Genomic DNA, 525,077 nt, shown 5'->3' with positions numbered 1-525,077 from the left:
TGGCGCAGTGGTTAAGAATCCTCCAGCAAATGCAGGGGACATGGGTTCGATCCCTGGTCTGGGAAGATCCCACATGCCACGGGGCAACTAAGCCCGTGTGTCACAACTACTGAGCTTACACTCTAGAGCCCTCGAGCCACAACTACTGAGCCCTCGTGCCACAACTACTGAAGGACACCCCATCCATTCTCACTGGGGCTGTCCCCACCTCTGAAGGAGAGAGTGGTCTAGCCCCACACAGTTGAGTAAGAATGTCCTCCACTGGCCCCTCGCTTTCATCAGCAGGGTCAGATGGGGGCTTCTGAACCCTAGGTATTCCTGGCAAGCCCCCCCCTCCATATCCCCCCTCAAAATTCACAGCCTGAAACTACAGTATTATCTTCACTGCGACTATCGACGCTAATTTTATCACGCCGTTATTCCTTCATCCTTGGACTCTACTCCCCATACAGACCTGTGCACCCCATATTCTGACGCTGTCTTCCCCCACTCCCTAACTTCTAACAACAGGTCTACAAGGCCCTCTGGAACTCAAGATTCAGCAGCAGCAAAATTCTAGAACCTGTCTCCTCTCTCAGTGTTTGATTGACCCGGTTGTTACCACCAAAGTCTCTAGCTTCAGGAGGATCAGGGGGCGACCCTCATGCCACTGACCTGAGGTCGGAGTGGGTGTCCTCACTGCCACTCCCAGCCCGTCCTCCCCGCTTCCTCTTGAGAACTCCAAGCCTTAGGTCTCATCACACTGTAATAGCCATTTCCCCTCCTTATAAGAGTCACCTAACCACCTCCAAGGGACTCCGCCTGCCCCTTGAAAATCTTAGCTCTGTTTCACAGCACTGCAGTTACCATGCTTCAGGAGTTCCATACACATGTCAGCTTTTCCATACCCTCATCTCTCAGTTCCTTCAATGATCTTATTGTGCTTGATCACTCACTTCCATGGTCCTATGCTAGATCTTACAAGATTGCCAATAACTCATCTCCACCGTGACCCCGGTTCCACATCCCACTCTGGTCACCACTTCCTACCTTTCCAGCTCACTTTTAGTCCAGTTTCAGTGGTGCATTGACCCCACCAGGGCCTCATCTACCTCATGGAATCCCTTCCCTTGTTAACCAGCCTAAGATTCCTGGTCTGTCCTCTTAGTCACTTGCACACACCCTCAACTCTCCTGTCCTTCCCTCAACTCTCCTGTCCTTCCCTCAACTCGGGCTCTCAGTGGGGGAACCCACCACACCATTTCCATCCAGCTCTGCAACCATGGCAACTCATCTTCCTGGAAATACATGGGCTCTTCACGCTGCCCACAGATTATATTGTATTTCCCCCATCCATTCCACCTCGCACCCTCCCAAGCAACTATTTCCTGCTTTATTGTCACTCGTAAAATCTCTGATGTTTCTCTGTCCTCCTCCCTCTCAGTCGATGACTTGGTTTCCTATTTCATAGAGAAACAGAACATTCAGAAGAGAACTTCTAAAGCCCCGCACTCACCGCCATATCTGATTGCCCTCCTGCATCTGTGTCTCCACGTTCTACGTTTTCTCTCCCGTTACTGTAGAGGAACTACTGGTGTTCCGGTGAAGGTGATCTGCCATATGCTTCTCACCTCCTCAAGTTCACCGTTCTAACATGTTATCCTCTCTATCTTCTGGATTTCCCCCAGCAGCACTCCAGACACTCCCATTTTTTTAAACCATGTCTTAAGTCTACTTACCCTTCTAGCCACTGCTCTGTTTCTTTCCTTCTCTTTACAGCTCAGCTCCTTACAGGGTGATCCATACACAATTCTTCTCCTTCCATTCTCTCTTGAACCTGCTCCAGCCAAGCTTTGACCCTGGCCCGTCTACTAAAACTGCTCTGCTCAAGGTCCACAGCGATCTAGCCTCAGTCCCCACCTTACCTGCACCCAGTGGATTAGTCTTTCCTCAACACAACACTTTCTTCACTTGGCTCTAGAACATTCTCCCTCTTGGTTTTCATTCTTCCTCACTGGTCACTTCATTTTTTGTCTCTGTTACTAGTTGCACCCAGGACTCAATCCGTGGTCTAGTCTACAGATGTATCCCTAGCCATGCGTCAAATTCAAATGCCTTGCCGAGGCAGGTCTCCACTTCCCACACCCCATGTTTCCCTTGATTATTCGAGTGAAAGCAACTCACCTCGGGAGGTTCTGCATCCAGATGATTCCTACAGACTCAGTTCTGCCTAATGGGTTAGTCTTCCCCTGGTTGTCTACTGGCCTAACCTGCTGAGGTCCCAGAATGCCTGGGGACTCCTTCACCCACCGTATGACAAGATGAGAGAAGGAATAACTAAGAAGTCTAAAGTGAGGATGGTAGCTAACTGTCAAAAGGTCCAGGAAGAGGAGAAAAGGCTGCTGACTTTGGCTTTTGTAATTCTACTGACCAGCTGGCATGGTTTTGGCTCTCCCCACGCCTACAGGGGAGGCAAAGCCACCCTCAAGCAGTATGCTTAGCTCTACCTATCAGGACCCCAGGGGTGAGACTCTGCCAGAACACGCTTGTTCCTCTTCCTCACATCCAGTCACAGACCCTAGAAGAGTTTTCTGCCACCTGCTTACTCCCCACCAGATGTGACGATCGTTTCCCTCTCTGTGACACCACCTTTGCTCCAGACCTTGGGTTTGGGTTCCCTGCTCCCCGCCCCATAGAAATGAGGCTGACCCCTTCTGCCCCCCAGACCCGGGTCCTGAACCACATGGTCAGAATGTATGTGGTGTGTAATCTTGAGGAAAAACACCTTGCAAGATATTTGAAAGAGGAAGTGCATAAGAAGGTGAGCAAATAGAGAAGTCAGCTCAAGGTCAAGGAGACACAAAAGAATTTTTAAGCTAGGATTGGTGGTGCTTGTTTAAAGCTGGAAGATAACCAACAAGGACCTACTGTATAGCACAGAGGACTCTACTCAATACTTTGTAATGACCTATATGGGAAAAGAATCTAAAAAAGAGTGGATATATGTGTATGTATAACTGAATCACTTTGCTGTACACCTGAAACTAACACAATATTGTAAATCAACTCTACTCCAATTTAAAATAAAAATTAAATTAAAAAAATAAAGCTGGAAGAGGAGAAAGAGAGAGAAAATGAAGATACTAAAAGGGAACATAAATATGACACTCAAATCCCCTATGAGGTAGAGGGTGAAAGGCTGTCTTCCTCTGAAACTTTGAGGAAGAATAAAGTAGCTGACGTTAATTCAGTATTTTCTTTGAGCCACACACAGTCCCAAGTGCTTCATACATTGACTCACTTTATCTTCATACTAATCATATGAAGTAGTTCCTGTTAATACTCTACTTAACAGATGAGGAAACTGAGGAACAGAAAGATATAGTAACTCACCCCAAATCAGACAGTTAACAAGCAACAGAGCCAGAGTTTGAGGCCGAGCAGTCTGGTTCCACACTGTGCTCTTAACCGCTACACAATGCTGTCTAGGAAAGGACAGAGATAGACTGATGGCAGGTCCCCATCAGACAAGGGGAAGCCATCTGGCAACTCGCCCTGGACAGTGACAATTTTTTTCATAAAGGAAGAGGTAAGAAGTCCTAAAGAAGTGTTGTTTAGAAGAACTATAATGTGAGCCATAAATGCAAGCCACATATCTGACTTTCAACTGTCTGGTCTCCACAGTTAAAAAATAAAAAGGATAAACAGCAAGGTCCTACTGGATAGCATGGGGAACTATATTCAATATCCTATGATAAACCATAATGGAAAAGAATATGAAAAAGAATATATATATATGTATATGTATGACTGAATAATTTTGCGGTACAGTAGAAATTAACACAACATTGTAAATCGACTATACTTCAATAACCCTTTAAAAGATAAAAAAGAAAAATAGGTAAAACTGTTTTAATTAAACTCAATTTATCCAAGATATTATAATTTCAATACTATAATCAATGTTACTGTATGTTTTTAACAATAGTATATCAATTGCTGAGATATTTTACATTCCTTTTTTTTAAATAAATTTATTTATTTATTTTTGGCTGCGTTGGGTCTTCATTGCTGTGGATGGGCTTTCTCTAGTTGCGGCGAGCCAGGGCCACTCTTTGCTGCGGTGCGCGGGCTTCTCATTGCAGTGGCTTCTCTTCATTGCAGAGCATGGGCTCTAGGCATGCTGGCTTCAGTAGTTGCAGCATGCGGGCTCAGTAGTTGTGGCTCACAGGCTCTAGAGCACAGGCTCAGTAGTTGTGGCACACAGGCTTAGTTGCTCCGCGGCACGTGGGATCTTCCTGGACCAGGGCTCAAACCCGTGTCCCCTGCATTGGCAGCCGGGTTCTCAACCACTGAGCTACCAGGGAAGCCCCACATTCCTTTTTGCATACTAAGTCTTGGAGATTTTTTTTTTAAATTTAGCCAAGCCAAGTGGCTTGCGGGATCTTAGTTCCCTGACCAGGGGTTGAACCTGCACCCTCAGCAGTGAAAGCGTGGAGTCCCAACCACTGGACTGCCAGGAGATTCCCAAGTCTTTGAAATTTACTGTGTATTTTAAACTCATAGCACATGTTAATTTGGACCAGCCACATTTCAAGTGCTCAATAGCCACACATGGCTAGTAACCACCAACCTGGACAGTGCAGGACTAAAAAGCCATTGGTAGGAGGAGTGACAAAGAATTGAGGATATGGATGGAGCTAAGTATTTAAGAAGAGGGAAAAATCTAGAATACCTGTGGTATGGGATCTATCTTGAGTAGTTGTTGAGAAACAAATAATAGAACTGACCAGCAGAAGCCAGGTCTATATGGAAATAAGACAACAAAAACCTATAGGAGTGTGTACCTTTGTGTACGTGTACACACACTGGGTACAAACGGAGTCAGCATTCATGATCAGTTGACCGGCAACCGGCACAATCTGACATCAATAAGGACTTCACATCTCCTCCGCAAAATGCTTTAGTCTGCCTATGATAGAGTATAGATTTTGCTCTAATTAATCGAATTAATTAAGTTCAATTTTGGGAACTAATTTTGGATTCATTCCAGCTTGTCTCCCTTCTGTCCACCTTTTGCCTAATTTCCAGTCATGATGTCCCCAATTCTCAGTTAGGTACCATCTCCTCTCCAGTCTACCGCCTATGGCCCCTTTCTCCTCATTCCGGACACCCGTGGCAAACTCACTGACCTTGGACTCTGGGGCACTGCCTTTGCCCTTTCCACTCCTATACGTCTCTCTCAGCTAGTTTTATTGAAAACATGAAACCACGTCCTGTGGAATGACACCAAAAATCATTCCACTCAATACGCACTGTTCAATGTGTCATCCTTCTTTCTAGTTAATGCCCTTCCTTTATCTAAAGTTTGCCATCTCTTTAGTAGTGAATGAATGTTCATGAAGGACCAAGGACCCAGAGAATTGTTTCAACATCATGTAGATAAGAATCACAGGGCAGTTTGCCTAGAGGCCAGATTGAAAGATAGGAGCTGGGAAAATAAAGCAAAATGACTGAGGAAATGTATCTCTATAAATATATTTTAAAACTATGGAGCAATATAATAGCTATGATATTGAATCTTCTTCCCTGGGGTAAGTAGGTAACACAGTATCAGAGGCCTTGGCAGGCAGAATAGTCCCCTTTTCCAGGTTGGAAGGTATCATCCTTTGATCAAAAATCCTAAGATCCTTTCATTTTCTCCACCTCAGTCAATGTTTCAATTTCAAAGGCCACTTGCTGTTTCTGGTCTGTTATCAGTCAGGCAGACTCAACACACAGAGAGAAAGCCACTTTAGTATAAGCTTCAGTCTCCTTTATCACAAATGCAGACTTAAGGATCCGACCCTGCTAAAACTACACAGCTCAAGACCAAAAGGTGGAAATGAGGGCAGAGGAAAGCCAGCTTCACGAGGGGAAGTTGCAAATTTATTGAGAGAAGTAGTGATGTCAAATGCAGGTGAAATATGGCAAGTTGTCTAGGTGACTCAAACATCCCTTTGTTCTGAGCTACTTTCACTCCTAACATCAGAATTGCCAAAAGAAAAATACCAGGATGTTGTTGGGCACGAATACATATGACATCACGAGTAGAAAGGAAATTCATTAATATGCTCAAGAACCTAATACATGCCAGGCACTGTGCTGTTTTTTTAAATACAGCAAACCTCACAATCATCTCTGATAAGGAAAGGGAAGCTCAGAGAAGTTACATACATGCCGATAGTTTCGCTCTTAAGTGGAGAAGCCATTATTCAAACCCCTGGCTCTCCGGTCCTAAAGCCTGAGCTTTTTCTTTTCCTTTTCTTTTTAATTCTCTTTCTCCTATAGCACACTGCCTCCAGAGAAACAGAGAGAGGCTTGGGTGTGATGGTCTGTGGACTGGTTTAGCCAGAAGGGCAAGCCTGACCACAAGCAAATTTGTTTCCATTTTGTCCATTCTGTGTACATCCTAATTGTGCCTCCCTCAGAAAAAAAGGTTTGGCCAAATAAATACAAGACACATGAAAACATCTCTGACTCATTTCCACAACAGAAATCATATTTGCCAAAAGTTCTCACATTTGTTAAATTGGTGGCCCACCAGTATTAAGCTGCTGATTCATCCATGTGCTTTGCAATGTAATGTTCTCCATCTGGTTTTTTTTCAGCAGCTCTTGATATCACTTATTCATATTACTCATTCAACAGTGTTAGTCAACAAAAGACAATTAGACAAAGGACAAAAAAGGCAAAGGACAGCTGGGATGGAATGACCATTGGAATTGAACCAAATATGAACTAAGTCTTCAGTCCAATAATAATTGTAATTTCCCAACTAGTTCTGTTTCAGATCTATTTACTGCTGTTTCCTTGCTTGAATGTTTGTGACTGAATCATTTTAGTGTTTTTTCAAATTATAACAGTAATACAAGCGGTAGAAATATGTACTCACTAGATTCTCTGTGTTAAGTTTGGTGTGGATTCTTTCACACCTCTATCCATATGCTATACAAACATTTATAATTATAAGAAACAATTTCCCTACTTTTTATAAAAATAATATTTACACACTATATTCGACAATTTGTATTTGATCACTTAAAAAATATCTCATGCACATCCCTCCAGATCAACACCTTAGACTGGACTTTATTCTTTTAAGTAGTTACATCATTTTCTATGATACATCTATCAAAATATCTTTAACTAATCCTCTAGAGATGAACATTTAGGATGTTTCCAAGCTGGGTGTTCTTTTTGCTGTTTTACTGTAGTAAATACTATTATGACAAACTTCCTTGTGTGCATATCCTTATGCACATGAACATTTTTCACAGTAAGATATAGCCCCCAAAATAGAGCAGTTAGCTCCAGGCCTATGCATATTTTCTTCTTATTAATAATATTATTAAGACACAGGCCTTAAGTGTACAGTTCAATCAGTTTTGATAGGAGCATTTACCACCCATGGAACTAACCTCCCAATCAAGATACAGAACATGTCCTTGTGCCCCTTCCTAGTCAAACCTTTCTTAATCCAACCCCATCCCGATCAACCATCGGTCTGCGTTTGCCTGTTTCACAATTTCCTACCAACAAGTCAGAAAGTTTGACCCTTTTCGCGTTTGGCTCCTTTGGTCCAGCATAATTGCTCTGCCTTCATTCCATTTTATTATATGGATGTGCTACAATATTCATTCCTTTTTAATGACATGAATATTCCATCATGCATTCAACTGTCCTTCCTCTGATGAACATTTCAATTGTTTCCGGTATTATTTTCATGGCAATAGATGACACTTCAGTAAACTTCCTTGAACTCATGTCTTTTTGTCCTGGGACTTCTTTCATCCCAGGATGTACCCCCCAAAACCAGATGAAGAATGTTAAAGTTCTTTAAATTTGTAATTGTGTTAGATACTGCCAGATTACCTTCCCAGTAGGCGAAAGCAATTCACACTCTTACCAGCCCATTTCCCCACACCTGTATCATCTGAGAAGCTCTTTGGCTCTCAGGGGTACTGACCCTAAATGTTAAAAACTCGTTCAAGGAGCAGCACCTACTAAAATATTAAAAATACACATACAGAGCACAAACTTTGTGTTGAACACTTTGCTGGGTACTGGTGATAAAAAGGGGGAACAAAGCCTATCCTCACCCTTGAGTGGCTTACAAATCAAATAAGAAAAGCCGTATGATTCATGCAAGAAGGAAAGTTTTTACACAGCACAGCAGGAGAGGCGATTTGGGAACATCAGATTGGGAAGTCTGATTAAAATGTGTGTGGCCAAATGCTTGTAAGCGCTAGTTCTGAAGAAGTCAGAATTAGTTGGACGAAGTAGAGGGAAAGAGTATTCTAGGCAGATAGAAGAGAGTAGGAGAAGCCACAAAGGCATAAAAAACTGACCGTCCACATTAGAGATCCAGGCACGTGGCAATTACACGCAAGGAGGGAGCACAGAGAACAACAAATATGTGCTATAAAAACTGGCGAAATTTGAATAAGGGCTGTAGATTAGGTAATACTATTTTTTCTAATTTTAAAAAAATTTATTTATTTAATTTATTTATTTTTGGCTGTGCTGGGCCTTCATTGCTGCGTGCGGGCTTTCTCTAGTTGTGGCAAGCGGGGGCTACTCTTTGTTGAGGTGTGCAGGCTTCTCATTGTGGTGGCTTCTCTTGTTGCAGAGCACAGGCTCTAGGCACACGGGCTTCAGTAGTTGTGGCACACGGGTTCGGTAGTTGTGGCTCACGGGCTCTAGAGCGCAGGCTCAGTAGTTGTGGCACACACACAGGCTTTGTTGCTCTGTGGCGTGTAGGATCCTCCTGGACCAAGGCTCGAACCCATGTCCCCTGCATTGGCAGTCGGATTCTTAACCAATGCACCACAAGGGAAGCCCGGGTAATACTATTTTATTGATGTTAAATATTTTGAGTTTGATAACTGCCCTGTGTTTGTCTAAGTGAATGCCTTTGTTCTTAGGAAATACATACTCGATTAAAAGGGCATAATGTCTATGATTTACTCTCACATGGTTCAGAAAACACATAACACTATGTAGATAGGTAGATAAGATAAATTGTTAAAACTGAAAATATGGAACAAAAAAGATACTGAGTCAGAGATCTTTTTTCTTCAATTAAATCAAGTCTTTTATGATAACCTGTATATCATATTTTTAATCATGCTACCTGGGGGTTTATGAACCATTTGATCTTTCTTAATAATGATATTAGTGCAAGAAATACATGTCTATGTGGGCTTAATGATAGTTTAGGGTGGAGGTTTGAGTTGTTTTTTTTTTTTTTTTTTGGTCTTATGAAAATTCACAAATACATTATTTGGAATAACCTGTGTATCTGTGTATCATTTCATTTATTTTGTCCCGGAAAGATGTTGATTTATAAGTGGTGGCTTACAAATGCATTGACTGAAATTAATAAGAGAAACAAACTCAATAGTATTTTATTCAATAACGGTATCCTGATTGAAGCATTAAAAAAAGATAGATAGATAGATAGATAGATAGATAGGTAGATGGTAGGTAGATAGATAGATAGATGATGGATGGTAGGAAGAATGATGAAACAAATGTCAAAAATGTTAACAAATGGCAAATCTAGGTGAGGAATATACAGGATTTTTTTTGTACTGGTTTTGCAATTTTTCTCTAAGTTTGAAATTATTTCAAAATAAAAGTTTTTTGTATTAAGATTCAAAATACAAGAATGCCTTCATTGACCATCAGTTGGTTCTCTATGACAAGCATAAATGACATGAAATGGAAAGCAGTGAGCTCCAAGGAAGAGAGTCAAACCAAGGCAAATTCTTGAAGGGCCTGTTCCTGCTGAGAAATTTTAATTTCATCCTGAAAGCCATGTGGAGGAAAGGAGTGCTGAAATCCAATGGGATTTTTAAGAGTCCTTTAGCAGCTTTGTGGAGATGAACTTACCGTGGGACCAAACGAGGGGCAGGAGACCAGCTGGGAGGTCACCATGATGCACCAGACAAGTGAAGGCCTGGCAGAGGCAACAGCTGAGAGGTGGAGAAAAGAAACAGCAACCAAATGTGTTAAGATTCTGCATGACCTAGAAAGTGGAGGATGTGGGAGGATTCTGGCTTGGGAAGCTGGTTAGGTGGTGATGCAAGTCACCAAAATAGAAAGTAGAGGTAGAGCAGGAAGCTTGGGAAGAGAGAGGGTGAGTTCTGGGCAGACCATGATGAGTTTGAAGCACATGTGGAAAATTCAAAGGGAAACCTGTAGAGCTCAGAGCAATCTGGGCATGAGATACCGACCTTAACGTCATCTGCACGTAAATGGTTTGGCCTCTAATAAAGGACTGGTCCTTAAAGATTTTGCCTATTTCACCACTGTCAAATTAACGTCTTCTGAGGGCATTTTATTTTCAATAGGAGGCTAAAGGTGGTAAGTTGTTTCCCTACAGTACCTGGAATGCCTTCTTCCAAGTACCTGTGGAAACAGGCCCATCCAAAAAAAATGTATTAACAACTGCTTTAGATTGAATGATGTGTCACACGCTAGAGATATTGCCATTAAATGCAGCTGTGGTGAGCTCTCATGCAAAATACAGTCATGGCTCTTTGCACCATTGGAGCCAGAAGAGCATGGTAGTTCTGAACAAGGGGACAGATCTGACTCATCTCCACTGTTCCCCCTTAGCTCAGTCAGGGGCTTCACAGACACAAGAACCATTCAGACATGCCCCCAACACACTTCACCACCAGCACCCAGCAACACTGTTTCCGGAAGCTGCCTGTGTTGCACCATATTGTCTGATGACAATGGAGGGGGAAAGTGGGAACCTGGGAACTTGCTAGAAATGCAAATGCTTGGGCCCCACACCAGACCTACTGAATCAGAAATTGGAGGTGGGCCCAGTAATCTGTGTTTTAACAAGCCCTCCAGGTAATTTCTGGTGCACAGCAAAGGCTGAGAACCACTATCAGACTTCAGTGAAGAATTATAATCTCTATCCAAGGAGTGGCCCCGTCCCAAAATTTGAAAATGATGAGCTTCTCAAGATGCAAGCCCTATCTTTTAATTTTTTAAGTTCCTGTAAACCCGAAGTCGAATGTCTTAATTCAATAAGCGTTTACTGAGTCCTAAATGAGTCTGGTTCTTAATTAATGTGAAAGAAGAAAGGAAGGAAGGAAGGGAGGGAGGGAGGAAGAAGAGTTTGGTTACACAAAATCTGTGATTTCAAAGCTATCCCAGACTTTTCAAAGTCCATATTTTTCTCTCATTCTTCCAACAATGGCCAAGAAACAATAAGCACATGGGAGTGCATAAAAATGAGCCGAGATCCTGTGGGTGGTAAAGGAAAGGAGAAAGCTGGGGAACAAAAAATATTTCTCTCCCATTGTCAATGCAGCCTGGCTCTAGGTATGCTATAGGCCAGATAAAATCTCATGATTTATCCTCTAATTTGGGATACACTCCCCTTCCTTCAAAAATCAGCATTTCAAGGAGAAACCAGATAGTCAGAGAGAACATAATAGCTGACATTTATGAGCACTAACTGTGAGCATGCCTATGTGTTGAGTGCTTTAATCATTTATCATATATTTTCTTTACAAAAACTCTATGAAGTAATTGTGCCCATCAGCTCTATGAAGTTATGTGCACATACCTGTGCCTATTTCATAGATGAGGAAGTTACAGATTAAAGAGATTGAGTAATTTACCTAAGATCCAACTATTGTAAGGGAAAAGCAGCTAATTCCAGAGTCTGTGCTCTTAACTACTACAGAACAAGAAATCTTGGCCATTGAATAAAGCTTGTGCCGTTCCAATCTCAGCATCAGTTTTGTTATTGGCTGTGCGAAGCCAATCGGAAAAAAGAAAACCTCCCTGGCCAAGACAAGGGGTCTCGGGCTGGGCTAGGACCCCAGCTCAGGTCCAGTCAACCAATTGGTAACAATACCCTGGACCAATTAAATAATCATCTCTGGGGGAACGATCCAGATATCTGTATTTTTGAAGCTTCATGATGATTCCAGTGCACAGAAAAGGTTGAGATCCACTGATTCAAGTCCAGTTCTCATATGTTGTTGGTAAGACAGCTAGTGACAATAGAAACACAAATAAGAGTGACAGGGGAAGTGCCTGCTACCTACTGACCCACAATGAACAAAGGAAGGCTTCCACCCACCATGGGGCAAATGTGGAGTGCACTGCTATTCTACCTCAAAGAATTCACGTGTAAATCTTCCATGTCTAAGATTGGTAGGAAGAGGTATCATTGTTTTGCTTTGAATTTTTAGGCTGGGTGTGGTATCCTAGAAAGAACAAGGTTAGTGGTCATACACTCTAGAATCAACTCTGACACTTACTAACCATAATCTAGAGACACTTAACCTCCCTTGAACCTCAGTTTCGTTATCTGCACAATTACTGTAACAATAGTCCATGCCTTACTTACTTCACAGGTACTTCTAAAAATCAAATAAGACAGTGTATACAACGTATACCTTTGATGCAATAAGCATGATGCAATGCTGGTTTTTAACAGGTAGAGAACTTAAAGGTAATATGCATTGATGGCACACAGAACAGGATCTGAGTCTCACGCTTGCTATTCATTAACTCTTCTTAGGGAAGTAAGGCAAGCTCTTTGAAAGAGTACTCCCCGCACCCCCAAAGGGTAGAAAGTCAATAACGTCATGATTGTTTTGAGAATTAAATAACACTTTGCACAGCATTGTGGCATCTCGAAGGTATTCAAAAGTATTATTTTCCCTTTCCCACCATCATTTATATGTCTTCTTCAGTCCATCATATATTTTAAATTGAAGTATACCAGAAAAAAATTAAAGGGTACTTAACAGCCTTATTCACTTTGAATAAGAATGGGCTGTCCAACCCTCAGAATGGAAGAAAATATTTGCAAATGAAGCAACTGACAAAGGATTAATCTCCAAAATTTATAAGCAGCTCAGGCAGCTCAATATCAAAAAATTAAACAACCCAATCCAAAAATGGGCAGAAGAACTAAATAGACATTTCTCCAAAGAAGATATACAGATTGCCAACAAACACATGAAAGGATGCCCAATATCACTAATCATTAGAGAAATGCAAATCAAAACTGCAATGAGGTATCACATCACACCAGTCAGAATGGCCATCATCAAAAAATCTACAAACAGTAAATGCTGGAGAGGGTGTGGAGAAAAGGGAACCCTCTTGCACTGTTGGTGGGAATGTAAATTGATACAGCCACTATGGAGGACAGTATGGAGGTTCCTTAAAAAACTAAAAATAGAACTATCATACGACCCAGCAATCCCACTACTAGGCATATACCCTGAGAAAACCATAATTCAAAAAGAATCATGTACCAAAATGTTCATTGCAGCTCTATTTACAATAGCCAGGACATGGAAGCAGTCTAAGTGTCCATCAACAGATGAATGGATAAAGAAGATACGGCACATATATACAATGGAATATTACTCAGCCATAAAAAGAAACAAAATTGAGTTATTTGTAGTGAGGTGGATGGACCTAGAATCTGTCATACAGAGTGAAGTAAGTCAGAAAGAGAAAAACAAATACCGTATGCTAACACATATATATGGAATCTAAAAAAAAAAATGGTTCTGATGAACCTAGAGATAGGACAGGAATTGAGACTCAGACGTAGAGAATGAACTTGAGGACACAGGGAGGGGGAAGGGTAAGCTGGGACGAAGTGAGAGAGTGGCATGGACATATATACACTACCAAATGTAAAATAGATAGCTAGTGGGAAGCAGCCGCATAGCACAGGGAGATCAGCTCGGTGTTTTGTGACCACCTAGAGGGGTGGGAATGGGAGGGTGGGAGTGAGACGCAAGAGGGAGGAGATATGGGGATATATGTATATGTATAGCTGACTCACTTTGTTATACAGCAGCAACTAACACACCACTGTAAAGCAATTATACTTCAATAAAGATGTTAAAAAAAAAAAAAGAATCGGCTGTCCAAAAGGAGACGAGCAAATACAAAAACATCCCTTGTTCTTGGTTAGGACATCTCAGCATCATCAATATACCAGTTCAAAGTGAATTTATCAGTGTAATGGGATCCCAATAAAAATATCAACAAGCTCTCACAGATTTCAAAAACAAACTTATGGTGACCAAAGGGGAAACATGGGGGGAGAGGAGGGATAAATTAGGAGCTTGGGATTAACATACACACACTGTTATAATTAAGATAGATAACCAACAAGAATCTATTCCACAGGGAGCTCCAGGGAAGTCCAGAAATATGCCCAACAAAATGCAGAAATCTGGATATGATCAAAGTGACATCTCAGATCACTGGGGCAAAGTTAGGGGTTTCTTAAAAATATTTATTTATTTAATTTATTTATTTTCCTTCTTTCTTTGGCTGCGTCAGGTCTTAGTTGGGGCACACGGGATCTTCGCTGAGGCATGCAGGATCTTTCGTTATCGCACGTGGTCTCTTTGTTGCCGCGTTCGGGCTTCTCTCTGGTTGTGGCCTGGGGGTTTCCTCTCTCCAGTTGTGGCGCGAGCGGGCTTAGTTGCCCGGCGGCATGTTAGATCTTAGTTCCCCGACCAGGGATCGAACCCTCAAACCAAAAACAAACATATACTCCAAATGAATCTGAGATCTTAATATAAAAAAGTAAAAGTATACACATACTAAACAAAAACAAGTGAATTCCTCTGTAAGCTGCGTGTAGGGAAAGGCTTCTATGACTAAAAATCTAGACGCAGTAAAAGGGAAGCTTGATAAATTTGACTATAAAAATAAAGAATGTTTGCATGGCCAATTTAAAAAAGAACACCAAAATAAAGTCAAAAGGTAAATAGTAAACTGGGAAAAAACAACTGCAAAATATTACCAGATAAGGAGCTAATAAACCTACTACACAAATAATGCTTTAAAATTGAGAGGGAAAAGGCCAAAAATCCTAAATAAAAATAAAGGCATAAACAGACAGAAGTTTTTAGGATATAAAAATGGCCCTTATACACATGAAAGATGTACATTACTACTCACAGTAAAGGAAATGCAAATTGAAACTAGGCGAGATACCATTTCTCATCTATTAGACTGGTAAACATTAAAAACCTTGACAACACATTCTGTCGGTTGGTGACGCTTTGGGGATACGGGCATGTTCCTACATTGCTGGTGGGAATGCAAAATGAAGGAAAATTCCCTCATAGAGGCAACTTCGGCAATAGTTAACAAAACTACATAGACAATTCCACTTGTAGGAATCTATCCTGGAGATTACACTTCCAATAATATGAAAAGAACCTGCACGAGGTTAATCATTGCAACAGTATTTGCAGTTGCAAAATATCAGAAGCTATATAAATGCCCAAGCATAGAAGATGGGTTTATTATCACAACTGAATACTATGAAGCTGTGAAAAGGAGAATGATCTCTGTCAGCTGATACAAATTTATCTCCAGGAGATATTGTTAAGCAAAAAAAAAAAAAAAAGAAAGAAAGAAAAAAAAAGGTTTAAAAAGTAAAATGCAACAAAGTAGACAGGGAGAAAGAGAAAGAGAGAGAAAGAATGTTCCCTTTAAGGAAAGAAGAAAGGGAATTAAAATAACATACATTTATCTGTTACCTTTACCAAAAGAAACACAGGAAGAATAAGAGAACAAAACAAGAGTAGGAGGGGGCAAGGTGGGTGGAAAGGATACAGGAGAGAGTGATGCTTCCAAATATATCTTTCTGTATAGTTTTGAATTTTGGAACCATGTTAGTCTTCTAGATATTCAAAAATTAAATCAACGAAGATGGGAAGGGAAAATAATTTTAAAACCTAAAATTGAAAGCAAACCAACATAACGAATCCAATTGTATTTCAAGGGAATACCATGTTCATAGTGACTAGGGAAAGAAAGAGGAAAAAACTAATCTGAGAAACATATGAGCAGAGTATTTGACTTCAAATATATATCTTCAGTCTTGGGCAAGGTTATGGAGTGGGGGGAAACTGCACACAAAACCTCAACTCTTTTTTTGTACGTTTGTTCACTGTAATGGTATGGGCGAAGTAATTCTGAAACCATCTTGGATAAATTATAGCACTAAAGGAATAAACGTGTCGTCATTGTTGGGACCCAGGATTCTCACTATGAAAGAAGCAACATCCAAATTACAAAATGGCAGAGGGTGAGAAAGAATCCTTCGGAGATGGATTGGGTTTCCAGACACTGGTGAACCCATAATTTTAAAACTATGTTATGTGTCTATGCCTACTTATGCCCATATGTATACACATGCATGTGCATATGTGTATTTGTAAGTATGTGTTTGTATATGTGTACATACATGCATATATTTATTAGCTTTGTCTGCTGAAAGGCCCTAGAAACAAAGATACCTCAGTAGCACTGAACACACCTGGCACACAGATCTTCGTTTTTAATATCATTCTTCACTAAAAGGAAACAGGGCTCCTGAGAAAATGGCCTGTTCTGGGGCTGGGGAAGGATAGATTCAAGGTGAACTTGGAATATCTTATAAGGAAGTGCTCACAAAAATGGTGAAGCCAAGTCATAAAGACATGGGAGTCAGCTTGAAGGGTTTCCACTGGGCAAATCTGGGATAATGGAGCACCAGATGTTTAAAGACAGTAATAAATTATAAACTATTGAGAGAAAAAAGGAATCGATAAGTTATTACCGTTAATAAATACATAAAGAAATGAGAGAGAAAGGGGGGATCTTATTTACAGCAGAATGTCAAGTGCCAACTGGTAATTGTGGAATACTAGAGTTTTGCACGTTTTGCAACCAACGTAGAGATAATTAGTCCAAGCAGGAATCATCAACAGACGCTTAATCTAGGAGACAGTTTGATGAGGAGCAGAATACTTGCATGATCTTAAAGTGTTTCCCACAGATGGCTTATTAGTTGTAAGGAAAAAAATAGTAACTCTACAGTGGAGACATAGGGCAACACTTGACTAGGTGATGAAAATTAACACCACTAACGTGAGCAGATCAACACCATGGGCCTCCGAGGACCCCTAAGGTATCCAACGTCATTTCTGTGATATTCCAGCCAGGAATGCATCACCTGAATCTAATCACTAGAAAACATCAGGCAAACCCCAAATGAGACACTTTTGTCATAAAAGGCCAAAAAAAGGCTATGAAAATGTCCCAGATGAAAAGAGATTAAAGACACATGACAACAAGATGCAAAACCCTCTCCTAGACTGGATCCCGGGCTGGGAGCCCAGCTGAGGAATGACAAGGGGACAAAACTGGGTCCATAGGCAAGATGAGAATACAGATGAAATACACGCTGTGTATTTGGGCTTTACCCAGTAAAGGGGCCATGGCATATGCAACTGACTCTCAAATGAATCACAAAATACATGTACTTGTGTCTATATATACATGCACACACATGTTATACACATAGAGAGAGAGAGGGTGCACAAGTAACAAAACAAATGCGGTAAAATGTTAACAATAGATGAACCTGGGTAAAGGAAAGCTCTTCTTTGTGCTATTCTTATTCTTGAAACTTTTCAGTGCACTTAAAATTATTTCCAAATAAAAGTTATTTTTTAAAAAAAAGAGTAGAATGAACTTATGGTTACCGGGGTTGGGGGGAGGGTGGAGGGGAGGGATAGTTAGGGAGTTTGGGATTGACATGTACACACTGCTATATTTAAAATGGTTACCCAACAAGGACCTACTGTATAGCACAGGGAACTCTGCTCAATATTATGTGGCAGCCTGGATGGGAGTCGAGTCTGGGGGAGAATGGATACATGGATATGTATGGCTGAGTCACTCTGCTGTGCACCTGAAGCTATCACAACATTGTTAATCAGCTATACTCCGATTATATAGAATAAATATATAAATATAAAATAAATATTTTATTTATTATTTAAATAAATATATAAATATATTTTTATAAAATATATAAATGTAAAATAAAAAGATTTTTTTTAAAAAAGGAGTATGCTATCAACTTGATTTAGGAAAGACAAAAAATAAATGGTTTAGGTTAGCCCCAAATAGTGTAGGTTAACATCAAAATAAGCCAGAAATTCATTTTAATCTAGATCTAAAACATGTTGCAAGCTAATCTTAATTAAACAACTTCACTATTTAATATTTATAAGGCCATTTGCTGAAATACTTTTAATACAATGGCTTACAAGTTATAGTACAACAAATAGAGTATATTTAATAAATAGTGATGACTTAGCAATGTGCCACTGATAGGCTGGTCTGTTGCTGAGAGCCTTGACAGGAAGATCTGCTTAGTGATCCAAAAAATATTGGGGTGTCTAATCAGCAGGCTTCATAGGTTTGAAATAAATGTTTCAGTTACATTAGTCTTAAAATTATATCACATTTCTTTCTCATATTTTAAAATGATGTCTTGAGACCTAACAGGAGTATCTTTTTAATTTCACATTTTTAGTGCTTACATTTATCTAGATATTAATGTTGAGATTCTTAGGGCAAAGAAGACAGAATTAAATATTTCATGACTTGTAAAAACTTAGATTCCTTTAGTTCACAGGGAGATAGAGAGGCTGACATCAGAACATCTTTATTTCAATATTTGCTTCCTAAGGACAAATGTAAACAGAATATAACCTATTGCTTTCTCTGTATTCAGACAGCTTACATCCACCGGCCAGCTATGACTCTTCTCAAGGAGATGAGATTGGATCCCAACTGGATCGCAGGGGTTGATTTGCATGACTCCAGGCCTTGTTTTTCTGCATTTGTTTTATTTTAAAGGAACCAAATTTGTTCTAGATCTGAGGTACTGTTACTTCAAAAGGTTCCTGTTACTATACCAGAACAAGAAAGTATGATTTCCTTATTCATGAATTATCTACTACTTACAGTTGAATCAGATGAGCTAATTCTTTGTTTGTTTACTTAATGGGCTAAGTCTAAATAGTCATTAGTGGCTATTAGTGAATGAAATAGTATTTGTTTTAAAAAAATGTTTTTTAATTCCACTCTGCATTTCATGTGTATTGATTTTATATAAATACACTTCTGATTAAAGCATGACTTTAAAAAGTCAACATTTAATTTCTCATAATTGCCTGTAGAAACAAAAGGAAAATTCATAATTCATCAATGTTCTGTGGTAGACATCAAATTATGTCTTACAGTTGAATTGTACTAATAAGCCTGTAGTGATTTCAACACTGAAAGGGAGACATGAAGCAGAATTGAAAGTATGGAGGTAAGAAGTAAATGCAAGGAGTGAGGAAAAGAATACAGAGGTAAAAAGAAAAGAGGAAACAGCAGAGGAAGGAGAAATAGAATGCCAGTGGGAAAGAAGACAGAACAGATGTTAAGAAAAGGGAAGAAGACAAAACTAATTCAAAAAGGTACATGAACTCCAATGTTCACAGCAGCAGTCTTTACAATAGCCAAGACATGGAAGCAACCTAAATGTCCATCGACAGAGGAATGGATAAAGAAGATGTGGTGGGAATGTAAGTTGCTGCAGCCACTATGGAAAACAGTGTGGAGGTTCCTCAAAAAACTAAAAATAGAGTTGCCATATGATCCAGCAATCCCACTCCTGGGCATATATCCAGAGGAAACTAATTCGAAAAGATACACGCACCCCAATGTTCATTGCAGCACTATTTACAATAGCCAAGACATGGAAACAACCTAAATGTCCATGGACAGATGAACGGATAAAGAAGATGTAATACATATATACAATGGAATATTACTCAGCCATAAAAAGGAATGAAATAATGCCATTTGCAGCAACATGGATGGACCTAGAGATTATCATACTAAGTGAAGTAAATCAGAAAGATGATTACCATATGAGATCATTTATATGTGGAATCTAAAATACGACACAAATGAACATATCTATGAAGCAAAAACAGACCCACAGACATAGAGGACAGACTTGTGGTTGCCGGGGGTGCCGGGAAGGAAGGATGGGGAGTTTGGGATTAGCAGATGCAAACTATTATTCATAGAATGGATAAACAGCAAGGACCCACTGTAAAGCACAGGGAACTATATTCAATATCCTGTGATAAACCATAATGGAAAAGAATATAAAAAATAAATCACTTTGAATCACTTTGCTGTATAGCAGAAATCAACACAACATTGTAAATCAAGTATACTTCAGTAAAATTTTTAAAAGAAAAAGGAAGAAAGGGAAAATGAGAATGAGGCAGAGAAGGAAAAGTGGGAGATGAAAAGTTCTCTCTCAGCTGGAGGGTTATTGAAAAGACCCCGAACTGGAACTACCTTATTTACATTTCGGTAAAAGGGAGTATGAGATCTATAAGAAGAGAGGGTGATTTCCTATATGGCCCATTGCTTCTGTTTGTTTAATACATATTTATTTTACGTAAGCTAGAACTTAGCTTGCATGAAAGTATTCCCTTGGACTTGTTCAAAATGTAAGCAGTTGTTTTAGAGGCGGGTGTTAATGAGAATAGGTGACTAGGCTGAACAGAGACAATGCAATACGCCTGGAATTGGTAAGCATTGCCAACTATTAATAAAGCAGTTTTCTTCCAGTTGTCACTGTGTACCATTCTTTGAAGCATCCCCTGTGGGATGTTTTTAAACAAGCTTAGACAGAGCTTGTCATGATAGCATATAACTGCTGTTGAACTGTTCTGAGCTTTAAATCAGCCATGTATCCTTTGTATGAAAAAGAAAAACAATCTGCCATAGAAGTGCATGAAAGTTGACAAGACTTTCTCTAATAGCTATATCCTGGGAATACATACTTATGAAGGTTTTTAAACACTAGCTTGGAAAACACATACAACCATTCTCAGATTGTTTAAAATATGAACCACTGACCTTAACCGTCACACAACTTACTTTGCAGCTAAACCTGTGGTTTTTCTGACCGTCAAGCAGCCTATAGAGTCCTACATTAAAGAAAGAGCCTGTGTTTGTATTTCCTTTCAATGTTTTAAGTCATGATTAAGTACAGACATTATTCAAAATAACTGTCTCAACTTTTCTTAATGTTTATATAATTTCCTTTCGGTATATTAATTTATGGGTAGATATAGACATTAGTCAAAATAACTGTCTCAATGTGTCTTCATGTTTATAAAAATTTCCAAACTATATCAATTATTCTCTAATATTCTATCATTATACAAGGAAATCAATGGGGTTATTTAAAGGCAATAATAGAGCAAAATGTCAAGTGAAGAGATCATTTTCCCTCTCATCTAAAAAATTGTCTTTCTCTTTCAAACCTTACAGTTAACCCACATAATTTTTAAAGTGGAAATCTTCCCTGGTTTTAAAAGTATTGAAGCTGCCACAGAGTGATCTATGAATGTTCTTAGGACACATAAAAAATTTTACATGAGAACAAGTGATGACTATAGTTGGGTTTACAGAAGCCCTTAGAATAAGTGATGTCTTTGCTTTTAAGTTATGTTGGAGTTTATTTCAGGATTCCCAGTATGAGCACACACAGACTTCTAGAAAAACACCTCACTATGTTAAACCCTTAACAAGAGGCAATACAATTCCAAGAGTGGTTTTCACATAATAGTCAACCATAAATGTTACAACTGTCCTTGCTATTTTGCATAGCATTCAAAATTACATCTCCCAGTCTTCTTTCTTTGACCTCCAAATACTATTATCTGCCTTTTAAACAGATAGACAAAATGATCTAAAGGTAACTTTGCCACCAATTAATTTAAGGTTCATTGTAATTCATGAGCTTCAAATTCTTGTACTTAAGACACCAAGATACTATTTCCTCCCATCTCTGCTTGTGACATTTATCTCAAATGAGACCTAAATACCAAGATTAGCTTACAAATTAAGACCAGAGTGAAATGCACTAACATATAAAAGCATAGATAAGGAACCAGAAAATTTTTGAGCTGATGAAGATGTTAAAGATAATGCACCCAACAATTTAAAAGAAACTGACGTCCAAGGATGTGAAAAGGCCTTCCAAATCTTGCATAGCTAGTTGGGGGCGTGAAGCTGATGTGAGAATAAGTAGAAAGGAGGCTAAGTACATTTGATAAGTACATGAGAAAGGGTCAGAGAATAAACAAAGCCGTGGCAGGTAACAAGACAGCATTCCACAGTATTCCCAGGGGGCTCACATGGTCCATGAAACACTGCCCAGGAGAGACCTTCTAACACGCTTGTGAGCTGTATCGCCAACTCATCTGCCACGTGGTCATCCTTCACCACAAGCCAGAGCTGACAGGCTTTTCACCATCACTTTGAACATATGATCTGTTCATATGATGAACAGATCATATGAATATATGATCTGTCCCCAAACTCCGTAAGCAGCATCTACACTGAACTACTAGTGTTCTAAACTTTTTTTATCAACAGAAAATACCAGGCTTTCATCAAATGCATGAAGAAAATGTTTTAAATCATGAAGTGCATCCCCTGGTGTTTTTTTAATGAGTCAGGAAGCAGAATGGGGAGGAAGGGTGTGTCAATGACAGCACAACCTCTATGACTAAGAAGAAGAAGGAAAAACCTCCTGGCCTTTAAAGTGAAAATCCCCTTCTATTTTAAGGAACACTCTCTCACTTGAACGAATCTCTCAAATGAGTAATTAGGGTTGGATCATATCCTCCTGGGACAGCTACTTTCCAAAGAATAAGTCTTTAATGCATTGATAAAAAAGGGAAAATACACTCTGATGCCTGAGAAGGGGAACCATCAGTTTCCAAATGCCCTGTGTGTTCTGTTCGCAACAGTGCAGAGTCCAGATGACACTCGGGCAGGCAACTCTCAACTTGGTGGAAGGAAAAAGTCTCTCACATAAGTTCTCAGGTCCCAGGGCTTTCCATGGCTGCTTTTCTGGTGCTATTGGCTTCCCAAAGCCTCTACTTGGCCTTGACATGATGTGTCCCAGGGGCAGAGAAGCACATCTGTTGGTGCTTTGAAAACTTTGTCAGCTTTCAGGGTGAAATTATAACGGTGTATTTTAAGTCAGACTGGATAGAGACATTTATGAGTAGCTGCTATTTTATTGCTCACCCATTTAAAATGCAAATGATAATACCCCAAATTACCAAAGTCTATGTTGCAGATGTTCTTATTATTCACTAAGCTGCTTTTTTTTTTTTTTTTTTTGGCTACACTTATTCTCTCCTACATGTCTCTGAATTTAATCTACCACATAACCCTCCTTATGAAAACTCCTACTTGTTTCTCAAATAATTTTGTTGTATATACTTAAGGAGTTGGACTAAAAAAATAAACTCATTTTCTCAAGGAATGAAGAAAACAAATCTTCATTTCCATATCCCAAAAGTCAGTTATAGAGAAACAAACTAACAATAACATAAAGTGACAGACAACCTATTTAAGAATCTCAATCGCTCCGTGGAAGCAAAGTGGCCCAGCTTTTGTCAAGAGCAAGTGAGATATCACTTATATGTGGAATCTAAAAAAAGGATACAAATGAACTTCTTTACAAAACAGAAACAGACTCACAGACTTAGAAAACAAATTTATGGTTACCAAAGTGGAAATGTGGGGGGAGGGATAAATTAGGAGCTTGGGATTAACATATACACACTACTATATATAAAATAGGTAATCAACAAGGACCTATTGTATAGCTCAGGGAACTCTACCCAATACACTGTAATAACCTATATGGGAAAAGAATCTGAAAAAGAATTTATATATATGTATAACTGAATCACTTTGCTCTACACCTGAAACTAACACAACATTGTAAATCAACTGTATTCCAATATTAGATAAAAATTAACTGTAAAAAAAAATTAAATTTAAAAAAGAATGAAATAATGCCATTTGCAGCATCATGGATGGACATAGAGATTATCATACTAAGTGAAGTAAGTCAGACAGAGAAAGACAAATATCATATGATATCACTTACTTGTGGAGTCTAATAAAATAGGACACAAACGAACTTATCTACAAAATAGAAACAGACTCAGACATTGAGAACAGACTTGTGGTTACCAAGGGGGAGGGGTTGGGGAGGGATGGATTGGGAGTTTGGGATTAGCAGATGCAAACTATTATATACAGAATGGATACACAACAAGGTCCTACTGTATAGCACAGGGAACTATATTCAATATCCTGTGACAAACCATAATGGAAAAGAATATGAAAAAACTACATATAGAAGTATGTATAACTGATTCACTTTGCCATACAGAAGAAATTAACACAACACTGTAAATCAACTATACTTCAATAAAATCAATTTTTAAAAAAACAGAGCAAGTGAGGGGAGGTCGAGGGGAGGACCTTAAAGAGAGGAATTAAAGTTCCTTGATTAGCTCCCAACTCCCCACCATGAGATTGCTTAATTCAGTCTTCTTGCATCTGGAGGAACACACACATACACACACACACACACACACACACACACACACACACACACACACACCCCCAAGCCCCCCTCTTTCTGCATGAAGGGAGAACCCTATTGCTGGCCGTAAACTCCAAGCAGAATGAGAGAGAGCAGGTCCCTTCCTCCCACTCCAGCGGTGGTCTCCCTCTGGTGCCCTTGACCAGCACAAGCTGTGTCCCCATGAGTTACCTGTTTAATTTTCTTAATCCTCAATTTCCTTATCTGTTAAGTGGGTGCTCACATTAGTCCTACCTTCTGGACTTATAGGGAGAAGGAAAAAGCAACGAGACATGCCATGTGCACATGTAGTGAATGTTCAGCAAGTAACTTTCTCAGTTATTAAAATAGGGAACCTGGGAGGAGAGGGGGAAGTCGGCATTGTTAGTCTGGCAGTCAGTTTTTATTTTTTGAAGAGCATGGGGGACAGGGAAGAGTGGGTTATTGTAAACCTGTTGAGTTTGAGCATCTTCTAGAACAGTTTTATTTCACGTGGAGAGAATTGGAAGTGTAAGTCTGGACTCCACTGAGGGTCAGGGCTAAAGGATAAATAGGATGAATCTGGAGTAAAACCATTTACTTGGGGAATATAACTTTTTCTGACAACTGCCAGCTATGAGCTGAGAAAGACAGGTGTGCTCAGGGGTCAGGTGGGAGCTTATGGATAAAAGCTTATGAAGCTTCTGAACTAAAGCTGGGGTTCTCAAAGTCTAGTGTCTATCAGAATCATCTGGAAGGATTGTTCAAACAGATTGCTGGGTCCCACCCTGGAATTTCTGAAGTAGGTCCGGGATGGTAAGGCTTGAGAATTTGCATTTTCTAACAAGCTCCCAGGTGATGCTGATGGTACAAATTCAAGGAGCACACTCTGGGAAGCACTGGTCCGGAGAATCAACAACGGAGCTGCTATTCTTGGTAACCATCCAGAGTAGCTTTAAAAGGGTGAAGGGAAGATATAGAACGAAGAGGGCGGAGTAGAAGGACGTGCTCTCACTCCCTCTTGCAAGAACACCAGAATCACAACTAACTGCTGGACAATCATCGACAGGAAGACACTGGAACTCACCAAAAAAGATACCCCACATCCAAAGACAAAGGAGAAGCCAAAATGAGGCGGTAGGAGGGGCGCAATCACAATAAAATCAAATCCCATAACTGCTGGGTGGGTGACTCACACACTGGAGAACACTTATACCACAGAAGTCCACCCACTGGAGTGAAGTTCCTGAGCCCCATGTCAGGCTTCCCAACCTGCGGGTCCGGCAACGGGAGGAGGAATTCCTAGAGAATCAGACTTTGAAGGCTAGTGGGAATTGATTGCAGGACTCTGACAGGACTGGGGGAAACAGAGACTCCACTCTTGGAGGGCACACACAAATTAGTGTGCACATCAGGACCCAGGGGAAGGAGCAGTGACCCCATAGGAGACGGAACCAGACCTACCTGCTAGTGTTGGAGGGTCTCCTGCAGAGGTGGGGGGAGGCTGTGGCTCACCGTGAGGACAAGGACACTGGCAGCAGAAGTTCGGGAAGTACTCCTTGGCATAAGCCCTCCCAGAGTCTGCCATTAGCCCCACCAAAGAGCCCGGGTAGGCTCCAGTGATGGGTCGCCTCAAGCCAAACAACCAACAGGGAGGGAACCCAGCCCTACCCATCAGCAGACAAGCAGATTAAAGTTTTACTGAGCTTTGCCCACCAGAGCAACACACAGATCTACCCACCACCAGTCCCTCCCATTAGGAAACTTGCTCAAGCCTCTTAGATAGCCTCATCCACCAGAGGGCAGACAGCAGAAGCAAGAAGAACTATAATCCTGCAGCCTGTGGAACAAAAACCACATTCACAGAAATTTAGACAAGATGAAAAGGCAGAGGGCTATGTACCAGATGAAGGAACAAGATAAAACCCCAGAAAAACAACTAAATGAAGTGGAGATAGGCAACCTTCCAGAAAAAGAATTGAGAAGAATGATAGTGAAGATGATCCAGGACCTCGGAATAAAGATGGAGGCAAAGATCGAGAAGATGCAGGAAATATTTGACAAAGACGTAGAAGAATTAAAGAATAAACACCTAGAAGAATTAAAGAACAAACAAACAGAGATGAACAATACAATAACTGAAATGAAAAATGCACTAGAAGGAATCAATAGCAGAATAACTGAGGCAGAAGAACGGATAAGTGACCTGGAAGACAGAATGGTGGAATTCACTGCCGCACAACAGAATAAAGAAAAAAGAATGAAAAGAAATGAAGACAACCTAAGAGACCTCTGGGACAACATTAAACGCAACAACATTCACATTATAGGGGTCCCAGAAGGAGAAGAGAGAGAGAAAGGACCTGAGAAGATATTTGAAGAGATTATAATCGAAAACTTCCCTAACATGGGAAAGGAAATAGCCACCCAAGTCCAGGAAGCGCAGAGAGTCCCATACAGGATAAACCCAAGGAGAGACACGCCGAGACACATAGTAATCAAATTGGCAAAAATTAAAGACAAAGAAAAATTATTGACAGCAGCAAGGGAAAAACGACAAATAACATACAAGGGAACTCCCATAAGGTTAACAGCTGATTTCTCCTCAGAAACTCAACAAGCCAGAAGGGAGTGGCATGATATACTTAAACTGATGAAAGGGAAGAACCTACAACCAAGATTACTCTACCTGAAAAGGATCTCATTCAAATTCAATGGAGAAATCAAAAGCTTTAGAGACAAGCAAAAGCTAAGAGAATTCAGCACCACCAAACCAGCTCTACAACAAATGTTAAAGGAACTTCGCTAAGTGGGAAACAAAAGAGAAGAAAAGGACCTACAAAAACAAACCCAAAACAATTAAGAAAATGGTAGTAGGAACATACATATCGATAATTACCTTAAACGTGAGTAGATTAAATGCTCCAACCAAAAGACACAGACTTGCTGATCGGATACAAAAACAAGACCCATATATATGCTGTCTACAAGAGACCCACTTCAGACCTAGGGACACATACAGACTGAAAGTGAGGGGATGGAAAAAGATATTCCATGCAAATGGAAATCAAAAGAAAGCTGGAGTAGCAATACTCATATCAGATAAAATAGAATTTAAAATAAAGAATGTTACAAGAGACAAGGAGGGACACTACATAATCATCAAGGGATCAATCCAAGAAGAAGATATAACAATTATAAATATATATGCACCCAACATAGGAGCACATCAATACATAAGGCAACTGCTAACAGCTATAAAAGAGGAAATCGACAGTAACACAATAATAGTGGGGGACTTTAACACCTCACTTACACCAATGGACAGATCATCCAGACAGAAAATTAATAAGGGAACACAAGTTTTAAATGACACAAGAGACCAGATAGATTTAATTGATATATATAGGATATTCCAACCAAAAGAGCAGATTACACTTTCTTCTCAAGTGTGCACAGAACATCCTCCAGGATAGATCACATCTTGGGTCACAAATCAAGCCTCAGTAAATTTAAGAAAATTGAAGTAATATCAAGCATCTTTTCTGACCACAACGCTATGAGATTAGAAATGAATTACAGGGAAAAAAACCTAAAAAACACAAACACGTGGAAGCTAAACAGTACGTTACTAAATAACCAAGATATCACTGAAGAAATCAAAGAGGAAATCAAAAAATACCTAGAGACAAATGACAATGAAAACACGACAATCCAAAACCTATGGGATGCAGCAAAAGCAGTTCTAAGAGGGAAGTTTATAGCTATACAAGCCTACCTCAAGAAACAAGAAAAATCTCAAGTAAACAATCTAACCTTACACCTAAAGTAACTAGAGAAAGAAGAACAAACAAAACCCAAAGCTAGCAGAAGGAAAGAAATCATAAAGATCAGAGCAGAAATAAATGAAATAGAAACAAAGAAAGCAATAGCAAAGATCAATAAAACTAAATGCTGGTTCCTTGAGAAGATAAATAAAATTTATAAACCATTAGCCAGACTCATCAAGAAAAAGAGGGCGAGGACTCAAATCAATAATATTAGAAATGAAAAAGAAGAAACTATAACAGACACTGCAGAAATACAAAGCATCCTGAAAGACTACCACAATCAACTCTATGCCAATAAAATGGACAACCTGGAAGAAATGGACAAATTCTTAGAAAGGTATAACCTTCCAAGACTGAACCAGGAAGAAACAGAACATATAAACAGACCAATCACAAGTAATGAAATTGAAACTGTGATTAAAATTCTTCCAACAAACAAAAGTCCAGGACCAGATGGCTTCACAGGTGAATTCTATCAAACATTTAGAGAAGAGCTAACACCCATCCTTCTCAAACTCTTCCAAAAAATTGCAGAGGAAGGAACACTCCCAAACTCATTCTACGAGGCTAACATCACCCTGATACCAAAACCAGACAAAGATACTACAAAAAAAGAAAATTACAGACCAATATCACTGATGAATATAGATGTAAAAATCCTCAACAAAATACTAGCAAACAGAATCCAACAACACATTAAAGGGATCATACACCATGATCAAGTGGGATTTATCCCAGGGATGCAAGGATTCTTCAATATACTCAAATCAATCAATGTGATACACCATATTAACAAATTGAAGAATAAAAACCATATGATCATCTTAATAGATGCAGAAAAAGCTTTTGACAAAATTCAACACCAATTTATGATAAAAACTCTCCAGAAAGTGGGCATAGAGGGAAACTACCTCAACATAATAAAGGCCATATATGACAAACCTAAAGCAAACATCATTCTCAATGGTGAAAAACTGAAAGCATTTCCTCTAAGATCAGGAACGAGACAAGGATGTCCACTCTCTCCACTATTATACAACACAGTTTTGGAAGTCCTAGCCACGGCAATCAGAGAAGTAAAAGAAATAAAAGGAATACAAATTGGAAAAGAAGAAATAAAACTGTCACTGTTTGCAGATGACATGATACTATACATAGAGAATCCTAAAGATGCCACCAGAAAACTACTAGAGATAATCAATGAATTTGGTAAAGTTGCAGGATACAAAATTAATGCACAGAAATCTCTTGCATTCCTATACACTAATGATAAAAATTCTGAAAGAGAAATTAAGGACATACTCCCATTTACCACCACAACAGAAAGAATAAAATACCTAGGAATAAACCTACCTAGGGAGACAAAACACCTGTATGGAGAAAACTATAAGACACTGATGAAAGAAATTAAAGATGATACCAAGAGATGAAGAGACATACTATGTTTAGAAAAGCATTGGGGTGGTTGGGCGTGGTGGTGTGATGAATTGGGTGATTAGGATTGACATGTATACACTGATGTGTATAAAACTGATGACTAATAAGAACCTGCTGTATACAAAAAAATAAGCACGATCATAAAAAAAAAAAAGGGTGAAGGAAATTAATTGTTGAGTACCTAGTATGTGCCAGGAGGTTCACAGGCATTATTTAATCTCATGAGTTCAACACCCCTAAAAAGCAGGTGTTACCATCCAATTTCTCAGACAAGGAAATTGCAACTCAGAGAGGTAAGGAACTTGCCCAAAGCCTCACAAGCAGGAAAGCAGTTACACTGATGCTCTGATTCAGATCTGCCCTGCTCCAAAGCCCATTTCTTTTCCAAATGTGTCGTGCTCTCAACTTCTCTTTGCAAGTTAAGTCAGGAGGGTCATAGGAGAATTGTTTGATAAGAAAGACCTTATCAAACATAAGGAAGTTTCCAGCGAGTTTGTAAATACCATCTAGATGATAACTCCAGAATTTATCTTCCGGGCCAGCACTCAGCTCCCCACCCATCCTCTCCAACTTCCTCCTCAGCTTGTCCTAAACTGAACTGTTACTATTCCCCTCAAAGGTGCGTTCCCCCCAGTTTTCCCTTCTCAAACTGACAGCAACTCTATCCTTGCAAACTCTCAACCGTACATCTTTCTCAGCTCCTTCTCACACGCTCCACATCTAATCTGTCAGCAAACCCTGACAGTTCAGTCTTTTAAAAAAAAAAATTTTTTTTTTTTTACTTTGCTTTATTGCACTTCACAGGCATTGTGTTTTTTTATAAATTGAAGGTTTCTGGCAACCCTGCATCAGGCAAGTCTATTGGCACCATTTTCCAATAGCATTTGCTCACCTTGTGTCTCTGCATCACATTTTGTTAATTCTGGCAATATTTCTTTGCTTTTAATTTAATTCTTATTTTATAGTAGAGGATCATTGATTTACAATGTTGTGTTAGTTTCAGGTGTACAGCAAAGTGATTCACTTATACATATACATATATCCATCTTTTCCAGATTCTTTTCTCATATAGGTTATTACAGAGTATCGAGTAGAGTTCCCTGTGCTCTACAGTAGGTCCTTGTTGATTATCTATTTTATGCATAGTAGTGTGTGTATATTTATACCAAACCCAGCCACTTTTCCCCACCTCTACTGCCCCCACCCTGGTCTGGGCCACCAGCATCTCTGTATCCACCCTTGCTTCTCTGGACCTTATTTTCAACTCTGCAGCCAGACTGATCGTTTTCAAATCTGAGTCAGATCACATCCCTTTCTGCTTGAAACTCTTCCATAATTCCTCAGTGACCCACAGTAAAACCCCGTTTTGACATGATGCACATCCCATTATCTCTCCCCTCTGCTGCATCTTCATCTCTCCCCCCGCTCCCCTCTGCTTTCCTCTCATCCTCCTGCCCAGTGCCCTCTTCTTCAGGCACGTTGTTTCTCTGGGGACTTTGCACTGGCTCTTCCCTCTCCTGGGAAACTCTTCCCCAGATCTCCTGGGAGACTCTCTTCCCCAGATCTCCTGGCTGATTCTTCCCTCCCTCAAGCCTTTGCTCACATTTCACTTTCTCAATATACCTATTTCATTGCAACCACTCTTACTCCCAAGAATCCTAATCCCTCTTACTCTATTTTTTCCCTCTTTTTTTTTTTTTTTTTTTTTTTACTTTTTTCCTTATAACCCTTCTAAAACACTAATTTACCTATTTTCTCTATTTATTATTTTTTCTGTGTTTATCCCCTCACAGACTAGAATTCTAGGAGAACAGGAATCTTTGAGTTTTGTTCACTGATGTATCTGAAGTGGCTGACACTGGGCTGGTCACATAGTAGGTGCTCAGTAAATATCTGTGGAATGAATGAGGACAGAACTGAGTTCAAGGGAGATAAGAAAGTGGAAAAGATGCAGAGTTAGAACAATGATGTCAGCAAGAACTGTCTCGGAATTGGAGCTCTCGGTGATGGTGTGGATCCTGGTGATGAGGCCACCATGTGAGGTCTGTGCAAGGGGGAGGGAGAGGGCAGATGGGCCGGGAGGAAGGGCAGATAGTGAGAAATCTCAAGAACTGAAGTAGAAGAGCTTTTCTTACCACCATCCCCAGAAAAGAAATAAAGGGAAAATTGGAAAATTATTCCCTTTTTTGAAATTGTTCAGAGTTTCATAGTAACCTTAAAAACATGCATCACTTTTCAAGTCAATGTTTCATTACCTTAAAGAAGGATAAATAGAACCAGGTTCTCTCCTAAGAACCACTGTCATTTTCCATAGCTGGGCTCCTGCACTGTTTCTGTTTGAACCAGAAGGGCATCAATGAGAAGCACTTCCCAGGCAGAAATAGAAGAGGTTCCATCTACTCTAAGCAAAATTCCAGGGTTTGGGAGTGCAGAATTCTTTGGGTAGGCAGTAATAGAAGAACCAACTAAGATTGCCTTAAACAAGGGAAGGAAAGGAAATTTATTGCCTTTTGGAGCGTAAAAGCCCAGAGTTGTTCTGGTTTCAGGTCTGGTTTGATCTAGGCCCACACACAATGTTATTAGGAATCTGATGTTCTCTAGCAGTAGGTTCTGCTTTCCTCTGGCCTGGCATCATTTCCAGGCAGGCTCTGCTAAGATAGGGCCTGCAGCATTTCTACATTTACACTTTCTCATATTAGCCACCTCATCAGAAAGAGCCTCTGTGGCAATCATTCCAAGACATGTTCCAAGCTTGTCTCTCTTTGGCCTAACTTGTGTTCTCCCCTAAACAAATGACCATGCCCAGGGGATGCAGTCCTCTTATTGTCTAGTCCCAGGTCTTACAGGTGTCCACTCATGGAGCCAAAAGATGGATCAGACCCCACATGAATTGACTGCAGAGAAGAATGATTCTCCAAAAGAAAAATTGGGGCTCTTTTATCAGAAAATGGGAAAAGGACGCTGAGTAGGCTGCAAAAGTCTATTGGTGTCTCTTTGGGTTTTTACAGGAGAGAATCTTACTGCTTATATAACAGTGATCTTGGGAATGTGCACAAAACAAAGGCCAAAAACCATTTCCCTTAATTTAGAAAGTCCATATTTTTATAAGAGTAAGTTATTTTCAGTGACTGCCATGGTTGAGGACAAGTTTCTTTCTTTCTTTCTTTCTTTCTTTCTTTCTTTCTTTCTTTCTTTCTTTCTTTCTTTCTTCCTTCCTTCCTTCCTTTCTTTCTTTCTCTTTCTTTCTTCCTTCCTTCCTTCCTTCCTTCCTTCCTTCCTTCCTTTCTTTCTTTCTTTCTTTCTTTCTTTCTTCCTTAATAATCCTAGGCACTGCTGAGACCTATGTCACCCTCTCCTCAGCTGATGTCTGATATTTCCCAGATTCAACGCAAGATGCCAGGTAAGTACAGACAGAGCCAAAATGGGCCGTGAGGGACACCATGTTCCTACCTTTCTCCCCCTCCCCCAGCCTTCTCTTTTGATCCCATGAAATGGCATCATCTTGAACCACCTGTCCTGGTCCCAGGCACTCATGACTGCCTGTCGTCCTGCCCAGCCCTACTTTCCAGTAACCTCATCCCTTTCTATCGGCAATGGCAGTCATGAAAATCTGTGAAAATGCTTTGGAAGAATTGGGACCTTAAAACCTCAGAAATCTAGAAATCTCAGAAATGCCACTCATAAGTCTGACCCTGCCCACATGTCCGGAATCCAACAAGAAAATCCACAAGCACCAGCTCAGCATTTTTTTTTTTTTCCTAGAATTGAGCAAACCATCATGATCCCCCGGGCAAGGAATCGTAGTGCTACAAGTAAAAGTGGTGCTCATCTACTCCGGCATTGTATTTTCCTAAGTAGGAAGAAAAGAGTTGCAGACAAGTGGGGAGAGCACAGATGGCTCTCCCCAGTGCTGTTGAGAAAGTCCACTTAGGGGTGACTCAGAAGAGCAGCAGGGATTGTAGAGGAACGAGAAGGGAAGAAATCACCTCTCCCAACCTGGTCTCCTGCCTTTTGGTATCCTAAAGCCTCCTTTTATTCTTTCATTTCTCCATTTATTTTTTTCAGCAAATATTCGTTTAGTGCTTATCACGTGCCAGGCACAAGGCAGGTATCAAGTGGAAAAGACTCTGTCCTTCCTCCCAAACACTCAGTCAACAGTAGACACATGCCTTTTGGGTGTGCACAGTACGTGCAATGATGGAACTGACAGTGATCCAGAGGCTAACGGGGGATGGAGAGGGACCCTTACCCCAGCTCAAGGCAGTGGGAGGCCAGTGGAGGTGAGGTCACAGGGAAAACTCCCTGGAGGAGATTAAAGTGGTCTGAGTTGTAATGAATGAGTTAGTTGGGAGGAGGACAGCATGGTGGGTAGAAAACATATCCAGCAGAAGAAGGACAGCAACGATCAGGGCTGCCAGGATATAGCTCAGCAGGTACAAGTGATACCTGGAGAGACCAACAGGAGCCAGATCAAGTAAAAGATTTTACGCCAAGTTAAGAAACTTGGAATTTATCCTGTAGGCAATGCCCGTGAAGAACTAACAGGGCATTTTATTCAGGCTAGTAATGTGATCCTGTTTCCATTTTGGATCAAATATTCTTGCAGCTGTATAGAGGGTAGTTATGTTTTGTTTTGCTTTTAACACCTTTATTGGAGTATAAATGCTTTACAATGTTGTGTTCGTTTCTGCTGTAAAACAAAGTGAATCATCTATATGTATACATATCTCCTTATATCCCCTCCCTCTTGCGTCTCACTCCCACCCTCCCTATCCCACCCCTCTATGTGGTCACAAAGCACCAAGCTGATCTCCCTGTGCTATGCGGCTGCTTCCCACTAGCTATCTATTTTATATCTGGTAGTATATATAAGTCCATGCCACTCTCTCACTTCGTCCCAGCTTACCCTTCCCCCTCCCCGTGTCCTCAAGTCCATTCTCTACATCTGCGTCTTTATTCCTGTCCTGCCCTAGGTTCTTCAGAACCTTTTTTTTTCTTTTTAGACTCCATATATATGTGTTAGAATACAGTATTTGTTTTTCTCTTCCTGACTTACTTCACTCTGTATGACAGACTCTAGGTCCATCTACCTCACTACAAAAAACTCAATTTCATTTCTTTTTACGGCTGAGTAATATTCCATCATATATATGGACCACATCTTCTTTATCCATTCATCTGTCGATGGACACCTAGGTTGTTTCTATGTCCTGGCTATTGTAAATAGTGCTGCAATGAACATTGTGGTACATGACTCTTTTGAATTATGGTTTTCTCACGGTATATGCCCAGTAGTAGGATTGCTGGGTCGTATGATAGTTCTATTTTTAGAATTTTAAGGAACCTCCATACTCTTCTCCATAGTGGCTGTATCAATTTACATTCCCACCAACAGTGCAGGAGGGTTCCCTTTCTCCATACCCTCTCCAGAATCTATTGTTTGTCAATTTTTTGATGATGGGCATTCTGACCAGTGTGAGGTGATACCTCATTGTACTTTTGATTTACATTTCTCTAATGATTAGTGATGTTGGGCATCCTTTCATGTGTTTGTTGGCAATCTGTGTATCTTCTTTGGAGAAATGTCTATTTAGGTCTTCTGCCCATTTTTGGATTGGGTTCTTTGTTCTTTTGGTATTGAGCTTCATGGGCTGCTTGTACATTTTGAAGATTAATCCTTTGTCAGTTGCTTCATTTGTAAATATTTTATCCCATTCTGAGGGTGGTCTTTCCATCTGGTTTATGGTTTCTTTTGCTGTGCAAAAGTTTTTAAGTTTCATTAGGTCCCATTTGTTTATTTTTGTTTTTATTTCCATTTCTCTAGGAGATGGGTCAAAAAGGATCTTGCTGTGATTTATGTCAAAGAGTGTTCTTCCTATGTTTTCCTCTAAGAGTTTTATAGTGTCTGGCCTTGCATTTAGGTATTTAATCCATTTTGAGTTTATTTTTGTGTATTTTTGTGTTTCAATTTCAGTGCTTGTGATTGGTCTGTTCATATTTTCTATTTCTTCTGGTTCAGTCTCAGTAGGTTATGCTTTTCTAAGATTCTGTTCATTTCTTCCAGGTTGTCCATTTTGTTAGCATATAGTTGCTTGTAGTAATCTCTTATGGTTCTTTGTATTTCTGTAGTGTCAGTTGTTACTTCTTATTTTTTACTTCTAATTCTGTGGATTTGAGTCTTCTCCCTTTTTTTCTGATGAGTCTCACTAGTGGTATATCAATTTTGTTTATCTTCTCAAATAACCAGCTTTTAGTTTTATTGATCTTTGCTATTGTTTCCTTCATTTCTTTTTCATTTATTACTGATCTGATCTTTATGATTTCTTTCCTTCTGCTAACTTTGGGGAGGTTTTTGTTCTTTTTATAATTACTTTAGGTGTAACGTTGGGTTTTTTATTCGAGATTTTTCTTGTTTCTTGAGGTAGGATTGTATTGCTATAAACGTCCCTCTTAGAACTGCTTTTGCTGCATCCCATAGGTTTTGGGTTGTCGTGTTTTCATTGTCATTTGTTTCCAGGTATTTTTTGATTTCCTCTTTGATTTAGTTATTAGTAGTGTATTGATATCGCTTGGTTATTTAGGAGTGTATTGTTTAACCTCCATGTGTTTGTATTTTTACAGTTTTTTTCCTGCAATTGATATCTAGTCTCATAGTGTTGTGGTCAGAAAAGATACTTGATACGATTTCAATTTTCTTAAATTTACCAAGGCTTGATTTGTGACCCAAGATATGATCTATCCTGGAGAATGTTCCATGAGCACTTGAGAGGAAAGTGCATTCTGTTCTTTTTGGATGGAATGTCTTACAAATATCAATTAAATCCATCTTCTTTAATGTGTCTTTTAAAGCTTGTGCTTCCTTATTTATTTTCATTTTGGATGATCTGTCCATTGGTGAAAGTGGGGTGTTAAAGTCCCCTACTATGATTGTGTTACTGTCAATTTTCCCTTTTATGGCTGTTAGCATTTGCCTTATGTATTGAGGTGTTCCTATGTTGGGTACATAAATATTTACAATTGTTATATCTTCTTCTTGGATTGATCCCTTGATCATTATGTAGTGTCCTTCTTTGTCGCTTGTAATAGTCTTTAAAGTCTATTTTGTGTGATATGAGTATTGCTACTCCAGCTTTCTTTTGATTTCCATTTGCATGGAATATCTTTTTCCATCCCCTCACTTTCAGTCTGTATGTGCCCCTAGGTCTAAGGTGGGTCTCTTGTAGACAGTATATATACAGGTTTTGTTTTTGTATCCATTCAGCCAGTCTATGTCTTTTGGTTGGAACATTTAGTCCATTTGCATTTAAGGTAATTATCGATATGTATGTTCCTATTACCATTTTCTTAATTGTTTTGGGTTTGTTATTGTAGGTCTTTTCCTTCTCTTGTGTTTTCTGTCTAGAAAAGTTCCTTTAGCATTTGTTGTAAAGCTGGTTTGGTGGTGCTGAATTCTCCTAGCTTTTGCTTATCTGTAAAGGTTTTAATTTCTCCATTGAATCTGAATGAGATCCTTGCTGGGTAGAGTAATCTTGGTTCTAGGGTTTTCCCTTTCATCACTTTAAATATTTCCTGCCACTCCCTTCTAGCTTGCAGAGTTTCTGCTGAAAAATCAGCTGTTAACCTTATGGGGATTCCCTTGTATGTTATTTCTTGCTTTTCCCTTGCTGCTCTTAATATATTTTCTTTGTATTTAATTTTTTTTTTTTTTTAAGGATTTTCTTATTTATTTATTTATTTATTTATTTTATTTTTGGCTGTGTTGGGTCTTCGGTTCGTGCGAGGGCTTTCTCCAGTTGCGGCAAGCGGGGGCCACTCTTCATCGCGGTGCGGGGACCGCTCTTCATCGCGGTGCGCGGGCCTTTCTCTATCGCGGCCCCTCCCGTCACGGGGCACAGGCTCCAGACGCGCAGGCTCAGCAATTGTGGCTCACGGGCCCAGCTGCTCCGTGGCATGTGGGATCTTCCCAGACCAGGGCTCGAACCCGTGTCCCCTGCATTAGCAGGCAGATTCTCAACCACTGCGCCACCAGGGAAGCCCTGTATTTAATTTTTGATAGTTCGATTAATATGTGTCTTGGTGTGTTTCTCCTTGGATTTATCCTGTATGGGACTCTCTGTGCTTCCTGGGCTTGACTGACTATTTCTTTTCCCATATTATGGAAGTTTTAAGTATAATCTCTTCAAATATTTTCTCAGACCCTTTTTCTTTCTCTTCTTCTTCTGTGCCCCCTATAATTCAAATGTTGGTGAGTTTAATGTTGTCCCAGAGGTCTCTGAGACTGTCCTCAATTCTTTTCATTCTTTTTTCTTTATTCTGCTCTGCGGTAGTTATTTCCACTATTTTATCTTCCAGGTCACTTATCCGTTCTTCTGCCTCAGTTATTCTGCTATTGATTCCTTCTAGAGAATTTTTAATTTCATTTATTGTGTAGTTCATCATTGTTTGTTTGCTCTTTAGTTCTTCTAGGTCCTTGTTAAACGTTTCTTGTATTTTCTCCATATAATTTCCAAGAGTTTGGATATCTTTACTATCATTACTCTGAATTCTTTTTCAGGTAGACTGCCTATTTCCTCTTCATTTGTTTGGTCTGGTGCTTTTTTACCTTGCTCCTTTATGTGCTGCATATTTCTCTGTCTTACCATTTTGCTTAACTTACTGTGTTTGGGGTCTCCCTTTTGCAGGCTGCAGGTTTGTAGTTCCTGTTGTTTTTGGTGTCTGCCCACAGTGGGTAATGTTGTTGGTTCAGTGGCTTGTGTAGGCTTCCTGGTGGAGGGGATTGGTGCCTGTGTTGTGGTGGGTGGGGCTGGATCTTGTCTTTCTGGTGGGCAGGGCTGCATCTGGTGGTGTGTTTTGGGGTGTCTGTGAACTTAGTATGATATTAGGCAGCCTCTCTGTTAATGGGTGGGTTTGTGTTCCTGTCTTGCTAGTTGTTTGGCATGGGGTGTCCAGCACTGGAGCTTGCTGGCCGTTGGGTGGAGCTCAGTATTAGCGTTGAGACAGAGATCTCTGGGAGAGCTTTCACTGATTGATATTATGTGGGGCTGGGAGGTCTCTGGTGGACCAATGTCCTGAACTCTGCTCTCCCACCTCAGAGGCTCAGGCCTGACATCAGGCCAGAGCACCAAGACCCTGTCAGCCACACAGCTCAGAAGAAAAGGGAGAAAAAAAGAAAGAAAAAAAATTTTTTAAATAAAGTAAAATAATTTTTAAAAATAAAAAAATTATTAAAATTTAAAAAAATTAAAAAGTAATAAAAAAAGGAAGAGAGCAACCAAACCAATAAACAAATCCACCAATGATAACAAGCACTAAAAAATATACAAAGATAAACATAAAAATCAGAAACAAGTCAGTTGCAGACACCAAACCCCAAGTCTACAGTTGCTCCCAGAGTCCACTGCTTCAATTTTGGGATGATTCGTTGTCTATTCAGGTATTCCACAGATGCAGGGTACATCAATTTGATTATGGAGATTTAATCTGCTGCTCCTGAGGCTGCTGGGAGAGATTTCGCTTTCTCTTCTTTGTTCACACAGCTCCTGGGGTTCAGCTTTGGTTTTGGCCCTGACTCTGAGTGTGGGTCACCCTCAGGCTTTTGTTCCTGCCCAGACAGGATGGGGTTAAAGGAGCGGCTGATTAGGGGGCTCTGGCTCACTTAGGCCGGGGGGAGGGAGGGGTGCGGAATGCGGGGCGAGCCTGCGGCGGCAGAGGCCAGCGTGAGATTGCACCAGCCTGAGGTGCACCGTGTGTTCTCCCGGGGAAGTTGTCCCTGGATCACGGGACCCTGGCAGTGGTGGGCTGCACAGGCCCCCGGGAGGGGCAGTGTGGATAGTGACCCGTGCTTGCACACAGGCTTCTTGGTGGCGGCAGCAGCAGCCTTAGTGTTTCATGGCTGTCTCTTGTGTCTGCGCTGATAGCCGCAGCTCGTGCTTGTCTCTGGAGGTCCTTCAGGCAGTGCTCCAAATCCCCTCTCCTCGTGCACCCTGGAACAACTGTCCCTTGACTCTTAGGCAGGTCCAGACTTTCTCCCGGACTCCCTCCCGGCTAGCTGTGGCGCCCTAGCCCCCTTCAGGCTGTGTTCATGCAGCCCACCCCTGTCTTCTCCCTGGGGTCTGGCCTCCGAAGCCCGAGCCTCAGCTCCCAGCCCCCGCCCACCCCGGCGGGTGAGCAGACAAGCTTCTCGGGCTGGTGAGTGCTGGTCTGCACCGATCCTCCGTGCGGGAATCTCTCCGCTTTGCCCTCTGCACCCCTGTTGCTGTGCTCTCCTCCGTGGCTCCGAAGCTTCCCCCCCATCCACCCCCACCCCCGTCTCCGCCAGTGAAGGGGCTTCCTAGTGTGTGGAAACTTTTCCCCCTTCACAGCTCCCTCCCCGAGGTACAGGTCCCATCCCTATTCTTTTGTCTCTGTTTTTTCTTTTTTCTTTTGCCCTACCCAGGTACATGGGGATTTTCTTGCTTTTTGGGAAGTCTGAGGTCTTCTGCCAGCGTTCAGTAGCTGTTCTATAGGAGTTGTTCCACATGTAGATGTATTTTTGATGTATTTGTGGGGAGGAAGGTGATCTCCACGTCTTACTCCTCCACCATCTTGAAGGTCTCCTAGAGGGTAGTTTTTAAGAGGACAAGATAAGTCAGAGGGAAATTAGGTGAAAGGTTGAACTAGAAGGATTGAGACTGGTGGCAAGGAAAGGAAGGAATAAATACATTTGAGAAGTGTTTAGGGGGTAAGTCAGAATAACTTGGGGATTAATTGGATATACAGGATGAAGGAAAGGGTGAACACAGAGACTAGAATCTGCATACCAGCTGGTGACTACAGGAAGTGGGAGACTAGGGGTGCCAGTGGCCGTGGAAGGCAAGGAGAGAGCCAATTTGGAGCAATCTACACTCTGTGGGTGGCTAAGACACAAGTGCTTTCCACAGACTCATGGACGCAATGAAAGTAAGCATGTTCAAGCCATCTTGACAGGACCTGTGGTCCATGGGGAAAGGGAACCTCAGGCGTTGGAGACTATGGCATAGGCTAGCGGCAAGAGCAGGGGGGGCTGGACCCACAGGTCAATAGGGAAAGGCATCACCCACATCGCTCCCCACAGGAGTGAATTCCAAAGAACACACGCATGTCCCATGGAAGAGCCAGACGGTGTTAACTGAGATAGGACAGTAGCACCAGTGACAAAAGACTTTTGCTCTTCTGAGAAAGGCTGAGAAAGACGGAGAGACCCTTCTGACACTATAAGTTCCCTGAAAGTAAGGTTGCTGTTTGGATATTAGGTTGAATTGAATCTTCTAACACCCCACCATGAGTTATAATTACCTAAATGAGTTGTTTTACATAGCTGAAAGTGACTAGATCTTGTCCAACAATGAGAGGGCAGTGGTGTGTCCCTGTTGTGGTCTGACGTTTGTGTCCCTCCCAGATTCCTCTGTTGCAATCCGAATGCTTAATATGATGGTATGAGGAGACGGGGCCTTTGGGAGGGGCTTAGGTCATGAGGTTGGAGCCCTTATAAAGGAGACCCCACAGAGCTCCCGAGCCCCTTCCACAATGGAGAACTCAGTGAGAAGGCACAAGCTATGAATCAGGAAGACAGCCCTCACCAAAAAACACAACCATGCTGGCACTATGATCTTGGACTTTCCAGCCAACTGTAAGGAAAACGTGTTTGTTGTTTCTAAGCCACGCATCGTGGTATTTTGTTATAGTTGCCCAAATGGACTAAGGCAGTCATCATTGAGAATAATGTTTAGAAAAGAATAAAGCCAATTTTTTGTTGTCCTGTTCCACCTGAGTTGGTTCCACCAAGTTCATCCCATTCCTAAAAACAGTTGCACTAATATCTCAGGGCTCCGTATTCACACAAGGTAAGGACAGTCATTAATGTTAACAGACGTTTATCTATGTTGTATAGTCATCTCAAGGACCACTATTTATTTGGCTGACCTTGTCAGATCTAGTTAGGTCAACATTGTTTGTTTGAACCTCCTAAGTTTGTCTGGGGGCAGGAGAAGTGGATTCAGCTCTATTCCTTTGTGGTTGCTTGCTTGTGCTTACACTGAGTTTAGTCTTCAGTTTCTTGGTAGGAATCTGCCTGATCCACTCGTTCATCTTATAAAGATACAATAATTTATAAATACAATTGACAGGGCACAAGTCAACTACAACACATCAATCACAATGCTCTGAAACATTCAAATAAGATGCCAAGGCCAACCCTTTCCCCCAAAACATACATAGTGGAGCCCCTACTCTTGCCCTAAGAACCCCCCCAAAGACTATAGGTAACACATAACCATGGAGATGCACTAAAGGCACAGGTGTCACAGTGTATTCATCACTAGTAAAGCTTAATTGTAGGTGAAAGAAAAGGGGAAGCTCTAACATTTTCTGCCCACCTCCTGGGAAGCCATCTCTCCCTCTGCCCTGGCAGTGTGCCCGCAGCTGGAGACCCCTGCTATTGCACGCCCTCCGCTCTGCAGACCTGTCCTGGCATCGGCCAGGCCACTGGCTGCTTTCTCTTCTCTGCCCTCTGCCCCTTCCAGGTCCCGTTGCCCCTCCTTCGCCTTCAGAAACCTCTGGATGTTCTCAAGGAGCCCATGCTGCATGGCGATTCTCCCTTTCTCACCTCAAAACACCAAATTCTGATGACTTTTCCCAGGCAGTGGGAGTGCAGAGCAGGAGAGGAAAGACTGTGACTCAACTGCAAGTCATCCTTTCAAAGGGTCTCTCGACAAAGTCGCAACTGGAGAGCAAGGATCTCCTGGGAGGGGTCGTCCCTGACGGCAGAAGCAGAGTCTTGCAGGACTGGTGAGGCCTGGTGAGGCCAGGAGAGGATCCGAGGCCCGCTCCACTTCTAGGAAGGGATGGTTATTTCTCTTCTATTTTTTTTTTTACTAAGTAAGCATCAAGGATTTGGGTTAGGTTGTAAACTACAAGAGGTTGTGCAGTGGCCGCAGGACCTTCTCTCGACCTGACTTCAACTCTGTTCCCTTAAAAGTTTCTGGATTCTTTTCCACCTCCTGGCCCTCAGCCTTCATCTTCCTTATTGATATTCTCCCTTCTGATCCTGGCACTTTGCCAGTTCCCTGAGGTTATCTCCCGTAATTCTGCTTACCTTTGGAAAAAACCCATCATCTTTCTAATTATTTCTAAGCTACCTTTATGCTGGGACTCTTGGTCATCCTTTGTGTACTCCAGCTTGCCTTCAAGGGCCACAAACTCTCCTCACCCTCCCTGTCTTTGAGGATATTTTTGTAGTTCTCATAGGGAAATGTATCTTTTATTCTGGGTCCAGATATATGCCTGTCTGTCTTTTTCCATGGATATGCAGTATTTTGGATTGTATTATACATACTTAAGATTTTTTGTTTGTTTGTTTCATATAGTGCTTTCATACCTTTGTGTCCACACATGTAAAAAACAGAATTGTGGAATAATAAAAAATAATCAGTGGAAGAATAAAAAATAAAAATCCAAGAAATAACACCTTCAGAGATGGAATAAATTATTGAGTTATTTTTACAAGTTAAAAAGGGGTAAGAAGAGAAGACATAATGTGTCATTTTGGCAAATTTTATCACATGCAAAATGTTGCATGAATCCTAATCTATTTTTCCCTTAACCAAATTTAGGTAACAAATGCTATTTCCAAATGCTAGTACCAAAATGGATATGAAATGACACTGCATGAAGATATATATATGTATATATTCTCTATTTAGCTATACATTTAATATATATATTCTCTATTTAGCTGCGTATTTACTATATATAGAGAGAGAGAATTTATATAGAGTATGCATACAGAGAGAATATATAGTCTATATTTAACTGTGTAGAAAAAATATATATTCTCTATTTAGCTGTAGAAAAATCTACCAATCTACCCCATCATTCTTACAACCCTATCCCATGCTTGCCAACATGCATCTCCACACACACATACTGAAATAATTGTTACCAACTGTATTCAAGTAATGTTTCATACACCATTCAGTCCACTCAGGATGGTAGAATTTCCTACTGAGACACATAATATTTGTGCTATTGATGTTCATAAAAATTTTCCCTATATGCGTCTGCTGAGCTGCTATTTAATTGTCATCCTTTACGTAACAACTAAACCATGAATTATTTTTAAATGTGAAAATTTGTTTCATAATATCAAATAAAATATTGAATATGTAAACTCAAGTTGCCAGGTCTATCTATGCATCATGATTTCTCTCCAGAATAGTAATTTAAGCACTATTGTTTAGTGTAGTCAATTCTCCACATTCATCAATTTCTTTTTTTAAAACAATTTAAAGAATGAGAGGTTAAAAATATTATTTCTGTGCAAATGAAAACTACAGTGGGGTACCACCTCACACCAGTCAGAATGACCATCATTAAAAAGTCTACAGGCTTCCCTGGTGGCGCAGTGGTTAAGAATCTGCCTGCCAATGCAGGGGACACGGGTTCGAGCCCTGGTCTGGGAAGATCCCACATGCCGCGGAGCAACTAGGCCCGTGAGCCACAACTACTGAGCCTGTGCGTCTGGAGCCTGTGCTCTGCAACAAGAAAGGCCGCGATAGTGAGAGGCCCACGCACCGCGATGAAGAGTGGCCCCCGCTTGCCGCAACTAGAGAAAGCCCTCGCACAGAAACGAAGACCCAACACAGCCAAAAATAAATAAATAAATAAAATTTAAAAAAAAAAGTCTACAAACAATAAATGCTGGAGAGGGTGTGGAGAGTAGGGAACCCTCCTTCGCTATTGATGAGAATGTAAATTGGTGCAACCACTATGAAAACAGTGTGGGGGTGACTCAAAAAACGAAAAATAGAGTTGGCATATGATCCAGCAATCCCACTTCTGGGCATATATCTAGACAAAACTATAATTTGAAAAGATACATGCACCCCAACATTCATAGCAGCACTATTTACAATAGCCAAGGACATGGAAGCAACATAAATGTCCATTGACAAATGGATGGTTAAAGAAGATGTGGTATATATATATATATATATATATATATATATATATATACACAATGGGATATTACTCAACCATAAAAAAGAATGAAATAATGCCATTTACAGCAACATGGATGCAACTAGAGATTATCAAACTAAGTGAAGTGAGTCAGAAAGAAAAAGACAAATACCACACAATATCACTTGTATGTGGAATCTAAAACATGGCACAAATGAACCTATCTACAAAACAGAAACACGGGGCTTCCTTGGTGATGCAGTGGTTAAGAATCCACCTGCCAATGCAGGGGACACAGGTTTGAGCCCTGGTCCAGGAAGATTCCACATGTCGTGGAGCAACTAAGCCCATGTGCCACAACTACTGAGCCTGCATGTCTAAAGCCCATGCTCTGCAACAAGAGAAACCACCATAATGAGAAGCCCAAGCACCGCAACGAAGAGTAGCCCCCCGCTCACCACAATGCCCGCGCACAGCAATGAAGACCCAACACAGCCAAATAAATAAATAAATAAATAAAATAAATAAATTTATTTAAAAAAAAACAGAGACAGACTCACAGACATAGAGAACAGACTTGTGATTGCCAAGGGGGAGGGGGTTGGAGGAGGGATGGATTGGGAGATTGGGATTAGCAGAGGCAAACTATTATATAAAGAATGGATAAACAACAAGGTCTTATTGTATAGTACAGGGAACTATATTCAATATTCTGTGATAAACCACAATGGAAAAGAAAAAAAAATACATTATTTCTAGATTATTTTAACCAAAGAAAATGCATGAAGAACAAAAACTCTTTCAGAGTCAGGAAACGCTATATTACCTGAGCTTCCAGATTTCTTTTCTTCTTCATGTGATCTTTCATTAGTCAAGGAAAATGACTGCAAAACTCACTGAGCTTTGAAACTCCTTGTACCATTGGAAAGGAGCCATGTAGTGTGTGCTGTTGGTGCCCCACGGGATCAGCCTGAATCCAGTCTCCAGCTGAGACCACAACCCTGTTACCTCCTTGCCTTACCCCATCCTGTTTACGTACTCCTATTCTTCTGGAAACACTCCTCCAATAAACCATCCAAACCAGAATCCCATCCCAGGCTCTACTGATTTAAGACAAGTCCTAAGCAAGAAATTCCTCAAAAAGAACAATTACTGCCTGGGTGACCTGCGTTAAACCTCAGAAACGGGTGCTATCCTACTCAGTATCTTTTTTTTGCATATTTAATTTACAACCCTGTCAAATCATCTTTTCTAATTGAAACATAATTGACATATAACGGTATATGAGTTTCAGGTGCAAACATAATGATTTGATATTTGTGTATTTTGTGAAATGATCACCACAATAAGTCTAGCTGATATCATCACCGTACATAATTAACAAGATTTTTTTTCCTGTGTTGAAAACTTTTAAGATCTACTCTTTTAGCAACTTTCGAATATGTGACACAGTATTATTAACTATAGTCACCATTACATCCCCATAACTTTCTCAGTATTTTATATATAACATATACAATTTACTTAGTAGCTATAATATTATTTAATATCTATGGTATTATTTAATATCTAAGACATCAGAGAATCTTAATGCAGCAATGACCTTCTGGAGAAACCTCTTATTGCCATTTACTGCCATTTGAAGCAACGTCGGTGGACCTAGAGATTATTATGCAAAGTGAATTAAGTCAGACAGAGAAAGACAAATACTGTATGTCACCTATATGTGGAATCTGAAAAATAAAGGAATGTATATAACAAAACAGAAACAGACCCACAGATATAGAGAACAAACTAGTGGTTACCAGTGGGGAGAGGGAAGGGGGAGGGGCAAATTAAGGGCACGGGATTAAGAGATACAAACTACTATGTATGAAATAGATGAGCAACAAGGATATATTGTACTGCGCAGGGAATTATAGTCATTACCTTGTAATAACTTTTAATGGAGTATAATCTGTAAAAATCCTGAATCACTATGCTGTACACCTGAAACTAATATAATATTGTACATCAACTCTACTTCAGTAAAAAAGACAAAGTAGCAAAACTTTTACTCATATATTCAGAAGTGGGCAAGGTAGAAAGGATGGGCCAATTAAAAATATTTTGCTTTGAGTAGCAATTAGATTGTATACAAGAGCAAGAATTCAGCTGCCAGAGAGGATCAAAAATACATCTTTGCAAAATTTTTAGACAGCAGTCAGTCATGGTTTTCTAGGCTGTTCTTTCAGTCTGTCAGTAGCTTCTAGCTGTATGCTGGCTGTACAGAACATTGAAAGTAGTTATGGTGTCTGGCCAAGCCAGAGAAAACAGGGTGATAATTAATCACCTCAACCTGGACTGAATTCTCCATGTTGTTTTAATGGCATGGACTTCTTCTGAGCTACAAATCCTTTTCCAGAAGGAAAGAAATATGTGTAGCCAACTCCCAATTTTCAGCTTTAATGGAGGGACTACTCATTCCCCAAATATTTATTGAGTTCTTGTTATGCTGTGTGCATAGCTCTTTTTTAGGTGCCAGGTAGAACCCGGAGGAGTAAATAGGCCGGGGGGGACCCCAACCCACCTGCAAACACATCTGCCTTCTCTGAATCCCCCCCTCCTCCCTTCTCAGTTCTATTTTCTCTCACACATTACATTTATGTTTTTTGGTTCCCCCTCTCTCTGCCAAATTATAGAGAAATATTGCTTCTTAAAAGGGCAGCCTGAACTCCTGCTTCTGCTTTCCTTCTATAACTCCTCTCCCTGAAATCCCATCTTTTTATGCTTCCTGGAGACAAGAGGATAAACAGGAAGTAAGCTATTCAGTCGAAAAAGACATCATGGATTGTCTAGACAGGGTAAACTGTGCTGCAGCCTAGATTCAGGGAAAATCACCCATCTTCAAGAAAGCCAAATGCTTCTTTTTTTAAAAATTTATTTTATTAAAGTATAGTTGATTTACAATGTTGCGTTCATTTCTGCTGTACAGCAAAGTGATTCAGTTAGATAGATAGATAGATATACATTCTTTTTCATATTCTTTTCCATTATGGTTTATCACAGGATATTGAATATAGTTCCCTGTGCTCTACAGTAGGACCTTGTTGTTTATTCATTCTCTGTATAATAGTTTGCATCTGCTAATCCCAAACTCTCACTCCATCCCTCCTCCACACTGCCTTCCCCTTCAGACGCTTCTTTTTACCTTCCTGAACTTGGCAACTGTCAAAGATGGATCTAGCTCATTGGCAGAATGAATGAGCCTAGGTAATGACCCCTTATATTCACCTAGTGTTACAAAGTTTACAAAATCCTTTCACATACGTCACTCTATTTAATTTGCACAACGATCTTGGGAGGCTGGCCTGTCCCATCAGAGGAAACCGAGGTTCAGAAAGGTTAAATTTGTCCAAAGTCACCTTGAATCAAGTCTTTCAGCTCCAAGCCTTTCAACTCTTCCCGTATTACCTCCCTTAAGCTCCCGCAAACCCTAGACTCCTTTAAGTGCTTTTCCCTACTAGTGCCCTCCCACTCCTCAACTGCAATCGCTACCTAAACCACAATACAATCGTCCTTCAGAAAAGCTGGTCTCTGGGATATTACAGCACTCTCTGCCCTCCGTACCACCCCGTTCTTTAGAAATCAGACCGGTAATATATGAACGAGAACCGCAGGGACAGTAATTACATGAAGTACCTTCCTTTTTCTCTCCACTTGGTAGGTAATGATGCTGCAAGACACAATATTTTACTGACCAAAATGGTCTAGAGACCATTTCAGAATTGAGATAGAGAAAACTGACACAAAGCATATCTTGCTAGGATTCATACACTGTTGTTTTTTTTTTTTAAACACTCCAGTACACCATAAGGGGGGTGGGGGGGGGAAGAGCTCCTTACATGATGAAACATGTTTGGGTCTCTAAGTAGGTGCCTTATTTTGGTATCTCTTCCATGACTTAACCGTTTCGTTTCTCGTATGAATAATGAAGGCGGAGGGAGATTAATGTTTTCAACTTGGACCAGACATTGGAATGACCTGGACATGTTTTTTTAGGACAGTAGCTTAAAGTATTCACCCATTCATAGTCTTATACATTACATCAATATTCTTATGTATTAGTCATTAATGACCAGTGCCTAGACTAATTGCTATTGATAACCATTGCCTACCTCTGTTTACTCATCAGAGTTACAGAATGATGATATTCTAATTCTAATATTCCTTCTAATAGTATTCAAAAAACTGAAAAAATTTTAAAACACACACATAAAAGTGGTATGTATGACAAGAACCAAGCACAAAAAAATTAGGATGTAATTCTTTTTTACAATTTACAACTTCATCTAAGCAAGGGGTGGCAAAACATTTTCTGTGAAGAGCCAGATGGCAAATGTTTTAAGCTTGACAGGCCATACAGCAGTCTCTGTTGCAACTACTCAACAGTTCCATTGTGGCAAGAAAGCGGCCACAGACAATACATAAGTGAATGGGTGTCCTTTAGTGTTCTAAAAAAATTGTATTCACAAAAACAAGCAGCAAACTGGCTTTCACCTGAAGGCCACAGTTTGCTGACCCCTGAGATAAGCCAAAGCCTTTGCATTTTTGGACACAATTTTTCATTTTTGACTTTTTCTAAGGGGCAATTTCAATCATATGCAAAAGTTGAAGAATTAGTATGACGACTTGTTGGTAACCATCACCTAGCTTCCTCAGTTATCAACTTTGGACCAATCTTGTTTCATCTAACTCCTTACCCACCTCCTTTTCTCTGAATTATTATTATTTTTTCTTGGCTGCGCCACGCAGTTTACAAGACCTTAGTTCCCCAACCAGAGATCGAACCCATGCCCCTGCAGTGAAAGCCCAGAGTCCTAACCACTGGACCACCAGGGAATTACCTCTCTGAATTATTTTAAAGCAAATTTTCTAACTTATTCAGAAATATTTATATTCATTTCATCCATGAATATTTCAGTAAGCAGCTCTTAAAACATATCTGTAACATAATTATCACACCTAAGAAAATTTATTTTTAAATGTTTGTAATCGAATCAGAAACCTAACAAGATCCATCTTCAATTGACTGATTTGTTTCTTAAGTCTCTTTTACTCTATGGGTTCTCCCTCTATCTTTTTTCCCCTCATTCAATGTATATAATGAAGAAACTGGATCATCTGACCTATAGGTGTTCTCACAGTCTGGATTTTGATTATTGAATCCTAATGGTGTTATTTAGCATGTTCCTCTGTCTTCCATATCTCCTATGAATTGAAAATGAGCTATAGAGACTTGATGAGATTCTAGTTTAAGTTTTTGGTAAGAACACTTTACAGGGCTTCCCTGGTGGCGCAGTGGTTAAGAATCTGCCTGCCAATGCAGGAGACACGGGTTCGAGCCCTGGTCTGGGAAGATCCCACATGCCGCGGAGCAACTGGGCCCGTGAGCCACAACTGCTGAGCCTGCGCGTCTGGAGCCTGTGCTCCGCAACAAGAGAGGCCATGACAGTGAAAGGCCCGCGCACCGCGATGAAGAGTGGCCCCCGCTTGCCACAACTAGAGAAAGCCCTCGCACAGAAATGAAGACCCAACACAGCCGTAAATAAAAAAAACAAAACAAAACAAAACAAAAAAAAAAGCCTAGATTTAAAAAAAAAAAAAAAAGAACACTTTACATATGGTATCGTGTACTTCCATCAGGAAGCCCATTTGGGGTTGGTCACAACCATTGATTCATTAGGAGTGACAGAATGTGGTATTCTAACATTCTTCCTTTACTTACTAGAGGCAATACTTCTGTTAACAAAAATTGTCCCTAAACAGCGATTTAACTTTCCTGATAATGTTGGTAAATGAAAAGCAGGATGAATACATGATTTTCCCCTTTATTTGGCAGATTTTAAAATAATGATTTGTTTCTCTACCGTCCTCCAAAGGTGACCAATGAATTTTTTTTTAATGGGCATCTCTTTAAAGTACAGGATTTACAGTCAGTAAAATATTCTGTCTTGCAGCATCATTACCTGCCGAGTGGAGAGAGAAAAGAAGGTAGTTAATGTAATTACTGCCCCAGTATTGGCGGTTCATATATTATCCGTCTAATTTCTATAACACTGGGTCTCCTCCCACAGACCTAGTGAACCAGAGTCTCCAGGGGTAGGACCTGGCCTCCGCATGCTTAAAACTCTTCCTGAATGATTCTGAAACATGGTCTACAGTCCAGCCATTGAGAATGTCTGCCCCAGGTGACCACTGAAGTTCATCCCAGCACTACCATTCTACAAGTTTATAATGTGCAATTAATTATAGATTTCCCATATTGCTACTCCTTGCTCTCCTCCAGGGGGGCTGGTGAAATGGTGCCAACCAGATGTTCAGAGAACATCCAGATACTCTCAGTAGCTTGGCAACCAGTTCTTTTTTAGGAGCTGCACCGTTGGTCAGGGGTACTTCTATTTCCCACCCAAAGGGTAGAGGTTGGTACCTTCAGAGTTACAAAAAGTTCAGGATGTCGCTGAAGTTCTTCAGTTCTGCGATTCCACTCCCAGAGGTCACAGGCACATGGATTAATATCTTAAAGTCACCCCCAGAGCTGGCTCTTCTTGCCATGAAGTACGCATGAAGATAACACACAGCGTGAGATTCAGGGGCCAAGACAATAAACCAGAAGGCACTCTGGTTATCTGCCTATTGAAACATACGAAAGACCCTTATTGGCATCTAGGGACAGATTTATTCAAATCCTGCCTATCTTACTTAGTATGTGACTCATGGCCAGTTACCTTGCCTAATCTCTTGTGCCTTAGGTCATTGCATCTAAAATGGGGATAACAGTAACTATCTCACTGAGTTTATCTGAGAATTCAATAAATTTAATACATATAAGATGCTTGAAACAGTGTTTTGCCTTTAGATTGCTAACCACCATTATTATTTCAAGCCAGGAATATCACCTGTGTGATGACTTAAAATCAGTAACAGGATGGATAGATACAAACTGACCACAAATTGTGGCTTTCAGAAAAATTCAACTAATGTTTTAAAGACTCCAAGATCAAGAACAGAGTAGAATGTAATTCTCTTCTTCACACTATGTGTGGTCATATGAATACTGTCAGCTGAAGGAAGGAAGGCCACAGTATCCACAAATCTTAGTAAAAGTTGGTTCAAACCACCAGCACTCTCCTAACTCCACAGTTCATGGGAGTTCAAGCCCCCTTCTCACCCCAACAATACTTTTTGCAACTTTATGTGACCATCTTAGACTCCAACCTCTTACTTTTGAAATACAACCCATATACCATGTCATATTGATCTAGGCAAGAAATGTAGCCCTTTCCTAATTTACACGGACTCCTACAGAGCATTCATGAAATCAATAGTCTTTGCTGGTAATTTGGGGAAAGATGAAAGAGATGTTTCCCTTACATCAGTGTTTTCACCACCTCCATGGTCAGGAGATACAGCCATGCTGAACTATCCTTTGACTCAGTTCTGTCCAATAGAACATTCTATGATGATAGAGATGTCCTACTTTTTCACTGTCTAATACAGTCATTACTACCACGGGTGGATTTTGAGCACTTGCAATGTGGCCACTGTGACTGAGAGATTGAATTTGACATTGATTTAATGTTAATGTATTTCTACTTAAATAGCCACATGTGGCTAGTGGCTACCATGTTTATAGCACAGCTCTAGCCCCTTCCCTGTGGCACCATGGGCGTTCTACCCGAGTCCCAGACTCTCTCCATCTTCCTACTCTGCTTACATCTTTTCGGACCTTTCCTTAATTCATGCCGAGCACTTTGTCCGTCTACCATGACACTTTAGCACCTGCCAACGGCCATATCTTTGGATCTCTACTTATTACATGACTCGACAAATTCCTCAATCTCTATGTTCCTCAGACTTCTTGCCTCTAACATGGGGTTAATAATAGTAACTATCTCATTGCGTTAAACTGGGAATTAAATAAGCTCATACATATAAAGTGGAAAACATATCCCAATGGGCTTAGCATAGGTCATCCCAAAGAAAGACATTTTCATACCTAAAAGGAATTCTGACCATAAATGTTAAGAAACAAAATTTTCACTCGTCACATAATTGTAGGCTGCACTGCCCAGGGCATAGTCACTGCCACATGTAGCTATTTAAATTAAATTTAAATTAATTAAAATGAACGTTTAGTTCATCAGTTGCACTAGTAACATTTCAAGTACTCAATTGCCACATGTGGCTAGAGACATTGGACATGGCAGATGTAGGAAAGTTCTATTGGACAATGGCCGAACTTTGTCATCTCTATGTCCATAAACTCAAGATAGAAGAATTGCCACAGTAGGTCAGAAAATCAATTAAATTGGGGAAAACCAATCAACAGCATGTTATGTCCCCTTGGTCAGTCTCACTCTCTCATTCTTGCCATCCAATCTGTATTCCCACATTTCATTTTTCCCTTTTACTACTTCCTCTCCCATCTCGACAGTACTAATGAAATACATTTAATAAACATCAATAAAATATTGTAGACCTAATTTTCAATGTTATCAAGAACACTTCCTTTGGAATTTATTTTCTTCTAAGGCTTCACGGCAGAGGAGATTATGTTTTTCTTTTTATTAATACTATGTCATATCTGGCAAAACACCAGGCATAATCCTATTTATTTTCTGCAGCCATAGCACAGCTAGTCACAATAGATAACTTAATGAACATTTTTTATTTAGTCCTATTTGCTCCTAGGTTGACAGAGCCCAACATGAGGTGGTGAAGGGAAGAGAGGATCGATTGTGTGAGTGTGTGTGAGTGTGTGTGTGTGTGTTTACCCACAGTGTTCAGCTCCATGTATATCTTCTGTCATTAATTGTAGTTGACCGGAATTTGACTAGCCAGCTGATAAGCATTCTCCAGTTAAGCTGCTATTCTCTTGGGCATTTGCTCCCAAGGGAAGGAAAATGTTATCATTAGTACGTGATGGAAACTTTCTTCCAACTTATAGAAGCTTATTCTAAGAGCACACTGTATTGCTCTGCGTGTTGTTCTGAGTCTTGACCACCAGAAGACACCTGTTTTAATCTTGATGAGAGCACAAGTAAAGAGAAGTGTACTTGGTAGAGAAGAGGTTCATGTGGTCCATCATCCTGAAGAGTATATAGTTAGTACTGGGTTTCATTAGAAGAAAATAAAAACAAGTAAATAAAATATTTTAATGTACTATTAAATAATGAAAATAAAAACAAATCATGACTGATCTTCGAAACAAAAATTTAGCCACATATTCTGGGTGTTTTACATGCAAATGGAAAAGGATCCAGATTCAAACCCAGATGGTTTGAGCCAGGCTCTGTCACTCCTTACCAGCTCCATGACTTTGGGCAAGCCACTTCTCTGAGCCTTTGCTTTCAGACATCTGTAAACCTTGGAGTTCAGAACTTTCTTCCCTCTCTGGGTTGAAGAATGTCTTAGGTCAGTTTCCCCAAGACACTAACTTTGAGATAGAGATCTACTAGCAAAAGTTTTATGGAAGAATGCCGTTGAGAAGAAAAGCAGGGTGGGGCAGAGGGAGAAATTGGGTTACAATGAATCGCAACAGGGTCGTCAGCCGATTTCCCAGGAGCTCTGAAATTGGGATGGCTCTTCAAAGTGGTTCCACCTAGAGACGAGGGGGCCTGGCCTTTGAACTCCCACATCTAACAGCCATGCCGTGAGGGTGGTCCTTTGGCTAATGGCGATTCACAGAGAAGGATGTGAGCGGCTGAGTTTCCCAACAGCTGGGGAAATGAGTGTGTAGGTCCTGAAGGAGAGAGCTGGGCGGCATCCACTATAAAAGGAAAGCCCATCTCATTTCCTGCTCCAGGGGTGGTACCCATTTTATTCAGATGTGTGGGCTGACCTCCAATGACCCAGACACGGCAATCACAAGGGTCTGCCATGAACCGCTTGTCTTAGGAAGGGTTCCCTAGAAACAGACCCTGACGTGAAGACTTGTGTTAAAGTGATTTATTAGGAAATGTTCCCAGAACAAGCCAGTAGAGAACAGAGATCAGGAAAGGAACGAGGTCAATAAGGCTATCGAGCAACGTCCTACAGCTGGTCACTTTGGCTCAATGCTACAGGGGAGCTTTGGTGACAGCATAGGTAGTTGGTCAAAGTTGTCCCCATCAGGGGGCAAGGAAGCTGCCATATTTATACTGCCGTACCCATCAGGGAGAACTCAATTCCCAGGCATCCTGACTCCCCAAGTGTAGACAAATTGTATTCCAGTCACTGGGGCAACCCTTCAACAAAGACATGGATGCCGGTTTTACTGGGGATGAAAGCACGCGGGCAGCCCGTGTGCATTAACACAGTAAAGGGACGGGGGAGGCTGTGGGTGGAGAACTCACAGCCCAAAGTCTGGGCTCATCAGGCTTTCATAACCTCACAGGTGGAATTACTCAGGCAGCAGCTGAGCCCGACTGCTCCACTTCCTTGCCCCAGTCTGTACTCCAAAGTAAGAGGAGTAGGTAATCAAATTGGCCAGTCACTCCTTCCTCAGCATGATGATACATGCTTCCACAAGCCAATGCTTACAAAGAACACACACGTTCCCCCCTTCTCCCCAGGACAAGCAATGATGTTTAGATCAGGGCAATCCTAACGTAGATGAACAAAACACAGCACCATTGCTGTCACTAGAACCAATCTTGGATTCATCCAACGGTTTTTCAGAAGACATCATCTTCGCATCCAAGTCAGTTTTTGAAATACAGCACTTTTACAATCCATGTATGACGCTATTAGAGAACGTATCCGAAATCCCATACTCTTATTGGCATAACATTAAGAAAGTTGAGTTCATCTTGTAAGTGCACGCACTATAAGTGCATCTCCTCAATGCAATAACTTTCTGAATTGCTTTTCAAAGGAATTTTAAAGAGCTTTTTACGCTATCCAATACAAGTATTGGTGGAGTCATACTCCTGGTAAGAGAATTTTGCCTGTGTTAAAATTCTTTGCCTCCTTTTAAAATTTCTAACTTAGTTCATCAGGGGACTTCTATCAGCATCTAAGACTCATGTGAAGGAGAGTCTTTTCAGGCTAACAGCTCATTTCCAAACAGTACTTTTTTGTTCAAAATTTAAAAATTGGGAGAGACCCTCATAGTACGAGAAACACCTTAAAGACTTGGGTATTAGGCAATTCCTTCTTTTATGGGCAACTAGTTGAGGGTACAACCCTTACTTTATAATGATAAACAATATGAAAGGAAGCCAAGATTTACCACCCTTCAGTGTTGGTCCAAACCCATGTGCAGGTATGAAAAGGGAGCTATTAGGCAGACTAACAGCTTTATTAGACCCACCGTAAAGAGGCATTCTTCACCTTTTTTCTTAGGATCTCCTATAACTTTATTGATCCTATCTACAAGTAAAAGACTGAACACATTTCTATACAAAGGCTAAGGAAAGGGTTTATTCTCTTTTGCCATGTGACCATTTTGAAGAAAGGACTTCGGTATGGTACCAAGTAGCAACTTTGATGTGATACTGAAAATGAAATGCTCTGTTGATTATTTTGCTTAATCCTTATTATAATTTACTTGGAAAAGTGTGGTGTCTATGTAATAAGCGTGCAATCTTCTTTTTTTAAAATTATTTATTTATTTATTTATTTTATTTGGCTGTGCCAGGTCTTAGTGGCAGAATGTGGGATCTTTTAGTTGTGGCATGTGGGATCTAGTTCCCTGACCAGGGACCAAACCCAGGCCCCCTGCATTGGGAGCGTTAGCCACTGGACCACCAGGGAAGTCCCAAGTGTGCAATTTTCTAAGGGTCTAGATAAGAGATCTATATACTTTTTAAAAATATGATTTATTCAAAAATCATAGACCACTTAAAGTAAAGGCAATTTAGAAAGCATTTTGCAAACACTGTTTTATGAGGCCATCAGGTTAGAAATTACTGACGAACTAACTTTTTGTTTATGTTGCCCAATAGGAAAGCATAAATATATTGATATTTGGTCAGGTACTTACAGTTTAACAGTATTCAGGGATTTTAAAAGAAAGTTACAATCTAAATTAGAAAGTATGTAGCATTACCTGTAATCTGTAGATAACTTTTTTTTATGCTTAATTTGCTAACATTCTACTGTTGGAATATTTGCTTTGTTTCTGAATATCTTATAATTAAGTTTATAAATTACTATGAAACACAAAAAGCCTCTAATCACTAAAAAACTGCACTGGGCTCAGACACTTTGGCCCTGTTATAACTCAAATTTCTTATCTGCAGAAAGGAGATACATTGTGTCTTATCGCCTGTGTTTTATCTGATTTTGATTGGGAATTTGAGCTCTGTTTTTTATTCTGTTGAAGACATCCTGAAAACAGACAAAGGCTCTCAAGGTAAGGAACAGGAAATGGTTATTGATTTCCTTTATCCACCCAGTCTTTTTGCATCTTTTTGTATTGTACTATGATGGATTAGGGGGACAGTCCAGCAAATGGTTCACATTTGCTACCAATTGGATGGGCTTTGGGAAAAAGGATTTGAGGCATATGCTAGTAAAGAGAAGAAACCTTAAAACCAGGTCTGGGTCAGTGTGATAAGTAGCGAGGCATATGTCAGAATGCCCCCAACCTCCTAATATTTCTCTTAGCCCCCCACCAGCTCTCTCTTAAAGCACACGCACAAACACACACCCTACTGTAATAGATAACTGATGCTTTTCTGAATCTAAAGTTCCTTTTGGTCATTTCTGTCTTCCCTTTCTCAGGAGTGAATAGAGTCATCAAAATGATGCTTTCTCACAAACTTATGGTTACCAGGGGGAAGGGTTGGGGGGAGGGATAAAACTAGAGTTTGGGATTGACATATACACACGACTATATATAAAATTGATAACCAACAGGGACCTGCTGTATAGCACAGGGAACTCTGTTCAATATTCTGTAATAACCTAAACGGGAAAAGAATTTGAAAAAGAATAAATACATGTATATGTATAACTGAGTCACTTTGCTGTACACCTGAAACTAACACAACATTGTAAACCAGCTATAGCCAACACAAAATAAAAGTTAAAAAAAAACTTGCAGATCACTAAAAAAAAAAAAAAAAAAAAAAATGATGCTTTCTCATTCTCACTATAATCTGCCAGATCAGTAGTTTTCAAAGTGTAATTTGCGGAGAAAGTGTATCCAAACCATACAGGGTAAAATGCAGATCCTAAACTCATGGAAGCAGAGTCTTAGCGAGGGGGCCCAGGAATCTGTATTTCATCATAAGGGTCTTGTGCACATTTAAGTTTGAAAGCCGGTGCTATGATTTGTTATATAGGATATAAATGGTAAATTAAATAAACCGAGGTACAGCCCCTCCAAGAGCTATTTGACACTCGGAAAAAGAAAAATACAAAGATTATGTCAAGGTGGAACACCAGCTCACCTGGCCTCTGAAGCATCCCAGCCCCCTCTTCCCTACTGCTTTCGGTGCTTTGCCATTCTTCTTTCTCAGCAGTAAATTATTTACAACATAATTAAACAGTCATTGCCTGAATGTTTCTGGGCCTCTCACCCTATCCCACTCTGCCTTTCTAGTTTTTCCTGACCTTCTCTTTCTCACTCCTTTCAAGAGAGTAAGTTCAACAAATCGAAAAATGAAAGACAAAATAATTACTGTAGAAACGTAACACTAGAATGAATGGCTCTCCCCCAGATACCAACAGGGGCAACTGTACAGCAGGCAATCTGTTTTATTTACTTATTTTTTTGGCTGCGCAACTTGGGGGACTTGAGGGATCTTAGTTCCCCGACCAGGGATCAAACCCAGGCCCCCTGCAGTGGAAGCGTGGAGTCCTTTCCACTGGACTGCCAGCGAAGTCCGGGCAGTCTGAGTTAGCCCCAACTCCATCCCTGTCTCCCCGTGTCAACCTTGCTCCCCCCTCCAGCCACCTGGTAATCCGAATGATGTCCCCAAGAGAGCAGGTCTCCCAAACCCATCCTGCTGGAGCAATGCATCTCAGGAACCCTATCTCGAGGTTTTCCCTTCTTCCCATAAAACCTTTTCTGTTCTGCCTTCTGGGTGAGCAAAACAAACAACAAGTTAATCAAGAAAAATGTCTATTCTGGTATTTTTCATTGTGCATATCGTTTTGCTTTTTTTTAATATTTATTTTTCTTTTTTTAATTGATGTATTTTTTTGATTGAAGTAGAGTTGATTTACAGCGTTTCAGGAGTACAGCAAAGTGATTCAGTTTGGCATTATGGCTTTTACAAAAATGCTAATGTATAGTCCTGGCATTCAAAGGAATTTTTTTTAAATTAAAGTATAGTTGATTTACAATGTTGTGTTAGTTTCTGGTGTACTAAGCAAAGTGATTCAGTTCCATAAATATATATACATATATAATACATATATTCTTTTTCAGATTCTTTCCCATTATAGGTTATTACAAGATATTGAATACAGTTCCCTGTGTTATACAGTAGGTCCTTGTTGTTTATCTCTTTTATATATAGTAGTGTGTATCTGCTAATCCCAAATTCCTCATTTATCCCTCCCCTTTCCTTTTGCCTTTGGTAACCATAAGTTTGTTGTCTATATCTGCAAGTCTATTTCTGTTTAGTTTTTCTTTTTAAATCAACTTTTTTGAAGTATACTTTGATAGAATAAAATTCATCCATCTTGAGTGTGCAGTGAAAAGGGTTTTGACAATATACACCTGTGCAAATATCTCCACAATCAAGATACATAACATTACTCATCACCCCCAAAATTTTCTTCCTGCCCATTTGCAGTTAATCTTACCCACACATGACCTCCCAGCCCCAGGCAACCACTGATCTGCTTTTGGTCATTATAGATAAATTTTACCTGCCTTAGAGTTTCATAGAAATGGACTCATACCATGGATACTTTTTGTGCCTGACTTTTTTTCTCTCAACAGAATGCTTTTGATATTCATTCATGTTATTGCGTGTAAGGATATACCACAGTTTTTTAATCCATTCTCCTATGGGGGAGACAGTTGGGTTGTTTCCACTTTGGAACTATTAGGAACAAAGCTGTTATCATTATTGTGTATGATTCTTTCTTGGGCATATCGTTTCATTTTTCTTGGATAAAAACCTTGGAGTGGAGTTACTGTGTCATATGGTAAATTTGTATTTAACTTTACAAGGAGCTGCTGAACAGTTGTCCTATGTGATTGTATCACTGACTTTCCCATCAGCAATGGTTGAGAGTTCCAGTTGTTCCACCTCCTTGTAAACACTTGCTATTGTCAACCTTTTAAATTTTAGCCATTTGGATAGGTGTGTAGTGGTATCTCATGGTGATTTTATTTTGCATTTCTCTGATGACTAATGATAATGAGCATTTTTCATGTGCTTTTTATTCCCATTCATACAGTTTCTTTTTTGAACTACCTGCTAAAACCTTTTGCCCATTTTAAATAGGTTATTTGTCTTATTACACATACACACACACAGTACTTTTGATACTGAACTCAAGGGATCAATTCTGATGGTAAGCATCAGACTGCGTGGTAAAGGATGGAGTCTTTCTGTATATGGGAGATGGAATTTTACCCCATATAAGCTGGAAAGTACTGGAACTTAGTATTAACCTTGCCCTTGCTATGTTTTGGAATAACACAGAGATCAAGAGGACAGGCTTAAGAAAAGCAGCCTGGATTCACACATGGGCTCCACCACTTACTAAATGCATAACATTGGAAAAAGTGCCCAGTTAAACCGTGGCTCAGTTTTCTCTGCTGTAAAATGGGGCAATGCTCACCTCATAGTGTGCTGTGATATTTAAGTGAGGTCATTTAAAGCACTTTGAACTGTCCCAATACAGAGTGAGCCCTCAATAAATGTTGGCTGTTATCAGGATGAAGAATCTGAGTTTCATTCATTAAAGTGCTCACCCAACCACATTCTTTCCAGAATCTTTATCTATACAGCATCATAGCTGTCCTCCAGTCCTCAACTCTATTTCTACATCTGTTTTCTAGACAAACAGTCTCTGGACACTTATTTTCCTTTTGCCTGCAGGTGATTTGCAAAAGCATCCGTAGAGAAGGAAGTGGTGTGAAGGTAGCTTTTACCTAACTGGATTTAAATTTTATATCAATTTATACCCATTTGTTCCTTGGAAGTCTGATTTTTTTTAGAATATTTCAACAAAGACCTGACATAACTTAAAGTTCAAGAGAGGGAAGAGAAACTAGACTTATCCCAGCAGGAGGCTGGCAGTAACATTTGACAATTACATTCTTTTATTTCAGGGCAGAAAGTTAGTGGCCTTCAAGACAAACAGAGGAAGTGAAACTTTAACAGCTTTTGGCTTTGAACTTCAGGAAGCCCTAAACATTCCTGAAGGCACACATTAAATGAAAAAAAGAAAGAAAGAGAGAATTAAAATGTATTAGATTAAGAGAATAAAAGACAAAAACCACACTATCACCTCAACAGACACAGAAAAGTCATTTGAAAAACGAAAAACATCCAACATTCATTCATAATAAAAACTCTGAAACTAAGAATAGAAGAGAACTTCCTCAACATGATAAAGGGCATCTATAAAAAACCCACAGCTAACATCACACTTAATGCTAAAATACTGAATGTTTTCCTTCTCAGATCACAAACAAGGCAAGAATTTCTGCTTTGGGCAATTGTATTTAACCCTGCACTGAAGTTTCTCTAGCTCATGCAATTAAAAAAAAAATAATTCTTTTTAAATTAGGGGCATCCAGATTGGGAAAAAGAGAAGTAAAATTATCTTTATTCACAGATGGTATGATCCTATATGAGAATCCAAAGGAATACCCCCAAATTTTACCAGAACTCATAAAGGACTTCAACAAGATTACAAGAGCAATAAACAAAAGTTAATATCTCTATATGCTAGCAATGAACCATCAGAAACTGAAATTAAGAAAATAATTCCTTCACAATAAGACTAAAAAGAGTAAAATATTTAGGACCAAATTTAATAGAAGAAATGCAAGACTTGGACACTGAAAACTATAAAAAAAATCACTGAAGGAAATGAAAGAAGGACTAAATAAATGGAAAGACAGTTCACGTTCATGGATTGGAAGGCTAAATACTGTCTTGTCTAGATTGCTCTTCTCCTCATACTGATCTGTAAATTCAGCATAATCCCTGTCAAAATTCCACCAGAGAGGATGGAAAATTGAGTATCCCTATTAGCTTGGACAAGGGTACAGATGGAAGTCCACAGCCTGCTCTCTTCTCCTTCCATGAACTGGCTCTGTCTTACACCATGAGGGGCTTTGCACGCGCACACGTGTGTGTGTGTGTGCATGTCCCAGCCCATGGGTATAACTTCCAACTTCTTCTCCCCTCACCCCATCACAACTAACTTCCCTTTGGCCACACCTTCAACCTCGGGCTGTGCACACAAAAAACAACATCCACTTTTAGGAGCACAGACCCAGGGCAGAGGACCAAAGAGTTGCTGGGGAAAAGCTCTCTCCGAGCCATTTGGATGGGGAATCGCACAGCTCTGTCTCCTAGAGACACGGTCTAGAAGCAGAAACGTGGGCTCCAAATGGACACATACCTTTGGCCTCACTGACGCCTCTGAAGGGAGCCCGAGGTGTCCTGTAAGGCAGTGCTTCTCAAACTTTAATATGCACACAAATCACCTTGGATCTTGTTAAAATGTAGATTTAGTAGGTCTAAGGTAAGGCATGATGGTCTGCCTTTCTCATGAGCTTCCAGGTGATGGATGCTCTGCTGCTGGTCTGTGGACCACCCTTTGAGCAGCAAGGCTGTGTGTGCGGCAGTGGCCCAGATAGGAGCCCCACTGAGCTGACTCTAAGGGCAGAACTCATCGTGTAATAGTAGTGACAGCTAGAGGAGTGAGAGGTTGTCTAGACCCATCAAGCCTTCATCACCTGCAGCGGGGCATGCTGGTGATGGCTGACAGGGAGCCAACGGACAGTGCTTGCCGTACTGGTTCTTGAGATGTTGATCGTCTACCAGGCAAGGCAGATACAAATAAATAATTGCAGGACATTGTATAATGGGAAACAGTAGACGAATCTATGAGGCACATTGGTGACACAGTAGACGTGAGTAATGTCTGAGCAGAGCCGTGAGGGATGCACTGGGCTTCACAGAGAACAAAGAGGGAAAGGTGATTCAACACAAAGGGAATGATGTATCTGAGGTAGGTTGCATGTTCCAAAGAAGGCTGCAGCAATATCTCTAGTCTCATAAAACCTTCTAGAAATTTCCACTCCCCTATCAAGAGGTGATGTTTAGTTCCCTTCTCCTTGAACGTGGGTGGACTTATGATGGCTTCCCCAAATGCAATGTGTAGAAATGACACTCTGTGACTTACGAGGTTAGATTAGAAACGAGTGTGTAGTTTTTGTCAGGTTTTCTTGGGTTTCTTGTTTTTTGGAACCAAGCCACCATGCTGTGAGGGAGCCAAGAAGCCCATGGAAAGTCTCGGTAGGGAGGAACTGAGGTCCCCACCCAGGAGTCTTGTCGATCTCCGAGCCAACAGCCAACAGCAACTTGCCAGCTATGTGAATGAACCATCAGGAAAGCAGGTCTTCCAGCCTTTAGTCAAACTGCTCCAGGTGACACCACATGGAGCAGAGATAAGCCATCCCACCAAGCTCTGGCCAAATTTCAGATCCGCGAGCAAAAGAAATGATTGTTGTTGCTTACCAGCTTTTGGAGTGGTTTATTTCACAGCAATACATTTCAGGAGCATGTAAAGGTAAAGAAGTGTGTTTTAAAACATGACCCAAATAAGGGCATGTTTATATGTAACTCAGCTATTAGAAATAAAACCATAAAAATATAGGAGATGTTGGGAACGTTGAATTTGTGATGTGGAGGGGAAAAAGTTTCATCAACAAAGCTCTAGTAGTGTGAGTGTAATGCAGTTGTACTGTGTAGTCAACCACGCTTAGATTCATTATTCATGGCTCTGCCAGAACATGTTCTAGATGTAAATACAAACGTATTTATCCAACAAATTTTTCTTTCTGGAAAAAAAACAAATTGTTATTGAAAATAATAATGATCTGCAATTGTGTGTGCTCTGGAGATGAAGCCCAGGTTGACAATTTCAAAAGAAATCAATTTATAGTTTTTGCTACCAAAATGGAAACATGCTGTAATTTCAAAAACAAATAAAAAACCCCACCTGAAATCTTCTATGAGGGATACGTCCCCACATTCTTGGGACAGAAGTACACAACTCTGACCTGCCAACAGTCCCTTTATTTTTCCTCCTAAATACACATTTCTTTTTAAAAAAAAATAATTTATTTATTTAAAAATTTTTTTATTGGAGTATAGTTGATTTACAATGTTGTGTTAGTTTCTGCTGTACAGTGAAGTGAATCACTTATACATATACATCTATCCACTCTTTTTTAGATTGTTTTCCCATATAGGTTATTACAGAGTATTGAGTAGAGTTCTCTGTGCTCTACAGTAGGTCCATATTAGTTATCTATTTTATATATAGTAGTGTGTATATGTCAATCCCAATCTCTTAATTTACCCCTTCCCTAAATACACATTTCTAAGAGAACCAACCAAGAGTTTCTGAAAGAGGTAAAATTTATCACTATTCTTTAAGGCTAACAACCTTATTTTCTATAGGCCTGAGGAGTGGTGGGTGCATGCTGATTGGAGAGAGAAAGATTTAGAATGTACTGAACTGATATGCCAACATTGTTTCCTGGGCTGTGGGTCTCCCCCCAATTTTTTTTTTTTAAATTCTTTTGACCCTACTCTAGTGTTTAGTTGAAAAAGCGATATCCTCAAGCATCATAAGAATTTACATTACATGTAGGAGTTTGGAATCAGCGATTCCTGGGATGGAAATAGCAGATGACAAATATCTTCCTTCTCTTCTCAGCTAAGCTGACTACTCCTCCTGGGATACTGGGCTCAGTTCCTGACCACATGTTCTTATAGAAACATAGGCAATTTAGAGTGTGTTCAGAAGAGAGTGACTTAAATGGTCCAGGAACACAAACCTGTGTCACATGATGAACAAATGGAGAAAAGGTGGATGTTTCCTTGAGGAGAGGACAACTCATGGGGCATCTTAGCCAGTTTTAAATAATGAAAGAGCTTTCTTGCAGAAGAGCTCTTAGCATAACTCTGTAGTCCCAATGGCATAATGAAAAAGGGATTGGGAAGCAACTGAGGGGTGAAGAGAGTCAAAACTGTCCAAGGATGGGATTGGCTATCAGGGGAGGTAGGAGATCCCATCCTTGGAGACATTCAAGCAAATTAGTTTGAAAGAATTCTAAATAAGGGAGTGGTTGGATTAGACATCCTGCAAAATCCTTTCCACCACTGAAACCGAGCAGGACCCTGTGGGGCTCCTAGGCACAAAAGCCTCTCTGTCCCCCATTTCTTGTTTGTAGGGAACAGACTCTAGCCTCCATGACCTTCCCTGAATCCCAAAGGGCAAATTCAAACAGTTGCTAATCAGGGAAGGGAGGGGATGCAGAGACAAGGGAGGAAAAGTCAAGAGGGACAGAGAGGACAAAGATGGAAGCCCTAATGTCTTTTATGATCTTAGAGTATGTTTGCTTTACAATGTTGTGTTAGTTTCGGGTGTACAGCAAAGTGAATCAGTCACACATATACGTGTATCTATTCTTTTTCAGATTCTTTTCCCATATAGGTTATTACAGAGTACTGAGTAGAGGTCCCTGTGCTATACAGTAGGTCCTTGTTGATTATCTATTTTATATATAGTAGTGTGTGTATGTTAATCCCAAACTCCTAATTTATCCCTTCCCCTCACCTTTTTAAGTGAACTTAAAATTTTTCAGTATGATATTTATACTACGAAATAGTGGGACTTAAAGAAGTACTCATGTAATCTAGCAGTTTCAATGTGATTGGTCATTCTCCATAAGATTTCACTGCTGAAATTCTAGTCTATATATCAGGGAAAAAATATATTCAGTGGCTTGCTGATAGCATTTGCAAAGCAATTTTTATGACTCATTCAATGCTAATTATAAATTTTGAGAGTCCAGTTAAGAATAAATTGTATATGTACTTTACATATAAAGATATTTATGCACACACCTGTTAACCTTAACCCACACTTGTGGGTTAAGACGCAGCATGTTTTGAGCTTCCCTGGAAAAGCTATAGATGGTGGAGAGAGTGGATGTCTGCCCTTCACTTTGAAAAAAGCAGAGAGAACTCTATTTATCTCTTCCAACTGAACCTTCCTTACAAGTGCATAACTCCTTAGTGTCGGAACATGTCAGAGGGGGAAAAGAAGCCAACTTTTTGAATTCTTATACATTCTTCAGAGCGTCCTTCACTGGGCCCCTTTCTCTTACCTTTAAAAGGGAGAGAAATGAAAGGAATTAATGAGAAAGCTAATACTCTACTAGCTCTGTCTTTAAACCACCAAAGAACTTGGGCGTTTGTTCTGATTTGCTGAGGCCAGTCTAAGGAAAGTTGAGCACAGCATGGGATTGAACAAATCGACTATTAAGCAAATGCAAATGGAAGAATTGGGGGCAAGATATCAGCTATGATCAAAGGAACAGAGTTTATAACGTAGGTGGAGATGGTGAGCAATAGCATGAGTGAAGGAGCCCATGCACGTTAGCAAGTCCAAGGCAGATGGACAAATAGAAGTCTAGTGTCAAACGATATTCACGAATGTGGAGTTCTGATGACCAAGAGGCAAGGGGAGTACACATCTATGGAGATGCATGAAGAGATGTCACTCTTCAAGCAAGAACTTGCTTATCTGATGCGGGGAGTTCAGTTAGCTGACAGCTTACAGCTGCGCCTTCAGGACCCATCTTACCTTTTGAACCGAGGACATGCTCTTCCCGGGCGGTCTCTGCAAAGGACTAAGCATGATGGAGGCACTAGGACCTGCTAATGTCTGCCAAAGGTGGGACCGCTTTACGGATGATCCTTGCACTGGAGCTTTTTGTTAGGCTAGGTGAGACTTCCTCAGAGTCAGTCCAAGGCTCTTCCTACCCCAAACCTCCTTCCTTCCCCTCTCCTTTCACAGGTGTCAACCCTGCATTGTAGCCTGAAGGATTTCCCTGCCTACTTCTGCTCCCTTTTCCCTTTATTTTTTCATAGATAAATAAATAAATCTCTTGCACTTCTAACTTCATCCTGACGTCTGCTTCCTTGAAGACTCAACTGATACGGGGGATTGGATGGGTGGTGGTACCATTGTTCTAGGACACAACCTGAACAGAGCCAGGCTGGTAAGATAAATCATCAACTGGGGGCCTTGGCTTTTCTGATGATGGTAACTTTTTGTTTGACCCTGGTTTGAATATTAATCCCAGAGAGCCCAAAGACATAGTTTACCTATGGGGTCCTCATAGTAAGCCCTGGTTAATAGAAAAATAGAATAGACAGCAAGTGAAAGAGAGCAGAAGAATCTTTATTCTTCTCCATTCACAAAAACTGTGCCCTCCTGTGAATATACTGAAAACCATGGAATTATGCATTTTAAATTGGTGACTTGTATACTCAGTGAATTATATCTTGATAAAGCTGTTATTTAAAAATTGTGCACTTCCAAACATAGAAGTAGTACTAAGGTGACTGTACCGGGAAAAAAGCAATAAGATAAAGAGAGCAAAGAGCATCTTCTTCATTTTGGTCACATATAAGGAAATTTCATAATTTTTCTTAATGGAATCTGCAGAGAGGGCCAGAGAGTTCATAAAGCTCTGGAAAATATTCATTAATATACTTCTGAACTTCTAAGACATAGTAAAGAGCTCGTGTATTCTTTGAAATGATTGTTGAAATAAAAGACATAGCACACTAAGAAACCTACCTCCCAAAGTTCCATAATTTGAGGAAATCGCAGTTGAATAGCAGGTATAGTCCTTGATTTGACCAGCCCTTATGGGGTGCCTACTCTTTATCCTAACGGGTAGACACAGAGATAAATAAGCCTGGTCTCTGCCCTTCAGTTGCTCACAGCAAAGTAGGGGCTTTTAAACAGTGTAGGATATTGGGAGGCACGCTGCTATGACTGAGAGGGAGAAAGTTTGCAAGAAAAAGTAGCAGACTCAAGTGAGCCTCAACTACCTATTGATGTACAGCAAATTACCCTCAAAACTTAGTGCCTGAAACCGTTGATTATCTCAAGGTTAAAGAGTGGCTTAGCTGGGTGTTTCCGGCTCAGGGTCTTTCATGAGGTTTCACTGCAGGTGTCCAGCAGGATGGCATCATCTGAAGGCTCAGCTAAGGTGGTAGGATTCGAGGTCACTCATGTGGGTATCAGGGCGAGACCTCAGTTTGTAGCCAGATGGGTGTCTCCACAGGGCCACTCACAATATGGCAGCCAGCTTCTCCCAAAGTGAGTGACGAGAGAGAGAGAGAGACAGAGGGACAGAGAGGACCAAGATGGAAGCCCTAATATCTTTTATAATCTCAGTAGTGATGTACTATCCCATCTCAGTGTAATACCAACCAACCCTAGTAGGATGTGGGAAGTGACTACACCAGGGTGTGAATACCAGGAGGCAGGCATCATTGGGGCCGTCTTTGAGATTGACTACCGTTCTTGGGCAGGGGCTGGGGTGGGAGGAACAGCCAGACTTCTGTGTTTGCATCTTCATTTATGTGAATGATGCCATCTGATGTTTTGCAGTGTGCAACATACACAACTGTACATGGTGGCCCAAGTGAGAAAGTCAGGGGGATTTGTCCTCAACCCCTTCCCTTCTCTGTTAAGAATTAATTCATTTATTCATTTGTGCAACAAGCATTTGTTAAACACCTGGTGCATGCCTCTGTGTCGGTGCTATACTAGTTAGTGGGGTCTTCGGGTTTCAGCTCTAATGGGGCTTCAATTTTCTCACAGGGTTCTTAAATATCCAAGACATTCAGAGGGACCACAGGGTGCCTATAGCCCCTTTCAAACAAGGCTGTAAGCAAAAGATTCTCTTTTAACCCGTTCTCTCAGGGTCCATTATTAGTTTGGTAAACAGATTAATAATGATATTTTGATATTTCCTCCGAGGGGTACAATCCAAATGTTTAACAACCCCTGATCATTGGGTGCCTACCGAGAATAGAAGTTGCATAAACAAGGAGCAGCTCTACCAGGATGATGTGTTTTGCTGAAGTCCAGCCCAGTTGTCCCCAGAGAGGTCTTTTTCATCACCCCTCTAGTCAAACTAGAAAACTAATGGTGACTCTAGCTACTCACAAAGCTGGCAGTAACAAAAGTTATAAGAAGAGACCTACAAAAACATTCCCATTTGCCAATTCTAGGGGGTAAAATATAGGCTCTATATTAAAGCCTAGAAATAAGAAGTGTAGGAGAGGAGGGAGTGAGTTCACGATGATGCATTGATGGACCAGAGCAGGAAATCGAAGGAAGGTGAGCTATTTGTTTTGGAGACCAAGTTTAAGTCTCAGGGGAGAGGAACTGAGAAAATCAAGTAAAATCTATTTTTGTAACACTGGACTCATGCTGAACTGTCCTGACGTTCACAGACTCTAGAGCCAAACTGCTGATTCCAAATCCCAGATGTGCTGTGTGATTGTGGGCAAGTGATTTCATTCCCCCGCTCTGCAGTGTTCTCATCTGTCCAGTGGGAGTGACTGAATGAAACCAACCTTATGGGGTGTTTGCGAGCTAGTATATGTAAAGTGCTAGCATTTTGCCTGGTACAAATTAAGAACACGCTAAATGCTAATGTTATTATTGAAGAAATTAGAATAATGTCTATCATGCCAGCAACTGAAAGAGGGCAATTTCATTCACTCAACTAGTATATATTGAATATATATATATAGCAATGAACCCCAGCCAACGAAATCCTTTTTCCCAAAGTACTTATATGTAGAGCGGAGAGGGACAGAGGAGCAGAGGACAAGGGGAGGACTAAAATAAATAAGTAAAAAGTATGTTATTTCAGATTTCTTATGATGCTCATGAAGAAAAATAAAGCAGAGAAGGGAGATAGGAGGCGCTGGGGGAGGGAAGCATGTTACAGAGATAGGAAACTGTTGGTTGAGAAACGTTTGGTGCTTTCCATACTAGCAAGGAGACCAGTGCAGCTGGAGGGAGAAAAGAGGGGGAAGAAGTCATACAACTGAGGTCAGAGGGGTCCTGCCTGGGGTGGCAGTCAAATCCTGTAGTGGCATGTGGCCATTGTAAGGTCTCTGGCTGTGGCTCTAGGATAAGAAGCCACCTGAGGTTTTGAAAAGAGGAGAGACCTATTCTAACCTATGTTGTAAAGGATCACATACTCAACCTATGTTGTGTGTAGGATGGGGGCTGGGGTGTGTGGGGAAGTGGATAGGGGAATTAGAAAGATCAGGTAAGAGGCTGTTACTGAGAGATGATGGTGGCTTGGACCAGGGAATTAGCTGTGGGGAGGGAGATGGGAAGAAATGGATACTTTCAGGATATATTTTCAAAGGCAGAGTCAACAGAATTTCCTGAGGAATTGGATGTAGTGTGTAAAACAAAGAGTCAACGATAGAAAAGCTCTGACAGGAGATGTCATATCCCAACCACCTAGACAGTGCCTGGTACTCGATAAATATTCCTTGAATCAGTGAAAAGCGTAATTGTGATTTGTATTATGATGCCCTTCTTAAACTCAGTGAATAGTATATAGCAGTTAAAACATCTACAGATAAATGAAGTCCTGTAGCAACTACAGTTTCAGCATTTGAGCAGTGAAGCCTTTTCCAATCCTTTCATAAAGTTAGAAGTTGCCATTTCTGCATCCCTGGCCCCCAGCTGCCAATGACCAGGACTGAAAAAGGCAACCTGGATAACTTTCTGTAATAGAAGAGTACTTTATTACAAAATAGTCATTGTGAACAAACAGAAACCAACAGGATATACGCCAAAGAGTATACAAAAGAGTAGTTTATTTGGAGAAAAGCACAGAGACCTAGGAAATGGGGATTCTGTCATCTATCCTCACCAGACAGTTGCAAAACATACTGAAACACAATCAATACAATGAGAATATTAATACACATGGATTTCATGAGGTAAAATAAGTTATGTAGACATTTAAGGCAGTCTATGAAATACTTTAATTTGGCCATATTCTAAGTATTAAAAAAATACGATGCATTTTATGTCATCTTTGCCTACTAATATATTGCACCATGTGAGAGAGAGAGGTGGCTGTATAATTAACGATAAGCCCAGGATATGGTAATTTCTAATCCTCCAGTACATATTTTAGAGCTTAAGGGTAACAGGGCCTGTTGATGTCCTTGAGTGATACATAGAACACACCCACGTTTTGCTCAGTGGTGATTCATGGAGCCTAGAAGCAATTTTCAGGGATGTTATAAAGTAGTAGTTCTTGAAGAAGGCATTTGATAAAAGATGTTCAGTTCTAGACATATGTACAGATCTCGACTTTCTCTTGTCCTCTGGGGTCTCATGGCTGCTTGAGTTGCGGAGGTGGGGGAAATTTTGTGGAAGCCGAGTTTGCATAGCAGACGTAGGTTTTTCTTTTTTAATGGGTATCTGGGGTGAAGATGATAGGGGGACCTAACGTTTCCTCGGGTCGCCCACAGCACTGCTCCTGTTCTCATACCCTTCAAGTGCACCTTACGGCAGCATCTCAGTCGCTCTGGGAGAGCTGCTCCCCTACTTGCACTCTCTCCCCAGTATCCCAGGGATGAACGGTCGGGAGCTCTTGGCTCCCACATTCTGAGCCCCGAAGGCAGAAGGAGGCTGCAAGGTCGGGTTTAGAGGCTGGCTTAGCCTGGGCGAACTTTCCAGGCCATCGCGAAGTTTTCCATCCCGGGTGCACGTGGACACCACGCGCCCGAGTTGCGGTTAGTGTGTCAACAGGGTCAGTCCAGTAGACACTTCGAGAAAGCTTCGAGGCCAGTGTGCAGCCAGGGCCGCGGTGGCCGGGGGTAAAACGCCGCCCCTGCTTCGCCTTAGGGCAACTCCCCCCTCCCCCCCCCCCTCCCCCGGCCAGTGTTTGCCTTTAACGCGCGTGCCCGTCAAGGTCCCCGCGTCCCCTCCCTCCGGCCCGCCCGGCAGCCTCTGTTTCCCTCCCCGCTCCCGGTCCGGGCCGCTCCTTCTCCATGGGACGCCCCTCGCCCATCCCCGCCGCTGCCCGCTCGCGGGACCCGGCTGTCACTTCACTTTTCCGCGCCGCCTCCCAGCCCTCTCGCCCGGCCGCGGGGCCCCGCCGTGCGCGCGCCCGCCGCCGCCCCCTCGCGGCCGCGCGCCCGCGGAGGAGGGGCGGAGCGGGGAGGGGGCAGGGAGGCGCGCGGCGCGGCGGGCCGACGTGGGACTCGCGCTCTCGCGGTCTCTCCCGGGCGCGCCGGCACGCGCAGTCGCGGGCGCGCGCGCGGACGGCCGGGCGGCGGCGGCTCACGGAGGCGGTGGCTCCACTTTCCAGGACTCAGGGGCGGCCACAGCGACAGCCGCGGGCAGCAGCCTCGGGAGCCGGAGCTGGAACGGCCGGGGGCGGCGGCGGCGGCGCCGGGGGTGAGTCCGGGCGGGCGCGGGCGCGGCGGGGACAGGCGTGGCCGGGCGGTCCGGTGCGCGGTGCGCGGGTCCGGGTTCGGTGACCGGACGGTCCGCGGGGACAGCCCGTCCCCGGGGCCTCCTCCGCGCCCCTTTCCCCCGCGCCTCCGCAGACTCCTCTTCCCGGGCTGGGGCTCGAGCCCGCGACCTGCGCGGACGCCCCTCCCTCAGGTACCCGCTGGGCCCCCGCCCCGACCCCCCGCTCCCCCCGGCGCCGCTCGCGCCCCGGTTCCCTCCCCGCGCCCCGCGTGCCCCCGTCCCCGCGCCCCCTCCCGCGAGCCTCCTGCCCCGGTTTCTCGCCCTTTCCACCCCTCCCCCTCCTCCCTATCCACCCCTCCTCCCCATCCACCCCTCCTCCTGCCTCTTCCCTCCCTGCCCATCCTCTGCCCCCTTCCGTTCTCGGTTCCCCATCCCTCCCCAGCCGCATCCTGGAACTAAGTCTTTGCAAAAGTACAGGATAAATGTCACGGTGGAAAGTGCCCGGCTCGGTCTTCTGCTATTTTCACTAATTGCATAATTGCAGCACATGGTGTCTCTCCGGGCGAGTGCCGGGTCTGGCCCCCCCGGGGCCCGCCTGGAGACCCGGTGGGGTGTGTTTGTGTTTGCCCTGGTGTGGAGTGTGTGTTGTCCTGGTCTTTTGTGAAGCCCAGCGCTTGTCACAGTTTGGAGCCCAAGCCCATTTTTCTCCAGCCTCTTCTCTGCAGCTCCCACTGGCCTGGTTCGAAACCGGATTCTCCCCCCGCCCTCCCCCCTCCCTCTCTCTTCTCTCTTAGTGTTTTGATCCTTTTGCCCTTTACCATTTCTAATGAAGATAAAGCGTAGCTTCTTGTGGTTTTTTTTCCCACGACCAACCAGAAATGTCCAATCCATCTTCCCTTAAGGAAATTAAGGCCGCTTTAGAAAGACCTCATCCTGTGCTCGGTGGCTGTTAGACCTATTTGCATGTCTTCGAGATTCATCGTTTTGCCTTGTGTATTCTTGAGCGTTTACTCAAATGTTTCTATTTAAGAGTACAAAAGGAAATGCTAGGGTTTACCTTAAGAGTATCTCGCCTTTCAGAAAGATTTTAAGTTCTTCTTAGTTTTTTTGTTGCTGTTGTTTTTTTAAAATCCCTGATTCCTAAAAATGTATGTTTCTGAATAGGTGATAATTCAGTCTGGACCTTGGGAATCTAAATATTTGTGTTTACTTAGTTTGGATGCTCCTTGGCTGTTTAGAGTTTTGTATGTGGGCTGATGCCAATGACGGAGGGTTTTCATATAATGTCATATCCCATTATAGAAAGGTGCTCCCCTCCAGGACATAGCACCTTTTCCTCAAAACTTGGGTGTTCCACGATTATTTCGTGCATAAGTATCTTTGCAGGTAAGTGCAAAGCTGGCTATTGCTAGATATTCTGCATATAATATAAATTATTTTACATTTTAGAAAAGTTTGGAAACGTGAGTGGGAAGACAGCAAGAAATCAGATGACAGAATTACGCGTTTTCCTGTTGTAAAAGCTCAAAGGAACACTTGCTTTTGCAGTTTTATACCGTGAGGTACACTTATAAGGCTTATTTGGACAGTAATCCGGATTTATGGAGTGACTATGGTTGTTTTTATGTTATCAGTAATATTTATAACCAAATCACTTCATTTTTATGGAACATGTGAGTTTCATTTTGGATGTTGCTAATTTCCAAGACTGTAATTTACAATATAGAGTACATAGCTAATACAGGTTTAGGTAATTTGTGTGTTGAAGAAAGAACGATATCTAAACTCCTAATATAACCCGTATTTGAGGAAAGTTCTACTTTACTATTTTATGTTTAGAAGCCAAGTTTTACTTTGAGTACAAAGCAAAAATATAAATTTAAGTATCTTAATATCTTTGAAACTATCATGGAAGAGTAGCTCTATGTTTATAACGGTGGGATTCAAGTTTATTTTCACTCTAGATAATTGGATCAAATTAGCTATTTAGGAATTAATGTTAAAAGATGATTTTAAAGCGCTGATTTAGAAGATAACATTTAGAGAGTTTTAATTCAGGAAGTTTCATTCATTTGTACCTTAGAGAGACAAAACACCAATCTTGGAACTCATTAAAATGCTTATAGACAGTTTTTTCTTCATAAAGATTAGTTGTCACTTAATTTTTCCCCATACTTTTTCTGTAAGCAGGCATTCAAAAACCAACAGCCACAGAAGTTCCCCTTACTCTTGATATTTGAAAAAGATATGAAAACTTTGTTTCTACAGGTTTCTATAGTGGTTATTCGTGGCCTTGAGCGAATTTATCATCTGTAGGTTAAGATTTGGACAAAATAAGGTATCTTAGGTCAAAAGTGGAAATAATCTTTTTTCCTTATTGTGAAACTGTAGAAATTATACATCTATTTGGGTATTTTAATAATCCTCTAGTGAGACTAATGTTAGTCTTCTGATATTCTGGAGCAGTTTATGTAATTTGGGTTTCAGATTACGGCTCAGATTATATCATTGAGTAGTCTTTTAAGTAATTATATATACTTGTGGCATTATTAGATATTATGTAGTTACACATAAATAAAGATATTAAGACGAACGTGTAGCTTTATAACTAATGTAATATACAACTGAAATTCTAGGCATAGTTTATTAAACTGAAGCTGGAGGTTCAGTAAAAAAGGATTTTATTTAGGTTTCCATATGTTTGTCATATAATGGATTGCTTCTGGTTTAAGATGTATAAAATGACTTCTCACTCATTTCACATATCTCAAAATATTGCCAGCAGCATTTTGCTGTATCTGAGGGCCTTTCTCTGAGAATTATTCTCTTTCTTACTCCCATGCACATCTGCTCTATCTAACATGCTCTTATATACATACTTATAAGGTTTTAAACTTCTGATATATTTTTTTTTTACTGAAAGAAGTAAGCTGAAAAAAAATCAGTGTTAAATCCAAGGGTGAGAATTTAAGTGAAATAGCAATGAAAGGAAAAAAAAAGTAAGAAATACGTTCGGACTGTTAGAGCTAGATGTGAAACATACTGATATAAAATTTCAAGATTCTATTAAGTGACTTTAGTGCTCATAAAAGATGTCACGGCAGTGGAGACTCATGCTCTCCATTTACAGGGTAGAGAGAAAAGCTGTCAGGGTTCCCTGTGTGTTTCAGGATTCTATTAAGTGACTTTAGTGCTCATAAAAGATGTCACGGCTGTGGACACTCATGCTCTCCATTTACAGGGTAGAGAGAAAAGCAGTCAGGGTTCCCTGTGTGTTTCAGAGGTGCATGGAGGAGGGGGCCCTTGAGGGTGAGAGGGTGGTGGTGCTGTGTTTGGGTGTTGTCTTATTGAAGACATTCAGGAGTTTCTGTTGCCTCTTCACCCCCTGTACTTCCTGATTCCTCCATTCTCTTGCAGTGCTTTTTGGTCTGTGTTACCCTACAAATTTCAACCACTTAAAGGTCTGTATTAGGAAATCACTTTGATTTAGAGCAAGCTACAAGTTAAATCTTTGGTGGTGATGAATTTTAATCATTGTCAGCTAGCTATACATTTGGACCGATTATAGTAATAAAAAACAGTGCTTTAGTTGAGGTGTCTCTCTTTTACGTATTCTTATTCTCGATCTATCAAATACAGTTTTATTTCAAGTCCTGATTTGATTGAGAGTAACATAGTATCTTTTTCAAAAGGAATTTGTCCCATTTATGTGATTCTTAAAGGTATATTTTGTGTTGTTAATGTCACTTCTTAAAGGTAGTTTTGTTTTTTAAAGAAGAGGTACCTCAGAAGGTAGCTGCACCACCTCAAGTGGTTATGAGGTGACAGTAACATCGTGGGAGTCTGGGTGTGGGTTTTGTCAGTTTGGTTTTGGATTTGTCAGTAAACTCTAAGCTAGCTGGGTCACAAGGGATGTATTCATGGTACTCAAACTCAGAAACTGATTATGATAGACTGACAGTTGCGCAGAGAGGACGGGCACTTTTTGTGTGTTATCTAGGTTATAACAGCTTACAATACCAGTGTACCAAGGTATTGAGGAAATGGAGTTGGTCATCAGAGTTGCTTGTGGAGCATGAACTCAGGGCCAAGGGAATTTGAAAGGCTTGAGGGATATTCCATCCAGACTGGGGGCGGGGGTGGGGAAAGAATCCTTCAGTGTCTCCGTACAGTCTTCATTTCCTGTGAAACGGGGTTGCTTGGTATATTGCTGGATCCGTGCTGGCACTGTGGTACAGTTCAGTTTTTATCTAGAGTCATGGAGGCCTCTGTGTTCTTCTGTTATCACAAAGGTTACTTCAAACAATTGACTGGTTTAGAGGATTTTAACCTTAGCCCGGCCTGGAGGATGTATTCATGTAATATTGATGCGAAAGTGTGCCCCATTCCTCTGTTCTTGTGGCTGTTTTTACTAACCTCTGTTACAGCACTTAGCAAGTTGGCCTACCCACTGGATCAGATTTCTCATGCTTGTGGGACCAAAGGGCCTAGCACAGTGCCTGGTGGGGAGTAGGCCCTCATTGTTTTTTGATAACAGATCTATTGCCATGTAATTCACATACTGTAAAATTCACTCTTCGAAAATGTGTAACTCAGTGGGTTTTAGAATATTTAGAGTTGTACAACATCACCATTATCTAATTTAAGAACACTTCATCACCCCAAAGGGAAACTTTGCACCTATTAGCAGCCCTTTCCCATTCTTCCCTCACTCCCAGCCCCTGGCAGTCGCTTACTGACTTTTCTGTCTCTGTGGATTTACCTATTCTGGACGTTTCATATAAATGGAATCATGCGGTTTGTGGTCCTTTGTGACTGGCTTCTTTCACTTAGCATAGTGTTTTCAAAGTTCATCCATGTTGTAGCATGTAGATACTATTCCTTTCATTCCATTCATTCCTTTATGTGGATGAGTAATAGTGCGTCGTTTGGATATAGCACATTTGGTTTATCTGTTCATCAGTTAGTGGACATTTGAGTTGTTTTCCTCTTTTGGGTTCTATGAATAATGTTGCTATGAGCATTTTGTGTGTATATTTTGTATCTTTTCATTTCTCTCCTCAGTACACTTTGAATGGATGAAAGAAAAGTTTTGGCAACTCCCAAAGCTGTTTTGTAAAGTGACCAAGTCATTCATTTTATAATGAGCTTTCCTTGGTTCCTCTAAGATTCACTTTCTCTCTCTTCTTGAGGTACCTTACTGCAGTCCTCCCACAACTGAATAAATGATTTTTAACTCTCTAATCCAGGATCTAAAATGTCCACTGAGGCACAAAGAGTTGATGACAGTCCAAGCACTAGTGGAGGAAGTTCTGATGGAGACCAACGTGAAAGTGTCCAGCAAGAGCCAGAAAGAGAACAAGTTCAGCCCAAGAAAAAGGAGGGAAAAATATCCAGCAAAACAGCTGCTAAATTGTCAACTAGTGCTAAAAGGTACCTCAATTATTGTAACCTCTTTGGTTTTAGTATCAATTTATCATCTTAAGTTCTATCTTTCTCTTGCATTTAATCATTTATCTGGGATGTGGACCATGAAGTTCATGGACTTTTCTTTCTTCTTCAAGATTACTTCTTTTCCATGGTTTTACCTGTATGCAATATGAACTTTTTGGTATTTAAAGTCAGTTAAACAGCGTGGCAAATTTATAAAGTACATATCCATAGCGTGTGTGTGTGTGCGTGTGTGTGTGTGTGTGTGTGTGTTTATGTATTGTTAGGTGAGTATGTATAGGAAAATGCATGTAAAAGTGTGATGATTTGATTTATGGTTCCTTGACCATTAATATTTTATTCTGTTCAGTAGCAGAGACTAAAGAGTGGGAGTCCATTGAAATAGTTATTGGATGGTACTGTATTTCCTACTACTCCCTGTTAGTAAAGTGAGAAATGCAGGAGTTTAGTAACAAATGCATCTTGGTTTCATCATATTAGGCAGTGGTTCAGTCTTGATACAGATTTTCTTTTTCTCCAGAGAATAGCTAGATCTGGAAGGAAGATATTTGAGTGATTCCCTATTGCCACATCAGTTGCTTTTGATGATTGGCATGTCATTGGACTCAGCAGACAAATCTGCTCTAATATTGTTACGTTACAGAATATCTCTTGGTAAATAATTTAAAGGTGAATTGAATTTAGTAGAATCTTTCCTGGTCCTGTGATGTACTATTCTTGTTTTAATACCTTTTTTATATCAAATAGGAAGTGTAAAGAAAAGCAGTCTGTAAACTTTAGGCATGGTGGAATGTCTGAATGTTGAATGGTAGCTTTATACTTTACTCGGTAGTATGAATTTAGGGGGAACCCATCCCAAAGATTATAAACCACGTGGGCTAGTGGCCCTTGTTTCTCTCTGGCCTAGTCAGTCCACAGGATTGGGAAGAACCTTCTCAGGCCCCTGGCAGGACGTGACTTCCTAGGGAGAGGTGTTAGAGCAATGGTGCGTGGTGAGCAGCCCATTCTAAGGGACTAGGGTACTCAGTTTCCCTTTTCCAGAAGTGTGTTGCTGATCCCTGACCTCTGTTGAAAGAGCTGTGTGACAGTCAGGTGGCTTTGAACTTTAAACCTTCGAGCCTCTATACTCGAACATGCCAGCGTGGGGAAAGGGTTCACTTTGTTTCTGCTGTCACACCACAAATCCAGGAGGCCTCAGCTGGTGGACCTGGTGGCAACACAAAATGCCCTGCTGCGGGGAAATGGGGGTGGAGTTAGAGTGGAGAAGGAAGGTGGGGATGGAGAACATAGGGCATTTAGATGAAGGAAAGGAGGTGGATGTGGGTGGGTAGGAGGTACTCAAGTACAGATTGTGGCCCATGTAAATGGAGAAACTCTAATCAGTCAGTGTCTGATTGGCTCATAATAGCAATTGGTATTACTGCACTGCTGAAAGTAAGAAGGGTCTTTTGAGTTGCTTCCTGGCTGAAAAAAATCCCTCCATTGACAGATATATTCTTGTGAATCTATGGTTTTCAAACTGTGATTGATGACCTTCCTCTAGACAGTCTCTGGGTGGTTTACGGGACAGTGTCTGAAGTGACTTAGTCATTTACTATTTGTTTTAAATATAAAAATGCTGCTTCACTGCTAATTTTTTAAGTAAAAAAAACCCCAAAAAACCCAATACAAAAAACTTAATTCTTCCCTTTTCCTTTTCCCCAATTTAGTTGATAGTGAAGTTAATTTTGTTCCCCCCACCATCTCTGCTTAAGTTCTAACAACTGAGGAAAACATTGGGACTCATGAGCGCAGGGACTTAACATCTTTTTAATTCACCACAGTGCCTAACATAGTAGGGTCACGATAGTTTTTTACTGGCTGCCTTAGATCTTGAGTTTGTTGTAGGAGTTGGATCTTCTGTAGAGATTAGAGTCCCAGTACTAATGTGTTCAGAAGATCCAAGTTAGAGGCAGTTTCAAAATAAAATTCTAACTTGTTATTATTGATAATGATTTTTATTCAGATGAAACGTCTTTTCCAAATAGTGTCATTTTGTGAGCCAGGGTTAATCATCTGGATCCGGGTTTGATTCCGGGTTCTGGCATTTAGTCTCTCTGTGATATTAGATGCATAATTTAACATTTCTAAGCCTCAGCTTTATCTTCTGTAAAATGGGGATAATAACGGTCCCATCCTCACAGCCAGTTAAAGTCTACAGTGATATTTCTCCAAGTCCATTTGATAAACTTTAGGAAAATGAGGTATATGTTAACCTCTGAGGACTTAATGCTGTTTGTTAAACTAGAAAAACTCAGATTTTTATAGTAACTCAAGAAAAGTACTTTGCACATAGATGTTCAATTGCATAAAATGTGCTGTAATTGTAGAATTAATAATTAGGTGTAGAAACATGTTTTCTTGAAAAAAAATTTCAGTTTTCAGGTATTACAGAAAAGTAATGTTGGATACAGAAAATATTAAATGGGAAATTTATTTATTTACTTATTTGGCCGTGCTCCACGGCTTTTGGGATCTTAGTTCCCCGACCAGCGATAGAACCTGGGCCCCAGCAGTGAAAGTGCAGAATCCTAACCACTGGACTGCCAGGGAATTCCTGGGAATTTTATTTAAACTATGGTAAAAATTAATTTCTGTCTTCTTCAGAGTTAAGAGGGAGATTTAGTTACTTCTTTGATGCATTTTTGCTCTTCTTTGGCTTGAATTTGTTTCTTAAAAAATTGGCATGCTCTTATCACGGTCTGTTCTCTCGATAACGTCTATATCACCCTTGGTATATTTGCTATACCTCTAATTATATTTGTTTTGTATATATATATTTGTCTTATTTGTAGTTGGACTATGTCTGAAGTAACAAATTTTGATGATTTCATTAAATGGACTAGTCAATTCAATAAGACATCCATTTTGAGCTCTTCATTGAATTGACTGTACTGTCTGTCAGTGTGAATTTTTTAAAATATTTTTTAAATTTATTTATCTATTTACTTATTTGGTTGCACCGGGTCTTAGTTTCGGCAGGCGGGCTCCTTGGTTGCGGCTCATGGGCTCCTTAGTTGTGGCATGCTAACTCTTAGTTGCGGTATGCATGTGGGATCTAGTTCCCTGACCGGGGATGGAACCCGGGCCCCCTGCCTTGGGAGCTCCGAGTCTTGACCACTGCGCCACCAGGGAAGTCCCTGTAAATGTGAATTTTAAATCACATTTATCGCATACTACCTTTGTTCAGAGTGGACATTGTGATTTTACTGGATACAATATAATACTGTCCTAGGGATGATACTTGGCTTTAGACTCTAAATTTTTGTTAGGTTGAAAGGTTGATTTCAGTGTACATGTATTCCAGTGTGAACTTTTATTATATGGGCTCATCTAAGTTTGTTTTCCACATAAGAATGAAGTAATACTCTTTATAGATAATCTTTCATAACTATTGTATTTTCTTGATTCTGAATGTGCATTTAAAAACTCTTTAATGTTGCTGAAATCAGGACATCTTACAGTTGATGCGCACAATCATTAATTTAGGGTGTCTAAAAAATCAGTGATCTTTTGGAGTCACAGGTACGTGGTATATATCAGTTACCATTCAGAATTAAACTCTAGGTTTATTACTTGCAATGGCTCTGTGTTTTCTGGGTTAATTCAGAGATTTAAGGTTTAAATCTCAAAACTTTGAGATTTAAGAAATTTTAGTAATTAGTTGCATGATGTTTTCTTCTTGAGAATGAGTTCATTGTGGAAGGCTTTCAGGAATGCAGACGGTAGGGGAATATAGAAAGTCATCTAAGTGGATGAAGGTTTTTTAAAATAATAACTATTAAGCAAACACCTTGTGAATCCCCATGTCATATATTCATGTCCTGCTTGGCCCTGAGTAAGTTACTGAATTTTCTTTAGCCTAAAATATGTTTGTGTTTTAAACATGTCAATACCTATACACCGCTTCATTTTTCTGAACCATAAGTCCAATATGTTGGTGTTAAAATCAATGTTTCATATTGCCTCCATTTTTGTGTCGTTTTGGTGCCGTTTTCTTCAGTCAAGGCTGAATGAATCATGATTGTGGCCCCCGTCCTCCACTCCCCTTTCTTTTTAGCAGATGACAGTCACGTGCAATACTCTTACCATTCCTGGAACATTTAAGGTATTGGGTGAAGTCTTACAAACTGAAATTTAGTCTGTATTTTGCTTCTGACTTGTCTCCGTAACCATGTGCAGTCACTGACTTCTGTATCATAACGACTAAGGAAGTGGCACTGCTGGACAGAAATTCGAGAGTTAGGCGATTGTCTAGTTGATTTATGTCTCAAGAAAGAATTTTGTCTTTAAAGTTCTGATAAGAGAGAGGAGAGGTCTTTTTGTTTATTTGACCTAGCAAGATAATTGCTTGTCTTTTCACCTTACCAGTGTACAGTTACTAACCTTAGTTTCCTAAATGGGGACTGATAAAACAGTAATACTTAGAAAATTCTGTGAGATTTATTTAATTCACTTTTAATAGCCTAAGATCATCATGTAAAAGGTACACGGTAAGTGTGAATTATTGATACTTTTTCATTTTTCGTCACCCTAAGGGACAGTGCCTGAAATAGCTGCCTTCCTTACCCCGCGTGTCAAGACTGAGAAACTTAATACATACCATGATCACAACTTTTGAGATAGAAATGAATTGCTGTTATTGAAAACAGCAGGACGTCTTGCAACCGTTTAAATAGCAATTCTTAGTATAATCTTTTCTGTCAAGAGAAATACAGCCATTCTTTGGTAGCAGTGGCTCAAAATATAGTAGACTGACTCACTGCTCAGAATTGTCAAGTTTATCAATTGCAAGTTTATAAATTGTTTTTTGTATTGAGTAATTAGATTTAGAATTATAGACATCTGGAGGGGTTTCAAGTTCCATTATAGAATTCTGTGACAAAATTATGACATCAGTTTTTTAAACCAAAAGGGACAGTATAAGTATAAAGCAAGATGAGTTATTTGAAAATCCCAAAGAAGTTCTTTTATGTTAAAAATAGTTTTCTTTGACAGTTTAAGCATACTCTTTTGAGTGCCTGTTCTTTTGGTCCTCTTATTTTAAAAACGAAAGTATATATATGTGTATACACACACACTTAAATAGGTATTTGTGTGTATATATATATATATGTATATATCAGAATCACTTTACTGTACACTTGAAACTAACACAATATTGTAAATCAACTGTACTTAAATAGAAAAATTTTATGCAAGTTATTCATGTTTCTGGTAACAAATTAAACAGCACAGAGACATTTTTAATGAAAAGCAACAGTTTTCTGTTGAAACGCTCTCCCTGTCCCAGTTCCATTCCTTTAGCTGTCTCTGGTTTGTCCTGCTACTGGTTTTCTGCACAACCCTGAATCACATGCATATACCTACTTTTTGAATTGTTAACATAAATACCTTTTGTCTCCTTGCTATGAAATTTGAGGATGTAGCTTGTTCACCTGCTTTCTTTTTTTTCCCTCCTCCCAGTTAATGATAGTTATATTTAAAAGAAAGAGTATTGGTTGTCTTTCTAAACTAAATAATACAGTTAAGCCACTATTTCTTATTCCCTCACATTTCAACAGTATTCCTTGGTTCCCTAGTTTGTAAAATGGGGATATTAGTACCTTTGTTCTTCTTTCCATCTACTCACACCCCCCCATCCACTTTTTGTTGGTTTCTCTTAGCTACACCCAATTTCACATCTTCAAGGTTAGTAACGTTTTCGTTGTGAAGTGCAACTACAACCTGTCTTCTGCGCTTTATCTGTAAGTAAAAGGCCAATAAACTGGCTGTACGTTTACCTAAATATTTAGTGCCAGACCAAACACGGTGTTAGGATTAGATTTCCTCTAAGTCCAATGTTATGATCTCAGGGCTCCGCAGTGAGTCATAGCATTTAGGTGAAATAGGTCACATCTTTCTGTTTTATCCCTTAATATCTGTTACATGATTAAAATTATTTTACTTACGTTTTAGTTTCCTTCCTGTTCGATGTATGATTTTCTTAGGCAGAAAATGTAATCTCTTCTGGGGTTTCTGATGGTCTTTCTCCCCGCTCCCCAAATAGTAGGTCTTTTTTAATCTTTATGTACTACGCAGTCCCCTCTTAACCATCTCAACCTGTTTGATCTACGCCCATCTGCTTTGTCTTCCAGAAATACACTGAAATTTCTCCTCCTTTGGTGACCACCCCCTTCTCTTGGCTGTTTATTCCTTTTTGCACTTTCTGTATCTCCACCTGCTCCCCCCCGCCCCCCCATTACCATGGGGTCCTGAAGGAGTGGGAGGTGAATGTGTGTGTTCTCAGTTTGCTGTCTTTAACCTGGACTTACCCATTTTGTTTTAAATAAATAAATAAATAAATAAATAAATTTATTTATTTATTCATTCATTCATTTATTTATTTATTTATTTATTTATGGCTGTGTTGGGTCTTTGTTTCTGTGCGAGGGCTTTCTCTAGTTGCGGCAAGTGGGGGCCACTCTTCATTGCGGTGCGCAGGCCTCTCACTATCACGGCCTCTCTTGTTGCGGAGCACAGGCTCCAGACGCGCAGGCTCAGTAGTTGTGGCTCAGGGGCCTAGTTGCTCCGCGGCATGTGGGATCTTCCCAGACCAGGGCTCGAACCCGTGTCCCCTGCATTGGCAGGCAGATTCTCAACCACTGCGCCACCAGGGAACCCCCCCATTTTGTTTTAAAGTGCCTGTTTTATTTATATTTTTGTGTGAAATCCACAAAGGGTATTCTCGTATATCAGATTTTTGAGACTTCTCTTATTTAATTCTGGGCCATATATGTACTTTAAATGCATATAAACACATCACAGAGTCCATATTAGAAGGAAATCATATGTTCTAATGATAAGCGGTCATGGAATTTGTCCTAGTTAGAACCTCTTCATTTTACAGGAGAGAAGATTGAGGCCTAAAGAGAGGGAGCAGGTGTGAGCAGCCTTTTTGCCCAAGAATCCTCAGCTAATGGGATAGCAGAATTAATAGGTTTTTTGTCTTTTAATTTGTTAGTCTTGCTGTACTTCATAATGCCTCCCCAACCCTGAGTCACATGGCTTACAGAAGTTACCATTCTATCTGGACCATGCGCTTCATTTGGGAGGTTGGTGGCAGTCCTTCTGGGGGATTTGCACCAATTCTGAGCTTCCGTTTGTTGTCTTGAAAAAGGCATAGAATGAAACTGTTTGAGAATAAATGTCTTTGTTAAAATTCTTATTTTTTTATGATACTTTAGTCACCTGTCATTACCAAAAGAGCAGGCATCCAGCAGTTGGTGAATCTCATATTTTAAAACCAAGGCAGAGGAGAAGAAGTGGTTTTGAGAATTTTAAAAAATTAGGCTTAACAAAGCCTACTTTTAATAATACATGAATGATAGAAGGTTGCTAAGTATACTCTTACAAAACAGTGTGGCACTGTTAGCCTTTGTGTATGTATAGGGGGTTAGGTGCAGTTAAGAATAAAAGATGAAAATAACTCATGAGGGCAAAAACAGGTTTTTAAAATAAAAGTTCTTTTTTCCCCCCCTTTGCACAAGGCTCATGCAGTTACATTAAAATGAAGGAATTCTAGTCAGGCTTATTGAAACTTGAAAGCCTCAACTTGCTCCCGCCTAGAAGCTTCAGGGAATAATGCCATTTATACTTTGATAGCAGTTTTGGGTGTTAGAATGAGATCCTGATAATCCTTTCTTCACCAGTTGATTGGCTCAGTCAGGATGCTTGGGTTCAACTTAATATGATCATTTTTCCATCCTATATGGGATGTTCTAGTACAGATCAGAAGTTGGAATGATACATAAGTAGTGTGGCAAACGTTTCCAATTTAAACTAGAAATTTTGGTTAGTGTTAGCAGTGGCTTAACGAAGTTTTCATTGAAGTCATAGTGTTGCTAACACAGGCTGCAAGCACCGATGGTGGCCAGTCTCGTTACTCTTTGTAGGTGCATTGTCAAAACTGTGGCAGAAGTTACTACTTTGTTGGTATTGTATATGATGATTTATACAGTATTAGTATTTCAAATTAAAAGCATCCAAACGGGGAATACTAGTGTAAAAGTATAATTGTAATGAAATATTAAAAGAGTGAAGACTTTTTAATGTAACTTTCTTTGTCTTTATTTTGAAGAATTCAGAAGGAACTTGCAGAAATTACGTTGGACCCGCCTCCCAACTGTAGGTAAGTACTTACGGATTTTTATTTATTTGTATCTTTTGCAGAAGAGGTAATTGAACTGTTGGTCTGATGCGCAACTATTGTCCTGATTAGTTAGTAAAAACATCATTGTGGTTTGGAGTTTAATGACTGTGGAAGACAGTGGTGGTGGTTGTCTCTGCAGAAATGGGTTATTCCGCAAGTATGCTTGCAGTGGTGGAGTGGCGTCACCAAAAAAAGAGTAACGCGATAACAATAAGGTAGTGAAATTATAGGGTAACAAATACAGTCACCTTTTAGTGGAAGAGGCGTGAGGGTTTTAAATGATTTCTTCAATGGTGCAATAACAGCGTGGCTAAAATATTTGCTATTTGATAGTTATTCAATTGTTATCCTGTTGGAAATTGATTTTTAAAAGTGCTGGAACATTAAACAGTGTTCTTTATGGTTTACATTACTTCTTGTCGTCATGGCTTGTGACTAAGTCAGAACGGGTGATTGGAGGCAGGTGGAATTTAAAACGCTCTCTCCTTTACGACCACGTACCCTCAACTTTCTGGTCTGAGTTTACTTATAGGAAGTTAAAGTGCTTGCCCAGAAATGATTAATGACGTGCAGGTACGTAGTAAAAGGAGGAGAGAAACTATCTCGCACCTTAAACAGTATCTTGCATCTGGAGCAGTAGTTGCAAGATGGCTGTTTGGCTGTTTTAAGACATTTCTTTCTGTTTTGATGTGAGCTCAGTGTTGAAACCAGGCCAGCGTGGAGTTTTTGTCATTTAAATTGGTGGTGGTGTGCATCAGAGGTGAGAGGGCAGGTTTCCAATATTGAGTGCGTTGTTGGGTGTGATTTCTGATTTCACTGATTTTGTTTTTATATGAAAGCAAAGATAAGCAACTATGGTTGTTAGTGAAAGTGAAAGTTTTGCAGATGGCTCTATGGCTAGTTGACAGCTATTTTGTGTAGGAAAAATTCTAATAAGACTTAATGTTTGTGGTGAATTTAATATGGTTCTTTACATGAGAGTCATATATAGTATATAAACTTGCAATAATAACATTCGAAGAAAGTTTCACTCAGCTAGAACAAATGATTCTTTGTTAGGAAAAACTGTTTAATAGTTAGACTTTTTTGGTCACACTTAAGACTATGTTACATCAAAGCTGTTTCAGATGACAGATCATTGTTTAGGCTTTGGTGGCCAATTTGTGTAAGTGGATTGATTTGTGGAAAAACTTAAGTTTGAATTAAACTAAAATCCCTTGTTTCTTAGGATAATATTTGTTTTAATGGTTTGAATCTTTTTTTTTTTAATAAACTGTGTTTTACCTCATTATTTTTGTTACCTTTTTACAAACAACTGAACTGGTAAATATGTAAACGTAGTTTATACACTTACTTGCTTAAATTTTGACAACAGATTCTTGGCAAAATAAACTAGTTGCTTTGTTTTAATGAGCTTGTTTAAGGCTCACTTTTGATAAATGAAATCCACATATAATATCATGTGATGATTAGACTGTTTGCAACTTTACTATCATATATTATTTTCTAATGCATTAGTCTAATTTAGCCTTGACTTACTACAAATAATAATTTAACTTAGATTAAACCAATATATTGTAAACATGCATGAAAACTGAAGAGTCTGTGAAAGGAATTACATAATGGTTGTTAACTTAAATAAACTTAAATAATTGAACCATAGTTCTATTTAATGTAAAAAAGAAAAGCTTAACTATGGTGTCATCTGAAATTTGGGGATTTACTTTTTCATTGAGCCTTAGTTAAAGTATCATTACTGGTTATGTAAGCAAAATATATGTAATAGTTTTACATTTAAAAATGTAGATGTCACTCATAATAAGCCCCTCAGACAGTTTCAGGAAAGACACCTACTTAGTTTTATTTTCCCCCCATTTTTATTGAGATATTGACATAGAACATTGTAGGAAAGATACCTCGTTTGGTTGATTTGCTGGCTTTTGGAAATTTGCAGTGAAATCCTTTTAACCATGTGAAGATTGGGTAACTAAATTTGCTTTAGAAGCAAGGACTATTGGTGAAGTGTCTTTAGCTCCTTTTATTGATCCCCAAATAGTTGATTGGACTGATCACACAGACGTTAAGATCATGCCCACCTTCATGTTTGTGGTGCTACCCCGTGACAAAGGATGTCACGGGGTACATCCCCGTGTGGGGCTGTGCTGGGGCTGGCTGGGAAGTGGTGATTACCCCCAGGTTCCCTGCGTGCTTGCGCTACTTCACTTAGATGTTCATGCGCTTGTATTAAGTGGATTGCTGTGGCCTGTGGAGTTTGGGTGTCAAATATTTGATTGTGGTTTGTAGTAAATCTGCCCATCTATATTTCAATGAGAATGTAGTCACTATCTTCAGAAAGAGAAGGTAGAACAATTTTGGTTGGGCATGTTTTTGGCACAAGGTTAACAGTGCTTTTGTGGTTGATTTTTTAGAAGTGCTGTGCTGTCTTCATGTGTGTCCTACTGACTGTAATGAATCAGTTTATAGAAGTGTAGTAATTAAAGCCATCTGCCTGATAGAGTCAGAATCCCCGGTCGCCTAAGTATTCCCTTTGTGTGTTACCCTTCCTGGGACACGTGCCTCTCACAGCCCTGCTGTTTGGTGGCTTGGGTACTTGTTAACTCGCTGTCGCAGGTAAAGATCATGTGTGGGGAGCACTGGTGTGTTCAGGCAATCCGAGCAGAGAAGAATTTTATCTGTTCGTTGTCTCGCTGAGGGTGGGTGTGTGTCACCTTCCACTTGGAGTGTGGTTTATTCTTATTTTCTGGAACTTAAAGAGGCTAGTACAGCCCAGTTCTGTGTGTATGTCAGGTTAGAGATGGGACTTCTGAGTCTCAGTGCATCCCTTACGTGATGATGTCCGGGTAAGCAATTCTTGGATTCGTATTGCGGGAACTAGCATGTGTTTATCCTCTACTGCAGTATTGTTTAAGTTTTTTTTTTTTTCAGGTTTTCAACAAACTTAATCTTTTAAAAGAGCATGCACAAAACACTTTGACAATAAGTTACATTATTTCTTCTTACAGGAAACACCTGCCTATACATTTTTTGGTTTTCTTTTCACTTTTTTTTATCGTCTTTGAGGTAAAAATTCAATAATACATTTTTTTTTTTTAGGCTGCGTAAAATGAATTCTTTTTTTATATTATAACATTAGAATTAATGTTTAAAAACAAAACTTTATGATATACCTAAGAAAACAGTTTGTGTTCATAAAATCATAAGGTCTCTAGGGCTGTGGGCATAGAAAATTGTACATAATTTGTGTAAAATTCGATTATATACTTAGAGTAGTCTCTGTAAATAGTAGAACGTATTTTGCTTAGTCTTTTTTTTTTTTTAATAAATTTATTTATTATTTTTTGGCTGTGTTGGGTCTTTGTTCCTGCACGCAGGCTTTCTCTAGCTATGGCGAGCAGGGGCTACTCTTCGTTGTGGTGCGCGGGCTTCTCATTGCGGTGGCTTCTCTTGTTGCGGAGCACGGGCTCTAGGCGCACAGGCTTCAGTAGTTGTGGCACACGGGCTCAGTAGTTGTGGCGCATGGCCTTAGTTACTCCGTGGTACGTGGGATCTTTCCAGGCCAGGGCTTGAACCTGTGTCCCCTGCATTGGCAGGCGGATTCTTAACCACTGCGCCACCAGGGAAGTCCTTAGTCTCAGTTATTATGATTGATATCATAATTGACCCATGACATTTGCAGGGGCTCTCTCCGGAGACCACTGCAGATCCATAAATGTTTTGGTACCGCCAGCTGAGTTGGAGGTGCTGGGCTGTTGGCTAGAGTTGCTCACGACCTCAGTGCCCTGCACACCAGCTTAGCTTGTAGATGACTAAGTTGTGACTTTCAGGACTCTTCACAGTTGTCAAAAACACAGATTTTAAATCTGTAAATGTGTTAGTGTTTTCATTTATATTTCCCTGAGGTTAGTGGAAAACTGGCAGCTAGCTAGAAATATTTCTGCATTAAAATAAAAATTTCTGTCATCCTAAGGATAATCTGTTTCTCTATATTGCAGAGAAAAGCTAAGTTCAAATTCTGTTATGATCTGATACTGCCCAAGTTTATATTAGCTTTATGAGCGTGGAGCTGACAGAGATCCTTATTACTTCTTGCAAGTAGAGACTGTGGTAAAATGATCCGTTTGGATTTGACTTTTGATTTACTAATTGAGCAAATAAAAGGAGGAGATACTAAAAAAGAGGATGTAATTCAGTTATATTAGCAGTTTTTACTCTTATTGCTATGTTTCAATTATCTACTCACTGAACACAGGCTCTGCTTTATTTTTTAATTGTAACAGCTTTATTGAGATGTGTAATTTACAGTATAAAATTCAGTGGCTTTTAGCGTCTTCACAGTCTTACATCCATCACAATCGGTTTCACATTTTGGCCGCCCCAGAAAGATAACACCACACCTTTTAGCGATCACCCCTTTCCCCTTCCCTCTCAATTTTGCCACCACCCAGCCCTAGACAACCATCAGTCTACTCTCTGTCACCATAGATTTGCCGTCTGGACATTTCATGTAAACGGAATCATACAGTATGTGGCCTTTTGTGACTGGCTTCTTTCACGAAGCATCGTGTTTTCAGGGTTCATCCGTGTTGTAGTGCCATCAGTACTTTATTTATTTTTGTCTGTGAATAATATTCCATTGTGAGGATGTACTGCATTTTATCTGTCTGCTGTTCGTCGGTTGATGGATGTTTGGATTGTTTCCAATTTTTGGTTATTGTGAATAATGCTGCTCTGAACATTTGTGTACAGGGTTTTGTGTGCACATTTGTTTTCATTTCTCTTAGATATGTACCCAGGAGTAGAATTGCTGGGTCATCTAGTGACTGTGTTTAACCCTCTGGGGAACTGCCAGACTGTATTCCAGAGAGGCTGCACCACTTTACCTTCCTCCCAGCAGTGTATCAAAGTTCCAGTTTCTCCGAGCCTCAGCAATTGTTATTTTCTGTCTTTTAATGATAGCCATCCTAGCAGGTGTGAAGTAGTAGTATGTCATTGTGGTTTTGATTTGCATTACCCTGTTGAATAATGATGATGATGACCATCTTTTCATATGCTTATAGGACATTTTTATATTTTCTTTGGAGAAATGTCTATTCAAATTCTTTGACCATTTTTAAGTTGAGTTTTGTCTTTTTGTTGTTGCGTTGTGTTATTTATTTTGAATACAAGTCTCGTATCAGATGTATGGTTTGCAAGTATTTTCTTTCATTCTGTGGATAGTGTTTTCACTTCCTTGATAGTTACTTTTGAAGCATAAAAGTTTTAAGTTTTGATGAAGTCCAGTTTATCTACTTCTTCTTTTGTTACTTTGTGCGTTTGGTGTTATTTCTACGAAACCATTGCCTAATCCAAGACTAAGAAGATTTACGCCTACAGTTTTCTAGTAAGAGTCTTTTTTTAGTTTTAGCTTTTATGTTTTGATCTCTGATCCATTTTGTATATGGTGTGAGGTAGAGGTCCAGCTTCATCGTTTTCCTTGTGTATACCCAATTATCCCTGCACCATTGCTACAAAGACCACTTTCCCCATTGAATGGTCTTCATATCCTTGTTGAAAAATCAATGGATCATATATGTGAAGGTTTATTTCTAAACTCTCAAGTTTTCTAGTAAGAGTCTTTTTTTAGTTTTAGCTTTTATGTTTTGATCTCTGATCCATTTTGTATATGGTGTGAGGTAGAGGTCCAGCTTCATCGTTTTCCTTGTGTATACCCAATTATCCCTGCACCATTGCTACAAAGACCACTTTCCCCATTGAATGGTCTTCATATCCTTGTTGAAAAATCAATGGATCGTATATGTGAAGGTTTATTTCTGAACTCTCAATTTTATTCCATTGATCTATGTCTATCCTTCTGCCAGTACCACAGTCTTGATGACTGTATCTTTGTAGTAAGTTTTGAATCAGAAACTCTAAGTCCTCTCATTTACTGTTCATTGTTTTAACTCATTAGTTAAGGCATTGCTAGAATAGAGGAGGCCATGACTGGACATAAACCTTACCACTGTCTCACCTTCCTGTTGATGAGAGCCACTTAACAGAGGAAAATGTATTTTCCAGATCCTAGTAACTGAAACAGTAAGTAGGAAAACTGTGTGTGTGGGTTAACATTTTTCAAAACTATATTACAGAACAGGAAAGCATTGAGGTAGAAATTGGGGTTAGTGTCTATATAGGTGTGATCTCTACAAAGAGCCAGCAGTGTGAAAATCTAATTATTGTCACTAATTGTTTTTCTTTTTTTGTTTACCATAGTAATATTTATGTAGCATTTTGTAGCTTTTAAAGGACTTTCATATATGATGCAGTTTAGTCTTTTCTGTGAGGCTCCTGGGATTAAGTAATTTGCCCAGGGTTGCACAACTAGAAATGATTGATTTGGATTTGAACCCAGGTTTTCTGAACTTTCATCCTTTATTTTCCAACATGTGTGAGTAGATAGAGAAATACATTAAAAATTACATTTGTGGCTAGCTATTTGTGCTTCAGTTAAGGGGAAAAAAAAGAAAAAAAATCAACATGCGAGACAATCCAAAGTATCATTTGTACTGTGCTTGATTTATATTTCTGAATTCCATGAAACAATATTTAGTTGGAACATTTTGAAAAGTAATTCTGTGAGTGTAGTGATTTCTGTAACTTTCCCTTGTGTGTGTGTTTGTATGAGTGTATATGTTCGTGTTATGTTATTATTACCGGCACTGGTCCAGGGAAAGGATTTCTTTACATTTGACAGTTCCTAATTCGGGGTCTGCACCTTTTTTTTTTTTTTTTTTTTTAATTTATTTATTTTTGTCTGTATTGGGTCTTCGGTTCGTGCGAGGGCTTTCTCCAGTTGCGGCAAGCGGGGGCCACTCTTCATCGCGGTGCGGGGACCGCTCTTCATCGCGGTGCGCGGGCCTTTCTCCATCGCGGCCCCTCCCGTTGCGGGGCACAGGCTCCAGACGCGCAGGCTCAGCAATTGTGGCTCACGGGCCCAGCTGCTCCGTGGCATGTGGGATCTTCCCAGACCAGGGCTCGAACCCGTGTCCCCTGCATTAGCAGGCAGATTCTCAACCACTGCGCCACCAGGGAAGCCCGGGGTCTGCACTTTTAATGCCAAATTGTTTTTTCCTGTTACTCAGCCTGATTCTAGGTCATGTTCCCCTACGCTTCAGTATTTACTGAGAGCTTAATATTAGATCTGTGGTAGGACAAGTATAGCCTGCAAGAAAATAGGCAGATGCAGTTCCTAATCCTGCAGATCTGGTTACAACTAATTGAGAGATAAGACATAAAATGCTTAAAGAACCAAGACCAGGAAAATGATGGTACCGTTGGCAGGAACTGCCAATATCTATGGGCTCTGCAAATCTTAAAATTGATCATGCTTCCCCTCTTTACTTTGGTTGCCCTGAAACTGTGAACCTTATCTATTCTTCGATCTTAGTATTTAACTGCATTTTGTGTAGAAACCTCAACTCTGGTTGTATTTTATTTTCTTACTCTTTTTTTCCACCTTATATCTTCTCTTCATTTTGTACTTTTCTACCACAAACACTTTTTTAAAGCCATCTCAGACTCTTTTTGGAGCAAGGAAGATTATTAGTAAATAAATAGTATGAATAACTGAAAAGTGATGTAAATGTGTATTGGTTAGCAGAATGCTGTAGTGCATCTTATGAGGAATCATTAACATGATAAAATTTAACTATATGTTGAGGGCTTATGTTATGTAGGACGCTGAATTATTTATATCCATCTCTCCTTTCTTTAGTGTGGATAAGCGAGGACTATTTTTATTCACTCCTTTGAGTTTTTGACCCCACTGCTGCAGTGTTGAGTGGTCTTGCGTAGACTTTTATGGAGACAGAAGTCTTTAAAGGCCTTAGAGTTGCCCTAAGCGGTTAGAACGGCTTGAGCATTGTTTGCAGCAGCACCTGCGGGCTGAGGCGCTGCAGAGTTGGCCTGTGTACCGTTTGGCAGCGGGTGAGAAAGCATGGCCTTCCCTTACGTGCCCTTGGCAGTTCGGAGTTTCACGAATTTCAAGCCTGTTTATATTCTCATTTCCGTACCTTCTTTTAAGATATCTGAGGTGTGCTCCTTTGTTACTGCCAAGAGTATATGTACGATTTTCTTTTCGCCTTTATCTCAAGGCTGACTTTTCACCCGGGGCATGACCAACACAGAGCCGTGAGGGGCCGTTACTTCAGACGGTGAAGTTCAAGTGTAATCGTTTGCTGTCATGTACCTTTACGTTAAAACTGATCTTGGGGAAGACATCACTATCTCAATAAAATCACTGGAAAAATTGCTTACGTTCTTACTTCAAAATGTTATTTTTTAACATCTGCCTTTAACCATAGATTTTTAAAATGTTTACTTCATAATAAAAGAAAATGTTGAGTGGTAAAGTGAGTGTTGTGCCCGTTATTTGTGGTATCTGATTTTTTTTATTTTTTCTAATCTTTCTTGCCTTAAGAATGGTATAAGAATGTGTCTGAAGAAACATGCATTAAATGATTACACAGGGATTATATTTTATAATAGCAACAGAACATTTTATCACTTATTTTAGGTCGCCCAGTTTTATAACTGGTTATTATTTCAGATTTATTACTTAAGCACTTTAGATAGAAAGTGTTATATTACTCTCTAGCATGTAATATTTTAATTCCCATAGCTGTTTTACCTTTTAAGATATCCTGAAAACTATAATTTAGTGCACCCAAAGCATTTCTTTACAGTGATTATTATATTCATTGGCTTAAATATCTTTTATCAGCTAAGCATTATTGCAAATAAAAAGTAAAACTTTATTAATATTTTTTATGTTAAGAACAATGTAAATTTTGAGTTTTAAACTTAACATTACTGAAGTTTGCTTTCTGACTGTGCTTTTTGTAAATGTTCATTTAGAACTGTTTATTTAGAATGTCTGTATACTTTAGGTTAGGGACTTAATGGGATGCCTTTAAAGCTATAACAAATTCCATATTTGTGTGGAAGCAGCATATTATTCTAAAATGTGTCATGAAGTCAGGTAAAGCCAGAGCTAAAATTGACTTTCTAGTCAAGTACGTAACAGGTAGACTCGCTCCCTCCACTCTTCCCCTGTAGAATAGGAAGCCTAGCAATAATTTCAGACCACTGAAAGGAGAGGTAGCGCCCTCCTGCCAGAGCCGAGGTTTCTGCTTTGATTCCTGCTATTCCGGCCACGTGGGATCCACCACTCCCCGCTCCTACACCCCATTGCTGTCAGGCCTCCTGATACTACAGCTCTTTTACCTAACTCACCCACTTGGGTGAGGGCTCTTTCTTTAACCTCTATATTTCAAATCTTAGCATTCATTTGAGGTTCAGTGTACCTATGAGTGAATAAATACAGTTGCTTATACTAGAAAGCTGACGTCTGTTGAATGCTGCCAGTGTTTGAGGCCGTGTACTGCCTGCTGTAATTAACCAGCATGATCTCACTTAATCGTCATAACTCTCCATGAGGTAGATACTAGTTTTAGACAGTATTTTATAGGTGGGAAGATGGGCTCAGACAGGTTAAATGACTTGTTCAAGGTCACACAGCAAGTAAGTGGCACAACTAGGATTTCAGCCTTGGTGTTTCTGACGTTAGAGACCAAAGGTTTTGGGTCTTTGCTGTGCTGTCTTCTGTTTGCAAAATAGATACAGGTGAATCAATCTAGAACAGCACTGCCCCATAGAACTTTCTCTTATGATGGAAGTGTTCTGTATCTGTCATCCAGTGCAGTGGCTGTTTAGCACTTGAAAGGTGGCTAATCCAACTGAGTACATTAATTTCTAATCTTACGGAATTTTACTTAATTTAAATTTAGGTAATCGTATATGACTAGTGACTACTGTGTCACATAGCTACAGTCCTAGAAAAGTAAACACTTCTCAAGCTTAAATTTATGCTTAACTTTAATTTCAGGTAATATTAAACTAGAAGGACATTTTGACCTTTTTAAGGGTGCTTACAGCTATGTATTTATTTGTCTTCCCCCTCCCTTCCTACTGGCCACCATTATAGTCTAACAGCCAGGGACCCCTAACCAACTTATTTTTTAGAGCATTACACATAGTGCCCTTAATTAAGTAAAAGACCCTTGTAAATATTAATATTATAAAGTATTGGTTAAATATTTTTTACTTTTTAACAAAATGAAAGCGGTATTGAAAGCATTGTTTTTATTTATTTTTAGTAAGTATTTATTTATTTATGGCTGCGCCGGGTCTTAGTTGTGGCATGCGGCCTTCTTAGTTGTGGCATGCATGTGGTACCTAGTTCCCCGACCAGGGATTGAACCCGGGCCCCATTCATTGGGAGCGTGGAGTCTTACCCACTGGACCACCAGGGAAGTTCCTGAAAGCATTCCCTTTAGATAGACTCATAGGCTATTGAAGCAGGAAAGCTTATGGTCTGGCACTTTCTCCAGCCCAGAGAGAAAACAGCACTTCTCCAAGGAAGTACAGTTTCATGACAAAGCCGGGTCCAGCATTCAGCTCTGATAGGTCAGTGTGTTGCTTATTGCATTGACAGAATGGATATGTTTTATACACTTAGAAAATCTAGATACAGTTAACTTTGTGACCACCTAGAGGGGTGGGATAGGGAGCGTGGGAGGGAGATGCAAGAGGGAAGAGATATAAGGATATATGTATATGTATAGCTGATTCACTTTGTTATAAAGCAGAAACTAACACACCATTGTAAAGCAATTATACTCCAATAAAGATGTTAAAAAAAAATATGAACCTCAAAAAAAAAAAACATAAACAAGGAGACTTGGGAATTCCTATCCATGATCACAGAGTACATTTGAAAGGAGTTGGAGTTACCTTGTCTAGTGGAGTGAGGGGTCATCATAGCTGTGTTTAACTGTTTTCAGAGCCATCAAATGGAAGAGAGATTCATCTTATTCTGTGTGGTTTCAGGGTGTAGAACTAGCAGTGCTGTGTTAAATTAGAAGGAAACTATTTTCTTCTTGATAAAAAGGCTTCGTCTTCCTTCAGAGCTGTCCAGAGAAATAATGGACGGCTTCAGGAGGTAGTTAGTGTGTGCCCCGTCTCTGGAGGGATTGAAAATGACCCTGTTTGCTCATTTCAGAGGGATTTTCAGGTGTCAGATGCAAGGTAGTACTAGGATGGTATGTCCCAGCTGCTGGACTCCAGACAGATGAAGTGTAATTTACCAGCTTTGTCTTCCTCATCATGGATTGTAACTCATTTTTTCTCTCTCCTTTGCCTTCTTGGAGCCTGTGGCATGTAATTTGTATAGTTTATTGGCCTGGCTATTTTATTTAAAACAGCCAGTTTATTTGTTATCAGTTCCATATATGAATTAGTAAGTGAGGCTTTTATTTCCTTTTCTATTTATAACTTTCAAATTTATAAGAAAAGGATGATACATGAAGAACATGTGGAAATAAGAGCCTGGTGTGGGGTTTAGAGACATTAACTAATATGCAGTAATTTCATAGGCCCCAGATTTTTACATGTTATTTCATAAACTCCACTTATATGACATAGTCAAGAAATAAAACTTTTAGTGTTAGTCAAATGCCAATATAAATTGACAATCATCTAATGCAAATCTTTTGAATATTCATTTGGCCAGTAAACATACCTTCAAGTCTATCAAACTATTGTAACACACTGTTTGGAATTCTCATGGTTTCCCCCTCCTCCCTTTGGTCCTGGAAAAAATATTTGCATCCTTAGAAACTGAATAAGTGTTAACGAAGAGAATTTATATTTTATTCGGTATGTGTTTTTTCTGACATAATTTTTCCATGAGCCAAGCATCTTAGAATTAAAAGAAAATTCAGACTTTCAAAGATTTCAAATGACGGACTATACTAAAGAAACTACCGCTGCTCTTTGTACGTTCGTGTGGACTGCTGTTTTATTTATGATCTTATTGAGTGATATTTATTTTTAAACTTTTGTCCAATCTTGTGGAAAGATGGCTGTCATGTCTGTAGGCTGGGGCACAGTTCTGTGGCCTGATGTGTCGGAGCAGGATGATCTGAGACCTGCATACAAGTGACGAACTGGAAGAAGGTGACAGGTTCAGCGCAGGTGCTGGAGGGAAACCCTTTCCTGCAGCCAGGGCAGTTTCTGAAGAGAGGCAGCTCTGCTCATTGCTTGAGGCAGTCAGTGGACATTCTGGTGTTCGGCTCAAGTTAGCAGGCAGTGCAGCCCAACACGTGCAGTCTTTGGATTCCAGGTGGCCAGGGGGTGAGGAAGGGGGTCTGCAGGAGGGGGACTAGGGCTAGCCTGACCCTGCTGGGGCAGGGACCGTGGTCTAGAATCTGAGAAGGTAGAATAAGGGTTTGGGAGTCAGGCCGTCTTAACTAAGGTAGGGTGGGATTGGCTAGGAGGACTCTCTCAGTTCTTTCTGAGTTACCTGTCATATCCTCCAGTGTAAGAGAAAGGATTTGTCTCCTTAGCCAGGCCCTCATGTATCACAGCTTGGTTCATAAATGATATGGAACAGTGTTATGATACTACTTTCAAACAATTGGGATTTGAGGCGGGGGAAAGGAAGGACAAATTTTAAGAGGGGGCAAAGAAATTAAATCTACAGTCCTGTTGCATTGGTGTCAAATCCTTTCGAAATTTTTAGAGTTCATAGAATAGACACATTGAAACAAAACCTTGTGCATTTTGCTTTAAATTTGAGTTAGGTGTAAGGCACTTTTTGCACTACTTAAATGGCCTGGACTGTCTCTAAGTGGCTTTAGTTACTGCAGTACCAAAAGAACCTCATTATAAGTTAGCTTTGCCTAAAAGGTAAAATGGACCCCAAAGATAACATTAGAAGAAGCCTCCAATATTTGTGTAGCAGACCTAGTCCATTCTTAATTATATGCATTAATGGGAAATTAATAATTTCCTATATTATATAAGGTGAAACGTATTTAAAAACCATGGAGTATGAATTATAGATAGTATTCTGAATAACATAACGGACAAAGTGTTTTAAGTAATAAATGTAGGGTAGTCTCCCCAAATATGTAAATACAGGTGATAAAACGTTTAGTAAGTATTTATCAAAATGATCATATGGTAGCTATCTAAAATTGATTCTTTCTCCTTCTCCAAATTATGTACGGGCCAGATGTGTCCAACTTTCAAGCAGGGAAAAACTGTTAACAGTTCTCCCAGTTTTTGAGCTCACCAGAGGTGGGGGTTAGTGGGTTGGCTATTGACAGAGAAATAGAGTTGTGATGGTTTCTGATGCCATCATTCTCCATACTTGAAATATTTGGTTATTCCCCTGCTTGCCATCATTTTAGGAAGTTAGGGGTTTGGACTGGGACATGACCAAATTGAGCGTAGCTTTGTAATCAGCCAGCTGGGGACTCCTGACTGTGGCTTTTGGAGATGGTAAATTTTGGTTGAGCAGATTTTCCCTCTTCTGTGTGGAAGGTAGTCAGAGATGGATATTCAGTTGGACACATACATGTAAATGCACCCAGTGACCTTCAGCTCCTCCGTGGTCAGGCCCATCAGCTAGGGATCCAGCCGGGGAGTTTTGACTGATCTACGAAGTGGAGAGTATATTTGAGTAAGCACCTGTGTCTAGGTAGGAGATCAGGCAGGCTTACATGGATATTTATGGGCTTACAACATTACCTTTATAACGTAGGCATAGTCAAGGACTGTTGGGATTGACGCCCTGAAGTCCGCTGGAGGCCTGGGAAGGAGGGGGCCTACTGACATACTGATCCCTACGGCTTAGGACAAGCGTCTCCGTTTCTAAGTGCTTCCTGGAATCTGGGTAGGAGAGAGCAGAAATGCATTTTGCCACATGGTTAAGGAGTAAGAATTTGTCAGAGGGATAAGAATAACCATCATGTTTGATAAAGCAGCTGGTCAGAGATTACTAGGGAAGCCTTTGAATAGGCTCAGGGTGGTATTGGGGCCTGAGAAACAGCAAAATAAAATTACATTTTTGAGTAAGAATGTGTAAGGTGCTGTTGTATTCAGAAAATAGCTATTCCTAGGTTAAGCGAATAATAAGCTGAGCAGGGTGTATTTTGAGATTAATATTGGTAGTCGTTTAACACTAAACAAATGTTTTCTAGGAGCCTGTTGTGTGGTCAGCACTGCGCTGGGTCTCGGGATGCAATTACAAACGAGACAGTGGGTCTCCAGCCCCTGCGGCGCTTACGCTTCAGCTGTGAGGTCAGACTGGGACTTAGATTTAAGAATCCAAAACTACCTCACGGGGAGGGGGCGGTGAGCAGATATAACAATTGCTATGAAGACAACAAACGGGATGAATTTTAGAGTGGGGACCTACCTGTACTTTGGGTTTGGAAGGCTTTTCTAAGGAGGTGACCTCGAAACTGAGCGCCCAGTGGAGCAAAGGCACGGAGGCCCCCGGCTGTCGAAAGTCACCTGTGCCGAGAGTCTAAAGCGCACGGAGGCTTGGTGTTTGAGCTGGGAGGGGTCCGGTGTGGCTGGGTTCAGGGGACTGTGGAGCTTGCCTGGGGCTGCTGTGCCACAAGGTCAAGTGCAGAGTGAGGCCGGGCCAGGTTGAGCAGGGTTCGGCTTTCATGCAGATTGATCTGGCTGCCGGCTGGAGGGGCGTGTAGGCTGCGAGAGGATGGTATTCTGGATGAGGGTGGCGGCAGCGGAGAGGGAAGGAGGGTAAGGTGAGGTGTGTATCTTGAAGGAGAATTGACAGGGCTTGCTGCTGGATCGATGGCAGGGCTGGGGGGATGTTACAGGAAAGGGAGCAATCAGGTTGGGTTTGGGTCTGTTGGGGAAAGGTGCTGCCTATTCTTGGATGGGGAAGATTTGCGGAGGGAAGCGGATCAGGAGTCCTGTTGGGCTGTGTTAACTGGGAAATGTCCGCGAGACATCCGAACGGAGATGTGAGACAGGCAGCTGAACGTGAGTTGGAGTCGTGGAGGGCTGGAAATATCAATTGAGAGGTGTCGTACTAAAGATATTTAAGTCCACAGGAATTGACGCATTTATGTATGGAAAGGGTATGGGAAAGGAAGCGGACCCAAGACTAGGCCCTCTGAAAGCATAGCGTTTGGAGATGGGTAAAGGAGAAGGGGCCGTGGAGGAGGCCTAAGGAGCTGGCCCTCCAGGGGGCAGGAGGAAAGCCAGCAGGGAGGGTTCTCTGAAGCCAAGAAGGAAGGGGAGAGTACTCAGTTCTCGGTGAGTGGGTCTGAAATTGATCATGAATGAAATTTTTAAGTGAAGTAAGATCATAATTCCTCTCCCCACCAGGAAAGTAATAAGTGAATAAAGACTATCAAGTTACACTGAGATTTCAAGAGTAATTTATTTTGTAATTTTTCAAGATTATTCATATTACCTATTCAACCAGACTCCATAGCTGGGCTCGAGAGGGAGGGCTTTCCCCTTGGGAAGCACGACACTGCCCACGTGCATGTTGGCCGGCCAGGCTCAGGGGCCAGCTGCATTAGGAACACTTTTGAGAACTCGCAGCCCGACTGTGACCTCGGACTGGGCACAGCCGGTTGTGCGTGTGTCGTTATTTATTGCCTTTCTCTTAATCTAGTGTGTTTCTCACTAGAGCAGAGGTCATTGCTGACTGCATGTCAGTTTGTGTACATCTGCTTCCGGTTCTCTTGGAACACACAGCCGAGTGTTCTTCGCTTTTGTCGCTGAGAAAGAGCTGTCAGGGATGTAGTACTTGGAGAACAGCAAAGGCTGCTTTTAGAGCCAGGGTTGGTTTAGGTGTACTTGCAGACATTTCCTGTGGGTGTGTGGCTTGCCTGTCTCTCTGTCACCGTTCCTGCCTGTGTCCGTGTGTGAAGAGGCCAAATAGAAATAGCAGAGTCGGAAAGCCTTTCCCTACACACGTGCATAAGCATAGCCTTTTCTCCATGTCTTCCATCTGGACTTCAAGGCCTAGCTCAGATGTCACCTTTGTTCTATGATTTTCTCTGCTCTCAGCGTACCCACAGCACATGTTCCTTTGGGTTAGAGAGGCAGTATTGCACAGTTGTTTCTTGCACAGAGACTGCCTAGGTTTTCTATATTTAACCTCTTGGTCTAGTTATACAGCTTCTCTGTGCCTCAGTTCCCTTACCTGTAAAGTCCCATGAGTTTGTGTGACGATTATGTGAGTTAGTGTATGTAAAGGACTGAAGGGTAGTGCCTGGCACATAGGGCTCAATAACTGTTAGTCATTGATGCAGTTAGTATTATTTAAAAGGGTTACATGCATTTACTGTCTTCCTTTGTTTTGAGGATGGTGAAGGCATATGATATATGTAATTCACTAACTTCTCAGTATGGTATATTGCATGTAAGAGGCACTCAACTATTTTTGGCATTATTAAGTTATTAAGGCAGAGAACTTCTGAATGTTTCATTTTTCTCTAAAAAGCTAAGCGTACTGCTTGGTGGTCAATATCTCTTGATAAAGATTTTCCATCTTCGTTTGTATGTGGACGTCTCAGCTGGGCTGAGGTCAGTAAAAGGAAGATGATTAGAAAATTCATTAGGAGGTTGTAGTGAACATTTTATCACTAAATTAACTCATTACTTTTTCATGTTTACAGAGCTCATTAATTGGGGTTGTATTTATTGTCAGCTAAAATGTCTTTTTTCCTTAAATTGTAATCTTTAGTTCTTTATGTTAATTACTCTCCATGTGAGGTGCTTTGCTTCATTCTCACAGGTATGTAAGTTGTCTTAGTTCTTGTGTCTTGTAGCAGGGCCTACCACCATCAGTAGTTTTGGGGAGTAATAGTTGTTGAAAGGTATAAGCTCCTACTTAAGCTAAAAAATATTCTGTATAATGCAATTAATAAACAGAATCTTAATGTATTTGTTAAATATTTCTTCATAACATGAGCTGAAGTTTGGTTTTCAGCTCTCATACAAGTTTCTGGGAGGGGAGGGGAAATCGTTTTTTAAGATAAAAATTTTTTTCAGTGTTTTCCAGTTTGAAAAACTTTTCTGACGATGCAGTTCAACAGCCATGAGTGTATTCAATGTACATGGGTAGTAGCTCTTGGCATTTTTAATCAACTTACCTCCAAGTCCTTAGTGCTTTGGGGATGTGGGACAACTGTAAGATATGGCTTCTTGACTTTAGGAGCTTGTAATCTTAATTGTTGTAATAAGGCTGACTCACTCGAAATAGAGAAAATTATCAGACGGTATACAAAGGAAGTGCGGTGTATTGAAGTAGTAAGATAATTCATGCAGCAGTCTTGTTCATTTATTCACCAAGACCCTTTGAGCACCTCTTTCTCATTGGAGTCAGAACCTCTGAATTTTAGTCCAGGATCTGCCACTGAGAAGTTGACCAAGCCCCTTGTCTTTCCTTACTCTGCCTACCTCAAAGAGTGAAAGAAAGAGCAGACACAGCAGCGTGTATGGAAGCTCCCACGACACCAAAGCACCCTGCAAATGTAGAGGGTTGTATAATGCTAAGCCATCAGAGGCAGGCCACACGTCTGGTAGCAGTTAAAAGAAACAAACCAGTGGCGGCTGGGACAGCCAGGGGTCCCAAACTGAACCTTGAAGGCTGGGTGGGATTGTCCCCCGGAAGACAGTGGGGGAGAGGCTGTTTTTAAAAGCCAGTGCACAGGATTGCTGCAATAGTTGGAGAAAGAAGAGTAAGATGGAAAATTGTCAAATTGTGTGTTTTTGGAAGATGAAGCGTTCTGCATGACTGAGTTCGTTGAACAACTGGAATGTATCCTTTCAAGTTGACAAATTTCTGTATTTCTAAAATGAGTTTTGCATTTCCCTCCCCTCTAAAACAGAGTATACTGAGTTTAACATTTTCTTGTTCATTTAGGACCTTACTCTGTAATGCAGTGATAGATCATGGAACTGCTGAGTTATTGAGGTGTGTAAGGACTTTACCTAATGCCCTATAAAGGATCTTGGGGTACTATCTTTTTTTAAATTGAGATATAATTTATATATCATAAAATGCACCCTTTAAGAGTGTGTCATCCAGTGGTTTTAATGTATTCATGAAGTTGTGCAGCCTCGCCACTACTATTTCCGGAACACTTTCATCACCCCACAAGAAACCCCAAACCTTCCCATTCTCCCCTGCTGCCGGTCCCGGGCAGCCACTGGTTGACCCTCTCTATCTCTGTGGATTGGTCTGTTCCGGACGTTTCACATAAATGGAATCATACGAGGTGTGGCCTTTTGGGTCTAGCTTCTCTCACTTAGCATAATGAAAACATTCAGTTTTATAATAAAAAATGCTAGTCAAATAAATTGAATGGGGGTGGGAGGTTTAAGAGAGCCCATGAGGGCTTCCCTGGTGGCGCAGTGGTTGAGAATCTGCCTGCTAATGCAGGAGACACGGGTTCGAGCCCTGGCCTGGGAGGATCCCACATGCCGCGGAGCGGCTGGGCCCGTGAGCCACGGCTGCTGAGCCTGCGCTTCTGGAGCCTGTGCCCCGCGACGGGAGGGGCCGCGATAGTGAAAGGCCCGCGCACCGCGATGAAGAGCGGTCCCCGCACCGCGATGAAGAGTGGCCCCCACTTGCCGCAACTGGAGAAAGCCCTCGCACGAACCAAAGACCCAGCACAGCCAAAAAAATAAAATAAATAAATAAATAAAAATTAAAAAAAAAAAAAAAAAAAAAAAAAAAAAAAAAAAGAGAGCCCATGAAAGGAGGAAGGTGAAATAAGAGGGAACAGGATGAGATCAGAATAAATTCAGATTTAGGGAACACTGAGCATCTGTAAGCTTGGTGCTGTGTAAATTACTGGGTGATAACGCAGAGGAGGTTCTAAAAGGTGTGCTGGTATTTCATCCTTGGGTTGATGGTAATTGGACTTGGAGTAGAAAGAAGTTATACCCTCTTAATGTATGGAATTGCAGAATGAGCCCTTTGGAAAGGAGTTGGAATGATTTCAACTTGTACTCCTCTTTTAAAGTATAATTCCCACTTCTTCCCAGTTTCCGTTATTTGAGATACATAGGGTTCTTGCTCCATGACGCCAGCCTTGTCCTTGGTTTTTTTATGTATACATACACATACATACATACATACACACACACATATATATATGTGTGTGTGTATATATATATATATATATATATATATATATATATATATTTTTTTTTTTTTAATTGCAGAGCAGCCAGTTGAATTTTGGAAATACTGACTGGGAGAGTAGGCGTCTCAGTAATTTCCCTTTATTCCTTATTGCTTAATATTTAAGGTTCAGATAATTGGCTAAACATTCACATTTTATTAACTGGTAATTCCCTTTTTTCATTTATTTCATTGACAATCTTGCCTCCCCCCATTTCACTTAAATTATGATTCTTTAGCTTTGTAATTCTTATAGGGTTAATTAATTTTTGTTTTGTTTTAAAGTTGTGCTAACGCACTAGCCTTTAAAATTAAAAAAAATCTTATTAGGTAAACAGCTAACTTGGGTAATGCTTGTGTGTGTAGCTGCATAGCAGTGTGCTTATGTTAACCAGCAATACTCAATTCTGGTTGTACCATGTTGTCATTAGTAAACAGTCATGATCCAGTTATTTTGTTTAGGGAGAAAAGCTGTCATTAAATAGTTTTGTTTCTTTGGTGCACAGTCGTACCATTTATGATGCCATTATGATCCTGCAGGGCTTACTGTGTCTGCAGTGAAAGATACAGATGAAATCTGACAGAGTCTTTGGGCATTTTCACCTCTAAGCATTATACATCTACTATAGGGGCAAATTAAGCCTTCTGTATTGTTGCGCTGTGATTATTTAAGCTGACTGCATAGCCTAAGTATTTTCTCTGTTTGCCCATATTCACTTCTTTTGTGACCTTTAATGATGGAGCATTACATAGATGTACTAAGTAAAGATTAATAATATTGAAAAAATTTATTATATTGATTAGCTAGTGAAGTTGATGTTAACAGTTAAGATTTAATCTTATTGTTTAAAATTTATTTTTGTTTAGCTGTCTATAAAATAAACCCTATCATTTAAAATTTAACCTCTGTGTCTAGCTTCCTGCTCAACACTCCATTTGAATATTTAATAGACACCTCAAAAGTAACAAGTCCAAAACTGAACTCCTGTTTTCCCTCGCAAGTCGGCTTCATCCACAGTCTTTGCGTCTCAGTTAATAGCAGCTCATCTTTCCAGCTAGCAAAACACCCTGGAGCTATCCTTGATCTCTCTCTCTGTCTCTGTCTGCATCCATCCTGTCACCACAGCTCTTTAGCCTGACCTTCAGAGCATAACTTGAGTCCAACCACTGCTGCCTTCCTTGTTGTTACTGTTTTGGTCCAAGCCATCTTCATTTCTTGCTTGAAGTCCCACCGGGTCTCCCCACTTCTGTCTTTCCTTCTCTGTAGTCTGTTCTTAACATGAGAGAATGGTCCTTTAAAAATGGAAGTCAGATCGTTTTACCCCTTGGATTCCCGTCACAGTGACCTGTGAACTGGTAAGTGCTCAGGTCTCTGTCCGTCTCCCTGTCCTCACCGCACATTCTCTTGATTCCTCTGCGCCTGCTGCGTCAGCCCCTTTGCTGTTCTTCAGACGTGCCAGACGTGCTTCCACCTCGCGGTCTCTGCCCGGGCTCTGTCCTCTGTCTGGATTGCTCTTCTTTTCAAAGCTGCGTGACTTGCTCCCTGACCTTCATTCTTTGCTCCGATGCCACCTCAGTGAGGCTGCTCTGAGCGTCCTGCCTCAGCACGCCCAGTCTTCTTTGCTCTGCTCTATGAATTCTTTCCATGGGACCAGACAGCCGACACTTCCTCTGCGACTTACTTGTGATGATCGTGTGTATTCTCTTCTCGCCCGTTAGCCCGTGAGTATCCTGAAGGCACTGATAATTTACTTGTTCAGTGAAGCCCACTTTGTTGGCACCAGGACATTGCTAGCACCTGAGAAGCCTCCCTCGTTTTCCTTTCCATCACACCTCTCCCTAGTCCGATGGTTTTTCACATTGTTCTTAATATATTGGATATCCTTCTCACACAAATAAAGGTCTGTTGCAGAGTGAGTGGTCTGTGCGTAGAGCTTTGTTCTTCGGGTGAGGTTATAGAATAACAACATCCTTTTACCCTGTAGTTTCCGGCGCTGTCATGAGCAGTCCACAAAGCTGGAATGCACTTTGGAACAGAAAGGCTATCTTTGTGAGTGTATGGGAGTGTGTTTTAAACTGTTTTTACAGTCTTCTTTGCTTCTTAGGAATACAGTGTCGCAGGGACTACAGCCTTCACCATTTTTACTAAATCTTTATGATTTAGACGATGATAATTTTATTCTGTTGAGAGTGTGGAGTACTCTGCAGGTGGATGTTAAGGTTAATTATCATATTGAAAAGTGAAGCAGTACATTCTACTATATCACGAGTCTTTCTGCTGATAAAAATGGAATGATTACCATTTGAGCAGTATTAGGTTAATAAATTGGTTAATAAAAGCAATTAAAACCCCTGATTTTCTTATAACTTGCCATAACTGCTTTGCTTGAAAATAGTTATCATTGAATAGATCTATAAAAAAGATCAAGTAACTATTGAAGTTTAAAAAAAGGGGACTGCAAAGAAAACCTTCAACACTATTGTGGTTTGGGTTTTTGGTGAACAAAATTATTCTTCATGTGCTGCACAAGATCCAGTAATATGAACAGTTTTCATAATAAATAATAATATTAACATTTGTTGAGCACTTATTGTGTATCAGTTCTTATGCTTTATCTTTTATGCTCCCAACAGTTTTATAATGGCAGTTACTACAGTTTCACTTTTCTAAATATGTTTTATTCAATTTACAAGCCTCAGTTTTCCTATCAGACCTCAAATACTGGGCTCTTTACTCTACATCCTGTCTCCTGTCCCCCACCTTATACCTGATTTTTTATTTTGTATTTGATATTCTGAATTTCCTCGAAAGAGCGGCATATACTTATTTTGAAGTTAATGGCTTTATTTAAGGAAATAGTTTATTTAATGTTTAAAATAATACCGTACTCTGGCTCAGCAAAAAAATTATTCTATCATTAGTTCAGGCATAATTATTTTGGCAAGTTTACAGCCTTTTTTCAAGCATTGGTTAGGCTAATTGAATGTCTGAATACCTTTACGGTATTAAAATTTTTTTATATCAGTTGTCTGTTAACTAGTATTTCTTTTTCTTGGCCTTAAGGCTTTCTTACCAAATAGTCTTCTTCAGAATACTTAAATATAATAAGATGTAGCAGATTTTGTTCCCCCAATGCCAATTTAGAGAATATTTACCTTTTTGTGAGAATTATGATGCTTCAGGATTTTTCTTTAGACTGCACACTTACTCATTTTCACTTGATATTTTAGCTGCCACTGGGTATCAGCGGTGCAGCCTTGATGATGTTTCCCTCCTCCAGCCACAGATTTTTTTCTTTCAAACCTGTACAACTTTATCTCATCATTATTATACTTATTAAGGGTGATTTTATAGAAAAACATATACCCTGAGTTTTATATGGAAAAAAAGAGTAAATTGTTAAGTGGGAAAAATTTTTAAATACACTTAAGTTTTTGTCTTTTGATTTTTTCTTTTAAACATACTTAGGAGAAACTTTTAAGATGAATATGCCTTGTGCAGAAATCTTAACCAAGAAAGACTAAATGATCTTTAGTAATAGATTCTCCCTGTATGTTGACAGATTCATATTTGCATACATTATTTATATATAAAGATAGATTAGTGCCTAGCTTTGTGGGAATTTTATTTTCTAAAATACATTCTTCCTTTTTAACAAGTCACATGACTGTGCAGTCTGCTTTTCAAAATTAGTGTTCATTAGCCTCCTTAATGAAGATTTTTACAGTCAAAGTGGAAGAGGGCCAACTTTTTATTGTTAGTGCAGCAGCATAATTAACTATACAAGGCAGCATAATTAACTATACAAGGTTTGTTTATTGTAGCTGAGTACTAGAACAGTGCTTCAAAGAGGAAAACAGAGAGAAGATTAGTGAATAACAGCAGTGTGTGAGGCTGGCCAATTGTAATAATGCCTTCGTTGGGTGGTTCGTGAATTTGTAAGCACATGCTTACATTTTTCAGTTAATAGGAACTAAAATGTCTAATTTTAATTGCCATTTCTATTGCACTGCTATAAGGAAATAATGGAAACTTTGCTTGGAGAAATGATTGTATTGGAGATTGTATTCACTACTTGTTAAGTGAATAGTCTCCACCACAGTGGAGACTTTCTAGACTTTTTATTCTTTTTTTCCATTTTTCAAAAAGCCCCTTCTCCAATACAATCGTTTATGTATACTTTGGTTCTGAAAGACTGAGCTCTTTTATACGAATGGATAATGTTAGAAAGTTAATGAAAATTCACTCTAAGGCACATTATTTTTTGGTTTCTGATTTTATTGAATTAGAGCTAAAGAAAAATGATGCATTCCAATAACTAATTTAGTAATAATAAATTTGCAGTGGTGTGCAGAGAATTTAGGGCTTTGCTCATCCTACATTTTCTGGGAGAGTCCTGATTTCTGATACTCCTCCTTGTTTTCTTTTTATTAAATACATGTATAAATGAAAATACCCTTTGGGCCTACTTATATATTATGGCCTAGTAAATGTGCTTAGCCAGTATTTTAGGCACTGTGGGGATATACCAAAAAAAAAAAAAAAATGAGATAGTGAAAGATACTGAGATTACAGTTCCATTTACATAAGAATGGAGGGTCATAAATGAAAAAAAACCTGCAAAGGTTTTATTGTCTGGTAAGAGGGTATGTAACTGATAATGATAAATAGGTTATACATTGTTCTAAAGAAGGTAAAAGGGAAATATTGAGCTCTCGTATGTGATAGACATTATGCTGAGTATTGTCATGTTCTCATTTATTTAATCTTCGTGACATCTGTCTCAGGTAGGTATCTTTGCCCTCGTTGTGCAGTTGTGGAGACCGAATCCCAGAGAGATTACATTGTTGAGGGTCACACAAAGCCAAGATTCAAATCCTAACTTTAAATCCCATTTTCTTTCTGCTAAATCATAGTAAATGACTAGAAACCCTCAAAGGATGTAAGTTCTTCAAACTTGACTGAATTGGCAAAGTGTTGGATATCTTTAGTTAAATACTACAACTAAACTTACCGAGAAAGGATATGATAGGCCTTATTTGGTTCTTAAAAGTACCAATTCAGGTTAGTAGGGGACTCTTGATGTTCATAATAATAGCGTGAATAATTGAAGCCATCAGAGTAAACAAGCAATTTTGTTTAGTAATAATATATGACATTAGAAAAGCATCTTATAGTTTTAAAGGGCACTTTCATATATGTTATCTGAGCACCTTAAACCTTTTCTTAGATCTACCACATGATTGGTTTTGTTCCCTCTTGACCTTTCTAAAGTGAGGAAGAACCATGCCTCTTTAAGTCCAGAAGCTGTCTTTGCGTATTTACATACTTGCATCTTTCATTCTTCCCCAGTAGTTATACCCATGGTTGGGCAATTACGGATAAATGGATGGACGAATAAAAGGACAGCTTTCAAAAGGAGGAGCAAGAAGCTTCAGGTTGTTGAAAATAGGCAATAAAATGTATTTTGAGCGTAGACTGCCTGGTTATAATCAGTGAAAAAATGAAACATTTCATCACATCTTCTTTAAACCACCAGTGGCGCATGTGCGTCTTCCCTAAGAATTTTACGAGAGGGCATGACAAAGCACCTGAATTGTTGCCTGGCACTTCGTAGGTATTCAGTCACTACTTGTTAAGTGAATAGTCTCCACCACGGTGGGGACTTTCTAGACTTTTAATTCTTTTTTTCCATTTTTCAAAAGCCCCTTCCCAAAGGCTACAAAAAATAAGAGAATTTATTAATTGCTGAAACATTAGAAAACTAGACTAGTTTTACATATTATTGTTCTGGCACTGTAATATCTTGTTCTTCATTATCTGATGTTTAAATCAGAAAATAACTTTTTTCCGTATTACTTATATCTATGGGTATATCATTTTTTAAGCAGAAATGTTTGGGCCTAAAGAAGAAGAATTCTTCCAGAGTATTGGAAAGGCATCTTTTTGACAGTGGGCTGAATATAGAGGTTCATTTGCAAAGGCATTTCCCATTGCACCTCTCCCCCAGAAAATAGCTTATAAAGTAATTCTGCGGACATTTACTACTTCTTCCTCCCCTGCTCCTTTTACAAGAGAAACAGTAATTTGTAAAAAGTCACTAGCAAATTCAGTTTGGTTTTCCATTGTACCCAAATAGCAACCCTAAAGGCTCTAAGTTGTAAAAGTCTCAGTGTTGTATTTTAAAAGGATAGTATTGCCATGTAAAATTTTTGATTAATATAAAGTTAGAAGAGTCCATTGCACATACCAAGCAAGAGTATTCTGTGTGCAGTTCCCAATGCTAATAAATTTTGTACTCACTTCTCGCTATTGCAGAAGTATAGATCATGTTGCCCATTTTTTGTAGTTGAATACATTTTCTTCCATCAGCAAGGTAATTATTGATTGGCCTGATGCACCCCAGCTTCACACATTTCTGTAGATGATTCCATCAGGTGACTGCCTTAATGACAGGCATCTGATTCCGTTTCTAAACGTGGGAATACTCACTAGGCAATGGGATCTGAATTACCCCCACATCCTCACTGGTATTCCTCTCACTTTTACAGGTAGGAAAGGAATTTCTGTGGAATTTCCCTGAGACTTCAACTTAATTCTGTACTATAATACCTTGTTGAAGGAGAGGTTAAGGGAATCAGGTCATGAAATTTGAAATTGTTCCACAGAATCTGAGTTCTGTCAGCTAAGTGGAATATTGAAAATTTAGAACATTCAGCCTAAAAACATCTCCTGACCAGTTTGTATATGGAAACCTCAAAAAAGAATGTGTCACGTTATACAGTTAAACTATAATATATAGACATTGAAGTTGTATGGCATCAGAACTACTTTTAGAATTTTTAGTGCAGACATTATCTCATATGCATTGTGTCTAAGTTCAGCTGTGTATACTTAATCTCCCGTAAAGAAAAGAGGGAGCATGCTTGGGAGAAATGTAGTCTAAAGAGAGTAGGCGGGAGTCATTCAGCCATTCCTGTCTTCTGATCAGTGAACGTGTATCCTCCAGTGAGAGGTGGGAGATGTCCTTTCCGTTCTTGATTGTGTTTCATAGTGCGAACAGCTCCCTCTCCTGAGTGTGCCTTCAGTCTTTCTGGAACACATCAGCCCCTTCATCTGGCATTCAGCTGAACAGCCAGTGGTCAGAGCAGCGCCGGAGGAAAACTGGCTGTGCTGGCCTAACTGAGGGACGGCACTTTACTGGCTGGTTTAAGGAGGTGTTCAAAGGAAATTTGACTGTGTGCAGTTTTTGCCATTTACGATGACTTCAGAATCTAATTCTGGAGTAAGGTGTGACTTTGCTGCAATTTTACATGAATTAAAGATTAACTAGACCAACAGAGCTGAAGCCAAATGGAGGCATTCGAGAACAAATGGCTTTGAAAAATCCTGGACATTCAGTAAGATATGCATAGAGAAATAACTCTTTAATCAATCAATTTTCTTTAAGGCCACTTAGTATATTTTCCAACTTCTTAAAACTTTGGGCAAAGAGAAAAAGTGGGAAGCAAGGGATTGAGTCAGGATAGATGTCGTTAAATGAGCCAAGATTAGGGCTTCTAGTGACCTTGATAGTAAATGTCTATATTAAGTAAAAAGCAGGTCATTTAAATTAAATCTGATAGTTAAAAAGGCTTCTATATTAACCTAAAGTTTTAAATATATATATTCTTGAAGGATTGTGTAATAGCTGATAGGTTACATATGTCAGACCCTGTCCAGCCCCGTTTAATCTTCACAGTTCCAGGTGGGTCAGTAGACCCTGTCTGGGAGCTTATATGTATCAATATTAACTTATTTAATTCTCAACAACTCTATTGAGAGTGGAGACTGTTGTTATTACAACCTTGCAGATCAGAAACTGCAATATAGTCACAGAAGGTCACACAGCTATTAAGTAGATGAGCCAGGATTCACATTGAGACTGGCTCTGTTTTCTTTAAGTCTTCTGTGCTGATTCCTGATTCTCTGTGACATCACTGTGTCCTCTGTAAAGGTTTCAGATGCCCACTCCAGTGTATGAAGAGTGACTGCTTTGAGGATTCTGAGACTAGGTCTGCACTCAGTGAAAATTTTCTCATTTTGTTATCAGAGGCGGTTACAAGCATGAGATTGGAGACAGTGGCGTAACCTCATTTCTAACCTTATATCAAACTAGATCATCAGAAAGATGGCTAGTCCTATATTTTAATATCATTCCCTCATATTTTATCACTTTGTAAGATGCAGTTATATGGTAAATGTTCCTGCATCTCCTATGAAGCTGTCTATTGAAATATGTTCAGTGTTCCTTTTATAAGCATTCACATGACAAATTCTTCAAGGATTTAGTTTCAGAGAAAAGTTCTCTTATGATCTGGCACGCTTCCTTCTATCAGCCATTGAGAATTATTTAGCCCATTGTGTTTTCTATTTGCTTTGGCTGCGAGGAAGCTTGGAGTTATATTTCATTTTAATTACAGTAACTTTATTAGCCTAGGCTTTTGATAGGGATAATTTCTCCTCTAGTTCTCTCTGGCAGGAGTTTTTAAGCCATCCTCTTTGTATCAGCTTCAGGGAGTTTGTGAACCCCTCTGAAATGGTAGGTAAAATTGTGTGCACGTGGGAATCTGGGGGAGTGTCCTTGGCGTTTATCAAAATTTCAGTGACTTCCACCCCCCCCCCCACCACAAAGATAAGGAACCATTGTTCTCTGGGTTTGCTGTTCATTTTATATTTTAATGGTCTAACTGTATAAACTCTCTTTTTATAATCTGCTTATAACCTTTTTGGCAGTAGGTGGGCTATAAATGATACCTTCACTTTCAAACCATTATCCTGTTTCTCAATTTTGTGAGAAAGTTTTCAAGCAGTTCTCTGTAATGTTAAAAAACACTCAGTCTTAGAAACTTAAAGAATAGTTGATGTGCTTCAGTAGCAGTAGAAATGTTCACAACCTTTAATTTAGTAGTTTAGCATAAGGGGCTCTAGCTTATGGAAAACAATTAAAAATAAAGACTATTACTTGTAACAGTGAAATGTGAAAATAAACAGTGTTATGTGAAGAGAAATGGCTAAAGTTAATTCTGAGTTTGGATGGTTATATATCCAATAAAAACAAATGGGCAAACTATATAGCAATATGAAAAGATGCATATAACAGGAGTAGGCCATGTTATATATCATATATGATTATAGGTTTATAAAATATATTTTAAAAACTTGAAAGGTAAAGAAGAACATTTAGTTTATAATACCTTGTGTTAGGTTACAGATGATCTCCTTTCCTCTCTTCTGGCCTATCTGGAATAGTGTTATAGTAATTTTAATATTTAAATGTAGATTTATATTTTTAAGAAGATCTAGCTCTTGTTCTCAAGGAACTGCTAGTCCAGTGGGATAGAACTACAATAAAAAGAAATACGTTATTGGCACGAGAGAGACATAAATGCTCTGGGAAGACTCTTGAAATTCAGTTTTGTACATACTGGGTTCTTATAAAGTCAGGTGAACCTTAAAAAGTTAATATTTCTTTTTTTTAAAAAATAAATTTATTTATTTTTGGCTGCATTGGGTCTTCGTTGCTGCGCGCAGGCTTTCTCTAGTTGTGGTGAGCGGGGCTACTCTTCGTTGCGGTGCTCAGGCTTCTCATTGCAGTGGCTTCTCTTGTTGCGGAGCATGGGCTCTAGGCTCTAGGCGAGCGGGCTTCAGTAGTTGTGGCACGTGGGCTCAGTAGTTGTGGCTCGCGGGCTCTAGAGCGCAGGCTCAGTAGTTGTGGCGCACGGGCTTAGTTGCTCCACGGCATGTGGGATCTTCCCGGACCAGGGCTCAAACCCGTGTCCCCTGCATTGGCAGGCGGATTCTTAACCACTGCGCCACGAGGGAAGTCTTGAAAAGTTAATATTTCTTAATGAAATACATAAACTAGATTTTTAAAAGCACTAAAAATGTCTCAGAATTTAAAACTGTCAATGAGATGCTGTTTCTTTTATTCACATTTTGATGGTAGAACCATTAAGTTACATTCTATACTATTGTGTTGCAGAATGGTCAGCTAGGTATTTATTTAAATAAATTTGCGAAATGCTTGTGAAATCTCCTAGGCATGTGTCTGGGGGTGAGAATGAATGGAGAACTTGGTCCCAGCTCCGTGGGAGCTTTGCTTTGGTTGAGGAGAATCGTCTTTGCATCTGATTAGGTCCCGCTCTCAGTCACACTTTATTAAATGCTTCCACCACTGTTTATATCAAGAATGACTCGAAACTGTGGGGAAGAGGGAATTTTGACTGAGGGATGCAGAGAAGACTTCACAGGGGTTGTGATGGGCTGCTGAACCTTGAAGGATGATAAAAGGTCATGAAATAAGCAGTGTTTTTTTCATGGATTCTCTGAAGGCAGCAAAGGATCCATGAAGTAAATGAAAGGAAGATACTGGGAATAGCATGAGTGAAGGCACGGGTGTCCCCCTGGGTTAGGGGACATTCAGGTTGCCGTGTGTTTCTGCAGTTGTAAATAAGAAGGTGTTTCTGTGGCAGCGAGAGGAGAGTTGCTAGCCGGTATTTGAGAAGCTGGTCCCTGCTAGTCTGTGCAAGTGACGAGGTATACAGAGGTGAAGAAAGTTCCGTTCTCAAGGAACATGTAGTCCAGTGTGGGGACCAAGAATTAACTAAGATCCAGTATATTGGCTTAAATGTGTATGTGAAGGGCTTTTTGGCCGTATTAAAATTCCTTTTCACGAAATTCTGATTTCAGACATTGTGCTGTTCTAAAGGAAACCATGAGATGTTACGGGCTTACATGGGGGTGGGGGGCTCTTTGATTCTGGCTGGGAAGGAGTGACCAGAGAGGACTTGCTGTAGGAGGCTGTGTGTGAGCTGAGCTTTGAAGGACAGATGGTGGACGTTAGGGGAGAGGGTGGGGGTGAGGAGAAGAGCACCCCGGAAAGGCAGGTGTAGCCAGATTATCCTCCAGGTAGCTGGACAGTCTTAAAGGGATTTGGGGACTCTGTTAGTTTCTTTATACTTCTTTTAATCTAAACTATTTTACTGTTGGGTAAATTTCCTGGTAGCTGGGAATGAAATACTCCAGCATAGCAACGTTTGAGAGTACTTACTAGCAAACTTACTTTCCCAAACCAGCCTTTGAAGTTAATTCAGGAAAAGCCAGTGACACTGCCCATCTTAATCCCATGAGGCAGCTGTGGAGGTCATTCCGTTTGCCTGCTCTTAGAAATAAAACTGGCATGAGTCATGGCCACCTAATTTTTCTCTTGTTCTTATAAGTTTTGGATTACAAAGTTTTTAGCATGTACATACTTTCAGTGTATATGGGAAAGACTTCACTGAAATTAATAGGATTGTATTTATAATCATGATATTTCTAATTGAAGTGGTAATTGTTTATTTTAGCTATTTGAACACCGTGTCATATTGAATGCTTGGCGATTTAAGTTACTGTTTTTATTAGTCTTTTATTTTAAAGGATGTTGCATAACAAGATGTACGTGTGCCTGTGTGCATTTTTATTAGTAATATAAACTAAAGTAACTTCTTTGACAAAAAACAAGTTAGTTCAAACTGTATTCCTGAAGGATATGTTATTCAATCAAGAGCATTTTAGTTCTTAGTTATAAACTTAAAGTGAGAAAAGTGTTGATTTGTTGAGGTTAATGTCAATTTCTTTGAAAGCAATAAAGTCCTTTTGAAATTAGTGGGATATATAAATTCTTTATAATAATACTACATTAGGTCAGTGCACGGCTGCGTGTTTTGGTCTGAGTTCTTTCTACATTTTAATGCAGTGCATTAGATATTGTTTTGATATTTAGTTGTTTACTTAGAAGCTTTATTGGGTTCTAAGGCTCACACGTGTACACATACACACACACACACACACACACACACACTGTCACGCCACACACAAAATCACTTTCTCATCATTGTGCATTTTCATTTTATTCCTCCAGAGGTTGCTAGCAGGGCATCTCATCTAGCTTGAGTAATACGCAGTTTATTTCAATTCTTCCTGACCCACCTGCATGTTTTGACAGAACATCAGGCACTTGAAAAAGAATAGAACTCGACTTATTTGGGTGTTGTGAACCAGGAAGGATGTGACACCAACTTAGTTATCTCTCCATTTCCCCGCCTTGGGTCTCGGAGATAGGTGTTTTTATGGACCACGTATGGACCTTTCCTCTAGGTGGATGGGGCTTACGGGAGAAACTGTTAGTGACTCCTGAGCCCCGGCTCCTCTGTGTGGGTCTCTGTGTTTCAGGAGAGGCCAAGCCAGAACTCTCCGAGCCTCAGGTTGTCGTCTCAGCGGGATGGGTGCAGTGACAGCCCCGGCTCCTCTGTGTGGGTCTCTGTCTTTCAGGAGAGGCCAAGCCAGAACTCTCCGAGCCTCAGGTTGTCGCCTCAGTGGGATGGGTGCAGTGACAGCCACAGCACGTGGTACAGGCCAGGACCTTTCCTGGGGATCTTTTCCCATCCAGCCCTTTCCATTAGAGCGGGACGCCCTTCACCGCCCGCACGCCTCAAGCTTGTTAAGTCAGGCCATGAGCTGAGCTCTCATCCTTCCGTCGCTGTCCAAGGGCCAGTCTGTGAGGGAAGGTCTGCGACACCACAGCTCTCCTGGTTAGCTTCACGGCCTTACCCTGCTGAAGGGAAGAAAAGTATAATGTAGTAGGACTTTCTTCTGGCTTCTTATTTTTTTTAGATTCATGGTACATTCGAATCCAAAAAATGCTCAATATCTAGTACTAAACATGTCAGTATCACTTTCATCTCTTTTTTTAATTTGGAGAAAATATTAGTATTTTATGGAAAATGTATAGTGTACAGGTTGTCATTCACTTCATCTTTCTTCATCCTCCAGGATTGTAAAACTAATAATCAGAAAGAAATCTAAAGTTGATATAATTCCTTATGTTCTGTATTTTTTGCTTTTCTTCGTTTAGATCTGTGTCTTTCATCTGTTCAGCCACTGCCATTAAAAAAAAAAAAAATTCTCTTCCTAGGAGAAATGAGTGTTAGAAATGGATTTCAAAAGAAAAGGTTAATGAGAAGAGATGACAGTACATATATAACCATGTGATGGCTCTGTAAAGTCTGAGTTAATTATGCTGATAAAGGAGGCGAAGCCTAGTACAGGGATGGGATCCGAGTGCCAGCAGGACGGAACGGCAACTGCACGTGCACGATTAGACCATGTAATTGAACACGCTGAAGATAAGACTGAGAACTTGCATTTGATTAGGAAGGCAAGAGGCAGAACAGGAGATGCCTCGCAAGGGGAGCAAAGAGGATGAATAGTAGATGTTTCTAGTAGGACAAAAAGGGAGAGACGTCACCAGCAGTTTAGAGTAGAATAGGAGAGAGGTGAGTCCTAGCATTGGAAATGATCTTGATGTAAGTGGGGTTAGTAGTGATAGTAAAAAATAGAAAAACAACCTAAGCTGATTCATGGCCTGTTGAAAAAAGTCACCTTAGTATACTGCTTTTGAACGGCTATTTTTAAGTACTTTGCCTTTTCTATCTTAGTTTTATTAATAACAACAGTAAAAGGAGCTACCAAAATATATGTTATAATTATGTTGATTATAACAAACACGTTTCTTTTGGTGGTGATCTTCTAGAAGTGGATCTAACCTCAAGAAGGGAGAAGGAATTTGTCATAATAATGTTTTGACTTGTATACAGTAAAAGACTTTTTCTGAAACACAAAGTCTTTGGCAGCTTAAGGTGACCATTTTTATCCAAGTGAAATCTCGGGTGTTTTTTTTGTATCTGTAAATTTTTTTAAATGCACCGTATTTTTTAGAGCAGTTAGGTTCCCAGAAAAACGGAGATTTCCGTGAGCGTGCTTCCCTCACACGTGCATGCTCTCCCACGTTATTGGCACCCCGCCGGGTGGCATGTTTGTCACGGGTGATGAACTTGCACCGACACACCATTCCACCCAGAGTGCATAGTTCACTCCATGGTTTTCTACCAGATGGTCACGCCGTCCGAAATCTTTGTTTCTGAGGGAGCAAGTGAGTTTTACCGAGGACGGCACTGGGGAGTCGTGGGAAGGCCGTTGCACACTCCGTGACCGTCCGTGCGGCGTCATCTCTTCCCAGGAGCGTGGCAGCCCTGCCCTGTCCCCTACAAAGCGTCTTGGGCCCACACATGACCCGGAGCCGCCCTGCTCACTGTGCCCCTGTGCAGGGCCCAGGCTCCCGGTGCCGCTTCTCCTTTGTCTGCGGTCTTCCCATCACACGTACCTGTACTTTGAAACTCCCCTCTCCCTCCCCCCCATTTATTTATTTACATTCAGGTATAATTGACCTGCAGCGTTATATTAGTTTCAGGTGTACCACATAATGATTCCGTAATGAAATCTGTTTTTCGTCTTCTTTTAGTTTCATTAGAAAATGAATTTATTAAATGTAATGCCAGAGGTAGAAGCCGCAGACGGATAAATACGCAGCATCCCTGTGGGGAAAAGGGCTTCTTTACTGCAAAGACCGCTGCCACCACTGGTGCTCAGAACCGGATGCCAGAAATTCCGTCGCTGCCCCTCCGAGGAGTGCGGGGATGGGGGTGAGCGTGCGGGGAGGAAAGAGCTCTCTCTGCAGGCTCTGCTGAGGAGGGTGGGTTTGAGAAGCGAGCAGGGGAGGAGGTCCAGGTCCTTCAGAAGCGGCCACAGCCCAGCCCCGTGTGGGGCCTCCCAGGCCTCGGGCCTCTCGGGGGCACAGCTGCCGGCTCTCCCGGGCCCTGCGGCGGCCCCGCCTTCCGGAGGGTGCCCTGCTCCCTCTGCGCCCGCCGCAAGCAGAGGCCTCGCGGAGCCCCGAGCTGGCGCCCTGGACGCGCCTGATGCGCAGGGCCCTGGGCGGACCTGCGTAGGGCAGCTCCAGGCAGAGGGCAGCGCCCGGGAGGACGAGAAGGGCTGCGGAGAGGCAGAGCCGGCGTCTTCATGGCCTCGCAGGAGGGCTTCTGCAATCTCTTTCTTCAGATGGACACTGCAGTGGGAAAAGAGTCACAAAAAGTCACTTTGGATTATGGAAAATGAATGCAATAGGAACATGAATGTTACCCACCGGTACCTCTGTGGGATTTCATGAGCGATGGCCCACTGAAGGACCGTCTCCACTCTGCCGAAATATGCAGATTGGCTCCCCTAAATCACTGTCTGTGTCCTCAGTGATCTTCGTAAGAGTGTGTGTGTGTGTGTGTGTGTGTGTGTGTGGGCGTGCATGCATGTCTGCGTCCTTGATGATCCTTGTAAGTGCGTGTGTGTATACACATGCATGTGATCACAGATGATCGATCCCAAGGGTAGCTCTGTTCATTTGTGTACAGTAATATTTAAGTTATTTGGGGGGCATGGTTTTATAAGATATTAGGTTGTTATCCTTTTCTCTAAATATTTAATGAAAATGTTGCATCGTTACTATATTATTTCTTCTCATGAAAAAACAGTATTGTAAAAAAAAATCACCCAAATGCTGCAGTTTTTCTTAGAGTAGAATTTAGTGACCAAAGCTTATTGCATGTGTATGTTTACATGTAGAAAAATTACCTTACATCATATCTACCCTGTGGAAATTGTTTGGATGATTTACCATATTTGACGAGATTTATAGTGATCCAGTTCCTTAAAGGAAAGATTTCTGTGGAAGATTTCAGGGTAAAAAAGGCCTAGAGAACTTTCCCAATTTAGAAATAAAAGTAAAATTCACCAATTTTGTTTACCTTTTTCTGCTTTATAATGTCAGCAAGAGTTATGGGTAGAAAATATATGGAACCAGATGGACAGACTGCAAAATCCAACTTAAGTTCATTAAAGATAATGCTTGCTTGGAATTCTCTTTTCTTACAAACGCACTCTGTGTAGGAGACTTTTTGTAGAAACAAGTTGTCAAAGGAGGAGAGAACCAGGACCTAGAGGACTCAGGGTCGAAGGAGTATTTAAATTTCTTTATCAAAAACAATTTACTTTCTCACAAAAGTAAATATCTTTTTAAAAACATTAAAATGTTACCCTTTCCTTAGTGTCATTTAAAAGAGTATCTTAGTATCACAGTGGAGTCCTAGATACGGGTATAACATTGCTGGGTTAAAAATTACTGATCTTTGTGTCTTTGAAAGCATCTGATTGACGAAGGAGATTTCTGGGATGTTAGTCCTGTTTTGTTTAATGAGTCATTAGGCATATGGTAAGCACAGTGGGTATATTATAAAATTTAAAGACTCTATTATCTAATTCATATATTACATATGTTTAAGAATTGAAAAACAGTTGTAAATTATCCTGTACCAAATTGTTTTCAGTGCCAGGAATATTTCATAGTGTAGTTTTAATTTAAAAAACAGTACCCCCGGGACTTCCCTGGTGGTCCAGTGGTGAAGAATCCACCTTCCAATGCAGGGGACACAGGTTCTATCCCTGGTTGGGGAACTAGGATGCCACGTGCCGCGGGGCAGCTAAGCCCGCGCGCCACAACTGGAGAGCCCGCCTGCCGCAAACCACGGAGCCTACGCGCCCTGGAGCCTGCACGCCACAGCTAGAGAGAAGCCCGCGCACCGCAACGAAGAGCCCACGTGCCACAACTAAGACCCAACACAGCCAAAAATATAAATAAATAAGATAAGATAAAATAAAATAAAATAAAAAACAGTATACCCATCTCGGTGGTTGGCCTTCTGCGTAGACAAAAGCATTTTCTAGCACCAATGCGTTCCAAACAATCTCTAACACAGAATATCATACTTTAAAAGGGACTTTCAAATAATTTCTAAGGTTTTAAAGGATTCTACCATACCCTTACATTGCTTCTGAGATACCAGGTATTGAGTTTCATTAAGTTTAGGAATTTATCACATATAAGATACCATCTTTTTTTTTTTTTTTTTTTAACATTTTAGCTCATTTTAATTTATTTTAATTTATTTATTTTATTCTTTTGGCTGTGTTGGGTCTTCGTTTCTGTGCGAGGGCTTTCTCCAGTTGCGGCGAGCGGGGGCCACTCCTCATCGCGGTGCGCGGGCCTCTCACTATCGCAGCCTCTCTTGTTGCGGAGCACAGGCTCCAGACGCGCAGGCTCAGTAGCTGTGGCCCATGGGCTCAGACGCTCTGCGGCATGTGGGATCTTCCCAGACCAGGGCTCGAACCCATGCCCCCTGCATTGGTAGGCGGACTCTCAATCACTGCGCCACCAGGGAAGCCCAATACCATCTTCTTTAAAAAAAGTAAATTTCTTTACATAATTGGTTGCAAGGATGCTATCATTTTCACATCCTTATTAGAAAACCACCAGGATGGGCATACTGTTTAAACCTTAGCATCGTCTTAACTTTCAGTCGACAAAGTCTTCAGCTTCGGAAGACATGAAACTCTTCGAATTGTGCTAGCTTGTTTTCTAAGTGTAGAAAAGACCTTCCTTCTGATGAAGAAAAGCGGGTGTGGCGTTGGTGTTGTGACAGAGAGCTGTACCTCTTGGATCAGTGTCTCCCCTCCTGTGACGAGGATGAGGGGAGGGACAGTGGGCGTGCAGGTGAGAGAGCACGTGTGGTTGGGATACAGCCGTCTGTTAGCTCCACACGTACTGAGCCATTTGGGACAGCAGGGGGCGTTTTGACGTCCAGTTGAGTTAGGTGAGCAAACAACCATGGCTTTCCATCTTTTATTTATTTAAAGATTTTCCTCAGGTATTAGTTTGTAAAGTCTGGTGTTTATGAGAGCCATATAGAAAGATACCATTTACACAAAGATCTTTTGCATGTTTAGGTTGAGCTTCTTCAGTAGGTAAATGAGTTAAGTTGAATAGAATTTCTGAGGAGCATCTGCCAATAACAGTGGTTTTGGCTTTGGCATAATTGATATTTAGCTGTTTTGACAGTAATAGGCTAACAGATTCAGCTGCTCCTTGAGTACCTTTTTGGAACATGCTAATAGGATCATGTCAACATAGTGGAGGATGCTTATCTTTTTAAAAAATTATAGTTGGGGAGGGGTCTTTTATTTAAGAGCTGTAATGATTTGTGAGGTATGTGTTTAAAAAAAAAGGTGGTTGGAACACAGCCTTGTTAAATTGTTAGGAGTATAATTGCTTTAGCAAAAGATCATTTCAGTCATTTTGATTTTTTTAGTGTTTTGGTAAAGACTGAAAAGGAACACTAAAAGACTTGACTTTATACTAATATCATAAAGCTTGGTCCATAGATAGGTTTAGGACTCAGGGTAAGATTTTAAAAGATATATATATCTAAAAATAATACCAAAGTCATAGTGTTTTTAACCCTTCTTATTAAAGTGTTGGCGAAACAGCATAGGTCGGTGCTACCTTAGAATAGATAGGCCTGTTGTTGTTGTTGTTGTTTTTTAATAATAAGCTTCCAGATTGGGGGAGCCAGACTACAGTTTATTTGTACATTTGTATTCCCATCTTTCCACAGAGGATTTGCGGTGAGTAATCACAATGATAATAATGGCAGCAGTAATTAACATTTATTGAGTGCTTACTATGAGCTAGGTGCATGATCCTTACACCGACCATATGATGTAGCGACCGCTGTTATTTGTGTTTTGCAGTTGAGAAAATAATGCTTAGAGGAGTTGAGTAACTTGCCAAAGTTTAGCGTTCTGGGAGACGGAGGCAGGGTGCAGACCTAGGAAGCCTAACCTTTGCTCCTAGTCTGTACAGAGGGGAGGAGAGGCAAACCAGAAACAGTGGCCAAACCAGGAAGAAAAAGAAAAGGAAACCTTCATGTCTTTAGGTCCCACAGCTGTTACGACTAAACCATGAATTTGACTCTGAATTTCCTATATAGCAAAAGAAAAAAGGTGGGGCAGGCGAATGGGGTATGGGAGAACACCATATAAAACCCTTGTCTTAGGACTTAATCCTCAAAGAGAGCCCCCCTGTGGGAGCCTCCAGAGGAGACTCACTGGGAGATGTTGGAAATGATTTCTTCAGTAACGTTTCCTATGTTATATGTGGTGATGGGCTTAATAGGACTGCTTTTTTTGGATCCCACAACAAAACTTGAGGCCAGAATGCCCAAGCATGATTTGGTAAGAAGAGCTCAGTGAGATACCATGTTGATGGACCATGCAAGTAGCTCGGAGTAGCTTGATCCACATATAAAATCCAGAATACTCCCTCAGAATGGGAGAAAATATTTGCAAACGAAGCAGCTGACAAGGGATTAATCTCCAGAATACACAGACAGCTCATGCAGCTCAATATCAAAAAAACAACCCAATCAAAAACTGGGCGGAAGATCTAAATAGACATTTCTCCAGAGAAGACATGCACATGGCCAAAACACACATGAGAGAGAGAAGGATTTATCATAAGGAATTGGCTCACCTGGTAACAGAGGCTGAGAAGTCCCAGATCTGCAGTTGGCAGGCTGGAGTCCCAGGAGAGCCCAGTGGTGCGGTTCTAGCCTGAGTCTGAAGAACCAGGAGAGCTGAGGGCATGAGTTTTAGTCCAAAAAGCTGGCAGGCTCCAGAGCCAAAAAGAGCTGATGTTTTAGTTGGAGTTGAAGGCAGGAAAAGACTGATGTCCTAGCTCATGCAGTCAGGCAGGAGGGGTTCCCTTTTACTCCAGGAAGGGTCAGCCTTTTTGTTCTACTCAGGTCACACGGATTGAATGAGGGCCACCCGCATTAGGGAGGGCCATCTGCTTTACTCAGCCGGTGCTGCAAACGTTAATCTCATCCAAAAACACCCTTACAGGCACACTCAGAATAGCGCTTGACCAAATGTCTGCCCCCAGCCCCAGTCAAGGTGACACATAAGATTGACATCAGTGATGGTTTGCACTGCTAGAACAATTATAAAGTATAAAATGCAATATGGTAATTCTAAAGCATCATGAAATCGGTGAATGAACTTCTACAATTGCTGAATTAAAGATCACTCTCCCACTTTCCAGGATTATTTTCATCTGAAGTTGACATAGTACATGCTGTTAAAAATGATTCAGATATTCACAAACTTGACAGTCCTTAGTGATTAAATCATTCTTGTGTAGAAACCCTTTGATATAGTGGGGGGAAGAAGTGCTGTTCATAAAAGAAGGGAGGTCAGATATTATAGGACAGGAGTTTTGATTTAAAAACTATTTTTTTAAAGCACAGCAGCAGTGAATTGCTAGGCTGCTGTATTTTGTCTCCCTGTATGTGATGCTGATTTGTGATCTTGGATCATATTTAAAATCCATGGTAGTTTGTGAATGTGAAAAATTTGTATATTGTGATAGCCTTTTAAGTTATGAAAAATCATATTGTTGAGGAAATGCCTGGATTCATTAAGAAAATGATTTTCAGTGTCTAGATATTCCTTTATTGGTATATTTCATAATTTATCCTTTATCACTGGAATTCTTTACTTTAAAAAGTGCTGCATTGTTCAAACGAATGAAATAATGCCATTTGCAGCAACGTGGATGGACCTGGAGATTATCATACTAAGTGAAGTCAGTGAGACAGAGAAAGACAAATATTGTATGATGTTCGCTTATATGCAGAATCTAAAAACAAACTTATTTATGGTTACCAGCAGGGGGAGGGTGCGGGAGGGATAGATTGGGAGTATGGGACTGACATATACACACTCCTATATTTAAAATGGATAACCAATAAGGACCTACTGTATAGCACAGGGAACTCTGCAATAACCTAAACGGGAAAAGAATTTGAAAAAGAATAGATACGTGCATGTGTGTGTGTGTGTGTGTGTGTGTGTGTATGTATATGTATATATATAACTGAATCACTCTGCTGTACACCTGAAACTAACACCTTGTTAATCAACTGTACTCCAATATAAAATTTAAAAAGATGCATCGAATATTCTTGTTTATAAGTATTCCGCATAGCTCTCATAATTCTTTACAATAAGTGCTGTGGAGTTAGTAAATAAATAAATGGAGTGGAGGTACGTCAGTGTCCACTTTTTGAACAGTTTTAATAAGTATTCCTAATTGCCCTTATTTATTCACTCTCATAAAAAGTAAATATTGATAATAACAGCTAACTTGTATTGAGTGCTGGTCTGAACCGGGGCTTTCTATGGATTGTTTAGTTTAACCCTCGCGGTAGCCTGGGAGGCAGGCGTTAATGCTGCCGGTCAGGAGGCGGAGCTGAGTGCCTCCTGGGTGCTGGACGGGGGACCGCAGTAGTGAACAGAACAACCACCGCTGGTGGCGCACCCAGAGCAAAGACCGAGGGCCAGCAGCTGCTCTCCATTTGTTAATGACCACTGTGAGAAGGCTCTGAAAGAGACATCTGGGCTGCCTTGACACTATATCACACAGGGTGTGGGAAGGGGTGTCAAGGAAGAAATCAGCTTGGAAAAAACGCCTTTGCAGCCTAAGCTGAGTAGGCAAAGGGGGAGCAGGAGTGTTTTAGGCTGAGGAGGCGGCATGTGGACGGCAGGTGGGCAAGTTCTAGGAGCAGAAATAGACCAAGTGTGGTTGGAATTCCGAGGTGTCTGGAGTGGGGTGGCTCAAGTTGCAGCTGGGGCTAGATCACACCAGGTCTTTCTGGCTGTGCTAAAGATTTTGTTCGTTTTCCTAAGAGCAGTGGGCAGCCTTTGAGGTGTTTTATGTGGAGGAGTCCCAGGAGGATTTACTGTTTAAAAAGAACACTTTGGCTGCTATGGTATGATATGGACAGTGGGTTTGTGATGTATGGCGTTTTCTATTGCCGTATAATTGTTAGCAACCGTATTATCAGCGGTTTGATAGAGGTGCTTAAATTTCTTAAACAGAAACCAAAAACTTAAAGAAATCCAGTCATAGGATTGGGGACGGGCGTTGAAAGGGTGGCTTTGGGGAGAAGGAAGGGATGATTCAAGGCTTAGAAGTCAGAGAACTCCCACTTCCTTTTTGTCACGGTGTCGGGAAGACTGAGTTTGCATTTGAAGCAGTATATGTTGACCAGCTGACCCAGATTCATTAAAAATCTGAATTTGAACTTCTTTCAATTCATAATAAGGCTTGCCTCCATCCCCTCTGACCCCCGTGGACCACATAAGACAGGATGTCACGTAAGGGACTTACTGAAAGATACCGAAGCCTTGGTAGATGGATAAGACATGGTATGGGGAGGACAAGTAGAGATAAGCCTATTTTTATTTTATTTTTCAATTTTTTTCCCTTTTATCTACCTCATTATGCCGATGAAAGTAAGACAGCTACCTGGCATGCGCGTAGGTTGGTCCTTATAAGCTACTCCATTATTTTCAGTTATTCATTTCTTTCTGGCAATCCTTCAGTAGGTTACCTACCTCCTACATTTTTACCCTAAAATACAGAACTTTACAACCCATATGTAGAATTGTAGTTCTATAAAAGGCACACTTTTCCTAATTTTTTCTTTTAAATTTGTCTTAGTTTCAAGAAACAAACCTTTAAAACCAAATACTCGAAAACTGTTCTGCTCTTGCATAAGTTAAAAATAATAAACTGAAAAATTTTAATATAAAGTTAAGGAGAGGTTGATTTCCATTAGCACAGAGCTTCCTTTCATTTAACCTTCTTTGAATCTTTTCATGACCTCAGAAGGAAAAAGAAAGGTAAGAAGTTTATAAAAACATTAATATATTTCATAATGCTTTCTGTCTTCTAAAATGTGTGAAAATTCTCTTACAGTGGGATCGTGACCCAGACTTTTGTGTTCAAATGATCATGCCCCTTTTTCCTTTGCTTAGTTAATCCTGAGTGCAGCAAAGCTATAAAAATCACAAGTAGAGAGAAGTGGGTTGTGTTTTGAGGTCTTTAATCATTATGAACAAAAATAAAATAGAAAAATTTCTCAGGATTTATCATGGGATACTGTTTTACATTGTGAGCATTTATACTTTTGTTTTTGTTTCTAATCCTGATTGTGATTTTGAGATTATTTCTTTATATAAACATTGATAAAGAAAAAGTTAATCATAGTAGTAATATTTTAACAGAATAATTTTTTTTGTATTTGCCTAATGAAGAAACAAAGAATTTTTTTAAGAATTCTTTTTAAAACAAAGCAAAATAAACCTGAGCTACTTTAAGCAGTTGCAGTGTTGTGGGAAAACAAAAGCTTGGGCACGCATGCTTTTGATAGTAGACATTGTGACGTGTATGCTTTCTTAATAAAGTCTGACATTATCAAATTGATTAACTCAACATGGGGCCTAATCAGATTTAACTATGGTTGGCAGCTGTACGCTAGAAGAATAGTAATACAGAGGGGTAATGAAATTAGCTTTTTAATCATTGCTGTATTAAATACAGAACTAAAAAATATATCAGAAGTGTTCAGGGCTTCCCTGGTGGCGCAGTGGTTGGGAGTCCGCCTGCCAATGCAGGGGACACGGGTTCGAGCCCTGGTCCGGGAAGATCCCACATGCCGCAGAGCGGCTAGGCTCGTGCGCCACAACTGCTGAGCCTGCGCTCTGGAGCCTGTGAGCCACAGCTGCTGAGCCCAGGTGCCACAACTACTGAAGCCCATGCACCTGGAGCCCGTGCTCCACAATAAGAGAAGCCACCGCAATGAGAAGCCTGCGCACCGCAATGAAGAGTAGCCCCCGCTCGCCGCAACTAGAGAAAGCCCGCACACAGCAACGAAGACCCAACACAGCCAAAAATAAATAAATAAATAAATAAATAAATAAATAAATAAATTTATATATAAAAAAAAAAAGTGTTCATTATTTCACAGCAACATGTAAAACTTGTATTTCACATAGTAGCCTTCCCAAATCTATGCTGACTTACATTTTCCAAGATTGACTACTGCCAAAAACTAGGCATGCTAATTAGGCTTTCATCTGATAATTGATGGTGTGGGTTTCAAGCATTTATGATTTCCTGCAGGCTTCACATGTCAACATTTGTATCCATATATTGTATTTACTGTGTAAACCTCAGACTAACCCAACCCATCTAAGAACTAGAACCCAAACCACTGATGACTTTTCCTAGGGTCAGCATAAATGTTTCTCTAAGAAATTTGTCATTGCAAAAATAATTGTTTTCCTTTTTGCTTTTAAAAAATATAGTCATGAAAAGTTAATAAATGATACATAAGAAAGAGTCCTAAATTAAGGGGTTGTAATTGAGTCTGATTCTGCTAGGAACTGTAGCTTGAGCCTTAGAGGTTATTTAGACAGTAAGTACCTGCTGTGTGCAGGCCATTCAGGGCTCTACAGTTTTGACCAAAACAGCAAAGATGCCAGCTTCTTTCAAAACACTATTTTGATGTGCTGAGAATCCCTGTTGAGGATAGCAGGCATTAATTAACCTGTGAGGACTAATTTTCACCCATTGAGAAATAGACATGACAAAAATAGTGTGAATTTCTGAATTGTGTTGCATAAAGTGTATGCACAGAATTTTCTACTCCACTAGGTGTGGCATCCAGCTTTTAGTCAGTGTTCTAAAGCTATTGAGCTAATAAAACTTTGAGTATTCAAATATTACCCAGTCAAATGTTATCATTTGGAATTAAGGTAACAAAACAGCTGATAAGTGAGTGGAAAGGTACGCAAATTATGTGGAGCAATTTTCACCTTCTGGGAGAAGAATAACTGCGTTTCAGAGAGCAATTTTCCAAATAAATGTGCATTAAAGTGTACTTAGATGCCATGTATGTTAACACATAATCATGTTAAATGCATGTATGAGAAAGTGTATATTACATTCCTCATGTCGCTTAAGATTTCTAACTTAATTAGTACAGTATCATGACTAGTTTTAATTCAGAAAGTTAAATATATTTAATTTAGGAAAAAGAAGCAATAGCTGTCATTTTAAGAAGGTACAGTAGTCCCCAACAGGTTCTCATTGTAAGATAATATAATTTTTAAAGGTTTGGTAAGTCCCTGAATACATTCAATTAGATAACTTACTCAAACTTAACCTTAACTATGATTTTGCAGATGAGAATGAGAGTAAAAATATTCCAGGTCCAAGAGGGATTATCTTGAGGAGTTTTAAGGGCCTGTAAACAGTAACTTATAATAAACGTGTATTTAGCTGTCACTATAGCCTTGTTTTAACGTATAGTATATGTCTGGGACATGTGGTAGGTACGCAGAAGCATTTGTTGAATTATATGTATGCTTCCTAGGTGTAGCTTCCAAAGGATATTGAGTAGTTGTTTAACTGCATTAAATTATAAATAGTAATCAAATGATCAATAATTTATGAAATCTGAAACTAATTTTGAATAAATGGAATTGATTTGTGGTAGAATTCAGCAATAAATTTTGCATAAATATGCTGTTATAACTGGAATTGCCAAAATCCTAGCAGTATAAATCCAGGCATAGCAATATTAGATGTGATTTATGACTTTTGATAGTTTAAGCAGATATTCACCCTTTAATTCTGTGATTTTTTGGGGGGATCATGTAGTGGTAAATCATTCAGTGTACTAAATGGTTACTTTTTAACATTATTGGAATTTACATACACTCTACTGATCAGATCTTGAGTCACTGGGTAAGTTTTTAAAGGTAGGAGGTTGGGAAGAAACAAATTCACTGCTTAATTTATCCTCTAATATAGACGTGGTTTTAAAATAACTGTCATTTTAAAAAATTGTATTATTCTTTACAGGTAATAAATCGACACATTCTGTTTAGTAGTGGAAGTGTCATCTCGGGAAATGCTTACTTACCCTTCTCTCCTCAGTACCTCTGTCACCACTCACTCACTGATACTTAAAATGTATTAGTCATCAGCAGTGCCTTTCATTCACCTATTAGGAGGCCATAAATGCAGATAAGCCTGGGAGAGAAAACATGTTCGACTTACCGCCATATTAAGATTCAAATCATTGGTACCAAATTCCTTTTCTTCGGAGGCTTTGGTAGAGAAGAGAACACAGTGGGGCAGGGTGCAGCTTGTAGCAAAGGTAGGCCAAGGGTACCAAAGATAAATAACTTGCCGCAGCGTATTCTAAAACCTTGCCAAGGGCAATCCCTGTGATTAAGTTCCTTTATAAAACAGTTTTGGGAGGTTTTTTTGTTTTTTTGGGGGGGGGATTTTTTTAAACTTTCATCTGCAACTCTTTCTGGTATTCAGTGTTGCACCCCTAAGTGTAGTTGGTCAGCGGTGGGAATTGTGTCGGTGCTCATTTTCTTTGGGAAGTGTAAACGTTGTGCGTGCACCGTCGTCCCCCTTGACTGTCACAGGGAAGAGCTGATACGGGTCAGGACCCCTCTGGTGCCACTTGAACTGGGGAGTGTTGAGGCGTCATGAGTGAGACTGGACACGGGCGCCCAGCCTCTTTGGTCCCGCTTTGTTTCACATTTTGCGCTCTTTTTTTTCCATCTGTAGTTGGCAGCTGACAAGTGTTGAGGCTGCCGTTTTCTTGGGAAGCCTCTTGGCCTGCCAGCAGCCCCGATGGCCCAGTTGTCTTATGCGCTCAGAAGTGCTGCCTTCTTTTAGGGGCGCTGGCCACGGTTGTCCTAACACGCTGCTTGGCATATAACCCTGCTTGGGTTCAGTTCGTATTTGCTGCATGAAGGAGTTAATACCAGAGACCCAGCTTCTTTGTTTCTGCTTCGTATTCTCCTTTTCCGTTTTTACTGATTCTGTTTTTCTTCGTTCATGTTACCTTCTCTCTTATTTTACGTTCAGAATTCCCATAGAGGGTCAGATGGGTCAGTTACCATCAAACCTGGGGTGACCGGAGTTCTCACACCAGCTATCCCCAGGAGCTCTGGTTTCTCTTCTGTTCAACCCTTGGTGGATTGCTTTTGACTAGGGTGTGGAGTCCTATTCTAATTGGCTGTGTTTTGGGTGAATGGCTGGCCTGACCCAGAGCTTACGCAGTCAGTCACTAGTGTGTGGGCAGGGATTACTGTGGTTGGCCGTTAGTAAAGTTTGAATGGAAAAATGTATTTTATCTTCTAAACATGCTGTTTACTTATACATTAACTGAGAAATGTTAGTTTTTATGGAGGATATATTACATGGAAAGCATGTATTGTTGTATTATGAAGGTTAAAAGTAAAACTTTTAATGAAAAAGTTGTATTTTTGTCTAGAGGAAGAGTTTTTGAAGATTTCATTTTTATTTTAGGTATACCTACTTATATCCACTCATAGCTACTTACATCCACTTATATTGTAGGAATATCTGTGTATACACCTTTAGGTATATCTATTTATATACATTATGAGATGTCTTCATGATACTAAAAATACAGTTGTGGTCCAACATTAATAAAGCTAAACGCTTTATAAACAATTAATTTTCTATAATATATTTTTATTTTTATTTTTTAAAATTAATTTTATTTTTGGCTGCGTTGGGTCTTCATTGCTGTATGCGGGCTTTTTTTAGTTGCGGTGAGCGGGGGCTACTCTTCGTTGCGGTGCGCAGGCTTCTCATTGTGGTGGCTTCTCTTGTTGTGGAGCACAGGCTCTAGGCACGTGGGCTTCAGTAGTTGCAGCAAGCAGGCTCAGTAGTTGTGGCGCACGGGCTTAGTTGCTCCGCGGCATGTGGGATCTTCCCCGACCAGGGCTCGAACCCGTGTCCCCTGCATTGGCAGGCAGATTCTTAACCGCTGAGCCACCAGCGAAGTCTCTAATTTGTTTTTAATGTTAAGAATAAATAACCAGAAAACCTTGTGGATAGAAAACTTTTTTTTCAACTCTACTTCAATAAAATAAATAAATTTATAAAAACTTCCTGAAAATTTCATTAACAGTGACATAAATCTGTTAAATCCCTTAGAAATCTAAGAAATACAGAATAATTTGAATTATTTTTATTGAAGAAGTATATATAGGCCAGATTTTCAAAAGTAGGTTTATTGTTTATTAATAAAGTACTCAATTTATTGAGTACCTCCTTTGTGTCACAGATACTTTGGATGTAGTTTTAATTCAGTCTTCAAAATGATCCTGGAAGCTTGAGGGAATTATCTAAATTTTGCAGATGAAACTCAGCTTTTGGGATGTGGTCACTTGCTCTCAAAGCTTTGTAACCAGCAAGGAAGAAACAGCAGATCTCCATCTTTTTCCAAAGCCCATCCCTCTCCTCTATGCCGTGTGTAATTTCTACTGTCCTGTGCAAATGACTACTTTGCAATGAACAAAATTTTAAAAATTGTATCACTGTTGGAGACTCAGAAATTTCTCATTACATTGTGTTTTACAAGCTTTCATCTAGGTCCTCCTGTCATCCTGGTATAGTTGTGGTGGATCAGTGTTCATTGTAATGAATTAAGTATAACCATTGCTCTAATGACACAGCCTTAACTTTTAATGTAGTTATGTATCAGCTTCTATCCTATTGTAAACAGTTTTCTCTGCTCTTCTCCCACCAGACTGATACAAGCAAAAGCACACACATATAAAATTCTCATGTTGATAGCTGATAAATTTATAGGGCTTTTTATAGGACATGATACCCCACCGAGATTGAGTTCACTTTATCTAAGTTGTGAATAAAATTTGCTTTGTATACTTAACAGTAATACTGTATTTGATTATCCCAAGCCTTGTATTCTACAGTGTGAAATTTAGAGTTTTATCCTCTTTCAGGATAAAAATTCTGGTTTTATATGCCAACAAAAAAAACTAAAGTGAACTTAAAAAGTAGAGTCTGTGTATTGTCAAAGTAGTGATATGAAAATAACTGGGTTCAGCTTGTTATTCTAAACACATACTACATAATCATTTATAGAAGCCTTGATTTAAAAAAATGCAACAGTGAATTAATTTAGTAATGAACTAGGTTAGTTTGTAGGCAAAAGGCTCTGGTCAGGATGAGATTTAGAGCTGTAAGATATACATTAGTATACCAGAATTGGCAGAAACTTGGATAGGGCTAAAGTTCATGTTTTGTCAGATTGAATGGTAGCCAAATGATTCCAGAGGTGGGTCTAAATTGTCAGGATAGTTTAAAAAGGCTGATTTTTTTGTCGGTAGAATTCTTATCTAAAGAGAAGTTAATAATGCCACCCTCCTGTGTCCGCTCTTGAGAATGCAGATTAATAGGTGATGGATCCCCTGTGCCTCTGAGGCAACCAGTACACATTTTTTTCTTTCTAGAAAGTTGAAACTTAGTTGTTTCACAGGTAAAACTCAGGCTTTGAAAAGTGGTCACTTGCTCCCCAAATTTGTAACTAGCAAGGGGGGTGGGGGGTAAGCTGAGACTTGCACCCACCTGCATCTTATTCCAAAACACATGCTCTTTCCTCTGTATTGTGTGGGGCTTAAATCAAATGCCAAATCTGCCAATTTTCAAGATTTCAGACCCGAGATCAGTGGTCCTCGCAGTGTGATCTCCAGGCCAGCAGCTTGAAATGTCACGTGGAAACTCGTCAGCAGCACAGATGGTCAGGCTCCACCCCACGCCCCTGAAACAGAAACTTGGGGGGTGGGGCCAGCGGTCTGTTTTAACCGGCCCTCCTGGTGTTCCTGATGCACGCCAGAAGTTCAGGAATCACTGCCCTAGGTATCCTTGCGACTTGAAACCTTAAGAACGCAGGTAAGAGGGGTTATGTACAGTGTAGGGCTGTTCCTGCTTAGAGTGGTGTTAGGAGTAAACCCATCTTGTGACCAGTTGATTGTAATTCAGGTACAGTCTGAATTAATAACACTCCAACTCCAATTCTCTGTAGGGAAAATTTTTAAAGAATAATCCAAATAGTAAATTTGATCAAAATTTGGTTTATCTGGTTTACTATTTTTTTTTTTTTTAAATAGCTATCAGTCATAATGTTTCTATTTTAGACTTAGCCATGTTGAGGGAATTAGAATTTGGGTAAGAACTATATAATATTTATGTGTTATGAAACATAAATATAAAAAACAAACTTTTTTTTACACTGAAGAGAAGTTACAATATTTAATTTTTTTTTTTTTTAAGTATTTGTTTATTTATTTATTTTTGGCTGTGTTGGGTCTTCGTTTCTGTGCGAGGGCTTTCTCTAGTTGCGGCAAGTGGGGGCCACTCTTCATTGCAGTGAGTGGGCCTCTCACCGTTGCGGCCTCTCTTGTTGCGGAGCACAGGCTCCAGACGCGCAGGCTCAGCAATTGTGGCTCACGGGCCCATTTGCTCCGCGGCATGCGGGATCTTCCCAGACCAGGGCTCGAACCCGTGTCCCCTGCATTGGCAGGTGGATTCCCAACCACTGTGCCACCAGGGAAGCCCACAATATTTAATTTTAATGAAGTGTATGTGATTTTAAAATAATCTCTTATTGGCCTTACCTGTGCTAATAAAATATTTGGACATTTTATCAAGAGATTTTGTTAAAATAGTGTAAGATGATTTTATTCTTTCCCAATGCTTCAGTGAAGAATATTTGTTTGAACTGACTGGATATTTGCTGATATTAAGAAATTATTATTAGTGTAAGTATGTGTAAGAGAGGGGATGATACTTTGCGTATGTTTAATAGGGGGAGTGTTTGTCTTTTAAAGTTAAGGCATAATTTCATCTGTAAATATTTCAATATGTATCAGGGATTTGCTTTAAAATAATTGGAGTGGAGGTAATGAGAATTAATACATGGGGGTAGAATGGAAACATGGTCAATCGTGAATTGATAATTGTTGAAGCTGAATAAAGGGGGCTGTGGTCTGAATGTTTGTGTGTGTCCCCCCACCTATTCCCCCTTCCCCCCAGTATGTTGAAATCCTAGTGCCTGACGTGAGGAATTAGGAGATGGGACCTTTGGGAGGTGCTTAGGTCCTGAGCGTGGAGCCCACGTGAATGGGGTTAATGGTCATAAAAGAGACCCCACAGAGCTCCCTAGGCCCTTCCACCCTGTAGGATGCAGCCGCTCCCCTGTGAGGCGCTGGCTCTCACCAGAATGCCACCATCCTGGTGCCTTGATCTTGGACGTCCCAGCATCCAGAACTGGAAAGAATTCATTTCTGTTGTTTATAAGCCACCCGTCTTCCCAGTCTAGGTACTTGTTACAGCAGCCTAAAGGGACTAAGATAGTAGTGTATAAGGGCGTACTCTTCTCTCTGAAAGTATGCTAGTAATCTTTGATTTTTATATTTTGTTTACATTTAAAATAAAATATCTTTAAAGTTGGAAAGAAAAAACCCAACGTTGATACTAGCTCAGCAGCCTCCTCACACAATGAAAGTTTGTTACTTGACTTTCCTGGATTGTAACTCATCTCTTCAACAATTTCCAAGTTCTCTAAGTGGCTAGATGGGAAACAATGATGAAAAATAAAAAAAGAAATAATCAGGCAAGCATACCATCAGGATAACTCTGTAATTTATCGCTGATGCGGGGAGATGCTGGCATTTACTTGTGCGTAAAACAAGTGTTCAAGAAATGTCTTAAATATTGATAGATGCGTTCTCATCTCCATGAAAATTAATGTGTTGTCAAAGCTACAATAAGCAGAAAAGAAATAAATATTGGAAAGAATGTAGATCAGCTTTTATGTTATGATATTCTTAGTGTTGTAAGAGTCTACTTATTAAAAAGTAAAAGAAGCCCTATTTCCCAAGAAAAAAAATAATGTTAACCGAAAACTTTTCTGAGCAAGAAGCAGTTTGACACATTGCCACTGCCTGATATAATTTTTCAAATGTGATGTATGAATAGAAATTAACAAACAAAAGCAATCAGGAGGAAAAACTATTAAAACAGTCACTTTAAAATACCATATGATGTTGCCATAAACGTAAAACATAGGGTCCATTTCCAGACGCTATGTTTAAAACATCTTTTTGATTATGTTTACAATTTTCTCTTTATCTGTTTAAATATACACATTAGCTGAAGACTGTGGTATTTTAAATGCTTCTTATTTAGTTTTAAAATGTCCAGGTATTTCTTAATATATAGTTAAACTTAAGTTATGAAACTGTAAAGAAATGGCAGTTGCCAATGACATTACAATAAAGCCTTTTATGATCAAATTGTAATAAATTGTTTTATTTAAAATTTCTACTTTAGGAATATAATAGTTCTGTAAAAGTGATTTTCCTTACTGTGATAAAATTTTTCTTTAAAATGCAATTATACTTTTGCATAAAGATGATTGATAGACTCTTAATTTCTCTTGTGATGTGTGTGTGTATGTGTGTATTCAAGATTGACTAAAGAGGACTCGTTGAAATATTTCTAAAGGAAAATCTGAGTTCACAAAAGGGTGAACATAAAAGACATTTCAAGTCAAACCACCCAATGAAAGGTGGGTTTTAGAAAATATGCATAAGAATTATTTGCCAGAACAAAATCCAAATATGTGTTTACTCTGCTGAGCAACTACAAGGTAGTAGCTGCTGTATCTAGTTAGGTCAGTACAATAAATGAGGGAGCACTTAATCTAGATTGTGGGATGGTTCTTGAAGCTGTTCAGGCCACATAGCGCCCAAGGTTTGCTGTCTTTACTGGTCTAGATCACTGTTCCTCAAACTTGAATGTAGGTGAGAATCATCAGGAGATCTTGATAAAAATGAAGATTTTGTTTTTAGGAGGTCTGGGATGGAACCTAAGATACTGCATTCCCAGATGATTCCAGTGTAGGTCTGAAGACCACTCTTTGAATAGGAAAGGACAGGATTATCATAGTTGTGATTTAGTATTGAAAATCTCAGGTAACGTATGATTATAGATAATATATTTCCACTGACTTTAAAATATGTACTTTTTAAAAAAAATTTACTTATTTATTACTTATATAGGAGGTTCTTATTAGTTATGTATTTTATACACATCCGTGTATACATGTGAATCCCAATCTCCCAATTCATCCCCCACCCCCACCCTGCTTTCCCCCGTTGGTGTCCATACGTTTGTTCTGTACATCTGTGTCTCTATTTCTGCAGTTGCAAACCGGTTCATCCGTACCATTTTTCTAGATTCCACATATATGCGTTAATATACGATATTTGTTTTTCTTTTTCTGACTTACTTCACTCTGTATGACAGTCTCTAAGTCCATCCATGTCTCTACGAATGACCCGATTTTGTTCCTTTTTATGGCTGAGTAATATTCCATTGTATATATGTACCACATCTTCTTTATCCATTCGTCTTTCAATGGGCATTTAGGTTGCTTCCATGACCTTGCTATTGTAAATAGTGCTGCAATGAACATTGTGGTGCATGTGTCTTTTTTGAATTATGGTTTTCTCTGGGTATATGCCCAGTAGTGGGATTGCTGGGTCATATGGTAATTCTATTTTTAGTATTTTAAGGAACCTCCATACTGTTCTCTATAGTGGCTGTATCAATTTACATTCCCACCAACAGTGCAAGAGGGTTCCCTTTTCTCCACACCCTCTCCAGCATTTGTTGTTTGTAGATTTTCTGATGATGCCCATTCTAACTGGTGTGAGGTGATACCTCATTGCAGTTTTGATTTACATTTCTCTAATGATTAGTGATGCTGAGCCGCTTTTCATGTGCCTCTTAGCCATCTGTATGTCTTCTTTGGAGAAATACCTATTTAGGTCTTCTGCCCATTTTTTTATTGGATTGTTTGTTTTTTTAATATTGAGCTGCATGAGCTGTTTATATATTTTGGAGATTAATCCTTTGTCTGTTGACTCATTTGCAAATATTTTCTCTCATTCTGAGGGTTGTCTTTTTGTCTTGTTTATAGTCTCCTTTGCTGTGCAAAAGCTTTTAAGTTTCATTAGGTTCCATTTGTTTATTTTTGTTTTTATTTCCATTTCTCTAGGAGGTGGGTCAAAAAGGATCTTGCTGTGATTTATGTCATAGAGTGTTCTGCCTATGTTTTCCTCTAAGAGTTTTATAGTGTCCGGTCTTACATTTAGGTCTTTAATCCATTTTGAGTTTATTTTTGTGGATGGTGTTAGGGAGTGTTCTAATTTCATTCTTTTACATGTAGCTGTCCGGTTTTCCCAGCACCTCTTATTGAAAAGACTGTCTTTTCTCCATTGTATATCCTTGCCTCCTTTGTCATAGATTAGTTGACCATAGGTGTGTGGGTTTATCTCTGGGCTTTCTATCCTGTTCCATTGATCTATGTTTCTGTTTTTGTGCCAGTACCATATTGTCTTGATTACTGTAGCTTTGTAGTATAGTCTGAAGTCAGGGAGTCTGATTCCTCCAGCTCTGTTTTTTTCCCTCAAGATTGCTTTGGCTATTCGGGGTCTTTTGTGTCTCCATACAAATTTTAAGATTTTTTGTTCTCGTTCTGTAAAAAATGCCATTGGTAATTTGATAGGGATTGCACTGAATCTGTAGATTGCTTTGGGTAGTGTAGTCATTTTCACAATATTGATCTTCCAATCCAAGAACATGGTATATCTCTCCATCTGTTTGTGTCATCTTTGATTTCTTTCATCAGTGTCGTATAGTTTTCTGAGTACAGGTCTTTTACCTCCTTAGGTAGGTTTATGCCTAAGTATTTTATTCTTTCGGTTGCAGTGGTGGGTGAGATTGTTTCCTTAATTTCTTTTTCTGATCTTTCATTGTTAGTGTATAGGAATGCAAGAGATTTCTGTTTATTAATTTTGTTAAAATATGTACTTAAAAAAAAATTGTTTTCTTGGGCTTACAAAATATCGTTGGCTTAGGGCTGCTGCTAGCCTCTGCAGTATCTTTGCTGATTGGGTACACATGCTCCTTGAGGTAGATGCATAGCTTGGCCAGCTGCGAGGCCTTCATGAGTTAGAAAAAGTTGCCTGCCCTCGGTACATGGAACCCTGCACAGTCAGCCTTGAACCTAAGCCCTCACTCGCTCCCTGGGCCAAGACGCTTTGTGCAGTATACAGACTTGCAAGTTACTAGATGATTCTGCCTTGACCGACCGCTGAGTACAAAGTTACAAAACAGTGTGAAAAGACATTTCAAATAATCATAATACTATGTAATAATTAATATATATAATTACATATTGTATATGTGATAACAAAATCAACTTGTCAAAAAGTGTATAAGCTAAGTAAGAAATCTTACCTTTTCATGTGTTGTAATAGTAGGATTTTCCTCTACCATTTTAATATACTTGCTATAAAAATGAATACTGTTGCTACCCAGGCTAACTAACATGCAGAGCACATATACATATGTAAGCAACATACTGTTGACCATGGTAACTTAGACAATAGCCACATCCACAGATTTGTAATCCAGGGAAGTGGTTCTCAAATTTATGGTATCAGACAAAATGAGAAAAATAAGGTAATGTAGTGAGGTTTTCATATTTATAAATTTTTTTAAGGAACTTTTCATTATTTATTACTATTTTTTGGCGTTAAAGTGTCTTCTTTGTGAAACAATGTTGGGAATATATTAGAGGTATATTTTTGTGTGTGTGCTTGTGTGAAGGCATGCATACCCATGCTACTTCTTTTCCTGGCTTTTTTTTTTTTTTTTTTCCCAAAGGGAGAAACAGCTTCTCTTCCTGGTCTTTAAGAAAGAAGAGGAATACCAAGGCTGAGCCTGGTAAAATTTGGAATAGATAAAATGATAGCATTCTTTTACTTTTCTTACCTCTCAGAGATCCTCTCACCTGTCTCCAAGGTGCCTCATAAGTAGTTGCCAGCTCTCTTTGTTGCAGTGTGTCATGAAAATTCACCTAGTCCTGGGAAGCAGTCCAGGCCTTCAGAATAACCTTCTGCTACCGGGAAGTAGCATGGTGGCTAAGTTCCTGCCTCGCCACTTAATAGCTGTGTAGCCATTACGTAACCTTGACAAAGCTATGTGACCTAGTTGTGCGTCTTTTTATTCATATTTAAAATCAGGATAATACTACATCCCTCCTGTGGTGCTTGTGATTATTAAACGTCTGGCATAGCGCCGGTCACATAATAAGCACTCAGCTGCCTTATTGTCCTCACCCTAATTTCAGCTGTTGAGTGGAAAGCAACAGAACAGATTAAATAAAAATTCACATCCCTCCCCCAATTTTGTTTCAGTCCCTCTCTGTTGGATCCACTTTCCAGGTAATTCTTATATTTAAGACATTACCCTGTGTTATACTTAATACATTATTCTAAGGATCCTCTCAGAGTAAACTTCATCTTGGACCTGGCTTAGCCACTAAGGATTGATTATATGTTCTCATACACATGAGCGGGCAGAGATATTGACTTGTTCACTTTGTTTAACACTGTGTCTACAATGCCTAACAGTGCCTTCAATGTGTGGTCAAACCTCATGTTTTATGAGATAATATAGTCTTTTAAAAAAATTGAGAGCAAACACTGGTTCTAGGTATGTTACAGAGACCTTAATGGTGAATTCACCAAAGTGTAAGAAATTAATCATCTGTGAGTATTCTTCCCATGGCTTGTTAAAAAAGATCAAATGAGCTGTATTTAAATCATAATCTTATTATCTGGTATAAAATTTTTTAATTCAACTTAGCAGTCATATAATAATGTTCCTTTTGAATTAAGAAACATAGTTCTTAGGCAGCGAGGCTGCTCATAAGTATAATCTATAAAATAGAAACATGTTTTATTTACCTTGAATAATTTACTAGGGCACTGAATAAAAATGCTAAGAAACTAATAGTTCCACAATAATTGTACAGTGATCTCATTTTTGAGTGAGGCATTTTCAACTACGTGTTAGTAGAAGAAAAAACTTAAATGTCCTTGGTAAAACATTATTCACAGCGTTACGATAGGTATAAAGCAGTTCTTACTGAGTCGTAATGATAAATCAGTGTCTGGTTAAACTAGGAAAAACACTGGTATTTAGCATATGTTTTTTCCTGATGTAAGTTGTATATGTGGTCAGCTGTTTTTGTAATAGTAGATTATCTGACATAGATTTATTGATGAGAAACCTTGATTTCCAATTGGTGTGATGTTATCCTCTACCTTCCTTGATTACTCTACCAGAAAAGAAAAGATAATCCAGAAATGACTTATCTGATTTCCATTGCTCTTTATCATCTGTGTTCAGTTCAGAGTATAGGGGGCTTGGTGTATCTTTCAATTTCATCATTATTTGCTCTAAAGATATTCTGTTCAAATATGCTATGGCCATAACTATAGCCAGGAAGGTAATTATTGTCTCAGTCTACAGAATTACTCTCTAAAGCCAGTCACTCTACTGAATACAGAAACTTCATTGTTTCCATCTGCCTGAGACTGAGTCTAAAACCACTTCTCACAACTGCCCCCCTCACTCTTTTCCGTTCAAATGTATATAAATATCTGCAGTTAAAAATAATCATCTTATAAACCTGTTTACATGTAATGTCCGTCTTTCTTTTGTTGTTATTGCCATCTTCCCTTTCTCTAGCCCTTTTAAAATTCGTCCACTGTGGGATGGATTCTGCAGATCAGCTGAGTCTCCTCTCAGAGGCTGTCAGTAACCTCCTCCTCGCTGAATTCTAGTGTCTGCTTTTGCTCACTGAAGTCATCTCCTGCCTTGATTTCTGCAGTACTGTGCTTATCTCTGATACTTCTTTCTTGGTCCCTCTGCTGGTTTCCTTTCATGCCTCAAAGTCTTTTCTAAGGCAGAGGTCCTAATTCTCTGCTTCTGTCTGTTTTAGGGTTGCATAGTCCCCCAAAGAGGTCTCTGTCAGTGATGTGAAGGAATGAATGGGCCAAGTTAGGGACACAAGTAGTACGAAAGCAGATCCCTGTCCAGAAGGAACACCGCTGTTTGGCTTACTTTCCTGTGGGAAAGAAACGTTTACTGTAATCAGATCTTCTAATTAAGAAAAGTATGAGAAGTCTAAATATTTATACGAAATACTCCAGATTTTGAACGTTGGCAGTCAGTTGAAGTTTGGGAATACCCAGACGAGAGGGGGTTGGCATAGTACGCTGACTAGAAAGGGGTTATGTCGCTGGTACACTGCACGGCCATGTAGCCTACGTTATAATATGCACCACTTGTACTACCATAAGGAGTGCTCTTAGAGAGTGCCTTGAAGCTGTATTTTCACAGCAAGTGCATATTTTGGAATTGGAATATATGTATATTGTTTGGGGGTGACAGAGAGGAAAGGTTGATGGAGACGGTAGGGGTAAATGTCCCCCAAGCCTCTCTTCCTGCCACAACTATTGGAAGCTGATTTTTTTTTTTTCTTTTTTTAAACCACAGTCCAAGCAATATGACTATGGACCTCTAAGTTGTAACCTCAGCTCTGAATCTTGGAGAGCTCATATATTCTCCTAGTTTCCAACATTTAAATAGAAGTAGAAAACTGAAATGCTGGGTCCTGTTCCAGAAAGTTTTAGCTGGTGACCTGGGAGTCACAGTTCTTTGGCCATCGGTTGGCTCCACTTTGAATTGGAGGCAAGTACTTATCTACCTCAGAATGATAGGGCAGCTCAGCTCAAGGACCTTTCCAGTTCGAAAATTTATGATTCTCGTATTCTCAGTCTCTCTTTCTTGTCTGACCTCTCGCACTAGGTCTCATGTTATGTTTCCGACCACTTTTGGGACATTTGGCTACTTCAGTGTTTTTTTTCTTAGCCAGTTTAAAATTAACATGTCTCAAATTGAACTCAGTTTTTTCTCAGTCTAGTTCCTTTCTGTTTCTTTGTCTTAATCATTTTCCGGATAAATCAGACTTGTGAGAAGTTGCTGATTCACATCCCTCCGTACTCCTGTCCTCCGGCCCAGGACTTCCCGAGACCTGGCAACCACAAGTTGCTCTGTAGCTTATCTCCATGACTCTGGTCTCTCTGCGTCCATGATGCCCTTTCCAGCCATGTCCAGTCTACTGTCAACAAAGCTCTGACCGTTCTACTTCTCTTTTCAGAAACGCCAGTGGTTCTGATTACGTAGGAACCTACTAGATATATTTCTCTTTCAGATTTTCAGAGACCCTGTAATCTTATCCTTACCCTATCCAACTGTATTTCCCACTATGAAATAGTTATTACTCCGAGTTAGGAAGTTATGTCTCCTGTCTCATGTCATTGTCTGTTACTCTTCTAGCACAATCCCCCTCATCCTTAACAGCCCAATTTCATGCTTTCTGGGAATCTCCTCTGGTGACCCTAGCTCATACTGACTTCTTTCTTTGAATTTCTGTTACATCTAATGAGTGCTATATGGCTTATCACTTAAAATCTTAGATACTTTTGGAGCTGGGAAGTATCTTAAAGATCAGCTCATCTGTGCATTTTATAAATGATAGAAAATTTGCAGCTTGCCCTCGATCATATTAGTTAATAGCAAAGCGCAAACTTCCTATGTGGTTTGGCCAAGGTAGTGTGAAAGCGGCTGTAGACAATACTTAAAACTAATAAAAGTGGTTGTATTCCAATAAAACTTTACCAGAATTATGGCTTATGGGCTGTAGTTTGCTAACCTGTTCTAGAATATTACTAACAACTGTCCTAGCAAATTTTTTTCCTTTTATGTTGGTTTTAGAACCAACACATTAAACACACAGAAACACACACACACACGTTTTTAAAAACTCTTAACTTTTCTTTGAATTGTCATCAGATAAAGAAGGAAGGGCAATTTACTCTTTATTATCAGGTACAAATTGTCATGTTTAGTTCAACTTCAGGAGTCATACAATAATGTTTCTTTTCAGTTGAGAAACATCGCCCTTAGGTAATAAGGAAGCTTTTAAGTATACTCTGTATAGTAGATCCACCATCTGCATAAATGTGGGGTGATACCATTCCAGTGACTAGTGTAGGATTTTAAATCACAGAATTATTGTTTTTCCTCATCCTCCAGATACTTGGAATAAAACAAAAGTAAGTTACTGAACCGGGAGTCACAACAACTTGTTACTCGAGCTAGAAGCAGAACTGCGTAACTCAGTCTATCTACTAAAGCCTGCTGAGGTACAGCAGCCAGATTCTGACCACTCTTGGCCATGAAGATCCCACGGCTCTCCTAACGGGAGTGAGACTGCTAACCCGTTCATTCTCGCCACGGCCCAGCCAACAGAGGGTTATGCTTTCAGTCTTGCCTGAACTCCCTCTGCAGAATGCAGTCATCTGAGCTGGATTCTAGCCCGGGCACTGACGGGGCTTACTAGCACCCCTACTCGAAAGGGGTCTCCTTATCTTGATTCCTTGACTGTTGAGCAATTTCATTTCTGCTGTTCAGCAGCTAAGTACTGTCCTCCATGGAAGAATTGGCACTTTATGTTCAGTGTAGCGTATGTTTGGTTTCACTGTTTACTTCGTGTAAGAACAAAACTGACCTTGGGCATGTCAAAGATGTAAACATGATGACATTGTAGCAAAAGGGTTAAACATTTTCAAATAAAGACATTGGAATCAACCTTAGAAACATAGAGACCTTTCAAGTTTTTGACAGTCAAAACCCACTGTTTTATGCCATGTTATTTTTTTTAATAGTGATAATGTAATCTTTTAAACATTAATTAATTATTTTTATTTTTGGCTGCGTTGGGTCTTTGCTGCTGCGCACGGGCTTTCTCTAGTTGCGGTGAGCGGGGGCTACTCCTCCTGGTAGTGAGTGGACTTCTCATTGTGGTGGCTTCTCTTGTTGCGGAGCACGGGCTCCAGGCGCGCGGGCTCAGTAGTTGTGGCGCACGGGCTTAGTTGCTCCGGGGCATGTGGGATCTTCCCAGACCAGGGCTCGGACCCATGTCCTCTGCATTGGCAGGCGGATTCTTAACCACTGTGCCACCAGGAAAGTTCCTATGCCACATTATTAAATCAACGGTTCTCAAGCTTTTTCGTCTCAGGACTTTACACTCTTAAAAATTATTGGATTATATCTATCAATATTTGCCGTATTAGGAATTAAAACAGTTAAAATACACTTACTTTTAAATACACTTATTTTTTAATTTTTTAGAAATAGCAACAGTAAACCCATTCTGTGTTAGCATTGATTTTATGAAAAATATATATTAGTTTAAATATATTCTGAAAAATCCCTGGAAGAGCAGCATTGTTTTACATTTTTGCAAATCTCTTTAATGTCTGATTTACTAGACCACAGCTGAATTCTACTTTTGTAGAATGTTGTTGTATGTTGTTTTATTTAAAGTATATGAAGAAAGTCCTCACACACATATATATAGTAGGAAAAAGGAAGAATGTTTTAACAACTTTTTCAGATGACTGTGGATTTTTTTGATTATACACCAAAAGTTGACAAATAGTAATTTTTATACATTAAATGCCATGTGGAATCTAAAACTATATCAGTGAACTTTTCCTACTATGTTACATTAAAATCCACTGGTCTGTCTTACACTTTCCACGCATGCATTCATTCACTTATTCATTGGGTATGTGTTTCTGTGTATGTGCACACATGTTCACATGCATGTTTAATTTCTATTTTTTTCTTGTATTTTCAATGAATCCTTTACCCATGCATGATTTTGTAACATCAAGTATTGGTCATTTGGGAATTATTGACTCTCTGAGTTTCGCTAACCTTCCAAATGTTGATACATTTCATTATACAATATCAAAAAATATCAATTCTCTAATATCAACACTGATCGCATCAGAAAAATCTTCTAAGTATTGACAGCAGATGTGTTTTCCAAAATTCTGATTTTTTGCTCTAAAGGTCAAATTTTATCACTGGCAACAAATAACTTTAAGTTGATTTTCTTGATATGACAAGCTCATTTAGTTATTATTTTTAGAAAATACCTGCTATATGCCCAAGTCTGGATTAGCATACTTTATCTGTCATTCTTTCAAGGAAAAATGGTGTTCCATGAAAAAAACAGCTAATTCAGGTTGCAGCTCTAACAGATACACAAGTGCTTTGCTTCAACACAGCCCTCACATTTAGGTATGCAGTAGAAATGCTTTATGCATGCTCAAGGGTCAATATTTAATGCTTCTAATAGTTTTTACTGCTTTTATCAAGAACAAATGAAGCCAATTTGTGTTTCTTTTTTAACTGCATGTAGTACAGTTTGGTACCATTGTATTGATTTTGAGATAAGACACCAGCAGTTTACCTGCTGTTGTGTTTGCATCGTCATTGCAAATGTCAACACATTGAAGAAGGTAAATGAGGTTTAGTATTATTACGAGGTAGTTTTGACTTCATTGACTCTCTGAAAGTGTCTCTGGGATATTCAGAAGTCTGTGGGCCACACTTTGAGAACTGTATTTATATCCCTTGTAGGAGACAATATTTAATGTTTCCTTTTCTTTTGACAGTATAAAATATAACCATTCTTTTATCTTGCTCATTTCATTTACTTTGCTGTTCTCTAAGAACATTACTATGAAACCTTTGTTCATTTTCTAACACTAGGCCTTTATTTGTTTTATTATTTGGTTCAAGTAGTGATACTGTCACATTAATAATTATGCTTGGATGAACCCTCAGAAATTAATGGTATGATAAAAAAGGAAGCGACTGAAAACAGTGTTTAGAAAAAACTTGTGCTAGAAACTTACCTAGCCACTGAAGGAATTAAAATAAACTAAGGTTTGAAGTATTTTTTCATTTTATAATAATGATTGAGCATTAGCTGCTTTGTGTGCCCAAATCTAATTCCAAAGCTGTCTGTTCTGTTATCCTCAGCAAGTCATTTGACCTGTCTATACCTCTGTTCCCTTAACAGCTATAATTCTGGGCTGTATGTCCAGGAACTGAAGTAGACCTCCATGGAAGGAAACACAATCCTTTACGTAAACCCACTAACAATCTTTTAGTTGTGGATTGGATCTCAAGAACAGTACTGTATTAGCACCCCCGGCCCAGGACGTGTATTCATTGTATTTTCAGAAATGAATGGTGTATGTCTGAATGCTAAACAACTATCTATCAAAGAAGATAAAAATGTTCTGGTTCAGATTATAGATATCAGTAAGATTCCAATCAAAACACATCAAAGAGGTGAGTAAATCATCTAGTTGCAGCCCTTTCATTTATACTGCAAATGTCACTGCGGCTTCGTGGCACTGATTTGTGATTTACGGCCAGACACGTGCACATTTTCTCCACTTCGCTGCTCTTGGTTGGCTTGCTTACAGCACCGCCATTCCATCTGGAATGACAAGCAAATGAGCCGGTGGGTACCTGCAGGGCAGGTAGCGCCCCTGAACCGTGGACCCTGAGTTCAGAACCCGGCTCAACTGATACGGGCACAACGTAGAAGAGTTTTGTTTTGACTGTTTTCCCACCAACCCAGACAGATATTCTTTAGATATTAGTTATTAAACTTCAGATATTGGATTTTAGATATCCTTTAAACTAGATTCTATGATTAAACATGAACTCTTCAGGAAAATTAAGCAAGTCTTAACGGTTTGACTTAAGTAAGGAAAATTGACACACTTTTCCAGTATGTTCGTAGGAATCCTTTTGTTCAATAAAGACATGATAGGCTTTGGAATGCAGGAAAAGCAGCAGAGAAGCTGACCTTTAGAATACCATTTTCTTTATAATTCAGAGAAATTTAAAGGGAGTACACTAATTCGGAGATATTTTGTGTAGAAGTGCTCATATTTGATTAAAATTTGTTCTGTGTTCTGTAAGTAAGACATATAACTTTCTATGCCCTTTCCATTTTGTGAATTTAAAAAAATAGCATACTTACAGTTTTATGCTGTGAATATCTTCTCTGAGTAAATTAGTAACAGTTTTTTCTCTGTATAGGCTTTCTCCAAGTTGCTCTTGTTTTTTTTTGACTCTTTTATTTCCAGTAGTCCTTGGTCACTTCTGTGTATTATGGGACAGGTTTCTCAAGTCTGCTAAATCATTATTACTTGTTTATGTGCTTTCCAGCTTCCAAAATTTATTGCTTTTACCTCTTTTCCCCTTACCTCTAGACCGATGTATTTATGCTTTTTTACAAGTTTTACTCTGTCATTTTAATAGGGCTTTGAAAGGGAACAAAGGTGTTTGTTCTGTTTCCATCTTTACTTTGATGGAAATCTGCTTATTTAAGTTTGCTTATTTAAATGAAAGCATCCGTACTGTTTTTATTTCAAACCAGAAGTTGAATTCAGCAAACAAGTACTAAAGTCAACACAGTGGTTTAAAAAATTGTTTTAGCAATCATATTTTTATATTTTATAGATCCTGTAAAATAATCTTATGGCTTCAGTAATGTTGCTTATGAGTTACCATTAATTGTTTTCGTTAAAAGGTAACAGGATTTTAAAATTAAGTTATGAATTATTTTAAAAAAGACATTTTATTTACTTAATGAATTAGGTCATTCTCAGTAGGTGAATTAAATAGAAATGGACATCTTAATGCTCCACACCTTAAGCAGTAATTCACAACTGGGAAAGATTTACAGGAGCACAGAAATAGTTTGGTTTTGAATATGCTTAATTTTGCATTTGTGTACACTTCTCCTGACCTACTAATCAAGTGGCTCCTTCTAGGAAGGTGAGTTTCAAGAATATTAGCCTTGAGATTTTTACAAATTCCCCCCAATAATTTAACAGATGGCCTTGGGATGAATAGTGGAATGGCCACAGATGTTGGAATCAGAACCTGGAATCGGAACTGGTTTTAGATCCTAACTCCATTACCTGTTAGCTGTGTCTGCTTAAGGAGGATAAAATGGAAAATGGTGATAATATGTTTGCTTCAGATTACCATCAGAATTAAATGAGGTGAAATGTGTATAGTACCTAGAGCAATGCAGGCATTCAGATATTCGTTTCTTTCCCTTGTAAGCCTGCTTTCCAATTTTTCTTTCTTCAGGATGACAGATGTCAGTTCTCCCATCATTTTCCCATTGCACATGATTTATTTGTATTGCTATGATCATCCCTCAGTGCGAAGAATCCATCACACACTATATTGTATTCAGTTAAATTAACAATAACATTAGAAGATGACTGTACACAAAGAGGCTACTGTTTTTACACCAATAAATGTTAAGGTAATGACAGTGGTTTTGATGTCATTGACAGTCATTATAAAAATTTTTTATCATGCCTTGTATTAAAAAAAAGTTGAATTTTTTTCACTTGAAGACGGTTATTCCTGTTAGACACATGACATCTATTGGTCTCTCAAAATCTACTGTGATTCGGAAAGATCATGGGACTGTCTCAGAAAAGGGAACACAGTTATAATAGCTTAGGTACTAGGTGTTATTTCAGATACCTCATTCATTCCTTCTCTGGCAGCTGTGTCTTCAGTACGAGGTGCTAGTGCTATAATGGAGAAGAAATTTATCAGTTATTTATTGCTGCATAACAAATCACCCCAAAAGGTGGCGAGTTAAACATTTATTATCTCACAGTTTCTGGGGGCTAGGTCCGGCTTGGGGGTCTCTCGTGGGGTTGCTGAACAGCAGCCACCTGAAGGCTTGACTGGGCTCGAGGGTCTACTTTCAAGGTGGCTCAGCCACACGCCTGCCACGGTGGTACTGGTTGTTGACAAGAGGCCTCACTTCTCCACATGTGGGTGCCCTCCACGGGTTGCTTGAGTTTTGAGTGCCCCTAAGACACGGTGGTTGGCTTCCCCCAGAGCAGGCTTTCAGGAGGGAGGGGAGGGCAGGGAGAGAGGAAGAGGTAAGGAAAGGGGAAGGGGAGGTGGGGAAGCAATCCGAAAAGAATCCTTCACAAGTCACATAGCATCAGTTGTATCCCATCCTTTTCATCAGAAGCAAATCACCAAGTCTGGTCCACGTTCAACAGGAGGGGAATTACTACCTTTTGCAGGGAGAGGTATCCAAGAGTTCATGGACATATTTTAAAATCATCGCAGTAGAACATCTTTCTCTTCCAGATATTCAATTTCATAGATACCTTGAGACTGTAGTTACATTGGTAACCATAATTTAGTGTTATCTAACACCGAATTATAGTTACATATTGCTATAGGAGCAATGTGTACCAAAGGCATGCCCTTTTTTGATAACTGCTAACTTGGCGTTTTTGACTTGGGTTTCCTACCATTTTCTCAAATTCAAAAGATCTATGATCTGACTCACCAACGATATCCCCAAACCAGCTCTCTTTACTTCCTGTTGTCATTGTTAACAGTTCTTCTCCGTGTCACTTTGATTTGAGGCTGAGCCACCTTTTAAACACCACACTGCAAGCAGCCCTCTAGAGCGGCTTCCCTTCGCCTTTTCAGTTTGCGCGTCCTGTGTCCTAATCATACCCCTCGTCCTCACTGCCCTGTTACTCGAAGAATGAGCTCTTAGTTCCTCAACTGTTCAAGGTTCTGAGATCTCCCAGCTTCTCCTTCTGTTTTCTTTTTTTTATTATTAAAAAAGGACCTACTTCATTAGTCCTTCCCACCAAAATTGGAGAGATTCTACCACAGGGAGACATTAGTAAATGTTCTCAGTATGTTTCTAAAGTTGTTTTCTATGGGATAAAAATGCAGTACTACAGCTAAAGAATTCTCTTAAACCTAAATGTCGAGAGGGAAAAGATGTGACCAGGTTGACTCCATTGTGGAGAAGCGTTTGGAGGGAAGGGAGGGGATGGAGAGGAACGAGACAGGATCTCTTCAGGTGTTGGAGAGGGGCTAAGTGGAAGGATTCGAACGGAAAGGGACTCTCGACTGACAGGAGTGCAGAAGCACTTAGCACAGTCTGGGGAGGAGAATGGTGATGCCGTTACTCACTAGCCCGGGTAGCGTGCTTCTCGGGAGGAGAGAGTAGAGCTGTCTGCTGCGCGTGGATAGGACAGGGAGAGACGGTGGGCCATTAGTATCCAGAAAGACGGGTTCTCAGAGGCTGCTTGTGCAGCCGCAGTCAAATTGCTTACGTTCCCTGGGCTATAGTTTCTTAATCTGGGAAAATAAATGGGTTGGACGAGATCATTTCCAGTGCTAACATATTATGCCTTTGGAAAGGAACTTAGACATACTTGAAACAATTGAATTTCTCTATTTTTTTAAACAAGTTTCCCCCGCTTATTTTTTTAATTCCATAAAAACAATTTCAGAGACATATTTAGAACATTTACTTAACATCTCCCTTTGATTGAATCTCTCCAATTTCCAGTTATTAAATGGAAGCCCATATGAAATCAGATTATGCTATTATAACTGAAGTTGCTATTTAATTAATATATATTAATATTTTAAAAAATACATTCTCAATGGGTTATAATTTGAAAGTGTTTATTAGAGAAACACTTTCCAAACTTACAGGCAAGAAAGAGTTAAAATGGCCAGTATATCTGTGTAAACAACAATCTGCTTATACATTGTCTTATAAATTAATATATAGTTTTGAGTATTATTTTAAGATTGCATTCTTCCCAGTGTTCCAGCTGCTAAAAAATATTTTCATGACAAAAAGGAGTGTGTTAATTCTAAGAAGTCAGTGAACATTAAATGGAGAGAAATTGATAGTCTGTTACTTTATAGAGAATAAAGGATTTTCAAACCATGACTTCCTATTTTAAACTGTAAACCAGATTGATGTTATAATTCATCTATGTTGACCATGTTAACCAAAATCGATTAAAGCCTGGTTTTATGAACTTTTTAATCTTCCAAAGTAAACAGGAAGGGGTTGGGTCTGTTGCTTTTTGCTCTTTCCCTGCCTTAGCCCTGATGATCTCTTTGGCCTGAAATGGGCCTGGCCGTTCTGCCAGAGCTTAAGCTCTTGGTGAGAAGAGTTACAGGTGAGCACGACCTCCTGAAGCGCTGTGCTCTTCACCCTCCTTGAAAGTCTGTGTGTTGACCTTGGTAACACACTGTAATTCTCTTCATTTTATAGCCAACACCTGTATAGTGCTGACCGTGTGACAGACACATCCTGAGCTCTTTCATGTTTTAACACATTTGATTTTCAGAACAACCCTATGACAAAAAGCTGTCCTTCCCTTTTTTACAGATTGTCCTTCTCCTTTGGTGTCAAGGTAGCTGGGTCATAGACATAGCTGAGATCCCCACGTCTGGCCAGCATTCATGGTTTGTACCCAGTGGTGGGCTCAGAGAGAGCACCCTTCTAGGGGAAAACCAAGATTTACTCGGATTGTCACAGTGCCTAATACACAGGTACCCAGAGCTGAGATCTGAGAATTGTCCCAGCCATCCTTCTCCCCTTATTTCCTCCCATCCAATCTAAAGTACTGTTAGTTCTTCCAGCACAATGTTTCCCCTGATGGGTCCCCTCTTCTCTGTGCCCACTGGCTGAGTTAATCATTGTCTCCCTTCGGACCTGTTTAAGTGATAGCCCCACACTGCTTCATGCCTCTGTAGGTATTACTTTTCTCTAATTCTTCGCAAGTTGTAGGCTGTAATAGCTTTTCTTTTTTGGTAACAGTTTTTATGAAGCTGTTCACCCATTGAACGTGTACAAATCAGTCAGTAGTATATTTTGTTGCTCCAGAAAGAAACCCTGTACTCACTAGCACTCACTCCCGTTTCCCCATACCTCACTCATCTACTTCCCAACTCTGGAGGTTTGTCTGTTCGGGACATTTTGTACAAATGGAATCATACATGTTTCTTGTGACTGATGTCTTTTATTTAACATAATGTCCCCAAGGTTCACTGCTCAGAGAGGTTACGTATTTGCTCTGCATTCAGCCAGAGACTCAGAACACGGAACTTGGGCTTCCCTGGTGGTGCAGTGGTTAAGAAATCCGCCTGCCAGTGCAGGGGACACAGTGAGCCCTGATCCAGGAAGATCCCACATGCCACGGAGCAACTAAGCCTGTGCGCCACAACTACTGAGCCTGTGCTCTAGAGCCTGGGAGCCGCAACTACTGAGCCCACGTTCCACAACTACTGAGCCTGCGTGCCACAACTGAGCCTGCGCTCTAGAGCCCGTGTGCCACAGCTACTGAAGCCTGCGTGCCTAGAGCCCGTGCTCTGCAACAAGACAAGCCACCGCAATGAGAAGGCCGCGTACCACAACAAAGAGCAGCCCCCGCTCGCTGCAACTAGAGAAAGCCCGCGCACAGCAATGAAGACCCAACACAGCCAAAAATAAATAAGTAAAGTAAAAGAAAATTAAAAAAAACAAAACAAAGTATGTCTTTCTCCAGTTGCTTTTCAGAAGTCACAGTTGTGATCATGTGTATGGTGTTCAGGACCACCAGGGATTATTGTGGGTTAGTGGGTTCTCTTTGACTGCCCTCTTTATCCCCTAGTCTCCTGCCTATTCTGTATCTGTCATCATCACACTCAGCTGTTAGCTTCTTAATTCCTAGCTGTATTAGTTTTCTAGGGCTGCTGTAACCAGTTACCACAAACTGGGTGACTTAACAGAAATATATTGTCTCACAGTTCTGAAGTCCAGAAGTCCAAAATCAAGGTGTCCCCAGGGCCATCACGCCTCTGAAACCTGTAGGGGAGAATCCTTCCTTGCCTCTTCTAGCACTCGCCTCTTCTAACACTCTTCTGGTGTTTGCCAGCCGTCCTTGGCATTCATTTGGCTTGCGGTTGGGTCACGCCAGTCTCTACCTCTGTCTTCACATGGTGTCCTGTCTTCACGTGGTCTTCTCCTCTGTGTGTGTATGTGTGTTCAAATTTCTCTTCTTATGAGGACACCAGTCGTATTGGATCAGGGTCCACTCCAGTGACCTTATCTTTAACTTGATTACATTCTGTAAAGACGCTGTTTCCAAATGAGGTCATATTCACAGATGGTTAGGACTTCAGCCTTTTGGAGGAAGAGGCCATTCAACCCATAACAGTAGCTGGTTGCTCTTCTGTCCTCAGTAATGCTGTGGGTCATAGATTGCTGCACGTTCTGACCCAGTGTCTGGCTCCTTGGCCAGGATTAGGGTGCTGCCGGTCTTTGAGGCTTGCCTGGACACTCTCCTAGGCTTAGAACTGTGCATCTGTAGCTAGCTGGTGATGAGGGGCCTGCTTTCCACCCGGATCTTCCCTGTGGAGCAGGGGCTGTGTATATGCTGGTGTGTGAAGGGGGTAGAAACTGATCCTGCCAGCCAGCATGGATCGTCCACAGCCTGGATCTAGTAGTGGGAATCTGGAGTGGCAGAGTGGGTGCTGCCACCTCCTCGGTGGGGGTCTTCTGCGTGTAGAGCCAAAGGACATGATGTCTGCAGATGTTCACCAGCCGTCAGATCCACCAGGCAGAGCTCTAGCCACTCCAGGGGTCTGTGGGCGACAAGCCTACTAGGTCCTTATAGCACAGAGTTGGGGGCCGGGGGTTGGGGGCAGACTCTGGCTGGAAAGCCATGGCCTTCCACTGTTGTTACCGAGCGTTGATGGATTTTATTAAATAAATGCTTTGCAGTTTGTGGCAAGCCCTTTGATTGATCTCCAGGGACTCTGAATCCCTGTCTTTGTTAATTTTTGCCAGATTAATAAATAGTGCGTAGGGGGAGGTCCTCCCAGCTCTTCATACAGCCATTCTAGAAAATCTTGCCCCTTTGAAGAGTTTTCAAGCAGCATCTTTGAGGGTGGGGTAGTGAGACAGACATAGGGTTGGAGTGGCACATAGCTCCTCAGGGAATTCAGGCCATAGAAGAATCATTTCCGTTAGTGCTGATGTTATTTTTCAACATAGTCAACATTTTCAACATTTTACAAACGTTGTAAAACTTTTACAACCCTTTGTTAACATGACTGAAATCATCTCTTACTTCATTTAAATAGCCTTTTTTTCCCCTACCTACACAGAAAACATTTAAAAATAAATGGTTAGAGAAGAATGTTCTTAATAAAGTTTCATTTTGGCAAGTAAAGTCTTGCTTAGAATATTTAACAGGTTAATTATATAAGCTAAGTCTTCATTTCATTGAAAGCTGGAATTTTTCATGATGAACTTACAGCACCTCTCTCTCGTGGGTGTTTATTTGATGTAAACGTCACCATCTGGGCTGCATTTTTTTTTTTTTTTTTTTATCTTATTCAGTTAGTTGAAAGGGCCAGCAAGACATCGTGAAAGCTTTTTAGAAACTCTGAATGTATTTATGTTGGGTTAGCATTCTTGTAGTGATTAGTTTTAACTAAGCTGAGTTCTACACTTAGAGATTTCTGAAACTAGAAGCTGTTATAAATCTCTGTTATTTCTCCCAGACCAAAGTACTGGGAAGTCAGTCTGACACTGCAATAATGAGGAATTATCACAAGGTATTTTTTTAATGTTTTCTGTAAAGCTTTGTAGGCTTTGTATCTTATTTTATAGGACTATAAATACTACCTCTGTGTGTGTGTTCATTTATCACCAACGCTTTTCATTAGAATTTTAGAAGCTTGAAACTTAGATTTTGCTTAGTCCCACCCCACCGTTTTGATGAAGTAATGGAAGTACTTAGAGATTATGTAACTTTCTAAACTTTAGAATTTAAGATCGCATATATAACTGTAAGGGCTAGAACAAAACGATAAATACTTCCCAGAAGCCATGGAGCAACATGTAGTCTTCTTTTTTCAGAAAACTTTAGGAAATACCATGTATTTTTCCTTACAATATAGTATTATACTCATTATTTTGTCAAGCATTAATTTGGCATCTATATACCAAATAATTTGATTTTAGGCTTAACTAAGCCACAGAGACCTGATAATTTTGTATTTTCTTTCCTAGTAGAAAGCATTTCCTTGTCGCCTTTCTCAACATTTATGTTTCAGTAAATCATAAATAGCTGTCAATAGTTAGTATTAACATAAACATAAAATCTGATCTATGTACCTCACTTAAAATTTTTTGGAATTCATGAATCAGGAATTAACATCAAAATGTATTAGGTCTTAACAAATTATGATTTGCTGTGTTTATTGCTGTATATTGATAAAGAGACTGTCTGTATATTATTATATTTGATCCTCACAGCCACCTGATGAAGACAGGCTGGACAACCTTTATTATTGACATTTTATAGATGGAGAAACTGAGGTTTGGAGTTTACGTAACTTGCCTAAATCTTATGACCTTACTAATTTACTCCTGTAGTTACCCATTTCTTTGCATGTCACTGGTCAGTCATGGTAGCATTATCTCATTTCTTCCAACGACTGCAAACGTCTTTGTTGACTTTTATCTTAGAGAATTTAAGAGGAATAATTTGTGTTACTCAGATTGACCCCACAGCTGGCCCAGGAGGGAGGGGTTATAAGTTAAACTCCTCTGAAGACCAGGATTCCTTTCCTCTTCCTTTCAGCAAACTCCTGTCCTTCTCTCAGTTTTAGCTCAGATGCCACCTTCTCTGTGAAGCCTGCCTTTTTTTTTCAAAGGAGACAAACATTTTTTATTCCTCTCTGCTCTCTATAGCACTTAGTACTTGCATCGCTTGGTACAAGTAGTATTTGTCGATACCATGATTGAGCTCCTTGAAGGCAAAAGCTGTGATGAGCTTCTTCACTTCTCCAGGGCCTTGCATGAACCATAGTGGAGCTCAGTCCATGTTTTCCAAATAAACGGATGAATGAATATGGCCCATAAGCTGTGCAAGCCCAACACGGTGGAGCCTCTGCGTCTGGATTAACTGTGCAGTGTTAAATGTTTGACTGCTTTTACTGCACGATGTTTCGTTGTGGTTTGCTGCATCGGTACTCTGGAGTCCTCTGTTGGTGCTGGGCCAGTTTATTCCTGCCCCGCTTCATCACTTAGGGTTATTTGGGACCTGAGTCAAACAGTTTCATTGTAATGTTGCATTAGTTGAGCCTGTGATTTTATTAAAAACAAAAAGTATTGTTCAAGACATTTAATTTCTTACGCAAGTGAAGTTCTGTCGCTTGAGGTCTGTCATATTTATCTAAATGTGTTTAAAAATAAAAATCTTAGCTAAAGTCTGACTACCACGCAAGTGAACTTAAGAAAGAGCAGAGTTCCTCGTGAATTATGAAGGGAGTTTGAAGGTGGGTACGTGCAGAAAGGCCTGGTTAGGGTCTGATTTCCTGTGTTTTCTGTGCTCTTCTCCTCTCTCTTCTGGCAGCCACCTTCTGACCAATTCTGCTGTTTAGTAGCTGCAGTACCAGAGGGTGGAATAGGAAATGAAGTTCCCATCCTTCAGTCTAGTTACTTCTTAGCAGATTCTGTAAATTTTAGGTGTGAAGAAGAGTGAAAATAGTTAGGTTATTTGTGCCTCTTCCCTATTATCCCTACCTCCCATTACAACAGATAATAATGACTTACCTGTAATTGGCTAAAACTGTAAGAAAAAAAAGTAGTTAAGAAATGCTTCCTCAAGATTTTTTTCACAGTTTCGTTTTGGGAAAAAAACTAAAAAGAAAAAAAGATCTAAGTGGTTTCTGATTATTTTCTTTATGGTATTTTGTTTTGTTAAATTGTGTTTTATATAATGAATAGTAGAATTGGCTCAGTTGTGAATTACAGGAAGTGACACACATGATAGACTGTGGTTTTATGTCTGTTCAGCATTTCAAGGTGGAACTGAAATGAAACTATAAATATTTTAACAACGCCAATTGCTTCTGCCACCAACCAGGACTAGTCCTGATGAAAACTAGATCTGCGGATACAAAGTTAATGGGAAGCAGGGTCCTCATTGACTATCAGGCCAACTTTAGCAACTTTGAGTCTGCTAGGCACACATTCATTTTGTTCACTAAAAATACAAATATTAGAATATGTAAATGTTTACATTTAATAATAAAATGTGCTTTATATTTAGTAAATGTGCATGCAGCAGTAATATATTGAAAAGCAAATAAAAACGTTCAATTTGTGTAATCTTTCCACAATTTACATACCAATCTGATACTGGGCTGGAGGAGGGAGACAGATTCTTCAGAGTATTAGGCTGCCAGGAGTATACCATACTTTGCAGAAGCTTTTTCTTGAATAGTGGTAGCTATTAAGATTTTACTGTTAGGATCTGAACACATTTAGGTCCTTTAGTAGTCTATAGAGAACATTAAAATATATTTAATAGGGCTTCCCTGGTGGCGCAGTGGCTGAGAATCTGCCTGCCAATGCAGGGGACGCGGGTTCGAGCCCTGGTCTGGGAAGATCCCACATGCCGCGGAGCAACTAGGCCCGTGAGCCACAACTACTGAGCCTGCGCATCTGGAGCCTGTGCTTCGCAACAAAAGAGGCCACAATAGTGAGAGGCCCGCGCACCGTGATGAAGAGTGGGCCCCGCTCACCGCAACTAGAGAAAGCCCTTGCACAGAAACGAAGACCCAACATAGCAACCAACCAATCAATCAATAAAAATAAATAAATAAATCTTAAAAAAATATATATATATATATTTAATAGGATAGCCTAAATAATTTCCATTTTCATTCTTTTCTTGGATTTTTAAATCCAGAGCAATAGGTTTACAAATTTAGACTTTGTCCAGAGGAGTCAGAATGTTACACTTACTTGTGCTTTCCTGAGCAGCTGTGAAAGTCCTCTTGAGTTTATTTGTTCATTTTCCAGCATGAAACTTGAATGCTTATTAGTTCATGCAAGATAGTGTAAAGCTGTAGGAAGTACAATAATGAATTTCCAACTCCCCTGTACCATTGCTCTTCAAGTCTAGTAGAGGAAGGAGAAGGATGAGGGTAACCAGGGAGCTCAAGTGTCCTGCTTTATGTCTCTCGTCCTGGTGTAATTTTTTTTTTTTTTTAATACTTTTTTGATGTGGACCATTTTTAAAGTCTTTATTGACTTTGTTTACAGTATTGCTTCTGTTTTTATGTTTGGTTTTTTGGCCACGAGGGATGTGGGATCTTAGCTTCCCGACCAGGGATTGAACCCGTACTCCCTGCATTGGAAGGCGAAGTCTTAACCACTGGACCGCCAGGGAAGTGCCTGGTGTAATTATTAATCGTACCGCCTTTCACTTTCAGATGTCCTGGTTTGGACGACAAGTTATATGGTCATACTCTGAATAACTATGTAAAAGTCAGGCTGAGTTGAAACCTGCTTGAAATAAAGCATTATGAAAATTTAGAAGGGGGGAGATTGGTTTTCGTGAAGGTGGAGAAAGAACAGGTATCTTAAACCTGACGCTTCCTGGTTACTGATAAGCGTCCCGTAGCACGGGATTGCCACTTGGTTCTTGGAAACTTCCCAATGTAAAAGTAAGAATTTCCTCTCTCATCTTCACTTCTTATAGATGTATGTTTTGTAAACTGTAATCTAAAAAAAGAAGAGAAGGGCACCAACTCCCGTGTTTTTTATGCTTTTATTTTTTTTTAAAGTCTTTTTTTTTGACGTTATTTATTTATTTATTTATTTATTTATTTATTTATTTTTATTTTTGGCTGTGTTCGGTCTTCGTTTCTGTGCGAGGGCTTTCTCTAGTTGCGGCGAGCGGGGGCCACCCTTCATCGCGGTGCGCGGGCCTCTCACTATCGCGGCCTCTCGTGTTGGGGAGCACAGGCTCCAGACGCGCAGGCTCAGCAGTTGTGGCTCACGGGCCTAGTTGCTCCGCGGCATGTGGGATCTTCCCAGACCAGGGCTCGAACCCGTGTCCCCTGCCTTGGCAGGCAGATTCTCAACCACTGCGCCACCAGGGAAGCCCAATGTTTTTATTTTTGATACTGTTTTTTCTAAGCAGCTGCTGAGATTTTTATGTTTTTAACTCAGATAAAAGAGAAACATTTAAGATGTTTCCATCCCTTGATTTTTCTAAATCACTTAATCTTACTCAAATATTGATTATTAAGTGAGAGAAAGGTTATAATTAATGTCAGGTATCCTTTAAAAAATTTGAGATTGTGTTCAGTTTTGGCTTCAAAAATTTTCCAGAAGTCTTATAATGACACATAAAGTTTAATCTGTAATACAGAATAAGCTACTGCTACTGTACTCCTTTCCTCCCACCATTGTTCACGTCGTTTCACTAATGAGAAACTCTTTAGCCTTATAACCAGGAGAAATGCTTGTGTAAGCCAATACAGATAAGACTGCTTATTGTACTTACAGCGTCAGAAGGTAACTCTGGAATTGCTTTTTCTGTTCTTTCAGACAATGAAGGTATATGACTTCATTCTCTATCTTTTCTTCCTGTTGGCAGGACAAACACATATGTTTAGTAAAACACTCATTGTCTCTTCTTGGCCATATGTACCAGAAAAACAATACTGAACACTTGGGCAAGCAAGGTTCTATAGAATGGTTAAGCAGGCATCAGGTTGGGGACGGTGCTGCAAATACAGTCAGTCTTGCTGAAATGAAAAACGAACGATGAGCCAAAATAGGAGGCTTGTGTTCTGGTGAAATAAGCCAAAACTCTAGCTTTATTTCATCTCATCAACCCTGGGAATGCTGGACAAAGTTTCGTAGACTAGTGAAACCATATACAGGTCTGAAAAATGCATTGTAAGGTTCTGATAAAACTTCCGTGTGCAGATTAGGAGTTGGTGTGGTTTGGCAGCTTGTGAAGATGAAGTGTTCCGGGATCTGATTTCATGAAATGTCATTTCATATTTCTTTTCATCTTAGTTGTATGATGATAGGAATATGCTGATTTCTTGTTTAACAGTGATTATTGTGTATAATAATTAACTCATCTCATGCCTATTATTGTAAACATAGAATGATGGTCATAGTATAAATATTGAGGCCATCAAGTATTTTCTTTTTCTGTGATCTAATGTGAAAAGTAATGCAACATTTCAGAATAATTTGGTACAGTGAAAAAGAAAGGAAAAATGAAGCATGCCAGTAATCTTGACAGGCAAGTTTCCTGATTTGCAAAACAAAAGATCAGATTAGATAATCTCTAGAAGTGCCTTTTACCTTTCTCTGTGTCTCTGAGTCTATAAGGCAGACTCCTGTTTATTTTGGCTAAAATATCTTGGTCTCAGTGGTCTTTTTGCACGTGTGCTATTTAAATTGAATAAGACATTCATACTTAGGCTCCTGCCCTCTCGCCCCAGGATTTTATTTGCTATAGTAGATGTTGGTTTCTCTTGAGACTGTAACAAAATAATAATTTTTGATAAACATTTTAGTGTTTAATGATATGGAAATTAAGGTAGGAATACATAGATGTAAGAATTTTTATATTAGATAATAGGGCATTCTAGTTGTAGCTAGAAGTCAAAATTTCAGTATTATATTGAGAAGTCAAATCAAGTAGACAGAATACCTATGGAGCTTCTGAAAGTGAGCATGGCTCCTCTCAGAATGGGCATCAAAAATTTTGCTTTGAATAAACAGTGGATGCATTTTTACTAGGTACTTTGGGGGATGAAATTGCATATTTTCTCTTTGTGTTGCCTTGAATTTGACAGTTAAAGGCAAATGCAGTGCTTATATTTTGCCAAAAGTACAAGGGAGAATAGTAAGCAAAAAATTGTTATGTAGGCGGGCAAAAGGGCAGATTCTCTGCCAAATGGCTCTAAATGAGTTGATACAAGGAATTTAAATATTAGGTTTTGATGAGAGATTGTTGCATTTAGTCAGTGTTGGTGTTTCCTTTGGTATGCAAGCTAATTAGACAACAACAGCTAATTGGAGCCAGTGGCTCGCACAGCTTGCCTCTGCACAAATGCCAGAGGGTGGCACGGTTGGCTTTATGCTGGCCAGGAAGACTTCCATCAAGGCTTAGCTGTTAATGTCTTCAGACCTCTCCTGGCCCTCTCTTGGAGAGCCTTGCCTTAAATAACCATTGGTAACAAGGGGTGTTCCAGGTGATCCCTACTACTTTCACCTTCTGTAATATTGATGCAATTTTTACTCACCCCCTTAATGTATATCAGCAATTGCAGAGTTCTACCACTGTAGGAAAATAGAGAGGTCCCCTATTTGGGAAGGATAAAAATTATTACAAAGCATCCTGCTTCGTATTGAGTGGTAACTTGCAACAGAACAGATGATCTCAGTCTTAATTGTGCATGAAAACACCCAGGAATCTTGTTAAAAATTTAGATTCCTGTGGCACTACACCATAAATTCTAGTGCAGTGGGTGTGGGATAAAACTCTGTAGAAGCCAGCCTTTCCCCAGCTTACCCAGAATGGAGGCTGCCTCCTAAAATATTCAGAAGTCAGAAATGATTTTAAAACCAAAGTGTTTATAAACAATTTAAAGCAAATTTGGTCTGTCCATACGTACTTCAGAGCCGAACTTAGTACTCTACTGTCACAGGTCTAAGTATTATACTTTCAGTGGCATGACATGAGGTCATGTCTCTATTACACTTCCAGACTTTAGCAATGGGACTTTGAAAGCACTCTTATTTTATTGTGTAGAAGTAAATATTGGAAATAAGGTATCCTCAAAAGTAAATTTACTGTACATTGCTGGCTAGGATACATTATCCTGTAGAGGTAAATGATTATAACTGTCTTTAAAACTTTGACACATAGTAAGTACAAGAGAGGTTATTTAGATAGAGTTGTGTATTCCACATTATATGTTGAATAGGTGCAGATTACCAGGAATTGGGATTTGGGTGTCTCCTGATTGAGCTGTTTGAATTTGGGTAAGACAGGGTGCCTTCCCTGAGGTGCAGGGAGAGAATCCAGATGACCCTTTCATTGTCCAGCAGCTTCATGCATCAGGGTTGGACTTGATAAAGTCTGGGGTAAATGATTCAGGATTCTAAAATGCTCTGAAATATTTAGCTGTGCTTATTTACGTAGTTACTTCTGAGATCAAACCAAATTAGTATCCTAGGCTCAGAAAACAGATGAGAGGTTACATCTTTGGTCTAAAGAGCTTATTTATTATTCCTCAAGAAGAATGCATAAGATTTACCATTACCGAAAAAGGTTAGGACAACATTGTTATACCACTTAATTATTTCTAATTATCCTTTTGCGATGCTGTAACAGTTTATTCATATAATTGATATGTTAGTTGGCCACCATGTAATGGAGTCGTGATTTTCAAAGTAGAATGTGTTGACTTAAGGAAATGTTTGGCAAATATGTTTAGACAGTGATTTCTTTTAGATTTTCCAAATCCAGTTTATCCTTCGATGCTTTGGTATCATACACAAGCTTAAATATCTTAATGTTTTGTTAAAAAAAATCCAGTGCAATTAAAAAATTTCAAAACCTGTTTAAATGATGCTTGTTTAAAGGAAAACTATTATCCTTTAGTCCTTTTCAAATAATAGTGATAGGACTTGCTAACATTTGATTACTTTGTGCCGGTCACTCTCTTAAACTCTCATTTAGTCCTTAACGTTGACTCATTATGAAGGAAGTTAATGATCCCTTCAATATGTATCTTTCCATTTTCATTACATTGGCTTTTGAAGTTAAACTTTTTAGGTTCAGATAACTGTAGACTCAAATACAGCCATAAGACAAAAGACATAGATTCCTTGAACTCTTTCCCAGTCTTTCTGTCCTCTTGACGAGGTCTTTCACAGAGCAAAAGTTTTAATTTTTGATGAGGATTAGCTTATCAAGTTTTACTTTAATGAACGATGCTTTTGGTGTCACGTCTAAGAATTCCTTGCCTGGCCTTAGGTCACCAGGATGTGGTGGGGGCAGAAGGTGAGTTAAATTTTAAATTTAATTTCTTACTTTACTATGATACATTTGTCACAACCAGTAAACAAATATTGCTGCATTATTAGGAAGTAGGGTTCATATTTTATTCATATTTTCTTAGTTTTTAATCTAATGTTCTTTTTCTGTCCCAGGACCCCATCCTGGATATCATATGTTACATTCACTCATCATGTGTCCTTAGGCTCTTCTAGACAGTGACAGTTTTTCAGACTTCCTTTGTTTAGATGACCGTGACAGTTTTCAGGAATGCTCTTCAGATATTTTTTGTTGAATGTCCCACAGTTGGAATTTGTCCGATGTTTTACTCTCACGATTAGACTGGGGTTTATGGGTTCTTGGCAGGAAGAACACAGAGGTAAGGTGCCATTTCTCATCGTGTCGTATCGAGGGTACACGTGATCAGCATGACCTGCCACTGATGATGTTCGGTTGGACCACGTTGGCCATAGGCCGTGTTTGCCAGGTTTCTCCACTGTAAAGTTACCCTCTCCTTCTGCCTGTCCTGTAATCATTGGAAGGAAGTCACTGTGCAGCTCACACGTGAGGGGTGGGGAGTTAGGCCCCATTGCACGCATTTTGGTATGGTATGTTTTCATTTGCATTCAGTTCTGTGTATTTGTCTTTATTTTCTTCAAGGCTTCCCGTTTGGCACACGGATCATTCTATACGTATGTTTATTATCTAAATGTCTGGGGATTTTCCTGTTGTCTGTCTGTTGTTGATTTCTAGTTTAACTCCATTATAGTGAAAATATACTCTGATTTCAGTTCTTTTAAATAAATTTGTTTTATGTAATCTGCTGTTGTTGGGTGGAGTGTTCTGTGTATGTTAGTTGTATCCTGATGGTTGATTATTTGTTCTGTTTTTCTGTACCCTTCCTGATTTTCTGTCTAATACTATCACTTGTTGACAGTGGGGTATTGAAGTTCCCAACTATAGCTGTGGCTTTGTCTTTTTCTCCTCTCAGTTTTTGCTTGATGTATTTTAAGATTTCCTGTTCATTGCAGACACATTTAGGATTATGCTTCCTGATGGAGGGATCCTTTTATTGTTATGTAGTGTCTCTGCTTGTCTCTAGTAACTTTTTGATTTGAAGTCCCTTTTACCTGATGTTAATATAAGTATCCTTGGTTTTGAAAAAATTATTTGCATGGTATATCCTTTTCTATCATTTTACTTTCTAGCTACTCACGTATTACATTGGATTTTAAAAGTAAATCAAATCCAAGTTTAGGTTTTAAATGTTCTCATGAAGTTCTTTTGAATTCTTTCAACTAAGGTCAGGGTGGGTACACATGTGGATAAATGGTACAAATCACTTTTTTTTTTTTTTAAAGAGTAGCAGCTATTTATTTATTTATTTGTTTATTTTATTTGGCTGCATCAGGTCTTAGTTGCGGCACACAGGATCTTACTTGTGGCACGCAGGCTCTTTCGTTGCGGTGCACGGGCTTTGTAGTTTGCGGCGCATGGGCTTCTCTCTAGTTGAGGTGCGCGGGCTCAGTAGTTGTGGCACGTGGGCTTAGTTGCCCCACGGCATGTGGGATCTTAGTTCCCCGACCAGGGATCGAACCCACGTCTTCTGCATTGGAAGGTGGATTCCACTGGACCACCAGGGAAGTCCCACAAATCACTTTTAAAAACTAGAAAATGGAATATTGGTACAAAGCAGAGTAGAGAGAGCCTTATTCATTGAGTCAGTCGTTTGGTCATTAAACATATATCTGTTGAATACCTCATGTGTTCCAGGAACTGTTTAGGTGCTGGAGACATAGTAATGAACAAAACAGAAGGAAAACAAAACATGACTAGCCTGGAGTTGATATTCTAGTGGAGGAAGAAGAAAGTGAACAAATAAATTACATTATATGTCAGAAGGTAACAAATGCTTTGGAGCAAAGTCAAGCTGGGAAGGGGGTAAGACAGGTACCACCAGTGGATGGTGGCGGGGTGTGGTTCTGTTCCCCTAGGGTGATCGGAGAAGACCTCTCTGATAAGTTGACGTTTGAGCAAAGACCTTAAGATGATGAGGGGACAAGCTGTGTTAATTTAATTTCTCTGGGAGAGAAGTACCTCAGGCAGAAAAGGGCAAGCTGGTACATTAGAGGAGCCCATGGGAGGCCGGTGTGACTGGAGCAGAGTGAGCCCTGGGGGGAGGGCGGGTCAGAGAGGGAGCGGGGAGGTCAAGTTGAACCCTGAAGGCATCCTAAGGACATTAGCTGTGCCAGAGGGGAAGTCACTGGAGAGTTTTGAACAGGGTGGTGGCATGATTTAGCTTTCATTTCAAAAGGAGCATTTGATAAAGTGTGTATAGTTACCTGATCTGTTTAATAAAAGACAGTAGGGATGTGGGCATTAAATGCTTTTGATTTAAAAAATTGTTTTTTAAAAAGAGGAAGGCAGGCTAGATAATTTCAGAGAGTTTTTTCACTTCCCAAACCCCTTCTTTGCCTTTCATGGATCTAAAGTAATTGATTTTTAATTTAAAATGTATGAGGGGTGCCGTGGGATAATTCTAAATGTGACCCCAGTAGTAGCTTTAGGAAACAAACCTCTCGTTCCTGTTGAGCAGTTTGACAGGACGTTTTAGAGGTCTGAAGGAATTCGCCAGAGGCACAGATGGTATCACGTCAAGAATAGCAAAGACTGGAACCCCGGCCACAACTGTAATCTATCTTGGTTTATTTTCAGTGGACTGTCAGGCACTTCATACCCACTACAGCAGCCAAGTGCTTACGACAATATACCCGCAGCAAGAGCAGACGCAGTAATTGCGGACGGTAAAGAAAGAAGAAACGTAAGCCACTGATAACAGAGACTAACATTACGCAATTTTCAAATTGCCAGGGCCTTGTCACATTTCGTTTTCTGATAGGTCATTTCACTTAAAAAATTTCAGTGAAGGCGAGGACAAGAAAAGACAGACATGAGAAAAGGGCGTCTTATGGATAAAGAAGGAAATCACGGTCACAGTGCTTAAGGATCCAGGAAATGCACAAAGATCTGTGTTTTACAGATACCATAAAAAGTAGATTTTGCAGAGGTTGAAAGCAGAGGGTTTATCCGAGATATGATCAAAATCCAATCCAGTTCACCTTTTGGAAAGAATTAAAGGATAAGTACAAAGAAAGAAATAGTACCTTGGGCCTTATGTGAAGATGATCTCACAGCCTCTGTTACAATTTCTAACCTGTACCCAGGGTAATCTATAACTACAGTCTCCTTAAGCCATCATGAATACTATGTCTGAATATCTCCAGAATTAAAAATCCTTCTAGGGGCATCTGCATGTGTGTGTCTTAAACTTTGCTTCAGTTTGAACCCTGCCTCTACTCCTAAACCAAAAAAGTCTTTGTAGGGGCTTCCCTGGTGGTTCAGTGGTTAAGAATCCACCTGCCAATGCAGGGGACATTGGTTTGAGCCCTGGTCTGGGAAGATTCCACATGCCGTGGAGCAACTAAGCCCGTGTGCCACAACTACTGAAGCCCGCACGCCTAGAGCCCATGTTCCGCAACAAAAGAAGCCACCGCAATGAGAGGCCTGCGCACCACAACGAAGAGTAGCCCCCGCTTGCCCCAACTAGAGGAAGCCCGTGTGCAGCAACGAAGACCCAACACAGCCAAAATAAATAAATAAAACAATTAAAAAAAAAAGTCTTTGTAGGTAGTAGTCTCAAGTATTACCTTCTCATAATCCTCCATAGATGCTTTTCATATAGCAAGGACTCTACAAATGCTTTCTGATTCAACAGCTTAGGTAAGTTGTACCTGATGAGAAGGTCAGGCAGCAGGACCATTAACAATAGGAATTATAATTATATTTTCTGATCCAGGTATCAAAATAATAGGGTCTGACAGCATGTCAGAATCTATGAAAACTTAGTGACCAGAAAATTCAAGGCATAAGCTCTTTGTATCTACAGAGGAGACTACTTTTGTCTCAGATTTGAAATCCTATTTCCTAATTTAGTGTATAAAATACTTGGCCAAAATGCACTGATTAGCCAGAAGTAATGTCTGTATCAAAACCACATTTGACGATGGCTCTTAATATGTGAAAACTCACTTACATATGCATGACTCATATTAAAAATTTATGATACATTTAAATAAATCTGTGAAAATAAATGCAGTAGCTGAATAGATGTGGTCTGTTAATACCAATTAGACAAATTTTTTTTAAATTATTTATCTACAGAATAAACTCATGCTTTTAAAGAATCAATCTATGTGTAATCATTTTTATTTCTTTATGGCAACTCTACAGTTAATATTAAAGACAATGTCAAGCAATAACAGAGAGGAAGTAGCCCAGACATTCAGCCCTGACCCAGAGAAATAAGTGTGTTAGTAATTCTGTGTGATTTCAGTGACCTAGCTTTGCACCAAACAAGTTGGAAAAATTTCAGTTTATTTTAAAAAGTCATATTGCAACACACAAACCGACTTCCCAGTTTCTCCAGTTCTGACAGTCATACTAATAAAAATAACGTAATGATACTGATGCTATGGATAGACCTACCGCTTTGTTGGGCCAAGTTACACACTGTTACTTGGAATACTTGCCCTTTTGTCAGAACACTTCCTCTTCCTGCATGCAGGTATTAGCGTGCTTAAGCACCATCATCTTCAGGAGGCCCCTTTGACAACATGATGATGATTTCTCTGAATTACAGCGGTCAATTTGTCTCTACCACACCATCTAGCATTTCATGATGCAGGACTCGTGAAGTTCTCTGGCTGTTTTTCTGAATGTACAGTAATTCTATTTGCCCCTAAAAATAAGCTCCTTGTGGGTCAGTGCCATCTTCTCTTTCCCATGCCTTCACTCATATAGCCTAGTTCTGCAAATACATACACTTAAACAGACCCCTCCATTTTGCTTTTAATGTTAATTAGGATTCTTGTTACTTTAATTTACACAAAAATTACCAAATGATTATCCTCCTTGTTCTTGACCTCAATGCTTTATCAGTAAGTTCCCTGCAAAAAGGCCTAGTTCACAGACACAAAGTTGAGGCTGACCTTGAAGAAAGAATAGAATATCTTTAAGTGCTAATAATGCACAGGAATAAAATTCCCGACCCAGTTCAACCCGGTTTTTTGAGTATAATTGTAACAAACTTACGTGACTTTTTAAGTAGTGAGCTCTCCTCTTAGCTCCAGTATCACCATTATTTTGAAGGTCATGCTGATCAGAATAACACTTCTCTGAATTCAGCCAGAGGTCCCAAGATATCTTAAGAAATCATCCTTTTACAACCAGGAAAGGTCTGGAGGGAGGGGGTCATTTAATCCATTTTACAAATATGGGATCTAAAGTACAGAAAGGTTAAGTGGCACATAATAGACTCTCAGTACATGTTCACCAAAGTGAAAGTGCTAGGTAAATTGATGAAAAAAGAGTGAAGATTAAAGGTGGATCATCCTGAACCTTAGTTTAAAAGCACCCTCGTTTAAGGAAGGCTCAAATCAAACTACGAGGCGTACACATCCACAACAAATCAAGGAAAGATGTGCTCTCTTGCAAACTTTGGCACAAAAGATAATCTTTTCCTTTTAAAATTGTTTGGCTCCCCATTCAGGCCATCTCTTCCACCACAAAATTTAAATGTTCTGTGACTTCAGTAAATGAAAATATTGATACATACTAAAACCTCATTAATATAAAACCTAAACTATTTGGGAAAGTTGGTTTGAATTATCTGCTGTTTATTAAAGAATTTAATCTCCGAGAGGCAGAAGTTTGTTTTTCTTAAGGTAACAATTTTAGCTTGTGATCCGTAATCTAAATTCTGTGAGTAATTTATGAAACAACTGTGGCAGCATCCTTTAAAGGACTCTTCTCATGTGTTAGAAAGTTACTGACAAGAAACACTTAGAAACTGAATGGATCACTTCACAGCAGCGTTGCTATTGACCTAAAGGTGGGAATCATTTAAGCATGGAGTCTCAACTGTTCAGAGCAAGCAGCTTCAATTAGTAGGTTGTCCATTCCCTTGGTTTTCTTCTTCCTTGCTGATCGCTTGTGCTAGAAAATAATTTATTCTGTCTCAACACACTACAGATAAGATGTAATAAAATTCAAATCGGATAATTTTGCTTTAGGTAAGGAGCACCTTCAAAAAGTATTGTGGGGCTTCCCTGGTGGCGCAGTGGGTGAGAGTCCGCCTGCCAATGCAGGGGACACGGGTTCGAGCCCTGGTCTGGGAAGATCCCACATGCCGCAGAGCAACTGGGCCCGTGAGCCACAATTACTGAGCCTGCGCGTCTGGAGCCTGTGCTCCGCAACAAGAGAGGCCGCGATAGTGAGAGGCCCACGCACCGCGATGAAGAGTGGCCCCCACTTGCCGCAACTAGAGAAAGCCCTCGCACAGAAACGAAGACCCAACCATAAATAAATAAAGAAATAATTTTTAAAAAAAAGTATTGTGGATTTCATTAAATAAAACAGAAGGCAAGACTTTTTCTTGTTCAATTGTTTATAATGCTATCCCTAATATTATGGATAAGTACTGGCTAAGTAGTAACCAAAATCAAGCCATACTTCTACAACCACTAAAACTATGATTGTGGCATCTTAGCTGGGTTGTAGTTTGTAGATTGAAGAAATGTATTGATTGACCTAATTTCTTTCTTTTTAGGTCTTTGAGATGTTTGTACTGGTTTCCTGTAAGCAGGTCTTAATTAGCAAAGATTTTTAAGTCCCTGTTCCTATCAAGACAGGCAGAAACCAGTCTTGGCAGATAAACTGACTCTAATCTTGGGAACAATTAAAAAAAAAAAAAACTTTAAAAGGTCAGATCTATATGTTTTGATATATAATGACAATATATGCTGATGGAGCAGAGTTTGTGGGTTAAATCACATACCAGTTAAATTCAGTTTGTTTTGAGGGTACAGCTATCACCCCAAATACAGATCAGTACATGTATCTCAGGAATCAAAAGTATGGGGCTTCCCTAGTGGCGCAGTGGTTAAGAATCCGCCTGCCAATGCAGGGGACACGGGTTCGAGCCCTGGTCCGGGACGATCCCACATGCCGCAGAGCAACTAAGCCCGTGAGCCACAGCTACTGAGCCTGCACTCTAGAGCCCACGAGCCACGACTGCTGAGCCCGCATACCTGGAGCCCGTGCTCCGCAACAAGAGAAGCCACTGCAATGAGAAGCCCACGCACCGCAAAGAAGAGTAGCCCCCGCTGTCAGCAACTAGAGAAAGCCCGTGCGCAGCAACGAAGACCCAACACAGCCAAAAATAAAATAAATAAATTTTAAAAAAAAACTAAAAAAAAAGTATGAGAGAATGGACTGCTGAATGGAAAAGATGTTAGACGTTTAAAAAATGATGCAGCTTTCTGAAATAGTGTTCGTATTTGCCCTGAAGTTGATCAAAACAGAACTTAACCCTGCATATGAAAGTGAGGTTTGGCTCTGCTGAAGATCGTATCTGATTTCTTAAGCAGTTTCATCAGTGTCAGCTGTGAGATACACTTAACATTAAGTGACAAGGCAGGATTACAGCGCAAGCCCTGGAGTCCAGCCAATTTATCATCCTTGAAGCTATGTGGAATGCTTTGTAACACGATTGAAAATAGATGACAGAAGGCTGTCCAAACAGCTGCTGCATGGTGATCTAAAACGGGGGATCGCAGACCAGGCTGACAGAAGAAATGCTTTAAGGGCGCACTGAATCACAGCGTGAAATGCTAAAACACAGCTCAGGGCAGCCAGGAAAGAATTGTTTCTGTGAATGCCATAATCAGAAATGAAGTGATTTCTTTATAGCAAAGCCACTGAAAAGAACATGGTCCTAAAGCGGTTGCTTGCAAACAGGGACAGAATGTACAAATAATAGTTGCAATTCAAATCAAAGGACAAGTTAATACAGACATCATGGAAAGAGATCCTTTCTTTAAAGCAGTTCACAAACCATTAGAAATATCTTTCATTATCAAGGCATCAACAACCTTAACCACTTACCTAAGACAGAATTTTAAATTATGTCAGTTTGGTTTAAAAAATAATAAATGTCCAAAGGGCTGATTTTCCAGTGTAGAAATGTTCCTCCCTCCTCTAGTGTAAGACATCATTTTGAACATGTTCAGTGCTTAGAAAAATTGTGGACTTAATTTATTAATAGTTTTCTATGACATGAAACTGAAATCTTTTTTTTTTCATTAGAGATAATGCATTTCACTGATGGGGATAGAGACTGTTTGCCTGTTCACGTGCCTTTGAGTAAATCTTATCGGCATAATAATATAGAATAATTTAGTTTAAAAGTTCTGTAGCATAAGAGTATATCATCATACTTAAAGAAATGAGGTAAAACTGAGCCAAATAAGGATCCAGAGGAAAGCGTATTTTCAGACGTAGCCAGGCTTCTAACTTAAAGCAAGTTATAGCCCCAAATTTCTTCAAAATAAGTAACAGAAACTCAGAATGCACTTTTCCGAAGAATAATAACGTTAGGTTCACAGACTGGCCCACAGATGCCAATTTAACACATAAAGTACCTAAAATATACATTTGCATTTAGAAATGAAAATAACCACTGCGAATACATACCAGTAATTAAACAAAACGAAAAAAAAATTGAAGAAATAAGTGGATAAAATAGTCAAATATAAAATGATCCCTTTGCAGCAAAGCTGTTGAAAAGAAAGTGATTCTAAAACAGTAGCTTGCAAAAAGGGACAGAGGGTACAAATAATGGCTGCGACTAAAATCAAAGGATAATGTGATATAAACAGCAAGAAAAAGATTAGTTCTAATTAGAGACATACGGAGTTATTTGAAAACTTTGGAGTCTGTTTTGAAATCTGTATTGGAGCAGGGCGTGTATTTTTGAAGTTATGATTAAGGGAAAATTAGAAGCTGACTTCTTCCTCTGCTCAATTCTTAAAAGCCAGTTGACTTCTTTCTCATTCTATATACTTGTTGGTGATTTCATCTACTTCCCCTTATTTCACGACCATCTATTTGCTGGCCTTCCAAATCTATACTCCTGATGTAGTGCTTTTTTCTTAAGTTTGCTACTGTATGTTCAACTGCCTACTGAACGTTTCCACACGGATGTTCCACAGATACCTTAAATTCACTGTGTCCAAACCCAAAAATGTTACTGTACTTAAAACTCTTCAACTGCTCTTTTTTGCCTTCAGGTAAAGTATAAACTCTTTCAGGTGAATTACAACACCCTTTATAATTTACACCTGTTTATCCCAGTTACCTTTTCCCTCCTGGCAGGATGAAGGGCTGACCTAGCAATTCAGTGAAAAAACACTTACCATTCTTTCTCCTGTCTGGTCCTTTGCACATGCTTTTAAATGTATAAAGAAACTGTAGAGAAACTACACAATAAACTTATAACAGTTATTTGTTTTGAGGGGTATAATTTCCTTGTATTCATAAACCCTAACTGCTGCTCAGAGCATGGATTTTAATTATCTCCGTACGGTGAAGCCCAGGTTGACCTGAGACACGCTGACTGCCATATACTTCTCCAGCAAAGATGAGTTCATTTGGGATTAGCAGAGAATTGCAATTCACAGTCTGCAACCATAGCGAGCCACGAGCCACGTGCAAAAGTCCCTGGCAAGGAAAGGAAAATACTTTTATAGAGAGGAAAAGGAAGTTGGGAGGGCTGTAATAAACAAAGGGTCTGTGGCTTTTCATTGGCTGAGTCCGTCTCCTTCCTGTTGGGCTTTGCTATAGTTGCAGGGTGTGAGAGCTCCCCCTTCTGGTCTCCTAACTCTAGTTAAGTGGGCTTTCTGTTTGTTTATTTTTTAATTAATTAATTAATTAATTTCTGCATTGGGTCTTCGTTGCTGCATGCGGGCTTTCTCTAGTTGCGGTGAGCAGGGGCTACTCTTTGTTGAGGTGCGTGGGCTTCTCATTGCGCTGGCTTCTCTTGTTGTGGAGCACGGGCTCTAGGCTCGCGGGTTCAGTAGTTGTGGCGCACGGGCTTAGATGCTCCACGGCATGTGGGATCTTCCCGGATCAGGGCTCGAACCCGTATGCCCTGCATTGACAAGTGGATTCTTAACCACTGCACCACCAGGGAAGTCCTGTTTATTTTTTATACCCTCAAGCAATGCTGTGATTTAAAAAAAAAATTTTTTTTTTAGGTGCTTAATTTGGTTAGGAGTAGTAAATGTAAAATAATGAATTATGTGTAGTGAATACTGTTTCTTCCAAAATAAAAATTTGGGTTCATTTAAAAATATGAGTATAAACTTTCCCCAAAATGCCATTGATATGCTCACAGTAAAATCAGTTGTTTAGTTTTTTTTAAGTATCAGTACTTATAAAGAGTAATGTAATTTAAATTATCTTATTTTGTTACATTTTGTAAACTACAGATAATAAAATTGTTAATCCTGGTGTATTATCAATGATAGGTAAAGTTAAAAATCTCTCAAGTTACAGCAACTGTTTTAAAAAATGGGTTATGGGGCTTCCCTGGTGACACAGTGGTTAAGAATCCTCCTGCCAATGCAGGGGACACGGATTCGAGCCCTGGTCTGGGAAGATCCCACATGCCACAGAGCAGCTAAGCCCGTGCGCCAGAGCTACTGAGCCTGTGCCCTAGAGCCTGTGAGCCACAACTACTGAGCCCATGTGCCACAACTACTGAAGCTCACGTGCCTAGAGCCCATGCTCCGCAACAAGAGAAGCCACTGCAGTGAGAAGCCTGCTCGCCGCAACTAGAGAAAGCCCACGCACAGCAACAAAGACCCAACACAGCCATAAATAAATAAATAAATAAATTTGCTAAAAAAAAAAAAATGTGTTATGTTACCTCCTACACTGTAGGTGGGAATGTAAATTGATGCAGCCACTGTGGAAAACAGTATGGAGATTCCTCAGAAAACTAAAAATATGATCCAGCAATCCCACTCCAGGAATATATCCAGACAAAATTATAATTCAAAAAGAATACATGCACCCCTATGTTCATAGCAGCACTATTCACAATAGCCAAGACATGGGAATAACTTAAATGTCCATCAACAGAGGAACGGATAAAGGAGATGTGGTACATATATACAATGTAATATTACTCAGCCATAAAAAAAAATGAAATAACGCCATTTGCAGCAACATGGATGGACCTAGAGATTAACATACTAAGTGAAGTAAGCCAGACAGAGAAAGACAAATACCATATGATATCTATGTGGAATCTAAAATATGACACAATGAAGTTAGCAGAAACAGACTCGCAGACATAAAGAACAGACTTGTGGTTGCCAAGGGGGAGGGGTGTGGGGAGGGATGGAGTGGGAGTTTGGGGTGAGCAGCTGCAAACTGTTACATAGAGAATGGATAAACAACAAGGTCCTACTGTATAGCACAGGGAACTGTATTCAGTATACTGTGATAAAAGCATAATGGAAAAGAATATGAAAAAGAATGTATATATATGTGTAACTGAATCACTTTGCTGTACAGCAGAAATTAACACAACCTTGTAAATCAACTATACTTAAGTAAAATAATTTTTTTAAAATGGGTTACATTAGAGTAAATTACCCTCAGGATGGGAAAGGAGTAAGTAGGAGAAGGACTGTGGAGACCTGCCAGCATAACCGTATGAGAGTCCCTTGTGGTCAGCAGCTGCCCACCTTCACCTTCTCAGTCTGCATCTTCACTCTACAGGTCACAGTGGCCTTGAAACACTGAGAAACTGGCATCCAAAAAAAGTGTTATCATAACCAACAAAGTACCAAAGAAAGCTCCTTTATTTTCATCTAAAAGTAAGTCACGTACCTGAAACGGGACTTTCTGAATCATGCTCCCAAAGAGAATAAATTGACCGTGAACTGAATTCTCATTGGTAGCAGAAAGTATTAGCAGGCACTTCTAAGTGATACTTGTAAGATGTTGTCTTTTACAAGTAATCTGTCCCTTTCCCTTCCTGACTGATACTCTGTAATTCAGAAGGGCAAGAGATGCTCTATGTACCAGCATTTCAGCCAGCAGGATGCTGGCAGGAAGGTCCTGAGGAGCAGTGCAGAGCTTTGAAAGAATGACTGACACACACACACAGACACACAATCACCTTAGACATTTTTTTTTAAAACAAACCTGATCCTATACTTGAAAAAGTACCCCTAACCTACCTTCTTCTGAGACATTTGCGTAAACTAACGGTTTATGATCATTTGCCGTTTTCTGTTCATGGACAATGCGGTCTATAGATTTAGTGAGATATCGGGTAGCTTTTCTCATTTTGCTACCGGGATATCTTTCTACACATTTCTTTACACACCTAGAAGGAAACCATATCTGATCATCTGATCTGAATCCAGTGTTAGTCTACGCTGTGATCTTACCGTGAACCTATAAAAGTACGCTGCTAATACAATCTTCAGATTGTTTGAAATGTGGGAAAATAAAAGAGATCAACAGGGAGATGATCTCAAGTTCTTCATTAGAAAAGAAGCATCAAATAAAATGCCCTTTCCAGTGAGGAGAGCAGGAAGCATCAAGGCTCCGTTCACAAACGCCACCAAAAATCAGAATCCTGTGGATTCTCGCAATGAGTCACAAAACAAGATGACTGAAAATGAAAATACACTTGAGCTCAAGCAGTTCCCAACTTCTACACTGGTTACATTTCAAAACTTGGTTTATCCACCTTAGTACTTAGACCCTGGAATTCACTTACCCAATTTAATTATTTTGTATACTGTTCTTAAGAGCCCATGACTGTTCATTTAAAAAAAAAAAAAAGGTAAGCCACAATGTACCTGAAATACAGAACATCATTAGCCAATCCAATTCTGAATCAAAGAAAAGCATACTCAAAGGTGTAATAAAAGAACAATATCTACACTGTTTACATGGACTGAGAAACCCCTCAGACCAAAGTCATTGACAGCAGGCATGTAAGCACTTCAACAGAATTGCGCACATGGGGCCTGGAGGGTGAAGGTCAGGGAGGTCAGTGCTCTCAGGAAGATGTCTTCCTCACTGTGAAGCCTGTGCGTTAAGTATGAGGAGAAGGCATAGGGTCGGGAGCCCTGTTACCCAGGCAAGGGGAAGGGACTGTCCTCACAGACTGCCCCCTCTTTATACTGTCATCATCATGGGTCCTGTTAGCACAGACCCAGTTCTGTATCTCCTTCCTAGATTCAGGGGAGGCATGGCTGGGTGTACACTGTGGCACAGGTGGTAGCTGGCAAACAGGCAAGAAGAGGACAATTCAAATGCAGTGTTAAATCCTGAAGGGGATTCCTGTGGCCCTTCCCACGTCCATTTGCCGGTAGTGACTGAGGTGACTTGAGCCATCAGAGACCCTGTTTGCAGAAATCTTAACAGAAGGATGTCTTGGTGGGTTTTTTATAGAATAAAGAGAGAAGTTTAGCAATATTATGGAGTTTTTTTATTCGTGGTACTCAAATTCTCTTAATAGTTCTCCCTTTGCAATCAAGGTAAAGTAATAGCGTTAGCTCTGCTGTGGTGTTTTGTTTTGTTTTGTTTTTAACATCTTTATTGGAGGATAATTGCTTTACAATGGTGTCTTAGTTTCTGCTTTATAACAAAGTGAGTCAGTTATACATATACATATATCTCTTCCCTCTTGCGTCGCCCTCCCTCCCACCCTCCCTATCCCACCCCTCTAGGTGGTCACAAAGCACAGAGCTGATCTCCCTGTGCTATGCGGTTCCTTCCCACTAGCTATTTTACATTTGGTAGTGTATATATGTCCATGTCACTCTCTCACTTTGTCACAGCTTACCCTTCCCCCTCCCCGTGTCCTCAAGTCCATTCTCAAGTAGGTCTGCATCTTTATTCCCGTCTTGCCCCTATGTTCTTCATGACCATTTTTTTTGTTTTTTTAGATTCCATATATATGTGTTAGCATACAGTATTTGTTTTTCTCTTTCTGACTTACTTCACTCTGTATGACAGACTCTAGGTCCATCCACCTCACTACAAATAACTCAATTTCGTTTCTTTTTATGGCTGAGTAATATTCCATTGTATATATGTGCCACATCTTCTTTATCCATTCATCTGTCGATGGACACTTAGGTTGCTTCCATGTCCTGGCTATTGTAAATAGAGCTGCAGTGAACATTGTGGTACGTGACTCTTTTTGGATTATGGTTTTCTCAGGGTATATGCCTGAGATATTGGGATTGCTGGGTTGTATGGTAGTTCTATTTTTAGTTTTTTAAGGAACCTCCATGCTTTTCTCAATAGTGGCTGTATCAATTTACATTCCCACCAGCAGTGCAAAAGGGTTCCCTTTTCTCCACACCCTCTCCAGCATTTATTGTTTGTAGATTTTTTGATGATGGCCATTCTGACCACTGTGAGATGATACCTCATTGTAGTTTTGATTTGCATTTCTCTAATGATTAATGATATTGAGCATTCTTTCATGTGTTTGTTGGCAATCTGTATATCTTCTTTGGAGAAATGTCTATTTAGGTCTTCTGCCCATTTTTGGATTGGGTTGTTTGTTTTTTTGATATTGAGCTGCATGAGCTGCTTGTAAATTTTGGAGATTAATCCTTTGTCAGTTGCTTCATTTGCAAATATTTTCTCCCATTCTGAGGGTGGTCTTTTCATCTTGTTTATGGTTTCCTTGGCTGTGCAAAAGCTTTTAAGTTTCATTAGGTCCCATTTGTTTATTTTTGTTTTTATTTCCATTTCTCTAGGAGGTGGGTCAAAAGGATCTTGCTGTGATGTATGTCATAGAGTGTTCTGCCTATGTTTTCCTCTAAGAGTTTGATAGTGTCTGGCCTTACATTTAGATCTTTAATCCATTTTGAGTTTATTTTTGTGTATGGTGTTAGGGAGTGTTCTAATTTCATTCTTTTACATGTAGCTGTCCAGTTTTCCCAACACCACTTATTGAAGAGGCTGTCTTTTCTCCATTGTATACTCTTGCCTCCTTTATCAAAGATAAGGTGACCATATATGTGTGGGTTTATCTCTGGGCTTTCTATCCTGTTCCATTGAGCTATATTTCTGTTTTTGTGCCAGTACCATACTGTCTTGATTACTGTAACTTTGTAGTATAGTCTGAAGTCAGGGAGCCTGATTCCTCCAGCTCCATTTTTCGTTCTCAAGATTGCTTTGGCTATTCGGGGTCTTTTGTGTTTCCATACAAATTGTGAATTTTTTGTTCTAGTTCTGTGAAAAATGCCATTGGTAGTTTGATAGGGATTGCATTGAATCTGTAGATTGCTTTGGGTAGTAGAGTCATTTTCACAATGTTGATTCTTCCAAGCCAAAAACATGGTATATCTCTCCATCTATTTGTATCATCTTTAATTTCTTTCATCAGTGTCTTATAATTTTCTGCATACAGGTCTTTTTTCTCCTTAGGTAGGTTTATTCCTAGGTATTTTATTATTTTTGTTGCAATGGTAAATGGGAGAGTTTTCTTAATTTCTCTTTCAGATTTTTCATCATTAGTGCATAGGAATGCAAGAGATTTCTGTGCATTAATCTTGTATCCTGCTACTTTACCAAATTCATTGATTAGCTCTAGTAGTTTTCTGGTAGCTTCTTTAGGATTCTCTATGTATAGTATCATGTCATCTGCAAACAGTGGCAGCTTTACTTCCTCTTTTCTGATTTGAATTCCTTTTATTTCTTTTTCTTCTCTGATGGCTGTGGCTAACACTTCCAAAACTATGTTGAATAATAGTGGTGAGAGTGGGCAACCTTGTCTTGTTCCTGATCTTAGTGGAAATGGTTTCAGTTTTTCACCACTGAGGACAATGTTGGCTGTGGGTTTGTCATATATGGCCTTTATTATGTTGAGGTAAGTTCCCTCTGTGCCCACTTTCTGGAGGGTTTTTATCATAAATGGGTGTTGAATTTTGTCAAAAGCTTTCTCTGCATCTATTGAGATGATCATATGGTTTTTCGCCTTCAGTTTGTTAATATGGTGTATCACATTGATTGATTTGTGTATATTGAAGAATCCTTGCATTCCTGGGATAAACCCCGCTTGATCATGGTGTATGATCCTTTTAATGTGTTGTTGGATTCTGTTTGCTAGTATTTTGTTGAGGATTTTTGCATCTATGTTCATCAGTGATATTGGTCTGTAGTTTTCTTTTTTTGTGACATCTTTGTCTGGTTTTGGTATCAGGGTGATGGTGGCCTCGTAGAATGAGTTTGGGAGTGTTCCTCCCTCTGCTATATTTCGGAAGAGTTTGAGAAGGATAGGTGTTAGCTCTTCTCTAAATGTTTGACAGAATTCGCCTGTGAAGCCATCTGGTCCTGGGCTTTTGTTTGTTGCAAGATGTTTAATCACATTTTCAATTTCAATGCTTGTGATTGGTCAGTTCATATTTTCTATTTCTTCTGGTTCAGTCTCGGAAGGTTGTGCATTTCTAAGAATGTGTCCATTTCTTCCAGGTTGTCCATTTTTGCTGGGAGTTAATTTATTGTCAAGCGACACTACCTGGTGGGGATTCCTGCTCATCCCCTCCCTCAGCAGGCCCCCCTACGCGCAGTTACTTTGAGTTTGTCTAACGGACCATATTCCCTTCAGCCCCTGGTCTCTGCACATTTTGCTTCTACTTGCACCTAACCTGCCCTTACCCCTCTCAGATTTTCAACGGAAATGTCACCTCCTCAGAGAGGTGTATTTAGTTGTCTCCTGTCTCTCCCATTAGCTGAGTGAGTCAGGAGGATAGGAACCATGTCCATTTTGTTTACCCCTCTGTACCCAGGGTTTAGCACCATGCCTGAGATGTAGTTAGAACTCAGTCGGTACACAGTCTTGAAGAAATATAAGGGAATCTCTGTGGAACGTTTCTTCAGGTGTGAAGAGCTACTTTATAATTTACATTTAAAAATCTCCAGTGCTTAATGATTCCCCAGACGTTCAGTCTCTTGATGAAACAGTATCAATATACTTCTTAAAAAAACTTTTAATTCTATATTGGAATATAGTTGATTAACAATATTGTGTTAAGTTTCAGGTGTACAGCAAAGGAATTTTGAAAGGGAGCCCTTCTCCCAAGGATGTAAATACAAATATAGCAGCACTAATTTTAAAGAAACACTTCAGTATCTGACAAGTCTATAGACCACAACAGAGTTTGCACAGATGTTAGCAAATCACTGCTTCTAAAAATGTAATAACGGGAGTCAGAGATTTGTCAAACAAGATTAGTATTAATGTTATTCTTCTCTTAAGTAAAATATAGGTCCGTCAAGACAAATAATATTTTAAGTTAAAATACCATCAAATATCCACCTTTGTTTTGTGCAGTCTCCACAACTTTAGCCGGTTGTATCTATACTAATTTTCTTACTGAATTTTTTAATCAACACACTTTTAAAAGTCTTAAGTAAATACATTTATTACACATGAATAAAAAAATTGAGCACTGCCTGCAAACATTTTGCTGCTGACAGCTGCCATATTTTGAGAAACATGAGCTTGACTTGCTGGTCCCTGCAGAAGATAGGGTTTGGTTACATAGCATACATGCTATTAAGGTTGCGAAGGACAGAACACACCTCATATTCAGCTCTAGTTGTAGAGTATAATCAGTACCACAGTAGAATTAGAATTATTCAGGTGGGGGACACATAGCTTTGAAATTTAAAGAAAAAAAAGTTTTTCACAAAATTCCTGTATACACTAATGAAAGTAAGATGTGTATAATTTTAAAGTAAACTGTGGTATTCTTTTACTCCTCACTTGTGGTTAGCTTTGAGTATATTCTGCTTTCTGACTAAATTTCCTTTTTAGATAGGTATATAAACATCATGTGCCTGAGCTCACTTTGTGTTCTTACTTTAAGAAACTTGTGCGGTTTCCTGTTCTGCTTTTAAATACCTCTCAGCTGTAGCCATAAATCTCACATTATAGCAGATTAAGAAAATATTACGGGAAGAATAACTAACTTTAAGACACCAAAAATAGGTGTTGGGAGTTGGTAATGACTATTGTGTCCTCATTAGCATAAATGTAGTTATATATATGTAGTTGTTTCTAGGGAGAAAAATGAAATTAACTACAGGTTTTCATCTGATACAGGTACACATACAAGAAGATAGGTAAAAGTTATTGAAAACTTGAAATTTCAAATATCGCTATTAAGATGAAAAAAACAAATACTATTTATTAAGCTATTTATTAAGCTCTAATTATATACCAGGCACTATGCTAAACACTTTGTTATTTCATTTAATTGTCTCAAAAACCAGAAGGGAGATAAGGAACTGAGATAAGGAACTGCCAGTAAGTTGGGCAGGTGAAATTGACACACACCTGTTGTATTCCAGAGCCCAAGCTCTGTACACTTTCAATTTCAGATTCTAAAAACCATCTTTCACCAAGTCCTCCCAGTATTCCACATAATGACGAGGATCTAATAGATAAATTGACTACTGACTGATCTAGTACATGTGGATCTAATAGATAAATTGACTACTGACTGATCTAGTACATGTGGATCTAATAGATAAATTGACTACTGACTGATCTGGTAGATGTGGATCTAATAGATAAATTGACCACTGACCTAGTAGATGTGGAAACCATCCTCCTGGTTTCTTTCACATCAAGGCTTTTGCACATCCTTCAAACTCTGGTCTCCTAAAGGTAGAAATAATATTGATCTCACTGTGAAAATAATCAGGCAACAGTTAGTACCATAAACTATCACTAATGATTACCTAAAATTACATGATAGCGAGCAAAGTCACATAGTAACATACTTTGGATGCCGGCTGAAGCATACATACACAGCTACTGGTGCTTCCGGTGTGCTTGCTAAGTGAAACGATGTTATCATTCCAGGCACATGGGCACCAAGGCCTAGCTGATGGAGTGCAGTGCAAATCACATCAAGGTCAGGGGTTTGATTTCCTTGTAGGCTAGTTAGCTGCCCACCGTCAGAGACAGAACATGGGCTCAGTGCCAGCCGGTGGCACGGTATGTTTGGGTGGATATAGTAATTAGAGAAAAGCATGACTAACATCCACATCTAGGAGAGATGCCTGAGACTGAAGCTAATAAGAATCCACATAAAATGTCTAAAATAGACTGGCTACAGGAAAGTTTTTCAGAAGCATCACAATCTGTCTTGTGATGTAAAAGACAAGTATCTCAATACATATTGTTAGGTAGCGGCCCACCTGAAATTTATCCAATGGAAGAAATCTACAAGTGTGGGTGTTATGACAGAGGACATGCACAGTACATACATTTAATTTATATAAGTTCCTTTATATAAATACTTTATATTAAAATACTGCAAGTAAAATACTTTTGGATTATATATTCCTTATTATATCATGTTTTACTAAACATTATACATATTCTACTGAATATTGTTTTAAGAAACCCACTTATACTCTAACTAATAGGCTGTTTATGGAATTTTTAAGAGTACTCTGACTATATATAATTTTTGCCTTATGCACTAACTTTAGAGTCAGCCTACAAGTTAGCGGTGACTCTAGAGCACAGAAGTAGAGAGATAGATGTTGTAATAACAACCAGAGTAAGAAGGGGCTTTTCGTGGATCTGGATATGTTATAGTTTAAAAACATTTGCAGAGTGTCAGAAACATATCCAAGAGCAAAGATGCCCTAATTATAGACATATGGTCACTGTTCTTTATACACAAACATGCAGAGAAAAGGGAAAGGTAATTTATTAACCAGTAATGGCTTGAGAGACATGTATTACTTTAAAACGCATCCACCAAAAATCCATGTGCAGTATAATTTGGCTTCCTAACTTTCAGAGTCTACGTAGCAGAAAGAAGGCGGCTTCCTCTCTACATTGAACCACTGCAGGTCACTCGCGCAGTTACTGTCATCTGACTTGGGTGTGTCGTTGTCCAAGACCTCTCACCAGGTTATGAACCTGTTAAAAGACCAAGTGCTTTTCACCTCTGTATTCACTGTAGTGCCTCAACTGAGAGTAGCGGGAACTCAGAAACATCAGATGAATTTTTCTGGTTCTTGGATCAGGTCGCTTTCTCATGGCAAATTAAAAAGTGATTTACTCGTCTGTAAATCAATCTCTTGTGAGTTTGGTTAGCACAAATTAATTTCCCAGAGTTTGATTCCCTTGGGTGAAGTGATAAAATTAGATTTCAGTGGAATGTACATAGATCAGGAGGGTACAGGGGACAAAGTTTCTAATCAATTCCTGTAAATGAACGGTATGTCTCTCCAGTGCGTATCAGTGGGATTTCACGATAAGCTAACCCGTTTTCTGTGCTACATCCTCTGATGTTTGTTCACATCTCATGATGTCCAAATAGGAATAAGGGTGTAGATTTCTTTTTATTTTTGCCCTTTATTATTATAGGAAGACATAACTCTCCACTTCTTGAAAAGTTTTAAAGGTATATAAATATATTAAAGGAAGAAAATATAATCTCTTTATAGAATCTAGAGATTTAAACAATTAGAACGATAAACGGACAAACATAATAATTTTATTTAGCAATCCCTAAAGGCAAGAGGCAGCAAATTCCGTCTTGAAAGTCCCAGCAAATCTGTGATCACTATCCTGTGGGTGTAGTTAGCAGTCTGGTGTTTTGAGAAGGAAAATAGTGGTTTTTCACTGGCTCATTTCTGAGTTACATCCTGAAAGGAGAGGAATGAACTTAGAGCCAATATTAACAGGTGGTAATTAAATTATGGGTTCTGCATGCTTAATGTCCTAGACTAAGGCAAGATGAGACAACTGAGGCCGTTAACTTTAATAATTGGAATCGGTATCTCTCTTAAGTAGTATTTTATAGCACATTAACAATGGTTGATTAGTATTAAATCAGAAAACAAACTGTTTTCTTACTAAAGCATGTTTTACTAATTCAGATCCATACCTATACATTTAAATGTGCAGTATAATTTATAGGAGTCAATGTCTTTTACAAAGGTAAAAAGAAAGATAAATGTAAAACATTTGTCAAATTTTAAAGTCAGTATCTCTTGACGGCCCGTGATTGGCTACCTTTAATTATAAAGAACTGGGAACAAGAAAAATTTAAACATTTAATTTTATTATTAAAGCTGAAAAATTCCCAATTGAAATGTTTATTCTTTTATGAAGATTTTTTGCCATCTGACTTAATGTTTTAAATACTAGGCGGTTATTCCACATTAATTATATAGCAGTGCTGTAGGCATAATGTACGAATTACATCATAGTAATGGCAGTCCTCTTTCCAAAGAGTTTTTTGTTTTGTTTTGAAGAACATTTAATGAACATTTGCATTTGTAATACTTTCAGACATAACTATTACCACATTGACTTTGAAATACTTAATGTCATTTGCTTATATTTTGGGTTTTTGTTAAACAATCCCAACCTCCCCTGGGAGGTCCATTTTGTTATGACTCGAGTGAACATATGATTTATCTGCCAAACTTCTGGGGAGTGAAAGGGGATGCTGTTATTAAAAATAAATATGCCAGGACAACAGGTGTAAACCAGGATATATATCACCCAGTGCAGTAGTAGACTATTACAATATTATAGTAGAATAGTCCCTGAATTATTATACTCCCTAATCACCAAAGCAATGCATCTGTGGAGAAATGCTTTCAGGATCCTTGCTTGGGATAACTGGAATGCATGTTTCCCTGAGATCTGGGTCTCCCTCACCTCCAAGTCACTGGACGTGTTTTTGTTGTTGTTTTCACTTTGGTGCCTGGTGCCCAGCACATGAAGATAAAACGAGTGGAAGCTCAGGCCCCAGGCTAGGAGAGGAATGTGCTGGAATTGTGCAAAGCGGGGTGGGGGTGGGGGGTCGGAAATGAAGGGAATTGCGGGCTGAGGACAGGGAAGCTGGGCTCTCCTTCCTGTTTAAACTCCAAGGGAGAGAGTCTCTTATGGGATTGCCAGAATTTGAGCCATTTCCGCCAATCTGTTGTTTTACTCAGTACCCACTCAGAGAAAGACAACGGCCATTCATAAGGTACCTACCGATAAGGGATTAATATCCAACACATACAAACAGCTCACACAGCTCAACGTCAGAAAAACAAACAACCCGATTAACAAATAGGCAGAAGAACTTAATAGACATTTTTCCAAAGGAGAAATGCAGGTGGTCAACAGGCCATATGAAAAGATGCTCAACATCCTTAATCACCAGGGAGATGCAAATCAAAGCCACAAGGAGATATCACCTCACACCTGTCAGAATGACTATTATCAAAAAGAGCACAAATAAATGTTGGTGAGATTGTGGAGAAAAAAGAACCCTTGTGCACTGTTGGTGGGAATGTAAATTGGTGCAGCCACTGTGGAGAACAGTAGGGAGGTTCCTCAAAAAACTAAAAATAGAGCTACCATATGACCCAGTAATTCCACTCCTGGGTGTATATCCAAAACAAACCAAAAACAAAAACACTAATTCAGAAAGAGACATGCACCCCCAGTGTTCACTGCAGCACTGTTTACAATAGGCAAGATATAGAAGCAACCTAAACATCCATCAATAGATGAATGGAAAAAGAAGATGTGGTATATATGTACAGTGGAATTATTACTCAGCCATAGAAAAGAATGAAATAATGCCATTTGCAGCAACGTGGATGGACCTAGAGATTATCATACTAAGTGAAGTAAGTCAGAAAGACAAATACTGTGTGATATCACTTATATGTGGGATCTAAAAAATACCACAAACTAGTGAATACAATAAAAAAGAAGCAGACTTACAGATAACAGAGAACAAGCTAGTGATTACCAGCAGGGGAAGAGAGAAGTGGGAAGGGGTAATATAGCAATGGGGAGTAAGAGGTACAAATTATTAGATATAAAATAAGCTACAAGGATATTATACAACACAGGGAATATAGCCAATATTGTATAATAACTGTAAAAGGAGCATAACCTTTCAAAATTGTGAATCACTGTATTGTACACCAGTAACATATAATACTGTACATCAACGATACTTCAGTAAAAATAAATAAATAAATAAAGTTAAAAGAAAAAAGAGAGACCATTCATAAGAGTGGTGAATGTTTAAGTTCAGCAGGATTCTGGAGGGGGGAAGGGACGGATCTGGGGTTTCAGCACCGCCCTCTTCAGTTCACCTGTTCTCCCCCATTCTGCAGCTGGAGACTGTGTTTTGAATCAGAAGGGGTCAACATTGATAGGATTGAAGGGCCAAGGAAGGGGGGGGGCAGGTCAGGCAAGAGGGGAAGGAGAGGGAATTGGGAGAACAGTAGTGGATTTGGCCCCAGGCACAACAGGTTCTAGAATTTTAAAGTGGGGGAGGGAGAGGAAGTGCTTCGTCTGAGAAGCCTGTGTGCATGGCGAGCTGCAGGTAGGACGGTCACAGAGATGCCCCTCTGTCTGGACATACAACCTATAATTAATCTATACCTGTCTGATTCATACGTATTTTAGACAGGTCTGTAATCTTCTCAGAAAAATAACAGCGTGAGTAGACTTGCTCAATTTTTCTCTTGTTCCAGTGATTTCACAGCAATACCTCTTTGCTCCCAGAAAAAAAGAAAGGTCTTGTAGCTCCACATTATCTTTAAATGTGCTTTTATTGTGTGCTTATCTGCACTACGGTCGTTCAGTGTACAGACCCCATGGTGCATGCACGATCTTTAAAATGGGGGAAACCATGTAAGGAAGTTAAATTAGGAAAAAAGGAAGAAAATCAAAACAGAGTACAAATAGCAAGGTTAAATTGAGTGCTGTTAACCCCCTGCTGACACCAACTAATAGTGCAGAAGCAACAGTGGGAATCTGAAACAGAGGTTAGTGTTGGGAAATTTCAGCTCATGACAGTTACAAATGAAATATATTGGCTAGTTTTTCTTCCTAGGGTATCCCTTTAAAGAAGAGTTCAAAGATGATACTCAGCGTATATCCAGTAGAAATAATAAAAACTAAAATAATATCTTAGTCTGAAGTACCCATTAGAACTCAGGTGAGTTTTCCCCCGCCTTTAAAAAAGTAAGATGTAACTTACATACAGCAAAATGTGTAAACGTTAAGTTTTATTTATACATCATACAGCTCAGTGACTTTTAAGATAGGAATAAACCCATGTCATCAGCAATCAGATCAAAGTTCTGAACATTATCACCATGCCAGAAAGTTCCCTCATGCCTCTCAAAACCATGTCTGTTATTATTCAGAAGTTTGATTCTCTAGTTTATTCTCAGTTCGCCTCCAGTTCTATGTCAACGACCATATCAGTTTCACAGTCATAGGCTTGTTGCATGTAGTTGCAACAAGCAATTGTCTTCTCTCCCCAGTGTGTTTCCAGAACACTTCTCTTCTGCTGTTGGCCTTATTCTCTCATATCCAGTTAAATGGAAAACAGCTCTTATTTTATGGATAAGTAGGTAATTAAATAACAGTGACATAGTTGCCTTAGCAGAAAACTCGCTACTTTGAGAATATGGGTAATTGAGAAAATCTGAGAACAAATCAGTGACATTGAATGAAAAATATAAAATATCCATAATACTGTATGTAGGGTATAGGTACTTAACATCTTAAAACACCATTCATTAAAAATATGTTCATAACTGGTTGTAGATTTCATCACATAGAAAAAGGGCTCGTCACACTCTAATTTAATAACTAGTGCATCTTTTGAAAACTTAAAACTTTATAAGCAACAGCCACATTGATTCTTCTTTTCTGCCTTCACTTCTCCTCTCTTCCCGTTTTATGAGAAAGTTACACTCAGGAAGTTTTTGTTTGCCTGTTCATCTTCCGCTGGAGGTGTTCTTTGGTTGTCTTCACCTCTTTTTCTTCCCATTTCCAGAGCTCAACAACATCTTTTCTGTTTAGATTCAGATGAATCCAGTAGTTCCACCTCCACCACTGGTGGAGCTTAGGATTTCCTCATTCTACAACCCCGGTCCTTAAGTATCAAAATGCCGTTCTCACAGCTCCTTGTTTTCTCACCATATCACAGAGCACACCTATCCATTCTTCCTTTCACACCTTCCTATGAAAATATAGTAAACATATATTTAGAAAGCTTTTAACTATCATGAATATGATTCTATCCTATTTCCTGGAATACTTTATATAGAAAGGCTACATATAAAAAACCAGGGCATTCTGTTCCTAGATTCCCGTGTGGGGTTTACTTTGTTTTGAATTTAGTCAGTGTTTCTTTAATCATCTAAGTGAACACTATTGTCTATAGCCAAATCCATTTCCACATTTTGTGTGTTGATGATTAGCTGCTGGGTAGCAGGGCCGGGTGCCCACTGCACTCAGGGTGAGCACAGCCTCACTGGAGTGAGTGCCACAGGAAAGGCCTTGACAGCGATTCAGGACAGGGACAGACTTAGGACAAAGACGGGAAAGGAAATCTGGCAGGAAAGTAATATAGAACTGAGAAAAGACAAAAAGTTGTACAAAGAACGTAGACAGGTTAAGAGAAAAAATTAACGATGCAGGGTCATTAGGTTCACTGAAACAAAGCAAAAGCAAAACAAAACAAACCCTGCTTTTTGAAAACTAAAAATAGAATTACCATATGATCCAGCAATCCCACTACTGGGCATATATCCATAAAAAACTATAATTCAAAAAGATACATGCACCCCTGTGTTCATAGCAGCACCATTCACAATAGGCAAGACATGGAAACAACCTAAATGTCCATCAACAGAGGAATGGATAAAGAAGATGTGGTACATATATACAATGGAATATTACCTAGCCATAAAAAAGAATGAAATAATGCCCTTTGCAGCAACATGGATGGACCTAGAGATTATCATACTAAGTGAAGTTAAGTCAGACAAAGACAAATACTATATGATATCACTTATATGTAGAATCTAAAATATGACACAAATGAACCTATCTATGAAACTGAAACCGAATCATGGACATAGAGAACAGACTTGTGGTTGCCAGGGGTGGGGGGAGGGGAAGGGATGGAGTGGGAGTTTGGGATGAGCAGATGTAAGCTCGTATATAGAGAATGGATAAACAACAAGGTACTACTGTATAGCACAGGGAACTATATTCAATATCCTGTGATAAACCATAGTGAAAAGAATATGAAAAAGAATGTATATATATATGTATAACTGAATCACTTTGCTGTAGAGCAGAAGTTAACACAGCATTGTAAATCAACTATACTTCAATAAAAAATTTTAAAAATTAAAAGTAAAAAAACCCCTGCTTTTGGTTAAAAAAAAAAAAGATGGGGAAACAAAACATGGAAGAGAGCAGAAACGTGTTCTGGGGACTGAGTTGATAGAGCTTTTGAGGAATTTTCACAGCTCTAAGACAGTAATTAACAATGGAAAGAGCTTGTATTTTCCACTTCCTACATGAAGCTATGAGTATCTAAAGAGGCAACAGATATAAAATATCTAAGAGATTTGGGAGGATTGTTTTCCTCATTAAACTTTGTTTTAATGGGCCTCAAAATTCTATGACAGATTTTTGGTCAGGTTGTTTCCATGAGAAAGTACTGATTTAAAAAACTAATAACTTAAAACCGCCACATTCACAAACAGATGGTCCACAGAACACTTTCCTTTTCCTTCTGAAAGCTTAATGATGAACTGTAATCATTAACCACTCTTTTACTGTTAAACTTAAATGGCCAGTTGAGAGAAACAGCTCTGAGACCGTTCTTCCACCACTGATTAAGACTCGGGTGGCAAGTATTAGGGATAATATTCACTTAGCCCTCTGAGCTTTCTGGGCAGACTTGGTGACCTTGCCAGCTCCAGCTGCCTTCTTGTCCTCTGCTTCGATGACTCCCACAGCAACTGTTTGTCACATGTTACAAACAGCAAAATGACCCAGAGGAGGGTATTAGAGAAGCTGTCAACACACATGGGCTTGCCAGGAACCATATCAACCATAGAGCATCAGCAGATTTCCAGGATTTAGGGCCGTCTTCCAGCTTCTTCCCTGAACGGCGATCAAGCTTCTCCTTCAGCTCAGTAAACTTGCAAGCGGGGTGAGCTGTGTGACAGTCCTGCACAGATGCATGGCCAGCACTGATTTGCCCTGCATGGCTCAGGATAATTCCCTGAGCCGTGAAGCCACCTGCTTCCATTGGTGGGTTCTTCTGCTGTTAACAGCCATGTTGCTGTTGCCGTGATGAACACCTTTGACAGACATGTTCTTGACATTGAAGCCCACGTTGTCCCCAGGAAGAGCTTCACTCAAAGCTTCATGGTGCATTTCAGCAGACTTTGTTTCAGTTGCAAGGTTGGCTGAAGCAAAAGTGGCCACCACCCTGGATTTGAAAACACAAGCCTCCATGGGGACAGTACCACCTTTGCCACCAGTTTTGTAGACGTCCTGGAGGGGCAGACACAGGGCCTGTCAGTTGGATGTGTTGGTGGCAGGATACAGTCCAGAGCTTCAAGGAGAGTGGTTCCACTGGCATTCCTGTCTTTACCAGTGAGTTCCCATCCCTTGAACCAAGGCACATTAGCAGTTGGCTCTAGCATGTTGTCACCATTCCAATCGGAACTTGGCACAAATGCTGCTGTGTCAGGGTTGGAGCCTGTTTTCTTAATGTAGCTGCTGACTTCCCCAATGATTTCCTTGTTTTTCTTCTGGCGGCAGGGTGGCTCAGTGGAATCCATCTTGCTAACACTAACAACTAGTTGTTTCATACCCAGTGTGTCAGCCAGAAGAGCACGCTCACAGGTCTGCCCATTCACCTGCTTCACATTCAGCAGTGCCCGCATCAGCAAGCGGAACAGCACGGTCAGCCTGAGACGTACCCGCCGTCATGTCTTCGATAGTCTCTGTGTCCTGAGGCACCAGTGATGGTCACATCACACTTGCTGGTCTTGAATTTCCACAGGGAGATATCGGTGGTGATGCTACACTCGTATTCAGCTCTCAGTTTATCCAAGACCCAAACATACTTGAAAGAGCCCTTTCCCATCTCCAGCAGCCTGGTTCTCAAAATTTTCAATGGTTCTTTTGTCAGTCCCATCACATTTGTAGATCAGATGGCCAGTGGTGGTAGATTTGCCCATATCTGTGTGTCCAGTGAAGATGTTGATTGGAGTTGTTTTCTTTCCCATTTTGGCTTAGATTTGTAGTGGTTTTTTATGACACCTGTTGTGGTAGTAAACCTCTTGCAAAAAAGTGAGAGGATTTTCTGTAAGGTGATATAAAGTTAACCTAAAATTAATCTGAAATTCCCAGTGTAGAAGGTTGATTTAGGGATTAGGGGCCTAAATAAATATGACTGTAGCTGCAGTTACACTTACTAGGCTCGAATTGCAAAAGATCAGTCCTCATGCTTTGTAAAAAGATCGCTGGATGCAATGAAAGTGGAATTTCTCCCTTCTGTACGTTGCTACCCAAGTAGGCAACTCAAGGGACCTTAATGCCTGCCTCTAATGCAAGACAGACTGCGTTCAGAGCAGAAAACCAGACCTGATGGCTGGATGGCTGGCTTCAGCATGGAAGTTCCCATATTTCTAAGAGCGTATGCCGAAAGTATGCTTAATGCCTCAGCAGGTTTGGTAGCTCATGGTGCTGGAGGAACAACCATAGCGCTGGTCTCTGGGGACATGTTATACCAAAAATAAGATGGTATGTACGTGAACCGATAACTCACAGGAATCTGACAGCTTTCAAGAGTGTAATCCCATTATTTTTCTTAGGAGAGAATGTAAGAAACCAAAAGATCTAAGCCTGAAAGCTCAGTGACACCTTATGGCTCTATCTGTGAAATGTATCATTATTTGGTTATTCATGCTAGAGGACAGCAGTTTTTTTAAAAAACCAAGGCAATAAAGCAATAACTTCTGAAGTTTTACTCATCTTAAGAGGCATTTTTCTAGGAATGCCATTATTCCTGGGACCACAGAGTTCTATGTGCCTGACCTAACAGGCTAATTTTAGACTCCTTCCTCCTATACTGTTTGATGTTGAAGAGTCTTTTTTTTTAACAATAAAAACAGCATCTTTGACCAAAGGCCATGATCAAAGCTGCTCTTTGAATGAGAAATAAAGCTTTCAAACAACTGAAAATTCACCATCTGAAATTCCAGATTCTGCAGTTATAAAAGAGTAAAATATCTGTATTTCCTCCTTCAACTCATGAATATATCAAAGCTGAATCTTATAATTCTAGAGTAATGGGTTATAGAAAAATACACATTGTAAAATAACTGCAATTCCTATGGCAATCACAAGTTCCATTAAATAGACACTTTTATAATAACAAGCTGTTAGTATTAGATTTACTTCATGAGGTCAGATAGTTTTTTAAAACACTACTATATTTTATGAGGTTTGTTTTAGAAAGCTAATTTCATTAATTCCACATCTTTCCTTCGCTTTTGAATCTTGAATCGGCTGAGACGGGTATGTATTTGTGGAATCTCTCTCAATAACAAACAGGAGCAAGAAACATTTTTACTAGTTTCTTAATAGACAAAGTATATAGAAATCTAGAAATGTATTCCTACAACTGTGGACTGATCAAGTTTTTATGAATTTCATATTATATGCACCAAAAACTGTATTTAAACTCTGAAGTGGATGCTTCTTTACACCAAAGAAAGACATTGTAGTGCAGAGCACAAACGTGAGAACTAGAATGGCTTGTCTTAAACTGTTAAGACACTCCCCTCCTGTGTGAATTTCCTCAGTTCCCTTCTCCATGAAGTCAGGATGATTGACACTAACCTTGCCGGGTTGTGGGAAGGATTACTCTATATACTGCCATGTAGAGCACCTGCACACAGTAGGAGCTTCACAAATGTCAGCTGTCAACCACCACCATCATCTTTTTTCATACTCTAGCTGGTTTCTGTGTTAGGATTATAATTTTTATAAAGTGAGTTCCATACATAATGATATAAATAATTAAAAGAGATTAAATGAAATGTTCTATTAGGTGTTAAGAAATATACTATACCAGTTCCTACAATTAAAAAATATGAAAAAATACATAGGGAAACAAAAGCCATAACAAAATGAAAATACTAATGAAGAGACCACTGACAAAATTAGTCCTAACACAAACGTTATTTCTGTTTAATACCAGTGTCTATCTATGTGCTCATCCTGTCAAAGACTGGTTTCTCAACAAATACAAGGCAAGTTCAATTAGACTATGAAGTGAAACTGGAAATTATTCAGATCTCATGAAATGAATTAAAATGATGAAGAACTGCTGAGATCACATTCCAAGCCACCAATAAACGAGAAAGCCAACAAGGATGACAACAGAATAGTTCTTCCGAGTGACTTGACTGTCAGAGGACTGAGAGAGGCCCTTGGAAAAATTGATGAAGCACCTTAATATTTTTTGTAAAAATGATGTGTTTATTATACTGTAAAAACCAAATATGGAGTAAAAAAATCTAATAATGTGTTGTCAGGCATACAAAAAATCATGCCAATAAAACACTCAATTTTCACTATCCTTCTAATTAGAACACTGTTTCAGTTATAGTAGAGATTTTCTTAACTGAGTTAAAATCAGGTTATTTTTCTATTCTTTGGTTTATTTTTTCACAATTTACTCTGTTTTATCCTAGTTTTCAGTGATTGTACTTTAAGGAGCCTTTTCATGGAATTATCCTCAGAGAATAAGTATCTACTATATATGAAATAAAAGTTTGTATAAAAATTATTAAAAATTTTAAATTACGTAAAGTGATACAGATGGTTCTCTGTATTACCCTTGCTTAACGCTCAAATAGATGATTTTATATGAAGTGGTTCTGTGGTTATAGTATAAAGAATATCCAAAAATATCTTCAATTTATAAAAAGGAATTTCTTCTGAGGAGTTCAAGTTGCTTCCTACAAAATTTACAAATTGACCCATCTAGAGCCTGAAATAACTCTTAATTTTATTTTTCTTCTCTAGCAAAGACTCACAGACTAAAATCCCAGAGGAATGACCACGGTAAATCCCAAGCTAGTAATCTTTCCAAATATAGTTACACCTCATTTATCCGACACCACTGGAGAATGAAGTATTAACTGGAAAATCCACCATGATTCTGAAGCTGGTCTTGACCACTTCCTCAGGAAGACGTCATTATTCTTTCCTCTGTGCTCCTTAGTAGTATCTGTAGAACACACCCGATAACAATAATATTGTATTTGAATTATTTGCTTATGTGTTTATTGAACCATTACATAGCAGACTCTTTGAGGACGAAAAACATGTTTTTTACTCATCTTTGTGTCCACAACACTCAGTACGGGTCTGGCACACAGTAGAAAAGCAATTAATCTCTGTCACATAAGGAAGAGGGAGGTAGGGAGGAGGAAGGACTCAGACTTTTTTTTTTTTTAACAGAAATCTTTCTCAATTACAGCCCTCTCTCCTTTTTCCTAACAGAGTGAACTAAGCATGCTTGGTAAACTTTTTTGGACGACTGAGGGCCGTAGTTGGGAACACTATCCCTCTGTGCTATAATAAAGATGCTTTTCAGGGCTCTTCGGACTCCTAGGTTGATCTTTCCAGGAATTCGTAACTGTGGCGGAATGAAGTGGGGATTCCCCTTGTAATTGGCAGGAGGAAAAACCAGGTGCCTAAGGATGTGAAACGAGCAACCTTAACCCAGAAGACAGTCCTGGACCCGAGGGCGGGCCTGGCTGCGTGGCAGCTCGGAGGTCTTCTCTGTATTCCCACGTTCAGAGTTTAGACGGTCAGTTCACGTGTAATTCCATTATCTGTGTTTCGTAAAATTTCCCCTTCTAAATACACTGGGATTCCAAACTTTCAACGTGTTCTCAAGAGGCAAGTATAATTTTTGAATTAATTAAAATGCTTAATTATCTAAAAACCAAAAACATCTTAGTGTTGACTGAGAATTACCCAAAGATAAAAGCGTGTCGTTTTGCAGTGTCCGGAGAAGGGCAAAAATGAAAAGTTCTGTTTCTTAAATAGTAGTTTTTAACAGCTACAAATGTTTTATTTTGTAGATCAAGGTCCATTTCCAATATGCTACCATTAAAGCAGTTTCCAAAGTCCACAGATAACAGTTATAAAGGTCAAGAGAAGTTATTTAGAAATTACTTGTCATTTAATTCCAAAAGGAGGGAATGACTAGATAGTGCTTTGTTTTCTCGGAGAAGGAACTTGCCCAGTAGGCTACCACCAGCCCATCCATGCCTGACTTAGGCCCGAGGAACCGAGGTCATCTCTCCAGGGTGCACGGCCAGGTTACAAGCCCACCTGTGTCTGTCCACACCCGCCAAGTCTGCCAGAATTGTGTTTCTCAAAGCAAGTACTACACTTGAGCTGGCAGGACCAGTGCTCTGCCACTACCTGTGGGAACACCACGATCCTGAAAGAGTGCAAGAAACATGAGCAAAGGCACAAAAGTAATAATTTGTCCAGAGTCTGTGAAAAGCAGCAAAGCATGAGCTCTGAAAGGAATGTGGGGCTGACCACGCTGAACAGTTGGAAGAGGCTGAAGGCAGAGCGGGGTCAGGTCCGGCTCCTTCACCATCAGTTCCTTTGTCCCTGGCACTCCCACCCCCTCCCAGAGTGCAGAAACAGCAAAGCAAAAGGAAAAGAACAAGCATGAGGGTTCAGATTTTGCTTCTAAAATTTAGTGTCCTTGGGCAGTTTATTGACTATATCTGAGTCTCAGTTCTCACAGGGTTACAATGGGATTAAATGAGATACTGTGTGTAATAGGCGGGGTATTGTGCCCAACATAGGCAAGCACTCAATCCAGGATGGTTTGTGGCACGTTAACTTAAAGCATATGGTGTGCTTTTTTGCTTTTCTTAGAGACAAATGATCAGGTATTTAAAGACCTGTTTTCAGTTCCCTTGTGATATTCTGACAGCTACTTTGAAATAAAACGAAAGTGATCTTGTTGTAAGCAAGACATTGCCTTTAACCATATAATTTAATATCACCCCTTCTTTTAAAGAGGTTTGTTATATAGAATATTTTATCACGGCAAACGTATTAGATGTTTCCACACTAATTTCATTGGCAGAGCTTAGCGAATTTTATGACCCGTGGTACACAAAACTTGTTAAAAAAACTTACTGTTTATACTTTGCTCTGACACGTTGATTCAGCAAGGCAGAATAACTACACTATTGTATACCGTATGGGCATTTTAACAGAGCTTTCTGTAAAAAACAGCTAGTAGCTAATTCAGAACCCCACAGAACAACAAAAGCCTACCGGGAGTATATAAATATTTTTCCAAGTGGTCCTGCCATCAGTTTTGTGTCTCTTCTTAAAACAGATTTCTTTCTGTCTTTGAAGATGCAACAGTTTCAGAGGAGGACTTTCTACCTAAGTATAGGTGACATATGTTTAGAAATCAAGAGTCAGGCAGTGGTGCTAGAGTCATATCACCCCCCCTCCCCCAGAGATAGAAACCTTCGGTGTCTCTAGTTCTTTTTCGTTATCCCTCCATTCAGTATATTTATTTTCTGAAAATCGTCCCTGGTGATTGAGAGCACTCATGTAGAATTAATGGCTTTAATGGAAAGGCTATGCTCCCAGACTCCTCAAATCTCTTTGGAATGTAATTTCACATATACAATTAAAACAGATAAAAAAATCCTAAATCTGCCTGTTATAATGGGTACTATTGGGACTTGAAAAGGAATCAAATACTTAAATATTTTCTGTGGATATGCTTGCAGTCTCATTTGTGTGTGTGTGTATATACATATATACACAGACATGTACACACTTCTCCGGGTACTGGCATTCTCAGGACTCAGTAAATGAAAGCTGGCCCTTTAGAGGAAGGAATTAAGTAAGTGATCAGCCAACAGGTAAGAAAAAAAGAGCTTAGGGTAACAAACACTGTTACAGTTTCTTGCTTCTCAGAAGTCCGTATCAGCATATCAACTTTTCATTGCCCAAGCAAGGTGTGCTGATGACTTAGAATTTATCCATTCTGGTTCCCTATTCCTTCTGGTCCATAGAAGGATTATGCTTTCCCCCTCCTTGCAGTTGAGCAAGACCGAGAGACAATTTCTGGCCAATGGGATTTGGGCCAGATGAAAGACTTTAATTGCTAATTCGAGACTCTCCACTCTCTCCTTCCCTGCCACGGCAGTCATGGTAATAAGCTCAAAGCAGCCTGGATTACTAAGCTACTGACGTAGGAGTTATAGCCCAGGAGAATCACTCTGGTACACAGTCTCTGTGTGCAGTGAGAAACGAACCCTTGTTCTGTGAATTACTGAAGTTTTGATGTTTGTTATGCAGCATAACTTAGCCTGTCCTGATTGATAACAGAGACTTAATGTTTGTTTTTCCTCGGAGGGCTAGTTCCGCAGGCTACTTGGAGTTTGTGTGAGGTTTACTGAAAAGGGAAGATGAGTCTCAGGCAAAGATTTTACAGAGTAAAGGGTACTGATGAGGAGTAGAGGAAAACTTTTAGGGGATATTCAAAACAAAGATGAGGTGGTGAAGTCAAGGAATATACTTGGGTATAGGAAGAAATGAAATAATCCACAAAAGTAAATTCTGGAGAAGAGTTTTCAGGGCACATATGAAAGTGAAGAATTTGTCTACAGTCCGTGTCAGTCTGACATGAGGATGAAGTCTTGGTTCTAACCTCACATCCCTCTTTGACTTCCCTAACAGCACTTAACCGCAGGCGCAGTCTCTGCAACTCTTGGGATTCATTTTTGAGCAAGCATGCAATATTTGTCTACTTCACAACCAAGATTTCTTTGTTAACAGTGACTCTTGCTCTGTAGGTGGCTGTCTAGCTCAAGCCCTTGATCATCTGACTGCACTGGGTATATTCCATCCTGTTTCTTTACCGTCTTCCTGGGTTCTGACTCACTGCTTTCACCCGGTTCTAAGGACAGTCCAGAGACTTCCTCTGCTGCTCAGAACTGGCAGCTTCACGCGTGAAACAAAAACTTTAAGAGGTGGCAGAATATCTAACAATGAAATTCAGAAAGTCTTAGATCATTTACATGACAGCTAAAAAAATTTTCATGTAGTTGTAGAGGGTGCATATTGCTTACACTGCTTTATATGGTTAGTAAACAGAGAGACATAAATGATAGCATGATATTTTTTATCCTTCAAAGGTAATGCTGTAGAAGAAGGAGGAGTCATAGCATTAATCATTGAGTACAGGTTTTATAGATCAGGAATTTTAATTTCTGTGGGGATTGTGACAGTATTATAGTTTGACGTTTTCTAGCATCAGAGGTCTAAATTGGCCAGTCCCAATCTAGGGTGTGCAAAAAAAGTAACTTTATTTTCTGAAGTGATCTCTTTCTAGTTCTCAGCTGCCATTCCCAGTCATGGTATAAAACACACAACCTCGCCTTTTAAAAAGGTATCTCAGTATCTTCTCACTTGAAACACTTTCTTTTGACCAATTATTCAGTCTGTAAAAATTTCTCCTCCTCTCTAGGGTTCTCCCCTCCCTCTTAATCAAGATGGCATTTGAGTACAGGCGAGGCATGCCCCCTCTTGCTGTGCTTCCAGTGATATCTTACATGGGCTTGACCTCTGGGCCTCCGGCCTGTCCTCACTGCATCCACGGGGTCAGTAGGAAAGCTGTGGCAGGGGCTGCAGAGGCGTGCCGTTCTGTCTGTGTGTAGGAAATCTGCACTCAGCTGCCTTCCCCTCGCTCTGGAAACCAAGTCAGTTTTAACCCTGCAGTTCCCTAAGCACCTCCAAACTCTTTATCAGCACCTTGAAATTCTTGGTTGCTTTCTCTGCACTACCCAGGAGTTTGTAGAGTCCTGTAAAAACTACCCTCTGGTCCATCAGCCGGGAAAACCTTCCTCAGACTTCATTCCTCTGTCCATTACTTCTGGGCCACGATGGACACAACACTTTGTCCCCAACAGGACTTTCTGAAAGGCTTGCAGTTTTTGCAGGCTCTTCCCCCAGAGAAGCCAAGCGACAGCCTGAAAATTTCGGGCTTACCCTTTAGCTTTTCTGAGCATCCTGTCTTGTTCCACCTCTTAGTGTGAAAGTCAGGGAGGATGAAGGGAACTTGGTCCCTCCTCAGGACTGCCCCACGCTAGGCTCATCCACTCAGAATCTCTGTGTCCCCCAACCCTTCTGGACCCGGAAGGTGTGGAATTCTCTTTGCAAGGTATTTGGAATTACTCTTCTCACTATGATTATAATACAGTTAATCCTCCAAATTTGTTTTTTCTTATGTAAAAACTAAGCTTTGGAAGTTCTTAGAAAACCTTTTAACCACTTGAAAGCCAGGCTTACAAAGCTTTGCACTTAAAAAAAAAAATCTATTTTCAAACTCAAAGTTAAGCTTCCCTGTTGGTAGGTGGCAATCCCGAGCAATAAGTTTCAGCCTTATAGGTTACTTAAGAATAGTCCTAATGGCAGGAGGGGGAGAGGGGCCGGGGTGGGAGGTGGAGTAAAGAGAGGGGACTAGCATGACTGAAAAAGAAAAGGTCGCTGGATAACGTTTAAGAAGCTACTATATTATCCTCAGTACTAATTGGCCATCAGAGAATGGTACCACTTCAGGGCAGCGGAGCCTCTGATTACAATTCTTTAGTACCCACAGTATCCAACTGTGGTCTGATATGTAACTTAGTTTTCTCCTTCAGGAAGCAGGTTGAGCCGGAAGTTTTCACGAGTGAACCAAGTTTTCCAGATTATAATAAGGAAGTAATAGTGCTTTCCTCCATAACTGTCCATGGCTCTATGATGAGTAAAAAAGTAAAAGAAACTTACAGAAAACATGGATAGATTTTGTATTTTTCTAGTATTGTGAATAAAATTCTATTGGTGCTAAAGAACACCGCTAAATACAGTTTAGGGGTAGTATTTATATAAGAGAACATCTTATTTATTAATATGCAGTACATTACAGTCTTTAGTGAACAGTTAATGCCTTTATAAGTGTATATACTTTTGTAGCTAAAACTTCACCAGCAGTCCGTCAAAGCAGTGTCATGTCTCCACCAGTGGACTGCTTGCAGATCTTTGATAGCTAAATACATTTCACTGAAAGTTATGCCTTGATAGTTGGGTAAATGGCATTTTCAACCTATGTGTGATGATAGTATCTGAAAGCAAAATCTGGATCCAGTAGGTTAATTATAAGTGAAAGGTACTAATCTTTTATTATTCTAGGATATTAACAACTCATCTAAAGGCATTTGGCAAATGTGGGACAAATTTTCACATAGCTGACTGTTTTATTTTAGTCAAATAAAGAATATTTGTTTTGTCTAACACAAGGCTTAACGTTTGTTGCAACTCAACAGGCTGCCGGTTTTCTTTCACTATCAATTATTAGCTTTAAAATAAACACATAGTTAGAAACTACCTTTTAAGGAAGGTGGAAACCTGGAGTTAGCTAGGCTTAAAAATTATAAGGGAGTAGAATGCATCCCAACAGAACAATATATGAATCACACAAAACTGCTTTCTGTTACAGCACCTTGATCAGTTACATCAGCAACAGCTGAAAACCATTAGTTGCTGCTGGCTGCTCTTCATGAGATGCTTTCCTTCCTCTTGGGTATCCTGACATCAGTCTATCACTTTCCTACCCAAACAGTGCTTGGGGCTCTGCTATCTTTAAATAATTGAAAAGAATGAAAGAAAATATTTTAGTAATCAAAATGAGAACATCGGTATCTTGTTTATATATTAATCAAATGTGCAGCAGTAGCTGCTCAAAAAAGGATTTTAAAGAAAGCTTTATAAAGGTAATTTAAATGCTTAACATGACAATAAAAACAACCAATTTATCAGTTTAGCAGTCTCTACTTTTTGATGTCCATAACCTTAACTTTTATATTTATTTTATTTTATTTTCCACGCTGCGCAGCTTGCAGGATCTTAGTTCCCTGACCGGGGATTGAACCCCGGGGCCATGGCAGTGAAAGCACTGAGTCCTAACCACTGGACCACCAGGGAACTCCCTGTAACTTTAATTTTTAAAATTTCAGTGACTTGTATTATTCTTCTACCCATTTTCTCGCATGACTATTAACTTTGTGAGTAGTCAGTGCTGTTAAGATGGAATTCAAGCTCATTTTTAGTTACATTTTAAAAAGTATTGGTTTAGAAATGCGACAGATTTCTGTATATTAATTTTGTATTCTGCAACTTTGCCAAATTCGTTGATGAGCTCTAGTAGTTTTCTGGTGACATCTTTAGGATTTTCTATCTATAGTATCAAGTCATCAGCAAACAGTGACACTTTTACTTCTTCCTTTCCAATTTGGATTTCTTTTATTTCTCTTTCTTCTCTGATTGCTGTGGCTAGGACTTCCAAAACCATGTTGAATAAAAGAGTGGACATCCTTGTCTTGGTCCTGATCTTAGAGGAAATGCTTTCAGTTTTTCACCATTGAGAACGATGTTGGCTGTGGGTTTGTCATATATGGCCTTTATTATGTTGAGGTATGTTCCCTCTTTGCCCACCTTCTGAAGAGTTGTTATCATAAATTGGTGTTGAATTTTATCAAAAGCTTTTTCTGCATCTATTGAGATGATCATATAGTTTTTATTCTTCAATTTATTAATGTGGTGTATCACATTGATTGATTTGCAGATGTTGAAAAATCCTTGCATCCCTGGGATAAATCCTACTTGATCATGGTGTATGATCCTTTTAATGTATTGTTGGATTTGGTTTCCTAGTATTTTGTTGAGGATTTTTGCATCATGTCCATCAGTGATATTGGCCTGTGAAGTATCAGTAAGAGAAATTAAGGAAACAATCCCATTTACTGCTGCATCAAAAAGAATAAAATACTTAGGAATAACCTACCTAAGGAGGCAAAAGATTTGTACTCTGAAAACTATGACACTGATGAAAGAAACTGGACATGACACAAACAGACGGAAAGCTATACTGTGTTCCTGGATTGGAAGAATCAATAGTGTTACAGTGACCATACTACCCAAGACAGTATACAGATTCAGTGCAATCCCTATCAAAACACCAATGGCATTTTTCATAGAACTAGAACAAAAAAATTTTAAATTTGTATGAAAACACAAAAGACCCTGAATAGCCAAAACAATCTTGAGAAAGAAGAATGGAGCTGGAGAAATCATGCTCCCTGACTTCAGACTATACTGCAAAGCTACAGTAATCAAAACAGCATGGTACTGGCACAAAAACAGACATATAGAGCAATGGAACAGGATAGAGAGCCCAGAAATAAACCTATGCACTTATGGTCAATTAATCTACGACAGAGGAGGCCAGAATATACAATGGAGAAAAGACAAAACTCTTCAATAAGTAATGCTGGGAAAACTGGACAGCTGCATGTAAAAGAAAGAAATTAGAACATTCTCTAACACCATATACAAAAATAAGCTCAAAATGGATTAGAGACCTAAATGTAAGACTGAATACTGTAAGACTCCTAGAGGAAAACATAAATCGCAGCTATATTTTTTTGGATCCGTCTCCTAAAGGAAAGGAAATAAAAGCAAAAATAAATAAATGGAACCTAATTAAACTTAAAAGCTTTTGCACAGCAAAGAAAACCATCAATAAAACGAAAAGACAACCTACTGAATGGGAGAAAATATTTGCAAATGATATGACCAATAAGAGATTAATACCCAACATATATAAACAGCTCATACAACTCAACATCAAAAACACAACAACCTGATTGAAAAATGGGCAGAAAAACTGAATAGACATTTTTCCAAAGAGGAAATGCAGATGGCCAACAGGCACATGAGAAGATGCTCAACATCGCTAATTGTCAGGGAAATGCAAATCAAAACCGCAATGAGATATCACATCACACTTGTCAGAATGGCTATCATGGAACAAAAAACCCACAAATAACAAATGTTGGTTAGGATGTGGAGAAAAGAGAACCCTGGTACTCTATTAATGGGAATGCAAATTGATGCAGCCACTGTGGAAAACAGTATGGAGGTTTCTCAGAAAACTAAAAATAGAACTACATATGACCCAGTAGTTCCACTCCTGGATATATATCCCTCCAAAACACAAAAACACTCATCAGAAAAGATACATGCACCCCAGTGTTCATAGCAGCATTATTTACAGTTGCCAAGACATGGAAGCAACCTAAATGTCCATCAACAGAGGAATGGATAAAGATGATGTGGTACATATATACAGTCAGTAGAATATTAGTTAGCCATAGAATAAGATTGAAATAATGCCATTTGCAGCAACATGGATGGACTTAGAGATTGTCACACTAAGTGAAGTCAGACAGGGAAAGACAAATATCATACGATATTGCTTACGTTTGGAATATAAAAAAAAAATGATACAGATGAACTTATTTACAGAACTGAAACAGACTCACAGACTTAGAGAACAAACTTATGGTTACCAGGGGGGACGAGCGTGGGGGTGGATAGATTGGGAGCTTGGGATTGACACATACACACTGCTATATGTAAAATAGATAACTAAAAAGGACCTACTGTATAGCACAGGGAACTCTGCTCAGTATTCTGTAATAACCTAAATGGGAAAAGAATTTCCAAAAGAATAAATATATGTACGCGTATACCTGAATCACTGTGCTGTACACCCGAAACTAACACAACATTGTTAGTCAACTATACTCCAATATTAAATAACAATTTTAAAAAATAAAGAAGTATTGGTTTTTGTAATAGTTATTGGGGTCAAAATTCTGAAGAACATTTTACCATGGTATTTCTTAAGCCACATAAAGTAAATGATACATAACAAAATGATAAAGACAAAAAGCTGTGTTGGATCTACTATGCCGAGAACTGCTAAACTCTCTACAGCATTGTCTTCATTAACCTGTGTTAAATTTTGATAGGCAATAGGCGTTTAGTACGGGGTGTCCAGAAGACGGACCCCTCTCAGCCATCAAGATCTCACCAACCTAGCCCTCCCGCTGTGTAGCTGGAGTGTCGTTCAGCCTTCTGTTTGCCACAGCCAGAGCTCCACTCAGTTTCCGAAGGTCAGTTGCAACTTAGTGCGGTTTTAGGCAGGTGGTCTCCACATTGAAATGGATCGCAGTTGGTTAATCTCTAGTCAGAGGCAGAACTAGACCCCTGCGAGCGAGGGCAGCCATGCTGACAGACACCTTGTGCTTAAGGGCGAACTTCCCTCCCCTGCTTCCAGGATCTCATGAGGACGTTGTTTCTACACTCCGGGGTTGCGGACTCGGCGGAGCGTCTGCAGCTGAGTTCAGAACAAGAAGACCTCACATAGGCAATTTTTTTTACTCTCCCCACCAACTTTTCTTTTACAAAAAATTATTTCCTCATTTAATTAATGCATCCTCTCATTCAGGAAACATTTATGCATCACTTAAGTGCTAGATGCTATGGTATATGAAATTTAATATTACAGTATCCACACTCAGAGGAGCACAGTCTAGAGGAAGAGACAGACATGTGAACAAACAATTGCAGGACTTCCCTGGTGGCACAGTGGTTAAGAATCTGCCTGCCAATGCAGGGGACACCAGTTCGAGCCCTGGGTCAGGAAGATCCCACATGCCGCAGAGCAACTAAGCCCGTGCACCACAACTACTGAGCCTGCGCTCTAGAGCCCGCGAGCCACAACTACTGAAGCCTGCATGCCTAGAGCCCGTGCTCCACAACAAGAGAAGCCACTGCAATGAGAAGCCTGCACACCGTAACAAAGAGTAGCCCCCGCTCACCACAACTAGAGAAAGCCTGCGTGCAGCAACAAAGACCCAATGCGGCCAAAAATAAATAAATAAATTTATTTTTTTAAAAAATTGCAGAACAGTGTGATAAGACTAGAAGATTCTGGAATAAAGATCAAAGAGAATTCTTGTTTTCTTTAAAGAGATGCCTTTGAGAAGTATTTTTTAATATGCGTAAATCACATTTAAATAATTTGCTGAGGATCCTACTGTGAAGACTGTCTCCAGTAAAGGGTGCATAGACTGTCCTTACTCTGCATTTCTTTGCACTTTATCACTTGAACTTGGCTCACACCACGCTACCTCATTAACATCCATACTTTCATTCTCAGTTTTTCATCCTTTCACTTATTTCTTGCAGTGGGATCCTGCAGGAAGCAACTCAGAGACAGTCGGAAGTGATGGTAGGAGTGGAGGTGATTATACTCACTTACGTTAAGACAAACAAAAAAAGTTCTAGGGCATTAGCTTGCTTCATAACGTCTGCCCGAAATTACATGAATGACTAAGCGCAAAGAGTTTTGTGGGTCTGAGGCTTTTTTATATGTATGAGCTTTTGGTTTCTTTATTACAGACAGCAGGAGTTGGCCAACACGTGACCTCTGGGAAAGTTTTTCCGGAATGTTTTTTGACAGGTTTTTAAGTGTCTCTGAGGTTGAAAAGGGAGAGTGAGCTGGTGCCTCTGTTGTGAAATGTCAACAGCCATTGAGAGGGAATGAAACTCTCTGAACCAAATAAATCAAAGCACTTATGTTTGAAGAAAAACAAGTTGAGCAACATCAATAACACGGTCAGACACCCCTACATCGGCAGCTTTCTGATAAATCAGAGCTGGAAAGAAAACTTGTGGAGTAATTAGCATAGTAAATCATTTGCCAATTTCAAGATTGTTCATTTGAAAACTAGTTTTGGTTGGTGTTTCTGGTGTTTAGATCTGTTTTTAAGTATAAAAGCAAAACGGTGTCATAAGCCCAAACTGGAAACTACTCAAGTGCCGCGAAGGTAGAGTGGATGGTTTATGATCGATTCACATGTTGGATTACTACACAGCAATAAGAATGCATCAACTACAAGTACGCAAACGTGGATGAATCCCACAAACAACATCGAGCAACAGAAGTCGGACGCGAGAGAGCACACGCTGTGTGATTGCGTTCGCGCATGGTCCCGAGCAGTCCAGGTTCATCAGCGGTGCTGGACGTGCCTTCCGTTTAGAGGGGGCGGGAGGCAGCAACTGAAAGGGAGCCTGAGGCGCTGGCGGTGTTGCTTTGCTGGTCTGGGCACTGGTCACACAGGCGTGTTCACCGCAGACGCATTCTTCCGCCTGTACACTTCCACTCGCGCACTCTTCTGTATGCATGCTGTGCTTGGCAAAGGGTTACCTACAAAGTAGTATGCTTGTTCACTTCAGTAGAGTTTTGGGAAAGCAGAATATATTACCTGTTTAATCTTGCCTCTTGCGTTTATTTTCATTTAACGCTAAGCTATAGCATATTCCCATGCCATTTAATACGTTTTATTGAAGGAACTTTAATACCTTCATTATTTTAAGATATTTTTGAAAGTAAGGAAATATTCATTGTATTCACTCACACATATACAAGTAGTAGGTAGGGTTGTAGCATAAAAACCACAGTTAAAAATCTGAGCGAGAATAACTTTTCTCTCCTTTTTCACGTTAGACCAGAAGGCTTACGCTGCTAAATGCAAAAGCACCATTCCCCCTACACAGCAACAGCAGTGATGGGAGAAAAGTCTCCGAAGGAAATGCTTCCCTTTATAAGTTGTCCTGAAATATCAGGTCTTTTAACTGTAAGACCTTGGTTGTTATAGTTTTCCACAGTTAAGAAGTAGGGAAAATAACATAAAAATGTATTCTTGGCCTTAAAGTTTATGAAGGGAAGTTTCCCCTTCCCTTTTCTATTAAATTCACCTCATCAACTCAGGCTGATGCTAAATGCTAATCTATCTTCCATAATATTTGCAATGAAAAAATATAAATATGTGTTTTGGGTGTCAGGAACAAGTCCGAAATCTAAAAATAAACACAGAGGAATAAATAATAAAGTTGGATATAAATAAATACACTGGTACACTACAGAATTCACTGCGTTCTGCAGCCAGAGGCCTGGTTTATATAATGTTAAAATTCAGTTTTTATGACCATAGGCTGGTTCTCAAAATCTCACAGAGATTAAAATACGTGTTTATAAAGCAATGGAGAATATTATCTGTAATCTAATCAGCTAAAACAAATTCTCAGTAACGCCTAGATTCCCCTTTCAATCTAAAGAGACGTAAATAGTGTTACCATCAACACTTTTTCTCCCTTACTAATCTAACCAAATTTGGCATTTCAAACCAAATTTGTCTCTATTGTAAACAATAAATTTTAAAAAACATCTTAGGCAGGAAGTCAACAAATGTTTATTCCTTTTCACTTCCCTTACTATCAATTATTGTGTTTGTTTTATGGAACTGTATACACATAGTTTTTTAGTCTTTTGTTTTTTTCATACTTTTTACATCATCTCATTGATCCCTTTTGAGAATTAAGATAAAATGATACACAGCAGTGTTGTTTACTTTTCATAAGGAGGAAATTTTGGCCAGATGTGTTTCCAAATAAATAGTGTGATCAATGATTACACTATTAAAATTATTGAGGCATTTTTAGGAAAGAAAAAACAGGGGAAAGAAAGGAAGGAAAAGGGCAAAGGTCATGAATTAGAATATAGCTTATGCAGGTAAGAGTAGCTGTGCGGGACATAGTTTTATAATGCTGTCTTTCGTTTCTGTTCGCAGCTGTCAGCTGGTTTAGATGCTAGTAAAATGTAGGCTTATACCTAAGCTTACCTGTGCTTAAATGTTTAGCTTGTGGCCTTTTACATTGAAGGTAAAGGGCACAAGTAGAAAAATATGTATATTATACGTAAACTACCAGGGTTCCTAAGTCCAAAATAAGACCTACGATGCCCTGCAGGTAGAATCTCAACAGTATAGCTTTGAATAATTATACTTCAGTTTCCTTATCCATAAAATGGGGATAAGGCTATTACCTAAAATTATAAAGATTAAATGAGTTCATACATATCAATCACTTAAAGTAGTGCCTGGCACACAGGAAGTGCTCTGTAGAAGTTCACCATCATTACTACAATTGACCTCATGACCAGTAAGACAGTTTGTGGCTTCTAGCATGCCTGTAGTCCCGCTGCCAATATTTAATGCTGCAGTCTGTTGGAAAAATGGAACTTTAGGCTATTAGCAAGACTTACGTCCCCATCCACAATGCAGGGACTCTGTGAGCATGTTATTCTTGGAACCATGGTCCGTATTTCAAAAGAAACACTCATCATTTTTGTGATAAAGTTAATTTGACTTACTCATTTGTATAGTCAGAAGGGTCTACAAATAAGCTAAATAAAAGTGTCCCCCTGGTGTTGCTGGCGGTGAGGAGCTGCCGTGAAAGGTAAGGGCATACACAACAGAAGTGTAGGAAGTGAGGATGTAGAGTAGGATGGGGAGGTGCACTGCTGGTTAGAGGTAAACGAGTGCTGTACGTATCTGCCCTAAAGGTCCCATGAACCTAAGCATCCTTTTCTCAAGTTCCCACTCTCAGTCATTCACAGGGTTAACACGCACACCCACCGTTCCCAGCCCTTAGTCTTCCCTGTTCTGACCTATATGTACAGGCTACACGAGGACATTTATTTCCCATACAGGCCAGGAAGGGTTTTCAGGACTAGAGATTTTACATCGTTTTGAAAATTCTTACCATGTACCCCTCTAGGATGGTTCCTCAGAAAAACAGTACCTTCCGTGTGTTTTGTTTCTCTAACATTTTGAAACATGTATTGTAGTCTAGTTATGTACGTTTATATTAAGGAGGGTTAGGTGTGATTATGTACTTAATAATGACAACCTGTAATTATTTTTGTGATCATCAGCTGTTCAGATTTCGTATTTATTTTTCAAGAGCATGACAGGCACTCGCAGTTGCTTGCCACACGTGCCACAACTACTGAGCCCATGCACCACAGCTACTGAGCCCGTGCACCACAACTACTGAGCCCATACACCACAACTACTGAGCCCGTGCACCACAACTACTGAGCCCGTGCACCACAACTGCTGAGCCCGTGCACCACAACTACTGAGCCCGTGCACCACAACTGCTGAGCCCGTGCACCACAACTGCTGAGCCCGTGCACCACAACTAGAGGGAGAAACCTGCACACGGCAGCGAAAGATCCTGTGTGCTGCAACTAAGACCTGACACAGCCAAAACTAAAATAAATAAATAAATATTTTTAAAAAAGATTATGGTGCATAGTAGATGCAAATTATTTTTGCTCAGTTGTCGAAAACCAGTTTATAAGTACTCTGTATTTTAGCTAAAAACTCCATGTAAATAAATATTGACGATTTTGAGCATTGAAACCCTGATTACCAAATACACAAAAATCTTTTTTTAAAGAGTAATGGCTCTTCAGAAATTCAGCACAATGTGTACATCCTTTATTCATTACAGTGTTGTAGGAAATGTGGAGCCTGACAGAGCTAGGTTCACACGTGGCCTCCAGTATGTTAACTATACGAGCCCAGCAAAACAGTTACGCTTCTGGGCCTCATCTTATCCGCGTGTTAAATGTTAAATGACTGACAACTCACAGTATTATCCAAATATTGAAAGATTTTTAATGTTTTCCTTCTTTTTGTCCTAACGCCTTTTCTGTAAATATTTCAATATACGCAGTTATTCCCAATAATTAAGAATAAACTAAGACAGGGACTTCCCCGGTGGCGCAGTGGTTAAGAATCCACCTGCCAATGCAGGGGATACGGGTTCGAACCCTGGTCCAGGAAGATCCCACATGCCTCGGAGCAACTAAGCCCGTGCGCCACAACTACTGAGCCTGCGCTCTAGAGCCCGTGAGCCACAACTACTGAGCCTGCGTGCTGCAACTGCTGAGCCCGCGAGCCTACAGCCCGTGCTCCGCAACAAGAGAAGCCACTGCATTGAGAAGCCCGTGCACCGCAACGAAGAGTGGCCCCCGCTCGACGCAACTAGAGAAAGCCCACACGCAGCAACGAAGACCCAATGCAGCCATAAATAAATAAATAAACAAGTAAATAAATAAAAGATTTACTCTCAACAACTTTCATATATAACATACCTCAGTGTTAATTATATTTATCATGTTGTACATTGCATCCCTAGTACTTATTGATCTTATACCTGGAAGTTTCTAGTACCTTTGGACCACCTTCATCCGATTCACCCTCCCCACCCTTCACCCCATCTGGGAACCACAAATCTGATCTCTTCTTCTATGAATTTGTTTGTTTTCGAAGTATAATTGGCTTAGAACACTATGTTAGTTCCTGGTACGCAGCATAGAGATGCAGTATTTCTATACATTTCAAAACAAATTACCATGATAATTCTAGTTACAATATGTCACCATACAAGATATTATATAGTTACTGACTATATTCCCCACACTGTACGTTTCAAACGCATGACTCATTTACTTTGCAACTGGAAGTTTGCACCCCTTAATTTCCCTCACCTATTTCTTTCCCCTCCGCTACAATCTCCCACCACCTGTTTTTTCTCTGTATCTATAACTCTGTTTCTGTTTTGTTATGTTTGTTCATTTTGTGTGTGTGTGTGTGTGTGTGTGTGTGTGTGTGTTTTGGATTTCATAAATAAGTGAAATCATGCAATATTGTCTTTCAATGTCTGACTTATTTCACTTAGCATAATACCCACTAGGTCCATCACGTTGTTATAAAGATAAGATTCTGTTCTTTTTTGTGACTAATATTCCATTGTATATATGCAACACATCTTCTTTATCCATTCATCTATTAATGTGCACTTAGGTTGCGTCCATATCTTGGCTATTGTAGATAATGCTGCAGTGAACACAGGGGTGCATATATCTTTTTGAATTTGTGTTTTCATTTTCTTCAGATAAATACCCAGGAGTGGAATTGCCGGATCTTACGGTAGTTCTATTTTTAATTTTTTGAGGTACCTCCATATTGTTTTCCATAGTGGAGGCACCAATGTAGAGTCCCACCAGCAGTGCACGAGGGTTCCCTTTTCTCCACATCCTCACCAACATTTATTATTTATTGTCTTTTTGATAATAGTCATTCTGACAGATGTGAGGTGATAATCCCATTGTGGTTTTTTTTTTTTTTTTTTTTTTCTGCACAAAGTGTAAAGGGTTTTTTTTAATTATGTGTAACACAAAGTTATTTAAGTCAATAAATTTTTAAGGAATTTCACATGTTCTGATTCTTTCCACTGCCAATCAATCACCTTACTTCCTCCAAACTCATAATCTTCAAGATAAAGTAGCCCTTTCAAAAAGAAGTTATCGTGTGAGTCAGCCCACAATTCTTTTAGTTAGGCTTCTTTGATCTCCAATGAAATATGGACACACTTCAAAATTCCCCACCTGTAATCTTTGGGATCCAATTTCCTCAAGCGATTTACTTTAGGACCATGTTTAGGGTCAGGCGATGGATCTGCCTGGTTCTGAATTTGACACCCTCTAAAAATGTATTAGGTTCAAATCATATTCACTCCTAAGCCATCACACCCTAGAACAGTACAGATCATTGGGATATGCCAATACCTAAGATAAAAAGTTTGTTAGGTTTTTCATAGTTTACTTGGCAGCTCTGTCTTGTAGTTCTTTCCCACAGATCTAACAGGTAGTTCTATGAGTAAAGGAAACCACACAGTTAATCTATGAGGCGTTTCCAACGATGTAGGTTTACAGAAAAAGCCCCATCGGGATAGACCTCAACCCCATTGTGGTTTTGATTTGCTTTTCCCTGATGATTAGTGATGTTGAGTACCTTTTCATGTGCCAATGGCCATCTGTATGTCTTCTTAGGAAAAATGTCTATTTATATCCTCTACTCACTTTTTAATTGGATTGTTTGCTTTTTTGGTGTTGAGCTGTATGAGTTTTTGGTGTATTACGGGTATTAGCCCCTTATGGGCTATATCATTTGAAAATGTATTCTCCCATTCAGCAGGTGGCCTTTTCATTTTGTTAATAATTTTCTTCACTGTGCATATTTGTTTATTTTGACTTTTGTTTCCTTTGCCTGAGGAGACATCTCCAAGAAAATATTACTAAGACTGACCTCAAGGGCTGTTTTTTCCCCACTGTATTTTTGCCTCCTTTCATTGTGATTTTAGTCTCTATTTCATTTATTTCTGCTTTGATCTTTATGAATTTTTTCCTTCTACTAACTTCGGGTTTGTTTTTTCTTCTTTTTCTAGTTCTTTTAGGTGTAAGGTTAGGTAGTTTATTTGAGGTTTTTCTTGTTTCCTGAGGTCAGCTTGTATCACTGTAACCTTTCCTCTTAGAACTGCTTTTGCTGTGCTCCATAGGTTTTGGATTGTCGTATTTTCTTTTTCATTTGTCTCTAGGTATTTTTAAATTTCCTGTTTGATTTCTTCAGTGGTCCATTGGTTGTTTACTAGCATCTTGTTTAGTCTTCATGTCTTTGTGTTTTTTGTAGTTTATTTCTTGTAGTTGATTTTTAGTCTCATACTATTAAGGTTGGAAAAGATGCTTGATGTGATTTCAGTTTTCTTAATTTTACTGAGACTTGTTTTGTGACCAAGTATGTGATCTGTCCTGGATAACATTCCATGTGCACTTGAAAAGAATGTGTATTCTGCTGCTTTTGGATGGAGTGTTCTATGTATATATCTGTTAAGTCCATTTGGTCTAATGCGTCATTTAAGGCAAATGTTTTCTTATTGATGTTCTGTTTGGTGATTTGTGCATTGGTCTAAGTGGGGTGTTAAAGTCCCCTACTATTATATGTTACTGCCAGTTTCTCACTTTGTATCTGTTAATATTTGCTTTATGTATCTAGGTGCTCCTATGTTGGGGGCATATATATATTTACAATTGTTATATCGTCTTCTTGGATTGATCCCCTGATTGTTATGTATTGTCCTTCTTTGTCTCCTGTAATAGTCTTTGTTTTAAAGTCTCTTTTGTCTATGTATTGCTACCCTGGTTTTCTTTTCATTTCCATTTGCATGGAATACCTTTTTCCATCCCCTCACTTGCAATCTGTTTGTGTCTTTAGATCTGAAGTGAGGCTCCTATAGGCATTTATATGGGTCTTTGTTCTGCATGGTTTCTTCTGTTGTGGTGGGTTGACTACTGTGGGTGGTCTGGTAGGTGTGGCTGGCCCCTTGTCTGGCTGCTTGCCAGGCCTTGTCTTTTGCAGAGTCTGTTGACCACTGGTGGGAGGGGCAGGTTCACAAGGCAGCTGATTACAGGTCCCCAGGGATCCTGGGGTTAGTGCTAACCCATGGGTGGACAGAGCCAGGTTCTGGGGTTGGTGGTTGTGGGGCTGGGGTTCCCAGATCTGGTGTTGTCCTGCTGGTGGGTGGATCCAGTTCCTGACATGGCTGGCTTCAGGGTCCAGGGTGTCCCAAAGCTGGTGACGGCCCACTCGTGAGTTAAACTGAATCTGGGGCTCTTGGCTGAGGGCTCCAAGGTGTCCCAGGGCTGGTGTCGGCCTGCTGGTAGGCGGGGTCAGGCCCAGAGTGGGGTTCCTGGATTGGTGCTGGCCCACTGGTGAGTGAATTGGGTTATGACTTGGCAGGTTGTAGAGCTGCAGTGGTCCTGCAGCTGGTGTCTGCCTTGTGGTGGGTGGGGCTGATCCCGGGGGTCCTGAGATGGGTACCTGCATACTGGTGGGTGAGGTTGGTCTCTGGGCTAGTGCTGGCCCACTGGCAGCTGGAAGCAGGCCCCAGGGTATCTGACCGCAGGGCCCTGGTGACCCTGGGGCTAGCGCTGGCACAGTGCTGTCTGGGACTGGGTTCTTGGCCCTCTGCTGGACGGGGTGGTGTACTGTGGAACCTGTGGGCTTAGGGGTCTGCAGGCAGCAGGCCTGCTGGTGGATGGGTCTGTGTCCCTACCCACCCAGGGGGTGTCCCAGTACTGGTGCTGGCAGGTTGGTGATCAGGGCCGGGTCCCAGTGTTAATGAGCTGGAAGGAGGATTCCACAGTGGCACCTGCCAGCACCAGTGTCCACGTGGTAGAACGAGCTCCACAAATGGCTGCCTCCAGTGTCTGTGTCCCCACGGGGAGTCCCAGATGCCTCCTAACCCTCCAAGAGGCTCTCCAAGATCAGCATGTGGGTCTGACCCAGGCTCCTTTCAAATTACTGCTTCTGCCCTGGGTTCTGGAGTGTGTGAGATTTTGTGTGTGCCCTTTAAGAGTGGAGTCTCTGTTTCCCATAGACCTCTGGGTCTCCCAGAAGTAAGCCCTGCTAGCCTTCAAAGCCAAACATTCTGAGGGCTTGTCTTCCCAGTGCAGAGCCCCCATGGGCTGTGGAGCCCAGTGTGGGGCTCAGACCCCTTGCTTCTTGAGGAGAACCTCTCAAATTGTGATTATCCTTCCTTTGTGGGTCACCCGTCCAGGGGTGTGGGTCTTGACTATACAGCATCTCCACTTCTCTTACCCATCTTATTGTGGTTCCTTCTGTATACCTTAATTTGTAGAGGATGTTTTCTGCCAGTCTCGGTCTTTCTCATCAGTAGTTGCTCTGTGAATAGTTGTAATGTTTGTGTGCCTGTGAGAGACAGCGAGCTCAGCGTTTTCCTACTCCACCGTCTTGACCGCCAGGCCCACTATTGCCAGTCTTACCTGTCTTGGTCATTTATGGCAACCTCCCAGAAGAGATCTGCAGTCATCTTTTCTCACACTTACCAAGTTTTGTTCGTTGTATCTCCCAGGAGCTTTCAGGCTGCTTACTTCTTTTCTCCCCACCCTGCTGCATCTCTCAGCTGAACCACTGGCATACCCTTCTGGTAAATCTCCCCACATCCAATTTTGCTCCTCTCCAGTTCAAAGACTGAGCCAGTGATCCTTTAAATATACAAATCTAATCATTTACCTTTTGATTTTTGATGGCTTTCTCTGTGTTTCAGGTGAAGTCTGAAATCTTCAACATAGCCTAAAACACCTTGCGTGATCTACCTTCTCCCCACCTTCCTAGCCTCAAGGCATGCAGTATTCCCTCCCCTTATTCTCTCTGTTCCATCTTTATTAACCCTCTTTGAGTTCCTCTTTTACATGCCAGGTGTTGCATATGCTGTTTCCACTACCCTAACAGTGCTCCTTTTCCCTGTGTCCCCCTTAGTCCTGCTAACTTCTAAATGCCATCAAGTCTCAAATATCATTTTCTTAGTAAAGTTGTCCCTGAATTCCCAGTCTGGGTTAGACTACCGTGCCAAACCATCCCAAAGCACTTGGCATTTCTCAGTGGCAGTTTATACCAAACACATTTGTAATTACGTCTTCTAAGTGGGCTTTCCGGGCTAGATTATATACTTCTTAAAGGAACGGATTTTGCCTGTATTGCACAGTGTTATGTTCTCTGTGCCTGAAACAGTGTACATATAGCACGAAAACAGGGCTCATATGGAATCAATGCCTAAATTAATGAACCAAAAGTATTTTTGAAAAATGTTAGGTAGATACTGAAACCATATCATGATTAATAACTACCAGCAATACATAAAAAGTAGGCTTTGTACAATTTTTATGGATACAGAGACTTCTGGATCCTTTCTGCTGCATTATAGTACCTTACTACGTTGGAACTACCAATATAAGGTAGTAATCCAGCAAATGGAGAAAGGTTAAAATTGGTTTATACAATGAGTCTAGAACCATAAATAATAATTTTTTAAAAAGCCTAAAATCCTAACACATAATAAAAAAATTCTCATCAATTCTTCCTCTCTCAAAAGTTCATTATTAGATTTTGCTAACCATCACTCATTTTAAATCTAGCTGCTTTGAGATACCCAGTATCTAGGTTAGCCTGCTTTGTGTCCTTGATGAAGTTTTACATTTGGGATAAATTTATGTTGGCTTAAACATTAATACAAAAACCAATCTGTTTAAATGAGATGGTGATTGGAAATTTTGAGATGTTTTGTTACTGGCATTGATTTTGTATTTCCAGTTCAGTTGACTTTGACAGAAGTTTTCCTATCATGTGATTGAAGAAAACTGTGACCAAGTATAAATGGGTCTTTAAATGTATTTTCATATCAAAATAATTTAATTTGTCTTTAGGAATTTGAGAAAGGTTGTGACTTTTAATCTTGTAGATACTTATAAAATCAGAATCCTGTTTTATTTCTCAGGAAGTGACATATGAGAAGGACTATAGTTTATTACAACTGTTTGGTTTTTTTTTCTCCCTCCTTTTCTTCTCCTTTCTTTTTTCTTTTTGGTACAATTATTTCCCTGCACCTTGGGTTGCTTAAACCAACATATTAGCAAACTAGTGATTTCAAAACCAGAAATAAAAAGTAAGCAATCTTAATTCTTATAGAAGTAAAAAAACAGTATTCCTCTCTCATTTTTACTAATAAGTGAAAATGAGACAGTCTTGCTCAAGAGCACATCTGTCAAAAAAGGATGAACCAATCTTGCTTTAATCACTGATGGCTGAGAATGATAAAGTATACTGAGGCATCAGTGAGGCTTACACTACCTACTATGTCACCAAATTTTTGAGCAAATAGCTAACTCAAAAACTGTACCTTTTACCCTGTTCATAAGAATTACTGACTTCTGAATAAAACCATTAGTTATAAAATTTAATTTCACTACAGTGCCTAAAATTTTAAATGCATTAATATATACTTTGCTTTGTTAGAAATAAGCAGACTACACATTCACTTTTATTTCACCCAAATGTAAAACAAGTAAAGATAATGAGCTTCAAGAGACAACGTTTTACTATACTTGATATTATTACTCTAGATATTTACTGTGGATTAAAGCTAAGTGTCAGGTATAATGTGAAAGCAAGCCTAATGAGCTCTAAATATTTTTTAAAACCTCGCAAGATTATCTTAAATGTATAAAACATATGTATAATTACTAAAACAAGTTCAATTAAAACTGGAAGTCTAGTGTAGCAAATGGTTTACATTTTGAGTTTTTCACTTTATCTGTCTTGAGTTTTTCACTATGTTCTAAATCTTCTATAATGAAAATTTACTTTTATAATCCGATACTTTTTAATTCAATTTTTAAACTGTGGTAAAATATACATTAGATAAAATTTACCATCTTAATCATTCCTAAGTGTGCAGCTCAGTGGCATTGAGTACCTCCACATTGCTGTGCAGTCACCCCTAACATCCACCTCCAGATTCAGGTAGTTTTCTAAGTGAACATTATTTTCTTTCTAACTCACCTAAAAAAGTTTCATTCAGTAATAATCATGTTTCCTGTATTGCCACAGGATAGTTAGGACAAAACTGATTTACCTGTTAATGAAATAAAATATCAAATTACAACAGTGTTAAAGATAAAAAAAGAGTCCACAAACAAAATCTAGTTTTAGTGTTTCATGAAGAAACGATTTCAAATCTTTGTGACTACTAAGTACGTGGGCATTTGTTTAAAATAAAATCAAATATTAATTTCATTTAAAAGACTTCGCCTTCCAAGCCAATGTTTTGAGTAAAATTATTAGCAAATTTACCTGGTTTAAATAAAAAATACTTCATATACATTCAAAATAAAATGATTTGTTAAATTTGTAAAAATTTCGTAGTTTCTCCCTACTTAAGATATATAATTCATTTACACCACACACACACACATACACACGCACACACACAGATATACTGTGGGGGTATTTTTCATTTTGTGAGTTTCAGTTAATTTTATTGATTATAAGTCATGGACAAATGAACTAATGCATTTTAAATAAACGCACTGCTTTCCACAAAGCATTGTGTGAAATGAATACATACACGTTTGCCTTGTATTTTAAACCTCATTTGTAACTTTTTTTACATAAAACTTTTTCTTAATGTTTAGGTGCATTCTTTCAATGAGCTGACCTGCAGGTTGGCATGTACAAACTACTTTTTAATATAATCTTCCAATACAAAGTTTACAAATTTGAGATTGTTTCAATCAGTGATTTATATTTCAAACAAATAGGGTTTTATAGCATGGTTGGTTTTTAAATTTGGTTTAAAACTCAGCGTTTTCCTAATCTGTGAGAAGTTAGTAGGTACTCCATAAAAGGGGATTCCATGGTGAAGTGAATTTTCAAAAAATGCTTTATTCCATATCCCTTTCTATGAACGTTATTAGCATGTTTATTTCTAACACATCCAGTAGTAAAGACATCTATTTCAATTTAACTTCCTGTATCTCAACTTTCTGAAGATGGAACCATATTTGTATATGACATTTGCTAACACTCCCATGAAATGATAGTCTGTATTAATCTGCTGATTCAAGAAATAATATTATCTATATTACTTCAGAAATCTCCCCCTACAACCCACTGCTGCAAAAAAGGCTAACATTTCTATGATTTGGTCAAAATAAGTCAACAGAAAGAAAGGACAAAAACAGACTAGACCACTGAAAGCCAGAGTCAGTCTTCCCCCATTTTTTTTTCCCTTCATAATTGATGGCATAATTCTTCTCTCTTTAAATTCCAAGGATTCACCAAACCCTTTGGGAAATATATCTTGAGGTCCACAAAATGACCATTGATTCAAAGCACAGCGGAGGGAAAAAGATGCCTAGATAATCCACACAACTGGAAAACCAATTTTTAAATTAGGAATTGTACTCACTTATGTGCTTATTTGCTGGAACGTTTAAGGCCCTAAAGCCTTGTTTCTCTCAAATTTGCACACAATAAAAGTCCTGATTGCACCATAAATGTAAAGATCTATATAGAAAGTCAATGAAAAATCTGACAAATTAGCTAAATTTTAGCAGAAGAGACAGCTCATCTGGATAATTCATGTCTCAACAGCAGGTCTCCTGGCTGAATTGTACAGCTAGTTGCCTCACTCCAGAACCTGTGGCTGAATGTGCTCTCGTCCAGAAAAAGACACTTGAAGGGCCGCTCCTGGAGACTCCACAAGTAGCACAGCAGCAGAGAGAAAAATATAATATACTTGGCTTTTCATTAGCACAAAAGTATGCTAATATAGTTTATTGAGTGTTTGTCATTAATTTCTCATTTGCCTTCCTGTTTAAAATGTATCCCTGTTGTTCAGAATCCATTCTAGATGATCTGAAAGACACTCGAGTTATAATTTCTTCAGTTTTATTTTGTTTTGAAAGTTTTGGTCATTAAAAATGGATGAAATGGGCTTCCCTGGTGGCGCAGTGGTTGGGAATCTGCCTGCCAATGCAGGGGACACGGGTTCAAGCCCTGGGCCAGGAAGATCCCACATGCCGCAGAGCAACTAAGCCCATGCGCCACAATTACTGAGCCTGCGCTCTAGAGCCCGCGAGCCACAACTACTGAAGCCCGCACGCCTAGAGCCCGTGCTCTGCAATAAGAGAAGCCACCGCAATGAGAAGCCCGCGCACCGCAATGAACAGTAGCCCCCGCTCACCGCAACTAGAGAAAGCCTGCACTCAGCAACAAAGACCCAATGCAGCCAAAAATAAATTAAAAAATAAAAATAAAAAATATTAAAAAGAAGGGTGAAATGAATATTTTGGTCTGTTTTTGTACACTGAACTCTTTTGCTGTAAGTAGGTGCCACTGATACCTAGGATATTTACGTACCAGGGGCTATGCCCCCGTCATTCATGAGGGAGGAAGGGGTCTTGAGGGCTCAGAAGGCACAGCAGGATAGAGATTTCTCAGAAGCCTTTCTTATAACCCCAAAATACAAAAACGATAAAAATAATCACTCTCAGAAATACTAACAAGTTTTACTAGGGTAAAGGAGATGAAGAAACTTTTTTAACCTATTTTTAAGGGAAATCATATACTGTTTTATTACTAAAATGACTGGTTACTAATGATAGTGCATATTTTAATTTAAGCCTCGGGTAGGGCTAGTACCTGTTACTTTTTCAAATAATATGAAAAATGAAGTTAATGTTGCTCTTTCTGAGTGGACAAAATGCACCAGCAACTGAAACTTTTAATTTAACAAATGATGCAGTTGAAAGACCGTGAGCTTTGAAAAGTCGTATATGATCAGAACTTGAGTCTCAGATTTTAGTTAGTAAGTTATCGTAAGCTAGTTACTTAACCTCTATATGTCTTGATTGATTCATCTGTTACACCGAGTGATGACAAATATGTCTGTATTTCTCAGAATTATTGAGTATTAAGTGACATTATATGTGATAACACACACACAGGGGAAAGTGTAAACCCTCTGTAAACTGCAGACTATCTACTTACCAGATGGTACTGCTCCTGCCGTTACTACTACTATTGCTAACAACAATAATGCGCAGAGTTATAAATACTTCCAAGTAATTTTAGTAGTGAGTCAGCACTCTGACTGCTCTAACCAAAACGAATGAATGCTAGGGAAGCTTTGTACAGGGTCTTCTTAATTTTTTCTCTTGCAGGTGAAAAAAGCAGTCAAGTAAGCAGGTGCTGTGATTTTGTGCCAGAAAACCTAAGGTTCTTCCTCTCCATCACAGATCTGAAACATCAGAATCTCTTTTTAAGCCCTAAGAACTCTCCCAGTTCTCCAAGAAAAGTAAATATGCAAGGCTGGTCACTCACATGTCAGTAACTTATTCCTTCAGGGTAGCCTTCCAAAGGGACAGAGATAAGTATTTGATGAGCACGTTATCTAAAAGAGGTTTTAGGTGTGGGAGTTTAAAAATATTGAAACTGAAAAAGAACTTTTTCTTTAAAAGCTCTGGAAGCTCAGGACCCTGTGCATTTGGTATCCCTCCAAGACCCCCCTGGACCAGTTTGAAAACCACTAATCTCAGAGAGCCTTCCAGGGCCGTTACTACTTCAGATTAAGACTGAAACTATGATCTGTTCAGTCTTCAACAGCAGCACCAGCACAGAGGTAAGGCTGGGACCTGCAGATGGCGGTGGGGAAGAGGCAGGATTAAGTCGCCAGCATCACACTTTTCCCAGTCATTTTCACAAATCTCTGCTTCAGTAAACGCTTTTATCACCTGTATAAGGAAACGCATAGCTGTATTTTCCAGCACTAACAGCACGTACACCTGTCATCACCTTTTAAAAAGTGCCAAAGGACTCTGTTGGTTTTCTCTAAAATTTGCAAAGTGATTTCGAGCTTTAGCGAAAAACATTTGGTGGGCACCTAGAAATGGTTTCCTGGGTACCTAAGTACCACCCCTTTCTGCAGATAAAAACATCACCGGATAAAGTTCCCAGACAGAAATACGTGTATCTGCAAACAGCACTGGCTGCCAGGAAGCTCAAAGCTGAGTTCTGTGTCCAAATGCAACCATTTTCCTTAGCCCAGTTCGCGGTCACAACTGTTGTTCCTCCTTTTGTTACATAGGTCCCTTTACTTTCCTTCCTTGAAATGGTCTTGTTACATATAGTTTTTAGATTGTAATGACCACGTGATTTTTAATGAGTTTTTCAATGATTTATCTTTATTTTAATGACTATCATGTATGCATTTCCTTTTCAGAAGTAGCAAGATAAAAATAACAAGTAAATAACACAAAACAGACATTTGGACAAAAACTACCATATAATTTCCTTTACAATGACTGCTATTGGGAAGAATAGTTAATAAAGAGGACAAAGAATGAGTTCCTGAAAAACTAAAACTGAGCTTCAAATGACTGGAATGTGACCTTATACATACTTATTCCAAACTACCTGGTAATCTTCAGCTACCTAAGAAAAATTACCAGACGTTTTTCAAAGAAATTAAGGCCGTACAAGCCTGCACTTCATTGCCATTCTTTGCAATCTTGATTCACAGTCATTTGTGGAGTACTGTAAAACTATTGTTCAATAAGTACTGCTTACACTGTTTAAACAGTATTTCTCAATATTTACCTGCTTCTGTAATTACATTGTAATTATTTTTTATTGTTGACGGTAAAATGTGTAGCATATTTCCCAGGTGGAATTCTCACTGCTGGTCTGTTTTAAAACACTGTTGTTTGGGGGATGTTCTGTATGCTAATTAACATTGGTCTCATATTCCTCTGGTCACAAAGAGCGCTGTTAATTTTAGGACATTAAAGGAGAAAAGATACTTCACTAAAAATGCCTCACTTTATGACATTATGATGGTCTCTATTTACAAATGAATTTTTCCTGAAATGTAAGCTACTCTTAAAGAAAATGTCTGAGGAATTTTAAAGCTTTTAATAATACCTTTAAAATACATGTACTATTTCTTCGTTTATTGAAAAGCTACATGTTAATACTCTAATATTAATAAAATATTTTATATTATTTTATATATTAGAAAACATAATACTTTGACATTGTCCGCTCCCATTCTGTTTATTTAAATACAGAGCTAGTATTTTTGAAAGAACATGGAAACATACTAAGAAGGCAAACATCAGAGGTGGTAGATTATTTTCATAATTGGTTTTGGTGTCTGTGTTTATTTTACTGTCCAGTATTAAACTGACTCATTTTACAACTTAGAAAACTTTTTTAAAGAATTGTGACATCCCCTTGTACAGTCATTTTATTAGTTTCTGTATGCCATTTCATAACTAAACAAAGCTATCTTTATTAATTCCCCCCAAATAAATCACTTCTTTCAGGAAAGTTATTCAAGGGATACGTATTGAATTTCTCTCCGTGTTTGTCGATGTAGGTATTCTTTGCAGTAGCTTACTTGGAAAGGTCTTTGTATTTTAAACTGTGCTCCAGGATAAACAAAAGCAAATTCTGCTCCTTCAGAAAACTTAAGTAGTTCTTATCTAAACTTTGATTTTAAAAAAAAAATTGAAAACAATACACAAATTTTTAGTTTACAGAAGTGAAATGTTGGTATAAACTCCCTAGAATACCACTTGTAATTGCATTAGATGACTAATTCCTGCTTTTCAGTTTCAAGTCTTCTCAGAACATTAAGATTTTTTTTCCTTTTGCAACTTTACACCAAAACTTGAAAGCTTTAGGCGTGTTCCTTTGCCAGAGTATGAACTAGAAAATGATTGAATGAACAACTGAAAGAAAGAAAAGAAACCCTTAGAGGGTTTTCTGTCCACAAATATGCCTGCTTTCCCCACATTCAGCTAACTAGAGATTCATTTATCACATATCTGTTAAAATTCAGTTATTCCTAGACAGAAAGAAGAATGGATCAGAATAGAACAGAATATGAAATCTTAGAACATCCCGAGAACATATGGCAGTTTGAAAAAGTTGGGAAATCTTTAGTGAGTTACATTTTAAGGACATAAAACTGCACAGAAATCTTGAACTTTCTTCGGTAGGTTCATTGTTACTGATAATACTAGTATTGTGACTTGAATAATTTTTTAACTTTTATGTGTAAAAACATATAAGCATGTTATTAGAACCCAGGATATTCAGTGTAACAAAGTTACAAATATAAAATGAAAGAAGTTAAGGAAAAAAACCTGTTATGTCCAATTTGAATTGCTACTGTCAATACGAACTCATGATATTGCAGAAATGTAGTTCCTGTTCTGTCCATAGGAAAGAGCCAGAAGAAGTGGCATCCCAGTAGCAGTGAGTATACCTAGTGCCCAGATCTTGCTATTACCATTCCCCAGTAAAAGAAACCAAAGTTCCCTGGAGAAATAGCTGATTCCAGATGTGGGGAGGGAAAGTGTAAAATGAGCCTGAGATCACATGAAGAGATGCTCAACATCACTAGTCATCAGGGAAATGCAAATCAAAACCACAATGAGATACCACATCACACCTGTCAGAATGGCTGTCATCAAAAAGAACACAAATGACAAGTGTTGGAGAGGATGTGGACAAAAGGGGACCCTCATACACTGTAGGTGGTAATGTAAATTGGTGCAGCCACTGTGGAGAACAGTATGGAGGTGTCTCAAAAAACTAAAAATAGAGCTACCATACAACCCAGCAGTTCCACTCCTAGGTATATATCCAAAAAACAAAAAAAACACCTCACTAATTCGGAAAGATACATGCACCCCAGTGTTCATAGCAGTAGTATTTACAATAGCCAAGGTATGGAAGCAACCTAAGTGTCCATTAATAGATGAATGGATAAAGAAGATGTGGTGTATACCTACATACAGTGGAATACTACTGAGCCATAAAAAAGAATGAAATTTTGCCATTTGCAGCAACGTGGTTGGACTTGGAGGGTATTATGCTTAGTGAAATAAGTCAGACAGAGAAAGACAAATACTGTACGTTATCACTTATATGTGGAATCTGAAATATACCACAAACTAGTGAATATAACAAAAAAGAAGCAGACTCACAGATACAGAGAACAAACTAGGGGTTACCAGTGGGGGGCAGATAATATAGGGGTGGGGGAAGGGGAGGTACAAACTGTTGGGGGTAAAATAGGCTCCAAGGATGTATTGTACAACACGGGGAACATAGACAATATTTTGTAATATTGTCTATGTTCCCCCTGTTGGAAATGGAAAGTAACCTTTAAAAATTGTATTAAAACTTGTTTTAAAGAAAAGACAGTCTGTGAGCCAGATATGCAGAATTTTTACAGTTTTTTTATAAACCAAATTCCTGGTATAGGGTCTGAAATACAGTAAGATCTTGATAAATATTGAAAGAATTCATTGTATTTTATTGTATTTTTCACTTCTTTACAAACTTTTTAAAAAGATTAATTCTGATATTAACTACCCTTTCTAGCTTTGTAACATATGTAAATTTATTGTTTTTGTTCTTTCATGAAAATTACCACATAAATGTTGAAGGGGACTGGGCAAGGTTCAAGGCATGTGATACTTTACAAGCTACAAGTCAATCTCAAACCATTGATTAGCACTGTTTGGGTTTGGTCCTTCAACTAACTAAAAATCCACCTGTTTCTCTATCTTGGATATCATATGATAGCTTAGCAAATGTCTTGTAAATCCTGGTATACCATGTTCTTAGAATTCCTTCAGTCCTGAAACCCTATTAAAAGAAGAAAATTCGGATCTCTTAGCAAGAGTTTAAAAATATGTCTGAATTCTAATAATCATCACTCCTTTTTCTAAATGGTAGGCAAAATCCATCCTTTCGAAAACGGAAGCATTTTGCTTTATTTGCTCTTTATTGGCACCCTGATTTTTTTCTACAGTTCTTTAAATAATACACTGGTTCCCATATAAATTTTTTTCGGTCTTACGGGAATCATTTTAATTAGAATGCTTCTTTCAGTTACCATGCCAGAGTCAACTAGCTGAGAAGTAAAAATCTGTTATCATGAAAAAGTAGTTCTCAAGCCAGAGGCCATTCAGTGGGGGTAACTTGCTTAGGCGTTGAGAGGACTCCATGAGCTGCGTAGGTATCACGGGCTCACCATGAGATGAGAGAGAGTTGAGTAACAGGACAGGGAGTACAGAGCTCACCTATTTCTAATTCTGATAGGATGGCATGGGGTATGTGGAAGCGTCTTGCTAGTTTAGATGTTAGGCATTTAGGCATTCTGCCCTGTCCCTTTACGTAGAGTTGGGTTGGGCTGGACAGAGCTATAGGAAGGCACCAGTAGGCAAAGGTGAGCAGTTTGTCAGAAGCATCATGGAGCGTGTGTGATGCCTCAGAAATTACACTGTCTTGAATTCTACCAAATGCTATATGTCTGTCATAACAGTTTATCGAAGCCTGCTGGGTTTTTGGCTGTGGGTGAATGGATGTTATGGTTGGAATAATCTAATAGTCATCTATTTGTATCTGATGATAAAATCAGGGAAGATCAGTGTGAGTTTTCAGTGCTCACTTTAAGTACAGCTGTAAACAGTCTTCGGAGTAACTAAAAAGGACAAGTATTGTATGATTCCACTTATGAGGCACCTGGAATAGGCAGATTCATAGGGACAGTATAATAGAGGTTACTTGGGATGGGGTGGCAGGGCGCGGATGGGGACTTACCGTTTAATGGGTACAGACTTCCCGTTTGGGGTGATGAAAAAGTTTTGGAAATGGATAGTAGGGATGGTTGTACAATGCTGTGAATATACTTACAACACCAAATTGTACACTTAAAAATGGTTAAAATGGTAAATTTTATGTTACATATATTTTACCACCATAAAAATGTAATCAGTTACTCTTAACGCAAAAACCCAAGGGGAAGTGGCAAGTAAAACAGAAAGCTGAGGAGACCATCGGCAAGGTCTCCAAGTGAGAGCAGGGCCACATGGGGGCTGGTTAGTGTGACAGCAGTGACGGGCCTTCGTGTAGGGTGAGAGCTGAGCGAACGGGAGCCGCCCGAGTCACAAGAACGAAACCCCAGGCACACCTAGACCGGCAGGCTGGGGGTCTCCGTACTCGGCGTCCAAGGGTGCCCGCTCAGTGAAGCTAGATCACGGAACTCTGAATTCCCCAGTTAACCCAGTATTTGCATCGTTACGCACTTGCGATTTTAGGTGACCCGTTAAACTCTGTTCTTCTAAAACTTAAATTTATTTCATAACCATTCTAAGCATACACTTCTTCTTCTGTGAGATCTGTGAAGCCATTTACATTATTTTTCTCTAAGTTTTCAGTTTTCATTTTAGTATTTCCGACTGTCATCAGTTCCAGATGCTCTAGAGGGTTCTTGTGGAAATCGTCTCTTAAGTGCTGTTTTATATTCATTTTGGAGAAATTGTTGTTATAAAAATGATTCAGTACTGGTTACTTTGTACAGGATAATATTTCCTAAGAATATGGAGATTATATTCACAGGGATATTTTTTCTTTAGTTTGCTGGGTTTTTGCTTTTTTGGGTTTTTTTGGGGTGTATGTTTTAGCAGACTCCCAACAAGATTATTTATTTTAAATCATGTCTTTTAAAAAACACTTTCTAGTTTATCTTTGTAGATGTTTTCTCCCTTGAACAAGCTATCCATTGAAAGGGTATGTAAAACTCAGATTGACTGTTACTGTGGTTTTCCACTTGCTATATATATTGACAGAATATCATTATATCTTTGCTTTTGGCATTCGCACTTATTTATATCTAAACCACAGTAGTCATCATCACATTTTAGTAAAGTAATAAGTAGTGGAAAATACAAGTTTATGTTTGTATACATAACAGTAGTTATATAGCAGCTAATACTTACTGGATGCTTATTTACTGTTTATTTGTGGAATGCTGTTTGCTTTACATACATTGGAAGCGTTTAATCCTTACAATAACTCTATGTGGTAGATATGTTGTCCCCATTTTTCGTACAAGAAGTCTGAAGTGTTAGGGTGGTTGGTTACTTACCCAAAGTCATACAGCTAGCACATTCCGCAGGCAGGTTCTTAACTACCTAACTGAAGGTTAATGAATAGGGGATTCCCAGAAATCAACCTGAGTTGCCAGTTATCTTAGCTGATAGTTAAGCTATATATTTTTAAGTACTAGTTTCATCATAATAGTAAGTTTGAAAGAAATTTATAATGTACACGTAAACCATACTTTAGGAATGAGGACACTGTATTGCCTGTGTATTAACACATTAAGCGTTCATCAGAATTTTTATTGGACATCTATCATGTGCTATGTCCAGGGATGATGGAAAGATTTAGAAATATGATTACTGTCCTTAGGAGACTCAAAATCTCGTTAGATGTTTCTCAACACCCTTTTTTTTTTTCAGCCTATGCCTCTCTTGGACAAACAACCAAAGCAAATGGCATGCCTTCCTTAATTTTAAATCTCAAAATAAATTAAACTCAGGTATTCTCTACTGTCTGAGTCTGTTTGGTTCCTGACTTTGTATACTGAAAGAGACCGCATTATTTAAATATTTTTGGTCCCTGAGTTTCGGATAGTGAGTAGTAATGAAAGCTTGAATAGCAAAGGAAAACAACTCCATCTTAAAAAGTTTGTTCAGTTTTCTGAGTTTGGAAGAATTTGGATTGTGAGGGCTATATGTATCACGTCTTAAAATAATAAAACAATAATAAATGGAATGAAGTGGTGATTTAAGACAGTATTTTTATCCCTCTATCACTGCTCTACTGTGTACCCTTTGAATATAAAAATACTCCACAAGAATACCTATTCCTCTCTAAAAATAATTTTCACAGAAATTTAGTAACTGGATTATGGTAATATGTTAATGTTCTGTTTATGCTGGCTTACATTTATATATATAAGTAGGTGAAATGGCTTAGCACGTCGATAAAAAATATTGGGTATGAAAAGAATTAAAGGACTTGATCCACATAATGATGGTACTACAGTTGTTTAAAGATAAAGTCTGTAATGGATTATGCTAAGACCAATGGCAGGGTGGAGAGCCCTTTTTTGAAATAAGCCTTAATAATGTGGACTAGTGAATGATATATAATATTCTGCTAAAGTATAATCAGTTAATTCATTCAGCAAGTCGTGTACCTAATATATTCCAGGCTCTGTGTGAACTCTGTCTGCATGGTGTCTGACCACATGAAAATTAAAATCTAGTCAAGTTGTCTGCTCTTGAGAGGCAGTATTTATGATCTGGCGACAGATGGCTTGAATTTGCATTTGGCTCTTCCACTTACTAGCTGGTTGAACTTGGGTGAACTGTTTAACTCTTTGTGCCTCCGTTCCCTCATGTGGTTTAATAAAGGAATGGAGGAGGAGGAGGAGAAGAGAGAATTCTAACAGCAGCTACCTTGTGGGGTTTTGTGAAGGTTAAATAAAGAAGTGTATGAAGGGCTTGGAACAGTGCCTAGTATAAGAAATGTTAGTTATTTTTATTATTTTAACGTGGAGACAGATGGTTAGGAAAAACTACACAGTGTGGGGATCTTGGCCTGGTCTGGAAGGGTCAAGAATGACTTTCCTGGGGATGTGACTTGGGCCTGAGAAGTGAAAGATGAATACTGTTGACTGACTGAATAGGGAAAGAATCCTGGGCGGAGAACAGCAAGTATGGAGGCCGGGAAGCAGCTTGGTCAGAGCAGCGTGAGGGCCGGTCCACGCCAGAAGAGGTGATAGGGGCCCCATCTGGTACAGCCTCGGAAAGCCTTTAGCAGGGTGGTTTTAAGCAAGGAAGATTTTCATCTTAAAGGGATCATCCTGCATGCATTCTGCGAAATGTTTGGAATGAGGCAGAGTACATGTGGGGGGCACAGTGGGAAGGCTGTTGAAAAGTAAGGTGGTAGTCTGGAGTCAGGTGGAAGATGGGTAGAAGTGGGTAGATCAAAACGTATCCGGGACGTCAGATAATCATGACTTCACGTTTTATTGGAGGTGAAGGATGAGGGAGAAGAACTGCCCATGAGGACTCCCAAGATACCAGATAGAAGGTACATACGTTGCAGGTGAGTCCAGAGGGTAGAGGGAACGTTCTAAAGAGAGACTGAGGATGTACCGTACTTTGCTGATAATCCTGAGCAAGTTGAGAGCAGTGGTTCTCAAGGTGTGATCGCCTGAGCGTCACCTGGGCACTTGTTAGAAATATGAATTATCAAGTCCTGCCCTAGACTTACTGAGTCAGAAACCCTGGATGTGAGGCCCTCCGGTCCATGTTTTAACAAGCCCTCAGAGGATTTAAAATTTGAGAACACCGTTCTTAGAGGCACAACGGAACGGTTCAGGAAGAGGGACAAGTGAATGTCAGAGCTAAGGACTTGATTGCTTTTGCGCAATGACAGAACTTCTGAGCAGGGGTCAGCAGACTATAGCCAGGAGGCCAAAACTGGTCCACTGCCTGTTTTGGTATAGTCCAGAACCTAAGAATGGCCTTGTTGGTTTCCGTTGTTTAAACGAGCACCGAGGAAACTCGGGAAGCAGGATTCCTCAACACCGTCTGTTTTTTTCCAAAATAGTCTTGACGTTTTGTAATGTCTGATCTCACTGTCTTGGTCTTTCTGCTCTGTCCAGCTTTGGAGATGGATGGCATATCACCAGGAGCCTCAGAATTCAGGTCTTAGGAGAGACAGGATAGTGACAACTTTGGATTGGAAAAGTTTAGAAGACAAATTTTACTCTTTGCCTGTACATTCATGGAGAACTTGGTATAGTGATGTATATTAAAGGGATATATGCTGAAGTGAACATTTTCATCTCACCTCTGTATTGTCAAAGTGGCATTTTACTAGGTTTATTTTTTATTTCTTTGTCAGTAGAGTAAGTCTTCTGAAAACTATTAGAAATGCCGTCTTTCTGCGAAGAGATTTCAAGAAATTCTGGAGGCAAAGTGTTTTATAGCCAACGCCTTAACGTTGATGATGCATCTTATTTCTTTAAAATGGTCTGGATTTAAACCTTGAAATCAAGTCTCAGAAACACAAACTTCATATTAAATACTTTATTAAGTATTAGTGTAATTATGAGAAAACTAGTAGAATACACACTTTTTCTTCTTAGATAAAAATTAAAACTATATGATGAACTTGGAAGTAAAATGAAAATTAAAAATGTAACATGTAAAAACCAATTCACATTACTTACAAAACCATGTGCACAACTCAATTCTCTTCTCCTGCCAAGCAGTACCTTTCCATTATAATTTACTGTTCACTATTTGCATTATGCAATGTATTTATTTACGTTAACATGTTGCTAGTGTGAAAGTGGAAGAAAAAATACTGTACAGACGATCTCTGGACTCTTTCTCAGTTTGCTGAAGTACTTGCATCCTTCTTTGACACTTGAGTTGAGAATTACACTCCTTCCTCTACCGCAGGGCAGGTCGCTTTTAATTACCCCCTTCTCTTGAACATTCTCTTACTTCGGAGCATGAAAAAGGCAACACATTTCTGTCTGAACTATTGCCATTCCATCGATAAAGCAAAATGCTGCTGATAAGGTTTTATGAAGCCCCGCTAATGTACTTTTGCAGAGATTCTGAGCTTATATTTTGCAAAATAGATTTGCCAGAATACCAAAGTCAGGAAATCATGTTTCTGTTAGAAGAAAACATAAACATTCCTACAGATCAGAATTCTTGACTAATCTCTTTGCCTAATAAACCACATGTAGTCATAACAGAAAACAGACAAAAAGGAATGAAGCGGGCCGTTTAATTTATAGATGAGGAAAAATAATAGTGGATGAGTTGACGTGTCGTGTGGATAGGAGCCTATGGCTAGCAGCTCACTCTTAGAGTTCATCCTGAGATGTGCAAGTGGACATACGTATCCATGTGAATGTGGGTGTGTGTATGTATGTGTATATCTGAAACCCTGCTTCCATGATGCCATGCCTTTCAGTACTGCAGTTAGGTACAAGAATTCACTTACTGGCCACTTATATAGAAAACCAGGTTCCCTATCAAACTGTAGTAACCTTTAAAGCATCAAGTTCATTTTTTCCAGCCTCAGATTTCTTTCCCTCTCTCCCTCCCTCCTTTCATCCACTCCTCCTTCTCTCCCTCCTTCCTTCCTGCTTCTGCTTGTGCTTAGGACTAGTTCTGGGTGCAGGAGATACAGCTGTGAACAAGTCTGTGTTCTCATCTAATTTGCAGTCTAGTGTGGCGAGACAGATAGTAATCAAACACAAAGTGAATAAGAAGATATCAGAAGTGAATACATGCTCTGCAGACAAGTAAAACCTGGGGTTCTGCTGGAGAATGAGTGGTGTTCCCTTAGAGTAGATGGTTAGGGAGGTCCTCTCTCAGGAGGGGATAGTTAAGCTGTGCCCTGGTTGTCATAGAAGGAATCATGTTAATATCTTTGGGAAGGACATTCTAGGTGGAGAGACCAGTGCAGAGACCCTCGGGCAGGAATCAGGTAACAGAAAGAAGACTGGGTGGCTGGAGTATGGTGAAAAGGTGGTGAAAAGATGAGCCCGGGGCAGCAAGCAAACGCTTTGTAGGCTAGGGAAGAAGTATGGATGAAATAATAAAAACAATAATAATAGTAGCGGCCACTGTTGATTGATTCACTTTACTCTGTGCCAAGTACTCTGCTTGGCATATTACCATCTATGATCCAATTTAATTCTCGAAATTCTATGAGATAAATATTGTCATCCCCATTTTTCAGATGAGAAAACTGAGTCTCCAGAGTCCATTTGCTGAAGGTCACATATCTATGAAGTGGAAACAAAGCGGGATTTTATTTGCACCCTGGTCAAGTGTGATGCAAAGCTGGTGCTCTCAACTACCATGCTGTAGGGAATCTGTACAGTGCTTAATTTTCACCTCCTGTCCCCTTTATCCCTCAAAAATTTTTCTTACTCAGTTATGCAGGTGCTGGGACATAGCCAGAGAAGCCCATTATATTCCATTGAAACTGGTTTCCAGTCTTCTTTGTATTTTATTTCTCCCATTTGTCACTCTAGGCCCCTTCCTTGGTAACTCACACTGTCTTTATTGGCAAAGAACATAAACTTCGAATAAGACGAGGGCGTCATGCAGCTGCTTCCAAGCAATATCAGCCCCAGGACAGTGTTCCTGCTTGGTAATCATTGGTACTACCAAATGAAGTACGCCAACAATTGGGTAAAAAACCATTTCGGCCAGAACGATTTTCAGATTTTCTGGTTTCACTAAAAATTAGTGGGTACTCCTTAAAAAATCAGTACTAGGTAAGGGTCAGGATTTGATAATGTTTAGAAAATGTTTTAAGAACTTTAATCCAGGAGCTGATATCTTGTATTTCAGAAATACATTAGTTATTTTAGGTACAATGTCCTGAAGATTTTCAACCGTCTTTAGCTTCGATATTCTTTGAGGGGAAAAAAAAAATTATATATATATATATCCTCCTTGTATTAAATACAGAATAGAAAAAATAATTTCATCTGACATTTGTCTCTAGGCATATAGCTGAGATGTCATTAGAATTACAATATATGAAATAAAGTTAATATTCTAGTCATGTGCTTTTAAATGGGCATATATTAGCAGTAGCACGAAGGCTCGTTTTGATTTCAGTAACTTTCCAGAATATCTGCCGTCTGATCCAGCACGAGACCCTTAGTGGTTGTGACACTCAGTTGAAGGCTCAGAGTGAGCCTGTGGCCTTAATCTGATGCCTGTTTGGTCACTAACCCTGGATGTGGTTGAGCCCCGCCAGAGTACACCCACAGCCCAGCCATCCTTGACCTGCCTCAAGCTTGACGGGCTAAAGGCGCCTGAGGGAAAGGGTCCGTGGTGGCCACAGGTGCAAACTGGATGTGTCTTTCAGAAAGTGAGTGGCAGTGGCAGGCTGGTTTGCTGGGAGGTATTGGAGCTTGCTTTGTAAATGGTTTATACTTACTCAGAATTAAATTAACAAAAGTTCTTTCATAAAATTGGGCAAAGATTACCGAAAAAAAACTTCATGAAACTGAAATGAATGTAACTTCTTGAATAGATGTAATTATTTTTGTACAGTTATCTCTTAACTTGTCCTTTGCAGTGCTTGATCTGAGCATTCAGAGAAATACCCATCGGCAGGACTTCATGGACGTTGCAGTGACTGTCAAAAGCAGATAAACACTGCACATCTTTCAAAACATCTCCAGTTTCGCTTTTCTGGGATCTAGTAAAATGAGTCTTGTGCCATTAATTGCCAAGGCCTAATTTTAAAATCCAACCTTGTGTTTCGTTCAGTTGTTTGTAGATTGTGGATGTCGAGTGATATAACAGTGTACTGGAAAGTTCTCTGTTCACTCGGAGCACACATATTCAGCTTTCCATGGGGTAGCATTGCAGCCCCATAACAGGGCTCTGTCATCAGCCTGTTAAATCCTCAGAGTAATGATGTGTGATGAATGCCATAGTAGGATAGTAGTGACTTTAAAGATAAGCCAAGAGAACAGACAAAAAGCACTCTCTGCTTACACCAAGGGGAGAATCAACCGTGTCAGTGACCAGAAAGCGGACCATTGGTGGTCTCTCATGATTGCTTCTCTGTGTATCTCTTTCTTCCTGCCTCTCTCCCCGCTGTCCCATTTCCTCTGCAGTCCTGTGCAGGGACTGGATGCAAAGTACTACTGATTGTCTTTCAGAAACAGAACCTCTGCCCCTAATCTCTTTTTTTTTTTTTTTAACATCTTTATTGGAGTATAATTGCTTTACAATGGTGTGTTAATTTCTGCTTTATAACAAAGTGAATCAGTTATACATATACATATGTTCCCATATCTCTTCCCTCTTGCCTCTCCCTCCCTCCCGCCCTCCCTATCCCACCCCTCTAGGTGGTCACAAACCACCTAGCTGATCTCCCTGTGCTATGCGGCTGCTTCCCACTAGCTATCTATTTTACATTTGGTAGTGTATATATGTCCATGCCACTCTCTCACTTTGCCACAGCTTACCCTTTCCCCTCCCCATATCCTCAAGTCCATGCTCTAGTAGGTCTGTGTGCCCCTAATCTCTTTTTTTTTTTTTAATCAGTCATCAATTTTATACACATCACTGTATACATGTCAATCCCAATCGCCCAATTCAGCACACCACCATCACCACCCCACCGCAGTTTTCCCCCCTTGGTGTCCATACGTTTGTTCTCTACATCTGTGTCTCAACTTCTGCCCTGCAACCCAGTTCACCTGTACCATTTTTCTAGGTTCCACATACATGCGTTAATATACAATATTTGTTTTTCTCTTTCTGACTTACTTCACTCTGTATGACAGTCTCTGGATCCATCCACGTCTCAACAAATGACTCAATTTCGTTCCTTTTTATGGCTGAGTAATATTCCATTGTATATATGTACCACATCTTCTTTATCCATTCGTCTGTCGATGGGCATTTAGGTTGCTTCCATGACCTGGCTATTGTAAATAGTGCTGCAATGAACATAAGGGTGCATGTGTCTTTTTGAATTATGGTTTTCTCTGGGTATACGCCCAGTAGTGGGATTGCTGGGTCATATGGTAATTCTATTTTTAGTTTTTTAAGGAACCTCCATATTGTTCTCCATAGTGGCTGTATCAATTTACATTCCCACCAACAGTGCAAGAGGGTTCCCTTTTCTCCACACCCTCTCCAGCATTTGTTGTTTGTAGATTTTCTGATGATGCCCATTCTAACAGGAGTGAGGTGATACCTCATTGTAGTTTTGATTTGCATTTCTCTAATAATTAGTGATGTTGAGCATCTTTTCATGTGCTTCATGGCCGTCTGTATGTCTTCTTTGGAGAAATGTCTATTTAGGTCTTCTGCCCATTTTTGAATTGGGTTGTTTGTTTCTTTAATATTGAGCTGAATGAGCTGTTTATATATTTTGGAGATGAATCTTTTGTCCGTTGATTCGTTTGCAAATATTTTCTCCCATTCTGAGGGTTGTCTTTTTGTCTTGTTTATGGTTTCCTTTGCTGGGCAAAAGCTTTGAAGTTTCATTAGGTCCCATTTGTTTATTTTTGTTTTTATTTCCATTACTCTAGGAAGTGGATCAAAAAAGATCTTGCTGTGATTTATGTCAAAGAGTGTTCTTCCTATGTTTTCCTCTAAGAGGTTTATAGTGTCCAGTCTTACATTTAGGTCTCTAATCCATTTTGAGTTTATTTTTGTGTATGGTGTTAGGGAGTATTCTAATTTCATTCTTTTACATGTAGCTGTCCAGTTTTCCCAGCACCACTTATTGAAGAGACTGTCTTTTCTCCATTGTATATTTTTGCCTCCTTTGTCATAGATTAGTTGACCATAGGTGCGTGGGTTTATCTCTGGGCTTTCTATCTTGTTCCATTGAGCTATATTTCTGTTTTTGTGCCAGTACCATACTGTCTTGATTACTGTAACTTTGTAGTGTAGTCTGAAGTCAGGGAGTCTGATTCCTCCAGCTCCGTTTTTTTCCCTCAAGACTGCTTTGGCTATTCGGGGTCTTTTGTGTCTCCATACAAATTTTAAGATGATTTGTTCTAGCTCCGTAAAAAATGCCATTGGTAATTTGATAGGGATTGCATTGAATCTGTAGATTGCTTTGGGTAGTATACTCATTTTCACAATGTTGATTCTTCCAATCCAAGAACATGGTATATCTCTCCATCTGTCGATATCATCTTTAATTTCTTTCATCAGTGTCTTACAGTTTTCTTCATACAGGTCTTTTACCTCCCTAGGTAGGTTTATTCCTAGGTATTTTATTCTTTTTGTTGCAATGGTAAATGGGAGTGTTTCCATAATTTCTCTTTCAGATTTTTCATCATTAGAGTATACGAATGCAAGAGATTTCTGTGCATTAATTTTGTATCCTGCAACTTTACCAAATTCATTAATTAGCTCTAGTAGTTTTCTGGTGGCAGTGTTAGGATTCTCTATAGTATGTCATCTGCAAACAGTGACAGTTTTACTTCTTCTTTTCCAATTTGTATTCCTTTTATTTCTTTTTCTTCTCTGATTGCCGTGGCTAGGACTTCCAAAACTATGTTGAATAATAGTGGTGAGAGTGGACATCCTTGTCTTGTTCCTGATCTTAGAGGAAATGATTTCAGTTTTTCACCATTGAAAATGATGTTGGCTGTGGGTTTGTCATATATGGCCTTTATTATGTTGAGGTAGGTTCCCTCTATGCCCACTTTCTGGAGAGTTTTTATCATAAATGGGTGTTGAATTTTATCAAAAGCTTTTTCTGCATCTATTGAGATGATCATATGGTTTTTATTCTTCAATTTGTTAATATGGTGTATCACATTGATTGATTTGCATATATTGAAGAATCCTTGCATCCCTGGGATAAATCCCACTTGATCATGGTGTATGATCCTTTTAATATGTTGTTGGATTCTGTTTGCTAGTATTTTGTTGAGGATTTTTGCATCTATATTCATCAGTGATATTGGTCTGTAATTTTCGTTTTTGTAGTATCTTTGTCTTGTTTTGGTATCAGGGTGATGATGGCCTCGTAGAATGAGTTTGGGAGTGTTCCTTCCTCTGCAATTTTTTGGAAGAGTTTGAGAAGGATAGGTGTTAGCTCTTCTCTAAATGTTTGATAGAATTCACCTGTGAAGCCATCTGGTCCTGGACTTTTGTGTGTTGGAAGATTTTTAATCACAGTTTCAATTTCATTACTTGTGATTGGTCTGTTCATATTTTCTATATCTTCCTGATTCAGTCTTGGAAGGTTATACCTTTCTAAGAATTTGTCCATTTCTTCCAGGTTGTCCATTTTATTGGCATAGAGTTGCTTGTAGTAGTCTCTTAAGATGCTTTGTATTTCTGCGGTGTCTGTTGTAACTTCTCCTTTTTCATTTTAATTTTATTGATTTGAGTCCTCTCCCTCTTTCTCTTGATGAGTCTGGCTAATGGTTTAAAATTTTTATTTATCTTCTTAAGGAACCAGCTTTTAGTTTTTTTGATCTTTGCTATTGTTTTCTTTGTTTCTATTTCATTTATTTCTGCTCTGATCTTTCTGATTTCTTCTGCTAGCTTTGGGTTTTGCTTGTTCTTCTTTCTCTGGTTACTTTAGGTGTAAGTTTAGATTGTTTATTTGAGATTTTTCTTGTTTCTTGAGGTAGGATTGTATAGCTATAAACTTCCCTCTTAGAACTGCTTTTCCTGCATCTCATAGGTTTTGGATCTTCGTGTTTTCATTGTCATTTGTCTCTAGGTATTTTTTGATTTCCTCTTTGGTTTCTTCAGTGATCTCTTGGTTATTTAGTAACGTATTGTTTAGCTTCCATGTGTTTGTGTTTTTTACGTTTTTTTCCCTGTAATTCATTTCTAATCTCATAGCGTTGTGGTCAGAAAAGATGCTTGATATGATTTTAATTTTCTTAAATTTACTGAGGCTTGATTTGTGACCCAGGATATGATCTATCCTGGAGAATGTTCCATGAGCACTTGAGAAGAAAGTGTATTCTGTTGTTTTTGGATGGAATGTCCTATAAATATCAATTAAATCTATCTGGTTTATTGTGTCATTTAAAGCTTCTGTTTCCTTATTTATTTTCATTTTGGATGATCTGTCCATTGGTGTAAGTGACGTGTTAAAGTCCCCCACTACTATTGTGTTACTGTTGATTTCTTCTTTTATAGCTGTTAGCATTTGCCTTATGTATTGAGGTGCTCCTATGTTGGGTGCATATATATTTATAATTGTTATATCTTCTTCTTGGATTGATCCCTTGATCATTTTGTAGTTTCCTTGTCTCTTGTAACATTCTTTATTTTAAAGTCTATTTTATCTGATATGAGTATAGCTACTCCAGCTTTCTTTTGATTTCCATTTGCATGGAATATCTTTTTCCATCCCCACACTTTCAGTCTGTATGTGTCCCTAGGTCTGAAGTGGGTCTCTTGTAGACAGCATATATATGGGTTTTGTTTTTGTATCCATTCAGCAAGCCTGTGTCTTTTGGTTGGAGCATTTAATCCACTCAGGTTTAAGGTAATTATCGATATGTATGTTCCTATGACCATTTTCTTAATTGTTTTGGGTTTGTTTTTGTAGGTCCTTTTCTTCTCTAGTGTTTCCCACTTAGCAAAGTTCCTTTAGCAGTTGTTGTAGAGCTGCTTTGGTGGTGCTGATTCTCTTAGCTTTTGGTTGTCTGTAAAGCTTTTGATTTCTCCGTTGAATCTGAATGAGATCCTTTCCAGGTAGAGTAATCTTGTTTGTAGTTCTTCACTTTCATCACTTTAAGTATATCATGCCACTCCCTTCTGACTTGTAGAGTTTCTGTTGAGAAATCAGCTGTTAACCTTATGGGAGTTCCCTTGTATGTTATTTGTCATTTTTCCCTTGCTGCTTTCAGTAATTTTTCTTTGTCTTTAATTTTTGCCAATTTGATTAATATGTGTCTCGGCGTGTTTCTCCTTGGGTTTATCCTGTATGGGACTCTCTGCGCTTCCTGGACTTGGGTGGCTATTTCCTTTCCCATGTTAGGGAAGTTTTCGACTATAATCTCTTAAAATATTTTCTCTGGTCCTTTCTCTCTCTCTTCTCCTCTGGGACCCCTATAATGCGAATGTTGTTGTGTTTAATGTTGTCCCAGAGGTCTCTTAGGCTGTCTTCATTTCTTTTCATTCTTTTTTCTTTAGTCTGTTCCACAGCAGTGAATTCCACCATTCTGTCTTCCAGGTCACTTATCCATCCTTCTGCCTCAGTTATTCTGCTATTGATTCCTTCTAGTGTAGTTTTCATTTCAGTTATTGTATTGGTCATCTCTGTTTGTTTGTTCTTTAATTCTTCTAGGTCTTTGTTAATCATTTCTTGCATCTTCTCGACCTTTGCCTCCATTCTTATTCCGAGGTCCTGGATCATCTTCACTGTCATTATTCTGAATTCTTTTTCTGGAAGGTTGCCTACCTCCACTTCATTTAGTTATTTTTCTGGGGTTTTTTCTTGTTCCTTTATCTGGTATATAGCCCTCTGCCTTTTCATTTTGTCTATCTTTCTGTGAATGTGGTTTTTGTTCCACAGGCTGCAGGATTGTAGTTTTGCTTGCTTCTGCTGTCTGCCCTCTGGTGTTTGAGGCTATCTAAGAGGCTTGATGGGAGGCTCTGGTGGTGGGTAGAGCTGACTGTTGCTGTGGCGGTCAGAGCTCAGTAAAACTTTAATCCACTTGACTGTTGATGGGTGGGGCTGGGTTCCCTCCCTGTTGGTTGTTTTGCCTGAGGCAACCCAACACTGGAGCCTACCTGGGCTCTTTGGTGGGGCTAATGACAGACTCTGGGAGGGCTCACACCAAGGAATACTTCCCAAAACTTCTGCTGCCAGTGTCCTTGTCCCCACGGTGAAACAGAGCCACCCCCCCCCCCGCCTCTGCAGAAGGCATTCCAACACTAGCAGGTAGGTCTGGTTCAGTCTCCCCCAGGGTCACTGCTCCTTCCCCTGGGTCCCGATGCACACACTATTTTGTGTGTGCCCTCCAAGAGTGAGGCCTCTGTTTCCCCCAGTCCTGTCGAAGTCCTGCAATCAATTCCCACTAGGCTTCAAAGTCTGATTCTCTATGAATTCCCCCTCCCGTTGCCAGACCCCCAAGTTGGGAAGCCTGACATGGGGCTCAGAACCTTCACTCCAGTGGGTGGACTTCTGTGGTATAAGTGTTCTCCAGTCTGTGAGTCACCCACCCACCAGTTATGGGATTTGATTTTACTCTGATTGCGCCCCTCCTACCGTCTCACTGTGGCTTCTCCTCTGTCCTTGGACGTGGGGTATCCTCCTTGGTGAAGTCCAGTGTCTTCCTGTCGATGATTGTCCAGCAGCCAGTTGTGATTCTGGTGCTCTCGCAAGAGGGAGTGAGAGCACGTCCTTCTACTCTGCCATGTTGGTTCCTCCTCACCCCTAATCTCCTGATTCCCCTCCTTTGACATTACTTTCTAAGAGAATGGTGTTGGATTACACAAACACACACACACATGCGTGCAAGCACACACAAATACATTTATTTCTAAACTCAGTAGTAATGAAATTCTGCATGTCGGAATATCATATGAGGAATACCTGTATTGGTATTTCTCGAACATTGGCGTTTTATGTGAGTGCAATAAGATTCGATGCCAACATTTAATCTATTCTTCCCACCCCTCCCTCCCCACGTAACTCTGCATTTATCAAAAATAAATGCCCAAATCAGTGGAGTGTTTCTGTAACGGGTAGGAATTACCTTAGACTTACTACCCATAACCCACAGGCTTATCATTATTTTTTAGCACATAAACCAATTATTCCTACATTGAGCTGTGAGTTTTCCTTGTTATTTGATGAATAGATCACTTGAACGACTATTAGAAATATTGCATTTAGAATTGAACAAGCAAAGGGTTAAAACTGTCTACTGGTTTTCTTATTTTTAATTCTGTTTTATGAGTGTCTTCATAGCAGTCCCACGTACCTTGTTTTGCAAAGATTTTTTTTTTTAAGTCAGCATTTTTGGCAATTTACGAAGCATGATTTTTATGCTCTGTGTTTAAGATAATTGCCAACTTCAGCTTTCAAATATTTGTCAGGCCTAATATGTCTGTGCTCCACACTCCTTTGGCAACAGGCAGAGAGACTTTGCCTATAAATTTTCTTCGGTTTTCTGCACTGTCAAATTATATTTTATTGTGTCTATATTGAGCCCAAGGGAATTAGAGGTACAAGTAGTTTACCACAGTCTGTGTCCCACTCTTCTATTTAGTTCAGCCACTTTGTTAGTATTAGGAAATCTGGCTTGTATACTTTGACTCAGGTATTTAGGTGTTTCTCTGATGTGAAATAAAGTGTGGACAAAGTTGATGCTGCTTATAATCAGTGCATTTTTGAGAAATACAGCAACAGATTTCTCGACAATATCCTTGGGTTTGTTTTCCTTTAAAAATTTTATAGATGGGAAGTCATATGGTATAGTATAATGTGGTACACAGATTCACGTTTGAATTCCAAATCTTTTTGCTTCGTAAACTTGGGCAGGGCATCTAACTCTCTGAGTTTTGCATCCTTTTTTTAAAGCGTGAATGATACACTTCCCTCACTGAGCTTAAGAATGAAAAACAGGGTTATGTAAAACATCCAACACTGTGTCTGGTGCCTTTCTTTAGCCCTGAAGTCCCAGCTCTCCTTAGTGGCGGGTATCAGTCAAAAGTCTGGTCCTCTGACACACAGAAATGGTTTTTCAATCACAGCACGTTGTTAGTTTTTACCAGCTAGTAGGAAGTCTGGGTCCTGGCAGATGGTTATGCAGAGTTACGACATTTTCAGCTACTTTTCCCCTGTAAAATTCTGTTCAGGACTTTCCTCAAGAATTCTAAGCGTCAGTAATAGTTGAAAGGCAGCAGAGGCGTTGAGAACCGTCCAGGCTCTCGGCTGGCTGGCGGTCGATAACAGGCCATTCACTGAGGTGGGGAGCAGAGGAGGGACATGAAGCAGGTCTGAGTGAACTGAGGTGGGTTTTAACTTCACTTAGAAACATTTCTAGTTCCCGATATTACTCATTTTAGGTATTCGTAAATTTGCATGATCTGTCATGGGGAGACACCTTTTTATCCCCAACTCAAATATAGATCACAGTAACAGAAATTCATGGCAGTGCTGATGTCACTCAGAAGAATTGACTGTTTATTGAGTTTTCCATAACTGGTGCTATGTTAAAATCTCAGCGACTTTAATGACACTTTTCTCCATGAAGATCATCTTAGTAAGGATCTAAATGTATGTTTGTTTTAAAAAAATGAATAAAGACAGTAACTTGAGTATAAAACAGGATCACTTAGAAGTTTTATATCGGCTGCCTGAAGGTGGTACCAAAAAGTAAAAGCCAGTGTTAGTCTCTCCAAGGTCATGCCGTTCATAAAGATTTGGCAATGTAGAGAACAGTATAGAGATTCCTTAAGAAACTAAAAGTAGAGCTACCATATGATCCAGCAATCCCACTCCTGGGCATATATCCAGCGAAAACCATGGTTCGAAAAGATACATGCACCCCAATGTTCATTGCAGCACAGTTTACAATAGCCAAGACATGGAAGCAACCTAAACGTCCATCGACAGAGGAATGGATAAAGAAGATGTGGTACACATATACAATGGAATACTACTCAGCCATAAAGAAGAACAAAATAGGACTTCCCTGGTGGCGCAGTGGTTGAGAATCCGCCTGCCAATGCAGGGGACAGGGGTTCGAGCCCTGGTCTGGGAAGATCCCACATGCCGCGGAGCAGCTGGGCCCGTGAGCCACAATTACTGAGCCTGCGCGTCTGGAGCCTGTGCTCCACAACAAGAGAGGCCACGATAGTGAGAGGCCCGCGCACCGCGATGAAGAGTGGCTCCCGCTTGCCGCAACTAGAGAACCCTCGTACAGAAACGAAGACCCAACACAGCCATAAATAAGAAATAAATAAATAAAATAAAATAAAATAATTAAAAAAAATAAAAATAAAAATAAAAAAACAAATCTTTAAAAAAAAAAAAAAAGAACAAAATAATGCCATTTGCAGCAGCATGGGTGGACCTGGAGATTATCATACTAAGTGAAGTAAGTCAGAAAGAGAAAGACAAATATCACATGATATCGCTATATGCAGAATCTAAAAAAAATATGATACAAATGAACTTACTTACAAAACCAAAACAGACTCACAGACTTACAGAACAAATTTAGGATTACCAGGGGGAAGGCCAGGGAGGAGGGATAGTTAGGGAGTTTGGGATTGACGTGTACACACTGCTATATTTAAAACAGATAACCAACAAGGACCTGCTGTGTAGCACAGGGAACACTGCTTAATATTCTGTAATAACCTAAATAGGAAAAGAATTTGGAAAAGAATAGATATTTGTATATGTATAACTGAATCACCTTGCTGTACACCTGAAACTAACACAATATTGTTAATCAAGTATGCTCCAATATAAAATAAAAATTAAAAAAGATTTGCCAATGTATTTTCCAGTTTTCTTCTTCCGTCTTTTGCTGCCTGCCTTTTTTGATTCCCTTTTTTGTTTCTTCCTTTTTTTTGTAGAAATGATGCAGCATACTGCAAAGGGCAGGTCAGGCCCTAGGTTCAGATCCTGGCTCTGTCACTTACTACTTGTCTGATCTCAGAATGATCTGTTTAACTCTCTGAGCAAGCTTCCATTTCCATATCTGTTAAAATGGAGAGAATAATGCCTAATTTATGAGGTTTTTGGGAAAAATGAGAAAACAGATTTCAAGGGCACATTTAGTAAGCAGGAGTTTTTTATACTGTTATCATTAGGCATCCAGTTGAAACTACAGAGTAACAAATTTGATGATTTGTAAAAAAAGCTCAAACAAATTTGATGATTTATGGGTTGCTAAATAAAAGGTTTTGGTTAAAGAGGAGATTGAAACTAACAGTTAAAATGAGTTTCCTAAAAATTATCCCTGATGTTATCCCTGCTAACCCTGTCTTCCGAGACCATGCTAATTGAGTTGACTGTAAGAAAGAGGCGGTGACGAAGCAGTGCTCCTGCCAACTTAAAGAAAATGCGTGTGCCCAGAGGCAGGCGTGTCCAGCCTAGTTAGAGAAAGTACTTTAAAATCCAGCCAGCAGTACTTGAGACTTCCCTGGTGATGAATTGCCTGCCAAACTCTGCCACTGAGCATTCAATTTAATTCACTTATCTGTCTTGGCATATAGCTTCCTTATAAAGCCAGGGCCCTCACAGGGGGAGAAAGGTCAGCAGGAAAGCCCATTCCAAATCTTAAAGCGACCATACTTAGTGATATTTTGAATTCATGGGCTGTTTTCTTCCCAAGCTCCCCAATTGTTTTGGAGACATACATTTCTTCAGTTTCACGTGCTAAAGATATTCTCCAAAGGATGTCATCAGGATGGCATATTCTTTCTTTTTCTCAGGAGAGCCCTGACTTTCAGAACGGCCCAAAAAAGAGGACTTGCCACTATGCAAGTGGATGTCAAGCCCCTTCATACCCTCCTTCTCTTCCTCCCCCCCTCCCTCCTTCTCTCCCTCCCTCCCGGAGCCTGTATCCAAAACTAACCTGTCATGTTTCTTCTCTTTTTGTTTGGGAAAGAAGTTAAAGCCCCAGGTGAGATCTGAGACAACCTGGCATCATGGAATCAGCCCTAGTTGTCTACATGTCTGTTCGTTGGTTCTGTGACCATAGCTAGGATTTCAGTGTCCACAGATGTCAAATTATGTCTTAACATTTTGATGTCTTGATTAGCTGGAGGGTCCTTTTTGAAAAATTTTAAACTTGTAATTGTGAAAATGTCCAAACATACACAAAAGTAGGGAGTGAAACCCCAGGCTCCTAGCAGCTTCCGCTACCATCAACATTTGCTGGACTATTTCATCTCTCTCTCCTGCACTTCTCCTCCCACTTTTTATGGTTTGGGGGTTTTTTTTGTGTGGAATATTTTGAAGAAAATGCCAGTCCTCGTTTGATTACACTCCTAAGTTTCATTATACATCCCACGGAAAACCGAAAACTTTCAAGTCTTTTACCTATGCCTCCCTTCCCTCCCCCCACCCAACCCCAGGAAAGAATTACCAATAGTACAGAAATGTAAACATTTCCGTTTTCCAAAGAATTCTGATTTTATAATAATCGTGCTTCAGCAATTCTTTCTTTCGTTCGTTCATTCTTTTGTCCGCCCTTCCTTCCTTCCTTCCTTCCTCCCTCCCTCCCTCCCTCCCTCCCTTCCTCCCTTCCTTCCTTCTCTTATGCATGCGGTATCTAGTTCCCTGACCAGGGATCAAACCTGGGCCCCCTGCCTTGGGAACGCAGAGTCTTAACCACTGGACCACCAGGGAAGTCCCAGCAATTTTTAATGTGAAGTTTATAGAACCCTGGGTGGGTATGGGAACCTTTAGAAATCAATACAGCTATTTGTATGTTTGTGTATTTGTAGTTTTTTTTGTTTGGTTTGGTTTGGTGGGGAGATCAAGTGATATCTTTTATTAAAGTTTTGAAGGAGTCCCTGGCTGGGAGATTTTGAGCCTGGGTAGAGAATGTGTAGATAAGGTCTCACCTGATCCTGAGGCCTTGCGTAAGTGGAAGCACTCTTTGTACAGTTGAACCTTGAGAAAGAATCTATTAAAATACACTAGCACAGCATGATGGTGTCTTTGTAACATAACACTGAGCTAATTCTGCTTACAATTCCGTATTTAGTGAGGCAGAGCCATTTAGGAAAAGACTATAAATGCATGCTGTCCACACATTTTTGGGAAAGGGTTATCTAAAGCTAGATAGGATATATATTTGTGGCCCCAAGATCGAATTATCAGTCTCCTCCAGTGTCTGTAAAGAAATACAGCTCTTCTCTTTCTTTGTGCTAATAAAATGTTCTCAAGAGAAGGCCATTTAGTATTGATTTGGGTTAGATACCTTATTTGTCAAAAAATGGATATAATTTATTTGGAAAAATCATTCCATCTGGGTCACACTGGACATCTAAATCTTTAAATAACACACATGCTGCTCCTTTGGCCCTGCAGTGCTCTCTCCCAGCCTGGATAGGTGTGAGTTTAAAGCTGGTACGTGTGCCAGCCCTGGGTAAGGCATTAGCTCTGTCGAAGCGTATCACTCTGCTGGCCTCTTGCAGGTCCTGAGTCTTTATGGTAAGATATACAGAACCTGAATTAGAAATGAACTTTTCCCAGTTTATCACCAGAGTTGGAAATTGGGAGCAGAGTTTTGACGACAGCGAAAGCTGCTCACCGAAGCAGAACCGGGCTGGGCCTCACGACCTATATCTAAGGGTCACAGTTCACAGAAACTCCCCAAGTTTTGCCAATACTTTTGTTTCATTTTCTTTTCCTTCAGGAATACACTGGTTACTTGGAATATGCTTGTCAATTTTTGTGGTTTTGCTTTACTCAGATGTAGTATCAAGCATGAGCAAATGCATAGGGTTATCTTAGCTCATGATGGATTTCCCTCAGGGATTATAAATTATGCTATCAGAAATCAGTAATGGTTTTTGCATGACTCAAAGAACAGGCTGCTATATATGGAGCAGTGCTTGGTTTCTACTTGTGCAGGAAGTTGTTAGATCTGAGTGGCCACAGTACCCAAAGCAGATGGTTGACTATTACACCATCATGAGTTTGGTTCTCATCAGACTTCATTATTAAAGAAGATGATTCTGATGGTATCGTCTGTTCGGCTACCGTTCCAACCATTGGCTTTACTTTCTCAAGAGTAATGGAAAATGGATTGTGCTGTATCCTTGCTTCTGTTTCAGCCACAATCCTGAGGATGAGTGTAGTTAGATGACTGTGAAAGGGGCAGGGTACCACGTGTCTACTGCATCTTTAAATACTCAACACAACATCAGTAATGCAGGAAAAGCACTGAAGGGAGAGTTACACAGGTTGACTGTTAGGAAACAAGTATTGGATCACAGAATGAGAGGTTTCTGTGGCTGTGATAGAATGCCAAACCAAGATCAATGTGTGTACAAAACAATCAAGTATTAGTAAGATGTACATAGAATAGAAGAACCCTTGGGTAGAATTTTCTAGAAGTAGCCTTATGGCTGCTCCCTGATTAACATGCTTTTACATGGGTAGGAGGTGAAAAGACAATACAGTTCACCCATGAACAGCACAGGGTCCACTTAAACGCAGATTTTTTTTTCGATAGTAAATACTGCAGTACTGTGTGATCTGCTCTTGGCTGAATCTGTAGATGTGGAACCGTGTATATAGAGGGCCAGCTGGAAGTTATACATGGATTTTTTACTGTGCAGCGGGTCATCACCCCTAACCCCTGTGTTGTTCAGGGGTCATTTGTATGTTGTCATTCCTTCTAGTGAAATCTTATCTCCCAAATACTTTCCCTCTAACTTTGTAAGGCAACTGAGAAAAATGGATGCCGTAAAACTGTTTCTTTATTTTGAACTCTTTCTGCTATAACTGATGTATGTTCCTCTTTTTTAGGCTCTATTAATTTCTTAGGGCGGCTGTAACAAATCACCACAAATTCAGTGGTTTAAAAACAAAAGGAATTTATTCTCTCACAGTTTCAGAGGCTAGAAGTCTGAAATCAAGGTGTCAGCAGGGCCGTGCTTCCTCTGAAAGGTCTAGAGAAGAATCCTTTCCTGCCTCTTCCTAGCCTCTGGAGGCCCCCAGCAGTCCTTGGAGTTCCATGGCCCTCCTTGGCTTTGTAGCTGCATGCATCACTCCAATCTCTGCTTCCATTGTCGCATGGCCTTCTTGCCGGCGTGTGTCTCCTCTGTGTCTCTGTACCCAAGTCTCCCTCCCCTTTCTCTTATAAAGATACCTCTCATGGGATTCAGGGCCCATTCTAATTGGGTCTCTGTACCCAAGTCTCCCTCCCCTTTCTCTTATAAAGATACCTCTCATGGGATTCAGGGCCCATTCTAATTACCTGATCTTAACTTAATTACATCTACAAAGACCCTGTTTTAAAATAAGATCACATTCACAAGTTCCAGGGCTTAGAACTTGAACATCTCTTTCTCAGGGAGACAAGTTAACTCAATAGAGGGGCCATGATCAGCGATAAGCAGAAGGGCTGCTTTTCAGTGTTAGATTCAGAGTTACGGTTTTACTTCTTCTTGGTTTTATTATAAAATTGTTAATCGCGGAGTTAAAAAGTGGAGATCAGTCTTCTGACATAATGGGAACTTGTGTTAAGTGAGAGATGATTTTACTTTGTACAGAATGTTTTGTTTGGTTAAAATTTTCTGTTTGTATTTTCTCTCGATAGTGTTTAAACAACAGTTTTAACCTTTAGGATATGATTTCTTGATTTCTCCTTTTATTTTTTGTTGCTCACATACTTGACACAGATTTCCAGAAATAGGTGTCAAGAGAGTAAATACAGGGTGGGAAATAACCGGCTGTGAACTCTGTTGTTTAACACATACATAAAGGAATGAGGCGTCCGTGTTATGAATGCTTTAATAAACCCTCTAGTTTATTATGGAGATTAGGGTTGAGGAATACTATTAATTATGACGTGTATAGTACTTTCAGTTTTTCTTTTTTACTAATTTTACCCTTACAGTAGCCCTGTGAAGTTAGAATATGTATTATATCCACTGAAACGATGGGAGAACTGAAGTATATAGAGTTAATATGAATCCTGTCCAGTGCACCAAGTGGCGGTATGTGTAGGTAACATAACAGAACAGATCACATGTCCCCTACTCTCAAGGCATTTAGATCTAGTGTGGGGTGCAAACAAGCAACAAACAATGATATTTAATGTAATGTCAGTGCTAGAGGTATCTGTAGGCTGCTTTGGTAGCAAATGGGTGACCTGTGACAGAAAAGGAATGACAATTCTTAAGGAAAAACATAGAATGAACACAGACCGTTCCTTCCTTCTGTTTTCCCTTTTTTTTCCTCCTTCTCACCCCTCTTCCCCGCCCTGGAACTGGCATACAGTTTCTAAGTTTTAAAAAGTTTGGTGAACAAATGAAAGAGAATGATCATTGTAGAGTAATGTGCTCTGAAGGATCAAGTGCAGATATTTCACATCACAGAGCGGAAACTCAGGGCAAACAGTGTCTGCTCTAGTCCAGGGAAATCCAGGAATCAGGCAGCAAACTGTCTCCTGCCGTTGAAGCTCTGGAAGAAGCCATCTCAGCTTCTAAACTACACGTGGCAGTTGTAGGTCAGCATGGCCCAGAGCATCACCTGAGGTTGGGAGGGTGGGACCCTGTGAGGGTCCAGCAGCCTCTGTCCTAAATGCACGTAACCTGCTGGTCTCTGATCCGTGTCTCCTGGGGGAGAGGCAAGCCTTCCCTTCTAGCCCTGGTCTTTTGGTTCTTGAGGAGAGTGAAACTCCACTCCTGCTTTCTCCCTTGGAGATTCAGGATAATTCTGGGCTTCACCTGCATGTCTGTTGGTTATTGAGGGCATCCTAAGAAGAGTCAGGAGGAAAAAGGGATTGAGGTCAAATTTATATATGCTAAATTAAATTAAATTTTTCAACATTACAACTTAGAAGTACTCCAGTAGTTTCTTCTATAATAGTGTCTCAAAAGAATGCCAGAAATGTCCCAGCTGTCTACTTAACAGTTGTATCATTTTCGGCAAGTTACTTAAGTTCTCTGGGTTACATTTCCTTCCACTAGAAGACTGAGGTACAGAGTGTGAAAATTAAGTACGCAGTGCAGTGCATGCAGACTTCCAAGGAGTCAGTGAACTAACGTTGTTGTTATATGCATAATTTTGTTTTCAGCAGTTTATGAAAATCTTTCATGCATCATTGCTAACTATGCATTATTAAAATTAATAATTCTGATTGGAACGAAAGTGAAATCACGGTTGCTTGTCCGTGTGTATATTGATCATTAAAATTGTGCCAACAGCACGTTTAGATGACAGTATGGACCTCATATGTAGCTAACTTGTGTTCACGGAAGTGTCAAGCCCCCCAGAGATGATGCAGAATTACCAATGATTATAATCACATATTTAATTCAATAGAATAACTTAATGTATGTAAATGTTGGCCTTTGTTAATAACATGCATTGCAGTTGTTTATAATCTCCATTTTCACTATCTGAAAATTTATTTGCTGTGTTTTTAAAGAAAAGATTGTTGTTCACGTTAAAAATCCTTTGCCTTATAAAGGACCTTATTTGTACACTAGATCATTTTGGAAGGATAAAATTTCACTTAGTAGTAGTAGAAGCAGCCAGACTAAAGTGGTTTCAGAGAGCTTTCAAAGGTACAATGCTCTTAGCTGATGGTTCTTGCTAGACATCATTGACAAGCTTAAAGTATTTAACCGCTCTGTGTGAAATTAGAGGTCGACTATTAGTAGAATTCCTACTGGTGGAACAGTAAATTCAGACAGGAAGATTGGCATGTCAGCTCCTCAAGATGTTTGGAAAATGCAATTCAACTAAGTGAAATTTGGACACCTGACTGTTTCTACCATAGGTAAGAGTCCAGAGACAATTCTTTTTCCCTCGTACCTTTACTCAGGTACGCTTACAACATGATGCAGTGATTCTCAAGGTGCGGTTCAGGACCCCAGCATCAGGATCACCTGGGAACTTGTTAGAAATATACAACCTCCAACCCCTCCCCATACTGACAGAATCAGAAACTCTGGCCTGGGAGCTCAGAAACCTGTGTTTTTAACAAGCCTTCCAGGTAATTCTGATGCAGCTGAAACTTGAGTATCATTGCTTTTTATCACATTGGCTCTTGGCAATTTGATGGAAATTTTAAGGAAAAACTGACAAACTAGAGAAAGTATTGCATCGTAGATAGGGAATCAAGATGCTTATTGAAAAGATAATTTAAACTTCAGCTCATTATGTGGTTAACATTAGGCAAAAATTTCCCTTTAGCTTTGTAATAGAAACAAATGATAAATGTTTCAGGCTATTAATAAGAAATTCATGTCGTATTGATTTCTGCAGTAATATGGCTAATATCCCTTTGATTATAACTTTTCCTAATGATGTTTTAACTATACACCCTCAGGGAAGAGATTGGAAGTATTAAATTTCAAGTTCCAACTGTAGTCGTTAAGATCAGTCCAGCCTTAATCGTTTGGTACCTCCCCTTGCCCTGCCTCCCAAAGACTCAGTCTAAACGACTTTATTTCCCTCAACTTCGAACGCTCCTTCTTCACCTTTTGGTGAAAGAGATTCAATTACCTCTGTCTGGAAGCATCCTTTTCCCCCCTGCTCTTTGCCTTGATCTACTCATTCTTTAGGTTTTAGCTTAGACATTTCTTGAAGTAAACTTCCCTTAGCTTCTCTGTGTTCCCACAGATCCTGTGCCTAGCACTAGAAAGTGCTTGCTTGTGTATTGCTCTGTAGCCCTTCATGGGCTAGACAGACACACCTCGGAGGTAATTCGGGTTGGGTTCCAGACCACCTCAGTAAAGCCAATATCACAATCAAGCGAGATGCGTGAATTTTTTTGGTTTCCCAGTGTGTGTAAAAGTTATGTTTACACTATACTGGAGTCTGCTAGGTATGCAGTAGTGTTATATCTTTAAAAACAATGTACATGCCTAATTTTAAAGTGCCGTAAAGTTTTTTATTGCTAAAAAACTCTAACCATCATCTGAGCCTTCAGTGTCGTCATCTTTTTGCTGCTGGAGGGTCTCACACGCCTTGGCGTTCATGGCTGCTGACTGATGAGGGTCGTGGTTGCTGAGAGCGAGGGGGCCGTGGCAATTACTTAAAATAAGACAGCAGTGAAGTTTGCTGCATCAGCTGACGCTTCCCTGTATGAACGATGTCTCTGCAGCGTGCAGTGCTGTTTGACAGTATCTTACCCACATTAGAACTTCTTTCAAAATTGGAGTCAGTCCTCTCAAACCCTGCCGCTGCCTTATCAACTAAGTTTATGTCATACTCTAAATCCTTTGTCATTTCAGCAAGCTTCACAACATCTTCACGCAGAGTAGACTCCGTCTCAAGAAACCGCTTTCTCTGCTCGTCCATAAGAAGCAGCAGCTCCTTATCCAGTCAGGTTTTCTCGTGAGATTGCAGCAATTCAGTCACATCTTCAGGCTCCACTTCTAATTCTCGTTCTCTTGCTGTTTCCACCACATCTATAGTTACTACCTCCACTGAAGTCTTGAACCCCTTCAAGTCATCCATGAGGGTTAGAATCAGCTGCTTCCAAGCTCCTCTGAATGTTGATATTTTGACCTCTTCCCATGAATCACGAATGTTCTTAATGGCATCAAGAATGGTGAATCCTTTCCAGAAGGTTTCAGTTGACTTTGCCCAGATGCATCAGAGGAATCACTATCTATGGCAGCTATAGCCTTATGAAATGTACTTCTTTAATAATAAGACTTGAAAGTCACAGCTACTCCTTGATCCATGGGCTCCAGAATGGAAGTTGTATTAGCAGGCATGAACACAGCATGAGTCTATTTATTTATTTGTTTGTTTGTTTATTTATTTATTTTGGCTGCATTGGGTCTTCGTTGCTGTGCACGGGCTTTCTCTAGTTGCAGCGAGCGGGGGCTACTCTTTGTTGCGATGCGCAGGCTTCTCATTGCAGTGGCTTCTCTTGTTGCACGGCACGGACTCTAGGCACGCGGGCTTCAGTAGTTGTGGCATGTGGGCCCAGTAGTTGTGGCTCACAGGCACGGGCTTAGTTGCTCCACGGCATGTGGGATCTTCCCGGACCGAGGCTCGAACCTGTGTCCCCTGCATTGGCAGGTGGATTCTTAACCACTGCACCACCGGAGAAGTCCCACAACATGAGTCTTGTACATCTCCATCAGAGCTCTTGGGTGACCAGGTGCGTTGCCAATGAGCAGTTGTTATTTTGAAAGGAATCTTTTTTTCTGAGCAGTAAGTCTCAACAGTGGACTTAAAATATTCAGGAAACCATGTTGTGAACAGACATATGTGCTGTGATCCAGGCTTTGTTGTTCCATTTCTAGAGCACAGGCAGAGTAGATTTAGCATCATTCTTAAGGGCCCTAGAATGGTAAATGAGCATTGGCTTCCACTTAAAGTCACCAGCTGCTTTAGCCCCTAACAAGAGAATCAGCCTGTCCTTTGAAGCTTTGAAGCCAGGCATTGACTTCTCCTCTCTAGCTATGAAAATCCTAGATGGCATTTTGTTTAAATGTAAGGCTGTCTCATCTACATTGAAATATCTGTTGCTGAGTGTGACCACCTTCATGAATTATCTTTAGGTGGGTCTTCTGGATAGCTTGCTACAGCATCTCCATCCACATATGCTGCTTCACTTTGCACTTCTTTGTTACGGAGACGGCTTCTTTCCTTCAACCTCATGAACCAACCTCTGCTAGCCTTAAACTTCTCTTCTGCAGCTTCCTCGCCTCCCACCGATTACAGATCACTATAACAAGTAAAATAATAATGAGAAAGTTTGGAATATCGTGAGAATTACCAAGATGTGACACAGAGACATGAAGTGAGCAAATGCTGTTTGAAAAATGGTGCCGATAGCCTGCCTCAGTGCCGGGGGATCAGTATATTAACTGTCAAGGAAGGTTCTCAAATACAGCCTTGTCCTCAGCTTCTAAAGGTTATTAGCTGTATGTTATCATGTATTTTCCAAGTTCAGTTTCATAGTGGGGATTTCTTTTTATCATGTTTGGCAAAAGATAGGCGTTCAATGAATCAGTGTCAGTAGCTCAAGAAATAGTATAGTTTTAATAGCCTTAAAAAAAAAAAAGCTGCATCCAGGTATACGTCCCAAATTGACAGGTGAATTCAATCATCACCTCATTATGTTATGATTAAAGCTGATCTAAAGGTACCTGTTCTTATAGATTATGGTTATTTGATATATTTTTTAAAAATAGTCCTATAGGAATTTGGCATTTAGTCTTGGAAGGAAAATAATTAACCTCTGCTGCTGTTATACCATAAATTTGGTTTCATTTGTGTTGTAAACCCGAAATATTTTAAATTAACCGTAGTGACTACTAAGCAGAACCAGAAAACCCAAATATCCATATTTGTTCGGTCCGATTGGCAAAGATTAAAAAGATGTAACTCGGTTTGTCAAGGATGTGGGGATACAGGCAGCATCGTATGCTGTTGGTGACGCTGTAGATTGGCACAGTCTTTCCAGTTGGCAGTTCAGCAGTGTGTGTCCTGTGACTGTGAAATTACAAAGGCAGCAACTGGACAGGTGCTCCAAGATATTTGTCCATGGCTCGTCATGTAGCATTTTGTGTAATAGTACCCTAAACTTCTAGCAGTGAGAGCTTAATGAGGTAAGTTGTGGTATATCTATTCAACAGAATGAACAGGCAGCCATTAAAATGTTGATTGATATATATTACACATATTTATGTATATATATAAACATGGAAAGACTTGCTTATGTTAAATAAAAGGAGGGAAGTGATTACATAGCTGTAGTTACTTAAGCAAAGGAAAACTTTCAGAAGGAAATACACCAAAATTACAGACGTTTCTGGGGAAGTAATTGTGTGGAGTAGTGTAAAACTCAAATATTTTGAATTTGTGTGTGTTTTCCACACAGACTTCTAGTGTAGTGGTTCTCAAACTGTAGTAACTCAGTAACTTCTCAGAAGTCTTGTTAACTATGTAAATTGCCTCAACCCCAGAGAATCTAATTTAGTGTGAGTCTGAAAACCACACTTTCAGCAGTACTGCTTAAATTTTTTTTTATAGTTTCTGTTCCTTCTCCCTAACATCTATACGTGGTACTACTAGAAAATTATTTTAATAGCACTAGTATTAGATATGGTTGTGTGTATAACTTTAAAAAATGCTCACGTATGTAAGACCTAGCCTCAGAGAACGCTAGGGCTCCCTGGATACTTTAGGAATACCACAAAGCATGAAATGTTTTCTGCCAAACAGGTTTAAGCTGCTAGGAACTCCATTATGGTGTTTAGGTTCCTTTGAATAAAGAGGGTTTTTTAATCCAAAAAAAAGGGGGGGGGGTGGTGTTGAAAACAAGAGAGTAATAAACAACAGATAAAGTGGAATATACGTTTTTTAATTCCACGAGAAGATAAAACTGATTTTCAAAGTCATATCTCATTTTAATAGTCCACATTTTAATGCTATAAAGGATGCATCTGTTTCATGTTGTAAAACAAGTATTAAACTCTGACTTGACAAATTGGAAGCTATTTAGGACCCAAACTTATCACATTTCCCATTGAGATTAGGTTTTCTTTTTTCCTCCGTAGAATAAAGCTTTTCCTGACTCTTAATAGGATATTTCCTTCCATTCTCTTTTTTTGTCTTTGCTATGCCAATTTTTAGTTTACTACAGCATCTGACCTCCGTGGTTTGAAAAACGGAATTTATATAAAATTGTATTAGAATATAGTAAAATCATTCACTGAAGAGAAACTGATAAGAGATCATTTTAGGACCTACGAAATTATTTGATAAAGATCTTTTTCTATAATTTAAAACATGTCACAAAGTAGTTAAATGTTTGATGAAATAATACTGATTTGTGTATTATATGAGTAGTATATGGACCTTTCTGTTGCAAACCTATCCAAGCCAATTTGATTATTCATATTTTTTCAGGTTCTTTTGGTAATTGTCACAGCCTTGCTTCAGGTGAACTGAGATCTCAGACCAAATTTTGCCGCACGTACAAACCTTTGTTATCACGCAGACACAGAAAAGATCATAGAACCCTTTTTCATAGGCAAGTAAATTCCCTGCTTTGTCCTTTTAAACATGCTCAGGCAAGCACTAAGGCAAGAAAATATTCTGATGGTAGGATTAGCTAACTTTCTAGTCTGATTAGGCATCAGAATCTTCTACTAATTTGGGAAGGGTGTTTGGTGCAGGAACAAGGCCTGAAGGCGGTCATGACCTTGCATGCAGCTCAAAAGGAATTAGACTACGGGACTTGCCCGAGAACGCACTCCCTTCACGCAGGGGTGGAGGAGCCTGGGTGCTACTTCTGGCCAGTCACTTATTCTGAACGCTGTTTATTTCCCCAATAAAATCTATTGCTGACCTCTTTGGTGCTCACAGATGCAGCCTCCATTGGAGATGCAGGTAAACACATTGCATCCATCTGCCTCTGGAGTGAAAATCTTGAAGAGAGTCTTTGGCCAAGCTAACTAACCACTCTCAGAGTGGTAATTCTTGACCAGGCCCCTTGCACGTTAACTTGCATATGTAGAGATACATCATATGATCTATACTGATATTTTTTCAAGTCTCAACGATGATCAATTAGTGGTTTGTGAAAAATCAGTGGGACCAACATCTTGTGCTTTAGTGTAATTTGGAATGGGATGGGATAGATGTACATGCCTTGTAGTAAGTATTATTTTGTGAACCTTTTCTTTCTGTTACATATGTATATATCATTGGGTAGTGATATAAGATGTATATCCCGCTGTCACAGACACAGACAAAAATGTTTGAAATCAGCAGTTAGTATTTTAGAGTACATTACAGATGAGGTACAACCATAACTTTAGTCAATCCCAGATTTATAACAGAATAGAATTTATTGGCTTCTTGAGGGTTATTTTAGTAACTAAAACATCCAAGCCTTTCCCATATTTCCAAAGTTCCGTTACTCTTATGCGGAACTGGCAGCCAAGATAGTAACTGAAAAGAAAAAAGTGTTGTTTGTTGAAAAGCAGGTTTTATGCTAGGCATTCTATCAACCACAGAATGTTCTCTGGAGGCGTTAAAAATCACTGTTATGATAGATCTTTCGTGTTAGCCTGTAGACACACTCCCTGAATCTTCAGAACAACAGTAGAAGGAGATGAGATGCGATGTGATGATCACAGAGGTAATGAGTCTCAGTGCCAGATTTAGCAGTATTTAAGTCATGCTGTTACTTTGCCAATGATACTTTAATACGGTTAAAATTCCCTTGGCGGTAAGGATGTTAGATTAAAGACCTGAGCACCTGTTCTAGTCTTCCTGATTTTGTCTTTCACAAACGTGACTTTTCAAATGTGCCCGGCGTAACCCTTGAGCTGTACCGTCTCTGGCTGTGCAGGTGCTGCAAATGTAAAGAAGAGCTACCCCTCCTTCACCCTCGGAGTGAGCCCTTTTCGTTGTTCTGTCTGTACAGTGATGGGTTTCTCTTACCAGATCTCCCTGAGAGCCAACATGGCAACGACAGGAGTGGAAACCACTCAGGGCTTGAAATAGCACAGGGAGGCGCTTGAGGGAGGATTTGTGTTTCGTTTTGTAGGGGCTTTGCAGACAGCATTCCCACTCACCTGCTCTGCAGGGTCTTGAGAGAGACCTGAACTAGACCGCGAGCCTTGTCCTTCACATGGCGGTCTTTGTGCCAGCAGATAGAAGCAGCCGAATAAATATTTGCCAAGTGAGTGAATGGCTCATTAATTTCATTGATGTCGTCTTCTCTGGAGGCCTGGTCAGCCGATTTGAACTGCGTGGCACCTAGCGCATGCAGTGGGGACATTCTCCCTCTGCCCACTCTTGCTCAGGGCTGCCGAATCCTGAAGACTCTGCCTCACTCCTCAGCGAATCGGTTTCAAAACCAGCAGTCGGACTTGCATGGATGCTGACAAAAGGCCAGCTGGTAGGCAGCTAAGTCTCGGCTTGTAGACACGAGAACGAATAAGCAAAATACTTTTTTTTTTTTAAACATCTTTATACTCCATACTTTATTGGAGTATAATTGCTTTACAGTGCTGTGTTAGTTTCTGCTGTATAACAAAGTGAATCAGCTATACGTATACATATATCCCCATATCCCCTCCCTCTTGCGTCTCCCTCCCACCCTCCCTATCCCACCCCTCTAGGTGGACACAAAGCACCGAGCTGATCTCCCTGTGCTATGCGGCTGCTTCCCACTAGCTACCTATTTTACGTTTGGTAGTGTATATATGTCCATATATACACTACCACTCTCTCACTTTGTCCCAGCTTACCCTTCCCCCTCCCCGTGTCCTCAAGTCCATTCTCTACGTCTGCATCTTTACTCCTGTCCTGCCCCTAGATTCATAGTCAGAAAGAGAAAAACAAATACCGTACGCTAACACATATATATGGAATCTTAAAAAAAAAAAAAATGGTTCTGATGAACACAATACTCTGGAGGCATTTGGGAGGTGACAGATGCTTGAAGGAAGGAGTCCACAATGGAACATTAGAACAAGTGGCCCTCATCTACTGTAGAATTCAAGATGTTCTAACAGAAGTTATTATTTATGTTAGTTTCACTTGTCTGCTGAACGTGAGCTCGTTGACTGCGTGAGATATGACTGTTCACACATATTTTTAATCATTCATTAATTTGATACTTATTAATGAGATATAACTCTGTAGTAAGAATGCCAATGACATTCTAAATACAATCCTTCCTTTCACGGTAAAAGAAAATGAGTCTCCTTATAGAGAATTTGGACATAAAGGTGTAAACAGATGATGGAAACCACCTGTGATCTCACCATCCAGAGATGATGAAGATCAACATGTTGATATCTTTTCAGGTTTTTATTCTGTTTGTGCCTGTAATTTTTATAAAAATTAGATAAAATTAACTCTAGTTTCCTTTTTTCACTGAGCAAGTTCCCCATATCATTAAAAAAATCTTCAAATATATAATTTGTAATGACTTCATATTCTACTGTTTGAATATATTATAAGTTATTTAACCATTTTTCTATTTTTAGATATTTACATTGTTTCCATTTAAAGTACTTAAATATCAGTATTCATACTGTAACCTCTGTAGCCTCCCACATGGTGCATGGTACATAACAGGAGCCCAGTAAATGCTTAGTGAAGGTATGAACTGGTTAGATTTCCCAGAAGGAACTCTGTAACTGCTTACTGAGTCACCTCTTGAATAAAATGAAGGAATTGGATTAGAAAGCTTATAAAAGAGGTCTTTCTGTCTCAAGTTTTATGATTATGTGATTTGGAAAAATAATTGTAATTGACAGTCCCATAGTCAGTCACATCGTGTTAAGATGTATGTATAAAAGTCATACAAGGCTCTTTTATGTGGTGTTGGAAGTGAAGCTTAAAGTAATCGGAAGCGCTAGAGAGTACTGTAGGAGACAGACGGTTCTAAGAAGCAAGGCCACACCATCTCTCGGTGACCGTTCCTCATTATCTGTAGTCTGGGGACAAGTCATGTTCATAATTCTAACTTCCATGACAGGTCTTCGCCGTTCTCTTCACCATTTACACCAGAACCACTTGTAAAGAGGCAAGAATAGTCACTGAGTGTTGAATCATGATATTGATATATACGTGTCTGTTGATACGTATATCTGAAATTTAGTTTAAATCCTGCTTCTTCTATGAAGTCTTCTCCCCAGACTCCCCTTCTTTCCAGGACAGGAATGGTCTTTACGTGTATATTTTCCTGCCTTCGTAATGAGAACCACACATGTTCCAGGCGAAGCGTTGACTAGTCAGGAACAGAGTAACCTGGAGGAAGAGGATAAGAACTGTTTTCAGACGGGTAAAAGGAAGGTCATGCGGCTCGTGTACGAGAAGTAGCATCCTTATTCCTTTTGCTTTCAACTGAGGAAGCAAGATTTTAGTTTAGTACTGGGGAGAGCTTTTCTGAAAGTTAAAACTCTTCCGAAGGGCATGGTCTACCTGATCATGTGTGAACTAGTGGTGTTAAAGCATCTGTAGGATTGTTGTATGGGGTGTTCCTCTGTTAGCTTGAAGAATAATTCTCAGATCATTTAGGCGGAAATGCAACAGAAGATATTTTATACATGTTTGTGGTAGGCACAAACTCTTATGAAATAAGGTAGTGATCTATTCTATTGCAGTCTATTATTCCCTGGCCTAGGGGATGGGCTTATGCTTATTCAAAAGGTGAAACGTAACAGGAATAAATGCAATACACAAAATTTGGCTTTCCCAAATGATGGCAGTTATCGAATGAGAGAAATGTGGCATAATGGTAGATTTGTTTACCAGTGTTGACTAAAGACCAGGAGATTTGTTGGTCAGTGAGTCAAAACATCAATGGCATAGTATTTGCATATAATCTATGCACATCCTCCTGTATCCTTTAAATCATCTCTAGATTACGTATAATACCTAACACAATGTAAGTACTATGTAAATAGTTGTAAATAAAATGCTACGTAAATAGTTGCTGGGCATGGCAAATTCAAGTTTTGCTCTTTGGAACTTTCTGGAATTTTTTATTCTGAAGATTTTCGATCCATGGTAGGTTGAATCCACGGATGCAGAACCCATGGATACGGAGGGCTGACTCTATAGGCTGTTTGCTTGGAAAAGATTCTGTTTCTAGAAGGTGTGGCATTCGAGCCGGTGGTGGATGATCAGTTGTCAGGAAGATACAGTGAAGGCTTTAGACAGGATGACATTTCAGATTCCCTCCTGTCCTGAGATTTTTGAATCGCCAAGTTCTAGGTCCCTGTTGAGCCATCCTGCAAGTGAACAGCCTCCCAATACCGGGCAAGCGAATCCATTGCTCTTAAAGACTTGGTTTTCTCTCCTTGTCTATTTACAATATATGGTGAAGAGTTTGCAGTTCTTGTGTAAAAGGTCCCTTCTAGGTTAAGGAATCACAACGTTCAGCGAAAGCTTTAGCATCTCTGGAGCTGTCCCTGTTTCGTTCTCCTGAGTACATATAAAACAGTTTATAGCTAGTGCTTTAACTGAAGCCAGTTTACCCCAGTCCTAACACGCCAGATGTCTTGGGAATATAGTACATGAACCATGCAATGTGACGTGAACTAAAGATAACTTTAAAAAAAAAACTCTTAACTGGAATTATCTTATATTTTCATTATTTATCTTAATAGTAAGGATACGAAAATAAAGCCCTGCTAGTTCATTTTTCATTTCTCAGTATATATAATCTTTTCTGAAGATTTATAATAAGAGTGTATGTCTAGTTCTGGTCATAGCTCTTGTTTTAATGTTTAACAATTATTTCTCTCTTATCAGGATGGCAGTTAATACATTGTCAGCCTAGATAAGAGCTCTTGGTCTTCTTTCACTTATAACTGCTTTTAATTACTTGATAACAAACTAACACTGTAATCTGTATAATGTTTGCATGACCAGTGTGTTTATATTCATTTGTGAACAGTTATTGTAAGAGGTACCAGCTACTTTAAACATATATCTTAAACTGGAATATGAGCCATTGCACTTTTGCAAAATGTATGAAGTCTTTATGAGGATACTAATGAATATTATCAGTGAGAATAGAGCATAAATCCCACATCCTTTTTTTTTTTAAGATTTTTTTGATGTGGACTTTTTTTAAAATCTTTATTGCATTTGTTACAGTATTGCTTCTGTTTTATGTTTTGGTTTATTGGCCGTGAGCCATGTGGGATCTTAGCTCCCCCACCAGGGATTGAACCCGCCACCCCCATGCATTGGAAGGCAAAGTCTCAACCACTGGACCTCCAGGGAAGTCCCACACACGGGGTCTTTAGTTGTGGCATGAGAACTCCTAGTTGGCGGCATGCGGGATCTAGTTCCCTGACCAGGGATCGAACCCAGGGCCCCTGCATTGGGAGTGCGGAGTCCCAGCCGCCGGACCGGCAGGGAAGTCCCCGACATCCCTTCTTGAATCCTAAGATCGGAAGTACATACGTCCTGGTGCTGCCTGTCTATATGCGTAAGGACCATGCCTTAGCTCTGGAATGCTGAAAACAGAATCCCACGCCCTCCTTCAACTCATGATGCTCAGTTGCCCAGCTTAGTTCCTGAGTCTGGGGGTTGACCTCTTGAATAGTGGGAAGGAACACTCCTGACAATTCTGAGAGTGAGTGGATATTTTAAGAGTTTCCCTTCAAGCTTTTCTTCCCTGACTCATTTGGAAAGATAAGTACTGTTTGATAATTCTGTTTAATTCAGTAGTTATCTACTGTGCCAAGCTCTACAGAAAATACCAAATTAAATAAGACATAAATCTTTAAGGAGCTTCTTTTCTGTAGTCAACCAGATAAGTCTAAGAAATAAAGCAAAGACTACATAATTTGTAGTACAATGTTAATGAAAAGATAGCAAAGACTTGCAGCTATCATATTAAGGTACGAATGATTTCCTAACTGTATTCATTTATCTACAATCAGTCACAAAAGAAGCAGTCAATGGACAGATCTCCTCTAATAGAGGATTGGGTAGCCTTTCTGCATGGAGAGCAAATATTAATGGACTTGAATACCATTGCTTTTCCTGTGTGTGCCTTAATTAATACTGAATTTGATGGCTTTTTCTTCTGGTTTCTAAGGGTAAATATAGAAAATTTAATCCTATTGTTTGGATTAATGAGCAGTCTTTTTACAGGCTTGTGCACATTGTACCATTAATGAAAGTTCTTCTGCTGCAGGAAAAATATTTTATTTGAGAATGAAAAAGCAAATTGAGTTACTATATTGTGTAAGAGGTTTGTAGTTAAGTATTGCGTCCACTTGATCTCAGCTGGGGCTAAGGTACCCTGATAGTTGTGAGATGGTGAAATAATGGAGATGTTTAGAGATGTAGGGCTGTGATTTTTATATAAATCAATTTGATTTATAATTGGTGGAGTTTATTTACCTCTATGATTTGGTAAATGTACTAAGCCCAGTAAGCTGGTATCAGCTTTCAATTCATGTTTACTTACAAGCCTTCTGTAATAATAAAAGCATGAATTATTTTAGTAGTGTGAATGATGAAGTCAAAATCAACACTTGTTTCATTCTTTTTCTGCTTTGCCATGTTTTTACCATTTGACTATGGGAAATTCCTGTCGTATACCAAGTAGGAGATTAGTATAATGAAGTCTGTTTTCCCATCACATTGATCAACACGTGGCCAAACTATACCCATCCACCCCCATCTCACTTCAGATTTGAAATCAGATCCCAGGCATCACATCATTTCCTTGTACATATTTCAGTATGTGGCTCTATAAGTTAAGAACCTTTTTCTCTTTAAACATGACTATAATACTATTGAAAAAACAGAGCTGCTTTCTAGTTGCAGGTAGGAAGTAAGAAATGCTGGAGTCCAGCCAGGTTCTGATGCCTTTAAGTAGCTCTAGGTACTTGGACAAGCCATTTAACTTTCCCCTGCCTGTGCTTTCTTGTCTTTAAAAAGAGAAGATTCAAAAAGATGGTCTCTCAAATCCCATCTGTCCCTGAAATTCGTAATTTAAAAAATGAGGAGACCGCCCAGTTTCTGGCCCAGCATGTAAGGGACTTGCAAGTCATCCCTCTGTGCTAACAAGTAAAAAGCCGAAGAAACTGAAAAATCAACAACGCTCCTTAGATCTGTCAGAGAAGTGGTGTCACAAGGCAAACCCTTGCCCCAGAATTGGAGAGACAGTCAGGCAAATACAGAGGATCACAGCTTACTGGAGCAGAGCTATCTGTGGAAACCAGCACAGGGGTAAGAAAGCCTAAACTGTAATGGACAGATTGCTGGAGGTGCAGAGCGGACAAGCCTGAGAGTTCAGAACTCCGGGGAGACCCAGCCATAGTGACCCCACAATTGTGTAGTTTTACAGTGAATCCCTCATGCTTCTGGCAGGGGGAGGGGAAAGGAGCCGTGGTGAAATACTCCAGAGCATTCTGTTCTTCACAACAGAGGCTGTCCTCAAGGGAAATTATGTATCGGAGCCTAAACTCCTGGGGGTTTATCGGAGCCTAATGGACCTGGGGAAGGGAAATACGCAACTGCAGCCCAGTCTAGTCATGCTGTCCCACCTAAGTGGGGTTGTTGGGGGGGGGGGTACTGAGAAGCCCTGAAGCTCACAGTTCAGAGGCAAAGGCTCACTGAAAGAAAGATCTGATCATAGGAGTAAAGAATGCTGCCCCTCTTCCTGCACCGTATCACTGCAGTACCAAAGGCCTATTTGAAGCAGTTCCCTTGACCCAGCACATCACAACCAGCTGTCAAGAAAAAATCACAAGGCATACTAGAAGACACAAAACACAGGTCGAAGAGACAGGGCAGGTAACAGAACCAGACTCCGATATGGCAGGGATGTTGGAATTATCAGACGGGGAATTTAAAACAGATTGTGATTAAAATGCTAAGGGCTCCAATGGCTAGAATAGATAGGATGCAAGAACAGATGGGCATATGAGCAGAGAGATGGAAATTCTGCGAAAGAATCAAAAAGGAGTGCTAGAGATCAGAAACACTGTAACAGAAATGAGGAATGCTTTTAGTGTGCTTAATAGGAGACTAGACACGGCTGAGGAAAGAATCTCAGAGCTGGAGGATATGTCAGTAAAACTTCCGAAAAGGAAAAGCAAAGAGAACAAAGAATAAAAAACAGAAAAGAGGGGGCTTCCCTGGCGTTCCAGTAGTTAAGACTCTGTGCTTTTCCCCTGCAGGTGGTGCAGGTTTGATCCCTGGTCAGGGAAGTAAGATCCCGCAAGCCACGTGGTGCGGCCAAAAGCCCAAAACAAACAAACAAAAAAACCAGAACAGAACATCCAAGAACTGTGGAACCACTACAGGAATATTCATAAATTCATGTAATGCAGATACCAATAAGGAGAAGAAAGAGAAAAAAGAACAGAAGAAATATTTGAAGCAATAAAGACAGAGAATTTCCCCCAATTCATGGCAGACACCAAACTACAGATCCAGGAAGTTGAGAGAACACCAGGCAGGATAAATGCCCCCCAGAACTGCATCTAGGCGTGTCACATTCACACTGCACACCACGATTGTCATGGTATAACCTCTTACGCTAATGACTTCCAAGTACGTATACACATGTATTGTGTATGTACGTCCGACTCCGTTCTCTCCCCAGAGCTCCACACCCACCTGTACCACTGCCTACTTGACATTTTCACTTGGATGCTTTACGAACATCTCAGATTTTACATGTTAAAGGGAGCAATTGATTTTACTCTCCAAACTGACTTGCAATTCTCTCCCCGCCCCATCTCTTCCCAACTTATAATGTCACACCAGTCACCCAGTAACTCAAGCCAGACCTCTAGAAATCAGTGTTTACCTGTCACTCGTCCCCCTGTGCTATTCACCTCTGGGTCCCGTCCATCGTACCTACAAAATACATCACCAGTTTGTCTCCTCTTCATAGCACCCTCTTCTCGTGCTTGCATTCTTGCCCCGTCCAGTCTCTACAGAGGAGCCTAAGCAACCTTCATAAAATGCAGGTGGGATTTTATCTCTCCACGGACGTCCCGTAATGCCTGAAATAAATCTGACTCTAAGCTCCTGACGGTGCCCTGAAGACCCTACATGACCTGGCCTTTCAGCCCTCATGCTGCCACTCTGCTCCTTGTTCCATTTGAGGACCTCTCTCAGGCCTTTCCCATCTTAGGGACCTTCCACATTCTGATTCCCTCCCACCTCTTGCTCAGCTCCTTCTCATCCTGTAGGTCTCGGCTTCAATATCCCTGTCATGTGAGACTTTTCTTTACCACCACATAACTAAAATAGCTCCCTCTCCCCCTATTTGTTACCTTTATAATAACTCTCGCTTGGTCTGCTTTTGCAATTTTTGCCTGCTGCCGTGCTAGAACATGAGTACCATGAGGGCAGGGACTGTGTCTGTCTACCTTGCCGTTATGCTCCAGGGCTCCAAGAGAGTCTGCCTCATACCCGGTACTCCAAACGTATTTGGTGGATGGAGGGCTGAAGGGAGGGAGGGAGGGAGGGAAGGAAGGAGGGAGGGTAGACATGAGGTGAGCAGTGAGGTTTGGAAAATATGGCTAAGTTTAGACAAACGGAGACCATGGAAGAAAGAAATGGAGAAGGGGAAATATTCTAGACGGGAAGGCAGTATGTACAAATGTAGAAGAATGAGTGTAGTGGTCATAACCGTTGACCCTGACATCCGTTCCACCCCAGTAATTCGTCCAGGCCACTCACGATCATCCTATTTCCCTTGTGTGGATTGGCCTGAGCAGTGAGACGTGAGGGGAAGTGGGCTGCGTGAAGTCTGGAGATGTTTTCCTCACGTCTACGGAGGAGAACACAGGCAGTTACGCTCTCTCCCCCTGCTCGGAAGTGGTCCTGTCTAGATAAGAGGATTGGAACTCCTGGAACTGCCTTGCTACCAGATGGAAGACGAAGCCATCACAAAGAAGGAAGGCAGCCAGGAGCCAGAGCCCTCATGTTCTGCACCCGTGGGTTTGCTTTCTTGGATTTACAATAAGTAACGCAGTGAATGCCCTCTTTGCTTATCTCGGTTTCACTTAGAGGGTCTGACGACCTCACTAAAACAGTGAGAATCTGCCTGGATGAAGGAGCGCATGCGTACAGGACAGTAGTCGGAATTCATTCTAGAAAAGCTAAGTTTGGAGAGTCAGGGCCCTTGAATGATAGACGGAAGTGGTCTCTGCAGTGCTGAAGAACAAAGCCTCCGGATGCAGACCGCCTGCACTTAATCTGCTTGCCCCCCTTTCCGGCTGTGTGGCCCAGGGCAGGGCACTTACCCTTTCTCTGCCTTGCACCTTCTGTGTCCAGCGCTGTGTCAGTGATGCCCGCCTCGCAGGGTTGTCACGAGGATTAAGCGAGCTCATCCGTACCAACTAGGCCATGTTGAGCCTCGAATATGTTGGCTATTACTCCTAGTGGTGGCGAAATGTACTTATTTTACAGTTAGTAGTTCACAAGCCTCTGGGTACATAAGAACCAATTGGGAAGTTTGTGAAACGCTGGATCCCATTGCCAGAGCATTTTACCGGGTCGGCATGGATTTGGCCAGTGCATCTTGGCAACCGCCTGGGTGAGGTCTGCGTCAGGTCGCCCCCAGACCTCACGTAGAGAAACTGCACAAAATCATACAGTCTGTGGAGGCTTTACAGCCGTGAGGTTAGGTCTGTTCGGAAATTAATCTCTTGGGCATCTTTACGGGGAATTGGAGGTTGGAGTTTCGAAATGAAAAGGTTTTGAGATGGCTGCTCGAGATATGACAGAGGTAGTTTTGTCAGGCTTTGGCATGAAAACCCACTTTGACATGTTGAGCCTGTGTCACTCAAAGAATGATGGTGCCCCGGAAAGGACGAGAAAATGGCAGAAAGGGGGGGCGGGTACGTTTGCCGAGAATCGTTTTGTTTAATATGACGGAGGTCCACTCTCGGCCATGCCCAGGAGGCTGTTAAAAGATGCTGAGCTGAACGTGTCTCTGGAGGGTGAGGCAGACCGGCAGCGGGGCTGCCTCGGAGAACAGGTGCCACCAGCCAGTCTTCACGTCGCTCAGCTAGATGTATTCATCAGGACTCCTCAGTGTACAGTTCCTGAGGTACCAGCACTCGGATTGCATCGCTTGAGATTCTGTATCACTGTGTAACTCTTCTTTATGTTCACTGAAGTTTTTTTTTTTTTTTTTTTTTTTTTTTTTTTATTTATGGCTGTGTTGGGTCTTCGTTTCTGTGCGAGGGCTCTCTCTAGTTGCGGCAAGCGGGGGCCACTCTTCATCGCGGTGCGCGGGCCTCTCACTGTCGCGGCCTCTCTTGTTGCGGAGCACAGGCTCCAGACGCGCAGGCTCAGTAGTTGTGGCTCACGGGCCCAGTTGCTCCGCGGCATGTGGGATCTTCCCAGACCAGGGCTCGAACCTGTGTCCCCTGCATTGGCAGGCAGATTCTTAACCACTGCGCCACCAGGGAAGCCCATGTTTACTGAAGTTTTGATAACCTTTCCATAGTTTGCAATTCTCTTGTTTTTCCTCCTTTTATTTTTCGAAGATTCAGTTAACTAAAGACTTTGAATTTTGTTCCCTATGCTAAGAACCTCCTACACACCTCTCTACTGGATGCTTTATACGCGTTATTTATAATCCTCACAACAGCTTTGCAAGGTAAGCACGCTGCTTTTGTAGGTGAGAAAAGTCAGGCTCAAAGAGGTTAAATTACTCGCCGCAAGTCATGGCTAAGTTAGAATTCAAACTGAGGTCTGTCCAGGAAGTCCTTGCTCTTGCAAGGTTTCCATTAATGTATTCAGTCGTGTACCTAATACAGAACGCTTAACTATGCTTATCCTTTTTTTGAAATCTGTGAAGGGACTTTTCATCAAGATGCTATCATTCTGCTGTTTTCGTGTTGCGTAGAGCAGGGAGGTGTTATTGATGAGTAGTGACGAAGAAATAGATCCTGAGGTGACTTTTTTATCCTTTAAGGAAGCAAAGTTATCATGATTTGGATATTTTAACTTTCACATCCATGTATCATGTTCTCACATGAGACATTAAATCCATTTATTCCATCTTAGTCAACTATGTACTTTTTTTCCTCCGGATTATTGCTCCTATTTCTCCTTCCTCTGTCTCTGTCCTCACAAATAAATTACCATAAGAATAAACCGATTCTTCGTGTGAGGGTAGCAAAGCAAAATTTGGTTATTAAAACTAAAAAAAAGGGCTTCCCTGGTGGCGCAGTGGTTGAGAATCTGCCTGCTAATGCAGGGAACATGGGTTCGAGCCCTGGTTTGGGAAGATCCCACATGCCGCGGAGCAGCTAGGCCCGTGAGCCACAACTGCTGAGCCTGCGCGTCTGGAACCTGTGCTCCGCAACAAGAGAGGCCACGATAGTGAGAGGCCCGCACACCGCGATGAAGAGTGGCCCCCGCTTGCCACAACTAGGGAAAGCCCTCGCACAGAAACGAAGACCCAACACAGCCAAAAAAAAAAAAACTAAAAAAAAAAAGAAAATTGCCTTAATGTCTAAAAGAAAAATCTAATTTCTTTGGGGATGGGAAGAAAAATCCCTGAGTACTCTACAGTTTAAGAATCATCCAGAAAATGTCTAGCTGAATTCCAAATATTCAAAACATGTTTTAATATAGTAGCCAACTTTTTTTTGTATCATTATAGGAATTAAATATATTGTCTGAACACTGTGGGAAAGATGTTCAGTAGAGCCTTGTGAATTAATTGGAGAATTTTACGTGCTAATAGAGCATTGATGTATTTCCAGGCACTTGTGAGGCATTGAAAAGCCAATTTGAGGACCGTGTCTACTCTCTTCACTGCATTAATAGAATTAAGTTTTCTTTAAAATTTTTTGAAAGAAAATAATCTGTAATGCTACGACTTTCTTGTTACTCTTATCAGCAACAATGGCTCTGGGAACAAAGATAACGACAGTACCCTGCCTGGCTTTCCAGAAGCACTGTCACTGTCACTCACTGTCACTGTCGCCACTCTCGCTAAGCAGAGCAAAGAGCACACGTGTTGGCAGAGCCCGCAAGTACTAGCGTGACACTGATACGTATATGCGGCCCATGATGGCATGCTAGTGTCAAGTCCTAGCTCTGAACCTGCGCAAGCACTCAAGGGTCAGCGCACACTCGGCTTCAGCGGGATGCTCGCGTGAGTTTCACAGCAGCGCCGTCTCTTCCTTTTCTTTCTCCAACCCTTTCTCACCTCTTACTCTCAGTTTTTCACTTCCTCTGTATCTGAAGGGTAGGAAATGTGAGTATGTAGGGTCAGGGGAAAACAGGAGAAAGGAGAAAGAAATCTGCTTGTTTACAGTGGTTTTTTGGTTTGGGTTTTTGTTGGTTTTATTTGTTGTTGTTAAGTTATGGAATTCTGTTTAAACAGAATTTGATCCCAGACTCCAGAACATGTCAAAGCTGGGCTTCTCCAGTTAGGGGTTGGCATACAAAGCTGAATCCTCATTCATATACCCTCTCCTCCTTTGAGAAAAGGTAGGGGACAAAGGGGAGTCTTTTATATAAGTTACAAGAGCATGATTTGAAAATCACTTCTCTGCACCACAGATTCATGCTTTTGGAAGTATATTGAGTCGAGTCCAGCGTGGAGGAAGATGGATTTTACTGTTTAAGAGGAAATCAACAAATTTTGTTTGTGAGCTCAATATGTGAGAGGTATTAGATAGCATAACTTGATAGATTTTAAAATGTGAATAATCAGGCTATTAGTCTATCTTTTTGTAATTTTCCTATTAAGATTGTCCCTTTTCTTAACAAGACATGTAGTCTCCAATTTATGTTCCTCTTTGGAAATGGCTTGAATACAGTATAGTATGCTTACTACGGGTAGATTGTAACCATTAAACATTCTCTGATTTCTCTTGAGCTATTAAATTTTTTTTATAAATTTATTTGTTTATTTATTTTTGGCTGTGTTGGGTCTTCGTTGCTGTGCGCGGGCTTCTCATTGTCGTGGCTTCTTTTGTTGTGGAGCACGGGCTCTAGGCGTGCAGGCTTCAGTAGTTGTGGCGCACGGGCTTAGTTGCTCCGCGGCATGTGGGATCTTCCCGGACCAGGGCTTGAACCCGTGTCCCTTGCATTGGCAGGCGGATTCTTAACCACTGCGCCACCAGGGAAACCCTGAGCTATTCATTTTATTATCCTTTTCTTAGCTAACGTATTACATTCAATAGAGCTATCTTATGAGTCGCATAAGGAGTTTATAGAGTTACCACCATTCCTGATGTATCTGTGGGTCGCCTCTTAAGTACAAAATAGAGCTTTGCAGTGACAATAAAATAGTATAAACAGAGTTTTACTCCACTTTCTTTGCAATAACTACTGTATATAGAAAAACCTTCCTGTTCTCAGGTAGTATCCATTTATTTGAATTACTAAGCCCTGCAAACTGGAGGTTAAGGACCTGAGTTTGGTTGTTTTGTTATCATAAATGATGACATTACAGAAATGCAGTTAAGTGATGCTTAGTGAAAATAAAGCCGTAATATTTTAGGGATTAAAATTAATTCAAAATATTTTCAATAAGAATGTGGCCAAGTTGGCCCACATACTGTAGTGCAAGCTGATAAATAATCAGAAGACTGTGATGTACAATTACTAAATAAGCTCTTGCAAACAGTTCATGTAAAACCACCTTTAGGGCTTCCCTGGTGGCGCAGTGGTTGACAAACTGCCTGCTAATGCAGGGGACACGGGTTCGAGCCCTGGTCTGGGAGGATCCCACATGCCACGGAGCAGCTGGGCCCGTGAGCCACAATTGCTGAGCCTGCGCGTCTGGAGCCTGTGCCCCGCGACGGGAGGGGCCGCGATAGAGAGAGGCCCGCGCACCGCGATGAAGAGCGGTCCCCACACCGCGATGAAGAGTGGCCCCCGCTTGCCGCAACTGGAGAAAGCCCTCGCGCGAACCGAAGACCCAACACAGCCAAAAATAAATAAATAAATAAATAAATAAACAAATAAATAAATAAGAAAATCCTTTTAAAAAAAAAAAAAAAAAAACCACCTTTAAATCGAATACCTTAACTGAAAAGCACGTAGGTAAACCCTACTAATCTCGATCACATGGTGTAATATACAACTTTCAGTCCAGAAGATTTGGATAAATGTTCTGCAGCTATACCCAGAAATCAGCTTTTCAGTAATTTCTGTAAAATATTCTCGATGTTTTATCAAATACAGTTATTATATCACAAGCAGTTTCAAATTCCAAAATGGTGTATATCAAGAAAAAAAAGCAGGAGTCTTTGCCTTTCTTAACTCTGATTACCCTAATTTAGGATAGATAGTACCTCCTTAATTAATTAATGCTTTAAGATCGTGGACTGAAAGATGCCGTAAAGTGCAAATTACTGTTTATTTGAATGAACACTCTTCATATTTAATAATTAAAAGGCAGAATAAAAGGAAAAGCCAAACATCGTAACAAATAGTACCAGCATTTAAACGCAAATTTCCCAAAATGATTATCACATTAGACTTGAAACAGACTTTTTTACATCTGGTGAGAGGACTTTAATTTTTTAAGTATTTAGAAGGCTTTTTATTACACAACTGCACATCTCGGTGTACCCATTATACTGTTTTGTGGGTAAATTGCTGCCGTAAATCTCTACACAACTCTGTTATGTTCTCCTTTTCTCTTTATTTCCTTTTCCCAACAAATGTAGTATTTGAGAATAACGCTTCCTATTATTCCATCCCAATTTAATCGTAGTTTTCTCATTTTTGAATATTTCATATTCAGTTAAAGATGACTTAAATACTTTAAAAAGTTCCGCCCACCCCGGCGCTCCCTATGGAGATATGTTTATTTCTGGACTCACTTCGAGGTAACAATAATATACAGACTTCTGCTACTTTTTTCTCACAGTTCTGAATGAAATTGATAAACCTTCTATGCGGTCCTGTAAGAATAGACATTGTTTGCTTTCATGATAAGATTCTGGATTATGCTGCAAGTGAAAATACTAAACACTGTATTTTCAGCTTTTGATGCCTTGAACAGATACTCTGTTCATGTATGTGATAAGATGTTAATGGAAGCAAAAAATAACATTTTCTGGTAAAAGACTTGTACCCACGTGTTTATTCCTTCCACAAATAATTACTGAGTGTCACTTTCTGTATGGCAGGCACACTATGCCAGGCACCTGGGATACTGCAGCGTAGCAAAGAAAATCTTGTTCTCACGACTGTATATCTTCCACCAACTGAATTGCTGTATTATTGATTTACCCCCCCTGTGAAGAACTAGACTAGTTTCATGACAGTAAACAAAAACATCCTGAGTTTATACCTTAAAAAAAGAAAACCACTGAGAATGTCAGCTGATTAAATCCTATCCTGTATGAAGTTGGCGTCCTCTTTGATGTGCGGTTTTAGATAAATGGTGATAAGAGTTCTTGACGTGTTTTAATGAAATTTGATGCGAATGAGTGCTCTGGATTAATGTTAACAGTAAATGTAGAAGAAAAACTAAAATCCTGCAGCCTGTGGACCAAAAACCACAGTTACAGAAAGATAGACAAGATGAAAAGGCAGAGGGCTATATACCAGATGAAGGAACAAGAAAAAACCCCAGAAAAACAACTAAATGAAGTGGAGATAGGCAACCTTCCAGAAAAAGAATTCAGAATAATGATAGTGAAGATGATCCAGGACCTCGGAATAAGAATGGAGGCAAAGATTGAGAAGATGCAAGAAATGATTAACAAAGACCTAGAAGAATTAAAGAACAAACAAACAGAGATGACCAATACAATAACTGAAATGAAAACTACACTAGAAGGAATCAATAGCAGAATAACTGAGGCAGAAGAACGGATAAGTGACCTGGAAGACAGAATGGTGGAATTCACTGCTGCGGAACAGACTAAAGAAAAAAGAATGAAAAGAAATGAAGACAGCCTAAGAGACCTCTGGGACAACATTAACCCCAACAACATTCGCATTATAGGGGTCCCAGAAGGAGAAGAGAAAGAGAAAGGACCCGAGAAAATATTTGAAGAGATTATAGTCGAAAACTTCCCTAACATGGGAAAGGAAATAGCCACCCAAGTCCAGGAAGCGCAGAGAGTCCCATACAGGTTAAACCCAAGGAGAAACACGCCGAGACACATAGTAATCAAAGTGGCAAAAATTAAAGACAAAGAAAAATTATTGAAAGCAGCAAGGGAAAAACGGCAAATAACATAAGGGAACTCCCATAAGGTTAACAGCTGATTTCTCAGCAGAAACTCTACGAGCCAGAAGGGAGTGGCATGATATACTTAAAGTGATGAAAGGGAAGAACCTACAACCAAGATTACTCTACCCGGCAAGGATCTCATTTAGATTTGATGGAGAAATCAAAAGCTTTGCAGACAAGCAAAAGCTACGAGAATTCAGCACCACCAAACCAGCTCTACAACAAATGCTAAAGGAACTTCTCTAAGTGGGAAACACAAGAGAGGAAAAGGAACTACAAAAACAAACCCAAAACAATTAAGAAAATGGTCATAGGAACATACATATTGATAATTACCTTAAACATGAATGGATTAAATGCTCCAACCAAAAGACACAGGCTTGCTGAATGGATACAAAAACAAAACCCATATATATGCTGTCTACAAGAGACCCACTTCAGACCTAGGGACACATACAGACTGAAAGTGTGGGGATGGAAAAAGATATTCCATGCAAATGGAAATCAAAAGAAAGCTGGAGTAGCTATACTCATATCAGATAAAATAGACTTTAAAATAAAGAATGTTACAAGAGACAAGGAAGGACACTACATAATGATCCAGGGATCAATCCAAGAAGAAGATATAACAATTATAAATATATATGCACCCAACATAGGAGCACCTCAATACATAAGGCAACTGCTAACAGCTATAAAAGAGGAAATCACAATAATAGTGGGGGACTTTGACACTTCACTTACACCAATGGACAGATCATCCAAAATGAAAATAAATAAATAAACAGAAGCTTTAAATGACACAATAGACCAGATAGATTTAATTGATATTTATAGGACATTCCATCCAAAAACGGCAGATTACACTTTCTTCTCAAGTGCGCACGGAACATTCTCCAGGATAGATCACATCTTGGGTCACAAATCAAGCCTCAGTAAATTTAAGAAAATTGAAATCATATCAAACATCTTTTCTGACCACAATGCTATGAGATTAGAAATGAATTACAGGGAAAAAAACATAAAAAAGACAAACACATGGAGGCTAAACAATACGTTACTAAATAACCAAGAGATCACTGAAGAAATCAAAGAGGAAATCAAAAAATACCTAGAGACAAATGACAATGAAAACACGACGACCCAAAACCTATGGGATGCAGCAAAAGCGGTTCTAAGAGGGAAGTTTATAGCTATACAAGCCTACCTCAAGAAACAAGAAAAATCTCAAGTAAACAATCTAACCTTACACCTAAAGAAACTAGAGAAAGAAGAACAAACAAAACCCAAAGTTAGCAGAAGGAAAGAAATCATAAAGATCAGAGCGGAAATAAATGAAATAGAAACAAAGAAAACAATAGCAAAGATCAATAAAACTAAAAGTTGGTTCTTTGAGAAGATAAACAAAATTGATAAGCCATTAGCCAGACTCATCAAGAAAAAGAGGGAGAGGACTCAAATCAATAAAATCAGAAATGAAAAAGAAGTTACAACAGACACCGCAGAAATACAAAGCATCCTAAGAGACTACTACAAGCAACTTTATGCCAATAAAATGGACAACCTGGAAGAAATGGACAAATTCTTAGAAAGGTATAACCTTCCAAGACTGAACCAGGAAGAAACAGAAAATATGACCAGACCAATCACAAGTAATGAAATTGAAACTGTGATTAAAAATCTTCCAAAAAAAAAAAAAAAAAAACAGTAAATGTATATGATTTTGAGCATTTTTTTGCACTATAAATTGGTTTAAAATTTTTTAAAAAACAGATTGATGCAGGCTTACATAGGCTGATGACATCTTATTGGCTATAATTAACCAGAATATGTGATATCTGTATGTTGAACATACCATGCAATATTAAGGACTCAAGAAAATGACTTCTCTTTATGGCTTTTTTAAAAAGAATTTTTTTAACACTGAACTAACTTATATGTTTGTTTAATACTCAACCCAAGTGGGAAGATAGACTTAACATAATGAGAGTGAATGAAAAATCTGACCCATCAGTGGTCTTCTTTTGTAAATTTATAACCCTTAAGAAAAGTTGATGGGGAATTCCCTGGTGGTCCAGTGGTTAGGATCCGGTGCTTTCACTGCCATGGCCTGGGTTCAATCCCCGGTCGGGGAACTGAGATCCCGCAAGCCGCGCAGCGTGGCCAAGATAAATATTTTTTTACAAAAAAGAAAACTTAATTATGGAAACACATCATGTCTTGCTTTTTTCCAAGGTGTAAAATATGGGAATACATATAGACCAGCAATGGTAAATTTTTTAAGCTACCTTGTTTGTAAGGATGAAAGAGAGATTTCCTTTCTTTTCTCATTTGCATTTGAGATAAATCCTCAACGTTATATATACTTATTTATAATACGTGAAAACCATTTCCTTTGAACACATAAACATAAAGATTTCCAATAATCTGCAGCTAATGTGCATCGGCTGAAGCTAGTAGATTGGACGGAATACTGCTGCAGTTTGGGTAAAAGTTAATGTTTTTGAGACCAGCTAATACACTTAGTATATATACACTGTAGTGCTATAGTGGAGGAGCAGTGGGTGTCCTGCTTATTTTTATTGCAAGCTCTGTCACTGCAGTTTACTCACAACATGCTAACAGTAATCTACTGTAAGCCCTGCTGAAATATATATTGAATGTGGTAGCCAAGGAGCTGTTATTTAAAAGGTACTTTTAAAAAATATCTCAAAATGGCATTCAGTTGCTTACTGAGTAATATAACCTGGATTATGGTTTATCTCAAACTTTATAATAATAAGTAATGTTTCACTGTTCAACTAGAATTCTGAAGAGAATAAAGTTTGTATCCCCCAAAGGAGACAATTACGTATCAGTTCTACTACACTAGGCAAAATCTAAAGTCAAAAACTTCTTAGTACAAAAAAGACACCTCAAAATGATCACCCACTGTGTGTCCAAAAGGATCTTCACTATTTTGTAAAAGTCTCTCACCCCCCCCCCCTTTTTATAGCTCTAAAATTTCATTTTAATATGAGTATATATGATATATATTTTCTAATTCTCCTTCTTTCCAAATACATAAATACACAAACTTGTATAAATTATGTAATTACATAACAATTGAAAGACAGGAAACACGGATGCATTGGGGTGTGTGTTTAAACAAGTCGAGATGTGATAGACAAGAAAAAATCTGAAGAGAAGGAAATTCCACCAGAGTGAAGCTTTATTAGCTCCATTTTTCCCCGTTTCATATCTGGAACAACCAGATTTTTCATTTGTTTAAAAATAAAGCATTTGCACACACAATGGTAGCTTATCACGAAGTCTTGTACCACTATAAATTGCTACATTATTTGCATATCAAGATTCACGCCAAGTACGGTTAAATCCACTGTTTAGTATCTTGAAAGCAGTCTTGGTTTCATGTCTACTTTATTATTTGCCCAAAACTCTTGTAAATTCTCCTTGTCGTCCTTTTGGTGGTAGCTGGAATTGAAACGGTATTTTTTTCTAACAAGCCAGATTGTGTTTTAACCAAATCTGGCCAATCTGTCGTGTATATCCGCACCTGTGGTTTCCAGCTCAGCTAGTATTAATTGTAACTTTTGATTGGCTCGAAGTCAGTTGTGGTGCTGCAGAGGAGGTGACAGGGTGGGGTGGGCTCAGACCTAACCACGAGTCTGGCACTGACCGCTGGACACAGCACTCCCAGCAGTGCCCAAGGTGAACATCATTAATCCTCTTCCACAGAAGGAAAAGCTTGGAGGTGAAAGTTAAGTGACTTGGCCTGAGGCCCGAGGCACACATCCAGTAAGTGGCTGGGTTTCTTATTTGTTCGTTTGTTTGTTACTGAAGTGCAGTTGATTTACAATGTTGTGTTCGTTTCAGGTGTACAGCAAAGTGATTCAGTTATACAGTCAGGGACTCTGGAACCACTTAGCAGCAGTGTGACCTTGACCAAGTTACTGAACCTCTCTGGGCCTCAGTTTCCTTGTCTGTAAAACTGGGATGGTGTGTAATAGCACCCCATCCTGAGTGGGTGCGTATAACAGTGCCTGGTATATAGGAGACAGTATAATAAATTATTCTTATTGCAAATTAGATGGTTAAGGCTGTCTACGGGGGAGATACCGTATACACACCTAGAAGGGGCTCAATAAATGTTGCATTTGCCAAATGTTCCATTCCTGAAGGACCTGCCTTTTCTTTTTCTTTTCTTGAAGCACAGTTGATTTACAGTGTTTGAGGTGTACAGCAAAGTGATTGTTTTATATATGTATATACACATATATATGTATGTATATCTATATATTCTTTTTCAGCTTCTTTTCTATTATAGGTTATTACAAGATACTGAATATAGTTCCCTGTGCTATACAGTAGGACCTTGTTGTTTATCTATTAATCCCAAACTCCTAATTTATCCCTCCCCCGCTTCCCCCTTTGGTAACCATAAGTTTGTTTTCTGTGTCAGTAAGTGGCTGTTGTGATCGCCTCTTCATCTCTTTCATGAGAAAAGGATTCCTGCCATAGGGCTGTGGGCAAGACTGAACACACGACGCCCAACCCTTGAAAGCTGAGATCGATGCTGCAGGGAGAGAGGCATTGCAGGCCAGCAGGGTCAGAGGGGAGCTGCACATGTCTATAGAGCGAGCAGCCAGAGGCTGCCGGGGGCAGGCTTTGTGGTACAAAGCGGGTGGGGCATCCCCTGGTCCCCACAGAAGGCTGTGATGGGCTTGTTCAAATGGTTCTGCAGGCGGGCGGGAGACTGAGCCCTGCTCCTGGGGGACGGGCAGGAAGGCCCCTGAGCCCTTTGATAAGGAGGGATAGGGGGCCGTGTGCACAGGGCAAGCTGGGAGGGCAACCCACGGTTAGGTTTTCATCTGATTTTACCAGATGTCAAGACATCGTATGACATTGAACCTTGACTTTAGGTCTTCACATCACAGTGGCTAAACCAGGATTCTAATGTGGACTTTCTGATTCCATGCCCACGTTTATTCCACCGTTGCGTGGTACTTCTTCCCCTTGCTAGGACCACATGTCAACATTTTATTAGTAACTAAGTACTTTCCTTTCTCTGGGCATTTCTTAGTCTTGTCTTATGAATTTATATACCGTAGTGTCTACTGTATTCTCACAAAATACTGGAGCACTCTCATTTGGGAAAGAATTTGAGAACTTGTTTTTCCTTTTAAAGGAAATTGGAGTGTAAGTCCCAATTGTACCTTTTTTTAAAATTTTTATTGGAGTGTAGTTCATTTACCATGTTGTTAGTTTCTGCTGTGTAGCAAAGTGAATCAGCTATACATATACATCTATCCACTCTTTTTTTAGATTATTTTCCAATATAGGCCATTACAGAGTATTGAGTAGAGTTCCCTGTGCTATACAGTAGGTCCTTGTTGATTATCTATTTTGTATATAGTAGTGTGTGTGTATGTCAATCCCAATCTCCTAATTTATCCCTCCCCCCATCCTCTGGTAACCATAAGTTTGTTTTCTACATCTGTGACTCTACTTCTGTTTTGTAAATAAGTTCATTTGTACCTTTATTTTAGATTCTACATATAAGTGATACCATATAATATTTGTCTTTCTCTGTCTGACTGACTTCAGTTAGTATGATAATCTCTAGTTGCATCCATGTTGCTGCAAATGGCATTATTTCATTCTATTTATGGCTGAGTAATATTCCATTGTATATATATATATATGTACCATTTATCCTATTTGTATCTTGATTTAGAGTTTTCTTCTTCCCAGAGAAAACTTTTTTCCTTTCAAGAATTCTACCTTCCCTTCTCAAAACAAAATCTTGTTTCCTCATATTCCATCGCTGTTATTAGAACTTTTTTACTTTCCCTTCACAGCCGTGCAGCTGGCATCCCCCAGGTCCGGAATGCCCTCTTTCTCCAATTGCATCTCCTACATTAGACCTTTCCAGCTACTCCTGCTCACGGTGACACCCACCCCATCTTACACTGTGGGCTAAATGCTGCAAGAAATTCTTAAAAACGTAAGAGATGGTTTCTGCCATTGAGACTCTTAGTGTGGAGAACAAGAAATAAGGATTGCACAATGTAGAGGCAAATCAGTACACATCGAACTCCGCACTCAGGCCCCCAAGGCCACCCACGAGCTGGGCTCTGCCTGCCAGGGCAGCCCCCTTCTCTGCTGTGTTTCCTCCCCTTTCGCTTGGCCCTGGCCACATTGGCCGTCTTTCTGCTTCTCACCGTTCTGCTTCTCCATGTTGTTACTCGGCCTGGAGTACTCTTCCTTCCACGTCTAGCTCTTTCTCTTCTTTCGGGCCCTTTCCAGGCATCATCTATAAAGACACATCCCTTGACCGTGCTACCCAAAGCTGACCCTGCTGACCGTTCCATGCCCAACGGTTCCCAGGTCAACCTCTTACTACCTGTGAGATTTTTTCCCCAAGATATTTCATTTCTCTGTGCCATAGTCTGCTTATCTGTAAAATGGCAACATGTTAATAGGTTAGATTGTTGTGAAAGTTGAGTGCATCGGTGCATGTAAAGTGCTGATTGTGAGTCCCTGGTGTAGAGTGAGCGCTCAGTAAACACAGTCGGTTTCTAATCGTCATCATCATTAAGGGTAAAGAAGTACCGTAACCCATTAATGCTATAGAAAGGGGAGAAGTCTGTGAGGCCCTGAGTCACCACAAGAACCTTCCTTGCGAGGGCAGACTTGAGTGTTATTGTGTCTCTATGGAGTCTTGATTGTTGCCCACAGACAGGCGCCCCATCCTCCCCCTTTGGATTTCCATGGCTCTTTTGGTCCTTCTCCCACGATACTGACCTTGATCTTCCTTGTATCATCACTGAGTGTATGTCCTCATAGAAGGGCTGGTCCTGCATCTCTGCATCCTAGCACCCCCTTGTGCTCTACACACTGGACAAGTGACCACTTACTTGATCAGTATAAGAAACACTCAGAGAGAGGCGTGGACTTATAAATACTACCAAATGTAAAGTAGATAGCTAGTGGGAAGCAGCCGTATAGCATAGGGAGATCAGCTCAGTGCTTTGTGACCACCGAGAGGGGTGGGATAGGGAGGGTGGGAGGGAGACGCAAGAGGGAGGAGATATGGGGATGTATGTATACGTATAGCTGATTCACTTTGTTATACAGCAGAAACTAACACACCATTGTAAAGCAGTTATACTCCAATAAAGATGTTTTAAAAAAAAGAGAGAGATGTTGTGAAATCAACAAGTTTAAGAACCCTCAGCGTGGGCACGTGGATGCGGGATGAGCCCAGTGACTCAGAAGATCACTTACTGGAAATGGTCCAGCTGGTGCTGTGGGGAGCATATTGTTCATGGGGTCTTAAGTTGGTTGTAGAGTCTGTTTAATTCAGCAGACATTTGAAGAGCATCATTTCATGCCGGCCTCTGAGCTAAGATTGTGGGACCACAAACAGAACCGACGTAGGTTCCCTTAAAGCATTTAAAATGGATTCAGACGGGACTTGAGAGAAGCAAGGAAAGGTGTGCCGGGCATGCTTTAGGAAGAGCACAGGCAGAGGCATAGAGTGGGCAAGGTCCAGGATTTCAGGTTGTCCAGAAGAAAGGTGTCCTCATTCTAGAGCAAGAGGAAGTCAGATTGCAGCGAGGGACCCCAGATTATGGAGGGTTTAGGGTACCAGAACTAGAACGTGGGCTTTCTTATGTAGACATTTAGGAACCTGTGGAAGGTGTGAACAGAAGATTGGCAGAAGTAGTACTCAAAATTAGATCACACATTTGTCTCTTCTCTGGTATCACGAATTCCTTGTTTGAAAAGGTTTGAATTAAAAAGGACAGATCTCAACTTTATGTGTCAGGCACTTTAAGTAATTGTACAGTTTTGGATACTAAGTAAATTTTACAGCATAGTGACAGGTGTCGGGAAGCCATTCAGCTCTTAGTCGTGTCCTCTTTACTTGAGTAATGTTTAAAGTATTAAAATTGTCCTTTTCACTGTAGTTTATGTATCATGAGCTTGATATATTCTTGAAATACTTAAGAAATTAGTTATTGTGGAAGTGGCCTATCCCACGTGTAAATGGAAAAGAGAAACTTTACATCGTTCATAAATTGAAATATTTGGTTTCAGTTGTACTCAGATTGAAACCATCAAAGAATCAGAATGAATGTAGTTTTATCATTGTCAGATTTACCACCAGAGCCCCAGATTTTCTCAATACCACATCTCAGTATTCTCGTAAGGTTTGTAACTTCTTTGCACCCATGTCCGAACACTCACCACACCACACAGTTTACTCTTATTGCCTTCATTTTAAGGAAAACATGAATATTATTCGATTTGTCCCCAAATAATTGAATGTCAAATTATTTTCATCAACAAGGAAATTTGGTAAGAGTACAAAGTTTGGGGAGAGAACTCAGTAACACTTATAAACAGGTTGATCAAAAGGAATATTTTCTGTTTCTTGACAGTGAGTTTGTGATGTTTTGCTTTTTATGTGTGATTTTTAATAAACAACCCGTTGTTTTTATAGGCTACTTCTGTGGCTAAGAAACTCTCTTCCCTAATGTACATTCCAGAAGGAAGCCATGTGACTGAATTCCTTCCTAATTGGTTATCACATATTGTGACTTGCCAGATGCAGGAATCCAGGGACTAAAGGGATACAGAATGTCTCATAACAACTGTGCCAGGAGATACTGCCAAACTCAGGGGCACCCCTCCCCAGGGTCTGAACCCTGGAATTATGTTAGGGATTCATCAATGTTCGGAAAATGAAATGAGAATTTTAAGTGAGCCCTCGTGCTGGCCAGCTGCCCAAAGCCTCTAACACCCCAGAAATTATGAGAGGGAACCTTGGGGATCTGGAATGAATGCTACACCCTTTTACAATGAATATTCTCCAGGCTGTTCTCTTAGCAGCTGTCTTCACCCCTCCCCTCAAGCAGCTTGCAATCCCCATCCCATGACGCCAGCTTTTGAAAATGGAAAGATAGACCTTTATTTTTAACATGTTTAGTAGATTAACATCTTCAGCCAAAATGCCTTGTATATCCCAGCCCCATCCCACAAGCCAGATGTACGACTCCAGTACCATGGCTCTCTCAGTGACCTACCCAGTCGCAGCGTCGGTGGCCTTCAAGCCTGCCTGGTCTCAGCAGTGTATCCAGATGAGCCACTCATGGAGCCAGAAAAGCTCTATTTATTAATCCTAGACGTTCTTATCTTTTTTAATAAACACCTAATAAGATGTAAAATAATGACCCGCGTGATCTCCATGTTAACATTTGTACCTCAGAGTCTAAACAGACCAAAGGGTTCATACTGTGTGAACAGAAATAGTTTAGCATCAAAAGGAGAAAACTGTATTTCTTGATAGAAAGGAAGTGGTCACAGGTCATGCCAGTCAAACAAATCTGTCAGGGCTTTGAAATATAGAGCTGTTAGGTGAGATACTGAGGTGAAGGGTAAAAATAAGATCAGACTAAAGGTTGCAGTCTAGTTAAGTTGACTTCTGTTAGACTGGTAAATTTCACTTTTAGGAGAATAGTTTTCAGATATTAAATAACTATAAAGAGTTGAGTTATTGTTTGACTTGGATTTGGGGGGGGGGAGGCATTTCCTACCATTTTGTCCCCCCCCCAATTCCTTTCCTGCTCTCCCTGGCACTGGTCCTTATTGACCCCTGCAGGGGTACAGCTGGGTATCTAAGTCCTGAGATTTTTAAAAAATGGTACAAATGATCTTTTTTACAGAACAGGAGCAGACTCACAGACATAGAAAACAAATTTATGGCTACCAAAGGGGGGAGGTGGAGGGGGGTTAAACTGGGAGATTGGGATTAACATACACACACCACTATATATAAAATAGATAACTAATAAGGACCTACCGTATAGCACAGGGAACTCAACTCAATACTCTGTAATAACCTATATAGGAAAAGAATCTGAAAAAGAGTGGATACATGTATATGTATAACTGAATCACTTTGCTGTACACCTGAAACTAACTCAACGTTGTAAATCAACTCTACTCCAATAAAAATTTTAAAAAACGTCCTGAGACTTGTTTATGGTTAGACAGGCCGATAGTCTGCTGAACCAAGCACAGGAAATTTGAAACACCTAGAGGCTTTTTTTCAAAACCCTTTGCTGCTCACATTTTAGTTAGAATTCTAAAGAGAGAATGGACTGTTTGGAGACTGAAGTCTAGTGTAAAAACGCTGGGGTTTTTAGGCCAGCTCCTAAACCTCTGAAGTCACCTGACCTGGCGGGGTGTGTCAGTTGGGTATTCTGAAGCATCAGATGAAAACAAAATCCACCCTGGTGCTGGCAGGCAGCTGTTGCACCTGTCGGTGAATTAGAGTTGCTGGAATACCATCCATCCACTTAAGCCTGAATCAGAAAACTGGGGACGGAGAGCTTAATGTGGAGGATATGTCACCATCTCTCAGGAGGCAGGCAAAGGGCTGTGTTACCGCAGAGAAGCCCACTGAGCTGGTTCTCACGTTCACGTGCCCAGAGCAGCCCCCAACATTGCGGATCGGGGATACCGAGTCTGCCTTATTTTTAAGTTAGAGTGTGTTCGTGATGGCTTTGTGCCGTGGTTTTTGAAGGACAGCTGTTTAACTGTACAACACTTGAGGCAATATGATTTTAAATATGTTTTTTAATTACCAAAAGCAGTGACAGCGAATAAAACTCTCCACTCGGGTCCTTTGAAACACTTGTGTGTATTTACCACTGCTGTGACACTCGTGTTCAAGAACATTTCATATTTATTGCAATTGAAGTTCCCCGGTGTTCATATTGTTAGTTACAGTTTAGATTTTAGTTCCTTGCCTTTTATGTTGTTAACTATAACTTTAGATTTAAATGTGGTCTGTGTAATACATGCTGTGAAAGTAAAACCTGTCTGGAGAAAGACAAATATCATATGATATCACTCATACGTGGAATCTAATTTTTTTAAAAATGATACAAATGAGCTTATGTACAAAACAGAAACAGACTCACAGATATTGAAATTATAGTGAAAATCAGGCAGAGCTGATTGCAATACATTAAATTAAATAAATAGAAGTTTTAATGAGCTAAAGAAGAGTACTACAACATTTCTAAATTTTAAAAAATTAAATTCTGTGACTGATACGTATATAGAATTAATTTAAAAAATTTTAATGACTGTGGCTTCTTGTAACAGAAGTTGACGTTATTGCATACCTGTAGGCTTTGTGATAAATTCTGAGTATTAAGGAAGATTTGTTTTCTGATCCTCCGTGTTCATAAAGACATATAAAGCATTTTTATGAACTCCCATGTCCTCCTGTGTGTAAGGAAGAAAATTTTGCTGTGAAATATAGTTTTAAGTCTCCCAAAGTGCCTTATTCAGGAAGTTGAGCTTTCTGTGTTTCTTCTATAGTATCTCCTTACAAAAGTTTGTGTGTTACAAGCCTTTTTTCTTTTCTTTTTGGATATCTAAGCTTTTTATAAAAAAAAAAAAAAAAGAGAGAAAACTTTAAAAGACAGAATTTTGTAAATCGATAACCACCAGATCGTCCTCTTCTCAGCCTGGATCCCCACCAGATTGCCCTCCAGAGAGGCAGAGAAGGAGGTCTGCTTCCTGGCTTCTGATTCCTCCACTCTTACACAGTTTGCCTGGAGTCCTTCCGCCCCGAGAGGAATGTGGTTTGAAAAAACTTCCTCCACACACTTTTATTTGCATATTATTTCATTTCCTTTTGTAATACATCGAATCAAGTAGCTACAACAGTCAGTATCTAACATAATTAAGAAGCAACAGCTCCTTAGATATAGATTTTTTTTCTTTCTTTTTTTCTTTTTTTTTGGCCATGGGGCTTGTGGGATCTTAGTTCCCCAACCGGGGATCGAACGCGGACCCTCGGCAGTGAAAGCACAGAGTCCTAACCGCTGACCTCCAGGGAATTCCCAGATAATAGATTTTCTCCATGCCCTAGTACACTCCCTCGCGGTAATATCAGAACTTGCCAGTTTTTCGCCCACCTCTCTGGCCAGTGCCCATCTTCTGTTCTAGCCGTTATCCTTATGGCCATTGATGGGCCACGTGTTAGGCCCTCTTTTCTTCTCACTCTGTCTCCCTCTCTGAGTGATCTCAGCTCTGCCTGTGGCTTCGCTTACCACCTCTGAGCACCAGAGGAATGAATGACCTAGCGGATAGATCATAAAGACACCACTCCTACGCGGTTCATCTTAGCTTAGGTTCCGCAGAAAAAGAACCTGAAGCAGCAAGCTGTGTGGCGTTCCTTCATCGGGGGATAGCATCCCAGGAGGGAGAGGGACCAGGAGAGTGTAGTTTGGTGGGAGGGAGAGCGCATACGTGTGTAAGCTACTGGGACTGCCCAATCCTGTAAGATCACAGGCCAAGACATCCTCTGAACTGCGTCCTAAGATTATGCATTGTGAGAGGAGAAGGGAAGACGAATTTTTCCCCTGCTGTCTGCCCCTCACTGCTCAAAGGTCTCCCTCCGATGTATTACCTCCTCCACACCCCCAGGTAGTTAATGGGTGGTGTGAAAGTGTGGATCCAAAGCCATGTCCACTCAGAAGCCATGGAGTGAGAGGCAAGAACTGCCCCCAGGCATGAGCAGGTGCTGTCAGACTCTACCCAGGGACACTAGTACTGATGGAGCAGCTGAAACAAGACAGGAGAGGGTGCGAGAGCCCCAAGTGGTACATCCAGGGCTCCAGGATGATCTGCCCCTTTACCGCTCAGACCCACCCATGCCAGACACCGTCGCTTCCGTACTACGACATGGGGCCCCTGCTTTTGCAAGAGTGGAGATGCCCTCACTTCCTCCCGGAGACCAGAGATCCAAGTGCAGGCCGTACCTGAGTCCCCTTCAAGGGGAAGCCCTGCTGTAATCACATGCAAGAGCCTGGAGGCAAGAGGAGAAACAAACCACAGTCTCCACTGCTGCAGCTCACCTGGAGGCTCACTCAGCATCACGATCTATCACCTGGTCCAGATTTCCTGCACCGGTACCAAATTGGCCTGATTTGAATTGCTGGCCTGCTGAGATCACCCAGGCCTTCTTCCCTCAATTGTGTGAGCCCTTGGTTGCCTTGTTGCTGTTGAGCCATAAGTGCTGAAGTTTCCCATTTATGGTTACCACTGGCTGTGGAAGCACCTAGACATACCCTGATGAATCCCTCGAGTTCTGGACACATCCTCTCCTCCCTCACTGTGTAGCCATAGTCTTTGCGGCTCGTGATATCAGAATGCAACATCCCCGGCAGTCACCTGACTCCCTGTTTTCTGCTGGTGTATTGACACGAGGAGTCCAGAATGACCAGGAGATGGTCAGAGCTTCAAGTTTATTGGAACTTTTGCGTGTCCCCTGGAGGAAACAATCATCCCCCAGTCCTGCCTAGGAATCAGGACTTCTAACTTGGCAAATACGAGAGTTGCGTGGATGGGAAACACAAATTTTGCAAGTGGGTCCCTGGGATTGATGATGACAAAGGCCAATCCTGTTTTCATCCTTTGGTTCCCAGACCTGAGTATTGTAGCTCTCGGTAATGCAGACCAGATATTGAAGTCATTGCTTCTATACCTATACCATATCCTGGAGGGCAGGGCTCCAACCCTGCAGGAAGTTATCCTAAGATGCCTCTCGGGTTACTTTTTAGTCGACCACTCTCCCTGCCTGTTGGGCCAGCTTTGAGGATGAGTCATTGTCAGATCGGTGGATTCTAAGGTTATGGACCCATTGTCACATTTCCTTTGTTATAAAATGGGTGCCTTGGCCTAAGGTGGTGGTCTGTGGAATATCCTATTGAGAAATCAATTATTTTATAAGCCCAGGGACGGTGGTGGCAGCAAAGTATTGGGAGCTGGAAGACAAACACGGTGGTAAAGACAGATCATTGCCCCTTCCCACAGAACTAATCTTACACCAAGTCAGTGATGGGTCTTCTGGAGTAATGATGCCGTATCCAGGGCTTGGTATCAGTGTCTGTGTCTGGCAGGTGAGACATGTAGCAGTTGCAGTAACTTTTCCGGCGTTGGTGAGAGGGAGAGCCTCTGCCATTCTCTTCACAGGCCCGTGGTGTCAACTCTTTGCTGGCCTGAGCGGGAGGCTGGCTGACGGCCCTAGAGTGACTCGTCCTGTCTACCTTTTGTTGATGTTTGACAGCACACATGTTGACATCTTGGGGGATGCTTCCTGGTGGGCATTAGCCTGAAGCACAGAAAGCAGCTGACCTGTGCCGCCTGCATCCGTCCTTCCCAGACCTCCTCAGCACGTCATCCATCCCTGTTGTTCCCTAGGCCCCTGACCAGCTGTCCGTTCGCTGCTGCCCCGGAGTCAGGGTGTGTCTGTGGCCCAGGCCTTCCCTCCCTCCACGTGGCGTGAGCACCCAGGGCTGCGCTGTGTCCTCACCCGCCACACTTCTTCCCACGGTCCCTCAGGTCCCCTGCTGCATGACACTGCGGTGTAGCACCAGGTCACTTGGGGCTCTGTCTGGATTCCTGTTTTCTCTGTCTATTGATCATGAAACAGAGAGACACCCGTCGTATGGGAGTCTGGGTCACCTATAAATGTAATTTCCTTGTGCCCTCTGAACGTACTTGGGCCTAATCCCAGATGAGCCATTTCCATCCTAGAGTGGGTTTTTTCTTTGCCCGTCTAACTTTATGTCAGAGGGTCATTTGTTGACCATGGTTGGGTATGCCAAGGCCCTGGGCCCCGTAACCTACTAGGGGCTGGTTTTTAAACGGAACGTTGTTCTCTGCCCCAGAACCCCAGGGATCTGCAGTGTGACTTCTCTCTTGGCACTCCTCAGCCATCGAGGATAGGTGTGCACCCCCAGATCCACTGGCCACCGTCTAGATGTGCTGCAAAAGTCTTCTCTGTCCCTCGGGTCACTCTTGAAACTGGCAGCCGCCAAGTCTCTGATAAATGGGTCCAGACAGTGTTATAAAGTATGGAATGTGCATGCTCCAGAATCCAAAGAGGCCCACCTTTTTCTTAGCCGTAGATGTTGAAAGAAGCAACCTGTTCTTTTCCTTAGGATGTTCTCAGCCTGTCCTGGAGCCCTAGGCTTCTTAAAAACGTAAGCAGTGTGCGCTGTCTCTTAATTTTTGTGGTGTGTGGTGTTTGCGTTTCACTAGGCCCACTGGGGTGCTTTCCATTTCTTGCTCCAGTTAACGTGTGGTCGTCTGTATAGTGGGCTAGAGTCGCGTACTGTGGAAAGCCAAGATGGTCCGGGTCCCTGCAGACTAAGTTTTGAGGGAGATCGGGAGAGTTCACATCACCAGGAGGCAAGGGAGTAAGTAGCCTGTCTCTACCCGTGGACGGTAATTGCCATATTCACATAAATAGCTGGGTACCCAGTGCCAGAAGCTGTATAATGTCATATCTAGCATGACAAGGACTATTCGGGATTTCCGCCACTTTTAGCTTACAGTGGTCCATCGTTTTATTTTCTGCAGGGTCATTAGAAATATAGAAAAGGGGGTATAAGGAGGGACCACTGCCCCTCCTCTCTAAGGCTTTGGTAGTATTCTCATCTCTGCAGTTCTTCCCCGTATACACGGTATTGCTGTTGAGTTACCACCTTGAGTGAGGAATACACTTGTGGGGGAAAGTTTCAGAGGCTTCTACTCAGTCCTTCACACCCAAGTGACACTTACTCCCCATATCAGAGACCCATCTGAGGGTCTCCCAGTTACACACTTGAAGTCAAGAAATAACTCCAGTCGCTACCTCGCCCCCGTAAGGCCCCATTCGAACCGGGACATAATGGCATTTAAGATTCCCCAGTGTTGGTGTGGTTTGGAGCCCTGATGTAATAGTCCTCAAAAAGCCTAGAGTCCTTTCCGCAGGGCACAGTTACCCATGCAGAAAAGTTCTTCGCTCTCTTCCGCGTTACACGTGCTCTTTTCTCTGCCTGATAGATTTCTCTCTCCCCTCTTTCCTTAGGTATTGCCTGACCTCCCTGACGAGGGTAGATCAGTCACATGTTACCATGGTACCATGTGCCTCTTCTCTGCATTACTTAAAGTAATTGTAGCTTTGTATTAGTTTTCTGTGTTTTTCAATTAATGCCAGTCTCTTGCTAAGGTGTCCTTGAGGGGAGTGTCCTTCCCTGCTTTGCGCTCTGCTCTCTCCCTAACTTGGTACCTGCATCACATACTAGGAGCTTAATAACTGTTTGAGGAATGAGTGAATCGTTAGGTGGACGGGACAAAGCAGCGGAGAACCCTGGCCTCAGGAGCCCCGTTACTCTAGCTTAGTGATTCTCAGAAGCCCTCCCCCACCATGTTTTAACATTTCTAATATCAATTGCTTTGGGCCGGGTAGCTGTTGTGAGTTTAGTTGTTATTGCCTGTGCATGCAAAAAAAAACCCCAAAAAACAAAAAAGCAAGCAAACAAAAACTTGTAAAAAGGGTGTCAGCAGCTTGGAAGAAAATTCCAAGGACAGTACTAGAGCAACAGTTGAGAAACACTGCACCAGCAAGGCTCTTGATGACACAAAGGGCCATGTTTGGTGGTCAGACAGTCATCCTGGAGCTGAAAAGTGAGGCGGAAGATTTGAAATCTGAACGTGAAGAAGTTCTAATAATCCATTTTTTTGGCTTCCATAACGTCACTCTTGAGCACAAATAAAAAGATTAGCATATATCATGTTCTACTTAATCATGAGAGCCCATTCAATAAGTAAGATTTTTCTGTGATAAGAAATCAGTTATAGTTTAATTTGGCAATTTTTAAATTTCTTAGTGGTTCAGAGTAAGAGCTCATCATCATTTTAGAGTCAGTGAAATGTGATATTATATACAGTGGTCTTCAGGGCCTCTGTTAACGTATATGGCCTCTGGTGTGAATTAGTAAGAGGCATTTCTTTCTCCAGGGCAGCTTTGCAGCTGGACGTAGGGGTCAGGGTGTCAGGCACTCTCCACCAGCTGTCTTTGGGAAAGGGAACCAGCAGTACCGTGTGTGGCCGCTTCGGCTAGCCTAAGCTTTATGAAGAATAATTTTCTTTCCCAATTCAGAACAGAACATTCTCTGTAGTTTGAGGCACTGCCGTCCTGTTTTTGCATGGTGTGACCTGGAAGAAAGGTTACAGGAAAACTTGGACTATATCGCAAAGCGAGTACCATTCGGAAGAATAGGTTTCTATTTTTTTAATTTAATTTTTATTTTATATTGGAGTATAGTTGATTCACAATGTTGTGTTCGTTTCAGGTGTACAGCAAAGTGATTCAGTTATACATATACATGTATCCATTCTTTTTCAGATTCTTTTCCCATATAGGTCATTACAGAACACTGAGTAGAGTTCCCTGTGATAAGTTTCTGTTCTTAAAAAGCATTCTCTTTAAGGCAGTTTTTTTTTCTAATGGATAAGCCTATTGTGAAGAAGTTTTGATCTGAGAATATCAGGGTGTTTCTGGGTAGACAGGAAGTCTAGCAGAATTTCATTTTGATTGAGACTGTCCCGGTCAGTGACCTCATAATCTTTTTAGAATGAAGCTCTGGCAGGGAAGCATTCCAATCCCACTCCTGGGAACTTTGGTCAGCTCCTGAAAGGCAGGCGTGCCTTTGATGTTTGATGTAGACTTTGATATTTATGTCGGTGTTTTTGTTTGACCATATACTCTGGAACTGCTTTTCATACTGCTTGTGTCAAAATTTAAATTTCTACAACTGTACTTTGCCACAGCAGCCTAAACCTAATTTACTCACTACAATTAAGATGTTGAACACAATTAGGAAATGTTCTACTAAATTAATACTTTTATGCAGGGCCTGCCATAAGGATACTGATAAGAAACTAATCAAGAAGGATGTTAGTTCCTGTTGTGGGAAACATTCAAACTTACATTAAGTACTTAGATTCTAGATACCTTCCAACTATCTGAAAGGCATTTCTGTTATGAATTGGAAGGCTTATAATTTCTATTTTAGGTCTATAACTTATATTCAAATATATCATCTAATTTTATGTAAAGTAGCTTTTCCTGCTTACGATTCCCTTCTCCATCCCCCATGCTCACTGTAGGACAGACAGAGAAGTGTACTTTGCAGTAACCTGACCTCTGATTGCTGTCCGGGAGCACAGGTAATTATAAGAGATTAGAGGGGAAAGCTGCAACTCAAGAGATTAGGAGAAGCAAATCTGGCAGAACCACGATCTGTGGTACCTGGTAGGAAAAATCGTGTGTTTCAGTGCACAAGTCCTGTTTGCATCTCAGAGTTCACCACAAACTGAAATTTTCTCATCTTTTTGTTACCGACCAGAGATCTTGGCCTCCCTAATCAATAGAAATGGATCAGAGGCCAGACAAGAAGTTCAGGCAAGGCTTTATTGGGGCCCCTGGTGCCTCAGAGGGGATCAGAAACAAGTAAAACGTTCCCTTGCTTGCTCCCTGAGAGGGGACGAGCTGGTTCCTTATATGGGGCGAGGGTAGGGGTGTGTCCCGGGGTCGGGCCAGAGGTGTGGCTTAGGTGGTCTGCCCACCCCTTAGGTGGTGTTGAGTGCAGGGGGCATGCGCAGTGCCCTGCTTTTGCTCCCGGCTCTTCAGAAGTGGCAGTTGGGCTCTTTGGTCTTTTTGTATCTTGTTGTCCATAATTTGCCCCAACTGTGCATGCACGCAGCTATTTTTAGTCCCTTATAGTTACTTTGTATTTTGTTGCTGGAGGAGACGTTTTTTCCAGATGCAAGCACTGCAGCAAAGGGTCCCAGGTCCCAGCCTGTCTCATTTTCAGTGCTTTTTAGAAGTGTGATGTTATCCATTATCCAGAGAAATCCATAGTATTTTATTAATATGGGCCTCTAACCTTACTGCCCTAAAGTATGCCATTGTAAAATATACAGGCAAAAGGAGTTTGAACTGGAGAAATTTAGGGTATTTCTTCCCGTTTCAGAATGTCAGTAGAAATAGTCCACCGTAAGTGTGCGTGTTACAGCTAAAACCATGCAAATGGTCATCTCGCACCAGTAGAAAACATTTTGTGCGTGAAAGCGTTCATGGGGGATTTTTATTGTTAGCCGCATTATTAGGCATCAACAAACTGCTTACACGGATTTCTTGATACTTGTTTGAAAAAACAACAACAGATCCTTGTTTTGACCATTTGATCACCATTAATGACTCCCAAATCACAAAACGGTCAGGAGAAGTAAGTGGATGGAATTCAAGCATTTGCTTCTCATTTTTAACTCTCATTTTAGACGTTTGGATGGGGTGAGAATTAGGAGCCGTGGAATTTTGTGAGGTTTTTATTACATCTGATTGCATTTTCTCTTTCCACCACTGCCCATCACTGATAATTAAAAAACAATTTTCCTTATTTTTTATCTTGATTGGGAAAACTGTTGTCTGGTTCAATCTAATCTTTTTGGTACGTGACTAGAGCTAAGATTTGAACAGTTGCAGGCCTGCTGCTGGTTATTTTTCCTGGGAGACTGAGGGGCAGGGAGAATCATCACATGGTCGTGGTTCATCAGTTCTGAGACTTGATCTCCTATAACCCTGTTTTGAATTAACTGAATAATCCAGTAAGCAGCATTTTTAATATCTCACGTAGGGAAAGACTCAAAGCTGGCTAACAGTGAAATTTCCCGTTTTTCACTGGCAGGAACCCCAGCCCCATAATGGGGAAGGTCCCACCAGTGTGAAGGCCCCATATGGGGGCCCCTCCCCTAGTGAGGACATGTACCCCCGAAGAGGAGGCCCCCTGGCCGCTGGCCCCTGCCACCTGTCACCCCACCACATGGGTACAGACACGGCTCTGAGGACCTCAGCACGTCTTCCATTTCTTGGTGGCCGTTTGTCTGATGTGAGACTTAGCCAGACCCTCTTCCCTTTCATCCCCTTAAACATTTCAGAAAAGGAGACGTAAGCCTCCTTTGGGTCCCTTTGCTTCATTTTGGCAAGTTTAATAGAAATTGTCTGGTTAGGAGGTGAAGGCTCTCGGTTGAGACTCAGCTTACGCGTGATTAGTGAAACAGTCTGTGGCTACCTGAGCAGTTCTGTTCCGTGGAACTTTCTGCGGTGGTGGAAATGTTCCACAGCTGCGCTTTCCAATACACTAACCACTAACCACACACGGCTACTGAGTGCTTGAAATGTAGTGCAGCCGAGGAATTTCATTTTTAACTTAATTTAATTTTAATTAATTTAAATTTAATTCTCCATGTATGACTAGTGGCTGCTAAATTGGGCAGTGAATATGCCTACGTTTAACGCCATGGGCCTGAGCTGTCTTTGAACATTTCTACAGGTGTACCTCTCTACCTCTATTCCCTTAATAACCCAGAAGAATTTTCCTTGTATTATATGCATTATTATAAATGTGATTCTCTAATAGTCAGAAAATACTTAAGCTAAAAATTCTCATCTCAAAATGTATTCACCCATATTGCCCTTATGTAGCTTTAATTACTTTATGATCTTGAGAAATTCAATCTTAAAATTATGAAGTAATATCTGTTTAAATATCCCAGCTTTATTTTCTTCCTCACACGTTTTAATTTGCAACTTCAATATATATATAGAAGTAATCACACACAGTAAAATAACTTTCCCATTTTATTATCCCTCTTTAAATGAGACTATAAAATATCCTACATTAGTGCAGTAAGTGCAGTGCTATTACCAAAACATTAAATTCAGCATGTACTCATTATAATACAGTACTTAGAAGTTTCAAAGTTTGGTTCTGATAGGTGGGTTATTGAGATTACAGGTTAATTAAATTTGTAGTTTTAACTACTAAATGTCCTTCCATTATTGGGCTATCATTAAAAATTGCTTACACCGTAAGATGTGAATAAGGGAAATTATGTGCGGGGTATATGGGAACTCTCTGTACTATCTGTGCAGTTTTTCTATAGCTCTAAAACTATTCTAAAGTTTCTTAAAGTTTATTTTTAAAAATTGCTTACATCATATTTTCTCATGCCATCTATTTATATTTGTTGACATAGCTGTGTATGCATCCAAAATAAGAATCATCAGATCAGCAATGGGTAGCACTTACGTAAGTGTCACAACATGGCAACTTCAGAATATCCCTGAGAGATAATATTATCATAATTTTACAGGTGAGGAAGCTGAGGCGTGGAATACACAGTAATTCAGCCAAGGTTACTTAGCTGGTCAGTGGCAGAACCAGAATTTGAACGTAGCAAGTCAGTCTTTTAACCACTAAACTGTGTTACCTCTTAAGGAATCTTGATTATGCAGTGTAAGGTGTGTTCTCTCTGCCATCAATGTAGCAAGCAAACTTTCCACTATAAGAAATCTAAAATAAAGTAATACGGTAGTAAATTACTTATACAACTTGAAAAACATAGAAGTATGCTTTGTGTTACAGTGATTTCGATTTTATTCTTTATACAGTGGTTCATTATTTTTATGAGGAAAATGTTCATATTCTCTTGACAGGAAATGTCTGTGTTAGTGGGGTTTTAAAAAATTGATGTATGTTTCATTAAGACAGTGGCTAAGAATGAAAAAAAAAAGAGAGAGAGCAATGTCTAAAGGGCAGGGGGGAGTGAATGTGGTTGGTTATCTCATAAAGACAAAGTTTTCATAAGACTAAATTTTTAAGGAACCTAGAGTAATTTGTGGCATAGTATTTTATTATTACAGTGTTATTTTCCCATTTTCCTATCACAGGCTTTGTTTTGTCATATGCCTGTTAATGCTGTTGTTCCTGTACCTTAAATTCTAGATCTTTGATTGTTAGTTTCCATTGTGAGCAAAAGAGAAAATACTTTATATCTTTAACCCATTTTTAAAGAGAGGTTTGGTGTGAATATGGTTTAAAGGAAGTTCAGCAGAATAAATACCCAAAGTATTAACAACAACAACAAAAAACCCCCAAGATTAAAGTTTTAGCATACTTTCTCTTTCTTCGTGTTGACTTCTCACTTATAAATAGTACAAATACATTACCTATGAAAGTTGTTAAGAGACTAAATCCTAAGAGTTCTCATCACAAGGAAAAAAATTTTTTTCTATTTCTTTAATTTTGTAGCGTAAGAGAGGACGGAAGTTCACTGAACTTACTGTGATCATCATTTCATGGTGCATGTAAGTCAAGTCATGATGTTGCACACCTTAAACTTACACAGTGCTGTACGTCAATTTTATCTCAATTAAACTGGAAGAAAAAAGACATTTTTTAAAAAATGGTACAAATTTTAGATGACTAGAACTGGTAGTTTGGGGATTTAAAAAATCCACTGATAAGCCTTTCTGAGTCCGGAAGGGAAATCACTGAAGATTCTAATCGAGTATAAATCAAGATATTGCACGTAAGCCACTTGACAAAGCAAATAATAATTAAAATTTTAATTATAGGTTCTCCTGATTGTCGGCAACCGACAGAGCTTTCTTCTAGGGCACCGTGTCACAGCTTTCTTTCCAGGATGTATTTGCACACTGGCCCAGGAAGCACCTCTTAAGTTTTAAGATGTTAATAATACCTTAAGGACCCTCTTCCTGAGCTTCTCCAGAGTTGCTCTCGCAGAAGATAAATGACCCAAAGCAAATAGCTCAGCCGCCTGCCGTAAAATAACCTGAAAGAAACAGTTTTCTGTACTCTTGAGTTTCACGGTAGGGAGGCAGCATTTCTGAGATATTTGCAGATTGTGTAAAATTCTGACGCTAAGTTCAGGTGCCTGTTAGTATCATAGGCTAACGCAACTTAATGGGAAGACTAAGCGACAGTGTTTTACTGTCCTCAGTTTTGTACTATTTGGATTTTTTATAAGCAAATGAGCTTTTTCGATGCTCATTAGCTGCTCTTAAATTTGATTGATTTTAATACTTCGTAACTCATTTTTTAAAACTTTGCGGTACTTACATGTAATAATATACTTCTTTCATATGGTATGTTTATTAGTTATTAATTTATAGCAGATTATTAGAAAGAGTTTATTATTTTAGAAGAACGAAAAGCCTTGAAAAAGAATGGTTCATTTGAAATGGTGCTACCCGTGAAAAGAGTCCCTGTTTTAAAAGCTGAGAGCTGGGTTAGACCTTTAAGGGCATCTCCTATCTGAGTGCTTTCCATCTGCCCTCTGAAATCTGATTTAAGCCTCGTGTCCTACCTCGTGTCTTCTTTAGTCTCAGAGAACTTTAAAACAGAAGCTATGGAAGAAATTCTCAGAAAGCCTAAGACAACAGAGCCGTAAGCTAGAGGAAGCAGCAAGCAGATGTGATAGGAGGAGCGCTAGCGCCTTCGCCTACATCAGGACAAGGAGAACTGTCACCTCGTAAACCAGAGAGCATAGCCCGTGCCCCAGCCTGCTGCCAGGTTCATCTGGCAGCTGCCTTTCACTTTCGGGTGATGTGCGGGTATGCTTACACGTGAAATAATGCTGCGTAAACACACCTAGAATAGCAGTGCTTTTCAAGCTGTATTTGAACTATGTGAAAGTCTTAAGGTGCCAAGCTTCTTAAACTGCATAAAATGCAAACACTAAAAGAAAAGCCTACCTCCTTTTAAGCCGTACAGTGTATTTACTAATCTAGCTGCAGTTGATCTCAGATTCTTCACATTGCACGGGAGATGTTAGGAACATTTTTGGTCTGCTTGGGTTCCACGTGGCAGTGTGCTTTGCTCCTTGATGGATGTGTCAGAGATTCTCTCACGTCACTGAGGCCAAGGGTGGGCACTTGATTCCAAAGAAGTCTAAGAGCTCACTAGGCTCGTCCTAGCTTTCTGCCATAGTCAAGCCTATCCCTGCCAAGAACAGCTGACTACAGGTTTTGCTCTCTCCTCTTTCTGGGAGACCTGAAACATTGGCCTTCCAAAAGGCTTCCCGGCATGAAGAGTAAGTCGAGGGACAGAACTGTCAACAGAGCTGAAATTAAGCAATTCAACTACCTAGCTGAACTGTCAGTGCCAACTTAAACGCCAATAGGAAGTGCTTTTTTTTTTTTTTTTTTTGGTTACGCCGGGTCTCAGTTGTGGCTGGCGTGCTCCTTAGTTGTGGCACATGAACTCCTAGTTGCAGCATGCATGTGGGATCTAGTTCCCTGACCAGGGATCGAACCCGGGCCCCCTGCCTTGGGAGCGCAGAGTCTTAAACACTGGACCACCAGGGAAGTCCCGCAAGTGCCTTTTGTGTCTGCCAAACAAGTCAAGTAAATACGAGTAAATCAAAAAGCAAGGTAATCATGAGTCGCCTATGTTTTACGTACAGGCTGATTTAATAACTCAGGTTCCACCTCATCTTTTGCAAGTGGTGGTGTGAACTAGATCTCTCCTGCCTTAATTTCATGGTGTCACACACATTGAAACTAAGCACAGATCGTGTGTGTGCTCACAAGTTATTGACCCCTGTTATGTTTTCAAAGCCTGCCAGCGGTTTTTTGTTTTTTTAATAAACAAATCTAACCATGGGAAGTTCCATAAAGGCCAGCCTGGGCTCCTGGGACTCTTGTTCTTGAAATTTATTTTTCATCCTTCAGTTATCTAGAACAAAATGAATTTTTTTCTTTCATAAGCACTCTGCTCAGAGGTGGCTAAGAAAGATGAGAGACACTAAGAGCAAAACTTGTAACCAATGCATATAGCTGAATTACACTCAAAATTAGTTCAGCTGTCATTAAAGGTTGCTTAACTGATACATTTTAGTTCTGCCCCGGCTTCCGAGCATGAGAAAATAAGTGAGTGCTAAAAGAACCATAACATGTTTACAAATGCACGCACGATTATGAAGCAACATATACATGAACCGAAATATGAGGAGGAAAAAAGAAAAGCGAATGCTATTTTACAGTAGGGGAGCTATATAAACACCCCCAGGGCCTCTGCACGAACGCTTCTATTGCTCTGAGGGCTGCCGCACAAACTCAGCGCGTGAGCCAATTATCCGTGCCTCGGCCATTGTAGGTTGTAAGGGAAGTTTCTGAAGAAGGTCTGCTAGCAAAGAGCTACGTTGCCTATCTTAATTCTGTATTCCTCAGAACTTCTGTGATCTGGGAAAACCACAGACCAGAATGAAGCCCCCTTCTCTCAGCATCTTTTCTATATAACGAATCAAGTAATTTTGTTAGTTTTAAATGATCACAAGGAAAAGAAGAAAATATAAAGTTTACTTTGTGCTAAATAATTTTATTCTGAATAGCTAAAAGCAGGGGTCCCCAACCCCCGGGCCATGGACCGGTATCGGTCCGTGGCCTGTTAGGAACCAGGCCACACAGCAGGAGGTGAGCGGCGGGCGAGCGAGCGAAGCTCCATCTGTATTTACAGCCGCTCCCCATCGCTCCCATTACTGCCTGAGCTCCGCCTCCTGTCTGCATTATGGTGAGTTCTATAATTATTTCATTATATATTACAATGTAATAATAACAGAAATAAAGTGCACAATAAACGTAATGCGCTTGAATCATCCCCAGACCATCTCCTCCCCACCCCCCGGTCCGTGGAAAAACTGTCTTCCATGGTGTCTTCCATAGTCCGTGGTGCCAAAAAGACTGGGGACCGCTGGCTGAAAGGTTGTTTTCCCCCCTTGGTTTCAAATCCTGTGAGTTTGGGTGGGGGTCAGGTGTGTATCTCCATCTTCCTGGCAGGGAGGTTAGTGACGAAGCTGGCTGTCACCTTCATGGCAGTGCTGGGCAGCAGCAACCCCGTGGGTGACACTTCCCGAGTTATTTTATGATTTGGACTCGTTGTGGTTGGTGGGCACTTTGAGCTGTTGAGCTGCCTCTCAGAAGTCCTTCTTGGCCTGCCGTGCAGGATGCTTGTGGCAGGGGTGGTTTAGCTTAGTGTTCAGGCTCGAACCCCGGCTCTACCATCTCTGTTTCCTGTTTCCTCATCTATAAAGTGGTAGTGGTACCTACCTCGTAGGTTATATAAAACGCTCTCAAGATCTACAGTAAGCCCCCTACATACAAACCTTCAAGGTGCGAGCTTTCAAAGATGCAAGTGTGGGGCTTACTAATGAAGATCTGATGGAATTGGAGGCCCAGAGAAAGGACGAAGAGAGGCAAGAGGAAGAAGAAGTAACTGAAGAAAGGAACAGATGCCCAACGCAGGAAATGGCAGGGGATTTTCTTTATCTGAGGAGGCACTGTTAGTTCTTGAGGCACAGGATGCGAACGTAGAACGGTCCACGAAGGTTGCAGCAGCTGCTCAGAATGCAACCCAGTGCTACCATGTCATCTATGACGAGAAAAAAAGAGCTACTACCCAGGCATCATTGGATCGTTTTTTCAAGAGGGTGGATAGAATTGAATCCAGCAAGGAACCAGATCCTGTGCCATCAACGTCAGGCGTGGGTGAGATTGCAGCTTGCCCTCCATCTCCTATTGCTGACGATCTTTCAGCTCTACCACCTCCCACCTCCTCTCCCTCCTCCAGTCGGTAATGCTTCTTGCCTGTTCACTCGATACCAGCCCCTGGATGCCAGCTGCTGTACTGCACTACTGTTCTTTTCAAGGTAGTGTGCTGTAAGATTAAAAATGTTTTCTTTATTTTTTGTTTGTTTGCTTTTTACGTATTAGTTGTGTGAAAAGTATTATAAAACTATTACAGTACAGTGCTATATAGCTGATTGTGTTAGTTGGGTACCTAGGCTAATTTTGTTGGACTTAAGAACAAATTGGCCTTATGAGCGTGCTGTTGGAACGGAACTTGTTCATATGTAGGGGACTTACTGTATATGATTTTTGGTGTATAATAAGCTCTCTAGAGCTTCTTATTATTATTACTATTACTATTATTAGGATTAATGAGATGTTTGACAGCATGCTATAATCTTTATTGATATATAATCAGAGGAGATTAAACATATAGAAAAATAATATAAGGAGGATGAGGATAATACAAAGCTCTTTGGTAATTACAGGAAGGAGAGATTTTTTTCCATCAGGGTTATCATTGGAGTGATTTGGGGGAGAGGTGGTTTTTGAGCTTGGCCTTAAAGGATCGTAAAAATTTGGACATGCTTAGGCTGAAGGAAGTGAAAGTGGTGAAGGACATTCCAAGGAGAAGCAAATACCTGAACAAAACAATATGCTTAATTACTAAGTTACTATATTAATTTCAAGGAATCATTACATTCGTCCGTCTTTTGACCATGTACTGTGTCTACGTGAACATAGCCTATTGTTTTAGGTGCTGGAAATCCTTACAATATTGTGTAATTCACAAAATACTTTAATTTCCACAGAAAACTACTGATGGGTTTTACTATTTTCATTTTCTAGATAAGGAAACTGAGGCTCTCACAGCAGTGATTGGTAGAAGGGGAAAACCAGTTGTACAAGCACTAAATTTCATGTCTGTCCACAGCCGTACACTGCCTCTGTTAGTCTAAGTTGAAACAGTTTCAAGGCCATCAACCATAGAGTTGGCCCAAGGTTGCTTTCTTAAAATGTGTGCCGTATTCAGGAGGGCTGGAGAAACAATTTAGATGACCCCCTGTAAATCCAGCACCACCACTGTGAATGGTACTCCAAACCCACAAGTTGCTGGTGACAGACCTAGAAGGCAACCACAAAGCAAGTGTGCTGATTAACACTGTGTGTGATCTTTGCTCCATTTTGCCATAATTAGCTGAAGTTCGCTAGGTAGTTTTGATGCAGATGTTGTTGTCTTTAGTTTATCAAATTGAAACTAACCGGTAAATGAATATCAGGTCTTAAGCTGTGCTGCGGTGTGTTCTTGATTCTTGACTCAAAGATATTTGTAAAAATAAGAAATAAGAATTTTTATATATTCATGTTAGGAAATTATAAATTCATACTAGTCAAGTAAAGTAGGCATCTATTCATAGACCATAGTATTCTGAACAATTTTCTAGTTACCATTAGTATCATTTCCCTTTAAAAGGATTTTTCATATGGATAAAATATCATGACTTGCATTTCTTATTTATTTTAGTTGATATAATAAGCCACAACTTGTGTTCCTTCCATCTAATCTGCAAGACAGATATTTCTAGCATTAGAAGAATTCATCATATTCCCATGATTATGCTATTGCATATTTGTTACATTTTAAATGCGAAGTGAATATATTTCTACTTGAAATGTCTTGATTACATTGCATATTCTGAAAGCTCACAATACTCCAATAAAACTGTTACTTCAAGAATAAAACGACTATATGATGTGACATTTATATTAAATGTGATTTTCATCTACTATATAGGGTTTTCTGAAATTATAACAAACTGTAATTCCATCCAGTTCTGGTTGCAATGTAAACTTGGGAGTGAACTGATTTGTCATAAATACCCTACTCTGGGATTTACTTGGAATACAGTGTAACATATTTTTCATTTCTACTAATACAAGATTAGCATAATTCAGTATGAAATATATTGATACACAGCATAATTCAAAAATGTCTCCCTGTTGCTGTCACTGTATGGTATTGATTCCAGCTGGATGTCTTCATTGTCTAATGTTTTCTCTACTTTATATGCTGCTTATTCTTCATATTGCTAAGAGTTGTGTGTGACTGTATGCCTTTGTTACCAAATGCGTATCAAGAACGTCTGTTAGAATTTTGGAGGAGGAGTAGGACTTTCAAGCTGCCCATCTAAAGTAGGACACAGGCTTAAAATGCTGATTCTCTTTATGTGGTAACAAATGCCAGAGATTATTAAGTTTACTTTGAAAGACCAATGAAACTCCCCCTTGGTCTCCATTGATAGTTTTTAACTGTCTACACAGGCGTGTGATAATGTGTGATGAAAAACTACAGCGTCTCACGCTCCTGTTAGCTCCGCATGACCCAGGCTGTGTCCTCCGGTTTCTGCACCCCAGCTCAGGAAACGAACCGTCTTGCCCCACTCCTGGGTGCTAGGTCCACACCAGTCTCAGCAGACGGGAGGGGAATGTGTGAAGTTAGAGACAAGACAAGAGTTCAGTGATACCTGGGCGCTTCTAGGGCATGGAAAGAACGAGACCAATTCTCGACCAAATATCAACATGGAAGAAAATTGCTTTTGATGCCCACCCACCTCATCTTTTGCATCCCTCACTGTCTCTTAAACCCTTCTGTCTGCATATCTGATAGAAGAGTTCTTTGACAGCGATCAGGTAACTTATCGGTCAAGGACTCTGGAACCACTTAGCGTCAGTGTGACCTTGAGCAAGTTACTGAACCTCTGTGGACCTCAGTTTCCTTGTCTGTAAAACCGGGATGATGTATAGTAGCACCCCATCCTGATTGGGACGTCAAGTGCATATAACAGTGCCCGGCATATAGAAGACAGTATAATAAATTACTCTTATTGCAAATTAGATGGTTAAGGCTGTCTACAGGGGAGATGCCGTATACACACCTAGAAGGGGGTCAGCAAATGTTGCAATTATTAAATGTTCCGTTCCTGAAGGACTTGCCTTTTCTTTCTTTTTTTATTGAAGTATAGTTCATTTACAATGTTACAGGTGTGCAGCAAAGTGATTGTTTTATATATGTATATACACACACATATATATGTATGTATATGTATATTCTTTTTCAGAGTCTTTTCTATTATAGGTCATTACAAGATATTGAATATAGTTCCCTGTGCTGTACAGTAGGTCCTTGTTGTTTATCTGTTTTATATATAATAGTGTGTATCTGTTAATCCCGAATTTCTAATTTATCCCTCCCCCCTTCCCCCTTTGGTAACCATAAGTTTGTTTTCTATGTCTGTGAGTCTGTTTCTGTTTTGTAAATAAATTCATTTGAATCATCTTTTTAGATTCTACATGTAAGTGATATCACATGGTATTTGTCTTTCTCTGTCTGACTTACTTCCCTTGGTATGATAATCTCTAGGTCCATCCATGTTGCTGCAAATGGCAAATTTTCATTCTTTTTTATGGCTGAGTAGTATTCCATTGTGTGTGTGTGTGTGTGTGTGTACACACACACACACACACACACACACACACACACCACATCTTCATCCATTCATCTCTTGATGGACATTTAGGTTGTTTCCATGTCTTGGCTATTGTGAATAGGGCTGCTATGAACACTGGGGTACATGTGTCATTTTCGAATTAGAGTTTTCGTATTTTCCCGATATATGCCCAGGAGTGGAATTGCTGGATCATATGAACATCGTGAATTTTTAGAGAAATGCAGATCAAAACTACAATGAGGTACCACCTCACACCGGTCAGAATGGCCATCATCAAAAAGTCTACAAAGGATAAATGCTGGAGAGGGTGTAGAGGAAAGGGAACCCTCCTGCACTGTTGGTGGGAATGTAAATTGGTGCAGCCACTGTGGAGGTTCCTTAAAAGACCTGCCTTTTCTTATAAGTGCCTCTTACTCAGAATTACCGCTCAGTCTTCCCCCCGCCCCACCAAAACACTCGCATAAGGGTGCTGAGAGAGAAAAGTTGATAATCCACTAAACTAAACCACTTTTAAGGCAGGTTGACTAGTGGCCACACCCTATAGCAACCTTTCCTATTTAAATCATATTAATTGGGAGAATTCTAGTCAACCTGGAATTAGGAAAGAGAATCTGAGCCTGTAACCTAGATGTCCAAGTCAGTTTAACTTCTCACATCAGAGAAGATATGGCATAGCTGTAAGCCAGGGAGAGACCCAAGACTTGGTGTCTGCCGTACAGGGACTCCTAGTAACCAGCAGTAGCCATGACCCTCAGTCCAAGTCTCATGGAGGATTTGGGCCATGAGACCCTCTTGCCAGTGACTTGAGCTGGCCTGAGCTCCTGGGTCCCAGGATGCCAGACGCCTGCACAGAGTAGCTTCTGCGTCTGATGGGCTCCTCTCTTTCCTCCCCACTATTTTTTTTTAATTTTTGCCTGGAATTTAAAAACCGGTACCTGAGTTGCTTATTATTTCTCCTTAATTACTACCCAGCATAATATAGTAACCATTGGCCACCTCATTACGTTTCAGACTAAACCCATTTTAAGTTTATTCCAGTACAGTTATAAACTCCTTCACGCTGAGTGACTGTCATTTATTGTAACATCACCTGGTCCTCTGTTTTCAACTCAAAAGAATCAGAGGGATTAATGCTAGCCATTTTCATTAAACCAATTTTAATAAACATGTTAAAGATCATAATATTCTTGATAAATTAAAATGTACAGAACATATGAACATTGACCTTCATGGAAAGATTGCATGTTTGCATATCACACATCACTGTTGTGGCCGTGTGATACCTTGAAGGGTCGTAAAGCCCTGGCTTACATTTAGCAGAAAATCGACAACTCTGGCAGAGGAGCTTAGCCTGGCCATAGCACAAGAGAGCAATCCTCTGTAACAGTAACAAGGGTGGGCTTTGAAGGGTAAGCCAGAACCTGACCTGTGCAGTCAACAATATTGTCAACGTATTTTGTGTGGATGGTAGATTGACTGTTTAATCCACTATTTAAATGTGCTTGCTACTTTTTTCCAAGGAGACAAAATAAAGCCAGTACCCTACCTTTCATGAAAAACAGCTTAGTTACACTACCGTGTGATTGCAGTGTTCTAGAATAACTTGGCTCTGGAGCAAGCAGTAAGCCAATCTAAGAAGGATGTCTATTTAGCATCTGAATAACATCATCAACTATTGATATAAATGTTTGCATTTCTTTCTAGGGCCTTCCAAACAGGATACTATTCTAGAACCTAATAAGGATAGAGAGAGAACTATATATACATCCATTAGAATTAATTTAGAAATTTTATTGTGCTGAAAAATACTTTGTAAATTCTACTTACATCCAAAGCAAAACAAATTAACAATCATCTTAAATCAACATTTAATTATGTAACACTCATTTCTTTAGTAAGTGTGAACAAGTAGCAGCTATTAAAGGCAAAGGTGATGTAGTGAGAAGTGCTTCTCCAGTTACTGTAATTGTGGGACGATTAAAGCACCTTTCTGAACTGCAGTTTCCTCATCTACAGAATGTGAATAATACTTGTGCTGCTTACTTAGGGTTTGTGGTGGGAATCCAATGAGATTAATATATGAGAAAATGCTCCATTAATCACTAGATGTTTTTTGAACATATATATGTGAAATCCCCAATACAAATTATCCAATTAGCAATATAGACTCAAAGACTACAGCTACACATCTTTATCTTAGAAGATTATTTACCTAACATCTTCTGAAAGGCAAGTGTGTTGTAACCCGAGCTTTTACTGATACTCGAATTGTCATCTTAATTTTTGTCTCACACAAAGGGATGCTGCTTCTTGTAATGCCAGCTAACACATATTGACTTCTTATTATTATCCACAGATTATTTTTATTCTTTGAGCACTATTTCTACATGTCCTATGATTGAATCCCCACAGCAGTCCTACGATGTAGGTACTGTTCTTATCCCCATTGAAAGAACTGAAACAGAATTTCTTAAAGAATTTCCCAAGGTCACACAGCTAATGAGTGGCAGAACTAAGATGGAACTCAGATCTGTGTGATTCCAGAACCCAGGCAGCTCAGCTACCCCCTGCAACAGGGAATTTAAATCACACCAGATATAGTATAGTTCATCTCATATTAAACCCCTTCCCCCAAAAGTCAGAAATGTCTGAAACTTTAGAACTGGTGATACCATAACTTTTCCCCACAAAAGGACCCATTAGATTTTGCTGGTTAAGGGTGCCTGACAAATTCATTACCGGACTGTGAGATGAAAGTGTATGACCCTGGCACTTCAGAGACCACTGGTGGTGACGCCGTGGCTGACTTGGAAATCCTTTGGTGAACAAGAGGAGTGGGCTTCACTTCTGCTGCCCCCCAGGCCCGGCCTGTGGAATTCTTCCTGTCCTTTACATCCCCAGATCTGACTCACCCTTCAGCTTCCTGGCTCTAGTACAGCTGGCTTTCTTCCTTAACTAATGACAAGTATCGTGGCATATTTAAAGAGTTCCTTAAACTGTTTTATTTTTTTTTTAGTTAGTTATTTCTCCTTAAACCGTTTTAATTGAACCACCTACAAAAGCTCTCTTGAACAATAGCTATCAATGGAAAAATGTATTTGTTTAACCGTACCTGAGAGTTATGTAGCATGCCTCAAATTTTACAAAAATTTCTAGTTTGACCAAGTTTCTCGTCTCAAAGCACTAGTGTGCATTTATGAGTATGAGCTCACACTCTCTAGAGTTGTGTAACAACTTACACAGTGATAGAGGAATACTTTTTTTAACTGTCCCCTTATTAGGAAAACACCTATAAAGGTATCTCTTAAAGTATGGTGCTTTACTACCAGAGGTGTGCACAATGATTACTGGTAGTACGGAATAAACATTAAGAATGTATAATTACGTGGGGCTTCCCTGGTGGCGCAGTGGTTGGGAATCTAGCTGTCAATGCAGGGGACACAGGTTCGAGCCCTGGTCTGGGAAGATCCCACATGCCGCGGAGCAACTAGGCCCCGTGAGCCACAACTACTGAGCCTGGGCGTCTGGAGCCTGTGCTCTGCAACAAGAGAGGCTGCGATACTGAGAGGCCCGTGCACCGCGATGAAGAGTGGTCCCCACTTGCCACAACTAGAGAAAGCCCTCGCACAGAAACGAAGACCCAACACAGCCCAAAATAAATAAATAAATAAATAAATAAACCCAAAGTTAAAAAAAAAAGAATGTATAATTACGTATATTAATTTTAATGTATATTGGGAAAAGTATATAACTAGTATATCAAAGCCATGATTTTATGATTTTTAAATTGAGGCAAAACTAGATATTTCATTTTTTAAAAGGGCTTACATAGGTATTTTGCTCTTTTAAAAAAAAAAAAATTAAACAAAATTTTAAATGCAGTATACTAGAGTTAGTACCTGAGTAGACAGGTACACATATAAATGCTGTGTGGAAAGCATTGGCCCATGATATACACAATTAGCTCACAGCTAGTTTTCTACAGTGTTGTGTCCCGTGTAACGAAGTCTTGGTGATTCTTGCTTTTGTGACAGTCTCTCATGAAAGCTTTGGATTGTTTCTTCTTTGCATTATAGTAAACTCTTGACAGGATTTTTGGTCTTGTTTCAAAATAACAGTTAACCTCTGAGTCTTCTTTCCTTATTTCTCTTACAATAATATGTTGATTATTTGCCAGCTCTTTCAAAATTGCAGAAGCTCCATAGAGTTCACTGTGATGTGTTTGCAAAATGAATTCAAAACAGCAATTCTTCTTCTTGGTAGTTTAAATGAGATGTTACTATGGAAAAGTCTGAGATAAAACTTCAAAGCACTTTTTCCCTGAAAAAATTAGTCAGTTAAGGTGGCCACAAGGAATGTTAAGTGCTCTGTTAAACGTGAAATGTATGCTCTGTTGGGATTTCACAGAAACTATTGGTCGTATAATATACTTCATTACATGTGCTTATAGTTTTTGAATCTGGCTGCAAGAGAAACCTCAGGCTGTAAGGTTTTCTTTCCTTGGCTTTTGATCTTTTAAGTGTGTTTTTTCCTTTGTGGTGTTATGGTTGAAAATAATTTAAGTTGAAAGCCTAAGATTTGTGCTTTGGTGAAGTTTTTGGTGGTTTTCGTGGAGAAATAACTGCCAGAAATAGTGTGGGGTTTGGCATCCAGCAGACATGGTTTGGAAGACTGAGCCTCCACTTACTTTTTCCTGTGGCTTTGGGCAAGACGCCGTGAGCGAGCCTCAGTTCCACCAACTGAAAATGGGCCTGACACTCCTTATTTAATGGAGTTGCAATCAAGGTTCATGTGGAGGACTGTAAAGGGAGTAATAGATGGTAGCTATTAGTTTTGTTTTCCGTCGTCGACAATGACTCCGTAAAGTACGTTTGTGGAACCCTGCTGTTCCAAGGCCTCACTGCACTTCCAGGCAGCCTTCTTTCCATGAACTCCTGCAGAGTGTCCTTCAAGGCCGGGCTCCGCACAGGCCATTCTGAACTGCGCCGCTCACCCGCTGTCCCTTCTCGAGCCCTGTCTCCTGCCTTCCCCCATCCCAGGCCTCCTTGTCGGTCCCGCATGCCATCTACCCTTTGTATGTCAGTCTTTACTCTGTTTTATCTGGACTTCTAGTTGACACAGTTTAACGGTTTTTTCTTCTAATTCCCCTATTCATTTTTTATTTTATGTATTTATTCTATTTATTTGGTTGCGCCGGTGTGCTCCTTAATCGTGGCTCGCCGGCTCCTTAGTTGCAGCGTGCATGTGGGATCTAGATCCCTGACCAGGGATCGAACCTGGGCCGGGGAGCACGAAATCCACTGCGCCACCAGGGCGGTCCCTCTAACTCCTTTATTCAGATCTTAGTGTCTCCAACCAAATTTTAAGTACTCGAGGGCAAAGAACTCTGTATCCTATACTTTTTCCATAGTACCCACAATTATCTGGCTTAATGCCAGAATCGTAATAATAATGATAATAATGATGATGATGAAAGAGGACATTAAATAAGACCCACTGAGAAAATGGAAGAGTGGTGGTCATAAAGTGAAATAAGGGCATAGCACATTCTGATCCATTCGCTTTGGGGATGGTTATGCTACACTGAACATCTACCGTAGTACTTTACTCATAGGAGTCACTAAGAAATAGTATCAAAGTCTACTTCATTGAGGGAGGTTCCTAACTACCCAATAATGAAAATGAAATGGAGAAGGGAAAATACACTAAATCCCTGGCGTCAGGAGACCTGGATTCAAATATGACTCCAGTTGCATGACCTTGGGAGGGTCACTTAACATTAGGTGTGAAATTGAGGGGATCCAGGGGAGTGGGGAACCAAACCACACAACTGCTGAAACATTACAGATTTAAATCTCGGGTCTGGAACTGGCTCGCTGCATGTGTGTTCTCCGTAGAGTCGTCCGTCTCCTGAACTCTCCGTCTCTAAATTTAGCGTGACGAAATCCTTCAGAGCTGCTAGGGTTACTTCAGGACGTGTGCGTTGGTGCCTGGTGTTGTGGGCACCCGCTAAGTGGTGTGTTTATTTAATTTTTTTTAACTTTTTATTTTATATCGGAGCATAGTTGATTAACAATGTTGTGTTAGTTCCAGGTGGACAGCACAGAGATTCAGTGATGCATAAACGTTGTGTTTATTTTTCAATAAACCTCTGTGGACCAACGTTGCTTCAGTTGTAAAGTGACGGACTTCAGTTAGAGAATCACCAAAATCCCTTTGAGCTCTAACCTTCTATGTCAGTTACCTCAGAGAGAGGATAGGAGGTAAAGGATATTGTTTTATTTATTTATTTATTTATTTATTTATTTATTTTATTATTACTATTTTGGCCGTGCCACGCAGCATGTGGGATCTTAGTTCCCCAACCAGGAATGGAACCCGTGTCCCCTGCAGTGGAAGAACGGAGCCCTAACCACTGGACCACCAGGGAATTCCTAATACTGTTTTTTTAAGCTCATTAGGGATCTTTAATTTACCTAAAAGAAACTGTCGCAGCAAAAAGTGGATACATCTAAATTGCATTAGTCATCAGTAAAATATTTTTCTCACTGACAGTATGGCTTCACCTTTGTCGTCATACTGGTGGACCTCTGTGGCATCGTCCCCTTGAGTTTTGCAGTTCCATTCTGCCCACTGAGAACTTCTGTATTTGCACCCGTAGGATGGTCAAGTACCTCAGTAATAACTTAAAACCGAGTTGAGCCTGTCAAGTTGGCGAGCAGGTAATTCACTGGCAGAAGAAGAGCTATATTTTATAATACACACGTCAAGTTTGACTGCTCCTTAGTATTATACATGATTAAACAAGTTCCGAGAGAACGTAACATTGATTCACTCCATTTTTCAGTGAAGGATTCTGCCTATTGAAGAGACAGATGTAATCGACTGCCAATTTGTATGTTTTTCCTTCAAGTCCTCTGATTTCTAAAATAAACACAAAATCACAGTTTTCTCTTTCTTTATTTTCACAACTTTTCTATGCACACAGTGCTTCAATATTGTCCCTTCCTGGCAAGTTTCTGGATAAGGGTTTACAATGCCTGGGGTTACAGAGCTGGCATGTTGCTCTGCAGACAGATGTTACAAGGCCCAAGTAGTGCTAATCTGAGTCTTCAGGTTAAAGAAGCTGGTATGTACCAGGCAGGTTGGAAAACTTAAGAACATTACAGTAATTAGAGGCTTCCTGGGAAGGTCATGTTTACCAGTGGTCAAATATGGAGATTCCAGCTAATGGATTGGAATCCACCAACAGATCTTGACGTTGGGCCTTGTAGGTCTCTGGAAGAATTATTGCCCTGCAGCCTCCCCTTTTCTTTCCTGGTTTGCCAGAACTGCAGTGTGGCACTATGATAACTGCCCTCCTTGCTTCCTGGGAGTCTTACCATCTAGGGACATGAAAATCTCTCTGCTTACAAAAGTGTTACAAATCCCCGTCTCTTTGATCCAGGGGGTGAGTGAGAGGCAGGTCCATGGGGTCCAATTCCATGGGCGTGTGGTACCCTAGACTGCACACCGGGATCTCTGGCTTACCCAGGAGGAGTCCCGTCTTCCTGCACAAACACTGACAGTTAGGGTTTGGTTTTTATTTTTTCTAAAGTTGGTCTTTTCAACATTTCGTTCGTAACATCTATGAGGGAAATTACAATTTTAAATAGATAATACAAAGTAGAAAAAAAATCAAATTTGGTTGATGATTTCTGAGATTACTTTAAGCATGTGTCGCTTTAAATTTTCACATTTGTTCTAAGTAAGTAGTTGGACAACTTAAGAACCACATTCTATACCATAGTTGATATGCAGGCAACAGATAGTCAATTGGAGAAACGTAAGACCAATAAAAACTATTGACAGAAACGTAAAGGAATGTAATAAATGTATGTCTTCTCCTCAAGCCTTTGAAAAACAGGAGAGATTATTAAAAGGTATGTTTTTTGCTTCAATATTGATTGTGGTTCTTAGTTCAATTTATCTCTGCAAATACTAAATCTGTTTTAGGAGTCAGTTGACTTCACTTATGTTTTAAATACTGATTTTAAAAGATGATTCCTGAACAGTGATGTTCAGACAGTTCTAACCACATAATCTTTTCTTCAGACAAAATATTTCATCTATACTGGATCTATACTGGATCCCCTCTGTTTAAAGTGGGGTGAGGAAAGGAAAACAGAGGTGCCTGTACTCACACAGACATGCATACACACATACACTGCCCATGCTTCCCAGAACTACAGTGTAAAGATCACTGGTATTTTACTACCTTTTTGTTAGAATGACTAATAGCCCCAGTTCATCATATTCTGAAGTAGACCTTGAGCAATAATTAGTTTAAATTAAAAAATACAGACTTCAGGAAAGAGATTCCTAAAAGATGGTGGCAGCAGTCACATTGTTCATTCATCTCTCCATAAAAGCAGAGCAACTGGGATATCAAAATCGCAACCCACAGAGAGCAACTACAACAAGCCAGGTTCCTCCACAAACCCCCCTATACTAGCAGGTAAGGACAGACTACCAACAACTATGAGATTCTTGTAGGGTTAGTAACTATGTGTGAGGAAGCAGAGGAAAGGAAACAGCACAGCTGATGGCTTGAGAAGAGGAAATCCCTCAACTTGCTGGAAAGTCCACCAAGCCGGTCAGGGTAGCCGTGAGATTTGGGTGGGTGTTCTTTGCAGGATCTGGTTCGTAGGCGAATATAAGGGGACTGGAAACGATTCCGTAGGATGATGCTAAAGCAGTCTGGGCCTTCTAAACTCTTGAAGCGAGCAAACCAAATCTCTGTTCCAAAACAGATCTTCACCCTGAGGAAAGCTGCTGGAAGCAGGATCCAAATTGAACAGGACGGGACAATAGGGGAGAAGAAAGAAAGTGTCCAGGTAAAAAGTGACTGATGACAACTTAGGCAGTCTTACGGACTGGAAGGCTAGTTTTTAAAAATCACGTTGTGAAAACAACAGAAGGGAGAGTTCAAGAATCATAAAGTTGGAAAAACTATCCTGGGCTCTCCCTTTCAAAGTATAGGAGAACTTATTGCATTAAAAACAAAAACAAAAAAACAAAACAAGAAACCAAGCAAAATAAAATTCAACAATGTTTTTCTAAGGGAAAAACAAGGAACAGAATAATGTCCCTGCGATGAAAACATGCCCCCCAAAGCCTACAAAAATAGATGAAAACTCTAAACCATTATTTCAAAACAAGGTAAAAAAAAAATGGTTTAAATGATAGAGGATAGGAAAGAAAACATAAATCAGAATTAGATCAGAAATTAGGTGATTGAAGAAAATCCATGGAGTAGCATATTTAAGGAACTCAAGGATGGAAAACATAAGCCACAAATTTTCTACCCAAACTTAGCTGCAGGTATAACAACCACAGATGAAGAGTTATGAATAGTTTAAGAACTGAACTACTGCTGTCATGAGCCCTTGCTGAGGAATCTGCTATAGAATGAGCTTCAGACAATCCCCCTCCAAAACAAAACACCCAGGAGACATCACAGGAAAGGAAGCAGTGAAGTTGTTTCCCAGCGCTTAGGTAGTAGCCATGTGACTGAGTTCTGGCCCTGACATGGAGAGACAGAAATGCCTCCAGGGTACCTCCAGGCCCCATCCTCCACATGCGCTTCACTGATTGGCCAGCCGGGTGCACAGGGTCCAGCAAAATATTCTTTGACACCAGTAGAAATCACATTACTGTTATTCCAGATAGCTCAAAGTAGGGTCTGTGCTTCACTACTTCAAGATTACAATAATTATGAGATTTACCAGATGAGATTAAATGTTGTCATTTAATCTAATAAGGAAGCACACCTGCAACACCAAATTTTTTAATAACTTTGATAACTATATTTCAGTATAATCCATTTCCTTGATAATACCCTGCACTTTATGTAACGCATTTAAAAACATTATTCTGAGAAGAGGTCCGTATGCTTCACCAAACTGCCGCATGAGTCATAGAGCAAAAGAGAGGTTCAGAACTCCTGAATTAAATGGAAGGAGACGAGTCTCTAAATTAATAGGAGCCTTCCCTCCACTCTGTCAGCACACACTGAAAATGACTTGAGCAAGAAATAAACTTCTGTTGTGTTTAAATGAAAATGATAAAAAGGAAAAAAAAAAACTTAGTATGGGAGAAAGTCCTTACATGATTTTATTCAAATGCTTTTACAGAAAGAACATTAGTTTTTCTGAGTGTTTTAGTAGCTTTCTGCTATTCAAAATCAGTTTACATGGTCTTTACTGGTTATCCACAGGGGTCAAAAGAAGCACCAGCATTTCTTCAGTTTTTGTGGCTGGACTGACTAGGCCAGACGGAACATTCTGTTACCTGACTGAAACACACAGCGATTCTAGTGCTTACTTTAAAATACAAATCAGGAGTTTGGGATTAGCAACTATTGTATATAAAACAGATAAACTATTATGTATAAACAGATAAACAACAAGGTCCTACTGTAGAGCACAGGGAACTGTATTCAATATCTTGTAGTAAACTATAATGAATCCGAAAAAGAACATATATGTCTGTGTGTGTGTGTCTATAACTGAATCACTGTGCTGAACACCAGAAACTAACACAACATTGTAAATCAACTCTACTTCAATTTTTAAAAAAAAGAGCAAATTTGATTCAAAGTGCGCTTCTCCAGGGGGCCTGTGCGGATATCAGACACAAGTAAGGACATTTTAGTATACTTTTGGTCATCTTCTATCACAAGAAATCCTCATGAGATTAGGCCAGACGTGATTGCTGAAGGGGACTTCGTCCACCATCCTCACCTTTGTAAGTGTGACCTGAGGGCCAGACAGGTGTGGTTAGCTTTACTGTGGTCACAGCCAAGGCGGCCGCCTAGGCCCCAGCTGTGCTGTCTACACATGTGACATTCACGTGGCGCTCTACCTGCCACCGTCGCCCCCCCCACCAGCTTTCCTCCTTCCCTCACGTCACAGTAGAATTGCCCCCAGTCATTCTGCACGGATTCCTGGGAAAATTTTCCCAGTTCTCTAGCTTTTTTGCTTTTAGAGCTCAGGAAAAGGTTTTCTTTTCTCTCCTTTCTTAAGGCTGTTTATGTATTTCTTTTCTTTACCCTCATACATTTGGTTACAGTGACTTTGACTTAATTAAAATGAATAAATGAGAGATAAAAAAGCAAATGATCTTTATTATACAAATACATTTGTACTTAAATGTTGCCTAAGAACAGGTGGTTAAACCTCAGAAGACCCACAAATTTATCTGGTGGGCAACTTGTGAATACAAAACATTCTCTTACCATTTTTTTTTGTTTGTTTCTAGATGTAATGCCTAAAATTCCAATTACCATCATTGTTAACTATCCTACCACTGATCCAGATAGCTTTCAGATCTACCTTTGTTACTTAGATGTGGAGAAACATAGAATATTTTTTCTTCTTTTTTTAATTTAATTTTTATTTTATATAGGGGTATAGTTGATTTACAATGTGTTAGTTTCAGGTGTACAGCTAAGTGATTCAATTATACATATACACGTATCTATTCTTTTTAGAATCTTTTCCCTTTTAGGTTATTACAGAATGTTGAGTAGAGTTCTCTGTGCTGTACAGTAGGTCTTTGTTGATTATCTATTTTATATACAGCAGTGTGTAGGAAACACAGAATTTTAATGTTCACGAATGCTGACAACAATTTGAGAGAAGGGAAGTAATACACTTAAAACCTCTCTGACGCCCCAGGGCGTGTATTCTTTGGACAGTCTCTTGCAGCTTCTTGGTGACCAGCCACTTTGTAGAGTGAACCTGGGTGCCCTGCGCAGTGTCCTTTCCTCTGTTTGGCCCATTTCTGGTCCATGTCAGCATCTGGTCTTTCCTTCCCATGAGGTTCCTTCTTAGGAATAACCCCACGAGAATTATCTCTGTTTCCCTGCCTTTGCTGTATCATTGGGGTGGGTGTGCGTTTAGCCTACTCGTCACTGCTTTGCTCAGAGAACTGATGCTTTGCAAGCCCCCCTGATCTTTCCGTGACAGAGTCAGAAAGGTGATTCAGACCTAACAGAATCTCAAATAGGTTTTTCTGCACTTGGGGTGCTTCTTTCTAGCCTCGCCATTCCTACTCTCTGGGAGAAAGCGTATCTCAGAGTTTTTGTCTCTGAAACCATTCTTCTGATTGGAGTTCTTAGCAACACCCTTAGGAAGAGGCTTCCGTTCTCTTTTCACTTCTTCCTTAATGTCTTTCCCTTGGTCTGTATGTGTAACTTTATTATGGATCTGCAGCACAGTTAAATTGAATAAAATGCACTTCTTAAAATTCTAATCAATGAATCAAAGTGTAAATTAGTTAGGGGTTATGGAGAAGCAGGAAGCTGCCAAGAGATGAGCTTGAGCTTTTCTAAGGGCTTATTTTTTAAGCACGATTAACGGTGAAAGGGAAGCAGGTCTCGATTGTTTGGGTTGGATTTCTCAGTGAGACACGCAGCTGTCTTTGAAATCCACATATTAGCAGGTCTTTAACTTTTTCCTGGCATTGGACTGTTCCAGTAAAAGGAAGAATATATTTATATCTGTTTACTCTAAGAGGAATACACTAATGTGTGATGATATCATAACTATCCAAACATAGACCCTTCGCCTGCACTGAAATTAGCTTAACCACCATACGAGGCCACTGAGTTGACAAGCCGAGCATTACAGGGGAACCTGTGAACACTCATAATGTGTCTACAAGTTGAGCATTTTTAAACAGAAGAGTTAAAAGCATGAATTGATCTGTCATCCGCCATCTGAATAAGGCTCTAAATTTTTAAAACAGAGGAGTCACTTAGTCTGTGGTGACTTATTGGGCTTTGGAAATAGACTACTACCAACCCAAGCGAAAGCATGGGACTCCCAAGGATTCCCATTCACTGTGAGTTGCAATCTACTCTATCGTGTGCGGAGCTCACCTTCCCCTTCCACATTGTTTTCTGCATTGCCTAAATGACCCAGCAAACAAATATGCTTTGTTAAGTAGACTTCTCTTCCTTTATCCATCATACTTCTCTCAATATTGGTTTGCCTTTCTCTGTGGTTCTTCTTGTTGCTGTTGTTTTTGAAATTTAGAAAATAGTATTGGTGTTTTGATAGCTTAGGTATTTTTAAATTTAATTTTTATTTTATATTATAGTTGATTTACAATGTTGTGTTAGTTTCAGGTGTACAGCAAAGTAATTCAGTTATACATACACATATATCCATTCTTTTTCAGATTCTTTTCCCATATAGGTTATTACAAAAAATTGAGTAGACTTTCCTGTGCTATACAGTAAGTCCTTGTTGATTATCTATTTTATATATAATAGTGTGTATATGTTAATCCAAACTCCTATCTTATCCCTCCCCCTCCCCCTCCCCCTCCCTCTTTCCCCTTTGGTAACCATAAGTTTGTTTTCTATCTCTGTGAGTCTGCTTCTGCTTTGTAAATAAGTTCATTTGTATTAATTTTTAGATTCCACATATAAGTGATATCACATGATATTTGTTTTTCTCTGTCTGACTTTTCACTTAGTATGATATTTTCTTAACTCTGATAGTGGGTATAGACATTAAATATAATTATTATGCTAGGTACCTTACGATTTATGAAATTGGCAGTAGAACACCATGAAAAAGTATTGACCGACAGTTTAAATGTAATGACTCTAAATGGTTTTCTTTTCCATTCTAATGTGTCCAATGGTTAATACACTATTCTTTGTTGCTTCCATCCTGTGTATTACAGAACTGTTATATGAATTGCTGCCCACATCATACTTAAAGTTACAGGAGTAATCAAATTGGAATGTTATGACAATAGCTGCTGAGTCCCAGGGTTTAGTATTTCCAATTGGAGCATTGATTTAGCTCTGGAAGTTTGAATTAAATTTCCTGTTGTTTCTTTTACTAAAAACATTCTCTGTCTTTATTTTAACATTATTCTGCTGAACTAAAGAGATATAATCATTTTTTACAATTACAGTTTTAAAAATTACACTGTGAATATTTAGCATGCCCTGGTCATAAATCGTGTTTGCGGTGAATAAATTGTTAGCCTAAAATAGAAAGAATTCTTACACGAATTAGGACAGAGTTTCTCTCGATATTTTGCAAATCCTTAGCCAGCTGTGAACATGGAACTACATCTCATTACCTTTCACAGAGAAAGCAATTTATTATGTGCTAATAAATATTTTAGGAGCTTTTTAATGATTGTTTTTGGAATAGGAAAAATGCAATTTATAGAGGTAGATAAATTTCACAAGTAATACCTAAATGTTCCACATATGTATTTTAGGTTTTGTTTTGTTTTTAATAATCGGGAATCACTGCCTTCACCAACTCTGTTTTGTTCACCATTATTTCTCACTATCAGACAAATGATATATTTACTTATTTGCTTACTCTTATCTTCCCCTCACTACGATATAGATTTCATGAAATTGAGGACTTTGGATTTGTTCACTGCTAAATGTATTATCTAGAATAGTACCAGACACAAAGAAGGAGTTTAGAATATATTTATTGAATAAATGAACAAATAAATTAATTTTGTTTTACATCTTTTTTCTTTTTATTTAACATATTTTGAGCATTTCTTTGTTATTAAAGAGTAAAATATCTTTTTAAAAAAGAAATCATAGGCCATTAAAGCAATTAAATATAAATCAAATCTGTTGGAGATGTTTTAGTAACTCCATGTTGGTTAAACTGTGATTGTCAACAACAGTTTGCAGAGTCTATATTCTGATCCACCACACCCTTTTTGGAAAAAAATAAAAAGGCAGAAGCTTTACAGTATACTTTATTCTTAAAGAATGAAATAATGCCATTTGCAGCAACATGGATGGACCTAGAGATTGTCATACCAAGTGAAATAAGTCAGACAAATATATGATATCACTATCTAAAAAAAATGATACAAATGAACTAATTTACAAAACAGAAACAGACTCACAGACTTCAAAAGGAAACTTACGGTTACCAAAGGGGAAAGGTAGGGGGAGAGTTAAAATAGGAGTTTGGATTTAATATACACACACTACTATATATAAAATAGGTAATCAACAAGGACCTACTGTATAGCACAGTGAACTCTACTCAGTAATCTGTAACAACCTACATGGGAAGAGAATCTGAAAAAAAGAATCTGAAAAAGAACGGATATATGTATATGTATAACTGAATCACTCTGCTGTATACCTGAAACTCACACAACATTGTAAATCAACTCTACTCATATAAAATAAAAATAAATTTTAAAAAATTTTTAATTAAAACAAAAAAAATAAATTCATGAATATACAAGTGCTCAGTTAAAAGAACAACCCTCTTGAAACTGAAAAATATTCATCATCCCATGTAAAGAAGAAAACTGTCGGGGTCATGGGTACCCATGGGTGATGCGGTTGGACGTGATACAGTATCACGACGCCCTGCGGAACAGGGTTTGCCCCCGGCAGGGCCTGGACTCAGAAGCAAGGGTGAGTGAGAGCAGGTGAAGGAAGTCAGGCGCCCCTGTAAAACAGCAGAGGAAGGGTCCTCTTGTTATTTAGCCAGCAGTTTGCCAGTTGCATGTATTAACTTTGAGAAACCTCTGAAGCTGATGTTCTCTTAGTCGATTCAGTAAAATAAGAATCCCACAAGTGAGTAATTTTCAATCATTTTTTGCCTCTACCCTGCAATCCTACCCAACTCTTTGAGATGGTCGTTGAACAGCTGCTCTCCTTTTACATATATTATACAATACGTTTTATCTCGACAAAATTAGATTTTATATGCATCGGGGCTGGAACTGGGGTAGGACGAGAAAGTTCAATTCTGCCAGCTTTTAAAATATCATAGTAGATTGTAAATCTATCCAGTCACATTTTACTGGTCCCAAGCAGCTGTCGTTCACTCCTGCTTTTTTTCCTTGTATCTTCTCTTACCTTTCTTTGATCTCCCACTGCCTTCTCTCTCCCTTGCTTTCTCTTCTCCTTTCTCGCGTGCACAAGCCCGAGAGCACGTGTGGGCTGAGAGGTTGGAGGCGCCGGTGTGCTGCGGGGGCCAGTGCCCAGCCAGCTCCGTTCTTTCTCAGGTCTCTCCCCAACTTTATCATTCTTACCAGTTTCCTTTCTGTACGGATTTCCTTCATATCTTCACGGACAGACATCTGACAGGCAAGTGTACCAAGGAAAAAAGATACTTGGGGACTGCAAAACTAAAAAGTGCTTTTAATAACCATCCGTAGTTCCATTGGAGCCATTCATTCTCCCCTGCTTCTTACAGAAAGTTACAGGAATGGACATCTGGACAGTTTGGAGTGTGACATGCCCTATGGAATTGTTAAGTGACCATTGACCAAATCTTAACTAGTTCTAGGATTTTCATATCATTTCTCTTGAGTATTCAATTGACAATTTGTTTTAAACAAATTCTTGAATAATAGTCTTCGGATAAAGGGGGAGATGGGTTTGGGAAGGTATTTTGTGTTCCTAAAATATCATGATCTAAAACACTGGAAAGTAGCCATTGCCATGCCAGCTAACTTTTCTTTTACTATATATTCGTTTTCACTAAGCTTAGTAAAATTATAAATGATATAGCACAGAGGAGTTGAGGGTCTGGGGAGCAAAGGATCAAGCGAACTGAATTTGGACACTTTAACTTGAGTGTGTATCAGGACAGATCCAGTTGAAATATCCCCACCCTCACGGCTCCCCACACCTCCCCACACCTCCCCTCCCTCCAAATCAAGTAATTTTAAATTTTGATATTTTACAAATAATACTGGTGAGCACGGTCATATTACCAGTATCATTAATAAAACTAGGATGTAGCTAATGTAACGCATTTGACAGTATTTGGGGAAAACCTCCATGTAGAGAGATGAGTAATCATACACTGTCATTGTACAAGCTGAACATTTGTACACAGAGGAATTATCTTTAAAAGAAACCCAAGAAAGATATTGTCTTTGTCATAACAACTTTTTAAATTAACTTTTTATTTTGGAATAACTCTAGATTTACAGGAAAGTTGCAAAGATAGTACAGAGTAGTTCAATATACACTCCACCGAGTTTCTCAACTTAAGTTTTTATTGTATTATTTTTTAAAACGAATGGAGCCTAAGTAGACATGACTACTAAATAATATGGTGTTCTGGATGGAATCCTGGAACAGAAAAAGGACATTAGGTTAAAACTAAGGAAATCTCAGTACAGTGTGGACTTTAGTTAATAACAATAATAATATGTCAGCAGTGGCTTATTAATTGTGACAAATGTACTATACCAATGTAAGAAGTTAATAATGGGCTAAACTGGCCATAGGGTATATGAGAACTCTGAACTATCTTTGCAATGTTTCTATAAATCTAAAACTTTTAAAATAAAAAGTTTATTTTTAAAAGTATCATCCCCCCCCAGAAAAAGTTAATCATATATTCATTCAGTAACTACTCTGCCCTCAGCACTTTTGATCGGTGTTACAAGTGTCAGTTCTTTGTGAATTCACACAGTGAATCAAAAAACATTCTGTGAGTATCTGTTGTGTTCCTGACACTGTTGCAGCTACATAGGATGCGAAGATGAATAGGACACAGTGCCTGCCCCCAAGGGACTCTGATCTACTCAAGGCAGGAGACAGTGTAACGTGGGATTAAGGCTATAGTGGAGACAGAGGTTGTGGGCTTGGGAAACCAGGGGCTGGAGTCACTTATTTCACTGGGGTTGGAGTGAAACCAAGTGTTACAAAATGGCTAACTCTGGGACAAAAGCAGTGGACTGGAAACCAAAGGAAATTTAAACAAGTATCTAACAATTAGAAGGTGATAGCAAAGGTATAGTGGTGTTCATTGGAAACAAGAGTCATAAGAACAACTGTATCCAGTGGTGACTCATTACAAGTAGGACTACAAACTACAAGATTTCTAGTCCCAGTGGAAAGAAGTTCAATACAAGCCAGCAGTTTTCTTACATCAAAAAACTGACGTGAGAAAGGAAAATACTAATAATATAACCTGCAGCATAGGCGAAACACTCTTTGACATAAATCGCAGCAGTATTTATTTTGATCTGTCTCTTAAAGTAAAGGAAATACAAGCAAAAATAAACAAATGAGACCTAATTAAACTTAAAAGCTTTTGCACAGCAAAGGAAACCATCAACAAAATGAAAAGACAACCTACTGAATGGGAGAAAATACTTGCAAATGATATGACTGATAAGGGGTTAATATCCAACATATATAAACAGCTCATACAACTCAACATCAAAAAACAACCTGATTAAAAAATAGGCAGAAGAACTGAATAGAAATTTTTTCAAAGAAGAAATTCACATGAAAAGATGCTCAACATTGCTAATCGTCCAGGAAATGCAAATCAAAACCACAGTGAGATATCACCTCACACCTGTCAGAATGGCCATCATCAAAAACACAAATAACAAATGCTGGCGAGGATGTGAAGAAAAGGGGACCCTCGTACACTGTCGGTGGGACTGCAAATTGGTGCAGCCACTGTGGAGAACAGTATGGAGGTTCCTTAAAAAACTAAAAGTAGACCTACCATATGACCCAGCAATTCCACTCCTGGGTATATACCTGAGAAAAACAGAAAAACACTAATTTGAAAAGATCCGTGCACCCCAATATTCATAGCAGTATTGTTTACGATAGCCAAAATATGGAAGCAGGCTAAATGTCCATCAACCAATGAATGGATAAAGAAAACGTGGTACATATATACAATGGAATAGTACTCAGCCATAAAAAGGAATGAAATAATGCCATTTGCAGCAACATGGATGGACTTGGAGGGTATTATGCTAAGTGAAATAAGTCAGACAGAGAAAGACAAATACTGTATGATATCACTAATGTGTGGAATCTAAAAAAATTCCACAAACTAGTGAATATAACAAAAAAGAAGGAGACTCACAGATATAGAGAACAAACTAGTGGTTACCAGTGGGGAGGAGGGGAGGGACAATACAGGGGATGGGGAGGTACAAACTGTTGGGTGTAAGATAGGCTATAAGGATGTATTGTACCACACGGGGAACATAGCCAATGTTTTGTAATAACTGTAAATGGACTATAACGTTTAAAATTGTTTAAAAAATTAAAAACAAGGGAAAAAAGAATATAACTCGCAAGAACCAAAACATAGTATTTCTGTCCTCCTGGATGAGAAACTGATCTTCACTAAAATAGCAAATCCAATTCTAATCTCATTTGATCATCCTTTTATCTATTACGTGCAGAGAATCGTCTTTAAGTTAGATATACAAAAAATTAGAGAAGATTCAGAGAAGCGAAAGAAGCATAAAAATGGAAACTACAGGCCATTTTAAAAGCCATAAAATTGCTTAGTACGGAAAAAAAGAATTCTATCTTCCTAACTTTCCAGTAATGGAAAGGTTATTATCAGAAGGGCACTGATACGGTCTTTTGAACAGAAGTAGAGGAAAAAGCCTTAAATTTAGCAAAATAAAATAAAATTAAGCATAAGCAAGAAATTTCCTAGTTTAAGAAAAATTAAACATAACTACTTTAAAGTCAGTAATAGAAGGAAACTGCCCTCTTTGATTTAGGGGGATGTCCTGCCCTTTGTTGGAGGTCTAGAAACGGAAAATTGTTTCCAACTATTCAGATAAATAGGGTACTTTTTGGTTTGAATACGATATTAGATACTAACAACATTTTAGCAAGACTATAAAATATCAGTGACTGCTTTGTGATCCTAACACATAAATATGACAGTACATTTGGATTTGGGTTCCCAAAGGAAAATTAAATCCGTCAAAAGCAAAGAAGAATCCCAGCTGGCAGAAGCACTTGACAGATTCAGAGAAGATAGGGTTTTCCTGTAATATATTCGATTCTCAACCTTTGTTTCAGCTTTAACATTTCTATTTTTTTAAGTGCTATTCCAGCCAACCCACCTGCATCAAATGAATAATGGCTTTCTGTAAGAAGTAGCAATTTTTTTTCTGTTCCTGGATAATGAGAGCACCCATCTTTAGAAGTATTTTTTTTTCTTTAGACTCAGACTCCTATTGCTTTTTTTTCATTGGAACTAATTACCAGGCGCTTTCAGAGCGTTGCTTTTCATATACTATATATATTGTAAGCACACTATGTCCTTAGCGTTTGTTTCCGTTTATAAAGAATACAATTAGCCTTTTTAATGCTTAGTTCAGTCACAATTAAAACTCTCCTAATGGTTAGGGATTGGTCTTTCCAAGGCTGAGAAGGTGTTTTAAATTATTCATTCCTCGGTTTGTTTCTTACAGCAGCCTCAGCTGTGCTTTATTATTCAAAGGTTAATGCAAACTGAGAAGTAGGTAAATTAAATCTGCTTGGCAGTCGGCAACCCTTCGTATTAGCAGACGCTGAAAGATGGGGGTGGACAGCGTAAGTTATTTCCACCGTTGCGGCACTGCCAAAAGCAAAAACCACGAAATCCCTCAAAGATAGCCTACGTCGACAGGCACTATTAAGGGATACTATAAATTGGTGGTTCTTAAGTAGCAGATCTTCAGTAAAATCTGTGTTTCACTTACAAAGAGAGAAGGCAGTGGCTGAACTCGGAAAGGTAATCATAGCTTCTGTAGTAAATGGATGTAGATGCCACGACTAGTGAACTTCGTATAAGGTTAAATCACCAAGTTGAGTGTTAGAAGTCCCTTCCATAAATGTTTTACAAGGGCAGACTGCAGAATCTCACATGAAAGTGACGGCATGATGGATGTCCGTAGACAACTGAGCAGTATAGAAGTGCAGTCCTAACCCGCCCCCGGGAGCCAAGTGGGGAGCAAAGCGTTTCCAGAGCCTTTCGTGGGCTTGCCTTGTAAGAACGGGTGTTCTTCTCCTCTTAGTATTCTGTAGTGACCTGTGGGGAGGCGGAGTCTGGGACGGAATGGATAGATATATATGGGGCGGGGGGCTGATTCGCTTTGCTGGACACCTGCAACTAACAACATTGTAAGTCAGCTGTGCGCCAATAAAATTTAAAAAAAAGAACGTGTGTTCTTTACAGCTGTGGAATCAGGAATTTTGTAGACTCTTAAGGATGCCTGATAGACATAATGCCGCAAATGATGTGGAGGGTAAAGGACATAACTCCACAGATTTTGTGAACACACCAAACGTCGAAAAGTAACTTCTCAGTCTTCTGTTTGGTTCCCCATTCTCTCTTCTCCATCAGGGTATCCTGTGTGGCTGGTCTCTTAAAAATTCACTAGAGATGATCATACTAAGTGAAGTAAGTCAGACAGAGAAAGACAAATATCGTGCGATATCACTTATATGTGGAATCTAATTTTTTTTAAATGATACAAATGAACTTTTTTACAAAGCAGAAACAGACTCACAGACTTGCAAAACAAATTTATGGTTACCAAAGTGGGGGGGAAGTGAGGGGAGGGATAAATTAGGAGATTGGGATGAACATATACACACTACTATATATAAAATAGGTAACTAATAAGGACCTACAGTATAGCACAGGGAACCCTACTCAATATTCTGTAATAACCTATATGGGAAAGGAATCTGCAAAAGAATCGATAGATAGATAGACAGATAGGTAGACAGATGTCTGATTCACTTTGCTGGACACCTGAAACTAACACAACATTGTAAGTCAACAATACTCCAATAAAAATTAAATTAAAAAAAGTCACCTCCAGCTGGGGCAGCACTTGTGCCAAGAGCCCCCAGAGTTCAGTCACGTCCCTTGCAGCCCCTCTCTACGGAGCAGATAAGACAGATGGACCCACACTACCTCCTTGTTCTTACTCCCTGGGACCAACACCTCATCTGTCTTCTCATCTTTGCTGATGGGCTGAAGGGAAGAAAGAATGACTGACGATGAAATCTGTGCATGTCACTGAAAATCTGGAGTTTTTTTAAACACAAAGCCCAATTCTTTCATGAAAGCCACTGTAGGGTATTAGGGAATCTTGGTTTGTGAGATTCAATGGGGATTTAAGGAGGAAAAAAGTAACTGGAGTCATCTCATTTGAGAATAATAATCCCATCTCACATAGTTGTGGTGAAGGTTAAAAAAGATGATGCATGCGAAAGTGCTTTGTGCACGCTCTAAACCTGTCCAATGATGAAAGATTGTTAAATCCTAAGTAAATATTACTAGAAAGATTGTTAACTAAGTTGCTAAATATTTACAGGATGTTAGCACTTTACATGTTTTCTTCAGACCGTAATGACTCTACTCTGCTTTTTATTGGTACTTGTTTGTCATTTTAGCCGATTCTCGTCTCTTCGACAGAAACGTAGGGAGCTGTGCTGACACCGTTTAGTTTATTATCAGGGCTGCCGCGTCTTCCATTTCTCCTGCTCTCGTTCCACGCTGAGCCCTGCTGTCAGAGCACTGGGTGGAAAGGAGAAGAGCTTTTGAATGAGACAATCCAGGGTTTGAAACTCATTTCCACCATTCACTGTGTAACCTTTGTCAAGCCACTGACCTTCTTTGAGCCTGCATTTCAGAAAACAATAAGTTTGCAAAGTGGCAGTAATTTGAAGGAATATATGTTAAGGGTAATAGCTACCGTTTTTAAAGCACCCACTCTTTGCCAGGAGCTATACTTGACACTACATGTATTTAGTTCCTCTGACAGCCCTCACAAGGTAAACAGCGTTCCCTTTTACAGAGCAGCGTGGAAAAGGCCTTGCCACGGTGTCTGACGCTCAGGAAATGGAACTCTTATTTATCACGAGGATTTCATTGTGTGATCCCTACTTAGAAAGTTCCATCAGTGTCAACCTTTAGTGTCCATACTGGTCATCTGCAGCTCTTTTTTTATTTATTTTTTTAAATTAATTTTCATTGGAATAAGGTTGATTTACAATGTTGTGAATCCAATTCCTATCATATCATTTAAGGCCCTACACTGCCTCACCTCAGTCACCTGCATATTTGCTGTGCTCCCAGCAGGGAACCCACTTCCCCCTCCCTGCTGTTTTTTTCCATGCAGTGCATTTCACCTGTTAGGCCCCAGCTTCCCATACCTGTTGGAATCGACTTTATCTTTCAGACAGTAAGTGGCAGAGCCGGGATTCAGACCCTGAGCCTCTCCATGTGAAGCCCACTTCCTTTACCACTATGCTGTACTAATAGACTAGTCTTCTGCTCCAGATGTTTGTTATTTTCAACAAGCATTTATTAAGTATCAAGCATGCAGTTTACTTTTGCCATTAGTCTTTTGGTTGACTTGTTTCCTCTCTCTCCTCTGGGCTAACCTTGGTCTCCAGGCAACCAGGTGGAAGAAAACGGTGTTGGTGAATCTTGGGGCCAGAGAGCAGCGTCAGGGATACAAAGAAAACCACGCAGATTGCAGGATATCACAGCTGACCTTTTTTGGAATAAATTAGGCAGCTCTGTGAGGAAATTGTTGCTTACCACTTTCCTATGGAAGAAACAAAGATTCTCAGCCAGTGAGAAGTGTATCGAGTATATTGGCGGTATCTAACCTACTTGAGAAAATTGCCTTGATAGCAACTCTGTATACAAACAAACAAATAAATCTTATCTCTCCTAAGAATAGCTAGCTGTCCTCAAGCTCCACCCCGCCTTAACATTCGAATAGAATTTTTACTTTGGTATAGTATAAATGTCAGAAAGTCAGAAAGCTGCTGTTGAAATGGTACCAGGGGATCTTACATTCTGTCCCCAGTGCGTGGTAACATTTTGGAGAATTGAAACGTTTCGAGAAGGATTTGGCTTCCTGAAAACTGAGCAGGGTCAGCAGTGGCTTGTCTGCTTGTCAAAGGCTTGTTTAAGATGATATCTCATTGTAGTTTTGATTTGCATTTCTCTAATGATTAATGATGTTGAGCATCTTTCATGTGTTTGTTGGCAATCTGTATATCTTCTTTGGAGAAATGTCTATTTAGGTCTTCTGCCCGTTTTTAGATTGGGTTGTTTGTTTTTTTGTTATTGAGCTGCATGAGCTGCTTCTAAATTTTGGAGATTAATCCTTTGTCAGTTGCTTCGTTTGCAAATATTTTCTCCCATTCTGAGGGTTGTCTTTTGGTCTTGTTTATGGTTTCCTTTGCTGTGCAAAAGCTTTTAAGTTTCATTAGGTCCCATTTGTTTATTTTTGTTTTTATTTCCATTTCTTTAGGAGCTGGGTCAAAAAGGATCTTGCTGTGATTTATGTCATAGAGTGTTCTGCCTATGTTTTCCTCTAGAGTTTGATAGTCTCACATCGGTCAGAATGGCCATCATCAAAAAATCTAGAAACAATAAATGCTGGAGAGGGTGTGGAGAAAAGGGAACCCTCTTGCACTGTTGGTGGGAATGTAAATTGATACAGCCACTATGGAGAACAGTATGGAGGTTCCTTAAAAAACTAAAAATAGAATTACCATATGACCCAGCAATCCCACTACTGGGCATATACCCTGAGAAAACCATAATTCAAAAAGAGTCATGTACCAAACTGTTCATTGCAGCTCTGTTTACAATAGCCAGGACATGGAAGCAACCTAAGTGTCCATCACCAGATGAATAGATAAAGAAGATGTGGCACATATATACAATGGAATATTACTCAGCCATAAAAAGAAATGAAATGGAGGTATTTGTAATGAGGTGGATGGAGTTAGAGTCTGTCATACAGAGTGAAGTAAGTCAGAAAGAGAAAAACAAATACAGTATACTAGCACATATATATGGAATCTAAGGGAAAAAAAAATTAGGTCATGAAGAACCTAGTGGCAAGATGGGAATAAAGACACAGACCTACTAGAGAATGGACTTGAGGATATGGGGAGGGGGAAGGGTAAGATGTGACAAAGTGAGAGAGTGGCATGGACATATATACACTACCAAATGTAAAATAGATAGCTAGTGAGAAGGAACCGCATAGCACAGGGAGATCAGCTCTGTGCTTTGTGACCACCTAGAGAGGTGGGATAGGGAGGGTGAGAGGGAGGGAAACACAAGAAGGAGGAGATATGGGAACATATGTATATGTATAACTGATTCACTTTGTTATAAAGCAAAAACTAACACACCATTGTAAAGCAATTATACTCCAATAAAGATGTTAAAAAAAAAAAGGCTTGTTTAACCTGCAGATAAGATCAGGAGACACATGACAGCTCTACAACCTTCCTGTCTAACACTTGGGGGTGGAGGGGGGATTTTAAATAATAAAGACACATGACGCACCACATGGGCTAGCTCCAAAATTGTTCTTGCAGTGCAGATAAGAGAGGGCTAATTCTGCAGGCCTGGGGACCTTGAGAGCTTCCATTTCTCACACAAACTAGAGAAAATGCACAGGAATTGAGGTGGGAGGTGAGCAACAAAAGCAGGGGGGGGCAAGAAATGGTAGATTTCCTGCAGAAATGAAGAGAGTTGCTATTTCTACTTTGAAAAGTTAAAAAAAAAAAAAAAAGAATTTGGTAGCTGAAATAAAAATGGCTGTTCACCAAACCTCTGAATCTACCCTGAAACGTGCCCAGGATGTTAAGGCAGAAGACAGTCCAGATGTTGGCCTTGCTCTCTGGTCTCCTGTCTTGAGCAGAGCAGTTTATGGTCGTGGTAACCACACGGCTTTTCCAGTTGAGTCCTGCTGTCTGATTAGCAGCAGTGGTGACGCAGGAAGAGCTCTTCTTGGGGTCAGAGGGCTCAGGTGTTTCCAGGTGTGGTCTCGGGCAAAGCACTTCACTTTTCTGAGCCTTAATTTTATCGCCTTTGAAATGAAGGCTTTGAAATAGAAGGGATTCCCGGTGGGAAAAGAGCTTTTGCATTTTTTCAAATGATTCCCTCCCCTGCCCCACCCCCATACACATGCTGAGCGTCACTGCTGAAGTGGGTTGTTTTTTCCGCAAGGCGAAGGTGCATTGAAAAAGATTTTTTGAAAGACTGAGAATAACTCCATCACCTTATTGCTGGAGGCCTTTCAGCTCACTAAAGGATTAAAAATTCTATAATTAAGTATTTTAAGTAACGCTGATTGACGTTATGCCTAATGGTCTAGCTCAGTGGAATTCCAGTCCCGTTCTAATGCTTGCTTCCGTGTGATGAAAAAGTTGAACTAGATGGTTTCCAAAGCCTTTATGATTATGACCTGATTTCTGACAACCCACATATATAAAATAGGATGCAGTTCCTTTTGACCCTGTGACTTATCTTTGTGCTTACGAGTGAATGCGTCTTACGGAAATGTAGCCTAGAAGGGAAAGGGAGAAGATACCATTTTTTCCCTGAGGTCTTCCTGCTTCCCAGTTTCTCTGCTTTTCCCTCCTCGCCATTTCATAGTTATGTCTCTTAAAATTATGTCTGTTGCAAAGTTGTTCACTCCGTGCAACATATCACCTATTGGGAAAATTAAACACATACACACACACACTCCTGTATTACGTAACGTAGAAAGAAGCAAGGATGTCTAAGCTGTCATGAATATAACGGAAAGAGACTGCCTTTTTCAGTAACTCTAGAAGGTTAGTTTATGACTTAGCATACTATCTTGTCAGCTACTGCCTGCCCTGGGAAAAGGAAGTGCTATGATTCTTAAGCAGTACTTATTCTGTGTTTAAAATTCTGTTTTCCTCCTGTTTCTTCCTCTCAGCCCAGTCACGGACACTGTTAACAAAGCATCCGGAGTAGATGACAGTAGCGACTTTTAAGATTTGGTAAAAGATAACTGTAGTCAAATGAATTTTTTTTTTCATCTTTGCATCTCAAATCTGAAAAGGGTGATTGAGGACAAAGGTCCTTCCCATTTACTAAAGCACTCATTCACAAAAAGCATAAAATAATTATTTTTCTTGGACTACCTCGAGATAAGCACCAGATCCTTGTGAGCTGGAAAGAAGCTGTATGAAACGGTACTTGGAGGAAATAGTAACAGTCCAATTCTGCTTGGAGCTTAGTGTACACAAGGGATCTTGTCTTTTTTTTTTTTAATTGTCCTTTCTTTTAGGATTTCACCCTTTTGCCTGATTCTTTTTTAAAATTTTTTCTTTTATATTGGAGTATATAGTTGATTCACAATGTTGTGTTAGTTTCAGGTGTACAGCAAAGTGATTCAGTTACTCCATACTCAGCACTGTTATATCCTAACTTCCTAAGATGTTATGGTGGACTTCAGTGGTCTTGGTTCTTTAGAAAAAATCACTGAATACAAACATAGGGACCCCCAGGAGTTTGTGAGGTACCATTCTCTATTTGTCCTCTCGAGAGCTGCAGACCTGGCTTGTTTTCTCAACACCCTCTTGGTGGTCAGGGATGCCCTTTCACCATCAGAGTGAGTTCTTCTTTCCTGTGATCCAGACCATGTTGTTCCTTAATATTTCTCCTTTCCCCAGTATTAAAGGCCCCATTCGTAGCTGTTTTTATAATGTCATGTTTGCATAGAATGTTACCCCCCTGCCTTTGGGGGTAAGGAAGATGTCCTGGAGGAGAATGCAGCTAAGTTAAGACCTCAAGGACAAGTAGAATGGTCAGACCTGCAGAGCATCTTATCCAAAAGCCCAGAAAGAGCCCAATCCCTGTGGAAGTTCTACAGGTGATTCCAGTATGATTGGAGGATGGAGTTGGAGGAGAGGGGGCTGCAAAGGATGAGGCCAGAGATGCAAGCTGGAGCCAGATCTTTCTGGAAGACTTTGTGTGCTCCAGAGAAATCGGGGCTTGATCTTGAAGGTATTAAGAAGTCAGAGGAAACAGGGAAACAAGATCCCATTTAAAAGATTTCCTGGAGATTGCCCTATGTGCACTTCAGTGGAAGGGTTGGAGGAAAGCAGAACTGGAAGCAGGGAGACCACAGAGGGTGCTGGTGCTGTCATGAAAGTGGCAGAGGATGCAGCCAGTAGACGGATTAGGAAGATACCATGGAGTAGGATTCAACAGGTTTTGGGGAACTTAGAGGAGAAGGAGGAAGCATGGTCCCCGTCGACTGTCAGGTTTCCCACCAGGTTAGAGATTCCATCAGTGTTTGGTAGGTTGATCGTCGAAGGTGGATGATGAGATCCCGAGATGGAAGGTGAGAAAACAAGGTGGCCGAGGGTAGAGCCCCCAGGGAGGCAGACGCTGAAGAGGTGTCACTGAAGAGGACAGAGGCGTCGGAGTGGTGCCCTATCAGAGGAGGCTCTTAGGTACCAGGGGAGGAGAGCTTTTCAGGAATCGGGGCGGGGGGCAGAGCTACAGAGAATTTTAGTAAAATGAAGACAAAAAGCAAGCAACAAATAGGTCCGCCTATGACCTTGAGAATGCAGAAAACATTTTCCCCTTTAAACCTCCCCACGCCCACATGTTTTTCCTCATTTTACTCAGACAGTTGTGTGGCTTTTCCCCTCTTCAGCTGCCTTTCCTACTATCCTTATCTGCAACTGATCTGCGCCTTGCCTTTATATGTTCTTTCAACACGTGGGAACTAGAAACTACCCTTTCCTTCCAGTCTGACGCTAGAGAAACACACGTTATTTATTATGTTGTAACCCCAGAAGCTCAAAATGCCTGCAGCTGTTTACTCGCAAGGGGACTTTGGATGCGGGTGCAGTATATCATTTGTGTGTGAATGATGTACCTCCCAGTGGGAAGGGGTGAATTCAGCTCCGTGGAGTCTGATGGATGAGCAGAGATTGCCAGAGCTCCTGAGAGGTCCCCTTGTACCGTCTTCTCCTTGCTACGCTGTCCCCGTCGATTTCAGGTGAGTGTTGACACATCAGAGAATCTGTCCAAAGGCAGGTTCCTTGTCCTGGGGAGCCCAGGCATCCTTCCTCTTTACCTGGCTTGGAGTCAGCCTTGAAGAAAAGGCAGCAAGCACAGCCAAAAACTCTCGGTCTTAGAGTCACAACTGTGGGACAGCACATTCAGAGTATTCAGATATATTTAAAGCATCCTATGATCTTAAATACCGTGAGCACTTAGTCCTTTTCATCAGTTTTATTGTAAATGTGTAACATTTCATATATACATAAGGGCTCTTCCACTGTAGAGAATGGCATTTAAAGCCAAACAGTTTATAACACTGATTCTCTAAAGGATTTCTCCAAGCAGCAACTTTGGCCCTTCAACCAATTAGTAATCTGTGAACTGATATTTGCATTTTAATAGATTTGTCTTTTATTTGCAATTTAACTCTGTTAACTGTGTTTAGTTTACTTCTTTAAAAAATAAAGTCTGGGAGTTCCCTGGTGATCTAGTGGTTAGGATTCGGTGCTTTCATTACAGTGGCCTGGGTTCAATCCCTGGTCAGGGAACCAAGATCCCGCAAGCCGAGCGGTGCCGTGCCCCCCCCCCCCCAAAAATCTGATTGGTGCAGCCACTGTGGAAAACTGTGTGGAGGTTCCTCAAAGAACTGAAAATAGAGTTGCCATATGATCCAGCAATCCCACTCCTGGGCATATACCCGGACAAAACTCTAATTTAAAAAGTTACATGCACCCCTATGTTCACAGCAGCACTATTTACAATAGCCAAGACATGGAAGCAACCTAAATGTCCATCAACAGATGAATGGATAAAGAAGATGTGGTACATATATACAATGGAATACTACTCAGCCATAAAAAAGAGTGAAGCAATGCCATTGGTAGCAACATGGATGGACCTAGAGATTCTCATACTAAGCAAAGTAAGTCAGAAAGAGAAAAACAAACACCATATGATATCACTTACATGTGGAATCTAAAATATGATTCAAATGAACTTATCTACAAAACAGAAACAGACTCACAGACGTAGAGAAGAGACTTGTGGTTGCCGGAGCTGGGGGGATGGTTGGGAAGGGCTGGGAGTTTGGGATTAGCAGATGCAAACTGTTATATAGAGAATCGATAAACAAGGTCCTACTGTATAGCACAGGGAACTACATTCAGTATCCTGTGATAAACCATAATGGAAAAGAATACGAAACAGAATGTATATATATGTATAACTCAATCACTTTGCTGTACAGCAGAAAATAATACAACATTGTATATCAACTATACTTCAATAATAAATTTTTAAAAATAAATAAAATCTGAAAATTAAAGAAAATTAAGGGTATTGAACATTAAGAATACCACAAGTGGGAAAACGTTGCTAAATATAATAACTTCATACCTAAAAATCCTGGTTGTAAATAAACATTCCATTTAATGAAAAATTTGGTTTCCTGGGAGCGGCAGCTATGGTTTCCAAAGTTTCGCCCTAAATACGCATCATAGGATTAGATGGCAGGGTGATGACGAAGAGGAACATGATTGCCATTATTTGTGCACAGGTCTTGGTAGCCTGTTTTCTAGTCCTGGTATCTTGAAACCTTTGTTAGAAAACCACCAGGCAATAACCTCTTGAGTGTGTTGGTGAACTTCTGTGCCACCCACAGGCATAACTGTGACCACAGTAGCAGCTAACATTTGGAGGCTTACTATTTGGACTGTTATAGACGCATTTTCCAAGCTCTGTGAGTGCAATTCCGCTAAAATTTCACAGTTGGTCCACCGGGTTGGTGCTGTAATGGCCTCATTTTGCAGATGAGAAAACTAAAACATACAGAGATGACTTATTTACCCAGGGTCATACAGGTGCTCAGCGGGGGGGCTGGGATGCAGACAAGCAAATCCGGCTCGGAGCCTGTCCACGGGCTTCCCCACTGTACTGCAAGTGTCCTCTGGCACCAACCTCTGTTTGACCAGTTTAAGGAAGAAGGGATAGTTAAAAGGATGAAACAGTCTGCAGCATCTGCTTCTCACTTTTTTGGTCCAGTCAGAGTGTATAAAAGCTCATTCTTCCATTTCGTATAGATCTAAATAATTCTTTTTTTTTATAAATTTATTTATTTATTATTTATTTTTGGCTGCATCAGGTCTTCGTTGCTGCACGCAGGCTTTCTGTAGTTGAAGCGAGCGTGGGCTACTCTTCGTTGTGGTGCGCAGGCTTCTCATTGCGGTAGCTTCTCTTGTAGCGGAGCATGGGCTCTAGGTGCGCAGGCTTCAGTAGTTGTGGCACACGGGCTCAGTAGTTGTGGCTCGCGGGTTCTAGAACGCAGGCTCAGTAGTTGTGGCGCACGGGCTTAGTTGCTCCGCGGCATGTGGGATCTTCCCGGACCAGGGATCGAACCCGCGTCCCCTGTGTTGGCAGGCGGACTCTTGACCACTGCGCCACCAGGCAAGTCCCTAGACCCAAATAATTCTGACATATTAAAAAAATATTCTGGGGGGACCTTCAAGATGGCAGAGGAGTAAGACATGGAGATCACCTTCTTCCCCACAAATACATCAAAAATGCATCTACACGTAGAATAACTCCTACAGAACACCTAATGAATGCTGGCAGAAGACCTCAGACTTCCCAAAAAGGCAAGAAACTCCCCACGTACCTCGGTAGGGGAAAAGAAAAAAGAAAAAACACAGACAAAAGAATAGGGATGGGACCTGCCCCTCTGGGAGGGAGCTGTGAAGGAGGAAAAGTTTCCACACACCAGGAAGCCCCTTCACTGACAGAGACGGGGGGTGGGCAGGGGAGAAACTTTGGAGCCATGGAGGAGAGCACAGCCACAGGGGTGCGGAGGGCAAAGCGGAGAGATTCCCGCACAGAGGATCAGTGCCGACCAGCACTCACCAGCCCGAGAGGCTTGTCTGCTCACCCGCCAGGATGGGTGGGGGCTGGGAGCTGAGGCTTGGGCTTCAGAGGGCAGATCCCAGGGAGAGGACTGGGGTTGGCTGCGTGAACACAGCCTGAAGGGGGCTAGTGCGCCACGGCTAGCCGGGAGGGAGTCCGGGAAAAAGTCTGGAGCTGCCGAAGAGGCAAGAGACCATTGTTTCAGGGTGCGCAAGGAGAGGGGATTCAGAGCGCCGCCTAAACGAACTCCAGAGAAGGGCACGAGCCGCGGCCATCAGCGAGGACCCCAGAGACAGGCATGAGACACTAAGGCTGCTGCTGCCGCCACCAAGAAGCCTGTGTGCGAGCACAGGTCACTATCCACACCTCCCCTCCTGGGAGCCTGTGCAGCCCGCCACGGCCAGGCTCCCGTGATCCGGGGACAACTTCCCCGGGAGAACGCACGGCGCGCCTCACGCTGGTGCAACGTCACGACGCCTCTGACGCCGCGGGCTCGCCCCGCCTCCTCCGTACCGCTCCCTCCCCCCCGGCCTGAGTGAGCCAGAGCCCCCGAAGCAGCGGCTCCTTTAACCCTGTCCTGTCTGGGCGGGGAACAGATGCCCTCAGGCGACCTACACGCAGAGGCGGGTCCAAATCCAAAGCTGAACCCTGGGAGCTGTATGAACAAAGAAGAGAAAGGGAAATCTCTCCCAGCAGCCTCAGAAGCAGAGGATTAAAACTCCACAAACAACTTGATGTACCTGCATCTGTGGAATACCTGAATAGACAACGAATCATCCCAAATTCAAGAGGTGGACTTTGGGAGCAACTGTAGACTTGGGGTTTGCTTTCTGCATGTAATTTGTTTGTGGTCTTAAGTTTATTTTAATTTAGAGCTTATTGTCATTGGTAGATTGTTTATTGATTTGGTTGCTCTCTTCCTTTTTTTTTTTAAATATATATTTTTTTTCCTTTTTCTCTTTTTGTTGAGTGTGTATGTGTATGCTTCTTTGTGTGATTTTATCTGTATAGGTTTGCTTTTACCATTTGTCCTAGGGTTCTGTCTATCCTTTTTTTTTTTTTTTTAGGATAGTTTTTAACGCTTGTTATCATTGGTGGATTTGTTTATTGGTTTGGTTGCTCTCTTCTTTCTTTTTGTTACTTTTTTATTCGTTTACTTTAATGATATTTTTTATTTTAATAACTATATATTTTTTTTCTTTCTTTCTTTTTTTTTCCCTCCCTTTTTTTCTGAGCCGTGTGACTGACAGGGTCTTGATGTTCCAGCCGGGTGTCAGGCCTGAGCCTCTGAGGTGGGAGAGCCGCGTTCAGGACATTGCTCCCCCAGAGACCTCCCTGCCTCACATGATATCACTCAGCGAGAACTCTCCCAGAGATCTCTATCTCAATGCTAAGACCCAGGTCCACTCAATGACCAGCAAGCTCCAGGGCTGGACACCCCATTCCAATCAACCAGCAAGACAGGAACGCAACCCCACCCATTAGCAGAGAGGCTGCCTAAAATCATAATAGTTCACAGACACCCCAAAACACACCACCGGACACGGCCCTGCCCACCAGAAAGACAAGATCCAGCCTCATCCACCAGAACACAGGCACCAGTCCGCTCCACCAGGAAGCCTACACAACCCACTGAACCAACCTGAGCCACTGGGAGCAGACACCAAAAACAATGGGAACTACGAACCTGCAGCCTGCGAAAAGGAGACCCCAAACACAGTAAGTTAAGCAAAATGAGAAGACAGAGAAACACACAGCAGATGAAGGAGCAAGGTAAAAACCCACCAGACCAAAGAAATGAAGAGGAAATAGGCAGTCTACCGGAAAAAGAATTCAGAGTAATGATAGTAAAGATGATCCAAAATCTTGGAAACAGAATGGAGAAAATACAAGAAATGTTTAACAAGGACCTAGAAAAACTAAAGAGCAAACAAACAATGATGAACAACACAACAAATGAAATTTAAAATTCTCTAGAAGGAATCAATAGCAGAATAACTGAAGCAGAAGAACGGATAACTGACCTGGAAGATAAAATAGTGGAAATAACTACCACAGAGAAGAATAAAGAAAAAAGAATGAATTGAGGACAGTCTCAGAGACCTCTGGGACAACATTAAATGCACCAACATTCGAATTATAGGGGTCCCAGAAGAAGAAGAGAAAAAGAAAGGGACTGAGAAAATATTTGAAGGATTATAGTTGAAAACTTCCCTAATATGGGGAAGGAAATAGTCACTTTCAGGAAGCACAGAAAGTCCCATACAGGATAGATCCAAAGAGAAATATGCCAAGACAAATGTTAATTAAACTATCAAAAATTAAATACAAAGAAAATGTATTAAAAGCAGCAAGGGAAAAGCAACAAATAACATACAAGGGAATCCCCATAAGGTTAACAGCTGATCTTTCAGCAGAAACTCTGCAAGCCAGAAGGGAGTGGCAGGACATATTTAAGGGGATGAAGGGGAAAAACCTACAACCAAGATTACTCTACCCAGCAAGGATCTCATTCAGATTCGACGGAGAAATTAAAACCTTTACAGACAAGCAAAAGTGAAGAGAATTCAGCACCACCAAACCAGCTTTACAACAAATACTAAAGGAACTTCTCTAGGCAGGAAACACAAGAGAAGAAAAAGACCTACAAAAACAAACCCAAAACAATTAAGAAAATGGTAATGGGAACAAACATGTCGATGATTACCTTCAATGTAAATGGTTGAAATGCTCCAACCAAAAGACACAGACTGGCTGAATGGATACAAAAACAAGACCTGTATATATGCTGTCTACAAGAGACCCACTTCAGACTTAGGGACACATACAGACTGAAAGTGAGGGGATGGAAAAAGATATTCCATGCTAATGGAAATCAAAAGAAAGCTAGAGTAACAATTCTCATATCAGACAAAACAGACTTTAAAATAAAGATTATTGCACGAGACAAAGAGGACACTACATAATGATCAAGGGATCAATCCAGGAAAAAGATATAACAATTGTAAATATTTATGCACCCAGCATAGGAACACCTCAGTACATAAGGCAAATGCTAACAGCCATAAAAGGGGAAATCGACAGTAACACAATAATACTAGGGGACTTTAACACCCCACCTTCAGCAATGGACAGATCATCCAAAATGAAAATAAATAAGGAAACACAGCTTTAAATTATACATTAAACAAGATGGACTTAATTGATATTTATAGGACATTCCATCCAAAAACAACAGAATACACTTTCTTCTCAAGTGCTCATGGAACATTCTCCAGGATAGATCATATCTTGGGTCACAAATCAAGCCTTGGTAAATTTAACAAAATTGAAATTGTATCAAGTATCTTTTCTGACCACAACGCTATGAGACTAGATATCAATTGCAGGAAAAAAATCCGTAAAAACTACAAACACATGGAGGCTAAACAATACACTACTAAATAACCAAGAGATCACTGAAGAAATCAAAGAATAAATCAAAAAATACCTAGAAACAAATGACAATGAAAACACGATGACCCAAAACCTATGGGATGAAGCAAAAGCAGTTCTAAGAGGGATGTTTATAGCAATACAATGCTACCTCAAGAAACAAGAAAAATCTCAAATAAACAACCTAACCTTACACCTAAAGCAATTAGAGAAAGAAGAACAAAAAAAAACCCCAAAGTTAGCCAAAGGTAAGAAATCATAAAGATCAGATCAGAAATAAGTGAAAAAGAAGGAAACGATAGCAAAGATCAATAAAACTAAAAGCTGGTTCTTTGAGAAGATAAACAAAATTGATAAACCATAGCCAGAGTCATCAAGAAAAAAAGAGAGAAGACTCAAATCAATAGAATTAGAAATGAAAAAGGAGAAGTAACAACTGACACTGCAGAAATACAGAGGATTGTGAGAGATTACTAAAAGCAACTCTATGCCAATAAAATGGACAACCTGGAAGAAATGGACAAATTCTTAGAAAAGCACAACCTTCTGAGACTGAACCAGGAAGAAATAGAAAATATAAACAGACCAATCACAAGCACTGAAATTGAAACTGTTATTAAACATCTTCCAACAAACAAAAGCCCAAGACCAGATGGCTTCACAGGTGAATTCTATCAAGCATTTAGAGAAGAGCTAGCACCTATCCATCTCAAACTCTTCCAAAATATAGCAGAGGGAGGAACACTCCCAAACTCATTCTACGAGACCCTGATACCAAAACCAGACAAAGATGTCACAAAAACAGATAACTACAGGCCAATATCACTGATGAACGTAGATACAGAAATCCTCAACAAAATACTAGCAAACAGAATCCAACAGCAGATTAAAATGATCATACACGATGATCAAGTGGGGTTTATCCCAGGAGTACAAGGATTCTTCAATATACACAAATCAATCAATGTGATACACCATATTACAAATTGAAGAATAAAAACCATATGATCATCTCAATAGATGCAGAAAAAGCTTTCGACAAAATTCAACACCCATTTATGATAAAAACCCTCCAGAAAGTAAGCATAGAGGGAACTTTCCTCAACATAATAAAGGCCATATATGACAAACCCACAGCCAACATTGTCCTCAATGGTGAAAAACTGAAACCATTTCCCCTAAGATCAGGAACAAGACAAGGTTGCCCACTCTCACCACTATTATTCAACATAGTCTTGGAAGTGTTAGCCACAGCAATCAGAGAAGACAAAGAAATAAAAGGAATGCAAATCGGAAAAGAAGAAGTAAAGCTGTCACTATTTGCAGATGACATGATACTATACATAGAGAATCCTAAAGATGCTACCAGAAAACTCCTAGAGCTAATCAATGAATTTGGTAAAGTAGCAGGATACAAAATTAATGCACAGAAATCTCTTGCATTCCTATACACTAATGATGAAAAATCTGAAAGAGAAATTAAGGAAACACTCCCACTTACCATTGCAACAAAAAGAATAAAGTACCTAGGAATAAACCTACCTAAGGAGGCAAAAGACCTGTATGCAGAAAACTATAATACACTGATGAAAGAAATTAAAGATGATACAAACAGATGGAGAGATATACCATGTTCTTGGATTGGAAAAATCAACATTATAAAAAGGACTATACTACCCAAAGCGATCTACAATGATTCAGTGCAATCCCTATCAAACTACCAATGGCATTTTTCACAGAACTAGAAGAAACAATTTCACAGTTTGTGTGGAAACACAACAGACCCCGAATAGCCAAAGCAATGTTGAGAAAGAAAAACGGAGCTGGAGGAATCAGTCTCCCGGACTTCAGACTATACTACAAAGCTACAGTAATCAAGACAGTATGGTACTGGCACAAAAACAGAAATGTAGATCAATGGAACAGGATAGAAAGCCCAGAGATAAACCCACGCACATATGGTCACCTTATTTTTGATAAGGAGGCAAGAATATACAATGGCGAAAAGACAACCTCTTCAATAAGTGGTGCTGGGAAAACTGGACAGCTACATGTAAAAGAATGAAATTAGAACCCTCCCTAGCATCATACACAAAAATAAACTCAAAATGGATTAAAGACCTGAATGTAATGCCGGACACTATAAAACTCTTAGGGGAAAACATAGGCAGAACACTCTATGACATAAATCACAGCAAGATCCTTTTTGATCCACCTCCTAGAGAAATGGAAATAAAAACAAAAATAAACAAATGGGACCTAATGAAACTTAAAAGCTTTTGCACAGCAAAGGAAACCATAAACAAGACGAAAAGACAACCTTCAGAAAGGGAGAAAATATTTGCAAACGACGCAACTGACGAAGGATTAATCTCCAAAATATACAAGCAGCTCATGCAGCTCAATATCAAAAAAACAAACAACCTAATCCAAAAATGGGCAGAAGACCTAAATAGACATTTCTCCAAAGAAGGTATACAGATTGCCAACAAACACATGAAAGGATGTTTGACATCACTAATCATTAGAGGAATGCAAATCAAAACTACAATGAGGTATCACCTCACACCGATCAGAATGGTCATCATCAAAAAATCTACAAGCAAGGAATGCTTGAGAGGGTGTGGAGAAAAGGGAACCCTGTTGCACTGTTGGTGGGAATGTAAATTGATACAGCCACTATGGAGAACAGTATGGAGTTTCCTTAAAAAACTATCATATGACCCAGCAATCCCACTGCTGGGCATATACCCTGAGAAAGCCGTAATTCAAAAAGAGTCATGTACCACAATGTTCATTGCAGCTCTGTTTACAATAGCCAGGACATGGAAGCAACCTAAGTGTCCATCAACAGATGAATGGATAAAGAATATGTGGTACATATATACAATGGAATATTACTCAGCCATAAAAACAAACAAAATTGAGTTATTTTAGTGAGGTGGATGGACCTAGAGTATGTCATACAGAGTGAAGTAAGTCAGAAACAGAAAAACAATACCATATGCTAACACATATATATGGAATCTTAAAAAAAAAAAAAGTGGTTCTGGAGAACCTCGGGGCAGGACAGGAATAAAGACGCAGATGTAGAGAATGGACTTGACGACATGGGGAGGGGGTAGGGTAAGCCTGGACGAAGTGAGAGAGTGGCATGGACATATATACACTACAATATGTAAAATAGATAGCTAGTGGGAAGCATGCACATAGCACAGGGAGATCAGCTCGCTCGGTGCCTTGTGTCTACCACGAGGGGTGGGGTAGGGAGGGTGGGGGAGAGACGCAAGAGGGAGGGGATATGGGGATATATGTATACGTATAGCTGATTCACTTTGTTATACAGCAGAAACTAACACACCATTGTAAAGCAATTATACTCCAATAAAGAGGTTAAAAAAAAAATTCCCTTAAAAAAAAAATAAAATAAAATAAAAAAAAAAAAAAAAAAAAATTCCCGTCAATATGAATCTACACTGTCCAATATATGTGACCATCAGCTACATGGAGCTATTTGGATTTAAATTCATTAAAATTAAATGAGATTGAATATCCACGTCCTCATTCTCATTGCCCTCATTTCAAGTGCCAAATGGCCACATGTGCTCTTGGTTATGATATCAGATCAGGATGACAACTAGAACATTCCCATCATCACAGAAAGGTTGATTGGACAGCGCTGCTTCAAAACAGTTCTGTTGAATAGATACATAATGTGAAGCACATATGTAATGTAAAATTTTCTAGTAGCCACATTTTAAAAACTAAAAAGTAGGTGAAGCTAATTTTAATATATTTTGGCCCAATATATGCCAAATATTATTTCAGCATGTAATTAACAAAAAATAACGATGCATTTTGCTTTCTTTTGCATTGTCATCAAAATTTGGTATATATTTTACGTTCACAGCGCATCTTAATTTGTTTTTTTCTTTTCTGGTATTATATAATTTTTTTTTTGCACTGCAAATTTTTTTTCCTCTATTTTTATGGAGTTATAGTTGATTTACCATATTATATAATATTATATATGTTTCAGGTGTGCAACATAGTGATGCACAATTTTTAAAAGTCATACTCCATTTATAGTTATTATAAAAGATTGGCTGTATTCCCTGTGTTGTACAATATATTCTTTTTTAATTTTTTGAATTTGAAATACAGTTTTTAAAGGTTACTTTCCATTTACAGTTATTACGATATTACAAAACATTGGCTATGTTCCCTGTGTTGTACAGTACATCCTTGAGCCTATCTTATACCCAATAGTTTGTACCTCCCCCTCCCTTACCCCTATTCTTCACCCCCCAGCCCTGGTAACCACTAGTTTGTTCTCTATATCTGTGAGTCTGCTTCTGTTTTGTTATATTCACAAGTTTGTGGTATTTTTTAGATTCCACGCATTAGTGGTATCATAACAGTATTTGTCTTTTTCTGTCTGACTTATTTCACTTAGCATAATACCCTCCAAGTCCATCCATGTGGCTACAAATGGCAAAAATTCATTCTTTTTTATGGCTGAGTAATATTCCATTGTATATATGTACCACATCTTCTTTATCCGTTCATCTGTTGATGGACAGTTAGGTTGCTCCCATATCTTGGCCATTGTAAATAATGATACTGTGAATATTGGGGTACATGTATCTTTTCAAATTAGTGTTTTTGTTTTCTTTGGATATATACCCAGGAGTGGAATTGCTGGATCATATGGTAGTTCTATTTTTAGTTTTTTGAGAAACCTCCATACTGTTCTCCACAGTGGCTGCACCAACTTACATTCCCTACAGTTTACAACAGTGCACAAGGGTCCCCTTTTCTCCAGAACCTCACCAACATTTGCTGTGTTCTCTTTGACGATAGCCATTCTGACAGGTACGAGGTGATATCTCACTGTGGCTTTCATTTGCATTTCCCTGATAATTAGCAATGTTGAGCATCTTTTCATGACAGCACGTCTTACTTTGAACTAGCTACATTTCAAGTGCTTGATGGCTATATGGCCACCATATTGACCAACACAGTTCTGAACTTTTACACCAGAGTTTCTCAACTGGGATATATTAAAGTGATTGTGGGACAGAGCGGTGTGTAGTTCAGGGACCACTGCTGTAAGCTTTGGGCTTGTAAGTGGTGCAGATGGGCCATTCCTAAGATGATGGAGGTGGCCAGATTGCTAAGACTCAATCTGTGTATTAAGGACATAAATATTAGTTTTAAATGCATTTTAAAACACCAATGTCAAGTTCCTGAGTCATCCCTCCCTGCCACGTTTCCTCTTGGGATTAACATACACACACTACTATATATAAGATAGATAACCAACACGGACTTAGTATATAGCACAGGGAACTCTACTCAATGTTCTGTGATAATCTATGTGGGAAAAGAATCTGAAAAAGAGTGAATGTGTATATATGTATAACTGAATCACTTTGCTGTACTTTGCTGTACACCTGAAACTAACACAACATTGTAAATCAACTATACTCCAGTAAAATTTTTTTTAATTAAAAAGTAAAAATAAAGCACCCATCTGTTTTTCAGATAGGTTGTCACTACTAGTAATTTCTCGAAAAGACACATTTTGGCAGCATGAACCAACTCAGAGTGATACTGTTAACTGAGTTATTTAATCCACTGTTAATAAGTACATAGACAGCTTACTGACTTAAAAGAAGCAATAAAATTTGGAGTTCTGACTGAGAGCCAGATAAAACTTGGAATGGGCACAAATGGAATATACGTTATCTGCAGACACGGCCCAGTTTGTGAAGTATCTCCTGCCCTGTGCTTTCGAGGTCCTTCTTTGGTGGCACTCTTGGTGACTCCTTAATTAGCCGACATTATATAACTGTGGTGACCATTCTTGGAAAATCATCTTAAAATTCCTCAAAGTGACTCACAAATTATATCTTCAGATTTGGGAAATGTGTCTCTGCACACTGTTTCATAGCTGTGTGCTCTCCTGTGTGTATTTTTTAAACTAAATTTCATCTACCTTGAAGTAATGTTGTAAGTACAAACCTATAATTTACTTTTAAGCCCTTCCTTCTAATAAACTTATCTATGTGTATTGCGTCTAATTATAGCTCCGGGCGTAACCATGTGTATTATTCATCTAAATGAGTGAGCTTGTCTGGCAACAAGGGCTGTTGTTGGCAAGGTTTTGCTGTCATCTGGCCTGAATATTCCCGTCTGCCTCACTGTCTGCTTCAGGAGAGGGAGGTCAGTGGTCAGATGGGGCAGGGAGGCTGGACCCCGGTCCCTTGTACCACGTTTCAGTACTTGGCCATAAACTTGGCTAACTGTGATTTTATTTTATTTTATTTTATTACATCTTATTTTAAATAAGAGAAATCAAACTGTAGAAATAAAATTGAACTCTCCTTCATTCTCTATGTTCAGATTTCCTCCCCTCACCCCCTCCAATTCTCCCCTGTTCCTTGCACAGCTACCATCTTGAATTTAGGTGTATTTTTCCAGTTCATTTCCTGAAAGACATTGACATAGATATGTATCCATAAATGATATAAAATTTGTTTTATTAATGTGTTTCTAGTTTCTATAGTAGGATCACACTGTACCTGTGCTACAACTTGCTGTTGGCATTGTTTATCTTAATATGAAAATGTGATACAGATCTAAGAAGATATCTAACTCCTAAGTAAGTTATGAAACATAGTAATAAAACAGATAACTCCTGAATCCGCCACACATCCTGAGAAGTAGAACATCCCCAGAACCATTGAAGCTCCTGTGTGCTACTTCTCCACCCTCTGATTCTACCCAGGAAACTCCTCTCTGGAACTTTTTGTGTATGTCCCTCCATAATTTATTTTCCTGTTTACTTTTAAACTTTGTAGAAATAGTGTCATACCGTATATTATTCCTTTTAGACTTGCTTTTTTATCCAATATGCTATTTCTAAGATTTATCAATGTTAGTCTATATATTTTCACTGCTGGGTAGTATTCCTTTGGGTGAATGTATCCTTTTTTCTGTCAGTGAACATCTGTGTTGTTTCTAATTTTGCTGTTACAAATAGTGCATCCATGAACATTCCTGTACATGTCTTCTGGTGCATGTGTAAAAGTTCTTCTGGGGTATGTACCTAGGAATGCAATTCCTGTGTTGTATTATAGAACCGTCTATATTCAACTGAACTAGGGAAGCCACGTTCTCATTCAGAGTGATTGACACCCTCATCAACAATGGATATAGTTCTTGTTTTTCCACATCTTCATCAACACTAGGTTTTGTCAGGCATTTATTTTTGCCTATATATTTTGTGAAATAATATTAAATTGTAATTTTAAGTTTCCTTTCTCTTATTTTAATGAGATTGAGCATTTTTCATATGATGATGGACATTCGTGGTTCCTCTTTTTTCCTTTCTAATGGATCATTAGTCTTTTCCTTATTGATTGATAGGAATTTGTATATTATGGACACTAGAATTTTGTCAGTTTTATATGATCCAAATATCTTTTCTCAGTTGATGGCTTGACTTGTCACTCTCTTTAGTCAAACTCCAAAACTTTTGACTTTGGCACTTAAGTGTTTAATCCATCTGCAACAGAGTTTTACATATTTATTGAGGTAGAAATCAAATTTCTCTGTTGTCCAAAGACAAAACTGTTTTCTTAGCCCCATCAGTTCTGACATATATCAGATTTTCATATGTGTGTAGAAAAGTTTCAGGAGCTTCTTGGAGCTCCCAAACTCATTCTAGAGTCAACGTGTCAAGTTCAGTTTTTTTAAAAAACTGTTGGACTGTGGATTAGAATTGCATTGGATCAGGGAGAAATTGACATACCCAGGATCCTGGGTCTTCCTACCTATAAACTTGGTGTCTTCATCTATTGATATTTAATTTTCTTGAGTGTATTTCAGTATGTTTTATAATTTTCTCCATAAAAATCTTACATATTTTTTATGAAACTTATTCATAAGTTTCTTATATTTTTAATACTATTATAAAAGGTATCTTAAAATACATTTTCTAATTTTGCTGGTGTGTTGAATGCAGTTGATTTTGCCTATTGATCTTACATCCAGCTACTTTGCTAAACTTTTATTAAATTTAATAAATTGTGTATCGATCTGGGGAGGTTTTTTCTGTGTACATAAATACTGCAAATGCCAACAGCTTTATTTCTTCCATCCCAATCCATAAATCTTTTGGGTTTTTTTCCTGTGTCTTTCATACCTTGATGAACATGAGCTCTAGTACAGTAATGACTAGAAATGGATATAGTGGGCACCCTTGTCATGTTCCTAAGTTTTTAAAGGGTGTGCTTTAATATTTTACCATTGAATATATAGTTGCTATGAGGTTTTTGGTATATGCTTTTTATCAGGTTAAAGATGTTTCTTACTATTCTAATTTTGCTAGGAGTTTTTATCTTAAATAGCTATCATTTTTAATAAAAAAGCACCTATGGAGTGCTTTTTCTGCACCTATAGAGATTATCAATTTCTTCCACTTTAATGTGTTATAAGGTGAATTACAATAATAATTTTCTATTATTAAACTATCCTTGCATTCCCAGAATAATCTGAACTTGGTTAAGATGCATGCTTTTTTGGATTTTGGGTTTTTTGGGGGTTTTTTTTTGGTGTCACCATACAAAAATGTTCCATAATTATTGACTGTATACTTCATACCTGTGACTCATTTATTTTGTAACTGCAAGTTTGTACCTCTTAATCTCCATCACCTGTTTCTCTCATCCACCAACCCCCTCCTCCCCTCTGGCAACCACCTGTTTGTTCTCTGTATCTGTGAGTCTGTTCTGTTTTCTTACATGTATTCTTTTGTTTTGTTGTTTAGATTCCACATGTAAGTGAAATGATGTGGTATTTGTCTTTCTCTGTCTGACTTATTTCACTTAGCATAATACCCTCAAGGTCCATCCATGTTGTCCCAAATGGCAAGATTTCATACTTTTTATGGCTCAGTAATATTCCATTGTGTGTATATATATGTACCACATCTTTGTCATCCATTCATCTATCGATGGTACTTAGGTTGCTTTTTGTATCTTGGCTAGTGTAACTAATGCCGCAGTGAACTCTGGGATGCATATATCTTTTCAGTTAACTTTTCAAATTACTGTTTTAATTTCTTCAGATAAATACCCAGAAGCGGAATTACTGGATTGTATGGTAGTTCTATTTTTACTTTTTTGAGGAATCTGCATGCTGTTTTCCATAGTGGCTATACCAATTTACATTCCCACCAACAGTACACAAGGGTTCCCCTTTTGTTCACATCCTCGTCAACACTTGTTAATTGTTGTCTTTTCGATGATAGCCATTCTGACAGGTGTGAGGTGATATCTCATTGTGGTTTTTTTTTTTATTTATTTATTTATTTATTTATTTATTTATTTATTTATTTATTTTTGGCTGTGTTGGGTCTTCATTTCTGTGCGAGGGCTTTCTCTAGTTGCAGCAAGTGGGGGCCACTCTTCATCGCGGTGCGCAGGCCTCTCACTATCGCAGCCTCTCTTGTTGCGGAGCACAGGCTCCAGACGCGCAGGCTCAGTAGTTGTGGCTCACGGGCCCAGCCGCTCCGCGGCATGTGAGATCTTCCCAGACCAGGGCTCGAACCCGTGTCCCCTGCATTGGCAGGCAGATTCTCAACCACTGCGCCACCAGGGAAGCCCCATCATTGTGGTTTTGATTTGCATTTCATGATTAGTGATGTTGAACATCTTTTCATGTGCTTGTTGGCCATCTGTATGTCTTCTTTGGAGAAATATCTATTCAGGTCCTCTGCCCACTTTTTAATAGATTGTATGTTTTTTGATGTTGAGTTGTATGGGTTCTTTGTATACCTTGGATATTAACCCCTTATCGAATGTATCATTTACAAATATCTTCTCCAATTCAGTAGGCTGCCTTTTCATTTTGATGATAGTTTCCTTCACTGTGCAAAGGCTTTTTAGTTTGATGTAGTCCCATTTGTTAATTTTTGCTTTTGTTTCCCTAGCCTGAGGAGACATATACAAAAAAATATTGCTAAGATGTCAATCTTAGATGTCAAAGAGTGTACTGCCTTTGTGTTCTTCTAGGATTTTTATGGTTTTAGATCTTACATTTAAGTCTTTAATCCATTGTGAGTTTAATCATGTATATGGTGTGAGAAAGTAGTCCAGTTTGATTCTTTTACATGTAGCTGTCCAGTTTTCCCAGCACCATTTATTGAAGAGGCTGTCTTTTCCCTATTATATATTTTTCCTCCTTTGTCATAGACAAGATGCATGCTTTTTTGATATACTGCTCAACAATGAATATTTTGTAGATATGAACTAATTTCAAAATAAGAAAGAAGACAAATCTTTGTTGGCAATAAAATCTTCCCAAGCACTTTAACAGGGTTTCCCACTTTGCTACAGGGTGCGAGGGGAATTTCTGGCTGTTAGATGTACATATTAGCTTGACGGGGCAAGAGGAACGCTGGAGCTAAACTGTAATCTCGCTTTGCCTTCTGTTACCCTGGGAGGATTAACACAGTTTAGTTGACTTGTGTGGGCCTTATTTTCCTCGGTGCGTCTCTCTGCAGCTGGGGGATGTATGTTTGCTGCTAGTAGCCACATGGCTTCCCTCGCTTCACTGTTAACCCAACATCATCATCATCCAATAAACATTTACTTACTAGGCACTGAGGACAAGGCAAAGTCTGTTCCTCAAAGAACTTCCAGGGAGGGATGGAAAAAGCAGACAGTTACACAACACAGGTACAAAACAAAAGGAGGCATCTTACCTTTTACAGACCACACTAGTTGGAGGGTGTGGGCGTTGGCCAGGAATCTTTGGGTGGAGAGACAAAAGAAGATTCAGATGGGAATGATACTTGAGCTGAGTCTTATGAATGATGAACATTTACTGTGATCTCCATGAACCTCTTTTGTGTTCTTAGTTAACAAAGGATTAGAGTATTTTTTTTCTCTAGTGTCCCTTGTAGCTTTGAAAATTTATCTTTTTGACGCTATATCACCCTTTTCAGGATCTCAGAAATAATTTTATGCTTTATTAAACATTTGTGCTTCTACCTCTGGTCTACGGTCCTTGGAATCTTTAGTTTCATAAGTTTAGGGTTATGAATGGCAAAACAGAATCTGCTTGGTTCTGTTTTATTTAGTAATACCAACATATTTTACTTAGTAATTCCAACATATTTCATTTATAGAATACTGATGATATTGACAAGTGACTATGTAGAATTAATCTATTAACTTCGGTGTGTTTTTATGGAATGGCTCAATTTATTGTTACCATAAATAGATATTTTTTAAATTCCAAGCTTTATTATAATCTCTAAGCACATTTCATTTGTATGTCTTATTTCAGTGCTGGACCCAAAGGAGACAACATTTACGAATGGAGGTCAACTATATTGGGACCCCCAGGATCTGTCTATGAAGGAGGGGTGTTCTTTCTTGACATTACCTTTTCACCAGACTATCCATTTAAACCCCCCAAGGTCAGTATGAAGTATTTATCCATTTTTAGCAATATGTATTGTTGCATATATATGTGTGTGTGTGTGTGTGTGTGTGTGTGTGTGTGTGTGTGTGTATATATAAACGTCTTCTTCAGTGTATATACCTAGGAATGCATGTCTGTTCTCTTAGCATAGGCAACTTCCCAGGGCTGATTGTATGTAAATGGAAACAGAATGTGAAAAATTGTTTATTCCCTCACCCCAGCCCTTTACGCATACTTCGTTGCTTTTTTCATCCTTCCTCATGTCGCCTTTCTGTGGTACATGCTTGAGTGTAACATAAGACAGCATGTTACGGGTGGAAGCAGGGGCAGAGGGTGGGCTGGTGGCAGCCGTAGAGCCAGGGGAACCAGACCTGACCTGGGGTGACGGAGCCCACCATGGCCAGGCTTCAGGAGCCAGCTGCCAGCTTCGAGTTCGACGCCTCCAGGGCTCAGCTGCCCATGTGAATTCCACATGCGCTAGAGTGGAGAGTGTGACCCACAGAGACTGAGCAATCATGTCAGGGAAATGCAATAAAGAAGAATTTATAATAGTCCATTAATAAAAATGATGGATTAATGAAAAGCCATACATAAATGAAGGAAGTATAAGAGCAGCGTCATCAGAACATGGGCGAACTTTCACTTACTTAAGACAAGATTATATCCTTTAAGAATTCTTCACATAACTTTCTACTGCCTGCAAGTCGGTCATTTGACGACTTTAAATTCATTCTTTTTTTTTACTTTTTAATTTATATTGGAGCATTTTTGATTAACAATGTTGTGTTAGTTTCAGATGTACAGCAAAGTGATTCAGTTATACATATGCATGTATCTATTCTTCTTCAAATTCTTTTCCCATTTAGGTTATTAGAGAATATTGAGCAGAGTTCCGTGTGCTATAAAGTAGGGCCTTGTTGGTTATCTGTTCTAAATATAGCAGTCATTCTCCCCTTTGGAAAGGAAAAGACCCAGAGGACATTGACTCTGTCTGCTGGGCACCAAGCAGAATTCTTACTTCACCTGGCTTAACTTCTCAATGTAGAGAGAACTAAAACCTATTTGAGTTGTCGGTTGGAGTGAACAATTTAAAAAGCAAGCCTCAGACTAGACCTTCACCTTCCTGTGATCCCCCTCCCTGGCTTCTACCTCTCCTCTTTTATTTTCCTCTCTTTTCCTTTCTTCCTTCCTTTCCATTGCAGTTTGGATCTTGTTTTGGTATCAAAGCAAAAAGTAATAACTATCATTTTACCAAAGAGGAAACCCATGCACAGAGAAGCTAAGTAACTCCCCAGCATAATCCGAATGATATCAGGATTGAATCCAGGAAGTCTGGCCCCAAAGCCCGTGTCCCTCACTACATTACACAGTACATTTTATCCAAGATGACAGAGCTGGTGGCACTGGGAACACCCAGGGCTGCATTTGGTCGGTTTTTAGTGATGAAGCCCCAGTATAACTGATCTTTATTTTCTCCTTCTGCTGGGTGGGTACCTTATGTCTCCCCTTCTACTTTGGACCAGCCAATAAGTCATCCGGTTTTACCTGTCGCACTGCCGGTGACGTGAGGACCTTCCTCTGCAGCCCCATCAGTAACGGAAGCACAGGTGGTGAGGAGGAGGGAAAACTCAGATCAGGCAGTTGTGCTGCTTACAAGCCTGGTGTGGTCTGTTCTATGAAACATACATATCACAGAATGCGTGGGCTTATCCAGCTTCTGCATGACAGAAATGTGGAGATGAAACACACCCAGGAGGGAAAACGGATTAATAGGTTAGATAAAATAATTCCGTTTCTGAAAAGGCCTCCTTGATGGTCTCGAAGGATCGGCCAAAACTATCAAGATGGAATGTAAACGGCTCAAGGTATAGTATTTATTTCATTGAAAGTTCAGAAAGAAATCATGATACAAGATAGGAAAGAGAGACTTATTTTATTGTCATATAAATAAAATGTGTGGCCTTCTGACTGAGTACAATTCTGTGGGAACTTGAAATTCTTGAAGCCTTAAGGAGATATTTTTAGGAGAACAATCTCTGGAACTCTGAACCCATCGGATGGTATCAGAGGTGCCTCATGCCCTTCTGAGCTCTTCATTTTCAGAAGGACAAACAGGAATAAGCTGGAGAGGGAAAGAGCTATTAGCATTCTTGAGTTTCTTCACTGGAGTGGGCGTCCGCTATGTGAACCCATCTCTCCTCCGAAACACCCTAGTAAGGCTGGGATGTTCCCTTTCACAGAGGAGGGGACTTAGATGAGGTTTGGAGAGGTTTTCTAATAATATACAGCCAGGAGTCTACTGAACTTGGCCTCCAGGGACCATGTGCTTTCCACTGAATTATACATAGTTACCCTGGAGATGTTTACTAGGAAAAATAGGACCCAGGAGGAATGTGATAGCTGTTCTCTGATGTTTCAGAAACTGTGTGGGGGTTAAACTTGCTCCTCGATGGCTGGATGGGACAAAAATAGAAGCAGAAGGGTGTCAGTTACAGGGAAGCAGATTTCGATTCCACGTGAGGAAAATCTGACCCATCCCCGGACAGTCTGCGTTTGAATAGCTTTGCCTCTGAGACCAGGCTTCCCTTTCCTGGGAGTGTTCAAAGAAAAAAGCTGAATTAGAACCTGTCAAGAATACTGCCAGAAAAAAACTAAAAACTAAGTCCCTCCAGTGGATAAATTTGATTAGACAATCTATTAGGACAGAGAAAAATCAAACTTTGGTAATCAAATTATCATTTAAATGCACATTTATTAGAAACCCGTGGGACGTTTTCAAAGCAAATTACCACCACATAATTTGTCAGTTTGGGAAATCGGATTTTGTAAACAGAGGTGTTACTCTAAAGGGAAAAGTTTGCCAGTGTCTTGAAAGCTGTTCACTAAAACAAAGACTTACTAATAATTTGGAAGTACCATGCCCATCCTTTCTAGTCTCCTGTTACTCTAAATAGTCCATATCTGTGATTAAGTCTTGTTTATTTCTCTATTGCCTTCATCCTTTGCTCTTTTTCCAGTAATCTTAGGCACACACTTCGATTCATGCAGCATTTTCCAGTGCTCTGAAGAATGAACCAGGGTAGCTGTAGGTGTCAGAGAGAATCGTTGATGAGAGCAGAGGTTCACAAATCAACCTGATTCGCCATCTGATCGTTATCAGATATCTACCATAAAATGAGTCTGTTTTGCCAGTGAATCCATGAGATCCCTTCTCCCAAACTCTCAGACTGGGAATCCTTACTGAGAACTTTTAACTACTGTCGTGCTCAAATCTGTCACTTAAAGGGCGGTGGAGTGGCTTGGATGTGTCTTCTTGCCACAGGGACTCTTTGAGTATCCCACACTCCAGCACCTAACTTCTCACACTTTCAGAGGAACCATTCCAATAATTCCTTCCAGAGGTCACCTAACTTCTAACAAGGCAAGCAAAACACATTTTTCATGCAGTATGTAAATGTTCATTACACTTAGTATACTAGTTTTAAATCAGTCAAGCACCAGTTGTACTGTCAAATGCTGTATCTCAGTACAATTTTTAGTCCACTGATTTTTTTATCTAATCAATATGTTTATGCCTCTTTTACCAAATGCATGGTATGTCTGTCTGTATGATACTGGTAGTTGTCTCTGATGCCAAGTCTTTAGTTGAAAACTTAACCACCAATGATGTCATTTCTCTGAGAAAATGTCTGTTTAGTGAAACTTTATCCAGGAATAGTATATATATGGCCAGAAAGAAAAGCATAATACTCCCATAACCTTGTCTGTGGAGCCTTTAACCATACTCAAATATTTAAAATATTTTTGATCAAAAAAAAAAAAGAAAAGCATCATAAATCACTGGTATGTCCCAAAGTCTTTTAATACTGTATTTCTTTTTCAGTGTAGACGTACATTTTAATGTTATAATTCAGATGTCTATTTACTTGTAAAGTAGGAGTTGTTTTATATCTTATTGGGGATTACATTTGCACACTCATATCATAGATAATTACTCCTGTGCTCAAAACCAGCACTTTTTAAATAGTCTAATGTGTAAATATTTTCATGTGTACTTGAAAAATTCAGAAGCAAAATAATGGAATATGTTTTATTCCTATAGTATTTTTTTTCTGCTAAAAACCCTTTGAAAAGATTGTGACACATGTGTCTGGTGTTTCGTATCTTAGAGATTCTGATGACATACATCCTAAGGATAAGGGGTCTTGTTAGGTAAGAGGTCAGAGCTGTGTTTTTGTGCTGGAAATACATAGACATAGGCTATTCCTAATTGGCTTTTTCTGTCTCCCTGTGGATCTGGATATTTTATAAAATAAATAAATAAGTGGACCTTCTACGTAGACCTAAGAGTGGGTCGGTAGAAGGATCAAACGTGCTTGTTGTTTATTTACTTTTAGTATCTCGGCCCACCTACGCCCCAGTGAGATGCACTATATTGATGCTCATATCTGTTACTGGAGAGCATTGTTTTCGTGGTGATGGCAGGACAGTATCTGCCAGTAGGTATTTTCCAAAAAGGAATGATAAAATTTGTGCCTAGGATGTTTTAAAAAAGTAAACAGAAAAACTACAGGCATACATATTTGTTTGAGGAAAAAAGCTCGTTAGTATTAGTAGTCTCTAAAAGCTTTTTAATGTAGCGTGTTCTTCCATTACAAATTGCATCAAATACATTTTAAAATAAATCTTAACTTAGAGATCACTTCAGAGTGTATTGTATGTTTTATGGTTTGGTTTTGTTTTTTATGAAATTAACTGTGGTTTGCTTACTAATGAAAAGTCAGTTAATAGGAAAGGTATTCATTGCTTTCACACAATGAAATAGATAATTTAGGTCCATTAGATTTTAAAAATTTTCATTTTCTTAAATTGATAGGTCGAGGCTAATTGTGAATAAAGTAGCTAACTAGTTATACAAGAAGCAACGACACCCAGCATTTGAAAGCCAGAGAGAGATCTGAAACTCAAGTTCATCAGGGATTTCCATAATTTTATTCTAACTAGGTTATTATTATTCACTTGCTTTTGTTGTTGTTGCTGCTTCTGCCGCTTCTCAAAGAAGAAAGCTGACAGTGTCCCCCAGCATTTTCAGAGAGAACAGTGGTTTACACGTGTAACCCAACTGCCTGCTCATTCACTCTGGTCTTGGAGAGAGAGCACACAGTTGTCATGGAGTGACATGAATTTACTTGTCTTTAACCTGCGTTCATGCGTTCATATAAAGCCTGGCCATGGATCAGGAGCTTTCACACGGATTGGCTTGCCTATTTGACACGTCCAGTTGAACACCCAGCGGTCAGGTCCCAAACCAAACTGTTGATGACACAACCCACCCGACTCCTGCCAATCCAGGTCCCTCAGCGCTCCCCACCTCAATGTATGGGAACTCCATTTCTCTAGTTGCTAAAGCTTAAACTCTTGACTCTCACACAGCCTAGCCAGATCCCATCTCACCAGCTCATAATAAATATTCAGAATAAACCCAGATCTAACCATTTAGTAATACTCTTTCTAGTAGTAACACTCTGGCCCCAGCCTCCACCAGCTGCTTCCCTCCCCTGGATTATCGTGGAGTCTCCTATCTGATCTCCCTGCTTCTGCCTTATCCCTCCTGCAGTGTATACCCCTGCATCAAATGATCCATTCATAGTGTGAATCAGAGTATGTCCATTCTTGGCCTAAAAACTCTCCATGATTCTCACCTCACTAAGTAAAAGCACGCAAGGCCTTACAGAATCACGCTGAAATCGCCAGCTGTCACTCTTGGTTCAGATACTGTAAGCAGGCTCCTTCCCTGGAGCCTTGACATGTGCTCTTCCTTCTGCCTGCATTGTCTTCCCCCAGAAGTTCACATGACACACTCCCTTCCTCCCTGCAGGAATCTGCTCAGTGTCACCTTCCAGGGAAGGTCTCATGTGACTACCCCCGACCACCTTATGCTCCTGAACTCCCCCTACCCCACCTGCAAACGTGGCTTTTCTCCATAGCACTTCTCCCTCGTGGCATCCTGTGTTTCTCTGTTTATGAGTTGGTGATACTTCCCTTTCTCTAGTTAGCATGTAAGCTCCACAAGCCCAGGCACTTGTCTATGTTTATGTCACTTCTGAATTCCCAGCGCCTAGAACAATGCCTGGCGATCCAGTAGGCCTACCATAAAAATGTGTTGAATTAATTTAATCCATACAACTTTGCCGTAGAGACAGCATTTACCCTCCCACACACACTTCATAGGTCAGAAAACTGAGGCCCGTGGAGGTCACGTGGCACACAGGTCACATAAGAAGTAGGTAGCGGAACTGGAGTTCAGACCCAGTTCTCAACCGAACCTTTCATTCCCCAGGTACAGTGAAAATTTAAATTACTTAAATCCTGGAAGAAGGCACACTTGTTCTTGGATTTTACACTCTGGTATAAATTCACTATATTAGATCATTCTCTAAAACAGGTTTTTGGGAGGGAGATGAAAGAGGTGATCCAGGGAGGGAAGAACGCTACGAAGAGATTCTGAGTCCCTTGCAGTTTTGCCAAAGGCACCTGGGGCTCTTCACCAATGAGTTCCTAATTAGCAGACTCTGCAGTATTAAGTCTGTGTGGAACAGTAAATACTGATTTCTGGATTTTGCTAGCCCTAAGCTAAAGGAGTAGTCATTTCCTGGGTATAAAAGGGGAACATACCTCAACATAATAAAGGCCATATACGACAGACCCACAGCTAACATGATACCCATTGGAGAGAAATTGAAAGCGTTTCCTCTAAACTCATGAGCAAGGCAAGGATGCCCACTCTCACCGCTCCTATTCGATATAGTCCGAGAAGTCGTAGCCAGAGCAGTTAGCAACACAAAGGAATAAAAGGCATCCAGATCAGAATGGAAGAGGTAAAATTGTTATTATTTGCTGATGATATGATCCTGTATAGAGAAAATCCCAGAGAATTCGTCAAAAAATTGTTGCAATTAATCAATGATTTCAGTAAAGTGGCAGGATACAAAATCAACATACAGATATCAATTGCATTCCTTTACACTAATGATGAAGCATCTGAAAAAGAAATAAAGAAAACCATCCCATTCACAATAGCATCAAAAACAATGAAATACTTAGGAATGAATTTATCCAAGGAAGTGAAAGATCAGTACAATGAAAACTATAAAATTTTGCTGAAAGAAAGTGAAGACACAAACGGAAAGACATCTCATGTTCGTGGATCAGAAGAATTAATATTGATAAAATGGCCATACTACCCAAAGCCATCTAGAGATTCAGTGCAGCCCCCATCAAAATGTCAAAGGCATTCTTCACAGAAATAGAAGAAACAATCCTAAAATTGGGGCAGAACCATGAAAGATCCTGAATAGCCAAAAAAGAACAAAATCTGGAGATATCTGCTCCTGGATTTCAAACTATACTACAAAGCCATAGTAATAAAAACAGGTACTGGTACAAAAATAAGCACATCTACCAGTGGGACAGAATAGACATCCCAGAACTGTATGGTCAACTAATATTTCAACAAGGGATCCAAGAATGCTCAATGGGGAAAGGATAGCCTCTTCAACTAATGGTGCTGGGAAAACTAGAAACACACACAGAACAATGAAATTAGACCCCTGTCTCACACCACTCAGAAAAATCAACTCAAAATGGATCAAAGACTTAAACATAAGACCTGATACCCTAAAACTTGTAGAAGAAAACATAGGGAAGAAGCTCATCCTTACTGGTCTTGGCAGTAATTTGGGAGGCACAACACCAAAAGCACAAACAACAACAAAAATCAACAAATAGGGCCACACCAAACCCACAAGCTTCAGCACAGCAAAACAGACAAGTAACAAAATGAAAAGACAGCCTACCAAATGAAAGAATATTTCTGCAAAGCACATATTGGTAAGAGGTTAATGTCCAAAATATATAAAGAAGTCAGTCAATTCAATAACAACAGCAACAACAACAAAAAACCGATTGACAAATGGGCAGAAGAACTAAATAGACATTTCTCCAAAGAAGATACACAGATGGCCAACAGGCACGTGAAAAGATGCTCAACATCACCCATCGTCAGGGAGATGCAAGTCAAAACCACAATGAACTATCACCTCACACCTGTTAGAAAGGATGTAATCAAAAAAGATAAGAGACAACAGGTCCTGGTGAGGATGTGGTGAAAAGGGGTCCCTATCTGTTGGGAATGCAGATAGGTCCACCCACTATGGAGGTTCCTCAAAAAGATTAAAAATGGATTTATTTACCATATAATCCAGCAATTCCACTTCTAAGTATACACCCAAAAGAAATCAAAACAGGAATTCAACGCGATATATGCACCCTCATTTTTATCACAGCATTATTGACAATAGCCAGGATACAGAAACAACCCAAATGCCCATCAATGGATGAATGGATAGAAAAGATGTGATACATATACACAACAGAATATTATTCAGCTGTGAGAAAAGAAAATATCCTCCCATTTGTGACAACATGGGTGGACCTTGAGAACATTATGCTAAGTGAGATAGAGAAAGACAAGTACTGAATGATAGCACTTATATGTGGAATCTAAAAAAATTAAATGTGTAAAAAACAGTAAAACGGTGGTTACCAGAGAGGATGGGGCTGGGCGGCAGGGTAAGAGTAATGGTGTTTAAAGGTACAAACTTGTAACGAGTAGTAAATAAGCCATAGAGATGCACAGTATAATGAATATAGACCAAATATTGTATTATAATTATACAATTGATAAATATCACTACATCGGCAATCATGTTACAGTATACAAATTTATCAAAGTAACACATTTTACACCTTAAACTTATACAACGTTGCGTGTCAAATTTATTCAAATAGGTAGGGAGATCTAGAGAGAGAGAGATGGATAGATGGATAGATACATACATAAATGGATGGATGGATGGATAGATGCATAGATAGATAGATGATGGATGGATAGATAGATGCATGAACTGACTAACTACTTTTCTACGTGGAGACCCTGACCCTGGGCTGGCTGGTCTTCAGCGTTGCCCAGTTGAGCTGGCAGGAAGCTGGGCTCTGCTCTGGCTCTGGAACTCCTCCATCTCCATCCTCAACCTGCCAGGGACCAACTTCCTCTTCCTCTGCTGCCAAATTATCCGTTCCCTGGAGGGACTCCTTACTCCTTCCCTTCTCCCTCATCTCTGTCCTCAGCCTTTTCACCACGGTGTCGCCACAGGCCTGAGCATCCTCAGGACCATTAGCGCTGAGCACTGCCTGTCGGTCTCGTGGCCCGTCTGGTACCACTGCCACTGCCCGAGAGACATGCCAGCTGTCGTGTGTGCCCTGCTCTGGGCCCCGTCCCTGCTGAGTGTTCTGGGGGGAACTGCTGGGGCTTCCTGTTTCGGGGTTCTGACCAGGTTTGGTGTCCGGTGTTTGATTTCGTCACTGCCGCATGGCTGATGGTTGTACTGGTGGCTCTCTCCAGGTCCAGCTTGGCCCTGCTGGTCGGGGTCCTGTGTAGCCCCCAGCAGATGTGGTGACCGGGCGCCACGTGGTCATTCCACTCACAAGGCTGATCTTTCTTCTCTTCGGCCTGCCCTTTGGCTGTGCTGGATTCCGAATGATTCCAATCTGCTCTTATATTATCTCAGAAGGACCAGATGATCCTGTCTCTTAACAGCAGCACCAAGCCCATCATTGACTTTTTCTTTGGCTCCTTTAGGCACCCGAGGCATCAGAGACTCTCGGGTTGGTTCTCCAGGGGACTTTGGAGGACATAACTGGGGTGAGGAACAGTGGAGGAAGCCTTCCTCAGGAAACTGTGGCGATTTCAGGAAGCAGGTTCGTGCAGTGATTCTGTATCAAGCAGGGTTCAGTCAGAGCAGTGGTACAGCTGGTCCTCCACATCCACGGAAATACTCCAGGATCTGCAGTCAGTTGAACCCACAGATGCAGAACCCAGGGATAGGGAGGACCAGCTAGGAGGGGCTTGAACATCCTCGGATTGCCATGTCCTCCGGGAGTTACTGGAACCCATGCCCTGTGGCTACCGAGGGAAGACTGTACTCATAGGAGAGTCTACATGCAATTGTGTAAGGAGATATATATGTAGCTGTAGGACCCCACACAACAGTAGGTTCTGGTTAAATTGCCTCTGGGAGGCTGTTGTCTGATGCTAGAGCTTGAAGTCTGCAGGGCAAGCTAGAACCCGGGAACATGAGCTAAAACCCACGAGAGCTGTCGGGAACTCATGTCAGTCTCTCAGCACCTGCGGTTGTGATGATACAGGAGTTCTTCTGAAGAAGGTGGCTCCCGGCGCCATCGAGGTAAATAAACACGCCGCCGGGCCAGGGGTCAGAGGAGCTGAAGGAGTTTCCCGGGGAGGGTGGAGCCCTGCGCCAGTGAGATGAGCCTACAGAGAAACAGCAACACCTATGAGCACCCTGATGCCCTGCCACCAGCCTTCCACACATGGAAACCATCTCTCTGCTCCCTTCTTTCCAACCACCAACTCTTGCGCACAATGCCTCTTGGTGCCCACCTAACCAGACACATGTATGGAAGGGAATTCTGCACAACACAGTTCAGCCTAACCAGGCTGGCACTTTTCAGACCCATCACCGCTTACCATTGTCAACTCGGCACCCGTAAACACCTCATTAAACCCCACTTAAGTCCAAACAAGATAATAAAGCAAAGTCAAGCTTCTCCCTAACCCTGACACCTACACCGCGTACACCTGAAACATAGCATTCTTTTTCCTAAAAGAGGATACATCTTTTCATGTGCTATACACCATTTATATATCTTATTTGAAATGTCTGTTCAAGCTCGCTATCCATTTTTATTGTTGTTTGTCTCTTTACATTGATTTGTTGGCACTCTTTATATATTTTAAATAAAAATTCTTTGTCAGATTTATGTAGTACAAATATTTTTTCCCAGTGTGGGACTTGCCTCTTCATTTTTGAAATATCTTTTGGTGGGCAGAGGTTTTTGTTTTTTATGTACTCTATCAAATTTTTTATTTTATGGTTAGTGCTTTATGCATTCTGAGAAACCTTTGACTACTCCCAAGGAAGCAAAGGTATTCTCCAATATTTTTTCTTTTTTTTCTTTTTTTTTTTTCAATTTAAAGGCCTGCCTTTTATTCTGACATTACAGCTTTTTGCCATTTTATTGTTAAAGTGTCCTTTTTTTCAAGAAATTACGGTCCTTGTACATTGTAGATAGTAGATCCCCCTCCCACTCATCTATTTTCCAATTTTTTTTACAGTATCATAATTTTTGCTTTTACATTTAAATGTATGAGCCATTTCAAATAAATTTGTGTGCAAAATTTGAGGTAGGGGGTCAAGGTTTCCTTTTGTCCCATACAGTTATCTAGTTGTTCCAGCACTGCTTGTCAAAAAAACATTCTTTACCCCCATCACCCCCATTGAATTATTTAGCCCCTCTGTCAAAAACTAGCCTTTGAAGTATGGGACTGTTTCTGGATGTTCTGATCTGTTGTCTTAGTCTATTCCAGGAGTCAGCAAACTATAGCCTATGGGCCAAAGCCAGCTCACTGCCTGCTTTTGTAAATAAAGCTTCACTGGAACATAGCCATGCCTGTTCGTTTACATGTGGTCTGGGGCTGTTTTCACGCTCCAGCACCAGGGTTGAGGAGTTGTGAACGAGACTATATGGCCTCAAAGACTAAAATATTTATTATCTAGCCCTTTATAAAGCAAGTTGGCTGATCTCTAGTCTATTCTTAAACCAACACCCACTGTTCTGATGACTGTCGCTTTGCGCTAAGTCTTCAAATCAGGTAGTATATGTCCTCTTAACTTTGTTTTTATTTTTCAGGATTATTTTAGCTACCCAAGTCTTTTGCATTTGCCTAGAAATTTTGGAATAAACTTCTCAATTGCCACAAAAAATCCTGATGGGATTTTGTTGAATCTATTAATTAATGGGGGGATAATTGACATATTAGAATAGTCTTTGAATTTAAAAAGTAAAAGAAATCATTTCGCATTTCACAGGTCAATTTCATACTTAGTGCCGAAACAGCCTTATATCCTCAGTATCATGACTGGGATATTGCTTACATTTCATGAGTCAGTAATTTGTCTTTTTAGTTCGTTCTCCTTTTTCATAAACCTTTTTAAAATGCTATACTATAATGTTGTGAGAAGTTTCAGAATCAATGTGGTGAATAAAAATAGAGCAAAACAGTGGTCATTGTCTTCCTGCTTTTAAAACAAGGTACATTGTATCCATCTGTGTGCTGCAGCAACTGCCCCAGCTACCACCAGTATAAGAGTTACTGAAAGTAGGATTGGATTTTGTTTGTTTTGAGGGCAAGGAATACCAACTTTATTTGTTCTAAACCAAATATGCCCATAAGCTAATAGGAAATCAGCCATTAGGCTGACAGGAAGTTCAGTTTAGTCACATTTTGGGTGGATTCCTTTCTCCCTAGCTTTCCAGAATCTGATGCAGTTACAAACTTTGGAGAACGACTTTTGGTTTTCCACTGTCTCCTCTGAAATGCTTATTACCCAAGCCAACGTAATCTCTTCAGATTGGATCAACTTAACCACCGACACCTTTGCCCAGCTCTGATGGAGCTGGTGTGTGATCTGCCCCTCTGATATCTACCATCCTCCCCCATCAGAGCCTGACCGTAGATATGGGGGCTTCGAACAAGGGTTTTGCTATGTCCCTGCACGCTCTGGAATTCCTTCTCTGTGGAGTGTGCCCTCCTTCCAGATGGGAGTCGGTGTTTGTGGATATTACTGTCAGCATATCTGGGAGAAGTGGGCAGGTCTACATCTCTTCACAAAGGTGGTTCTTCTACCGGGAGGTTAAATGAACAAAGGAAACTGGAGTGAGACATTCGGATGTTTGGAAAACAAGGAGTTCTCTTGCCGTCACGGCCAGGGAAAGATGGCGACTCGTTTATCGGAGAGATTTTTCCAAAGAAAAAGTTACAGATCTAGACAAGTGACACCCTCTCCTCATGGGTTTTCTGAAAAGAAAAGGGGGGAGCCGCTTCAAGGTGAAGTTTTCAGGATCCCAAACATCAAAAGATAGGGACCCAGTAGTCCCAGAAAACAGCACTGGGAACTCGGAAACACCATGGCCCATGGAAAGTTCAAGGACAGAAGGACGATGTTGAAGGAATGGTGTGGTGAAGAGGGTTGCCTTCTGCGTTCTGCACCAGAAGCAACTTCGAATCTGACATTTTTCCAACCTTGTAGGAAAGAGCCCCTGATGGGACCAGATCAAGACGTGGAATAGACACCCCGGGTTGATTAAATGTCTGTCAGTTTTTAAACAAATCACATCCACTTGAGAAATGGGATGGGGAAATGGTATTCTATGTGTAAGAAAAAAACTGTAATATTCTCTACTTTAAAAGTTTACAAAAGTAAACGTGTTACTTTTGTTTGGATCGCTATAGATAATGTTAGATAGATAATGTTATTTTGTTCAAGTTTGGGTAGAGTGGGGAGGTCTGAGTTAATCTTTAGGACGTCCAGCCAAATATCACCCCATTATAGCAAATGATCACATTTCCTTGATTTTTTTTTTTCCTTAGAGTTGAAACCAGATCTCTTGATGAGATAGCAGCCACTCAGAGATTTGCTCAAGCAGGTCCAAGGAAAATTAGGGAGAAAAGAATGTTCTCAGTTCCCAGTTGGTCAAGATCAAAAAGTCAGTATGTAATTATGACTTGTCACTGAGTTAGGGGAAAGCTATGGTCAGCTGGCCCTTGGAGGTGTTATGCAGGTCTCACCCTGCAGAGCATAAGAAGAAACAAAGTCAGAAGTTGAAGCTTGTGAGTGAAATAGATTGAGAATCAGACAGTGACACTGATTTATTCAGACGGGTGTAGCTATTCTAAGCAATCAGATACATTCTTCTGATGGTATCAGTATATCAGGAGAAACTTGCCAAAAATTCTTAGAAGTTGGTTGCTTTTTAAAACGTCTACTTTAAGCCTAATTTATAAAGCAGAGATTCATTGAGCCCTTACTACTTTCCAGGCCCTCCATATATAGACATGAGTAAGAGGCACCCCAGGAAGCATGGAGACAAGGAAGGTCTCCGGAGACAAGTTAGGGGCTTTGTTTCCAATTCTGTTGACGTTATGATGGTCGTGGAGCATGGGGTACTAGACATCATACTGTATTTTATACTAATGTTATACTGTACTTTTGCATTCATTATCCCACTTGGTCCTCTCACTTTGAGAGGCAGGTTTCATTATCACGGGAAGCTAAAATTTAGATTAAATAATGTGATTAGGATCACATAGCTAATAAGTGCCAGGGCCGGGATTCAAACTCCTGGCTTCCTGATTTCCAGTCCTACACTTTTCACACCTAAAGTAGCTGAGCTGTGCTGAGCTGTGATCTTGCTAAACACAGAGTTATTCAGTTTATTGACAACAGCCATACTTTCCATCACCCCATTGCATTCTTTTATGTAGTTAATGGAGAACATCCTTTTTGCCTTTCTTTCTGTGGAGAATTAGGTTAAATATGGGGTTTTGTTTTGGCATTTGCCAAGTTATAAACCTGTACACGTACTGTATATTTATGTTTCCTGTCTACTTGGCTACCAACTTATTTTAAACTCTGTCTCTATAGATTATATAAAACAATAGTTTCTACAACAAGGTAATAATACATAAAGAAATGTGTTTATTTCGGATTATTTCCAGTTATTTTCTTCATTTCCACACTTTTTCTTATCTTCCTTCTTTCTCAATTTAAAACATCACCTCTTCTTTAGTGGTTTGTCTTTAACCAGACTATTTCATTTTTTAAAAACAGTGTTAAATAGGTGATATGCACATACACCGTAAAAAGTTCAAACAGCACAAAAAGTGTGCAGTAAAACTGTCTTCCTCCCCATTGCCTGGCATTCATTCCCCTCCCAAAGACATCATTTTTTTCTGCATTTGCTTTTTTTCATTTATCATCTTCAAGATTCTCCCCTATTCATATATGTAGATCAGCTCCATTATAATGATACGTTATTTCATTGAAGGAATGTTCATAGTCTACATAACAGGTTCCCTACAATGGACATATAGGTTATTTCCACTATTTTGCCATCACAAATAATGCTTCACGGACTATCTTTGTACTTGCTGTCTTTCTTGTGTAAATATAGCTGTAGGACAAATTCCTAGAATTTCTAGATTGCTAGAACAAAGGATGTGTGCATGTTCAATTGTAATAGGTATTATCCAGCTTGCTCTCCAAAGAAGTTGTACCAAGGTTCTCCTCCCAACTTAGGTGCATCTGCCTTTTCCCTACATCCTTACCCAGGCAATGTGGTACCACCAAATATTTGACCTTGACCAATCTGATAGATAAGGAAGAATGTTTAATTATAATTGCATTGCTCTTATTATGAATAAGAATAATACCTTTCCGTGTGCCTGAAGGTTGGCCTTTTTCTTATTAAAAAGAAACCTTATAGGAACCTATGCTTTTGGGAGTTCAGATGATAGGTAGCATTTTTTAGCAATAAATTATTTATAATTAAGGTATGTTCCTTGTTTTTGTAGACATAATGCTATTGCACACTGAATAGACTACAGTATAGTGTAAACATAACTTTTATGTGCACTGGGAAACCAAAAAATTCATGTGACTCACTCTGTTGTGATGTTTGCTTTATTATGGTGTCTGGAACTGAACACACAGTATTTCCAAGGTGTACCTGTATAAAAATCAGGGCAATTGCATTAAGTTTGCTCACAGAAATGTTCGAAAGCATCTTCTTAAAGCAGTACATAAAACTTCAGTTTGTGAGATTACTTCCGTGAAATTGCATTATCACCATGGACCAAATCTGTAAGACAAATTGTTGAAGGGGAGATACGTTTTTACCTTCCTCAGTTTCTAGAGGAAGAAAAGCTAAATAACTATAGCAGTAGAATCTTACACCATAGTATCTCTAACCAAAAATACCTTGTTCCTCCACTAAGCTAGGTATAAAATAAGTAAATGTGTATTATAACAGTCAACAGTGCTTGAGAAAATACTCCTCCTGCATTATAGCAAAGAACTGAAGAGTTCACTTAAAAATTTTGATAGTGAAAATGTGATAATAATTAGAAATTTGGATAAAATGTTAAATGTATTCTTGTATCCTCTCTTTTTAACCTCTTTCATGAATTGATTCTTATGTTCAATGAGGAATAGAATTACTCCTAACCAGGCCAAAAATATCCCACCATGTGACTATAAAGTATAATACAGATTTTAAGTACCTATCTGAGAAATAAATTGTCTTAATTTAATGTTTTACCACATCTTAGAAGGTAAATCCATCCATCAGTTGGAGTCATGGGACCTCTGATGACATGTGTCTTTGGAAACCTCAGAATTTGTCAGCGAGGCCGATGTAACCACCTTACTGTGATGAGATGTTGGCGCTTACTACTAACAGGAGGCCGGTTGCTTTGGCCTTTTAACCTACACATCACTAAAAAAGGGAGAAAAATAATGAAAACCTGACTCAAATAGGCTTTTAAAGAAAAGTAAATTCTAATATTGTCAGGACAAAAATATATGAATCTTGTTATGAAGGGGAAAAAAAGGCAGTTTGTTAGTCATTTTTACCTAGACATCTCCTATTTTTTAATTCTTCGTACTGTTTATTTGAAGTAGACACAATGTAATAATATGTGTCAGACTTCTGGACTGTCTTTCAGTTCTGTTTTCTAATTTGAAGGATTTATTCTGAATCCTAACTCTACAATTAATATTTAGACTGTTACAGTCTCTACTGATGAAAATATTAATCACAAGACTTTGAAATTTGCCCTAAGTCAAAATTTGAATAACAACACATTTCCCTTTATCAACTTTACACGTCTGTCAGGTGATACCCGCCCCTAATACAAGGCTCTGTAAACCTAACTGTTGGCATATCAGAAGTTCTCACTCAGTTGTCATTTTTAATTATGGTATGTATGGCCTTTTCAAATGTAAATATTCTATATTTTCAATTCATTTGCTTACTGAATAAATACATGTTGACATCCTACACGCCCCTATATAGGATAAAAATCAGTATCAGATAAAATCCTTGTCCTTAAGGACCTTATATAAATTTGTTCCCTTTGTAGATAAACATTCGTTCTTAGCCCATCTACCAAAATTCATTTCTAAAAGCTTTATTTAACTATGCGTACAGCTATCAGTTTTGTTAAATGAAGTTGGCACTGTTTATAAGAAAGCCACGTATATGCGGTGCTGTTGTTTGCTTTTAAAAGGTAATATTTGTTGTGTCACAGAAGCCAATTTTCTACAGTACAGAGTTGAAGGTTGCAAATTATAGGGAAAGGGCCTCGAGGGGTTTTTGGGGTTTTAAAAATATTTATTTATTTAAATATTTATTTTGCTGCGCCAGGTCTTAGTTGCACCATGCAGACTTCTCAGTTGCGGCATGCCTGCGGGATCTAGTTCCCCGACCAGGGATCGAACCCTGGCCCCCTGCATTGGGAGCGCAGAGTCTTAACCGCTGGACCACCAGGGAAGTCCCTCGAGTTTTTATTTAAGATACTACTTCAGAATTTTTTCCAAGGATAGGAGATTCAGGGAGCTGGAATAGAACATTAGAAAATGGGAGGGTGTTTTTCCCACACAATTCTGAATCATTGCTATTTGACTTCCTTTTTGTTGCTGTTATCTCTTCTAGCAGATAGATTTCCACACGGCCTTAGGGAAAATTAACCTGTTGGGTGTTTTTAGATTAAGATACAATTTATTTTTTTATTGAAGTATAGTTGATTTACAATGTTGTGTTAATTACTGCTGTGCAGCAAAGTGATTCAGTTATACATATGTATATATATATATATATATATATATATTCTTTTTTTGTGTTCTTTTCCATTATGGTTTATCATAGGATTTTGAATATAGTTCCCTGTGCTATACAGTAGGAGCTTGTTGTTTATCCATTCTATATATAATAGTTTGCATCTGCTAATCCCAAACTCCCACTTCACCCCTCCCCCAATTCCCTCCCCCTTGGCAACCACCAGTCTGTTCTCTATGCCTGTGAAAACTAAAAATAGAATTACCATATGATCCAGCAATCCCACTCCTGGGCATATATCCAGACAAAACTATAATTCAAAAAGATACATGCACCCCAATGTTCATAGCAGCACTGTTCACAGTAGCCAAAACATGGAAACAACCTAAGTGTCCCTCAACAGATGAATGGATAAAGAAGATGTGGTACATATATACAATGGAATATTACTCAGCTATAAAAAAAAAAGAATGAAATAATGCCATTTGCAGCAACATGGATGGACCTAGAGATGATCATGCTGAATGAAATAAATCAGAGAAAGTCAAATACCATATGATATCGCTTACATGTGGAATCTAAAATGTGACACAGATGAACCTATCTATGAAACGTGTTGGCTTTTTTAGGGAAGTCATCTTACAGAGAATACCAGAGGGCAAAAGACAAACCCAGAGCAACAGGCTTCAGAAGCCCTGAGGTGTGAAGCTAGAAGATAACCCAGGAGGTAGAACTACAGAGTGAAGGGAACAGTGTCAGGCATCACAGATCGTAGCAAAGACTAGACTGTAGACGGGGAAGAACAGGAGCAGGACAGAGGAGAAGGGGAGAGATTGCCTGCATCAAAGAAAAACAGGCATGAAAGCTTTAAAAGGAAACAAACCCGTGTAGTTTTCATTAGATAAAAATAAAACGTGAGGAATCCCTCATAATACAAAATATTCCTTCAGTAAAACTTACAAGTAGTTCTTGAATGCTTGCCAGGAAGGCCAGAAGACCTATGTTGCTGGTAGCCCTGCAGTTCTTGATATTCTTTTTTTTTTTTTTGAGGGGGGAGGGGGTGAGGAGGGGAACAAATATCCATCCTTCTGAGGGTGCCTCAACCCAGGGGTCACTCAGAGTAAGAACTGTTGGCGCAGGAAGTTGGGGTTAGCAGGTGCAAACTATTATATATAGAACGGATAAACAACAGGGTCCTACCGTGTAGCACAGGGAACTGTATTCAGTATCCTGTGATAAACCATCATGGAAAAGAATATAAAAAAGAATGTATGTGTATGTATAACTGAATCACTTTGCTGTACAACAGAAATTAACACAACATTGTAAATCAAGTATAGTTCAATTTAAAAAAATTTTAAAAATTAAAAAAAAAGAATGGTTAAACTTGAGCTATGAGGTATGTACCATCTTTCTTTTCCTGGCTTTGTCTCAGCAGGAGGCCTCCAGGGGGTGATGAAAGCCATGATCAGAAATGGTTTTTCAGCCATTTCTGGTGGTTCTTTACCTGCAGTGCCTGGTCCCTCCTTTCCTAAGGACCTGCTTCAGATTGTGGCCTAAGCTGCCCACCTTTCCTCCCTTCCCCCCTCTTCTTTTCTGTCACCTATATCTATTTCTCTCTTGATTTGGTCAGCTGTTCAGACAGTATACCAAAAACAGCTTCCACACTGTTGATCATAGAAAAGCCATTTTATGAACTTAGGAATAAGTCAGTGTCATCAACTGTAAAGGATTCTTTCCACACGGGGCTAGTTTAAGAGGAAATGCTGTTGTAACAACCCTATTACAAATTCTCCAATCCCCTGTCATCATGGCGCTCCTCTGATCAAAACTACAGAAGAGACCAGCTCCTTATTTTATCTCTGAACACCCAGCCCCCCCGTCCTTCCAAACAGACCTCAGTCATATTTTACTTTCCAGGTAAGTTACCTGGTACAGTATCACAAGCATCAGGCCCCTGCGTTACATCTGTTCCCCACAGATATTTGAAGAATACTCACTAGGATATTCTAAATGGTGAGATTTAAATTATTCAAAAATTAGATAAATCTAAGTGACAATTTTCAAGTCATATTAAAACATTTTTTGTTTATCTTTTGTTGACTGTCTTGGTTTTTCTTGCCTTCAGTAATCTCACAGAGATGACAGGTCAGTTTGCAGAATAAGAGCCATCGCGATAATAGTGAACATCACTTTTCTTCTGTTTGCTAAAAGCACTTTACATGAATTCTCATTTTACCAGAACTTGATCCGAAAAAGCTATTGAAACCGTGTGTCATTAGCTTTTCCCGTCTAAAGTCAGACTGTTGAGATCTAGAATTCATGTAAATTTCTTTATCCTCTTCCTGTTTTCTTCTGTTATTTTCAAAAAACTCTTTGGGGTGTGGGTTGTTTTCTTGTGTGTGGTTGTTTTGGTTTGTTTTCGTCTGTTTCCTATTTCCTTCCTCCTTGTAACTTCTTTACTTTCTCTTGGAATTGCCTCAACTATGAGCATTTGAATTCCTCCGAAGCTGTGACTCAGTTTCTTTATCTGTAAAATGAGAATAATAGTAATACCTACCTCACAGGTTGATTATGTAATCAACACACATCAGTTAGAACGGTACCTGGCACATTGTTAGCTGTTTCTCATTTATTATTCTTAGGAGTTGTAGTTATCATTTTCTAGGATACACGTGGCATACTTTTTAATTTCATGGTACAAACATAGGGAACCAGTTACCCCCCCAGTACACACGCAAAGTTTGGAAACTTCTGTGGTATTTATGAACACTCTGCCACTTTCAAAGGACGTCTCGTGTGTGTCATGTAGCACTCACTGAGATTGTGGGCATTCAGCCAACTCTATAATTGCTGTTAATTTACTGTATCATTAACAGAATTAGTCATTGTTTCATTTTAGACTGTTAAAATATAGTTTACTTCTAGACTGTTGTGGGCTACATGAAAAAACAAATTGCCACTTCCAGCTAGCAATGATGAATCCTTTGTATTGTGCTGTATGTATGTTGAATTATTAATCTCTTAAAATAAATAACTGCCACTTCATATGTCTACAAACATGAAATTTATTACTTCTTTTCCAGAGGATAAAGGAAGTCTGTATATTACTTCCATTTTACCCTTAGCAAATCTGTAAATAGGCTACATCTCATAGAATTGCCTCGGGTAATGTGAGACCTGTAAAAAATGTAAACAAAATACAAAAGAGGGCATTCTTCTCATGTTTATGTTCATGTCACTGTCCTTAATTTAACAGCAACTGTCATATGGTTGGTCATCTGTTATACACTTTACATGGACCCCGTTAAGTATCTCAGCTGTTACGCTTCGTAATGAACTGTCGTTGTGTAGAGACACTTTTGCAGTTTTAAAGCAGAAATGAATTGTGTTGTCTTCCAAGTGTAGGTTCAGGTCAACATCGCCCCACATAATGGTTTGAGGTTCAGTGTCCCCAGGAACAGCAGCCTGTGGGATTTAGGCTAGACAGCAGGAGGACTTCCCACCAGCAGGCTGCTGGAAAGCCCGCGGGGACTGTCTTTGAGAAGACACCGGCACAGCCCTCAGCATGGTGGCTGGTACACTCAGCGCCCCAACGGGACACAGTTTTTCCCCGAAGAGGATCTCCTTAGGCTTGGTCACGTTCTCCCCCCTCAAAGAGTTAGGGTCTACCAGTGGACAGCAACACTTGCTTTAATCGACATTAAAAAGCATACGGTAGCACATCAAGAAAAAAAAAAGGTGGGAGGTGATGCGTCTTAAGGGAGTATTCAACTCAGAGAGCTTTGGGGTCTGCTTTTGATGGACCCTCAGGCATTGGTTGAGTATCTACTGTGTGTATGTGCTCAGTGAATGAAAACAGTGGGAATGTTTAAGTGATACTTTGGGCATACGTTTCTGTTTAGATACCAGATCATCTTCATTTCCCCCTCAACTGTTTGGGATTCAGCAGTTTTGGAATCCATATATGACTATATGACTAGAAAATTTGTCCAAGCCATGAAAACCCATTTGTAGAAAACTCAAACAGCCAGATTTTTAAGAAATTTCTTAATTGTTTGAGAGTACTGTATTTCTCTTTCCAGTGACCTTTAAAAGGCTGTTAAAATCCGAGTCTTCAAACGGTAAAGTTGTACTCCTAGGAATGTCCTACTCCTAGAGCATTGTTAAATTTCTGTATTTTCCTTTTTTTTTAACTGATTTGAGGGAGGAAACTTCTATATGCATGCCAAACAAGAATTGACTGAGCTGATTTCAGGCTACTGTGTCTTTAGGAGATAGTATCCTGTTCAAAATAAAATAATTGAGACACTAAAGTATCCTGTTCAAAATAAAATAATTGAGACACTAAATATAAGAGATTTTTCCTTTAGACTTAAAAAAAAATTTTTTTATAGTAGTAAAAGTCACGTAATGTAAAACATACTGTTTTAATCATAGTTAACTGTCCAGTTCAGTGGCACTAAGTACATTCACATTGTTGTGCAACTCTCACCATCATCCATCTCCCGAATCTTTCACCTTCCTAAACTGAAACTGCATCCACATTAAATAAAGGTTTGACTGTAAGTCAACTCTTCCTAAGCGGTGACTTTATTGCTTTACATTTTGGCATGTATAATACAATCTGCACTCAAACTAGTGTTGTCCTTGAAACCCATGAAGAAGCAAATGCAAAACACTCCACCATCCAAGGCACGTGGGATTTCTACAGAAAAATAAATAATGTACACGGAGGATGAACTCACACTCAACAGTTACAATCCACACTCTGACACAATCCTGCCATAAAGGAGAATCTGCTGGAGACCATTACTGAAACGTGAGACAGTGGAACGAGTCAAAAGAGACAAGATAGTTGTTTAAGGAGTACAAGATGGAAAAGAAAGCACAGTGAAAGAACAAGTCACTGATAAAAAAGAACACACAAATGTGAAAAACCAAATTGCGCCTTACTCACTATAGGTGTGTGCCTGAAACATTCTACACAAATTGAATTTTTATAAGAAGGAGTCTAATGATTGGTCCCTAATCAAGTCACTGCAAGCATCGTGCCTTGCAGGAGGTAGGAGTAATCCATTGCTGTGTGGTTAGAAATTGAATTGGGAATTGAATACGATGTCCCAACTCCCAAGAGATTTGCTGCTCAGGATGGGGGAAAGTTTCTAGTTGCACCTTTTTCTACATCTATACTTCCAAGGAACTGAGAAAGACCTTTTTAAACTTCAATGTCTGTGGTATAAAGTGTTTTTATTTTTAATCATTTAAATTGCGCTTGAAGCTTTTGCAACGCAGCTCTGGCCCACAGCCAAATGGAGCTGCTCTGAGGTCTCAGTCACAGGAGGGCGGGGGTCACGTTCACGCATCGTGGTTTCTAGGTGATGCTTCATTTTCATTCCCTTTACTGCCAGTTATTCAAGGTGAAATCTACTTCCAGTTTTGTTTTTTTTTTTTAGTTCAGGGAAGGTTTTTGTTTTGTTTCGCTGCTGTGTATTTCTTAGTGTGTCTTTACGATTTGTGCTTCCCCTCCCTTAGAATGGATTTTTCCAATTTTTATTTTGCCGCTAATACTTTAAAATAATCTTAGGATGTGTTCATTGTGGGGACAGTGCTCTTGAGTCGGCTTTAAGAAGAGAGCACTTGAGATCTCTAGGAGGGTGGTAGGACTAACATTTTTAAGTGTGCACTAAAGACTGTTCAGGTAAAGAGTTTCATAGTGGGTCTGTGGCCAAGATCCACTTGAGTGATGGGAATCCTGCTATTTTGGGACCTTTGTTACATGGGTCACTGATTTACGGCACAGGGGCTCCAAATATTTCCTCTCGGGGTCTCCATGGAAAAGTCTTTTTAAGAGGGATGTATTTCTCACTGATCTCATACTTCCTCAGTAAAATCACGGTGCCATTTATCTCCGGATCAAAACATTTTTTTGAAAAATGGAAGCTATGTTAAAAATAGAGGTTATTACTGAAATCTTATTTGAATTGATTATTTTTACTGTCGTTATCAGCTTTCCGGCTCCGAGGTGTTTATTTGCTTTACGACATTTTTCTAAATTAAGTGTAGACTCCGTTGGACAGAAATACTTTCTTAAAATATTTTCTTCTCTATCTCTATTCGTACCCTACATGACCTCTCTCTCCCCGTTGAGAACAGCTTTCTCTCTGTGGATGGCATGTTATCTCTGCTCTAGAGCAGGGGCACGGGAGAAAGAAAGCATGTTTACAGTTCAGGTGACGGGGAATTATTGCATGAACGCGTGCATCCTGCGATGATCTTGTAGAACTAGGAGAGGTGACGGAGGGAGAGGGGCTTCACACTGCTTCAGCTCCTGCTGGGGGCCAGGCCTGGTGTTAGGAGTTACCTTGTACTACAGTCATCACAACCTCTATGGGGATACCTGTTGTTTCCCCATTTTTGCACATGAGGAACCTGAATCCCAGAGATGCTACGTTGATCTGTCCAAAGTCAGGATTCCAGCCCAAGTCCAGCTACTCCCAAAACCATATATTCTTTTTACAGTACAGCTCCTGGATCTTGGTACTAGAATGGACCTTAGACATCATCTACTTTAAGTCTCTCACTCTGTCAGGAAATAGAGGCTCAGAGTAGCAAGCAACTTACCCGAGATCATTCACCACTTAGTAGCATTCTTTTGTGCTGTAGTCAACACAAAGAATCTTATTAACTCTTTCTAAAATTATTTTTTTAATAAGCCCCAGTCTCCTCATCTTTATTTTTTTGTTTGACTTCAGATCCTATTTTTTTTAATATACAGTTTCTAAAGGTTACACTCCATTTACAGGTTATTACATATGTTGGCTATGTTCCCCGTGTTGTACAGTACATCCTTGTAGCCTATCTTATACCCAAAATAGTTTGTAGCTCCCACTCCCCTGCCCTAAGTTGCCTCTCCCCACTGGTAACCACTAGTTTGTTCTCTATAGAGGTGATTCTGTGAAGCATGGAAGTAACAGAGCTTTTAAGGTACCTTTTTTAGATAAAGGGAGGAGGCAACTGGAAACTACATATACAAACATGTATTTGTTTCCTGTAGCTGCTGTACCAAATTAACTCACACTTTGTGGCTTAAAACAATTGCAGTTTCTTTCTTACAGTTCTGGAAGTCAGAAACCTAAAATTAGGGTGTCAGCAGGGCTGCATTCCCTCTGGAGGTTTCAGGGGGAATCTGTTTCCTTGCATTTTCCAGCTCCTAGAGACCAACGGCATCCCTTAGCTCATCCCTTAGGCCTCTTCCCTCACATCAGTCCGACGCCCTCCCTCTGTCATCACATCCCCTACTGATCCTCCTGCCTCCCTCCTATAAAGCTGTTTTGATTCTATCAAGCCCACCAGACAATCCAGGATAATCCCCCCTTCCGAAGGTCTGTAACTTAATCACACCTGCAAAGTCCCTTGTGAAGTAGCATATTCACAGGTTCCAGGGGTTAGTACAGGATCATCTTTGGTGGGATAGGGCTTTATTCTGTCCAACACACACACACATACACACATGCACACACTCATATGCCTGTGTGGGTATTTATGTATCACACATAAATTAAGACCCCTCTCATCCAGAATTATCTGGGAATTAGCTGTTCTGGATAAATTAGTTTTCTGTATCACTATGTGCAAATCATGTTTTAAAACTTTCTTAGTATATGGAAAATGTCTGAAATGTGCTGTCTTCCTGTCTTTGAAAACGGGATCCTCAGTATAATTTTCCCTCTCCTTGAGGAATTGAGGGCTACCGTTGTAAAACATCAGTATTGAGCTGAGCTTCAAATACAGCAGTAAATGCAAGGGCAGGAACAGCCCTGTGATAATTTTGGAAGGACTGTAAGATTTACAAGGCCATAAAAAACATCGACTTTGCTTGGCGTGAGGTTACGGCTGTCACCATGAACGGGGTTTGAAAGAACCTTTGCCTGCAGTTTGTTCACGATTTTCGTGGATTTGAGAAGGTGGATGAGGAGTCCAAAGGGGTCGTCAGCAACTTAGTGACCCTCAGCAAGAAGCTGAAGCTAGATCTGCAAGAGGACAACTTCATTGAACTTGTTGCTGTGCAACACAAGGAGCTTACTAATGAAGACCTGATGGAATTGGATCTTCATCCAGTGAAAGGATAAAGAGAGACAAGAGGAAGTAGAAGTAACTGAAGAACCGAAGGGATTCACGATGCAGGAAATGGCAGGGGATTTTCTTTATCTGAGGAGGCACTGTTAGTTCTTGAGGCACAGGACCCAAATGTAGAACGGTACACGAAGGTTGCAGCAGCTGCTCAGAATGCAATCCAGTGCTACCATGTCATCTATGACGAGAAAAAAAGAGCTACTACCCAGACATCACTGGATCGTTTTTTCAAGAGAGTAGATAGAATTGAATCCAGCCAGGAACCAGATCCTGCGCCATCAGCGTCAGGCCTGAGTGACATTGCAGCTTGCCCTCCCTCTCCTGCTGCTGACGATTCTTCAGCTCTACCATCTCCCACCTCCCCTCCCTCCTCCAGTCAGTAACTCTTCCTGCCTGTTCCCTCGATGCCAGCCCCTGGATGCCAGCTGCTGTACTGCACTACTGTTCTTTTCAAGGTACTGCACTGTAAGATTAAAAATGTTTTCTTTATTTTTTGTGTTTGTGTTTTATGTATTATTTGTTTGAAAAGTATTACAGCCTATTACAGTACAGTACTATATAGCCAATTGTGTTAGTTGGGTACCTAAGCTAACTTTATTGGATCTCCCAACGCATTCCGTTTGTATGTAAGGGACTTACTGTAATTAGAAATGGGCAAAAACATATACACATCCTCTCTCATGGAAGAAAGTATCCAGATAACAAATAATCACATGAAAAAGTGTTCAACATCATTAGCAGCTAAGGAAATGCAAATTAAAGCCTCAGTGAGGTATTACTAAACCCTATCGGAATGGCTAAAATAAAGCATGTTGATAGCACTAGATGCCAGCAAGGATGCGGAGAAACTGGATCACTCTGCTGGCGTGCATGTAAAATGGTACATCTGCTCTGGAAAGAAGTCTGGCAGTTTCTTATAAAGCTAAATATGAGCTTACCATACATCCCAACAATTTCACTCTTGGACATTTGTCCCAGAGAAATAAAAACTTATGTTCACACAAACACAGAGAAATGTTCATACCAGCTTTATTTGTAATAACTAAAAATGGGAAACCATCCATTTTCCTTCAGTGGGTAAATGGTTAAACAAACTGGTACATCCATATCGTGGATTACTACTCAACAGTAAAACAACAAAGTCTTGATACATGCAACAACTTAGATGGATCACAAGAGTATTATGCAGAGTGAAAAGCATCCAATTTCAAGAAGTTACATCCTGTATGATTTCATTTATTTAGCGTTCTTGAAATGACAGAATTATAGAGAGAGGAATAGAGTTGTGGTTGTTGGGAATTCAGAAGTGGGGGGAGGACTGTGGCTAGTGAAGGGTCTCACAAAGGACGTTTGTGATGGACTGTTCTGTGTCTTGACAGCGGTGGTGGGCACACAAATCTACCCGTGATACAATTGCATAGGAACACATGTATCCATCAGTGCGTGTAAAACTGGTGGTGTATGGGAAGGTCAGTGGACTGTGTCGGTATCACTCTCCTGTGCTATTGGGGGAAAGTGGGGGAAGGATGTAGGTGATCTGTCTGTATTCTTTCCTACAACCGCATGTGAATCTGTACTTAGCTCAGAATTAAAAGTTTTTTAGAAAAATAAAAGAACAGGCATTGAGGCTGAACGGGAGAGCATGGACTTCTGGATCAACAAGGTTGTGTTCAAATTCCAGCTCCATCACTTAACCAGCTGTGGGACCATAAGCCAGTTCTTAACCTCTCTGTGCCTCAGTTTCTTCATTTTTTTTTAACACAGTAAGTTTAGTGAACATTCATCATCTCATATAAACCCAAAATTAAAGAAATAGGGGGAAAAAATTTTATTAAAAAAATGTATTTTTATTTTCATAAGCCCTTAGGATTTGCCCTCTGAACCACTTTCATACATAACGAACAGCAGTGTTAATTATATTTACCATGTTGTACATTATGTCCCTAGTGCTTATGTATCTTACTGGGAGTGTGTGTCTTTTTTTTTTTTTTTTTTTTTTTTTAATTTTTTTTTTTTGCTGCCTTGGGTCTTCATTGCTGCGCTCTGGCTTTCTCTAGTTGTGGCGAGTGGGGGCTACTCTTCGTTGCGGTGCGCAGGCTTCTCATTGCGGTGGCTTCTCTTGTTGCGGAGCACAGGCTCTAGGCGCCTGGGCTTCAGTAGTTGTGGCACGTGGGCTCAGTAGTTGTGGCACATGGGCTCAGTAGTTGTGGCTCGCGGGCCCTAGAGCACAGGCTCAGTAGTTGTGGCACGTGGGCTTAGTTGCTCTGTGGCATGTGGGATCTTCCCGGACTAGGGCTCGAACCCATGTCCCCTGCATTGGCAGGCGGACTCTCGACCACTGCGCCACCAGGAAAGTCCCTGGAAGTGTGTATCTTTTGACTGCCTTCATCCAGTTCCCCCTCTGCCCACAAATCTGATCCTGTTTCTGTGAGTTTGTTTTTGAAGTACAGTTGACCTACAACACTGTCTTAGTTCCTAATGCACAGTATAGTGATTCAGTATTTCTGTAGATTTCAAAATGATCACCACAATCAGTCTAGTTACAATATGTCACCACACAAAGGCTATTACATTATCATTGACTATATTCCCCACACTCTACATTTCATACCTGTGACTCATTCATTTATCTTGTAATTGCAAGTTTATCGTGTACCTTGAATCTCCTTCGCCAATTTCTCTCCTCTCCCCACCAACCTCCCTTCTGGCAACCACCTGTTTGTTCTCTGTATCTGTGACTGCTTCTGCTTAGTTAAGTTTGTTCATTTGTTTTGTTTTTTAGATTCCACATATAAGTGAAATCATACAGTATTTATCTTTCTCTGCCTGACTTATTTCACTTAGCATTATACCCTCTAGGTCCATCCATATTGTTGCAAATGGCAAGATTTCATTCTTTTTTATGGCTGAGTAATATTCCTCTGTGTGTGTGTGTGTGTGTGTGTGTGTGTGTGTGTGTGTACACTACATCTTTATTCATTCATTTATCGATGAACACTTATGTTGCTTCCATATCTTCTATTGTAAATAATACTGCCATGAGCATAGGAGTGCATATATCTTTTCAAATTAGTGTTTTCGTCTTCTCTGGATAAATGCCCAGGAGTGGAATTGCTGGATCATATCATAGGAATATAAATTGGTGCAGTAACAATCGAAAACAGCATGGAGATTCCTCAGTTTCTTTATTTAAAAAAATTATTTTTTGTTTTATTGAGATATAATTGACATATAACGTATTAATTTTAGGCGTACAACACACTCATTTGATATATGTATATATTTTGAAATAAGTACCACAGTTAAGTTTAGTTAGCATCTACCGACCTCACATACTTACAGCTTCTTTTTAAAGTGAATACAATAATAATACTTCCCTCCTTTAGTCAATTTGATGATTAACTGGCTCAGAGTAGTCTGAGCTAGGTTTTTCTCTTTTATTTACATTTTATTGGAGTATAGTTGATTTACAATGTTATGTTAATTTCAGGTGTACAACAAAGTGATTCAGTTATACATATATATACGTTTATCCATTCTTTTTCAGATTCTTTTCCCATATAGGTTATTACAGAGTATTGAGTAGAGTTCCCTGTGCTATACAGTAGGAGTTTGAGATTAACATACACACATTACTATATATAAAATTGGTAACCAGCAAGGATCTACTGTATAGCACAGTAAACTACTCAGATAGGTTTTTAAAATATGATATTATGGACAAAAGCCACTTATCACGTACACTGGATCATAAAAGTATTTTGTCTTTTCATCTAGCACTTAAACAGCTAGGTACTCTCACTTCTCTGCAGAATTTTAATATCACAGGTATTCTCTATTTTATTAACTTCTGCCCATTCCTCTCTACTTTCATGGGATTTACTCTATTCTTTTTTCTTCCTTTGGACACAATTCAGGAAATGTCTTCCTTTTTAATATATGCATTTTAAACTGTAGATTTCTCTTTCATTAACCATTTTAGGCAAATCACAGATTTCGGTATTGGCAACCCAACATTTTCATTGTCACTCAGTTATAAACATAGCTGATTTTTTTTCTTTGATCCAAGAATTATTTGAAAATGTGTTTTTCAGTTTGCAAACATATGAAGGGGGACCTTAATAGTCTTAATAATTTTTGGAAATATGTTAAGCTTTCTTCGTGGCTTAGCATGTGATCAGTTTTTATAAATGTTTCTTATGTGCTTGGAAAAGAATAAGTATCCTTTAGTTGTTGAGCATGGAATTTCATCTTCATTCAGTACCTTCATTTTGTTAATTTGGCTTTTCATATTTTCAGTATCCTTGCTATGTTTTGGTCTGGTTGACTAAATCTACTGCAGTGACAGTGTCCCTCTTTGACTGTAGATGTGTCATTTTCTCCTTATAATTCCTCCAACTTTTGCTTTTTATATTTTTGGCTACGTTGTTAGGTTTAATACATTCAGAATTGTTATGTTTTCCTTGTGAATTATTAATCTCATCATAATGCAGTTATTCTCTTTATTCATTTTTGCCTTAAATATATTTATATGTTTTGCCTTAAGCATGTATTTGATCTGATAGTAATATAGTCATTTAAGCTCTTTTCTAAGTTAGTGTTTGCATAGTCTATGTGCCCAGGATTTAGAATTCTCAGGGGAAACACTTCTCCCAATTCCAGTGCCCAAGTTCTCTCTGGGTAGTGTCTTAACTCTCTCTCCCATGAGGCATTATCTTTTCAGGTTCAGTCATTTACTGAAAGACTAGCTGCTCGGGTTGCCTAATTTATGTAAGGGCTCTCAATTCCAAACCCTCACCACCTACAGACCTAAGGTTTCATCTTCTTTCTCCATGAGGGCATCAAAACCCAAGCCCCACCCCTGGCAGCTACACTGTCAGCTCATGTGCTTGCTGTGATTTTTGGTTTTCAGTTCTGGCCTCTGGGGATGCCCCTGGCCCACTCAGCTATGCATTTTAAAGACTGTTAGTTATATTTTCTTCAACGTTCCTGGGTGTTTGGGATGTGTGGGGTTGGTGGGGGGATCTCGAGGTTACCTGGTCTGGCGTGTTGCTAACAGGGTGAGTACTCATCTAGCCTGAGAGTGGTACCATGTTGTTGAACAGTTGTATTGATAGAAGGCTGGATCTGCCCTTTCTGACCTTGACGTCATACAAGTTCAGCAAATCTGACGTTTGAGTGGATACTGGATGTTCTGGTGAGGTGGCAGCACCTACAAAGATCTGCCATGTGTGTGTTTCTTGGTTCAGAGTCATTTTGAACTTAGAGTACCAGAAGGACTGGTCTTGAGAGCACCAAGATTTTTTGAATATTCCAGCTTATAAATTTGAGAACATTTATAAACATGATATTAATAAATAGCATTAAAATCTTGTTGCTTACATAAGACTTTTGTATTGATAAAACAGAATTTTATCAGAGTTACAAAACTGATGTGGACTTAACTTTTTCAATCAAAGTTCTTGAAAAATTTTTATAAGCATGTTTCAGAATTATGCCTAAGCAAAGTACAGTGGCGATCTAGCTATTATAGGTAGGCTGCACTAATATTACATTCAAAATACAGAATTTAAGGAGGAAAAGCTTTGTAAATTATAACTAATACAGCTTTTCCATGAACTAAGTGTATTATTTACATACATGCCCTAGTTCATGTTTTTAAACTGTAACATAGAATATTTATTTCCTTTTTGTAGTATTGCCATGTGTTTTTTTTTGAATTTAATAATGTGCAAAATCCTTCAAATAACTGGAATCTAAGAAAAGTTTCCTTTGCGATTTTTATTTTTGAAAATGCCTTTCTTTGAACTTTTTTTCGAGCCTTGAGTTAGTTTTCCCCTACGAGCATTCCTGCAGTTTCACCAAGAGCAAATTCAGTCCCCAGAACGTTCGTTAAGTGATTAGACTCTTCATCAAAAGCAGAATGTCATGATTTTGCCGCTGGAGTTTAGTCCTCTGTGCCCAGAATGAGAAGTTCTAAAATAATGATTTTGTTTATTGATTCTTCTCGTGTGCCGAAGGAACAATTAAGTATAGGGTCAACCAGTGACCCTTGGATTATTTTGTCTAATAAAAGGTGTGTCTACCAGTCAGAATGGCCATCGCCAAAAAGTCTACAAACGATAAATGCTGGAGAGGGTGTGGAGAAAAGGGAACCCTCCTACACTGTTGGTGAGAGTGTAAATTGGTGCAGCCACTATGGAGAACAGTGTGGAGGTTCCTTAAAAAATTAAAAATAGAGCTACCATATGGTCCAGCAATCCCATTCCTGGGCATATATCTGGAGAAAAACATAATTTGAAAAGATACATGCACCCCAGTGTTCATTGCAGCAATGTTTGCAATAGCCAAGACATGGGAGCAATCTAAATGTCCATCGACACAGGAATGGATAAAGAAGATGTGGTATATATATATATATATATGTGTGTGTGTGTGTGTGTGTGTGTGTGTGTGTATACACACACACACACACATATATACAATGGAATATTACTCAGCCACCAAAAAGAATGAAATAATGCCATTTGCAGGTACATGGATGGACCTAGAGATTATCATACTAAGTGAAGTAAGTCAGAAAGAGAAAGACATGTATCATATGATATCACTCATATGTGGAATCTAATTTTAAAAATTGATACAAATGAACTTATTTACAACATAGAAACAGACTCACAGATTTCAAAAACAAACCTATGTTACCAAAGGGGAAACGTGGGCAAGGAGGGATAAATCAGAAGCTTGGGATTAACATACACACACTACTATATTTAAAATAGATAACCAACAAGGACCTCTACTGTATAGCACAGGGAGCTCTACTCAATATTCTGTGATAACCTACGTGGGTAAAGACTCTGAAAAAGAATGAATATATGTTTATGTATAACTGATTCACTTCGCTGTACACCTGAAACTAACACAACACTGTAAATCAACTATAATAAAATTTTATGAATAAATAAATGAAGAGCATGTCTATTTATATCAACTTTGCATTTTCTTCTAGGTTACCTTCCGAACCAGAATTTATCACTGTAATATTAACAGCCAAGGCGTGATCTGTCTGGACATCCTGAAAGACAACTGGAGCCCGGCCCTCACCATTTCTAAAGTTCTCCTCTCCATCTGCTCTCTTCTTACAGACTGCAATCCCGGTAAGAGACTTGTGATCCAGTGTAGAACTGGAGCTACTCAAGGCTTGAACGTCAGACCTTAGTAGATTGTTTGCCACCGCCAATACTACCACTAGCACTATTATTTTTATTCTTATTGATCTCAAATTTTCATAGTTTGTAACTGCTTTCTTTTTCAATTCAGTCTGGTCATTGGTCTTTCGAGAACTTATTATTTGCCAAGAAGGAAAAAGCATAGTGTGATAAGCATGAATGAAAAATCATTTTCGATGGGGAAGTGCATTTGAGGCATGCGTTACATTCTGCTTCCAAATAATAATAGAAATTGAAATTGAATAGCTAGATGTTTAATTAGGTGCCTACCAGAAGATGTTCATTTGGGAAACGTGGGCTATTAAAATCCGACAGCCACCAAGCAGCACCACACAGATGTCACCATTTTCGCATCTCAGTAATCGTGCATCCTTACAAGCTATTAGGGCCAAAAAACTCCTGAACTAGGAAATACCCAAAAAGTCAACGAGGAGGTACAGCTTCCCAGGAAACCTGAAAAGAGCCTATGGCCAAGCCCTTGAGGCTTTCTGGTATGCTTCATGCTGAAAATTCTTACTTCCTGTCTTCCTAGATGCGTCATTACGTGTCTTTGACCAGCTTCTTTTAACTAAAAGACTAACCAACTGCCAATTTTTTTACATATTTGGGTGTATTTTGGAAAATACAAAAATCCAAATGTTTTTCATTGGGGTTTTCACTGATGTTCTCAATGAGAAATTCTTCATTGAGTAGTTATTTAATAGTCTTAATGTTTTTTGAGATTCCATCTACCATGTTCAGGAATGAACTCACTAGATAAGTGAAGTTTTAGACAAGAGAGAAATGGCAAATGGGTATCGAGGTCTCTCTTAGGTCCCTGGCTGGTTAATAAAACGTGAAGAAATTATCATCTTTTCCATTTTTGTATGTTTGTTGTTTTTCAGTAATAAAACTTTTTTTTAGTTAAGGTATTTAAAAACAGAATCTAATTAAATTGTGATATATGTAGACTATAATATAACAAATTAATGCTTTTAACACCAAAAAGAAAATAAAGTATAGTTGTGCAAGATCATTATAAAATATTTTTTAAATTAATTCATACTTCATGCCAGATTGTGAAGTTCCATCATGATGCACTAATTTAAAACTAAATGACAAATACTTTGTTTTTTCAGTCTCACTATTCCTATTTCAATCCCATTTGTCTCTGTGATGCTGTATAACCTCATTTGGAGGTCTTGTCTTAAAAAGGTTTTTTTTGTGTGTGATATTTCCTTTTGGAAATGTTGCAACGTGGGACTACATCTGCCTCCCCACTCTCCAAAAAGTACTTCTTCTGGGGTTTGCTGAAATTTGGAGAGGAGGGTTTTTTTTCCTTTTTAGAGAAAAAATTTATTTTGAGAGGTAAGTCACTTATTCAGGAAACTTTGGGTGTCAAGTTATCATGCCGTACACCTTAAACTCACAGTGTTATATGTCAGTTATAGCTCCATAAAACTGGGGAAAAAAGAAAGAAAGCAAAAAAAACTTTTGAGACTCTACTATTTATGAGGCACTTCTGAGCCTCACACAAGATGAATAAGAAGTCTTCACTTCTTACACATGGAATAAGGTGTCACTTCACACTTAGAGAAAACTTGGTGCCGAGAGGCAGTCCTTACCCCAGAGAGAACCACGTGAGCTGAAATGGACCCGTCACCTGATTCTCTTCTCTATGGAGGTGACCCTGCTCTCCACCAGAGCCTTCTCTCAGCAGTCAAGAAGGGTTTCCGTTCCGTAAGTTAGAGTTTTTTCTGTCTCTCAGAAAATTAGAGACACATTCTGCAAAAAAAATAAAAAATCACCCCTGGCTAAAGCAAAATCACATAAATAGGATAAATAGATTTTGAAAATTATGCTATGAATAGTAAGAAAAAAACCTAAAGCTAGTAATGTTCCTTAAGTGTCACCAGCTAGAGATAGCCTATCTGGTATAAGAATAGAATACTATGTGTAAAATACATGGTAACAAACTAAGTGTTCACACTTGAACACGCATAAAAAAGTTTCTAATCAGCACATCATTTACAGGTATGTTCACACTTCTAGGGTTTTAAACAAAGTTATCAAAAACAAGTCAAAGATGTCCATTGTTTTGTTCAGTGGATTTATTTCACACTGTTTTCTGGTACACTGCCTTCTAGTCTCTGTTGATTTTTCTCCCTAGATTTATGTTAAACTTCAGTCTAACCTATTTTCAAACAATCACAAATGTAAGTTTGATAGACTATGAATAAAGATTTTCCTACACTGAATCTGCAGACCTATTTTAACACCAGAAATGCTGTCAGCTCAGAAGTAGGCTTTGCATGAAGACACAGATTTAACCAAGTTTATAAGGGCTCCCACTCTTGTTCCTACATGAACTGGGGTTTCTTTTTCATCTTCTTTCATATTTTTCTCATAATTTACATTTGTCTCTTTCAAGAATTTTTGGTCCATTCAGAAACAGATGTTTTGTGTTTCAGGGTGGGGCTACACACCCTTTCTTGCATGGTATTGATAGTCAGCAGATGTACATTTAAAAACCATCTCCACCGTTTATTACTTGTGTGACCTTGTACCAGCCATTTAACTTTCCTCACCCTCCATTCATTATATCAAACGGACATTGTCCTCAGCTGTACCTAAATCACGGGATTCCTGTGAGTTTAAAATGAGATGGTGTATGTGAATGCCCTTTGTAAGCATAATGGATTTTCTTGATGTTATCTCTCAGAATATTTAGGACTCCAAATGGGCATCCATTCGATGCGATAAGTACCCACTCAGCTGCATTTAACTGAGAGAAGATAGTATTTTTTTTAAAATTATATTATCAACTTATTTATTTATTTATTTATTTATTTATTTATTTATTTATTTATGGCTGCGTTGGGTCTTCGTTTCTGGGCGAGGGCTTTCTCCAGTTGCGGTAAGCGGGGGCCACTCTTCATCGCGGTGCGCGGGCCTCTCACTATCGCGGCCTCTCTTGTTGCGGAGCACAGGCTCCGGACGCGCAGGCTCAGCAATTGTGGCTCACGGGCCTAGTTGCTCCGCGGCATGTGGGACCTTCCCAGACCAGGGCTCGAACCCGTGTCCCCTGCGTCAGCGGGCAGAATCTCAACCACTGCGCCACCAGGGAAGCCCTAGAAGATAGTATCAAATAATCTCTAACAAACACCACCTCCTCGGCACGGGCCCTCTTGGATTTTTTAATCTGAAAAAAAGCCTAATCCTGAATTAGTAGTGCCGAGACTATATTATCTCTTGGGAAGGATTATCTGTCAGGTGGCAGATGTCCAACCGTTACCAGCCAGTTGACAGGTGCACCAGGGGTAACTATTCTGTTCCCAGCAGGTCTGTTCTAGGCAGGTCTCCCTGTTCACACTTCACAGGGGTGTTTATTGGGCCCGCTGTGACACTCTGCTTTGTCAGGCATAGCTGGCTGCCAGAGTATGGCTGTGACACACTGCTGGGGGCAAAGGGACAGCCAGAGGAGTGGAGGTTGATGAGCTCAAAAGGTCAGCACCAGCCTCCCAGATCCTCTGACTGTGGTCCTGCTTGGTGAACATGATTTAATCCATGAATTGCTGAAGTGTACAGTAGTAAACACATTTCCATCTTTCATGGAAGAGCTCCTATTTGTAAACAGTCTCAAGCGTATATAAAATTTAAGCTCTGTTCTATTTAATGTCATCTTTCAAAGTTTGTTTTTGCTGTTTTGTGGTTGCCTTTTCAAACTCTTAGCTGTTTTAGCATATTCTTTATATGAAATCTGTTGATTTATTATTTAAAATCTGCCTATATGACGGTCTTCAGGCCTCTAAATAATGGGTATTTTCCCTCATACAAAATGAACTATCCTGAGAACACTGGCAGTTATGAGATAAAATAAGGTCGACAGTTCTCCTGTCCCAAATGCTTTATCCACAGAGTAATGTCCAGAAATATTACTAATTTTTTTTCATAAATCTGCGTATCACCTGGCATCATTAATCTCAGTTCTTTCTGCTCTACTACTGTTGCTTTCTAAAGTGTTATGAACTTGTTTGATTCTTTTGTTGTGGTGGTGGTGAAATGGAAGATGTTGGCATTTCATCATATGGGGAAATTCTGAAGAGACAACTTGGTGGTTATAAACTTTTTTGTTCCACACTCTCAGTTCATTTGTACCTAAGCCTCTATTTCTGTGGTGTGTTCTTAATAGAACCATCCAGGACTTTTTTTTTTTTTTTTTTTTTTTTTTTTTGCTGCAAATCTCTACTGAGCTGCTAAGCTTTCCCCTTCATTCTGACTGTGACCATCAGGCTACTAACTCCTCTCTGCCTCAGCCTTCTGGTCTGTAAAATAGGCATGATGGTTCCTACGTCAGGAGACATCATGAGATTCTTATGCTCTTGTGAACTGGTTTGATTCTAAATGTGATTCTGACACGGTATCATGAAAAAATTCCACCCCCCCTAAAACATATGCCACTTAGGAGATAATCGGAAATTGGAAAACCGAGTATTGGATATTGAGGAATGATTGCCAGAAATTTTTAGGCATAATAAAACGGAATTGTGATGCTGAATTTTTTATCTGTCCTCTCCTTTTAGAGATCCATACTGAGTTCTTTGCAAATACACTCTGTGTATTTCATCCCCTGACAATCTGCTTCACACTCCAGGCTGCCTGCGGTGAGCCTGGCCAGCAGGGTCCCGCGTCCATAAACAGCCGAGAGGTCTTCGTCCACCACTTTTCAAGCAGGCAGAACGCCCCAGGCCAGGTCACTTGAAGATGCTCTGAGCACACCCACAGTCGTCACCCTCCTCCCCTCCCCCCCATCATCTGCCAAATGAAATCAAGGAACGGTTACTCCCAGTCTCAGATTTATGCAGATCTTTATTAGAACAACAAGTGGAGCTAAGAATGGCAGCTAATTAACCCTCCGCCTTACACAGCGATTAAGCCAAGGGTGCACGCAGCTGCAGCTTCCCTGGTGAGAGTTCTGTTCTTCCCAGATGCAGCAAAAGGAGGAAAGAATCTGCTCCCCGAGACCCTTTGATAGGGTTCAAATGGCCTCCTCCTTTCCCAGCATCACAGCCCTTACCTCCAGATCTCTTATGGCCTGTTTTTAAACAACTAATACAATCCTTATCCACCAATTGTCTCAGATACATTAACTTTGATTGTTACCAATTGCTTGTCTTTGCCCTGGTTATGATTCCGTAGTAAATTGTGTTACTATTAAATATTAAACTTTTTGATAGTGACTGCTGAGGGGTGGGGACCATAAAATAGGATTAATTATTTCAACACAGATGTATTTGTGTGGATTATTTACACTTAAGTTTGTGAGCTCTTAGGCTGATGCAAGGTACATAAATGGAATTTAAGAGAATTCCGTTGCTTACAACAGCAGCGCAAACCTTGCTTCCACATACCCCATTCTACTCCTACACGTGAGAACTGGCAGAGAACAATTTATTTAACTGAAATTTAGGGAAAGCTGTAAAAGTGATAAGCCTACCTGTTTTCAAAGCAGGCTGTCTTAACAGGAATGCAAAAAAAAAGTTGATTTTTCTAGAACAGACATTACAGATGGCTACGTAGACATCAGATATCTTCTGATACCTATGACTTTTTTTTAAGTGAGAAACTTATAATGTAGAAATACACGGTACCACATACAGCTAACTTCAGGCTGTTTTCCTTGTTTGTGAAGAATTGGCTTCTCTTCTAGAATATTACATGTTGAATTCCAAAAGCCATTCCAATCAGTACTTCCAAATATAGATGTAAATAAACTATAATTTGTAGTCATTTATCTTCCCTGACACCTTATACAAGAAAGAGAAAGCTGTAGTTATATGTAGTTAATTAACCTACCTGGTATTTTAAATACCAGGAGTTAAATGGGGACCCAAAAAATGTATAAAGGGCTTTGGGTTCTGGCTCAGTGTTCGCTGTAGACACCTGGGGTCACTGGCCCCTCTTGCCCCGTTGGTGCCCATAAGCTTACTCAGATCAATTTGGAAATATGCTGTCTAGGGTGTGGAGGTTCTCGAAGAACTGAGGCTTCATTGAGAAGGATGAATAAAACCAGGGAATATGCATCATTAAAGAAAATGATGTTTCAGTTTTGTGAATGAAAGAAGTTTCACAGAAATTATTCCATACCATCATAAATTAGGTTAAAAAAACCCAGAAAATAGAAATTCTGAGATATTCACCTTGACCTATATATTTATAATTGTGACTCTTGAATGCTATTAAAAGGATTGTTTCCCTACCTTGTCACTCTGTAAAAAGAAACCCTTTATAGTTATCTTACAAGGTACACTGGTATATAATAATGAAACTGAAAAATCCAGTTGTAACATTTTGTCAAAGGATGATTTTCTAGGAAATATAGAATGATAAAGGAAACTTAGAATTACCTGATCATGGGTTCAGACTTTGGATTGCCATGTAGTGAAACAAGGGAAAAGGATTCCTCTTTGAGACAGAGTTGAAAGGTAAGGGTTGGGGGCTTTAGTGTGTAGGTGAGAGACAGAGGTGCAAGTGTCCTAACCAGCCTTTGGTGTTTCTATTGATACTTCATGTAGACAAGTCTTTTTTTTTTTTTTTTCTGGCCGTAGACATAAAATAGACTTTATTTTTAGAGCAGTTTTAATTTTACAGCAAAATCGAGCAGCAAGTACGAAGTGTTTTCATATCCTCACACCCACAGCCTCCTCCACTGTCAGCATCCTGCACCAGAGTGTACATTTGTTACAGTCAGTGGACCTGCATATAGGGTTATCCCTCAGTGTGCGTAGATTAAGTTAGAGCTCACTTCTGGTGTTGTACGCTCTACAGGTTATGTCAAATGCATGATGATATGTACTATTACAGCACCACATAGAATAGCTTCACCACCTCCATGCTCCACCTGGTCATCCCTTTCTCATCCCTAACCCCCACCAACCACTGATCTTTTTCCTGTGTCCATAGTTTTGCCTTTTCCAGAAGGTCATATGTTAGAATCATACAGTATTTACCTTTTCAGATCAGCTTCTTTCAATTAGTAATATGCATTTAAGTTTGCTCCATGTCTTCTCATGGCTTGATGGCGCGTTTCTTTTTAGCTCTGAAAAATATTCCATCGTGCGGTTGTAGCACACTTTATCCATTCACCTACTAAAGGACACCTGGGCTCTCTGTTATTTTCCATGGATCTATTTATCTATTCTTTCACAGTGCCACACTGTTTTGATTACTGTAGCTTTATAGTAAATTTTGAAGTTGGAAAGTGTCTGTCCTGTGACTTTGCTCTTTTTCTTTAATATTGTGTTGGCTATTCTGGGTCTTTTGACTCTCCATATACTTTAGATTCAGTTTGTCAATATCCACAAAATATTGATAACTTGCTGGGATTTTGATTGGGATTGTGTTGAATCTATAGGTCAAGTTGTGAAGAACTAGCGTCTCGACACATTGAGTCTTACTATCCATAACACAGAATAGCTCCATTTATTTAGTTCTTTTTTGATATCTTTAATTAGAGTTTTGTAGTTTTCCTCATATAGATCTTGTATACATTTTGTTAGATTCATACCTAAGTATTTCCTTTTATCGGGTGCTAATGTAAATGATACTGTGTTTTTAATTACAAATTCTACTTGTTCATTACTGGAATATAGGAAAGTAATTGATTTTTGTACATCAACTTTGTGTCCAGTAGCATTGTTATAGTTACTTATTATTTCTAGGAGAATTTTTTTGTCTCTCAGATTTTCTACCTAGACAGTCATGTCATCTGTGAAAAAATACAATTTTATTTCTTCCTTCCTAATCCACATACTATTTTTGTCATTTTCTTCTTTCCTTCTTCTTAGTTAGGACTCCCAGTGTAATGTTGAAAAGGAATAATGAGAGGGGACATTTTTGCCTCTTTCCTGACCTTGGTGAGAAAATGAAAACTTCCTCACCGTTAAGTATGATGATTGCTGTAGGTTTTTTTGTAGATTCTTAAAATCAAGTTGAGGAAGTTTCCCTCTATTTCTAGTTTGCTGAGGGTTTTTTTCATGAATGGGTGTTGGATTTTGTCAGATGTTTTTTCTGCATCTATTGATATAATCATATGATTTTTCTTTGTTAGCCTATTGATGTGATGGTTTTACATTAATCCATTTTGGAATATTGAACCAGTCTTACATACCGGGGGTAAAATCCCACTTGGTAGTGATGTATAATTCTTCTTATATATTGTTGCTAATATTTTGTTGAGGATTTTTGCATCAATGTTGATGAGACATATTGGTCTGTAGTTTCCTTTTCTTTTAATGTCCTTGTCTGGTTTTAGTATTAGGGTAATGCTGGCCTCAGAATGAGTTAGGAAGTATTCCCTCTGCTTCTATTTTCTGGAAGAGATTATAGAGAATCGTTATAATTTCTTCCTTAAATATTTGGTAGAATTCATCAGTAAACCCATATGGGCCTAGTGCTTTGTGTTTTGGAAGGTTATAATTACTGGTTCAATTTCTTTAACAGGTATAGGCTGTAGGCAAGTCTTTATCTAACATAACCATCACTTTGCTATCTTTCCTGAACAGCCAATGTGTCTAGGTTAAAAAGAACATTAGCTGCTTATTATTCTTTTGATAGATCATTGTCCAGAAATGCTGACCTCCAAAAGCTTTGTTGCTTTCATAGTTAAATATATCTCCTTGGTAGGTTTGGTTCTTTTAAAGATGGTAAAAACTAGACTTTACCATATTTGTTGATATATGGGATGAGATGCACTTAAAACGTGCCCATAAAGTTTCACCTTCATAACTTAACTTAAGAAAAGGGCCATTGGGGAAATTGCTCCCAGTGGTAAATATGAAAATACAGCCTTGGATTTATCACCCTCCTGTTTCTTTTTCTGGCTTCCGTTTCCTTACCTCTGACCTAGGGAATAGCTGTGACCAGGGAAGAGCTGTGCTCTGGCATTCCTAAAGCAGGAAGATGAATCCTGGGGTCGCAACTGCAATTCCGCTCTCTATTTAACCATTATGGAGTTGTCCACTCATCCTTTGTAAGGATTCTGATTGGTGTGTCCCATGACAGCGTGTATGGTAAAAATCTCACCATTTCAGTATAATTAAGAAAAGGTCAGCCTGATTAGTTATTTTTTAATGAATTGTAGGAAATTTTAAATGAGCGAAGACCCAATACTTTTAAGCACATATAGGGAACATTAGTAAAATGTTTAGACTGGATGCCCTGTAGACTCTGCTTTACCAAGGAAAGGGGTGAAAGTGGGTTTTTCACGTTCAGAAAGATAGAGAAAATGGTTATAATGAACCCTAATATATCCCTCACCTAATACAGACTCAAAACTTACCTTTATTTAGGGTTGAGGTATTATTACAGGTTAGCAAGTACTCTTTTAGACAGGCTAACTAGTCTCAGATAATATTGCTTTCCACCATTCATTTTCACGGCAACCCTTTTTAAAAGGGATGAAACAGTCAACTTCAGAATGGGTTGTTGCCTCACAATTATTATTAATATTCATTACTGAAGGGTGCAATGTGTGTTGCTGTGGACAGTAGGCCACTGAGTGAAGTCTTGTTTTTTTAAGGAGAAATGACAATAAACTATTTAAGTAACACATGTTTGAAATTGTTACCATGCACTGTAGTGTTTTAATATGGAAACTTTAGAATTCTGAAACATAATAAAACACCTCTAATTGTCCAGAAATGTACTTGTGTGGACAAAACATTGGATGATTAACAGTTTGCCTTTTTAATTTGGATATTTGAGATCGTATTGTCTGGGGAGAAATATCATAATTATGGGAATTTGAAGAGTTAATGTAACCCTACCAATGTCTGGCACCCTGAACAGATCAGCAGTCATCTTTACTTTTCCTTATTTTCTAACTCAGCCTTCCATTCAAAATTGGGCCTGGGAAGCGGCTGTCAGTAACAGCATGTGCAATAACTCTTATATTAAAAAGAAGGTGCTTCTAAAATGTCAGACAGCAATAACGTCTTTCTCTTTTTCTTCTCTTTCTGTTTGTCCTTTAAGAGATCCTGGGGCCTCATGCTTATTATGGGTGTTGAATTTCTGGTTGTGTCATGCTGGTGAAGAATCCTGTACTAAGCAGTACAGGACTTCCTTTAAACCACAGGCATATGTCTTTCCACGACAGGTGTGTTCCTGGGAAAAAATTATAAATCAAAATATTTTTGGTGTATTTGGAGAACTTTTCTGCTGCAGAGCAGCCTGTGGAGGAGCCAAATGAAGCATTTTTAAACTTGAGTAATGAACGCCCCCATTTGTTTTTTCTTAAAAATGCAAGAGTTTTTTCCCCCTAATTCAGCACTGCCTTTCCTTTGAGGGCATTTCCCCAAATTAGTCACATTGTTTGTGATATTCAGGTGCCTAGGCCAGCTGACAGAAGCCTGCCAGCCGTGTGCCCGGTGGGCAAGCATGTAGGTAGGACCTTTTGGGGGGACTTCACATCAGTGAAGAGCTTCGTGGCCACACCTTACCCCGGCGACTGACTTTTTTGTGCAGACTGGCGTCCGTGAGGCACACATGTTCATTCACAGTCTAATTCAACTACATAAGGGAAATTAGGATAAATGGACACGTAGAGGACACGTCTTTACAGTATATTGAGCTTTGGATGCCAGCGTTAGGTTTTTAGAAGAAAAACTCTAGAAAAGAGCTACAGTGCATGAATAAATAACCCTGCTTCACTCGGGCAATGACACATAAGAGTACCAGCCACCCCTGGTCCTCTGCAGAAGGGTGCATTTACCTGAGGAATGTGTACGGTTTTTATCTAGGCAAGGGCCACATAGGGCTGGTGTACAGTAACTTCAGCCTTATCCGGAATAGTTTTGAGCCTGCAGAGAAGGCTTTCAATGGAGTTACATTGAAAATACTGTGGAGAGGGAATTCCCTGGCAGTCTGCAGTTAGGACGCTGAGCTTCCGCCGCAGGGGGCCCGGGGTCAGTCCCTGGTTGGGGCACTAAAATTCCTCAAGCCACGTGGCGTGGCCAAAAAACAAAACAAAAACAAACCAACACAAATACTGTGGGTAGCTTAGAGTTGGGATTCATCACATCTGAGTTCAAAATAGCCTGTGTCTAGTTTGGTAAAAGTTTTTAAGTGAAAGATCACTGTTCGTGGGAGGGTTTTGTTTGCTTGTTTGTTTAATTCTCTGGAAAAGTGATTTAAAGTCGCAGTTATTCTAACCAGGCAAAGAAGCCTTTGATTTACATGCGAGAGTTGCGTTTGGGGAACTCAGTTCTAGCCATGGGTATATTCATAGTGTTCTTCGTGGAAGAGGGTATCTAAGGTGAAAAAAAAAGGGAGTTCTAGATGCATGTACTCCTTGATTATGCATCTGTAGTGGCTCTTCCTTTTTTCAAGTGGAAATATCTTCAGTGTATTTTCTTGTAAAAATAATGCATGCTTCTTAATTTTTTCTTAAATCAACTGTCCTTTAAAGGTAAGTATTTAATTTTCCTTTGAGGCTCTTTGCTCTGCAAACTCCAGTTCAGTGGGACTCAGCAAAGTGTATTTGTCTGTTAAATTTTTCTCATTATAATGTGGTGTAGATTTAGACTCACTGACGTCAACTTTTTAGCCCTGGCTTTGACCCACTTCTGCTTAGCATTCCCTGTGCATATTTTCTTATCTCTTAATTAATATAAATCTAGACACGGATTAGCTGTTGCTACACATTTTGTTATAAAGTCATCTATTGCTGTCCCTGCAATAATAACCTGTAATTTATTGGTTTGGAAGTTGATCTCATTAAAAAGTTGCTGTATATATTAACTCGTGATGGAAATTCTCTTCGATCTGCTTTTTAGAAAATGTCACTTGGGGGTTTCCCTTTTTAGAAATCAACAGTGATCTATTTTTTCTTTAGAGAAACAGGGAGGAAATGATGGGGTGGTCTGATTCAGTACTTACCCATTTCTACACTCTCCCCAAACTGAAGTCTTCCTCCACTAAAATCGATTAATGAATGTATTTCTTAGTGTCAGAATTTAGTAAATTGTCTGTTTTTGAGGTGTTTTTCTCCCCATAAATTGTCTTCAAATCTTTAACATCTGATGCTCTTTTGGGAATTGGGTAAAGCTGTTGAAATATCTGTTCTGTCCTTGTCAGTGAAAGGCTCTGAAAACACAAATAAGAAATTGAAAAGTGAAGCAGACCCTCAGTATAAAGAAACACCATCTTTACTCGCATGGAAATGTGTCTTTTACTCAGAACTCTTCAGCCAAAGAATGATTTAAAGACTATCTTTCCTTTACTTGAGGAATTTCTGAAGAGTCGAGAACATTTAGGCTAGATCTTAATTAACTTTTTCTTTATTATTTCTTAAATGAAGGTCATTTAAAGATGAAGATTACAGTGGTGGAAAAAGGGCTCATTAATTCTCCTGAACCTAGAGTAGAGCAAGATTTGTTTTAAATGATAGGGAAGGAATTATGCAAGACTTGTATATTTTAGGTCAAAGGTCTTTCCTATTCCCCTAGATAACCTCTCCCAGTGGGTTTTTGTTTTGTTTTGTTTTTTACAGTTTAGGACCAGTAATAAGTTTCTCACTCTTTAAAATGAGCCCTCTTTGCTTCTGTGCTCCCGTCTTTTTTTACTTTGGTCGTGAGGTAGCACAGCACTGATTTAATGCTTAGTCACCATCACTCCATTAACCCTTATAATGAATATGCATACTAATTATACATGCTGCTTTTCTGTACCTCTGTCCATGTTCTTTATTATGACTTACTCTGTTTCTGTTGTAATCATTTTATTGAGCATAAGTATTGATATTTTATTGCAAATCGTTTGACTCTTTTTGGGCAGAGTAAGGCATATATAAGAGATTGAAGTCCTGCTGTGGTGGGTTCAAGGGGAACATTTCATAACGACCCAGCACTCGCTGTTTGGCTTTATTTACAGCTTCAGTCAGGAGAAATATAACTGCGTCAGGCTCTGCTAAGTGGTTTCGTTCCAACAACGAGAGGTATTTTTTTCTGTCTGTTGTCCAGCTGTCCTGTGGTCTCTGGGTCTCCACACACACGGAAAGGTACCCGCTCTTAATCCCAGGCAAGGATTTGCCCCTGGTGTCTTTTCTATCACTTAGAATATGTAGAAATGATGAGATGATTACGGAGCTGGGAATAGTCTGTGTAATTCTCTTAGATCTTCACTATATGCCACTCTTTTCTTTTTTGGCTGCACCTCGCAGCCTATGGGATCTTGGTTCCCTGACCAGGGATTAAACCCGCGCCCCCTGCATTGGAAGGCAAAGTCTTAACCACTGGACCACCAGGGAAGTCCCTGAGTTATGGAGTGGTGTTTTTTTTTTTTTCTATATGCCACTTTTGAACCTCCAAGTGCTATTTCTTGGTTGGTTAATTTCTTTTGCAATTCAGACTTCTCTCCCCATTCAGTCCATATCTGTAATGTCATGGTTTGTTAATACTTGTTGTTGGTCGATGGGATCATTCTAACATTTATTGTCAGAAACACCTATACCTGGTTTACAAATGACATAGCATGGATTTTACCTACTGTAAATTTTAAAAGCGGATACATTTTGAAAATGTGATAACAGCATGAAACACCCTCCAGGATGTTGACTGTCCCCCCACCCCTGCCTCCCCCACTCGGAAGGACCCCTCAGCCCAGAGGCCATGGGCCCCTGATAGCTTTTCTCTCGGCCCAAGTCCCCGTGTGGCTGTCACATTCCCCGTTCAGGTGACCATTCCAGGAGGACCACCTCTGAGATCGCTGACACCACCCCAGCGCACCGCGGAGGCCCCTCTGTGATCACACTGGCTGTTAAAGAGTCTTTATGCACAGAAGACTTGTTGATGAGGCAGCTCTGCGAGAAAGCTGGAGGGAAGAGTGATGCTTTTGAGGGAGAGCCCTAGACCCCCTCCTCCTGCAAATAGAAGCAGCCAGTGTCCGGTGAGCCACACTCCCACAGCGGCCTGTTCATCACCGCCTTCGGAAGAGCGCCCCTTTCAGGGATCCTAGCAGACAAAGCGGTCGAGGAAGAGAACGAACCACATCAGAGGTCATCCAAAAAGCAGTATAACCCAGATCATCTTTTGAAAGAGACACATGCTGGAGCTTCACAAATGCTTTCTTACTCCCCTTTGACCCGCCCTCATTAGCCCGGGGACTCTGCTGTGCGTTACTTCCTGGGCTTCGTGATATAAAAACAGAGCACCTCTGCACAAAGCCCACCTGCGCCCCAGGCTCTGATTTGACTCCTCACTCAAGCGTGAAGGGCCCCCCTATCCTCCGAAGCAATCACTGAGCTGGATCCAGGGCAGAGTGAAGGGGACCAGCACATGCTTATCTCTTTAGGACAGAGCTTTGTGGTGGGTGTCCCCTTGGTTATTCCTTCTCCTTTCCGCCTTTTCCTACTAGGCGGTCTCTTCTCTCTTATATGTATGTCCGACCTCTTGGTTTTTCTGCTGATTCTTCTCTTTTTCTTTTCTTTTTTTATCCCTGTTGGTCACCTGCTGCTCTCCCTCTTTTTTTTAAATTGAAGTAGAGTACATTTACAATGTTAGTTTCAGGTGTACAACATAATGATTCAATATTTTTATAAATTATACTTCATTTAAAATTATTACAAACTATTGGCTATATTCCCCATGCTGTACAGTATATCCTTGTAGCTTGTCTATTTTATACATAGTCATTTGTATCTCTTAACCCCTTCCCTTTTCTTGCCCCTCCGCCATCCCTCTCCCGACTGGTAACCACTGGTTTGTTCTCCATGTCTGTGAGTCTGTTTCTGTTCTATTATATTCGTTTGTTTTTTTCTTTTCTAGATTCCACATGTAAGTGAAAACATACAGTATTTGTCTTTCTCTGTCTGACTGACTTCACTAAGCATAGTATTCTCTAGGTCCATACATGTTGCTGCAAATGGCAGAATTTCACTCTTTTTTATGGCTGAGTAAGCCTTCATCGTATACATATACCACATCTTCTTTATCCATTTATCTGTTGATGGACACTTAGGTTGCTTTTATATCTTGGCTATTGTGAACACGCTCTTATAAACATTGGGGTGCGTGTATCTTTTTGAATTAGTGTTTTCATTTGCTTTGGATATATACCCAGGAGTGGAATTGTTGGGTCACATGGTAGTTCTGTTTTTAATTTTTTTAGAAACCTCCATACTGTTTTCAGTAGTGGCTGCACCAACCTACATTCCCCTAGGGTTCCCCTTTCTCCACATCCTCACCAACATTTGTTATTTGGTATCTTTCTGATGATGGACATTCTGATAGGTGTGAGGTGATATCTCATTGTGGTTTTGATTTGTATTTCCCTGATGATCAGTGATGTTGAGCATCTTTTCATGTGCCTCTTAGCCATCTGTATGTCTTCTTTGGAAAAATGTCTACTCAGGTCTTCTGCCCGTTTTTTAATCAGGTTGTTTGTTTTTTGATATTGAATTATATGAGCTCTTTACATATTTTTCATATTAACCCCTTATGAGATGTATCATTTGCAAATATCTTCTCCCATTCAGTAGGTTGTCTTCATTTTGTTGATGGTTTCCTTCACTGTGCGAAAGCTTTTAAGTTTAATTAGGTCCCATTTGTTTATTTTTGCTTTTATTTCCCTTCTCTGAGGAGGCAGGTCCAAAAAAATATTGCTTAGACTTATGTCAAAGAGTGCATTGCCTATGTTCTCTTCTAGGAGTTTTATAGTTTCCTGTCTTACATTTAGGCCTTTAATCCATTTTGAGCTTATTTTTGTATATGGTGTGAGAAAATGTTCTAGTTTCATTCTTTTCCGTGTAGCTGTCCAGTTTTCCAAGCACCACTTATTGAAGAGACTGTCTTTTCCCCGCGCTGCTCCTCCCCTTAACCTTTTTAACCTTTCTTTCACCCAGCAAAATGTTAATTAAAAAAAAAGAAGAAATGGAATGAAAAAAGAAGAAAATCCAAACTACCTTTTTGATTTATTTTTGTTTTGAAAGAGCTTTATTTATTAGTATCTCTATAACCAGATGACTTAGCTTGTAGTGTCTGTTGGCCTAGGGTAACCTTGGAATATTACATTTCACTTCGTGTGCCAAGTGGTGACTCTTGTTCTTCTGGTATGCCAGGGCAGGAGTGGCCCGACAGCTCTCAAAAGGGCTATCGTGTCAAGTCTGAAACTGGGGCTGAACACTGTGAGTGGTGTCAGAGCGGGCGCCGTTCGCAGCCACTACATACCTTTTTAATACCATGGCCTCTTTCTCCAGCTAACCAGCTTCTTTTTATAATCTAGTCTGGAAAATATATTAAATACAAAGTCCTGTGCTCTGTAAGTACCACTGCCAAAGCAGTATCATGCACATAGCACGATGATCTCATTTTGATGTTCTTAACATCTTTGTCCTGTGTGTGGATGGCATGTTTGAGCACAATGAAGGTTATACTTTGCCATGTTAAAAAATATATTAAGTCAAAGGAACCAGATTATACCGAGTTTTGAAGGTGTCAGGAAAACAAGAGTGTTGCCCACCTCTTTCTCTCACTAGATAAGTCGGTGTACTCATTATGAATTGAAGACAGTGCTTCTGACCCTGACTGTCTTGCAGTGTTATTATAAAGACACAAGGGGCTATGTATCTGTAAACACTTTGAAGGCTGTGAGTATCGTCGTACAGAATATATTGAACTGAAGGCCCATGTTAGCTCTGCAAGGTGTGATGACCTTTGAGATGTCTAAAAAAACAATTTTGTTTCTTGAATAAAATCTTTAAATTGTTCCTTCATAGTTCTGTGAATTTGGAGTTTCACATGTGACAGAATTCACTTTCTAGAAGGAAAACTAATAGGAGGAATGAATTATAAATCAAGCTTGACTTAATGATTTCAATTTGCTTTAGTCTCCCATCTTTATAATCTAGGTAATTTAAATATTCAGTGCTATCCTCTGTCATGTATTAAATGAAGTATAAATCTGCTTCTTTATTCCAAGCACCCATAATGCACAAACTGTACATCCTCATGCAACCCCATCCAACCAAAAAACTCTCCAGGGAACTTTGCCTTATTTCAAGCCCAAACCTTTATTAATCTTTACTGCCACCCCTCATGTTCCTTTGCTCTTACCTTGTGTAAACTATAAGTCTCAGGTCTAAGGACAGCTTAAAACATATCAGAACATTATACTGGACGGCAAACTGCACAGAGAGAAAGTTCCAGAGATTGAAAAGGGATTTGAGCCTGCACATATATCAGAAGAAGCCACCTGGGACCAGCGAAAGAGCCTCCACAGAGCAGTAGACACAGTGATTCCTGGAGCTCACGCAAGACTCTCTGTGAATGGAAACACCTCACAATAAATAGGAAGCCCCCAGAAGACACTGCCGTAATAGTAAGGGTAAATTAGCTTTGCACCAAAGGCTACTCTGGACCTGCCCTAACAAAGTTGAAAAGCAAGCTTGAAAGGATCAAACTTTACCTAAATAAATGCATGCTAGAACAAAGTACAACATTCTTTAAGGGAACAGAACAAATTTCACCACCCAACAGTGTAAAATTCACAGTGTTGTACATCCAAGAAAATAAGACTGGGCATTTTAAAAGCAGGAAAATGGAATCCATAACCAGCAGAAAAACAAATTCATAGAACCAGACCCAGAAATGATAGAGGTGATGGAATTAAGTAGGCAAGAATGCTACAATGGCTATTATAAATAAGTTCTGTGTGCTTAAGAAGGTAGGGGAAAATGCAAACATGATGAGGAGAAAAAGTGTCAAAAAGATGCAAAAGAAACTTCTAGAGATAAAAAAAAATACAGTATCTGACATAAAAAGTACATTGGATGGGAGTAACAGCAGATTAGATACAGTAGAAGAAAAGATCAGTGAAATTGAATGTAGTGATAGAAACTATTCATAATAAAGCAAGAGAAATAAAAGCCTAAAAGAAATAAAATGAACAAAGCTTCAGTGAGCTGTGGGACAACAGGAAGCTATCTAACATACTTGTAATTGGAGTCCCAGAAAAGGGAGTCAGGAAAGAAAAAATATTTGAAGAAATAATGGAACTTCCACTTCCAATAACAGGGACTGGATTTGCCCTCCCACCTAAAACAACCAAACAGATTTGACTGCATAAAAATTTTTAAATTCTATATGGCAAAAACGCCGTAAATTGTTGACAGATACCAATCTTGCAACATATACTATGGGCAGAGAGTAGATACTGTCCCTAATATAGGAAGAACTACAAATCAACAAGTAAAGAACCAGTGACTCAGTAGGAAAAAATGGCCTAAGCAAGCAATTCATAGACCAACGAAATGTGACAAAGAAACTTTGGAAAAGATGTTCACACTCTAGTAAATACTGACTAAAATGAGATTTCCCTTTTTAATCACTGGATTGGCAAAAGTAAAAAGATTAATGACATCCTATATGGGGAGTGTATAAGGAAAAACACAATTATACATTGTTTGTAGGACTGTAGATTGGGACACCATTTTTCAAGGACCATTTGGAGGTACCTGTCAAAATGTAAAATGCACATAACCCCTGGCCAGCAGTCTCACTTTGGTGAAGCCACCCTGTATAAACAGTTAAATATGCTCATGGATGTACATACAAGGAATATTCCACAGCATTGTTATAGCACAGCATTTGGCATCATGAGCAAAATACCGGAAACGTTCTTAATGTGCATCATTACAGTATGGTTAAATAGATGCTTAATGTAGTCATAAAAAAGGAAGATGCACAATATGATGTACTTCGATCTATTTTTAAAAACTGACCTTACACACACACATAAACACCCTCAGACATATGTATTTGACTATAAATGCATAGAAAAAGTGTGGAAATACACATACCAAACTGTTAAAAAGCAGATACTCTTGGGACTTCCCTGGTGGTGCAGTGGTTAGGAATCCGCCTGCCAGAGCAGGGGACACGGGTCCAGGTCCGATCCCTGGTCCGGGAAGATCCCACATGCCACAGAGCAGCTAAGCCCATGAGCCACAACTACTGAGCCCGCGTCCCTAGAGCCTGTGCTCTGCAACAAGAGAAGCCACCACAGTGAGAATCCCGCGTATCACAACGAAGAGTAGCCCCTGCTCGCCGCAACTAGAGAAAGCCCGCGTGCAGCAACGAAGACCCAACGCAACCAAAAATAAAACTAAATAAATTAATTTTTTTAAAAAAAGCAGATACTCTTTGGGGAGTTAGAATTTTACGGTATAAGGTAGGAGAGAAGGATTTTCATGATTTACTTTTACATTTGTTTTACCGTTTGAATTTTTAAGTAAATAATTTAAAATTTTATATACCTAAAATTTTAAAATAAGTGTTGGTAAATTAAAATGAGAAAAGCTGAAGTTAAATTTTGGTTGATAATGGTTAAAATAGTATATTTTATATTATGTGACTTTACCACAATAAAAAAAAATTTTTTTTTAATTTTTAGTTGATAGAAAGGCAACCTTTTAAGTTAGTTTATGAAGCATTATTGTAGTTTTTAATTAATATTTTCAAATTTATTCAGCTCTTTTCTTCTTGATATGTAAATGCTTAAGAATTGACAAGCATGGCTTTTGCTTAATTAGAACCAAAATATTACCTGTTAAACTGGTCAGAAATTTATGTTGGCTGTAGTAGAAAAGTGCAAATATTCAGACTTGTAAGTTGTGGTTACTTTGTAAACATTCTCAGTACCCTTTATAATTTTAAAGCATCAGTCTCTTTGCATTCACTACAGCCACTGATGCTTCATTCCTAAAATTATGAAGTTTCCCTCTTCGTCTTGAGGAATTAACTTCTTTTTTATAAATAATTAGTAATGTGTATATTTACTGCTCACTTGTACTATGTTCAACTTACAGAGAATTAGAAACTCATTAGGAAATAAACATAATAACACATTTCAGAATTAAAGGAGAATTCATTTCCACTTGCTTCAAGGGGTTTTGGTAACGAAGTGTCGCCTCAGCTCCTCTTGGCCGTCAGCAAGGTGACTCCTCGGGGCGGCCCCTTGAGAACAGGAAGCATAGAGACAGGCATCACCGTCCATCTGCTGGGCATCAGGAAGAAATGTAACCTCCTGTTCCTGTTGTGGTCTTCCTAATAGAGAATTAGAATGCCTTAGCAGAAGGTTTCATTTTTACTTCCAAAATGTATGTTATATATTTATTTCAATACAGCACCCCAGTGACATTGCATTGCCATCGTAGTAATCAACCACAAGATAGGATGGAAAATTTTTTTCACACCAAGAAGGACATCCATAAATGGCTATGAGGTTTTCTTCTTACATGTTCTCTCATCTAACATTCTCTACATAGTTATAGAGGCGGTAGGTGCCATGCAGTTTAAGTCACCAAATAAGTGACGGCATTACAACCCTTAGGCTCTCATCTCTCCCCCTGAAAATCTGTTTACAGCGTAGATTTTCTACTTGTGGCCCAAGAGATAAAAATTTAGGTCTGACTTCATGCCTTAATTATGCATGACCAGTTGGGCTTTCACCAGCCACTGTTTGATTGATTTCACTCCTGGTGAAAATAAATGTGTTTATGGCAGGAAGAAACTTAGACCAGGGTCTCAGTAAATCCTGCTTAGTACCAAGGTGTGAAGGCTGCACGTAGTACAGTGTCTGAACCGAAGGTGATCCTTAGGCATCTCCCAGGGACATCACTGGACTCAAGGGGAAAAAGAAATGTCCTCCAGATCGTCCCTGGGGAGGCCCGGAAACATTGCCTGTCAAGAATCACCATCCAACAACGATTTGAATGTACTTAATGCCCCTGAATTGCACACTTGAAAATGGCTTAAGATGGTCAATTTTATGTTATGTGTATTCTACCACAATAAGAACACTTTTTTAAAGAACCGCCATCCACTTTCTAAAAGCAGCTCCGTAGAGACACCAAACAACGTACGCTAATGGTTCACCTGTCGAGTGGCAGTTGGACCCAGGTTGGGAGAGACAGGAGAGGGATGTTGAGAAGCCCTTTCTGCCGCTGCAGCTGGAACAGAATCAACCCTGCAGCATGAACACCAGCCGGCAGTGAGGGGACTAGTGGCCGTTGACTTCTCCCCTTCTTTTGCTGGGTTTGGTGATGCGAATGGTGGTGAAAATGGTAATAACACAGCAGCAGCAGCTGGCCAATTTTGAACCTACTGAGTCCTGAGCACTGTATTCGGTGCTTCTCATTTTGTTTAACTTATTTTTAAAGGTTACTTTCCATTTACAGTTATTACAAAATATTGGCTATGTTCCCCGTGTTGTACAATACATCCTTGAGCTTATCTTACACCCAGTAGTTTGTACCTCCCCCTCCCCCTCCCCTATGTTGCCCCTCCCCCCTCCCCACCGGTAACCACTAGTTTGTTCTCTGTATCTGTGAGTCTGCTTCTTTTTTATTGATACAACTAGTTGTAATTTTTTGATTCCACATATAAGTGATATCATACAGTATTTGTCTTTCTCTGTCTCTCTTATTTCACTAAGCATAATACCCTCCAAGTCCATCCACGTTGCTGCAAATGGCAAAATTTCATTGGGTTTTTTTTTATGGCTGAGTAGTATTCCACTGTGTGTGTATGTGTATATATATATATATATATATATATATATATATATATATATACACCACATCTTCTTTACCCATTCATCTGTCAATGGACACTAGAACATTCTCTAACACCATATTCAAAAATAAATTCAAAATGGGTTAAAGACCTAAATGTAAGACTGGATACTATAAAAATCCTAGAGGGAAACATAGGTAGAACACTCTTTGACATATATTGTGGCAATATTTTTTTGGATCCATCCTCTAAAGTAAAAATAAATAAAAGCAAAAATAAACAAATGGGACCCAATTAAACTTAAAAGCTTTTGCACAGCAAAGGAACCATTAACAAAACAAGAAGACAACCTACAGAAGGGGAGAAAACATTTACAAATGATATGAGCGATAAGGGATTAATATCCAACATATATAAACAGCTCATACAGCTCAACATCAAAAAAAACAAACAACCCGATTAAAAAATGAGCAGAGCTTGAATAGACATTTTTTCCAAAGAGGAAATGCAGATGGTCAAGAGGCACATGAAAAGATGCTCAACATCACTAATCAGCAGGGAAATGCAAATCAAAACACAAATAACAAATGTTGGCGAGGATGTGGAGAAAAGGGAACCTTCATACACTGTCAGTGGGAATGTAAATGGGTGCAGCCACTGGAAAACAGTATGGAGGTTTCTCAAAAAACTAAAAATAGAGCTACCATAAGATCCAGCAATTCCACTGCTGGGTATGTACCTGAGAAAAACAAAACCACTAATTTGGAAAGATACATGCACCCCAATGTCCATAGCAACATTGTTTACAATCGCCAAGATATGGAAGCAACCTAAGTGTCTTTTTTTTCATTTAATCCTCGTAACCACCTTATGGGGTGGGCACTAATGTTATCTACTTTTTGCAGGTGAAGAAACAGGCCCAGACAGGCTAGGTGATTTGTCCAGGTAAGGGTCAGAACTGGGGCTTCCATTCAAGGAGTTTGACTCCAGAGCCTGTGCCCCTAATAGCTGGTCCTACTGCCCCAATCATGGCCTCTGTGTGACACAGCTGAGATGTAGCTTCTCTGCACGGACAGCACATTGATGCCTTAAGCTCAGTCACTTGGATGTCCAACAAACATTTACCAAGCTCTGGTTCAGGCCCAAGGCCAGAGCAGGAAGGAGGGAGGAGTTAAAATACTCAGGTTCAAGTCCCTGCTCTTGAGGACATTCAAGTACAAGAGTCTGACCGTGAGTGAGAATCATCGCTGAAACCCGGAAGTTGGGAGCAGCAGTGGTGTTCGCCATGAGGCCCCCAGTGACCAAGGATGGAAGGCCCCTGCCGCAGGATGCCTGCTCAGCCAGGATGTCCTGCAGGTGGAAGCCACTCCCGGCCAGCACAGCCCTGTGGCTGGAATACAAGGTGCTCCTTTTAGGGAGCCCAGAATGCCTTTATCAGCATCTCTACAGTGTCCACCCCTTAGGCTGGGAAGCAGACTCACAACACAGCTGATTCAGGGGGTGGAGACGTGGGGGGCGGGGTATGAGGGAGCAGTGACTCAGCTCTTTCTCAGTCATCAGCCTCCCTGAGCAGGGTGGGTCCTTGACACCCAAACACATTAGACCCAAGAGGTGGACTTCCGCAGTTCATTCCCCGCCCCTGCATCTGCCCCAGACAAAGGGGCCTTGTCTCCTTGAGGCCCCCAGTTCAGAGGACCCTAGTGACCTATACAAAGAAAGCATGAGGAGGAAGAAGAGAGCTCTGGGCAAGATCCCAGAAGCTGGGTTAAGACCTGTCACCCTCACATGCAACCTTGTTATTGACTGATTCATTCATCACAAGAGCCCACTGCAGCAAACTCACATGCGTGTTATAAAAGGAGCACGTCAGACTCAGAATCTCCAGGAACACGATTTTCATGGCGGGCTCAGGATTGGCCAGCTCAGAGTGAGGCAGAGGAAGCTACCTTTGTATTGATAGTTCTGAAGTACATCGGTACCTTCATACAACAGGAGTGATATATAAATGCTCCCCGCATATATTCCATGCAGGGTCCATTTTTTCCTCAGCAGAACATCTGCCAGTTTTGACATCTGTTGAGTCCAGGGTTCCAGTGTCTTTTCCAAGGTCCCTCCAGCTACAGGACATCTTGCTCTCGGCATTATACCAGCTCTGCAAGGCTCTCTGTGAACAAATGTCCAGGGCTTAGTTAGCAGTCTTTTCAAATTATTCTTCATCTACCCCAATCTTTTAACAGTATTCCTCGACATACTCCCCTTCATACAAACTATTCTCACAGATTTCTGAATGTAAAATAATGTTCCTGTTCACTTTTAGTCATTTAAAATTAGCCTATTAATAGCCTTTGCGATTATTGTTAATTACTGTAATTTTAGAGAATCCTCAGTCACTCGAGTCAACAGATATTTATTTTTCGTGTCGAAAGTTGGGAAGCACTGAACTAGGCACTGCAGAGAGTTCTACAGGGGCTACAATCACAATGGCAGGAATATTCTTCCAGCCACTTAGAATATAAGGGAGGGTGGGTCAGAAATTTGGGAAGTACAGACATAGCATGCTTCCTCATTGGACTTGGAGAGGGTACGATTGAAGAGGATGAGGCACCTGGGGGAGGGTTATCCCGAGGGCATAGGACAAGGAAAAGAGGGGATGCGGATGTCAGGACGACAGACCGGGGGGCTCATGTGTCGGGAAAGGATGCTGGAGATGGGAAACATGGCTGCTGTCCCCGGCCCCCGGCACAGGAGCAACAGCCTCTACGAGTGTGCTGTGGATGGAGCTGCGTCCTCCCCAAAGCTCATATGTAGGAGCCCTAACCCCTAATGTGACTGTATTTGGAGATGGGGCCTATAAGGAGGCAGTTAAGGCTAAGTGAGGTCATAAGGGTGGAGCCCTGATCCAATAGGATTAGCGTCCTCATAAGAAGAGAACTCAGAGAGCTCGCTCTTTCTCTCGCTGCCCTGTGAGGACGTGGGGAGAAAGTGGCTGTCCACAAGCCAGGAGGAGAACCCTCGCTAGAAACTGGATTGGACATCTAGCCTCCAGGACCGTGAGAAGTAAATTTCTATCGTGTAAGCCACCCTGTCTGTGGTACTTTGTTAGGACAGCCCGAGCTGACTAGTACAGGGCGTAATCAAAGCTCCCGTCAGAATGTTGGTAAAAATACTCAGCATCGTTTACCAGTTCCCAGGGGACTGTGGATGTTGACGAGACCGAGATTCCCTCAATTTACTGGGGACGCAGCAGTGTCTACTGGCCTCGAAGAAGGATCTGGTGTTTGTTTTCTTTCAAATTTTAGCCATAAGGGCAGGAATCGATCTTCCTCCTCCTGTTCTTTCTTACTCCTAACAGGATACCCAGCATTAGGAAAGGGTCTTGGCGAACATCTGTTTAACTGAGTTAAGATGTCACTATTATCGAGCACAAGGTCAAGACGGTCTAAACAAGGAAGGTCACCCAGGAGAGGTTTGGGATGTGGACACTTCTGCATTTCCAAGAACTCGGTGGTCAGGAGACAGCACATGCCTCCGTGTGGACGTTTCCAGTCTGCAGCTCAGTGTCTGCACAACCAGGAACTTGGGTTCTCTTCCTCATGAATAGAGTCTGGATCACTATTTCTTCTTTAGAATAACTTCTTTACAAATTGTACTTTTGCACTTTTAAGAATATAAGGTTCTGTGGCATCTCCATTAGCTGACTTCACCTCTCCATCCGTTTTCACCACATGAATGCGAGCACAGTCTGAAATGCTCTCAAATGCTTGAACAAGCAGCTATGGCCATCAGTCATCCAGAAAAACATTGACTTCTAGTTGACTAAAATTCTAGAAGTCCGCTTTCCTCCATTTCCTGCTACTTCCAGCCAGTCTTTTAACTACCAACACATTTAATGGTTCCAGAAGAGTCAGTCATCTTACAGCAAAATGAATTTTCCAAAATGTATTAATGGTATTTTCCACTAATATAAAATTTTAATTTTTTTAATATAAAGAAAAAAGTTATTTATTTTCTGAATTTTAATAGATATCTTCTTGTTGATTCATAACCACCTTGGTTATATCTACCCTAGGGTCTTACAGATCAAAGTTGAAGATGATTTCAGGGGAAGAAAATGTTCTCTTTTATTTTAATCATAAAGTTAGCATGTGGACGAATATAACACATTCAGTAAATAACTTGACATGTTTCCATTGTTAACATAGCTCACAATGCACTCCGTATTTCCTCTTTATGGAATGATAGAAGCCTTCGGTCACATTTTAGTAAAAATAAAATGCTAGGTCAGGAAGCAATGATATTCATTCTGGTCCTTGCTTTCCTCTTAGGGATGCTGGATGGAAAAGAAAGGGAATAAATGGTGCCTGATAGTTGAAGAAAAAGAAGAAACAATGCTATTATAAACGTTGTATTTATAACCCTTTTAGAAAAAAAAGGATAACTGCACAGAATCACAACTTGTGGGCATGGAGTGAAGCAGTTTCCCATAACAGATCAGTGTCTAAGTGTTTTCAGTTTCTTGGCAAAATACTTCAGTATGCTGGTAGTCATAACCATGGGGCCTTTGTTTTGGTCAATGATTTTAATCTCCCATTTACATGTAAAAACTGACATAGCTCTTAAAGTGGATCAGACATTCACCATTCAAAATTCAACATTCGTTTCTCAAGGAAATGGTTTGGTTTTCTAAATGCCTCTGTTCTTTTTTTTAATTCCAGTCATTGACACTAGTTCTTTGGATTCTTTTAGACATGAGAAGGCTTTCTCAAAGCTGTACCAGACAAGACAAGGCTACCTCAAAAGTAAACATGGAAAGAAAGCAGATTAGAATTGTTGATATTGTGTCAGTGTTAAAAACCAGTTGATCGGGCTTCCCTGGTGGCGCAGTGGTTGAGAATCTGCCTGCTAATGCAGGGGACACGGGTTCGAGCCCTGGTCTGGGAAGATCCCACATGCCACGGAGCAGCTGGGCCCGTGAGCCACAATTGCTGAGCCTGCGCGTCTGGAGCCTGTGCCCCGCGACGGGAGGGGCCGCGATAGAGAAAGGCCCGCGCACCGCGATGAAGAGCGGTCCCCGCACCGCGATGAAGAGTGGCCCCCGCTTGCCGCAACTGGAGAAAGCCCTCGCACGAACCGAAGACCCAACACAGCCAAAAATAAATAAATAAATAAATAAATAAGAAAATCCTTAAAAAAAAAAAAAGAAAAAAAAAACCAGTTGATCCTAGATTTAAGATGAAACCAGTATTACGTACTTGCATTGTTTATATGAAGTTAAAGATTTACCCTTAAACTATGTAATGCACACGTATCGTTTAGAATTTTATCCTTTATGCCACTCAGACGCCTTAACCATGTATATCTCAGGAATCCAGCATTTTTTTCCTCTGTACCATCAAAATGTATACTTTAAATTAACTCGTAAGAATCCTACACAATTTTAAAACAAATGCTACCATTCTATGATTCTGAAATAGCACAAACAGAATTGGTATGTTCTGTAAAACTGTTCCTTTCTTTACCTATCAGTTATGTAGTCCATACGATTGATGAGATTCAACTTCCTAATCATTCACTCAATTATCCAAAGATAGACAGCATAGCAAGCCTCACCCATAACTGTTTTCAGAGGTAAGTCCTCAGTTCTTTATCAGCAAGTTACTCTGTCACTGTATTTCTCTACCCTCTTGTCTACAAATGAGGCTTAAGCAGTCTTCCTTGGAGTTTATAGGGATCTGACAAATTCCATTAGAAAGTCAATCTAGCTTTTTGTTTCTCTTGACACCGACATAGTAGGTCAGCCTGTGTCTGAAAGGAGCCTGTCAAAATGGCAGTCTTACTGCATTTCTCATTGTTAGTCTCTGGGGTGATACCCCTTGAAGGTCATATTATAGATGGTCCTATCAAAGGCATGTCAACAGTAGTGACCGGGCAAGAGCTGGTTCCGCCTAATGAGATATGTCCTCCAAAGCCACTAACAGCTTGATGCCCTAACAAAACCTGGTTGCCTAAATACTCCACCGTGACTTCAGGCTAATCTCAAAACAAACCATGTCTGATCTGCACACTGATTCTCAGACCTCAAAAACACATTGCTTAATAGCTTTTATTCTCTAAGTCTAGGATGAAAGCCCAGATAAATGCAAGTATGCAAACAGTATTTCGCTTTATTATTGCCGCTCCTCTGCCTCACACTTTTATACCCCTAAGCAGACACACACACAGGCGTATCTATAAATGTATACATGTATGTTTTCAGTTTGATGCCTGAGTCTCAGACTTACTTAAAAACAAGTCTGGGGCTTCCCTGGTGGCGCAGTGGTTGAGAATCTGCCTGCCAATGCAGAGAATACGGGTTCGAGCCCTGGTCTGGGAAGATCCCACATGCCGTGGAGCAACTGGGCCCGTGAGCCACAATTACTGAGCCTGCGCGTCTGGAGCCTGTGCTCCGCAACAAGAGAGGCCGCGATAGTGAGAGGCCCGCGCACCGCGATGAAGAATGGCCCCCGCTTGCCGCAACTAGAGAAAGCCCTCACACAGAAACAAAGACCCAACACAGCCATAAAAATAAATAAATAAATAAACCCAAAGTTAAAAAAAAAAAAAATTAAAAAAAAAAATAAATAAATAAATAAAAAACAAGTCTGGTAAATGAGTCCAGACTGTGAGGTTTGGACCATTCTGAAATCAGTCTCCAAGAAAAGGCGGTTCAGGGTACCAGCTCATCAGCAGATTTTCCTTAAGGTGGACTCACTTGTGTTTAGTTTATAGATTGTCATCCTTATTCTAACTTGTAGGATAGTGTAGGTGGATGAGAGGGATGGCATGTACCAACTTTTGGAATATGCCATCGTTTCCTCGCATCCATCAGCTGGATATTGCCCGTCCAGGATGAGCGTATTGTTTTGCCTGTTTCAGCACTTCTGGTCACTAAAATCTGCCCATCTACATGTTATTTATTGACCAGTTCAAGCGCTAAAACCAAATTTTTATAGACACCTTCATTCCCATGATAAGTTAAGTACCGCTTCCTGAGAAATTCTAACGCGATCAGTCAAATAAACCATCAGAAATCAGAAGTCTCAACACGAAGCGTAACGTGATGACTTGCTACAGGTATGGGCTGAACCTCTTACAGCTTCACAGACTTTAGTTCTGACAGAGTAAAAATAACCAGCTAATGAAATTAGGCACTAAAGTTTATCTTGTCCCTAGAGATACAATTATTCATTTTTAGTTTGGTTTATAACCTGATTATAGATTGAGGGTTGGCTTGTTAGTACAACCCTGCACCTTCTAAGGAATCCAAGTGCATTTCGTTAAGCATTTAACATCACTCCCAGGGCAGGCGGTCCCAAAGAGCCACTGGTCATGGAAGGCAGGAAACATCTGTTCTTCTGCCCTGTAATCAGCCTTAACCATGACCTGTCACCCCACACTAGATTACCTGGGGGCCTTTCTGTGTCAGATATCATGTACTAGACACTTGAACTTAGTACAAACGAGAATTAGATTTAAATTACTGAGCTAACTTTCATTTCCGATTTTAAACAAAATTGAAATAAGAGATAGTCATGTTTAACTAATACCAGCAGCCCCGTCTGTCCTGCCATGAAGAGTTTATACATCCTTCCCCTTTTTTTTTTTTTTTTTTGGTACAATGTCGAATTAAGGACACAAACATCTACTTGTCACTCCAGTAAGAATTCTAAAGCCTGTTAAAATATTTCACATGAGTTGACACCGAAGTGGTTTGGTGCCACGTACCTCAGAAATAACCTGTAATTCAGTTAAATGCCGATGATGCCTAATTCTTCTGCTATCTTTCAGGGACTAGTTCTCCCGGATTATTTTGATTTATTACTGATTTTTATGATTATCCTAGACTGAGTAATTTAAATATGTAAAGCCCTATAGGTACCTGCTGGACCTAATTTGCAAGGGAGAATACAATCATTGTTCACACAGGTAGCGGTTGTGTTCTCAGAGGCCGGGAGGCTGTTCAGTCTCAGATACCCCCGTCCCCTCCCCCTCCCCTCACCCCATACCTCTTCATATGGCGCTGGATGTCTCTCCTGGTGTGCCGAGCACTTCATATTATTTTCTCTAATGATTTTCTCTTTGAAGCTCTTAACTTTCTGTTTCATCTGGAAGAATAAAAAAAAAAGTTTGAAGAATTCAATAAATTTCAGATTGATAATTTAGGGATATAAGCAAGAATCCTCACTAGATATATTCTATAAGGGAAATGTTGGTATGTAGATAAAATGAAAAGGAACATCCATTCTATTAATTTTATTTGCTACAAATAGTCATGGAGGTGTATGTCCCAGAGGGCTGTGTATTTTGTTTGGTTTTTCTAAACCTGAGTAAGACAACATGGTATACGTTAATGCCCAAAATTTGCCCACTGGCCTCTGACAAAGTGGGGTAAAACTTAACGGGTCTAGAGCGTTGATTGAACCTTTCAAAAAATGTATATATTTTTATAATCATTCTTAAAAACAATCACAGTGTGTGTATATAAAGAATCGTTTTTTAAGCAAGGAAAACATTACAGGTACAAAGGGTACCCAGTTTGCAAGTGAAAATATAATTGTTCATGCAGATGTGGGTACATTCTCGTCTAGGGGCAGTGGGTCTATTCATTGCCTCCCCCCTCCCCTCCCCCCAAAAAAACAGCTGTAGACGTATAATCACTTATGCAAGTCTAGTCAGCATATTTACACTGGAAACAAATGTATCCAATTATAGAAAAATAGGTGGAGCTGTTTGAAGCATTCATTAACTCTTTCAAGGCAAGGGGGTAAATTAAACTTTATAAAGCCGCTGTAAAAATAACTATTTTAGAATTTAAATACAGTTGTATAATTTACTGCTTGTTACCAGATTCCATTTTAACTGCAAAACTTAGCTTCCAAAAAAATACTCCAAATGGGGCACTGCATCTGAGAACCTGTGACTGTGTCCCCAACACGAGCATCTAAAAATTAGGGCCTCGGCGTGGCCCATTTCATGCTGCATCAAGAGTGGCCTTTCTGGGCTTCCCTGGTGGCGCAGTGGTTGAGAATCCGCCTGCCAATGCAGGGGACACGGGTTCGAGCCCTGGTCTGGGAAGATCCCACATGTCGCGGAGCAACTGGGCCCGTGAGCCACAACTACTGAGCCTGCGCGTCTGGAGCCTGTGCTCCGCAACAAGAGAGGCCGCAACAGTGAGAGGCCCACGCACCGCGATGGAGAGTGGCCCCCGCTCGCCGCAACTAGAGAAAGCCCTCGCCCAGAAACGAAGACCCAACACAGCCATTAATAAAATAAATAAAATAAACACAGAATAATCATTTAAAAAAAAAAAAAAAAAGTGGCCTTTCTATTTCCAAAAAGATCCCACGGTTTAAGCAGTCGTGAATAAATACGGCGGTGGTTTAAAGCCCCTGGGGATGGTGGCGGGGAGGTCCTGTCAGCGTCCTCTGCAGGGTAGAAAGCATCGTCTCTTCCACCCATTAAAGGTCTGCAGAGTCACAGCCAAGAAGCCAGCTTTCTGCAACCAGTTTCCTCACTTTTCATGATGTATCTTGGAGAAAGAATTGAAGTAGCATCATATGAGTGTTACAGTGCCATTTGCAAAGCTAAAGCGTCCATGCGGGTCAAATTTTCACGAAGAATGGTGCACGCATCCAGCTACATGAGGAGTAATCGTGAAAACCAGGCTTCTGAGAAAGGGAGGGCAAAGACACGGTTGTGTGTCACGCCCTGCGCTGTGTCCCTTCGGAGGCAGAGTCGGGGGTGGCTTTCAGCTCTGTGATTTGAAGAACCCCAAACTCCTCCGAGTCAAAAGACAGAGCTAAATTATACACCTAGTCCTTTGTTCCAACTGTCTTGTGTTAGTTTCATTTCTTTGTGCTGAATGGGGTCTCCGGAGTTCTCTTTGAAAATGTACACGCCTCTGGGAAAGATGACCCATTTGGGGACAGTCACACCGAGGCCAGATATGTGGTCATCTCCTCTCAGAGAGAAAGATCTGGGAGTGTCAGGAAGGGGAAATAAATACGCCAGGGAATTAGCCAAACGGGGAGGGAGGCAGCCAAATACAAGCCGGATTTCCCTTCCTTCACCAAGGGGTCCTGCAGTCGCTTAGAGAGAGGCTCGATTCTGTGCGGGTTTTTCACTTCTTTTTTTTATTGAAGTATGGTTGCTTTACAATGTTGTGTTAATTTCAGGTGTACAGCAAAGTGATTCAGTTTTATATATATATATAAACACACATTCTTTTTCATATTCTTTTCCATTATGGTTTATCACAGAGTACTGAATATAGTTCCCTGTGCTATACAGTAGGGCCTTGTTGTTTATCCATTCTATATACAATAGTTTGTATCTGCTAATCCCAAACTCCCACTCCATCCCTCCCCCACACCCCTCCCCCTTGGCAACCACCAGTCCGTTCTCTATGTCCATGATTCTGTTTCTGTTTCATAGATAGGTTCATTTGTGTCATATTTTAGATTCCACATATAAGTGATATTACAGGATGTTTGTCTTTCTCTTTCTGACTTACTTCACTTAGTATGATAATCTCTATTTGCATCCATGTTGCTGCATATGGCATTATTTCATTCTTTTTTATGGCTGAGTAATATTCCATGTATATATGTACCACATCTTCTTTATCCATTCCTCTGTCAATGGACATTTAGGTTGTTTCCATGTCTTGGCTATTGTGAACAGTGCTGCTGTGAACATAAGGGTGCATGTATCTTTTTGGATTAGAGTTTTGTCTGGATATATGCCCAGAAGTGGATCATATGGTAGTTCTATTTTTAGCTTTCTGAGGAACCTCCATACTGTTCTCCACAGTGGCTGCACCAGTTTACATTCCCACCAACAGTGTAGGAGGGTTCCCTTTTCTCCACATCCAAGAGAGGCCCAATTCTGAATTACTGCACTCTCCTGAAGAGTGAGAAGGTTGGAGAGTTTTGGTGTATGTCCTTGTCCCAACATAGGCCTGGCATTTTTTTTAAGGTGACAGAGGCTTGCACCCGTGCTGAGCAGTGTTAAGGTAAGAATGGTCAGCAGGTTACAGAAGCCAGTGCAGCAGGTCTTGCTAGGGACAACCCAAAACCTGCTTAGGGGAGCAGTGGCCAGCAGAGGGCTGGGATGTCCACACTGCGGAGGTTATAGGGGCCGTGTAGCTCCAGAGAAGTTGGCTTAACTCTGAGACGGTTTAAAACGCGGATTAGAAAAATCCCACAATGAGCAATTTGCTCTTTTCTCCCCTCCCACGTATGGGACAAGATGATTCTCCTAAATAGTTCGTTATTTTGGAGGAGTGAGTGTGTATGCAGTTACTTTGGTTAAGTGCTTCTGCCCCCTCCTTTCTTCCCTCCTTTCTGTGTTTCCAGAGCCCCCCTCATGAGATCAGTGGTTCCTGTTGCCTTCATCCTCAGAGATTGGTCTGCCAGGGAAGACTAGCGTAACAGTGTAGACTCACGCAGTTGCTATCAGGAGTTACTGCTCACAAGGCTGTTTATGTGGAAACCACTTCATACTGCTGAGTTGTTTTAATACAAAGGACAGCACTTTACACTTAATGAGCATAAAGTTTGGAATCAAAAATCTTCCTCTGTGAACAATAATTTCACACTATTCTATGTTATCGTGTTCTCTCACCTTGTTTGCCTCTTTTGAAAACTTCTGTTTCCTCCAGAAACAGTAAGAACTAAAGAAGAGGGCAAAACATTGGAGCAGCCCCTATTGAAGATACAAGTATGATTAAGATACAGAAAAAATAATTTAATGGGTAAAAAACATCTGTGACATCAAGCAGGTTATTGGCAAAAAAGCATCTTTATGCGTAGTTGGCCTTGCCCCTGGGGCTCTCATGGCAGGGGGGAGGGGACAGTGGGAAACAGAAGGTTTTAAAAGAGGGACCTTGTATGACCAGGTTTGTGTCTTCAACAACTAAAGTTTAGTTTATTGGGGAGTGGAAAGACTGAAGACAGGGAGATGTTCAAGAAGGTACTTTGATGGTCCAGGTAGGAGATGACAGAGGCCATAAGGAGGCAGAAGAGGGGAAGGGCCAAAAGATATTTGGGAATCAGAATCCCCAGCACTTGGTTTCCTAACCGCTATGACAGCATCACTGGTGACCATGTGAACTTGACTGTGCCTGGTCTCCCACAAATTCCCAGGCCAAGCCTGGTGTGCAAGAAGGATGCATTCCAAGATCAGTGAATATTATTTAGTCAGTTCATGGTACCCAGGGGATCAATCCTCCTATCACCCATCCCCCATTTCCTGCTAGCAGAAAAATGGAAAACAACATTCACAATTTACTACCTATGACATACTAGAATTTGTTTGACATGGTTCTTTACCTTTATCAGAAGGATACAGTAGGAGTCTGAATCCTAGAAATAAACCTTCACACTTGGCTGAAGCAGAAGTATGGAAGAAGCAGTATATAGAGAGAAAGTTTGGTCTAGCGGTAGAACCTGTTGCCCAAGGGGTTAAAACAAAGGAGGTTCAAGTTCAGGCAAGATGCCAATAAAACAGGGAACAACTGAATGCAGACTAAATATAAAAATCTTTTAAGAATTCAGACTATATTACAAAGCGACAGTAATCAAAACAGTATGATACTGTCACAAAAACAGACATGTAGATCAATGGGACAAAGTAGAGAGCCCAGAAATAAACCAGTGCACTTATGGTCAATTAATCTACAACAAAGGAGGCAAGAACTTACAATGGAGAAAAGACAGTCTCTTCAATAAGTGGTGCTGGGAAACTGGACAGCTACATGTCAAAGAATGAAATTAGAACATTCTTTAACACCATATACAAAAATAAACTCAAAATTGATTAAAGATCTAAATGTAAGATTGTAAACCATGAAACTCCTAGAAGAAAACATAGGCAGTACACTCTGACATAAATCGCAGCAATATTTCTTTGGATCTGTCTCCTAAAGCAAAGGAAATAAATGCAAAATTAAATGATTGGACCTAATTAAACTTCAAAGCCTTTGCACAGTGAAGGAAACCATCAATAAAACGAAAAGACACCCTACTGAATGGGAGAAAATATTTACAAATAATATGACCTATAAGGGGTTAATATCCAAAATATATAAACAGCACATACAACTCACTATCAAAAAACAAACAACCCAATTAAAAATGGGCAGAAGACCTAAATAGACATTTCTCCAAAGAAGACATACAGACGGTCAACAGACACATGAAAAGATGCTCAATATCGCCAACCGTCAGGGAAATGCAAATAAAAACCACAATTAGAATCACCTTACACCTGTCAGAATGGCTATCATCAAAAACACCACAAATAACAAATATTGGCAAGGATGCAGAGAAAAGAGAACCCTTGTACACTATTAGTGGGAATGTAAACTGGTTCAGCCACTATGGAAAACAGTATGGAGGTTCCTCAAAAAATTAAAAATAGAAATACCATATGATCCAGCAATTCCATTCCTGTGTATATATCTAAAGAAAATGAAAACACTAATTCGAAAAGATATATGCACCCCAGTGTTCATAGCAGCATTCTTTCCAGTTGTCAAGATATGGAAGCAATCCAAGTGTCCATCAACAGATGAATGGGTAAAGAAGATGTGAGGTAGATGTACATATACATATAGATATAGGTATAGATATAGATAAAGATACACACATACACACACAATGGAACACTAAGCCATAAAAAAGAATGAAATTTTGCCATTTCCAACAGCATGGATAGACCTGAAGGGTATTATGCTGAGTGAAATGTCAGACAAATACAGATAGTGTATGATATACTTACATGTGGAACCTAAAAAATACAACAGACTGGTGAATATAGCAAAAAAGAAACAGACTCACAGATATAGAGAGTAAACTAGTGGTTACCAGTGAAAGGAGGGACAAAGTAGGGGATTAAGAGGTGCACACTACTATGTATAAAATAAATAAGCTACAAGGATATATTATACAACACAGGGGATATAGCCAATACTTTATAATAACTATAAATGGAATATGACCTTTAAAACTTGTGAATCACTATGTTGTACACCTAAAACATATATTATACATCAAGTATACCTCAATTTTAAAAAATAAGAATTGAAGCCTTCAGGGACCAAAAGGAGATAGCAGGGGAGCTTGAAGACAAAGTAAGAGGTCAGTTATAGGACGTAGCTCATATTGTGTGCTTTAGACTTGAAGCAGAGATAGCTAAATATTAAATCACAAAAAAAAATTTACACCAGGGCTGCCCAAATGCTTACTATCTCACGTTAGTGACTTGGGGAGCTGCTGGTCCCATAGGGATAAGTGTCATTTAGGCTCAAGCATGGGAAGGAAGAAGGATGTCTAGCCAGAAACCTGATACTTCGACAAACTAAGTTCCATCCTGACCAGTGGAATTACTCGTTAATTCATTTATTACACAAATACTTATTGAACTGTCATCTCCAGTGCCCCAGACACTCTGCTGTTTTTGTGATATAAAACTGCAAAAGAGAAGTAGAGACACAGACATAGAGAACAGATGTATGGTTACCAAGGGGGGAAGGGAAGGTGGGATGGATTGGGAGATTGGGATTGACATATATACACTACTATACTAAGGAGAACCTACCGTACGGCACAGGGAGCTCTACTCAATACTCTGTGATGACCTAAGTGGGAAGGAAATCCAAAAAAGAAGGGATGTATGTATACGTATAGCTGATTCATTTGCTGTGCAGTAGAAACTAACACAACATTGTAAAGCAACTATACTCCAAAAACAATTAATTTAAAAAAAAAAAAAAAAAAGACTGCAAAAGAGGCCTTGCCTACCCTGAAGGAAAGGGAGGAGTTGGGAGGAGAAGGATTAGAGCAAGGCCTCAGCCCAAGTCAATGCCCACGCTTCAGGGAAAGTCATCCCTCAGCGCGGCAGCGTCCATGTGACTCACCAGGCTGCCTCGGCTACGCACTGCCGGCCCTCAACGGCAGACAGAAGGATCCAGTCATCTGACACCACTGACATTCTGGTCCAGCTGTGGCCCTGAGCCGGGTTATTTATACCTCTGGACTCGAGTCCAGATTCCCCGATGCGGTGGAGACTGTGGACGTGTGCGATGCATCTAGGGCACGACTGCTGTGTTCACAGCCGCTCTCACACAACCTCCTGTCCTGCTCTCCGCACCGAATAGCAGTGTGAACAGAAAAGATGCTGTGAGGGGGAAACTGATACATTAGAATACTAGTTTTTAGTGGGCGGACTACAATTGAGGACTGTGGGATTAAAAAGTATTTTTTTATATTGAAGAAAAGGTGTGCATTACAAACAAGTCTCATTGGATTATTGTTGTCATTTTTACTTCCATCGTGGTTAGAAGTAGAGGGAAGGCAGGATCAGGATAATCTTTGGTCTCTCGTAGACACAGACCATGAGAAAAATATTCCAACTTCAGAGAATTTATTTCCATGGTTGGCAGGAACAAATGTTTGTAGGGAATATGGTATATATTTTTTTAACTGGACACCTGGTAGGTAGAGGCCAATGGGTGTAAGCTATTCTGTCTTTATAATCTGGCATCCTCAGATACTAACACGTGTTGGTGAGGACATGGAGAATTGGACCCCTCACACGTTGCTGGGGGGGAATGTGAAATTCTCTTTGGACAGCATTTTGGCAGTTCATCTAACGGTTAAGCATAGAGTTCCCATATGACCAAGCAATTCCACTGCTGGGTATAGACCCAGGAGAAATGAAAACAGGTCTATGCAAAACTTGTACACAAATGTTCACAGCAGCATTTGGATATTCACAATATCCAAAAAGTGAAAACAACCCACATGTCCATCACCTAAGGAATGAATAAATATAGTGTGGTGTATTCATACAATAGAATATTATTTGGCAATAAAAAAGAATGAAGTACTGTAACATGCTACAACATGGATGTACCTTGAAAACATTATGCTTTGTGAAAGAAGCCAGTCACAAAAGACCACATGTTGAATGATTCCATTTATATGAAATGTCCAGAATAGGTAAATAGAGACAGAAAGATTAGTGGATACCTAGGGCTGGAGGATTTAGAGGTATAGGATACATGGTATCTTTTGGGAGGCGATGAAAATATTCTAAAGTGGATTGTGGCGGTGACTGTATAACTCTGTAGATGTACTAAAAACGACCGAAGTGTGCACATTAAATGGGTGGATTATATGGTATGTGAATTATATCTCAATAAAGCTGCTTTTTAAAAAAATCTAGCTTTGATATCTCAGCATCTTTGACTCTTTCCTACTTGCTGCAGCCATAGCCTTTTGCAGAGGCATTGGGTTGCCCAAAAAGTTTGTTTGGTTAGCGAATACGTTGTTCAGTAAAGTTCTTGGTGAAAATGAAAAGTGCCTTTTATTGTTACTTAAAACCGAACGAACTTTTTGGCCAGCCCAATGTTTTGGGGAAAGCAATGTGAATCTCGGGTGTCTTAAACAAGTCCAATACGGTAAGGATATTTTCTGAGAGTTCATTAGGAATTATTGTTTAACTAAGCCTGGAATTGCAATCCAGTAGCTTCTCAGTAGGGTTGCACCCTCTGTGCTGCTCTGTGGATGAGTCTAGTCTAACAGACGCTTTCTATTTCAAAACACACATTGACTTAGGGTACATAGCACTGCTGGGTAGGCTGATAGGACAAGTTTTGACGTTTGGAAAAATATTTTATCAACAGTATAGTTTAGGTTATAGCCAGTGTATTCGTGTTGTTTGTTGAGCCATCTCAACTCAGGGGGCATTAATATGGACTGGCCTTAATTTTCTCCAGTCACTGCTTTAGGCCACATTTTGTTGAATTTTGCTTTTCTATCCCTTAACAATATTTAGCAGCATTCGGGTTACTTTCAGTTAATAGAAAAGTCAATCTTGTCAGTTTTTAAACTCTCCTCTCATACTGATTTAAATCTAATTTCCTGTTTCCACTCCATCAGGGTGGAGCAAGCAGGTCTGGTTCTCAGACATCTCTTCTCTCCCTTTCCAAGGCCTGACTCCTAGGCTGTGGGGTCAGATAAAGGAAGAGGGCGGCATCCCTGTACCTGATTTCCTGCTTCTTTGGCAAGCAGCATCTTGCCGTCCATGCCTTCTGAGTGACAGCTGTCAAAATGCTGCTTCACGCGCGGTAATCCGAGGTCTCACTTCCCAGTCCCCTGATGTAGAAGACCCAGCCCCGGCTCAACTTCCTTGGCTAAGCCCTTCCCCATAGGTATTGGTAACTTTGAAATGGGCAGGGGCTGGAAGGGGTGGTTGTATGCACATATGTACATACATACATTTATTATACATTTTACTGATGTAAAAATGTACGCAGTTTACAGATAATAAAATATACAGTACTCTTTACTGCCAATTCCATGTAGCTGATTCATTCTCAGAAGACTTACAGTGACTTTTGCAGCTGTAACTGACAAATGAGTGTGGTTCTAACAGGAATGTTGGGTGATATTTTCATACATAGTTAAGAACTAAGACCAAAGTAAAACAAAGAAAAGAGTGTCAGAACTTCACTGGTTGGTGTCATGAGCAACTTCTTTCTGAATCAGATAATGGTTTCATGTGCTGGAAGAATATATCCTCCAGTGTTTATGTTCTTCACTGTGTAAGGATCTAGACACAATAACACTTTTAAGTTTAATCTGCACTATTACCATTTTCTCCATCACTTTCTTAACCACAGACAATCAACAAAACAGTAAATCAAGTCCTCATTTGTAGCATTTGCTGATTTCAAGCTACTTATGTGACCTTCCTGAGTGTGTAATCGGGACAAGATGCACAGTAGTAGCACATGGTGTTTTTCCACCATACGGATAGAAAAGACCTTAAAAAAAACTATGACGATAAATAATAATAGCAGTAAAATAATTAAGAAATGGTTTTAAGTATTGATTACCTTTATAAATTACTTAATTGTAACTTTATATAATTTAATATTTGAGAATGGCTGTGTTTTGTTTTTTTTTTTTGGCTGTGTTGGGTCTTCGTTGCTGCGTACGGGCTTTCTCTAGTTGCGACGAGCAGGGGCTACTCTTTGTTGTGGTGCGCGGGCTTCTCATTACAGTGGCTTCTCTTGTTGTGGAGCACGGGCTCTAGGCACGCAGGCTTCAGTAGTTGTGGAACGCGGGCTCAGTAGTTGTGGCTCGCGGGCTCTAGAGCGCAGGCTCAGTAGTTGTGGCGCACAGGCTTAGTTGCTCCGCGGCATGTGGGATCTTCCCGGACCAGGGCTCGAACCCATGTCCCCTGCTTTGGGAGAGGATTCTTAACCACTGCACCACCAGGGAAGCCCCCCAGCTCCTCTTCTCTTAGCAAGTCCTGAGGAAGGTATTAATGTCTCTTTAGAAGTTGGGGTACTTGATTCCTCTTTTAGCATCACTAGTTATTAATTCTGGGGTAATAGCATATCTTGCTAGACTGGTATGCAGTTTTATTTAGCATTTTCAGAGTTAAATCTAGTTGGGTAACATCCACCACTTGGTTTAAATCATAGACATGGTAACGTTCTCCCCTAAATCGCTTTATGAGCCACGAGGGCCACACACATGCACACACACTATGTATATATGATTTTTTTTTTTCAGGGTACTTAACAACCTTTCTGGTCTGGGTTAGGCCTATAATTAATGGTCTGGTTTTCCCACATTCCAAACTACAAAAAACCTTAACTTTGTCCTACTCACTTGATTTTTTAATTAGTAGACCCTGAGGAATTCAGTCATTCCTAAATCTTGATAACATTCTTCAAAGAGATGTGAAATTCCTATACCCTGGGGTGAACTAGCTTTAATTGCTCCAAGTCTTAGCCTCAAGATTACAGTTCTCCAAGTAAAACTTTAGTGAAGGAAAGAAATGGGGACACGTGAGAACTTATCCTACCAGATATCAAACATACTGTAAAACAGTAGCAAGAAAAACAGGAGTAAATAAAGCAAAAGACAAATTAATCGAATGAAAGAATATCAAGTACAGAGTCAGGTCCAGATACGTATGGGAATTGTATGTGTGATAAAGCTAGCATTGCACAGATGGTTACTGTATGTAAATATAGGAGAATATTTCTAAAATACTGGAGTGAGTGCAGAAGGCCTTTGTCAAATACACATGACATCACACTAAAAAATATTAAGGAAAGATTGACTTATTTAAGTACTGAAAAACTTTAAACTTGTAATGGCAAGAGACATTATAAACTAGGTTAAAGGACAAAAGACTGGGAGAAAATATTTCCTTCACATATAATAGATAAATAGTATTTTCCTTAGAGGTGCACTGAATTTATTTTTGGCTGAATACTGAACAGCCAGCATTAAAATTAATGAACAACCTAAGGCAATGCTGAATGTTCCCACCATAAACTGATCTTCTGAGATACAAGAATAAATATGAAATTTTATTTTAAGAATTTAAGTAATACTGTAATATTATTATTAGAAATTAGAGGGAACTCCCTGGTGGCCCAGTGGTTAGGACTCCGTGCTTTCACAGCCGTGGCCCAGGTTCAATCCCTGGTTGGAGAACTAAGATCCCACAAGCTGAGCGGCCAAAAAAAATTTTTTTTTTAATTTCATGAAAAATTAGGTATGTTTTTAAAGTTTGTCGTGATGACGTCGCAGTATAATTTCTTAGCACTGCCAGCTACTGGGAGACTCCTCTGCAAGACTTAGAGACACTTGCAAGACTTAGACAGATGTTTTCGCCTGATGAAAAGCATGTTTTTCTTTGGCTGTCTATCCCAGTGTGGGTTACTCTTCGTGGAGATTTTACTATCAGATCAATAAGCTTTCTTTTTTCTCGAATGGTAACAAAAAGGTGAAGACTTACCTCCTCAACCCCTAGACTTAAAAGATCACGGTGCAGTGTCCTTGCAGCCCTCCCACAAACCGAAGCTGTGTGCAAAATGCTTAAGGACGATGTCTTCTGGATATGTAAGAAGCCAACAGAAGATTATTGCCCTCACATTTTTATCTCTAATGTTTGCATCCATTTCCTGACTCACACAGTCATTGGATGCACTGCTTTCTCTGCCGGCAGCCACTGGTTGTTACAAGTGCTTTACTCTCAGTTTTAGTATCTGCAGTGGACAATCGTAAGGCCTTTTTTTTGCCAGAAGCCTTCTCCCTTATGATAGCTGCACTTCCATCTCACTTTGAGCGTTTGTATGAATACATGTGAAGACAGTTCCTAATCTTTTCCTTGTATGTCATACTGTCTGTCTTCGACTGAAAGAGATTTTCAGTCCCAAGTTAACATTCATCATGCTTACCAACATTTTAAAAACCAGTATTCAGATATTAGCAGTAAGTCCAAAAGATGACCTGTATTTATTAAATATGATGGTAACCCGATCTTTGATCTCCACAAGTTCAACAAAGCTCAAAATAACGTCAAAGGAGGCATTCGTCTGTTCAGTCTTCCAAAGACTAAAGCAATTTTGGCTGAATACTGAGGCCAAAGCTGAACTTCAGTGCATGCTTAATATTTATAATATATAAAATACTCCTTCATGATAGTAAGGAAAAAATAGACGAAAGGCATGAACAGGGGCTTCCCTGGTGGCGCAGTGGTTGAGAATCTGCCTGCCAATGCAGGGGACAGGGGTTCGAGCCCTGGTCTGGGAGGATCCCGCATGCCGCGGAGCAACTGGGCCCATGAGCCACAACTACTGAGCCTGTGCGTCTGGAGCCCGTGCTCCGCAACAAGAGAGGCCGCGATAGTGAGAGGCCCGCGCACCGCGATGAAGAGTGGCCCCCGCTCGCCGCAACTAGAGAAAACCCTCGCACAGAAATGAAGACCCAACACAGCCAAAAATAAACAAATAAATAAATAAATAAATAAATAAATTTTTTTTAAAAAAAAGGCATGAACAAGCACATCACAGGAGAAGAAATACAAATGGTGAACAAACAAAAGAACATGTTAAACCTCAGTAGACATCAAGTTAGATCCAGATACAACAATGACAGGGATTTTTTTATTTTTTTTGGTTACCTTGACAAAAACAATTTTTAAAGATTCGTAATGCAGTGTTAGGGAGAATGTCCAGAAATGGGATAAGTTGTACATCCTTTTATTGAAGGGCCGTTTGGCAGTATTTGGCAAAAATTTTAAATGTGTACTGTACTCTCTGGCCCAACACTGTCACCTAGAAGAATCTACCCTCCAGAACGACACAAACCTATGCTCAAGGATGTATACAAGATGGTAATACTAGTCCTGATAGCAAAAAATCAAATCTAATGTATCAATAAATGTGCATCAGTAGGGGATGGAAAAATGAATGCTGAATAACTGTGCAAAGGAATGCCCGGTAATTATTAAAAATAATAAGCTAGGTCTATTTCTAGTATCTTAGAAACACAACTACTGTATATTGGCCCAGAGGAAAAGCCAAGTTGCAGAATCATGTGATTCCCATTGGGTTTAAATATAAATAAAGAAAAAAGTCTGGAGGAGTGAGCATCCAACCATTAACAGCAGTTACCTTGAGATGGTGGGAAATTGAAGGAAAGAAGATCGTATTCTTTACATCATACATGCTTCTTTATTATTTGAATTTATTATAATGAGCATCAATTACTTTTTAATTTTATAAAAGATTTAAATAAAACTAGGTTAAACCAAACCATGGAAGAAAAGTTCCATGAAAGACACAAAAAAGAGCTATTCCTCATTGCAAGGCAGACCCACAGAAAGCCTCCAGTGACTTGGTGAGTAAGCGCTCATCATGGGGATAGTGGGACAGTGGTTTATAGCCTTGAAGAATCCAAGAAACAGCAAAGTGCAAACTACAAAGTTCAATACGAAAATAATTAAGTTAGGACCTCCCTGGTGGCGCAGTGGTTAAGAATCTGCCTGCTAATGCAGGGGACATGGGTTCGAGCCCTGGTCCGGGAAGACCCCATATGCCACGGAATAACTAAGCCTGTGCGCCACAACTACTGAGCCTGCGCTCTAGAGCCCACAGGCCACAACTACTGAAGCCTGTGAGCCTAGAGCCCGTGCTCCACAACAAGAGAATCCACTGCAATGAGAAGCCCGCGCACCGCAATGAAGAGTAGCCCCCTCTCGCCGCCAACTAGAGAAAGCCCGCGCACAGCAACGAAGACCCAACGCAGCCAGAAAGGGAGTGAGGGAGGGAGGGAGGGAGGGAGGGAGGGAGGGAGGGAGGGAGGAAGGATTCCTGCTTATATACAAAACAATTAAAAAATAAATAACTAAAAAAAAAGGAGAAAAGTGACAAGAAAGCTGTCACACTCTCCATGAGGTCCCCTTTACTGACTTGCTAGTCGCGTGTAGAGAAGAAACTTCGATGATGAGCCAGTATATAATGCTACAGGGGGACGCCTGCCTTATGGAGTAACTGCTCTTTCTGGCTGTTATTCTGTGTATTCCTTACTTACTTGTCGTATGTTCTTCTATCCATTCATACATCGCAGTAAACGTGGGGTTAACGAGAGGGAAACGGAGACAGAGGGGCCCAGGCAGAGTCCCATGAGGGCAGGAGTTTGCTCATTTAGCACTAGTTCTGCAGGACCTGGAACACAGTAGGGATGCGGTGATAGTTGATGAACGACTGAATGCGTGGGCTCCAGTCCCATGGGAAATGTAGATATACAGCAGACAACTAAAAGGCAGCATTCTCAGCACAGTGATAGAGGTGCGAACAGACAAAACAGAAACGGGGCACATAAGCCTGCTACAAAGCCCCTAGAAGCATCCCCGAGGAGGCTATGCCTGAGCTAAATGTGGAGAAATTCGTAGAAGCCCACCAGGCAAAGGACGTCGCAGAAGCAAAGGTGCAGAGAGCTTATTGGAGGGCTTATCGGAGAAGCTGCGAGTTGTTGATTCTGGTTTAAAGCATGGGTGAAGAAGGCTGGAAAGATTAGGTCTAGATCATGATGCTCTTGGGAGCCATGCTAAGGACTTTGTTGGTTTTGTTTTTGTTTTTGTTTAATTTATTTTATTGAAGTATAGTTGCATTACAATGTTGTATTAATTTCAGGTGTACAGCAAAGTGATTCAGTTACATATATATACACACATTCTTTTTCATATTCTTTTCCATTACGGTTTATCACAGGATATTGAATATAGTTCCCTGTGCTCTACAGTAGGACCTTGTTGTTTATCTATTTTATTTTAGTTTGCCTCTGCTAATCCCAGCCTCCCAATTCATCCCTCCTCTATCATCCTCCCCCTTGGCAACCGCAAGTCTCTTCTCTGTGTCTGTGAGTCTGTTTCTGTTTCATAGATAAGTTCATTTGTGTCATATTTTAGATTCCACATAGAAGTGACATCATATGATATTTGTCTTTCTCTGTCTGACTTACTTCATTTAGTGTGATAATCGCTAGGTCCATCCATGTGGCTGCACATGGCATTATTTCATTCTTTTTCATGGCTGAGTAGTATTCCATTGTATATATGTACCACATCTTCTTTATCCATTCATCTGTCCATGGACATTTAGGTTGCTTCCACATCTTGGCTATTGTGAATAGTGCTGTGAACAGTGGAGTGCATGTATTCTTTTGAACCATGGTTTTCTCCGGATATATGCCCAGTAGTGGGATTGCTGGATCATATGGTAGCTCTAGTTATAGTTTTTTGAGGAACCTCCATACTGTTCTCCATAGTGGCTGTATCAATTTACATTCCCACTAACAGTGCAAGAGGGTTCCCTTTTCTCCACACCCTCTCCAGCATTCGTTATTTGTAGACTTTTTGATGATGGCCATTCCGACTGGTGTGAGGTGGTACCTCATTGTAGTTTTGATTTGCATTTCTCTAATAACTACATGCTAAAGACTTTGGATTTTATCTGAAGAGAATGTCTTCAAGAAGACAATCAGATTTATATTTTTTAAGGTGCACATGAATATTCATTTTCCTGTCTTCATTTTGAAAATGATAGCAGAAGTTTTGTATGTGCCTGACAATAATCAGTTCATTTCATTCTTATAACAACTATAGAGCAGTTCATTTCATTCTTATAACAACAACTATAGCAATTTCATTGTGCAGTTGAGGAAACCGAGGCACAGAGAAGTTAAGTCCTTTGCCTGACATGACGCGGTTATCGGTGGAACCGAGGTACAAAGGCAGGCAGTCTGGACCCGGAGCGCACCCCCTTTTCCATCATACTGGACTGGTTTTGTTTGTGTTTCTTTGAGAATATATGTGTTGTCTTAAGAAAAGGGAGTCAACATTTCTTTGCCATGTGATTTCTCCCATACCACCTACCAACCAGGAGAGAATGTTCTTTGGCCTTGCACATGGAATCACTGGGCAGCTCAGCCATTGCCTGTCGTTCTCCGCTCCCTCTAACCACTCAGCTGCTTCTTACCCCCTTTAGTCTTGACCCCTGTCTCCCTCCTTTCCTGGACGGGCTGTGAACCCTTCTGGTTTCCGGTGTTTCCAGTATAGCCCCCGCCACGGAGAGGTGAGCCTTCAGACGGGGTTGCAGGAGTCGCCTGAGCCTTTCTCTTCTGGAATCAAAGGTGCATGTAACACGAATCTCCAAAAAAAGGGAGGGGGCAGAGCACTGAGATCACCTTTCACTCACTTGCAAATAACCATGCTTGTTGTTCAGGCGCCTGGCGCTGTGTAGGGAAGCAGAGGTCAGACAGGAAAGTAGAGAAGGAGGAAGAAGATGTGTCACCCGTCATCAGTGATCTTTCCGTCTTACACTTCCACGGAGGCTACTATTTCCCAGCTCGTCTTGTGCCAGCAAAAATGATGGCATGATTTTTATACACAGATGAGGCGATGTGGTTTAGCGGTCTGTTGATGGAGAACATTGTGTTCTCAGCTCCCAGCCCCGAGATTTTCCATTGACCACACCGTGAGTCCTGTACCTCTGCCCCAGGGACCCTCTCATACGTACCACACTACTAATTAGGAGAATCAGTAACAATAACCATCTAATAACCAGGAATAATAACCATCTAATAATCAGTAATAATAACCATCTGCTGTGAGAGGAGCCAGGTGTGAACATGCTCTTCTTCTCAGAAATTCAAATAATTACTGACCAAAAGCAGGCCATGTAGGAGACTTGAATTTCAGTTTACTTATTCGCGAGTGAACTTTGTGGCTTTTCTTTAGTAAAGAGGAGGAAGACTGATAGATGATCATCTCAAAGGCTGCCAGAGCCTTGGAGTAGTAACAATCTAGAATCCAAAATGATGGAAAATTTTTCCTTTTATTGTAGAAAGAAAGTGTTAGAGAAATAAGGCCGGGTAATTTATGTTTGGAGACTGTTATTTCATCCCTGGAGTATCTGTATCCAGGAAATGTGAAACCCAATAACAAGATTCAATCTTACTTCAAGTCATAATTATAAATATACTACAAAAGGAGTATCTCATTCCACTAAATTCACTGCGATGATCATTGGATATACATTTATTGCATAGTTTCAGTTCAGTTACTTGTAGTCTTAACTTTTTTCTATTCAACAAAACATTTTAGCATTTAAGAACTATTTGACTGATAACACATGATTTTTAAATTCCTTCATTTTATACCTTTATTCCTTCATTAATACTTTAAATTTAAGATTTGCATAAATTTACAAAGATGCGCACACAATAATGTTCTTCACAGCATTGTTTATAAAGCAGAAAAAGAAAAAAAAAGGAAAACCCAAATGTCTCTAAACAGAAGACTGGTTATTAATTCAGATTAATATTTAAAATGATGCGCAGGAAATATAGTCAGTGTTTTATAAGAACTTTGTATGGAGTATAATCTATAAAATTATCAAATTACTGTGTTGTACACCTGAAACTAATATAGTAATGTAAGTCAGTTATACTTCAATTAAAAAATCAAATCAAATAAGAATGATCAAGTAGGATATAATTATTGATATAAAAAGTTATTCACCATACAGTGAGTTTTTTTAAAGGTTCCAAAAGCAGACTATGATCTTTTTTTAAAATTGTATGTTTAGAAAAGAAGTCTGGGAAGATGTAAGTCAAAATGTTGACAGTACTTCTCTCAGTGAATTTGCAGACGGTTTTCACTTAGAACTTTCTGTCCTGTGTACTGTGTGAGGTGATTTTTTGAAATTGTTAATTATTGTTTTTATATTTAGCATGTATAATTTTGCAGATGGAACAATATTTCTCTTTTCAAAATCGAACTTGAAAAGGTATTATAAAAGAAACTCGGGCTTCCCTGGTGGCGCAGTGGTTGAGAATCTGCCTGCCAATGCAGGGGACACGGGTTCGAGCCCTGGTCTGGGAAGATCCCACATGCCGCGGAGCAACTAGGCCCGTGAGCCACAACTACTGAGCCTGCGCGTCTGGAGCCTGTGCTCCGCAACAAGAGAGGCCACGGTAGTGAGAGGCCCGCGCACCACGATGAGGAGTGGCCCCCACTTGCCGCAACTAGAGAAAGCCCTAGCACAGAAATGAAGACCCAATCAATCAATCAATCAATCAATAAATCTAAAAAAAAAAAAATTAAAAAAAAAAAAGGAACTCAAAGGAATTTACTGCTAATTATTTAAGCATACAAAAAAATGTCTGCACAACGCATGTGAGTTTTATCAATAACACTCTACCGTGTTTTTGAGGTTTTCCCCTCTGCCCCTGTTGAAATAGTATGGATGCTTTTCCCACCCCACTGTCTCCTTCTCCCTCTCCCTCCTTTGTGCTAAAACAGCAGACTCTTGTTCCCAGTATGCCCACTCTCAGTGAGGGTAGATTTGCACTAGAACATTAATGTCACTGGTCCTTCTTCTGACATTAAACCTGTCCTTTACCTCGACCAGTTAAGTCAGGAAGTACAGATGGCTCTTTAGCACACATCACTAATGTAGAGCGTGTTTAACCAAACAGCTGTCTTGAGCAATGTAGACGTAAGCTCTGTTGAAGGTGCCCAAGTTCCGCCCTAAGGCTTTGCATTCCAGAAATTGAAACAAGATGATTTGTTTCAAAGGTAGAGAAATGTGACTCAGACCTCTCTTTGGCCCTTTTTAGACTCTAATAAGGTCATTACTTAGTCTGAACTGAAAGACAACATTTTTTTTTTTAATATCTTGTCAATCCCAGGTGTTTTGTGTCTACATCTGGTACTGCTGGTTTCAATCATCTTGAACCCTGGCTCGGTTGGTTGAAGTGATAGAGTTTCACCATTTGGGAGAGTGAAGGACAAGAGTCACAAAGAGTAGGCAGAGAGGCAGACATTCTGAACACACCCATTGACTATCATTGTGATGTAAGTGAATATAAGAAACTGGCCTCTCTCTAGAATAATGATAACAAACTTAGCACAAGTCCAAGAAAACTTAAGTGAGGTTTGTTAAAACTTAAGCAAGTCTTGGGGACTTCCCTGGCGGTCCAGTGGTTAGGATTTGGCACTTCCACTGCAGGGGGCCCAGGTTTGATCCCTGGTCAGGGAACTAAGATCCCACAAGCCTCTTAGCACGGCCAGAAAACAAAAAAGCAAAAACAAACACAAAAAAATGGTGTAATATAATGTTAGAACTGTAACAAAATTTAAAAAATAAAAGCAAAGTCTTGTCGGGAGGACTTTCAAAAGCTTTGTTATCATCAGCATCAGCAGATCATTAAAAGGTGGTATTCCTGTTATACCTTGGTTATTGCGAAGGTGTGACCTTGAATGTCTTACTGGGTCTTAGCAGACTCTCAGAATCTTCCCGAGTTATGAGGTGGTATTAGACCACAAACCCACTTCCATATTCTTTACCTATTTTCTTTTTTTCATATTTAACGTTAGCTTTTGCTAATATTTTTCCTTTTCCCTTTTGGTTCTTTCTCATCCACGTGCCCTAATACACTCAAATTCTCAACACCAAAAATACCGGAAATAAAACTCAGGGAAGAAGTGAGATTAGAGAATGGAGGGAAACGGGTGGATTCTGGGATCTCCAGAAACCTAAATTACGGTTTTTTTTCGTTGCTTTGAATTGTTTCCATTAACCGTTGATCCCGTCTGGGTGGAGCAGTGTCCCAGGAGACCTGCAGTCAGGGCCCAGCTCCAGCCCTGACGACCCCCATCCTTAGGCTGCAGTTTCATCCCGTGCCAGCCTCCCCTGTGTTAAAGTTTCAGGACGTGGTAAGTCAGTGAGGGTTAGCTGTGACTAACATCTGTCGCTGTCTATGTAGTAGAGAGCTCTGTGGCTTTGATATTCCCAAATATAGAGGCAGAAGCAGCCTGTCGCCCTGTGTCAGTGGGCCACTAACCTGCTGCTGGACCCCTGCCTGGGCAACAACCCAGGTCGGGGAGTTGGCCAAGCTTCCCCCGCCCCCTTCCCCCAGGGGATCGTATCCAGGACCCCGCAGGCCCCGCCCACAGCCCACCTGCATCTTCTCTGTGAAATAAGCATCTACCTGAAAACCAGGGGAGGAGGAGGGGGAGAAGCATATGTGTGGTGGGGGACAGAGAGGGTCACGCTCGTCCGGAGACGTGACAAGAGGCAGCAGTCAAAGCACAGGTAGGTGCTCGTCGGGCGGCGGGGGTGAGATGGGGTCTCCGGGACAGGGTCTCCGGGGCGGGTCACTTGCAGGTCACGGCGAAGGTGACCTCGTTGCAGAGCGCAGCACCTCCCCTCTCTGCCCACGCCCTGAACCGGGGCCAGCTTTGCAGACGCTCCGCTCTCCCCCAGCCTCGAAGAGGCCGAGCTGCTGGCGCTGACTGACTCCCGCTTCTGCTTCCTTTCCAGCTGACCCGCTGGTGGGCAGCATCGCCACGCAGTACATGACCAACAGGGCGGAGCACGACCGGATGGCCAGGCAGTGGACCAAGCGGTACGCCACCTAGGGCCCCGGCCCGCGGCACGCTCACCAAGTGCACCGGGGCCCCGCACCTCGGCTCTGCGTGTCTTATTTTTATCACCTTTGGAACCGTTTTGTGATAGAATGTCATCCATCCCCCGCCCCCCCTCCCTTTCCTTTGCTCCCCACCCCTTCCCGTTTTACTCCCTGTTTAATTTCTGTTAACTTGAAAGATCTGGGTTTTTTTTTTTTTTTTTAATCCCACCTCCACGTGGATGGGAACGTTTGTTTTCAGTGCAAACAATGTCAGATCTGTAATAATACGAGCTTTCTTTCAGAGCTTCGTTTTCCTGTGTGGTTTTGTTTTTTTTTTGTTGTTCGTTTTCTTTGGATCCTTTTTCCCTTCCTGTGATCTTCGGGAAAACACGAGTTCAGAATTCTATCTCGTTTCTACTTCAACGTAATGCTTAGGGTTAATTTTTTTGTACTGAAGTCTTTATCGGTGGGTGCATGCTACTGGGAACCAGATTTTTGTACAAAAGCTTCAATCAGAATCACTGTGCATTACTGAGACTCTGTTTATCACTGGCCTTCTGTCCCCACACAGAAGACTGCTGGATTGAACAAAATAATATGTATTTTGATTTACTTAAAGTGCTTGTAAATTTCTTAGGGACCTGCCACTTTTGACTGTGGATCAGTTGATGTACACTTGTATTATTAAAGCACTCAATAAATCACTGTGGCTGATAAATGCGCTTCTGGTAACCCAGCGTTTGCTTTGCATCCTGGTGACCAGCAGAGTTCTCCAGGCAGCGAGGCTTGTCTAATTCAATTACAGATTCAGGTGTATTTTTTTCATCTCAAGCCTCTAATATTTCCTCGCAGTTGAGTTGCTTGGCACGCGGAATTTCCCCAGCCGTCAATAGCCTGATGATTTTATGGTCGTTTCCGATCACTCTCGTTTTTGCATATTGGCTTCACATCACTTTCTCATGGACATCTTTTCTGTTACAGCCTTCTTGATGCAATAATTCAAATATGTGACTCCAAAAATAGGCTCCTAGCGAAAGTGAGGTCTGAGCTAATCGTTGTGTCAGACCACTTTTGGACTTACTTCTCTCTTCTTTTTCCTCTTAAGATTGTTATAGTGATTGCCCTTGAGTTTGGAGTTTGTTTTTCCACCATAATTTTAGTGGAGGAAGTAAACCCACCTCATATCTGTCATGGTCAGCACATTCAGTGACAAGAGTATGTCTGTCTGGCTTTGACCTTCAGGCTATTTTGGGTTTGCAGCTACAGGAGGCTGAGGAAACTTGTGTGTGGTGTAGCTTGAAAACCACACTGACATGCTGATTAATATTCAGGGTTCTTTATGTTACAAGGCCCGTTGGAAACTCCTGCTTCTACTAATTATAGTTACAAGCCCACCGTACAGTTTGGTCTCATTTAAGGAACATCTTCCCTGCCACATAGTAGGATTTACAAATGTAAGTCATTTACCTCTAAATATTTCTGACTTCAATTTTAATATCTTTATCAGAAACATGTTAAATATCTGATTCAGAAGATGCAGTTTTTATTGGGTTTCAGTGGTTCAAAAGAAATCCTACAGAAAATACATTTAAATGTTGAAAATGGGACTCTTAAACCAAAGTACCTAAGGATTTTTTTAATAACGATTTTACCATTCATTTTATTTGAAAACAGGTTCCAGCTTACAGAACACCATACGGCCTCGGTTACAGCTACTCAAATCTGTAGTTGTAACTAGAGTAACCACAGACAATATGTTTGAATGGGCACAGCTGTGTTCCAATAAAACTTTATTTACCAAAGCAGTCAGTAGCCAGATTTGGCCCGTGAGTTGTAGTCTGCCACTGCCCGTTACAGACCACCATAGACTGGGGGGAAAGAGTCAGATAACTATGTGTTTGACATTTCTTTCCTTAAAATGTTATAAATTTCATTAATATAATACAAGACTGATTTTTAGAAAATTACCCAGACTGTTTTACCACCTACAGACTTTCTCACCACAAAGGTTTATATGTTTAGTTTAATACTTTAGATTAAAATATTCAACCCTAAAAGCACCGTTTTAATATGAAATTTTATTAAACTGATTTTTTTTTTTACTTTTGACTGATTAAACCAGACTCATGATATTAATACTGACTTTTATAGAGAGTATTTAAATTCCGTTTGCCTTTCTTCTTTTAAAATGTCAGCACCATTGGACACATTTTAAATGATGTTTCTAATATATTACATCTACATCTCCAATCTGGTTGTACTTTAGATCATTTTAAAATATGTGTTATTTAGGAGACAGAGATTATAACACCTCTAGTAGGGAATCCTATCAGAAATCCATGTTTGCTATTCCATGATCAGGTTTTCTATCAATTTGATATGAAGAGTCTATACAACTTCTTTCCCCATGTTATGAACTCCAAGGACTTAATGACAAACAAATGTACCTTCCCTTCAAACTGTGAAAGCTGGAAAAACTCCAGAGAGACCAAGAAGCTCTTAGTTGAGCCTGTTAAGTCTAGATTCCAGATTAACATGGTAATTTTATTTGACATCAGAGCAGGCAATACAATTCTAATAAGTTTTCGATAACGCTTGTGAAATAAGATTTGGGAGTAGCTTAACTCTCAGAAAGCTAAATAGTTTTGCTAATAATTATGGGGATAGCATTGACTTTGTACCCTAATATTATTTAACTTTCCAAACATACTATTGCTAGTTGTGTTATTTTGTAGCTTTGTTAAATAAAATGTTGGCAGATCCTTGACTGGGGCAGGACCACTGGTAATTGAGAAAGTAGTTTAAAATGATATTTATTGATCTTAAATAATTCAGAATGTTGTGGCCTTAATTTGTCGTAAAACTGCAAATAAATAGAACAGTCCTCATTTGTTCTTCTACAGGAATCCATTGAAGATAGCAAATGCAGGAGTAGTCGATCTTTCCTTCTTATTCCAAGATTAGAGAGTAAATCTAAAAGTTTATCCTGTAATACTGGTCTGGGAATTAGGGAGAAAGGAAATATTTATTCAGAAGGTACTATACACCAGGCCATACGTTACCTAATAAAAACCTTAGCCCAGCCCTGTAGGGTGTAGGTGGGTGTCACAGTCTGAACGTTTGTATCCCCCAAAATTCATGAGTTGAAATCCTAATCCCCAAGGTGATGGTATGAGGAGGTGGGGCCTTTGGGAGGGGATTAGGTCATGAGGGTAGAACCCTCGTGATGGGGATTAGTTCTCCTATGAAAGAGACCCCAGAGAGCTCCCGAACCCCCTTCCATCATGTGAGGACACAGTGAGAAGCTGCAGTCTGCAGCCTGGAAGAGGGCCTTCACCAAAACCCAACCGTGTCGGCACCTGGCCTTGGACGTCAGCCTCCAGAGCTGTGAGCAGTATATTTCTGTAGTTTATAAGCCTCCTAGTCTGTGGCTTATAGAGCAGCCTGAAAAGACAGAGACAGTGGCCCTGGGTCCTGCACAGCTAACAAAGTACTGAAGTGAGAGTTCCACCCAAGCATGTGACAGCGGAGCCCTTGCTGTCAACTACAAAACCACACACACCTTTCTTCTAATGACGAGATCATACTCTCAAGATAAACTGGCCTGATTCAGTCTTAGAGTCCAGGGGCTGTACAGTTTTAGGTGCTGGGGGTCTTGCCATCTTCAATAAATGGGAAATAAGGTTGTAGGAAGTGTGGCCCTGGTGTTAGATGGGAAACCAAGCAGTACTTCCAATCTTAGAGCTGCTGCCTTACAACTGCCCAGCCCTGGGGAGACGTCACTTGGAAGAGCCCTGAACTTCTCTGCATCTCAGTGCTGCGATGAAAGCACTGTTAACTATTACCAGGCATGGCAATTTTTTGAATGTCTCCATAATAATTTTTGTGCTTTAGAAAGAGATACATTTGTAGAGAACAGCCTGGTGGTTGTCAAGGGGGAGGGGGTGGGGGAGGGATGGAGTGGGAGTTTGGGATTAGCAGATGCAAACTAGTATATATAGGATGGATAAACAACAAGGTCCTACTGTATAGCACAGGGAGCTATATTCAATATCCTGTGATAAACCACAATGGAAAAGAATATTTAAAAAAGAATATATATATATATATATAACTGAACCACTTTGCTGTACAGCAGAAATTAACACAACATTGTAAATCAACTCTACTTCAATTTTAAAAATTGATTAAAAAAAATTAATGAACCAACAGCGATAGTCCATAGTTTATGCAGATTTAAAAAAAGAAAAACGAGATATGTGTGTAATTACTACGGAAAACAGTTGAAATTGTACAAAAGAGCCCTACCAGAGGATCCTGACTTACCCATGTATTTTATTTCCAGGTGGCTTTATAACCTATTAGCATGTCCCCTCTGTACAGGGCTCTCAGGTCTGTGGCATGGGCCTCAGGCCACACAGGCACGTCCCGTACCCTAAACTGGTCCTGCAATTGTCCACAGAGGAAAACTGGAGCTCGCCGAGTTGTCTGCTGATCTTAGCACTTCCAGCTACATCAGATCTGGGAGCTCCTGGAGTTGAGGCCGGCCTCTGAGGACCTCCCGTGATAGCCATGCATCTCCCACAGCCAGGCTCCCCCTGGGAAGCTGGCTGGTCCCCTGGGCCTGGAACACTAGGCCCCTTTCACACTCGAATTCCACCAGGCGCACTGGTGATGTGCATGAGGGTGACCCGCTTACCCCAGTTTAGCTGGGACTTTCCCTCTTTTAAAACGGAAAGTCCCACCATTGTAAAGCAATTACACTCCAATAAAGATGTTAAAAAAAAAACAAAAGCAGAGAGTCCCATGTCTCAGCAACGCCCTCAGTCTGGGACCCCCCCAGGAGTGTTGGTCACGGGAGCTTTCATGCCAGGACTGAATTTCAGCCTAAGGTCTCACGCATTACACAGGGCTGGTTGCGCTCACAGAAATGCTTTGTTTGAGAAAGAGTATTTTTACTCAATGGACAGAGATCCTGTTAGAAAAGATGGGCCCTCCACAGCTTGAGGAATTCCTGTATATTCCATCCTCTCTGGCTTTCACACCCAGCCACCTGCGCTCATTCCCTCTGCTTCTGGAGGCAAATGAGTGAGTGAAACCAACTGCAGCCTGTCTTTGCATCTTCAAACGTGACTTCAGATATGTATGCCTTTCTATGAGGAGTCTTACTACCAAGGAGTGGTCTGAAGCATAATATGCCTTTCTAGAGGATGTTTTTTAAGGGAAATTCCTGAATTTTAAAAATCTCTCATGTATGGGACCCACACAGGAAAATGGAGGAGATAATGTGATCACCTGCCTTTTTTTCTTTTTTTTTGAAATTTTCATTGGAGTATAGTTGATTTACCATGTTGTGTTAAGTTTCAGGTGTACAAGCAAAGTGAATCAGTTATACATATATACATATATCCACTCTTTTTTAGATTCTTTTCCCATGTAGGGCATTACGGGGTATGAAGTAGAGTTCCCTGTGCGATACACTAGGTCCTTGTTCGTTATCTGTTTTATATATAGTAGTGTGTATGTGTCAATCCCATTCTCCCAATTTATCCCTCCCCGCCTTTTCCCCCTGGTAACCATAAATTTGTTTTCTACGGCTGTGACTCTATTTCTGTTTTGTAGATAAGTTCATTTGTATGATCTTTTTAGATTCCACATATAAGTGATACCATATGATGTTTGTCTTGCTCTGGCTGCACCTGTCTGTCTTATTACCTGCTTATATGTCCACATGGTCCAAGTGGGAGTAACCCCAACTGCTCCAGAATTCCCAGCGTCAAGAGTTTTCAGTTTTAAGAAAAACCTTCCCCAATAACCTTGGTATCTTTTGGAGCTGATGTGACCCCTGAACCCTGCTCTATCATCCCCTCCTCCCACTCACCCCTCTAATTAGATGGGAGGTCAGAGTTCAGGATGACAGTCACATCCTGGTCGATAGGGAATTTTAGGAACTTTCTGAGAAATTCTGTCAAGCTATCCAGCAGAAAAGTAACAGGTGCTTGACAACTGGTGCTCCTGGACACATTGAGAAACACCAAGCGAGATTCTCCTGCTGAATCTATAGCTCAAGGACAGTACAGAGGGGCAGAGGGGCCACGCTCGCCTGCTCCAGCCTGCCTCTGCTGAGGTTGCCTGGAAGTAAGATGACAACATTCTTCAAGGCCTGTTCAGCCTCCAGCTTGGAACTACTGACACACCTGTAAATGAAGATGCCCCGCCGTGAACTCTGACAGTGTCAGTCTGCATCCTTTAGACGGACAGCCGACTGTATGTTCCTCAGCAAACAGCTCCCGAGTACTAGGATTTAAAAATCAAAGCAGGAGGGCTTCCCTGGTGGCGCAGTGGTTGAGAATCTGCCTGCCAATGCAGGGGACACGGGTTCGAGCCCTGGTCTGGGAAGATCCCACATGCCGCGGAGCAGCTGAGCCCGTGAGCCACAACTACTGAGCCTGCGCTCTAGAGCCTGTGCTCCGCAACAAGAGAGGCCGCGACAGTGAGAGGCCCGCGCACCGCGATGAAGAGTGGCCCCCGCTCGCCACAACTGGAGAAAGCCCTCGCACAGGAACGAAGACCCAACACAGCCAAAAATAAACATAATAAATAAATAATAAATAAAAATTTAAAAAAAAAAATCAAAGCAGGAGTCACGTCACCAAGATGGTGACAGAGGTCGTTCCCGGCTTCCCTCCCCCTCACAAGAAGAACATCTCACAACTCTTCAAGAACAAGACAGCACTGAGAGAATCCCAGAACTTGGGGTGAGGCTGAAGCACTCCTGCAGCTCAGAGACCAAGAAGGTAAGAGAAGCGGCCACGTGCTGCCCGCATGCCCCTCCCAGGCCAGCACAGCTCCACGAGGAGGGGTCACCCCCGAGCCTGGGTTCCTCAAGTGGGAACAGAGAGCCCGGGATGGACAACCAGCCTCCCCAGCATGGTGGGTCCTTTAGTGGGGTCCCTACTCTGCTCTCGGCCCGCAGGGACTGCAGGGGGATCTGGAGGCTCAACCACGGGGAATCTGTGATGCAGATGGGGGAGGGGCTTGCAAGAACCAGCTCCCAGATCTGGGGGACCGAGTTCCTACCTGCAGGGCCCAAGTCCTCATCCCAGGCGGCGGCTTTGCTCACCGCAGAACCAGGTCAGGGGTGCTCTCTGACCGGGGAAGTCGGCAGGGTGCAGATCTGCCTGACTTGGATCCTCTTTGCCCACGCCCAGGCAAGGGGCTGAGTTCCAGCCCCACCAGAGGCTGCGGACAGTGCCTCCCAGCCCCAGCCGACCAGAAGGGCTGGTGGCAACCCCTGGAAGCTGTGCGGCCCAGTGGTGCTCGGGCCAAGAGGCAGGCAGGCAGAACGGAGCTCCCCCAGGGCAAAGCCAGTACCGGGCCTGCTGCACTCAGGCAGGGGGGATCCATTCATAGCCAAGGCGGAGGGCAGCTCCTGACTCCTCCCCGCTAGAAAGCCTGTTGTGGAAATTGACAAGCAGCCTGGGGAGGCCCCGCCCCCTCCTGCTCAGGCAAAGGAGCTGAGACATAGCCACACCCACTGTGGAAAGCGTCTTCCGGCCCCATCTAACCAGTAGGGCCCACAAAAACCCCTGAAAGCCGTGAGGCCCAGTGGCGCTCAAGCCGAGAGAAGGGCAGACAGAGCCAATGGTTTGCAGAGCAAAGCTAGTGGTCTTGTTCAGCCAGGGGACTTGGGGCGGGGGCGGCTGGAGTGAAGACACCAAACAAAGAGCTTTATCAGTTCTAGAGCTGCGGCTCTCACTGCACCCAGGCAGAGAATCTAATGTGTAGCCCTGTGTATCGCTGAATACAGCCTTCAGCCTGTCCGACCAGGGCGCCTAACCAGGGCACGTGGAAAGCTGCAGAGCCCGTTCACCCGCCCTGTGTAGACGGGCCCTTACACAGCACAGCCCGTGGCTTCCCCGGTCTGCAGAGCAAAATCAGCGCCCTCACATGACCAGGGGATTCAGTGCACACTCAGGCTTGATTCAGGCCGCCAGACAACCAGCTGTGCAGGCCCTGGCCTGCTGCCCTTTCAGTGCAGGGAGGCTAATTCATTGCCCTATCTACTATTTGGGTTTTTTTTTAGAATATGGTTGATTCACAATGTTGTGTTAGTTTCAGGTATACAGCAAAGTGAATCCGTTATACATATACATATATCTACCTTTTTTAGATTCTTTTTCCATATAGGTTGTTACACAATATTGAGTAGAGTTCCCTGTGCTGTACAGTGGGTCCTTATTAGTTATTTTATATATAGTAGTGTGTATATGTCAATCCCAATCTCCCAGTTTATCCCTTCCTGCCCCTCCCCCCTACAAACAGATGTAGGTTTGTTTTCTACATCTGTGAGACTATTTCTGTTTTGTAAATAAGTTCATTGGTACCATTTTTTTAGATTCCACATATAAGCGATATTATATGGTATTTGTCTGACTTACCTCACTTAGTATGACAATCTCTAGGTCCAGCTGCGTTGCTGCACATGGCATTACGTCATCCCTTGTTACGGCTACTGTTGAATATAGCGCCAGTCCTGAGCATCTAGGGAGCCTGACCAGAGAATTCAGACAACTGCGGGGCCCACCCTGCAGCCTCACTTGCTGAAGGTGAGGGCTCTCAAGCGTGTGGTAGCATTTCTTATCTGTAGATTTTTTTAAATCCTGGTCTTCCGACTGGAGGTGAAATTGTTTTAGAAGTACTGGTGTGAAAGGCTTGAGATTCTAGAAAGCTGTGAAAATTGTGTGCCTTTGGGCAACAAAAGTAGATTTCTGTAGTGGAACATTTGGGGCTTCTGTTTCTCCTTCATCAGCTCATTTTAATTTTGTGTTTGATGAATAGAAAGAGTGATCTCCGGGTACAAGATTCTGTATCATCATCATCACCACAATGACGACCCCCTCCTTCAGCACAGGGCATGGAACACACTGTGTAAATATATGTATGTGTACGTATAATCTCATTTAATGTTCGTTATTATCCCCCGAGACGTATATTATCCTCATCATGCAGATGTGGAAACTGACCAGGGATGTTAATAGATCCAAACTCCTGAACTTCCCTGGTGGCACAGTGGTTAAGAATCCGCCTGCCAATGCTGGGGGCACAGGTTCGAGCCCTGGTTCGGGAAGATCCCACATGCCACAGAGCAACTAAGCCCGTGAGCCACAACTACTGAGCCTGTGCTCTAGAGCCCGCGAGCCACAACTACTGAAGCCCGCGTGCCACAACTACTGAAGCCCGCACACCTAGAGCCCGTGCTCCGCCACAAGAGAAGCCACCACAGTGAGAAGCCCGTGCACCACAATGAAGAGTAGCCCCCGCTCACCACAAGTAGAGAAAACCCACGCTCAGCAACGAAGACCCAATGCCGCCAAAAATTAATTAATTAATTAAATTTTTGAAAAGTTGATCCAAACTCCTGTAACTACTAAGTGGCAGAGCTGGGTCTCAAACCCACATCTGTGTGTCTGTGAAAACCAGGCGCAGAAGCAGCACCTCCCAGCCTGAGGACACGTGATACGCATCGTTGTGGATTTACCAGTTAGAGAAGGAAGAAATTATTGGGTTTATACAACCAGAATCCTTGAACCTTGTGTTCAGGGGACCTCAGATAAAGCAAAGTATTGTATGTAGCTCCACCGGGTCCGAAAGCCCCTCAAAAGGAAAACGAGGAGAACAAAGCAGGAGGAAGTGAGAGGGATCCTCACAGTCAGTCTGGAGAGCACAGAACCAGCCACCCAGTGAGCCACCCAGCCAGCCACAGAACCAGCCACAGAACCACCCACCAATCTAGCCACCCAGCCAGCCACAGAACCAGCCACCCAGCCAGCCACAGAACCACCCACCAATCTAGCCACCCAGCTAGCCACAGAACCAGCCACCCAGCCAGCCATGGAACCAGCCACCCAGCCAGCCACGGAACCAGCCACCCAGCCAGCCACAGAACCGGCCACTAAGCCAGCCACCAAATCAGCCAGCCACAGAACTGGCCACCCAGCCACAGAACTGGCCACCCACTCAGCCACAGAACCAGCTACTGCCAGCTCCGCAGCCCTTCATTTCTTCCTTCTGGCAGCAGGTTTCTGCTTTTTTCTTTCTTTCTTTCTTTTTTTTCCCAATCCCCATGGGAAGATTTCTAGTCATTTAATAGCTGAATTCAATAGAAAAATAATGTTTATTCACTTCACAGCCAATTTGGCCAGAACACGTCTCTATTCCATGAAATAACGCACTGATACATTTACGATTCAGAATTGCAGGCACATTCCTTGTGTCCGGTGGTGTGTCAGGCTGGATGAAATTAAATATCACTTTCCTTTTTCTTTGCTGTGGATTCACTCGAGTTGCCCTCATTAGGTGGCACTGGTGCTCTTGGGAGAAATGCCAGCCTTCAGAGTAAAGACCTGGCCAATCCAACCTCATAAAGGTGCAGCAGACCCAAACCAAGATGGGGGGTGCGGGAACAGTAGGTGGACCCCTCACACACACACGCGCGCACACACACACACACACACACAATCTGGCTTCCTTTCTGCCACCTTCCTGAATCCGCTCACTCAAACCCGCTCACTAATCATCAAAGCCAACAGCATCTCCTAGCAGCCCATCTTCAGGCCTCCAGAGCCTTCCATGCTCTAACCCTCCTTCCAGAACTTCCCTTCCCTCTCAGCTCAGGTTTGATCCCCACCCCAAAGGCAGCCTTTCACTCTCTGAATGTCTCCGAGCCCCAGTTTTCTCGCCTTCTCTCTCATGTGACAATCTCATCTCGTCTGCTTTCTGATGACCTCGACATCACTCACCTGGCATCTCTCACAAACATCAGCTCTCAATTTCCAGTTTCCCTCAGAAAATGGTTACCTGGATATCCCACAGCACAGCAGACTGTATTTTTTTAAGTTGAACTCATGCACTCAGTGTGCCTGTGTGGCATCCGTAAACCATGTCCAGCTGCAGGAGAACTACAGAGATAAAAGACAAAGTGCATCCTGCCGGGGACCAAATCGGCCTGACACCATGTGCGTTTGTCCCCTGAAGGGAAACAGTCGCGTGATTGCCCTGCCGCATTCCGCTCCAGAAGGAAGCACAGGCAGAGAGCGTGGGCTTGGAACCAGGTGAGCTGGGACCTGGGCAGGTCACGTAGCCTCCCTCCCCACGTGTGCCTGTCTACGTGCTGGAAATAAAAACACCCGCCTTGTTCCTCTCCTGCGTCCTTAACCCAGAAATAGGAAAGGGTTAAAATTGAATTAAAAGAGGAAGAGAAAAGTACACCTGAAACTAACACAACATTGTAAATCAACTGTACTCCAATAAAAAAAAATTTTTTTTTGATGTAAAAAATTAAAGAGGAAGAGAAAAGAAAATGAGTTAAATAGAGGGCAGGGTAGAAACACTGGATCAGTGGAGATTGAGGGGTTTTTCTCAAAGTTATTAATCCTGGTGAAATTTATTTCAGATATTTCACAGGTGCTTCTGTTTAAGCGACCACCCCACCTTCCTATCTCTAGCAGGACACACGAGAAACTGTAACAGGGGCTGCTTTCCAGGGAGGGGATCCAGGTATTATAAGTAAGAACTTGGAAGAAAACTTCTTACCATCCACCTATAGCCCTGTGTGAATCTTAACCATATGCAATTACTGTATTTTCAAAAAATAAAAGCTACCAACCAAACAACACAAAATTCTCTCCAGCGAACAGTTGCAGGGGGGCGGGGGGCGTTAGGCTAACCATCTTCACCCAAAGTACACGTTGTCTTTGGATAAATAAACCCAAATGAGCTCATAAAGATGCATGGAAACACCTGGTACATCCTCTTCACCCACAAGACGGAGCCCAGATGCCGTGCAAACCTCATTTTTTTGTTGTTAATTTTTATTTAACATTGGAGTATAGTTGATTTACCATGTTGTGTTAGTTTCAGGTGGTTTGGGGTTTTTTGTTTGTTTGTTTTGGGGTTTTTTTTTTTGCAAACCTCATTTCTGACCGACTGTAGGATGCCAAGAGGTGGGTCCTGGCTCGGGCCCTGGAGGCTCCAGGCCACCGAGGGGTTAACTGACGTCAGGTGAGAGGGTCAGTTTCCAGCCTTGGCCCTGGCACTGACTGGCCTTCACCTCTCTGCAGCTCATTTTTCTCTTCTATAAAACGCCAAATGTAAAATAGATAGCTAGTGGGAAGCAGCCGCATAGCACAGGGAGATCAGCTCGGTGCTTTGTGACCACCTAGAGGGGTGGGATAGGGAGGGTGGGAGGGAGGGAGACGCAAGAGGAAAGAGATATGGGAACATATTGTATATGTATAACTGATTCACTTTGTTATAAAGCAGAAACTAACACACCATTGTAAAGCAATTATACTCCAATAAAGATGTTTAAAAAAACAAAAACATCTGTAGGCCTGGAAAAAAGAAAAAACAAAAAACGTGACTTGTAATGTTGCTCGGATGCTCTGATCTGTGGTCCTATGTGGGCACAGAGGTAATTAGACTCACATTCCCCTGCCTGCCCCGGCAGATACAGCCTCCGCCCTCGCCCTCCCAGTGCCTGAAAGGCTCACGAGGAGGGTACCTTCCTTCTTGGCTTTTGGGGTTATTTCTTGAAATGCCTGCCAGCCCCCGCCAAGATTAGAGGATGTGTTTTCCAAAGGGTGTTTGTTTGCAGCCAGAGGGGCTAGACAGGAAAATGATTCGGGGTGGTTCATCGACAAACCCTTATTGTAAAAGTTATGTGTTTCGTTTTATTATGTTATTTGTGTTTATGTTTGTGTATTTTATGTATTCTGTTTACCATTATCATTCTCATGCCATGTAATGCTGGCTTTCCGTTTATGGTATAGGGTATTATGGTCTTGGTAAAAAAAAAAAAATGAGAGCTAATAGCAAATAAATAATAGTATATGTGGCGTATTATTCAGGAGAGCCGTCACAGAGGTGGTTTAAAAAACGACTGGAATTTGAGGAACACTGTGGGCTGAATCGTGTCCTCCCAAAATTCATGTGTTAAAGTCCTAACCCCGATGGGACCTCATCTGGAAGTGGGGTTCTTGCAGATGGGATTTCATAAAATAAGGTCATGCTGGAGCGGGGTGGGCCCCTACTCACTCCAGTGTGACTGGTATCCCCAGAACAAGGGGAAATGTGGGCACAGACCCACACAGGGAGAGCCCCGTGTGAAGACTGGAGCAAGGGACGTAGGAGCGGCTGGGAGCCAGGCCTGGGGCGCGCCCTTTCTCACCGCCTTCCGAGGGACCCCGGCCCTGCCAACACCTCCCTTCCAGAACGTGGGAGGCAGTGCACTTGTGTTTAAGCCACTGTGCTGTGTTAGGGCAGCCCCGGGAGAAGAGCCCAGGGGACGGAGCACGGGGGTGTGAGGTCAGGATAACTCAGGGAAGCAGGGCCGTGTCTACGGGTGTGGGGCGTCCCCAGACGGCTGGGCCCGCTGCCAGCCTTCGGCAGCGTGGCCCCAGGCAGGGCATCTGTGTCCAGGACCAGAGGAAGCAGCTGGCTCACGGATCTGACAAGTGATGCTCGCCGCCTGGGTTCGTTTGCTCTCCGGCCTGGGCACCTCCAGGGGGACTCCTCGCCACTGAAGAAGCGTTCTCGGGCTCTCCTTCCTGGTAGCTGGTGAGGGAGACCCGAACTGTGGTGCTTCAGAATCTTCTCTTGTATCTCTTTTTTTTTTTTAGATTCCACATGTAAGTGTTATTATATAATATTTGTCTTTCTCCGTCTGGCTCACTTCGCTTACTATGATCATCTCTTACAAATGAACTTACATACAAAATGGAAATAGACCCACAGACATAGAAAACAAGTTTATGGTTACCAAAGGGGAAAGGGGGGAGGGATAAGTTAGGAGTTTGGGATTAACAGATACACACAGCTGTATATAAAATAGATAACCAACAAGGATCTACTGCATAGCACAGGGAAGTCTACTCAACATTTTGTAATAACCTCTAAGGGAAAAGAATTTGAAAAAGAATAGATATATATACATATATATGTATAACTGAATCACTTTGCTGTACTCCTGAAACTAACACAACATTGTAAATCAACTACAATTTAAAAATTTTTTTAAAATAATAGACTGTACATCAGATCTTTATACTTTTGCAAAAATTATTAGTTTTAAAGAAAATATTTTATACATGTTAATTTTTTGTCAAAAACGTGATAAAATAGTATGACTATTATTACTGTACACATATTCTTGAAAATGATGAATGCACAATTTCAAGGACCTTGGTAATGTATCTGGACTCCACAAATGTAGCTTGATTGTAGCTCAGCAAATGAAGAGAATAAGCCTCTAAAAATAAAGATGGCACTGTTGAAAGGAAGGAAGGAAAGAAGAGAGGGAGGGAGGGAAGGAAGGGAGGGAGGAGGAAAGGAAGGAAGAAAAAAAAGAATCTTCTCTTGCTTCCCTGCTAACTCTACAAGGACCTCACATCAAGAACTATTAACTATTTGGGGCATTTCCTGGCGGTACAGTGGTTAGGATTCCTGCGATTTCACCACCAGGGCCCAGGTTCAATCCCTGATCAGGGAACTAAGATCCTGCAAGCTGTGCAGCAAAAGAAAACAAAAAAAAAAAAGCCCACCAACTTTCTTTGCTGTACACCTGAGACTAACACAACATTATGAATCAACTCTACTCCAATAAAAAAAATTTTTTTAAGCCTTATAGCAGGCAAACCGCAATCATCAGGGGACGTGAGGTTCGGTAACCTCTTTTTCCCAGAGGTCATTTTAGATGCCATGAATGCCAGTACTCCCTTCCCCACTCTGAGATTCCGTCGACCTCCAGGGCAGGGCCTGGAGGCTCCCCTGTGCCAGGTGATGGAGAGAAGGTACAAGGCAGAAGCCGGGCCGGGGCCCACACTGGCTGGGACTGTACAGCCATCTCTCTCTCTGTCTCTCTGCCTCAGTTTCCACATCTGTCATGAGCAGATGAGGTGCCTTTAGGCCTCACGCTGTTGCTGTGAGGATCCACGGAGACTGTCTACACGGAAGGGCTTTGAAATTTGAAAAGCAGAAAAAGAGCTTCCCCAAATATTTGTTGAGGACTTCCTAGGTGGATGACAGGGCAATACAGGAGCACTTGAACCCCTTTCCTTCTTGGAGCATTTACTTTATACACGTGTGTAGAGTGTATATATAGAGCAACCACCAAATGACAATGCTGAGCAAAGTTAACTAGAATTAAATAAAAAACCAGAGTGCTCAGACAAGGGAGGAGTTGCTGCCGGCTAGAGGGTCAGGGAAGGCTTCCTGGCCCTTGAGACATGGAAGGAACGGAAAAGAGTCTATTCCATGGAGAGAGACAGCTATGAACAAAGATGCAGGGCTGGGTGAGGCCAGCTGGAGCCAGAACCCCAAGAATCCCAGGTTCACAGGAATGGGGAACCAGCAGGAGGGTTCTGTCCACAACAGACTGGGAGATGGTTGGAGTGTAGGCAACATGACCTGCAGGCAGTGGAACCCTCTGGAAACCACCAGAGACGTCAGTCCAGAGATGGCAGGGCCTGAGCTCAGGGATGCTGAGATGCAGGGGACCACAGGGGCCCAGGAGAGCCTCTGGAGGATGACAGGACTGGCTGCAGGTGAAATCCCGGAACAGTGTGCACGGTGACAACGTGAACTGGATAGAGGGCTGCCATGATGGTCCTTAGAATGCTCAGGGAAGCAGAGGAACGTAATATTTGTTCATCAGTGACTGAGAGCTTTGCGGGCTTTAGTCTATCCAGTGTTCACAAACCTTTATGAGCTGAGGGCTGTTTTCGCCCCCGGTTTATAGGTGAGAAAAATGAGGCTCAAAAAGGTTCATTAACTTGCCCAGCATCCTACAGCTGGGAGTTGTGGAACTGGAATTCAAACCCAGGCCTTCCAACCCCAAAGTCTATAAAGTTTATTCAAAGATGTATTTAATAACAATTTAACGTAAAGTACTCTTGAATTCTTTTTTTTTTTCATTTACAGTATTTCAAACTTTTTAAACCTACCATTAAAATGCACAGATCGTGGACATTGATTTTGATGAATTTTGACAATTGCCTCCATCTGTGTAACCACCACCCAAAACAAGATGTAAAACATTTCCTTGATCCCAGAACATTCCTTTAAGCCTTTTTCCTGTCAGTTCCTCTCCCGACCCCCAGGGAACACATTCTGATTTCTATCTCTGCGGTTCGCCTGCTGTCAATTCCCTACGATCGGAGTGTGTCATCTGCTGTCTGGCTTCTCTCACTCAGCACGTTTTGCGAGATTCGTCCACGTTGTTGAGAGTATTAATAATTCAAAGCACTTTTTAACTCTGATCCCCTGAGGGGCAGGTGAGTACTGTGTTGGTAAGACTTTTTTAGAGCATCAGCGGGTTGTCTCTCTTGGCTTTCTGAGAAGCTAACCTTCATCCTACTCCGCGTGCCTGGGAGGAAACTAGCATCGGCTGCAGAAGGAAATCCAGGAGAGAGCCCCAGGTAACCACCGCCTTTCCTCCGTCATGATGGTTGAATTAACTTTGCGACACAGTGGCTCTCAAACCACATTTTGGACGATAGCTTGTTGTCGTTGTTGTTTTTTCCAGCGCAATAACTTTTATCCAACAGCACCCTAAATAAATATGTTGAAATCGGTGATATTTTGACCTCCAGGCAGGCAAAAACACATCAGCCGTTTAACCAACATGACAGTGTCTCGTCAAAGAAGACCGCATGGTACAGCTTTGAATTGTTCACCACGTTTGCACGAACCCCGTTTACCGGGCGAGTAAACCCGGCCAGGAAGAGGCAGAGCAGCACGTCCTATGACTCTCGGCTCTTGTTAACACTGCGCGATTCCCACATCTCCAAGAACCCGTGTGCTCAGCCTTTGTTTCTCCCTAATGATGTTTATCTGTATATTCCTTGAAGTGCACCTTGAGAGCAAAGTAATTGCGAGCCCAAAGGTTGAAAACTTAGTGAACAAAACATGAAGCAAGAAGGACGAACTTACAAGGCATGATTCCCTCCCAGCCTTCTCCCCTCGACCCCTCTTGCTCCTTTGGTGAGTTCAGAAAAGACCTTTGTTACCTCACATTCTATGTCCAAACTAGATTTATTATACCTTCATGTGTTGTTTATTACTTGTATGTACTTATTTTCATGGTACAATTGACAGAGTTTTCTACCTGTGAAAACGGTTGAAGTATCTCGGATTAGGAGAAAATACATCATGATTTTTTTTTTCCCACTAAAATTGATGAGAAAAAATTTCTCATGAATGACTTTTCCCTTAGTAGCAAAATTTCAGGAGCGGATTAGGTAGTTCAGCAGGGAGGGGTGGGTGTAGATTTCTGAATTTCCAAACTGGGATTCTGCAGCATGATGATGACCTTGAAATGTCTAAATCCCTTTACACTCCTGGGGTCTGTCTGTGGGTGGAGACTCTCATAAAAGCAACGCAGGCGGAAAGGGCAGATAGAAGAACAGCGGCTCCTTGGCCCGCCCGGAGGTGGGAAAGAAAGGAGGAGAGAAAAAAAAGATAAAATTCACAAAAATGTCAACTGTTACCGACCGGTAATCTTGGCCTCCTCAATCAATAGAAATTGACAAGAGGCCAGACAAGAAATCCAGGCAAGGCTTTATTGGGGCCCCTGCTGCAGCAGGGAGGAGCGAAAACAAGTAACAAGTTCCCTCGCTCACTTGCCCCCTGAGTGGGGGGCGAGCTGGTGAAGGTAGGGGTGCGTCCAGGGGTCAGGTCAGAGGGGGGGTCAGGTCGGAGGGGTGGCTTAGGTGGCCTGCCCACCCCTTTGGTGGTGCTGAGTGCAGGGGCATGCGCAGTGCCCTGCTTTTGCTCCCGGCTCTTCAGAAGTGGCAGTTGGGTTTTTGGTCTTTTTGTATCTTCTTGTCCATAATTTGCCCCCACTGTGCATGCACGCAGCTATTTTTAGTCCTTTATGGTTTCTTTGTATCTTGTTGCTGGAGGAGATGTTTGTCCCGGTGCAAGCCCTGCAGCAAAGGGGCCCAGGTCCCAGGTCCCAGCCTGTCTCAAAACCGGGCATTGGCTCTATTGAAGAAAACCAGGCCAGGCCCAAAGGAGGGAGGCCCTGGCGGCTAGCTCCCCGGAAGCGTCCTCAGATGCCACTGCCGAGGCCCCTGGCCTGCGAGAGCCTGTCTTGCAGGACCAGAGGTGCTGCCCCAGGCTCAAGATCTTTGGTCACAGCGGCACAGACCTCAGAGGACATTCCCCCGGGACCTGGAGAGAAGGACCTCACCGTAAGGGACCCCACCTGCAGGGCAAGCCCCCAACACCCTCGGTGGGCACTCACCATGTGCCCTTTCTCAGCCCCTAATCCACAATCAGTGCCCCAGGACAGCGCCCCTGCAGGTAACCGCAGACTCTGAGCACACAATTGCAGGGCAGAGGGGGTGTCCAAGGAGAGTGCGAGGTGTGAGCAGCAAAGCCCAGCTCCAGGAGGCTGCAGGAAGAGCGACCCAGGTCCTAAGCAACAGAGACATCGGGGGATGGGGTGCGTGTGTGTGTGTGTGTGTGTGTGCACGCGCGTGGGCGTGTTCCCGGGGAGGGTAAATGAAAAGTGGCCTAGGAAACATCCACCATTTGCAATGTGTGGACCTTACTTGGGTCTTCATTTTAAACAATGTTTAAAAAAAATTCTTAGACAGTAAGGGAGATGTAATGATTTTGAGGAATTGCTCATTGTCTCTAGTGTGATAATAGTATGATGGTTATGTTTTTTTTAAAAAAATCCTTAGAGATACATCCTGAAACATTTGTGGATGAAATGATATAGTATCTGGGATTTGCTTCAAAGCGATGGCTTGGCAGGGAGTCGAAAGGAGAACAGATAAAACACCAGGGGCTGTGTGTTCACGCTGTTAAACCCAGGCAATGGGAACATGAGAGTTCTGATACTGTCTGGTCCACTTTTGAATGTGTTTGAGGTTTCCCATAATATGATGTAAGGAAAGGTGGGAAAGAGGGTGGTGGAAGGGAATGGGACCCAGAGGCGGAAGAGATTTCATGAGGGCCGGGGAAGAGAAGGAAGACCACACGCACGCACGCACACACACACACCCAGAAGGAAGAAAGGACGGGCTCTTAGGAAGCGGGGCACACTCGGGGCCCAGACGCCAGGCAGAGGGTGCAGGATCCCGGGGTGTGAGCTCTGGTGGTGGCCGGGGGATTGGTCCTCTGAGCCAGCAGGGCAGGGAGATGGACCAGCCACCAGGGATGGGCCTGGGCGGGAGTCCTGCTGTCCCACTTCTGCCCCTGAATCCAGAGGGCAGCTTGGTCTGCACTATTACCTGTACCTACTGGCGTCACCAGGGCAAACCAGATGTAGCCAAAGAAATAGAACAGAGATAAAGGTTTACAAGCCCTGAGAAAATTAGGTACAACTACAAAGGATTCCTGAAGAGACTTGGGGGGCAGGGTGGGAAGGAGGGGGAGGAGCTGGGAGGAAGGGGGGTTAATTTTACTCCCCAACTAAGAAAGTGCAGCCGAGGGAAGGTCCACTCACCTCACGCAGAGCCTGGAGTTCGTGTGGAAATCTCACGTTCGGAGTGGGTTTAAAATAAACGCCAATGAGGGGTTGTCCTGTTTTGGTTTCTACTATTTATATATTTAGGATTCATTCACTACCAGTTTCTAAGAAGGAATTTAAAGACTCTACTAATAATAATCTGCAGAGTTCCTTGGGAAATGTTTCGGTTTTGAAACCTCAATCAATGTTGCAGCCCTGGAACAACTTACTGCTAATTCTGGTTAACATGAGGATATGTTCACCACAACTCAGTCACTCAGGCTCCAAAGGGTGCTTTCATTTTTTTTTTAATTTTATTGAAGTAGAGTTGATTTACAATGTTGTCTTAATTTCTGCTGTCCAGCAAAGTGACTCAGTTATACATATATATATTCTTTTTCACATTCTTTTCCATTATGGTTTATCATAGGGTATTGAATATAGTTCCCTGTGCTGTACAGTAGGACCTTGTTGTTTTTCCGTTCCGTATATAAAAGCTTACATCTGCTAACCACAGCCTCCCACTCCATCCCTCTACCAACCCTCACCCCCTTGACAACCACAAGTCTGTTCTCTATGTCTGTGAGTCTGTTTTTCTTACATAGACATGTTGATTTGTATCATATTTTAGATTCCACATATAAGCAATATCATATGATTTTTGTCTTTCTCTGTCTGACTTCACTTAGTATGATAATCTCTAGGTCCTCCATCCATGTTGCTGCAAATAGCATTATTTCATTCTTTTTTCTGGCTGATATTCTTGTGTGTGTGTATGTGTGTGTATTATATGTATATATATCAATCACATCTTCTTTATCCATTCATCTGTTGATGGACACTTAGGTTGCTTCCATGTCCTGGCTATTGTAAATATAGCTGCAATGAACATTGTGGTACATGACTCTTTTTGAATTACGGTTTTCTCAAGGTATATGCCCAGTAGTGGGATTGCTGGGTCGTATGGTAGTTCTATTTTTAGTTTTTTAAGGAACCTCCATACTGTTCTCCATAGTGGCTGTATCAATTTACATTCCCACCAACAGTGCAAGACGGTTCCCTTTTCTCCACACCCTCTCCAACTCCCTAACACCATACACAAAAATAAACTCAAAATGGATTAAAGACCTAAATGTAAGGCCAGACACCATCAAACTCTTAGAGGAAAACATAGGCAGAACACTCTATGACATAAATTACAGCAAGATCCTTTTTGACCCACCTCCTAGAGAAATGGAAATAAAAACAAAAATAAACAAATGGGACCTAATGAAACTTGAAAGCTTTTGCACAGCAAAGGAAACCATAAACAAGACGAAAAGACAACCCTCAGAATGGGAGAAAATATTTGCAAATGAATCAACAAATCGGACAAAGGATTAATCTCCAAAATTTACAAGCAGCTCATGCAGCTCAATATCAAAAAAAACAAACAACCCAATCCAAAAACGGGCAGAAGACCTAAATAGACATTTCTCCAAAGAAGATATACAGATTGCCAACAGACACATGAAAGAATGCTCAACATCATTAATCATTAGAGAAATGCAAATCAAAACCACAATGAGATATCATCTCACACCAGTCAGAATGGCCATCATCAAAAAATCTACAAACAATAAATGCTGGAGATGGTGTGCAGAAAAGGGAACCCTTAACCTTTGACGTGAAGAGACAGGCACATGGCTCTGCCATCCATCTGTGGTAGGACCTCACCAACAATGACAGCCCCCAGGGACCGCGACCTCCAGGGCTGTGACAGCCTGTACGGGTTCAGCCCTCTGGGGATTTGAAATGCAGCCTGATTCTTAGGGCCTAGGCTGTGCAGAGAAGAAAGAGTCATCAGTGGGTTTGAGATGCAGACAAAGCATCCTGGCTGGCATGGGTTTAGGGTGCTTATTTACCCCTATGAGTTTATGAGGATTAAATGAGAATATTTAGCTTAAACGTTTAGCCCAGCGTTGGGCCCCTGTTAAGTGCTGAGAAAATGAGGTCTACTGTTTTTGTTATTATTTATCACTATTATTGCTAGCATTATTATTTCATGGGCATAATGAGTGAGCTGGCAATACTAGCACGGATTCCAGCCAGAATTTGACATGGCCAAAATAAAACCAGACTCGCCGCCCAGTGAAGGAGGCTGAGCCCAACAGGACCTGAGAGTTGGCTCTCCAGCTGCGGCCAGCTCTGATGAGAAAGGGCTTCTAGACAAAGCTCCTTGAAGCTGGTGCTTGCTGTGTCCCTAAGCATAGGGACAGCCCCCAAAGGTTGTGTTTTCTAAGTTGTGGATGGCCAGTCTGCAATATCCGTATCTGTCAGATTAGGTGTTTTTTCCTCTGGGGCCCCCAAAGGCAGGCCTGCTTCAGTCCTGATAAGGAATTCCAGATGGGTCGGTGGTCTTCACTTGACAAAGGGAGAGCTTGTTTCAAGGCCAGGCAAGTGAGTATGAAACTTCCTGCCAGAGCACGGGGGTGGGGTAGGGTGGGAGGTGCCCATTTCTGTAGGTTGGTCACCTGCTGCTGTTTTGTAACATATCAAGGAGTCAGAATCTGGTGATTTTACTTCACTGAAGAAGGCAAATCAGAGCAGATGCGCTGGGGGGCGGGGGGAGGAGCAGCTGAATCAAGAGAGAAAAACCCTGCCCCTCCTCAAATCTCAGGGTAGGCTCAAAGCCAGTGTGGACAGGGATGGCCGGGGACCTGCTGTAGAGCACAGGGAACTCTGCTCGTATTCTGTAATAACCTACGTGGGAAAAGAATTTGAAAAAGAATAGATGCATGTATATGTATATAACTGGATCACTTTGCTGTACACCTGAAACTAACACAACATTGTAAATCAACTTATACGCCAATATAAAATGAAAATTACATTTAAAAAATTCCCCGTGAAGTAAGATCTATCACGTGCTCTCATTCTTATAAAACAAAATCTACATTTTCAATGTTTCTGCCTTTCTCTTTAGTCCAAGATATGTTGGAGCCCTGTAAGAAATTCTTTTATTCACAAAAGAATGCCCTTATAACTGTTAGAAACACTTTAATTTTATTAATGATAACTGCTTTAAAACTTCTATATGGCTTCATGAATTCCGGCTTTGAAGCTGCAACTTCTGAAATCTTACTTTCTCTATTTAAACATCAGTTTCAAAAATAATCTTTTTCAACACTTAGAAGATCAGAGGACCTGTTTAAAGCCCTCTTTAAGACAGGAACATGATTCAGTGTCCATCCCCCTCTTCCACAGATGCCCCAAACTATAAAAGAAACTTCTTGCCTTTTCATTTTGAAGAAGAATTTATTGGAAGAAGTGACTATTCCAGTCATTCCAGGGAGCAATTTAGAAAGCTGTAGCATTTTTCCCTCTTTGGAGTTTTGCCAGAGGAGGGGGAAAAAGTATTGTTTTTTTTTTAATTTTATTTATTTATTTATTTATTTATTTATTTATTTATTTATTTTTGGCTGTGCTGGGTCTTTGGTTCGTGCGAGGGCTTTCTCCAGTTGCGGCAAGTGGGGGCCACTCTTCATCGCGGTGCGGGGACCGCTCTTCATCGCGGTGCGCGGGCCTTTCACTATCGCGGCCCCTCCCGTCGCGGGGCACAGGCTCCAGAAGCGCAGGCTCAGCAGCCGTGGCTCACGGGCCCAGCCGCTCCGCGGCATGTGGGATCCTCCCAGACCAGGGCTCGAACCCGTGTCTCCTGCATTAGCAGGCAGATTCTCAACCACTGCGCCACCAGGGAAGCCCAAAAGTATTGTTAATAGAAGTTGCAGCTGTCACAACCATCGAAGACTATGAGAGAGGGGTGCAAGTTTGAGTGCAAATGTGTTCTTTGTTTTTTTCATTTTTGAATTTTATTTTATTATTTTTTTTTATACAGCAGGTTCTTATTAGTTATCTATTTTATACATGTTAGTGTATATATGTCAATCCCAATCTCCCAATCCATCCCACCCCCACCCCCACTTTCCCCCCTTGGTGTCCATACGTTTGTTCTCTACATCTGTGTCTCTATTTCTGCCCTGCAAACTGGTTCATCTGCACCATTTTTCTAGATTCCACATATATGCGTTAATATACAATATTTGTTTTCCTCTTTCTGACTTACTTCACTCAGTATGACACTCTCTAGGTACATCCACAACTCTACAAATGACCCAATTTTGTTCCCTTCTATGGCTGAGTACTATTCCATAGTATATATGTACCACATCTTATATACCCATTCATCTGTCGATGGGCATTTAGGTTGCTTCCATGACCTGGCTATTGTAAATAGTGCTGCAATGAACATTGGGGTGCAAGTGTCTTTTTGAGTTATGGTTTTCTCTGGGTATATGGCCAGTAGTGGGATTGCTGGATCATATGGTAATTCTATATTTAGTTTTTTAAGGAACCTCCATACTGTTCTCCATAGTGGCTGTATCAATTTACATTCCCACCAGCAGTGCAAGAGGGTTCCCTTTTCTCCACACCCTCTCCAGCATTTGCTGTTTGTAGATTTTCTGATGATGCCCATTGTAACCAGTGATACCCCATTGTAGTTTTGATTTGCATTTCTCTAATAATTAGTGATGTTGAGCAGCTTTTCATGTGCCTCTTGGCCGTCTGTATGTCTTCTTTGGAGAAATGTCTAATTAGGTCTTCTGCCCATTTTTTGATTGGGTTGTTTGGTTTTTTAATATTGAGCTGCATGAGCTGTTATTTTGGAGATTAATCCTTTGTCCGTTGATTCATTTGCAAATATTTTCTCCCATTCTGAGGGCTGTCTTTCGTCTTGCTTATAGTTTCCTTTGCTGTGCAAAAGCTTTTAAGTTTCATTAGGTCCCATTTGTGTATCTTTGTTTTTATTTCCGTTACTCTAGGAGGTGGGTCAAAAAAGATCTTGCTGTGATTTATGTCAAAGGGTGTTCTTCCTATGTTTTCCTCTAAGAGTTTTATAGTGTCCAGTCTTACATTTAGATCTTTAATACATTTTGAGTTTATTTTTGTGTATAGTGTTAGGGAGTGTTCTAATTTCATTCTTTTACATGTAGCTGTCCAGTTTTCCCAGCACCACTTACTGAAGAGACTGTCTTTTCTCCATTGTATATCCTTGCCTCCTTTGTCATAGATTAGTTGACCATATGTGCATGGATTTATCTCTGGGCTTTCTATCCTGTTTCATTGATCTATATTTCTATTTTTGTGCTGATACCATATTGTCTTGGTGACTGTAGCTTTGTAGTATAGTCTGAAGTCAGGGAGTCTGATTCCTCCAGCTCCGTTTTTTTTCCTCAAGATTGCTTTGGCTATCTGGGGTCTTTTGTGTCTCCATACAAATTTTAAGATTTTTTGTTCTAGTCTGTAAAAAATGCCATTGGTAATTTGATAGGGATTGCATTGAATCTGTAGATTGCTTTGGGTGGTATAGTCATTTTCACAATATTGATTCTCCCAATCCAAGAATATGGTATATCTCTTCATCTGTTTGTGTCATCTTTGATTTCTTTCATCAGTGTCTTATAGTTTTCTGAGTAAAGGTCTTTTACCTCCTTAAGTAGGTTTATTCCTAGGTATTTTATTCTTTTTGTTACAATGGTGAATGGGATTGTTTCCTTAATTTCTCTTTCTGATCTTTCACTGTTAGTGTATAGGAATGCAAGAGATTTCTGTGCATTAATTTTGTATCCTACAACCATACCAAATTCATTGATTAGCTCTAGTAGTTTTCTGGGGGCATATTTAGGATTTTCTATGTATAGTATCATGTCATCTGCAAACAGTGACAGTTTTACTTCTTTTCCAATTTGTATTTCTTTTATTTCTTTTTCTTCTCTGATTGCCATGGCTAGGACTTCCAAAACTATGTTGAATAATAGTGGCGATAGTGGACATCCTTGTCTTGTTCCTGATCTTAGAGGAAATGCTTTCAGTTCTTACCATTGAGAATGATATTTGCTGTGGGTTTGTTGTATATGGCCTTTATTATGTTGAGGTAGGTTCCCTCTATGCCTACTTTCTGGAGAGTTTTTATCGTAAATCGGTGTTGAATTTTGTCAAAAGCTTTTTCTGCATCTACTGAGATGATCATATGGTTTTTATTCTTCAGTTTGTTAATATGATGTATCACATTGAATGATTGCATATATTGAAGAACCCTTGCATCCCAGGGATAAATCCCACTTGATCATGGTGTATGATCCTTTTAATATGTCATTGGATTCTGTTTGCTAGTATTTTGTTGAGGATTTTTGCATCTATATTCATCAGTGATATTGGTCTGTAATTTTCTTTTTCTGTAGTATCTTTCTCTGGTTTTGGTATCAGGGTGATGGTGGCCTCGTAGAATGAGTCTGGGAGTGTTCCTTCCTCTGCAATTTTTTGGAAGAGTTTGAGAAGGATGGGTGTTAGCTCTTCTCTAAATGTTTGATAGAATTCACCTGTGAAGCCATCTGGTCCTGGACTTTTGTTTGTTGGAAGATTTTTAATCACAGTTTCAATTTCATTACTTGTGATTGGTCTGTTCATATTTTCTATTTCTTCCTGGTTCAGTCTTGGAAGGTTATACCTTTCTAAGAATTTGTCCATTTCTTCCAGGTTGTCCATTTTATTGGCATAGAGTTGCTTGTAGTAGTCTCTTATGATGCTTTGTATTTCTGCAGTGTCCATTGTAACTTCTTTTTCATTTCTAATTTTATTGATTTGAGTCCTCTCCCTCTTTTTCTTGATGAATCTGGCTAATGGTTTTAAATTTTATTTATCTTCTCAAGGAACCAGCTTTTAGTTTTATTGATCTTTGCTATTGTTTTCTTTGTTTCTATTTCATTTATTTCTGCTCTGATCTTTATGATTTCTTTCCTTCTGCTAACTTTGGGTTTTGTTTGTTCTTCTTTCTCTAGTTCCTTTAGGTGTAAGGTTAGATTGTTTATCTGAGATTTTTCTTGTTTCTCGAGGTAGGCTTGTATTGCTATAAACTTCCCTCTTAGAACTGCTTTTGCTGCATCCCATAGGTTTTTGGATCGTCATGTTTTTGTTGTCATTTGTCTCTAGGTTTTTTCTGATTTCTTCTTTGATTTCTTCAGTGATCTCTTGGTTATTTATTAATGCATTGTTTAGCCTCCATGTGTTTGTGGGTTTTTTCCCTGTAATTGATTTCTAATCTCATAGCGTTTTGGTCAGAAAAGATGCTTGATATGATTTTAATTTTCTTAAATTTACCAGGGCTTGATTTGTGACCCAAGATGTGATCTATCCTGGAGAATGTTCCGTTTGCACTTGAGAAGAAAGTGTAATCTGCTGTTTTTGGATGGAATGTCCTATAAATATCAATTAAATCTATCTGGTCTATTGTGTCATTTAAGGCTTCTGTTTACTTATTAATTTTCTGTCTGGATGCTCTGTCCATTGGTGTAAGTGAGGTGTTAAAGTCCCTCACTATTATTGTGTTACTGTCGATTTCCTCTTTTATAGCTGTTAGCAGTTTCCTGATATATTGAGGTGCTCCTATGTTGGGTGCATATATATTTATAATTGTTACATCTTCTTCTTGTATTGTTCTCTTGATCATTATGTAGTGTCCTTCCTTGTCTCTTGTAACATTCTTTCATTTAAAGTCTATTTTATCTGATAGGAGTATTGCTACTCCAGCTTTCTTCTGATTTCCATTTGCATGGAATATCTTTTTCCATCCCCTCACTTTCAGTCTGTATGTGTCCCTAGGTCTCAAGTGGTTCTCTTGTAGACAGCATATATATGGGTCTTGTTTTTTTATCCATTTGGCGAGCCTGTGTCTTTTCATTGGAGCATTTAATCCATTCACATTTAAGGTAATTATCAATATGTATGTTCCTATTACCATCTTTTTAATTGTTTGGGGTTTTTTTTTTTTTTTTGTAGGTCCTTTTCTTCTCTTGTGTTTCCCACTTAGAGAAGTTCCTTTAGCATTTGTTGTAGAGCTGCTTTGGTGTTGCTGAATTCTCTTAGCTTTTGCTTGTCTGTAAAGCTTTTGATTTCTTCATCAAATCTGAATGAGATCCTTGCCAGGTAGAATAATCTTGGTTGTAAGTTCTTCCCTTTCATCACTTTAAATATATCATGCCACTCCCTTCTGGCTTGTAGAGTTTCTGCTGAGAAATCAGCTGTTAACCTTATGGGAGTTTCCTTGTATGTTATTTGCCGTTTTTCCCTTGTTGCTTTTAATAATTTTTCGTTGTCTTTAATTTTTGTCAATTTGATTACCATGTGTCTCGGTGTGTTTCTCCTTGGATTTATCCTGCCTGGGACTCTCTGTGCTTCCTGGGCTTGGGTGGTTATTTCCTTTCCCATGTTAGGGAAGTTTTAGACTATAATCTCTTCAAATATTTTCTCAGGTCCTTTCTCTCTCTCTTCTCCTTCTGGAACCCCTGTAATGTGAATGTTGGTGCATTTAATGTTGTCCCAGAGGTCTCTTAGGCTGTCTTCATTTCTTTTCATTCTTTTTTCTTTATTCTGTTCCACGGTAGTGATTTCCACCATTCTGTCTTCCAGGTCACTTATCCGTTCTTCTGCCTCAGTTATTCTGCTGTTGATTCTTTCTAGTGTATTTTTCGTTTCAGTTATTGTATTGTTCATCTCTGTTTGTTTGTTCTTTAACTCTTCTAGGTGTTTGTTCCTTAATTTTTCTAGGTCTTTGTTAAACATTTCTTGCATCTTCTCGATCTTTGCCTCCATTCTTTTTCTGAGGTCCTGGATCATCTTCACTATCATTATTCTGAATTCTTTCTCTGGAAGGTTGCCTATCTCCACTTCCTTTAATTGTTTTTCTGGGGTTTTATCTTGTTCCTTCATCTGGTACATAGCCCTCTGCCTTTTCCTTTTGTCTATCTTTCTGTGGTGGGTTTTGTTCCACAGGCTGCAGGATTGTAGTTCTTCTTGCTTCTGCTGTCTGCCCTCTGGTGGATGAGGCTATCTAAGAGGCTTGTGCAAGCTTCCTGATGGGAGGGACTGGTGGTGGGTAGAGCTGGGTGTTGCTCTGGTGGGCAGAGCTCAGTAAAACTTTAATACGCTTGTCTGCTGATGGGTGGGACTGGGTTCCCTCCCTGTTGGTTGTTTGGCCTGTGGCGACTCAGCACTAGAGTCTACAGGCACTTTAGTGGGGCTAATGGTGGACTCTGGGAAGGCTCATGCCAAGGAGTACTTCCCAGAACTTCTGCTGTCAGTGTCCTTGTCCCCACAGTGAGCCACAGCCAACCCCCGCCTCTGCAGGAGACCCTCCAACACTAGCAGGTAGGTCTGGTTCAGTCTCCTATAGGGTCACTGCTCCTTTCCCCGGGTCCTGATGCACACACTACTTTGTGTGTGCCCTCCAAGAGTGGAGTCTCTGTTTCCCCCAGTCCTGTCGAAGTCCTGCAATCAAATCCCGCTAGGCTTCAAAGTCTCATTCTCTAGGAATTCCTCCTCCTGTTGCCGGACCCCCAGGTTGGGAAGCCTGACGTGGGGCTCAGAACCTTCACTCCAGTGGGTAGACTTCTGTGGTATAAGTGTTCTCCAGTTTGTGGGTCACCCACCCAGCAGTTATGGGATTTGATTTTATTGTGATTGCGCCCCTCCTACCATCTCATTGCAGCTTCTCCTTTGTCTTTGGATGTGGGGTATCTTTTTTGGTAAATTCCAGTGTATTCCTGTTGATGATTGTTCAGCAGTTCGCAAATGTGTTCTTAAAGAGAGTGCTGCCTAAAATTCAAGATATGTCACATACCATAAAATTCACCTTCTTAAAGTGTACACTTCAGTGGGTTTTAGCATGAAGTTGTGCAACCATCACAACTAATTCCAGAACATTCCACGATTCCAAAAAGAGGCCCCATACCCATTAGCTGTCACTCTGCATCCATGCAGCATCCATCCTCACCCCCAGACCCTGGCAATCACTAACCTACTTCCTATCTCTATGAATTTGCCTGTTACGGACATCTCATATAAGTGGAATCATATACCATGTGGCCTTTTCTATCTGGCTTCTTTCACTTAGCACGTCCATGTTGTAGCATGTATCCGTACTTCATTCCTTTTTATGCTGAGTAATCATTGTGTGGATAGACCATATTTTATTTATCTATTTATCAGTTGACAGACATGTGGGTTTCTTCCGCTTTGGGTCTGCTATGAAAAATACTGCTATGAGCATTCATGTATGAGTTTTTACGTGAATATACATTTTCAATTCTCTGGGGTGAATACCTAGGAGTGGGAATTGCTGGGTTGTACGGTAACCATGTTTACCTGTTTGAGGAACCTCCATACTGTTTTCCACAGTGGCTGCACCATTTTACATTCCCACCAGCGACATATGACGGTTCCAGTTTGTCCACACCCTTGCCAACACTTGTGATTTTGATTTTAGCCATCCTAGTGAGCGTGACGGGGTTATCTCATTGCGTAGATCTTCAAGGAAGGTTTGCAGAGAGGATATAATTGTTTTTCCCCAGAAGACCAAACATCTGCTACTTAATTGATGCATAGCCTGCAACTTACTTCTAAACCCTTCATTTTAGCATTATAAGATGTGTCTTCTGTGTGGGTTACGATATGAATAATGACTGAATAAAGATGACTGGATCATGAAGACTGTCCTCTTGGGCACCACTTCCTTCGCTCCCATCTCAAACACAGCCCTAAACACGCCCTGCCAGCACCTCATGCTGACAGCGGGGCCGCCACCGTGCGACCGAGCCCTCCACTTAGTCAGTGAGGCCAGGGCCAGATCATAGCACTGCCTCGGATCCTGGCTCAGCTCTGCTTCGAGCCCACTTTGGCTGAGAGCTGCCTGCATCTGTGGGGGACTTAGGAGACGAAGCAGAACTCAAGTCCCCTGCGGTTTTTCAGCCACATCAAAGCGGGGATTGGGCTTTCTAACTCTGAGCTTTTGCTGTTCTGTGTCCCCTTCCGAGGCCCAGACCTCCTCCTGAACCTCCAAGACTTCGACTCCTTTCTGGAGATGGGCTAGCCTTCCTCAGCCCCCAGCAGGGCCATCTGCATTCATTTCCAGCAGGTTGAAAGTTGACCAACCCAGAGTCAGCAGTTCAAGGGCTCGAAGATAGAACTGTCTCTATTTGTCGTCTCCTCCTAAAAGGAACTCGGCTCTGGAGCCCTTGTTTCTGCTGAAGGCAGAAAACCTAACCTTGCCAATTCAAAACAACTGGTTGCTTCCAGCATAAAAATCCTGCCCTATTGGGTACTTGCTCCTCAGGTGACCTAAGTGATGGAAAGCTACCCCAGAGTGCGCCCTCTGTCCCGACAGCCTCTGTGTGGCCTCTGTGGCCACGGCTGGACCACCAGGACTGTCCCTGGAGGCGTGCCCAGGACCGCTCAGAGCTCCCCAGCAGGATCCTCTGGGAGGGCTGGCGTCCCGGGCCACAGCCTGGAGATGCAGATGGTCATAGCTTTGCTCTCAAGTCCCCTGACCTGTCTGAGGTGTCCACGCCCCCACCTGTGTTTGGGGGCTCACTCTGAGGCAGAATCCCAGAACACTGCACCTTCTCGGGGACCCCACCTCGAAGCTCAGATCCTGTCACCCGCGAGTCGTCTTCCTCTCCCGAGGGGGCAAAGCCGTGTTTCCATCCCCACTCCTCCTTGGTGCTAGACCTAGCCAGGTGGTTCTGGACGCGTGCCCTCTGGACCAGTCCCAGCAGCACCCCGACCGCCAAGGCAGGCGCCCTGGAGGGGGCCTGAGTCTGGGGTGGACCAGCCCACAGTGCTCCCAGACAGTGTCTGGGGGCGGCTCTGGTCCCAGTGTCCTAGGCCCACCACATCCAGCTCCTGACAGTTTGAACCAGGTCTGGGGACTTCCCTGGCGGTCTAGTGGTTAGGGCTCCGCGCTCTTACTGCCAATGGCCCAGGTTCAATCCCTGGTCGGGGAGCTAAGATCCCACAAGCTGCGTGGCCAGAAAAGGAACAACAACATCAACAAAAACAAAAACAATGAAACAGGTCTGGGATTCAAAGGTGCTTTTCTTTCTTAAGAACTAGGCTTTCAAAACTTATTTCCACTTTACATCTTCAGAGCTGAGAGCCAGCTCAAAGCCACACTTTATTTTTCAACCGCCTTTATGAGAGGTAATTGACCACAATCAACTGCATGTATGCAAGTGTACCATTTGATAAGTTTTGACTTGCATAAACATCCGGGACACCTTCTCCACAATCGAGATAATAAACCTACCCCGTCACCCCGGGAAGTTTCATGTTGTCAGGATTTTTGCTCCTAGTATTGATGGGTTTCTCTTTCCACACAGGACAAGCCCCAGCCCATCTCCGTGGTTTTCCTGGTAAGGGGCCGCTTGGGCAGGGAGAGGGAGGAGCTGCCAGGAGAGAAAATCCACTGGGTGATAATGCAAACGGTGTCTCAGGACAGAGTCCCTCTGCACTGGTATTTTGGAGGGAGAACTAGATTCTGAACGCCCCCCAGAGAACAGGACAGACACCGCCCTGACCCTGAGCTCAGGTCCAGTGAGGAATCCATCATTTATGATGACCAGAATGTGTCTCAGCAGAGGGTATGCTGAGGAGAGAATAGCAGGGAAGCCAGCCTAGTTGGGGCTGGGAATGGGTGCAAGAGTTGGGCATTCAAGCCAAGACTTGGAGGGCGGGCTTGAAGGGACTGGGTGAGCCCCAGGCAGGGCAGCAGTCGTGCTCCTGGCCTGGGAGCTCAGAGAAGGCCTCAGGGTCCAGGAACTCCCCTCCCAGCACTTCCTCACTGTGTCATTCATTGTGGACAGCTTTGCATCTTCTCTTGCGTCATTATTTAATTCTCACAGTGCTGGTGAGGTTTTTAATATTTATCTCTGTTCAGGCTGTGGGCTTGTGAGCACAAACTCCTCAATTTGGTGCGTGACGTGTGTCACAGTTACGTGTTTCACTACGTTAAATGTACTCAGCTCGGGGTCTGCCCCCACTTTCCACAGAGTGGAGAAATTCAGTCTCAGACTCAAGGGAAACTGTGCCTTAGCCCCCTGCTCCCCACAGTCCTGTGAAGGAACTGAGGATCTTATACAACCCAGAACACTCAGCAAGGGCACTCTGGTTTGGAGGCCTAATTGAGTGTTATGGGATTGAGTCTCGCCCCCCTCGATTTGCGTTGAAATCCTAACCCAATGCGATGGTGTTGGGGGTGATTAGGACATGAGGGTGGAGCCCTCGTGGTGGGATTAGTGCCCTTGTAAAAGGGACCCAGAGAGCTCTCCTGCTCAGCCTCCTCCTGCCATGTGAGGAGGTCAGCTGTCTACCCAGGAAGGGGCCCCCAACCAGACACTGGATCTGCTGGCACGTTGACCTGCCTTCCAGCCTCCAGAAGTGAGAGGAATAAGTGTTTGTTGTCTGAGCCTCCCAGTCTATGCCAGTTTGTTAAAACAGCTCCAACTGGCCAGGACACAGACAACGACTCATGAACCCACTGTCAGAGCCAAGGTGATCTTGCATATGGGAGGGTGTTCTGCCAATCCTGGGCCAAGCTTGCACGCGGGGTCTTTGCTGAGACTGGGAGTCCCACTGCCTTGGATCCAGCCTCCCTGGCTGCACCCCAGAGCCTCTCCCTGGGGCCCCCGTGTGGAACAGGTGTTACTGGTGTCTTCCTCTAAAGCAGCACCCACCTCCCAGTCTCTCCAGCTCTCTCTCCAGGCTGGCCCCTTCCCCTTGCCTCCATGCCCTTGCCCTCTGAGCAGACCCTTCAGGGCTTTCCCTGTAGGGGCCTCTCCTCCTCGGCTGAGGTGAGGATGAGATGCTGGTGGGGGCCGGCGCTTCCTGAGGAACTCATTCTAGCATCCTTCCCTCAGCCAGGGCATTATTCTCCATCCTCGTGGAGTTGGCTTTTCACCCAGTTCCCTGGGTTCTGTCCTGGGTTGCTTCCTTAGGACGGTAACTCCCACGGGCCAGGAGATAAGCTTGGGAAGGAACGGCAGCCTCCTTGGAGGGTCTCCTTCCTGCCTGCCCTGCCCTGCCCTGTGTCCTCCGGAGGCAACAATAGCCAGGGGAGGAGTGACTGTCTTCAGCTGAAAAGCCCTTGGATGAGGATTCAGTAGGACCACCGAGGGCTGACTCTGCGGCTGGCCCGCAGCCCAGCACCTACCCCCCGAGACTGGCCAGTGCGCTGCACACCTTCATAGCCCCACACGGGGTGCAGACCAGAAAAGCTCTCATCATGCATTTGCGTCAGAGAATATCTGTCGAATTGAAGCCCGTTCCTGACTTTTATTCAGGGCCCGTCTCCGTGTTCTTCCAAATCCACACACTCTTGAGAGTAAAGCACTACTGTGCAGTTCGGGAGGGACTCTTGGCGGCTTTACAGGTGAGCAGTAACAGCGGGGGGGGGGGGGGGGGGCAGGGGGGCCCCTCTGGGCGGAGCTCCAGAGCACGCGGGACCTCTACCTGCTCTCGCCCTCACCTGATCGCTTCCCTCTTGTTGATTCAGAACCTACACTTTTTTTTTTCTCTCTTTCACAGACATCCCTTTTCTCTAACTCATCACCTTCCTGTCGTCACAGCCACCACTCGCCTTCTAAGCGTTATTTCCAAGCATCCCTTACGCATCACAAGTTGATGTTTGCAGAACCAGCCACCTTCACATCAGGCAGCTCTGAGGAAACCCCACCTAGACTCAGAGTCCTTAAATGGGACCTTTCTGACGACCTGGTTTCCACCCCGACCCCCCAGCCCCACATCACCTAGAGAGAAAGAGGGCCCAGGAAGATGAAATGGCGGGTCCATCCCGCCCAGCCAGCTTCCTCCCCCCGCGGCCCCTGCCCACGGATGTGGATTAATCGACAGAAGTGCTTGGAGCGCCGTCAGAGGCGGGGACCCAGGAGCAGTGAGATGCTCACGGCACAGGTGCGCCCAGGAGGCGCCTGGAAGGGATGGGGACGGGCACGGGGAGCAGGCAGACGTGCAGGGGCCACCGCCGCGGACCTCGGCCTGACCCGACGGAGCTGCGGAGTGCAAGTTGCCTTGCGCGTCCTCAGCCCAGAGCAGGAGAGCCAGCCCCCCAGTCCGCACTCCGTCAGTCCCGGGACAGAAACGCCCGTGAAACGTGCATGTGGCGCGTAAACCAGTCCACCCCTCTTCTCTGTTGCGCCTCTGCCGCCCTCTGTGTATTTGGGGAGGGGCTCCAGTGGCCTCAGGGCAGCCCCCTGAAGATCACAGACGTCCGGGGTGGGGGTGGGGGGCCGCGGTGGGGCAGCTGCGCTCATCCCCGGGGACCAGCCCTGCCCCCACCCCCCTCACCCCCCCACCCCCGGGTTCCAGGCCTTGGCCGTTTATGCCACACAGCGCCCCGTGAGGTTGGGACTGGTAATGCAGTTCCCATTCTACAATAGAAGAGGCCGTCAGGGCGCACGGAAGTTAAAACACTTGCTCCAAATTGCTTAGCTAGTAAGTGTCAGGGGAGGGTTTCCAACCAGATCCTCCAGACTGTCAGCTCCTAGCCACCCAGCAAGCCTCAGGACAGCGTGTAGAGCATGACCCCTCGGGAAAAGAAAACAAACCTGGTTATTTGTGGGTATGTGTGCGTCGGTGGGGGATAGCCAGTGCTAGCTTACACAAAAGACTGCAGAGTGTGTGCGTGTGTGTGTGTGTGTGTGTGTGTGTGTGTGTAAAATTCCATTTAAATGAAGCTCTAGAACAGGCAAAAATAATGTCTGGTGGAAAAATATCAGGTTGGAAAGGGAGGTAGGCTCTTTCCGGAGTAATGTTTGTGTTCTATTTCTTGTATTCTTGATGATGTCTGCAATTGACTCTGAAATATGCCCTCCAAAAAAAAAAAACAAGAGTTGATGTGGCCCTTTGGGGGAAACCCTGAAAGCCTTGACTTCTGTGTCACTGGAGAACTTGGGTACCATGCCGATTTCCTTCTGTGTCATTTAGTGACCAACCTTGTTTGATTCACCCAAGTGTTTTCTGGGTCTAATTCTTTGTTGGAGGCTAGAACTGACATTTGTTAATGTGATGGTTAAGTGGAATTCAATGACATAAGGTAAGGCTGGCATCTTTTAAATTTATTTATTTATGGCTGTGTTGGGTCTTCGTTTCTGTGCGAGGGCTTTCTCTAGTTGCGGCGAGTGGGGGCCACTCTTCATCGCGGTGCGCTGGCCTCTCACTGTCGCGGCCTCTCTTGCTGCGGAGCACAGGCTCCAGACGCGCAGGCTCAGTAGTTGTGGCTCACGGGCCCAGCTGCTCCACGGCATGTGGGATCTTCCCAGACCAGGGCTCGAACCCGTGTCCCCTGCATTGGCAGGCGGATTCTCAACCACTGAGCCACCAGGGAAGCCCTAGGCTGGCATCTTAAGTGCTCACTTAATACTGTTATTATTTCCTAACAAGTAAAAATAGTTGGATAAGATGACTGCTGAATTCTCTTCTGTTTTTTAATATTTCATGATTTCAACTCAAAAGGCACTAACATAACTCACTGAAAACTAGGCAAACAGTCTTTTATCTACAGCACAAAGTACAAAGTGCTCTTAATTCATCTGTCTGCAAACTTGGCCTGAATGGCTGGGAAGCTATTTATAGTCCTTACATATTTCACAGCAGAAATATTCATGCATTAAAAAAAAAATGAACTGATGGCTGAATAGAGGCATAGGTGGATAGATGCACAGATATGTGATAAAGCAAGTAAAGTAAAATACTCATTTGAGAATCTAGATGGATATACAGGTGCTCACTGCAAAGTTAGTATTTCTGTGTATTTGAATTTTTTCATAATAACATGTTGGGGGGAAATGCAGTTATCTCTGGAGGGTCCAGGGAGGAGATGCTGGTGGATGAAAGGGCACCTTCTCTTACTGTATGTGCTTCTTAATCGTTTCATTCATTTTTACAAGCACGTACTATTTTTGTGATTATTTTAATTTAAGAACATAATAAAAAGTGACGTTAGATAGGATCTTTCCCTTGTGGAGTTTCATGTGATGGGTTATCTAAGACACACACCCACCTTTCAGTATATTGTTGTCGCCAGTAGAAAGGGATTGTCTAACAACATACATGAATTGGTGACTCACGCGGATTAGAAGCCAAATGCACTTTGTCCCTGCTCAGTCACCAACGGGCATCGGGACCTGGGCCTCAGTTCCCCAGACTGTGAAACAAGGAGATATTGATTTGGGGATCCTGGCATCCCCTCCAGCACTGCCACCAGACATGCCTGGATGTTTATGTGGATGGTGGCAGTAATGTTTGAGAAGACGGGAAGAGGAAAAACCCTGAATACGGGAGATTGAGAGACTTACACTTTAAAATAAATAGAATTGCTAGCAAGCCAAATCCGAGGGAGGAATGTGCTTCAGGATGGCTGTGGTGAGGGATTCTTTGTCTTCGGCCAGCAGAGGACACCTTACATCACTCTTGCTCCCATGAGTGTCCCTGACCCAGTGCAACTCTGACAGGTGGGCAAACCCGCAATCTGTTTTGTAAATAAAGTTTTATTGGAACCCAGCTGTGTCCCTCTACTCCAGGAGACAGTGGGGACAGAAATGAGTAGTTGTCACAGAAGCCCCATGGTCTGTAGAGCCTAAAAGATTGACACTCTGGACTTTCACAGAGAAAGTTTGCCAACTGCTGCTCTAAACATGCACTTCTCTTCTGGTGTGATCAGCACTGAATTTACGTGTTCAGTGTATTTTGCCAAACTTTCTCGCAGTTGACAGAGCCCATCTCAGGATGGAGGGCTGGTGGGAGCAGGGCCAGCTGAGCAGCCCGGGGCCCGGGTCCTTGGTCTCCCTGGTACATCACATACAGCCCCTTAGATCTCCCAGCAGAGCCCCAAAGTCCCCCCTAGGCAGCCCCGTAGACGGGCTGTCACTGAACCCACAGCCCCGTGTGTACTTGGCCATGGCCAAACCATGACTTCTCCCAGTGAGTGAGTTCTCAGTACTACAGACCCCACAGCTGCCAGTGGACCAGACCGCAGGATGTCCTCAGAGAGTGGGCGTCAAAGGTGACCTATGACCCAGCTTCCAAATCACCCCTTTGACATAGAAAGAAAGCACTGTGTCCTGGGTGCTGTGAGGGGAAACGACATCATTTCTGCCAGGTGGGCCTCATTCTATTTCCATCTCTACTGTCCTATTTCCTTGATGGCTTTTTCAGAATTGACAGTTCAGTCCCCATAGCTGTAAGGAGGTATTTGTGTGAAGGTACAGCTTGTGACAGAAGAGGCGCCCACGGGAGAGGGGCTGTCCTCAGGCCTCAGTCCCTGGAGTGCTTCCAAGGTGTCGTTACAACCTTCTAGTGAAGGTAATAAACAAAGGAGGTCATCGACTGGAGAAAACACAAACTCAGCTACAGAAACAATGCTCTTTTGTGGCTGCTCTTTGTTCTTTTTCTTTACACTAGTGACATCCAGCAACGATTTCTTATCAGAGCCTGACAAGGCAGAATGGTGAAATGAACTACATTTGACTTCAGATCCACCAAGATTGATAGAGAGTACAAGGCAGTAGACACCATGGGACACAGAGAGGACAAAGACACAGTGCCTGTCCTCAAGCAGGGTACGGCCAAACACGGGGTGTGGGGCAGACACGAGAGGGGTCTGATGAGAGCCGTAAGGCAGTGCCCGGTGCTGAGCGGCTCAAAGGAGAGAGGGGGTCACCATCAAGTCCAGTGATGGTCTGGGGGAGAGCAGAAAGGCCTGGGGAGATGGGCTTTACGGGAAGGTTGGTTGGTTGGCTACTGTCACAGTAATGCTGCATCACACCCCCCAAAACTCCTCCGCATGTCTGCAGGTCAGCCTGAGGTTGACTGATCCAGGCTGGCTTGGCCGGGCGGCTCTGCCCACACAGAGGCTCTGCTGGGCTTGGCCCCCCTCTGTGGGGAGCTTAGCGTACCCCACATCTGTGCAGTCTGGACAGTTCCCGTGGTGACACGTAGACACAAGAGGGCAAACCCAGCTGCCCCAGTAAATCTCAAGTCTCTGCTGTGTCACTTCCCCTAACATCCATTTTCCAAAGCAAGTCAGATGGTCAAGGCCAAAGTCAGGGATGGGGAAACAGCCTCCACCTCTAGTGGGGAATCGCCAAGTCATATGGCAAAGCAAAGAGAGGGGAGGGACCGGGGCCAGGACTTCAATCTGCCATGAAAACGCTTTCCAGCCACAGGGAGCCATGCACCCAACTGCACAGAAGCTGGAAAAGGTGAGTCCTGTCAGGAGGAAGAGAAGCATCAGGGTCTGACCACAGCACTACAGGAGTGCTGAGAGAAAGAGTCCCACGAGACGCTCTGCACATAAAACAAGGCGTTTATAGGTTTTTTTTTAATGTGGGGAAATCTGTGCATTTGAGTCTCTCTTTGGAGTTTTCCAGTGTGTATTGGCATAGTCGAGACTCTGACAAGTCCTTCAGGAAATAAACCAATTCCACTTGGTTTAAGCTCAGGGGGCCTCAGATGCTGTTCTCTCAAGAACAACGGAAACGGCACAGGACTCTTTCTGAGAAATGCTGCATCGGCCGGTAATATGCACATATGTAGCAAGGCCTGGAAAGTTCAAGTGGACCATATCACGTGGTTCTTGTGTAACAAGATGAAGAGATTGTACTTAATTTCTTAGGCGGCGGGGAGCCTTGAGAGCTTTAAGAAGGACTCATTGGAAGTACATCCTACCTACTCCAACCCTTGTCTCACAACATTTTTTATAAACACAAACTTTTATTATTAGTAAGGCTTCCTTAGAACTAAAATCAGTAAATAAATCATGGCCTAAAGTTGTGTTTCCAAACTGGTCATTTGTGTATCGTGGTCTTGTTTCTATGTACCACCTGTACTATTGTTAATTTTCTAAACCTAACTTAGTTTTAACTTAAATATGCTTTAAAGGGGAATTTTGGTTTAAAACCACTACCTGTCTGTAGATGGCTTGAGTGTGGGCTGGACTTGGTAGTGGCTCGCTTCTGGGGATAAGAAGGAAGCAGAAGTGATGGTCTGAGACTTCAGAAACCAGATCATAAAAGGCAGTGGGACTTCCTGTCTCTCACTCTCTTGAATCACTTGCTCTGGGGGAAGCCAGCTGCCACACTGTGAGGAGCCCCATAGAGGGACCCAGTGAGAACTGAGGCCCCCAGCCAACAGCCATGTGAGAGAGCCATCTTAGAAGACGCTCCTCCAACCCCAGTCAAGCCTTCCAAGGACTGCGGCTCTTGCTGACATCTTAACTGAAACTCTAAGCCAGAACCTTCCAGCTCAGTCACTCCCAGGTGCCCGACCCTCAGAAACTGAGGGAGATAAGAAATGTTTACTATTTTAAGCTGCTAAGTTTTGGGGTTATTGTTATGCAGCAATAGATAACTAATACACAACTCTAAATGGAAAACCTGGACCACTTGCTATAAATAGAAAGTATCCTGAAAATAAACGAAATAAAGCTAAAACAATGTCATTGAATTTCATTAGCTACTCTTGACTACCCAAGTCTCTGAACCTGAACCAACCTTCTCTTTCTTAAAAACAGAGATTAGCATGTGTTAAAAACACCCTAGCTTCATGTAATGAAAGACTATTCAGCAATAAAAAGAAACAAACTACTGATAAATGCAACAACATGTGTGGATCTCAAAAACTAAGTGAAAGAAACCAGACACAAAGGACCACATATTGTATGATTCTATTTATAGGAAATGTCCAGAAAAGGCAAATATGTAGAGACGAAAAAGCAGATCAGTGGTTGCTTGGGAATGGGGTAGGAAGAAGGATTGACTGCCCGTGTGTACAGAGGAAATTGAGGGCACTTTGGGGATGATGGGAGTGGTTTTTTTTTTTCTTGGCCATGCTGCGTGGCATGCGGGATCTTAGTTCCCCGACCAGGGATCAAACCTGTGCCCCCTGCAATGGAAGCTCGGAGTCTTAACCACTGGACTGCCAGGGAAGTCCTGGTGGGAGTGTTTTAAAGCTGCATTGTGGGGACTTCCCTGGTCCCCAGGATAGTGGATGAATATTATGGTACGTAAATTATGCTTCAATAAAGAAAGATGTTTAAAAATTAACAAATAACAGATGGAACGATGACATTTATTTTCACTATATGAGTCTCTATATGCCTAAAGGCAGCACCTCACGTAGCACCAGGGATGACTTACCATGCTTTGGGCAGCCCTGGTTCACTGCTGGCGTGCGTGATGCCTGAGCCCACCCTCAAGGCCAGAGGGGTTTGTGGTGATGTAAACCTTCCAAGGCCAGGCATCAACTGCCACTGTGTTTCTGGCACCAGGAAACCCCCTATTTCCAGCTCTGCCCACGACTCCGCGGGCAAACAGCCCTTCTTCTGTTCCTCCGAAAGCCCTTTTGTAGTCAGAGCAAATGATATGTCAAAAATCTGTGGTCTAATATATACACTACCAAATGTAAAATAGATAGCTAGCGGGAAGCAGCCGCATAGCACGGGGAGGTCAGCTCGGTGCTTTGTGACCACCTAGAGGGGTGGGATAGGGAGGGTGGGAGGGAGATGCAAGAGGGAGGAGATATGGGGATATATGTATATGTATAACTGATTCACTTTGTTATAAAGCAGAAACTAACACACCATTGTAAAGCAATTATACTTCAATAAAGATGTTTAAAAAAAAAAATCTGTGGTCTACTTTGAACAATAAATAGATCCCTGCCTAGCAAAAAACCAAAAACAAATTCGCTTTGGTGCTTGTGGCAGACTTCATTAATGGCCTCACTTTGTGCCCCCTCCCTGTGCCCATGACCTTGGCCATGGGACTCTGCAGTTCTTTTCACTTGTGGTGAGTCAACTTCCCTGTCCCTTGACTTGAGGTTGGGTCACATGCTAGCGTGGGCCAATGACGTGTTAGCCTGTCGTGGCAAAGGCTTGAGAAGCACTTGTGAGATAGGTTTGCCCCCTTGTTCTTGGAGGAAAAGCCAACAAGACCTGTTGAGAGATTGGATGTGTGGGTGGAAATGAACAGTGAGTCCAGGTTTCAGGACTGAGCAGCTAGATGGATGGTGACGTCATTGACTCAGACGGGAAGGACGTGGGGTGGGTGAGATTTGAATGTGGGAGGGTTAGGGGAGAATCAAGATCATGGTTGGGACGAGTTAACTGCCTATCAAGAATGTGAGGGACGTGGGGCTTCCCTGGTGGCACAGTGGTTAAGAATCTGCCTGCCAATGCAGGGGACACGGGTTCAATCCCTGGTCTGGGAAGATCCCACATGCCGTGGAGCAACTAAGCCCGTGTGCCACAACGACTGAGCCTGTGCTCTAGAGCCCGCAAGCCGCAACTACTGAGCCTGCACCCTAGAGTCTGTGAGCCACAACTACTGAAGCCCATGTGCCACAACTTCTGAGCCCGCATGCCACAACTACTGAAGCCCGTGCACCTAAGAGTGCGTGCTCTGCAACAAGAGAAGCCACCACAATGAGAAGCCCGCGCACCACAACGAAAAGTAGCCCCCGCTCACCGCAACTAGAGAAAACCCACATGCAGCAACGAAGACCCAACACAGCCAAACATAAATAAAATAAAAATAAATTTTAAAAAAGAACTTGAGGGACCTGAGATTTTACCGTCCTTGCCTGCCAGTTTTTTGCATGCTGACAGAAGACACAAAGACACTGCACTTCACTGTGTTCTGGTGCAGGTTTTAATGCATATTTTTATATATAAATCTTTCTAAAAGGCCAAATTTGGTGCCAGGTTTTATATGCAGGTCACTATAATTTGTATTACATCCCCTGATTCAATGACGGTTTTCTTTAGACTTGTTAAATTAAAAAGAAAACAAAATTGTTAATTAAAAAAAGGAAAATGTTTTTGAAAAAGTGACCCAGAGTCTGGGTCAGAGACAAAGGACAGTTTATCACTTACAGCAATAGCAGTAGCCAAAGCATCGGCATTTATCCTCCCTCAGAACAATGTTACATCTCAGAGGCAGCAGGTTCACTGGCTTCTCTCCAAGTTCACTGCTATCGCCCCCTGGAGGCTTCCTGCTTCTTGGTCCCTACACCCCACCTTCCACAACACAGCCAATCGGATCATGTCACACCCAGTTTTCCCCTCTCCCTACACCTCCCCACCACACCCCGCCCCCCCCCCCGGCCTACTCTCATTCCTAGGTGCACACCAAGGGCAGGTTCTTCTTCTCTTTCCCTGGCTTTTCTTTCTTCTTTCAGATGAAATGTCCCTTTCTGGGCAATGCCATTCCCAACCAGTGTAGTTAATGTAGATCACTCAGCCAGCACGTGCTCTAATTGTTTATTCCTGGGCTTGTTGACTCCCATACCCCGACTGGAAAGTAAATTCCCTGAGGGTAGAGGCCTTGTCAGTGTGGTTCATCTAATTCTTAGACAAGCACCTGGCACATGGCAGTTTCTGAATAAATATTTGTGCGATCCAAAGTCATGTTTTCCAAAGAGCAGCTTGTGTTCTAAAGACCCATACTAGCTGGCATTTTGGTAGGATAAATTCTACCAATTACAAATTCCTTGAAAAAGATACATTTTTATAATTTCCTGTGATCTTAGTATTTTTGAAGACGTTCCAGAAAGCATCGTATTAGTTCAGATGGCTTTTCAATGGCTTTCTGGGCCTTTTATACTAAATGATAAATGTTCTAAGGAAGCTTTAAAAGCTGCAAAATTAAATGCAGGGATCTTTTCCAGGAAATACACAGTTGCTTTTCAATTTCTTTGGCCCGCGGAGCCAATAACTATACGGTAAAGGCTTTATTAGGGTCGTTAGTGTTGGGAAATCTTCTGGGGGTGTGAGTGCTCATAAAAACATTACATTGTTTTTGACAGTACTGAATAGCCCCCCAAATTACACACTATCTGGCAGAATGTTTACACACTGCTGGCACTTAATAATGAATAAATAAAGACATGAGGCATTGGATTAGGGCTAATAATACTCCTTTTTAAAAAAATGATTATTTTTTTAAATTTATTTTTGGCTGCAATGGGTCTTCATTGCTGCGCACAGGTTTTCTCTAGTTGTGATGAGCAAGGGCTACTCTTCCTTGCGGCGCATGTGCTTCTCATTGCAGTGGCCTCTCTTGTTGCGGAGCACAGGCTCCAGATGCGCAGGCTCAGTAGTTGTGGCGCATGGGCTTAGTTGCTCCGCAGCATGTGGGACCTTCCCGGACCAGGGATCGAACCCGTGTCCCCTGCATTGGCAGGCAGATTCTTAACCACTGCACCACCAGGGAAGTCCAAGGACTAACAACACTCTTTTGAAGAGAGGTTCTTTCAGTGTGTAAAGTGCTCCCAGAACTCTTACACGCATTGAACTTTTTCTTTGATGCTTCATATTACATTTAAGGTATCCTAGAAAAGCTACCCTATTTGACTTCACTGGGTGTGAGGATATGCGTTTGTGGAAGTTCCTAAGGAACCTTTTGCTTTCCTGATAAAAGCATTGCATGCAAGAGTACAGCCCTTCTTTCTTCACTCCTTCTTCTAGCCTTAGTTGCGGATGAGATGGCAGGAGCTCTGGCCACCTTTTTGCAACCGTGGGGGAAAGCCCAAAGAAATCTGAGACTTACCAAATGTGTTAGTCTAGGTCCATCAAGAAGCAGATGCCTAAATGGGATTAAATGTGCAAGATGAGGGGAAATGCCTGCCTGAGGGAAAGTAGGAAGTGATCTGAGGAAGACAGGGAGAACCATCAGATTATGATCAAGTCTGACCCCAAGTGAGGAAGAGAGGGACAGAAAGTTCTACAGTCTAAAGAAAGTCCAGCAAAGCCATCGGGGAGCCATCAAACCAAAGTTGACTGTCAGAGGAGTCCCAGGTCTCCCAGGAGCTGGTCTGTGTTGGTACCTGTGATGCACCATCATTGGTTGGGAGCTGCCCATGGAAGGTATGGCTTAGGCACAAACATTGCAATGGATTTTAAAATGCAAGAACTGGAGCCCTTGGTCGGTAATGTTCCCTGTAGCTGGAGGTCCAGGAGGCATATTCCCGTGGCCACAACACCAATCTTTGCATTACTGAACCATTGCCAAAAACTAACTTCCTCTGGAATACTGTCTATCAGAGAAAAATAAGCTCCTACACATCTGTGGATGCCATGTGCCACTTTCTATAACTTGGTGCTGAATGAGTTCCTAACAGACATGCCCTTCACCCCTGGTAAAGCCCAGCCTCCACTACTTCAGGGCTCCCCTCTTTCTTCCTTCCTTTCTCCCTCTCTTATCTCTTCTCTCTCCTTTCTTCCCTTCATTGTCTCCTGCAGAGCAGCTTAATTCTGTTTCTTTCATGCTTGAACTCCTGCCAACACCCAGCCCTCAAGGTGCTACCCTCAACCCCAAGTTGAAGTGCCTTGTCAAGTTGTTTTTCCAAAACAAACACCGTTCTCCCCCAAAAGGAATTCTGGAGCCAGGTGGTAAGATAGAGATTTCAGCTCATTGCACACACAGGTGTGCACGCACACACACACACACACACACACACACACACACACACACACACACACTACAACTCTTCTCTAGGACAGGTTACTCATCTTCCTCCCTAACATGTAACCTACTCGAGAACTGAGACTGTATATTTTTATGTATAATTTAATTTTATTATAAAGCATTGAAAAGTACAGAAAATTATCAAGAATAATATGTAACACTTGCAAAAAAAGCACACGGATTTAACAAGTGGTAACACTTTACTATATTTGCTTGTCTTATTTTAAGAAACAAATTATTACGGATGATAATGATTACAATAATTCTAACACTTATAGTGCTGAATATGTGTCAGCCTCTGTTCTAAGTACTTTATATGTATCAACCCCTTTAAATCTCATAAAGTCTGTGAAGTAGATATTAATATTGTCCCTGGTTACAGACAAAGAACCTAGGCACAGAGATGGTAAGTAACTAGCTAATAAATATAAGAGCCAAAATTTAAGCCCAGGCAGACTAGACTAGATGCAGCTTTGGAATCATATTTGATGTATTCTTATGCTTAGAATATAATAATTACCCAACAGATATTTGTTGAAAGAATGAATAAAAACTCATTAAATTAGTGAGTCAATAAATACATGACTGACTTGTGGTGCTGGGAGAATCAAGCTTGAGGAGATGACCAAATCCTTTTTGTAAAACAAGCCAAGCCATAAAATCATACATTTTCTCTTGAGATACAACTTATCCCAACACTGGATGGCTTAAAACAATGGTCCCTCGTTCTCTCTCACGGTTGCCATGGTTCAGGTGGGGATGGCTTGTCCCTGCTCCGCACCATGGGGGCCTTGGATGGATAACGAGAAGACTAGGAGCTGGGGTCAGGGGAGGTTCCCTCACTCGCACATCTGGCTGTTGCCTGGGGCACCGTCAGCCTGAGCTTCCTTACAACATGGTGGCTGGGTTCCAAGGACAAGTGACTCAGAGAGCCAGGCAAAGCCATCTTGCCTTTGTTGACCTCGACAGTCACGCAGTACCACTTCCACCTCATCCTACTGGGCAAGGCAGTTCCAAAGGTCAGCCTGGGTTCAAGGGGAGGGAACACAGGTCTTCCCTCTCAGTGGCTGCATGTCACTGTCACAGTGTGAGGAGAGCAGGCAGGATGTGTGCAATGGACCACAGGTCCCGAGAAACAGATAATGTATGGGTCTTCTTTCCATTAGGAAAGGAGACCTGATTCTTACTCCCAACTGGATCCCATTAAAATGCATGAGAATATACAAATCTTCACTTGTATAATAAATATATCACGGAAATGTAATCTACAACATAATTGATATGATCAGTAATATTGTAATAACTTTGTATGGGGACAGATGGTTACTAGACTTTTCATGGTGACCATTTCATAATATAGTCAAATGCCAATCACTATGGAATACACCCGAGACTAACATAACATTGTATGGCAACTATATTTCAATAAAAATAAATAAATAAATAGATCATCACTAAGAAAAAAATTTTAAATAAATAAATAAAATGTATGAGAATGGACTTTATCAGTGTGTCCACTATTAAAGCAGAACAGGAGCAAAACCTACCGTACATTTCAACTATTGTACAACTAGTACCATGTTTTTTTCTTCACCTGTTCAAATGCTATCAGCCCTTAAGTCACTGACTATGCAGACAGTTTAAATCCTAGCCAATCTCATTTTCTGTCATTCCAGAGTGTTTTCCTCTCCAGTGATGTGGGTCAACCCTTCCCTCTGCTTCACTTTGTCTCGTGAACCCACAATCCACAGGTCGTAAGGGCTGCAGGCCTGTCACGCCAGTTCCATCCACAGTTTCATCAGTAAACTCCTGTTAACTCAGAGCAGATTTGACAAAGATCAGGGGGTGCTGCACTATTCCTTCATCCATGTACAAAGAACGACTGCTTGGCTGGTTTAAATTCCAGGCATGAAGCAGATGGAATCCATACCTCGAAGAAATAAAGGCAACAGCCTATTTGACAGTTCAAAACGCTTATTCTCCTTGCCCTGATAGAAAATATCTACTTCCCAGAAGGGAGCAAGAAAACATCGTAAAGTGGAAAAGCCTCTTGAAGAAGAGGTTGTGACACTTTTGCTCGAAAAGAGAATGGCAGGTCAGTTTTCACGGTCACATCACACACCTGGTGTTCTTCTGAGTGTGGCAATAAATGCAGTGAACCCTTCATGTTTTCTTCAGTTGTAACCAGAGAAAGTGCTAAGTGTGCTGAGTTGAAGATCATCTCCTGCGAAGATTTTCAATCCCCTGAGTGTATAAAGCACCCAGGCTCAGGGCAATTCCTGCCTTATCTGGAACTGTTCCTAGATTGAAAGGGAGAGATGGCAGTATCTAGAGAGCGTCACTGCTTTTTCTTGTTATTAAAGAAAATCAGCCTTTTCCCTGTCCTATGACCACTCAATTTCCACTGTCACTGCTTAAATAGCTTTGTGACTTTGGCCATATTTTTTCTAAGGAATGAGTTATTTAAGTGCTCTAATTTAATCGTCCCAAGATGATCTTCCTACATTGATTTAATAAAGAAAATTAAAATGTGTTTTCTTTTTGTTACCAACTGCTTAAAAATGTGGATCTAATCAGCCACTGGAAAGTATGAGAAACAGATCATGTTTACAAAGGAGTTTCTCTCTTTTAAAAAAGTGTGTGAATAAAATTTTGAAATCCCCATGAGGAAAAAAAAATCTGCCAGAATTTTTAGTTGAAAGGGATTTCATTTCATAGCAAGAGCTGGTCATGTAAAATGATTCCTCCAAATATAAACCCACGGCTTCCTGGTAACTGTGTTATTTTTAAGACAAGTAAGGTATTTTCTTCTAATTTATTGTTTTCCAGAAACTCTTTGCAGTCTGTCTGATAGCACTCAGTGAGACTAAAATTCGGGCCACCTATGCCCATTGGTTTTCAGTCTTATGTATCGGGAAAATCACTCTAGTCATCTTTCCCCATTAAGGATGATTCTGGAGCAATAAGTACTGTTTTTAACATTAGTATGAATGTTTTTTGAGTAAGGGGCATTAATATTAAGATTTTTTAACTAGGAAGATTGACAATCAGTAACTTTTCTTCATAAAGGAAAACATACATTGATTTTTTTTTTTTTTTTGGTCTTCGGCTGCATCACGTGGCATATGGGATCTTAGTTCCCCAACCAGGAATCAAACCCGTGTCCCCTGAAGTGGAAGTTCGGAGTTTTCACCATTGGACCACCAGGGCAGTCCCTACATTGATTTTTTAATAGTTTTATTGAGATATAATTATCGTGTAATTATATTATCGTGTAATTCACTCATTTAATGTATACAATTCAGTTTTTTTAGTATATTCACAGGGCTGTGTAACCATCACCACAACCTACATTTAGAACATTTTTGTCCCTCAAAAAAGAAACAAAACACAAAAAACCCTGTTCCCTAAACAGTTATTCACATTCTTAACCCCCAGTCCTAAGTAGTAATCTTTCTTTCTCCTCTGATTTGCCTTCTCTGGACATTTCATATAAAAGGGCCCATATAACATGTAGTCTTTTGTGACTAGCTTCTTTTACTTAGCATAATGTTTTCAAGGTTCATCTAAGTTGTAGTGTGTATCAGTGTTATATTCCTTTTTATTGCCAAATTATAGTCAATTGTTCAGATGTACCACATTTTTTTTATCCATCTATCAGTTGATAGATGTTTGGGTTGTTTCCACTTTTTAGTTATGATTAATAACGCTGCTATGAGTATTCACGTACGAGTTGATGTGTGAATGTACGTTTTCAATTCTCTTGGGTATATACCTAGGAGTGGAATTGCTGGGTCTTATGGTAATTCTATATTTAACTTTTTGAGGAACTGCCCAACTGTTTTCCACAGTGGCTGAACCATTTTACACTTCCACTAGCAATATATGAAGGTTGCATTTCTTCTGTATACTCACTAACACTTGTTATTGCCTGCATTTTTACTATAGCTGTCCTAGTATGTATAAAATGGTATCTCACTGTGGTTTTCATTTGCATTTCCCTAATGATTAATGATATTGATCACGTTTTCATGGTCTTTTTGGCCACTCATCTATCTTCTTTGAAAAAATGTATACTCAAATACTTTGCTCAAATATATTTAAATTAGGTTATCTGTCTTTTAATTACTGAGTTGCCAGAGTTTTTTATATATTCTAGAAATGAGTCGCATACCAGATATATGATTTGCAAATATTTTCTCCCATTCTGTACGGTTGTCTTTTCACTTTCATGATGTCATTTCATGCACAAAAGTTTTTAATTTTGCTGTAGTTGAATCTATCTACTTTTTCTTTTGTTACTTGTGCTTTTGGTGTCCTATCTAAGAAACCATTACCTAACCCAATGTCCCAAAAATTACCTCTACATTTTCCTACAGGAGTTTTATAGTTTCAGCTCTCCAATCCATTTTGAGTTAATTTTTGTGTATGGTGTGCTGTCGGGGTCCAAATTTTCTTTCACATAAGATATCCAGGTATCTCAGCACCATTTGCTGAAAAGATTCTTCTTTCCTTTTTAAATTATACTGGCACCCTTGTTAAAACCAACTGATGATAATCGTAAGGGTTTATTTATGGATTCTCATGCTATTCCATTGATATATGTGACTACTTATGTTAGTACCACACTGTATTTATTACTGTAGCTTTGAAGCAAGTTTTTAAATTTAGAAATGTGACTCCTTCAATTTTCATCTTCTTTTCCAAGATTGTTTTGCTATCCTGGGTCCCTTGCATTTCCATATGAATTTTAGAATCAGCTTATCAGCTTCTGCAAACAACAGCTGGGACTTTGATAGGAACTGCATTGTATCTGTAAATCAATTTGGGGAATCTTGCCATCTTAATGATATTAATCTTCCAATCCATGATTTAGATCATCCTTATTTATTTTATTTATTTTGTTTTTAAAGGTTTTTATTTATTTATTTATTTTATTTTAATTTATGGCTGTGTTGGGTCTTCGTTTCTGTGCGAGGGCTTTCTCCAGTTGCGGCAAGTGGGGGCCAATCTTCATCGCGGTGCGCGGGCCTCTCATTATCGCGGCCTCTCTTGTTGCGGAGCACAGACTCCAGACGCGCAGGCTCAGTAATTGTGGCTCACGGGCCTAGTTGCTCCACGGCATGTGGGATCTTCCCGGACCAGGGCTCGAACCCGTGTCCCCTGCATTGGCAGGCAGATTCTCAACCACTGCGCCACCAGGGAAGCCCCATCCTTATCTATTAATTTACATCTTCTTCACTTTCTTTCAACAGTGTTTTGTAGTTTTCAGTGTACAATTTGTGTTTCTTCTGTTAAATTTATGCCTAAATATTTTATTCTTTTTGATGCTATTGTAAACAAAATTGTTTTCTTAATTTCAGTTTTGGGATGTTCATTTTTAGAGTATAGAAATAACATTGACATTTCTATATTTATCTTGTACTCTGTAACTTTGCTGAACTTGTTTATGAGTTCTAATAGTTTTTGTAGTGATTTTCTTAAGGTTTTCTATGTACAAGATTGTCATCTGCAAATAGAGATAGTTTTAATTCTTCCTTTCTAATATGGATGTTTTGTTAAATTAATAGTGTGTATTACCTTAATATATGTAAACCAATCTTGTGTTGCTGGTATAAATCCCACTTGCTCACGGCGTATAATCCTCTTTATGTGTTGATGTATTATGCTTCCTAGTATTTTGTTGAGAATATTTGTGTCTATATTCGTAAGGGATATTGCTCTTTAATTTTCTTTCCTTGTGTATCTTTGTCTGGTTTTGGTATCAGAGCAATACTGGCGTCAGAGTTGGTAAGTGTTCCTACCTCTTCTATTTTTTGGAAGAGTTTGTGAAGAATTAGTATTATTTGTTCTTTGAATGCTTGGTAGAATCCACCAGTGAAGCCAACTGGACTTGGATTTTTCTTTTCGGGAAGTTTTCAAACTACCAATTTGATCTTTTTGCCTGATATAGATCTATTCAGATTGTCTGCTTCTTTAATCAGTTTTGGTACTTTGTGTCTTCCTAGGAATTCGTCCATTTCATCTAAGTTATCTAATTTTGGCATACAATTTTCAAGGTATTCTCATAAATTTTTTTATGATCAATAATAATGTTCCCTCTTCCATTCCTAATTCTAATAATTTGAGTCTTTTTTTTTCCTGTTGGTCAACTTAGCTAAGAGTTTGTCAATTTTGTTAATCTTTTCAAATAACCAGCTTTTGGTTTCATTTCTTTTCTCTATTGTTTTTCTCTTCTCTACATTATTAATTTTCACCCTCATCTTATTTTCTTCCTTCTGCTTGCTTTAGATTTAGTTTGCTCTTCTTTTTCCAGTGTCTAAAGGTAGAGGGTTAGTTTATTGATTTGAGATCTTTCTTCGTTCTTAATATAGGGATTTACTGCTATAAAATTCCCTCTAAGCATTGCTTTAGCTGCACCTCGTAAGTTTTGGTATGCTGCATCTTCCTTTTCTTTCATCTCAAAGTACTTTCTGATTTTCCTTTTGATTTCTCTGCCTGGTCAAATTTACTGTTGTACCCTTCTGTGAAATTTGCCTTTCAGTTTGTACTTTTTAGCCCAGGGTTTCTATTTGGTTCTTTTTATTTAAGAGTTTTTATCTCTTTATTGATACAGTAGTCCCACCTTGTTCATGGAGAATATGTTCCGAGACCCCCAGCAGACGCCCGAAACTGAGGAGAGAACCGAACCCTGTATATACCATGTCTTCTCCTATATTAAGGGGAGGGCAACATATACAGCGTAGATACACGGCGCAAAGGGATAAGTCACATCCTGGGGGGAAAGGAGCAGGACGGTGCGAGAGTTCATCAAGCTACTCAAAACGGCACACCATTTAAAACTTATGAATTGTTTATTTCTGGAATTTTCCATTTACTATTTTTGAACCCCAGTTGACTGTAGGTAACAAACCGCAAAGAGCGAAACCACAGATGGGGAGGGGATACTGTATTTTCTTTGATGAGACATTGTCATCATACCTTACTTCAGTGCTCTAAGCATGATTTTCTTTACTTCTTTGAACATCATATTTATAATAGCTGTTTTGACGTCTTCGTCGGCTAGGTCCACTCTCTGGACCCCTGCAGAGGCAATCTCTATCGTTTGCTTTTTTTTCTTGTGTGTGGATCACACGTTCTGCTTCTTTGCATGTCTTGTGATTTATTGTTGTGGAGAACTGAATATTTGAGATCATATTTTGGGGCGATTCTGGATATTGACACACAGACCCCCCAACCCACCCCTGTAGCTGCTGTTGCTGTTGTTTGCTGGGTGGTTGGTTGGTTTGGTGACTGGACTGAAATAATCCTGCAAAGTCCAGCACCCCGCAGTGTCAGCCTCTCAGGTCCTTGCTCAGTCTTCCGCCACCTTGCTCTTGCCTTTTGGCCTGGTCCCCAAGGAATCACTTCTGCTGTGCATAAGCCAGTTAGTGGTCAACACTGTGCTCGAACCCCCAGAGCTGGTCAGGTTTTGACACTGTACGGTGATTCGTGGGTGGCTGGGAGTTGCTGTCAGTTTGGGGGTACCTTAGAGTCGTCTGACTGCTCCTCTCTGACTGCCCCCTGGGGGCGGCAGGGGGACAGCCTTGGACATCACACAGTCTTCCAGCCTGCCAGGGGGCAACTGAGATCGTGTTTCTAAGCCTGGTTCCCTAGAAGTTGCCCTTGCGTCAGATTGTTCTTGGAGGGACAGCAGTCTTGAAGTGGGATCTTATTTCCCTGCTCAGGGATTGAACCTAGCCGCCAGTCGACCAGGGGCTAGAGGCTAGAAGCAAAGTCCCCTGGCTCTTGCCCCGTTTGAAAGCAAGAACGTTTCAAGGAGGCAAAAACGGCAAAAACAGGTACAGAGTTTATTATAATAGACATAGCACAACGTATGGGAGAGACAGAGAGAAACAGTTTATTTATTGAAGTCTGAAGCAAGGCAGAAATACACACCCGGAAAGGAGTGGGGACGTCTTGAATGAGAAGCACAGTAAAGACGTGATTTAAATCACTAATATAGGACAGTCCTTCCGGGTCTTTGTTTACCTTTGGCCAGTTATCTTGTTTCTTTCTTCACACCTGACCTGCCCTGGGACCCTCCCCGACATGTGTGAGCAACGTTTTGCTCAGGTGGATTCCAACGCAGAGGTCTGTGGAGGTCTTGGCATCACCTATTATGGGGTGGCGCCCCTCCTTTCTGACCCCCAAGGAGTCTTTCTGCTCCTGTGCAGTTGGGGAAATTTCTTCGACCTCAGGAGTGGTCCTCTTATCTCTTTATTCCAGCAGAGCTCAGCTTCTGCCACTAGCTTTGTCCTTGGAGTGTCTGGGGGAGAACACAGCTTCAGTGTTTCTCCACTTGACGAACCCCAGCTGTCCAGCCCAGGGGCCCAGCTATCTCCTACCTCAGGATGACTTCGTTTTCAGGCAGGGTTTGGTCAGAGGTTGTGTTTAAGCCCCTTGAGTCAGTGAGGTCCCCCTGCGTCGCTGGGTCTGTTTGAGCCTTGGGGGACGCTCAGCTCCACATCCGGCTCTGATTGCCCCCCCAACCCCCCTGGGCCCAGAGCATGTGCACAGCGTTGGCTGTGATCCCAGGAAGGCTCTCCTGCGCGGCCTCTTCCTGCTCCTGTTACGCTTCTGGCTGCTCTGCTGCTTTCCTTGCATCAAAGTGACCAGCCTCTTAGTTTCCTCCAAGACCTCCATTGCTGTTGGCAGCACCCCTAGGCGTGGGGTCCTCCATTCTGCTCCAGATGAGATCAGCCCTCTCAGCACAGCTCTGAGCTCTTTGTCCTTAGGCCTGCCTTCCCCAGTCCCTCCACCCCCCTCCACCCCCAAGCTGAACCCCTGCACCACTGAACAGCGCTGGGGTCAGGCGCCCACTTTTCCCAGAGTGATAAACACCCCATCTTTACAACTGTATGCGGGACCTCGGCAGCCCTGATCTTCTTGGCTTATTCCTTGCAGCACGGAACCTCCACCTTTTTCGCCCATGAGCTGGGCTGGGGTGGGGTGGCAGGGACCCCAGTATTCTCATCGGGAGGAGAGCTTCTACCCCAGGAGCAAGTGGGGCAGGTGGGGAAGGGGAGACTGGTGCTCTTGGCTGTACTTCCAGAGGAGAGCTTCTGCAACATGGGAGTGGGGGGCCTGAGCCTGCCCCTCCCAGTGAGACCACAGCCTCAGGCTGGGAGCTGGGGCCCGCCCTGAGCAGAGGGTCCCGTGGAGCACATCCTTACTACAGAGCTGCGGGTGCAGGTGAGGAAGCTGGGGGCGTTTCAAATGCCACAGACGCTCGCTGTGCTTTCTAAGGTTTAATAGGTTTTCTTCTTTTTTTTTAATAAATTTATTTATTTATTTTTGGCTGCGTTGGGTCTTCGTTGCTGCGCGAGGGCTTTCTCTAGTTGCGGTGAGCGGGAGCTACTCTTCGTTGCAGTGCACAGGCTGCTCATTGCAGTGGCTTCTCTTGTTGCGGAGCACAGGCTCTAGGCGCCCGGGCTTCCGTAGTTGTGGCGCGTGGGCTCAGTAGTTGTGGTGCACGGGCTTGGTTGCTCCCCGGCATGTGGGATCTTCCCGGACCAGGGCTCGAACCCGTGTTGCCTACATTGGCAGGTGGATTCTCAACCACTATGCCAGCAGGGAAGCCCTTAATAGATCTTCTTGAATGACTTTTTCTTCATTTGCTGTATGCCCATTGAGCAATTTCTAGAGACTTGATTGCTTTATTGTAATTTTCACCAGTTTAGTTGTTTTGCTGGAGAGAGGGTCTGCTGAGTGCCTAACTTCACCATCCTGGAAGTCCTACCCTACACTGATTCTTTCTTTGCTTCTGTATTTCATCGGATTGATGAGCCCTTGACCACTCCATTTGGGGGGGTTGAGAGCTGAGAAAAGATGGGAAATAATGACCTGTGGACAGTACCTGAAAACAGCAGCACTCATTGCAAATGCTGGTTGCTTCTTAAGATTTCAAATGATGTCATATATTTTTTCTTCCTCCCCCTCAAAGTTATCAAACAGAATGTTGGTAGCTCACTTTCATTTTATACCATGAATATGTGACATACAGCATTTTCAAATTGGAAGGAGACATCAAACAAATGAGGGTATAAGTCCCAGGAGAACAGAGCTTGCTGTTCTAGTTTTCCAATTTTTGTGTGAAATAGGAAACAGTAGTCAAACAACAAATGATGTCTTTAAAATGGTATTTTTAAATTGAGTACTGTTTCTGGATAGCACAAATTACTCATAACTCAGCAGGGTCATAGCAAGCTTCATATTCTCAAAGGAATGGATTTTCTTTCCCAATACAAAGGCCCCAACAGACAAAGAGCTGAATTAAGACATTTCCTCATATCAGCAACAATTTTGAAGTTTTAGTTTGAGGAAGAATACAATTTGAAATCTAAAGGCACTCAAATGTAACATTTTAAAATAGATAATTTTCTATTTAAACAGTTATCATGTTAAAAAAACTAGTCATATTTAGTTTTCTCTGGGGAAAATAAAACCACAATATTTAATAACCTATGCCATACTTGTTCCACTGGGATAGGAGTGCTTGAGTCTGCTAAGTTGTGAATTAATTTTTACAAATACCAATATAACTCTAATGGTGTACTTTAATATATTTCCAGAGCTTCCGATCTTTTTTTTATACCTATATAGGAGTGTGGTATGTAGCTGTGACTACAGTTTATTGAAGACAATTTTAATAATTTCGTCCATTTCCATGGCCATATGCATCTCAGCCACCGGTGATTGTGAGGCCGTTCCTTAATGCCTAGTGGCATTCCGTAAAACTTTCAGAAGCAATGGCCTTGTAGAAAACCATCGAATGCTAAGATTTTAACCCCTGGGTAAACTGAGACGCAGGAAAATTAAGAGATTTTCCCCAAGGCCCAGGGTCAATAACTGGTAGAGATAAAACTAAAACCCAAGTCTCCCAATTTCCTGTGGAGGCCTCTCCCCTGCATTACGTCAAACGCATTATGTCCTGAAATGATAAAAAGAATGCAAGAGAGGAAGCAGGACATCCCATAATAGTAACATCACTTTTTGTTTGTTTTTAATTTATTTATCTATTTATTTATTTATTTTTGGCTGTGTTGGGTCTTCGTTGCTGCGCCTGGGCTTTCTCTAGTTGCAGAGAGCGGGGGCTACTCTTCATTGTGGTGCGTGGGTTTCTCATTGTGGTGGCTTCTCTTGTTGCAGAGCACAGGTTCTAGGTGTGTGGGCTTCAGTAGTTGTGGCATGCAGGCTCAGTAGTTGTGGCTCACAGCCTCAGTAGTTGTGGCTCACAGGCTCTGGAGCACAGGCTCAGTAGTTGTGGCACGTGGGCTCAGTAGCTGTGGCTCATGGGCTCTAGAGCGCAGGCTCAATAGTTGTGGTACACGGGCTTAGTTGCTCCATGGCATGTGGGATCTTCCCAGGCCAGGGATCGAACCCGTGTCCCCTGCATTGGCAGGCAGGTTCTTAACCTCTGCACCACCAGGGAAGTCCCTGACATCAGTTTTTGACTTTTCAGTTGATAGGGTTTTCACATTCCTTTTCTAAATTTTATCTTATCACAGTGCTTTGAAGTACTGGTAGTTGTTGCAGTAAGAGTGTTAACAGTCTCATTGTGAAGATGAGGAAACTGAGGCTTCGTTTACTGATCTGCCCAGCATCACACAGCCGGGGGGTAGGAGACCCAGAGCGTGAACCCAGGTCTCTCCACCCACATGAGTGTTTCACACACAGAGTGGGAGTCAGTGGGACTTAATGCACACTGAGGACCAAGGTGTTGTAGGAGCTACAAGGATGCACAAGACAAGGCCTGGCCCTCAGGGCACTGCACACCCACCCGGCCCCTCACACTCCTTCCCATCACACTGTGTCGACACCAAGAAGGCCTGACTCGATATTGCCACCAAGACCCTCCCAGATTCGCTCAAGTCTACCAACATCTTGCCTTGGAGTAAATTATTCAATCTCTCTGTGCCTTGGTTTTCACTTTAAAAAACAAAACACTCCCAACATATGATCCAGCCGTCCCACTCCTGGACACATATCTGGAGAAAACCATAATTCGAAAAGATTCATGCACCCCTATGTTCACAGCAGCACTATTCACAATAGCCAAGACATGGAAACAACCTAAATGTCCACCAACAGATAAATGGATAAAGAAGATGTGGTATATATACAATGGAATATTACTCAGCCATTAAAAAGAATGAAATAATGCAATTTATAGCAACATGGATGGACTTGGAGATTATCATACTAAGTGAAGTAAGTCAGAAAGAGAAAGGCAAATTTCGTATGATATCACTTATATACAGAATCTTAAAAAAAAAGATACAAATGAATTTATTTAAAAGACGGAAACAGACTCACAGACTTTGAAAACAAACTTATGGCTACCAAAGGGGAAAGGTGGGGAGGGATAAATTAGGAGTTTGAGATTAACACATACACACCACTATATATAAAATAGATAACCAACAAGGACCTACTTGTATAGCATAGAGAACTCGACTCAATACTCTGTAATGACCTAAATGGGAAAAGAATTTGAAAAACATTAGATACATGTATATGTATAACTGAATCACTTTGCTGTATACCCAAAACTAACACAACATTGTAAATCAACTGTACTCCAATATAAAATAAACACTTTTTTAATTTAAAAAACAAAACAACAAAACACTCCCAACTGCAATACGGTGCAGCGAAGACCAGCTGACTACATCATAAACATGAAACTTCAAAGAGCAAGAGTTGTATGTGGTACTTCGAGGGACACTCTCCCCAGTATCTCTCTGCAACAGTGGTTTCCTTGTTCTTAGTTGGACTAAGTCCATAGTGAGTCTGATCTCATCAAAAATGCCTAGTCTCGGGCCTCCCTGGTGGCGCAGTGGTTGAGAATCTGCCTGCTGATGCAGGGGACACGGGTTCGAGCCCTGGTCCGGGAAGATCCCACATGCCGCGGAGCAACTAAGCCCGTGAGCCACAACTACTGAGCCTGCGCGTCTGGAGCCTGTGCTCCGCAACGAGAGAGGCCGCGACGGTGAGAGGCCCGCGCGCCGCGATGAAGAGTGGCCCCCGCTCGCCACAACTGGAGAAAGCCCTCGCACAGAAACGAAGACCCAACACAGCCAAAAATTAATTAATTAATTAATTAATTTTTTAAAAAAAAGCCTCGTCTCTGTCTATGTAGCTTGCATCTTCTATATGAAAAATAACCCTCTTATATAGTGTCTACACATAACACCATGTATAACAAAGGCTTGGAGAGCAACAGAAGACATGACTGTAAGAAATTTCCACAATTCAGTTCACCTCTCTTTTATATGAAGGAAATCATTTTATTCTCTAACATTGAACTGAGCACAGTAATTGGAATATCGTTAAACTAATAGCAAGAACCAGGGGAGGGTTGTCTCTGAGAGGGAGTGTTTCAGTAATGCTACATAAAAAACTACCCCCAAAACTTCATGGCTTAAAACAACCATGCTTTATTATTTCTCACTAGCCTGCTGTCTCACCGGGGTCACGTGCGTGACTGTAATCTGCTGTTGGCTAGGCTGGAGCTGTTGGCTGGGGCATCTTTTTTCTCCTCCACCAGGCTAGCTTGGGCTTCGGCACAGCATGGTGGCCTCAGGGTTCTAACAGGGCAAAAGTGGAAGCTGCAGGCCTCTTAGGTGATAAATTGGCCGGGCATCACTCCCACTACATGCTGTTGGTCAAAGCAAGTCACCGGAGTCAACTCAGATTCAAGAGGAGGGCATGTAGTCTCCACCTCTTGATGGGAGAGGTGATGTGCTCAGTCAGAAATGGAAGAAGTTACGGGTGGCTGTCTTTGGAGGCTACCTACCACAGTGTGTTATGAAATAGGAGCCTATGACTTCTATTTATAAACCCCAGACCTGCAGAGAAGGTGGGAGAGTGGGAAGGGGCTGTGGAGTTGTCTGAGGGTTCAAGACAGTTCTGAAGACATCAATTCAGTGCTTCCAAGTTTAGTGAGGGAGTGATCTGGTCTTAGGTCTTCTGGAAATTCAACAGTATGGTATGACCATATTCCCACTCCCCTCACCTTTGGGTAGCAATTGAGGCAAGGCTAAGTGTGGTAGAGAGTATTATGGACTGAATTATGTCCCTCTCAAAATCCACACGTTGGGGCTTCCCTGGTGGTCCAGTGGTTGGAACTTCACCTCCCAATGCAGGGGGTGTGAGTTCGATCCCTGGTTCGATCCCATGCCTTGCAGCCAAAAAAAACAAAATGTAAAACAAAAACAATATTGTAACGAATTCAATAAAGACTTTTAAAAAGAAAATTCACACGTTAAAGTCCTAACTGCCAGTACCTCAGAATGTGCCAGAATGGCTAACATCAAAAGGTCTACAAAGAAAAAATGTTGGTGAGGATGGGGTGAAAAGGGAACCCTTGTACACTGTTGGGAAGAATGTAAATTGGTGCAGCCAGTGTGGAAAACAGTATGAAGGTTCCTCAAAAAGCTAAAAATAGAGCTACCATATGATGCAGCAATTCCACTCCTGGGTATATATGCAGAGAAAATGGAAACACTATCAAAAAGATACATGCACCCCAGTGTTCACAGCAGCATTATTTACAATAGCCAAGACATGGAAGCAACCTAAGTGTCCATCAACAGGTGAATGGATAAAGAAGATATGGTATATATATATATATATATATATATATATATATATACACAATGGAATATTACTCAGCCATAAAAAGAATGAAATTTTGCCATTTTCAGCAACATGGGTGGACTTGGAGGGCATTATGCTTAGTGAAATAAGTCAGACAGAGGAAGACGAACACTAAATGATATCACTGATATGTGGAATCTAAAAAAGTCAACAAGCTAGTGACTATAACAAAAAAGAAACAGACTCAGATATAGAGAACAAACTAGTGGTTACCAGTGGGGAGAGGGAAGGCGGAGGGGCAAGATACGGGTAGGGGATTAAGAGGTACAAACTATTATGTATAAAACAGATAAGCTTGGGGACTTCCCTGGTGGTCCAGTGGTTAAGAATCCGCCTTCCAATGCAGGGGACACGGGTTCGATCCCTGGTCGGGGAACTAAGATCCCACATGCCATGGGCAACTAAGCCCATGCACACAACTGCTGAGCCTGCACACCTCAACTAGAGAGAAACTGGAGAGAAGCCCGTACGCCGCAACAGAGAGCCCATGTGCCACAACTAAGATATGATGCAGCCAAATAAAAGAAAAAAGAAAAAAAGATAAGCTATAAGGATATATCGTATAGCACAGGGAATATAGCCATTATTTTGTAGTAACTTTAAAGGGACTAAAATCTATACAAATATTGAATGCTGTACATCTGAAACTATATATTATAAATCAACTATGTTTCAATTTAAAAAAAGAAGATCCTAGTCCTGTTGGAGAGAGAAATGTAAATAATAATAAGGAAGTCATTAAGTTAAAAATGAGGCCATTCAGGTGGGTCCTAGTGCACTCACTGGTGTCCTTCTAAGAAGACAATGAGGACACACAGAAGGGCACCAGAGGCCCCTGCACAGGGAGATGACCACATGAAGAGGCAGCAAGAAGATGGCCATTTGCAAGCTAAGGAGAAAGGCCTCGTGGGCTTCCAGCCTCCAAAACTCGGAGATAATACATTTCTGTTGTTTAAGCCACAAGGTGTGTGGTATTTTGTCAGGGCAGCCTGAGCAAAGGCATACAAAGGAGAAAGCCTGAGCCGGAGGGAACCAGTGAAACCAGAACTCGCAGAGTCACGGGAAGCCCTCCCACCAGGAGCTCGGCTGGAGACACCAGGGCAGGTGTGGTCTTGCGGATTTGTCCCGGGTTCTGAGAACCAGAGAGGGGTCACGCATGGGAGACTTGGTCCAGCCTTGTGGAACACACTCTGTTCTTACAGAAATTGTACTTAATTGCCAACATTGAAAACCAGGAGATTTTACTCTGTAATCACCTATGTGGGAAAAGAATCTGAAAAAGAATAGGTATATGAATATGTATAACTGAATCACTCTGCTGTACACCTGAAACTCACACAACATTGTAAATGAACTATGCTCCAATATACAATTTTTTTTCCACTGTATATGAAGAGTTTATTCTCCAGTGTTCAGAAGATCAAAGAATCTGTTCCTTATTCAAGGCTTTTTCACCCTGTACATTGGCCACTGGCAACTGCTTCCAAACCTGAGAGACCCAGCTCTGTGTTAGCTTCTTCAAGAAAAGTTTGCCAATTCCTGCAAGACTGTAACACCCACCTCACTTGCTCTCAGATCTTCTCTAGCTTTTAGCTAGAAATAAAAGAATCTCCTAATAAAGCAGCTTAAGTAATGGCAGTGCTATTGCACAAACATTCTGCAAAGAGGCAGCTCCATTTGGTTCAGCAGATCCCTGCTGTTATTGAGGCCCCATCTCTTCACCCTGTTATCCTCAGAGTTCCAAAAGAAAATTTAAAAAAATTTTTTTTAAAGCTTATCAACCTCCGCTCCCCCCACCACCAAAAAAAGAGGATTTCCGGCCTCTCTTGGAAAATTAGTAGAGCTGGCCGTTGTGGCCTCACGTGCCTCCCGGTTAGAGGGCAGGGCCTTGGTTTCCATCTGAGTCCCAGCTGTAGAAGCTGAGTTCTGTGAATAACAGGTGGGAAAAGAGACGAGCACGTTCTATCAGATGACAGCGCTTTGGAATTTGGGGATTGGACGTATTTACGGTAATTTATGTCTTGTCTCGTCATTACGGTAATTTATGTCTTGTCTGTAAAAAAGAGTGTGATTCACCTGCTCGACTCTGTTCCTTATGATTTACAGTGGAGGAAGTTATATAATTGCCATATCCAGAAGAGGGGGAAGCTTCCAATATCCCGAGTAGAGCTTTTAAAGAGCTTTCGTGATCTTAAACTGAGCTTGTAGAGGTGTTTCTATTTCCGGAAGACATTGGAAATAGCTTTAAGTGTACGCTTGTGTTCAAATTGCTTCTCACTTGAGATACGCATTGGCAGCTTGTAAATTCCCGCTTTGGTGTAATGAACACTCTTGTTATAATTTGCACATCAAACAGGAGGGCCCCGTTCCTCTAGCTGGGGGAGATCGATTGAATTTCTAGCCTTTTGAGAAATTCACAACACTCCTGGTGGTTAAGGTTCTTTCTACATAATGTCTGGGACAGAATTAGCAACAGTTACTGCTCAGATAGGAGCTGCTTTTCTTTCTTTCACGGCCGTGTGTGTGTTTGAAAGAGGATTGCCCCTGTGCCCAGGTTAGAGGAGGCGCTCAGAGAGGCTGCAGTCGCGCTTTCCTGGGCACTGGGTGCTGGATCTCCACTTGGGGCAGCCGATTCTTGGAAAGGGGGGTTGCCTCCTGTTCACACCTGAATCTCACCTGCATGAAGGCACGGCCTCCTGACTGCGGTGCGTGGGAGAACTCCCCAGGGTCTCTGTCCCCGCCTCGCCCCCAGTCCTTCTCCTTCAATGACCCCCATTGCACCCACACCACCTCCACAGATGACCCACTGCACTGCTCCTCGGCTGTTCCTGAGGGAACACTGTCGCGCCTCCCTGGATTCAAGCTTTCCTGTAGGAACCCTCAGTCTGCCGTGCAGGTCCAAGCCGGGCTCGGTCAGGGTGATGGGGGAGTCTCCGATCCAGCGTTGCCTGTGGGAAACTGGCCACATCTCACAGGGATGAGCCGCTCCGACCCACCAGCCAGGCCCATGGGAAGCGTGGCCTCCCATTGTTACTGACCAGGGTTCTTGGTCTCCTTAATCAACAGAAATTGATCAGAGGCCAGATACAAAATTTAGGCAAGGCTTTATTGGGGCCCCTGCTGCAGCAGGGGGGAGTGAGAACAAGTAACACTTTCCCTTGCTCATTTGTTCCGGGCGGGGGGGGGGGCGGGGGGGGAGGGGAAGGAATGCTGCGAGCTGGTTCCTTCTATGGGGCGAGGGTAGGGATAGGTTCAGGGGTTGGACCAGAGGGGTGGTTTGCCCACCCCTTAGGCGGTGTTGAGTGCAGGGGGCATGCGCAGTGCCCTGCTTTTGCTCCCGGCTCTTCAGAAGTGGCAGTTGGACTTTTTGACCTTTTTGTATCTTGTTGTCCATAATTTGCCCCAACTGAGCATGCTCGCAGTTATTTTTAGTCCCTTATAGTTTCTTTGTATTTTGTTGCTCAAGGAGATGTTTGTCCAGGTGCAAGCCCTGCAGCAAAGGGGCCCAGGTCCCAGGCCTGTCTCACCACGAATGGGGTGATGGACTCAGAAGGGAAACAGCAGAGCCTCCCATGACGCCCACTGCAGCAGGAGATTGCACGGTGGGTTTTCAAGGCCGCCACTGTGGCTCAACCCAAATAAGGTTTGAATGAGGTGGGCATCTGTTGGCATCAGGGCTGGTGTCACTGCTGTACTGGGGGGTACACCTTCGTGGTCTAGAGATGTTATAGCTTCTGCGGCCACCGCGTCTTCAGTCAGCAGGGCGAGGGTGGGGTGCGACATCTCCATCGTGAATGCACAGACTTTCCCAGCAGCCTGACAGGCACCTTCTCTTGCATCTCGTTGAGCAGAGCTGGGTCACGTGGCCACCACTGCTGGGGGACTTAGAGAGAAAGGCGTCGGCTCAGCCCCTGCCGCTGGCACTTAAGCTCCGCGCAGACTCCGTGTGGGGCAGTTCAGCTTGGACCCCGCTGAGCCTCCAGAAAGTCACCTCTCAGGGACTAAGGTGGCCTGGAAGGCTTTCTAATAGCTCAGCCTGGTGAGCCATTCCATACAGATGACATAGTTCATTCACTCCCTCCCAGAAAAACATTTAAATTTTCTTTGGAGGCTGAACTATAATTGGAAAGGAAGTGACTATGGTTGTTTGTCCCCCTACCAGAAGCTCTCACAGTGTCCTGTTGTTCACCCCTCCCAGCGACCTTGTAGGTGACGGAGATGTTATTACATGCACTGGGGCTTTTCTCCACTGCCCCCCTGTTGTGTGGTAACCATAGGGTTAGGGTGTGGATGCCAGATCCATTGGGGGGGTCCTGATTGATCCAAGCAAATCAAAGTAATCCCATGCCCTTGGCAGTGATGGGTTCAGAAATGGGCTTATGACCAATTTGGCTCAATGGGATTCAGCAGAAGTTTGCTGGCGCTTCTAGAATTTTTGTTTTCCTTGAGCTAGAGAGAAAGCCCCGGGAAAAGCTAGTTTCTATCTTCAGCTAAATGTGAACAAGAAAATCAGGAGGTCTGACTGCTCTGGCTGCCATCCTGGGACCCTGAGGGGAACCCCATCGGAATGAAATCAGCACTGTGGACAGAAGTGTAGAGTGAGAAAGACCCTGGTCCTTGAGGACGTCACTGAGGTATCCCCAGCTGCCCTGAAGCCCTTGCAATCTACAGACTCCCAGGTGTGTGAGCCCATCAAATGTCCTATGCTTAAAGCCAATGGGGTTGGATTTTCTGTTACACTGAAAGCACCTAACTGCTCCAGATGTGATGCCCATTTTAGAGACGAGGAAGCCAGTATCCGAAGGGATTAAGTAACTTGCCCGAGGTTGCATAGCCTGTGAGGCAGAGCTGGGCTGGGAACCAAGGTGTGACTCTTGGCTCCACACCCTGCAATTAATCTGTCTTTTCACTGGGATCGCTGATTCACGTATTTCAAATGTTATAAGAACAGCTCAGACATGCCGAACTAACTCAGAAACTTGTCTTTGACTTTTCATGCTTCCTCCCTGAGTTCAGAGCTGGGCCATTTCCTGTGCAACGAGGTTCTCCAGAACATCAATAGGCTTTCACAAATCACACTCAAGCCCAATCAGGCAGATTTATTGTTTTCAGGCTGACATCGGTACTTTCCCCCCGTTGTTTTAAAATAGGCAGTAATGATGACTGCATAAAACAAATATATGCTGGGTAACGGCTTCCAATGTTATCTTATCACAGTACAAATGTCCCCTACCTGTGGGAACGGTGTGGGTGGATGCTGAACATCTGTGAATTCTCATACTGTGGATAAAAGGATGTGAGTGCAGCAGTATAATCAACAAAAGTCTAAGACCTTTTTCTCAGAGAACTTAAGATCTGAGACCTGGACGGAATCGGGAGGGCAGCTGTCCTAGCCTCCCACCTGCGGTGAAAGGAACCCTTCCAGAGACCTATGGCCGGTCCCTTTGGAAACACTCCAGGTGAGGATGGCCTTCTCCATCCTCCTGGTCGGGAAGCTCCTGACTCCACACGTACGTTTTGTTATAAGCAATGTCGCTGTTCTTCAGAGCATAATGGATACCAGCTCGTTGAAAGATAAATGGTAACAAATTCTTTGTCACTTCTACTCCCAAGAAGATGGTATAATGAACGAGCCACCAGGAGATGTACCTCCAACAAGTTGACCAAACCCATTACCCCTTCACGCCCAACTAACTTGAGATAGAAGTGGATACACAGCCTGTCTATGAATCAGACGTAGGCAAGGGGTCACGTCAAGGTTTTGTTTGGCTCAGAGGTGACCTTTGAGAGGGAAGGATGGTTTTGTTTTTCATTTATGTTCATTGCACAGATGTGTTTGGTGTCAAGAGTTCAATTATGGACCAGCCGTCTCCCACCATACTCTCCTTGTCTCTAAAGATACTCTCCAGAGGCAATCACTTTCAAATCTTCTAGCCATTTCTTCTGGTGCTTATACTTCTATTTCTCATCATGTGTTGATATTGTTATCTCTTGATTTGTCTTTTTCTTTTAACCAAACAAAACTGAGTAATTTAATTGCATACCAGAAGGCAGTTAAGGATACCTATAGGAATACAAAAAATATCCAGCAGCCCACAAGGTAAAATTTACGATGTCTAGAACCACATCAACAATCATCAAGCTTGCAAAAAAGCAAGGACGTACAACCCATAATGAAGAGAAAAACCACTGATTTTTCCATTTTAGATATCATCTTTTTTTCCCCAGTGCAGAAAATAAGGATTTAGCGTGCTCACACCTCCCCTCCCTGCCCCGTGCCCCTCCCCTCCTCCACTCACACTCAGTCACTCCCTCTCCTGGCTTCCTGACTTAGTGACATCACAAGTTTTGGTTGAGTCAACACTTAGTACTTACATTTTTTTAATAAATTTATTTATTTTTTATTTATTTATTTTTGGCTGTGTTGGGTCTCCGTTGCTGTGTGCAGGCTTTCTCTAGTTGCAGCAAGCGGGGGCTACTCTTCCTTGTGGTGCATGGCCTTCTCATTGCGGTGGCTTCTCTTGTTGCAGAGCGTGGGCTCTAGGCACGCGGGCTCAGTAGTTGTGGCTTGCGGGCTCTAGAGCGCAGGCTCAGTAGTTGTGGCCCACAGGCTTAGCTGCCCTGCAGCATGTGGGATCTTCCCGGACCAGGGCTCAAACCTGTGTCCCCTGCATTGGCAGGTGGATTCTTAACCTCTGCGCCACCAGGGAAATCCCTAGCATTTACATTTTGATGACAACGTAAATCTTCTTCACAAGCTGAGCCATACAACAAAATCCAGAAGGAATACAAAAAAAAAAAAAAAATCCAGAAGGAATAAAGAGGTATACTTGACCTCACGGGCAGAGAGAACTTAAGTGCAATCTGGGTGCTACAGCGCTCTCTGGAGTGTTCCAGACAGTAACCCGGACTGTGGGAAAGGGCTGTCCTGTGTTTGCACAGCTCCAGACCAGACCACCTCCTGAGGTGGCAGGTGGGGTTTCCTTCCTGAGGAGGGTGGGAGTGTGGGAGGGTTTGTGCAGAGGCTGAGTATAGAGAAGAAACGAAGGGTGAACCTAAGGCAGTAGAACAATGCCATCAACTCCCCTCCACCCATGCGGAACCTTGCCGAAGAGTTTTGAGTTTTTTCCCTTTTCCCTTGGGCTGTGGGAACAGTCATACGAAGTATCCTGCTTAAATGCTTTTCCCCTTTGAGGCAATTATCTCCAGTTATTCATGACGCTTCGGTGACTCACTGACCACCTTGGGTTTGTTCTGCATTGAACTTGCAGGTGAAGCAAGGGCCAGGCCGTGGGGAGCCCCCCGTACCAGCCTCCTCCGGAGTGTCCTCTGGGAGTCTCCCCCCGTCCCATCACCACTCCACGGTGGTCCCTTTTTGCCCGCTGCTCCTGCCCTGAGGAGTGGGGCCCCAGTGGGAGTTGGGGGTCCCAAGAGCACTGGGGGGGCGTCACTCTCTGCGGGGAAGAGGAGGCATATGCTTGTCTGCCTTCACTTGGATAAAACAGTCAAGGGGATTTTGTTTTTAAAATAAATGTTAAATGAACTTATTTACAAAACAGAAACAGACTCGCAGACAAAGAAAACAATCTTATGGTTACCAAAGGGGAAAGGGGGAGGGATAAATTAGGAGCTTGGGATGAACAGATACACACTACTATATATAAAATAGATAATCAACAAGGACCCACTGTAGAGCACAGGGAACTATATTCAATATCTTGTAATAAACTACAATGGAAAAGAATCTGAAAAAGAATATATATATGTGAAACTAACACAACATTGTAAAGCAACTATACTTCAATTCAAAAAAATTAAAATACCATATGATATCACTTGTACGTGGAATCTAAAATATGACACAAATGAACATGTCTATGAAACAGACACAGACTCACAGATAGAGAACAGACTGGTGGTTGCTAAGGGGATGGGGGAAGGATGGAGTGGGAGGCTGGGGTTAGTAGCTGCAAATTATTATACATAGGATGGATAAACAACAAAGTCCTACCATATAGCACAGGGAATTACATTCAATGCCCTGGGGTAAACCGTAATGGAAAAGAATATAAAAAAGAATATAGATATATATATAAACTGAGCCACTTTGCTGTACAGCAGAAATGAACACAACATTGTAAATCAACTATATTTCAGTAAAAAAAAATGTTTAAATAAACTAAACTTTGCTACTCTCCCAAGGAATCAGGAATTCAAATTCAAACTTAAGTTTCTCTAATATCTACCAAATAGGGTGAAATCAATCAAGTCCTCACTTACTAAATCTCCCCCTATGTGTTTGTATAATGGATGCAGTCTCTGCATCTATCGTTTTTATTTCTGCCCTAAGAAATTCTCCTATTGTTCCTGAGTTTTCAGTTTGCAGCCCCTTGATGGGGAAATAGAAATCTATAGGGATTTAATTATAAGTTCTAGTCCAAGAGTTATTTTTCAAGATCTATAGAGAGGAGTTGGACCCAGGAAAACCTCACTGCCTTTTATTTTTTCCTTTCTATTAATGGAAATGTTCAAATTACCTAAAAGACAAAAACCCAGAAAACAAGCACCTGAGCGTCCTTTTACATTTTCAAATGCTCAGCTTCAGTTTCTGATTAACAGAAGTCCTCCACCTCCGAAACTCACAGTTACTTTTCTAGGCAGCTTCCTTGGCGCGGTTCCCTTTTAGCTGCTTTCTTTTATGGGTCTGTAAACCTGTGAAGATTCAGTTATGCAAAGGAGGTTACATGTGCTGTCTTCAAAGGAGGGGGAAAGCCAGAAGTGGATGTGAAAAAAGCCATTTGGGCCGTCGGGGGTGTTTTCTTGAGAAAGTTGACCTTCCCCTTGTCTTCACGAGGGATGAATGTACCTCTGTTCAGACTTAGAGCTTACCCTTTGCAATTAATTGGGTTCCACCAAAACTCAGCCAGCAGCAGAGGTGACCAAAGCATCGATCTTAGATGCAATTTTAGGCCCTGCTATAATAATAACTAGCAATAGGATCTAGTGGCCTGCAAAGGGGCTTTTACAAATATGGACATTTTGGATCCTTAGAGCAACTGCACGGTGACAAGAATAGTGGGGAATATTTACTGAGTGCTGACTCTGTATCACGTCCTGCCTACACATCTTCCAAGTTAACCCCTTTGATCCACACAATTGGTCCTCCTAGTACTGGCACCCGCTCTGATCACCTCAGAGAAGAAGACTGAGGTCACACGACTGATAAGTGGCCGAGCCGGGATTTGAACCCAGGCTCCAGGCTCCAGGGTCTGTACTCTTAACCACTATGGGGTAATCCTCCTCCCTCCCTCCCCACACTAGGGGGTGGGTATCCTGCTCATTGTACAATTCGGGAAACGGAGACCCACAGCCTAGCTTATAGAAGTCCACACAGCTTGCAAGGGGGCAGAAAAAAAGAGTTAAAACTCACGGGTCTATTTCCAACCCTTGTGTACCGCACACAGCAGACCACCTTCCTCTGCGACCTTGCTTACCAGGCAAACCTGGAATGGACCAGTTTGTCTTTCTGGCAGACAGGAACTAGGGCACACTCACCTCAGGCATAGAAAGGAAGGGATCTCCAAACAAACAAACAAACAACTCCACCATCAAAGTAAATAGTAGCTATGAAATATTTTTTTAAATCAAAATTAATACAAAAATCCGTGATGATCAAGATATCAAACATTTCAATAAAGACCATCTCAGGGCTTCCCTGGTGGCGCAGTGGTTGAGAATCCGCCTGCCAGTGCGGGGGACGCGGGTTCGAGCCCTGGTCTGGGAGGATCCCACGTGCCGCGGAGCAACTGGGCCCGTGAGCCACAATTACTGAGCCTGCGCATCTGGAGCCTGTGCTCCGCAACAAGAGAGGCCACGATAGTGAGAGGCCCGCGCACCGCGATGAAGAGTGGCCCCCACTTGCCGCAACTAGAGAAAGCCCTCGCACAGAAACGAAGACCCAACACAGCCATAAATAAATAAATAAATAAATAAATATTTAAAAAAAAAAAAGACCATCTCAGTCCTGTCCCAAATTCTTTTTCAGGCCTTTCCCCCAATTCTGGCAATTCTTATTTATTCCAGTTCCTTCATGCCTTGCTCTTGAAGAAATACCTGAAAATCTTGAGATGTAAATCATTTATTCCAGGGGTATTTACATTTAATACCTCGGGTGTGAAGGAATTAGTTTCAGTGAGAATTGCCAGCACTGGGGAAAGGGCTTGAAAAGGAATTGGGACAGGACTGAGCCTTATCTTTTATTTAAATGTTTGACTTAGTGTTCATCATGGATTTCTATATTAATGTTGATTTTTTAAAATATTATTTGAGGGACTTCCCTGGCGGTCCAGTGGTTAAGACTTTGCCTTCCAATGCGGGGTGTGCAGGTTTGATCCCTGGTCAGGGAGCTAAGATTCCACATGCCTGAAGGCCAAGAAACCAACACATAAAGCAGAAGCAATATTGTAACAAACTCAATAAAAACTTTAAAAATGGTCCACATCCAAAAAAAAAAAATGTATTATTTGCTGACTGCATTTTTGGCAACCCCTTCAATTTGGTTTGCATTTAGTACAGGGCCTGATAACAAGTGAAGATGAGCCGTTTTCAAAACCAGAGGAATAACCCTAATATGAAGTTTCAAATGGTGTGTCTGGAAGGTAGCGGGACCCCTGGGGCAGGTGTCCAAGGTTTGGCGTCCTCTCTGACTGGCTCTTGGAGGTGACTTCACAAACTTGCACGCCAACTCTGTGGGCGAATATGGGAGCTACTCAGAGAAGCTCATTAAGCTGCTTGAGGCCAAACAGGAAGCAAGTGGTGAGTCAGGATCTGAATCTGATTTTTCTCTTCATCACAAAGCCCCGGGCAATGGTCTCTCCCAGGTGAATCAGGAGTAAACAGGAGAGAGCATGGTGGTGGTGAACGGACTATTCAATATGTCACGAGATTCCATTTTATAGGAAGAAAAGCCCAAAGAGACAACTGCTTCAGGAGTAAATAGCACATAAAATAATTCTGAAGCAGTTTCTTAAGATCATTTTTTCAACTTCATTGAGGTACCTAAATTGCATATCTTCAAGTGTAAAGTTTGGTCAGTTTGGGCGTAAGTAGACACCTGTGAAATCACTCCCACACCAAGATAACATTTTCATCACCCTCCAAAAGTTTCCTTGTGCCCTTTTGTAATCCATCCCTCCGTCCACCCGTGACTCCAGGCAAGATCTGCTTTCTGACTCTGTGGATTTGTTGGCCTTTTCTAGTATTTTATATAAATAAATTCATACAGTATTGGGAATTCCATGGTGGCCTCGTGGTTAGGATTCTGGGCTTTCACTGCTGTGGCCCGGGTTCAATCCCTGGTCTGGGAACTGAGATCCCACAAGCCACGTGGCCCAGAAGTAAATAAATACATTTATACGGTATGAATGACTTTTTCTTTGGCTTTTGTTTGGCTTTTTTTCCCGCAGCGTAATTGTTTTGAGATTTATCCATGCTGTCGCGACGATCAACAGTTCATGCCTTTTTATTGCTGACTAGTATTCTGTTGTATGGATGTACAATTGTTTATCCAGTCACCTGCTGTTTGTTTGTTTTCCATATCTTAAATTTTTTATGTACGTGAATAATACATTTTTAGATACTTGAACCTGCAATTATGTGTTCTTCCTGAACTCCTAATCACTCTGATACGGCAGGGTAATGCTACGTGTCTCCAGAAACACAGAAAATGCACTTCCTGGCCCCTTTGCACACAGCCCCTATGGCTAGATTTGGCCAAGGCGGTGTGAGCAGAGGAGATGAGAATTGTTTCTCAGTGGAGGCGGCAAGCTGCCTCTGTGCAAACGCCAGTTTCTTTCTCCCCCTTCGGCAGGGAGAGTGGAGGTTGTGATTAGCTGGCGGGACCACTGGATAGAACAGGAGGGTCCACAGCCCCACCAGAGGGATGCAGTAGCCTTGGAGAGCCACTAGACCCGCAGTGGACTTTATGTCCCGGAGAGGTAACCTCTCCTGTGAGTCAGGGCTGTTTGTTACTGCAGCACAAGCCTAGCCTTTCCTGACAAATACACTTTAGCTTGGCGAACCCTCTCTTTTCAGACACCACAAGGAGACCGTCCTGGCGAAATTTCTACCAAGGCTCAATGGAGTCCAAGTTTATGAGGTTTTTACTATTTAGAATTGTCTAAGAAATCTACTAATATTGTACCATTACGGACCACCTTTCTCTTCGGTGGGTGGGAAAGAAATGTTAAGTATTCAGAAGAGGAGCATGGGGAGAGGCAACAGAGAAAGGAAAGAAAAAAAAAGGTGTGACTCTTTATCTTGTACCTGCAACTCCCCTACATTAACTTAGTTAATTGTCACACTCTGAGGAGATATTTATAGTCTCATTTGTACAAAGGAAAAAACTGAGACACGAGAGTTTCCTAGGATACACAGCTGCTAGGTAGCAGTTTCGGAATGAAAGTCTAGGTCTGCCTAACTCCCAGCTGCTCACTGTTTGTCCTGTTGGATTGAGAAATGCAGGAAGACGTGAGATGAAGCTCCTCCCAGCACCCCCTGCTACGTGGTAAGGCCAGTTAGCAGTGGTCCAAGGTGGACGCACAGATAGAAGGCGCTGGACAGTTGGCCACCGCAGCCAAAGCCTACCCAGCCCGGGCCAAGTAGACACGGTGACGGGGTGTAGACAGAGCAGAGCCGGGAGTCAGAGCTCCCGGTCCAGACCTGCCTCTGTCTTGGGGGTTCTGTGGCCTCAGGCAGAGTCAGTTAACGTGTCGGAGCCTTGATTTCCAGTTTCAAGCAGGCACGACCTATAGGAAGCAGACGGGAAACCCAGAAGTGCTGGGCAAGGGCGGGCTTGTCCCAGGCTCTCTGGACACAGCTCCGGTGACATTTACAGGCAGGCATGATGTTATCACCAAAGGAGACCCTGCTTTCTGTGCCCTTCCCTTTCTAAGTACACCTTGCGCAGACCTCAGGACTCCACCTGTTCTCAGTAAGAAAGCACTTGGGAGAAACCCACCAGCTCAGGACCCTCTTGTCCTGAGACTTGTCCTCTGAAGAATTTTGTCTCCTGGTGAAACTTCCCTCCCAAAGAGTATGGGCGTGGTGGAGGGGGCAGGGGGGCCCTCACAGACCCTGAGGGTTTGCCCATTTCTGCAGATGGTGTGCCCTCAGAGGCGGGGAGGGAAGGGAACATTCCTTTTTCTCAGCCACGAAAAGACCCCACCTCCTCTGCTCCAAAGGCAGTGAGGTGGGGGGGGGGGGGGTGTCCCCAGCCCAGGGTAGAGGAGCTGAGCTAAATATATCACAGTTAGCAATTGAACATCTTGCATTTACGGGCATCAAGCCACAGCTAGATTACATAATATTAAGTAGATGAAATTGCTGCCTTAGTAGGTTAGAACAGTCGCACCTACTATATTTTATCACTTGGCAGATTCCGGGAAGGAGGGTGTGCTCGTGGTAACTTTTAATATTTCTTTCCCCATCCTTCCTTGCTTTTTTTCTTTAAAAGCATTGGGTATGATCAGAAAGACAGATGCAATAAACATGCACCCGTTACGTCAAGTTTCATCTTAATTAAAAAAAAGTAATTTTTTTTTTTTAAATTTCAACAACTTTTTTTTTTTTTTAAGTATTTGTTTATTTATTTATTTATGGCTGTGTTGGGTCTTCATTTCTGTGCGAGGGCTTTCCTCAGTTGTGGCAAGTGGAGGCCACTCTTCATCGCGGTGCGCAGGCCTCCCACCACCGCGGCCCCTCTCGCTGCGGAGCACAGGCTCCAGACGCGCAGGCTCAGCAGTTGTGGCTCACGGGCCCAGCCACTCCACGGCATGTGGGATCCTCCCAGACCAGGGCTCGAACCCGGGTCCCCTGCATTGGCAGGCAGATTCTCAACCACTGCGCCACCAGGGAAGCCCAAAAAAAAAGTAATTTTTTGCATATTAGGTAATGGAACTCTGCTAAGAGCTGGGAGTGGGAAAAGGCATTCGCCCTTAGCAGTTATACTTTTCTCAGGGAGAAAAGTCATTAAAAGAAGATTGTTAGGGGGAATTCCCTGGCGGTCCAGTGGTTAGGGCTCTGAGCTTTCACTGCCAGGGTGCAGGTTCAATCCCTGGTCGGGGAACTAAGATCCCACAAGCCGTGTGGCACGGCCAAAAAAAAAAAAGAAGACTGCTAGGTTACTCATATTACACAATCTGAAAAAATTATGAGAAACTAAAATGAAGCATCACCCTCTACTCAATATTCTGTAACAACCCATACAGGAAAAGAATCTGAAAAAGAATGAATATATAAGTATATATATAACTGAATCACTATGCTGTACACCTGAAACTAACACAACACTGTAAATCAACTCTACTCCAATAAAATTAGAACATAAAAAATAAATCAATAAAATTAAGCATCACCTCCTCTAAACAAACCCCACTCTGAACTATGTGTAAAATAGAACTAAAAATATTTAATTACTTGATAAAAGTCCTAGTCTCTGGATTTTATTCTTGGGTATTATACTCCATAGAAACAAATCATTGGTCAATGACAAATGTATTGAAGCATAAAATACTTGATTAAGGCTGTGATTATTCACATGTGGTTTCTGAACCACACTGCCTGCACCCTGATGGGCTCATATTCCCTGCCTTTCACTCCATCCCCCATGGCGTTTCTAAGCTCTGCAAGTACGTAGTTAGTATATCCACATCCTTAGTACTGAATAACAAGTTATTGGATCTGTTATATACCTGAATCCTTGGCTATGACCAACTGGATCCCTGGGTCCTTTAAAAGAAAGGTGCTTCATATAAATAGAGCTAGAGCAATGACAGTGTATCCATTGGCTCCTTGTGTGTTTCTCACTCACAGCACCCAACCCTGGCAGCCAGCGGCACTTGAGGATGCTGGCGCGGATGGTGGGGCGTTATTGGATACACCCAGCCTCGCTGGAAGTCAGCATACAAGGATCGTAAGCATAAACTCATGACCTTTTAGGAAGCTCTGAGGTCAAATAAATAACAGAAGAATTTTATATGAGCTGTTGTCAAAACTCTGGTCACAAACTCCTAGGGGTAAGGAAATGTGAGTTTAAGCCTAGATTCAATTACTATTGGGGAAAGAAGGGAGAAAGAGAAACCCTTTCTGAAAAACCATTTGCTGACCACAGACTATAGGAAGCAAAGCTCTCGGTTCCTGGATTAAATAACCGTTCATTAATATGTGAGCGTGTGATGATCATACACCTGTTTGGCACAGACGCAGAGAAGGGCCTTTGGGCGCTGGGTCCCCACTTTCTTTTCTCCTCTCCAAGTTTTTAAATATTGGGTTGGCCAAAAAGTTCGTTCGGGTTTTTGCATAAGATGTTATGCAGAAACTGGAACGAACTTTTTGGCCAACCCAATAATTTAACATCCCATTAACTATTCTAAATCCCGCCCGGCAAGCCTCACATTTGATCATGGCTGCTTTTCAAAGTTCCATTGTTCTGCGTAATACTTTCTAGTACAATTTTTTGCAATAAACGGTAACAACACTAGCATGCCTACCACCTAGAAGGAACAAACAAATGCTGACACTTATTAAATAATTAAAAGCCACAGAACAAACATTACAGATAAAATGAAACCCTCCGCCCCGGTCCCCGGTCCCCTCCCCAAGGCCCCCCTGATCACAGACTTGGCGTGTGTGCTTCTGGCTCTGGTTCTATCCTTTCCCTGCATGGACATGCATTATAACCGGGGCGGCGTGTCGCTGTGACATCCCTTACAGGGATCACACCTCCTGCTGGGAGTTGCTGTTTTCACTCATCCCAGAGCCTCAACCACGTGACCACAAGCAGATCCGTTCATTCCTGGGACCTCCGTGTGTGTCCCCCGCCCCCTCCCCGCATGTCCCTCTCCCCCTCCACCCCGGGGATGTTCCCGCTGTCACTGTCGTTATTCCCAACGTGATGGCCGTTCAGGTGGTCTCCAATTTCTCGATATTTCAAACGATGCTGCGATTTCCCAGACTTCAGTTGGATTCAGCTTTCCTGGGTATGACCCAATGGCTCGGCCAAACCCTGCACAGACTTACTCCCTCCAGCCCTGCCTCAAATGCTTGCCTTCCCCCACCTGCTCTCACTTGGTTTTGTCAGACTTTCTGATTTCCCCTAACCCAATGGGAAGTCTTTGGGGTTTTAACTTTCATTTCCCTGCTGCTGAGAGCTTGGACACACTCACCTGGGGATGTTGTCCATCCTGATGTCCTCTTATGAGCACTGTTTGCCCCTGTCCTTTGCTATTTTTCTACTGCAAAGTTTGTCTTTTCCTTATGAATTTATAGTTCTTTGCATATTCTGAATATAATCCTTCAATCTGTTTTTATTTGTTGCAAATATCTCCTAGCCTGCCATCAGCCTTTTAACACTTTTATGATGTCTGCTCTAGTACAGATGTTTTTCATTTCGATGAACTCAGATGTATCCACTTTTTCATTTGAGTTCAATTTTTGTTTTTCACATATAGGTTTTCAGCCCCATCAGGATGGGTGAGATAGAGATCTAACTTTATTTTATTTTTTCCATTTTTCCATTTCCATTTTTTCCATTGGGATAAACAGCTGTTCCAATGCCCTTCATTTGTAGGGCCACTGCTATCACATCTCAAGCCCCTAACATATTTAGGATGGTTTCTGGGCTCTTTATTTAGTACCATTTTTTGTATCTTCTTCCTACCTTTTCTACCCAATTAATCTACACAGCGGCCAGGATATAGTAAGCATATGAAGTGGTTATTTGATTCACTTAGAATTTACATGGAGGGAGTTCTCTGATGGTCCAGTAGTTAGGACTCCACACTCTCATAGCTGAGGGTCTGGGTTCAATCCTTGCGTGAGGAACTAAGATCCCGCACGCCTTGAGGTGTGGCCAAAAAAAAACCAAAACCTTTACATGGAAAAGCCGTAGGTAATTTTTTTGGCTTAAGGAAAGAGCCCTGTTGAAGGGCGGGGGGACGGGACGACACCACCTCTCTTTGGGTGGAGTTTGGTAAATGTGGAATAAAACAGAGAATTAGAGCGGGAGGGGTTGGGGGTAGGAGGAAAGAACTCGAGTTTGTCTAGCACCTAAAATGTGCCAGATGTGTTGATTACTTCATTTCCTCTTTTCAACAGCCCTTTGAAATAAGCTTTATTTGTACTCATTTCCTAAATGAGGAAACAGGTGACCAAGAGGAGTACCATGGCTTCTCCGAGTCACACGGTGAGTGAGAAGCAGAACTGGGGCTGATACTTCAGCCTGTCTGTCTCCAGAGACCTTTACCCCTCTGTTTCGCCACAGAGATGAAAGAAGATGCAGCTGGACCAGGCCATCTCAGCCAGAAGTCACTTTGCCCCAGTCACACGACCATCTGAGCTCTGGGCTGGGACCAGACCATGAGTGTATACCACACACATGATCTGGTTACTCTATACCACCCCAGCCAAAGAGGAACGATGACTCTACAATCGCAGGCGAGAAGCAAGATTTCTCCTAAAGTCACTCTGCTACTGAGATGTATCAATGCTATAGGGCGGCCGGTGGCCTGTATGCCTTCATGTGCACTAGAGGAAAAAGACAGCTCCTGGCACTTCCGCACCCTGGGTAGACACGGCCTGATGGATGGGGCTTGGCCAGCAGAGTGCACGCTGGACTCAGCCGTGAGCCCTTCCCCAGGTGCCCTGTGCAGCCATAGGTGGGAACACGAAGTGGTCTGCCTCCAGGACTTGTTCTGTTTCTCCTCCATCCCATTGTCTTCGACGAGTGCCTCACCACCTTTTCCAGTTCCAGACCTTTTGGTTGAGACCAAAGACTCCAAAGGCCAAGCATTTCAACCTTCCAGCAGCAACTAGGTAACAGCAAGGCATTGTTACTCACCCGTCCATGTGCCTGTCTTATTTAGCTGGAGCTGTGCTTAATTCATACTGGAACATAATGCATACTAGGTCATAAAATCTCTTTGTTAGGAAAAAAATAAGTCAAAGTAGTGATGCCAAATGTTGTCACGGCCAGACCTCTTAGGACGAAGAGAGTTCTCTGCTCAAGCATAAATTACTAGTAAGTGGGTCTGAGTGGTACATCACCATAAAAGCCAGTGAGAGCAGTTGAATTTTTGCATTAGCTCACAGCCACTAGAGATCTGACTTTGAGAATGATTTTTTCCCCCTGAAAACAGTTTTTTTTAATTGAGGTATAAATGATATATAACATCATGTTATAACTGAATTACTTCGCTGTACACCTGAAACTCACACAACATTGTTAGTCAACTATAATCCAATAGAAAATAAAAATTTTTTTAAAAGACCAAAAAAAAAACACCCCACTTCATACTTGTTTCAGGTGTACAACATAAACATTCAATATTTGTAAATACTGTGAAACAATCACCCCAGTGTTTAGTTACCATCCGTCAGCATACAAAGTTACAAATCTGTGTGTTTGTGTGTGATGAGAACTTATAGGGTTTACTCCTTAACAACAAGAACCACTTCCTTGAAAAAAAGTCAGACTACAATGGATTTCTCAATTCCCAATAGAATTCCTACTTTGGGAATACACAAGAGCTTTTGTTACCAACTGCATCCCCGAGTGATTCCCCACTCTTTCTAGAGGTGGACAAGTCTCCAAAGTGTGTCCACATGAGAGTCACTTGTCTAGGATCACAAACTGCAGACACGAGTCCAAAATGATGGCAGCCCCTTACGTGTGTAGAAGATCATCTGAACACAGAACTGCAGAGGACTGTGAGAACCGGAATATAATTATCCAAAAGACATGGTAAAACAGTTGTAACTGGGCCAGAAATATGATAAACTAGGAGGAGTGGAAACAAATGACTTTATTGAGTTTAAGAGGGGGGAAAATGGATTCCACGTGTCCCCAATCCAGATATTATCCTCAAAAGACCATGTTCGGGCTTCCCTGGTGACGCAGTGGTTGAGAATCCACCTGCCAATGCAGGGGACACGGGTTCGATCCCTGGTCCAGGAAGATCCCACATGCCACAGAGCAATGAAGCCCGTGTGCCACAACTACTGAGCCTGCGTGCCGCAACTACTGAAGCCCGCGCGCCTAGAGCCCGTGCTCCACAACAAGAGAAGCCACCGCAATGAGAAGCCCGCGCACCGCAACAAAGAGTAGCCCCTGCTCGCCACAACTAGAGAAGGCCCGCGTGCAGCAACGAAGACCCAACGCAGCCAAAAATAAATAAATTAATTAATTAATTAAAAAAAAAAAAAGTCCGTGTTCAATAGCTGAATGAAGCAAAGAACAAACGAACGCCCTTCAGCGAGAAAAGGAGAAGCGGGAACCAATCACGCTGCTCTGCATTCATGCCTCTTCCTGACCGAGCAGCCATTGGCTTAGACTTGATCGAGTTAAGACATTTGCTACTCTGTGTTCACTTTTTACCTGGACTCTTGTCAGCCTCCTTGTTAATTTCTTCAGTTCAGTACCTGTCCTCCAGGCAATCCTTTAATGAAAAAGACAGTAAAGTGATGAACTTTGCTTTAGCCTTCTGGGCAAAGAAACGACCATTTCATTTGCTTTTTGGAAAGGGGACCCTCCTCTGCCTTTGCTGCGGTCCTCAGAGTGACCACGAGGACAGCCTGCAGCCCCAGGGGTTGGTGATGCAGACGTTCTGCAACAGCAGATTCGGTCCCCAGCCATGCCTTCTGTTCGAGCTGAGTGCCACGGATTTCTCTCAGCAACACATGGCCCCTTTTCTGGTTCTCCATTTGCTGCTGCTGGTTTTCCCCCTGTTGCATTTTCCAACTGGGTCTGTGTCCCAGCTGTGTTTCCAACAATACCTCCAAACTTGAAGGGACTTGGCACTCGTTGCTTTTAGTCACTGGTGTGCTACGAATCAAGCTTGTGAAAGCCGCTTCCCGGGAGATTAACACGGTCTCATCCCACAGGCAAAGCCTTCCCTGTCCTCATCTGCCGCAAAGCCAACCAAAGTTCCAGGTAGGCTTTGACAGAAGAGCCTGGAATTGGTTCCCAGGATTGAGTGCTGACATTTGGCATTTCTATTAGCCAGAAGAGAGGAGAAAAGGTTTCCTTTTACCTCGCCCCTTCCCCTGAACCCCTGACTGACCAAAAATAAAAAAGAAGTAATATCTAATTCATCTTGATTCATTTGGCCAACTAGCAGTTTGACTGTTTTGGCTAAAGAAATTCTCCTGTTACATAGTAAACAGGCCAGATAAGGAAATGATCCACCTGGCCAAGTTCACTCACCCTAATTTTGTGGGCACGCCTTATCTGACATGTAACAATAGAATTTCAACATCGGAAGAGATTTGAAAAGTCTCGTAGTCCAACCATCCAATGATGTTCCAATATCCTCTGTGCATGAGGCCCCGGTACTGGCTGCACATCAGAGTAACTAAAGGCACTTGTTCAAAATGACCATCACTTGGCCTCACCCCCGTGAGACTCTGATCCTATAGAAATCAGAGGTGGACCTATTTATTTTGATTTACACCCAGGTGATTTTTGGTGCAGCAGCTCCACAGGACAGGGTTCCAGAACCGCCACACTGTGTTGGGGGACTTGGCCAAGAGTCAAGAGCCTTCCTGAGTCTCCTGCAGCACCTGACCCTCACTGCTTTCCAAAGCAGCCGACTGTTGAACACTCTGCCTCCATCTCAGGGAGACATTTCTGCTTCCAGCTCCTTCCTGCTGACTCTACTCCTGTCACAGAGTCCAAACTCATTCTGCTGGCCCCACGAGAGGCCAATAAATTGGGAGATGAGATTTTGGGGCAAGAAATAGCAACTTTGTTCAGAAAGCTGGGAATCCGGGAAGAAGGTGGACTAGTGTCCCAAAGAACTATCTTACCCAAGTCAGAACACAGGCTTCTTTTCTACTAAAAGGGGAGGGGGTGTGGTTGGTTGTCACAAACTTCTTGGCGTTGGAATCCTTTGTTTTTGCAGCTGTCCACATAGGTCAGGTCACAGGTCAGGTCATGATGTTCCTGTAAACCTCCAATAAGACACATGTTATTCTCTGTTCTGCAACTTTTTATCTCTATATGAATAGAAAGTGTTACACCCTTAAAGGTCAGAGCCTTGGGAATGGGCTATCCTGTATATTTCAGGCCCTAGGCAACATTTTTAACTGGAAACAAAAGCAATAGACTACAAAGATGAAAGTGAAAGAAACAGATCCAATATGGAGTCAGATTCATTCTTGTCAATTGCACTACTACCCCGTGGAGCTGCACAGACCCGTCTGATCACTGGTGAGCCTTTGGCTATTTGAAGATGGAGCTCGTAGTCTGTCCTGGGATCTTGTCTCCAAACTTCTGTCACGGTTCCTGTGCAGCTTGGATCTGACCTTCTCCCCCGGGGTCTCCCCTCTTGGGGGTGGACCTACCTTTGGGCTTTCGAATTCAATAAACCTAAATTCTAACATGGTGCTTCCTCTCCTGGCTGGGGGTTGGGACATGGCCTTTAGCCTTTGTGAGCCCCCATTTAGTCCTCCGTGGGGTGAGGAGGAGACAACCGGTCACACAGCTGAGTGTGGGGGACAGTGCAGAGCCAGCCACATGGTGGGTCTCCACAGCAGTCTCCTTCCACCTCCTGGTCGGTGCATCTTTCTCTCTAGTGCAGTGGTTTAAGCAGCACCATTAAAATAGAAATGTCATGTGAGCCACAAATGTCATTTTCAACACATGTAATTTTAAGCTTTCTAGTAATCACATTAAAAGAATAAACATAAACAGTCACATTCTTTTTAATAATATATCCTATTTAGAAACAACCTAAAAGTCCATTGACAGATGAATGGATAAAGAGGATGTGGTACAGAGATACAATGGAATATTACTCAGCCGTAGAAGAATGAAATAATGCCATTTGCAGCAACATGGATGGACCTGGAGATGATCATACTAAGTGAAGTAAGTCAGAATGAGAAAGACAAATATCATATGATATCACTTATATGTGGAATCTAAAGTGTGACACAAATGAACTTATCTATGGGAGACTTCCCTGGCCGTCCAGTGGTTAAGACTCCATGCTTCCAATGCAGGCAGCATGGGGTGGTCAAAAAAAAAAGAAAGAAAGAAAAAAAAAAGAAAGAAAGAAAATGAACCTATCTATGAAATAGAAACAAACTTACAAACGTAGAGAACAGACTTGTGGTTGCCAAGGCGGAGGGGGCGTGGGGGAGGGATGGATTGGGAGTTTGGGATTAGCAGATGCAAACTATTATATACAGGATGGATAAACAACAAGGTCCTACTGTATAGCACAGGGAACTATATTCAATATCCTATGATAAACCATAACGGAACAGAATATGAAAAAGAACATATAATTGAATCACTTTGCTGTACAGCAGAAATTAACACAACACTGTAAATCAACTATACTTCAATAAATTAAAATAATACATCCTATTTAACCCAATTTATCTAAAATATCTCAGCACGTGATCAATAATGAGTTATTTTACATTCTCTTTTTCACTCTAAGTCTTGAAAATCTGGTATGTGCTTTACTCTTCCTGCAAATCTCAATTTGGACAGCCTCACTTCAAGTGCTCAAGGGCGACGTGTTGGACGGCACAGGTTTAAAGCAATAACTGTTCCTAAACTATGCAGTAGCCCTTTCCCTCTCAGGAGCCTTCCTTATGAGGCTCTTACCCTTGGAAAACTTTTCTGTTTCTGAAGATTAGTCTCCGGTCAAAAGCACAGCTCCTATCCCACGTCTGCACTGTTAAATCCCAGGATAGCCATTCAGTATTCAGTCGTCATTCTTTGAGCACCAAGTAAGCTAAGAACTGGGGGACACTGGTTCCTGCCCTCAGGGACTTTGAATCTAGTTAGGCTATATACCCACAGAGCTATAAAAACCAAGACAGAATTATTATGTACATAAAAACATAACTATATTGAGGAGACGTTTCATTGTCTTACTGCTGACAATAGAATCCCTCTTGGAGTTGTTTGAACCGCTGCTGTGTAAACCCCTCCCTTGCTTTACCCACCCTCACAGATGTCGGATGTGGATTGCTCTTTTTCTTTAGCTACATGGGGCTTGGGGGTATTCAAAGAAGTGGCTGGGCTGATGCAGCGCCCACAGAGCCGTGAGGGAGGAGCCCGGGGAAGAGGTGATGTGGAGAATGTGCCCACATCCTATAACCACACCCCTGCCCAAGCCAGGTGCAGAGCACAAATCTCACAGACGGCTTTAGAACTTCGGGGGAGATGAGACAAGAACTGAGCTGGTCAGACCTAGGCCAGTGGTTCTCAAACTCTGCTGTCATTAGAGTCACCTGGAAAGTTGCTAGTACTCCCAAATGAATGAAATCGGAATCTCCAGCGGTAGGATCCAGGCTTCAAGATGTTGGGGTTTTTTTTTCTTCCAGTTTTATTGAGAGTTAAGTGACAGACAGCACTGTATAAGTTTACAGTGTACAGCATAATGATTTGGCACACATACATCATGACATGATGATCACAATAAGTTTAGTGAACATCCATCCTCTTGTATAAATACAGCAGTAAAGAAATAGAAAAAAATCGTTTTCCTTGTGTTGAGAACTCTTAGGTTTTACTCTCTTAACAGCTTTCATTTTTACCGTAAAGCAGGCTTAATTGTATTTATCGCGGTGTATATTACATCCTAGTACATATCCATCTTATAACTGGGAGTTTGTGCATTTTGATGGCCTTCATCCAATTTCCCCTCCTCCTACCTCCCACCTCTGATAACCACAAATCTGATCTCTTTCTATGAGTTTGTTTGTTTTTGAAGTATAATTGACCTGTAACACTCACTATGTTAGTTTCAGTTACACGACATAGTGATTCAATATTTTTGTACATTTTTAAATGATCACCATGATAAGTCTAGTGATATGTCATCGTGTAAAGATATTACATAGTTAGTGACTATATCCCCATGCTGTACATTTCATCCCTGTGACTCATTTATTTTGCAACTGGAAGTTTATACCTCCTAATCTCCCTCACCCATTTCTTTCCTCTCCCATCCCTCTCCCCTCTGGCAACCACCTGTTTGTTCTCTGTATCCAAAATTCTGTTTCTGTTTTGTGATGTGTTTTCATTTACCTTGTTTTTCAGATTCCACATATATGTGAAATTATACAGTATTTTTCTTCCTCTGTTTGACTTGTTTCATTTAGCATAATACCCTCTAGGTCCATCCATGTTGCCGCAGATGACAAGATTTTATTATTTTTATGACTGAATAATATTAGGCTTAGGGATATTTTTAAACACCCCAAAGGATTCCTATGCAGCAAAAGTTGAGGACCAGTGATCTTAGGAAGTGCTTCTCAAACTTTAACACGTATACAAAGAATCTGGGAATCTTAAAATGCAGATCCTGATTCCACAGGTCTACGGTGGGACTAAGATTCTGCATTGCTATGTGATACCTAATCTGGTCTAGAAAGTAGCAAGGTCGAGATTTTAAGGAGCCGGGAGACCCTTCTTATGGGGCTGTGTGATGCTCTCTGAGGCTTCAGAGGCTGGGAAATTGACTTCCAGCTGGGAGGACAGGTCTCAGGAAGAGGAAACAGTAAAGCTGGAGCATGAAGACAGGTGGGAAGGGCAGGGGTGCATTTCAACAGGAAAATAACCATTTCTTGTCGCCACAGGGAGTCGCCACACCCCTCACCCCAAAAAAGGTGTATGTTTGGGAAAAGTGGTTCCCTGTGAAGGGCAGAAGCTGGAAAGACAACCAGAAGCAAGTTCCGAGCTGAGAGTAGGTCTGGAATTCAGGCTTAAGCTACCCTGGAAAGCCTACCAGGTTTTGACGTGAAGTGCAGCTTTCTGGAAACATCTAGTGATTTATCTGTGCAACTAAATAGCTAAAGATAGAAATACACCCAGGCAGTTATGCACTGAGGGATTTGCAAACAAAGGGCATTGGGATGTGAAAATAGATTGAATAAGTACCGCCAGATGGGTTTTGAAAAATCCCGAGGTTCTGACTCCAGCGGGTGCTCCTGAGGTGGGGCAGGGGAGAAACTGACAAACCCAAAGTAGCCAAACTACCCAACACCTACTTTTGGGAGGAAAGAAACTGTAAGTTTCCCTCTCTTATCTCCTGTTACACTATCCCTATATGCCAGATCCAAACTCCTCAACTAATGTGTCCAAGCAGTTGGGCAGGATCCCCAATTAAAGCCAAATATCTCGTTTTATTTTCCCCTAATTCCCCTGAATATCAGCACCCCTGCCTTCAAGCCTTTGAGCACTTTAGGATTAGAACATGTCATCTGGTTCCTGGTCCCTTCTGCCACCCGCTCTCCATGCTGGCTGCACTCTCTCATTCCATCACATCCTGAGCACACAAACCACAGCCTGGGTCCCCCGTCCCAGCCCTCCTGACGTTATAAGGCAGGTGCTGGCTTTCCATAAAGCTGCTGTGGGTAACCTTGACCCACAGAGCTTGCTTCCCACTCTCTGCCCCACAGCTGTTTCTGCCTGATTTACGTACAGCGTCATCTTCATCTTCGACTTTGCAGTTGTTTTGGATGGCAATCATCTGAACCCCGTTCCCAAGTTTGGGGCAGTCCCCCTGCCCCGAATGTGTCCACCTCCCATCACAACCAAAAAGGGCAGATTCTAGCTGCTTTCCTGACCCAACCATGTGTTTGTTGACACGTGGATCAGTTTAGCAAATAAGATGCTCCCCACCAAGACTTTGAATCTGGAGATGGGAGACTGAGAAGCAGAGAGAGGGAAATACCCTTTCAAAAAGTTGCCTAAGTCAATCAGGTCCAGTTTCCACAGTGTACAGGGTCAAGGTGTTCAAGGTGGTACCCAAACGGCAGGCAGGGACGCAGTCCCAGAGTCTGTGTGGTTGGGAAACCTACACCATTCTACACGTCTTCACACCAGGGTCACCCACCATCCAGGTTTTCCTGGGATTCAGGGGGTTCCCGGGATGTGGGACTTTCTGAGCTAAATCTGGGATGTGCTGGGCAAAGCTGGATGGTTGGTCAGCCTAGAGTAAGCCAGCGGACATAAAAGAGTTTTGGTGTCCACTTAGCTGCAAGTAACAGGACTCATGAATAGGTCCTGGAGAAAAGCAGGATCCCAGGAACGCCCTCCGCAGAGACAGCCTGCTGATATCAAAGGAAACGCTCAGTGATTTTATGAGAGTGACTGATTCAAAGTATTTTGATGTGAGCAGAGGCAGATTTACCAGGAAACAGGCTTCTGAGGAGGCTACATCCGGCCCTGGGAGGCCCTGGAAGGGGCACAGTGAATATTCACAAGATTGTATTTTTTTTTAATTCTACAAAAGTACGATTTTCTTTTTTTACAACAATAGGTTAAGATGCCTATCTCTTTCCTTTCTGACTTCCCCTCCTGTCAAGCGGTGAGTATTGGAGGGACCAAGGGCATTCTGGGAAATTCTGCTCAGGGCACATGAAGCTTAGAATACAGTTCATTTGGGTACAGTGGGATTTATTTGTGTAGTCACTGCCGCTTCCTCGGATAATTAAGCTGTTTCTGGCTGAGCTGGTGTGAGAAATGCACAAACCTAACCTTGAATGTTTTATCCAATGTCCACAAAAAGTGCTCTTTCAACACACAAGGGTGCAGTGTTGAATTATCCATAACTTCAAAGCCTGAGAGTGGGTTAATAGAAAACTCGGAAAAGGATGGGAACTGCTTTGAAAAAGACAAGTGTGGTCTCTCAAGAAAGAGATAGCTGGGGCCCTAAAATACTTCTCTCCACACAAAGAGGAGCTCTGGGGAGCAGACACATTCCTGTCCCGGATGCTTTCTTTTGGACTGGAATTGGTCAAACTTGAAACTGCCTTTAGTTAGGAGAGATAGCAGGTTTGGGAGCTTGAGGGTCTAATAGGGGCTATTTAAGTGTGAGATAAAAGTTTAAGGAGGGGGACTTCCCTGGTGGTCCAGTGGTAAAGAATCCGCCTTACAGTGCAGGGATGTGGGTTCGATCCCTCGTCAGGGAACTAAGATCCCACGTGCCATGGGGCAGCTAAGCCTGCGCACCACAACTACTGAGCTCGAGCGCGTCAACTAGAGCCCTCGTGCTGCAAACTACAGACCTCACGCACCCTGGAGCCTGCACGCCACAACTAGAGAGGAGCCCTCACGCCACAATGAAAGATCCCACGTGCCGCAACTAAGAAGACCCGATGCAGCCAAAAATAAATAAATAAAATAAATATTTTTTTCCGTGATGAAGAGTGGCCCCCACTTGCCGCAACTAGAGAAAGCCCTAGCACAGAAACGAAGACCCAACATAGCAATCAATCAATCAATCAATTAATCAATAAAATAAATCTTTTTAAAAAATAAATAAATAAATAAATTTTTTTTTTAAAGTTTACATCAATACAGAAATAGACTCACAGACATAGAAAACTAACTTGTGGTTATCAAAGGGGAAAGGTGGGGGGAGGGATAAATTAGTAGCGTGGGATTAACAGACACACACTACTGTATATAAAATAGGTAAACAACAAGGCACTACTGTATAGCACAGGGAACTATACTCAGTATCTTTTAATAACCTATAATGGGAAAGAATCTGAAGAAGAATATACAGTAAATCCCCTACATACAAATGCGTTCCATTCTGAGAGCACATTTGTAGGTCTAATTCGTTCATAAGTCCAACAAAGTTAGCCTAGGTACCCAACTAACACAATCAGCTATATAGTACTGTACTGTAATAGATTTATAATGCTTTTCACACAAATAATACATTAAAAAAGACAAAAATAAAGAAAAGATTTTTAATCTTACAGTGCAGTACCTTGAAAAGAACAGTAGTGCAGTACAGCAGCTGGCATCCAGGGGCTGGCATCGAGGGAACAGGCAGGAAGAGTTACTGACTGGAGGAGGGAGAGGAGGTGGGAGACGGTAGAGCTGAAGAATCGTCAGCAGCAGGAGAGGGAGGGCAAGCTGCAATGTCACTCCCACCTGACGCCCATAGGATGCACGTTCGCGTCTTTGAAAGCTCACAACGTGAAGGTTCGTATGTAGGGAAGTTATATATATGGCTGAATCACTTTGCTGTACACTTGAAGCTAGCGCAGCGTTGTAAATTGACTATACTTCATTTTTTGAAAGGTGCTAGATTATGATGTCAGAAATTGTATTAGGAGAGAGAGGGTGGAGCGGTGAAGAAGGGGGTGTGCCCCCCACCAGGTGAGATCAGGCTTCTCCCCGTGCCCTGGCATTGCTAAGAAAAACAGCACTGAGCATGCTTTTGGGTTTTACGCCTGGGAACTCGTTAAAGGCAAGGTCTTCCTGATGCTGTCTGTATCAGCAGCACCCGGCAGAGGGCCTGGACCCCAAAGTAGGCTCTCCAGAAATGTTTGCTGAATTTCACGCAAACGTCATGCAGGATCTATGACGGCTCTGACACCCAGCGCCCTGCCACTGACCAAAGGGTAATGACAAGGAAGGGTTCTCCTAAGAAAAGGTGGACATAGACAACCAGTGGAGGGGATTCTGGGACCACAGATCCTTTCCCTTCCACTCCCAGTGCTCGGCTGAGCCTGGGCACTCTGTGGTCGCAGGAGAGGGGAGGGGAGAGAGGACCTCCTGGTCCCCTGTGTAGAAGCCAGAAGAAGAGCAAAAAGTGCTACGGGGAGAACAAACAAGAGAGGGGAAGGAAAACAATTGCACTGATTTGAATCCCTGTATGTCATCACATGTGTGCATTTAACTGCAATTGTACATAAGGAGGAATCTTCCCTGGGGGTCCAGTGGTAAAGAATCCGCCTTGCAATGCAGGGGCCGCGGGTTCGATCCCTGGCCAGGGAACTAAGATCCCACATGCCGCGGGGCAACTAAGCCCATGTGCCACAACTACTAAGCTCACGCGCCTCAACGAGAGCCCACATGCCGCAAACCACAGAGCCCACGCACCCTGGAGCTTGTGCGTCACAGCTAGAGAAGAGAAATCCCGCACGCCACAACTAGAGAGGAGCCCACGCGCCGCAATGAAAGATCGCTCGTGCCGCAAATAAGACCCGATGCAGCCAGAAATAAATAAAATAAATAAATAAATAAATCTTTAAAAAAATATTGTACATAACGAGGTAAACGCAAATCAATTTTTCCAAGCTCTTAGAACAGTGATCCTTAATGGGCAGGTGGCGACACCTTGGTACCAAGAACCCCTCCTGGATGCACCATCCAGTTTTAATGTATAAAAACAATCTGGGCTGCAGCTGAGGACAGATGCTGTCTTGATAGCTCTCTTCCAGGTGGGACACTGAGCAGGGGGGCTCAGAGGAGGGGGCTCAGTGTCAGGCATCTCTGACTTTGAGCAAACAAAGCATGGAGTTCCCTGGCATTGGGGACAATGGGCCCAGTGGGTATGTAAGAAGGCACCTTGAGGGAGTGAGAAGTTCTGAAGCCCCGCCCACCCGCCCACCCCAGGGAAGGGGTGGAACAGTCCCATGTGCAGTTAAACCCACCGAAGCCCGCCCAGAGGAGGGTACCTCCCCCATGTTGGAGGATCACCGCTCACTCATTCCTCGTGTTTCAGAAAAGTCAACTTCATAACTTTCTCAGCTTCCATGGGGCTTTTTGTTTGTTTGTTTGATGGATTTTTTTTTTCTTTTTTAAACTCTTACTTTTGAAATAATTTCAAATTTACCGAAAAGTTGTAAGAATCGTACCCAGATTCACCAGTTGTTCGCATTTTGCCACATTTGCGTTCTCGTTACATGTACATACATATTTTTTTCGGAATTATTTGAGAGTAAGTTGCAGACATGTCCCCTTTACCCCTAGATATCATCACACTATATCCTGAGAACAGGATGTTCTTCTTCTTTTTTTGAAAATTTTAGAAGGAGGTTTATTTATTTTTTTATCAATATATTTTTATTGAATTATAGCTGATTTGCAATGTTGTGTTAATTTCTGCTGTACAGCAAAGTGATTCAATTATACATATATATTAATTATTAGAGAAATGCAAATCAAAACGACAATGCAGTATCACGTCACACCGGTCAGAATGGCCATGATCTAAAAATCTACAAATAACAAATGCTACAGAGGGTGTGGAGAAAAGGGAACCCTCGTGCTCTGTTGGTGGGAATGTTAAGTTGGTGCAGCCACTGTGGAGAACAGTATGGAGGTTCCTTAAAAAATTAAAAATAGAACTACCATACGACCCAGCAATCCCACTCCCAGGCATATATCCAGAGAAAACTATAATTGAAAAAGATACATGCACCCTTATGTTCATAGCAGCACTATTCACAATAGCCAAGACATGGAAGCAACCTACATGTCCATCAACAGAGGAATGGATAAAGAAGATATGGTACATATATACAGGAAGTTCATTTGCATAACTAGGTTACAATGATCAAAATCAGGAAATTTAATATGGATACATAGTATCATCAAATATACATTTTGTACTCAAAATTTGCCAGTTGTCCCAGTATAGCCTTTCTACTTAGCAATGCTGTCCAGTGGAACTTTTCTCGATGGTGGAAAAGGCTGATGAGCACTTAAAATGTGCCTAGTGTAACTGGCCAAGTCAGATTTTCATTCAACTTAATTTTCTTTTAAATAGTCGCGTGTCCTGGGGGCAAGTGGTTAGCATAGTGGACTGCCCAGCTTTATGTCAACACCAACCCCACCTTCATTCCACCTTCCTAGGTTTTAAACAAATAATTTTAGACTCGGCTGTCAGCAGAGTTCCTCTTTCTCAGAGGTCCCCACCTGAGGGGACCCCGGGCTGAGCAGACTGTCAGGTGTGTTTTGTTTATCCAGCATGGGGTTTTGTTTTTTGTTTTGTTTTGTTTTTTTTGAAGTATAGTTGATTTACAATGTTGTGTTAAATTCTGGCGTACAGCAAAGTGAGATATATATATATATACATTCTTTTTTATATTCTTTTCGATTTTGTGTTTTATCACAGGATATTGAATACAGTTCCCTGTGCTATACAGTAGGACCTGTTGTTTACCCATTCTATATATAATAGTTTGCATCTGCTAATCCCAAACTCCCAATCCATCCCTCCCCCATACCCCCTCCCCCTTGGCAACTGCAAGTCTGTTCTGTATGTCTGTGAGTCTGTTTCTGTTTTGTAGATAGGTTCATTTGTGTCATATTTTAGATTCCACATATAAGTGATGTCATATGGTATTTGTCTTTCTCTGTCTGACTAATTTCACTTAGTATGATAATCTTTATGTCCATCCACATTGCTACACATGGCATTATTTCATTCTTTTTTATGGCTGAGTACTATTCCACTGTATATATGTACCACATCTTTTTTTTTTTTATTAAGGCAAACACTATGGTAATGTTTCTTTTTTTTTTTTTTAAACATCTTTATTGGAGTAAATTGCTTTACAATGTTGTGTTAGTTTCTGCTGTATAACAAAGTGAATCAGCTATGTGTATACATATATCCCCATATCCCCTCCCTCTTGCGTCTCCCTCCCACCCTCCCTATTCCACCCCTCTAGGTGGTCACAAAGCACCGAGTTGATCTCCCGGTGCTGTGCGGCTGCTTCCCACTAGCTATCTATTTTACATTTGGTAGTGTATATATGTCCATGCCACTCTCTCACTTCGTCCCAGCCTACCCTTCCCCCTCCCCGTGTCCTCAAGTCCATTCTCTACATCTGCATCTTTATTCCTGTCCTGCCCCTAGGTTCATCAGAACCATTTTTGGTTTTTTTTTTCTTAGATTCCATATATATGTGAGCATATCGTATTTGTTTTTCTCTTTCTGACTTCCTTCACTCTGTATGACAGACTCTAGGTCCATCCACCTCACTACAAATAGTTCAATTTCATTTCTTTTTATGGCTGAGTA

At 40.9% G+C, this 525,077-nt stretch overlaps 1 protein-coding gene, 1 non-coding gene and 1 pseudogene across 3 annotated transcripts; 1 reads left to right on the top strand and 2 right to left on the bottom strand.

The window, feature by feature from the left end:
• The first annotated feature begins 71,849 nt into the window (after positions 1-71,849).
• On the top strand, positions 71,850-434,308 carry LOC103016226 (ubiquitin-conjugating enzyme E2 E2). Of its 2 annotated transcripts, none has more exons than XM_057545014.1 (6): positions 71,850-72,081; positions 77,349-77,532; positions 85,709-85,759; positions 349,885-350,017; positions 382,988-383,135; positions 432,783-432,919. In XM_057545014.1, exons 2-6 carry the CDS (start codon positions 77,357-77,359, stop codon positions 432,902-432,904), a joined length of 630 nt encoding a protein of 209 aa, XP_057400997.1. In that variant the 5' UTR covers positions 71,850-72,081; positions 77,349-77,356; the 3' UTR covers positions 432,905-432,919. The 2 variants fall into 2 exon arrangements, with proteins under 2 accessions (XP_057400997.1, XP_057400998.1); XM_057545015.1 differs by lacking the exon at positions 432,783-432,919 and adding an exon at positions 433,500-434,308 and having other exon boundaries at positions 71,856-72,081.
• Positions 190,694-192,066, bottom strand: LOC103015937 (elongation factor 1-alpha 1-like; annotated as a pseudogene).
• LOC114236708 (small nucleolar RNA SNORA18) lies at positions 212,330-212,460 on the bottom strand. Its single transcript, XR_003622571.1, has one exon. It is a non-coding gene; the product is annotated as a small nucleolar RNA SNORA18 (small nucleolar RNA).
• Positions 434,309-525,077: the final 90,769 nt, after the last annotated feature.

The sequence above is a fragment of the Balaenoptera acutorostrata genome, chromosome 4 (genome assembly GCF_949987535.1).
Source record: "Balaenoptera acutorostrata chromosome 4, mBalAcu1.1, whole genome shotgun sequence".
In the NCBI taxonomy this organism is placed as follows: domain Eukaryota; kingdom Metazoa; phylum Chordata; class Mammalia; order Artiodactyla; family Balaenopteridae; genus Balaenoptera; species Balaenoptera acutorostrata.
The sequence above is the reverse complement of the archived record's forward strand: the minus strand, read 5'-3'. Positions and strand labels throughout refer to the sequence as shown.

Coding starts and splice junctions, on each gene's coding strand:
- LOC103016226 (XM_057545014.1), top strand. CDS start 77,357: ATGTCCACTGAGGCACAAAGAGTTGATGACAGTCCAAGCACTAGTGGA. Junction 77,533..85,708: donor TTGTCAACTAGTGCTAAAAG/GTACCTCAATTA, acceptor TTTATTTTGAAG/AATTCAGAAGGAACTTGCAG. Junction 85,760..349,884: donor GACCCGCCTCCCAACTGTAG/GTAAGTACTTAC, acceptor GTCTTATTTCAG/TGCTGGACCCAAAGGAGACA.